The sequence below is a fragment of the Bos grunniens genome, chromosome 29, assembly GCF_055505025.1.
Source record: "Bos grunniens cultivar Pamir isolate PY7600 chromosome 29, Bosgru_T2T1.0, whole genome shotgun sequence".
NCBI classification, from domain to species: Eukaryota; Metazoa; Chordata; class Mammalia; order Artiodactyla; family Bovidae; genus Bos; species Bos grunniens.
Genome location: NC_141193.1, coordinates 25,954,562 through 26,443,530, shown reverse-complemented (window position 1 = coordinate 26,443,530; position 488,969 = coordinate 25,954,562). Strand labels below are relative to the sequence as shown.

Below are 488,969 nucleotides of genomic sequence, written 5' to 3'. Positions count from 1 at the left end.
TTTGAAGCAGGACTTTTTTTTTTTATATTGGAAGGACTTCTTGCTTCCTAAAGAACTCGGGTGGCAACATTTCTATTCTTTGAGTTCCCTAGAGAGAAGATTCTTGATTCTGGAATCATCCTGTAGACCTGGGCGGGGTGGGGTGGGGATGGGGTGGGGGGGTGGGGATGGGGTGGGGGGGTGGGGGGGGCGGTCCCATCTTGCACATGCGCAGTGCTAGCTCCGAAGTGACTCCAGGTCTGATTAATCAACAACCTATTTTTAAGGAAGCAAAACCAGTTGAAGCTGGTCACTGCTTCATGTTTCCTAATCTAACTTCTGAGCAGTTAGATTACAGAAGATAAAGGGGAGAGTGGATGGGGGGAGGGCGTGTGGGCAACTCACATGCTCTGCACTCCCCCCCACCAATAAATAGTCCACGTACCTCTGAGGGGAAGCAGAAAGTGAAAGTGAAAGTGGCTCAGTTGTATCTGTGTCTTTGCAACCCCATGGACATGGAATTCTCCAGGCCAAAATACTGGAGTGCGTAACTTTTCCCGTCTCTAGGGAATCTTCCCAACCCAGGGATCAAACCCAGGTCTCCTGCATTGCAGGCCAATTCTTTACCAGCTGAGCCACAAGGAAAGCCTGTAGGGAATTAGGTGATGGGTAATAAAAAGGGATGTGTTATGTTCCTCTTTTGGTTATGCCTGGCTTCATTTCTCTACTTTGGAAACATATTTGTGTTCTTTTGTTTTTGAACCAAAGAGGGGTTGCAGAAGGAGGAGTGCTGGGACTGGGTAGAGCAGAAGGCACCCACAAAGGAGATGGAAAGGGGGCAGCCCTCTTGGCAGGAGGAAAACCAGGAGAAGTAGGTTGTCCTAGAGTCAAAGAAGTATGAGGATGCCAATTCTCCTGAAACTTCTGAAAGGGCAGTTAAGATGAAAATAGAAACAACTTCACTAGACATAAATCAGGGACCCTGAGAAGACTGCTTTTAGTCAAGAGATGGTGATGTAAGCTAGATGGAAGTGAATTAAAGAAGAAATGCCCCTGAAACAGAGCCAATACACAAAACCTTGCTGTTTGATACAGAAGGCATTTCATTCAATGGAGAGAGAGTATGTACTTTGATGAAGGATGTTGGGACAACTGTGTCCAAAATCCTATACACTTTCCATCCTGAGCTCACATCTTATGCAAAAAGTGATGTGAATTGAAAACCCAAAACTTAAATGTGACGTACAAAAATTTCAAATACTTAGAAAAATATATCTTTTTGTAGATGCACATAGATTTAGTAGAAGTTTAAGAACACAGCCAGAATACAAGCTCAATTTCTGCTTCCAAAGAGGGAGCAAGAGAAAGGGGAGCTGGGTGGAGGCAGTGTGGGGGACATGTTTTTAAGTCCGAAGGACACATAGCAGTGTTAATATTTGTAAATTCTCAGTTGTAACCACAAAGTTGATTGTACTGTCCTTTGACCTTAAATATATTTAAACGTTTCTCAATGTCACAATGTTAATAGGAGAAAGGAAGTGGAGCAACAGTTTAGGCAGTGTCTTAGTCTGGAGAAGGAAATGGCAACCCACTCCAGTATTCTTGCCTGGAGAATCCCATGGACGGAGGAGTTTGGTGGGCTGCCGTCCACGGGTCGCAAAGAGGCGGACACGACTGAGCGACTTCACTTTCACTAGTCTGTTTAGGCTGTTACAATAAAAATGCCATTGACTGGGTGGCTTATAAACAACAGCAGTTATTTCTCACAGTTCTGGAGGCTGGACGTCTGAGATGAAGGTGCTGGCAGGGTTAGTGTCTTGTGAGGACCACCTCCAGGTATACAGTCATCTTCTCAAATGGAGACGATGCCTTCTGCACCTGGAGGAAGTAGTGAAGGAGCTCTCTCAAGCCTCTGCTATAAAGGCACTAATCCCATTCATGAGGGCTCCACTCTCATGACCTCATCACCTTTCCAAGGCTCCACCTCCACATATCATCACCATGGGGACCAAGTCTCACATATGGATTTGGTGGCAGCAGGTAGGGTGGTGGGACACAGTCAGTCTATAGCAGTTAGTTAGTGTTTTTTTTTTTTTTTTTTAATTGAAATGGCATAACATAGCATTGAATGGAATGGAAAGTCTCAGTGTATTTTCCATGAATAATATTTTATGAAATGTTTGTTTCTATTTCATATGTGTGTTTGTGTGACTGTATGTGTCCTAGTACATGTGTGTGAGTGTGGGTGATTGTGTGAGTGTATGTGCTTACACACTCTGTGTGTGTAAAGGACAGGGGTTGCTTTGTAAATTGTGTTTCTTACTATGGGTCATGATCAAAAAGTCTGAAAGTCCCAGGAGACAAGAATAGTCAAGTTTTTCGATCAGGTTGGCTATAGAAAAAAGTAGAGCAATGGAACAGCTGTTGGAAGAGGGATGTGTTGTTAAGGGAGGTTCTCGGTTTGCCTTTTCCTTTGTTTTTTAAGTCTGCAGATTCTGGAGTATGTTTGTGGGTTGACAAAAGATACATAAGGAGAGAAGGAGGGAATTCCCTTGCAGGTCAGTGGTTAGGACTCTGTGCTTCCACTGCAGCAAGCTGCATTGCACAACCCCCACCCCCACCCCCCAAAAAAAGGGAAAAAGAGTTTGGTGATTAGGACTAGAGTTGGGGTGGGAGTGAAGATGAGAGGGAGGTACATGATTGAATGATGTTAGTCACACATCTAGCAGGCTCTGATGGGCACAGATCAGGTGTGTGTGTGGTGGGGGAGGATGCAGAGGAAGACACGGAACGCGTTCCCATGCCTGGCACCCCATGCCGGGGCTCACAGTCTTTGTGATGTGACATGGCAGCCACTGAGCAAGTTGGCAAACAGGCAGGCAGGACAGGGCTCTGACAACAGGCGCTTCTGGAGTTCAGGTAAAAGACAAGGACCAGGAGTAATCTAGGTGGTGAAGCCTTCTCTGGGTGAATGAACCTTGGGGTGAACTCAGGGATACATGCTGAATGGGGCCAAGGAGCGAGGGGGTATTAGGGAAAATGTGATTTCCCACAGAGGGGGAGTGGGGACAAAGAGGGAGTGAGTTTTGATAAAGCAAAGATGGGCACACTGCTTTGGATTCCAGTCTAGTGGCAGAAACTGGGATATGAAGGTGGACTTCTCTTATTTAAGGTCAAGGTTACAGGTAGACAGAGTAATAACATTTAAAATCTGCTTACTAGGTACTAGTCTACAAATAACCTATTTATTGCCTAAGTTATTCCTAATAACAACATTATAAGGTAGATTCTATAATAAACTTAATTTTACACTTACTGATGGGCTTCCCAGGTGGTACTAGCAGTAAAGAATCTGCCTACCAATGCAGGAGATGTAAGAGATGTAGGTTCGATCCCTGGGTCAGGAAGATCTCCTAGAGGAGGAAATGGCAACCCATTCTGGTATTCTTGCTTGGATAAAACTGAGGCTCAGAGGTCATACAACCAGCAAGTGACAGAGCAAAGTTTCAAATCTAAAGAGTCTTGTTCCAGAAGCCATACCCTCAACCTTTACTAGTTTATACCACCTCTGGTAGTGACAACACAAACAAGTCATCAAGTAGCTCATCTAGGATGTGAGCTTTTGACCAAAACAGCCTTTGATCAAACATCATGTTTCCTCCCAGAGAAGGCAATGGCACCCCACTCCAGTACTCTTGCCTGGAAAATCCCATGGAGGAGGAGCCTGGTGGGCTGCAGTCCATGGGGTCGCTGAGGGTTGGACACGACTGAGCAACTTCACTTTCACTTTTCACTTTCATGCATTGGAGAAATGGGAACCCACTCCAGTGTTCTTGCCTGGAAAATCCCATGGATGGAGGAGCCTGGTGGGCTACAGTCCATGGGGTCGCTGAGGGTCGGACACGACTGAGCAACTTCACTTTCACTTTTCACTTTCATGCATTGGAGAAATGGAAACCCACTCCAGTGTTCTTGCTGCTGTCTATGGGGTCACACAGAGTCGGACATGACTGAAATGACTTAGCAGCAGCAGCATGTTTCTTCATCAGGTGATCATGCCTGAAACTTAGGTTCTCTGGCATGGCTTATCATGCTCCATAGGTAGAGCATTGCATGCTAATAACTTTATACTTTCTTACCACCTTGAATCATCAGCTTCCCTCTCTCATTTCAAGGTCATCTCCCACTGAGAAAGAAGGGGTTTTCCTCTTAAATTCTTTTCAAGTTGTCTGCTTGGCAGTGTTTCCTGGAGCTATAATGACTCAACTCCTTCCAGCAGTCCTGAGGGTGACCTCTTATCTGTTGCTCATCATCACTTAGGACTCTTGTGTCCCTCTCCTCAACAGGATGCTGCCACTTCTCCATGGACCAGGCCACGCTTTCCTCATTGCCTTGTCTGTAGATTCTCCACCCCCACCATGCTTTTTGAAGCCTGGAACCATTAAAGAGACGATAGTAGTAAACAAACATAATGTTTCCCCTAGTCCATGGGAACAGGATAAAGGGCAGCCTAGAGATGGTTTGTCCATCAGCACATCATCAATACCATGCTCTTTTCATCCTTTTATTCAACCTTCCTTAGCACGTTGGCTTTTGAGTTTTTGTTTTTTTTTTCCCCAATGGTGGCAAGATGCCTGTTGTATTTCCAATCATCACCTCTTCACATGACAGCATCCACATATTCTGTCTCATTGGACAGAACTGGATCCAGGTCCATGACCAAACCCATCACTAACAAAGGAGCTGCCGTTTTGGCTTTTGAACTGTGGTGCTGGAGAAGACTCTTGAGAGTCCCTTGGACTGCAAGGAGATCCAACCAGTCCATCCTAAAGGAAATCAGTCCTGAATATTCATTGGAAGGGCTGATGCTGAAGCTGAAACTCCAATACTTTGGCCTTGTGATGTGAAGAACTGACTCATTTGAAAAGACCCTGATGCTGGGAAAAATTGAGGACAGGAGGAGAAGAGGATGACAGAGGATGAGATGGCTGGATGGCATCAGCGACTCAGTGGACATGAGTTTGAGTAAGCTCTGGGAGTTGGTGATGGACAGGGAAGCCTGCCATGCTGCAGACCATGGGGTCACAAAGAGTCGGACACGACTGAGCGACTGAACTGAACTGAACTGAATCATGGTTCACTTTCTGTGGTGGGGTACATTGTTGCCTGAATGAAGTTGGGGTTCTGTGAGTCAGAAGAAGAGTAGGATAATTATTGGGTGCACAGCCACCAGTGTCTTCTGCAGCATTTAAGAACTTAAACCCTTCACCTGCTTCCTAACCCTATCCCTCAATTCCGTCCCATCATTATATTTGGCCTCCCTTCAAAAGAGCCTCCCCGCCCCTCCCCACCCCAAAAAAGCCTCCCTCTTCATATATTAATCAGGAAGCCTTCCACTGAATTGTTTTGGAAAATCCTACTCTTTATGCCTAGGGAGTGGTCTCACTCCAGTTCAATCTACTTCTCCCCCTGTTTCATGTGATAATTTCCTTCTCCCCAGAATGGGGGCTAAAGAGGAGGTAGCTGCATGATGTGGGGAGGGTGGTTGGACTCTGACTCCTAACGCAGACTCTAACTCTCAGAGGCGCAGTTTTAAGTACCGGTCATAACTACTGATGACTTCGGGGACCAGGCAGGCGACACAAAGAGAAGGGGCCCAGCACTGGTGAGCCGCAGGACGCAGAGCCCATCCCAAAGTCTGCTGCTCTTTCCAGCTGATTGTTTCCATGCGGGAATGAGGGTCAGATTGCCTGGGGGAAGCAGGAAATCTGGAACTTTAGTGCAATTTCCCATTTAAAACACAGGTGAGCAAATGCCTCCTCTCTCGCCCTGAAGCGGGCTTCCCTTGTGGCTCAGCTGGTAAAGAATCTGCTTGAAATGTGGGAGACCTGGGTTCAATCCCTGGGTTGGGAAGATCCCCTAGAGAAGGGAAAGGCTACCCACTCCAGCATTCTGGCCTGGAGAAGTCCGTGGACTATATAGTCTATGGGGTCGCAAAGAGTCAGGGATTTTCTCTTCACTTCACTTTCACCATGAAGTCTCTTTGCTGCTGTTGTTATTATTCAGTCGCTAAGTTGTGTCCAACTCTTTGCCACCCCATGGACTGCAGCACACCAGGCTTCCCTGTCCTTTACTATCTCCTGGAGTTTGCTCCAATTCTTGTCCATTGAGTTGGTGATGCCATCCAACCATCTCATCCTCTGCTGCCCCCTTCTCCTCCTGCCTTCGATCTTTCCCAGCGTCAGGGTCTTTTCCAATGAGTTGGCTCTTTGTATCAGGTCACCAAAGTATTGGAGTCTTTACTTCACAATATTATGTATGTAGAACTGTTCCTAACCTTTGTTTCCCCAGATTCCTCCTGATGGTCTCTTTATGCCTTCTTGGCAACAGAAGGAGGCCTGAGGCTGAACACTATACCTCTGAGTGGCAGCACTTTTAACCTTTGGCTATCTCCATGGATCCAGGGATGTTTGTCTTATTAAATTATGTTATCATGCATCAGTATCATTGGGTTTTTTTGATGCTCAATGATCTCAGACTCAGCCACTGGGAGTCCCTTTAAGCTGGCCTCTGTGACCCTCAGATATGTCTCCAGTAGCTCTTGAGCGCCTCCGTGCTTTCTGGGACAACCAACTTCCAGGCTCACCTTGTAATTTTTCTGCCCCATACCTGGAATCAGCCACTGCTCCAAGAAGCTCAGGATTATTTTTTTAAATGGGAAACGGTATTTAGATATCAAGACCTGGTGGCTTAATGTGTTGATTTGTACTGTAATATCATTGCTTCTCTGCCCTTTCAGGGGAGGGAGAGAGAGACAGAGAAATCATATTTATGATCTACAGCAGCACAGGGTTCCCTACTGCATGTTTTTAATCTCTCTTCTCTCACAATATGTGAGAATGATTGTTATTGCACACAATATATTTGCTTTAACCTACATGCATTACTCACAAAACAGTATTGGAATGCAAATATCAATATCACAACCATCAGCACGCCTACAAGTCAATACAAGATTATATTCCACTAAATTATACGAAGTTCTATTATCAGTCTGATGCACTGTTAAGACTGCTTGCTTCTGCTGGTCACCATTTGTAAGCCGTTTTTCTATCCTTGCTGATGTAACTTTATCTCCCGAGCACACCTATGGAGTTTACCTTCCGAACTTCCTTGCACCTGGCTTCCTTCTATCTCAATTTCCTCCCCATTTCCTTCTCATTTTTCTGCCTGACGCGCAGTCCTTTAAACATCTGCATTTCCTTCTATCTTTCTTTATTCTCTGTCCCTATCGCCTTTACTGACAGGAGCCAAGTTCTGTGCCCGGTCCCAGAACCCCATGGTTGTCCAGCACACCTTTAGCTCACCATCTGCAGAGGAGACTCAGGTAACCGGCCATTGCAGTGGAGTGATGGGGACCATGCAGGGTGGGAGCAGAGGATGCCAGGAACACACAGGAAGCCTCTCACCCCACTGTGCCCATCACGGGCTTGTGGGTGGCACTCCTTAGCTGGTTGTCCTGTTGGGATGAAGAGACAATGCCTCTTAACATTAAGTGACTAATATTTACTATTAACTTATGTTAGTTAACTTTAGTTAACTTTAGTATTAACTTGATAATACTTATCATTAGCACTGGGTTAATAAACTCATGTCATGGGGTCGCGGCGAGGATGAAATGGGAAATAGCACAGTGCCTGGCATGGGAAAGGGTTGAGTATCACTAACACGGTTGTGTGATGCTCTCCACAAAAATGCACCCACTGTGGAGGTTCAAGGTAAGGAGGCACTAGACTGGCACAGAGTTTCCACCCCTCCTTGCACCTTTCCCACTTGCATACTGATGTGGGCACCTGTCTAACTGCCCATGAGGCATCAGCCCCTCCTCTTGGTTAGAGCATTTCTATTTGCCTCTGCCAAGCCAGTTTTCCCCACTCTCAGTCGGCATGGCTGGTTAACCCCACACCCAGCTCAGCGAATGGACTCAGGGCTCAGACACATGAACCTACAGCAGGCCACTCCATCATCAGCGAGGCCCAGGGCGGCATGGAAGGCCAGGGGCCTTTGTTCAAAATTCAGGAAGAATTTCAAGATGACAGCTGCGTTAAAACAGACTGCACTTCCCTGTGGCCCCAGGACTTCCGCAGTCAGCTCCTAACAGGAGCAGGAGGAAGGATCCTAACCCACAGACACCTGCCAAGTTCCTTCACCATCCTGGTACCTGAGGGGCTCTAGGGCCCACTCACATCTGGACACAGAGCAAAGACATGCCAGGGAGCGATGGAAGAGGTCAGCAGTTGAGCTCTCAAGGGTGTGGTCCCTCTCTTACATATCTGACCATACTGAGCCCAAAGATGGAAATGTTTCTATAAAGGTCACACAGCAAGTTTGTGGCAGTGTCTGAACTGGAACCCAGGTCTCCTAGAGTTAGGGAACCAGTAGCTGAAATTGCCCATCCTGGCCATGCATGATAATAACACCTCACGTGAGTTGTCTCATAACAGGAGGTCCAGATAAAGAACACACTAGGTGGAGAATTTAGGAGGGGCCAAAAGGAGGGAGGAGACTCCAGCCCATAATATGTCCTACCAACCTCCTAGAAACCCTCATGCTGGAATCCATGGCGACTGAGAGATGCATATGCCACCAAAAAGGACCTGAGTCAGACCAAATATGGCACAGGCAAGATGAATGGCACCAAATATGGCACAGGCAAGATGAATGGCCAGAGACAACCCAGAAAGCTAACCCCATCACCGTGAATCATACGACAGCGAGCTACATGGCAGAGCAGGTCTCCTTGGTTCCTTCACCCTAGGTCTCCACCCTGGCACCCCTTCCCAATAAAGTCTTTCGCTTTGCCAGTACGCATCTCCTGCGACAATTCATTGCTAAGAGCTCACTCGTACACATGTGTGGCTGAATCCCTTCGCTGTTCACCTGAACTATCACAGCGTTGTTAATCGTCTACGGTGGTGGTTTAGTTGCTCAGTTGTGTCCGATTCTTGTGACCCCATGGACTGTAGCCCGCCAGGCTCCTCTGTCCATAGGATTTTCCAGGCAAGAGTACTGGAGTGGGTAGCCATTTCCTTCTCCAGGGATCTTCCTGACCCGGGGATCGAACGCTGGTCTCCTGCATTGCAGGCAGACTCTTTACCGACTGAGCTACCAGGGGAGAACTAATCAGCTGTACTCCAATACAAAATAAAAAGTTTAAATAAAAAAAATCTTTCTTGGACCTCGGAAGGGGTCCCTCTTCTGGTGACTAGAAGCACTGCCATCACAGGTGAAGGTGAAAGTCACTCAGTCACGTCTGACTCAGAGAAGGCAATGGCATCCCATTCCAGCACTCTTGCCTGGAAAATCCCATGGATGGAGGAGCCTGGTGGGCTGCAGTCCATGGGGTCACTAAGAGTCGGACACGACTGAGTGACTTCCCTTTCACTTTTCACTTTCACGCATTGGAGAAGGAAATGGCAACCCACTCCAGTGTTCTTGCCTGGAGAATCCCAGGGATGGGGGAGCCTGGTGGGCTGCCGTCTATGGGGTCACACAGAGTCGGACACAACTGAAGCAACTTAGCAGCAGCAGCAGCAGGACTATACAGTCCATGGAATTCTCTAGGCAAGAATATTGGACTGGGTACCCTATCCCTTCTCTGGAGGATCTTCCCAACCCAACCCAGGGATTGAACCCAGGTCTCCCGCTTTGCTGCCAGATTCTTTACCAGCTGAGCCACAAGGGAAGCCCAAAAATACTGGAGTGGGTAGCCTATCCCTTCTCCAGCCGATCTTCCTGACCCAGGAATCGAACCAGGGTCTTCTGCATTGCAAGTGGATTCTTTACCAACTGAGCTATCATAAACTACATTCATCATCACTAGGCAGGAGGTCAAAATAAATTCCAGCCTGCCAAGATCTCGGTAACCTTTTCAGAACAGCGATGACGATAGCAGCTAACATTTGAGCACTTACGACAGTGTCACACACTTCTGGGAGCCTCACAGATCTCAGCTCATTCACCTTTGCAGTAACCCTAAGAAGCAGGTACCATTACTGTCATTTCCATGTCACAGGTGGGGAAACTGAGGCACTGAAGTATTAAATGACTGGCCCAAGATCACACACCTCTGATGTAAGTGCCAGAACTGGAGTTTAGACCCAGGGAGGCCAATGCGGGACACAGGGTCTTGGCCAGCACTCCACACCGCACAGAGTATTTGGTGGTGTTGTCCCACGGTGGGCAAGCAACCCCCAGCGGAGAAGCAGCTCCCATCGGTTTAGTGCTGGCAGCCACCAGGCGCTGCACTCGGCGGTTTACAGGACTCGTCACAGCGGGTGGACCTCCCTCAAGCCTCTGTCAGGCCTCCTCCCAGTGTCTACTTACAGAAACCTGGATTCCTCGGACTCCATGGATTATCTCATTTAACTGGGCGTCCAGAGAGATGGGGGACTCCTGCCATGGATGAGTCAGTGGCTGGACCACAGGACCCGGTTCTGTCTCAGCTCTGCTCCCCTCTACACTGCTTCATCCTCGGGGCGGGGCATAAGATGACTACGCCAGGTTGGGGGGTCACCTTTCAGACATGACAATAGTCAGAGGAAGAGGAAGCGTTTCTCCCCTGAGGATCTCTCTTAAGAAATAAGAAACTCTCTCATAAGTGACCCCTTCCCCCAAAGACTTTCCCACAAACTGCATCCTAGGTCTATTTCTGACCCATGCCTTAGGAAATGCACCAGGGTCTTTACGTTAGACCATGACTCCCACCATGGGATGGGAGTCAGGCTCCTTGAGTCACATGACCTTGTGGGGGGAGGGGTAGATGCTTTCGCAGTATCAGGGTGTAGTTAGGAAGGGGAGGAAGATGGATGCTGGGATAGGACACAGCATCTACAGGTGGGTATTTCATGTTTATTTTACAGATGAGCAAACTGAGGCTCAGGGAGTAACAGCTTCCTCAGGGTTACGGTTTACAAACAGGGCAGCTGGGATTTAAACCTATTCTATCCAACTCCAGAGCTCGTGTGCCTGATTTCTTCCCCAATTGCTCAGGAAAGGAGGCCAGGACACCTGGGTTCTTGTTCCCGTGGCACCGTTAGCTCAGGATTTGTTCTGGGACAATTTCCCTCCCCTCTCTGAGCTGCAGTTTCCTCCTCTGAGTGCAACAGGGCCTTCTCGGCCTAATATGCGGGACTGGGGTGGACACCAGTGAGATTATGGATGTGAGCGTCCCAGCAGCTGCAGGGGGAGGGTGCCTTGTGGTGTAGGAGGGACGCTAAGCTCTGGAATCTGGCTGCCTGTGAGTTCAGATCCTTATTAGTGAGACTTTGCACAAGTCCCTTAAAACATTCTATAGAGTGGGGATGATGATACCAAGTCACACAATTGTTAGGCCACATGAAGGCAAATTACTTGGCTTAATAAGGTGTCTAACACACAATAATTTCTTTTCTTGTTCTCTTTATAGGGAATGCAGCTTCATCCTCCAAGCATAGGATACAGGGAAAATACTACTCAATTTTCTGAGGATAATATCCAGTGGTTTCTTTTTTTTTTTTTTTTTTAATGAGAGAGGGAGAGGGCAGGAGGAAGGAGGGAGAGAAAATTTTGCTGCAGTGCAACTGAGCCAATGCTCTGCAACTTCTAAGCCCAGATGCCACAACTAGAGAGTCTGTGAGCCACGGCAAAAGATCCACCCGACACAACAAAGATCCTATGTGCTGTAGCTAAGGCCTAATGCAGCCAAATAAATAAATGAATAATTAAAAAAAAAATAGATTCTTTAAAAGAAAAAATTTTTGCAAAAGCAGCTCCATTCCAATGGAGAATTGGCATTGCTTGGGCTTTGCTGCCCCCTGGTGGCCATTGTGAGTAAAAGTGAAAGTGATAGTCGCTCAGTTCAGTTCCGTTCAGTTCAGTCGCTCATTCGTGTCCGACTCTTTGTGACCCCATGAATCGCAGCACACCAGGCCTCCCTGTCCATCACCAACTCCCGGAGTTCACCCAGACTCACGTCCATCGAGTCAGTGATGCCATCCAGCCATCTCATCCTCTGTCGTCCCCGTCTCCTCCTGCCCAATCCCTCCCAGCATCAGAGTCTTTTCCAGTGAGTCAAGTCTTCACATGAGGTGGCCAAAGTATTGGAGTTTCAGCTTTAGCACCATTCCTTCCAAAGAAATCCCAGGGCTGATCTCAGTCATGTCCAAATCTTTGTGATCCCATGGACTGTAGCCCTCCAGGCTCCTCTGTCCATGGGATTCTCCGGGCAAGAATAGTAGCGTGGGTTGCCATTCCCTTCTTCAGGGGATCTTCCTAACCCAGGGATCGAACCCAGGTCTCCTGCACTGCAGGCAGATTCTTTACCGTCTGAGCCACAAAGGAAGCCCTGTGAGTAGAAAGGGCTGCCCCTAATTGCTGCCTGGAATGGCAGGAACTGGGAGAGGCCTTGCCGTCCACACATTCTGATTCCCCACGCACTAAAGGGAGGCCGTGTGGTTCCTGGGCTAGGGGTAGTCAGGAAACACTGAACTAGTTCATTACATAGATGGGAAAACTATGGCCTTGAGAATAGGTGGCCCTCATCCGAGGGAGACACCAGGACAGGAGCCAGGCACTCAGGGCTCTAGACAGCAATGCTCTTTCCACTGTGCCTCGTCTGAAGCAATCTTGCCAAGTAAGCTCCAAAGACCCCCCAAAACTCACCTGCCGACCAGGGCTGGGATCCCCCTGCTGCTGCTGTGTCAGGGGGTCCCTCAGCCTGTGCTTGCTCTTCCACGGTGGTGGGGCACTTACTGTCTTAGAAAGCAGCCTGGTCCCTATTCCTGACCTTCAGGACATTTCCCCTTGCCTGGGCTCCAGACGGGCCTCTCCGCCTCCTTCCATACTGGATCCGGTTCTGCCATCTGGCGGTGAGGCACTTCGTTCCCTGGCACACTGCAGAGACAGCAGGGCCAGGGGAGCTGGAGCTGGGAGGACGAGGAAGATGGAATAAGTTCTTCGCAGCATGTGGCACCGCCAGATGCATCTCTTCCCTGAATCCTGCAGGACAGGTGGGGTTAGTCTCACATTACCTCCAAGGGGGTTGAGGTGTAGGGAACTGGTGTTACCCTGTGCAAGCTCACACATGGGTTAGTGTCAAGGTGGACACAGCGAATATCCTTGAGTTCTGGATTTGGGAACTTCAGTCTGCTCACGACCAGGCACATCATTCTCCACTGCCCTACGGCACTCACTGGGTGTTGTGGCCACACGGGCACCTGGGGTAGTGTCTACTTTGTACAAACTTATTGTGAAGTAAAACACTCACAAGAAAAAGTGCACAAAGATGCATAACTCCATGATCTATTAGAAAAGCAGCTGCTTGTAAAATCACCACCCAAGTCACCAAAAAAAGGATGCCGCCAGCAACCCAGAGCCTCTTAGCTTTCCTGACCACTGTTCCCGTCCTTGCTTTTCTTTCTACTGGGTTGGCCAAAATGATGTTACAAAAAACCTGGATGAACTTTTTGGCTGACCCAATAGTTTTACAAACCTACACGTGTGCCCACGCCTGACGGTAGTGTGACCCTTATGTAAATGGAATCACATTTAGCATCATTTTGTCTCTGACTGCTCTCATTCAGCACTCACTCAGCACCCACCCACAAATATTTTCATGGCTGGGGGACACTGACATCACAATTTTGTCAGTGGATGTGGGAACTGTTCCCAGGTCTTCTTGTACTGACCATGATAACTGCTCTGAACATTTGTGTACATATTTCTTGGTACATATCTGAATTCACCCCTTCATGGATCACTGCCATGTCATGGTGAAGGGGCTTGCATAACTCAATGAAGCTATGAGCCATGCTGTGCAGGGTCACCGAAGACAGACAGGTCGTACTGGTGAGTTCTGACAAAACATGATCCTCTGGAGGAGGGAATGGCAAACCACCCCAGTATACTTGCCGTGAGAACCTCATGAACTGTATAAAGGGCCAAAAAGATACAACACCAAAAAATGAGTCCCTCAGGTCTGAAGGTGTTCAATATACCATCAGCCAATCTTAAGAGAAATCAGTCCTGAATACTCATTGGAAGGACTGATGCTAAAGCTGAAGCTCCAGTATTTTGATCACCTGATGGGAACAGCCGACTCATTGGAAAAGTCCCTGATGCTGGGAACGATCGAAGGCAGAAGGAGAAGAGGGCATCAGAGGATGAGATGGCTGGACGGCATCACCATGTCCATGATGCAATGGACGTGAACTTGGGCAGACCCCGGGAGATGGTGAGGGACAGGGAGGCCTGGTGTGCTAAGAGTCAGACATGACCGGGTGACTGAACAACAATAACAACATATGTATTCACGTATTTCTGTTCGGTATCTAAGTGTACTTCTTTCCTAGAGCTTCCGTAACTCAGTCTCTCAAACTGGGTGACTTTAAAGCACAGAAAGTTATTCTCAGTTCTGGAGGCTGTAAGTCTGAAACGAGGTGTTGGCAGGGCTGTGCTCCCTCTGAGATTCTGGGTGGAATCCTTCCTTGCCTCTTCGCAGCTTCTGGTGGAAGCGGGCAGCAGCCATCCTTGCTTTGCAGCTGCGCAGCTCCTGTCTCTCCATCTGCACGTGGCCCTCGTCCCTCATATCCTTCTGCTATCTTCGTATAAGGACAGTGGGCACAGTGCCCTAAGGGTCACCCTATTGCAGTAGAACCTCTTCATTAATTACACTTGCAAAGACCCTGTTTCTAAATAAGGTCACATTCTGAGGTACTGGGGGTTAGGATTTCAACATTTGTTGTTGTTGTTGTTGTTATAGCACAACATATATTTCAAGTGGACAAAAAATTAGTATCAGTTACGACCAAACAACAACAAGTTTCTTACGCTGCCTTTGATTGGGAGCTTCCTTTCCTGTACTTTGAGGTCTATACGACGCTTCTAGAAAATTTACTACTGTGGAAAATGGAGACTGCTTAAATCGAACGGAGGTATGGGAGGCCTGTGGTTTTTCTTTTTGATTAACTGCTGTAATACTGTCCTTCAGGGCAGCTGAAGAGGCTTCATATTTTTAGACATCGTTAGGGGCTGGAGCTCTTACAGGACAGCTCTAATGCTGTATGAATTCTGCCACTTTGCTAGCTGATGTGGCTCTTGGGTCCACCACTCCATTAGAACTATTAACTCCATTCAGATTAATTTTTGTTACAGATCTTACAAGGGGCTTCTGGATATCTGGGTCCACTCTTCTATTTTAAGGCTGTATATTCGGTTTGCGTAAATTGTCTGAGCCCATGGTGGCTGTCATTTTACATCGCTGTCGCTCAAGATCAACATATGATTTTAGGGAACATAATTCAATCCTTAGTTACAACTCAGAGTGCAGATGCTAGTTGTCTTATCAGATCCCAAGAAAGGACTTGAGTGTAGACTGTTAATCTGTGAGGGAAGCACTTTCGAGGCAGAGGAAGCGCCTGAGGCACAGAGTTTAGGGTGGACTCATTCTACTGCCCCAGGTGTCTCAGGGCACCAGCAAGGTGATAGGAGAGAAAGCCAGGGAAGCGTTCCTTGATTGCCACTGTGGGCAACTGGATCAATCAATCCCATTTGGGGAGCCTCCAAAGAGCTCTATGGTGCTTCCCCGTGGCTCAGAAGGTAGAGAATCCGCCTGTAGTGAGGGAGACCTGGGTTCGATCCCTGGGTTGGGAAGATCCCCCGGAGAAAGGAATGGCAACCCACTCCAGTATTCTTGCCTGAGAATTCTGTGGACGAGGAACCTGGTGGGCTGCAGTCCATGGGGTCACAGAGTCAGACATGATTGAGTGATGACATTTTCACTTTTCACAGAGCGCTGTAGAACATGCCTCCCACTCATCCCAAAGAGGGACGGGAAAGCTGGCCATTAATCTACTAACTACTGTATCTTACTGGTTTCAAGTTGTCCCCAAGGGCATAAATCCTCTGTGGGCTGCTCTGCACTTGAGTGGACAGGCTTCTGCGGCACCAGAGAAAGGTCTCAGAGGCAGGTCCTTGCGGTGGGATGCTGTCGGCCTCAGTTGTCCACTGCTGACTCAGGTGAAGCCAGGGCTGTGGATCGAGTCATCGACAGTGTCTGCTCCAGCGCGTGCCTTGTGATGCTTCTCCAGAGAAGACATGCAGATGGCCCTCAGGCACATGAAAAGATGCGCAACGTCTCTAATTATCAGCGAAATGCAAATCAAAACTACAACGAGGTCTCCATAAACTAGGTCCTTTGGTCTGAGACGTTATTCACTATTCCATGCAGTAAAGCAAGAGTGTGTTGGGTTTATTTGGGGAAGGTCTATTCTGTTTTTTTGAATCATCTGTGAGTTCTTGCACCATACCACACGGACTTCATGATCTTTCAAAGTCCTGATATCTGGTAGAGAACTCTCTCCCTTCTTGGTCTTCTTCCTCATTGACTATGCTTCATCTTTTGCATTTCATTCCCTTCTGGTTTCCTCAGTGTGTATGCCCAGCAGTGGGATTGCTGGATCATAAGGCAGTTCTATTTCCAGTTTTTTTAAGGAATCTCCACACTGTTCTCCATAGTGGCTGTACTAGTTTGCATTCCCACCAACAGTGTAAGAGGGTTCCCTTTTCTCCACACCCTCTCCAGCATTTATTATTTGTAGACTTTTGGATCGCAGCCATTCTGACTGGTGTGAAATGGTACCTCATAGTGGTTTTGATTTGCATTTCTCTGATAATGAGTGATGTTGAGCATCTTTTCATGTGTTTGTTAGCCATCTGTATGTCTTCTTTGGAGAAATATCTATTTAGTTCTTTGGCCCATTTTTTGATTGGGTCATTTGTTTTTCTGGAGTTGAGCTGTAGGAGTTGCTTGTATATTTTTGAGATTAGTTGTTTGTCAGTTGCTTCATTTGCTATTATTTTCTCCCATTCTGAAGGCTGTCTTTTCACCTTGCTAATAGTTTCCTTTAATGTGCAGAAGCTTTTAAGGTTAATTAGGTCCATTTGTTTATTTTTGCTTTTATTTCCAATATTCTGGGAGGTGGGTCATAGAGGATCCTGCTGTGCATCTTTTGCATTTCAATATACATTATAAAACTATCTTGTCAATTCCATAAAAATTATGTCAATTCTTTGAGCAGGCTTGCATCAGCTCTGTAGACCATTTTGGTTCTGGGGGAACTGACGTCTCCACACCATTGAGCCATCTAATCCATACACATTGCATTGTTGTTGCTCAGGCGCTCAGTCATGTCCGACTCTTTGTGACCCTGTGGGCTGCAGCACACCTGTCCTTCACCATCTCCTGGAGCTCACTCAAACTCATGTCCATCAAGTTGGCGATGCCATCCAACCATCTCATCCTCTGTCATCCCCTTCTCCCCCTGCTTTCAATCTTTCCTGGCATCGGGGTCTTTTCCAGTGAGTTAGCTCTTCGAATCAGGTGGCCAAAGTATTGGAGCTTCAGTTTCAGCATCAGTCCTTCCAATGATTATTCAGGACTGATTTCCTTTAGGATGGACTGGTTGGATCTCCTTGCAGTTCAAGGGAATCTCAAGAGTTTTCTCCAACACAACAGTTCCAAAGCATCAATTCTTCAGCGCTCAACCTTTTTTATGGTCCAACTCTCACATCCATACATGACTATTGGAAAAACCATAGCTTTGACTAGATGGACCTTTGTTGGCAAAGTAATATCTCTGCTCTTTAATACATGATGTAGGTTTGTCATAGCTTTTCTTCCATGGAGCAAGCGTCTTTTAATTTCATGGCTGTAGTCACCATCCCCAATTATTTTGGAGCCTCCCAAAATAAAGTCTGCCACTGTTTCCATTGTTCCCCCATCTATTTGCCATGAAGTGATGGGACCGGATGTCATGATTTTCATTTTTTGAATGTTGAGTTTTAAGCCAGCTTTTTCACTCTCCTCTTTCACCTTCATCAAGAGGCTCTTTAGTTCGTCTTTTCTTTCTGCCATAAGGGTGGTATCATCTGCATATCTGAGGTTATTGATATTTCTCGGCAATCTTGATTCCAGCTTGTGCTTCATCCAACATGGCATTTTGCATGATGTACTCTGTATACAAGTTACAAAATAAGCAGGGTGACAATATACAGCATTGACATACTCCTTTCCCAGTTTGGAACCAGTCCATTGTTCCATGTCTGGTTCTAACTATTGCTTCTTGACCTGCATACAGGTTTCTCAGGAGGTAGGTAAGGTGGTCTGATATTCCCATCTCTTAAAGAATTTTCCAGTTTGTTGTGATCCACACAGTTAAAAGTTTTAGTGTAGTCAATGAAGCAGATGTTTTTCTGGAATTCCCTTGCTTTTTCTATGATCTAATGGATGCTGGCGATTTGATCTCTGCCTCTGCCTTTTCTAAATCCAGCTTGTACATCTGGAAGTTCTTGGTTTACATACTGTTGAAGCCTATCTTGGAGGATTTTGAGCATGGCCTTGCTAGCATGTGAAATGAGCACAGTTGTGCAGTAGCTTGAACATTGTTTGACATTGCCCTTCTGTGGGACTGGAATGAAAACTGACCTTTTCCAGTCCTGTGGCCACTGCTGAGTTTTCCAAATTTGCTGGCATTTTGAGTGCAGCACTTTCACAGCATCATCTTTTAGGATTTGAAATAGCTCAGCTGGAATTCCATCACCTCCACTAGCTTTGTTCCCAGTGATGCTTTCTAAAGCCCACTTGACTGCACACTCCAGGATGTCTGGCTCTAGGTGAGTGATCACATCATTGTGGTTATCTGGGTCGTTACAATCTTTTTTGTATAGTTCATCCATGTATTCTTGCCACCTCTTCTTAGTATCTTCTGCTTCTGTTAGGTCCATAGTGTTTCTGTCCTTTATTGTGCTCATCTTTGCATGAAATGTTCCCCTGATATCTCTAATTTTCTTGAAAAGATCTCTAGTCTTTCCCATTCTATTGTTTCCCTCTATTTCTTTCCATTGTTCACTTAAAAAGGCTTTCTTATCTCTCCTTGCTATTCTTTGGAACTCTGCGTTCAGATAGATATCTTTCCTTTCTTCCTTTGCCTTTTGCTTCTCTTCTTTTCTCAGCTATTTGTAAGGCCTCCTTCAACAATCATTTTGCCTTTTTGAAGTTCTTTTTCTTGGGGATGGTTTTGACCACTGCCTCCTGTACAATGTCACGAACCTTTGTCTGTAGTTTTTCAGGCACTCTGCTGCTGCTGCTAAGTCGCTTCAGTCGTGTCTGACTCTATGCGACCCCATAGACGGTAGCCCACTAGGCTTCCCCGTCCCTGGGATTCTCTAGGCAAGAACACTGGAGTGGGTTGCCATTTCCTTCTCCAATGCGTGAAAGTGAGAAGTGAAAGTGAAGTCGCTCAGTTGTGTCCGACTCTAGCGACCCCATGGACTGCAGCCCACCAGGCTCCTCCATCCATGGGATTTTCCAGGCAAGAGTACTGGAGTGGGGTGCCATTGCCTTCAGGCACTCTATCAGATCTAATCCCTTGAATCTATTTGTCACTTCCACTGTATAATCATAAGGGATTTGATTTGGGTCATTCCTGAATGGCCTAGTGGTTTCCCCTACTTTCTTCAATTTAAGTCTGAATTTTGCAATAAGGAGTTCATGATCTGAAGCACAATCAGTTCCCAGTCTTGTTTTTGCTGTTTAGAGCTTTTCCATCTTTGACTGCAAAGAGTATAGTCAATCTGATTTCACTATTGACCATCTGGTGATGTCCATGTGTAGAGTCATCTCTCTCAGCTTCTTCAGCATTAGTGGTTGGGGCACAGAGTTGGATTACTGTGATACTGAATGGTTTGCCTTGGAAACAAGCTGAGGTCATTCTGTTGTTTTTGAGATTAGACCTAAGTACTGCATTTCAGACTCTTTTGTCCTAGGTCATTGCTATTTTTGATGCTCTTAAATTGGATTTTAAAGTTTTTTAGTTTTAAATTCAGGTGCATATAGATATTAAATAAATTTACACTGACTTTGTATCCAGCAATTTTTTTCAACTTATTATTTCTAATCATTTATCTGTGAATTCTTTTGGGTGACCTAAGTACTGAATGCTCTCTATGAAGAAAAACAGTCCAGGTTCTTGCTTTCCAATCTTCAGGACTTACTTCTCTTGCTTCTCTGCACTGATGGGGTTTCTATGATGTTACCTGGTGAAAGGAGTCATCTTTATCTGTCTCCTAATCTGAAAGGGAACACAGTCAGCATTTTACCATTAAATATAATGCTTTCTATAGTTTTTGCTTTAAATATTTCTTATAAATATTTGAGATATGTCAAACACAGCCTTGTGAAGAACTCTGAGTTTCCCAGCCCCACCAAGCTGATCCATACAAACTGAGAGATGTTCGTTGTTTTAAGCTGCTAAATATGGGGGTAATTTGTTACACAGCTATAGATAACTCACGCAGAAGGATGTATAATTTTCCCCACAAAGTCCAACCTAAAGTGACTGCATTATCGTGTGGCAGAAAAAGCATGGGTTTTAGAATCAGATAAACAGGGTTCCAGTTCTTTTGTAGAGTAAATTAATTATCACTCAGCCTCAGTTTTCTCCCTGGAAATGAGATAGCCATCCACCCTCCACCTCTTAGAGATGCTGTGATTACACGGGAGGAAGTGACATCTCAGTGCAGGGTCTGGCACACAGGGTAAGTACTTAAATGCCTAGCTCCCGTCCCACCCATGTGACAAAGTCATCTAACTCACTGCGGCTTTTAAGCATGCTCATTATATTTCCTGGATAACATCAGAGTATGTTGTGTGGCCAGGGGGTACAATTTTTCTCTACATTTTTAATTGGAGTACAGTTGCTTTACAATGTCATATGTTAGTTTCTGCTGCACAGCAAAGTGAACCAGTTATACATATACCAAATCCCTTCTTTTTTAGACTTCCTTCTCATTTAGGCCAACAGAGCACTGGGTAGAGTTCCCTGAGCTTTACAGCAGGTTCTCATTAGTCATCTATAGTACTTTATAAATAGCAGTGTGTATATGTCAGTCCCAATCTTCCAATTCATCCCACCCTCCCTTCTTCCCCTCGGTATCCATAAGTTTGCTCTCAACATGTGTCTCTATTTTTGCTTTTCAAGTAAGTTCATCCTTACTATTTTCCTCTAGATTCCACATGTTAAGTGATATTATATGATATTTTTTTCCTCTGACTTACCTCACTCTGTATGACAGGTTTATCCACATCTCTACAAGTGGTGCAATTTCATTCCTTTTTTGTGGCTGAATAATATCCCATTTTATATATGGGTAGAATATCTGACATAGAAAACCTTGGAAATTCAGGATATCTGGTTGACACACCATCGTACCAGCTCCCCTTCATTTTGACAGCTATTACAAACTGCGTACTCTCAACATGTAGATTCTTTATTCCCCCCACCCCTGGTTGGGCCATTGCTGCAGGTTACAGTGAGTTGGACGTTTCACATCACCAGCAGTTGAGTCCACTGGGTAGGATCCATTTCCCAATGACCCCACATGCCTCACTTCAAGTCAAGCCTTTACAGTTCTTCTTGTTGCTGGTAAAAGTGAAGGCCTAGATGTGATAACATCTCCCATTGCCTGTGCTCTGTGATGGGTATCACCTGCAGTGTGGAATGGCCCCTAAGGTGAGAAGCAGGATTTTGGGGTTGGAATACAGGGCTGAGACTCCAACTCTCTCACTTCTTAGCTTACAGGACCCTTGGCAAGTTGTTTTCTCTGAGCCATTTATCTTTTTTTCCTTCACTTATAAAACGGGAGTAAGAATATTTACCTCCTCTGGGTCATTCTGCAGATTATACTGGAGCATTCAGGAAAAGCACCTGGCCATCTGCAGGTACTCAATACACAACGAGAGGAGAGTCCATGCAGCAACAAAGGCCCAGAACAGCCAAAGATAATACGTGAATAAAACTATTAAAAAGAAATCTTTCCTGTGCCAAGGGGTCCACTGGGGGGAGGGTGGGGCAGCTGGATACTGATAGGGCTTGCCTCAAAGTGTAGTGTAGGACCCAAGTGTGAGCATCACCCAGGAGCTTATTAGAAACTAAGAATCACAGGCCCCACCCTGGACCTGCTGAATCAGGATCTGCGTTTCCACAAGGTCCTCAGTGACTCAATGCTTGCGAGGAACCCGAAGTCCTGCATTGCTAATGAGCTCCATGCAAGAAATAACCGAGGTGAGGAATTGAGAAGAGGCACGACGTTGATGACACAGTGGCAAAGACGGGTTTGCAGATTTGGGGAGCTCTTCCTGTGTTTGCTGCATCCAAAGAAGGATGACTTCTCCCTGGCATGAAACTGAACTCTGATGAGGACGTTATCCAGCACAGAAAAGTCAAACCACTCATCTGAATAAATAAGCATCAATTTTATTGAATCATGAATAATTTAAGACTGGTACAATCATCAGCTTTATTCTCTATGGCGTGGGGCATGATCTCCGGCAGATCATTGGCAAATCCAAAAACCTCATGATCAATGAAAATTAAATAGGGAGGGAAGGAGGGAGGGAGGAAGGAAACATACCGTACACAAAATACTCAATTCCTAGTTTTCTCTTTAAAAATGGCTAGAAAAAATTCATCAAAATGCAGCACTTTAATCAATTATTTACAATTTCTATGTTACAATGAAAAAATGTACATCTTATAGAACATATTTCATAAACTGCTCCACTGGAAACAACTAGATCAAAACAGCAAACCTTTCATTTCATATCCACAAAGTTGGATTATTTTTTTTTCTTTTGAAGTAGATTCGCCACAATCAAATCTGAATACACAGAATTTTGAAGTTTAAGCATCAACAATAAAATAAAAAAATGTCCCCAAGATTACAACAAAGATCTAGGTAAGTCTCGTTCCGTGTCCCACCCCTGTCCCACCCGCCTCCTTAAATTAAAAGGAATTCCCATCTCATTTATGGCCTGTAAAATTCTCGGCAGTTTGGGAAGAAAACTTTTGGCTTCCATCGGTAACTCAACACAAATGTTGCATAGAATTTCAGACATTTTCAAAATTAGCCTAACTGTAGAAAAAGGCAAAAAATGGAAGCATTTCGGACAGAGCCCTAAATGAGCTCAAAGTCACTTTGTCAAAGGTGAGCGACACAAAAGGAAAGCAGGACTACAGAAAGAAATGTGCATACCAGACAACCCTGCTTCCCGAAACGTTAGGAAAGACACCGAGCTGTGAATGGTGCAAGGCTCCGCTCCCGGACACCACCATGCGGCTGCCAGGCAGCACCAGGGACAGAGGTCTCGGCGCTGGGCCCAGCCCCGGTGGGAGGGAAGTCTGTGGGGTTGGGCAAGAAATAAAGAGTGAAGAGGGAGTCATCAAAAGAAACGTTTCAAAGGATATTGGCAGGTGTCTACTCACCAGGTGACTGGGAAAACTGCCCACGAGGAGGAGTAGTTCATTGTGCCTCCTCCCAAATTCACAGTATGAGCGTATAAGGTCATCGCCGGGAGACAAGACTGAGGAGGACTGTTCTTCAGGTTTACACAGAAGGCTCAGGGTGGTGGCCCCGAGGTCACAGGCTAAAATACATGCTTTGAACATTTTATGAAAAACAAAACAGAGTAAGACACACTCACACACCCAGATGACTCAGGAAGGCTTAGCAGAACCCAGTCTGCTAAGATTTTTTTAAATTAAGATTAAAGAAAAGAGCACGTCGAGAGGTTTGCCATTCACCTGTTAGTGGGACACAGTTCACTTTTCATTTTAAAGAGGAAGTAAATGGTGTCATCCAATGTCATGTGAGTGGTTTCAGGTCAAGCTCTTGTGGGAAGAAAATAACATGTTTGGGAGAGGGACGTTTGGAAACAGAAATGTGAAAAAAAAAATGGAGTTAAAAACCCTGATCATTAATAGAGAAACCCCCCCTGGGGGTCTGATAAAAATAAAACAGAAACAAATGACTCAAAGACTGACCACACTCTGTAGAGAAAATATCAGCACGTTGAAGACATGTACCAGCAGAGCATGACTCGGCAATGCCATGTAACACTGCGGGAACTTTTGCCTTTTCCTGCACAAGACAGATTGCTGTCTAGTCAGGATGTTAGCTGATAAGAACCTAAAAAAAAAATTGTTTTTCTCCTTTTGCATTTTCCATAGTCGCGCATCCACACGAAAGAGTCTTTCAGATGAGAAAAGTCACATTAACTGAGTTCTCCTAGTGAGTACATGACTTGTTAGCCCTGTTTGCTCTGATGTGGAAAACAGAAAAACAGACCCCAGGCAGGCACAACACTCAACAATGATCACGGTGAATACAAAACCAGTAAGGCATCGCTTTGGGAAGGTCAGCACCGAAGAGGTCAGGCAAGACTCATCACCGGAGGCTGCGGCTTCTGGAAGGGGGCGGCCACCCGCCCCTGTTGACTTGTGTGATGTCCCGTTGGTACTGGGGAAAGTGCAAGTGTTTTGCGAGGTGACCTCCCACCCCGGCCCTGAGGCTGGGGGCTGGCACGCTGGAGGTGTCGACATGCGTCCTGTGGCCTCAGGGACGAGAAGGCAAGGCAAGGGCCCGCTCACCCACGCGCTGAGGGTGGGGTGCTGGCCCCACCTTCAAGGGCGCAGCGACCGCAGCCCCAGCAGGAGGCGGCGAGTGTGTAGAACCGTGAAGATGGACAACTGAAAACCAAAACTCAGCAGGACCAAACCAAAAGCTAACTCCTGCGGTTCTCACGTTCACCAAAGGATGGATTCTGACCACGAGGGGGAGGAGAGGGGGAAAAAAAAACCCTTCAAAATCAAGAGTCAGAAAGGAAGAAGTCGACCTCATCTTCAAAGGAGGTGATGGGTTCGCCAAGGTAGACCAGTTCTGACTGTACACAGTGTTAGCAGGAACAAGACCGGATGCATTTCCGTGGGAGAAGGACTCGGACACATGCAGCTTGGCCTTTACAGCCGCGTCCACTCGGCCGTGCACTCTCGCTGGAGGATGAACCGGAGGCTGACAGATCTGAGAGGTGGGGGTGAGCTGGGACAGGCGGAATACCTCTCGGGTAAGGAGAGCACCATTTCGAAAACAAACAGAAGAGAAAGCACAATTTGCTTTTACTAAGGTCGCCCTGTGATGTGGCTCTGTGGTTTGCTGAGGGCGTCCAGAGCAAGGACCCCGGCGGGCACCGGGTCTCTCTGGGGCCGGCGGGGTGGAAGGGCGTCGGCAGGGTGGAACGGCATCGGCGGGGTTGGGGGTGGGGGGGAGGGTGGACCCGGGCTGCTGTCTCCGTTTCTAACTCTGCTTCCATCTCCGGGCAGCTCAGGGCAAGGAGGCTGCTTGGTCTCAGAGCTTCAGGAGGGTTTGTTGTTGTTGCTGTTTTCCACCCTCTCGTTTCAACGGTGATGGTCCTTTCCCGAGAAGTACCTTTCCGAGGTCACGGCAACAAGGCAGAACCGTAATGAAAACGGAAGATAGGGCAGTTTTCGCTGTGAAGGACTCGGGCCCGAGGCAGCCAGCCCGGGGCGTCTGCACCCAGGTCAAGGCTGGAGGGCGAGGAGGGGCGTGGGGCTCCCCGCAGTGCTCACGAGGCGGCCGGGGGCTGGCTCAGGAGGGCGTCTTAAGGGGGCACGGGGGAGGCCGGTGCAGGGCGAGGAGGATGGGGGAGCTTGGACAGGGAGGAGGCGGGCTCCGGGTCCTGGCCCCCGTCACAGAGTAGACTCCAGGGACGAGTCCAGGATGTCGTCCTGGTGGCTGGTGCTGTTGGAGTCGCTGTCGTAGCTCTGGGGGCTGGAGTAGTTGGCGGCCTCCTGCAGCCTCATGAGCATGTTCATCTGGGGAAAGAGCGAGGGGCATAAGCGGGCTCCTGGTCTGCGCAGAGCCGCCCACCTCCGGCCTCTCCGAAGCTCATGCCCCATCCTCCAGACTCACCTTGGTGCTGTGGCCCACCATAGAGATGGTGGAGCCAGGCTCCATGGACTCTTGAGCCAGGCTTCCAGGATTCAAATCTCGGCTCCACCACCCTGAGCTGAACGACTGGGGCACGTGACTTAACCTCTACACCTCAGTTTCTTCACTGGTCATGTGTGAATAATTATACCTACTCTATTACCTTATGCTGTGGATGACCAGACACAGAGGTCGGAAAACCCAAAGCCCTCTATATTTTCACCCTTGGGAAGAGCACCTCACCCCAGCGTAGCCCTCAGCCTGGGTGAGATGCCAGCCAAGTGCCCCAGCTTCTGGAACGCAAACAGCGGCACCACTGACCTCGAGGCCCATGGCTCCCCTTCAGTAAGCATCCAGCCCGTCTGCAGCCCCAGCTCTGTCCAGAGGGCTCCCTAGAGTCACCTGTGGCTTCAGCTCCCACCAAGGCTTCCATGGGGAGGGGGGACAGCACCAGCTACAGGTGGAGCCTTGGAGCCCACGGAGGCCTGGATTCCGACTCAGAAACCTTTGGGGAATTATTTAATATATCTCATCCATCAGTTCCTTATCTATAGCCTGGAGAGAATAGCAGTGCCCATCCCATCGGGCTGAAGGAAGTAACAAACGATAGGATGTGTGCTAAATCCTTAGCATAGGGCCCGGCACATAGTAACTACTCAATAAATGTGATACATCTGCTATCACCACCATCATCACCTGTCCTAAGAGTTCAAAGGCAATGTTCTTGTATCTCCCCTGATTCACAGTCTGTGGGTCATCTGTGTTGACATGGAGATGGGGAACTGAAAGCGACTCTTATTTACAACTATAAATTGTGTGTGTATATCTTTTATATTGGATCTAGCAAAATTAGGAAGATAGCGTCTCCGAGCTATCTTCAGATTTGCTGCAGCCAGGCATGAAATCTGGCTGCCCCACTGGCCAGCCGCCCCTCAGGATGCCTAGCAGAGTACGCCTGGGTGAGCCAGTCACAGAAGCACCACAGGCTGGTGTCCATCCGCATGGGCACAAGCGCGATGGGGTGGAGCAGAAACGTGAAGGAAAATCCTTCACAGCCAGGATTATTCATTCACTCATCAAACATCCCCTGTGTACCTGCAGTATATGGTCTGGAGTGAAAACAACACAGTCCTGTCCTCCTGGAGTCCTTGGTCTCAGGAGGGCAAGAGGTCAGTAAACAAGAGGGCTATTAAAACCAAGATCTGTGGCCCTGGGCAGAGAGAACAGGACTTGGGGGAAGCACCAAGTAGCTGACTTGATGTGCAGGGGTGGCCACGCCGGCACAGATGACCTCTGGGGGCCAGAGGTTGCCAGGAGAATTCTGTGTAACTATTCTAAGAACCCTGGGTCTTACCTAAATGCTTTCTGTGTTTAGTGACACAAATATTTCTGGTTAAGAAAAGACAGTCCAGGGATGAGCTGACCATTCTATCCTCTAGATGTCCCAAATTCTGTTTTTATGTAACTTAGAGTGTATCGGCTTGAATCCACAGAAAGAGTTCTAGGACTTTCGCTTTTAATAATGGTTCCCCTGTGGCTCAGCGGTAAAGAATCTGCCTACAATGCAGGATACTTGCAGCAGATGTGGGTTTGATCCCTGGACTGGAAAGACCTCCTGGAGAAGGAAATGGCAACCCATTCCAGTGTTCTTGCCTGGAGAATCCCAGGGATGGGGGAGCCTGGTGGGCTGCTGTCTATGGGGTCACACAGAGTCGGACACGACTGAAGCGAATTAGCAGCAGCAGCAGCAGCAAGCTGCTAAGAGAGCTCAGGGCTGAATTTATAGCATGACCACTCGCTTAACCATGCAAGGTTCTGGTGTATGTGCTTCCACCTTCTTTTATAGGACTTCTGATGCAGCTCTAATTTCACAGTATGCCTACGCATGGGTCTTACATTGGCAGAGAGTACTAGAATTGTAGGGTTACAGCCTCTGGCCCAGGTTCTTCTTAAAGGGCCTTTATTGCTTTAGCATCTGTGGAGTAAAGATGCTCAGGCAGCGTTAAGGACTTAACTCATGTCACTGGCCTGGGGACCCACACTCAGGCCCCCTTGGCCTTTGCTCCACGAGCCCCTCCTGTCCTCAGACCTCCCTCTGCCTGAGCTCTGACACTCTGGCTCGAACTTCTGCCCTTAGCATGCTCTGCCTCTGCTCAGTCACTAGTGGGAGGGTCTAACGGCACAGGACCAGACATCGTAAAGGTGAACTCAAAGCAGAGGGCAGAGAGTGGTGTAGGGACGTTTAGGGGGAAAAACCAAATTCATAACCTTTTACCTGCAAACTTTCACGGGGGTCAAAGGCATTAGTGAAAAACTAAATACAAGGAAGAAAATATTGGCCAAAATGTCCCAAGCTTGGGATGGGTCTAACCTTCCTAAGCAAGACCGGGGCTCGGTCATCTCCAAATTTCCAGCACGCCCTGTATCACACCCAGTACACAGTGAGTGCTCAGTGAATGCCAAGCTGCTCTGGAAGCAGGGAACTCACCAGCGGGTCTCCTTCAGCATCACTGGGGGGCATCTGCTTGCTGGTTGACCCCTCCCGAGGCATGGAGTAGCCGTCAAAGCCAACATCCTCGGGCCGGAGCTGCAGGAGAGGGGGCCACTCGTGCTGCTGTGGGCTGGCTGCCCAAGGATAGGTGTCCATCACCCACTTGGCGGGATCCTCCCAGGGGGCCCGCCTTCCATACAGCTGGAAACAGACAAAGAAAGAGCAGTCAGGAGGTGGGCCGAGACCCCTCTGCAGTCCTGGTTTTGCAGCCTTCTGAAAAACTCTCCAAACCCAGCATCATTATGCTTACCTTAATGGAGTAATTTCACTTGCAGAATTCTCTCCTAAGGAAATCATCCAAGGTGCTGAGACCAAAGGTGGTGTGACCCAGGAGTAAGAACGCTGGAGGAGCCTGACCTAGGTCACCTCACCTCTGCCACTGGCTCACCGTGTCACCCTAAACGCTGAGCCTTGTGATCCAACTTGAAAATTTGATTTGAAGCATTTGCCAGTTTCCATGGTATAAATACTCTCACTGTGGCCAGTCACTTATCAACGTGATGTCACTGAATGCGGAGCTTGAAAGAGATGCTCTCGTCCCATTGAGGAGGCCCCCCCACCATGGCACACAGATGGGGGTGCTGGGCATCAGGACCACAGGTGGAAACCACAATGGCCCTGGCTTAATAAGACTCCATTTCCTGAAGGGAGTCTGACTTTCAGGGGCCCTCTGCAGAGGTACTGGTCACTTTTAGAACAGGAAATTGTTAAAGGGGCTCCATGTGGGTCCTGGGTTTGCAACCATTTCTCCTCCCTCATGTATTTCTCAGAATTGTTCAAGACAACTGATTTCCTCTTAAAGAAGAAATTAACACAAAATTGTGTAAGACCAGTGCCATGCCTCCAAGCTCCTTTTCTTAAGTCAGAAATATCTAATAATACAGTGACTTCAGTGACTTCTCCTGGCAATTACAAGCAACATAGACATTCTTTTAAACAACAAAAACCTAGGCTGCACCACTTTCCAAGGCTCAGCTTGGCACATCATACAGAGAGGCCCTCTCTGTAGCTTTCCTCTTCAAGGCCACCCCCTCCACCACACCTTACAGCTCACTGCACGCCAGGGATTGTGAGAAACACTTGACAAATATCTTGTTTTACCACCATGTGACTCCGAGAGAAAGTATCACTACTCAAGCGGGCTCCAGAAGGAGAGGAGGCAGAACTGGAATCCAAGTCTGTCCAGGCGTGTGAACCACTGGAGCCTGAGCAGGCATGGCAAAGTTGTGCTCATAGCCAGGATGAGATGTGCCCACCCAGGACAGTGCCCCCTCTGTGGCTCTGGAAGGGCACCCCTCTGTAGGGGCACAAAGAACCAAAGCCCTCTGGACCACCAGGTGTGCAGGGGGCTCGGGAGTGGAGTTACATGTGGACCGCAGCCTGTCTGTCTGTCCTTCCAGGACTCTTACAGTTGAGGCAGGGGGGAGTGTGGGAAGAGAGGGCTGAGAGTACAGCAGAGCTGAGATTTGACAGCTAGAACCACGTCTTTCCCAGGTCACAGGCTAACTCAGCTGGAAGGAACTGGGGTCACCTATCCCAGCCTCTTCATCTACTGGTTGGAAAACTTGGGACTTAAAGAGAAGAGCCAGTTGTAAAAGGTTTCAGAGCAGAGTTGGATTCAGAGCTAGGACCCCAGCATCCTTGTCTGAGCCTTTCCTTTCTCTACCCCTCCTGATGAACTCCACTCTGAACCACTCAATGGTATCAAGAGTCACGTGGCTCGGCCAAAACCGGCGCCAGGAGATGCAGGCCAGGTATCCGCCCGACGAGGACACGTCACCTGGGCTGGACCTGCTGTCCCTCTGGCCATCTCACCACTGCTAAGCCACCTCTGATCTCTCCGGGAAATGCCTGCCCTGCCCACACTGCAGACAGGCCCCCCCTACCTCCTTTCATTCACAGCTGCTTCCGACTCCACTCCAGAGACACAGCCTCCTATGAGCTCATGGCCCTCAGACACCAGGGCCCCTCCCGTCTAGCGCCCTCCAGCCCTGTCTACTGTGAAATCTTCCTTAACCCGGGGCAGTGGTGACTCCGAGGCCGGAGAATTCAGTCTGGCATTCGAAAGGCGATTCACAGTCTGTGCAGCAGGGGATCACGTGAAGGTGCAAGTGTGCACATGTGCGGGTCAGGGAGGAAGGGAAACACAAGCACTTGGGGATTTTTAGAACTGAAGAAGTCTTGGCAGATTAGAAATATTTCTGCAACTTTTAGCTTCTCCCTCCAAGGTCTTTCCCTATAGAGCTCAGCTGACTTTCCCATGCCAGATTTCACGTGTGGGAGGCTGAACCAAACGTCGTTTCTGACAGTTCCTGCTTCTGTCTCCATCCTCCAAGATGAAGAGGAGACGGTCAGAGCTGCAGAATAACAGAGTCTAGAATCCAAGCTCAGCAAGTTCATAGAGAGTCTGGCCCCATGGCTTTTAAATTTTTGCTCTGCTCCCCAGACCGTATTATTCGGTAGTTTGAGGAGCTCTGTAGTTCTGCACAGCCAGGGTGAAAAAAATCCTGGCCCACACTTTTCAGGTTACAGTTGGGAAATCTCAGGTTTAGAGGAGGGAGTTCTATCCAGGGTCTCAGAGTAGGTTGGGTCATCCGATCAATGATCCCTGCTCTCCCCTCTTCCAGCAGAAGTCTTTTGAATGACTCTGCAGGCTTTAGATACTTTGGCAAGTGTTTACATCGACAGCTCTAGAGAGGAACAGGGCTGGGGGCTGAGTCATAAGACAAAAGCACTCTAGGAGCATCTAACATCATTTGCAAGAACAAGGAATATTTTCACAAGTCTCCCCACTGGCTGCTAGACATGTTCAAGTCCAAGTGATGAATGGCTGGGTAAGTACCGTGGCAAGCAAAGGATCTATCACAAAGCTCCTTGGTCCCAAGGCAGAGCCCTGAGGCAGCTCTGGGAAATAGCAGACAGCTGTACACACAGACAGACAGAGAGGACATTCACTTTCCCCAAAGCAGGGAGGAGCTTGGCATGACCACTGGGTCAGGAATAGAGATCCTTGACATTGGAAACTGAAACCTCAGCCACTGACTCTGATTTATGACTTTCTGGATGCACATGTTTATCACACACGAGGGCATCAAGGTACAGATTGTGCAAAAACCTCCAAGCAATTGTGAACGCATGCCCACATGTGTGTGCACGCTCACACACAAATTTTATTGGGAAAAAGACTTAGGAGTCAAAACCTGCAATGATATTTGGTATCCACTAGGGGGCAATGCCACATCTCCTCTAGGCAAGGCAGTGCCCACTGAGGGGCTGACTGCAAGCCCATGGTGAGACCTGATTGCAGCGGGGTCTCTGTGTTGTCTACCACCATGGGTAGTCCTGCCTAAGCCTAATCTGGGGGCTTCACCCCTTCTCAGCATATGACCTTGGCCAAGGGCTTGCCTGCTTTGAACCACAGTGCACTCACCTCATGGCCACATCACTCACCTCGCAGGGTCAGGAAGGAGTAAATGGCCCACCAGTGCCCAGCACACAGTAAGCACGGGACTCCAGGTAACAAGCAGAGTGAGGAGTTTTGAATTTTTTTTTTAAATAGAATCTTTTTGTCAAATGAAATCTTACGTATAACTTCATGCTATGAAACAAAATACTTGGGTTCCCTGAGCCACCTGAAGCATCTAAGGTATAGAGCAGGGGCCTTAGGACAGCCTGGAAAATCTTGGAAGTAACTGAGAAGTTAGCTACAGTCTACGACGGTGGCTCATCCACACCCCAGCAAGTGAACTGCTGCTGCTGCTAAGTCGTGTCAGTCGTGTCCGACTCTGTGCGACCCCACAGATGGCAGCCCACCAGGCTCCGCCGCCCCTGGGATTCTCCAAGCAAGAATACTGGAGTGGGTTGCCATTGGTTTCCTGTCTATGAGGTGCACACTGGGCTGTGAGAACTAAATGGGATCATGTCTGTCGGGCCCCTGGCACAGTGTCTGGCAGGCAACAGCCACTCAATAAATCTCAGCAAACTTTCCTTCAAAACTAGAGACACAAAGAACATCCCAAAGTTCCTCACGAATCTGCAGATTCTATGGGGTCTCCGGGACTAAAGAACGGCACGAAGTCACAGGTTTGGGGCAGGAGGGCTCATTTTTGAGCAACGTGGTATAAGGCTAACTCTGGCTGCCTCCCTGTTGTGTCCATGTTATTGCAAGACTGTCTTTCAAACGACCTCAACAGCATAAGGGGCGGATGACTTCTCTTGCCTCACAGAGAACGAGTGGATCTCCTGAGGTGGTGCGTTTCTGTCCCTTGTCCTAAATGGGCTCTTTCACAGACACCCCAAAGCCCTTTCACCTGCAGACTCTTTGATCTTTGTAGGAAAGAAAACTACTGCCCTTATAACCAACTCATCAGCAACCTCTCCAGGATAGGCAGGGAAGATCTCACTGTGCTTTTATAGCTGTGCCCACAGGCCTTCTTTGAAGCTGAGGTCCAAGCAGCAAGGCGTTAGCACCATCCAGCCTTGGTGAGGACCAACGAGGGGCCTCTACCTTACAGCTCACAGCTGGAGCACAGACCGAGCTTCTGCCTCCCCGTTAGCGCCTCTTTCGGCAGGAAACCTTTACTCAACAGCTCCCATGAGTTTTTCCAAGCACACAGAGGATATATTTAGGTAAAGAAGCAAAGGGGAGAAGTAGGTGGTGAGGCAGAAATAGAAGGGACCTGCTTCTCCCTCTGCTGTAGTTCCTTCCGCTTCTTTCCAGCAGTGTGAGTTTCCTAGAGGTGCCTGCCTACTATAGTCCCTGGAAGCCCCTGATGGGAACAGAGAGAGGCTTCTGGAATGAAAAAGACTTCAAGATTCTAGCAGGGGCAGGGAATACTTCCACTGGCCCCAAAAAACAGGAGTGACAGGGTGGCCATTTGGGTCTGTGGTCCTAACAAATCCATTTGAGTAAAGAATACATGATGGTTACTTAACCCAGGCCAGTGAATTTGTCTACCTAGAGAGATTCCACTGCAGAGATCTGAGGTCTTACTCTTTTTTTCCCTCATAAAATCCACCTTCAGCAAAATAGAAATGCTGCCATCAATGGGAGAAATAGCTGAAGGGAATACAAACTTTTAGTTGTGAAGTAAATAAGTCTAGTCAATAATATGGTAATAACTCTGCATAGTGACAGATGGTAATGAGATTTACCATGGTGTAATTTCATAATGCATAAAAATATCAAATCACTGTATTGTATATTTGAAATGAATATATCATATGTCAATTACAATTTTTAAAAAATATAAAATGCTGCCATTGATTAATGATCTTCAAACAAACTGATTTGGGACTGGTTAAGGGACTGCCTCATTTCTTGCTACCCTCTGCCTTCACAATCACTTGTGGCTTAAATCTGTAGCCTACATGCTCCAGGCCAATGAAATACCCATGACCAGAGGCACACCATCTTCTTTTTTGAGCTCTGGTTGTCCTGAGGGTCTCTGGAGACCATCAGTTCTGTTACACATTACAGGGATACAATGACAGGCTCAGCTGAATATACGCAAATGACAAACCCCACTAAAGTGTGCCATCACCCATATGCACGCAGGTGTGCAAGTCCTGTGTGTACCATCACACGTACATGTGGGTGTGCACACAGCACCATCCCCTGAAACGGGTCCTTTAACAGCAGCATGTGTCTCCCACTGCCCAGTACCAAGCAAACACAGCCCTTAGAAACCCAGCTGCTAAGCTGGTTTCTAGACTATTCAACCTGCTAATTCCTCAGAGTGGTCCTGAAAGCTGACAACCTTCTCAGGCTACCTCCAGACTCAACAATAAAACTACTGCAAACTCCGATTTACCGCTAAGCCCCTAGCATTAACCCCTAGGCTGAGTGAGAAGTGCAGGGTCTGGGCTTTCCAGCTGCAACTGGGCAGGAGGGATGGACAGTCACATGGGCACCAGAGTCATCTATCTCTGAGGGGTCCTGGTGTCGGGCAGAGAATGCCAAATCCTAGATTCTTAAAGTTTCACTTCCTGACCTTGGGGCAAGTCACTTATTCACTCTAAGTCATAATTTTTTCTTGAAAATCTCTTAAAACTGGAGATTAAAATAAAAAAACCTCTGCCCAAGCCTCATTATAAATGCTGAGCCTGAACCAAACAGCAGACATAAGACTACTTAAGCAAACTGTGAAGTTCGACATATTTCCTTTCTTGTGCACTCATGACGCTGAGCACTTGCTGGCCATGATGTCACTGAACCCTGGCAACACTCTTTGTGGTGGGGTGTGATCGTTCTCTCTTCCGTGGATGAGGGCACCGTGGCACAGAGAGGCTGGATGTCTTGCTTAGGGTCACACAGCTAACAATGGCAGAGCCAGGATTTGCAGCCCAGTGCGTCCTACACTGGGCTAGAGGATGGCCTCACAGGTGAGGAGCTGCCACCTCACATCAGTCAGTTTTGGGTTGGGGGGAGATAAAGACAAGAGTGCTGGTCATGAGAACCGTCCCTGGAGCTGAGGAGGTCAACGGGCAGGGTGCTCTCACCTGGAGTCCTTCTCTGACGGCTTCCAGGAGGTAGGGGATGATTGAGTAGTTCCACAGGTCAGTGAACCACACCCTGGAACCATCCACGTCGATGGGACACGACAGGAAGAGCCGGGGGCCTGGGGACCACAGGGAAAAGCCGTCCAATTGAAATGGGTGGGGAGCAGGAGAAGCCAGCCCAAGCACCCCTCACAGGAGGGACCCTGCGTTTTCTAAGTGACAGCAGAAATACCAGCTGCCACGTGGTGGGCCCTTGGGCTCTCTAACCCTACCCTGGGATCTCGCGCCTGGTGGGAATCACCCCAAGGGAAGGGGAGACTTTCTGGAGAAATACGGTCTCTGTGGTATTGTCTAACCTTTGAAAATGGAAGCACGGCAGACGTCCATGAGAATAGGAATGATTAAGGAAGTGATGGCATACCCACATCTGACTATATCACAAAATAATTATTTCATCTAATTATTTTGGAGAGCAACAAAGAATACTCATGAGACAATGTGAAATGGAAAACAAAAAGAATGCATTGTATGTACACTATGATTGAGAGTACATAAAACATGTATGGACACGGACAGAAAAAATAAGCTCAAATTACAATGATTATGTCAGGATGGTGGGATGACCAGTGATTTTCTTTTTTTTTCTTTTCTCTGAAGCCTAAGCTTCAGGAATGTTAATAACATTATTCATAAAGCAAAGCCAATCCTACAGGGTGGCTTCCATCTGGGGGAGCCCCAGGCTGGGGGCCCCGCACGTAGCCTAAAAGTTTATACCAGCCTAGAGCTGGACACTTCTCTCTGCCTCTCAGTGCAGAGAGTTGGGCGAGAGAGAAGGGTAGAGACACAGTCCCAGGATGTGGGTGACTGAAAGTTTGGGGTCTGTCTAGGCTGTGGCCATCCTATGTCCCCTTCTCCATCTGTGTGGCCCGTGCAGCGTCCAGCTGCCAGGGCCCAGGGCCAGCCATCCGAGGAGGCCGGGGCTCCAGGAGTGGCAGTTCCGGCCCCAGCGTGCCCGCCTGCCCTGCCCCTACCTATGGTGACGTCCGAGGAGCTGTGCGCCTCCAGGAAGCGGTTGAGGTGATGCCAGACCTTGGGAATCCAGTCGATGATTTTCACCAGCTCCACGTTCCGCATCCGCCCACTGATCTCTGTCTCCATGAGCTTCCGCCGCAGGAACCGGCCCAGGAAACCCTTCACGGGCTCCGTGTGGTTGGCACAAAGCACCCACCTGGAAGGAGTCACAAATTTTCCACGGCAAAGCCCGGGGTCAACTTCATGAATCAAAGCTCATTAGAGCTGGAAGGTGAATATGCTAATACTGAAATTGGACTCCTCTGAACACTGCACAGATACATTTTTATTTAGTTTATTTTTTAATTGAAGGATAACTGCCTTACAGAACTTTGTTGTTTTCTGCCAATTATCAACATGGATCAGCCCTAGGTATATAGCCATGTCCCCCTCCCTCCTGAACCTCCCTCCCATATCCCTCCCCATCCCACCCCTTTAGGCTGTCACACAACTCTGGTTTGAGTTCCCTGAGTCGTACAGCAAATTCCCACTGGCTCTCCAGTTACATATGGTAATGTTAAGTTTCCATGTTACTCTCTTCATACCTCTCACCCTCTCTGAGGCATGTGGGATCTTGGTTCCCTGAGCAAGGATTGAACCCATGTCCCCTGCATTGAAAGTGCAAAATCTTAAGCACTGAACCACCAGGGAAGTCCCCACTGTATGTATGCTGCTGCTAAGTCACTTCGGTCGTGTCCGACTCTGTGCGACCCCATAGACGGCAGCCCACCAGGTTCCCCTGTCCCTGGGATTCTCCAAGCAAGAACACTGGAGTGGGTTGCCATTTCTTTCTCCAATGCATGAAAGTGAAAAGTGAAAGTAAAGTCGCTCTGTCACGCCCAACTCTTAGCAACCCCATGGAGTGCAGCCTACCAGGCTCCTCCATCCATGGGATTTTCCAGGCAGGAGTACTGGAGTGGGTTGCCATTGCCTTCTCCGACTGTATGTATAGTAACTCACAATTCCTCACAGCAACCCCACACTACAGATATGACCACTATCCATTTTACAGATAGAAATTCCAAGGCACAGATGGAAAATCTCACTTGTTCAAGATCAAACAGCTAGTCAACAATCTTAGAGGAAGAGCTAAGATTAGAACCAAGACAGTCCAACTCCAGAGGCTGAGCTCTGACCACTTAGCTAACTGCCTCCTGTGCTGTGCCAGGCCCTGTGCTGGGCTGTGGGGCTGTAAGCAATGACAGAGACAAGAGTTCCTATTCCCCAGGAGCTCACAGTCTAGCGGAGGAGGGAGATAAAAGAAATGAGACCTGACGAAACCTGGGGAGTCAGGGAAGGCTCCTCAGAGGAGGGGATGTCTGAGCTGAGACCAGAGGGGGCGGATGGAGCAGCTGCATGAGGCAAGGCAGAAACAGAAGGAAGAGCAGGCGTTGGGGTGGGGGTGGGGCGGGCGGTGGGTGGAGTGCAGGCTGCAGCATCAGCAGGGGTGTGAACAACAGCATGGGGCGTCTCGGAAAACTGCCAGAGGTGCAGTGTAACCAGAGTTTAGACTTGACCCGCCAACCCAAAGGGGCTTGGATTTTGTTCTGGGGAGCCATTCGAGGACTTCTCGCATTAGGGTTTAGGGTCAGGTTTGAATTCTAGAATGCTCACTCTAGCTGTCACTGATATAGGGGATGGCCTGCAGGTGGCCCAAGGTCCAGGTAGGCATACTTGTTGGAAAATGACTAAAACAGGATTCTGGGAGATGCGTGGCAGTGACGGGGGAAGGAGGAGGGGCAGGGGGGAAGAGAATGATCTTGAGGGACATTCAAGAGAATGGACAAGACCAGGACGTCCTGGATGCAGAGATAAGCCATGATCCCAGTGACCCAAAGGAGTTGGTATTTCTCGGATAATTACAGTTCAGGTCTACTTTCAACAGAGATGCCAGCAGAGTGGCCATGAAAATGACCGGAGGAGGGGTCTCATCCCGGGTGACAGCTGTTCAGCCTTATCTAAGGGTCCAGGCAGGACAGGAGTATACGGAGCCAGCTAGGTGCCAGAGCAAAGGGCATTTTGCAGTGGCAAAGGCAAGCAGCCACAGCTGAGCATAACAGACCTCCCACCCTGCAGTAGTGGGGCAGCGCAGGACGTGGCTGGGGCAAAAGGTTCCCAGCAGCTGGAGCTTGAAGGCCAGAGACCCCGCCCAGTGGAGACACTCTAAGGAGCTCTCACCGCTCTGTGTCACTTGGGACAGAGAGATGAGCCACGGGTGACATGCAGTCCACTTGCCTACAGCCCCTGAGTAGAGCTGTCTCCCAGGTACCAACCGCTACCCCAGGACATAGCATACAAGAGACCCGGGTTCTGCCACTGACTGGCTGTATGACCTCCTCAACAAGTCAACTAATCTCCCCATTTGTAAACTTAGAAGGATAAATTTAATGACTTGAGGCTTTTGTGAGAGTCAAGTGAACTAAGCTGGGAAAAATAAGCATAGTTTCAGGCATGTAACAGGTACTTGAAAAGAGACACCTTACCTGAAGTTGTGATGAAGCTGCAAGTTGGGAGTAGAAGAGGTAGCCTGATTCATCGTGCCAATTATGTAAGGGCTGTGGAGGAAATGAAGGATGAAGGAAATGGAGAAGAGGGTCCCCGTGCACCTAAGCACATGGCTACCGGCTGGTGTCAGCCCCTCCCACAAGCCCCGCCCCACGCCATGCGCATGCGCTGCTCTCCCGGGGCCGCGACGTCCGGAGCCGCCCTCACCATTTGTGGTCCTTGCAGTTGAGCAGCCCGTTGAAGATCTCGCCCAGGGAGCTGACGTGATGCAGATTGTCCAGGATGATGACGAGAGGCATGTCCATGGCGTTGTTCTCGCTGGCACACTGGTCGGCGAGGTTGGACAGATACTGGCGCAATTCCTGTGGAACCCAGGGGAGTAGGGGGGAAGGAGCTCGTGAACGCCCCCAGGAAGATGCTCGTGCTCGGGGCATCACCTGGGCCGGTACAGGCAGAGGGGTGCTTCCTGAGACCACTCGGGGATCACGTGCTGATCCCCGAGGCACTTCAAGGCCTCAGTCTGGGTGCAGAAGAATGCAGACTGGGGAAGTCTCAGCTCTGCCTTCTGGAATTCTCCAGGCAACAGGAAACCCGGCAAGAGCACTGTGAGGGTGCCCAGGCATGGTTCTGTACACGATCTATCACTCTCTGGAAGTGCTGCCCCTTTTCTCGATATTTCTTACTATGCCAGCCTCCCAGGAAGCTCCTTGAGGGCAGGTGCCTTATACATCTTTGTGCATCCACGGCACCACCTGAGAGCCGCTTATAAGCCCTTGACGAATCAACACAGCAAAGTTTGCCTCTCCGCCATGACCTGCTGATTAGTGTTGGGGCAGACAGACAATGAACAGGTGCAGGGAGGCCATCTCCGTGCACAGGGGGTCTTGAAAGGTCTGAGTGAAAGGATATGCTTTGGTCTTCACTGTGAAGAATGGGCAGGGCAGTGTCTGGAGCAGGGAGTAGAACACAGCCCAGCTCGGCTGGAGTGAGAGGTAAGTCCAAAAAGGAAGAAAAAGAAGAACGTGCAATGGGGAAAGGCCGAAACAGAGAGCTAAGGACCAGCCACTGAAGCCAGGGTTGAGAAGACACCTCGCAACCCTAAGCTGGGACCAAGGCAGACTGTCCAAGCATTTCCACTGCTCCCTGAGAGGCAGAACCAAGCCTATTTGTTGACTTTGGGGTTTAAGACATCGACTTGAGCCCCAGTCCACTGCTCAGTACCATATGAGTAGCCTTAGGTACGTGGCCATCGGCCTCAAGCCTCAGTTTCCTCCTCTGTAAAATGGGATCATGACAACTACTTCCTTGAAGGTCCTGCTGTGGGGAGACCCCTTTCAGGGGCAAGCCATCTGTAAATGACAGCTGTTGTTCGTATTGTTATTGTTGCTCCACAAAAGAAGGTTTCATTTTGGGAAAACAGGAGAATCTAGTAGGCATGTGATGAATTCTTGGTAAAGTGAAATGGAAGCATCTGGGTTAAAGAACTACCAGCTTTGAGCATCATGCCCAACTCATAGCAGGGAAGTAAGAAATAAACTATTGGGTTGGGCAAAAAATTCATTCAGGTTTTTCCATAAAACCCAAAATGTACGGAAAACCCGTAAACTCACACAGAAAACCTGAATGAGTTTTTTGGCCAACCCAATACATCAACTTACACGTGGAACTTCTTGCTGGCGAGTTTGGGGTCATAGCCTTCCTTTCCGCTGGATCCTTTCTACCCTCCTTTCCCAGACTTTTATAACCAGCAAAGGTGAGCACTGTAGGAAATGCTGCTTTGCCATCAGGGTGGTGGTGGCCTCAGTAGCTCTGAAAGGGCTGAGCAGCAGCCTCCGAACGACCGCCTCACCTTGCTGGACTTGTGGTCCACGTTGAAGGTGGCGACCACCCCGTCGGTCAGCTCCCGCCCCTCCCGGAGCACCAGGTACTCTGACAGCCGGTTGGCCAGGTAGGTTTTCCCAGTGCCGCTGGGCCCTGAGAGGATGATCCGCCGGTGCTCCACGAGCAGGGACACATAGCGCTGCAGGATGGGCTTGGGGATCAGCGACTCGAACACCAGCGAGTCCAGGCTGTTTTCCGCGAGCCCTGTGTTTGAGAGAGACAGGAAGTGTTCACAGCCTGGCAGAGCGGGTGGCTCTCTCTGCCTGCCAAAACCCTGGGCTATCCCTTTTCTGGGCAGCCCCCTCATCAGAGACCCCCACCCACCCAGGGACACTGCAGGCTTCCTGCTCCCCAGCAGCCTGTACTCTGGCCCCTGCCTAGGCTGATGGTTCCAGACTCAGGTTTACCTTTCGTGTCTGGACACTTGGTTCTCATCTGTCCTCTGCAGAATTCCTAAGACGCTGCGCTTAGATTGTTTGTCGGGATTTACCGTTAGCGGTGGTGCTCGCTGAGATCTATTGTGAATCTCCCGTGTCTACCTGGACCCGTGGGCTGCCTCTTCACCCTCTTTCTTTCCTGCGTGCCCACACTGAGATACACCACGAAGGTATCAACACTTTTATTATTAAAAAGAGAAAAAATGCAAGCAGGGATCATTTGATTTGGGGATGTAAATACTGGCAGACCTACTCTGAGCCTCTCCCACGACATGAGGATCATTCCCCCTCCTCTCTTGGAACAACTTCATTACTCAGGGCTGTTGGCTTTCTAAGAGCTGTTTTCTTGATATCATTCTCAAGAGAGGATCCAGCCAAGGTTACTTGTCCAGAACCTAAGGTAATTCTATTAAAAAAGCACCTCAACTTTCAATGGCTGAGTCAAAGATCTCTCTTGGTAAACGTCGCATTGCACTTGAAAATATATTGGTTATTTTCAAATATCTTTTGATACTGATTTCTAACATAATTCCACAAGAGAACAGACTCTGTATGATTTCAATACCTTTAGACCATGACATTTTTGCATCTTGTTTTATATGTCCCTAGATATGTTCCACTGTTTCCTGGTTTAGTTTATGGGAACTTGAATAGAATTTATATCCTGCTGCTGTGTGAAAACTGTATAAATCTTAATTATGTTGAATTGGTTCATAGTGCTTTTCAAGTCTACTATATCCTTCTACTTTTCTGCCTATTCATTCTATTAATTTTTGAAAGTTTGATATTGAAACTCCAACTAAAAACTTAATTTATCTGATTAAAAAATAATAGTAATATAATAGAACTACATATAACTTTGTTCTATATTTTCCAAGTCTTCCTGTAAATGTGTTATCATAATTTCATAATTAAATTTTTTTTAAAAAAGTACCTCAAGAAACCATTATATATAGGAAAAAATAAATTGAAAGGAACTTATTTTGTTTTATAATAGCATTTTTCCATCTACATAATTAATTCATTACAAACAGATCCCCATAATGCAAGTATATGCTTGTTTCCAATCCTCCTCAACCAATGCAGTGACTATTCCAGTGGCTTCCCTGGTGGCTCAGTGGTAAAGAGTCCACCTGCAATGCAGGAGACACAAGAGATGTGGGTTTGATCCCTGGGCTGGGAAGATCCCCTGGAGAAGGAAAATGGCAACCCACTCCAGTATTCTTTTTTTACTCCAGTATTCTTGCCCAGGGAAATCCCATGGATAGAGGAGCCTGGTGGGCTACAGTCCATGGGGTTTTAAAAAGAGTTGGACACAACTTAGAGACAAAACAAAAAACAAATCACCCTGATGAAGGATCCCCAATGACATCTGGGTACAGGTCTAAAACCTTCCTAAAACTGGTCTCAATAGCGCCTACACTGGCTCAAAGCTTGATGCAAAGTATGGGGGAAGGGGTGGGGTCTCCTGTCTAAACTTAACAACAACACAGGGCAGGGATTAAAACACACTGAAACCCCTCTCTCTGCTCTTCAGTGCTGTTTCAGCCTCTTGCCATAAACTCCAAGGGAAGGAGTACTTTGCAGACGAACTCACTTCAGAGCACATAAAGCCACAGCCCTTGCCCCAGTACCACTGAGGTGAATCATCTGCAGCTCATGGATCTCTTTCAGCTCAAATCCTTTGGTGGTTTTTAGTGCCTTGAAGGCCTAAGTGTCAGGCACTACAGGGAAACACAGAAGAGTCAGGTATCACTTAAAAACAAGCCCGAGCTCACCCCTGGAGATGCTGAAACAACCTCATGTGCTGAGAGCAGCACCACCTGCAACTCCACGGTGGGGTGGCCTGGATGGGAGGCAGATAATCCTGCCACTGTTTGGTCTGATCTAAGTAATGGGTCACTCCTTTTACCTGTCAGCATTTCCAGTGTTCACCTGCTCGCCAGCGTGGATGAAAGGCAATTTAAGGTCATGGCGTATCAGGCTTTCCTTAAAGGGTTCTCGGGGTGGACAGCTGTTGTTAGGGTGTGCTTGGCAGCCCTCCCTTCTCTCCTTGCAGTGGGGCTCTTGTAGGGAGTTCATTCCAGCTGTCCAAGCAGAGCTGACCAGCACCTGCATCTACCAAAGCTGGGTGTGTGGCCAGGCTGAGCCAAAGCCTCTCCCTGGTCCCTGTGACTGGTTTGGTAATGTGATGAGTATTTGATTCACAGTGGGCCAGAATCCCGGGTAGTGCTAGTGGTAAGGAATCTGCCTGCCAATGCAGGAGATGTTAAGAGAAGCAGTTTCAATTACTGGGTTGGGAAGATCCCCTGGAGGAGGGCATGACTACCCACTACAGTGTTCTTGCCTGGAGAATGCCACGGACAGAGGAGCCTGGTGGGTTACAGTTCATGGGATTGCAAAGAGTTAGACATGACTAAGCGACTTAGCTTGCACACACAGGCCAGAATCACCCCTAAGAATTTCCTGTTACACTTGTCCTCTTTTAAAAGCTTCCTAAGTTTAGAAGGATGAGTCAGGGCCATTGATCAGCCAGGTGCAGAAAATTCAATAAATAAGCAAAGCTGAGGTAAGCCTGGTCCTGACGGCATTGCTGGAGCTCCTGGTTCCACCTGTGCTTGAAGTCCATGCTTGGATTTTCCAAGTACCTGAGCCTGTGTGTTTCCTTTTGGCTAAAGCTAGTTTTTGAGTAGGTTTCTGTCACCTGCAGCCCAAGGCCACAATTGTGGAATGAATGCTAACAAATAAGGCTGTGTATGTGGCTCAAACAGGAACCTGCTGCTTGTCATCAGAGAAGCAAGACCTTCCTTCCTACTGATGAAGAATGCTGGGTGCTTTCGGAAAACCTCCCAACCAGGAGACAAAGTTTGCATCAAACAGCCCCCAAACTACAGTCAAAATCAGTACCTTCTGGGGAAGATATAAGATGCTGTGAAGGTTGAGCTTAGAACAGTGTTTAGCAATCTCTTCTTTAGGTGGTTCATAAAATATAGGAAAAAGGGGTTTTGCAGTCATATGCATTTGTATAAGATTGGATCATTCAGCCTTTTTAACAGTTAAGAATCAGGACATTAAAGTGGTAAGTGTTAGTCAGTCATGTCCAACTCCTTGTAGCCCCATGGACTGTAGCCTACCAGGCTCTTCTGTCCATGGAATTTTCCAGGCAAGAATACTGGAGTGGATAGCCATTTCCTTCTCCAGGGGATCTTCCCAACCCACGGATAGAACCTGGGTCTCCTCCATTGCAGGCGGATTCTTTACTGTCTCAGCCACCAGGGAAGCCCCAGGACATTAAAGGACAGAGGTTTTAGAGAACCCATATGCCTGTTCACCACCCCCAAACTCAGATGGGAATAATGATTATTTGGCCATGAAATTTTTCCCCCCACATACTCTGTGAGTCTAAAGTTCCAGAGAATACAGTTTGGCCTGAGGTGTAGCCTCTCTGGGTGATGAGGCAATCAGAGGGTTGAGTAGCATCTTGCGTGGGCAGGAGCGTCAGCGCTTCTTGGGGTTTTCTGAGTGACTCCTCCCTGGCCACAGTGCCCTGTGGCCTCTCCCATCTGTAGAGCAGGACCGTGTCCAAGGCTTGCCAGCAAGAGTAACTCACAGGTATCAGCAGAGCCCCATTTCAACATTAAGATTCCATTATGTCAGAGTCATAAGGCTAATGGGACCTCTTGTTATGTAATTTCAGCAATAAACTAAAATTGTTTGTTTCCAATGGTAGTTGAAAATGCTGAAGACTGTTGCTTAGGTAAGTGTAACTGTGGTGGCAGAGGGAAAAAAAAATACAACCCACATTCACACACACAAATGAAATCCTGGCCACTGGTTCCTGTGCCAAGTCACAGAACAAACAATGCAATTCTGGAATCTCCCCTCCTGCACGTGGCCGGATTACCTTTGACCGCCACGGAGATGGTCGTGTTCTCCCCCACCAGGTAGCCGCAGGGAAGCAGTTCGGGGGTCTCGGAGGTGTTGCTGCGCTTGACGTCCCCGATGCTGTAGCCAAGGACACTGTCAGAGTTCAGCCCCAGCTGACTCACTGGGTCAATGTGAATGATGTACTCCTGGAAAAAATCAAATAAAGACCCCGTTAAAGATGTGGGGAAAAAATCTGTGGAAGACTCACGGTTTCATTGGGTGATTTATGATCATTTTCTCCTCTTCCCCAGCTGATGCCTGAGTTGAAACTGACCTATGGAATGGGGGGCAGAAGAGCTGACTTTCAATGGAGGGGGCGGTGTCCTCATATCACAGGCCCCCTAAAGCACAGATTTATGTGGTTAGTGATGGGAGGGTGGCAAACTCTCACAAGATGGTGAACGTGTAGTCTGGATAAACCAAGCAGAGAAGCTATGGTGCCTTTCCTCTAAGTTCAGCTGAAGTTTTAAAGACACTGGGGCCTGTGAATGGGGCTGGAAAATGCATGAAGAAGTGCATGAAATGCATGAAAATTCTGATAAGAAATCTCTCCACCAGTCCCTTCTTTTGGCTCAGGTCAAGGGCCATACTAAATGACAAAGGGAACAAAACTCCGGGCTGCTAAAAAAAAAAGCAGCTCTAGAGTTTTACATAAACAAACATGTGTTTAATTTGGAAAGTGTTCCAAATTAGATGAGTGATTGAGAGGTTTTAGGTCAGTGACCTTGGAACAAAGTCCACAGGCTCTGTGGTAGCCAAACAACTGAGATGGAATCCTGATAACAAGCTGCTGCCTTTAATGGTCTCACTTCTCACCTGTGACACCTCCCTGGCTCTTTTCAGCCTGATCTGTGGTCATTTTAATCCGAGGATGTCCCAACTGCCCATGAACAGAGACAAGGTTCCGGCCGGGGCAGCAGGCTTGGTCTGCCCTAAGCCATTTCCACCCTTTTACCCCGTCCCACTTCTGCAGACTGGTCTGCCAAAATGGGAAGCAAGCTTGAGTCCAAGGACACAACTTTCTCTGTGTGAAGCCACCTCAGTCTAGATGCTGGGAAACTAGAGCATACTAGGTTAAAAGTCAGATTTCGAAATCAGACCAACAACCAGACCAATATGGTCTCTGACACAGAAAAAATGTGGGCTATTATTAATACTCGGGGATGTGATGAATGAACACTCTGGTCACTGACCTACTTTAGGGCAATAGCCCAAAAAATGTACTAAAAGCGCTTTCAGATCACCAATACATCAAGGTTCACCTAGATGCTCATTAGTTATTTCTCCTTTGGCGAACACCCACTCCAATGATGTGATTAGAACGAACAGAAAAGTAACTGTGCCAACAACCTTGACACTAGCTCTGGGTCAGAAGTCAGTGTCACACACAGCACAAATCACAGACTCCGAAATGTTGGCACAGGACCCTGGGCAAGGTGGATCAGATCCCCTCACCAAAATGAAGGGTGGAAATGTGATGTCTTGGCCCCAGCCCCAGAACACACGGTGCAAGACGCATCCAACAGGCCGTTCTAAGGTGAAGACAGAACGTGGCCATTAGCAGTTCACTTTGAGAGGCTCGTGCAACGGTTCAGGGCTGGCGAAACGCCCCTCGCTGGCTGGCCAACCTCTGCAAAGGGCAGACGTTCTCGTCTGTTGGTCCTGTCACCAGTCTGTACTTAGCATCCTCCTTCTGTTCCCTTGACAACCAGGCATAAGTCCCAGCAACGGAAGAATGTGGGAGAGGGGACACAGCCCAAGAAATGACCAGGTTCAGGAAACAAACCACCCTTTCCTTTCCTGAGGCCCAGGCCCTCACTTGGATGGCTGTCTCCACGAAGAACTTACTTTGAAGAGCCGTCTAACCACCCCATCAAGCACGTCCCACTTCGTCTTGCCACTGACTCCAATGCAGCCGATGAGGAAGAGGTGTGGTCTGGAATCCTAAGGGTGAGATGGCCACAGGTGAAAAACAGGTGGATCCTTTCTGACTCAGGCTAGCAGAGGACTCGGATTGTCTTAGAACGCCACCAGTGGCTTGAGAGGGGCTCACAGTTCCTATTTGCTTTAACACCAGATGTGACTTGGACCTAATGCAACTGTCTTAAACACTTTCCTCCTCTATCACAACCCAGGGGTCAGGAAGAGAGGGTCTCCTTTCTAGAATCTAGAACCTTTTACTGAACGTGTACCTCATATGGATGTCGATCACGTATCCCCTGTGGGGAATACTCTCTTCTCTCCTTTCTGCCATCTCTCCCTTTCCAAATTTTGCTTATGAACTCACCTCTTCCAGGAAGCCTTCAATGATTAACACACCAGGCTCAGCAGTCACACTGCTTCAGTAGTTCTGTACACAACTTATATGATGATATAGTCTGTGCTTGTTTATTTTGAGGCATTTGTCTTATTTGTCTATCAAGTTTGTCTCCTTGTTAGATCTTAAATTCCTTTGGGATTTTTTTCTTTTCTTCTATTTTTTAATGATATTGATTTCTTTTCTTCTAGTTAAAATTTTAAACATGCTCAGTTCTGAAAACCAGTAAGACTCCCAGAAGTTCACACACAAAAATAATATTTTTCTACTTCATTTGCCTCGCTGCCCACAGAGCTCTGCATAGTAGGGGCTAACTGATCACACTGACTAAAGGAAACCAGTAGAACATTCTTTTCTGTTTGGTTTTAAAATACCTGACATGCTGATAAGAATATATAATTAGGAGGGTAGAGAGAAGTGGGGAGAGCTGGGGGTGTATTTGCCAGCTGAGCAACATCAGCAGAGAAGAAAGCACCTGTCTTGCAGTGCGATGATCTGGCCCCACCACTTGCCTTAGGTAAGTGATGCTGGGGTCCTGGGTTTGTCAATTGTAAAGTGGAGATGACAAAATCTGGGCAGCCAACCTCATCTAGATGTTGTGGTGATCCAGAACAACACCATTTTGGAAAGGGACAAAGTTTTATAAAGTGTTAGATCTGTTTGTGTTGATGATCATTAGAATAAAAGGCATTCACAGGTATCATAAATTATAAGAATGACTTCCCCTTTGGTAATCTATCGCTCTACCAGCCAAGCTCTGAAAATGGAGTTATTTATTGGATCTTTCTAAACTAGATGATGCTCAGACCCCTAGCAGCTCCCCTCTTCAGTGAGGCTAGATGGCCACCCACATGTGGAATCCTCTGGCAGAGAAGTCTGGCTAGAGACGCTGTGTTCTGATGGCCACTTTGGGCTCCCAAGATCTCAGAGCCTTTAATAGCATGTTGGCTAAAATACTCAGAAATAATAAGCAAGCAAAAACTTCAAGGGACTTACATTAGAGGCTCATGAGGCCTCTTACTTATGGGAGAGGTGGTCATTCTCAGCATCATTTGGATTTAATCAATGACTAAAAATCAACTTTGATTATCAACCCCTGCCCCCCACCCTAAAACAGTCTGATGAGGTTATGACCTCTGGACCCTGGAAGAGAACATAACACTCGGATGCCCCAGCTTCAGCAAATCAGGATGTCCTACCATCTCCACTGCCAGCACCTGTACGCTCCTGGGCTTGGCCACCTCTGTCTCCCAGGGTCTACTTGGTCAGCAACCTCTGACGACTGGATAAAACTGGTGCTCTTGGTCAGCTGAATTTGGTCAGCTTATTTCTGTACCTTCTGTGCTAAATAAATGTGCTTAGCTGCCTTTGAAGAGTTTTGGGAACATACTAAATTCGGACAAGCCGTTTCTGATTGATGTTAATGTTTAGTTAGATACTTGAAAGTGGGGCAACCTGGACCAATTTTAAGGACTCTTTATAGAGTTTCCAAACACAAGAGATAGGGAAGGGCCGATTGTTCACGTTTGTGGTATCAAAATGCTGCTGGGGATTTAGGGTTAGTTAGGGAAAGCGTTAGTACTATTTCTAAGTCACCCAGGCTCCGAGATGATGGGTGTGATGATGGAATCACTACGCTAGGCAGTTCTACCTGGGGAAGGGGCAGGCTGAGCAGGGTAAGGGATCCAACTAACCTCCTTCCACTTCATTTCCTCCTGAAAGCTGACAACTATCTTAACATGCCTGCCTCCTTCCTTCCGAGCCGAGCATTCACCAGCGTCATCCAGCAACATGTCTGCGAATGGAAAACATCGACAGCCTTAGGCACATGGGACAGCAAAGCCGGCCTCCTGACACCCCCGCTGCTGGTCGGCACAGCAGCAGGACAGACCGGGTGTCGCCGTGCAGGGGCCACAGGGTGGGGGCGGGGGCAGGGGAGGGGGCAGCATGGAGAGTGCAACCACAGAACCAACAGCGGGCCAACCGAGGAGCCAGCGGGCTGATGCACCTTGCTGAATGGAAGTGCGAGGGAGACTCAACCAGAACGATAGCAAGAGCAGCCTCATGGATAAGAAATCAAAAGCGTCAGCCTCGGTAGGCTTACAAAGAAAACCTAGATGGTGCTCGCTAATTATCCAGCCAGCCTAGAATCCAGCCCCAAGGCAGGAAGGTCATAAACCAAGCCGTCATCCCAAGTGGGACCGTTTACCACGAGGGGGTGGTAGGCAGCATACAGCTCGCAGGTCAGCCTCTGAGAATGGATCAAACACAACTCAGCATGGTGGGCGAGGGGATCCAAGCTCATGGCTTGGCGATCTTGGGGCACTGGAGCAAAGCATGACAGCAGTCTAACGGCTGGGCTCATGTTGGTAGCGGACGCACACCCACATACACACAGACACACACCCTAAGTGCACACACGCCTCTGCTTCTCCATTGGATCTGCTGATCTGCTCATCTTGGGGCTCCTGCTTAGAGACCAGAGGGCCAACTGCAGGCCCTGTGACCCCACTCACCCAGGCTGCTGGACTCGGCGAGATTCAGGCTGTGCTGGGAGAGCCCCAGGGACTGCCTGGGGGAGGCGGACAGGGACACCTGGGAGGGCGCCCGGCTGCAGCCACTGCCTTGAGACTCTGACTTCAGCCGGTCATTCTCAGCCTTCAGCTTCTCTATTTCACTCTGTAAAGGGGAAGGCAGAAACTCACTCACTGGGCGGATATACTGTGACCAAGCCTTTTCTGGAGAAGGAATTTGAAAGTTCCCTGCAGGGATCAAATGTGCATCCTGGCCGAGGTAAAGTTACACTCTCAGAGACATTGTTCAACGTGGTTCCTTTGCTGTATACAGAAGGCCTCTCTGGCAGGGGAAGGTCTGAGAGCTGGCCTTCTTTGACAAAGGCCTCAGAAATCTTTCCCAGAGTAGGGGTGGTAGGTGGAAGAATTCATATCTAAGAAGTCTGAAAACCTCTGGGTTTCTCAACCCAGGCCTTTACTGCAGGACTTGATATCTCAGAGCCTTTAACGAGCTGGTACGCATTTTAAATCTGAGAGGCGCACAGAGCATGCAGTATCTCTCAAACAAATTTGATCAAGGAGCTTTCTTTTCACACAGCCTCTTGTGGAATGAGTGTTCCATGGAACCTCCTTTGGGAAACACTGCTCTCCAGTTGAGGTCCGATTTGGTAGAACCCACAGGGGTCTTTTACTCTGTATTTGTGAAGGACCTTCTGTGTGTTAAGAACTGGTGCTCACACATCCAGAGGAAGGGACTCAAAAGAGAATAGCTCAGAAGACGCAGATGCCTTCAGTCTGCATCAGAAGGTGAGAGGAGCTGGGGACAGAACAAATCTATAGGGATTCAGAAGAGGGCACCGCACTAACACTCCCAGCTGCAGGACTCGAAAGGGCTTGGCGCAGGAAGAGGCGTCAGGCTGAGCCTTGGGCGAAGGGTCCAACCCGGAAGTGCAGAAGGCTGTCCCGCGGGGGGCGGGAGCGTGGCAGGAACAGCTCCTCCCCTGCAGCCTGGGGCTCACCTGCATCCTGTTCATGGCCTCCCGCAGCTGGTCCAGCTGGTGAGCAGAGCTGAGGGCTTCCAGGCGGATGTCGGTCAGCTTCATCTCCTTGTCTCTCAGTTCGTTTCGGAGCTGCATGACCGTCTCAGCTTCGCTGTCCATGCACTCCGAAATGCTAGGGAAAGAGAAGTGTTGCTGACCAAGGTAGCTCTGAGTGCAGCTCCTCTGAGTTGCCCCCGGCCACTACATCATCAGGTTTGTTCAGGAGTAATCCTATATAAAAGGGGCTTCCCTGGTGGCTCAGACGGCAAAGGACCCCGTATATCCAACTCCCTGGTGCTTCCCGGAAGTGAAAGTGCAAGTGCAAGTTGCTCAGCTGTGTCCAACTCTTTGCAACCCCATGGCCTATACAGTCCATGGAATTCTCCAGGCCAAATAGCGGAGTGGGTAGCCTTTCCCTTCTCCAGGGGATCTTCCCAACCCAGGGATCGAACTGGGGTCTCCCGCATTGCAGGCGGATTCTTTACCAGTTGAGCCAAAAGGGAAGCCCAAGAATACTGGAGTGGGTAGCCTATCCCTTCTCCAGCAGATCTTCCCTACCCAGGAATTGAACTGGGGTCTCCTGCATTGCAGGTGGATTCTTTACCAGCTGAGCTATGAGGGAAGCTTCCTGGAAGTGACAATAGCAAGAGCACCTGAAATTCACAGACTTCATTGCTTCTCTACACTGTTTGCAGAGTTCTGGCAATCTGAATGGTATGCCCTTTAGCCAAATTCCAGAGATTCAGGGATAAACAGAAGCCAGCCAAAGAGAACAGTAACTTGGGACTTTGACACCCTCTGTGAAGTATACACAAGCTGGGCCCCTACAATGACACTATATAGCCCTTGATATCAAAACCTCCTCAGAGAAACAAGGTCCCCTGTCTATTTTAAAGATTAGACCCTCCAGGCGCAGATAGCTGAGGGTGATTTTTATTTGCCAAAAAGGGGAAAAAACCGACAGATACAGGTGGGCGATGTTAGTCTGTCTCTGGTCATGTTCTAAAGCCCATTCCTTTAAAGGTGTTCAGAGAGAGAAACATTCTTTCATTCCCCCACCCGACACTGCTTAATAAGCCCATGGCAAGGAAGAAAAAACATCTCAGGTCATTAGCAGAGAGGATGGTATGACATGAAAACCAAAATTTTATTTGAAACACAGTGGTGAGCAGTCCTACCCCGGCTGGACACCAGATCAGGGGACTGTGGGACCCCGTGAGTCCCTGTTTTAAGAGGTGGTGCTTCCAGACTGGGTTCCTTATTTGATTACTGAGGTCTGTCCTTCTGCTACCTGGCAAATCAGCACAAACTGGGAGATCATAAGAGTAGTGATGAATTGCAGTGTTAGAAAAGACAGTTCAATTTAGAAAAGGTTCTGTTGATTTCAATGATAGGAGCTGAGGTGCAGGGTGATCCAGAAGAGCAAGCTTGGACATTTCTTGGACCGAAAACAGAAAAAAGAAAGAAAGAAAAAAAAAAAAAAAAAGCCCAAGTTCAGAAAGTCACAAAGCTGAAGCTGATTATCTCTGAATGACATGGTGAGCATGTGGTCTGCAGAAATAATCATGCGAGCCCTCTCTCCAGGACCCAAGCACTGGATGTGAGGTCAAACCAAACCTGACCTGTGAAACCAGGAGAGAGACTGGACATGTTAACTGCCAAACAGGAGGCCCGTGATCACTGTTAAAAGAGACACAGTTGTATTTGGGGGACCGAAAGGACTAGAAGAAAAATTTAACACCTGAACAGGCAAATCTTTTTGTGGTTGTTTTCTTGACCTGCACCCTGAACTGTTTTGAGAGATACAAAACCACCTCTTTTTAAAAAGTTGTCAGCAGCCAATAAAACTTCACTTCAAAAATCTTCGGAGACCTCCAACAGACCCTTGAAAATCTCCTAATTATTCCCATTTCATACCTGTGAGAAACAGATTTGGGGCCCACAGATTTAGGACTAAGACAGATTTGGGCTAGAGAGACGGTAATGTCTTTAGAAATCATATCCTCCCCCTCCGCCCACTGCCACCCTCTCCCAGCTCTCTGTGACTGTGGTCTGTGGGGTTTAACTATATAGTCACATATATATAATATACATATATTTTTTTGGTTTGGGAGGTTTTCAAGGGGATCTTGGAAAAACTGCTTCATTCTTGAGAGAGGACTATGGTTTCCTGGTTTAAATGGAGTGTAAAGTCTGAACAAAATTCCACTGTGACACTCTGGTCTTAGCCAAACCCTGTCTCATCCAAACTTGAAGATTCCAGGTCATTGCAAAGAACAATCGGCTTTGGTTCACACTGTCTGTCTGTCACATGGCAAGGCATTTTGCTCCAGTCTCCTTCACATGGTCTGTGCTTTTCCCCAGAAAGCTTTCTCAGCAAAGAGAGACAACATTTCCTTGGCACCCGCTTTGTGGAATTTATCACATGCATTACTCTGTGAAGCTTGGCCAAACAATAACTTTACAAAGGAAGAAAGTCTGTTACGAGTAACCCTACCAAGAATTCAAGGCCGCCCCATGAACCCCCCTCCACCACCCCCAAATAGGTCACTTTTCAGAAACACAGCATGGCAAGGCTGCCCAGGAGGGGTGCCCTACAGCTCAGAGATGCTGCTGAAAATGAGCCCCAACTAAGAGTCAGTCCCTGTGCCAACTGCCCACGCCAGATGTTCCCCCTGGTTCCCGCCTCCCCTAGACTTCTGCTGTGTCATCGATAATCGCTCCCTACATGACTGCTGACTCCTCTAGGACCAGGATTCTCGTCTGTTGCATCTGATCACACTGACCCCCACGTAACAGCTACTGAATGCATGGACCACCGCACTGGGCATCTGCAGCGTACTATTTAATGTACTATGGATACTACCAACTTCAGGAAGAGGTGCTACAGTTATTTCCGTTTTAAGAAGAGGGAGACTGAGGCATAAAGCAATTGACATGCCTATTAAAGACGTGAGAAGCACAAAGATATCTGGTGGGTCTGCTTAACCCCAGGGCCATGCTCTAGAACTATATCCTGCAGGCACTCAACACACGCTCGTCCCCTCCGTGAACTGCTTACTGAAGCAACTTGATATTAATTTTTCCTACTCTGCCCCTAACACTTAATGCCACCATATTCCTGCCATCTTGCCCAGGAAGCAGGGTTGGGGGCATACCTAATTTAACACATCCCGAGTGTGGGAAGCGCTGCCTTCCCACATGGCCATTCCTTCCGCCCACGTTGTAGGAACTTTTCCGAGCTCTGACTCCTCTGCCTTTGGTATCTTCTTTGAACGCCCTCTCATGTCTAGATCTGCACATTCTTACAAACCCTTCAAGGCTGGAAAGAACCATTTGCTCTCTGCCCACCCTTTGGAAAACCAGACCCAAAACAAACATCTCCAGTGTGCGCGGATGCTGTGGAATGTCAGGAAACAGCTACCGAGCCAAGAGTGGGCCCCACCCGGTCCCTCTGGGGAAAGTGGTTTGGGTTTGGAGGGAGCGCTCTGGCTCTGGGCTCTAGGAGCCCCACAGGCTGAGTGCATGGCTGCCACCCTCGCCTCAACGCACTTGGCCGCCTAGCAGCTTCTGGCCCAGTTATTCCTCCCTCCTCCAAATGGACTCTTCTGTCTGCCCCTGGGTTTCCACTCACCTCCCTGGCTGCTCTACTTTCTCTTCCTGAACGTCAAATATCAGAGAGTCCCAGAACTCAGTCCTTATCCCTCTGTCTCTCCTCCATGTCTATTCAGTTCCTTAGAGGATCCCTCCAGTTTCCCAGCTTTTGAACCACCTGTGAGCTCATGTTTCCCAAATCTCAACCTTTAGGAACTTTAGGCTGGTTGGCATTTCCACAGGATGTCTCCTGGGCATCTCACACCTCACACGGTCAAACCACAGCTCCTGGTCCCCTCCTGGCCCAGTGTGTGTCTCCCACTCATCCCAGAAACAATACCTCCACATCCCCAAGTCCTCAAGTTGCAAATCTAGGAATATTCAACATTTCTTCTCTTCCCTTCACATGCCCCATCGCCGGGTGCTATCAGCTTTCCTTTCGGAATATATCCTAAGTCCACCCAGGACTCACCATTAGCATCAATTACTCATTCCACCTAATATCTGAATGCCCGCAAAACCAACAGGGTACCTAACTACATGGAGCTTCACCTGGAGACTGGAGAATTGGGGCAAAGAAGAGATAACCAAGGAGATGCTCCGTAACAGGGGGTGATATCTGCAACGGTGAAGGGGACTGTTGGGAGTGCTGGCTGGTGGTGGGTGTGGTTTCACACGAGGTGCCTAGGCCGGGCCTTGCTGATAGGGTAACACTGAGCCGCCTGTGCCAGGCAGAGGGCACAGAAAGGGCAAAGGCCCAGGGGTGGTGACCATGAGTGGCGAGTTCAAACAGCAGGAAACAGGCCAGAGCACTGGGGGGTGGCGGGGGCTGGGCAGCGAGGGGAGCGTGTTGTCAGCCTCTGCTGCGGTCTCCCTCCTCACACTCCACTTGTGAGATGTTAATTCAGACAATCTCACGTTCCTGCTGAAAACTCTCCAAGGCCTCCGCAACACACAGGAAATCAGACGCAAACTCACCTACAGCTTCAAAGCCTCACATGTTCTAGACTGGTGCTGCCTCCTCCCCACGACTTTCCACATGCCCACGATGCGGCAGCCACGCTGGCCGTACCCAGCTTTCTCAGACACACCAGGCCTGGCTCCGGGTCCCACCAGGAAAGCTGCCCTGCTGGCTGGGAGGCAGAGTCAGCTACGTGTTCACTGAGGGCCCCCACCCCCACCCCACGGGGCACACTTATTTCACTTCTCCCCTCCCAGGTTGTAAGCCCTGCTCAGTGGTCAGTGGGAAGAGGCCCGGTGCACCCTGGCTGCCTGCAGGATTCCCACACTGTTCCCTCCCTGCCTGGGGCTGGACACACAGAGGACACGGGCCCATAGGACAGGCGGAGCCTGGGTGCCAGCATCGCCACGTGGCAGGCCGCCTGCTCAAGACGGATGTCCGTGTTAGGTCTGGAGGGAAGCAGCGATCGATAGCCACGGGTGAAGCCTCTGACTTTGGGACTGAGTCTGTCAAAGCGTTACCAATAAGAACTAACCAGGGATCCCTCCTGGCACACAGGTCTTGGCTGAAACATCACCTCCTCAGAGGGGCCTTTCCAGGCCACCCTGTCTGCAGCTGCGGTCAAGGTCCTCTGCATCCCAACACACTGTTTCAATTCCCAGCATGAACCCTTCGCACTGTCAGATTCTTCTCATTTATCCAGCTTTCCATGTTTGACAACCGTCTCGCCCCCTGACACATGGGGTCTACAATGGAGTGGGGACTTGACTCTCTTATACACTGCTGTCGCTGGAGCCAAGAATGGCGCCTGGCACAGAGCAGACCCCAGGAGTGGAATCAGCTCCACGTGGTCATGTCCCCACGAGCCCTAATCCCCAGCGGTGGGAATTGGGTAACATCCTCTTTGGTGTCTCCAGAACCATCTCAAACAGTGTCCTGCTCACACAGGCTGACATATGAGAAGTCCGTATCAACCCACAAAGAACAGATGAGGGCTCTCCTATTCTCCTGCTCAGGAAACAACTGGACCGGGATGATGGCAGGTGAGCCATGGGCAGCTGGCCCTTTATGCGCCTCCTGGGCACCCTGCAGGGCAGACGGGACCGTGCTCCAGAGAACTGGTTTAACCCGTATGCTGGCACACAGGGTGCTGGGCAGGAGCCACGGTCCAACCCTCCGTGCTGCCTGGGCTTACACCTTTGCACAGAATGGAAGTGCCCGTCCCCACCTTCTTGCCAGGGCACCCCCCACCAAGAGAAGAGCAGCCGCTGATTTATGTAAAATGGAGACCATTCTTCACTGGAGGGTGGGTTCATAAATAAAAGTCTGGGCCCTAAACTCTGCCTCCTCATTCCCACTGCCTGTCTTCCGTGTGGTCCGAGCAGGCGATGGGCTAGTCCTGGCTCACCCTCTCACCTGCCTTTCCTGTACCCGTCTGGGTGAGCTGGACTTGGGATGCTGGTGCAGGCCTCTGTCTTCTGTGGGCAGGCTGGCTGGCTGAGTGGGCTTGGGGGTGGCCCCACAGCCCTGGCCTCCTGAGACAGGAAGGAGGTGGCCCTGCATGCAAGGGATCTGACTCCCCCGCTCAAGAGAATCCAGTGACGGAGATGGAACTCATCCCTCTTTCACCAGTGAGGAAACTGAGGTGTCCACCACCTCACTCAGGTGTCTACTCCCCACCCACAACCCCTAGCTCACTGGCTGATCTGACCCCAACGGCAGTGGTCCGCTTCTCCCAGGCACTGTCTCGTCTCATGGGCACTGCCCTTGCAGCCCGCTTGCGTGCCAGTTCTTCTTCCATTTCTTGCCTGGTGACACCAAGGGCTCTGAGGGAACTTAGTCCTGTGGGGCAAGGGCAATCTCTCTTGCTGCTGCAGGGAGTCAGCTGAGCCGCCTTCTGAGCAGATACCCGGGTCCCCGCCTGTCTGTCCCAAGCCATTCCTGACCAAGCTTCTTGCCCCCAGAGTCTGGGCCTCATGTTTTGAGATGGGACACAGAAGTGTCTCCCTGCGCACTGATGGAACGATGATGAGTGGGTGCTCAGTAGAAACCATGGGTGCTTGTCTGGGCAAGAGCAGATGATTCTTCCTTTCTATGTAACTCTGTGTCAAGGGGAACGGCACCTAAGCCAAGGCCAAGTGAGCAATCGCCTGTCTCACTCAACCAGCTGTGTTCCCAAAGAGCTCTGTACAAACTGACTCATTTACAATCAACTGGGAGAGCTCAGGGTGTTGAATCATGCTACAACATATTGGTAAAGAGAATGGTCACTGAATCACTCTATTTTTTAAACTTCTAGCTTTTGCTGACCTTAGAGAAAGAATCAACACTAAATTTTGATCCAAGAAGGAAAGTGTAGTCTCTCTCAGCCCTGCCACCCAAATGAACCAGAATTTCAGCCCAAACTGCCAACACTTATACCATCGTCCCCCCAACAGAGCATACCGGCTGCAGCTTTTCACATCTACTTATTTGTTCAATCCTTAGGACAGGATAAGGAGACAACCACTGTCCCAATTTGAGAGAGAAATGGAAACAAAGAGAGTTTAAACCACTTGCCCAAGACCAGCCAGCTAATTATCCACACCAATGCCAGCAGAACGAAAAACTTTCCAGTCCTGAAACATGGAAAGAACATGCAGAGTCCCAGGAATGCAATACACAAAGGACCCCAAAGAGCAGAGAGAGCGTAGCAGGACTCCTAGCCATTGCTGTTGGAGAGAGCTCTCAGGGGCCAAAGATGACCAGAGCGACCCCAGCAGGCAGACTTACAGAGAATTGGAGTGAGAGTTTCGCAGCAGGGGAGTGGAGCCCGTGGATCCATTGTGTGGTAGCTTCGGTGAGGAAGGCAGAGAAGAATCCGTCATCTCCTCAATGTCTGAATGGGAGGACGCTGACTTGGGGGACTTCTTCTTCCCGAAGGCTTGCTTGAAGGAGCTGCGTAACTGAATACACAAGACTATCAGGCTGGCAGATGCCGGGCCCACCCCTCAGGCCTCAGCAAACAGACATGCAGAACAGCAAATTACTTCTCCCGCGCTCTCCTCCCAGCCATGGAAAAGGTTCCCCACAGCTCTCTTGAATCAGTGCATTAAGGGAAGAAGAGTTATCTGGTGTTGACAGCTCAGGGGACTGGTCCTGCGGGTGACATTCCATGCCTACTCTTGGGTCAAGACTAGATGCCAACAGCAAGACAGAGCCTGGCTCAGCAGACGATGTGGGGAGGAGGGGGTGACACGGCAACAAAGCGGGGTGCTCAGACACGGTGACGGATGCGGGTGAGGTTAGTCATATCAATGGATGGGTTAGCTTGGTATCTGATATTCACGTGGGTCTTGCTTACCTCATTGACCTGCCAGAGAAAACGCAAGCAAAAATGGGGAAGGGGGAGGAAAAAAGACACATTTTTAACAGAGAAAGCCAGAGACAGGGAAAGCTTCGGACTTTTCAGACATGGCATGGCTCATAATAAACACCATACAGAGAGGAGGTGTCTGGTAGGACCAGGGATCTTTCAAAGCTTAAGAGTTATCTTCTCCAATTATGGAAGGAGAGAAAGAGCGTGTCTGGAGGTGCCTACAATCTAAGCTCTACAAACTTCTTTGGCTGGCTGAAATGACGGCCCCATCTTCCTACACTCCTCATTCTTTCCCACCTCTAATCAGTCATCTCTAAGTCTTTTTTTTCTTTTTTAAGCATGTCTTGTTTTCTCAGCAAGGGTAGCTTTATTGCTGCACCAGTCCTAACATGGCCGCATAGCTCTCTATGTACTCAGTAGCTCCTACTGTCCTTCTATACACATAGTAAAAGCAGAAAATTAGCCATGTCGATCCTTGCTCCAAAAAAAAAAAAAGATATTTTAAAGAAATGTATTAACCATATTGGGAAAAAGGAACTGGTATATCACAAATTCCCTAAACCATGAAATGGATCTGAAAATTCTGAGAACATAAAAAAATTACAAGTATGATGCTTTCTCTGAAAGCCATGATAAGCACATACTTTCCTAGGACCAAAAAATACAGCTTCATCTTGAAAACGTTCTTTTAGAAAGTAAATTTCTTCTTCTAAAGTTTTTTTTTTCCCTTCCGAAAACACATTCTGGGAGTTTCCTTAACCACTGTGAAATTCAGAAAACGGGCCGTTCAGAAATAATGAGAATTTTCTCCCATCAAAGTTTCACCCATAACAAACTGCACATCCAGCTTGCGGTCAAGTCTGGATCCCATTTCTCTCCCATTTCCTACTTCCAGTCTTATTTCCAGAGAGTAGTCAGAGAAACGGAAGGATCTGCGCACATCCACCTAAATCCTTGCTCAACCTCTGGTAAGATGCCAGGTAAAGGAGGAGCTTACAAAGATCAGACAACATTGACCTTTGGGATTAATGAGGACGCCAACTGCCCATCCTCCCCAATAGCACTGATAATCAAAAGCTGTCTTAAAAACTTTAAGTTTTATTTCCTTAATTAAGGAAAAAGGACAGTCACATTTTTTCATAGAAAATAATTCTCTCATCACTTTGATAATCAGACCATATTTAGCAACAGTGTATTAGAAACAAAGCATGAGTTAATTTTATTTAAGTCACAGCAAATGAGTTGACAAAAAGCCATCAGTAATGTAAGGAAAGATTTAATCAGAAAGATGAGAGAATCACCCGGAACTGGCCTTTCCGCTTGCCTCCAATGCAAGTCATTAATAATCAAAATGACTGAATCCTCAACTCCTCCATCACCGGACCTCGCCACCCATCCAAGATAACACAGAATGAATGAGAAGTGTATGGAATGGATGCGGACACTGAAGCTACTATGAACACACGATGCTGTGAGCATTGACAAACGGGGCTCTGTGAGTCCTGGCCAAGTTCAGATCAACCTGGGGTGTCCCTGCACTGAAGTCGGGGAGCAGTGAATGTCAATCGGAACTCCATAGCCGGTCAGCAGAACTGAAAATTGAGTGGGGAGAGGACAGTGGCATTTTCCATGAAGAATGGGAAAAATTGTTCAAGAGGCCATTGTACAGAAAGTCAAGTAGCTGGAGGGAGTTATGGAAACATGGAGAAACACTGCATGGGAGACTGCTTCTATTAAATTTGCTGTTTTGAGTTATGACCTCCGCCCCCCCTCCCAATTCAACCGCTCACTAACTGCTAACAACCACTTCATGAAACTTTTACTTTCAGCAAAGGGTCAAAAACATTTTAAACAGAAGGGTGGGTGATTTAATGCTCTCATAGGCAATCATGTAAATAAGTAGATAAGGACTACGGTTAATGATGGGATGGCCAGTGATACACACTCCAAAAAACACTTTGGAACTAAGGGGAAAAAACCACGTAATAGTAGCCCTGCTCTAGTATCTGGAACTTTGTGGCCAGCCTATGATGAGGAAGAAATGACACATATGAAATAAAAGACGAGCGCTTCACATAAAGTCTTGTGAGACAGTAAAACTACAAGGAGGCGGTTATTTCATGAATCCTAGTGCTTGGCTGAGCACGACACTGACTTTAGTAGAAACCTGTCCACAAGCCACTTCACTGGATCGACTCCCAAGGGTCTATGCTGTGAAGTTAAGAGCTTTATATCCGGGGCACACTGTTCCCGAGACCAACTCTGTTAGTCGGCATGACAGTCTTTGGAGGCACACTCACCCAGTTCTTTCTCTTCTTCTTCTTTGAATCGGTCTCTATGTTGCTGCCCACGCTGGAGTGGCTAGTGGCGCTGTTGATGCTGGAGACGCTGTCGGAGGAGTGCTGCCTGCGGATGCGGAGGTCTGTGGCCTGGGAGCTTCCATTCCCTGGAGACCCAAGATCCAAGACGTCAGGAGCTGCTGACTTTGCCCCTTCCTTTGCCCCAGGATTTACACCCAAATTCACACACCCAGGGACTACTAGCTGTTTCCCATTAGACCTCACCTGCTGTTCCCAGACGCTGAGTTTAAGGTCCTTGAGTAGGTGGGGGCCATGCCCTCTTTGATCAGTTAAAGAACTCTTCTCATTTTGCCCAACAGAAGTCAGGGGAGGCTCAGTGAGAATTCCCCCACACCTGCTCTCTTGAGCTTTAGACACGACAATGTGCCCCCAATTTGCAGCAACAGTCACTTGTGTTGTGAGCGCCCCCTCCTTTGCTCTCTCTGCTCCTGCTGCACCAGCTTTTTCATGCCCTTGGACATGCCATGCCCATGTCCTCTCACCACCTAACAGCTACTATTCTCTCTTCCTGGGATGCTCTTCTCCATCTGTTCTGCCTGGTCAGCTCTTATCAATCCTTCTCACGTCACCCCTAGCCTCACTTTTCCAGGAGGCCTGCCATCTGAGCTGACACTGGTACCAGAAATAACACTGCCCCAAAAGCAGTGAGACCAAAATAAACCCTGCAGACAGTGTTCCCCACAAGCACAAGACGACACCAACAGCTCTGTCTTTAGAGCTGGTTTCAGGGCAGACGTGGGTTCTCGCCCCATTTCTGTTTCTTACGCTCAGTGGCCTCAGGATGGGATCATCGGCTCTAAAACTCATTATTCCCCTCAGTACAATGTGGAGGGAGGACCAGCATCACCCTCATAAGCATGTTGTGGACAGAAAATGGGTTAACAAAATCATTAAAACACCGAGCGTAGTGCTCAGAACACAGTGAATGTTCCCTAAGTGTCAGCTCTATCACCTATCAGTACTCTCCATTTCATTTTTGATGTAACTCCTCATGCCTACCTTTTCCCCCACCACCCCAAGTAACATACATAAGGACAAAGCAATTCCTTCCAAAATGTTTCCCGGGACAAATGAGGGATGAACCCATTTCAGGCAGCCCCACGTCAGTAGGCAGAGTACCAAAGAACAGCAAAGAGAAATAAGAACGCCTTCTTAAGTGAACAACGCAAAGAAATAGAGGAAAACAGTAGAATGGGAAAGACTAGAGATCTCTTTAAGAAAATGAGAGATAACAAGGGAATATTTCATGCAAAGATGGGCGCAATAAAGGACAGAAATGGTATGACCTGACAGAAGCAGGAGATATTAAGAAGAGGTAGCAAGAATACACAGAAGAACTATACAAAAAAGATCTTCATGACCCAGATAACCATGATGGTGTGATTACTCACATAGAGCCAGATATCCTGGAATGCGAAGTCAAACAGGCCTTAGGAAGCATCGCTATGAACAAAGCTAGTGGAGGTAATGGAATTCCAGCTGAGCTATTGCAAATCCTAAAAGATGATAATGTGAAAGTGTGGCACTCGATACGCCAGCAAATTTGGAAAACTCAGCAGTGGCCATAGGACTGGAAAAGGTCAGTTTTCATACCAATCCCAAAGAAAGGCAATGCCAAAGAATGTTTAAACTACCTCACAATTGAGTTCATTTCACATGCTAGCAAAGTAATGCTCAAAATCCTTCAAGCGAGGCTTCAACAGTATGTGAACCAAGAACTTCCAGATGTACAAGTTGGATTTAGGAAAGGCAGAGAAATTAGAGATCAAATTGCCAACATCCGCTGGATCATAGAAAAAGCAAGAAAATTCCAGAAAGACATCTACTTCTGCTTCATTGACAATGCTAAAGTCTTTGTGTAGATCACAACAAACTGTAGAAAATTCTTAAAGAAATGAGAATACCAGACCACCTGACCTGCCTCCTGAGAAACCTGTATGCAGATCAAGAAGCAACAATTAGAATAGGACATGGAACAACGGACTGGTTCAAAATTGGGAAAGCAGTATGTCAAGGCTGTATATTGTCATCCTGCTTATTTAATTTATATGCAGAATACATCATGCAAAATGCCAGGCTGGATGAAGCACAAACTGGAATTAAGATTGCCAGGAGAAATATCAATAATCTCAGATATGCAGATGATACCACCCTTATGGCAGAAAGTGAAGAGGAACTGAAGAGCCTGTAGATGAAAGTGAAAGAAGAGAGTGAAAAAGCTGACTTAAAACTCAACATTCAAAAAACAAAGATCATGGCATCTGGTCCTATCATGTCATGGCGAATAGATGGGGAAACAATGTAAACAGTGACAGACTTTATTTTCCTGGGCTCCAAAATCACTGCAGACGGTGACTGCAATCATGAAATTAAAAGACACTTGCTCCTCGGAAGAAAAGCAATGACAAACCTAGACAGTGTATTAAAAAGCAGAGCCATTACTTTGCCGACAAAGGTCCATATAATCAAAGCTATAGTTTTTCTAGTAGTCATGTACAGATGTGAGAGCTGGACAATAAAAAAGGCTGAGTGCCAAAGAATTAATGCCTTTCAAACTGTGGTGCTAGGGAAGGCTCTTGAGATTCCCTTGGACTGCAAGGAGATCAAACCGGTCAATCCTAAAGAGAATTAGTCCTGAATATTCATTGGAAGGACTGATGCTGAAGCTCTAATCCTTTGGCCACCTGATGCGAAGAGCCAACTCATTGGAAAAGACCCTGATGTTGGGGAAGATTGAAGGCAGGAGGAGAAGGGGACAAAAGAGGATGAGATGGTTGGATGGCATCACTGACTCAGTTGACAGGAGTTTGAGCAAACTCTGGGAGATGGTACAGGACAGGGAAGCCTGGCGTGCTGCAGTCCATGGGGTTGCAAAGAGTCCGACACGACTGACCAAGTTAACAACAACAACACGTCAGTCTGTAAATATCAAAGCATTAGTGAAACTAAGGCTGTGGAATACTCTGATACTTGGTCAATAGAGATACATCTTCTTCCATTTTGAGATATATCAGAGAAGAGGACAAGCCAGAACAGCTCTCTTCCTAGAAGCTGTAATTAACTGGATGCACCGTGTCTTCTAAGACCTGTCCAACTGACACAGACTCCCACCCTCTGGAAGGGTGGTTGCATCATATGTTGTCAGGGGAGGGTTCCTAAGGGCAGGCAGGTCTCCAGACTGAAAGCTGTTTTTCTTCCTTTACCTTTGCAATTGAGCTCCGGGGTGTTAATTACTCCATTAATGGCAGCCTGGGCAGCTGCGTTCTGTTTCTTCAGCAACTCAATGGTTTTTCTTAACTCATTCAGTTCTGAATCCTGAGGAACAGAAAAATAGACTGGTCATCCCCAAATCATTCTGTACTGAGTTCAACTGAAGTCAGCTTAGCATCAGCTTAGAGGAGAGGAGAGAATGAAGGAGCTGCAGGAAAGCTTTGTCACAAACATTAGCCTGGATCAGTTTTCAACAGGCGTTTGTGAGCACAGGAAAGCAAATAGGACTAAGATCTGTTGCCAGTGCAGTTACCACCACTCCGTCCAAGTCATATTTTCACTCAATAAATCCTGTTCTTTCAGATTCAATTCCAATAGTCCAACAAGCACACTACAATCTATACAGTTTCCTGGAATAAAACAGGATCATGTTTTTAGGTCTGTTAATTCTAAGCAGGGAGGGAAGAAGCACCCTGTTTTACCTTCTGCTCAGCCGTCATGGTTAAGCTCTGGAGCCTGATGGTCATGTTTCCAAGACTCTGCTCAAAGGCTGCCACGAGGTGAGCCTAGAGGGGAAAGACACATTTCCCTGCGGTTACATTATCTTGCAAGGTTTGCTGTTGCTGTTTAGTCGCTAGGTGGTGTCCAACTCTTTGCGACCCCACGGACTATAGCCTGCCAGGCTCCTCTGTCTGTGGGCTTTTCCAGGCAGGAATACTGGAGCAAGTTGCCATTTCCTCCTTCAAGAGGTCTTCCTGAAACAGGGATCAAACCCATGTCTCCTGTTTGGCAGGCTGATTCTTTACCACTGAGCCAGCTGGGAAATCCACCTTGCAAGGCAGGCGTGCCTAAACGGTGCCAGCTCTTAAAGAAGGAAATCTTACCGGGGCCACGTGGGTGAGCCCCTGTCGACTTCTTCAGCCTCTTAAGCCCCCACTCCCCACCACTCTCTGCGATCTGGTTACTCTAGCCTTTCACGTTCTCCAACATCCCGTGCCTCTTCCCACCTCAGGGCCTTTCTGCGTTCTTTCCCCTCTGCCCGGAATGCCCTTCCCCTAGCTGCCTCCCCAGCTGATTTTTACACACACATCTCGAGAGAGCTCAGCACATGTCTTCATGAGACTCCCAGACTGGGCTGCTTCCCTCCTGTTCACTCACACAAGCACACTGGTCTACTGTGTACTTTGTGGGATCACAGTCACACACACACACACACACACTTGGGATCACTAATTTACGCCGGTCTCTACTACACTGCAGGATACCTTTCGTTCCCCAGGCACCGAGCTCACAGTAGAGGCTCACGTTAAGCATGTTTACAGAATGGACGAACAAAGTGGTTGGCAGATGTTGCCTGTTATAATCCTGGTTAATAAAAAGCCACCAAAAGGCCCATCTGCTACCACCTCAGAGAACCTGCCCCCTGTCCCCCTGGAGTGAGGACTTTCCCTGGGGCTCCCCTGCACTTTTATATATCTCTGTAGAAGACAGCATCAGACATGCCATTATCCTATATATTACAAAGACAGCTTTAAAAATGCTGCCAATTATAGTTGAAATATGCATCCAATTTTAAGAGATGTTAGAAACATGAAAAAAAAAATGTGTATCTTAGAATTGAGAGATGTGATGCTCTTTTGTCTGCCCCTTTCTCTGAGGCAGACAACCCTCTTCAAGGGCAAGATGCAACTCTGTGTTCCAACACTAAACCTTCTTCCATAGAGCAGTAGGTGAGAGAGCAGTGAGTTGACTGAGGATCCTGATAATATTGTTAAAACCAAGGATAAAGAATGGATAAGTCATCTAACCCTGCAGGCCTCAGTTGTTTCATCTGTAAAATGGGAGCCGCATCTCTGTTCCTCCCAGGGTGATTCTGAGCATTGAGTGACACAATGTGGTTGAAAATGATCTATAAGCTGTTAGGGAATTGCAAAACACAGGCATGACTAGAGACTGCGGGGAACAGATGGGGTTTGGGAACAGATATTCTGAGAACACAGGTGTAGAGAGATGAAGAAAAGGTCCTTGGAGTGGGGTGGGTAGATACACAGAAGGTCACAGGAGGAACCAGAAGGACCAGCAAGGTACCTGAGTCTTGGGAGAAGTGAGACCTTATGGTTGTGGAAAATTCTCGAGACAAAAACGATAGATGCACAGAGTGAGGAAGACACGGGTGGGAGAGGAGCCATCACCCTAGACTGTAAGGGGATCAGGGTCAGCACACATTTCAGATTAGGGAGGAGAGACTTGAGGGGTGAGTGGGAGGCCTCTGTTACTAGACTTCATGAAACAGGGAGATTGAGGATAAGACACCTCTAGGATCAACTGTTGAGCCTCTTTTCCACTGGCAGTAGGAGCTGGCAGGGGACAGGAGCACTTGTGATACAAATGTTAAATGGATTGGCCAGCTTCTTTCTGATTGCATGCCCTCTCTCATGAAAAACTGAGAAAATGCCTTTGCATTTTAAAATAAAGTGATACACTTTAGTCTGCTCTGGAGAATGTGGCAGGACAAAAGCCAACCAGATTGGAGACAGTCACATAGTGAATGAAGACAGGGCATGGAGGTGAACAAGTTGACTGCTACCCTGGCACTTCAAAGGAATGACAAGGTCAAATGTAAATGACTGAATTTCCATTTATTTCACTTCCTCATTTGACTGCCACCCAAGATTCTATTTGTGGGCATGAAAACTTTTTCGTTTAAAACAAAAGCAAAAACCTGACCCCACGAAGACTGCTTATCGAGAGAGTGTTTTTGCAAACTCAAGAAGAAACCACATGTGCTCCAAAGAACCAGAGGATCGCATTTTGCTGGTGAGCAAAAGGACTGAGTCATGATCTCAGTTATGAAAATACGGGCCAGGAGGCTGGTCCAGAGCTGCACAACAGCCTTCTCAGCAAGCAGCATTCTCACATTCCCAGGGAGAACAAACACAAGTGGGATGAAAACACCCAGAGAAGGTGGCTTTGAGGAGTGTGTCCCAGAAAAAACAAACACGGCTTGGCCTGCGAGAAAGATGGCAGACAGTGAAACACGTTAGCACTGCCTGTGGTGTGTGGCAAGACTAAATATTTACTTTAAAACAATATGGGATTCAGTGGCTTTTATGAGGAGCAAACCGGATTAGTGAAATAATAGTAATGTGAGGGATCTCACTCTTACTCTTCTGGATCACAGAGGAGAGTTCCAAATGGCCCAATGAAAGGTCCCTTGGGGGCAGCATGAGGTCACTGGAGGAATTAATCAAGTTCATTGATAAATAAATTACTATTTTTCAATTAGTAAGGGGCAGTCATTGACAGCTGTAGTTCTTAATAAGGGCAGTATTTCCAAATCACCTGCTGTCAAACCTCATGTGTTTCAAGGAGACCCCTGGCTCACTGGTTCTGATTTGTAGACATGCATCTGATTCCTGACATAATGTCTCAGTCTTTGAAAAAGACTCTAAAACTCAAGTTCTAGATCTAATATCAATTTCGGATCTTCTTTTTTGTGTGTATTTATTTATTTATTTGGCTTCACCAGGTCTTAGTTGCAGCAAGCAGGATCTAGTTTGGTTCCCTGACTGGGGATTGAACCCCAGGCCACCTGCATTGGGAGCATGGAGGCTTAGCCACTGGACCGCCAGGGAAGTTCCAAATTTCTGATCTTTTAGGATACAGTAATAGAGAAAAAAGTTAAGAAAATAAAGAAGGATTAGAAAAAACACACAATAGCCTAGTATACTAGGGTTTAGGGGAAAAAAAGCAAAAAAAAAAAAAAAAGGAAGGGGGAGAAAAAGAAAAAAAAAAAGCACACACACAAAAAAAGCACAGATTTCCAGAATGTAAGAAAGCACAGGAGAATGACTAGTTCAGAGTAGTTAGCAATTACTGAGCCTATAATTAAGGTCTAGCACTCTGCTAGGTACTTCATGTGCAGACTTTAAAATGAAATGGAAAGTTTCCTCGAGTAGACTCAGGCTCAAACCAGGAATTACATGGGCAAAAGCTCCAGATATTTACTAATTACAGTCCTGGTCCAAGGAAGACAGCTTTTTGCTTTTCATTTTAACAGCGTGCTGGGATCACGCAGGTGGCTTTCTGACGGGCTCACACTCACAATCTATGGTCCTAGACTGGTTGTGCGCTCCCAAGCAGGAAGCCCTGCCTCTGAGGCATCTCAGCACCTTCCAAAACCTCAGGCTCTGCCTCTGAGCCGCAGCCCTGATGACTCACAGCCCTCTGGCAGGGCACCTTTACAGACTGGTCTGATGTGGTAGGAGATCTCTGCCTCTACTCTGACCCCGCAAATCCTGTAACCACATCACAGTTAGGAAGCTAACTTAACCACCTAACAGATGAATGTGTTCATGATGTGGCCTGACCTTTGCCCTTCTTCCATGCTACCCTCATTCCCACTTCCTTCTCCCTTCCACCCCAGCCCTCTTCCCCCACATCCACACCATAGATTCTAAGCACACTGAGCTTCTTATAGTTTCCAAATGCAGCAACATCTTCACCTTGGGCTTTTGCACAAATTACTCTCTTTGGTTAGAATGCTGTCCTTCCCATACATCCTCCCCTACCCAGCAATCTTAAGATGTAACCTCCTCCAGGAAGCCTTTCCTGACTTCTCCCAGCCCCATCAAAACTGATCTAGGCATTCCTCTTAGGTATTCCCACAACCATCCCCCTTTATTGCTATCATAACAGCTATCATGTCATAGCAAAACTGTTTTGTCTCTCTGCTGTACCACAGAAAGAACATTAAGATGACAGTGATTATGCTTGTTTTGCTGTTGAACCCACATTGCTCGGGGCATAGTTGGCACTTAAACAGCTGCTGAATTGAATGCTGGTTGGCAGTGCCTCCTGAACACGTAATTGTGTATATTATATAATAATTACAGAGCAGTCAGCCATTTATTGTGGAGTCTTAGATTTTCTTCTTTTTCTCTCTTAAGATGAAAATTTCCAGAAAGAGAAAGGAAAATGAACCATTTTGAGCACCTAATCTATTTCAGGTACTGATCACATTACACCACTGAGAGCTGAGTATTATCATCTCCCAGCGCACTGAAGAGCAAAGGCAGGCTCAGAAGTGAAAGAGTCTGCTCAAAGCACAGAGCCAGTAAGTGTCAGAGCTGACACTCACACCCTCGATACCAGAGCCCGTGTCTCTCTCGTTACACCACTCTGCCTATATAATGCTCAGGGGCGACAACGGCTACCGCTCTGGGTCCACACTCACATTTGCTGTCAGCTGGGTGGTCAAAGCAGAAACTTTTTCTTGGGAGGCATCCAGTTCCCGCCGTAGTTTGCGGATCTAAAGATGACAAGGAACAGAGTTACTTGATTTGGGAGTCCACTTCCAGGATGAGCTGGGAGAAGGAACTGACCATAGTGAAAGACGAAATCCAACTAGCAAAATGTTCCTTACCTCTGACTGGCATTTTTCTTCTGGCTGTAAAGAAAAACAGAAGAAATTAGACCAGTTGAGGAACAACTGGAGGGCCACATTTGGACACTTGCAGCAGTCTTAAAGATGCATTAGTTTCTTTTCCAATGAACGTCTCTAAATAAACCGGTTCAATTCATGTGACCAATCAGAAAGGCCAAATACAAAAAGTGTATTATTTTAAGAAATTAGGAAGAATTAGGAAATACTCTAGCTATGTTGGTTGTGAGGAGCCCCCTGCTTCCACGTGGAGATGACAGGGAGACGGGGTGATGAGAAGGGGATAAGCCAGGGGAAGACTTGCCAGATTTAGCAAATTAAAAAAAAAAAAAAGAAAAAAAAGAACAGGGCACCCAGTTAGATTTTTTTTTCTTTTAGTTTAAATATGTTCCATGCAACAGTGAGAACACACTTATACTAAAAAATTATTTGTTGTTTACCTGAATTTCAAATTTAATTGGGCATTCTATATTTAATCTGGTAATCCTACCTGGGAGACAGGGAGGACAGCTCATAGGTTAATTCTGCCCCATTGTATTCCTCCCTCTCATCTCCCTAGGGCACTGAAGCAGAAACAGCAGCAGGGCAAGAAAGTTCCAGAAGTGAAGGGGACTGGGAGGCCCCATCAGCCAGCCTGAAGACTCCCCAGCTTATAAGAAGGAAGATGGCCGGCATGTTCCTGATGCTCCATCTGGAGCCCCCAGTTACCTGTGACCCTGGGGAGTAAGGACAAAGCCTGTAGACTCTCTTACTGGAAAAACATTCCATCCGGAGCCCTGGGTCTGTGGTGACACAGCAATCAACCAGCCAGAGACTATAAGCTACTTATCTCTTCCCATAGGGGGAGCCCATGTAGGTTGGGGGGAACCTATTGCAGGGGGAACCATTCTTTCTCTCTTCTGGAGTTCCTGTAGGGGCACATATAAGAAGAAACCCACAACCTCCAACACAGGAAACCCACAACCTCCAACACAGGCTTTCTTGGAAATGTTGTAAGTGTCCAATGGCCTTCTCTCCACACGCCACCATCTGTACTTTCTTGGGGTGGAGCAGCCAGGTAGGTGAGTGAAGATCAGTAAAGACTCTATTATGTCCTGAGTCCTCTATGTGTGTCCTAATCCAGTTTCACTAGTGGCAAACCCATTACTTTTAAAGATCAGCATCTGACTCTGGTGTCTCCTCCTGCCGGTTAGAACGCAGAGGGGTACGATTCATCAGGCCCTGCAGTTTCCTATACCCATCAGCTGGGACAAGTGGGTAGCTGGTCTGACCGCCCCTCACACCTTGCTCCCCACCTGTGATCTTGCCCCAGAAGGCCCTCTCTCCAGGCTGATTCCCAACAGCAGAAACTAATTTTTAGGTACACTGTGACCAAGTTGGTTAATCCTTGCAGTGACTCCACAAAGTAGGATGGTATTCCTTTTGAGGTTCAGAGAGGTTAGGTATCTTGCCTAAAGTCACACAGCTGGACAATCTCCTTATCTAAGACATGCTTTCAGACGGTTGGGAGATGTCCTCACTGCTTACTCTTCCCTCTCTGATACTACTCAGCCATCCCTCTTTGTCTGTCTGCCTGCCTGTCCATCAATTCATCCCCACCACCACTACCTATCAAATATTTACTGATTTCCAACTATGTGTCAAGCACCGTTTTAATAATCTGGGATACAGCTATGAACATGACCAAGTCCCTCATGTCTCATGTTGTTTACATTCTGGTAATAATAAGTAGCATTTTATTAAACACTTACTATATGGCAAAGACAGTTCTAAGCACTTGACATTTATTATTCATTGAATGCTCATAACAACCCTTTGAGAAGGTACTAATATAATTTGCCCATGGGTGACAGCTGATAAGTGGTAGAACTGGGATTGGATCCAAGGTAGTCTGGCTCCAGAGCCTATGATCTTAACCAGCACATACTCCTGGCTCTTTGACTATAGTGACATTCTCCTGGAGGCCTTCCAGAAATAAGGCCCTGACTTCTGAGTCTGATCCAAAGGAGAAAAGTGAATAGTGATAACGTCACAGCTGTCTAACATTTGGGAGGCGAGTGGGAGGTCTGTTAGCAGGCTGAACCATCCACAGAGGACCAGCCCTACTTCTAAGCACTTCTATCAGCAGAACTAATGCTCTTTACTCAGGCTGCTACCACTGTCTGTCCCTGTGCCCACCTGTCTCTGGGGTTGGGCCCAGCGTTCTCAACAGCAGCCTGGAGAAATCGTGCGTTTTGTATCTTGCCCCCAGCTGCCACCGCACTTGTGTACATCTGGGAACTCGGAGTGAAGCTCTGGGTCTTGGAGCTTCCACTGAGCAGTTCCCCTGGGAACTCAGCTGCCGCTCCCTACTGACCAAGAAAGCAAGTCTAATGCCAGATGTGCCCTCCGCAATTTTTTTCTATTCTGAGAGCTGGCCATGACCTCCCTGTGGCATTTGTTTAGCATCAGGCTGTCTTTTCTTTCCTTTGTAATTAAAATTACAGGCAAATTTCAGCCAGAATGAACATTCTTGAGCATCTAAGAATTAGAGATTTCGGCGGGGGGGGGGGGGGGGGGGGGGGCGGGGAGGAGGGGCCGGGGGGGGAAGCATGTTATCATTCAATAAGAGCCTTTAAAACACCAGGGTATTAAACAGACTCTTTGGTCTGAGTTGGTGGCAACATAACAGACTCCAAAGATGTCTTTCTAGACAACAAATACGAACTTGTTTACCTTAACATTTGCAAAGGTGCCTAAGCATCTGTTTCAGCATTTCATCATCATCAAGGAGCTAATAATAGATAAGGGACCACACACCACTGTTTGGTGGTAGCAGTCTGGTCAGACTTGAAGTTTTCCTTGGAATGAGCATCCCACTCCATCAATGAAAACATTCAAAGGTTAGACTATTTTTTTTTAAGTCTGCAAAAGCAACTTATATCCTCAGAGAAGGCTCATGGAAAGGACAGTACATGGGAACCCTTGACTCACTGACCTCAGAGACCACCTGGCCTAGCTCCCTGAGGCCAAGGGTAAAATGGAGAATAAGGAGGTAATTTGTCCAAAGTCAAACAGTAAGAGAAAAAACTAGGGTTAGGCCTCAGGTCTCTTGCTATCCAGATAAACATGGAATTAAAAAGTATTAGTATTATTAGGTCTTTGGTAATTTGTGAATTTATATCAACTCCAAAAGGACAATTTCAAATTTCATGAAAACACCAGCTTCAGGTCCACACACCAGAACAAGAGCTACCGAAAGAGAGCCTGTGGCTGGAAGAACTCCCAGTGGTTGGCATGAACGGCACGGAGGGGCAGCAGCCGGGAACTGCACGTGATAGCTTCCTGCCATCGAATTCTCACAGGTGAAGAGCTCCTGTCCTTTTCGCTCTGAGGCTGGCTGATGCAGGCCAGCCCCTAAGTGTTGCTTTTCTGAGTGAAAAACGTGTGGACAGGAAACCCTGGGAAAACTTGGGGCTTCGGCACCGAAATGTCTGCTGCAGCAACACCGCACCAAGCCTGTGGAACTGGAGTCCCACGTCCCCTGCCCCGTGCCTTCCACGCCTCTGGATTCTGCTTTCCGCAGCAGGCTACTATCCCCACCTCAGAGAGGAGGGGAGAGACCTCAGGGCTCAGCCCAGAGCCCAGCATGTACTTGGGGCCAGTAAACACTGTGCAGGAAGTGACTCCAGGTCTGCAAGTACCCTCTCTGGTACCCACGTCACAGAGCTTCATTCTAGAGGGGAAGACTCAGAGGCCTCAACTGCTGACCGTTAGAAGGCCATCCTTGTGCTTTCCTGGATAATGGCTTGAATGACCCCTTTCCAAAGTTACTATATATAAAGCCTTTAAGATGAAAGCCCAGACTCTGATAACATTTCAGACAAGATGACGTAGCAGAGGAAAGAGGTTATTTTGGAGCTGGAGGAACAAGGTGGTAGGAACAGAAGAGAATGTTTCTAGGTCCTTCAACTCACACCACGTCAAGAACCACTGAAGTCTGTCTGCTCGCTGCATGCCCAAGAAGGAACAGTCAGGCCCTGGGCTCTTTAACTTGATTCTGGGATGGCCTTTAACTTACAAGGGGCTATCTACATTTTGGCCCACAACATAGCCCAGATACCTGGCATTACCGAAATCTGAGTTATTAAAACATCTGTCCTTCATGGAATGAAGGTCTAAAGAACCCCCAATTTCCAATTAATCAAATGTTTTTTTCCTTTATATGAATTCCCGAATGAAAGTTTTTAAGATAAATAGTCACGCACATAGCTACAGAAAGCATCCTGAACAAATCCAGTACTACTTGGTCACATGTGGCTTTTTTTCAGTAGCCCTCTCAAGGCTGACAGCTGTCACTTATGAGAGCTGCCTCTGTGCTGTGTGCATTCTATTCACTGCTTTACCTGCATTTTCTTATTTCATTCAAACCTGTTCTTTGAACACTATGTGCTAGGCCCAGTTCTAGGCACTAGGAATAAAACCAGAAAAAAGTCCTTGTCCTCCAGGAATTTATGTTGCAGTGAATAGTAATCTTCATATATTTAATTCTCAGTACAACTCCACAAAGTAGGGACTTCTATTCTTTCTACTTTACAGACAAAGAAACAGGGAGATACAAAGTTGAAAAAGCCATCTTGGCACTTCCTTGGTAGTCCAATAGTTAAAGAATCTGCCTTCCAATGCAGGAGAAGCGGGTTTGATCCCTGGCTGGGGAACTGGGATCTCACATGCCACGGAGCAACTATGATTGTGTGCCACCCTAGAGAGTCCATGTGCCACAACGAAAGATCCTGAATGATGCATGCCATAACTAAGACCCCATGCAGTCAAATAAGTGAGTAAATATTTTTTTAAAAAAAGAAAGAAAAAACAGTAAAAGGAATCTCATACATTCTAACCAGTTACTACCTGAAGCACAATGCCACTTTAACAAAAGTCAGCCTCTGATTTATTGGTTGGTACATTATAATCAATAGCTGTTTGTAAATTTCAAATTGTGTTCCCTAACTAATTGATCCCCTTATGATGGAAATACTTTCTCTAGGAGACATGCTTATATTTTATTTTGACATACATAGCCATACAGCATTGATTTATACTCACTGTAGAATAAATTGATGACGTGCTGGAAACCAAGGAGAGTGAGGATCCATGAACTATGAGAAAAAGAAAAAGAAAAGGTCAATTGTACAGCTGGCTACTAGGCAGCCCGAAAGGGGAAGGGAAGGAGAAACTAGGCATCAGAAGACACACCAGGCTTGGAGCAACAACCTCACCGTGACCCAACCTTGTCTGGTTCGGTGACAGGTCAAAGTCAAGTAAGGAATAATTTTCTATGGGAGTCATTTTTCTGTTGCCACATTTTATTTCCTACAACCTTCTAAATACTTTCCCCTTCTGACTATCAAAATAATACATAATTAATAAGTTAAATGTTTCAAGTACAGAGAAGTGTTAAGAAGCATATTCACTGCCATCAATTGTGTGACTCAGTTCTTTACCCAGAGGCAAGTGCTACCTGCTTTGTTCCAGCAGATTTTATCCCTTTCTTTTTCCTTATGTGTCCCTTACGGTTAAAATTGTGTGGCAAATGTATTTTATATTTTGCTAGCATCCGTCCTTTGTACAAGAAGAAAGATGATGAGCTGATTATTCTGAACACAAGAGGCTGGCTGTTGGCTACAGTAAATTCATTCAAGATGACCATGTAGTAGAACATTGGTTAGAAAACATATCCACTGAAACTTAGGTTCTTCCTCTGATTTTTGTCATGTTTACAAAGTGTCCTCTTCCTTGTTTGTGACTGGACTTTGGGACTTAGAACCATCCTGTACTTTCCTCCTTCACCTCCTGCCCCCCACGCTCCCCTCCGCCCCAAGCCATGGAAACATTTTATTATCTGTTTTCATATAATTTTAAGCCACGGTCTTTATCAGGACTAGGTATTCTGGCTGACTTCTCTTCTTGGAAACCAGACTCTTTAATGACATTTTCCTAGTAATCTCCCAAAAAACTGCCTGAAAGATAGAAATATGCCTGTGGAGAAATCACAGACCTTTGCATTGGTCACAGGCTCCCTGATCAGGAGTGGAATGACCCTCCCCTCCCCACCACACCGCACTCTCACCTGTGATCTGAGAGTGGGAAGCTGGGGAGGAGCGCACATGTACTAAACAGCTTTCACTTCCCACCCAAGGAGTGACCTCAACTTGGATCAGCGGTCAGCGGAAGCTACCTGCCCACAGATGTCTCATGAACGGCTGCGCCAACCTCCCTGGTGCCTCCACAATGTATTCCCAATAAACGTCCCGATCCCCAGCCTTCCTTCAGGCTCTCCTATCACACTCTGAATCCTGCCCAGCTCCCTCACGCATGACCTGTGAAGTTCTTTGCCATCTCACAGTCTCTTCCAGGGCAGCTCCCTTGGTTTAGGAAGTTTCCCATCCCTGCCCATTCAGATCTCCAGCAGGATCAGCTCACACGTCATCTTCTCAGGAATCTGACCTCATTTCCCAGATGGCCACCAGGGCAGCCTCCTCTCTCCTCGGACTACACAGATCCTGGGCTTGCATTTCTGGTCCTCTCCTCTCTCAGAAGTTGCCAGCTGCCCGGAGGCCGTCCCTGCACTGCTGCTTACATCCACCCTCCTCAGCAATGCCTGGGGTTCTAGATCTTTCCCTCTATTCTTCCTCCATCTATCATTTACCTGGCCTGTGCCCCTAAAAAGTCAATTTAAGGTGTTAATGGCCAATAATGGCTTTCAGTGTTAATATGTCCACACATTAAAATAAGTCTCTCATGCCCCAACCTAGTGGTCTAATGATCCAAAAGGGTAAGTTACTTTAGCCCCATGACACAGACACTAGGGGGGAAATGACAGTGGAGGCCAAGTTGGAGGAAGAGATGTGAGTAGCATGGAGCCGCCCTTCCATCCCACTGCCCTGCCAGACGCTGGCTCCAGAGGCCTGCACAGGGCTTCTGTGTGGACTTTGGCTGCTGAAAAATGCAAGTCTGTCTCTTATTTCTCTCCCTCATACACATGGATTCACTGACACTGCCTTCAGCAACATCTCAGGGCAAGCTTGGGGCCGCACGCAGAGAGAGGCACATCTGGCAGGCTTCGGGTAGAGGTAATTACTTTTCTCTATAATTAACTCCTCTTACTCATAACTAGCAACAGCAAGGCTGTGGTCCAAAGGAAGAGTCCTTGCTTTCCAGATCAACCCTGAGCTGAATGTGGCTGCCTGAATCACTGCAGCTGGCTCTCCTTCAAGTACGCTGAGCCAAGGCAGAGCCTGGGTTATGCGGCTGGGATACTTCTGGACAACAAATCGCACACAAGACTTAAAAAGCCCAGAGCAGCAGAGGCATGCCCTGCAGCTTCCTCCCTAGACCTATACTTCCCAAAATCTGAAGGTACAAGGAACCAGAGAATATCTAGACTACCTCTGCCACCGACTATCTGAAACCCAGAGAGGGTAAGCGACCCGTGTAAGGTCCTACAGCATTCAGGAACAGGATCTGCGGACCAGAAATCTGGAGATGGCTTTGCCCTTGAGTGACCTCATTTACTGGTTTCTGAGGTTTACTTGTCTGTTTTTGGTAAAGCCTTCTGATATACTTAGAATGGTTTCCTAAAGCCCTCATTCAATCTACACAGGCACAAGCTGGGACTAAGCAAGCACACAGAGTGTGTTTGAGAAGAATGTGACTTCACCCCAACCTAAAGGACAGATAGGAGTGAAATCACATGATGGAATGACAACTGGGCATATTCTAGCCAACAAAGCAAACAAGAGCCTCTGCTGTCACACTTGGGCATCACACATATATATATAATGTACATATTCAGCTTCATACTAATCAAAGCACTCTCACTTATACTACTGTTTGAAGTGATCCTCAACCTCACAGAGAATGTGTAGGTAATATTCCCAGTAGGGCAGGAATTTCCACCCCTAATGAATGCAGGAGTAAACTACGGTCCAGAGGGGTTAAGAGATGTGGTCAAGCACACACAGGTAGTCAGGAGTGGAGAGAGAACGTGAATCTGGCCATCGCACTCTAGATCCCCCTCTGCTACTGGGGGCTGTGGAAGGAGTCAGTGAGATGAGATGCGGTTCTCGTGGCTACTGGGCCACCCTCTCAACCAGCTAAGAAAGCATAACTGAGACCACACTGATGAAGGTTCACGTAAGAGAGCCCAGCTATGGCCAAGGAAAAGGATTGAACAGAAAAAACAGAGGGCTCAGAGTTCAGGAGTTCAGGATCTAGTAGTCTGGGCTACAGAAAGTCCCCAAGTCACTTCTGTTCAATTTTGCCATAAACAAAACGGGGTTGAAATGGCCCACGGGGAGAAGGATAAAACAAAACATACAACTGTTACAGTAGCTACCACTGACTGAGTACTTACTAAAAACCCCTTTCAAAGTCATTCTACCAAATGCCTTCCAGGATTTATCTCACCTAATCTTCATGTCAGTCCTTTGAAGTAGGTACAATTATTTTCCACATTTTAGTGAACAGGAAATAGGCTGACCAAAGCAAGTCCCTTACCTAAAGTCACTGTGCTAACAGTGGAGGTACCAGGACTTGAATCCAAGTGTAACTCAGGGGCGAGAAGCACAGGAGAGCTGCAATACAGGATTTATTTACTAATAAGTGGCTTTGTCTCTGTGGGCTCCAGATAAACTGGTTTAGACTGCATCAGTTCTTAGGGATGATTGGTAAAGTTCTGGATTTTTTTTTACTCCAAAGACATTCATTTGAAAAATGCCTCAAGCCTCTCTCTAAAGTTCGCTATTAAAGCTGACTTGAAGATTGCATAATGTGCCTGATGGAAATTAATTTACCTGAAATAACTTTGAAAGGTTGCACCTGGGCCATGCTTGTACTCATCTACATATTTATAACTTTTATTTCCTTCAAAAGGCAAGTGTTAATTAAATCCTACAAAAACCTCACACAAGGACTTGTGCTAATTCTTCCTAAATTTCTATTAATATTTGCTTTCTGGCATATGATATACCTAACTGCCTCTTATGAGGAGATTCTATTTGGTTCAAACATGAGATATGAATTTTTTTCCCAGATGTTTCTGCAACACCAGGAGTTTATATATTCAAGAGGTGGGGAAAAAGTCTTCAGCCAGTGGAATTAAAAACACCTAACTGCATGAGCCCTATTTTGCTTTTGTAATTTAACAGCTTTGGAAGAAATATAATCAATCTGATACCAAATTTCCCAAAATAGTACTGATACATCGACAACAGCCCCTACTCCTTCTCCCTGAATTTGACTTTACCTCTGCATGTGAGTTCCACGTCACCATGAATCATCAGGGTTTACAAAAGTCTAGACACTGCTTGTGGGCAAGCCCTTTTTATCAATGTCACTTTAACATCCCAGATATCCCACAGTTGTGCTGCCTGACAGCAGCTTGATTCCAGATGGAATAAATAAAAGCCATCTGATGATGACACTGTAATGGCCCTGGACCTTTTATGAGATGAAGTGCGCTTGTTTGGACAAGCTGCAGGACGGAACACTGTTCACTCAGCTACATACAGGACAGAGCAGATGAAGAGGGCACACTCCAGACTCGAGTCATCATCAGGAGGGTGGGGAAATGCTTCGTGGCCATGCTCTGCTCGCCCACTCAGCAGAAAAAAGTTCAAGACAAACGACCTACTCCTTCACCTTAGGATCAACATGCCCTCCTCTATGCTCTGAGTGGTTAAAGCACTGATTTCTAGCTCTTAAATCCAGCAAAACATTCTCAGTGACTCAGGCTCCACTCCTCCTTAATCCACCATCCCAGTGGGTTCCCATATATGGATTTACAGACTAGTTAGTGTCTGATCCCTGGATGCCACTGGATGCAAACGATACAATCAGAGTGGAGAGAACGAAGGAAGATCAACCAGGGGGCAACTGCTCTGTAACTAAACTCTAAAACTTCTGTTAAAAAGAACCCTGGGCAGAGCAGAGACCAACGTCCTGCATTTCTCCCCCTCTGGACTTATTTAGGCATTTCCTCAACAACCACAACTTCATTTGTTCTACCTGGAGGACGCTGGGCACATTCTCCCACTCTCACAGGGGCTAGGAGCAGAGGGATGCGCCTATGACTCCCCTCTCCATTCTGTCGCTGGCAAAGAAGGTACAGCCAGGGCTAGGGCTCTCAGCCTCGTTTGGCCCTCCTCTGGCTGGGGACTTTCAGCTGCCAGGACATCAGTGCTGAAGCTGAGTGTTCAGCTACGACAGGTACTAGCATTATTGGATTGACATTTATAAATATATATTCTTGTTTAATTCTCAGAATTTCAGGACCCAGGTACTCCTAATTTTTATCAGTGAAAATACAAAGACACAGAGAGGTGAAGTTAATTTGTCCAAGATCATATACCTAAGAAGTAGTGGGGCTGGAATTCAAACCCCAGTAGTATTACCCCATGTCCTTAACCATGTTCATCACTGGTAAGACACCAGGGATGATAAGACACAAGTATATTATCAACTTCACCTTTGCTTTTTGGGAGGCGGGTGGGGGGACGTGCCTGACATTTTGGCTGCTGACTCCCCTAACTCACACCTTGCCTGAAGGAAGAAGAGAAATGAATTGAAGTAGGAAGATGGCTGATGAAGGTGCCCACAGTAGTTTTCTCCCCCAAATTCTGATTAAATCGAACAAAACATAAAAATCCTACCCCAAATATTCCCAGTTAGCAAGCAAAGAAGGAAAGGGGCAAAACTGAATGCAACAAACTTAAAAAAAAAAAACTGGTGCTTGAGAAAAGAGATAGAAGATTCTGGAGAGAAGTGGAGAAGTATGGCGGCCCACAGCTCCCCAGAGTGATCCAGGTGCGTCGGCACAGAAAAATGAACTTTCTTGTAACTGGTGTTGCCAAGATGGTGCACCAGCAGCTGAGCCAGAGCCTCACAGTGGAACTCAGTCAACTCCAGGGCTCACCAGGGTTTTGTCAGCAGCCTCTTCCCTAAAGACCTGCAAGGTTAACTGAGAGTCAGACCCTACTGTTCAGATCTCCCCAGCTCAAGTGGGTGACTTGGAAACTCAGGTGGGTGGTCTCTTGCATTGACGACGCGAATTCAGCCTAGAGGACCGCTAACCACTCTGCACGCCAGGAAAGAGGGTGAACCTCCTGGCTTGCTTACCTTCCTCAAACCCATCCCGGAATGAGCCTGAGCGGCTCATGGTTCTGCTCTTCTCGTCCAGGGACATGGAGCTGTTGCGGAAGCGGGTGTCGGTGTACGGGTCATACTGCCCATCGGCATTGGAGAGGCTGTGGGTCCTCAGCATGGTCGGGTTGGACAAGCTCATCTGGGTGACGGTGGTGGGACTCGCTGCAAGGAAAGGAGTCAGTCAAAAGGTTGGAGGCTCACGTCCCTAAAGGGGACGGAGAGGAGGCTGCTGACGATTGGCCATCTCTGGCCCCGTCAACTCCTCTCCCTTTGTCTGTTTTCTCAAAGGTAGTCACATCAGCATTTGAGAAACACACTTAGAGCTAAAAATAAGGGAGGAAAGGTGGGTCAGTTCCAAAGCGAGGCTCCAGGCCCCAGCTTTCCCACTTGGCACGTTCAGACAAGCTAGTGTCACCTCCCAGCCATGAGCTAATTACTCTCTGGGCTCATCTGGAACAATTCTCTCTAAAGCCAAAAGCCCAAAATAGTTCAGCTGGGCTTTTGATCAGATGGGAAGCATTTGTGCATGACAAGAAACTCTTGCCTCAAAGAGTTACAGCCGAGAAAAGAACAACAGGAACACAGGTCTCACTGTCTCTGATGGGGAGATTTCATAGTGGTGCCTGCAGAGCTTCAGTGCAAAGGGGGTGCATGTACTTTAGCTGAAACTGGCTTTCTTATTAAACTCCTGTCCACTCAGTAATGTAAAATAGTTTAGAAGTGCATTCGGTTCATTAAAAATGAAGAGTTAAGCCTTCCTTGATTAGAAGTCCTTAAAGACTGAGTTTCTTATTCACAATAATCAGAAAAGGCTGCCTCTCTGAAGAATGAGATGAGACTGGAAAAAAATACTTCCCTCTGTATCCATCTTGGAAGGCTCAGCTCTCATCCTGCCACCTCCATGTAACCTTCTTCAGTCATTCAAGCCAGGACTAGTCCTTCCTTTCTCTCTGTATAATACTTGCTATTAGATCACATTCAGTTTTTACATGATTTCACGTAAAACTTTGTGAACTATTCTCATTTACCTGTTGATGAGTCTGTGTGGGTGTCTGCCTTTCTAAAAAATCATCCGTTGACATGCCAGCAGGGACTGTGTTACAAATTCTTTTCCTTTCCTCATTGTGCCAGTCAAAGCCTTATGTCACCAGTAGGTACTTCCAAGAATACTCATTCAATCAAAACTTGATCTTTATTTCCGGTTTAATAAAGCAAGGAGGATGACCAAATATGGGATATGCTGTGGAACGTACTTCTTCAGAGATATTAGAATACATGCTTTTCATTCCATGGATAGTCTGCCCTACCTACATCAACCATGTAGAGAAAATAACTGGTAGAGAAGCAAGAAACCTTTCTCTTTCCTTTTGGTATCAATTGCCTGTAATCAAACTTCACTGCTGAGGGCTGATCAGATACTGAGAGCTACATGACCACATGTCTCTCAAAATGCAAGATAACCTCCTCCCCAAGGTGCCGATCAGCATCGTTAAATGCCAAGTGGCTACGCACCCAGCTGAGAAAAGTTGAATCTTGTTCCAGAAGGAGAAGTTACACTGGAGCCAGAGGAGAAAGGGGAGTTGGCGGTGGTGTCCTGCAAGCCTCCTGCAGAGTGGGACCGTAACCATTCTTTTGCGTCTTCTTGTGTGCGGAGCTGGGAGGTGGGGGTGTACCTGGACAGACAGAAATCAGGCTGGGATTAACTAGGAACAGCGTTCATGAGAATGAGCGTCCTGGAGCGGATAATAAACATATGAAAAGAAAATGGATAGCCAAACATGTAAGAAGAAAGTCTGAGGTTTGAAAAATCAGATGGCTACACATTCTGCAACTCACAGATTTTCTCCAAACCTTTCTGGCTACTTGGCTGTCTTTGGGGAAAACGGCAGTTCCTAAAGGGAACTACATAAAGGGGACGAGATTGGTAAATGCTCAAAGAGCCGTCCCTGGGCGTATCTGTAACATGTTGATTCATGACGGTGTCATTTCAAAGCCCCCACCTTGACAGGACTGAGGCAATGAAACCAGCTGCTGTCAGAGCTTTGAGGAAGTTTTAATTAGATAGCTCCTGGCATCTGCATTCTGAAGCGCAAATAAGCGGCCATGAATCACAGAGAATCAGAAAGCAGACACGGAGCAGAAGGTGTGAGACCAACATTGACAGCAGCGGCTGTAATCTGGCAGAAAAGCGTCTTCAGAAGGGGACCCCAAATCACTGGGTCTCACACGAGGCCCACCTCCTCGTCGCTTCTGAAACAAATTTGGTCATGATTTACTGAATGTCTCCAACACGCCGGGTGCCTTCAGAGACATTATCTCGCTGAAGCCTGAGACTCGCCCAGCAATGCAGGTGCTATTATTCCCGTTTTACCGAGGTGTCAATCCATATGCGCCTGGTCCCCAAACCCATGCTCTCTTCATTATGCCCACAGGCAGCATCTCAAATGTCCAAAGTGCCCAAGTGACCAGAGTGCTCTGGACTTATAGACAGATTCTGGTGGGGTGACTACCGGATATGTGTGTGTACAGAGTGGGTGAGCCAGAAAGGGAGCCCCAGTGAGAATTCGGAATATAGACATGGTTGTTCCTTAATGTTTTTACTAGATTGGACTTTCCAGGTCCCATTAATTGGCTGAGGATACCATGTCACATATCTCCATTCTGAGTTAAGAAAAAAAAAAAAACAATTTTTAAAAGCTAGAGTTACATAATTTTATAGGATAGATCTGCTCCGGAAATATATGCAGGATTATGAAATGCTAATATTCAGAAGTGAGCTTCCACATGAAGCAACAGTGGGGCATCAAGGTCAAACTCATGTGAAGAGTGGATATGATTTAAACACTAGCCCGAGTGCCAACAAGTAGCTCTCACAGGCATGATGAAAACTGTTAAATACAACAGGCCTTGCCAGCTTCCCCCTCGAAGGCCACAGGCTGAACCTTCCTCCCTCGGGAGGCCTGCTGGGGAGTTTACAATACTTCTTAGGTTCTTAGATTTGGCTGCACTTGGAGCTCCTGTTGAAAGGAAGCATTGATACCTACCTTCCATTACTGGTCAAAACGCTCTCAGCCTTAAGAGCTGCTGGATATTAACTACCGACATACATGACAGCAATGAAACATTTCATTCCAACTTCCATGTTTTGCGAAAGCTCTTAATGCTTAGTGCAGGGTGAAGCTGATGCTACAAAGAACGAGGTGCGTAGAGAGCGAGAGAAATGACAGCTGCAACCACATGACATTAAGATCACGGGACAGGCGGTGGGACTGAAGTTCTTCTGGGTGGTAAAGTGAGGTGAACGGCGTGAGCAGTGGTGACTTATAGCATCTTGTTACACCAGGACCAGAGTCAAAAATGAGCCATCACTTATAGTGAATGAGAGGACACTCCCTCTTGGAAAGAAAGTCTTTTCTTTCTTTACATTAAAAAAAAGATCACCCCATATCTTGTGGGGCATTGAAAACTGGCCTGGTTTTTTATTAGAATATTCAGACAAGTGCAAAGCATTTGTCCTTAGCAACTTTCTATGGGCCAAAAAGTCAGAAATCCTCAAACTGCAGGTGGGGAGGGAGGGGAATATTTCTCTCCTTTGCTCATGTCCTGGCTGACAAATCAACATGCTACAAGTCATATCCTTTCTCTCAGAAGACAGCCCGTGGATGGAATGGTCATGGCGAAGTGATCAGCGATTAAACCCACTGGCCCCAGAAGTAGCAGTAACTGCTCTCCGGGTATGCTCAGGGATGGTTGTCATGAGATGGTTTGACCACAGTAAGCCCGAAAGAGCACAGCCCCTGCTCAAGCAAAAGAAGCCAACAAATGGAGAGATGAGAACAAGAGGGTTGCAGGGAGAGCCATAGTCCACAGGGTCCTGCCGCATGGGCCAAAGCGGGGGCCCCCAGCCCACCCGCACCCTGATCAGCCATGAGCGAGTCACACAGCCAAGCCCCAGAGCCACAGCAGATGGCACGGATGCAAGGAGGAAACACAGATACCTGAGTCCTTTTTTAGGCAAAGTGTTCCTATCAAGGTGCGGGTCACTGTAGGAAAGTTAAAACAAACGTGAGAACCTTGGAGAAGCACAGGGAGGGCAGGCAGCGTGAGGTGGGAAAGGCTCAGGGGGGCCAAGAGATCTGGAGGAAGAGACTCACTTCACCGGGGAGAAGTCCACTGCATGCAACACAGCCACAGCGACAAAGGAAACCGAGGCCCGTGCTCACACCTGGGCACCTCCAACCCCGGCACCAGGGGGCCCGAGCCACTCGGCCCCGACTGCTCCTTCCTTTTCCACGGGTTCAGAGCCGAACCCAGGGGCTGCCCCCACCTTGAAGCAGTGCCCACGCCTTCCTCGGCCCGTCGCCCATCGGTACCGCCAGCGCTTAGGGCTCCCTGCACCCGTAACCACTCTGGCCCACCCCCAGATGCCTCCGGTGATGACTTCAAGTGAAAGAAGGGACTTGGATGGTTTCAAGAGGCCAGCAGTCTGCATATTTGGAATTCATCTGTAACAAGTGGATTCCGGATCCCTCTCAGTTTTCGAGGCCCTCATTGGGTGGAGCTAGAAGCTGAGCCTTGGGCAGAGTTGGGGCATGTTACAACTTGCTGGCTGACAAAGTCACAGCATTCGGATTTCCAAAGACGGAGGTTTAAAGGCTTGGTCTCTGAGTCCGACCAGAGCAACATTCGGATTTCCAAAGACCGAGGTTTAAAAGGCTTGGTCTCTGAGTCCGACCAAAGCAACGTTTTTGCTATTGACATGGTGAAGAGGGTTTTCGCTAATTTTTTTTCCCCCTAGCATGAAACAACATTTGCTTATTATGTTTGGCCAAGCCATGGCTCCCCCACAAATTCAAAGTCAATAATCCATCTCTGAGGCCCACCCACAGGGCAGCTGGGGGCCAACAGCACTCCCCATGTTCTTCTTATCTTTACAGAAAATGGGCACCCAGAACACAACAGCCCGCGAGACACAGAGCCAAACTGCAGCAAAGGCCTTGGAGAGGGCAAAGAGCCAGCTGCGTGGGGAGAAGGGGCAGAGGGGAGACAAAGGTGAGGGCCAAGCCACGTGGTGGGTGGTAGATCGTGTCTGGGCCTGGAAGGGGAAGGGAGGGAGGCAAAAGGGCAGGAAGCCAGGGAGCAAGGAGCATGCCACGGGGTAGGCTGACATGCCAGTGAGAGCTTTTGCCGCCCCTTTCCAGGTGGCAGGTTTGAGGTTCCTTCCCAAGCTGGGAGAAGAGGGGCCGGCCCCAGTGCACCTCTTCCCGAGCTCTGTGGACAGCGGAACTGACCCTCACGGGCATGTCTCGGGTTGGGGGGTGGGTCACAGAGTACAGCGGGGCCACGAACACAAGCGGAAGCCGCAGGCCAACAGCCTCACACAAAACATCCGGCTCGACACAGGGTGGGGCAGAGGATGCTAGAGGCTCGGTGGGGTCCCCAGCCTACGATGTCATTACCTGTCCTGTTTCCGGGGCAGAGTACTTCTGCAGAACTTAGGGCTAGCGGCAGGGGAAGAGAGAGGGCTAGAAGGCCAGGCAGGTGGAAAACAAGAGAAGCAGCATTAGATCGGAAGGAAGGGGGCAGGGCGTCACACACAATGACCAGAACATTTTCCTCATTCCCAGGGCTGATACTGGCTTTCTTCCCCATGTGGAGAAGGCAGATATGTTATCACTGCTACAGTGAGATTCGAAGCTCTGGGGAAGACTCTGGGTGCGTAATTTCCTATCACTCTGCCCAGCAGCCCTGTGGTAGGAGGGTGTTTGCCACGTCTACTCAGGTGCTTAAGGAGCACCCCACCACACACTCCATGGACGCAGCCGCCACTGATTCAGCCCGCACCATTACAAGGGCAGGGAAAGAAGCAGGTGATGAACAAACAGGATAAAAAGGAAGGATCTCGCAGGTGGAATGCCATTTTAAAACGGAAGCATGAAATCTGCCCCCAGGAGACTTGCAGCAACTCCACGCACTGAGAGTAACCACAGTGAGAAAGATAACAGGAAGCAGAGCCCGGCTTACTCCAACCCAAACTGGCTTCCCCCTGGAGAGACAGCAGTGATCCGAAAGAGAGAAATCGCCCAGCAAAGGTAAACAACACCTGGGCTTCCTAACATAATGTCTGGACTCTCGGAGGGGCGTCTTTCGGGGAGATAAAGGCAGCCAAACGCACAGCACCAACCTTTCCGACAGTGTGGTCTTCACACTGTTGGTTCTGACAAAGGGGGTGAGGGTGTCGTCCTTGGAGGCAGCGATGAGGCCGGTGGAGGAGTTGTGACTCAGCGCCCCTCCGCTGCCCAGGGAGATGTCAATGGACTCGCAGCTGGTGTGGAGGCTGCTGACCGACTGGAAGCCCAGGCCGTCCTTGCTCACGGCCGAGGAGCTGCTGGCGTTCGTGCCCCAGGTGAGGCTGTTGGAGGGGCCTGAGTGGGCAGAGCTGGGGCTGGAGGCCAGGGGGGACTGGGTGCTGTCCACGTTCTTACTGTAGAGAGGGCTGCTGCTCCCGCTGCTCAGGACACCGCTGCCCGAGGGGGACTCTAAGTTACCCTGCTGGCTCAGGGTGGCATGAGGGTTGGAGATGACCACCGAGTTTTTCATGTTTTCGGCTGTGGCGATGGGCACTTGCTTGGTAGGCTTCCCACCAAAGAGTCTGTGAAGAGACAAAGGGTTGTGTGGGTTGAACACCCAAGGCCGGGGGCACTGGGCTGTCAGAGTAGAGTGGGGCGCAGGAGCCAGTGAGAGTCCCTGGGGAGGGAGGTGGGGTCCTTCCCAGGGCTGGAGGTGGTCCCCTGGGAAAGATACAACGGGCCAGGTGCTGGTGGAGCAAAGGCTCCACCTTCAAGTTCTAGGCTGCCGCTGAGACCCTGGATCTGAGCGAAAGGGAGACGGGTAGTAATCTTCTACTGGCCTATCCTTCGCTACTTCAAGATCTTGCTTCTCTTTCTTTACATAAATAGAGTAACTAGAAAACTGCCCCTCTCCAGGGAACATCTAGAGGGGAAACCAGTTGTCTTAATCATCTTTGTATCTGTGACCCCAGGCGCAAAGCACGCCCCCATTTATGACAGTTCAGCTCCGAAGGATTTGGTTTTTCTGATCTCTGAGCAAACAGGCAACATCAGGAACAGGAGTCTAGATCTGGAGGCAACCTGGGCAATGTATCCTCCAGATTTATTCTTGCACGAAAGCCGGGCAAGAAGGAGGTGTCTTTTAGGACCAGATAGCAAGTGCTGCCCAGTGATATGCACAAAACCTTGCGGGGTTCACAAGATGTCAGACCAGACACGCCAGGTGTGAACGGTGTCTCTGCGACAGACACACAGAAATGCCCTTGCACGTCATCTCCCCCACTGCTCATGATCGAAAGTGTGCTACCAAGGACAGAGGGAATGGCACAAACACTCCCCTTTTCCGTAGGCAGAGAGTTCTCTGGTAGGATGGAGCAACTACCTTAAAGTCAAAGCACAGTCCATGCTCTTATAACAATGGCCTGATTCCATCCGCTAAAACTCTTATGAAACAGGCATCTCGGAAAAGAAATGAAACCCACTACATACTAGACAGGCTGCCTTCTACCCAGCTAGTCAAGTCATGTAAATTTGATCTTCTATCCTCTCCAATGGAGAAGGAAATGGCAACCCACTCCATTATTCTTGCCTGGATGGACAGAGGAGGCTGGCAGGCTACAGTCCATGGGGTCGCAAGAGTTGGACACAATTTAGCAACTAAACCACCACCACCACCCTCTCTAAATAGTCCTTGTTGTTTAGTTGCTAAATCATGTCCAGCTCTTTTGCGACCCCATGGACTGTAGCCCGCCACACTCCTTTGCCCCTGTATTTCCCAGGTAAGAATACTGGAGTGGGTTGCCATTTCCTTCTTCAGGGAATCTTCCCACCTCAGGGATCGAACCTGCGTCTTCTGCTTGGCAGGCAGATTTTTTTTTACCACTAAGCCACTGGGAAGCCTAAACAGTCCTTACAGATCTCAATTACTATAGAAATAAATAAACATCATCCACCCTCACTACAATGTCTCGTGACAGGAGAAGAACACTTTCTGCCTGGTGACAGAGAAAGAACTATTCTGTTGCAGAACCTTGGCTTTAGACTACTCACATGCCTGCAGTGACAGGGGCCTCACTGCTCTACTCCAAAGGCTAACTGGCTCCACTGCCAAGCACTTCCAGTTGTTACAAAACCAAAATCGAATCCACCTTTTCCTGACTTGTACGCATTGCTCCTAATCCTATTATATGTAACTACACAGAAAAAGTCCAATCTTTTTTCTGCTAGTCCTTCACACCACTTGAAGAGAGCTATCACACTTCACCTAAGACTCCTCTCCTTCATATTCATGCACAATGAGAGAATTCAGAACACCTAATTTAGGAAAAATGTAATTGCTTGGAATGGGCTGAAAGGTGCTCAGTTCAGAGCCTAAGAAGCTGCATGCATTTTCAAGTGTTCTATTACACTAGCCTCAGGGCCTAGTAAAATGCCTTTGTAGCTACTAAAGGAAATCTATAATACCAAAGAGAGAATATTACATATAATACTTGAGGCAAGAAGCAGAGAAAATTTTCATTTACAAGGCAACCTGTTAAAACAACAAAGAACAGCCCAATAGAACCTTCCCCTGAAAAAATAATCATTACTGAAATTCTAATAATCAAGTCTAGACAAAGAACAGTGAACTGCTTCATTATACCCTTCAAGTGGAATGCTTCTTCTGAAGGCTCTGCAAACATTCCTATCCATTCCCAAATATGTACATGTGCACATAAGTTTTATTTTTCCACTGCTAAATTTTCTATCCTCGGGACTTACTCTTTCCTGAAAAGGTAGGATGAACGTGCCCTATGCGGCTGCAGTTTTAAAGATGGCCCACTGTATGTTATAATGTGGCAAAAAGTTGTGTAAACTGAAAGGAAATTCTATTTTTCAGAAACGCTTCTGCTGTTAAGAATTGTTTTTTTTTTCTTTTTTGTAAAGGAAGCTAACATTTCAGAGACTAATTTGGAATCATGCATGCAGTATAAAAAAACGTGTGTGGGGGGATACTGGATTATTTGGGGAAAAGATCAGGCTAAGATCACTATCTGGTATAATGATGAGGAATCTGAGTTACAGCTTTAAAAAAAAAAAACCCTATTTTCCTTGACCTCTTCTAGATCTAAGGGTGTGTTAGGAACTCTTCTTTGATGGTAACTAACTTTTACTGAGTACTTACTATGGGCTAAATATGGCTACATAGATTAATGGTCACAGGTAGGTATCATCATCCCCATTTTACAGATGAGGAAATGGAGGCAGAAGTATTAAGAGAGGTTACATGGTGGCTACCTAAGGTGGACCTAGGATTCAAACGCAGGATGATGGATTTCAGAGGCTTGTGTTTTTCACACCAACACGGGAAAATACTCAAAGCTGCTGGCAGCATCCGACCAAACAGCTTTATTCGAGGACTGAAGCAGAGAAAACCAGAGTTGGTTTCAGCTAAGAAACAGGAAATTATGAATCCGGGATGCCATTCCACATCACATATTCCAGTTCCACTCAGTGCTATTCAGCCACTTACCTGCGGAGCGTGGGAGAGGCCACATCAGGGTACTTGGCCCCTGGCTGGAGAGTGGCCTGAGCCACACTGGACACAGGCTGGGGTGCCGGGTTCACCTTCACCGAGTTACAGGAAGCCACGCTCTCGTTGTCGGAAGAGATGCCTTTCTCCTTATCGGTCTGGTTGACCAGACCTGGCAGAGAGCTGCCCAGGGCTGTTTTGGAAGGCTCCCTCAGCTTGGGCACCGGCAGGCCGGCTGACTTGCTGCTGATGTTGGAATCTATGCTGCTGGTACTAGACCTGTTCCCGGCCCCGTTCCGGCTGGTAGACTTGCTGGGCCTGGGCAGACTCCGGTACTGTAAGTTCGTCCGGGAGCTGAGAGACAGATACCCATCGTCCTGATTCTGAGCCCCGTCCATGCTCGTCTTCCGACCAGTGGACCGACCGACAAGCGCGGATGACTTTGGGATTTTGCCCAGTGTGGCTGACCTGCTGGTGACGGTGGCCCCGCTGGCTGTGATCATGGCCAGACCAGCGGCAGAGCCACTCTGCTTCTTGAACCCAAAGCTGTTGGCGTTGGCGGTGGGCGTCCTGGAGCTGCTGGGGAGGGGTTTCTTGGATTCATCACCACTGCTGCGGCCAGCATCTGATGGGGAGCGCTTCACCTGGGCGGCTTTGGGTGACAGCCTTCCTTTCTCAGACACTTTTGCATCGTCTGTTTTTCCTGCGACAGAAATCAGCAAAGTTAGCCTCCATATTAAGAAGCCAGCTCAGTCAACTCAGACTATTTAAAATTCTCCCCTACTCCAAAGAACTACTTTGCTTTCTCCTGGGGAAAACAGTCCCCTTGGGAGACAGAGGAGAGAGCTTTTTATAAAGATAATCTCATCTACGACTGTCACCATGAGCCTTTAGGAGATGTCAGTGATTTTCCTCATTTGCAAAGCAGTCTACATTTACCCAGAATAAAGCAAAGCCAGCCAATCACTGACACATCTGGGAAGGAGACCTTGTCTTTTACTGACCATTCTCCCTCTATCCATTAAAAAGCTGTCCCTAACATTTTCAGTGGGTATCCTGCCTTCCTGCAAAAACTCTGCCCTTGTTTATACACATCCTTAAATCACGGGCAATACTGACTCAGCATATCAACAGCTCATAACCATGTGCCCTTGAATAGTCTTCACTGGGTACCTTAACTCAGAGCCTGACCATGCTTCAACCAATTGAACATGTCTCAGCAGCTGAACCGTCCTCAGACTTTAAGAGGCTCTCATGCTCACAAATTTCCACTTGGAAAAAGGCAAAGATATGAATCTTTCTGAAAGCTGGCTATGAGCAGAGTCCAAACCCTAAGAAGTAATACCTGAACATTTACAGGGACTTGAAAACATCAAGCCCTGCTAGCGTGACTGCTTTCCCGGTTTTGAAACTGACAAGTGTGCATGCGAGAAAGCGCGAGCCTCTGACTCACCGGTTCCGGGGGTCTTGAGCGTGCCTGTCGGGGCAGCCGGCTTCGTCCTTGGCATGGTGATGCCGACCTGAGCCGTCATGCCTCGCCGCCACGAGCCTGTCTGTGAGATGACGGGGTTCTTCTTGCCTGACGTGCTTTTGTCGGACTCATCAGACACGTCAGACGGGTTCCGCCTCCACTTCGACCCCGGCTCCATCTTTATGCCGCTGTCTGAGCCCCCGTCTGACTTCTTGACATCCTCGCTGGACCACAGGGAACTCCTCTCCACCTGTGAGTGTTTCTCGGCGTCAGTCTGTGAAGGAGACCCTCTGAATCAGTCTTTCTCAAACCCCAGGCTAGGGAGCCCCTCACTCCAGAGCAAAAAGGCCCATGCCCTGGACAAGTTAGGGGGAAAATACACATGCCCACTTTAAAATGTTTAAGCCTTTGTACTGGTTATCTTGTTAGGAAACCTGATCTGTTGGGTCCAAGGAAAGTGAAGAATATGAATATGTCTGAGAAGGGAGTGAGGGAGGAGAGTAAAAGGAGCCAGAGGAAAAAGAGAGGGAGAGTTCCACGCAGGAGAACCAGAGGACGGGGCTGTGGCAAGAACTGAGCCCCCCAGCTCTGCCCTTTGGCGACGTGCCTCCTCTAACTCCAGCAGCCCGAGCTCTCTGCAGCTCCCAGTCCCCCAGCCCAGGTCCCCTTTGTTCTGCCGGCTCCTGAGCACCACAGTCTATCACACAGAGAGTCTGACAGAGAGAGTGAGGAGAGACTGAGGCCGCTAGCTCCCCTCGAATCAGGGACAGAGAGGGGCTGAGAGAAGAAGGGACTCCTCAGAAGTCACATCCCTGGGTGCTACAAGCCAGAGGGTGCCTGCTCCCAGCCCAGCTCCATCCATCTGCCACGGCTTGCTCCTCCTGTGGGATTCTGTGCAGACAGGGGATATAATTAGCCAGCTTTCTTTGGAAGAGGCCTGACCTCCTGGCCATTGAGCCCAGGAGGGGACAGAAGTGTGATGTTAATGATTTGCTGCAGTTAAAAGGCGTAACTTGCTAACCAGAAAGCAAGCTTTGGGGGCCTCCCTTGGGGTTGGGACCAGTCCGAGCAGACTTCAGCAGGGCGAAGGAGTGCACTGACCAGGGAAGGGAAGCGAGGTCAGCAACACTTTGGGGTGGCTCCCCTGAGATACAAGTCCCGTACGTGCCACACTTCACAACCAAGAGTGGGCAACATCTGCAAAGAAGGAAATCAGAATGACCCCCTGGCAAGAATCTGGCCCGATGCCTGTCATTTGAGATCGGTACTGATGGCTTCCTCCAGAGAATACACTGGCTGAATGGGAACAAAGCTCCATACAGACAAGCAGCCCAAGTTCAACCACCTCTCTGTCACCACCACAGCCGCCCCTCTCTCTCCCTCTGCCATCTCACGGGTGCCTTCGGTTACTCGACCATTCTTTAAACATGCTGAAGTTCCCGCTAGGTACGAGGCATGGAGAGAAGAGGACAGACACACTCCCGGGCTATGAGAAGCTCGTCATTCAGCTGCGGCAAGGGACACAGACAGAGGCATGTCCCCAGCAAGTGAGCAATCAAGGCTCGATGATTAAATGAGTGAAATCAGTGAACACGTGCTTCTCGAGCTATCGCACACTTTAACAAAATGACCTCATCCAATCTGGACCACCACCTGGTCAAGGAGGGTAAGAAGGTAAGTATTACAGAACTGTCTTCATCTTCATCCGTTTTACAGAGGAGCAGAAACTCATGCGACTCGCTCCGTGTCCCAAGCACCCCAGCCTGCAGTCCTTGCTTAACCTTCCAGTGCATTCATTCAACCAGAATTTCCTCCATACGCATGGTTTGCCAGGCACCATGGTAGGTCTGAGGATCTGTGAGTAAGATTGGATCTCATCCCTCCTGAAGCTTGGAAATACAAGACATATAAATGGAAAAGGACAAGGAGTCTGAGAGAGTATTACAAGCACTGATGTAATTTAGATTATGACGATGGGGATAGGGAATGGCAGTTTGGTAGGGCCTTTTTGAAGATCTGTCCTAAAGAATGAACAGAAAGTTACTGAGAGAAGAGATTAAGGGAAGAGCATACCAGGTAGGGGGCAGAGTACATGCAAAGGTCCTGAGGCAGAAAATATCTTGGCTTTGGAAACATTCACTCAATAAATATTTACTTGATACCACAATGTATCAAGCAAGTTTTTAGGTACCAGAAGTACTATGCTTAATGAGAACAAAGTACAAATCATTAACCTCCTGGAGCTTATGTTCAAATACATTCTAACACATTCTTTTATACACTAAGAGGTACTAAAAACTTAGCACAAACCACATCCTGGGGTACTGCATTAATTATTCTTTTAATGTTCCTATACCTTATTTTCTCTGATCAAATTATAGTGATGCTAATAGCAATAGCAATAACAATTAAAATTTATTACGCATTTACTGTGTGCTAGCACTGGGCTAAAGTGCTTTACATGTATCGTTTAATCTTCACCAAAAAAACCCTGTGAGGAAGTTTCAGTTCATGAGAAAGCTGAGGCACAGAGTAGAAAAGAAGATTGCCCAAGATCATGCAGTGCAAGGATTCTGGGGAGCCTGCGTGCAGAGCCCGTATTTTAGCCACCATGCTATGCTGCCTTCCCAAATGATAAGCCCAAGGATGAGGGGATGCTGCATGGCCAGGGTGCCTAACACATCACCTACTCTCAGAAACTTTTCTTTCCAACCTGGTTGGTCAGTGGTTCCCCAAGTCCAATTCTCGAGCAGTTCCTGCCTCTGGGTGGGACCCCCAGAATTCTGATTCCCTACCAATGGCAGAGAGAGTCTACACATGCCCAGTCTAACTACAGGTTGAATCCCCCTCTGGAAAGAACAGTCATCCAACCATCAGAGCCCCCACAACACGGTCCAGGGTGGAAGCTATCCCAGCTGCTCTCTGCACTGCAGCGTGTGCCCCCGGACACACTGCTGGCTTTGAGTTCACATCCCCTTCCGAGCTCTGGGCCAGATCACATGGTGGCACCAGGAGGGATTAAAAGACGAAGAAGGGCCAGCCTCTCTGTTCCCAGAGCTTAACACAGGAGGCCCAGCAAGACGGCCACGTGGAGACGCACCCTCCCCTTTGCCAACTGTTCCCTTCTCAATCGGTACCTCCTTTAGGTAGATTTCCCTGCGGCCCCTACCTGTAAGTCCACTTACTCATTCAATAGTCAAGAGGGAAGTGGAGAGACCCATAATCAAGGAGGAAGGGAGAGAGCCTGGAAGATGGGAGAGTTCTTCCCTCGAGAGCCCAGGCTCCTGAGGGACTGTGGAGAGGGGGGTCAGTCTTCTGAGAGTGAGGGAATGGAACCCAGGCACTGGGGAGTGAGGTGCGGCCGTGGGGCGGGATGTGGGGGGAAAGCAGAGGGTTGGGCTCTGACAGACTTGAGTTCAAGTCCTAGGTGCTGCCACTCCTGTGCGTGTGTGACCCTGGAGGAAGTGGCTGAACTTCCCTGAGATTGCAACCTTGTGCGTGAAACAGGGATGGTAGTCAGACGAGTGTCTCAGAGAGCTGACAGTGGTTGCCAGGAGCTCAATGTGGAGGGCCCAAGAGTAGCTTTCTATCACCAAGTGTCCTGCCTCTGAAAATCTCCAGCATGTTAGCATTTAACCTAGTTCTGTCTTGCACGAAGGTAAACAGGGAATTTGTCTCTCTGTTATTAAGTTTGGCTCCAAGAAAGCATGTTCAGATAAAGTATGTCTGTATCTCTCTCACACTCACCCTTCAAGATAAGTCTTAATTACTGTGATTTTTTTTTTTTTTTTTAATGGATGAGGAGGCAGAGGTTTGGAGAGGTTGAGCTCATCCAAGGATGTCACAGAGCTGGGAGCTCAACCCTGACTTCAAGGCCATGTTTTTTTTCCCCGTCCCTACAAGCAGACTCCCCAGCTTTCTTGGAGAAAGTCAATCAAGAGGCGGTCAGAGCTCAGGCTGGGGGACTCTCTGCCTAGCACACTGAGGAACAGTGAGCAGAAGTAAGTGCTGGGTGTCTGGGCATGGGTGCCCCCATCAAAGACCCTCCCTGTGCTCCAGCACACTGGAGGAAACAGTCACCCACAGACAAAGGGGATTTCCATCCCCAAGGATCACTCCTCCGGGACCCAGCTCCTCTCTGATACAGCTGAACGAGGCTGCTGCGTAGGCTTCCAGGCGATTGCTTCCCTGTTCCTTAGATGTTGGCTGGTCCTCAGAGGCTTTTCAAACATGAAAACCTAGGCAGGCAACCTGTCCTCAACCTGCTTTTCCGACACAGTGGACCACTTCTCCCTGCCTCTGGGATGGTCTGTGCTGCCCGTTTGTCCAAGGAAACCAGTGTGTGATGGGAACCTGAATGAGCCCTGGGAGGATGGCAGCAGACACGTTCCCACTGCCTGATGCTGCCTGGAGTGGAGTAATGGTCCTTAGCCTTCCTCAGAGTGGCACAGGGGAGGAGAGAAGGAGGTGATTTATGTGGATCAGATACTCAGGGATGCTCCCTGGACAGAGACAAAGAGATACCAAATAAACCAGCTCAATAGGAATCTTAGTAACTGTGGTTACAAATCTACATTTTATTCTGGTATCTACTTAATTTTATTCAAATATTTTAAACTCAGGTAGTTTTATAGCAAAAAAACAAAATACAAAAAACAAACCCAGTCCAATGAATCGTAAACTCCTTACAATACTCTTGACATTAACTTTCTGCTCTTGATCAAAAGATATGCTTGTGTCATATCCTTGAAGCTTTTCTGATGTAACCTTTGCTAGATGAAAGCAAAGAGCTGATCAGAGAGGAGGGGGTCTTGGCATTAACCAAATTCAAATGCATCATTTGTAAACTCCAGATGTTTACTCTGTGTCGGTGTGGAAAATAGATTCTAATTCCAGCTCTGTGAGAAGGGAACAAAGACAAGGAGATTGTTCTGACAGTGTTCTGTTGGCTCAGCGAGCATGTCAGGAGCAAGCTTCTTCCTGCCTTGCAAGTGAGCAAATCTACTTTACAAATCGTTCTCTCTCTCCTCTCTGTGTCTGTCTGTCTTTCCTTCTCTCTTAGTTCCACAGCTCAGTTTCTAAGGACAGTCTAGAAGCTTGATGGTGGTTACCTTGAAACTAGAAGGAGTCTCAAAAAAATCATTTAGTGTCCACAAAGAAAGGGAAAGGGTAGGTATTATAACATTTGGCAAGTGGTAGGCACACAGTCTGGCTTGGTGTCTCTAATCTGTATCTAATAACTAAACACTCATCCCTTGAATGGTACGGCTAGGTTTTTTTAATCAAGTTTTAAAAATTGAGGTATAGCATTCATACACTAAATGGACAATCTTAAGTATATAACTTGAAGAAATTGTATGAAATTAACATATTTACGTAAGGACCACTCAGATCAAGACATGGAACATTTCAGCACTGCTTCCCCAAATCTTTATGCTCCCTTTCATTTAGGCAGCTTTTTTTTTTTTTCCCCCTTAACAACCACTACAAGCCTCCCTCGTTCACCAACAATAATTAGAAACTTGGGCTAAAAATGAAAACTCAAGAAGTCACAGGCAATCCCAGAAGCAACACCTCACAGATTTCATCAGGCGGCCAGTGTTTACATTTCTGTGGGACAGAATGACTCCCACACTCTGACACATCCTTTATTTAGCCCTGTCCTCAAAGAAAAAGATACCTTTGAAAGCAGAGAGACTCTGAAAGAGGCTCCTATCTGTCCAGAGGGAGAAAGAGCAGAGAAAGGAAGCAGATGTGAAAAGAAGGGAGTTAGAGAAGGGGGATGTGCCATCCCTGCCCTCGCGAGGCCCTCCTGGGAGATTCTGTCCCCATCGGACCTTTACAGGGGTTCACCTGAGGCCACAGCCCCCACAGGTGGGAGGGACTCATCATGAAGAGGGTCCCAGCCCACGTGTTCCCAGGTTACCACAGCCGGTCAGTCCCAGCGCAAGCAACCAGGTGTGAGGATGGTCACCTCACCTGTCCACTAGTAAATTGGGCTCGTCAGAACCAACCCCTCTGACCGCCAAGGGATGCTGTGAGCGCACACAAACACGCCCCCACAAAACTGCTTTGGAAGCACTGCCTCTGAAACATTAGCTCTGAGAGTTTAGAGCAGGGGTGGGAAACCTCGGTGACTCGGCACAATTAGGCAAGGGTGCAGCTGGCCAACACACTGGGGCATGGGTGCCCTGTCCAAAGCGTGTGTGTATGGGGTGGGGGGATGCTTGGACACTTGTTGGTTGTGGACAATGCCTCAAAGAGGCAATACCGTCTGATTTTTCAAGACAAATCAGAAGCTCACTTTTTATGTGAAATAATGAACTTATAAAACCTTGAGTGATCCTGTGGCCCAAATAAAACACACTGGCAGGATAGGACCCACCAAGCAGCAGTTCCCAACCTCTGGTTGGTACGTACTGGTCTTCTGGGCCAGGGCTCTAGCCCTGCCCCCACCTCGCGGCTCTCAAGGCCCACCCTTGTCCTGTGGACATACATTCCACGCTAAGAATGGCCAATTGAGTCCAATATCCCTGTTGCTGTTGTTTTCTAAATAGATGATGAAACTGAGTTCCGGGAAGGAAAGGTGATTTCTGCCAAGGCCACCGCTGTGAGAGCAGTGAGTCCCCTCGACTCCTATTCTGAGCACCCCGCTGCCCACCCCCCCTCTCCCTGCAAGGAGAGGACACAATCAGGAGACAAGACCACAGGCAGTGAGCAGGAGGCTGGGCCTCTTCTCACGGACCTGGGGACTCTGCCCACCCTAAATGGCTCCCGTGGCCCATAAGCCCAAGGCTCTCCACTGGCAGGGGCCTTGGGGGAGCCTGGGAGGAACCCCGTTCCTTACCTGCACATCCAGGTTCTTGCGCGAGGAGGCAGGCGTGTTGGCATAGGAGCTGATGGAGGAGCTGGTGTTGATGTCATCCGTGCTGAGGTTGTCTATGGTGTCACTGATCCCGCTGCTGACGGAGCTGCTGTCATCCCAGCTGCCAAGACAAACACACCCTGAGCACGTCACGCCGCACCAGCTCAGCCTGACGATACAGACGGACGTGTACCATCCCCAAAGGCTCCTGGTGCACAAAGCCCCAGACAAAGCTCCTTTGCCTCTAATGTGACTCATCTTCAAGGGTGACATCCAACTGCTTTCGTCTGGCAGCTGGGGAAGTGGGTGTTATGTGTCTTCCCCTAAAAGGCGGTACTTTCCTGAGCAGAGGTGACTAAACACATACACACTATCTACCCCATCCTCAACATCACCTGGGGAGCTTTCAAAAGCCAAGGGCCACCTCCAGAGACAGAGGAGGAGCAGGGAGTTTGGGGAATGGAGCAGAAAGTGGGCAGAGAATGAGTCAGCAGGGGTGTCCTCCCTGCGGCTCAGAGGGGGAAGAAGAGCTGCTGTAGGATTCTCTGGACCCCACTCCTGGCACAGAAAGCCAAGAGAAGGGAAGTGCAAAAATCGGCAGAAACCCATCAACCCTATTGGCAGTTCTAACTCTAATAACTGGAGAAGGGAATGGCAAACCACTCCAGTATTTCTGCCTGGAGAATCCCATGGACAGAGAAGCCTGGAGGGCTACAGTCCGTGGGGTCACAAAGAGTCGGACACGACTGAGCGACTAACACAACACACACAACTCTGATAATATCTCAAGGTGCATCAAAAATAGAGTCCTTCATTTCTCAATCCTCAAATCCGTCAAGATCCTCATCCCGCACCACTCAAGTCAAATCTCCAAGCAAAGATTCCTCTTTTTCCTTCTACCGTCTCCTGCTTCCCATTACCAAGACATTCGGGCCGCCCCCTGGTCCTCCTGCCTCTGTTTGCAGAGTCTCTCCCGGTGTGCACGGCTGCCCCCACCCCTGCGCCCAGAGGTTCTGACTGCTTCTGCCCTGCCTGGTGACTGCCAACAGGCCAGCTGGGCTCCAGGCTCCTCTTCTGGTCCCCAGCCATCTAGTTTCCCCACAGCAGCCAGAACGGTCTCTGTAAAACACAAGTCAGATCTATTGCTCCGCTGTTTCAAATCCCTCAGGGCTTCTCAGGACTCCCTACTCTGGCCCTCAAGACCCTGTGATCCAGCCCCTCCTCCAGTCAGTCCTGCCGAGGACGCCCATCTTTACTGCTCACCAGCTCTGGGTTTTCGCCTTCAAGGCTTTGCATTTACTGTACCTCTTCCTGGATGCCTTCCCCCTCCTCCTCTCTGAAGAGTCACCTCCCCAGAAGGCTTTCCCTGGTCCCTCTATCCGTAGTGTCCCCTCCTCCCACCTGCTCCCTATCCCGGCAGCAGGTCTGGCTGCAGGGTGGTAGGTACACAGCAGGTGCTCAATAAATACCTGCTGATTTAGACACATAGAGTGGGAAGTTAAGGAACCTATAAAGTAAGCTTCTAGCATAAACCGTGACACTGCTCTACTTGACGGAGTGGAAACAGCTAAGTATTACTGTCTTTCTAGGCCACAGGTAGGGAAACCAAGGCTGAGGAAGGTATGCCACCTGGCACAGAGTCAGACAGCATGCCGGGCAGGACCTGAATCCAGCTGCCCCCCCTTCCTGTGACGACACACGGCTCTCTATTATGTCCACTGTCAGTGCGCACGGGCAAACGACAGGGCCCACTTCCCCGGGAGGAAGCCCAGGCTCGGGAGCTGGTGTGTCACGGAGCAGGAGTGGCAGGGCCAACATGTGCATCCGGGGCTGTGTGATGATAAAGCGTCGACATAACCACATTTCTCCACCACTCAGCCCTCCACAGGGAGCCGTGCCTCACCGAAAGGCCCGCAGAGCGGCTCTCTGATGCCTCAGAATGCCAGTGTCAGAACAACTCCACTCCTAGGTATACATCCAGAAAAACAAACATAGTAATTCGAAAAGATACATGCATCCCAATAAAGCTGCATTATTTACAACTGTCACGATATGGAGGCAACCTAAGTGTCCATCAACAGATGAACGGATGAAGAAGATGTGGTATGTACACACAATGGAATATTACTCAGCCATAAAAAAGATCAAAATTTTGCGATTTGCAACAACATGGATGGGCTTGGAGGGCATTATGTTTAGTGAAATAAGTCAGAGAAAGACAAATGCTACAGAATATCACTTACATGTGGAATCTAACAAAATACAACAGAGAGGTGAATGTAACAGAACGGGGATAGACTCACAGAACAAATGATGGTCACCAGTGAGGAGAGCAAGTAGGAAAAGGGGCACGATGGGTAAGGGATTAAGGGGTACAAACTATGTATAAAATACATCAACTACAAGGATATATTGCACAGCATAGCTAATACAGCCAACATTGTATAATAACTATAAATGGAGTATAATAATCTTTAAAAACTATGGCATACATTATATATATATACATATATACACACATACACAAAAAGAAACGCCCCTGAGATTTAGAAAGTCAGGAGCACCCCAAACCACCGCTCCCAAGTAATGAAAAGGAAGTTCTGATTTGTTCCGCCAGCTCATAGGATGCCTGTCTGAGCTCTGCTGATCAGGGAGGAAGACGAAGCTTAGTGGAAAGCTGTCTTCATCACCTTTCCCTTCAGCCCACCAATTTGGCTTCTAAAGCCCACCTGGAGGGTCCCACACAAGTGCAGGGGAAACATGCAAAGGTGGTTCTCACGCAGGGAGGGTAAAGGCGGGCAGGGTGGGAGCTCAGGAGGAGGCTCACTAAGCATGAATTCGCAGGAACTGCAGTTCCAGGTCTCAGGCAACTTCCTGCCTGTGATTCCACTGGCTTGGCCCGGCCTCCATCCTGTCCCAAATCCTCCTTTAAGGCCTTCTCCAAATATTCCAGCCCACCCTGACAATCCCCTCCTCTGAATTCACAGTCTGCCGCATTTGGGTTCATTCTGCAGGCTCTTGCAGTTTTCCAGTCGTTCTCTCTTTGATGGTCTGTCTTACTTTCTAAGCACCCGCAGGGATCCGCCCAGTGATAGTAAGCAGTGCATCCTGGGCGTCAGGCATCGGGCCAGGTGCTTCCGATATGTCGTTTCTATCTCCGCTCTTCACATCACACCTGCAAGGGACCCGTTCCCCTCCCCAGTTGACGGGTGAAGGGACCAAGGCTGAAAGAATGAGTATCTTGCCCAGTGCCCCCCTTCAGTCCACTTTGGAATTGGGTTTAAGGCAGAATTGTCTAATTTGAGAACACGTGCTCCCTCTGGCCTGCATCACCTGGCCGTTCGTTGAGCACTTGCCAATGCTAACTCTTCAGTACCTGCACCCATTCTCAGCCACGCTCCTATTCCCTCACGGGTGGCTTTAGCTTCCTAATGAGGACACAGGCTTTGAGAGCACCGTCCAGGGCTCTCAGCAAATGCAGGGCAGGGCTGGCTGGGAAACTCTCCCTGACCCCAATGCCCACCCTCCCCACCACCACCTCCAGGGCAGTGATACAGCAGCAATGCCAGCCTCCCCATCCCCCATCTCCAGGCATACAGCATGTATGCAGGCCAGGCGGGGCACATTCTGATGCAAAGGCAGCCCCAGCAGTGGGTTCTGAGCCCGCTTCCTTCCCACTTTGTGCTCTGACATGTCACAACCGCTGTGCCTCAGTTGCTCTATGGGTGACACATGGATGTGGATGACACGACCTAGGCTGGCAACCGTTTAAGGCTCTGCTGGGAAAAGGGTGACATCACAGATGAAAAAGGACTCCGACCTCTCTCATGATGAGAAGAAACTCCCGAGTCTCTAATTGCATCTGCTCTCCGGGGTTAGCCACTGAAGGTATCTGAAATTTCCTATAATCCAAGGATGAAGAAAGAAGACATGCAGGAGAGGAGCGTGGCTGGAGAGGAGGAAGGGGGGAAGTTAGTAACAGGCGCCCACGAATCCAAGCTCCAGATTTCTTTGCCTTGAAACTGTACCGGCTCTTCCTCTGTGCCCTCTGAACACTGAGATGCTGTCGCAGGGGGACATGCGGCACTCCTCACACACACACTTCTCCCATGTCTCTGCACAGAGCATCACGGGGCCACCCTGAGCTGATAGGGGTCCTAGCAACTAAGTCAGCCCAGAAGGGGCAAATCAAGGATCTACTCCACAGAGAAGTGGGAGTGGGGAGACCGAGAAGGAGGATGAAGGAGCAATGGCAAGAGAGGTCTATGCTGAGCACGAGCTGCCCGGGGGTCCCCAGCGCTGTCTGTGCACCAGAAACAAGAGCTGTCCCCGAGCTCAGAAAACTAAGCCATGTCTCCCTCACTTCTGGCTCTCTGGGGACACTGGCGAATCTCTCTAGATATAAAGTCACTTAGCTCCAACTTGTCCCTTCTCTAAAATTCAGGATATTTGAAATGGTCCTGGGCCACCAAGATCACTGTCAGGGAGTTCCAAGAAGCATCGTAAGGAAAACTAGTTCCATAAGATGCTCTGTGATAACAATGTGGTCCCAAGAAGAGAATGCATGGTATGCTAGCCCCCTCTCAGAGATTCAAGTTGCCCATGAACTTCTTATAAAGTGCTGGCATGATCTCTTCAACGTTGCCTAAAAGAGCACTCCGCACACGGGAGATGCTGAGAATGATGCACAGTCTGGAAGAAAAGCAAAGGAAGCCTAAAGCTGCCGCTGGGCCCTTCATCCTTGGCTGCCTCTTAGGCAGCTAGCAGGGAGGGAGGGAAGCAGAAGCAAGAGCAATGACACCACATGAGCTCCTGCATCCAGCAGACCAGAAGTCAGAAGCCACCTCTGGGAGACCAAACAGTGAGATCTAATAAATGTCTTTCTTTTACTCAAAACTAGCTTGCTTATGCTTTTGTCACTTGGTACGCCGGTGCTAACTAATGGGGGATTGCAATTTGTTGGTAAAACGACTCCAGACGCGTGGCTGAAAGTCAGATGGGAAAAATGTGGAAAGCATGTAGAATTCATTCAGGCAGTAAGAACATTCGTTGAATCCAATCAAGCGGCAAAGGAAATTAGGTACAACGTGGGACGGGGTATAAGTCTGTTGACCCAAGTCAGAAGATAAATGTTGAAAGAGGTTACAAAACCTGATTATGGCTGAAATTTGAAAGTAACTCAGAGGATTTGGGTTTGCAGTGTGGTGACACAAAATTCCAGCGAAGAGGCTCGAGAGACGGAAAGAACTGCAGTGCACTCAGCCATGGCCCAGAACAATCATTCTGGAAATGCTTTGGCCATTCCTGCACCCTGCTCGTGAATCTGATTGTGAAAATCCACGTGAGGGTTTTGAGCCCACTCGGTAGGATGAACTTCCTCCCCTCTGGGGAGTTAAGTGATTTTAAATCCTTGGAACGGTCTAAAAAGATGAAGGGAGATAATGAAATAAATCCTAATATTAATGCTTCATTTTATAGAGTAAAAGCTTGGTGATCATTGGGATAATCTATACAATTTATACTATTTTTAAAAATATATGGCATGTTAGAGAATCTAAAAATGTCTTGTGCTTTGAATCTAAATGAGTACTGATTTTTCATTTGAGATTTTTAAGACGAAAGATTTAAGAATTGGATTCAGACTGTACAAAGAATTGAAGTGTTTTGGACAAAGTGAAGTTACAAATGTCATAAGTTATTTGATTTGCAAAGATTGTTTAAGTGCTTAGAAAGATTTTGCTTGTTAGGCTACTAAAGTCTATCCAATCCAACGTTTGAAGAACTTGAGGAAGCCAGGTATGTTAAGTTTACAAATGTGATCTAAAGTATTTCAGGAAATTTATCTAGCTTCGCAAATAGTACTAATCAGTCAAATACAATTTGTTAAGTTTGAATTAATAAAGTACTAATCAAAATAACAGGTGGAAACATTCTTACTTTTTGCAAAGTACTTGACTTACAGATAAGATTTGTAAGAGAACACAGGTTTAAAATTAAAGTTTAATAAATTGAATAGTAAAACCTAATTAATTCTAAGACACTCTCTTTGGGTACAAAAGTGTTCCTCAGACATTGAGAAAAACATTAAAGAAGATTTCATTTTGTGAATGAATGAATGATTTTTATATATGAATGACCAGAAGAATAAATGAACACAAGACAGATCTATTCTCTTTACCAGTTTTTCCTGTTCCACTTCACCTTCACTCTATATTGTAAGATTGCCAAGACTACTCAAAACTGCTCCAAAAGTGTTAGTGGAAACAGCACTGTGGTCAACAGCCTTGGGAAACAACCAGAAGAGCCCGAGGGCCTCCTCCTCCCCAGATTCTATAACAGGAAACTACAAGGGGCATAGGGCCCACAGCTTGGCTGGTTTCCCTTTTTTTTTCCAAAACAGCATATGATGTTTATGCCCTATAAATTCTTTGGCTGGGACATCTAGAGAAATGGCAAGAAGATGCTTCTGTTGACTTCTCAGAACCATCAACAAAAAGCATCCTTTCCTACCCAGATCACGGCCGCGTACTTTTTTCTCTACTCGATGAAAAGTCCTCCACTGATGGTCATACGTCACGACTACAGGCATAAGTGATCAGACTGGAAAACGACCTTCACCTATTTTTGCCAATGGTGGGTGGAAAGAATTCCATCAAATACTTGCTATTTTTCTTCAAGACTCCTAAACTCCAGTGTTTTTGAATCCGGAACCAGGGACCTTGAATTTTGTTCATCTCACCCTGTCAGCCAGCACCCTCTACGTGCCAGGCACCACGCAAGGTATCAGGGATACGAAGATGACTCAGTGGTCCCCACCCTTGATCGCAAAGCCGGTAGATGTGGCAGACAAGAAGGCAGAGCTCAGAGCCTGAGGAAAACGTAAAACAGGAAGGTAAGCAAAGGACACCAAGCGGAAACTGTACCGGTTTCTGACACTTCTACAGATTTCAACAGCCCCTCAAACCACCAACCAAGTGCCAGCATAAGGCGCCAGTCGGCAGCGTGCCAAAGCCCAGGCCCGCTGGCGCTCTTTCTCTCCTTCAAGGCTTGCAGGTGGCAAAGCCAAGGAGCCAGGAGAGCCCGGCCCTGGCCCCTGCCCTCCCCAGAACTGCCTCCTAGAAGACTTCAGACACCTCACTTACCCTCTAGTTCTCTGTCTCCAGTGAAGGAGCTGGACACAGCAATCCCAGAGGGTGCTTTCTAACCAGCATCCTGGGGGGTTAAGCTCAGAGAAAAGCTAGTAGAGGCAAAGGGCGCTGAAGGTCCCCACTGATCAGAGCATCTCCTTTCGTTCAGCAAAAGCTGCCAAAGAGGTCACTACACTCTAGTCTCTGGGTTTCCTCACTGCTGATTTCATCTCATAGTGATTCTTTTTGAAGCCCACGCTGAGTCTTTTCAATATTTGGGATAGGTGTCGATATCTTACACACAGGAGGACTTAGGGATGAGTTGTAACTGCCCTCTATAGACAGACCTCAGCTTTCCTATTTGACACCACCCCAACCTGAGCCTTTGTACTCATACAGGCTACTTGAATTGGAGCAAGCTCGGGGAGATGGTGAAGCACAGGGAAGTCTGGGGTACTGCGGTCCATGGGGTCGCAAAGAGTGGACATGACTGAGCAACTGAACTACAACAAGGCTACCTGATTGACCCCATAATACACAGGCATTACAACCCAATCCACAATAGAGGCTCTGCATGACCACACTATCCACAAAGGAACAAGATGCAATCTTACCTAACGTATAAAGCCACCACTGGCAGTGTTTACCAAATGCCAGGCACTGTACTGGGCATGGTTTGTCTGCATTGAAGAGTCATCCAACGACTCATGAGAGGGAGAGGACACATACGTCAGCTTTGAAATCTCTGTCTGCTAACCAGCCTCGTCTGAAAAGAACCTCCAGTGACTGACAGCAATCACGCATAATATCAGAGAGACCCTGTGTGGGCCAAGACACAGCATTTGAACCACAGTCAAGGCTCTCGAAAGTGACCAGAAAATTTATTCAAAAATGGAAAGGCCCATAAAACAAGGAGATCCAGTTTCAGAGTCTTACAAGAGATGCTGACATCACTGTGTCAGGAATTCAAATGCCACTCAGAGGACTTAAAGCACAATTTTAACAGCCCAAACACAAGCTATCAGCTATGAAAAACGCAGGTGAAAGAATCATAAATTATTCCAGCCTCTCACACTCCCTGTTTCCCTCACTGTTGTGGGGAGTTAGCATTCCACAGAACCTGCTTTCACCAGGCTCCCCTGAGAAATCACCTCTAATCTGGACAAATTTTTAACATCAAGCTCTTCTGGGGAGTCTGTAGATACATCAGGAATCTGTAATGGTTCTGAATTAATGTGGTATTGTATTTACAACTTCATCTCAACAGCAGGAATCTGCAATGGTTCTGAATTCATGTGATACTATATGTACAAATTCATCTTCCATGAAGTAAAAAGGCAAAACCGAACCCCAAGGTTAGAAGGATGATTAAACAGATTTTTCCACTAGGATTTACACATCCAGGCATGAGGAATCCTGGCTTTCAGCAAAAGACTCTTGCTCTGAGAAGAGGAGTTACTGAAGGATCTGGAGGGTCATTAGACTTTCCAAATGGACTCCCTGTGAGATAATGTTGTTTATGCAAGGGAAAGACATGCTTAAATGATGTTGTAAAAAAAAAATCGGCTTGTAGAGAAATATTCGTTCCCTGCTCACTAATAAACCACAGAAGGTTAGAAGAGATGAAGTACTGTAATTCTGGTCCTCAAAAGCAGCCTTCACTAAGCAAGGGATCTTAATCACCCTCCACCCAAAACCCCCACCCAAAGACTGGGTCTACTCCAGAAGGCCCTAAACATTCTCAGGAACTGTCTTGGCCAGCCCCCGCCCTCCCGCCTGCCCCTCTCCTGGTGACTAAACTCGTGCTGTAGAGCCACCCAGGGCTGGGTCGCGGCTTTACCTGCTCACTTTTCCAGTTCTGCTCCGGAATCACGGCAGAACCCATTTCCAGGGCCCCGTGCCCCCTGCCAGACAGCTGCATTCACTTGCAAAACCCCAGACTGGTGGAACTTGTTTTCTGGCTATTGTTCAAGGCAATTGTTCCCGTGAAACCCCAGGGCCCAGCGGAATGAGATCCTTTGGTGTGGATGAGTGAGCAAGTCCAACCAGGGCTTAGCAGTAACCCCCGGGGAAGGGAAAGGGTTTGGCTACCTTCACTTCCCACCAGACAGGTATGTTAACTATTTCCTCCCCAGGAGCTTTTCTCAGCAGCATCACCTCCTCTAACCACTGCTGGGGCCCCTTAAGAAAATCCACCTTCAAAGAATGCAACAGGACTCCAGCAAAATCCTTTTGCTGCCTATCTGAGAATGATAAGAGCCAACTTTAATTGAAGTTTAAAGCTGCGCCAGACTCCGTGCTAATTATATTACTTGCATTCTTTCATTTAATCCACCCAACTCTATGATAAAAATAATAACTAGTGTTAAGGGCTTACCTATATTTTCTCCTGGGTACCATGAGATTGAGACTAATTCTATACCCATTTGAGAGATGAGACAACTGACCCTTGGAAAGAAAGGCCCAAAGGTCATACAGCTAGGAATTGTTGAAGCTGGGATTCACATACAGATCCAAGAATGCGCAACCATCTTGTTTATCTATTCAACTGACACATTTTCATGAACACTTGTCATGTGTATTAGAAGGGCATTCAAGTTTCCCACATGAAAAAATATTAGTAAATAAAAGAGAGCCACTTGAACAAAGCTATGAGCAAGCAAGTCGCCCTTCAGGTTTTCCCCCTGCAATCAGCCTATACAGTTTGCTGTTGCAGTACAAAATAACCCAGAACCGGAGTTCGAATGAAAAGCCAGGACAGAGTTAGATACTAATCCAAATAAATTAAGTTTCATCCAGCAGTGGGCCAGGGTACCATAAGCCTCTGAAGCTCTAGATGGAGGCAGCACATGCTCTGAAGAAAAAAAAAGTAAAATATTGGGCTGACCAAGAAGTTTGGGTTGTTCTGTAAGACGCTTTGGAAAAACCCAAATGAACTTTCTGGCCCATCTAACAGATCTCAGTGTGAACCCGGGCCCTGCCATTCACTTTGTCAGTATCTTCACCTCCAGAAGACCCAGACTTCCTCCTCTGTGACCTGGTGCTGATCAACACCCAGGCCCCTGAAGCCTTTCCTGGGGACCAAACCAGAACTCCAGGCACAGAGGAGATAGCCAGCTCCTGTCAGCTGCAGGGTGGGATCCAGGGACTCTGCAAAGACCACAAGAAGGAGAGGCAGGCCCACAATATGAAAAAGATGATGAAGTTCTAGTGCAAGAGCTCGCTGCCATAAATGGGCAGGGTCCCGAGGGAGAAGCAGCTTCTACAGACGGTGCCAGGTGCAAGGCCAATCATTTGAGGTGGAGAGAGGGAAACAGGAACCCCATAAAGAAGGCTCCGAGGGGATTTAGTAGCACTCAGAATGTCAGGGGTTGAGTTTCACCCCACGGCACCTTTGTCCCATTTTGGTAACTCATTCCCTCAACAAGTAGGTGGTCCCCTGAGTAAGCGTGAAATTCCTCCTTTGGCTCCAGGGGCTGGTTGAGCTACCAAACCCAGGGCTCTGGTCCGGATGCCCTCTACCCTCATTGTTAGCATAGGCACCAGCATGTCTGCTGGCCTCAGCTGCACAAAGGCCTCTCTCCTCCAAGGCTCCACCAGAGAAAGCTGCTGACACTTGGTCCACAGCCGCCTGGCTTTTGCCAAAGATTGCAGCAAATTCTGGAATTCTGCTGTTCTGTGTACCAGAAGATAAGAGTACCCTAAACATCAACAGAATTCAGCATATCATATACAGCTCAGCCTATCAGATGGCTCATGAAAATACTGGCGAACAGAAGCTAAAAAGCTATAATGTGGGCTCCAGGGATTTTGCTAAAGCACTTTACATTCATTACCCCCACACACTTCTATTAGACTATAAGGCACAAACTACTGATGTTCCCTTTTACAGATGTGAAAACTGAGGCTTACAGAGGCTATGGTGACCTGCCCACCGTGCCAGAGATAATAAAAAGAGCTGGATTTGAAGCTAGATTGGCATGGTTCTAAAACCCAAGCTCTCATTCTATGTAAGAGCAGAGGCAAAGAGGCTTTCAAGGAATTACAATCAAATAAGAACTCAGAACTCCCAACTGCTATGCAAAAAGCCCAGGACACCTTTTTTTTTTTTTTTTTTAATTTTATTTTGTCTTGGAATATAGCTGATGAAAAAGTTGTTATAGTTTCAAGTGAACAGCAAAGGGACTCAGCCATACATATGTATGTATTCATTCTCCCTCCAAACTGCCCTCCCCAAACCTGGGACACCTTTTAATGGAATCAAAGTATTCTCCATGTAATTATAGAAAAGCTGGGGTAGGGAAGAAATCCCAGACTGGCTGCCCTAGGTCTAGAGTTGTTGGTGAAGGAAGATGTGGTGGTTCCATTACCACCACCCACCCACCCACACATACTCCCAGTCACCTCCCAATACATCTTAGGCGTCTGGAAACCTGAATGCCCAGGATAGAACAACAGTTGCCTCACTCAGGGCAACTTGTCAGGGGACTACCCTTCAGCTACCCTTTCTAAGGCCAATGGGATGGGAAGGGAAGGAAGCCCAAGTCAGGAAACAAACACTCTAAATCAGCTCTGGGACCCAAAAACAGTTCCACCCTAGCCAACTAGCCACCCCAGGCACACATGTGAGCGACTACTGCCAAGCCTGAGTGAGCCTTAACAGGCCGGGGTGGGGACTCCAGGACTCCAGCAGCCCCAGGCCAACTTCAAGGCTACTGACCTTCCCACGTTTGACTTTCACTTGGGCTTCCACCTCCTCCCTCAACCACGTATAAATCCAATGAGCAACAAATCCAGTCACAGATTTATTTAGAGTCCAAAAGCCTCAAAGAGATTAGCAAACTCTCAGGTAGGTCTTGCTGCCAAAGTGCAGTTCTTTTTGATGCCACCCCTCTCCAGAAATGAGCCGAATCGGAGAGGCCCAGGCAGGCCATGCTTGCAAGTATCGTGTACGTTGGCACGTCCTCCACAATAAAAAGTGCCCTTCATCCTGCTGAACCCACATTTAAACTTACAGATAAAACCATCCTGAGCCATCCGCCAAGCCCAACAAGGAAGGCAGAGTGGTGGCCAGTCCCACCTAGTGTCTGTGTGACCCTGAGTGCATTCCTTAGCCTCTCCTGGCTCCCACTGCCTCCCCTCAAATTAAAAATAATATTGTTGGCTTTGCAAGAGAAATTAAATGAGACAATGTCTGTTAGATACCTGGCCAGTAGTAGGTGGCAATGAACATTGTTTCCTCTCCCCCTTGTCCGACTTAAAAATAGAAATGTTCCTCTTTGGGCAGCTTTAGAGCAGTCCTAACAAACAAGAAAAGGACTCCTACTTAAATCTATGCCATCTTTCCTGGAGCCTAGTTTCCAGAATAATAAAAAAAAAAAGGTCCTACCCGGTAATTTGCAGTATTAGTAAACACAACCACAAGTTCACCCGGCTTCTTAGATTCCAAACAAAACCAACTGCAAGTCGTTTTAATCAGAGCCCTCTGCCCCACCAGCAGTCCTTGCCCGGGCCCAACGGTGTCTCTCTCCAGTTCTCCCGTCCCCCCACCCCACCCAGGCTCAAAGGTCTCCCCCTAAAAGCTGAAATACGGACCTAAAAGAGCCAGTGTTTTGGTCTCAGCAGCTTCATTTGATAAGATGGTCTGGAATACACTGACATTACCCAAATGTCCAGGTGAACCAAGGACATTTGCTCCAGCTGCCTTTAGGACTATCAAGGTTAAAATAAAAAGGGATGGGGGTGAGAAGGAAAAAGATGATGAGTTTCCAGACCCGTGACCAGCCCCCCCAACTACGTAGCCCACGGCAATTTTGGCAGCCGTACCGCTGGCTGCTCTGCCCACTCTCCAGTGCCACCCAGGGCAGCAGGAGCACCACACCCTGCCCCAAGCCCTAGGAGTTTCAGAATATCGTCCTACCTTGTCAGGTTCCTAGGCCAGAGCATTCTACATTGTGATCCTCGGAGGAAGCAGACAAAGAAGCTGAATGAATCTCACGATGGCAATTCCGTCAGCCAGCCAGCCAGCCAGCCAGGCAGGCAGCCGAGCCAGCCCACACCGGGCCAGGGAATCCCAGGCACCAGCAGTCGGCTACTAAAGTTCCAGCTTCAGGGGGATCTCCATTCCCCTGCCCAGGAAAGAAACCGGATCCACCAACAAAATTAACCCCTAAAGTGCCAAAGGAGCGAGAGGTCAGGCCAGAGTGCTGGTATCAAGTCAGCTGTGAAAAGTTTCAGCAAAGCAAAAGCTAACACCAAACTTGGAAACTGTTACCGTAAAGCACCTAGTGGAAGGGCCCTCATACGGTCCCAAGGGAGCCAGGAACAGTTGGTCAAGCTGAATAAAATCTAGACGTGAAAGGATATTCTAAACACCCGTGGATTGTGCTAAAATGTTAGGAAAAGTCTCTCCGCCAATGCTGCGGCTATTAACGATGACACAGAAATCGCTGACCGTAACATTTCTTAACTAATTCCACCCACAACTGAATGCGGAGCATTTGATAGAAATGATTAGCCTACAGAGATAACTGCGGAACCTGGGAAGGAAGAGACACCTATTTGTACAATTAACAATGACGCAAATTATTTCTGGTGATGTCAATTTTGAGGCAGTGCCAACAAAAATATGCATTAATTTCTTGGTTTTTGTTTTTTTAAAGGAAGCTCGGTGTATGCATGGCTACTTTAAACATTATGGTATATAAGCTGGGAGGGGAGGTGGGATGGGAGAGAGTTCCAGTTCTGGGATGGGAAGGGGTTGCACCAACTAATCCCTATTAAAACCTGTAATCAAGGAATTCAGGAGAAACTATGTAAACAGATGCAGAGAACAATGAACAACTGTTTTACTAGTGAAAATTCAAAAGCAAAATAATGTCAGAGCCACAAGTCTCTATTTTAAAATGAAGGACTAAGATGCTCTCCAAAAGCCCTATTCCCTCTCCAAATATCCTACCAGTTGGCTCCCGGCTGCTTTCAAAGGCTTTCCCAGAGAAAGATTCTCCCCCTGGCCGGGCTGCCTCTCCAATCAGAGTTCAGGGTCGGGGGACTTGGGGAAGGGGTAGGGGGTTCTGTGTGAGTGTGTGTGTGTCTGGGGAGGGGAGAGGGTAGGCAAGGAAGCAGTAACTGGCCCAGAGCAAGGTCTCAGGGTGGTCAACATTTGTTCAGCAAACAAAAGCCTTTCAAAGGGGGAATGAAGAGCCACCCCCACCCCAAAAGGGGGACAATAAAAGGTCAGCTCAGAAAGGAAGTGAGGGTCTAGTGGGGCTTCCCAGGTGAAAGAAAAATCAAGTGTGTCCAGGAGCCGAGATTGTAATCTTGAAGGAGTCTCGACCAAAGTTAATCATTCACCTCTCATCCCTTAGGGCCCTCCCCCAGGTGAAAACCTGTGGCCAGAGCCTATCTCTGCAGTGGTGAGTGGAAGGCTGAGGCCGGGACCCGGAGGGGTGGGTTCAGGGGAGGGCAGTGTAGCCTAGATTTACTGAGACAAAGTCAGGATGGACCCAAACTCTGGCTGACAAAGATGCTTTAAACCATCCCTGTCTCTGAAACTGAATTTATCTTTACAACATGACTTATTTGAGAATCTGGCTGACCTCTGGGTTACTTTAGGTGGAATGAGACTACATATATGGAGACATACATACAGAAAGACACATATACACACACACAAAAAAATTTCCACTGTTTGCTGCAGTTGTTCTTTGTTATAAGCTAATATAATATGTAACCATCCACATTAATTGCCAAGGTAACTAATTTATTCATTTAACTGATATTACCGAGACCCTGCTATGCAAATCAACAAAATAGACAAAACATTCCTTACTCAAATGGAACTTACTGTTCAGTGATAGAACTACACAATCAATGAGACAAATGTAAATTATAGAGTATGTTACAGTGATCAGTGCTAAGGAGAAAAAAGTAATGTAGGAAAGAGGCTGTGATTTGTCAAGGAGGGTGTCTGAAATTTTACATAGGGTAGCTAGGGAAGGTCTCCGGAACGGATGAGTCCTGCAGATCTGAAAGAAGTGGGGCAGCTGGTTAGGTGACTATCTGGAGGTAAGAGCCTTCAGAGAGAGGGAAAGGTCAGCGCAAAGGTCCTGAGACAGGATACAACTTACACATTCAAGAACCACGTGTAGCTGGAGTAGAGTGAGCAGGGAAGCAAAGGAAACCAAGGAGGTCAGGTCAGAGGGTTAAAGGGAGGGAGGAGGGTCCCTGAGGAGAGCCTGGCAAGTCAGGCTTTTCCTCTGAGAAAGGACGCACTGGCAGGGGAATAAAGGAACCTCCTCTCATGTACAAGTTTCTGTAAATCTCCTTCAGCACTGAATATATAATTTCAATTATGCACAACTTTTTCAAGGGTGACTTTACTACATGAGACAATGCAGTTTAAAAGGGTCTTGGTCCTCTCCCTGCTGTTAAAAGGTCCCATCTTTAATACAAAACGCTCTGAATTCTCTGCATCTGCAGGGTAAGGTTTAGGTAGGGCTTTCCCATGCTCTGAAAGGCAACACACACTATAGCTAAGCGTTCCAGCAATAGGAGGAGATAAGAGAGGAAGGCAGGTCAGCCAACCCTGTGGGAGCAGATGCCCTTTGACTCTTTCCAAAGAGCCAGTCTTCCCCTGTTATTTCTGACCCTGGTTTCCAAACAGGCCAGATTCCAAAGACCTTCTAGGACACATAACATTCTTCTCCACAGAAACAATGTTATCAATGATGTGAAGGTTCTCAGGTTAACTTACAGAGCTATTTTTTAAATCAAAATGCAGCTGATCAACTCTACCCAGGTATCAAAGAGCAGAATAAAACTGCATTCTTAGAATATAGCAGGTAATTACAGAAAACAGAAAACCACTGAAATGAATCTAAAAAAGATGTTCACTTATTTCTATAAATACTTTTATTAAAATAATACTAATGAGTCTACTTTGTTCCATCTTCAACATCATCCGTTTTTGCCCTTTTTACTGGCTCTTCCCCACTAACTGGCCAAGGAAATATATCACCTATTTCATCAAATAAAATTTTCTTTAACCCCACGTCCATATTCTCCTCCACGACTATGTTACAGCAGAACACGTCAAAGAAGCTGTCTCCATCCCAGCTTCTAGGTCCACTGTCTCCTCCACCTGCCAGGCAGACTTGTGTTCCCATCACCCCACTGAAACTGTTTTGTTTCTCCCAAGAACATCAGTGGTTTAAGTTTTGCCAAAGATCCTTCTGCTGCCTAAGTGTTCAGCAGCATGCAGCCAGGTTTGGCAGTGTCTTCCTTCTGGAACGGGTCTCTTCACAGGTTTCCATGCCATCATCTGCACCTGGCTACTTCCTCCCTCACTGGCTGTGCCTCTCTGTCCTTTTGCTCAAGCTCCTCCTCTCCAGACCCCTCGGGCTCTGTCTCTTGTCCCCTGCTCGTTCCTACCTAGCCTTTCCCTAGGTGATCTCATCCACAGCTTCAAAGACTAGGCACAGACCACTCTGAAGTTTGCTTTTCTATCCTGACCCCCTTGGGTGCATGCAACACATCTCAAATCTAACGCATCTCAGGCGAAACGATTGTTTCCAACTTCTAATTGGTGTGCATTCCACTCCCAAATCGGAATCCTCCCCTTCCCAGTCAATGTACCACTACCCATCAGTCATCTCTTAATCAGTATTTCCTTCCTAGCTCCTATAAAATCCCCTAGCAAGTTCTTTGCCTATACGTCTCCAATACACCTTGAACCTGATCACTCTTCAGCATCTTCCGTAAGATAACCTTGGTCCAAGCCACCATTGCCTCTCTCCTTCAACAACCACCTCCCTGATTGCTTGGCCTTCCCTCTTGCTCTGCTAGGATCCCTCACCCACACGGTAGTGACAGTGATCTGACTCAAGGAGACATCGGGTCAAGTTGCTTTTCTTCCTAAAACCCTTCAGTAGCTTCCCTGGGAACTCAGAATAAAATCCAAATTCATTAGGATAAAATCCAAATTTGTTCCCTCAGCCTAAAAGGGATCTGACTCCTGCCTACTCCCTCTGCCACTCTGCGCCTCTCCTTCATTAACTTCAAGTACAGGGCCCACATGGGCCTTGGCACATACGAGGTCTCTTTCTATTTCATAGGCCCTGCGCTGAGTTCCATTTGCCTGTGATGCTCTCCGTCCACATCTCCCCATGTCTGCCTCCATCTCCTTGTTCAGGTCGTGGGTGGAATGTCACCTCCTCAGGGATTCCCTCTAGACTCTGAGCCAGTTACCTTCCATAACACCCCATGGTACTTAACCAGTCAGCGCATTATTTGTTTATTTTCAAAGAAAAAAAAAAACAAACAACCAGTAAGCTCCTTGAGGGCAGGAGTACTGTCTGCTTTCCTCCTGAGAGATCTCCTCCCAGGGCCAAGGGTAAGACAAGATGTTACCCATTAGTAACAGGTGATCCTGGTGCCGTATCAGTGAAGGTGCTGTCAGTCTGGAGATGTTGCCAGTGTGGCTTAACTCCTCCATTTCCCCCAGTTCTTTGCTGGGGCTCAGAATCTATCGGATAAGTGAAAAATCTCCCTTTCCTGCTGAGGGGCTTATGGCTTATTCTCTGCATTTACAGATAGTGGGTCCCACTCTCCTTTTCCAGGGAAGAGGATACTTGAAGGATACTATCCTTCAATCTTACTATAAAGACAGAATGAGCCACATTTCAGCGTCGGATGTTTTATCTTGAGGGTCTGCAATTTCTGTTACCTTCAATTTGCTAATTCTTGGGGTTCGTCTGGAGCTCACACTTGTGGGTCCTCATACGCGAAAGCGCACACACACTCCTCTGTCTCTAAACAAAGGGCTTCATTCACCAGGAAGAGTACCCACTCTGTTATCTGTGTTTATCTCCCTCCCATTCTGAATCTGAAACTACAGGCTTGTTAGCAAAACCTTGGACAGGGGAGGCTAGAGAACATGACCCCAGGTGCCAGCACCTTTGGCCTAAAATCATAAACCTAGACTTTTCATCCTCGATCCAACATCAGAGATGCCTTTTCTAACAGGGTGCCAATCAACAACAAACCAACTCCCAAATGGCAGCATTTCCAACAAAAGACACATGAGGTCAAAGCTATTTTCAATGATAAACAACAATTCAGATCTATACACTTTACTGTCTATACATCTCAATTCTCACAACTAGGTGGACACATTCATTATTATCTTTATGTCATAGAAAAACAAACTGGAACTCAGATAACCTAGTTGTCTTGTTCACAGTCAAAAACTATAAGAGACCCACAGCCTCAGAGGACAAATCCTGCCCATTTTCCATGACCCCATGTGCTCAGAATAGCAAACATTTCCAGGTCACTGTGCCAACAGATGCCACTACGACATTCAGTGGGTCAGGGCCACTGTTAACAGGTGACCTAGAGTCCTTTAGCTACTTCTAATGTTGTTGGGCTTGGCCCAAATTAGACTTTTACCAAATACTATGACATCATGGTTTCCACAAGGAAAGTCATTCTGGATGCTATGGGAAAAGTGATAAGATAATAAACAGGGTATAGGAAAAGAGAGTCACCGGAGGCACTTCCTTTAAATAGAGTGGTCAGAAAAGGCATCTCTGGAAGTGATATTTAAGCTTTTCTCCTTAAAATATCGGCTGGGTGCTGACCTTTATGCATCAGGCACTGTGCCGGGGAAGCAGCAGTATGAAAAAGAGAAATGGTCTCCCTCTCTTCTTCATGGAGGTTATAGTGAGGTGTTTGTGGGGATTTCAGACATTCAAATAAAAAAACACATGCATTTAATTGCAAGCCGTGATACATGACATGAAAGAAAAGCATAGTAAGCTGTGGAGCACATGAGAGGAGAAAAGAGATTACTGCTTATAAAGTCAGAATAAATCTGTGCCTAGGCTGCCTGTACAGGAATGCTGTGCCATGCTGAAAGTTGACAATTTGGTGCAACATTTTAAATTTGTGCCTATTTATAGCTTTCCACATAATAAAATCTCGATCATCCGATAAAACACCATGCCAAACACCCTAGGCTAATAATAACAGCCACAAAGATTCCTGTCATTATCCCCACAGCCAATAAGGAGTAATAGCAGACTGGAAGGTTAGTATGTCTGGTGTTTGGGGAATAATTCAGTTAGGCCTTCCTGCATCTGTGGTGATGGTAATAAATCCGGTTACTTAGAACAACAACAACAAAAAAACCAAGAAGCAAATCCACTTGATAATTTGGTCTTTTAAAAAACAAAACATTAAAGGAAATTGAAAACAATACCATTGGCCATAAGGGGTTGGATGCATAGGGAAAACCCCAAGAGTTCAAATATTTGTTTTTCAGCTGGGATATCATCTATCTCTATGAAGATGGATGGGTAACAAATAAAATATTTCAAAGCCACTCTGGCCTTTTTTTAACACGTGGCTCCAGCTGCAAGGACATCCTTGAGTGTGTCCGGTGTAGGGTGAGATAATGAGCCGGGGACGGGGAAAAAGCTGGAAAGGGAACACATAGGGGCTAATCACAGGCAGCCTTGAGCGGCTGGGATTTAAGCCAGCGGTCGGTTGGGAGACTCCAGTCTTGTTACTCCACACACCCAAGATGCTCCCTCTGGCCCCAGGTCACTCAGCTCTCAGGCTGGAGGTGTCCCGCAGAGCAGCAGAGAAGACACTACTCAGGGCCGAGTGCAGCTCAATCACTGCCTGATGGAGGCTCTCAGATTGCTGGCCTGTTCAGTGAGCTGACCACCACCCCAGATGTTCTCTAAGACCCCTCTAAGCAGGAACACTTATGCAAGTCTACACCCCTAGATCTCCTGCTGAAATCCCTCTGCAAGAGAAAATTCATTCGCCTTGTTGATTTGAGCTCCCTCTGTGTCCTGCTGGGGACAGCCCCTGAATGGACTGTAGACTTTCTAGGTGTCAGGTGTTATCCTCAACGCTGTAAAAACCTCATCCCATAGAACCTTTCTCACAACCTTGAGTCTCTTGTAAGAAGAGCTGTCCTGGCCCTTAGTTTGGTATGTCATTGTTTCCCTTCTGAGTTTATAGGGAGTGTAAAATAGGTTCACAATCTCTGAACCACAATCTTGTCTAAGTCAAAGGGAAAATAAAAGGTTTGGCCAAGAGCCCAACTCATTTGCCTAGTGGAGAGGGTAGCTAAAAAGTTAGAGTGGTTAAGAATTACATTCTTTCCACTTGACCATCAGTCTCTCAGAGGAAAACTGTTTTGAATGAGGGAAGAGAAATAAAACAGTTACTGGCATATAGTAAGTGTTTACAAATTTTGCTACAGGTACTGAAAACCAACTGTGTGCCACGGATGTCCACTGTTGATACCAAAACTCAAAATAGTCTAGTAAGATAGATTTTTTTTTTAATTATCCTCAATTCACAGACGGTCTACAGCTCTGCCACGTGAGATAAGCTATGGAAGGCCACAAAGCTAATCAGTGCTGAAGAACAGGTCTGCCATATGCCTAAGTCAGTATCCTTCTTGGGATTTCTTTTTAAGCTCTCATTTTTATTGAATTCTTATAATGGCAGTCAGGTGCTAAATTCTCCAATCTTATCTTATTCTTCTGACATTCCCTATACAGTAGGTATTATCTCCTATGTACTAGGAATTACTATCCCTAAAATACATAAGGATGTTGAGAAGCAGTGGGGTAAGTAACTTGCCCAAGGGCACACTGCTGCTAAGACCCTATTAAGCAGAGGCCATGGTTGAAACCACCTCATCACCTCTGAGTTTTGGCCTTGAGCCTGGTACTTGGCACACTGGGGAGAATTTTCTTCATCACCAATAGCCACTTCGCCCGTCGAGTATTAAGTACACTGACAATAGCCTATACGATGGGCCCTGTATTTTCTCCCCCTCCTCCTTCCCTTTTTATAGGAGTAGTTGGCTCCAAGGGTAGAAAGCATCATAGGAGATCCCAGTTCTGTACTTTTCTTGAAGTTTAGAGAGAAAGACAAAAACACTCATTCAATTCAGAGCATAGTACAGGCTGACACTAAATTTGCAGGTTCAGCTGCAGGCAGCTAGCTGCACCCAGACAGAAACTCCATTCTTCAGCCAACCTTTCCCCAAACATGGTACCAGGAACAATGGGATGCGGGGACGAAAAGTGTGTGAATGGTTCAGGGCAGCCCCATCACCAGTAGCCAGAACATACTTAAGACTATGTTCTTCTAACAATGCCCAAGAGTGTCATCTGCATGCACAAATGTCAGAATTATAAGGAAAATATAGAATACAGTCTTTATTTGCAGCTCACAGTAGAATGCAAACATTTAGCTCCAAGAATGGCCTCTGCATTGTTCTTTGTGATGACAAAAGGAGTGGGACACCCTGAAAAACCCTCAGTGGGGAAAGAGTTCATCTGATTATGGCTCCACTATTGAATGGAAAGCTGTCAAAAATGATGCCGATGGATCCTGATATAAAAAGGTGTTTACACGGTAGTGTCAAGCTACAAAAGTAGAAGATAAAAACTCTTTTCATTTTTTAGTTGTTATATAGTACAGCAGTTAAAATTAAGAACTATAGAGTTACAATCCCCAGCCACTTCTAGCTCCCTGACTTTGGACATATTGCTTAAGCAACATATAGTGGACATATAGCTTAAGCAACATAACTCCTACTCCTAGATTTACTGTAAAAATTAAGCAATTCAATATAAGTAAAGAGTATAGAACGGCACCTAGCTCATAGCAAGTGCTCAAGAAAATTCTTTTTTTCCCCAAAAATAAGATGAATAAGGGCTTCCCTGGTGGCTCAGATGGTAAAGAACCCGCATGCAATGAGGGTGACCTGGGTTGGGAAGATCCCCTGGAGGCCGGCATGGCAACCCACTCCAGTATTCTTGCCTGGAGAATTCCAGGGATAGAGGAGCCTGGTGGGCTACAGTCCATGGGGTCAAAACGAATCAGACACGACAGTGACTAAGCCCAGCACAGCACAAGATGAGTAAGCTGCTTACACACACAGAAAAATAGTCTAGACATCATCAAGGTGCTGAGGCTGCCTCTCACTGGGTCATATGTTATGATGACATTTCGCTTCCCCCCCTACTGTTTGCTTGTCTGTATTTTCTATTTTTCCATAATAAAACATGTTAATTTTTTTTAATAAGGAAAAGAAAAATTTTTTAATAAAAAAAAAAAAAAATCTGATCTTTATTGAGAAACAGAAACCTCACCCAAATGTGTTTTTTAAAAAAGCTGTAGACCAGGCCAAGTAATTACAAAACCTGGAGTCTGGAGAAACCGCATGGTATTCCCTGGTCTTTTCTAGTTCAGTGCCCTAATAACAAGAAAGAATTTGCACCCCAGCACCTCTGCAGAGCTGGGGAGAGGAAGAGACCAGAGAGACAGGAAAGCCTGGTTTCATTCTTAGCAATCCACTTAGTTTAAAACATCAGGAAGTTTAGAGGATTAAAGGTATTATAGCCGCTATTCATAAAGGTGTTTTGTTAGAACTTCCAAATAGCAATCTGGTGAAATAAGCCTTGCACAGCCTTAAATGAAAGCCTGTTACAGAACTTAAAGATTCCTAGAAAAGGCAAAAGAGCCCCAGGTATTAATTTACCTAAAGAGCAGCTGCCTGGAAGATACTGTAATGTATCGTATGTAGCCAATGTTATAACATAGGTTACTAGTCACAGACCAGGAAGTTTGAGTCCAGATCACTCCGTGGAGAACTGCAATTAGCAGTAATGAGAGGTATGTCTGTGTTCTGATAAGAGCCACGGCTGCACACATATTACAGACTTGGGTCCCTTCCTATAAAGTCCAAGGACATTCAAAGCTGCTGGAGGGACTTCCCTGGTGGTCTAGTGGTTAAGAATCTGCCTGCCAATGATATGCTCTGGGGCAACTAAGCCCGTGCGCCACAATTACTGAAGTCCTGACGTCCGACAGCCTGTGCTCCACAACTAGAAAAGCTGCAGCAATGAGAAACCCGCGTACCAAGAGGGTAGTCCCCACTTGGCGCAATTAGGGAAAAGCCCTCGCAGCAGCAAAGACCCAGCACAGCCCAAAATAGATAAATAAGGCTGCTCGAATCCAAAATGTGCATACACACCCCCTTCCCCCCAACAACCAACCAACCAAAATTGGTGCTGGAATCCAAAATGCGCATGTACACACACACACACCAACCAATCAAAAAAGTACCTAATACCTAACACAAACACATCTGGGATGGGAAGGTCATGGCAAACTCTCGGGGGATAAAAGCCTATTACTGAGCCCTGTTAGCAAGGCGGGCCCTGTGCTGTTCAAGTCAATCAACGTTAAGTTTCCTCGGGTCCAGTCTTACACATGGAGCAGAGTCTTGTGAGGCTCTAAATCAAACGTCTGAGACACAAATTCCATTTTTTCTCCACAATTTGTTTCTTATGAGATTACAGAAGATGTCTCAAGAAAAAGAAAGTGAAAGTGAAGTCACTCAGCCGTGTCCGACTCTTTGCAACCCCATGGACTGTAGCCTACCAGGCTCCTTAGTCCATGGAACTTTCCAGGCAAGAATACCGGAGTGGGCTGCCATTTCCTTCTCCAGAGGATCTTCCCAACCCAGGGATTGAACCCGGGTCTCCTGCATTGCGGGCAGACACTTTACCGTCTGAGCCACCAGGGAAGTCTGTCTCAAGAGAGGTGGACTTTAAAACTAGGGGAAGAGGGGGTCATGGTGAGAAGTCTTAGAGCAGAAAAGAGGTGGGGTTTGGAGACGAGCAGCCCTGGGAGTGATTTCTGGCTCCACGGACAAGCTGAGCTGGGTGAGCTAACACTCATCTACCTAGCTGGTCAGCCTCTCATTTGGGCAATGAGGGTATGATGGTAAGTCAGGCCTGGCCCTCAAGATGCTTGGAGTACAGGTGAGGTGACAGGCAAGCAGCAGACATTTTATAATATGCTGTGTTTAGTGTTCCGATAGGGCAGAGTTCCAAGGTACTAAGGAAGCAAATAGGAGGATCAGCTAATCTGGCCTTGGGAGTTGGGGTGGTTATGGAAGGCTTCCTGGAGGAGGTGACACTTAATGTGAGCCTTGAAGGATAAGAACCAAGCTGTGGGTGTGGGACAGAGATGGAGGGAAGAGCCTCTGCAAAGCAAGAAAGGATCATTTTCAGAGAATGGCAACCAGTTCAGTGTGGATGCAGAGGGGAGCGGTGAAGGGGCAGTGAATAAAGGGAGCTGAGGCTCACAGTAAGCCAGTAACAGAGTTTAAACTTTACCCTTACAGGGACTGGTAAGCTCAGACACCTTCAGTGCTTCTGGAAAAGCTCTGGGAAGCAGGGATGCAGATATACCAATGGAAAGTTACCCAGCTCCACTTCCCAGTTCAGAAACCTCCTTAAGTAGCTTGCATTTTATGTAATTTTTTTTGACAAGCAATTATGTCCAGCCCATGGGAGCTCCAAGTCACACCAGGATCTCACAGCTCATCGGTTTTAAGTTCTGAAGAATTCTGTTCAGACTTTGCTGAATTCAACAAGCACCTACCTCCATGCAATTCATCTGTAATCACCAGACTCCAAATCTTACACAGGGTTGGCTATCTGATTAAATGAGGTCACTCTAGAAGTTCAGATCTGAAATGAAACTTAGGTGCCATGTGGCTCAGTTCTCTCACTTTAGGGGTGAGTTCAGGCAGAGAGGAAGTAACTTGCCTGAGATCAGAGAGTTTACTGACAGATCCAAGGTGAGACCTCAGATCTCCAGCCCCCAACCCACATTCCGCTTTACTCCTCCCCACTCCATAGCTCTCTTCTTATAGACCAGGGATCCCCAGTTCCCATCCCACAATTAGGGAGGTCTCACAGACACCTGTGCAGCCAAGCGGAACCATGAAATCTCATTTGCCAGCAAACGTTGCAGGAAGGAGCAGAAAAGATGGCTGAACAGGATGGAAGTGATAAGAAGGGAAGCTAGTTAGAGTGAGCTTATCCACTAAAAAAAAAAAAAAAGCAGCAACACCACAGCAGTCGAGGAAAAGAATCAATTCTATTTACGCAAAGCACTTTAAGGTAATGAAAAGAGCTTCCAGCATTACTGTATTTCAAAACATTTATCAGATGCCAGGGAAATTAAGCATGTGCCGACACACACAGCTCTGTGCAAATGGTTTATCTAGAAAATAACCAGGGGGAAAAAGATCTGAGGAACTTCAATTTTCAACTGCCAAGGAGATCAAAGACACAAGAAGCAGAAAAAGAAATACACAAATCTAAATTTAGTCATCTCCACAGCACTGAACTTCTTTTCCAGAGTGTGTTGGCTACCCGGTGGACATGGTGTGGTGTGAATGATTTTCATCTGAGCCTCTGTCTTTGCCTGAGCAGAGTCCTATGTGTAGCACTGAAGGTGCTGATTTGCAAGCATGCTTCGCTTGTGTCCCTGAAATCTCTGCTGGCTGTCAAGGGGGCAGGGAAAGCTCTGGAAGGTTTTATACCTCAAGAAATAGCTGAAGAAAGGACAATAAAGGTGAGAGACAAAAGACACCAAGACAAATGAAGACAGACACACAAACTTTAGTAAAATGAAAAGTCACTATGAGAGAAAACTGAACATTTTAATACACATTTAAATAAGGAGGCCTACCTAGTAATGCAAAAGCAGATTAATTGAGTGAGGCTTCAAATACACAGACTAAGATTTCTGAAACATCTGGGTTCTGCTCTCCTGCCTCTGGGCTTCCTTCGTAGCTCAGGTGGCAAAGAATCTGCCTGCAATGCAGAAGACCTGGGTTTGATCCCTGGGTCTGGAAGATCACCTGGAGAAGGAAATGGCAACCTACTCCAGCATTCTTGCCTGAAGAATCCCAGGGATAGAGGAACCTGGCAGGCTATAGTCCATGGGGTTGCAAGAGTTGGACACGACTTAGGGACTAAACCACCACCACCTCCTGCCTCCATGAAACAGGGCTCCAGCACTGATGCATTCTCATAAGACCAGAGCAAGGAGTAAAGCACAATGATGCTCTTCTCCCATTCTGTGGACAGAAAACATTTTGACAAATTCTCAATAGCACCGCAAAGCCAAGATCCAAAGTTCGGGGCTGGGTGGAGTAGGCAGTTACCCTAATGCTGGCTGATGGGGCAGACCCCAGCAGAGCCACCTCCTCGTACCCAGCACTCCTGCTGCAGCCGCTGATCCACAGGCTCACATGAATCAATGGAGATAAATACTGAACCTGACTTAGGAGAACTGATTTCTTTAAGGACTGGCTTTTGTCCTCCAGCCAACCTGTCAAACCTGTCTTTTCCTGGTGACCATGAATACCATGAATACACTCTGCTGCCTAAATTTAGACTTTGAGAGCCTTTTCTAACCTGTCATTCACTCCAGAGAAGGGCAGATCTCTTTCTTCAGTGATAATAACACTGCCAGCCCCATCGGCATTGGAGAGATGTGGCTAGGTCCCAGGGAAGCTCAAGGGTTCCTGCACTCTTGCCCTATGAGTGAGCGAAGGCACTTCAGTTGTGTCTGACTCTTTGTGACTCTGTGAACTGTAGCCTGCCTGCCAGGCTTCTCTGTCCATAGGATTCTCCAGGCAAGAATACTGGAGTGGGTTGCCACTTCTTTCTCTAGGGGATCTTCCTGACCTGAACCCTTCTCTCTGGCACCTACTTGCACTGGCAGGCGGGTTCTTTACCACGAGTGCCACCTGGGCTCATGGGTCCCTGCACCCTTGCCCTACAGCTCCAGGAAAATTCCTTTTACACACTCTGTGCATGTGGACAACAAGTCTCATTCTAAAGATCTCTAGGAAAGGAAGGGCCACCATTTTCCTTAATAATCTAATTCTTCTGTATTCTACAAAGTGCTTGCTAGTGCTTTCTCGAAAACAAGAAGAAAAATGGTCTATGGAGACCAGGGTTCCAGTCTCAGCTCCATCTCCAACTACAGATTATTTAGCAACCTTGTACCTTACTTTCCTGCTCTGCAAAATAAGCATACCTCAAGCATACCTCAATGAGGCCTAAGTGAGGAGATTTCAGTAAAGCACCTGCCTCATAGTAAGTCCTATATAAATGTTAGTGGCTGCTATTACTTCTTCTAATGTTACTGCTGTTATTACTGCTACTACTATTATTTCTGCTGCTGCTACTATAATATGATTAACCTAGCTCCTCCAGCTGTCGGACCTCACATAAGTTCACCTCTCTCCACCTCATTTAAGTTTCCTGACGTGAAAAGTAAAGGTCACACTGACTTTGTGGGAAGGAGTTTGGCAGGATGAAATAAGCTGAGACCTGGAGCCTTTAGCCTGCCACCAGGCACGCAGGAAATGCTCAGAAATGTCAGTTCCCTTTGCTGCGTTCCTCTCCGAATTGAACAGCTCTCAGTCCAGAAAGGACTCATTTCCCCTTGTTCTGCTTTTACAACACGAAAGCCATCTATGGTGGGATATTTTACATCACAGAAATTGGCAAACTCTACAATTCAGGATTTGGTTTCTTGTTTTGTTTCTTGTTTTGTCTTCAGAAGTGATGGAGAAAATGTTAATAAAGTAAATTAAAAAAAAATAAGCAGAGCCACTTGGCATTGAAATTATTTACAGACATGGATGGGGCTTCTAGAGCGAGACATTTACCTCCCAGGACCTGGTTGTTAAAGTGTTAAGACAGACACAGAGGGTCTTTATGGTCAGAGGCTCACAGTCTAGCAAACATACAACAGAAGGTAAGTTCTTTCCTGCCCTGCCTTGGAGCTGAATCTTCCTTCTGAATAAGTGCTCTCAATTATTGGGGTTCTCACTGGTGGGTCTCACACCAACTCCATTAAGAAGGGCCTCTAATTATTTGTAGTAAGTTACTCTAAGTCATTTGGTTAGCAAGTGGCTGAGCAGGGGTTGGGCTATGCAGACCAAATTATTTGGGTGACGGGCTATTCCTCTGCTCTTAACCACTACATTTTGCCTCGGGTTTGAGGTCTTGAATCCAAAGAAGCATGAGAGTAAAGGAGAGGCAAGTGAGGAACTCTGACTCCCCAAAGCCCATCAGAAGGCACCTGGAGAGGGGCCAGTGCAAGTTTGGGGAGGAGGGAGCTAAAGCTTATAGCCTGTAAAGCAGCCCAGTGGATTTAGATGCTATCTTCTTTCAGCACCACCTCAAGTTACACTCAGGCCCCGGGTCAGGGAAAGGGAATTTATGAGACTAGTAATAGTAAGACTGTGCCTCCCATGGAAGGAGGTTCTGAGAGAATTAACTGTAACCTGATCAGAGCATCGACACTGCCAGCCCTCAGCACATCACTTCATGTTCCATTAGCACCGAATCTCCTCACTGGCAGCAGGGAGGGTCCCGGCTGCTCTGGTCAGAGCCCTGCTTGGTGAGCTGCACGGGAGAGGAGACCCCAGGACGTCATACGCCCATTTCACAGAAGGGAAAGCAGAGCGCAAAGGAGGAGTGGATTACCCTGGAAACACCGGTCCTCTGAAGGATACCTAAGCCTGGCGGGCTCCCCTCCGACACACAGCAGGAACAGATTAAGCTTTTGGAGGTGCTGCGGGGGAGAAAGTAGGGTCGGCACAGTGACCACCGCTGCTGGGAACCCAGCTGAGATCCTGGAGAGCCAGCAGGCGGCTGTGCCTCTGGGGTGCAGAGCCCCACACTGTTTGAGAGCACACTTTCAGGGCTTCCAGGGTTTGCCAGCAGGTGAGGCTGGATGCATTTCTGGATGTTTTCTTTTCAAATATCTCTTAACTCCACTCGAGTTCTCTATGGGCTTAGTACCCACTAGACACTATTACCATTATTGTTGTTATTAACAATATGACAAAACCAGAAGCTAAAAACCCTAAATCCCATGAATGGAATGGTAGTTTTACTCATTGAAGAATGGGAACAGTGGATTCTAATAAATCAAGATGACTGGTGACAAGTGGGCTGGTCGAGAGGGCTTCATTCTCATCCCCAGCTCTCAAGAGGCTTCATTCTCATCCCCAGCTCTCAAGAGGCTTCATGCCTACAGCCCTGGTCTGGCCCTTCTAAACCACTAAGAAGCGTGTGCACAGGAGGTTGGGCGTGAACCCCCAACGTTTCCCACCAGGAAGTCCCAGCGGCCTCCTTCCTGGAGAGTCAAAAGGCAGAAACAGGTACAGGTGTGATTCTTTCTCCTGCTGGGCTCAAGTGGTAACCTAGAGATGGTAAGCAGTGGTTACAGATAGGAGAGGCAATTTCCCACACCTGGCCCTTTGAGTCCCTTGACCCCCTCTGAAGAGTGGCTGGGGGCAGTGTGTGGTCATTTGAGATAATGAAGAGGGCTTGTGCACGCAGGCCAGATGACCTGGGACTAGTCCTGCTTGCTGTGTGACTCCAGACAAATGACCTAGCCTCTCTGAGTCAGTTGCATTATGAGACTCGAAGGTGGTGGTGATAGTTTTCCCCTCATAATGGGTATGCAGATGAATATAACATAAGACCTCATTTGAACCCAGCCCCATGGGTTACTAGCTCTATTTCTCCATCTGCAACACGAACTTACCACCAGGCTGGGATGCACACTGATGCACACTAATGCATCTAACACAGCAGAGGGGAGGGAGGCACTTGTTATTTTCCATTCTCAGTGACCTCTGAACCCCACCACTCCCTCGCCCCACCTCCCTCTTGGTGGCAAGTGAAGTTCTGGGTCTGTTCTCTGGGTACCTGCCCCAGGGCTCGTTGCTTAGGGCAGAAAGCATTTCTCCAGCCTCCTTTCCTCCAGTTGGTGGGACAACAGCTGTTGCTCCCCTGCCCCCGCCCCAGTCCAGGGTTTACAGCCCGTTTACGGCAGGACACCCTGGTCACTGGGTGTTTGTGTAGTGTTTAATCATTAGGAGGAGGTCAGTTCTACTACGGTGAGCCCCAGGGTATCTGCAGATAGGTCAGCTATTGCCTCAGTCTATCAGCGTCTGTTTTCAGAAAGCTCCTCTCAAAGGGCACAGAGATGACCTCTGCTGCAGCCTGGAGCTGGGAGAGGTGACTTCTGAAGGGCACAGGGGGACATGGCTACTAAAGGTGAGGCTTTCTGTATTGAAGCAAAGCACTAGCCAGCCTGGAAAACACACAGTCAGCCTGCAGAGACAGGACTTCCTTTCCCTTCATCCCATTTCCCTCCCTGCCAAATCTGCTGCTGCTGCTGCTGCTGTTAAGTCGCTTCAGTTGTGTCCGACTCTGTGCGACCCCATAGACGGCAGCCCACCAGGCTCCCCCGTCCCTGGGATTCTCCAGGCAAGAACACTGGAGTGGGTTGCCATTTCCTTCTCCAATGCATGAAAGTGAAAAGTGAAAGTGAAGTCGCTCAGTTGTGTCCAACTCTAGCGACCCCATGGACTGCAGCCCACCAGGCTCCTCCGTCCATGGGATTTTCCAGGCAAGAGTACTGGAGTAGGGTGCCATTGCCTTCTCCACCCTGCCAAATCTAGATGGCTCTTTATCCTCCTCACCACTCAGATACCCAACTTGTTTTCCAAGATCCACCTAAACGTCCCCTCGACATTCCTCTGCCTACATCGTCCTTTCATGAGCTGGTCTTTGAGATAATGGAGAAGCCTTTGGTATTTTTAAAGAAGGCACCACTCCCGACCCCTGGGTACCCATAGGGTCAGCCCAGAAGCCCACATATGCTAAGTTCCCTGGTAAGTGCTCCATCGGATGGAAGGGACAGCCATGCCTGAGTCATCTCAGTCAGACTGGCACCTGATCTTCAATGAAGACCTACTCTGTGCCACCCATGCTGCTAAGGGTGAGTCAGCACTGAGGAACAAGAGAAACAACCGTGTCCATAGTGAAAAGCCAAGGTCTCCGGCTGGGGAGACGTAACTCATCTGATTAAAAAGCAGGAGTTCAGTTCAATAAATGTTGACTGAGCACCAACTGCATGCCAGACACTATATTATCAGGTCCTAGAAACTCAGCAATAACTAAGATAATCCCTGTTTTTCAAGTTTAGTACATTTAAAAAAAAATAGTCAAGATTTTGTCAGAAGTTAAAGAATTGCACAGGGCCGTTTGGGAGCTCCTTGTAAGGAAACTTACTAAAGTAAGTCTGAGGTGCCAAGTAAGGAAACATTGGAAATGAATGCTGGAAGATGTGTATGTGTTAGCCTGGCAAAGCGGGGTCAGAGAGGGCATTCTCAGCAGAGGGCATCCCATGGGCAAAGGCACAGAGACCTGGAACATTGTGGAGTGTGCGGGCGGCTGTGAAGGGTTTGGTGCTGCACGGGTTACGAGGCTGGCGTGGCAGCTGGGGCCAAGGCTGGATGAACCATTCCAGGTGCTTCTTGGCAGGTGAGTGGTGCACACGATCAGATCTGCCTTTGGGGAGATCACTGCGGCTGTGCTGGGACTGATGTGTGGGGTAACAGCACAGCGGCCGTGAGAGCTGAGGGTCAGTGCCAGGAAATACAGCATGGGAGACCATGCCATGAAGCGGTTGGGTGGGGGTTGTGGAGAAAGGGGCCGGCTCTCTGGCTCCAGTGGAGCTCAGATCTGAAGTCTAGGATTGACGTGGGTGGGGGCGGGTGCTAGGGACGGAGTGGTTGGTCATTAGCATGATAAACACAGCTTGTGGACAGAGGCCTTGGGCTCCAGCTCCAGACTTCCTGCAGGGACATTCAAGGCCAGCGCCTGCATTAGCTCTACCAGCTTGCTGGCTTTGCTCTCTAGCCTTTTATTCCAGATCATTAAGAGCACAGCCCTCTGGGAGGCTATCTCAGGCCTTTGTTTAAAGTGAGAAGCAAGGGCATTTAATTGCCTCAGCTCGACACCCTGCCTTACTCCCCGGTCCCCTCCCCTCCATGCACCCTGCCTGGTCTGTACCCCAGGCCCTCCCACCCACAGCACCTAGGGCCCACAGCTTGTCTTGAAACATAATCAGTGTGCCTTCTGAGGCCCTCCTCAAATTATGGCTCTGATCTTTACTTCTAAAAGCAGAGCCGGAATTATAGCTTGGCTTAGAGAGACATTTAAATCCCCAGGGTCATAAACCCTTTCAAGTTCTGTTTCAAGACCTTTGCTGAGGATTTGAACAGGTTTGCACCTCTGATGTTGTTCTACTGTGGTGAGGCTGCCAGTTTCAAGAGTGAGACTTCTTGTCTGGGCATGCTGACTACTTCAGCTTGTGCCAGTTTCTCATGGCAGGGCTCAGGCCTTAAATGATATCTTCCGCTTTTCCTCCTGCCAGAGTTCCCCCAGGATAGGAGAAGCAGGGAGACGGGAGCTGAGACTGCCCCAAAGCAGAATCACAAAGAGAAGGGTATTCTGCAGGAGGGAGGTGATGGGGGCAGGGGGTCACAGTGCTGCGAGGGGGCCTGCAGGACCTGTGCTCACATCCTGGGCCCGCAGCTGAGGCTCTTCAACCTTCCTGTGTCTCTCATTCCCCATGTGTGTGACTGGCACTCTAATCCTTTACAAACCGGTTGCTGTTCATGGAGGGGATTTAACTGGGCTCAGGCACTGTGCTAACATTACCCCTGCACGACAACTCGACGAAGTGGGCTCATTATTTCTATTCTACAAACGAGAGCACAGGGGCTCAGGATGGTTAACTGATCTCTGTCATGTGGCTGGGAGGTGGTCAAGTTGGAGTCTAAACATGTCAGGGGGTCATAGGTTTGAAATCTTTTTCCAAGAAAGATAGTAGGCTAGGTCGAACCATTCGGTCTCCCACCAGAGAACCTCCTGGACACTAACAAACCCAATTTTGAGTCCAGTTTGGGGCTGTGGTTAACTGAAGACTGGACAAGGCTGTGTGGGATGGATCACTGTAAGCCACAGCTCTAGAATTGATTTGTATTGGCGGTTAAGAGCTGTTTACTGCCACTGATACCTCATTCTGATTGATCAGTGCCTGCCCTGGTCAGTTGGTGCCTGCATCTCACTGGTTTTAAGTATTCTGCATATTGGCCCTGCATCACAAAGCCAGTCAGTCAGTTATTCACAAACATCTATAATGAGCACCCTTCTGAGTCAGGTACTGTGCTAGGTAGGAGATTCACTTGCCGACAGAACTAACCTAGTTTCTGTTGTCCTGATATACACAGCCTAGTAGGAAGACATAGCAGACAAATAAAGAAAAATCAGCACAAATGCCATCAAGGGGTGTGAAATAAACTGGATGCTGCAAAAGACACTAACAGCTGAGACCTTGAGAGAGTGGTCAGGAGTCATTTCGGAGAAGGGGGTGAAATATTTGAGTTTAGACCTGAAGGATAAGAATGAGCCAGCCTTATAAAAAGGGGGGAAGGTGAGAAGCATATTCCAGGCAGAAGGAATCGCATATGCAAAGGTTCTGAAAGGAGATACTTGGCAAGTTCCAGGACTTGAGTTGGGGAGAGAAAAGTGGAATGAGGCCAGAAAGATGGCAGGGGTTGGGCTTCCCTGATGGTTCAACAGGTAAAGAATCTGCCTGCCATGCAGGACACTCAGGAGATGCGGATTTGATCTCTGGGTCGGGAAGATCCCCTGCAGGAGGAAATGGCAACCCACTCCGGTATTCTTGCTTGAAAAGTCCCATGGATAGGAGCCTGGCAGGGTACAGTGCAAAGGGTTGCAAGGAGTTGGACACGATTGAGCACGCATGCAGTGGAACAACAGAACGCCTCCTACTCTGGAGACCACGCTAATAAGTCTGCATTCCATTCTATGTGCAGGGGAAATCCACTGAGGTAGTTAAAGGCAGGGGTAGTGGGATCTGTGTTAAGAAGGTCACAATGGCTGCTGGGTGGAGAAAGCACCACATGAAGGTCATGGAGGAGACAGTGAGCCCAGTCAGGAGGCCAGAGTGAGCGTTCAGAGAGAAACCATGGCAGCCTGGGCCCATGTGATGGCAGACGAGATAGCAAGAAGCAGAGAGATTTGAGAGACCACTTGAAGGGACTATGCCCAAGACTCACCCATAAACTAGATGAGAAAGAGAGGAAACCTAAAGATTCAGTAAGTCTTATTAATCATTCTTAGGATAGTATTAATTAACTAATTATACAGCAAACATCTACTACTGTATATGCCAGGCCTGTGCAGAGTCCAGGAATGCTAAATAGAGTAAGACAGCATTCTGGTTCCTCCCTTTAGTTTAGCGGGGGATACCATACCTGTGAGTGCTCAATCACTCAGCTGTGCTTGACTTTTTGGGACCCCATGGACTGTAGCCCACCAGGCTCCTCTGTCCCTGGGATTTTTTTCCAGCAAGAATACAGGAGTGGGTTGTCATTTCCTCTTCCATGGGATCTTTCCAATCCAGGGATCAAGTATCTTTCCAATACAGCGTCTCCTGTGTCTCCTATATTGCACTGAGACACTGGGAAAACACAGCCCACACCTGCTGCTGCTAAGTCGCTTCAGTTGTGTCTGACTCTGTGCGACCCCATAGACGGCAGCCCACCAGGCTCCCCCGTCCCTGGGATTCTCCAGGCAAGAGTACTGGAGTGGGGTGCCATTGCCTTCTCCACAGACCACACCTAGGAGCAGACAATTCCAAAGGCATGTTAAATGCTACCGGAGAGCAAAACATAGGTTACTGGCAGACCCGGATGGATGAGAGGTCCCCAGAGGACCCTGTCTGGGGTTAGAGAAGGAGAAGAGGGGGCAAGGAGGCCTCCTAGGAAAGACAGGGCTGGGGCCAATCCTGGAGCATGAATGGGGGTTATGCAGGTAAGGGAAGCCAGGAGATCATTCCCGAAAATTCCAATACCCAGCTGAATCCATGATTACTCAGCACTGGCACACCCTCCTCCTTTAGAGACGGGCAGCACAGTACCCCAGGGAGAAGATGGGGTTGGAATCTAAGCTCTTCTGCCACTCACTGCCCATGTGCCCCCAGGCAAGTCACTTAGATCCACTGACCCAGGACTCATCTGTGAAACGGGGCAAACTCCTCACTGGGTTCTCTGGGAGGTTAAAGCATTTAGGGGGAGAATCCCTAGAAGCGTAGCCATTGTTGACAATGAGGCTCAGAGGCCAGAGCCACAGACGGCAAACTAGCAAGAGTCCGAGGGAGGAGCTGTGACAGCCTCCCAGGGGACCTCCATCCCTGGTGTACCCAGAGCCCTGGTGAGCTGTCCCACACCACAAATCCAGAAATTACCATTTCTTCCTGCAGGAGCTCCTGCAGAACAAGGCAGCGGGTACCTGGAGACCCACTTACGTACGCCCGCATGGTACTCGGGCCAACAGGAGGACACCCCGTAGGACTCACCCTCTGGAGCCACCTGTACCTGTACAGGATGACACCCCAGACTCCTGCCCAAGCCGAGATGCCCTGCGGGTCTGCTGCTCGCTTCCTCTAGGGCTTAAGCCACTGCACCCTCGTGAGGGACCCATGGGTCGTGTCCTGGAAGCCCACAGAGGCAGCTAGGGAGGATTATTTTTTAAGCCTCATTTTGCCACCCAAGGGTTTGTGAGTCCCTCTCCCCACATCTCAGGGTAGAAGCTTAAACGGAGAGGCAGCAACAGAAATCCTCAAGTCAAGGGCCCTGAGCCCACCGAGCCATGCAACCATCTCATTTCCCTCAGTCCCCATTTAATCTCCACCACACAATCTTGCAACATCCCTCAAAATGTCAGAGTCCCTCTTCAGATCTCATTTCAGGCAATTTTACAGGACTGAGCACCACGGATTAATCAGGGAGATACATCAAAGCACGCAGAAGACGAGGGAAAACAATAAGGCTGTAGCTGGCTCGGACAAGGCCGGCCTCCTCTTCCTGACATCCTGAGACGAAGGCCACCGGGGTCCACGGCAGAGGCCACTCCCAGAGGAGACAGACCCTGAGGGCCACTAGGTGTGACCAGCAGGACCAACGCAACTCTGAAACCTCTGCTGGAAGCTCTGGAACCAAAGAAGTCAGATGTCCCTAAGAGGAAAACATCACTCCCATAGCTTCAAGCATCCCTATACTCTGCTGAGGGAAGGGCTAGAGTTTTGGCTTGGGCCACACCCTCAGGCTTTCTTAAGACTGAGCCTCCTGGTGGAGAAAATCAGACTGAAAAGAGCACTGTCTCAAAGGTCCCCGGGCTGTTACCTTTATAAGCACCCTCAGCCGGTGTAAGGTCCTAAGGAGATGATCACCCCTCACTCATGGAGCCTCCAGTGAGGGTCCCTTCTGGAAGGATGGCATCGAGCCTTTGAACAAACAGGGAGGCAACCTGGATGACGGAAAGCAAAGGTTTCCGAATTCAAATCCTATCCTTGCCCCTTACGGCAATGTGGCTTTGGGAAGGAATGTCACCTTTCAGAGCCTGTCTCCTTATCTGTAAAGCTCATGGTCTTGTTCAAATCCACTCCTAGTTTTGCTCTGCAGGACTCTGGTAGACCATACAAAGCCTGCCAACTGCATGAAAAAATCATAGTGCAGGAAGTCCCCCCACCCCCCAATGGCTCATCCTCAAGGCAGCCCACTCCCCTCTAGATAGGCAGGGCCCCCGCTAGTGCTGATTTAGGGAACAATGTCCTTCCAAGTCTAATTAAGTCCTGAGTCAAAACATCCACCAAAATAAATACAATTCATGGCTTATCAGTCACTTGGAATTTTATCTTGATGAAAACAAGACGACAGTCCCATGAACTTCAGCTCCTAATATAGTTTTGGTGACGCTCCAAGTTTAGAGCAAAACCCATTATCATGTATAATGAATGGATTTTCTCCAAAGTGTCAGGAAGGTGCAGGCCCCACCACTTCTGATCACAGCTCTGTCTGCCCTGCCTTCCCCTTTTGCAAGATGTCATTTGGTCCTTCAGCCTGTGCCTGCCATCAGCAACACTGCTACCCGCCTCCCTTGCTAAGTGCCTCTTGGCTTAGCCTTGAAGCACAGTGAGGATGGACCTTGAGGCTTTTTCTCCTCTGGAGGAGATCTGCTACATGCAGAAGAGGGGTCTACACACACCAGGGACCAGGGGCGAGCACTGTATTCTTACTCGAAATGCCATCACACAACAACAGCTGTCATCGAGACCATCAGAGCTGAAAGGTTGGTGGGGTCCCGGCCCTGTGTGGATGAGCACAGTCCTGAGTCATTCTGTACTCTGTCCTTCAAGTGACAAACAAGAACACCAAGTCTGGGAGCTCAAGGACTTTAAACATCAGTAGGTCAGACCATGTGGATGAAGGAACAGGGGTGCAGGGAGGGGAAGCATCTTACTCAAGATGCTCAGTGATGGCAGAAGAGATCCAGGACAATACTCTTGATTCCTAGAGCACTCCATCCCTTCCTGCATGGACTGCATTCATCTTCACCTAAGAGATAATGTGCACTTTCATCAGTTACTTGTTCATGCTCTCCAAACTCTCGCTGACGCAGCTTTGCTCCCCAGAGCCTGGAGGACAGAGTGGTCACTGGACCTCTAACAATCTCCCCCGGCCTCGATTTCCTCATCGGCAGAGTGAGAGGGCTGCAGAGGGGACCCTCTCATGCCACCTTGCACGGTAAGCTTCTCTTCGAAGAGGCAGTGCTGGGAAAATACGTTAGAATGCCAGGTAACCTTGAACAGAAACTCTGAGCTGGCACAGTGTCCCGTATTGACCAGCCTAAAGGCTACACTTAGCCAGAACACTTTCTCCAGCTGGCGTAAGGACTCCTTCTATACCAGGCTTATTTCATCAGCTCTTATATTTCAGTAACAGAAATCACAGCTAGGCTGCTCTTCAAACATGACAAAGATATTAAAGGAAACAAAAGGAAAATCCCAAACAGATAATAAAATAAGCAGACCTATTTTGACACTTGGGTAGTATTTCTAAAGGATCTCTCAAATCATCACTGACAGGAAAAGAAACCTCTTGTAGCTTATTACAGTAACAACAAGTTCCCGTCACAGGATGACATTTAGCCCCCAGGGCTACCCCAGTCCTTCCAGGTCCCATAAATCTCTTTGGCACTTAGCATGTGGCTTACTGAGGCTCTGCTCTCCTCAATTTGATTGCAAGCTTCTTGAGGGCAGGGAGCAGAGATGATGGTCTGATTTCCCTTTGGATCCCCAGGGCCTAGTGCATGGGAGATGCTCCATCAATATTAAACAACCATCAGCATTTCCTATAAACTGTCATATATCAAGACACAGTCCAAATACTTTGCTGAAATACAACTGACCCATAGCATTGCTTAACATTCATCAGTCAGTTCAGTCAACGTGGTCCTCATCTATGTGCTCACGCTCTCCCATCTGGTTGATAGTCAAGGCCATCAACCAGACTAGGCAGCATGGTGCCCAGCTTCTGATAGGTATGTAGTAAATATGTGATGAACTGCATGATTCGGAGTTGGTTACATAATGGTGGGGTGGGGCTGGCATTAGGCTCAGACTGCCACTTACATGTGATACACAGTGATGGTCACTAAGCACTTCTCCCAGGTCCCCAGCAAAAATGTACTCTTGATCTCTGTATTTAAGTGTAGCCCTGTGACTTCCTTTGGCCAAAGACAAATGAGTGGAAGTTACGGAGGCCATTCCCAGGTAGGAGCTTTTAAGAGAGAGCATGTCTTCTCTTTGCCATGGGGATGGTCAGTCCTCCAAACAGTCATCTCTTTGGCACTCTGGGTCCTAGGGTGAGAATGATGTACATTACAGTCTCCCACTGACATACAGTGGCTAGATACTGAGGGCAGGTTTGGGGAGTTGCTTGTTACACGGCACAACCTAGCCTATACTGACCGATGTAAAGACTTGTCTAGGTACTCGGATGGAAACATACTATTTTCTGTTCCAGAGCACAGGTGTAGTCAGATTCTGACCTGGGGTGGGGGGCCTATGCTTCAGGTTGCTGGGGGAGGAAGCACAGAAAAAGGTGCTCCGTTTGGACTTTTTTCTTTGACCTCTCTTGCTTTCATATTGCTAGATATTATCTCATCCATAGACAGAAGAACGATCGAGTCTCCAAATTACCTTTAAGCAACTACTGAAAAGGAACCACTTTTGGAAAAAGTACTTTGGAGAAGCATTTGTCCTTTCCATCCCCCAACACACACACACTCCACTGTGCTTCTCCTATGGTGTAACCTGGAACAAAGCTATGAAGTTGAGCAACATTAGGGAGTGAAATTGTGGGGCCACTATACAGCTTTTTTTTTTTTTAAGTGGAAACACTGTATACATGAGAAATGACACCCCACAGACACTGGATGAATTCTTTCTCTTCTCTTTACAACCCCCTGGGAGAATTCCTTTGTAGCTTAAGGAGCAGATGGCTTGCTTCATGTCAGCACTAGCCCCCTGTTCAGCACACGTGGCCTCTGCCCACCCATTCCACAAGCAGACACTCTCCCTTAAAAAGGAAGGTAGTGGTACCAGCAGAAAAGAGGCACCTGGGAAAAGCCAGTGCAGTAATTATTACCCTGTTACCACGGAAATACAGGTTTGCCCCTGAGGCTCCTTTAAGAGCTTTTAGATTAAAATGACTTTCACTCTCTCCTAGTTTCTGTTCTCTTGCTACACACAGGGAGGAGAAAGGGGGAAGGGGTGGAAAGCAAGCACAGCGGAGATTCCTGACGCTGGGCACTACGCTAGAGGCATCTCCTCTCCCCACGGAATGGAGTACAACCCTGGAATGCAGGAGGAGGAAAATGCTGGGCGCACTAGTGGACACAACAGGCAGCTGTAAGGCAGTAAGAAGGAGCAGGCCAGCAGAAGGAGAGAGGAGAGGGGAAGGGCTGGGGTGACAGAGCGATCGAGAAGGACACAGAGAGATCAACTGACTGTCACGAGCAAGACAAGACAAAGACCGGAAAGGTGGTGGCGGAACAAGGCAAAGTTCATTTCACTTAGGCTGGTGGGAAACTCCATGGTGAATTACCACGAAAATATGCAACCACGTAGGACCTTATGTACACCTGTATTCTCAATTTTCTCCCTTTTTTGTATGTCATATTCTCACTTACACTCCCCTGCCCTGTCCTAATGCTTCATTATTTTAATTTACGATTGTTCTTTCATTATACATCGTTACTCTAAGCTGTTATAGAAAGAAGAGGGCTTAACTATTAAGTAATTAAATATAAAGAAAACAGAATGGCAGAGGGGTAGAGCCCAGATTGCCTGGAATGGCTTGCAGGACTGAGGAAAAATCAGTGCATTTATCTTTGTCTGGTACTTCTTAAAGGACTCTCCCTACCTTCACCTCAGGCCCTCCTTACAATGGTCTTGTGATGCACATACCACAGTGTCCCCAACTTATTTGGCACCAGGGACTGATTCCATGGAAGACAACTTTTCCATGGATTGGGGGTGACAGGGGATGGTTTAAGTGCATTACATTTATCGTGCATTTTATTTCTACTATAATGCTGCCACTGATCTGACAGGAGGTACTAGTCCGTGGTCTGGAGGTTGGGGACCCTTGCATGTGAATACTGTCCTCATTTTAGAGACAAAGCCATGAAACTCAGAGGTATTGTCTAGCCACTTGGTCCCTCCACGGCAAACCCCACAGCTGCCTCTAGAAATAGCAATGAGCTGGTTTATAGTAGCACTACCCAAAAGAACTCTCTGCAGTGATGAAACGCTATCTCCTGAAGAGTGTCTGTGTTTTCCAACAGCGTAGCCCTGAACCATGTGGGACTTGGGAGCACCTGAAATGTGGCTCATGTGACCAAGCAACTGACTTCTAATTTGGATTATTTTGTGCTGCATGGCCATACCCTCCTTGGGGCTTGAGAGCCCCGCCGGGCAGTGGGGCAGAGCAGGTCTTAAGTTTCTCACTCCCACCACTTGGATGTGGGGAAATAGCCAGAGACGGCATGAAATGTGATGAGATAAAAGAAGGCGAAACTTGGCCCCTCTGCCTTACTTGGTGACGATGGGAAGATTAGGAAACGACAGCACACAAAAGACACAGAGGGGAGAGAGCAAGGGGAAGGGAAGGAACATTTTAGGGGAGCTCTCCTTAAACCACGGCTCCAGCCATGCACCCTTGCAGACCCCCAAACTCTGGGTAGACGAACTCCAGCCATGCTACAGGGACTACAGTGGTAAGTCAGAAGCAGGGAGAATTCTTCGAATGACTGCAGATTCTCTGTAGATTCTGGGGGCCCTGGTTTCTGGGATCACTCAAGGGAAGGACAAGCCTGGCCGGGAATCATGAAATTGTGGACTCTGGCAAATGGCACAAGTGGGCAGCAGGTCGGAATCCACAAACATGGACCCCTCCTCCAAACCTGCAAGGAGACCAAGGGGTAAACTGGCCCAGCATTGTATAAGAGCAAGCCTTCTCAAACGGAGACCCCTCCTCCAAACCTGCAAGGAGACCAAGGGGTAAACTGGCCCAGCATTGTATAAGAGCAAGCCTTCTCAAACGGAGACCCCTCCTCCAAACCTGCAAGGAGACCAAAGGGTAAACTGGCCCAGCATTGTATAAGAGCAAGCCTTCTCAAACGGAGACGCAGACACAGAGAATGGGCTTGTGGACACAGCAGGGGAAGGACAGGGTGGATGAACGGACATATACACAGCACTGTGTGTAAAATAGACAGCTAGCAGGAAGGTGCTTAATGCAGGGAGCTAGCCTGGTGTTCTGTGACCACATACAGTGGTGGATGGAAGGGTGCATGGGAGGTTCAAGAAGGACGGGATATATACATACACACACACACACACACACACACACACACACACATCAGTTATAACTGATTTGAGTTGCTTCATGGCAGAAACCCAAGAGAACGCACCGGTCATAGCAAACACTCTCTTCCAACAACACAAGAGAAGACTCTACACATGGACATCACCAGATGGTCAATACGGAAATTAGATTGATTATATTCTTTGCAGCCAAAGATGGAGTAGCTCTATACAGTCAGCAAAAACAAGACTGGGAACTGACTGTGGCTCAGGTCATGAACTCCTTATTGCCAAATTCAGACTTAAATTGAAGAAAGTAGGGAAAACCACTAGACCATCCAGGCATGACCTAAATCAAATCCCTTATGATAATACAGTGGAAGTGACAAATAGATTCAAGGGATTGGATCTGATAGACAGAGTGCCTGAAGAACTATGGACAGCAGTTTGTGACACTGTACAGGAGGCAGGGATCAAGACCATCCCCAAGAAAAAAAAAATTCAAAAAGGCAAAATGGTTGTCTGAGGAGGCCTTACAAATAACTGAGAAAAGAAGAGAAGCTAAAGGCAAAGGAGAAAAGGAAAGATATACCCATTTGAATGCAGAGATCCAAAGAATAGCAAGGAGAGATAAGAAAGCCTTCCTCAGTGATCAATGCAAAGAAATAGAGGAAAACAAAAGAATGAGAAAGACTAGAGATTCAAGAAAATTAGAGATGCCAAGGGAACATTTCATGCAAAGATGGGCACAATAAAGGACAGAAATGGTATGGACCTAACAGAAGCAGAAGATATTAAGAAGAGGTGGCAAGAATACACAGAAAAACTATACAAAAAAGGTTTTCTTGACCCAGATAATCACGATGGTGTGATCACTCACCTAGAGCCAGACATCCTGGAATGTGAAGTCAAGTGGGCCTTAGGAAGCATCACTACAAACAAAGCTAGTGGAGGTGATGGAATTCCAGTTGAGCTCTTTCAAATTCTAAAAGATGATGCTGTGAAAGTGCTGCACTCAATATGCCGGCAAATTTGGAAAACTCAGCAGTGGCCACAGGACTGAAAAAAGTCAGTTTTCATTCCAATCCCAAAGAAAGGCAATGCCAAAGAGTGTTCAAACTACTGCACAGCTGCACTCATCTCACACGCTAGAAAAGTAATGCTCAAAATCCTCCAAGCCAGGCTTCAACAGTATATGAACCGTGAACTTCCAGATGTTCAAGCTAGTTTTAGAAAAGGCAGAGGAACCAGAGATCAAATTTCCAACATCTGCTGGATCATGGAAAAAGCAAGAGAGTTCCAGAAGAACATCTACTTCTGCTTTATTGACTATGCCAAAGCCTTTGACTGTGAGGATCACAACAAACTGTGGAAAATTCTTCAAGAGATGAAAACACTAGAACATCTTACCTGCCTCCTGATAAATCTGTATGCAGGTCAAGAAGCAACAGTTAGAACTGGACACGCAACAACAGACTGGTTGCAAATAAGAAAAGGAGTACGTCAAGGCTGCATATTGTCACCCTGCTTATTTAACTTATATGCAGAGTACATCATGAGAAATGTTGGGCTGGATGAAGCACAAGCTGGAATCAAGATTGGCGGGAGAAATATCAATAACCTCAGCTATGCAGATAACACAACCCTTATGGCAGAAAGCGAAGAGGAACTACAGAGCCTCTTGATGAAAGTCAAAGAGGAGAGTGAAAAAGTTGGCTTAGAACTCAACATTCAGAAAACTAAGATCATGACATCTGGTCCCATCACTTCATGGCAAACAGATGGGGAAACAGTGGCAGACTTTATTTTTGGGGGCTCCAAAATTACTGCAGATGGTGACTGCAGCCATGAAATTAAAAGATGCTTGCTCCTTGGAAGAAAAGCTTTGAGCAACCTAGATAGCATATTAAAAAGCAGAGACATTTCTTTGCCAAAAAAGGTCCATCTAGTCAAAGCTATGGTTTTTCCAGTGCTCATGTATGGATGTGAGAGTTGGACTATAAAGAAAGCTGAGCACCAAAGAATTGATGCTTTTGAATTGTTGTGTTGGAGAAGACTCTTGAGAATCTCTTGGACTGCAAGGAGATTAAACCAGTCGATCCTCAAGGAAATCAGTCCTGAATATTCATTGGAAGGACTGATGCTGAAGCTAAAGCTCCAATACTTTGGCCACCTGATGCGAAGAACTGACTCATTTGAAAGAACCCTGATGCTGGGAAAGATTGAAGATGAGAGGAAAAGGGGACGACATCACCGATTTGATGGACATGAGTTTGAGTAAGCTCCAGGACATGGTGATGGACAGGAAAGTCTGGTGTGCTGCAGTCCATGGGGTCACAAAACAGTCGGACACGACTGAGCGACTGAACTGAACTGATGGCAGAAACCAACACGACATTGTTAAGCAATTATCCTCCACAAGTAATGAAAGGGCCTTCTCCTTGAGGCCTGAGATCATGACAGGATAAAGGATGAGGGTCAGCCCATCTGCAGCGTCCCTGGGTGCAAAGTCTGGGATGCAGGGAGAGCAGGTAAGAAGCATCTCCTCTTCCCTCTAGTGCAGACTGTTGTCCGTTGTCCCTGAAGGATGGAGTTCACCTTTCCAGCCATCTGGGCACTGCTTACATTTTTAGTGAGCAGGGCCTCATTCAATGAGATGACACCGAGAGAAGGGCTAGAGCTAAAGAGGAATCCACCCACAGGGGGCTCCCTGAGCGAGCAGATGAGTGGGCCAGATGGTAGGTGGTTAGAGCCTTTGGCAGTGGAGGGGTCTGCTGGGCCTGGGTTTCAGTCCCAGCTCGGACACCAGCCAGTCAGGTGTGCATGTAATGTAACCTGCAGTGAGTTTACGAACCCTCTCACAGACTCAAGTCTATGAAACTAGGATAATAACTCCTTTCAAAGGGTCAAGGTTAAAAATTAATGACCAAATGTTTGTAAGGTGCTGGACACAGTTCCTGGCATATAGCACTCCATCAGGAAATGGCAACTATACCTGTTATTATTATTTTCTGATAAAAGTTTGTATTTGTTTTCCATTGTTGCTATAACAAATTATAATAAACTTGGGGGGGTTAAAATAATAAATACGTACTATCTTACAGTTCTTCATCTGAGTTGAGTCCCAACGACTGAACTCACAATGTCAGCAGAGCTAAGGTCATTTCTGGAGGCTTCAGGGAGTATCTGTTCCTTTGCCTTCTCTGTATAGAGGCCACCCCACCTGTGTTCTTTGATTGTGGTCCCTTCCCTCATCTTCAAAGCTAACCAGGATGGATGGTGTACCTCTCAGACCTCATCAGTCTGCCCTCCTCTCCTGCCTCTTCCACTTTTAAGGATCTGTGATTACACTGGGCCAACCTGGATAACCCAGGGCAATCCATCTAAAACGTCAGCTGATAAGCAACCTTACTGGGCTTCCCGGATGGCTCAGTGGTAAAGAATCCACCTGCAACACAGGACACATGAGTTTGATCTCTGGGTCGGGAAGATCCCCTGGAGGAGGAATTGGGAACTCACTTTCATATTCTTGCTGGAGAATCCTATGGACAGAGAAGCCTGGCAGGCTACAGTACATGGGGTCACACAGAGTCGGACATGACTGAGCATGCACGAAGCAAACTTATTCCCTTGGCCACAAGTCATAAAATATTCACAAGTGCTGGGATTAGGTCTTGGGTGTCTCTGGAGGGGCTGTTTTTCTCCCTATCCCAGGCTTGAAAGGGAAGACAATGGGAGAAGTTCCCCTCGGTGCTCCCTCCAGTCTGCATATCCCAGCAGGGGCGATGCCTAAGAAATAGCTCACCTCACATGGTGAGGGCGCCTACCAATTCCAGCTGCTGGTTGGGGAGCTCTGTCCTGGATTCAGCTCCTCTCTCCAAGTCGGGCCCGAATCTGTGAATGCACTGCTGGGTGCCAGGAGGCCAAGCTGTCCCACACAAATCACAAAGCCAAGCAGAGTCCTGGGCTTGAAGATCCTGCGACACTCCCAGTGAGGGAGGGGGGCCTGGCTTGGCAGGCTGGTCAGATACCAGGCTGCACAGTTATATCCTCACACTGCAGGGCTCCCTGTTCAAGCGGAAGCTGGGATGGGTCTGAGCACTGAGACCTGGGTCCCAAATGCACAGTCAAGTTGTACAATGACTGAAGCCCAACTGAAAAGCCATCTCCATAAGTAAACTGTACAGAATTTGGAGGGCAAAGAAAATCTTGTAATTCAACAAGAAAAAAAAACAAAAACGAAAACAAAATAGTTTCTCCTTTATGTTTGGTGATGTTAGAGGGAAATTTTCATTTTTGTTCAAGTCTCAGGCTGATGTTTTACCATATGACATTTGTTTTTTTTTTTTCTTACTACTTAAATTGTAGCTCAGTCAGTCAAGAATCCATCTGCAATACAGGAGACCTGGGTTCAACTCCTGGGTCATGAAGATTCACAGGAGAAGAAAATGACAACCCAGTCCAATATTCTTGCCTGGAAAATCCCATGGACAGAGAAACCTGGCAGGCTACAGTCCATGGGGTCACAAGAGTCGGACGTGACTTAGCGACTAAACCAAATGAACAAAAGCAATTGGTGTTTTAAGGGTTGAGAAGAAAGTTACCAAGTAACTGCAAAGTCTTGCTCGGGGTCCACGTGCACAGGAGCCTGGCTTCTGTCTTCTGCGTGCTGTCAGTGACAGGTACGTGACCTTGGGGGGAGCATCTAACTGCCTCAACCCACTGCACACTACGGCACTATGCATGCGGGGAAGGGCCACAGCGTGCTTTCAAGGGACAGAGAAAGGGACCTGAGAATGGAAACTTTCCCAGAGCTGAGCTTTAATATTTGAAAGCACTCAACCTGCTGAAGTTCAAGAACTTTCGACGGGTTCCCAGGAGACAGCAGTGCCTGCAACCGGCCTGAGTTCTACAAACCCTGTGACTGTGAGCTCAGCCCCTGGGCCCTCCTTGTCGTATCCCTTCCTCCTCCCAGCCTGCTAGTCCACAGACCTCCATGTCACAGCTCTCTTTACGTATCTGTCATCTGGGGCCAAGAGCTTGTAATAAGCCACCTCCGTTTGTCCCTTTTGATCCTTCCTTCAGAGCCGGCTGGCTCGTTTGCTGAAAGTCTCCCCGATGACTATCAGGTCAAAACGAGAGCCCACGGGTGGCAATCCTAAAGAGCGACAGGAGATCAAGGGCAGGCTTGGCATCCTGAATTTACGATCGTCATTTATTATTTCTCAGAAGCCGGCTGGTGACATACGAGACTCACCAGCAGACATGGTCTCTGTCTCCCAGGCTCCGAAAGTACACATTCCTATCAGTTACTTTTAATAACCCTGAAGATACCCCAGCCACATCCTGCCGCCAACAGCCTCAGCCTGCCTGGTGAGTGGGTGGGTGGGTGTCCTTCAGGGCCTCCCGGGAGCTGTTCTCTGGGGCTGAAGGGCCAAGGTCAGTGATGTTCTTGCTTGTAAGTGATGGCACAGTGGGCTTGCCATCCCTTTGCTGAGGTCTCATCAGAAATCATCTCTCTGTTTCCTATTTCTTTTGTAGAACTCATGTAATTTACTGCTTGTGTGTGAATCCTTAAGGACTGGGCTTTTTATTAAAAAAAAAATTCATGGAAGTATCTTAGCTCTTTTTTTAGGTTAGAAGGGAAGACTTCTGGAAAGGTTCTTTGCATTTTTTTTTTTTCCACTTGTCTAAATTACTTAAACAACATATTTCTAGTTAGGGATAGGAACAGGACGACCTAGCCTGCAGCCATGTGCATGGTACTTTTTATTTTTTAATATATCTGCACACCATCTGTGATATTATTCCTTGATATTTTACATTAAATTGTTCCAAGTGTACACTATCGTGACCCTAAGAAATGTGTGTAAAATCATAAGTTTGAGATGCTAGTTGCAAGGGTTTTTTTTTTTTTTTAAATTAAAATGTAATGGTTAAAAAGAAGTATTTCCCTATCTACCATTTAAAATTATTTCTGTACCAATAATGTTAGTCTTGCACTTTGTGGAACACTCATTAAATGGCAACCCACTCCAGTATTCTTGCCTGGAGAATCCCAGGGATGGGGGAGTCTGGTGGGCTGCTGTCTATGGGGTCGCACAGAGTCGGACACGACTGAAGCGACTTAGCAGCAGCAGGAGCAGCAGCATTTAGAACATAGTTTTAGGAAGATTTACAAGAAAAGGACCTCCCAGGTGGCGCTAATGGTAAAGAACCCATCTGCCAATGCAAGAGACCTAAGAGACTCGGGTTAGATCCCTGGGTTGGAAGATCTCCTGGAGGAGGGCATGGCAACCCACTCCACTATCTTGCCTGGAGAATCCCATGGATAGAGGAGCCTGGCAGGCTATAGTCCATAGGATCACAAGGTGTTGGACATTACTAAAGTGACTTACTATGCACACTTACATGAAGAATTTGGAAGAAACCAATCTACTACTATTTCAACTAAGCCAAAGCTAAAGCATTATTACAGCCTGTTTACACTAACTTTGAAAAAAGTAATTTAACATATCCAAGAATAATATAGGAGCTTCTCTGGTGGTCCAGGGGTTAAGAATCCACCTGCCAATGCAGGGGACACAGACTCGATCTCTGGTCCAGGAAGATCCCACGTGCTGCAGAGCAACTAAGCCCGTGCACCACAGCTACTGAAGCCACGTGCTCTGGAGCCTTGTGCTCTGCAACAAGAGAAGCTACCACAATGAGAAGCCCACGCATCTCAACCGCAGAGTGGGCCCTACTCATTGCAACTAGAGAAAACCTGTGTGCAGCAACGGAGCCCCAGCACAGCCAAAAATAAATAAAATAAATAAATGGTAGTGCAGTATTAAAAAAAAAAGAGTAATACAGAATATCTCACTGCCTACAGGTCCAAACTTACATAAAATAGAAGACTTATGAGATTACTAAATCTTTTTTTTTTGTAAGCCACCTGAATTCTTTCTTTAAAAGTTGGCTCATTATCCATTTAGTCTTAAATGATCACATCTGAGCAATTCCAGTTTGGGGAAAACCAGAAGACACTGTTGTCTGTTTTGTTAACCGTGGAGACTGAGCTGGAGCAACAAAACAAATGCCGCCCATCTTTCCAGCCCAAACCCAAATCTCCCACCTCCAAGGGCAAAAGCAAGCTCAGCTGTGATCCGTAATCATGTCATTAACCCTGCACTGAAGCATTAAATTAAACTGCCTGTGCAGACACTGCTTTTGCTACAAGGGGAAATGTACCTTGTAAGGCCATCACTTTATGCTAATAGATTTACCGAGCAATTCCATGTTTACAAGAGAATACCAATAAACAAAATAATTTAACTAGTTGTGAACGCTCCAATGGGGGTGTTACAACAACTGATTTTTCTTTTGCTAATATTTACTCTAAAGACTTTGGTCATAGAGAGTTTTAGCCTTAGAGTAGTTCTCAAATGGTTTGTCTTTCTATAGAATTTTTAAACCAATACTTTAAATGAAATCACAGGGGAAAAGCTAACTTGAATTGGCACTGTAGTGGTAAGTCTCTAGTCCTCTCCGGTATAAATCATACCTTGGAGGTGGAGGAGACTCTGAGAAGGACATGGTTGAGTTGGTAGTTGAGCCTAGGCCTTGGGCAGGTGCCAAGTTCCTGACAGCTAATTCAGCACTCTTCACACCAGCCCAAGCCTCCAAGTCTTCCCCAAGAGAAGGTGAAGATTCCTTTTCAGCAAATTCCATTTCTGGGGGAAACTTCAGGGTCTGTCTCTTTAATAATGCTGCCCTATTTCTCTGAAGCCAGGAAACTACAGAAGTCATCTCACTCTCTGTTAGAAACTATGTCCTGCTAAGAGAAATGCAAGAAGCTGGTTTGGTGCAACAAATATTTGGCCTTCTGACACACGAGTCTTCGCCTCCAAAAAGAACAGAGTGATTTCAAACCGCTCACATCTAAATTCCATGTTCTGTCTCATCAACCCAGATGTGGCAAGAGGTCAAGTATGCCAGAAAAAATCCTTCAACAACCAGATCATTAAAGGGTATTGAAATCCAGAAATACAGCACATCAAAGCTGGAAGGGATCTTGGAAACCATACAGTCCAAACCCCTTCCTTAACAGATAGTTCATAGTCACAGAATCGGCTTGTGTCAAAGACTAGAAACTTGTAGGCCAAATGTTCTTCTTTATTACAGAGTTTTCTGAAGCTCTTCTTTGTCTCTGAAGCAATGAAGACTGGTCAAGCCCAATCATGACAACCACTCAGCATGCAGTGTATAAACTACATGGTTAAGCCCTGCCTCTTGTCACCAGGCAACAGAGAGTTAGGGGGAAGCCTGCTCAGCCATGGCCAGGGGAACTCTCTTCTGCACACAGACCTTCTGTGCATCACCAGGGACTCTGTTCCTGCCAAGATGCAATACCTAGAAAGCTGGCTACTGGAGGAAGCAGAGCAGATTCCCAGGGCCTGCTGAACTGATAAAGATGCAGTAGCAACAGTAAAACAACAACAAAAACCTTCCCAGCCTGAACTCCCTGGGTTCTTGCTGTCAGAACCATCATCCACCACCTAGAGGCAGGATGCGAGAGCCGGTCAGGAGCCCTCTTCCACCTGCTGGGCCAGCTCCTAACCTCAGGCCTGGCTTCAAGGCCTCCCAGCCTCTGGTAGGTTAAAGCAGCACACGTTGGCTCTCACTATGACTGCCCTCGTTTCTCAGGCCCCACTGGAGTCACCTCCACATCTGGGCCACCCCAAGTGGAGCAGGCTTACCTGTCAGCGTCTCCGAGGCCCAGGGAGGTATTTCTTTGCAGGGTCTCTCGCACCACAGCCATCCCATCAGGGAGCCGGTTCAGGCGGCGGGTGTAGAGGCCAAGTCCACCATCGGTCATGTACCTTTGAAAGGAGAAAGGGATGATGCAAATATCTGGTTAAGGGCAAGTCATGGACCATCTTGCTGTTCATATCCAGAAGCCCTTAGTGGCCATCTTGTGCCCTAAGACAGAAGGAACCAAGGCTTTCCGGAGGTTCTGTCACTGATCACAGCCTAGAGATAACTCAGCTGATTCAACCCAAAGGATCACCAGCTTGCTGCTGCTGCTAAGTTGCTTCAGTCGTGTCCGACTCTGTGTGACCCCATAAATGGCAGCCCACCAGGCTCCCCCGTCCCTGGGATTCTCCAGGCAAGAACACTGGAGTGGGTTGCCATTTCCTTCTCCAATGCATGAAAGTGAAAAGTGAAAGTGAAGTCGCTCAGTCGTGTCCGACTCTTAGCGATCCCATGGACTGCAGCCTACCAGGCTCCTCCGTCTATGGGATTTTCCAGGCAAGAGTACTGGAGTGGGGTGCCATTGCCTTCTCCGCACCAGCTTGTTAGCAAAAATTAAACTCAGATTGATTAACCCAAACTCACAGGGATCTATGGAGCAGAAGGGAACTAGTGAAAAAATGCATTCATGACATTCTTTTTAATGTCAGCAATTACAAAAGCAGGTGTTTTACCTAAGTACTCTGAAGGGAACTGACAAGTCACTGGCAAATCATAGGGGAAAATATTACAGAACAGCATAGGGGAAAAAGCAGGCAAGATTTTAAGAAGGATGGTAAGAAAAGATGGAGGATACAAGAGCCAGCTTTGTCATCATGGGCAAGTCCTGGATTTTTCATCTAAACTCTGTGAATATCACAGTCTTCCTGCGTCACCAGATGGGCATGGGAATTAGTAAGATAAGGAGTATCAAAGTGCTCTATAATTTGTAAAGGATCACATAAACAGAAGATGTTATTAAAATAGTGATTATCTTAAAGTATGTGCAATGGTAAATTTCACCTTTGATACTGATGTCTTAGGGGGGTGTCCCAGCTCTCTGAATAACAGTAATGTTACTTATCTAAACTTTAGGTTGATGCCACAGAGCTATCTTCCTATGAAATCAGTGTTGTCATGGGAAGGGAAGACCCCTCGAGACTTTCTGCATAGATAACTGACTATCCACCAATCAGATCAGCTCCTGAAAGATTAACTACCAGTAGCAAGTAGTTTGGCTCCCCAGGTGGTTCAGTGGTAAAGAATCTGCCTGCAGGAGATGAAGGAGACATGGGTTCGATCCCTGGGTCAGGAAGATCCCCTGGAGGAGGAAATGGCAACCTGTTCCAGCTTTTTTGCCTGGGAAATCCCATGGACAGAGGAGCCTGGCGGGCTACAGTCCATGGGGTCGCAAAGAACCGGACATGACTGAGAGGCTGAGCATGCATGCATGCACGCACAAGGCAGTACTTCAGGTCCAAAGCAGCTCTACTTCATCCACCCTGGTTACTCCAAGACACCCCTCAGAGGAGACTGCTTGTGCCATCATCCCCATCTCCAGAGGAGAATGCAAAGCAAAACTTGAGCAGAGCCAGAAATCAAACTCAGAGCCCTTTAATTCCCCCATGGGCTCCATCAGACTTACAACGCATCTGAAAATACAAGTGATTTACTTTTCAAGTCCAATAACAGGGCGTGAGAAGACCAATGAATGAGTGATTATTTTGCTGCAACAGTCAGCTGAGCTATCAGTACATCATGGAATGTTTCACTGCCTTTGGTATCTTGGCTTTAGAATATATGGGATTGATCCTGAGGGTTCTCAATACTTGAGATTCTTCTATGTCTAGCTTAGGAACTTCCTGGAATATAGTCTTAGAAAAATGGACTTATAGGATGCTGTGGAAGTTTTCCAGAACCAGTAGGGTTACAGAAGAAAGTTCTCACAGGAGCCGTCTTGGGTGAGGGCTTCTGCTTCGGGTCACGAGAACTCTCCCTTAGGGCAGCGTCCAGGATACCGCATCTGAACCGACTTCTCTGGTGGCCCCTTTCACCCCTATTTGTGACATTAATGATCACAAAGCCAACATAACGGAATATCTGTTGAAGTCGGTCAAACCAGTTGTTTGTGGTTGAATTGTACACTTTAAAATGATGAATTTTAGGGACTTGCGATGGTCTAGCGGATAAGAATCCGCTTGCCGATGCAGGGGACTGGGTTTGATCCCTGATCTGGGAAGATCTACTATGCCGAGGCGCAGCTACTGAACCTGCGCTCTGCAGCCCGTGCTCTGTGACAAAAGAAGCCATCACGGTAAATAAGCATCCTGCACACGTGGCTCAGACGGTAAAGCGTCTGCCTGCAACGCGGGAGACCCCGGTTCGATCCCTGGGTCGGGAAGATCTCTAGAGAAGGGAATGGCAACCCACTCCAGTATTCTTGCCCCCTCCCCAAAAGGGGCTCAAAGAAAAGGGCTTCCCTTGTAGCTCAGTCGGTAAGGAATCCGCCTGCAGTGCAGGAGACCCGGGTTCGATCCCTGGGTTGGGAAGATCCCCTGGAGAAGGAAATGGCAACCCACTGCAACCCACTCCAGTATCCTTGCCTAGAAAATCTCATGGACAGAAGAGCCTGGTGGGCTGCAGTCCATGGGGTCGCAAAGAGTCAGGCACGACTGAGCGACTGACACTGCACACCACAAATAGAGAGCCATTCTCCCTCGCCATAACTAGAGAAAACCCATGCACAGCAACAAAGACCCAGTGCAGCCAAGAATAAAAAATTTTTCAATTAAAAAAATAAAAAGAATTTTATGGTACTTGACTTAGGCCTCAATAAAGAAGAAAAAAGAAAACCCAAAAAATTCCAGCCATCATAGCTATAGTTAAATAATGATTTGTGTAATGACTTTAAACTTTTTTATTTATTTGTTTTTGGCTGTGCTGGGTCTTTGCGACTGCAAGGGTTTCTAGCTGTGGTGTGAGGGCTTCTCATTGCAGTGGCTTCTCTTGTTGCAGAGCACAGGCTCCGGGCACTCAGGCTTCAGTACTTGTGGTGTATGGGTTTAGTTACTCCACAGGGTGTGAGCTCTTCCGGGATCAGGGACTGAACGTGTATCTCCTGCATTGGCAGGCAGATTCCTTCCCACTGAGCCACCAGGAAAACCCTGTGTAATGACTTTTTGATTCTTGGTTCCCACACTAGATAGTAAGCTCTTTGAGAAGGGACTATTTTATTTTGTTCAAATCTATTTTCCACGTCCTAACACATACTAAGCGCTTAACAAGTATTGCTTTTGTTGAATGAAATCCAAAGACACTGTCATAGGGCGAAGTTTAGCAAAAACGTGTTGGGAGGAAACCAATTACAGGTTTTCCTTCCTCTTAAACGTCAGAAAATTTGACATCTAAGTCATATGGCAATTGAACTGTCTACCTGCCAGTCAGGGGCTTCCCACGCAGCACTAATGGTAAAGATTCTGCCTGCCAATGTAGGAGATGTGGGCTCGATCCCTGGGTCAGGAAGATCCCTGGGTCGGGAAGATCCCCTGGAGGAGGAAGTGGCAACCACTCCAGTTTTCTTTCCTGGAAAATTCCACGGACAGAAGAGCTTGATGGGCTAAAGTCCATGGTGCCACAAAGGTTCAGACACAACTGAGCACCTGCCAGTCAACCCATCTGTCCATCCATCCACCCACTACCCAGTAGATACAGTGGTGAGCTCCATGTGTGCATCCTACAACTAGCCTAAGGAGGAACAAAAGGACCTACACCAAAATGCAGTAACTCTGCCAGAGGCTAGACTTTCTAGATCAAATGTCCTTTCAAGGAGATTTCGGTGGAAGCTGTTCAAAACACAATCTACTGCACCATTAAGCAAGGCAGTTAATTTCGATTTTAGCAAAGCCTGCTCAGCCATAGAGATAAACAAAAATTTTTCAACTGGGGAGATCTTGTCAAAGGACAAACAAACTAATTAAAGCCTGCATTTCCCTGCTGCATTTTTTTTTTTTACTGCTGGTGAAACAACACACACGGTCGGGCAATCACACGTACCTGGACATGTAGATGGAGGCCTGCACATATACAGCCCTGGCTTTCTGTGAAGGCCAAGAGCAGAGGTTGGTGCGCTTCCAGAGCTGGAATGCTGAGATGTGCTGCAGCCTCCAGCCTGGTATTGCCAGGTGCAAGGTGTCAAAAACTGACCACTGATAAAGGTGGGGGGCCTTAGAGAGATGTGACTGTGTGACCGAATAGGCTAATTTAGCTTGGCAGCTGCTACTGGGAATTCTGATCTTGTTTAGGCAGACAGATGACTCCTCCCCAGTGGAGGAGTCAGAGATAAATCAGGATCCTCTGCCTTCTCAAATGGACCAAAGACTGGAAGCCAGAGTTGAATGCTACCAGCGTGATACAATCCAGTTTCCTTACAAATCTATTCCATTCATTTTATGGATGTATGCATGTGTATGAGAGAAAGAGAGAGGCGGGGGGAGGGAGGAGTCAGGAGAAGTGGTTAAGGAAAAGAGGGAATTTACCTCATCCTCCATAGGTTTGTAAAAATGTATTAAATCATAATTTTTAAAATAATATTCAAAATAAATTTTATGTCCTCTCACTGCAAGTTAACTAGCCTCACACTCAAGAACTTAAATTTCTTATTTCTATAATTACGATTCCACCAAATACAGTATAAAAAGCCCTGAATATATCTTTAAATAACTCTTCTGGTCTCAATAAAAAATACACATACTTTGGTTCAACCCAAATTTCGTACTGAATACATTAATATAGACGTTCATCAGTTCAGTTTAAGGAAGCATAATTTAGAGATGACGCAGTCATTGGTGTGTTGCACTAGCCCTTGAGCAGAAGGGTGAAAGGTTTGTAGTCCTGAAGGCTCAGGAGGCTGGGTGGGATGGCTGGGTCCCATCTTGCGAGCTTTATCAGAGGCTTGCATTGGGTGGAGATGCAATGAGTTGCCTGAGGTCACAAGGAAGAGAACCAGCTGATCTAGGGACCAAATCCCTGAGCATCAGGGCCACACTTTCCTTCTCCTTGGGGAAATAAATCATTAGTGCGGGAGCCTAATGAGGTGCTGGTAACATCCTAATGTTTGCTTGCTGGGGTCCTGGCTAAGCCACCAAGCACCTGCACGATTTCAACACTATCCTCCACCTTCTGCTGCTTCCCCAGAGGTCCCTGGATGGAGCGGAGGGGCCTCTGTTAAAGAGCCAGGGTGTCTGTGGGTGTTTTTCTTGCTTTTCAAGGCTAGGGTGGCTCATGAACATCAGAGCTGGGAGCATGGCTGTGTCATCAGTGAGTCCTGGGTTCAGTCTCCCCAGGCTCATGCCAGCTGAGGGCCCTTGTGTGCATCGCTATTAGCAAGTACTAAGGGTTACTGATGCTGGCTGGATGCTGTGCTAAGTGCCTCACAGAAATCCTGACATCTTCAAAAGAGTCTTAGCAAGTGTTAATTTTATCTCTATTTTTTAGACGAAGACAATGAAACAGGTCAAGATCACTGTGCAGGTAGATGGGTTCAAATTCCAGCTTTGTCACTTTTGGGGGCAGGTAATTTCTCCAAGTTTCAGCTTCCTCATCTGCAGGATACTTGGAACTACTGATTAATCTCACAGGGCCACGGTGGGCTGACTGAGACATTATAATGCCCAGGGTCTGCTACCTCAGGAGCCCTTTAGGAGATCAACCCTGAATATTCATTGGAAGGACTGATGCTGAAGCTAAAACTCTGATACTCTGACCACCTGATGCAAAGACCCTGATGCTGGAAAAGAGGGAAGGCAGTGGGGAGAAGGGGGCAACACAGGATGAGATGATTGGATGCCATCAGCGACTCAATGGACATGAGTTTGAGCAAACTCCAGGAGATGGTGAAGGACAGGGAAGCCTGGCGTGCTGCAGTTCATGGGGTCACAAAGAGTCAGACATGACTTAGCGACTGAACAACCGTTACTCTAAGCAGCAGTGACGGCCTGTGTCGCTGAGTAGCGACACTGCAGTCCCTCCTCCCTTCCAGTTCCACAAATGCTGTGTACCAGGCCCTATGCCAGGCTGGGATTACAGAGATCTCACTCCTGCCCGGCCCTGGTGAAGCTCAAAACTGACAAGGCTCTCAGACACGTAAGTAGGCAGCTCTCCTACCACATGATGAGCGGCAGTAGATAGATGGACAGTACAGACAGATGCACAACAGGCTCTGCCCACACAGGGGACGGAGGTCACAGAGGGATGCTGTTTAAGTTGGCCTTTGAAGGGTGCACAGGAGTCTGCCAGTCAAAGGAGGAGGATCCATCTAGGCACATAGATGACAAGTACAAACGCTGGGAGGAAGGTAAGAGGATGGCAAGTAGTTCACTGTTCCCAAAACAGCAGGAACAAAGACAGGAGCTGGGCTGCAAGGGGTCTGGGGCCCAGTCAGGAAGGGCTTGGCGGCCAGGAGGGGCTGAGACCTTTGTCTGGAAGCTGGGTAAGCCATGACGGTAGTAAGCCCATGAATAATGGGTTCAGGCTTTCGTTTGAAAGAGAACACTGACTTTTCGATACCTCCATCATTCAACACTCTATTTTTGGTGAGCAATGTCTCACTGATATTTCCTCCTGTAGATTTTCCAGAACATGCTACTGGTCTGGATCCCATCTGAGGCACCCCAGACCTTCAGGGAATGATCAGCCTTGCAGAGTAGACCTCACCATCCCTCAAACTAAAGGAGACCTGCGAAGGCAACATGCCTAGGACAAGGAACTTTATCAACAGAATAGGTGCATCCCGAGTAACTGACGGGAGCTATGAAAAAGCTCTGGACTCTCATAGGACCTGTCAGAACAAATACGCTAGATTCTGATTCCAGCGTTGTCGACAGATCTCGTCACCTTGAAATGTGCGTGGTGAGGCACCAATGTCGAACAAGTGAAACTGGCATGAGCCACCTTCAGAGCGGGGGGAACAGAGGACCCCTCGATCCTGAAGTTCCCAACATGGAGCATAAGGAACACAAAGGGGCTCTCAATAATCACAAAGGAAATCACTTTTTGACAAGAATTGGGGGAGGTAAGAGAAGGGAAGGGAAAGCAATTTGTACATTGACTGAGTCCAGTGTATTCCTATTAGAGTACAACATAAAAAAGTGAAAAACTCTCAGATGCAAAAAATGAAAGCAATACAAACAGAAAAAAAAAAGAATCAAGCCTAAGTGATTACTTTTCTTCAAAGACATGGCAGCATGTCTGTGTTTTTTGGACACACTTTTGGTTTAAATGTGAACACAGCAAAGAAAAATGGAATAAAAGAATTGCATACATAAAAGCTATTCCCTGCCAACATCAATATAAATATATGAACACATGTATCAACACATACTTTGTTGTATAAGGTTAAAAAAAATGATGTGGGCTGCTGAAAAGTCCTTGCATTTGAGTTTTGGCAGCAGCCAAGTCCTCAAACAACAAATGCTTTCACACTGCTCTTCACTCCATGACAAAAGGCCTGACATTTATATTTGAAGTTTATTAGGATGTAAATTGAGTTTCTAGACAAACCTGTAAAAGGATCCCTTTAGTTTAGAGCCTCTTAGAAGTGCGATGAATAAACTCCACTCTGGGTCATAGAAGGACAGACCAACAAGTGAGTCTAACAAAGCCGCCCGAATCCTTTTGAAGAAAGTTGATTTCATGACAGAAAACAATCTGCTACGTTGAGCTGAAGCGGAGACATATTTGAAACGCAAAAATATGGTTGGGGAAAAAAAACCAGATTTTTAAATTTTTCAGTGTTCTTTTTGGGAGACTTATGAGAGTTCAGTTTTCCTCTCGAGCAAAATAAGAAGACTGAAGCACTAAAATTTAGGCACCTAAAATGTTACTATGGGAACCACTTTGCCCTCAGTTTTTAGGCATAAAAGCTGAGACAAATATCACACATTTACCAAGCCACCCCCCACTGCTTCCACCTTCAATGACAAGAAACATATCACAGAGCAATTCTCAGCTCTTAGCCACTACACAGCTTTAACACAAAAACCAGATAAAGGTGAATCCTAATCAAAGAACACGGTGCTGCTGCTTCTCTATCGTGTGTGTGTGTGTGTCTGTGTGTGTGTGAGTGAGTGTTAGCTGCTCAGCTGTATCTGATTCTTTGCGACCCCATAGACTGTAGCCCTCCAGGCTTCTCTGTTCATGGAATTCTCCAGGCAAGAATACTAGAGTGGGTTGCCATTTCCTTCTCCAGGGGATCTTCCTGACCCAGGTATCAAACCCAGGTCTCTGGCATTGCAGGCAGATCCTTTACCATCTGAACTACCAGGGAAGCCCTATCATGGATCATCCCAAACTGACATGCAATGAAACAAAACCCACGGCAGCCTCTGGAGAAAAAGTCTAAGGTTCGAGTGTCTTTCTTGGTTAGGTTTCCCTGCAATAATAAGATTTGATGCATAAATAATACAGATAGGCAACACGAATAATCAAGAAACATTTCTATGGTGTTCATGTCTTTTGGGGAACTCCTTCAACAATCCTGCCGGCAGAGGGGAGGAGGTGCAGATCCACAGGACCAGTTTCCTACCTGTTTGCCCAGCGCAGGGATGGGGCACCGCCTCCCACTGTACTCTAGGACGGCTGCTTCTCCAGGAAATCCCCAAGCTGGTATCTTGCACTTTTAAGGAGGATAGGAGACTTCAGTTTCCCTCTCTAGCAGAATCTGCCATTATTCGCTCACTCCTAGAGCGCCCACCTGGGCTCAGAGCACAGAACAGGGCCATGGCAGGCAGATATCACTTTCACTGCAGGGAAGTTGCTTCAACGGCCAGCAGCCGCCGACCTGGAGCATCCACAGCTCCAGGGGCACCCGCTTCTTCCATGGCTCATCTGTATCTCACTCCATCTTACAGAGTCCGTCCTGGCTGCGAAGCGAGCCAGAAGTCCAGGCTCAATTCTCTGACCCTGGTGCAGCAGGAAAGCAAGCCTGTGACAGAAGTGAGCCGGCCTCAGGAGGTCTGAAGCCTACCCTGGCTACTTAGTCACCAGAGCACACCTCTCTGGGGAGTGCTGCAAAGATGTTGCTAAGCTAGTCAGACAAGAGCTCAATCCTGGCAGGCCACGGGGACAGAGGTAAGAGCAGGAAAAGGCAGGCCTGAGGGAAGGAGGAGTCAGAGAGTCCCAGGGGGCCCAGTTAAGCGTCACTAGGGGAAAGTGATGTCATAGACTGTATTTCCAAAAGACAGGTGCTGCGAAGCTGCTTGAAGAGAGAAGAAGGCACGCTGCGGGGGTCATGCCACAAACATCAACACCTGCCTCACCCTCTACCCACCGCTGAACCAGCAGCTTCAGCATCACTTGGCAACTTACAGAACCATGGTACCCTAGTCCTCCTGCATCAGACTCTGCAGTTCAACAAGTACCCTAGGAGGTTCTAATATGCATGAAAGAATGGAAAGCAACGACCTCAGGCAGTGGTCTCCCTAGTGGGGGGCATAAGATGACCCACAGTGATGAAAACTAAAATGCTTCTGTTTTCTTTCTTATCATGTCACTTGTAAATCCTGGGTATAGGCAGGTATCACAGTATACACAGTATTTCAGAGAGAAAGCACATATATGTTTAAAAAACAAATACAACATCTCACAGAGGAACAAGCTCTTTTTTGACACAACCAAAAATAGTCTAGAGATCATTATCTAAAGCAGAAATTTCTAAATCTTCTTGAGTTGTGGATTCCTTAGAGAAACCGGTGAAAGCTGTGGAGGTCAACCTCACATATATACAAAATGAGTATCCAGTTCTAGTTAGCTCACCCACACCCACCCCAACCTGGCCCCATGTTAGTGGCCCCTCTGCAGAGTTAGAGCAGAAGTGGATCCCAGCTGGGTCTGTCCCCCAACATATATAGTTTACAAATAGCAAAGTGTTCACTTGTCTTTGCTGTAAATGGACACAGCAGTGGCACATGGCATCGCTATAACTCACAAGTCACCTTGAATTTTAGCATACAGACTCTACTTTATCACTGCAGTGGGTTTGGGCTTGCCCCCACCAAACTTCCAGCGGAGGAGAGACTGAGCAAGTGGTAAAATTCCTGCGTGGTGATGACAACACGCTGTTATAGTTCTTGCATCTTCTGCAAGATGCAATGTGGATTTTCACAAGCTTAACAAAATTCCATCTAGCGTGATTGCCAGAGCATTTTGGTTTAACTTGCCTAAGGATCCTGTAACTGTACTAATAAAATATACAATCACACAGAGAGCCCAGGATTACAACAATTAACCCTTATTTATCACTCCTATTGAAATAAATTTTTGTTGTTTAGTCGTTAAGTCATGTCTGACTCTTTGCAACCCCATGGACTATAGCCACCAGGCTCCTCTGTCCAAGGGATTTCCCAGGCAAGAGTACTGGAGTGGGTTGCCATTGCCTTCTCCAAGGGATCTCTCTGACCCAGGGATCAAACCCATGTCTCTTGCACTGGCAGGCGGATTCTTTACAACTGAGCCACTAGGGAAGCCCACTGAAATAAATACACACATAAATTTTCCATTACAACCTGTAACTATGCTTATTTTAAATGGGCGTTGGCAGGGCACCCTCCTGAAGAAAGGCTGCATGCTTTGGAAATTTGACAGTCCCCATGTCTGGAATTTGGTCTGGCCTGAATTCTCTTTATTGTGGTTCAACTGTCAGTGTGGGATCACAGCAAGTATTTCTAGCACGAGCAGGAAGCTTTTTGTCCACCTACTGAAAGATGAAACACATTCTAGCACACAGGAGACAGCTCTCTAGACAAAGCCCCTTTAAGCTCTTTCTTGGAATGAAACAGATGGTGAAAGGAGATTGACTGATATCCAGGAATTCTCAAACCTGAGAATATACCCAAATCATCTGGGGAACCTGAGAAAAATGCAGACTTCAAGGCCCCAGCTTCACAGATGCAGAATGCCATTAGTGGGGCCCAAACCCTGCATTTTTAAATAGACCTTATATTTTAAGAGCATTTTGAGGTTTACAGAGAAATTTCACGGAGGAAAATACAGAGTTCCATTAAACTCCTTCCCCTCTACTACCAGTTTCCCCTAACATCTTGTATCAATGTGGTACATTTATTAAAACTGAAGAACTAATACTGACACATTATTATTTGATACTAATAATTATTTGATACTAACAACTAACATTATTATCAATCATATCGATATATTATTAACCAAAGTCCATAGTTTACATTAGGGTTCACTGTGCTCTCAGGGTTCTGATAAATGCATAATAATATGTATCCATCATCACAGTCTCATACAGGTAATGTTGTATTGCCTTAAAGATGTCCTGTCTCCCCTATTCATCCCTTCCCCCAAACCTATATTTTTAACAGATATGTAAGTAAATTTCTCTCCCTTCCTCCATCCCTCCTTCTCTCCCTTCCTTCCTTCCATACTTCCTTTCTTTCTCTGGTAAATAATTTTCCTGTAGTCAGGATCAAGCTTTCAGAAATGCTGCCTTAAATCTGGAGCCCTGGATGGAGGAACTGTGAGCTAGACTGACCTCAGTTTCCCTAAGAGTTCAAGAGTCACCAAAACGTGACTACAGTGTAACAGTAACTTAAATTTCTAATCCTCACAGTAACTAGTCTTGGCCCTGCATATTATGGGAGCGCGTGCATGGTTAGTGTACCCGATTCCTGATTCCTAATGGCCTCTCCATCTCAGATCAATGCCTGATAAGAGTTTTTAGAACTGTACGGCCCTTCTAAAATATTATCACTTGGTTGTGGACTGCAAGCCTAAGTCCAACTGTGGAAGCCCAGACAGGGAAGGGGCAGGAGAGAACGCAGAGGACCGGGGCCATCTGTGGAAGGCTCAGCAGGGGCATCATAACTAGATGCCCTGACCCTGAAACAGCCTTCTGCTTGCTCAAGAGAACCTGTCTGTCCTCCTAGGCACTTCTTATGCACTGGGACATGCTTGCCAATTTTCTGGCTGCTGCTACACCTTATCATTCCCACGATTTCTGACATGACTCCCGACCTCTAAAGTTCTCTACAACACAAATTCACTTGTCACCTTAAGTCGGTAGAATCTGTGCCAGCATTCTGGATTGTGTGTTCCTTTCCAAGATAACTAGAGCTCCTGGTGGTGGGAATCAGACATCCAGAGTCTCTTTCCCTTTTGGTTCCTGGTAGACACCCCTTAGTAATAACCAGAGTTACCGTCAAACTGAGGAGAAGCCAGCTGGCACTTGAATTTCGGTTTATGCACGTTTCACTTTGTCTTACCTAGACCCCACCCGAAAGAAATGCCCAGCAATACTGAGAACAGGTGGGGCTTCCTTGGTGGCTCAGACAGTAAAGAATCTGCCTGCAATGTGGAGACCTGGGTTCGATCGCTGGATTGGGAAGATCCCCTGGAAAAAGTTACCCACTCTAGTATTCTGGCCTGGAGAATTACATGGACTGTATAGTCCATGGGGTCGCAAAGAGTCGGACGCAACTGAGCAACTTTCACTTTCCCTGAGAACAGGAGGAGGACCAAGGTGACTAATGTAACTGGGAGGCAAGCTCTTCTGAAGTCTGAGGCATAAAGCAGGCCTTGGACTATCACCCAGCCTCAGCAAAGATTTCTGCAAACAGCTGGGGGGCCACAGGAAGCACCACACTAGAGCCATATGCAGGCTGCTATTCTAGACGGTCCCGCTTTTGAGCTGGTTTCATTTGTTTAATAAATATTTATGCAGCCCCTGCTGAAAGGCTGGTGCTGGCCTGGGTGCTGGGGATACAAGAATCAGATCCACTCCTTGACCCTGAGGGGCTCAGTGTTTGGGTGGGGGAAACAGACGTGTGAATGTTTACATGGGCTTCAGCAAGAGCCAGACCAGGGCGCGGGGCCAGAAAAGGCTTCTTAGAGGAAGGAACCCTCAAGTGGCAACTTGTAGGATGAGAAGGTATCTGCCAGGAAGCCTTGGGTTGGAGCAAGTAAATTAGTTCACACAGACCTCCAAGTGCCACTACAAAGGATCTAAAGTGTACAGTGGGGTCTTCCTTGGCGGTCCAGTGGTTAAGGATCTGCCTTCCAATGCAGGGGACACAGTTCCATCCCTGGTTGGGGAATTAAGAGCCCACATGTGGTGGGGCAACTGAGCCCGCGTGCCACAACTGGAAAGTCCATACACCACAACGGAAGAGAAGCTGTGCATGCCGCAAGGAAGATGCGATACTGCAAAAAATAAACAAATAAATATTTTTAAAAAGTAAATAAAATGTACAGTGGATTGATTCACTGTGTGGTCTTAGATGATAAATTTCTACCAGATAACAGTTTCATTAAGAAACTCATTATTCTGGGCACTCGCTCTAAATGGAATTCAATACATATATTTCCAACCACAAAGAAATATGTATATAGGCCTCTGGCCTTCAAACACAGGGATTAAGCCAAAACTGAGTGTCTACAAGGATACTCGAATTACCTGCCACTAAATCCGGCGAGCTCAGTAGACACAACAGCTGACAACACAGGATGCCCGACCCTGTGCACTTTTCCATTTGTCCATGAACACCAGTCACCTTCAGAATCAGAACCCAGGCAGCCTGGAGCGGCGGCTCTCCACGGGAGTGGGCCGCAGCTGGGGTGGGGCAGGAGTTTGAAAAAGCATATTTGATGTTATAAATCTACCATTTTAAACAAACAACTAAAAAGGCCCAATGTTTTTTATAAAGTATTCTATAAAGTTTGGCAGAATTTTGGTTCATGTGGAACTACTAAAGAGACATTGATTCTCTAAAGACACACCTAATCTTTTTCTCACACCCCCTCTCCTCTCAATTCAGAGTGTGCTGCCTTTACATTAACGGATATTAATTTTTTTTTAACATCCAAAAAACACTGAGTTAAAGTTTTGTGAGGAGGGGAACCAGTCATTTTCTTTCTGGAGAGTTCAGACTGAAGTGTGTAAGCACCAGCCCTCCATATTAAGTGAGGTCATCTAAGCATGCGTTGCACAGTCCCAACAGTAGCCCCGGATACATTCACATGGAGAGAACCAGCCTGTGGCTGACAGCACAGAAGGGCCCTCCCTGCCCTGAGCCATGGCAGGCAGATCTCATGGCTACCTCTTTGGGGTGCCACCCCTTCCCCCCAAACAGCTGCAATGCATAATCCTTTCCTTGGGTAAATCACTTAAACAGGGCATGTCGAAATTCTCAAAAACCCTAAAAACAAAACAAAATCCTAAAGTGAAAAGGCTTCATGTACAAACTAAGGGCCACTGGGAAAAAAAAAAAGGGAGCCCAGCCCCCACCTGAGCATACCCCAGATAATACCTGAGTCCCTGAGCCACAGAAAAATGCCCTTTTCTACCAAAGCTCGTAAAAGTCTGTCCTACTCCAAAATGTGCCTTGGGGTCCAACATGGTACAAACTCCAAAAAACAAATGATGTGCTCCTCAATGATTAAAACACCATGCTTGAGTTGCCATATGATTCAGCAATCCTCCTCCTGGGCATTTATCTGGAGAAAACTATAATTCAAAAAGATCCGTGCACCCCTATGCTCGCTACGGCACTATTTACGATAGCCAAGACGTGGAAAGAACCTGAGTGTCCATCAAGAGAGGGAGGGATAAAGAAGACATGGTCTATATATACAGTGGGATACTCCTCAGCCATAAAAGAGAGTGAAATAAAGCCATGTCCAGCAACACAGATGAAACTAGAGATTATCATACTAAGCGAAGTAAGTCATAAGGAGGACAAATACCATATGATAACATCTGTACGTGCAATTGAAAATATGACACAAATAAGCTTATCTACAGAAACAGACTCTCAGACACAGAGAACAGACTTCTGGTTGCCAAGGAAGAGGGGCACGGGGGAAGGATGGCTTGGTAGTTTGGGGAGAACAGATGCAAACCATTATATACAGAACGGATGAACAACGGGGTCCTACAGCATAGCACAGGGAACCGTATTCAATATCATGATAAACCAGAATGGGAAAGAATTTCAAAAACCCCTGTGTTCACCTCTACACTGACATGCAGCGGTCTCATTTCACCATACTCTGCCTTCTCTATCATCTTGGTGTTGAAATATCAGATGTTTTTTTAAAAAATCATCTTCCCCACCTCCCACTTAGGATACCAACCTGAAAAGTTTGTACCTCTAAAACTTTAAATGCAACCAGGCATTAAGAAGAAAACCTGTAATACACAGTCTTACGGGACAACAGAATATTAGATCAGGAGTTGGGGGGAGGTCCGCAAGATTACTTGGTTTGAGGATTTCTCAGATGAGGAACTGACACTCAGAATTTAAGTGATTTACTCAAGGAAACACAGCTAGGAAGTAGTCACTGCTGTGTCTTTTTGTTTTAATATATTTTTGTGCTCAATAAATTTATCATGTTCAACAAATCTTTTATAGTAAAACTGAAGTTTGGTTTCCCTATTTTCCATTTTGTTACAGCTGATTTATCTATTTATCTCCTTGTGTTCCAGTCTCTCAACAAGTTCAATAAGTGTAGGACCAGTATTATTATAATTATGGTTATCATAATTATTGTTTTTGAGCTTATATTTTTGCTTCACTGCCCACAGTCCCTAGATTGTGATTAGAACTCTTGAGATAGGTACCTAACAAATGTTCTTCGTGGACTAAATGAAAGAATAAATAATAACCCAGAATTAAGTTGTTTTAATATAAATAAAATATGTGTCTTAAGGATTTAGAGAATATAAAGAAGTGAGACATCCTTGAATCTATTTAGAGAAAAGTTAAATATATTCACAGAGGCTAGGTCAGCTAAAGGCTTCAAGGAAGACTTCTAGGAAGTTGGGGGCCCCCCACGCAGGGAAAGCTAGTAAAAAAGGCTTGGAAGGAGGGGTCACAGGTCCCATTATAGGGACAGCATGGCATGAACAGAGTTCCCCGTGTAGGGAACAATGTCAGTGCCACTCTCAGTGACTCCTGAACCGGAGCTGAAGGCAGTCATGTTGTCCCGCGGCTGAATTCCCATTGTCTGTGGTTTTTCTAAAACGGAGTAAAAAGTGAAACCAGCGGAGCAGGGAGTTCAGTTGGAAAGGCAAAACTACCCCTCGAATTCAACAGTATGGACCTGGACAGTGCCACAGACATGTTTGCACGAAGGACAGGGGTGCATCTTCCCCCAGCGAGGCAGCTGCTGGAGCTCAGGGGGTCACGGGGGCAGGAGATACCCAGGAGTCCAGCATCCAGGCAAACGGGCCAGCCTGGGGACAGACAGAGCCGCGGGTGGTGCGAGGAGGGAGGGGCGGGGCACCCCCTGGGCAGCTGGAGCTTGCTGCTGGGAAGGGCGGGCCTAGAGGGAGCCGGAACCTGGAGCAGGGACCTCCGGAGTGGGAATCAAGCAAACGCTGGTTGTCTACAAGGATACTCGAATTACCTTCCATCACGGCTGTAGGAGCCGCAGTCACAACAGCTGCACAGACAAAGGAATGGGGTCCCTGACTTTCTGAGGTTTCCACTTGTTCAAATGTTTCTACTTTCATAAGAATGAGAGATGGATAGGCTGAAATAGTCATTCAAACTGAGCAGGGGCAAAGCAGAGACCCCCAACCTTGCATCCTTAGAGCGAGCTTACTCCATACTGTAACCTTTTTACACTTTAAGAACCTGTTGATTTCATTACACAACCGAGAGAGTGTGACTCTAGGGAACATCTGGGCAGGTGTGCAGTCGCTGAGCTGACAGTGATCTTCTACAGGCCCTCCAAAAGCCGCCAGTCCAGAACCTGCAGACGGGGGAGGAGGCGGGTCTGACTTCTGAGCTTATCTGAAGGGGGCTTGTGTGAGAACATTTTCAGAAGGAATAGCTTTGGGGCCGGCTACCACCCGCAGGCCAGCGTGACCTGCGGAAACCTGGCTTGTCAAAGAGACCTTCTCCTGAGCCCAACACCCAGCTCTGCTCCATCCTTATTAGAACCTCAGTGATTTCCATGGGAACCGAACACCCTGAATCTTACTCTGGGAAGAACTTTTACAGGTCCCTTCTCTCAGCTTCTCATCTCATGCAACAATTCCTTCTGCAACGCGTGGAAACAGGTTTCCGGATTCTGCTTGATTACTCTCAGGAACAGGAGGCTCACGTTCTTACAATGAGCCCAGCCCACTTTGGATAGCTTTGATTTTCGGCATGTTTTTTAATGGTCACCTTTGTGTTTAGGAAATAAAAAATGGAAGTCTAACCTACAGTCTCAGCTTGGTCCTTTTGAACCTATTGCTCTTCTAAGCATTTTCCATGTCAAGCAGATCTAGCTTCTATGAACATGTCTATGACATTCAAACCCTTTTCCTTGCTTGTCACCCTTCCCTAAACAAACCCTTGCCTGATTCTGAACTTCTTCAAACCTGGCACCAAGAACAAAAGAGACACTGTCTAGCCAGCAGATACTCTGTCACTTCCCACATTATTATCCTACCAATCCAGCTGAAGGTAGGATTTATATCTTTATAAAGAGATATCTTTATAACCTAAAACCCAGCAGGTGGCAGCACCAAGTCCTCAAGCTTCCTGAAACTGGCTGTATCGCTTAGTAGCCGGATGACCTCGGACAAGTGGCCTCTTTTATCCACAGTTTCCATGTGTATAAAATGGGGATAATAACAGTGTTATCGGCCTCCTAGGATTTCTCTAAGAATTCAATGATATAATGCCTGAAAAGCACCTGCCACATTAAAAGCAATCCACTGGGTGCCGTTATTAGCAGCAACAGCAGGAGCATCAGTACCAGTGGTACCACTGTTATAATTACCCTCTTTCTCTCTCCCTTCATTCCAAACACATCACTAAGCATATACAGCAGGTCTGGCAGGAGATGTTAGAAATGCAGGTGTGAAAAGACACAATTCCTCTGCTCACAGATATCCTAATCTAGGGGACAGACAGTTATACAAACAGACAAAGCAAAAGGAACCGAGATGAGCCATCTGCAAGGCATTACCAGCTGTTTGGGACCCACCGGAGGGAAGCTGACGTCTGCTGGTATCGTCAGGGAAGGCTTCCCAGCTTCAGCAGATTCTTAAAGGACTGCAGCAGGTGGGTGGGAACGGAGCAGGGAGGGATTTATGGACAGAGAGAGAGCAACCACGTGTAAAAGGCACAGAGGTCTGAGCGCATGGTACATCCACCAAGGAAAAGGTCAGTGGTCCAGAGTGGCAGGACCAGAATGCCAGTGGGGGAGGAATGGGCATTCAGGGGACAGTGGAGAGGACAAGACGTGGGCCAGGGCAAGCAGATCCCTCATTAGTTCCCCATGAAAAGGAGGGCTTCCTTTGTGCCAAGCACTGTGCTGGGCACAGGAGATACGTGGTCAGTGAGACAGACAAGCTCTGTCTTCACAAAACTTAGCCTCCAATGGAGGACCATGGAGGGCCGGGTGTCTCAGCATGCTGGACAAGGCACGGGGTGGGATGGGGCAGATATACTTTCCAAAGACGGCTCCACAACATTGCCACCCCGAATGGTCTTCTTCAGGGTGCCCCTGAGAGGTGGGATCTACACTCCCTCTAGTGAATCTGGAGGCCTGTGACTGCTTTGACCAACACAGCTGGGTGAAAGAGACACTCTGCGACTTCCAAGGTAGAGGAGAAAAGGCCACCTTTGCTTTGCTCACGGTAACACTTGTCCTTGGGGCTTGGAGGCTTCCAGATTCAAAGGAAGCCAAGCCACAGAGAGAGGTACGGGTGTCCTTACCTTCAAGTTGTCCCAGCCTAAGTGCCAGACGTGTGAGTGAACAAGTTTTGGAACAGCATGCTGCTGCTGCTGCTGAGTCGCTTCAGTCGTGTCCGACTCTGTGCGACCCCATAGACGTCAGCCCACCAGGCTCCTCCGCCCATGGGGTTTTCCAGGCAAGAGTACTGGAGTGCGGTGCCATCGCCTTCTCTATGGAACAGCATGGACCCCCACTATTAAGCCAGGTCCAGCCCTGGGGGCCTCCCCACTGAGACTCCAGACGTGGGGAGCACGGACAGGCCATCTCGGCCATAATCTTGTCCCAATCCTGAGACAGAGACCTGTGAGCATCATCAAACACTGCTTTCCAGCTGCCAGATTTTGGAGTCATTTATTAAACAGCCACAGAAACTCAAGAGTTTACCCGCTAGACAAGGTGGAGCCACTGAGAAATGATAAGCAGGGATCATGTAATCAGATTAATACTCTAGAAGGAGTTTTCTCACCCAAGAGTAGGATGGACTTGTTGGATAAGCACTGGGATCCGAGGTGCAGAAAGCAAGCAAAGGGCAAATGGAGTCATCTGGGGGAGAAACACGAGCAGAAAGACTGGAAGAAACCACGGTAAGAGACAGTGAAGAGAGCGAATCCACTGTCCCTGGTGACCAGCCTTCCAGGAACAACAGAACAGAAGAGTCTGAGATTCTTTCTGATTTTCTGGCTGTGGAAGAGAAATGGATATGGAAATATAAGAGGAGAAGCAGGTTTGGGGGGGACAAGAGGGGTTAGATTTTTAACATGTTTACGCAGATTACAGGGTTCTCAATGAACACCCTGAGACAGGGTGGATGCCCTTCTGCTTTGCAGTCAGGTGTGTGGGAGTCCCGGCTCCCTAACTCACCAGCTCTGTGACCTTGGGCAAGATACGGATGCCCTGCGGGCCCCTGCATCCCTGTTGGGAGGAGCGGATGACCACATGGATGACAGTGAGGCTGACAAGAGACAAGGTGTATAAAGCGCTGCACACCAAGCCAGCATTTAGAAACGCTCTCTAAACAGTAATACAGGGTAGCCGCTATTTTTATCACCATGATCCTTATTGTTAACTGTTCTGCATACTTGGTCAGAAGCTTTGTGCGCAGGAGGCCTGGCTGCAGGGCATTAAACGAAAGCCGTTCCCAGGAAACCTCACACACACCTCTGGAGAAGGGTTTATTCAACCGTAAAGCCTATGTCCACCTCTAAAATAGCTGCGCCAGCCTGCCAAGGCGGGAGGGAAGCCCGGCTGTTAGCTGTCTTCAATCTCTCTGTCTCCCTCCCTCTCTTCCAACTCAACGGTTGAGTGGTTTTAATTAACAACTCCCACAGCGTAAGGCAAAAGTCACTCGATTAATAAAGCTCTAACGTGCCGTGCATGGTTCTGGGGTCTCCGGGTGGCGCTGAGCTTGTAATTGTATGTTTTGTTTGGGTTTGCGGCGGGTGGGAGGCTACACGACTACAATTTCCTCAGAGAAGTTCACGTATCACATGCACAAAGGCTGGAAACCGCCGGTGACTAAAACGCCCACTTTGATGAGACTTCATGGCCTGAAGCCACGTTGCAGTGAGGTGCTTCAAGAAACCACCACACAGGAAGGGCTCAAACTCTGAACCTTCCTGACTCTGACCAGCTCACTGGTTTTTGTTTCCAAAACACACACATCAGTTTTGCCCCCACTCACTGTCTGCGGGCCAGTACCTGGAGACTGTTGATACAAGTGTTTCTAATGCTATAGCAAAACCTGAGCCATTTAATTGAAAGGAAACTCAAAACAATGCTTTTGAGGCAAACAAAAGTATCCATTTTTGCCCCCACCTCAGCCACAGCCTCTTTGGTCCTTCCACAAGCATTGGCCAAGTGAAAGTCTGAATGCAGCTCAACACTCCAAGCCTTACCCTTTGAACATCACCCTCCATCTGTTTATATGGTTTCAACACTCCCTAATATGGCACAGGGGAAAACAAGGGTTTGTAATGTTCACAGATGCCCACTCCTCCTTTTTGGTCTTGCCCTCCACATAATTAGAGATATAGCAAGAAGCCATACTACAGCGTTCTGGAGCACAGGCTCTGAATTCAGCCTGGTTAAACACTTGGTCCCATCAGTTACTGTAATAGGGAAGAACAAACGTGACTCCATATTGGATCTGTTTCTTTTGCTTTGTGTTCTATTACTTTTGCTACAAGTTGAGAATGTTGTCTATAGCCTGAAATAGACAGGATACTTCTCAAGGCTCACTTTTCCATTCATATAGAGAAAAACAGTTGTAGAACAGAGGATAACATGTGTCTTATTGAGGATTACAGGAACATAGCATCTGACTGACAGTGGGCTGCTGCAAGAGCGAAGGATTCTGACCTTAAGAAGTCTGCACCAACCAATCACGTGCCCTCTCTTTCAGTGTAAACAAAGCCTGAACTCTAATTTGGATAAGACGGTTCTTTGGGACACTAGTCCACTATCCTCTCCATCTGCTGGCTTTCTAAATAAAGTTGCCATTCCTTTACCCAACAACACATCCCTCAATATATTGGGCTGCTGTGCAGTGAGTGGTACCAGTCTGGACTGAGTAACATTACCAGCTGTGTGACCTAATCAAGTAACCTAACCTCTCTGAGCTTGGTCTTCTCAATCATAAAGAGAAGATGAAAAGCAGCCCTTATCTCAAAAAACTGATGTACAGGACAAGTGAAATAACGCATGTAATGAGCTCCACTGAGCGCCTAGCCCATGAGAGAGACCCCAAAGCAGCTTAGCTGTTGTGAATTCCGGTACCACTGCTGCAGGACAGGCAAAAAGTCGCATGCTAGCAGGCGGGCTGGTTGACTTCTGTGGCCTTTTCCCATCTCAGCAGAGCCAACACCACATTTATTCTGTCCCACGTTCCTAACAACTTGAGCTGACTTTACCCTTTAAACTTCATTGTCCAAGTATGTGAGATTTCTCATTTCAAAACAGATGCCTGCTCAATGACAAGTACAAAGCTCTGGGAACTGGGACACGGACTCCAACGTTGCAGCAGAGGGAAACACAGACCCCCGTCTCCAGCTTGTTATAAGATCAAGAGGTGAATATGGGCTTGATTTATAGCTGGAAGATCCTGGAGACAGATGTGGGCCTCTCCTCAGACTCTGAATCCTATTTTACTCTGGAGTCTCAAAAAAAATCATCATCCCTCCAGAGGCGCCCATGTCAGGATTAAGAGGAAAGATCAAAACCTCTACTTCTCGGGGAGATTTCTTATCAGGACCTGGGAATTCTGGAGGGGGTGTGATGATTTTCCAAGGCATGCACAGACTCGTGATTTGTGGTCATATCCCAGGTAGGATGTTTTAGCCTCGAGCCCTCACAGATGTTTCTACAAGCTGTGTTGCTCTTTGTCTCTAGACCACAGGTAAGCTGCCTCCTGACCCAGATGACTCATTCCTACTGATCACACTACACAGCCTGCTGGCAGGCTGTAATGGTTAATTTTATGGGTTAACTCGGCTAGTCTGTGATACGTAGACACTTGGGGAAATATTAGCCTAGATACTGCTGTGAAGCTGCTTTTTAGAGGGGATCAACATTTAAACTAGTACACTTTGAGTAGAGCAGATTATGCTCCAAAATATGGGTGGGCTTCATCTAATCCGTTGAAAGTCAAAAGAGAATAAAAGACAGATGTTCCCAGGGAAGAGAAAATTCCACCTCTAGGCTGTCTTTGGGCTTGAGATGCAACACCGTTTTTTCCTCTGACGAACCCTAATACACAGACAGACTCTCACCCACTTAGCATGTATCTGGCTATCGTGCTTAAGAATAAGAAATGGTATTACCTCATCTTAATTAACATTCTAAGTAGGATAAAAGAGCAGGAAAGCAAATAGAGGCGATGATTCCAAAACCCCAAAAGGAACGACCATTCTGTATGTGCCAAATGCTTTCAAAACACTATCTCCTTTCTTTTTCTGTACACTGAAGAAGCAGGCTGTCACTGAATAAGTGGGAAACAGGCTTAGAAAAGGAACCCAATTCGCCAAGGTCACACAAGGAATATGAAGGTCAGATCTTCTGACCATGAATCTCAAGTTTCTTCCATTCGACCATGTCTCCAGAGCAGCATGGTGAGAGGATCATGAGTTCTCAACAAAATTTCAGTTTCTTATCTTGATTTCAGTTCAGGCACATATGGTCTATTTTAGGGCCAAAATACTCCCAACCTCGTCCAAATGGTTCTTTTCATCTTTACCTCAACTCGAGCTTGGTGGCCTCCAACCTTGCCATCATAAATCTGTAGAGCCACTCTGTAGCTGCTGGCCCTTGCAAAATAGCTGGAAAGGGTGCTTTCGGTGCTCTATAAGCTGAAGACAAAGATAAATGAGACTGGGTTTTCTAGATGAGAGCCATGCAAAGGCTAAACAGGAAATACAGAGGACCTTCGGGTCTACCTGTGACACAGATCTCTCCACTCAAGGTACGCTTGCAGATCTCCCTGGTCCATTGTTCAAGAATCTGCCTGCCAAGGCGGGGGACACAGGTTCGATCCCTAGTCTGGGAAGATTCCACATTCACAGGGCCACTGGGTCCATGTGCCACAACCACTGAGCCCGCCCTCTGGAGCCTGTGAGCCGCAACTCCCGAGCCCACGTGCTGCAGCTTCGGAAGCCAGCTCACTGGAGAGCCTGAGCTCCGCAACAAGAAAAGCCACCACAATGAGAAGCCCATGTATCACACCTAGAGAGTAGCCCCTGCTCATCGCAACTGGAGAAAGTCCACACACAGCAACGAAGATCCAGCACAGCCAAAAATAAGTAAACGATTGAACAAATTTTTTTTAAAAAGGTACCTTTGCAAAACACTGAGTAGAGACAGAGAAGGCTGCAGACTCTACTAGAGAGGGTAGTCCTGAAGAAAGCAGAAAATACTCTACTAGAACAAATAGAGGAACCAAGATCACAATGAAATGCCGGCACACGAAGGGAAAGAAGGGAAGGGCAGCCTTCTGTTAAAAATCTCGTTCATGGGCTTAAAAGCAATGAAGTTAACAATCAGCCTCTTGGCTCTTCATTTTTCTTATTAGTAAAATGAAAACATCCTATAAAGTTCAGGAATATATATAGTACCTGGCACACAGAAGATGTGTGATATACATTGGCCCCTACTCCATCATCCATCGAGAGCTGCGGAGTGGGCATATGTTTTTCCTGCATGTGTAAGCATCCTTTGGTAACTGTGAGCTCACAGTCCCCGCTTTATCCTGACGAGGACCTATATTGATCAAAAGTGAGATCGCAAAAGAAGGAGTACCACATGGTCAGCCTGAGAACTGATCCTGTCGGTCAGAGACCCCAGAGCAAGGCCTGGGATGGAGGAGACCCTCGTTAAAAGTGTGTTGACTTGAAATAATTAAAAATGCAGTCTCTTTGCAGCACAGATTAATGGAGACTTTCCCTTGGTTGGATACGTGGGGCTGATCTGAGTAAGGCCAAAGCGGCTGCGTTGATGATGCTCACCAACGAAGAGCCCTGTGAAGGGCAGGAAGTCTGTTCCAACAGAAGGGCAGAAGGGAATGGGATATAGTGCATACTGTTACCCCGCACCAGGCTCTGAACTGGGTATTATATGTGCATCCTATCCCATTTAATCTGGGCAACACCATCACTATTATGAGAACGGTGTGGAAGGGTCTAGCAGTTCTGCGCATGTCACCTCATTCAATTGGTCACCGCAACTCCAGGCGTTAATATTCTCATCTGTAGATGAGGGAAGCCTGGTCCCCAGAGAAGAAAGTGAGAACAGAAGAGGTCCCCTCGGGGCCTGCCCTATTGTCAGACCCCCCACATCTTGCCTCCCACTGTGAACATTTACCACCATCTGTCTTGGGTTAGACTTAACTACTGAGCACAGGTCAGCCTCCCCCTTGGGCCTGGAGCAATTCTCCAGGGCAAGAATTGGAAGGCTGTGGGAGTGGGGTTTTCCTAAAGCCCAGGGAATTACATTCCAGAGGCTGCCACATACTCTGCTGAAACACTCAGCCGGCCCTGGTCCGGGGGTGGCCTGGAGGCCTGAGACAGTCTAAGGGCAGTGAGCGGTGCCAAGAGGCAAGAGGGCAAGCTGGCAAAGGATGGACAGACATCAGCTATTTCAGACAGTGCCGCGCAGGCTGGAGCCCGGGAGCTGGCCTTGACTCTCTGGCGCCTCCATGCCCCCAGGTCAGGCGGAGTTTTAGAAGAGAGTCTCTCTGACCCCATGTCCCCATTCCTGGGACCTTGGCCTTACCCAGAGCTGCGTCACCCGACCCTGGGCTCTGAGAGCTCCTGGCCTGAGCCCACCCCCACCCGTCTTGAATCTCCAGCCAACCCACCCCCAAACAACGCACCACTCTTACAGAACTACACCCCGCACCCATTATGTCTTCATGCCTTTGTTCTTGACCTCGGTCTGCCTGGCTGCTTGCTTATCCTTCAAGGCTCAGCTCACAGGTCCTGAAGGTGCTATAGCTGCTGCTGGTGGGGGACACCACACACAGTGCTGAGTGCTCTGTCCACGCAGACTCTGGGCCAAGTTCACGGGCATGAACTCACTGAAGCCACACAAGAGCTCTGAGACGGGCCCGGGAGCGTGCTCCGGGGCACCGAGCCCAGAGCAGAGCAGCCAGGCTGGCCTTCGTGCCACGGCCCCCAGCTCCCAGCACACCCTCATCTCCACTCACTGTCCTCTTGGAAGGCACTGCAGCTTCCCTTCTCCGGAGCTCCCCGCCCTGACACTGACCTGTCACCTGCCTGTTCCATGAGCATCCTCAGGGATGCTCTGCATCTCATTCATTTCCCTCAGCCTTCCTGTCTTCGGCACAGTCTCCAGTACACAACAAACTCCATAAACACTTTTTAAATGGCAATTTACTGCCTTTTGCCTGCAGCCTCCCCAGAAGGCAGGCCCCAGGAAGGGTTTCCAGGTCCAGGGGAGCCCATGTGTGGGAGGATGTCGCTGAGGATGGGAGCAGGCGGCGGGCAGTCCCTTCAGAAGACTTTCTTCTCTCCAAAGCGCCCACTTTCATTCACTCCTCCCCTTCCTTCCCTGCAGGATTCTGCGGTCAGGGGTGGGAGTGGGAAGGGATCAATCTCAAAGCAAGCTAGGAATTTCCCAAGCAGTCGGGGCCCAGTTTTCCTGAGAAGACAAGGCACCCCTCTCCCCCCACTTTTTTCCCCCTCTCTTCCCCATAAATTACTAAGCCAACATTTGCTCTTATGAGTAACGGTCTGAGCTGCCCATGTCAAAGTTGGACCACACTTCATTTCTCCACAGGGCTGTTCTCCAGGAAATCTTTTTTGAGTTCTGTCCTCTGCCTGCTAAATCTATCGTCACTGCCGACAGTGGCGCGAGCAGGCTTGGGAAGCTGGAGAATTTCTCTACTTTCACCATGTCCTGAGCTCAACTGTTCTTTCTCCTCTGATTAAACTGCCTGCTCAGCTGCCTACAAGGGCTGAGTGATTGCCCACACTCAGTAAATCAAGCAAGTCTGCGGTGTGGGGAAGAAGACGTGCTCATAAGCGATGCCGCCCCAGCCACTGGGGACAGACTACTCATTTAGTAGCCAGGGCCATCCGTCCGCAGCGCTGCCCGGGTCAGATGACATCACAGCCAGGTGAGGAGAGCTGGCGTGTGCTCACCGACACTTCGGGAAATGAATCCTGCCCGCTGCATGACCCCCTGTGCTCGCTCACTCTGCCCAGGGAAACAGGGGTCACAGGGTTTGCCTATGATTTTTAACACCAAGGAAAGTATCAGAAGGGGCCAAGCATTCCTGGTTTCTGTGAATTCATACACTGCTAAGACTTGTATAAATCACCAAGGGAAGTGAGGAAACACCAAGGGAAGCAGGGAGGAACAGAGAGGCTGAAAAACTGGGAACTGGCCCGGTTCCACCACTGGCAGACTGGGCTACCCCGGGCCTAAGGCCTCACGCTGGAGCACCACTGCAATTTGTTTTTGTTTTTTGACATCACATGACTTGCAAAATCTCAGTTCCCTAACCAGGGATTGAACCTGTGCCTTCCCCACTGAAAGTAAAGAGTCCTAACCACTGGCCCGCTAGGGAGCTCCCTGGATTTTTGATGTGTGAGTGTGTATAAAAGGAATGCAGGGCATTAGGGACAAGTGGTCTGCCCAAGGCCCTACAGATCTGTCTAGACAGCAGTCTCCACCTTTCCATGGCAGTTCAGCCTCCCGAACATCACTGAGACCTGACCAGTGTCCGACGGGAGACCTGGAACTCCCAAGCCTTCCAGGAACCCCAAAACCAAGATCACTTCAGAGGGATCAACCTGGAGAAACATGAGCCCACCTTTTCAAGTCTCAGAGGTACCTGCCACATCCGCTGGACCCTATCATGACTTAGCGCCTTTCAGGACAGCCTCACCTAAAACTGTTTCTCTTGGCTCTGGCGTGCATTTTGGCCAAAAGGAGTGTTTTGGCTTCCTTCCCTATCAGTTTGCCAGGAACAACAGCCTGTCAAAGTGACTTCAGGTCTGGCCTGGAAAGACCAAGAGAAACATTTAGCAGAGAAGAAAGAGCCCGGCTGTATCCTATGCTGACTTGATGAGAAACGCTTCCCTCATTTGTCCCAAGACGGTCTCTGAAGGAAGGAAGAGAGGAACAGGGCACCTTCGCTCCCGTCCCCACGGCGTATGGCCTTCGTACTTTCTTTCCCTTGTACTGTCGGTGTCCAGCTCGCTGGGATTGAGGGAGGCACAGGTTTGGAATAAATAGAGCCATGGAAAGGAAGACCATGTGGCCAGGGCGTCAAGCTCAAGGGGCTTCAACCTGAGGCGCATCTTCTTTCAGAGGCCTGTGACCGCTCTTGTTTCACTGAAGGTCCCTGTAGCCTTTAGTCAGTGGGTATCGACTGGTCACTTACTATGGAACAGGCACTGTGCTAGCCAATGCAGACAGGGGAGCCCGTAAGACAGACTGCACTTTGACCTTTAAGAGCTGGTAACAGGCATGGGCTCTGTCCGTTTCTCATAATCAGTGTACTGAAACAATCTGAAAAGGTGTTTTGTATGGATGCCTGGTTTGATTTTATACACACATTATATATGTGTAATAATTCTGGTGCAATGCTGTCAGTGCTATTACAGGTATGTCGAAGATGATCAGAGCCCAGAAGAAAGAATCACTGGCTCTGCCTGGATAGAATCGGGGAAGGCTTCCTGGAGGAGGTGACCTGGCAAGCAATGATGGGAAAGGCAACACAGGGTGCTATGCATGAGAAGGATGCACGGAAGCATAAAACACCCTGTGTGGTTAAATGTCTGTGTTTCCCCCACCCCTGAAAAATCATATGGTGAAGCCCTAGTCACCAGTTTGATGGTATTTGGAGATGGAGCCTCTGGAAGTTAAATGGATTTGAAGAGGTCACAAGGGTGGGGGCCCCCAAGTGGGATTAAGGCCCTTAGAAGAGGAAGACACTCCAGACCTGCTTCTCTCTGCTTTGGGAGGACCATAGCAAGCCAGCAAGGGGTGCTCACCAGAACGTGACCATGCTGGTACTTTGATCATGAACTTCCAGGCTCCAGAACTATGAGAAGCAGATGTCTGTTATTGAAGTCACTCAGCCTATGGTATTTTGTCATCACAGCTGGAGTGAAGACATGCCATGACATTTCTATGGAGGGGTAAGGATTCGTGAGGATGGGTTCCTCAGCTTCAGAGGGGTGAAGTCTCCCAGCAGGCATGTGTGGCATCTGTTGATGGAGTAACCCCTGACACCCAGCAGAGAAGACTGCCATCATCGAAAAGCCAACTCTGAAGATGTACTTGCTCACAGCCCCGTGTTCTCTCCTGCACTAGACTTCTGGCCAGGCCACATTCAAAGAGGAGCCAACCACTACACTCTCCACTCTCTCAGTCTTGAATAACACCAGCTCTGAGTTGTAAACCAATAAAATGATTCTTTGAGTTAGAAGCAATCAAAACCACTGCATCACACCCTGTATGCGCCACTAGGTGGAGCTATGCGTTGCACTGAAAAGAAATACCAGAGGCTAAATTGATTTTCTCTTGAGTGTTCTGTAAATAGAATGACTGCCTAACACAGTTGGTGGTGGCAAGTTATATAAGCCCAGAGTCCTGTGAGGGTAGGCATGAAGGACAGACCATTCACAAAATATTTGTTAAATTCCTACTTGTGCTAGAATCTGAGACAAATCACGGGTACTGCCTGCCTTCCGGGAGCTCCACGTGTGGCGGAGGACAGACACGCACACACACGTTGTGCGTGACGGTTCTCGAGTATCCGGGACTCTCCCAGGCGATCCTCAGGGTCTGTGTCTAATTCTCAAATGAAAACTTGTTCTTAGTTCATTTGGCAGAAGTGAAAGTCGCTCAGTCGTGTCCGACTCTTTGCGACCCCATGGACTATACAGCCCACGCAATTCTCCGGGCCAGAATACTAGAGTGGGTAGCCTTTCCCTTCTCCAGGGCAACTTTCCGAGCCAGGAATCAAACCAGGGTCTCCTGTATTGCAGGCAGATTCTCTACCAATTGAGCTATGAGGGAAGCCCTCATTTGGCAGAGGCAAGTTTAAATCTCAAATCTGCCTGCCTCTCAAGACCATACTCTTTCCTCAACACAGTCCCCCTCAAACACTTCCTGTGCAAAGCAAAAGGTTCAAGCGCAAGGTTGGGTGTGGATCAAGGCCACCAGAAATGAGGCAGAGCTGGCTCTGCCTGAGGGAGTCTAGGAGCGCACCACAGAGGAGGTTTTTCTGTTTTGAAAAGTCAGATAAGCTTGAGGGGAAAGAAATTCCAGGGAGACAGAGACAGGTCCTATGGCACAAGGCTTTGCAAATGCAGGAGACGACCGTGGGTAACAAACAGCACAAGCCGGACACTGGGGAGTACGGGGCACCTGAGGACCGACGTGGCCAGGGTGCAGGCTGGGAGGGCGGCTGAGGGAAAGACCATCAGCAGCCTCCCTGTTAAGAAGTTGACATTTGTTCCCACAGGCAATGGAAAGCCATCAAAGACTCTTAGAGAAGTTTCTGATGTTGAATTTAAATGGTCTTTTCTTTTTTCCAGGAAGGGAGGTATATTCATAGTATGGAACATTATTACAACTCAACGACTCCTTTGAAAAGGAAAAAAAAACTTTCCAAACATATGGACTCTAAGTCTGTCCCTTTAATTTCCCTCTATACCATATGGAGCGCTGAAGTTTGGGAAGATGAGTAGATGGATCGGCTTCACAGACCAAATCTTAGTAAGAGACATCTACGTCTGTTACTTTTAATTCCTTTTCCACTAACCACAGCTGAATTCCAATTTATCAGTCTAATAAAATGAAGTGGTGAGGTCAGGCGGTTTCTTATAAAGTACTTAGACATGCCTGGCACATGCTAAGTGAAATAGGAGGGTTTAGTGAGTACACAGCACACAGAGGCCAAAGGCGTGTGCCCTTAGTTCCTTAGTAAACTCCATGGAAATCACGTAACGTCAGCCCCGCCTTAGGGAAACCCTAATGGTACACAGGTGCGCATGCGTTCATATCCAGGAGCAACAAGGAGCTGGAGACATCAAAAAACAGCTCTTCGACCAAGCTGAGGTCCAGCGTCATTTTAAAAACAAAGGCCGTGGGTTTTCCGAAACTAGAATTTACTTCCACATCAGTCTTACTAAATAAACTTGCTGTAAACTTTTACAAGAACTTTCCTCAAAGAGCCTCCACATTGATTTATAGAATACTCATGCATCAAGGCTGCTTCCACTAAGTCAAGCAAACATCTGGGTGAAAACTGTAGTCATTTCACGGTTCCCAAGTGCTGGGATCTTTGAGGCTGATATGACATCTGAACGTTGTCTGAAACTGTGTGTCTTCATCAGACGTTTGCCATTAATTAGATAAAACCTCAAAGAGAAATCTAACTGCAGAAGGTTAGAAACGAAATTCATTGTAGTGCTTCAAGGCTTCGGGAAGCTAAATAACGAGCTTCGGTGTCACAGAGTTCAGCAGTGGTAGAGCAGGATTCAATCTTACCTGATATTTGTCTGTTTTCTTTCCACTACACCAGCTGCCTCAGCAATCTGGCTTATTGGGCAGATTCTGAAGCACAGACTAAAGGGCCGGTCCTTCAATATCTACAGCCTTGTCATGTTTATAAAAGGAAAAAGAACGGAGTGCAAAGGACATTAAATGGTGTGCCCTGAGCTCTGCATATAAAGGCAAGTGGGTAACTGAACCTCAAAGGAGAAACTCACACGTACTTCCACAGAGTGGAGTCGTGCTTCACTAGTGCTCTAGAATGTCACGACTAGGAGGAGTGTGAGATGCCATCTGGGCCGCCTCTCTTCACTGTGCAGGTAAGCCTCTACATTAAAAGTAACTGGTGGGGGGAGAGGGAGGGAGTTGGAAACAGACCAGCGTGCTCCGATTTCAATAATTGGGTGGTTTGCTTACATTTCCACACTTGTATCTACACTTGCTCTAAGTGCTATCTCACTTGCTAAAAATGTAAGCTTCCCAAAGCAGGAAGTGAAACGTAAACATTTGTGCTTTTTAGCAGGCATAACAGCTCTGGTTTGAATAGCTAAAGAGACTAGGAATGTCTCACTGTAACATCCCTAAGCTTCAGTTTAGGGTGTTTCAATGTCGCCACCTTGTGGAAATTGTTGGTAGTACATGAAAATAAACATGCCTTCACTTATTAAAAGACTGACCTGACAAGAGAATAAATGTTTCTTTAAATAAGAAAATCTCAAAATAATCCCAAAATGTTTGGTTGTATATCACAGTGGGAAGTGATAAAGATAACCCTGACACCATGCTGAATACCAATGGTCTTCTTAACAATAAGAATTAAAATAATTATTAAATAAATTTAACTATAAATTATTTTAATTTTAATAAAAATTTAATTGTAAATTATTAAAATAATTTAAAAGATTAAATTATATGCAATTTTAGTAATACGCAGATATTACTGTTTTCATGGGCTTCCTAGCTGGCGCTATAGTGGTAAAGAAGTCACCTGCCAATGCATGAGACAAGAGAGACGTGGGCCAAGCCCTGGGTTGGGAAGATCCCCCTGGAGGAGGGCATGGCAACACACTCTAGTCTTCTTGTCTGAAAAATCCCATGGACGGAGGAGCCTGGCAGGCTCCAGTCCAGAGGATCGAGGTTGGACACGACTGAAGTGACTTGGCACGCATGCTCACGCACACTGTTTTCCTGTTCATGTAAAACTAGAGACACGAAATGATGCTCTAAGTTTACGGGATCATTTGATTTACCGTTAACTGTCCCAGCTATGAGGGCAGCAGAAAGCTGTTGCACAGTAAGAGTTTGGAGGCGCCTGTCTTCCAAGATTTCACCGTGGGATGGTTCTACAAGCAACAGGCAGAAAGCCAAAGTACCCCTATCTGTAAGCTTTAAATAAAAGAACACTTCTGGACAGACAGGTAGAACTAAGTAAATCAATTCTGAAATAAACTCAAGTAGCTGTGTTATTTCAACACGGCAATGAAATCCTGGAGAAGATGGGCCGGGACACTGGTTAAGGAGCTGCGTTCAGGAGCACTAGCCCTGAGCCCTGCCTCTTAACTACTCAACTTGGGCAAGTGGTTTAACCTTCCTGAGCCTCAGTTTACTCTTCCATAAGATGGGGATTTATGATATTACCTACTTCAAAGGATTGCTGTGAGGGAAGAAGATAATATATATAAAGCACAATGCTTGGCACGTAGTGGGAGAACGAGCTATTATTAAGAAAATACTGACTCACCCACGGGGTTCTTGATCACTACATTCAGGAAAATGAATGGCATGATCATCATGCCTGATTTTTATTATCTGTAATTTTACCTGTTAGAATGTTAGAGGAGGGAAAGATCTTGAAGGACTTCTGGGCAAGCCAGGTTAACAGATGAAGGGATCACGGGCAAGCGGGGTAGATGAATGCTTGTTCAGCTTCCACGGGGATCTGCAACTGGGGCAAACGCAGGAAGCCAAGCCTCAGGCCACACAGGGTCACGGCCTGGCTCAGACATCACCTCCTCACTCCCCTTATCTTCGCATGTTACAGGGAGGTTGGGCTTGCTCCTTCATCCATGCAGCTGTGTGCTTGCCAGTTCAGCAAAGTTTATATACTCCTACCTGTACAAGGCACTAGGGATTCAGTGGTGGGCAAGCCGGATTCTCCTGCTGCATCATGGCACTTACTGCTGTAAGCAGGAGCAGGCGGAGAGACAATAAAATACAAACCCATCCTGACAATAATCACATGGACGAAGGAGCCTGGCAGGCTACACACCATGGGGTCGCAAAGAATCAGACACGAGTGAGTGAAACACACACCCAGGATAATTCTTAACACTGATAAGCTTCCAAATGAGTATAAATACAGTGATGGAGAATAGGCCTGGGACAAGTCACATACAGGACTTGAAGTTGAAAGGTCAAGGAGGACCCTTTAAAGAGATGCTGACAGAGCAGCCAGAAGGAACCAGTATAGAGATCTGGGCGACAGGACCGAGGCAGAGAAACAGTGCAAAGGCCCTGAGGCAGGGAAGAGCTTGATGAGAAGGAACACAAAACCAGCTGCAGCAGAAGGAGAATGGAGAACAGCCAGCCCTCAGAGGCAGGTACTGACCTGCCTCCTGAGAAACCTATATGCAGGTCAGGAAGCAACAGTTAGAACTAGACCCGGAACAACAGACTGGTTCCAAATAGGAAAAGGAGTACGTCAAGGCTGTATATTGTCACCCTGCTTATTTAACTTCTATGCAGAGTACATCATGAGAAACGCTGGGCTGGAAGAAGCACAAGCCGGAATCAAGATTGCCGGGAGAAATATCAATCACCTCAGATATGCAGATGACACCACCCTTATGGCAGAAAGTGAAGAGGAACTAAAAAGCCTCTTGATGAAAGTGAAAGAGGAGAGGGAAAAAGTTGGCTTAAAGCTCAACATTCAGAAAACGAAGATCATGGCATCCGGTCCCATCACTTCATGGGAAACAGATGGGGAAACAGTGGAAACAGTGTCAGACTTTATTTTTCTGGGCTCCAAAATCACTGCAGATGGTGACTGCAGCCATGAAATTAAAAGACCCTACTCCTTGGAAGGAAAGTTATGACCAACCTAGATAGCATATTCAAAAGCAGAGACATTACTTTGCCAACAAAGGTCTGTTTAGTCAAGGCTATGGTTTTTCCAGTGGTCATGTATGGATGTGAGAGTTAGACTGTGAAGAAAGCTGAGCGCTGAAGAATTGATGCTTTTTAACTGTGGTGTTGGAGAAGACTCTTGAGAGTCCCTTGGACTGCAAGAAGATCCAACCAGTCCATTCTAAAGGAGATCAGTCCTGGGTGTTCTTTGGAAGGAATGATGCTAAAGCTGAAACTCCAGTACTTTGGCCACCTCATGGGAAGAGTTGACTCATTGGAAAAGACCCTGATGCTGGGAGGGATTGGGGGCAGGAGGAGAAGGGGACGACAGAGGATGAGATGGCTGGATGGCATCACTGACTTGATGGACATGAGTTTGAGTGAACTCTGGGAGTTGGTGATGGACAGGGAGGCCTGGAGTGCTGTGATTCACGGGGTCGCAAAGAGTCGTACACGACTGAGCAACTGAAGTGAACTGAACTGAAGGGCCAGACCCACCAGGCTCAGGGGTCTGGATTCTACCCATACGGTTTGCTAAAAGACTGACACAGTATGGTCTGGAGCCTGGTTGGGACCGCCCAGCGAGTTACCGCCAGGCTTGGACTGCAGCCCAGGTCGTGTGTCTCTCGGCCCAGAAGGCTCCCCTCCACAGCACACAGCCTTCGACATGGACAGGACATGAGGAAGGCAGTTTGCTCTCCCCCAGAGAACGTTGGACTTCCCTGGTGGCTCAGACGGTAAAGAATCTACCTGCAGTGCAGGAGACCCGGGTTTGATCCCTGCATCAGAAAGATCCCCTGGTGAAGGAAATGGCAACCCACTCCAGTATTCTTGCCTGGAGAACTCCATAGACAGAGGAGCCTGGCGGGCCACAGTCTGTGGGGTCGCAAAGAGTCAGACATGACTGAGTGACGAACACCTCACTCCAGAGAACGTTAGGAAGTCCCGCAGAAGAGAAGGCAGGTGCCAGGCCACCACTCCATGAGAAGAGCAGCAGCACAGGTACTCACCCGCTGGTGATGTCGTCCGCCCGCATGTTCTTGCTCAGCACATCCCCGTCGCTCATGTATCCAGGCGCATCCATGCTGATGGCCTCCAGGTCCATCTCATCTCCCGCCTTGTCCGAGACGTCCACGTGGCAGACACTGCTGCCCCTGGAGGCCAGCTGCCTCCGCAGGGGGGCAGAGTACACGTAGCGGCCTGACTCGGTGTTGATGAAGCGGCTGGCATTGGCTCGGGGAGGGTACCCATTGCCCATCGAGGGGGCGTCTCCCGCCTGCAGCCGAGGGCTGGACTGGCCGAGCCTCCAGGCCAGGGGAGTGGGCCTGCCCGTCAAGCTGAGGATACTGCGCCCGCTGATCTCTGTGGTGACGTTGGTGTCAAACGTGGTTTCCAACGTGCTAGAGACATAAAATCGGCCTTGCGTTAGACCCCGATGTGCCCAGCAGTCTTTGTGTTTACATCCTCTTTAATTTCTTTTCTAGAACTATGAAATACTTCCCATATACAAAATAGGATCAAAAAATAAGGTACCAATGTACCACCCAGTGTAGTTCTGCTGTTAAAAATGAAAAGATGAAGCTGCATGCCTGAGTGACATTGCGAAAAGCCCAGTGGGGACTTTTCCCCTAAAACGTGGTACAAGTGCCCACGACCAGTTAGTTCATTTTTTAATATTTACTTTTCATTCACTCATTTGCCGGTGCCGAGTCGCAGGTGCAGCACGAGGGATCTTTAGTTGCGCCATGTGGCATCGAGTTTCCTGACCAGGGATCGAACCTGAGCCCCCCGCATTGGCAGCATGGAGTCTTAGCCCCCGGACCACCAGGGCAGGCCCCCAGTTACTTTAAAGAAATGATCTTAACCAGTCTTCTTTGTAACCCAGGAAGGGACACAGACCATGCTGGACTGATAACGATGGGACATAGCGCCTGCCCGCTTGTCCTTGGATGCTGCCTTTCATCTCTTCCTTCCTAAAGGCGGGAGGTACCCGTCCTCCCCGGGGTCCTAAGACATTTCACGTCCTCAGCTCTCTCCAGACCGAGCAGGTGGGGAGGGCCCTGATTTTCTCACTCTGTAACATGCATTTCCCCCACACATTTGCTTCTCCCCTCTTTTGTCCAAAATGACAATTAAACTTTGGGGGCAAAAGACCAGAAATGAGAGATGAGTGTCTGGGCTGGTGACGCATGAAACTAGCTGGGTCTGAATCTGCCAGGAGACTGAGCTCGTCCCGGGTCTTGCCACACCATCAAGATGAGAAACACGGGGTCTCTTAACAACTAATCGACCAGAGAGGTATTAATACGTCTTTGGTTACCCGAACGTTATTGACGGGAGTGTTTCGATATTCACTGATGTAACAAATCGCTGGCCACAGGTGCTAGTTTCTGCAAAAATCCCCCGGTCAATAATGTGTTAACTAGGCAGAGAGAGTGAGAGTCCTTTCCTACAGAAGAAAGCATGGACGCTTTCCCTCCTCTCATGATCAGCATCTTAGCTTGAGCCAAGAAATCCACCAAACTGCTGGAACCGACTTTCAGTCAGTCTCAGTGATGATGGTGGAAGGACGGAGGTGACTTATCTCATCACAGAGGGGCAGGCCAGTGCCTGGCTCCAGGCCAGCACCATCCCACCCTGGGGTACTCACCTCTGAAAGGAACCAATTAGGTACCCCAGCTGCTTTTCTTTCCCTCCGATCCGGGAAGCAGCCTGCCTGACATTTCTCATCTTGGGAACCCCTGCGATTTAGGTGGGCTTCCCAGGCAGCACTAGTGGTAAAGAACCTCCTGCCAACGCAGGAGACATAAGAGACGTGGATTCCATCCCTGCTCAGAAGATCCCCTGGAGGAGGGCATGGCAAGCCACTCCAGTATTCTTTCCTAGAGAATCCCATGGACAGCAGAGCCTGGTGGGCTACAATCCATGGGGTAGCAAAGAGTCGGACAAGACAGAAGCGACTTCACATGCATGCAAGGTTTAGGCCCTGGTCTTCAAGAAACCATGGTGCTTAATCCTATTCTGCCAAAGCTGCAGGCAGAGGGGGAGCCCAGCAATCTCCCGCTGTGTTCATTTATCAAAAAGACTGAAACTGGAGAAGCAAAGGAGACCTCCCTGACCTGGGAGCTCACAGGGGTAACTAGGCCTCTACCTTGATCGTCAAGGCCAAACACAAACCGTAAAACCTGGTTCTGCCCAAATCATGAAGGATGCCCAGGGCTGCATCCTCTTCACCTTCTCGCTCAACAGTGAAAAGAAGCTGATAAATGTTTCCAATGTAATCCTAGAGTTCATCCAACGAAACTGTGGTTTAAACATGATCCTCCGCTTTTATAAATATTTCCGTACGTGCTTTATACACGTGCATGACTAACAGCGTTACAGAGTGCTGGGGATCAGAAGAGAGGCAGGAATGCGAGTTACTCATTTTATCACACAGGTCAAGTACAGTTCACCTGCTCATTTTAACAGCCCAATATCATTTTGGAAAACGCAAGCAAAGGGAAATTTCAACGCAGCTGGTCTGCCACATCCCTCCTGCTTTGGGAAGGAATCCGTCTCTATGGATTTTTGCTCCTGACACTTCTGCATGCCATCTGGTATGCTCAGTGAATTTCAGCACATTGGCAATCCAGGTTATTTATTCCATTAACTAAATCACTTATGTGGCTAGAGCAGGAACACACCACGGCAGGAGCAGCCATGTGATAATCAAGTTACCAGCCGACTCAGGGAAGTGATTCACGCTCCAGGTACCTGTGTGTAACCTGAGTTCCCCGTAAACTGGACATGGTCTCCTCCAAATTCTGCCGCAGATCAGCAATATTCTTCACCGTCCGCAGTCGCCGAGCCTCGGGATCCTCCCCTGGAGAGACAAAGGTGAAGACTGTTTAAGTTCTCAGGTAGATGGGGAGATTCATGGGAACAGCAGTCGTGTCCATGACCATAACCATGCTGCCTGCTCGGGACCTGGCTCATCACACATCCTCAAGAAGGATTTGCGAGTGAATGAATGGATGGATGGAGGAATACCCGAAGGAAGGCATTAAACCTAAGTAGAGAAGTCTGTCATCTCCCTGCAGGTCCCTCCAGCAATAGGTGAGGTCTAGCTTATGAGACAAAGACAGAGTCTGAGACAGTAAACACATTCCCACACTGTCTCCCATAAAGACAGACACATGTTAGGTCTGAGCCCTGCCCACAGAAGTGGGAAAGGCCTTTTGCTTTCTCCTCCATAGTAGGCGCTGCTATCTACTGACCCAACATTACTTATTTATGTATTTTGGGCTGTGCTGGGTTTTCACTGCGGCTCAGGCTTTCTCCAGTTGTGGTGAGCAGGGACCACTCTGTGGTGCTGTGCAGGCTTCTCACTGCCGTGACTTTTCTTATCGTGGAGCACAGGCTTCAGTAGCTGTGGTTTCTGGGCTTTGCTGCCCCGAGGCATGTGGGATCTTCCTCTGGGAAGGGATCAAACCCGTGTCTCTTGCATTGGCAGGCAGATTCTTTAGCACTGAGCCACCAAGGAAGCCCTGATGCAACATTATAGATGGCTCATTTGTAGTGGCTAAAAGATCTGCACCTATTGATCATTAATATTTCTACAGAGAGAGGTTTGCCTTCTTGGCCTGATTTGTTACGTCATCTCGAATTCTGGCTCCTCTCCTCCCTGGCTGAGTGGTCACGAGGAAGAGGAGAGGTCACCCTCTCCGCCCTTCACACGCCACGGTCCTAACAGAAGACACTGGCAGTGCTGGTCTCAGTGGACTGTGGCAGGACTAAATGAAGATCCCGAAGTGCAGCGCCCACCTGATCACGCCAGCTGGTGCTGCCGAGTGGGCAACGTTCCAGAAGAGTCAGGCTTCTCTCTGGGGGACGAGGGACTTCCATTCCTGGGCAACATTTCCCACTAAATGTTCCCAACAATTCCCACCTCTCCACTGGTCTGGAGAGGTGAAGCTGGCACAAACGGCCCAGGAGAAAGAGGCCACATACAAGCTAGGAAGCCACACTCCCTCTCAGAGAAGCCTCGGCCTGGGGGTGTCTGGACATTCTGTCTTGTTTGGGCTTATGGGGGGAGAAGAAAAGTTGAATAACTACAATAGTGATGAGAGGAATCACACATCTTTCCCTCAGAGTAATTTCAGGAGAGCTGAGAAGACCACCATCAAGGGTCTTTTAAAGCTGATGACTATTTCAAGTACTGAGCAGTATTTCTAAATTAAGCTCCATACAGAATATGGTACACATGGGCGACAGCAAGTGAGATTTCAGCAGACACCAAGTGGAACTTCCAGCAAGTGTCATCAACAGGGCAACAGGCAGCTAAGAAAAAGCATAGAATTAACTCTCCTTCTGAGACAGATGACCACTTCTTAGGTTATTCTCAACACGGTGGTACCTGGAGGCTGGGTTCAATGATTGATTCTATGAAGAAATTTGCTATAGCAAACTCTCTGGCCTTGAAAACGTCAGTGTTTTCAATTTTCTCCCCGCTCCTAACCAAGAGAAATTTGAAAGGCATTTTTCCCTTATCTGAAAAGTAGTCAGACCTGCATTTCCCACCCAGTTCTTTAAAGTACATACGAACGTCCATGTTTTTAAACGAAAGCAGTGATGAATGTCTACTTTACCTTCCCCTAATGGCTTTGGAGGAATGTAATTGCATCTATCCACAGGGCCATCAATTAAATATCTTTCACTGCCAGTTTGGCCACATTTTATCTGTGTAAAGGCTGCCAAAAAAAGGTACTGATCTTTTGGATGGCTCCAGGCCCTGCAGGGAACATTTATTATGAAGCTAAGTCTAGGCACCAGTTTTCAAATTATCTTCATTAATTAACTTAATCATGCACAACAGTATAATAACTATATTTACAGGCACACCTTGTTCTATTGTGCTTTGCTGATACTGTGATCTTTACAGACTGAAGGTTTGTGGCAACCCTGCTTCGACCGCGTCTGTCAGTGCTGTTTTTCCATCGGCACTCGCTTACTCTGTGTCTCTGTGTCACACTTTGGTGATTCTGCCAATATTTCCAACCCTCCACCAGCAAAAAGACTATGACTCATTGAAGGTTCAGACAATGGTTGGCATTTTTTTAGCAATGAAGTATTTTTCAATTAAGTACGTTGTTCAAAATAGTACGTTGTTTTTTTAGACATAATGTTACTGCATACTTAATAGACTAGAATATAGTGGAAACACACAGCTTTTCATGTCGCTCAGTTGTGTCCGACTCTTTTGCAACCCTGTGGACTGTGGCCAGCCAGGCAGTTCTGTCCATGGGATTTCCCAGGCAAGAATACTAGAGTGGGTAGCCATTTCCTTCTCCAGGGCATCATGCCTGGGATTGAACTTACACCTCCTGCATTGGCAGGTGGGTTCTTAACCCTCTGAGCCACCAGAGAAGTGCACTGGAAAACCAAAAAAAATCTGTGTGACTTGCCTTCTTGCAGTCTTTACTTCACTGCAGTGGTCTGGAACCAAACTGGTAATGTCTCTGAGGCAGGTCTGCATATGTCCACGTCCCTACTGACGTCTAAATGACACATTTGCCTGTGTTAAGTCTCCTAAGACAAAGGTCTTGGACACAGAGTGGTAACTCACCTTTGTTCGTGGTAACCCCCACACAAATCTAGATATGCTCAAGAAATATTTATTGCCCCAAAAATGTTTGGTCAGTGTAGGGTGAAAGAGAAAGGACAGATTTTGCACTCCAACAGATAAAGGTTTGCACAGTGGCATTGCCACTTATTAGCCACTTGACCTTGGACAAATCACTTATCCTCTCTGAATGTCATCTGTAAAATGGGGATAAAAGTCCTTCCCTTAGGTTAGAAGGATCAGATGAGATGACACGTGATATCCCAAAGCAACTGATCAAATAGTCCCATAAACGTCCATCCCTAAATACATCCATTTGTTGTCATTTCAAGGAACTGGCTGTAGATAAGCTGGATTCAACCTCATACTTACAAGCTACGACATAGTGTCTCCATAAAATTATTCACTGTACAGCCACATGATACAACCACACACATGAGTTTCACCGCTTAAATGCAGGGCTCATTGAATCTGAATGAACTGTTTCCCCCGAGGAGTCCCACTGGGAAATATATGCTCCCCTCAAAGATTCCAAGGGCAATGTAGACGCACAGACTAGTAATCCACCTGCCTTGCTCAGGTGATGATGTTCTAAACTGCCCATTCTGCATACTGGAAGATGGGCTCAGTATAAGATCTCCATCCCAACTCACTGTCTGAACGAAATAAACACACAGCGTGCCCCAAGGGAAATGACTGGGCCCTGGAAGCCCATCTACTATGAACCATTCCATGTTTACCCGTGACTCTCCTCACCTGCCCAGGGCAGTCCCCTCCCAAGCCAGGCACTACGATGGAGAGAACAGCACGTTCTGATCACACAGAGCAGATGTGAGGATGGCAGGGTGTTAACATGAGGAACACGGATGGGACTGGGAGTTTTTACTTGGAAGAGGGAGGCTAGGGGACATGCTGCTGCAGGAAAGGAATGGAAATTGTCCGTGAGCTTCAGGAGGCTGGATTATGTCCAGTGATTTAGAAATGGAAGGATAAAAGACTCCATTACCAGGTAAAGCCAGCTAGGTATGGAAGGGCTGCCTCATGAAGGAATAGCTTTTCCATCACAAGAAGTATTTCAGCAGAGGCTGAAAGACAACTTGTCAGTGAATGACAGAAGGGATTCACGGACTGGATAAGGAGTGGATGTGGTTCCTCCTAATGCTACAATCCGAGCTGCATATCTCACCTGTAACTGTGTGAATGGTAGAGCACCACAGGACAGTCCACCTACTTGCATGAGTAAGGGGAAAGAACTAAGCAACAGATCAAAGAGTCTCATAAACGGCAATTCCTGGACACACACATTTGTGGTCATTTCAAGGGACTGGCTGTAGATAAGCTGACTTCAACCTCATACACGCACGCTGTTGTGTGACGTCTCCACAAAACCATTCACACACATGACACAGCCACGCGTGTGAGTGTCACTGCTTAAATGTAAAGACAAGTTATCCCAGTTCAGAAAGTTCCCTTAGCAACTAAAACCCTTCGACTTCACACCGAAGAGCACTTGATTAGCCATGACTGGCTGCACAGTTCTGGTCCCCAAACCCATAGACAGCATCTCAGGCTTTCTGAGCTCTCACTTGGTTGCTGTCCTGATGCACAGGAGACATGGGGAGGAAAAGAAAAAGGACTGAAAAGATCACAGGCTGCCATCCGTCCCTCTGAAATTTAAGTGTTACGTGGAATGGTCTCCGGCTGCCGCCCTCACTTCTCAGATGTAAATTTCACTGAGCCCCTGGGTCTGACATGAATCCACACTCCTCCACAAGACACACGTCTGACCCATGCCAGCTGCTGGATCACTGGCCCGACTCTTTTGATGTGTGCACATATGAACACGATCTGGAATGTGTGTGGAGACCTGAGCAGTCATTAACCCCCATACCCTTCTCCTGAGAGCTGACCCTTTTCCTGCACCATCCAGGTTCTCACATGCAAGGGAGCTAAAACCTGAGAGAGAAGGAAATGTAAAATCAATCCCAAATGTGGGGCCCCAAACCACTGCAAGATGGATCACTTACAAATGGCTGGAAACTTCTCTGTCTCCTCAACGTGCCCGGCCAGCAAGAGCCAGAGGGAAAGAGCTAAACCTCTTAGATCCTCTGAAATGAACACTCAGAGTTAATGGTCAAACGGGTGGATGAGTCGATCATACGGGCTGCATACCAACTCCACTGCTGTGCCATGGCTATTAAAATGGGGCGGTCACAGATACTTAGTCTAATAAATGGATTTTAAACATGGATTTAGTTTTTAACCCAACCCAGGAAGTGGTATGATATGCAAAGAATAACACAGCCACTGCTCAGTATATGGCTTCCCACTCACTTCCCTGATTATAAGTTGCTGGGACGCAGGGCACAGAGCTGGGAACAGGGATAAGCACAGGGAAAGCGGTGGCTCAGAATGCGCTGCAGCAGGAATTCAATTCTGATGCTACTTCTGTGTCTTTAAATGAACACTGTGACGGTATAACGCTAATAAATATTTGTGGAATTAACTGTATGACAATTGCAGATTTTATGTTTTTATATGATATGACATCCTTTAATCATCATTCCTGTCTAGTGAAAGTGTTAGTCGCTCAGTTGTGTCTGACGCTTTGCGACCCTGTGGACTGTAGCCCACCAGGCTCCTCTGTCCATCGAATTCTCCAAGCAAGAATACTGGAGTGGGTTGCCATTCCCTTCTCCAGGGGATCTTCCCGAACTGGGGAATCAAACCCCGGTCTCGCACATTGCAGGCAGATTCCTTAACACCATCTGAATGATTAGGGAAGCCGCTCCTTGCTAGGTTACATTTAAATAAAATTTAGACTTTTGTTTTTGGTAAAAGAAATATGCTGAAATCTTCTTTCCAACTGTCTGAGGATGCTCAGAACAATTTTCAATCAGTGTTTCTAGAAAGGAAATTTGAAAAAAGTCAAAACATTTTAGAGTTCTAACTCTTTTTGGAAAGCAAATCTATCTGAAGACTGAACAAGGAGATTTAAGGTGAAGTGTCCCAAGCCCAGAGCCCCCACATGAGTGGGGTGGAGTATGGCTTAAAGCAGAATTCACCAACAGATAAAAGACTTTTTATAGTCTGGGAAGGAGGGAATAGTGAGAGAGAGAAGAGGGGGAAAAAAAGGAAGCAGGAAGACAGAAAATCAGTCTGGCTCATCAATCAAAGCAACAGTGAAGCAACTTCATGACGAGCTGGGTTCAGCACTTCCAGCGGTGGTTGCTTGGGAGGCCTCACTTCCCCGAGACAGGGAAGTTCCAGGGCTCTGTACTCACCAGTGAGTTCCTCCAAGGCAGGCTGTCCACTCTTGGTGTAGTGGCTGGGCTCCATGGTCACACCCCCTGAGCTGGATTCGGCAGTAACATTCCCTTCGGTGTCTGTCTGGGACCTTCACACACAAACCAGAGCAGACATACTTGTCACAAGCAGTAACTACCCCATCTGGACCACTGTGCTCTGATCACAACCCCTGTGAGCCCCTCCTTTGGTGAGAAGCTTTAGAACAGAGCAGACCAGCAGACAGATTCTAAATAATTCATCGATGCACATGGAGCGATGTCCCAGAAACAGAGAGAGCCACCGAAGTGTAAAAGATGAAATATTCATCACCCAAATGGAGGGTCTGCAATCCTTCACTGGGGAACGTGTCTCTGCGTCCCCTTTGGGGAGCTAGATCTAGCCAGCGAAAGGCTGGCAAGTACCCGACGGTTTGGATCATTTAACCTGTGCCAAAGAGCCACTTCTAAGTAACCAGCGATGCCAGCAAGCCAAGCATGAAGATGATTCCACTGGCAGCCCCGTGCGCCACCCCCGCCCCCCGCCCAGATCCTCCTGACACGGCTGTCTCTGGAGAGGTGACTGTACAACCGGCCAGGAGTGGGTGCCAAGCAGGTGTGTTTGCCCTCCAGGTCTGATTCAGAGCTCAGATCTCCTGAGATGAAAGGTCTCACTGATCATTATTTCAACACTTGACTGAAATCTGTACTTCCCCAAACCTTCTCCATGCCCTTATTTGTCAAGCAAATCGAGACAATCAAGCAATGTGCTCTAGCCACAATTACCTCTGCTTATTCAGGCGTGCCAGGCAAATATAATTACATTCGGATACATAACCCTGGGGGTAATGTTATTCATTCATCGGCATCCTCAGCTAATTCAACCAGATTTCACTCTCTATGAAAAAGTGTTTGCCAAGAATGTGAATTGCCTAAAACAGACTGTGGGGGAGGTACCGATAAGCCCCACATCATCCATCTACACTCCCCCCAACCTCTGCCTTCCTATTGACGCCATCGGTTCCCCATTCCCATCATCTCTGAATTTAAAGGATTTCCATGCTCTCTGTGTTCCTCTCCTTCTTTTGACCAGAATCCAAGCTTTCATCATCTCTGCCCAGGCCGGTGAACAGGTATATTGCCTCCAGCCATAGAGCTTACAAATGACAGCCAGATATAGAAACCAGCCCACGGATGATTCTTACTGGTCTGCCTAGTATCTTTCAAAGCTTTTGAATTCATGTCCACATTTAAAACTGGAGAGAGGTCACCAAAAAAATCTGGATTTCTGTCCTTTTCTCAGTAAAAGCAAGTCTGGAAGGACTGAGCTCACTTTCTTGCAGGGCGCCACCTGCTGGTGAAAAGTGGTGGCGGTCCCCTTTGGGGAGGCGTGAGGATCCCTTTCCCGGAGTCCCATTCACCCTGAACCACTCAGGGTGCTGCTTCTGTGGTATCACCTCTGCGGGCCCAAGCAGGCACCTGAACTGTGATCTCTGTTTTAGACTGTTTCCAGGTCTTGTCCACCCCCCATTCTATTCTCCACTGACCTCAGTGACCCTGATGTGATCTTTCATCTTTTGATTAAAGGCCTCTAATGGTTTTCCGTTGCCCGCAGAATAAGACCTAAAGTCCTTATTGTGATAGAGGATGCCCTACTTCACAGGATTCTTCCTCCTTCATTTCCAACCCGTCTCCTGGCGCTCCTGCCTTTACACACGGCCCTGCCCTGTGCTCCACCCACATGTGGCTTCTCTCCAGTCCCAGCTCATACCCAGCCCTTCACAATTTTGTCTTTGTAGTCACTGTGCCCTTTGACTGAAGGCTCTTTTCCTCTTTCTTCCTTAGTTTGCTCCTGATCTGCCTTGAAGGCACAGCCCCGGTGTCATCTTGGTTTGGAAGCTTTCCCCAATTCTTGGCCAGCGGATGACTCCACCTCTTGTGCGTTTCTGTTCTCCTGATGTCTACTTATTACAGTAAGATCTAATTAATAAACCTTTCCTCCATTAGATTAAGAGCTCTCTGAAGGCTAAGACTGGCTCTTTTGATGTGGGCATTTAAGAACACTGCTCCAATTCATATGCTAAGCAGGCACTCAGGTAGGGTGTGCTGAATGGATAAATGAGTTTTTAAGTCTAGAAAGATTCGGGGTAAGAGAAGGAGCATTGGACTTGGAGGTCTGAACATGGAGCTGGCTGGAGTCTGCAGTCTTGATAGCCACGTACATCTCAGGAAATCACTGCACCTTGTAGAGAGGCGGGACCCTTATCTGGACATGGGATTACAACAGCGACCTCCCCTGGCTGCTACAAAACTCACAGGTGAAGCCACACAAAAGCACTTAGCGAAGTATAAAGCAACAGAGGTGTCCAGTGTGTCTTCTGAATTGGTAACTATAGTTCATTCCAAGTGATTTTTTTAAAAAAATGATTTATTTTCCTTTTCCTCTTGGTAACATCATTAACATGAGAGGTTCTGGGGGGAGCACTGTTAAGTAATAAACAGTGAGCTGTAAACTTGAGAGAGAGAACCTGGAGCATAAATGGAGTCTAAACCACTTTCTAAAATCCTCTGATCTAGTCCTGTCTCCTCAATTTACAGATGAGGCTCAGCACGAGGCAGTGATTTACAGTCAAGACTATTTCATGGTTAAGTACTGGGTCCCTCTAGGTAGAGAGACTTGGCTATAAGCACGAGCTCTTCTGACTACCAGCTCTTTGACGTAGATCAAGTTATTTAATTATTCTAGGCCTCAGTTTGCTTATCGGAAAAATGGGGATAAAAAAGGTAGCCAGCTCGTGGAGTTGTGAGAACGATCCAGTGATCTGGGTTTCTGCACACATGTGGTGCACACTCAGCAGCGGTGCCTGCAGCCAGGGCCCAAGGCCACACAGGGATGCACAAGTGAACAAAAGACCAAGTCAAGCAACCTGACTCCTATCCCAGGGCTCTTCTCTCCAGCCCCCTCCCGGGCTCACCCAGAGGAAAGGCACCTCAGAGGAGGAACAAGGACATCACACGGGGTGAACACAAACTTCCGGGTTCAACACACGGGATACTTTCTCCCTCCCATCTGTTGGACTTTAGCTCTTTACCATTAAGAGCTTTTCCTCTCATAGAAAAATCTTGAAATATTAAAAGAAAAAAAATAGAGGTTAAATGGTTTAGAATCTTTCAAATGATTACAGCCAGGAAAAAAAAGGAAGAGAGTGGAATTGACCGTGATCAGACTGTCACATATTTTAATTCTGAAAATGCAAATCAAAAATCTGGGAATAGCAGCGTGAATATGCCTGACTTTAAGATTATCCACATGACCGCAATGATAAAAATTTCACGGCAAGCAATTCAGTTGCCTCCACGATCAGAAAACAGTTGTATAAAAAGTTGAGCATGGAGACCAGTGCTGAATCATTATCTAAGCCTTGGTACCCTTCTCAGGACTGTTAGCCGAGCTGATGACTTGGTTTAATACAAAGATGACCACCTCCCATTTAAAAAGATCTGGTGTGACCCTCCCTGAAGGGGAGAGTGAACAAGGAAAAGGAAACAGCTTCTCGTCAGAAGCCTGACCTTCCCTCACGGGCTGGATGCTGTGAGCTTGACTCTGCAATCAATCGCTTGAACCAGTCTTCCTATCAACTCTTGGCAGGAATGGTAACAGAACTAGAACTCACCTCAGGCAGAGAGAGCAGAAACATCTAATTTACTGGGGAACCACGCAGACTGAGGAAGCGGAAAGTATGGCCACGAGTCTGTGCATATGAACAGGTATGCGAACACACGTGTGAATACATGCTAAGGTGCATGCACATTTCATGTGTGAGTGTGTACTTGTGTCCTTATTTACGTGTGACTGACCATGATGTGCACTCACGCCTATGGGTATGTGTGTGTGTGTGTGTGTGTGTATAAGCTGCGTAGAAGCTGTAAAGGAAGAGCCTGGACTGTGACACTGAACCATTGGTCCCCTCGGTGCTATGGACGGCTCTTAGTTATCACTCAGCTGTGCAGAGTGGCCCACTGCCCGGCAGATCTCGAGCATAGGATCAAGCTGAGCACTGTGAACAGGGCTCTGGGACCCCCCAAGAGCAGGGCTGGGTGGCTTCCATCTGCCCAGACAGGACTCATCGCAAGAATCAAGCATCACACAGAGACGATGTCCCCCATCCTGTACAGATGCGTGGTGTAACCAGAGGTTCTCACAGGCCACAACACCCAGAACAACAGCACTGGGCTCCCCGTGGTCTCCTGTGGTCCCCTGGATGTGCCATCAGAGACAGGCAGAGGGACTGACTGTGGAAACACTCAGGCTTGTCACCCCAAATACAACCCAGGTTCTCTGGTTCTTCTAGAACTAGTCCTTCCTTATGGTTACCCTTCTTCCTCATCCTGTTCTCCCCTCTGAAAAATCCCAGCACGTAGCAGGGACTGAAAAAATATTTGAGTTCCCTGGTTGCCTAGTGGTTAGAATTCTGGGCTTTCACGGCTGTGGCCTGGATTTAATCCCTGGTTGGGGAATTCACAATCCACACAGTGTAGCCAAAAAATAAAAACAAAAAAAATTTTTTAGAAGAAAAGAAAAAAAAAATACGTGCAATGGGGTAACAAACTGTGAGGTTCTGGAAGTTCAAGATGAGCCTCTCTGTTAGAAGTCTCAGTTGCGCAGCAAGGTGGTTTTGTGTTTCATCGTTTAGAGTACATTCAGGATGCTTTAGGACTGACCTCGGAGCCTGTCAAGTGAAACCAAACCACCCTCCTAGCTATTGTTCAGGCTGCTTCTGCCAAGCCCCTGGGTCCCCGTGTGCCTGGGCCACTCCTCTGCATCTTAGGATCACTCACATTTTCCTTCCTATCTTTAGCTTTCTAACCTACCCCCACGCCCCAGCCACACTGAATTAACTGTCCCTCAAGCACACCACGTATGTCTCTATCAGGAGCTGATCACGGGGCCCCTGAGCTGTCAGCCTCAATGTTCCCGGAAGACCCCTGCCCCTGAAGACCCCTTGCCCAGGGCTGGGCAAGGCCGGGGAGGGGGCAGCTGCTCCTACCTGTACATGAAAGGCGCCACGGTGGCAGTGTTGGGGTGGCTGTATTGCTGCTGGGGCTGAGGTAGCTGGACACTGACAGTATTGCTTCCTGTGGTCTGGGTGGTCCCCACGGACGCACTGACAGTCTGGCTGCTGATGCTGTGGTTCAGGCCGGTCCCTCCGGGGCCTTTTCCTTCCGAGGATGCCAGGCTGGAGGAGGAGCTGGAGTGCCTGCCGTCCAGCGGGGGCTTCTGCTGGGGGAGCCCCGAGCTCGGCTTCCCACCCCGGGCTCGCTCCCCGTCCTTGGAAGGCGTGGGGGCACTTGGGGATTTCCCGGGCACGCTCTTCATCCCTGGTTTTGGTATCCCGCTGTGGGAAGGGGCCGGGGCCTCCTTCTTGGCACTGTTGAGCTTCCCCCCTTTGGGGATGAAGCTGGCGATCTTGGAGGACTTTTTGGGCATCTCGGTCAGGGCGGCCCCGCTGGGGTCTTCTCTCGGCCCCTCTCTGAGGTCCGGCCTCTCTGTCACGGAGGCTCTCTTGGTGAGGTCCTTGCTTTTCTCCTTCTCGCGCTGTTGTTTCTCCTTTTCCTTCTCACTGCCTTTCGGGGAGCTCTTCTTGTTGGTCAGTGCCCGGCTGAAAGTCCTCTGGGCGATGCCCTTAAGGGCGATCTTGGGGCTGTTGGACAGGGGACCGGCCGCGGACAGCGGGCGTCCGCCCGCCTCCATCTCTTCGCTCTCCTCGAAGCTGGGCAGGATCTCCAGCCGCTCGCAGCTCGTGTCCCGCGACCCCGGGCCCTCGCCCGCCTTGGAAGCCCCCTTGCTGTTGAAAAGTTTTAGTTTTTCCAGCATGGACCTCTGATTGTTGGGGGCCGGCTTCAGGGCTTCAGGGGCGGGCCGGGGGGGCTCCGGCGTGGGCGGCTTGACGGAGAGCGCGGCGGCCGCGGCGCTGTGCTTCACGCTGACCGACTTGCTGCGCCAGGGCTTGGAGGCCGAGCCGGGCTGGGGGATGGCCGAGGAGGCGCCGCAGCTAGCAGGGCCACACCCGCCGCCTCCCTCCAAAGCAGCGGGCGCATCTTCGCTCATTGCGGGGTGGGAGGATGCAGGGCTCGCCAAAGGCTCTGCGGAGACGGGGAAGAGAGGGAGACCTGAGTTACACGCATGGACCTGCACTCATCACGAGAGGGCGTCGGCCACGGCTGGGCGGCCGATCGCTCCAACCCGGATGCCACGTAGCTCCACTACCTGTGTCTCAATTTAAATTCCACCTTGACTTTCTCCCACGCTCCATCAAGTACTGTTCACATCCCCTCCTCCCCCCGCCCCCCACCCACCCCCCACATTTTGGCATATGCTATGTGAATGCACACCGACCTTAACATCCACATGCATGTGGCACAATTAAGCACACACTTCATGGGAAAACAAACAAAAATCCACACCACCACTGACTGTGCGGGAATGGTACAAGAAATATCTCCTGTCTTGAATGATTCAACCCATAACCCCGTTATCCAACTAAAGGGAAACAATGGAGGATTATCCAACTTTAAGAAAACAATGTATCAGAGACAAACAATGGAGGATTATCCAACTTTAAGTAAACAATGTACCAGAGACATTAACACAGAACAGATTCCAAAAAAAAAAAAAATCCAGAAAAAAGAGAAACCAAGGATAATCTTGACAGACGTAATTACCCACAGAAATTGCTAAATCCCATCAAAGCATATACGTTTTCCCTATGTTGGCACTTTTAAAAGAGTTACCAATGTGGTGCAGGCTGGAGTTTAAAAAAAGGCTTTCGAGCTTAAGAGTATGAACTGAGCACGAGGCTTCACCGTCAGCAGGAAAACACGCAGGTTATCTCAAAGTCAAGGCTTCCCCCTTGGCACACAGGGTGTAGTTTCCCAGCCAGCCCCTTTTCTCAGAAAAGCCTCAAAACATTTCCAAATTGGAACTGGAATTATTCGGAGACGGGCAGGTTCCAAACTGGCACTCTGCTAGGCACCGAGGCAGCCTAGATTGATGACCTGAACGTCAGAGCTCCCTTGCTCAGGCAGCAGGCAAAGCCACACAGCGCCATCCTCCACGTAGGGACAGCTGTTAGAGGGAAGGGGGCCGGGACACAGCTGTGAGCCCATCCCCGCGCCCACCCACGACCACGCCTGCCCAGCGCAGACAGGGTGCAGCACCTCGGCCCCCAAAGAGCCCGTCCCCCGCACTTGCAAAGTCACAGGGACACGACTTACCCGGCCGCAGTCACTTTCTCCCGCAACGATTCCCTAAGAAAACTTCTCCAACGCGAGAGGCTGTCCTTCCGATTGTCACAAGTGTTTTCGGTTAAACTGCTCATGTTTCTAATTAACTTTTGTCATCCGCAACTGCTCCAGTGCCCAGAAGCCTGGCGGGATTAACGGCTGCTTCTTCTGCTCTTTTTTTTTTTTTTTTTTTCCCCTTTTTAAATACCTACGTTCCACCGCCTTCGAGCAGCAGAGTAAACTGTGTATAAGAGCGGCTTTTTATGATTTAAAAGTCAACGGCCGCCAAAGCCGAGCGAAGGCAGCCCCTTGTGGGACACGAGCCGGGAGCACTCCCGGCAGACGAACTGGCCTCCCTTCCCTCTCAGCTGCTCCGGGGGAGGGGGGGCGGTGCGGCGGGAAGCCGCAGCTCCGGGGTGATCCAACGCAGACCTCCCAATGTTTTAAAACACATACATCTTCCTGACTTCCCGGGGATTCGGGTTTGGAGCAGGGGCTGCTGTGCGATCCTCCCTTACAAAACGCACGGCGCATTGCTGGATCTTTTCCTGGGGAGAGCTTGGGGACTGGCTGGGAAACAGGCTTGCGGAACCCACCCACACCGCCAGCCCCTCGGAGGGTCTCCTCGGGTGGGACACGCTGCTCATGGAGGGCCTCCTGGCCTCAGGAGGTATCGTGCTAGGCACTCTGAGAAGAGGGGCTCACTGCCCCCGTCTGAAGAATGGGGAGACTGAGGCTTGGAGAGGGCTATGACTGACCCTCCATCACACCACAGGAGATGGTCCAGTGTGGGATTTGGGCTCAGGTCTCTCGACACAGTGCTCTTTGGGACTGCATCCCAGCTACCTCCCGCAATAAAGAACACTAAATGACAGCCACTTAGATGACCAGAGGACTTCAGGGCATCTACCTCATCTACTGCTTGAGTATATTCACGACATCCATGGTGGGGGACAAACCAGCCCAGCCACTGGATAGGAGGCAGCCTATGCCACAGAGGCCAGCTCTCTGGAGGGCAGCAGTGACCCTCCAATCGCGAGTTCTACCCTCTCAGGACTGCTGTCCTTCCCTTTACTTGGGCTCAGATCTGAGGCAGAAATATTCATTCATTCGTACATTCAGTATATTCATTCATACATTCAGTAAATTCATTGATATCAACATTCAAAGATGGGTCGTCCCTGGTGGCCCAGTAGTTAAGAATCCCTCTGCCAATGCAGGGGACACGGGTTCCCTCCGTGGTCTGGGAACTACGATCCCACATGCGGCGGGGCAACTAAACTTGAGCCACAGCTAGAGAGCCCTCCTGCCGCACTTCTGAAGCCCCCATGCCCCAGGGTTTGTGCTCCGCAACATAAGAGGACACTGCAATGAGCAGCCCGCACATCGCAGCTAGAGAGTAGCCCCCGTTTGCCACAACCAGAGAAAGCCCGAGGACAGCAATGAAGAGCCCACGTGTCGCAACGAAGACCCACGGCAGCCAAAATAATTATTTTTAAAAAATTAAAAACAAATCTAATGAGTGCCTAGTATATGCCACACGTTTTTCTAGGCACTGGGATACATCAATGACAACGCGGAGATCCCTGCCTTCATGGATGTTACACTCTAGCGGGGAGGAACAGATAATTCATATAATCAATACATACATTTTATCACTTGGTAGAAAAGAAGTCCCAGAGAAAAGGGTTTTGAGTGGGGCATGGGAGATTGCAACAATGTCCTTATAGGAGCTACAGCAAATCGGGATCAGAGGTTTGCTCTTCTTTTCTAAAGAAGTTTCAGAACTACTCCCTACTGAGCAGAAGCACATGCATCACTGTGACTTCTCTGCTCCCACACATTCCCTGGAACTCTTACAAAGCTCGCCTGAAATAATTTGGACAAGAAATGCCCCTGCCTAGCATTTCTGTGTAATTTTAAATCTTAACATGCACAGCTAGCAATCAGTTGTTACGAACCAGTTAGAGACTGATCCAGAGTTAACCAAACACCTGACTTGTCTAAGAGAAATGTGTAGGCCAATCAAAGACGTGTGTTTCCTTCAGGAAGGCTGCCAGGTGCAAGAAGGGGCTCACATGACGGATGCATCGTCACTTCCCAGGCTGTCCCCAGATGGCTCCCAGAAACTCCTGTCTTTCAAACCCCAGCTCAATGCCTTCATCCTTTGTCAAGCTCCCTGAGACCCTCGGGCTGAATGAACTACCGGTTCATTGCATCATCACCTGGTATTTTTACCTACTCTGCTTCTCCAGAACACTGTCCAAACTTCCCTTTTTATAAAAGCATTTGGAGGGCCACCTACTTACACCAGGCACTGGGAATATAGCCCCTGGCCTTTAGGAACTCACTGTTCAAAGAGGCAGCAGACCTCAAAACAGAGCACAGAAGCAATGTCAAGGCTGTAGAGGGCGGCACATAGTTCCGGGAGACCCGAGGATTGGGATCTCCTGATTCTCCCCAGAGACTCTGGGAGAGCTTCATGGAGGAGGCGCTATGGGTTGGCTTGTTCCCCTGGTCTGTGAATCCCTCCAGAGCAGAGACCTGCCCCCATACATCCTTGTTTCCCTAAGCCTGCCAGAGCATAGAAAATACTAAATGGTTTCTGAATTGTTGGTGGGTAGTTGTAACATTTGCAAGTCACACTTAAGGCAAGAGAGACTCAAAATCTGTGATCAGTCATTAGGGTTTTATTACAACCTTTCAGTCCAAACTAAGGATTAGGACTCAGAGCTTCAGAATTTCCACTTGGCATTTTGCCTGGGTTCCCCTTGTTATAGGATCTTGGGGACATTTCAAGGCTGCTCATTATAGCTGTAAGACATAGTCCGAGGGGATGGTTCTGAATTTGGTTTCTGGAACAGAAGTTCCCTGAGTAGGGCTACTGGGCACCAGAGCACCATCAGACCATCAATACTTTAGAATTAGGTCACAGCCAGTTGCTGCTGTTGTTCAGTCGCTCAGTCGTGTCCGGCGTTTTGTGACCCCGTGGACAGCAGTATGCCAGACTGCCCGGTCCTTCACCATCTCTTCCCCTAAACACTGAAGGGGCTCCAGGTCATGAGTGGTCTTGTGCAGGTGAACTGGACACATTTCTGTCATTCCTGGGGTATCACACCTGTGACCTCAGACCTTGGCTGAGGTGGAAAGCAGCCATTTCTAACACTAGGCTTCTGTGATTCCTACCAGGCTTCTGAGTGTGTGAGATAAATGCAGGAGAGGCCTGGGGAGGCAGGCAAAGTGGCCAGTGTGATACCAGCTGAGGTATACCACTCCGCCCCTCCATCCCCCATTTGTAAGAGGGTAGGCTTTTCTCTAGAGTCCTTTCAGCTCTGCTTCCATTTGAATCTCAGTGAGTCTCCAAGAGGCCTGGAGAGGCTGGGCCCCAAGAACACAGCTAGGCTCACTTGCTAAGTTCTATGGTTACCGCCTGCTATGACATACAGGTGTGTCTTTAACTTCAATCATTTCCCTTACCAGTAAATGCAGAAAATGGGCCGGGTCAAGGTATACTCAAACTTTTATTTATTTTGGCCATGTGGCATGCAGGATCTTAGTGTCCTGACCAGGTATCAAACCCACGCCCCTGTGCCCTGGACCACTGGACTGCCAGGAAAGGCCCAAGAAATACTCAACCTTGGATGAGCTGCTAGTGAATTAAAATCTGGTGTTCCAGGAAGACAAATGAGGGAGAGAGAGGGTGGGGTGAGTCCTTTAAAATTAAGAACACTTCTCTCTCTAATAACTCTAGAGAGAGAAAGGAAGAAAGCGTGAAAGAAATGCTCTGACCACCAGCATTCTCCCAACAATGGTATGTGGTCCACGGAAGGAAGTGAGATGAACACTTCTGATGACACATGGATTCACATGTTTATATTTTAAAAGTTACCTATTTATCTGCTGCATATCATAAAAGACAAGCAGTTCACATATAAATCAGCAGTTTCATGGGACGGTTCAGACGCAGATTTAATTTGAGTTGATTTAAGGAAACTATGAAACAAATAAAAACACAAGCAGTTTACTGATTTGGCAAGACTCGCACAGCAAGCTTGTGAAAGACTAAAGTTGGGGAAACACTGCTTCATTAAATCAGAAATACTGATTTTATATGTAAAATATATAACTATTTTTAAAATATTTATTTCATACTCAATCTATTCTTTTGATAAATGCAATCAATCAAAAGGAAAGTGAAGTCGCTCAGTGGTGTCCAACTCTTTGCGACCCCATGGACTGTAGCCCTACCAGGCTCCTCCGTCCATGGTATTTTCCAGGCAAGAATACTGGAGTGGGTTGCCATTGTCTTCTTCAGGAGATCTTCCCGACTCAGGGATTGAACCCGGGTCTCCTGCATTATAGGCAGATGCTTTACCGTCTGAGCCACAGGGCGGAAGGCCCCAAAAAGGACTAGGTTTAAAACTAATCTGAAATGGCTACTGTTAGAGCTTTATTTATTTATATGTATTTGTTTAGCATGACATTTTGCTGGGAATTGGTCAGATCTGGGAACATAATCAGGTCTTTGTGCCAAAAGTAATTCTAAGGATAATGGTCTTAAGTTTCAGACTACTGAATATAATAAGAATAATACATTACATCATGCCCAATAAACATCCCAAATATCCATATGCAAAATTCCATGACTTATTATATGTAATAGATGTTGGTAAATTCTGCCCTAGTTTGTATTTTATGCTTTGCTATACCAGGTCTGAGTTGCAGCAGAACTCTTTGTTGAGGCATGTGGGATCCAGTTCCCTGACCAGGGATCAAACCCAGGCCCCCTACGTTAGGAGCATGGAGTCTTAGCCACTGGACCACCAAGGAAGTCCCCTAGTTTGGACTTGGAATGCTGATCACAGGGCCCCCGAACAGAGTTTGTGAACCACGCCCCGTGGTCTGATCTCAGCTTTAAAAGGCCAGCTCACCAGGTTCACCCACCACCAACTGACAAACCACCGCAAAAAGGAAAAGTCTCATTTGAAATGCTGCAGAAACAGGAGGGCTTTGAAGAAGAGAAAAGGCTTTTTGAAGAAAAGAGTTTAAGGAGAGCATTAATCCTCCTGTGGGTAAGGGAAAATTTGGTTTTTCTGGCAACCAGCCTTTAACCTTCCCTGACAGTAACCAAAACACTTTCTAAATGAAAATACTGTCCAAGGCAGATAAACAAGTATTTCTTCCTCTCTTCCTCCACGAGGACCAGCAGTGGCCCCTGGTCCCTTCTGTCCCCAGCTTCCTAGTTAGGGAGATGTTGGTGGTCTGGCTGGGGTAACAGGCACCCAGGGAGCACAATCTAGGCCAGCTGATCTTAGTTCCTGTCACCCTACTGTGATTTTAAACCTGCTCAGAGGTTGGGTCTAGCCTGAATCTTCAGGAAAAGGTCTGACCATTGGGCCTATAATTTTGGGCCTATACATTGGGCCTATACAATTTCCTATAATTTGTTAAGATGTCAGTGTTGAGTATACAAATTTGTTAGGATAACTGAAACCAGTTTTGTTTGTTTGCTAGTTTGCTAGTTTGTTGTTAAGTGCATGGACTCTAGCCACACAGGCTGCAGATTACTTTCAGAGTTGCTCGTTAGTTTCTCTACAACCATGTTAGCCACCAGACCACAGAGGGACACATAAGTGGATCTCGCTCAATCCACTTAGTGGTTCTGCAGGATTTCTGCAGCCTGGCCTGAGAAACCTTCTCAATACTGCTGTAATCAATGTCTAATATTAAAGGCATGGGCACGAATATAGTTTCTCTCCAACTCCTCCCTGGAGAGGAGCCTTGGAGGTACAGAAAGATGGAGAAAGGGGTCAAGAGAATTGCCAACAAAAGTGGTCAGAGAGGGGAAAGGCATGGAGTAGAAGGAGCTGGGCTCTGAATCCATATTTTCTAAGGATCATTTTGTGTCTATAATTCCATAGGCTCCCAACATCCAAGTTAGAATAAGAATGATGATTTATATAAACAAATATTTTATTTAAAGTTGCTCTGTTAAGTTAGTCCCTAATAAAAATCCCAATGATGTTTTTGTTGAAATAGAAAAATCCATACAAAAATTCATGTGGAATCTCAAGGGACTCTGAGTAGACAAAGTAATTCAGAAAAAGAACGAAGTTGGAGGTCTCATACTTTCTGATTTCAAGCCTTTCTACAAAGCCATCACTGCAATACTGACAAAGGCAATCATATAGACCAATGGACAAGAGCCACCAGACATAAACCTTTGCGTATACGGTCAAATAATTTTCAAGAATATTCAATGGGGTAAAAGTCATCTTTTCAACATATTTTCTGGGAAAACTAGATGTTCACATGCAAAAAAATGAAGCTAGGTTCATACCTTATACCATATTAAAAAATTAACCTAAGATGGATCAGACTTAAATGTATGAGTTAAAACTATAAAACTCTTACGGGAAAAACACAGGGCAAAAACTTCATGACACTAATTTTGGCAGTGATTTCTTGGATATGACACAAAAAGCAGGAGCAAAAAAACAAGTAAGCTGAACTTCATCAAAGTTAAAAAAAACTTTTCTGCATTAAAGGACACAATCAACAGAATGCAAAAACAACCTATGAGTGGTAATAACTGCAAATCATACATCGGATATCCAGAATATATAGAGAACTCATATAACTCAACAACAACATGATATAAAAATGGGTAAAGGACTTAAACAGACATTTCTCCAAAGAATATATATGATTGACCAATACACACACAGAAAGATGTTCAACATCACTAGTCATCGGGGAACACAAACCAAAACCACAGGAGGATACCACTCCATACCAATTAAGATGGCTATTATTTTTTTTAAAAAGAAAACAGCAAGTGTTTCTGAGGATGCTGAGAAATTGGAACTCTTGTGCATTACTGTGAGAATGGAAGATTGTGCAGCCATTGTAGAAAACACAATGGCAGTTCCTCAAAAAATTAAACATAGAATATGTCCTACCAGTCCCACTCCTGAGTATATACCTGAACGAGGTGAAAGGAGGAACTTAAACAGACATTTGTACACCCAGGTTCCTAGCAACATTATTCACAATAGTCAAAAGGCAGAAGCAACCCAAATGTCTATCAATCCATAAACAATGGATACTGTTTGGATGAATGAATGAATCATCTAAGTGTGAGATATATCAATGTCTCTTTCTTTATACACACACACACACACACACAATGGAGTATTAAATTCAGCCTTCAAAAGGAAGGAAATTCTGACACCTGCAATAATAGGGATGTCCCTTCCATTAGGAAGCTTCTACAAGCCCCTTATCCTTATCCATCGGAAGGCAGACAGAATGGAAACCACAATTACAGAAAACTAACCAAACTGATCACTTGGATCACAGCCTTGTCTAACTCAGTGAAACTATGAGCCAGGCTGTGCAGGGCCACCCAAGACAGATGGGTCATGGTGAAGAGGTCTGACAGAATGTGGTCCACTGGAGAAGGGAATGGCAAACCACTTCAGTATTCTTGCCTTGAGAACCCCATGAACAGTATGAAAAGGCAAAATGATACGACACTGAAAGATGAACTCCCCCAGGTTGGTAGGTGCTCAATATGCTACTGGAGAAGATTAGAGAAATAGCTCCAGAAAGAATGAAGAGACAGAGCCAAAGCAAAAACAACCACCAGCTGTGGATGTGACTGGTGATGAAAGTAAAGTCCGATACTGTAAAGAACAATATTGCACAGGAATCTGCAATGTTAGGCCCATGAGTCAAGGCAAATTGGAAGTGGTCAAACAGGAGATGACAAGAGCGAACATATCTGCTACTGTGGGCAAGAATCCCTTAGAATAAATGGAGTGGCACTCACAGTCAACAGAAGAGTCCAAAATGCAGTACTTGGGTGCAATCTCAAAAACAACAGAATGGTCTCGGCTCATTTCTAAGGCAAACCATTCAATAGCAAAGTAATCCAAGTCTATGCCCCAACCACTAATGCTGAGGAAGTTGAAGTTGAATGGTTCTATGAAGTTGTACAAGAACTTCTAGAAGTAACACCAAAAAAAAAAAAAAAAAAGATGTCTTTTTCATCATAGGGAACTAGAATGCAAAACCAGGAAGTCAAGAGATACCTGGAGCAAAGGCTAACAGACTTTTGCCAAGAAAATGCACTGGTCATAGCAAACACCCTCTTCCAACAACACAAGAGACAACTCTACACATGGACGTTACCAGATGGTCAATACTGAAATCAGATTGATTATATTCTTTGCAGCCAAAGATGGAGAAGCTCTATTCAGTCAGCAAAAACAAGACTGGGAGCTGACTGGCTCAGATCATGAACTCCTTATTGCCAAATTCAGACTTAAACTGAATAAAGTAGGGAAAACCACTAGACCATTCAGGTATGACAAATCCCTTATGATTATACACTGAAAGTGACAAATAGATTCAAGGGATTAGATCTGATAGACAGACTGCGTGAAGAACTATGGATGGAGATTCCTGACGTTGTACAGGAGGCAGTGATCAAGACCATCCCCAAGAAAAAGAAATGCAAAAAGACAAAATGGTTGTCTGAGGAGGTCTTACAAATAGCTGAGAAAAGAAGAGAAGTGAAAGGCAAAGGAGAAAAGGGAAGATATATCCATCTGAATGCAGAGTTCCAAAGAATAGAAAGGAGAGATAAGAAAGCCTTCCTAAGTGATCAGTGCAATGAAATAGAGGAAAACAATAGAATGGGAAAGACTAGAGATCTCTTCAAGGAAATCAGAAATACCAAGGGAACATTTCATGCAAAGATGGGCACAATAAAGGACAGAAACGGTATGAACCTAACAGAAGCAAAAGATATTAAGAAGAGGTGGTAAGAATACACAGAAGAACTACACAAAAAAGATCTTAATGACCCAGATAATTATGATGGCGTGACCACTCATGTAGAACCAGACATCCTGCAGTGTGAACCCAAGTGGGCCTTAGGAAGCATCACTACAAACAAAGCTAGTGGAGGTGATGGAATTTCAGCTGAGCTATTTCAAATCCTAAAAGATGATGCTGTGAAAGTGCTGCTGTCAGCAAATTTGGAAAACTGTGGTGTTGGAGAAGACTCAAGAGTCCCTTGGATAGCAAGAAGATCAAACCAGTCAATCTTCCACCTGGGCTTCCCTTCCTCCACCCCCATCACTTTAACTCCCTTCCAAATTCAGAAACATTCAGCGTAAGGGCAGAAGTAGAGAAAAGCAGAGACATTACTTTGCCAACAAAGGTCTGTCTAGTCAAAGCTGTGGTTTTTCCAGTAGTCATGTATGGATGTGAGACTTGGACCATAAAGAAAGCTGAGCACCAAAGAACTGATGCTTTTGAACTTTGTGTGGTGTTAGAGAAGACTCTTGAGAGTCACTTGGACTGCAAGGAGATCAAACCAGTCAATCCTAAAGGAAATCAGTCCTGAATATTCATTGGAAGAACTGATGCTGAAGCTGAAGCTCCAATACTTTGGCCACCTGATTCGAAGAACTGACTCACTGGAAAAGACCCTGATGTTGGGAAAGATTGAAGGCAGAAGGAGAAGGGGATGACAGAGGATGAGATGGTTGGATGGATGTTATCACCAACTCAATGGACATGATTTTGAGCAAGCTCTGGGAGTTGGTGATGGACAGGGAAGCCTGGAGTGCTGCAGTCCATGGGTCACGCAAAGAGCCAGACACGACTGAGTGATTGAACTGAACTGACAACAGGGATGAACCTTGAAGACGTTACTCTAAGTGAAATAAGCAAGTCACAGAAGGCAAATATCATTTGATTCTACTTACAAGAGGCCCTTGAAAAGCTGAATTCATAGAGACAGTAAGTAGAAAGGTGTTTAGGGTCTAGGGAGAAGGCAGGAATTTTCACAAAAAAAAAAAAAAAAAAAAGAAGTCTGTAATTGGGTCCAAGTAACAGAATTCTGATCACCACAGCCTAAATAGATGAGGGGTTTACTCCTTCTACTTCCAGTGGTTTTAGCACAGGGTCTGGCACACAATTTGTTGCTCAGTGGCTCAGACGTGTCCAACACTCTGTGATCCTGTGGACTGCAGCAGCACACAATAAGAGTTCAATAAATATTTGTTAAAGTTTCTCTGTCAGTTTGATGGTTAACGCATCACACAAAAGTACATAATTTTGATTGCTTTACAAGTATTACTTTATTCTACCTTGGAAAAAATAACATCTACTTCAAAGAAGAGTGATCCTTCTGAAGAAACTGTAGCAAATTACACCACTAGGCTTTTTCCTCCTCACAGGGGCCATCACTGACTCCTTGATGAAGCTTCTGACTGCAGTACTTCCTTGCCCCCCTCACTGCCCCATATCCCTACCTAGACATATACCCCCCAGTCTGTTTCTTCTAGGAAACCTCCAGAAACCAGAAGCCATCTCTTTTCATCTAAAGATGCAGAAGGCTCTGCCAGGCCTTCTCTGGGGTCCTAACCCTTGCTGCCCCATGTTGCAGTGAGTGGTCACACTTAGCTTACAAGAATAACTGATGTGCCAGGTCCCAGAAATGCTTGTTGGAAATTCATGCCTTGGTCCCTTTTATGACTGACCTGTTTCACTTAGCATAAGTGGTGCAGTGACGGGTGCCCAGATGTTAATAAACAAACGACAATGATCACCCACACTGAATCCCTCCATATGGCTCCAAGTTAAAAACCAGGCATGCCTCACTTATCCCTCTTGGCTAACCCTGCCAGTTTTCTCTTACAGCTAAGTGGACTCAGAAGACTAGAATCCTTGGTGATGCTTTTTCTCCCATGAATGGTGAAATTTTTGCTATACCAAGTCACCAAAGAGATTGTGTTCAAATAGGCCAGTACCTTATGAGGGTGTAACCAAAAATAAATGTGTGGAAGGTAAAAATGCACTCTCCTAGTGACCTGAAGCCAACTCTGTTCCCAGTTCCCCCTCTGTGACTCTCCCCCCAGAAGAAATAGAAGAAGAGGCCCTTGACAGTTGCCACCATTACAGTTATGTTCTGTTTTAATGTATGACAAGGTAATTCTTCCTCTTCAGTGGCTTCCTTTGCGTAAAACCAAGTGAAGCTATGGGTGTGCGTGCATGCATGCATGTGTGCTAAGTCACTTCAGTCGTGTCCAACTCTTTGCAACCCTATAGACTGTAGCCCCCCAGGCTCCTCTGTCCATGGGATTCTCCAGGCAAGAACACTGGAGTGGGTTGCCATTTCCTCTTCCAGGGGATCTTCCCGACCCAGGGATCGAACTCGTGTCTCTCATGTCTCCTGCACTGGCAGGAGGGTTCTTTACCACTAGCACCAAATGGGTAAAGAGGTCATTTGTTTCCCTAAATGGAGCTAAAAGGAGTCTTATTTTCTTATAAGAGAGTGCCATTTTCCTGCATAGTTATTACCACATTTTCTCCAGTTTCACAAGGTACATTTTCAAATCCTACTTACTGCCTTAAAGAACTGGAAAACTTAACAAAAGTTAACTTGCTGGAAATATTAACATACAACTGGGCTTATGGTTGACCTGGTAATAACACCTTAGAAAGAGAATAAACTCTTAAAATCTTTCTCTCCCTCCCATATATCCTTTACATCAAAAGATGCCCCAGGCATATTTGTAAATCCTCCCACTCCACTGGGTAAGGAGACAAATCATTTGACTCTTGACACTCAAAGGAAGATCTCTTTAAAAATAAAAAAAAAACGGTCCTATTTTTATCTTTCGCATCTTAAAGCCATATCACCCTCAAAACAACTCTTTTCTCTCTCTTGAACTTATTTGTTCAAAATCCCAAGCAATATGTTTCAGAAGAAAGCTTTTGTTTTAATTTCTCAAGCCATTTCTCTATCTTGTACCATATATGGCTATAAGAACATACAAAACTGGCCGTAGAAAGCCTTCTCCCTTGCTTTAAGGGTGTATGAAATTTCACAGAGACGATAAACACTTTATGGGGGCAAATCTCATTCTCGCAGGCCACTATCCACAGCTAACAGCTCTTGGCAGAACGCGATGGTTGTATGTTATTATAAATACACTCTTCCCACCTCTGCCCCCCAAGACAGAGCTGGCTAAAGAATGTTACAGGCTCTCCTTGCCTAAGATGCTGGTCCAGTCTTCTTGGTTTTTCTTGGAGCAAGGGATGGGCTCTTTAAAACAGGGGCCTCCAAACCAAGTTTTAAACCAGACAGTACAAACAGGCAGCAACAGAGAGAGGGGCCCTCGGCTCAGGTAAGTTTAGAAAACAGATGGCTAAAGAGCAATCAATGTTCTTGTCTCAGGACTTCTCAGAGCCTTAAATATGCCCACTTGCCCTGGGGATATCCAAAATGATAGAGGATAGTATGAATCCTGTATGTATTTTTGTCATAGAACTGATCTTATGGAATAGCTTAAAGGAATAATAGCCTTATCACAGGATGTATTCTGGTAAACTGCCCTAATGGAGGCGGGCAGAAGATAGGTACATAACCCAAATCAGACAAGACAGCAGTCCAACAGGTAACAGTCACTAACCAGGAGAGCTATGCAAAGGAGAAGGGAGAAGAGGCGTCTTTATACCCCCTGGGAAGCTATAATCTAGTAGACTGCAGAATGTTCTCATGCAATCATGAGATTTGTGCAGTGACATGCATTTCTGAACACTAAATATCCTTAATAATGTACCTGTTCCTTTTCATTTCAAAAGGATTAGGATAAGGCTTGGCACTAAAGTCAAAAGGCTACATGAAAACAGGAAGCAGCAGTCATGGCTGTGAAGGGGGACGTCAGAAAAGATTTCTATCCACAGGCTCACTATGGCTCAGTCCTGACACACGGGAGCCACGAAAACTGATGTGATCTCGGCTTGTATTAACACAGGGATGGCATTCAGAACAAACGAGGTAAGGGTCTCGCCCAGCTGTGCACAGCTCAGACCAGAGCTAGAACAGGGAAAACTTTAGATTTTGGACCTGGACAGGCTTCTTAGAGATCACTACCTTCAGTCCCTCATTTCTGCAAAAAGGAACACATCCTTGGTCAGGTAATGACTTCTCTGAGGTCTCCCAATCAGTAAACGTTATAGCTGGCATTGAACTTAGGACTCTGGGGCTTGTTAAATTAAGCAGCTTTGCTGTCCCTACCCCAAACCTCCCAGTTCAGAATCTCTGCAGAGAGACCCTTCCAAATGGCTGAAGCCCTAACTAGCTTCCCAGGTGACAGGCATCCAGCTATTAAAGAATTCATCTTACTACAACATGCTGGAATTTTTAACTTGCCCAGGATAAGGACTAGAATCTGAAGATGACCGTGAACCATTTTCAGCAAGGAGTGGCCAAAATGATGGAGACGTTCAGCCTGGAGAAGAGAGGATCTGGGAAAAGGCAGAAATGGGAGACACCTTCTTACTCAGGTAGCTTCCTTTCTCTTTGCTTTTCTGGCCCACTGACAGCAAACCATCAGAAAGGGTTACAGTCAGGGCAGGTCCGGGACTCAGGTCTGCTCTGTGGACAGTGAGAGGTCAAAGACCCAGACAGCTTGGAAGATGGGGGCCCTCGGGGCTCCACGGCCAAGCAGGGGAGTGGACGGGGGAGGGAGTGTTCCCTGCAATTGTGGAAAAGGGGAGCTGAGCCAATCTGCTTTTATATGTTCTCTGCTCCACTTCTACCAGAGCAGCTCTCTTTACGTGTAAGATTTTATTTGACGAAAGGTTTCCATTAGAAAAAAAACCTTTAACAACGTTAATAATCCTATATTAATAAGAATAATAGCCAACACTGACAGGTCTGCACTTTATGCAGACACCATGCTAGAAAGCATTTTTATTGTATTGACTTTTTTCATTTACCTTAAAAATCTAATGAGATAGATAATAACGATTCCACTTTGCCAATGGAGAAATTGAGGACAAGGTGTTCAGTGCCTCAAGATCAAACAGATTAGCACCAGGCAATTTTATTTCAAAGTTCACACACTTTGGCTACACTCCCAGTCTACCTGCCTGAACATGAGACCCTAAACTGGACTCTCAAAGTACATGCTCCTTTTTGGGTATAAAACAGTGGTATTTTCATCAACTCTTCTGTCAACAGCTCTCAGAAATGCTACATGGAAATTCTCTGACCTTTAACTCCTTCCCAGAGGAAAGAGAGAATTTTTCTCTCTAGGAGGTTCTTTAAAAAAAAAAAATGGGAATGTCAAACAGCTGGGCAATAACTTAAATATGGCTTTTGTTCTTCAGAATTTAGGATGCTGGCAAAATGTAATCTTTTTGCTGTTATCTTTTCTGCCAATCAAAATCAGCCACCAACCAAAGGACTAACTTATTATATTTCTCCAGGGGAATCAATGCAGAAACTGAGAGCTGAATTGGACTATTATTCACTATCTATGATTGTATATGCCCAACATGTAGGAACAGGAGGGGAAAAAAGCAGTCATTTATCCTGATTCTGCCAAGTATGCAGACACGTGGTATCAGATAGATCAAATAATTCCGGGGCTTCATGGCCATTGCTGATCTATGCCCAGCTCTACCGACTTCTGAGCCTTTGCACCTGACAGTTGCCTTCTTAATGGAAAAATGGATTTTTTTCTTCTGGGGGGTAGGGGGGAAAAACACCCATGGAGGCAGAAAATGTCCCTAAAGACTGCTCATCAGCTTTATTCACCCAAATCGGGAAGTGATTTCCTCCAGGTGTCTATTTAGTTCTATACAGCAGGTCTAGCTGTGACAAGCTGGGGGCAGAGACTTCAGTTTTTGTAAGTGGAGCACTCATTTAGATAAATCTAGTAACTCTGCTGTAAAGTTGAGACATTTTTTCAGAACAAGAGAATCGTGATGCAGTAGCAAGAATGGGAAGGTAGTTGTTTTATTCTGCTCTGTGCTACTCAACAGCACCCTTAGAATCACGCCGGAAAGAATTTAATGAATGGGGTCAAGTCCAATTTCATAACCTTGACCTAGTCATTTAGTTTGGTTGAACTTCAGCTTATTCATAAGTAGAAACAGAACTAATGTCCCTAACTACCATTCACTGAGTGCTAACCAAGTGCCAGATATTGTACTAAGTTCATGCAATATTGGGTGGGCCCAAAAGTTTGTTTGGGGTTTCACAGCCCAAATGAACTTTTGGGCCCACCCAATAATTTCATTCACCTAATTCATTTAATTAATGATTTATTTGATTCACACACAAGCATCTTATGAACCAGGTTTATTGCAGTTCAGAGATGTTAGCAACTTGCTAACGTGGCTAGGAAGTGACCAAGCAAGAATGTGAACACTAAAGTTCATGCTCTTAACCCGTGCACTCCACTAAACAGAGATGGTGACCGAAGTTCTCTTCCTTCACTATGAGGAGCAAAGGAGTAATGATGGGAAAACATTTTGCAAAAATACCTACATACATATTCACGTTTATCCCCCTACTAATATTGGGCTTTCTTGAAGTCAGGGACAGCTGTAACCAGTACTGGTGGAATTACTGTCTTCATAAGCGGAGCGGGACCAGGGGGCACCCTAAAAGCTCTTCCTGACCCAATTTCATAGAGAGAGGAAAAAACTGCTTCCTGGGCCCTGTGCATTCCAAAGCACCCAGGGATGGCAAGAAACTTCCCACGGCCCCATCCAGGCTGACTGCAGACAGCTGGCAAGCTCCTTCTGATCTCTCCAAACCAGGGCCCCGTGCAAGGCAGGCCTTGGCCTGTGTACCTCGTCCATCTCCCCAGGCTCGCTGGAGACAACCCAGTTAATACACGGCTCTCACTGTCTTCCATGATGACTCAGACACTCCTGGCAACATGTACTCTGTTTCTGTAAGACTCAAAAGGCTCTTCACGTGAATGACGGTGAAAAGGATTCAAGAAGCTTCTTACCCGCGTGCAGAGCTATGATATATAATGTGGAAACCAGGCTCGCTCACGAACTGGCTTGGAGGTTTTAGCACACACTTACACATGCCAAAGCTTATTAAATGTTGTTCCAGGAGATCTTTGTCATCTTGAATAACGAATTCTGGAGGTACAGTAACCAGGGATGTGATTGAGGCTCAAAGTTATTTGGTGATGTTTCTACTTGGAATCCTAAAACAATCACAACATGTAGTATCTGTTCCTGCATCCATTAGATCCCATCCCATCCCATCCCTCCAACATTTCTGACTCTTCTAGTCCAGGTCATTTCCCAGGTGCTAGAGATAAAGCAAGGGACATAAAATCCATACCTTTAAGGGGTTCTAATTCTTACGAGTGAAACAGACCATAAAGCAGAAGTAACAACAAAGTGTGAAGTCACTGTGACAGGAGAATGTTATAGAACTCTGGGTGGCAGAGTGGGTTACTTCACTCAGTCTGGGAGCAAGAGGCAGTCCCGGAAGTCAGGCAAACTATGTTCTGTCACCCTTGCACAGAACTTTAATTTTTTCCCCACATCTTTTAATTGTTTAAACTTATTTTTGGTTGTGCTGGGTCTTCAGTCCTTTGCACGGGCTTTCTCTAGTTGCGGCTAGCAGCGGGCGACTCTCTGCTGCAGTGCGCGGGCTTCTCATTGTGATGGCTTCTCTTGCGGACCACAGGCTCCAGGCACATGGGCTTCGGTAGTTGCGGTGTGTAGGCTTAGTTGTTTTGAGGCATGTGGAATCTTCCCAGACCAGGGATCAAACCCATATCCCCTGCACTGGCAGGCGGATTATCACCCACTGTACCACCAGGGAAGTCCCTGGATGGAACTTGTAGAATTTAATTCTTTACAAAGTATTAAAAGGAAATAAAGTGTCCAGGCACCCAAACCAAATGATTACAATTAAAATATATAGATTCTTCACGTGATCAAGGTAAAATCTGGTCAGCCAAAGGCACTCATGATACTAATTACAACCAGGAGTTCCGAGGGCATAGCCATTGCCTCTGGGCATAATGAAAAATGGGACATATAACTCAATCAGAATGTTATCCCTCTCTGCTCACCCAGCACACACGTACTCCCTTCATTCGGCGCACATACTGAATTTATTTCCACAATGAAGGCTCCTTATAAGTCATTTCTCAGTCCACGCTGGAAAAAAACAGACATGCAGACACCATGCTCATTCTTCGTGAAATTTGGCTGAGAAGCCAAAACAAAGCTGATGGTCTCAAATAATCTCAAACCAGCTACTGATCAAGTCCCTCCCAACGGTCAGTCCAGAAGCCACAAGTTGAAGGCAAATGGCTAAACTTCCTCTATCAAGAGACATGTAGCACAGTAACAAAGATGTAAACGAGTGACAGAGACCCAAATGCAAATTTATGCACCCCCCCTGGGGCTTAGCGGAGGACATGAGGCAGGAAAAGACAACTAGCGTTAGCCCCATACCACCTAGGACCAAGCCTGGCAATGAGATTTTCCCCCTGAGTTTTCATAACGAGGAGAGCAGTGTCGAGTCGATTTCACAAAACAACAAATCCGGCTCAGGGAGATCAAGTCACTGGCCTGAAAACACACAGGCAAATGCAAAGATGAAATTCAAGGCAAGGCCTAACATAGAGGCTATAGCTGGCAGCCCCACCCTCACTGTCCGTCTCTCTCTCTCTCTTTTTAAAAAATAGCTTAATTAATTTCTTTCTTTTATTTGCTTCGTTGGCTTTTAGTTGCATCAGGTGAGATCTTTCACTGCAGTGCGTAGACTACCAAGTTGTGGTGTGCGGGATCAGGAGTTCTGGTGCAAGGCTTAGTTGCTCTGCTGCCTGTGGTATCTTAGTTCCCTGACCAGGAATCGAACCCACATCCCCTGCATTGCAAGGCAGATTCTTAACCATTGGACCACCAGAGAAGTCCCCCATCACTCGCCTTTGAAAAATTAATAGACCTGGGTCCAAAGCTCTGGAGTCAAGGGTGGGTGTGGGATAAACAGTGGGTAGTAGCCTATTTCTGGGAAGGCGCTGTCTATTAGGGTAAAGGGAACACCAGAATTTTTGTTAGAATGGGAGACTGTATCTGTAGGGAGATTTTCCTTAACAAGCTACCTGGGCCAGAGGCTGAAGTCCTAAGGGAATCTGTATATGTTGCAGAAGATAAAAGAAATAATTGCTTGGTTCCATCAAAAAGAGAAAAAGAGGGACATGAAGTGGGCAGGAGAAGCAAGCTAGGGGACACATGATGTCAGCATGTCATTCCCTGTGACATTACCATAAACTGCCAGAAAAGCTACTAAAAAACTGGAAATGTTTGCTGTAAGTAGGTGTTTCTTGGAAGCCAGCAAGGAAACAGGCTTCAGTGTTGAGGCTGCAGGTAAAACAGAGATAGCCTCCCCAGGGAGCATCTGGGGCGATGCAGTCTCCAGGAACTCACAGAAGTCCTCAGGTGGGTTCCAGGAGGTTCCATCAGCTCTCCCGAGCGCAGGAAGTTCTTTGCCAGGATCTGTGCTGGTTAGTGCAGGTCCGGGACAGCTGACCCCTGGTTACCCCAGCATCACCTACTTCGGCATCAAGCCACGCAGCTCTTCCTCCTGGTCTTGGTTTGCTCTGTTTTACTCACCCAGCACTCCCACTTCGCCTACCCATGGCTCCCGGTGAGGCTCACAGTTCAGATCACCCTCTTCTTATCTCTCTATCCTTCACAGGTCTTAGCACTTGGTGCTGACCTTGCCTGGTCCAGACTCACCTCAATCTAAGTACCTATCTCCTCTAGGACAGAGGGCAGCAAACCAGGGCCTGATGGCCAAATCTTTTATTTTTTTTAATTAAAGTACAGTTGCTTGTTCTCTAGCCTTTTTGCACCAGTTCACACGCCCACCAACTGCATAAGAGGTCCTACTACCCCCACATCCCTGCCAATACTTGGTTGCCAATACTTGGTATTCTCAGCTTTATTGTTTTTGCCAGCTTAGTAAAATAATATCTTATTATTTTAAAAACTTTGCATTATTCTGATAAGTAGTAAGTTTGAGTAAGACAGTTCTTAGTTATAAGTCATTGCATTTCGTGGCCAGCAAGCCCCACTTCTGGATATATGTTTCAAAAAAAATTCCACTTAAATTCACAGGATGACATCACTAAGAAGGTTTATTCCACTGTTTGTGGTGGTAAGGAGCTAGAGGTGACCCAATTGCAAAATAAGAAGGAGTACTGTACTACAGTTAGAAGCAACAATTACACATACCAGAGCAAAATGCATCACGCCAAGTAAAAACAGGAAGGAAATAATGAGACTTAGAGCACATATCACTTATATAAATAAATATACCATACCCAACAGACAATAACATCTTACAAGAACACGTACAACTGAAAGAAAGCACATACATTGAACTGGATGGTTTTCTGTAAGGGGAAAGAGGCAAAGACCTATGGGAAAACATTAAACTCACCAACATTCTCATTATAGGGGTCCCAGGAGGACAAGAGAGAGAGAGAAAGGACCTGAGCAGTTATTTGAAGAGATAATAGCTGAAAGTTTCTCTATCGTAGAAAAGGAAATGGTCACCCAAGTCCAGGAAGCACGGAGAGTCCCAGGTAGGATAAACCCAAGGAAGAGCACACTGAGACATGTAGTAATCAAACTGACAAAAACTAAAAGCAACAAGGGGAAAATGACAAAGAACATTCAAGGAGACTTCCATAAGGTTATCAACTGATTTCTCAGTGGAAACTCTGCAGGCCAGAACAGAGTGGCATGATATGTTTAAAGCAATAAAGGGAAAGAACCTACAACCAAGAATACTCTACCCAGCAAGGCTCTCATTCAGATTTTTTTGAGAAATCAAAAGCTTTACAGACAAGCAAAAGCTAATAGAATTCAGCACCACCAAGCCAGCTTTTCAACAAATGCTAAAGGATTGCCACTAGGCACGGATGAGACTAGCAACTTAAAATAACCTCGCACACATATAGACTGCTATATCAAAACCTCATGGGAACAGCAAACCTCAAAACTACAACAGACACACACACAAAAGAGAAAGCAACCCAAACACGACATTAAAGATGGTCATCAAACCACAAGAGAAGAGAACAAAAGAGGAAGAGAAGGGAAAAAAGACCTACAAAATCAAAGCCAAGGGACTTCCCTGGTGGTCCAGCAGTTAAGAATCCACCTTCCAATGCAGGAAACACGTGTTCAATCCCTGGTCCAGGAGGATCACAAATGGCCCATGCATCACAACTACTGAGCCCATGAGTTGCAACTACGGAAGCCCAAGCACCCTAGAGTCTGTGATTTGCAACAAGAGAAGCCACCACAACGAGAAGTCTGAGCATCTCAAGAAAGCCCTCATGCAGAAACAAATTATTTATATTTTAAAAATAAAATAAAATTAATTAATAATAAAAATAAATAAAATGGATAACCAACAACAACAAAAAAAATAAAGTACAGTTGATTTACAATGCTATATTAGTTTTAGGTAAAGCAAAGTGATTCCATTTTATGTATATAATATATATATATTCTTTTTCAAATTCTTTTCCATTATAGATTATTATAAGACACTGAATACAGTTCCCTCTGCTACACAATAGGTCCTTGTTGTTGATGCCTACAACTTTGTAAATAAAGCTTTATTGGAACACAACCATGCTCATTCTTTTACGTATTGTCTATGGCTGCTTCCTCAGTACAATGACAGAACTAAGTATTTGCAACAGAAATCCCATGCCCCGTAAAGTCCCACATATTTACCATCTGGCCATTTAAGATATGGTTTGCTGATCTTGCTCTAGAATGCTAATTCCTCAAGGCCAGGGGCTCTGTTTCACTCATCTTTTTCTCCTCAGTATCAGATACAGGATAAATGTTGCTTGATCAAGTGGTTGAATGCATGCATAAGGATTAGATAAACATCATTCGGTTGTTACTGCAAAGATGCTAATTAGAAATGCTTTAAATAACTGAAGAGAGATATTCTAGCTAACTGTATTTACTAGTTAAGCCAGTAAACAGCAGAAACAGAGGCTTTTATGTTTCAGTGCTTATTGATTTGGTTTTTTCTCAAAAGCATGTTATCCCATTTCTCTTCCTTAGGACCTGGGTCTATCTGAAAGCTCCATGTGATGCTTCAAGCTGCACTTGTAAACATCAGTATCTATTACTGAAGAATCACAGACATAGCTTTAAGTGTTATCTGGAAAGAGGATAATTTGCCTTCCAGTTAAATGCTGAAAGTTGTTGCATTTTGATACATATACCAAAAAATATCAGTTTACTTCCTTATCATTTAACGCCTCATGATTTAGTCATTAAAATAGCTCAATAGGGACTTCCCTGGTGGTCCAGTGGTAAGATTCTGTGGCCCCAGTGCAGGGGGCCCAGGTTCAATCCCTGATTGAGGAACTAGATCCCACATGCCACAACAAAAAAGATTCTGTATGCTGCAACCAAGACCTGGAGCAGCAAAATAAATATTAAAAAAAAAAAAATCCCAGCTCAATAACTTATTTAACATATATTGTATAAAAGGCACTAATCTAAGTAACTGACTTTCATTGTCTAATTTACCCCTCACAATAATCTGAAACAGTAGATCCTTCAACATCCCCATTTTACAGATGAGAGAACTGAGGCTTGGAAAGATTACGTAGCTGGTCCCACGTCAAAGGAGAGGTGCACGTCTACTGGCTCCAGTGTCTGAGCTGTAAATGATTATCTTGTAGTTGAGTCATGAATTCATTCATTTACTCTATGAACAAATATTTATCTAATGTCTCTGGATACCAAGTTATGTGATGGCAATGGACAGAAAGGAGAATGCAGCTGAGTCCCCACCTGCAAAGGAAGGATGGACAAGATAACCACAGAGCATGATGACCACTGGACAATACAGTAGGAAGTTAGAGTCTTAAAACAAAACGTGGTCACTGAGGAAGACAACGGAGAATGCTGTGGGAGCACAGAGAAGGGGGTTCTCACTCAGCCTAGCTAAGGCTTTCTAGAGGAAACAAATCCAAGCTGGAACCTAAAAGGTGAGATAGGTGGGGGTGGGGGTAAGAGTGAGAACGAGGAGGGCAGAAAACAGCACTGACGGAGGCTGCCTACTTGAACAATAAAAGCCCCTGCATGAAAGCGCTAGCTATTCCACATGGCAAAAGAGCCAAGTGAGACGGCAGGCGAGCTCCCTCTAAACAATCAAACACGGGAGAGACGGTAATGACGTGTTCCAGGTTTCACTTACAAGTCTCCCCTTCTCAACCCAAGTCATTTTCTTCATGAAAATCAGATAACTTGTGATCTCGGACTCCCTCCCACCACAAACTACGTCCCCGATGGACTTCATGAAACCATAATGGTAGAAAGTCAACACTCAACACATGCACCAAATGAATGCACTAAATTGACACAGCAAAGCTGTGCACCAGCTTAGAGTTAAAAGGAATTATTTTTATTTTTTAAGATAAGAAGTGGATTATTCAGAGATACACATTCCATAGGCAGAATGCGGTCTGTCTCGAAAGGCAAGAAAAGCCCTGGGAGAAACCCACTTCACAGAACGTGGGCCATCTCGGAAGGTGAGAGGCCAAAATGAATTATTAACTGGAGGTGGTTAGCTCCCAGGCTTTGGAGATGGAGGAATGTGAAAAAAAAAAAAAACAGTAGGATTTTAACAGCTGGTACCAGAGTTCCTCTTAGAAGCTTTGTTTAGGAAATATGTTGGATATGGGCCACCCTGAGTGGGGAAAATGCGGCTCTGGTGTATGGTCTGGAAGGAGCCAAGAAAACATTTAGAGATGCACTGCTCAGCACAGGAGAGGAGGAGGACAACTGAATGAGAGAGTAGGAGGCTAGAGCCTCAAAAACAAAACAAAACATGGCCACTGGAAATTGCCAGTGGCAGGGAAGCCAAAGGGCTTTTTAAGAATAGGAACATCCAGTTTTCAATTTGAAGGTGTTTGTTTGTATTGCAACACCATAACCCCTCCATGGCCCTAAACGTTCAGAAAGAAAATCTAGACCCAAAGCCTTATGTCACTCTTGAAGACAGAATGACTGGGGGGTGGTTCCAGTGCTAACAGAGGGATACTGAACACAGGACGGGAAGACTCGTGATCCACAAGCTCGAGTATGTCAGCAAAACAGGAACTCCGGAGAAACACTGCTGACCGACAGCAATGTAACCCCAGCCTCATCCCAACAAAACAAAATCAGCAAAACGTAACACTTTCAGAAAGATGACGGAGGACTCTGGGTCTTCTTCCACCCGTGAGTCGGCAAATCAGTTTCCTCTGAATCCTGTGGTAGGCTAGTGAATATCTACCAACTCTGGAAGAAGACCAAAAAAGTTCTGATTTACAGTGTGTGCTGGTTTCTGCGGTGTAAATACTACCATCATGGCGGCTACCGAGCTACTGACATGACAGTCAACAGTCCTGTGAGAATCCTAACAATTTCTAAGTCGGCTCTCCGGCATGGGTACAAGTTGGGTCATTGTGCCCACACAGCTGGTATCCAGGTTAAATGGCAGTTTGTTCCCATAGGTGAAGTCCCTGCTTTGGCTCTGATAAGAAAAAGTTTTATCCTGAGCATTATTCGCTTTGGGAGACTAGGCAATACCTACATTCGAGCTGACAGGCAAATGCTCAGTCGGCTGGGGTGATGCCCTTTTTGAAAGAGGAAGAACCTAAGGTCTAGTGTGCATGATTGATTACTGCTCAAGGTTACTCGTCAAGTTAGTAGCTGACCTTGAACTGGAACTAGGGTTGCCTGCCTCCCCCTCCTCTGTGCTTCAAAGTCCTCTTCTCAGGGAAAGGCAGGCATGAGTTGGGTTTGCAGTGGGGCAGGCGCAAACGTGGGCAGATCTGGCTAAATTTTTACTAGCTTATTTTCCTTTGGAGAACTTCTGACTCTCTAGATGGAGAGGAAGAGCTCTGCCAGGGATCTGGGTGAGTTTAAGAGATCCAGGAAGCAAAGACCCAACTAGGGTGGCCAGCAGCAAAGCTTGGAGCAGACAGAGTCTCCAAGAATTTCCAAGAAGGTGGGTGGAAGCAGAGGGTGGACAGGATCTTTCCAATTGTGAAAGGATCCCTCCTCATTCCCATGCTGGTCAGCAGGAAATAGGAAGGGCAGAAAGGGAGGTCCTTTTGTCTTCTTAATACATCTCCAATCACAAAAACATACAATGTACCAGACAGTGTCACCCTCTTATTGAAAAGTAGATCAAATTAGGCATTGTCAATGTTTTTCAAATGATTTCTGACCTGGTTATGTTACAGAAAACAGGGCAGAGTGATTCAAACCTGCTGTCAATACAGAGTAAAGGAGAGAAAAATGCCAGCTATTCCACAGCTGTCCAGGAGAATCCTGGAGGAGCTGCTTTCATGACAACTCTGATGAGCAGAAACAAGCCAACTTCCAGAGCAGGAGTTAAACCAAATAAACCTGAAGGATATCAGTTTAGGAGGAGAGTCTTAAAATAGCAGCCAGGAATGCATGGTTTCCCTTGGACAACTCAAATTACATGACTTGTCCCTGTCTTAAATAAAACTATGCACTCAAAGTGTCTGCTTCATCTAAGTTTCCCTCTGAGATGCCAATAAATTTTCAGCTCATGGAAGCCAGTCTGGAGGCAAATATGCTGGGTGAGCAAATGCACAATGTGATGGTCCTTGCAAAGGCGGGCAGGGTACAGGGAGAAGGAAGAAACAGCCTGGATCCCCAGAAAACCATCCTAGGGTTAGGAAGAGACACAGCCACAGGGTCATGTTCCCCAGGGGAGGATTTCCAGTTAAACTAATGGGATGGTGTTCATGAGGATGGGCATTTAAAGTGGACTCTCCAGAAAGGGAACCCTCCTACACTGTTGGTGGGAATGTCAACTGATGCAGTCACTACAGAAAATAGTATAGAGGTTCCTTAGAAAACTAAAAATACAGCTACCATATGATCCAGCAATTCCACTTCTGGCCAAATATCTGGAAAAGTTTATCTGGAAAACTCTAATTTCAAAAGATACATGTGCCCCCAATGTTCGCAGGGGCACTAGTCACTATAACCAAGACACGGAAGCAACCTAAGTATCTATCAATCGCTGAAGGGATAAAGAAGATGTGGCATATACATATAATGGGTCATAAAAAAGAATGAAATATTGTCACTGGCAGCAACATACTCGAACCTTGAGAGTATCACACTAAGTGAAGTAAGTCATACAGAGAAAGACAAGTATTATATGATATCACTTATATGTAGAATCTAAAAAATAATACAAATAAGCTAATTCACAAAACAGAAACAGACTCACAGAAAACAAACTTATGGTTACCAAAGGGGAAATGTCGGGGGAGGGCTAAATCAAGAGGACGGGATTAACAGATACACGTTACTATACATAAAATAAACACCAAGGTTCTACTGGAGAGCATAGGGAACTATATTAAATATCTTAATGCAGGCAATGCAGGTTCGATCCCTGGGTTGAGAAGATCCCCTGGAGAAGGAAATGGCGATCCAGTCCAATATTCTTGACTGGGAAATCCCATGGACAGGGGAGCTTGGTGAACTACAGTTCATGGGGTGCAAAGAGTCGGACACAACTTAGCGACTCGACAACAACACACACACACATATACATACCTACAACTGAATCACTTTGTCATACACCTGAAACTAACACAATACTGTAAATCAACCATACTTCAATTAAAAATAAAACAAAATGAACTCTGTAGGACACAGTAATTCACTGAATGAGTATCTTCTGTGCCAGGTTATAGGAACACAAAGAAACACAGTGACCAATTTGGGGTGGATAAAGAGGCATTCTAAAATACTACATTTAAACACACTTCTGTTTTACTTAACACTTCAGTAGCAGTATAGACACTGAAGTCCACATATGTTTAAGGGGAATATAAAGATCTGCTCCATGCTGTGGGCATTTGAAAGCAGAATAGCCTTTTCCAAGAGATACAGAAATGCACAAGCATCATGCTTTTGCAAACAAAGAGGCCAAAATGTCCTAGAATCCAGATATAAATTTTGCTTCTACTTTTTTTTGTCTCAAAAACATTGGCCCTAGCTCATCTTGCTTTTGACAGTTAACTCATCTTTCTTTCTCCTCAAACTTAGACATTTTGCTCAGAAATTAGAATGCAGGCACTAAAGAAGCCCTTTGGTTGAGATCTCACTGAGTAGAAATTCACTGATGAACCCTGCAACCCATCATCTCACCCATCAGGACCGCCACGGTTGGCTGCAGAAGCCATTGCGTGTGTCCGCAGACACTGAAACTCATTGGGATTTAGCTGGCCTGGGACGTCACCACCACCCAGCTCGGTCACGTTCCTTGTGTCCACACATAAAACCATCACTGGACCACAACGTGCCTTCTCTTTCACTGAAAGCTCATCAGGTCAGCAAAACTCCTTGGGCGGCTCTGCCCCCATGCTGGGATTTCTTAGGCAGCAATGTTATAAAAATTGATTTCTGTCCTGACTGGCCCAAGTCAGTATACTAGGTCATTAAAAGGATTTGAATACTAATTTCAGTGTGAGTGTGTTTGTGTGTGTGTGTGTGTGTGTGTGTGTTTGGATGGGATTCACCTCACCTCCCAGCAATTCTCTGACACCAGCTGGGTGTCCTACAATTTAACTCAATTCTAACACTATCCACCCGGAGTTAGTGATGGATTCCACAGGTTAAAGGTTCAACCCCACCAGACTGCTTCCCACTCCAAGCCGTCTACCAACCTCAAACTTCGGTCACAAGCTTGCATTTCTGACTGGCCGGCTAGACTGAAGGCTCCCACAACGTCCTCCTTGGATTCTACTAATTGGCTAGAGCAGCACACAGAACTCAAGAGAAACATTTTACTTACAAGATCACTGGCTTATTATTATAAAAGGATATAACAGCCAGGTGTTAGAGACACCTAGAGCAAGGTACCAGGAAAAGACCAGGAGCTTCCATGACCTCCTTTCTCCCCGTATCTCTATTGGGTCACCAGCCTGGAGGCTATCCAAACCCTATTCTGTTGGGTTTTTATGGTGGCTTCATTACAGAGGCATGATTGATTAAGTCCTTGGCCGCTGCTGCTTGAAATCAGTCTCCAGTCTCCAGGCCCCTCCCCTCCCTGGAGGCCAAGGATAGGACTGAAAGTTCCAACCCTTTAATCCAGAGGTTGGCTCCACTGGTCACCAGCCCCCATCCTTAGTCACCTCATTAACATAACAAAAGACACCTTCAACAGTCTCAGAATATAGGAAACTCCAAGGGTTTTAGGAGCTCTCTGCCAGAAATAGGAATGAAGGCCAAATAAATATTTCTTATTATAAACCACAGTATCATAGTCACCCACTGTCCAAGACCAATTTGGAATTGTCCGAGAGTTCAAGAGTAAGAAGACTGCCCAGAACACTACACAGATTCAGGAAACCTGGGTTCTGATCCCATTTCCACCACTAGCTGTTCTTTTGGCAAGGATTTCTTAAACATGAGGCATGTTCCCTGCCTGCTTGGAACTTAAGAGTCTAGCACTGATCTGCTGGGTAGAATTAAGATCACTGTGCCTGCTTCAGAAACATGAAGAAAGCTCTCAACTTCTGTTCCCTTGATTCTGTCACTCTCTCTCTCACCCACCCCACCCTCCCCACCTCTGCAAGCTGTTCCCTCTGCCTAGGTGGAGAAGACTCTTGAGAGTCCCTTGGACAGCAAGATCAAACCAGTCAATCCTAAAGGAAATCAGTCCTGAATATTCATTGGAAGGACTGATGCTGAAGCTGAAACTCCAATACTTTGACCACCTGATAACAGCCAACTTCACTGGAAAAGACACTGATGCTGGGAAAGACTGAGGGCAGGGGGAGAAGAGGGCAGCAGAGGATGAGATGGTTGGATGGCGTCCCAACTCAATGGACATGAGTTTGAGCAGGCTCTGGGAGAGGGTAAAGGACAGGGAAGCCTGGTGTGCTGCAGTCCATGGGTTTCAAAGAGTTGAACGCAGCTTAGTGACTAAACAGCAACTGTCTAGAATGCTTTCTCCCCTGTACTTAATTTGCAACTCATCCGGCATGTGCTAGTTTTGGTCATAGCAGCAGCTCCAGTAATTTGCACAGTGTCTGCTATGTGCCTAGTCGCTCAGTTGTGTCTGACTCTTTGCAACCCCCTGGACTGTAGCCCTCCAGGCTCCTCTGTCCATGGGGATTCTCCAGGCAAGAATACTGGAGTGGGTTGCCATGTCCTCCTCCAGGGGATCTTCTCAGCCCAAGGATCGAACCCAGGTCTTCTGCATTACAGGCAGATTCTTTTACCGTCTGAGTCAACTTGCACAGTACCTGACACAAAAAGGGTCTCGTTGATTGGTGAATTTAGTCAAAGCTAGCTTATATGAGAGCACGGTGGTTAAAGGCAAAATACCAGTTATGAAATCAAGCAGATCCTAATTCAAATCTTCACTCTGGCCCTTCCCAGCTGCATGACATAGGCAATCTATTCCACCACTCTGAGCCTCTGTGTCTGTATCTGTGAAATGGATCAGACAGTGACAATCCCTGGTGGTGTTGTGAGAGATTGAATGAAGCTATGCATGCAAAGTACCTAAAACACTCACAGGCACAGAAGAAAACCTGAAAACCCAGCAGCTGCCCCGACTGTTATCTTCATGACAATTGTTAAGAGGTCCTTTTCTGTTCGTAGTCCACCATCTCACCTACACCAAAAGCAGGCCCCGGAGTTATTTATAAGGCAGGCCTTTGTAACAGCTGTTGCTGACACTCAGGTAAGGCTTTCTGACAGCAATGAAGAGGAGGCAGAGGAAGATAACAATTACGTCCTCTCCTGTCTCTGATTTTAGACACTTTGACAGGCCAGTTTTACAAAAGCCCACACGAGAGGTGGGAGAAGAAAAAGACCAGCACAAGCCTGCTCCTGAAGAAATGGACTTCCCAGAGACACCACAGGCTCCCCTAACCACAGACCACAGAAAGCTGCCGGGCATTTCACAACCAGGAATCTCTCCTTGCCCCCGGGGAATCTGTGCACTCGCCGAGGGTACGGAAACCTGTTCCTGTGCATTAGATCAAATGACAACTCAAAGTTACCATCGGCTTTTATCTGGATCAAAGGCAGAAAGATAAATATCTCAGCCATGACTTAAAATTCCTACTCCAGCAACCAAAAGCTTTCTACATTGTGGTTCCAGAGAGAAGAGACAGAGCAGGCTGTTCTGCTACCCACCTCAAAGCTTGGCTCACTGTCTGGGGCTCTCCTGAAACTGGGGGAGCTTCTGGAACTGGGTTCTTAGAAGGTGGGGGCTCATTCTCTGTCCCAGGGATCAGCCCCTCTGACCTGGATTAAAGCTAAATAGATACAGGGAAAAGAGGACTGGGAAATCTCTTCTGCTTTACCCTGGTGGCAAAGGCAATACCCTTATTTTTTTGAGGGCAAACAGGCCCAGGAAGGGGAAGGTGCTTAACAACAAAACCCACCGAGCAGGAGCAGAGCTGTGGTCAGAACGCCTGCTCGAATGTGGAAAGAAAGGAAGCCGTTTCTTAAAAAGCCACTTTGTGTGCTTAGTCACTCAGTTGTGTCTTATTCTTTGCGACCCCATGGACTGTAGCCCTCCAGGCTCCTCTGTCCATGGGGATTCTCTAGGCAAGAATACTGGAGTGGGTTGCCATGCCCTCATCCAGGGGATCTTCCCAACCCAGGGATCGAACCCAAATCTCCCACATTGCAGGTGGATTCTTTGCCATCTGAGCCACCAGGGAAGCCCATGAATACTGGAGTGGGTAGCCTACCCCCTAGAGAGACATAATTCATGATGTTTATATTTACCCACTAAAAGTGTGTAAGTCACTGGTTTTTAGTATGCTTATGAAGTCGTGCAACTAATCTTGAAACATTTTATTATAGCAAAAAGGAAGTCTGAATCTATGAATAGTCACTCTCCACGCCCCCTGTTTGCCTCCACCCTGATCCCTAAGCCCGGGCAACCACACAGCTACTCTCTGTTGCTATAGACCTGCCTACTCGGGACATTTCACATAACTGGACTCATACGATGGTCTTCTGTGACTAGAAAGCCATTCTCTCACGATGCACTTCAGCAGCAGACCCTCTGGTGGCTCCGTGAACTAGAACCCAGAGAGGTGCTTGCAGTGTAGCTGCTAACCGCATGTGGGCGTCCAAATGATTAACAGTGGATATACTAAAACTTCAGTTCCTCAATTCTCGGCAGCCACAGTTCAAGTGCTTAACAGCCCCCTGTAGCTCGTGGCTATCACATTAGACAGCACAGATGTGAAATACCACCATCACTGCAGAGTTCTGTTGGACAGTGCTAACTCCAAGGATACCCAGGTATTTGCTCCTTAACCCAGTGTCTCTGAAATGCTTGTTTCTTCAAGTGTTGAAAAGTTATCTTTGCAGATGGAGAGTGAAGGTGAGAAAGAGGTAAGGGGAGGCGGGGTGGTGGTGGAGGGGCCGGGCAGGGGGGAGGAATACGGAGGAGTTGGGAAGGGAGGGAGGGAGAGAGTGGTGTGCCAGGAAGAGCCAACCTCCTCCTCACACCTTCCCCCACCACCTCAATGTTATGCCGGGTGCCCAGGGAGCTCCCCCGGCCAGGACCCAAACCTGAAAAGCTTTCTGTTTAGTGAAGTTCATCCAAAAGGCAGATATGCCAAAGCCTTTGGAAGCGCTTCAAGGAATCTAGCTTCTACCTCAGCTGTTTGATGATTTCTGAAGTGTTTCATGCCAGGGGCTGAACTGAGGGACTCCTTAATGAGCGTGAACAGTCCTGATCGATTTCCGGCCAGCAGCAGCTACTTTGGTTGCCAAGATGTGACCACTAAGGCTGATGGACACCCCAAGGCTACAGCCATGGAATCTTGGCATGCCCGGACAGAAGGGAGCCCAGGCTCTGAGTTCCACTCCTCTCCTTGGGTTGTCACTAGTTCAGCTATAATGTCTTTCTTCTTATTCTCCAAAGATGTCTCAGTCACTGGCTCCCAGGAGCAGGGCAGCAGGTTATTTCAAACTGCTGTTTTAGATGCATTAAGATGATCAGACGACCCAGACTGATGGATAAACAAAAGGAAAAACAGAATCACATTCAGCAAGAAATCCTTTACCGATCCAAGGGTCCTTTGTTCCAAAACACTCTGCAAAAATCATCCATCATGACCTTTAAAGTTGTTTTAGAGGAGTATTATTAAGTTGGCTAATGTCGTTTTGCTTAAAACTCTGCTGAAAGATGTATCTTCTTTCCCTTTTTTAGTAGTCAATTTATTTAAAAAGAAAGAAACAGGCAACCTAATGAATGTTTCTTCCAATGTGCCTGCTTGTCTAAATCAGTAATTTTGTCTTAAATTGCCCCTCCTTCAATGAGTGGCAGTGGGGGGATTTAAAGAATCAATAGACTATATTTCTAAGATACCAGGACCAAAAGAGAACCAGGTGAATATTCACCAAGCTATGACAAGAGTTCATTTGCTAACAAGCTGTTCTTTCAGGGAAGGGTACTGCGTGTTTCTTGGTCCCTTGGTTTTCAGAAACATCCTTCACCATGGAGATGTAGCTAAGCAGGAAGAGGTTCTATGAGGGGGCTTTAGACTTTTGATCCTAAGCAACAGACCAGGCATGAAGAACCGGCTCTCTGGAGTTCTCAGTTCAGCCACTGCCATTACTCTGCCCCTTGAAGTCATTCGTGACTTTCATGACTTCACACATTCAGTGATCATTATATCCATAATTCAGGGTGTTTTCCCCCCTATGTTTTAGCTCTGGTAATCCTCTCAATAACTTTGCAGTTGGTGCCATTCTTTCTTCCATCTTAGAGCTGAAGAACTAGAAGTTTAGAGATGTTGAAGAAGCCATCAAAGTCACACAGCCATCAAGAGGATTTGCTAGGGCCAGACTCCCGGTGTCTTGCATCCCAGGCTGACATTTAGACCATCTTCCTTATGTGACAACTTGTGCCAGTTGGTATGGAAAAGAGAAAGCAGAGGAGCAAGGGGATCTGAAGATCAGGGATCCCAGAGGCCTGAGAACAGGCTTAGGCTGTTACTTCACAGGTAGTTTCTACTGTGGGCAAAGGGGGGGGTCTCATAAAGTAAGGCAGCTTTCATCCTTGCAGTGAATGGCTTGTGTCTGCTGGTCAGAGAGAATTTCCATGGGACTAAATAACCAAGGATGCTTCAGCCACTCTCCTCCCTGAGAGTTTGCAGAACTGCGTGCCCTCAGCTTTACCTTCAATGAGGTCACCGTATTCTCATTTTCTTTCTTTTTTTTTATTTGTTTTGTTTTTATTTTTATTTATTTTTTAATTTAATTTTATTTTTTAACTTTAAAATATTGTATTGTTTTTGCATGTATCAACATGAATCCGCCACAGGTATACATGTGTTCCCCATCCTGAACCCTCCTCCCTCCTCCCTCCCCGTATCATCCCTCTGGGTCGTCCCAGTGCACCAGCCCCAAGCATCCAGTATCATGCATCAAACCTGGACTGGCGACTCGTTTTATATATGATATTATACATGTATTTTCTTGTGATTGCAGTATAAGTTACCTCAACAAGTCAAATCAATCTAATTAATATCAATAGATAAATATATACATATTTATATGTGTGTGTGTATATATATATACACACACACATTAAAACTTATATACTTCAACTTATATAGTGTGGGAGATTGACTGCAAAGACAGCCTTAGGTCTCCAACCCTCTCTGGATCCTGTATGTTTTGCAAGGTGATTTCAGAGCATCTCCTCCTTCATGCACCTGGGTAGACTGGGTGGCCTGCTTTGGCCAACAGAGTGAAGCAGAAGAGAACTGAAGTTGTTTTTCAGAGCTTAGGCATCAAAGGGCCTTGCACACGTCGACCCTGTCTCAGAACTTGCCCACCATCATGGAACAGCCAGGACAGCCTGCTGGAGGACGAGAGACCAGCAGAAAAAGTTGGTTTGGCTCAGCCAAGGCCAGTACAACCCAGCCAGCACCACAAACACCAGCCAGGTGGCCTCAGACGTGGGAGCAAGCCCCACCAGGATCACCAGAGCCTAATAACGCCTCAACAGAGCTGACCCATCGACCTATAGGCTTGCAAGGAATAATAGCTATTATTTGAAACCAGAACTTTTAGGGCCAGAGGAGATAGGAGTCCAACCAGTCAGAACCTGCTTCACCAACCTGATCAAGGCTAACGTCCCGAAAAAGGTTCACTCCCACAAGGTTTAGATCCCACATGCATTTGAAGATGCTCCTGGGGAAACAATCACTATTTCTGATGGGAGGGTTTTGAGACCAAAATTGCTCTGAACTTGGCTAAAAGAGCAAAAGCTTGGAGTCAGGCAATCTGGGTTAGACTCCTCACCCAAGCACTTGAGTCCTACGTGGAAAAGTCACTCTGCCCCCGGGGGTACTCACTTGAGACCAGATGAATTTAGTATGAAGCAAAGTAATCCTGGCTGGCTAAGGAGGTTTATTACCAAAGGGCCAGAGCCTCATTTGTGCATGAACAGGACAGAATGAGTCTCAGGTGCACAGAATTCTTAACAAACAGGGCTCAGGTTCTTCCTAGAAGGTAGACTCTGTCTCTGGCTTTCCCTAATGAATGCTGCCCCCTACAGCACATACATAAAATAGGCTTTAAAAAACAATTGTGCAGGGACACCTTCTATCTTCTGTCTCAGCAGAGGGATGGAAGAGCCTGGTAGGCTGCAGTCCATGGAGTCGCTAAGAGTTGGACATGACTGAGCGACTTCACTTTCATGCATTGGAGAAGGCAATGGCAACCCACTCCAGTGTTCTTGCCTGGAGAATCCCAGGGATGGGGGAGCCTGATGCCTGCTGTCTGTCTATGGGGTCACACAGAGTCGGACACGACTGAAGTGACTTAGCAGCAGCAGCAGCAGCAGAGGGCAAAGAAACGGAAATGAATTCAATGTTAGGTGGCTAAAACCAAGCACCCATAACTTCTCACTCGGTGGTCACAGCTATTTCCATCTGGCAGGGATCCTCGTCTGTGGCCTCTCTGATGGCCTCAGAACATGAGTTTGGCCAATGTATCTGAAGTTAAGGGAGAAATCTTCCCCAAGTATGTGAATGGAGTTATGGAAGTCATCGCAAATCACATACAGGCTGTTATCTGCACGAATGCAACTTTTGCTCACTAATGAACCCTAAAGGGTAAGCAGCATGAAGAATAAAGCATATGGCTGGGATGAATGGAGATCTTCAATGGAACCAATCCAAAGGTGGGGCTTTGGAAACCCCAACAACTGTGGGGGAGCATGTGTCACTACCAGGCCCCTCTAGGACCTACTAAAATCACACCAACTTTACCCTTTGCCTAGGATCATCAAATCCTCTCTTTTCAAGGGATCTTAGGGAGGATCTGTTCCAATCTACCTGCTAATGTAAGGAATCCTCCTTAGGAACCTTAGGGAGTGATGACTTAGCCTCCATATCTGTTGCCCTGGAGTCAGGGGACTCCCTATACCCCAGACAGCCTTTTCAACTGTGAGAAGACAAGAGTGAAAAACTTTTTTGTTTTTAAAATGAAACCCAAGTTTGCCTCCTTGTCTTTTTTTATTTCTGCCCTCTGTGGCTCTGTGTGTGTTAGTCACTCAGTCGTGTCGGACTCTATGACCCCATGGACCGTAGCCCGCCAGGCTCCTCTGTCCATGGGATTTCCCAGGCAAGCATACTGGAGTAGGTTCCATTCCCTTCTCCAGGGGATCTTCCTGACCCAGGGATCAAACCCGGGTCTCCTGCACTGTAGGCAGATTCTTTAGCGCCAGGGAAGCCCTGCCCTCTGTGGCTAGAGGGAGAAAAAAAGCTGGTCCAGTATACAGACCATTTCTAAAAGGAAACCGGTCTCTTTCCATAAAACAGGTCCCTCTCCATGAGATTGTTCCCTATAACATCTTTCTTCCTAACTGTTGAGTGGGTGAATGGATGTTCTGAGCAAAGAACATCTCTCTGGGTCTCACACTCTGATGAGGTTCTGCCTAATCCAGAGACTTAGGTTTATTCTTCCTACACTCTTCCCCATAGCTCTTCTCTTCTTCTCAAGAGCCAGTATCACACGGCGTGATGAGGCCACCTGGGCTATGTGTCACACCTGTCTCTTCCACCAGACTGTTGGTTCCATGAAGGCAAGCATCATTGTCTGCTTTTTCACTTTCAAATTTTCAGTTACTAGCGTGATGCCCAAGACAGAGGAGGCACCTGAACACGTGCTGAACACATGGAAGAATTTCAAGTACACGGATATGCAGCCAAATAAGAAGGGGGACTATTACTCCACACTGTACGGTCTGGCTAGAATTCCCCACCTCTTAAAACTGGAGCCAAATCTAGCATAACTTTTCTTGCAGCAAAAAGCAGCAAGTACCTTCAAAGACCCTTATCCTTAGGGCAAATCCTGAGTCTTGAATCCACCAGCTGGTGGCCCACTGGAGGGCGAGAGTGGACATCCTTGCGGAGACTGACTTCAGTGCTGCCTGCTGTCAGCTCCTCACCACTGGAGAGGAAGCTTTCCCACCTTACTTGATCACGCCACGATGTGGGTTTTATTCAGTCCTCATACATTCTACAAAACTGTGAGAACAACTGGTTGGAAGACTCTGTCTGGAAGAAAATGTTGAGACAGTCTAGAGGCACCCTCCTCCTAGACTCGAACACGATACAAAACCTGGGCAGTAGGGGGCAGCAGAGACTCACTGTCCTGGACTATTCTGAGCTAAAGGACTTTTTTTTGTATCCTTGCTTTATTCAAGGTGAGTTATTACGGATCCCTGATTGCCTACTCCTTTTCATCTTTCATAAAAATGCTCTAATTCTCCCATTTTGCAAAAGGCGGAGGGAGCCTCAGGTATGGAGAGGGCTTCTTGACCTTTGCTCTTATAAAGGAAGTAGGACAGGCCACTGATGGAAATCTCGAATAAGAGATTTCACTGAAAAGATCTCTGGAATCTCCACTAAGTCTGGGGAGCCTTGCCAATCCCATGAATTGACACGGCTGCCACCGTTGATGGCAGGAGGTCCTGGGACACTAAGAATGTAAACTATGCCCACAATGCCTTGGCATAAGCCACTGTATGGCACAACTATTTATCTCCATGGGGTGGCACCGGCTCATGGCCCATGCATCACTTCCACCACAGCAGAGATGGACTGTGACCATTATGCTGGAGACAAATGTTCTCAATTATCCTCAGTTGACACCCTCATCGGAAGACGGTTCTCTGACATGTGATGGAATCCTAATGAAATGCACAGACTCGGAAGCTTGCAGACAGCAAGCTGCTGCTAAGAAAGAGGCATTTTATCTGTCAGGTTCATTTAGGCCTGAGGATGCCACGTCCTCAGCACAGAGGCAGCCACACGTGTTCACAAGGAACTCCTCACCTAGTTGGTGCAGCTACATGAGCTGTCAAGGCTTTTGTTTTTAATATGTATTTATTTGGCTGTACAGGGCATTAGTCACGGCACACGGGATCTTTTTAGCTGCGGCAAGTGGGATCTAGTTCTCTGACCAGGGATGGAACCTGGGCCCCCTGCATTGGGAGCACAGAGTCTTAGCCATTGCACCACCAAGGAAGTCCCAAGCTGTCAAAGTTTTACTGTTCAGGAACAGTCCCTGTTCTAACCAGCATTCTCTTCTTATACTTTGCATTGTGAATACAGTCCCCATATGCTCATAGAAAAGTTAATCTCATTTATCCCTACTCATATTTATCTTTTCACGTTAATAAACACTGTCAAATACCTAACTTGGTGAAGGAAAATATTTTTCTAAAAAAGAAGAACATTATGAACAACTAAACTAAGCCCTGGCTGCAGATGACACCTGGATAAAAATGACCAGGGGAGCACCCAGAAACATAAATACTTTTCCTTACCAATGATCCTTGAAATTAAATTGAATTTGTGTGTGTGTGACACTTTCCACACAGCAGATGGAAGCGAAAGAAATACTGAAATTCATCACCTGAAGATGAGATGAACATCCACCAGTTATTTTCAGTTCCTGACATAAGACCAATCAAATAGATCTTTCATCTTCCTAAATGGTTTCTTTTCTTTTTCTCGACTCATTCATTCTGTAACAAAAATCCAGGTTTATCGTATTTTTGAGGAAGGATGTATAGCAGAACCATGAGCTCACGCATGGCTTTGAAACACATCCATATTTCGAGAAAAACAAACATGGTTACATCCTTCTTATTCTTCTCCCTGCAAAAACGATGGCTCGAGTATTATTAGTTTGACACTTTGGAGGGACTGATGTGTCTCCTCCTTTGAAGGCTCTTCTGAATTACACAGTAGATCAAGAAAACAGCTCCCGAAGGTGGCCAGACAGAGTGCTTTCACCTTCAGGTCTGACTTTAGTTTAATGCTAGAGGTGCAGGACCGAAGCGAGCACGGAGCATGTGAAGGAAGGAGCACCAAAAAGGCTCCTCCCCAGGTGGTCCTGCTGGCACTCACCCTTCCTCTCACCAGACATATATGAGTACATGTCCTATACTCTTATAAGATTTACATGTCTTATACTCACCAAGTAACACCAGACTCTCCAAGTGCAGGCAGACAAAGAGCCAGAAGATGATTCTCCACGCAGAGAGCGGATGAGCCAACGGCTCCCTGTGACCACCTCCTTGCCCTGAGTTCCCTCTGTTACTGTATCTAGATTCCACAGGGGCAACTCTCCTTTTTATATTTCCAACCGAAGTCTGGGATCCAAATCCATCTCCTTATTTTCCATTAGCTCAACTGAAACAAGGGAGCATTGAATGATTTTTTTTTTTTCTAAATTAAGAACTTCACTAGAGATTAGTGAGGCAATAGCAAGAAATCAAAAGATCCAAAGACCCTGTGCAAGTAGGTAGGTCTACAAGTATAAGGTGCTGACTCCTAAGACTAAATGTGAATACGTGTACAATAAAAAGCACGCACATCAAATAATTCTAATTACATAAAAGTGTCCTGCATACTATAAAGTGATATTCAAATGTGTTAGCAAGTACTAAGACCATGTGTTTTTAGCTACATTTGAAGACTTTCCTGGTGATCCAGTGGTGAAGACCTCTTGCTTCACGGCTTCGAGCGCTGATAAGGGAACTGAGATCCTGCGATGCCAGTGCAAATGGTTCCCAATGAACTGAGCTCCTGCTATATGCTAGGCATTAGTCTGGGTGTCTTCCTGTGCTCATCTCTATTACCTATTAACAACACACAACAAAGTAGTTGCTGACAATTGCAGGGCAGTTAGAAGGTAGCTTGCCCTTTAATTGCCCGACAAAGGGGACCATGAATTCCCCCTAAGAGAGAGGTTCTCAAACTTCAGTGATGTAAGAAGGATAAGGGTGTAAAATCCAGACTTTCCGACTCTAACTCAGAAATCTGACCTAGAAGGACTAGGTTTGTAAAGCTTCAGGATTTCTCTCTTAAGCAACGACCTCAAAGGATGCTGGTGCCGGAGGCCCATTCATCAGACCTTGAGGAATGATGGAGTCTTGAATTCACGGTCCCACCAGACCATGGGACGTGAGCTGTTCACCTCGGACTTAACAGAGAGACCACGTGGGGCTTGGTCCCTCCCCCATCACACCGGGGCCATCTGCATACACATGTTGGAGCGTAAAAATGCCACTGTGGAGGTACTCTTCTGGAGAGAGGCCGTGTGTTTTAGGACTTCTCATCTCTTCAATTAGGCAACGTCGATAATTTGTTTAGAACAAGAGGGAACCAGGGTGTGAGATGCAAACTAGAAAAATGAAACCTGCCTTTAGTGCAGGAGCCATAACCTCCACCCTCTGACCTGTGAAAGGGCACCGTTAACAGCAAACCAGCTGACTCCACAACACTGAGAAAGATCAGAAGGCATTAACTGTTTCAAGCCACGTAAATGAGCACGATGCCAATAAACTCCAGCTATGAGGAAACAAGTCACACCCTGCATACAAACGTCTTCAACCAACAGAAGAGACAAGGAAAGAAAACTTGAACTGAATTCTACAAAAAAGGAGGAAACAAACACTTTATATCTGACTTTCTCCCATCACCAGGGCTAGGGGAGCCTGTTGCTGCTTCACAGATGAACATATTGAATCTCTGCCAAGTGAGGTGACTTGATGTTGGGAAAGGATTAACAAAACCTTTCCCTTTCTGCATGAGAATTTGACCTTGCGTTGACCTTCTATCTCTGTTTCCCCTGGAAACTTGATAAAGATAGAATGTCAGCTATGTTACTAAGCAACACTGCTCATGATAAAAATGACCCTGGATAGTTACACCACAACTGGACAGACAACAGCTGTAAATGAAGAATAAATGCCTGTTGGAGGCCACCATCATTTTGGACTTCTCTGAGTGCTATGACTACCGATCGGGCCCAAGTCTTGCGGGAACCCTAGAAGTTAGGTAGATGGAGCTGTCACAGGAAATACTGGCTCCTGTGGGACACGCGGCTTTAATCTAGAGGAACTCCTCCACCTGCCCCCTGTGGATCTTGTTTCTTCACACCTGAGCTGTCACCCGAGGTAGGAGGGGGCAGTGATGGGCCCTGGATGCTGCGTGGACTGCTGTCTACACTACCGTGAGGACCACCCCATGGAACAGAAATGCCCACACTGCCCTGCTTACAACCTTCCTGACAGTCTCCAGTGGAGTGGAAGGGTGCCAGGTGTGGCCTCTGATGGTCTCAGTGAGACCCTGGGCACATGCCCTGGTGAGCAGTGCCCTTGCCCAAAGCCACACTCCTGGGAGATGACAGGGCCAGAACTCAGTCAGCTGGCTGCCTTCAAGAGAAACACTTTCGGTTTAACTGCAGGGCCCAAAACTTTTCTCCCGAGATAACTGTATTCTGGCCCAAGAGACTGGTGCAGCTGGTGCGAGGCCCTGCCAGACCTGCTTTTCCCCTTCAGTGCCACGTGAAGTCCCTAGATTTGGAAGCATCTATTTCATCCTGCCTGTCCACCTTAACAGCTGAGTCACTGAGCTTCACTGCTAGATGGTTCTCTCAGCTCTTTGCAGGAAACCGCCCTCAGCAGGAAGCCCCTTTTCTTGTCACTTTAGCAAAGTGACATTGTAACTAACTTTTAAACCCAGCACCCCCATGACCTACTCATCTCTGGCCCGAACACAGTTTTCAGATCTATTGATAGATAGATAATACTCTGCCTAACATGTTGGTGGTTTCTGTTGATCAAAGAAGTAGGAATGAAGAATAAGTAATTAACGAAGCAGATCTCTGCCCTAGCTTCCCCTTCAGTAATCTTCAGAAATAACTGTGTGACCAAGATAACATCTAGAGGAAGACCACAAGGAGTCGACAAGGCTGCACACAAGTCTGCGTATGGGGGGATGGTGAGGACTCTGACCCCCATCTTAGTGATTAACTCAGGTTACTTCCTTGTTTCCCTCTAAAAGCTTTCAAGGCTTAGCTGAATCTTCAGAGGTGGGTTTTGGGGGAACAGTGAGTCAACCATCTCCCCAGATTGCTGGCATTCTGGTCAAAGGTACCTTTCCTTTCTATCAACATCTGTGAGAACTGATTTTGTAAAGCAGCGAGCAGTGGAACCTGACTCATTAGGTAACAGGAGAGACTTCTTTAAACACAATGATACCCTGGTTCAAACCTTTGAGATGGCTCAATGATGGCTTCAGGCTGAAGGGTAGTGGTGACGTCACATCTGATCCCCAAACTGAGGTGACTATTACCCATGAGCCCAGACAGGTACTCAAGCTCTCCCCTTGTCTGGGGTGACAGCTCTGGCATGGCAGGGGTCCCCTGATGACCCCTACCCCAACACTGAAATGATCTTGCAGAAGTTTCCCTCTGCAGGACCTTGTGAGGCTACTAAAATGTGAGGCTACTAACACCTGAGCCCACACAGGTCCTCCCGACCAGAACGGTGGATGCGTCATTCCTTCCCAAACTCCCCTTCCTTTGCTCTCAGCAAAAATTTTCAGATGGAAATCAGGACAAATGATATTGCCTCTCTTCCTCAGCCTTCTTCTTCACAACTCTGAGCACATCCCTATTATACCACAAGGAACTGTGGTGTTGGAGAAGACTCTTGAGAGTCCCTTGGACTGCAAGGAGATCAGACCAGTCCATTCTAAAGGAAATCAACCCTGAATATTCATTGGAAGGACTGATGCTGAAGCTGAAGCTCCAATACTTTGGCCACCTCATGTGAAGAGCTGACTCATTGAAAAAGACCCTGATGCTGGGAAAGATTGAGGGCAGGAGGAGAAGGGGGTGACAGAAGATGAGATGGTTGGATGGCATCACCGACTCTATGGACGTGACTTTGAGCAAGCTCCAGAAGATAGTGATGGATAAGCGTGGTGTGCTGCAGTTCATGCAGTTCAAGACTCAGACTCGACTGAGCGACCGAGCAACAAGAGTAAGCACCACCCCTCCCTCAAGCGGTCCAGCACCCAGTCCTCACTGTCACAACCTCCAGCCCAAAGTTGGGCACAAATGGTGATGAATAAGGCGACATGAAACACGGGCACCGCAGCCATGCACTCTTTTGCGTGACCTGGACCACTGGATCAGCTTCATCTAAACTGTAATTTTAGGTCAGTATCTTGATTAACAGCAGAACATGGGCCACTTTTTCATGCTTCCCTGTCCCATTCACTAAGCCTGATAAAGAGCTTGCCTTGCCAACCACCAAGTGACAAGTTTATCAGTTCAGTTCAGTCGCTCCGTCGTGTCCGACTCTTTGTGACCCCATGGACTGCAGCACGCCAGGCCTCCCTGTCCATCACCAACCCCCGGCGCTTGCTCAAATTCATGTCCATAAAGTCAGTGATGCCATCCAAAGACCCTGATGATGGGAGAGATTGAAGGTGGGAGGAGATGGGGACAACAGAGGATGAGATGGTTGGATGGCATCACTGACTCAATGGACATGAGTTTGAGTACACTCTGGGAGTTGGTGATGGACAGGGAGGCCTGGCGTGCTGCAGTCCATGGGGTTGCAAAAAGTCAGACTTGACTGAGCGACTGAACTGAACTGATTCCGGTCCATTTTAGTTCACTGATTCCTAAAATGTCAGTGTTCACTCTTGCCATCTCCTATTCGACCACTTCCAATTTACTTTCATTCATGGACCTAACATTCCAGGTTCCTACGCAATATTGTTCTTTACAGCATCAGACTTTACTTCTATCACCAGTCACATCCACAACTGGGTGTTGTTTTTGCTTTGGTTCTGTCCCTTCATTCTTTCTGGAGTTATTTCTCCACTGATCTCCAGCAGCATATTGGGCACCTACTGACCTGGGGAGTTCATCTTTCAGTGTCATATCTTTTTGCCTTTTCATACTGTTCATGGGGTTCTCAAGGCAAGAATACTGAAGTGGCTTGCCATTCCCTTCTCCAGTGGACCACGTTTTGTCAGAACACTCCACCACGACCCCTCTGTCTTGGGTGGCCCTAAACAGCATGGCTCATAGTTTCACTGAGTTAGACAAAGGCTGTGGTCCTTTGTCTAATCAGTTTGATTAGTTTTCTGTGATTGTGGTTTTCATTCAGTCTGCCCTCTGATGGATAAGGATAAGAGGCTTATGGAAGCTTCCTGCTGGGAGAGACTGACTGTAGGGGAATCTGGGTCTTGTTCTGAAGGGCGGGGCCATGCTCAATAAATCTTCAATACAATTTTCTGTTGACGGCAGGGCTGCGTTCCCTCCCAGTTTTTTGACCTGAGGCCAAACTATGGTGAAGATAATGAAGAAAATGGGATCTCCTTCAAAAGGTCCCGTGTATGCACTGCCATACTCAGTGCTCCTGATCCTGCAGCAGGCCACTGCCGACCCACGCCTCCGCCAGAGCCTCCTGGACACCCACAGGCTAGTCTGGGTCAGTCTCTAGCGGGGTCACTGCTCCTTTCTCCTGGGTCTTGGTGCGCACAAGGTTTTGTTTGTGCCCTCCAAGTCTGTTTCCCTAGTCCTGTGTTCTGGCGGCTCTATGGTGGGGTTAATGGCGACCTCCTCCTAGAGGGCTTATGCCACACCCAGCTCTGCTGCACCCAGAGCCCCTGCCCCTGTGGCAGGCAACTGCTGACCTGTACCTCCACAGGAGACACTCAAACCCTCAAAGGCAGGTCTGGCTCAGCCTCTGTGGGGTCTCCTGGTGCACACAAGGTTTTGTTTGAGTCCTCCAAGGATCTCTGGTGGGTATGGGGTTTGATTTTAAATGTGATTTTGCCTCTCCTACCATCTTGCTGTGGCTTCTCCTTTGCCCCTGGACATGGGGTATCTTTTTTTGGTGGGAACTAACATTATCCTGTCGATGGTTGTTCAGTAGCAAGTTGTAATTTTGGAATTCTTGCAGAAGATGAGTGCGCATCCTTCTACTCCACCACACAGATTCCAAATCAATGGCTCCAATGTTATTCAGACATGACATTGTGCTAAATGCTCTTAAAATCCTATCTCCAGCCGTGTCTGGCTCTCCTTGTCTGCTCAGGACAGGCAGAAGTGAACAAGGAAGAAGAAAGTGACACAGAGAATGAAGACTTGAGAAAGGAACCCACTAGAAAGTGCTGGTGGAGCCAAACAGCCAGTTAAAATCAAAGAATTCATTACTTCACAGTGACTCAGTGACAGAGAACTTTAGACCCATTTTACAGAAGGGAAAGCTGAGGCCTGGAGAAGTGTCTTGAGTGCTAGGTAGGAGTGAGCTGGATCTCAAACCCAAGTGCTTTTGCGTTATGCCACAGTCACCAGTTGTGACTCTCAGCAAAGTACCAAAATTAGTTTTTAGCAAACGATCTTGTTATATATTTCAGCATCTTAAAATAATTTGCTTCATTTCTAAGACAAAATATTTTTTTCCCAAGAGAATGAAAATAAAAGTGTCAAATGTGGAGAGAAACTAATCCTCTCACACACTGTTGCTTGAAATTATAAATAGGGATAACCTTTGGGGAACAAAATTGGACACTGTTAAAACATGTAAAATGTGCACATACCCTTCAAAAAGCAATTTCACTGAAACAGTTGTATACATGCAAAAAAGACACATGAGGACACTAACCTCAAAACTATTTATAACATCAAAAAATTAGAAGCAATCGAAATGACCGTGACTGAAAATATTAAAGTAAGTTCATACAATGGAATACCATGCAACAATTTTATGAAGAAAGAAAATGAATGATCCATTAAAAAACGTCTGTCCATGATTTGTTGATTTTATTTATAAGACTTAAAGTGTCCTATATAAAGCATTTCAAATAGTTCCTGGCAAAGAGTGAACATTAGGAAAAATTTATCAAAATGTTACAGTATATACATTTAACTATGATTTAAAATGCATGAAAAAAATGTTGTTTAGTCATTCAGTTCTGTCCAAGTGTTTTGCGACCCCATGGACTGTAGCCCGCCAGGCTCCTCTGTCCATGGGATTTTGCAGGCAAGAATACTGGAGTGGGCCGCCATTCCCTTGACCCCAGGATTGAACCCACGCCTCTTGCATCTCCTACACTGTCAGGTGGATCCTTTACCACTGAGCCACTGGGGAAGCCCAAAAGAGGAATATGAATTAAATGGTAAACAGTAGCTTTGTTTGGGAAGTGGGATTACATAGGCTTTTTTTTTTTCTTTCAATAAATTTGTATTGCCTGAATATTTTAATTATTTTTGTATTGAAAATAAAGATATTCTTTCTATAAAATGAAGAAAACATTATTATTCAGAAAAGAACATTCTCCTTATGCATAGAATTCGGTCTAGGAATACTAAGCATTCCAAATTTCTATGATGGACTAAATATTTTAGAAATGTATTAAATTTCTGGCAGTGTTACCCATTCAGAGGATATAAGTGAGGGAGTGGAAGGAAGAGAAAACAGATCATGCCACACATGTTGGGGGGTGAAAAAAAAAAACATTATTTCATCTCCCCTGAAAATCTGAAATTCTGGCCTGGAGCCTTAAAGTCGCTCAGAGCCAAAAGAGGAGGTGAAGGGCCACCCTAAGTCCCTGCCATCCCTTGACAGACATTTCACAGCTGATGCTGCAGACGCATTCTGCAGGGTCCTCCTGTCACACTCAGGCCAGGCAAGGCTTGGCCTGGTTGTTGCCTGCAGGAGTGCAAATCCAAAGGTGGATCCAAACCGTGAGAGTGATAACGATGCAACAGGCAACCAGCAAGCTTTCTAAAGCCTAAGGCTCTGCAAACTTTCTTCCAAACCTGTAAAATCTGGAACCTAAATCTCTAGGAAAACTAACAGGATGTGTTGCTGCACAGAACGTTTCTGGGTTTTGTGTGTCACCTATGTCCTTGGCCACCCTAAGGGACAACGTAATGAACTCTGTGAGTCCTGACGTTTTTTTCCTAACTCAGAAGGAAGTACTACCTGTTATTTTCTTTTATTTTACATCTCAGTTGATTGCTCAGTATAATCAGAACTAAATTCAGTGAGGATGACAAAAGGGGAGTTTGTATTTTTGGACAAGATTTTAAGAGGAATGCTTTAGCACAAAGTATAAAGTGCTCTGGGGTTTTTGAAAAGTTGCTCATTACAATTTCCTTTTATTCCTCTTAATCCTTTTTTAAAACTGGGACTAAATGTTGAAATATTTTTGTCATTTATTGACAGAATAATGAACTTACTGATATGATTAGAGCAAACTCTAGGACTGGAAATCCTAGGTCCACGGGTCACAGAGAAAAGCAGATGACCTGGTTCATCTGAGAGTGAGAAGCCAGAGCACAGTGCTGCCCAGGTCTGACTGACCCATAAGAAAGCTTCAAGGAAGGACAGGTAATGAGATTCTTATTCTTATCCCAGACTTGACCTCACAGGAAAGCAGTCCACACATCAACTATAGCTCCAACCACACTGAATGGCAATTTATCTGCTCATGAGGGTTTCTCTCTCCAAGCTTTCTCCAGGTGAAGAATGATACCTAATGCACGTAAGTACCTGTTGTGTCTTACACATGGCCAGGTGGCTGAGTTATTTCTGTTCCCTGACCACAAACTATATTTTGCATGCAAGCTGCCAACTTCAGTCTGCAAGGTCAGATTCAAGAGAGAACACAGGGGCCATGAAGAAAGAAGGAGGAAATAATGACAGTCTCTGAAGGTAAAATTCCATAACCCTTTACCTCAGGACAGTGGAAAAGTAATAAAAAGTACCCTGGCCTGTCCCAAGCTTGCTCTCCCTCAGCTCCTCAGGGCAGGAGAGGGTTAATAAATGTACCTCACGTGCACCTGACCCTCCAAGCAGTAATTTTTATCACTGCAAATCCTTATAGGATTGTGAGCATGTTACAGCTTCCAGAACATTCTCAGGCATATTCCCTCACTTGACGCTCCTCACAGCCATCCCAGGGGACAGGACAGAGCCGGAGTTCAATTCTAGGAGCTAGACGCGGACATGAACTGCAGCACTCAACTAGTAGTCAGGGAAAGTTACTAATCTCATTTAGCCTCATTTTACCTATAAAACGGAGTTAATATTTACCTCATGGAATGTTTGTGAAGATCAAGTAATATCGCGAAAATCAAAGTCCCTGGCAAATATTACGCGCTCCACAAGTAAATATGACTTTCCTTCCTTCGACGCTGGAGTCCTTCCCTGGGACGATGCCTCTGTCAGAATCCACAGCCACTGTCCTGCAGAAGGCCTCCCAGCTGTCTGCTCGCTTGGGGTGCACACAGCAACCCCTGCCCGGGACAGAAGCAGACTGGTGGCTGCCCCCATGTCAGAGGGGAGCCCCGGCTGGGCTGCCTGAGTGACCCTGCGTCCTGTGGGCCCTGGGACACAGGTCCAGCCACCAACCCTGCACCCTCCTGCGTGTGTTCCCTCCACGGCGAACCTTTTCCTTATTTTCTCAATTTTTTGGACACTGGCCTCACATCCATCCTTGTAACTTTTTTTATGTCTCTTCTCCCCAAAGGATTATGGAACAAGGGCAGGCCAATCTAGCGGAAAGTCCCCGCACAGGCTTCCCCAACATCTTCTCCTTTCTCCCCACCTCCTTCAACCTGCACACCTCTAACCAACTCTCAATGAGCAAAGCTTAGAGCATTTCCTTTCTACTTTCAGGAAAAGCACTGTATAAACTGTGATTCTGGAACCAAAGTACCTGAGTTCAGTTCCATCTCCACCTCTCTCTCTCTGCTGGAAGTACTTAATCTCTCTTTCCCTTAGCTCCATCCTTTGTAAGGGGGGATAACAATACAACTTGGGGGGATTCAATGAGGCACATAATAGGAGCGCAACAAAATCAGTTCTCTTCTATCTTATGTATGTATATAAATGCATCTGGAAGGTTATGCACAGAATAGCTTATACTGGTGTCCTTCAGGGAACATATGAAGGAGAACTTTTCTTTGATATAAACTTGTACCATTTTACAAGCATATATTGTTTTTGTAATTTAAACACACTTTTAACAAGAATATTCTTGGGTATAGTAAAGAAAAGGAAAGAAGCAGGGGGAAGGGAGGTGGACAAAGAAAAGAAGAGAAATGGTTTGCCTGAGGCAAAAGCGGAAGGCTGGATCAGAGTCCTCACTGGTTGAGAACTTCTGGCTGTAGCTTTAGTGCCCTGGTGCAGAGTTCCCCTTGCCTTGCTGGGGAAACCTTCTGCCATATATATGTCAGCCCTATGTAGATTTCCTTCATGTCTCCTCCAGTGTTCCAGGTTGGGGTGGGTGTAGGGGAAGCCCAGGGTCTACTAGACAAAGTTATCGTGAGCTGGAGGGATGAGTGCGGGGTTTCTGATCTCATTCACGGTGGAAGGGCTGCCAGTCTCCAGAAATACTTTAGGAAACAGGAGGCAGCTCTCCCAGGTACCAGGGGAGGAGGGGTAACATCAGGACAAGCCCGGGAATGCTTCCTGGGACCTGAGAAGGCCCCCCAAGAAGTCCAGCCCACTTTGCCTGGGAGGAATAAAGGAGGGCTCTGCTTGTTACTGAAGACTCTTCAAAGCTGTCTCAATTTCCCCATTTCTCCAATGTCTCATGAGACACAGACTGCAGCAAGCAAAGGTCTGTTTTATTAGCTTCTATGCAAGAGTCCCCACGGGGCTATTTACCTTTTCCGCATAACCTAAAACTTCAGTACTATGCACGGTCAAAAAAAGAAAAAAACGTATCCTTTTTTGGTAAGAGTTATAGTATCAGCATACCAAGAGGAATGCTGCCTACTCCTTCTGTGTAGCCAAGACATTCATTTAGCCACTCTACACTTCTGACTTTTTCAAAGGGGGAGAATCCTCTTGTTCCTAATTGTCCTCACATCACTTCTGATGAGTAAAAACCTATCAGCTCACAAAGCTTCATTTCTAGAGAATCGTCTACTCTATAGAGCATGTTCTATGAAAATTTATTTTCAAATTGCGAACTCTTATATTGCTTCTATGAGTCTTCTGGGCCCTACCCAGACAAACATAGCTATTCCTGCTAGAAACTATGAAAATGTAATATTTTCCCCACCTTATTAATACCTCTGCTAATAAAGGTCCTGCCAACCAAGCATGTTCTTCTGAACAGTTCCCCTCACTGTATTTGCAATCCCACACTTACCCCAAGGAACTGGATCTGCTATAAAGGAAGATGTCAGAAAGGACCCCCAAGAAAGTGGCTTACCTTTCTCGTGGCTGCTTGATGGGGGGGGTGGGGAAGTGACCGGTTTAGACTTGTCATAGTTGTTAAAGCTCTGGCTCCGGCGGTTGTTAGCAGTGGCTGACCCTCCGCGTGTCTTGGCCTCGCTGCCTGCAGCGGATACCCTCGCGGTAGGACCTGGAAGTCTAAAATGCAAAAGCAACGGAGTCATCGCTTCAGTCTCAGGAAAACAGCAGCATCTCAGAAGAAGGAACGGCAGCCATGCAAGAGGTGAGAGAAACCATTCAAGACATCGGATCTGTGGTGGCTTGCTAGTCCAAGGACTCAGTGAGACCACCACAAACATCTAGGCTATAATGACCTCAGTCCAAAGGTAAAGTATGGGCTGTTTTCCTTTGAGCACAGAAAGAGAAATATACGACTATGTTTGCTGATGAGAAATACAAAGCTCAGGAGTTCCCTGGTGGCCCAGTGGTTAGGATTCTGGGCTTTCAATGCCATGCTCCCTAGTTCAATCCCTAGTCAGGGAACTAAGATGCCACAAGCCACACAGGATGACCAATAATAATAATAAAGCAAAGCTCATCTTCGTTTTTCTCCTGGATGAGTAATTTTAATTTTCAATAGGACCAAACCATGTCATCTCAAATTCTATCAAGAGTGGAACATAAAGCCCGGTTAAGACACTAAACTGTTTACTTTATGTGTGCATTTCTTCTGAAAGATATTGAAAATGGTTTTTTTGGTCATAATCTAGGGATGTAAGTATCAAGAAAAAGACTTAACTTATGATGGACATAAAAGGCACTGCTACCTCAGAACCTAACACATCTGCGATGAAAACTTATGGCCTGGATGGAAACATTTGTTCAGACATACATTTTCCTTCAACCACCTGACAACCTGTCTCCGTAGACATTACTCTGAGATTGAAGCCCAGCTTCTCTTAAGTAGATAGATAAAATCATATATTCCTTCTGTAAAATGAGCAGGAATCTGTTAGCCTAAAGACAAACACACACTTTCCCTTTAAATAAAACACTTCATTTTTGGGGTGGTTTGGGGAATAAAATCAGTAAACTAATCTTTAGTAATGTGTCTAAAGATATTACGGCCCATTCCCCAGAGAGTTACGGCTAAGACTCCCCAGATCAGAATTTTTGTTCAGGGACCACTGGGCAGACTGTTTCCAATCATTAAAGTTGAAAGATGAATAAATGATGAAATATTTAGTCATATCTTTCAGCTAAAACCCACTTAGCAGTGTTTAAAAGCCCCTGGAACCTCAGTTGACCAGCATTAGATTTAGTGATAAGTCTGAATTTTCATCTCATAAAGCTTTCAGTCTTCTCTTTCCACACAAATCTGTAAGCACCAAAGAAGTCTGCAGTCTGGAAGCATTTTAGATAGAAGCAGGCAAACACTTTAAACTTTTTTCTTGTTGGCTAAGCAAGAAAGATGGTTGTAGAGTAAGCAGAGAACATGAGCTGGTGTGAGAGGACTGTAAAATTCATACAGTCAAGAAAAAGCTGGCCCAGTTCCTTAACTGGGAGCTAGGAGAGAAGGAAGGGGGTGAGTTTTCCCCCAAAAAAGTGGCGGAGAGAAGACCTCACTTCTCACTACAGTAGGGGGATTTACCTCTCTGTTAAGTTTCCCCATCTCATTTGGAGAAGATAGTCACCCCGTGAAGACAGGCACAGAGTGGGATGCAGAACCAGCAATGTCAGTACCTGTGTTTGGGGACTAGAAGTGCCAGCTTAACCAATCAGAAGAGGCCCAGCAAAGGGATCTTGGTACCTCGAGGTTCTGATTCCAGTGCAAACAACATCCTGTAAAGCCTCCAAGATGGACAGTGTTATCTGAGGACTCACAGCCAGAGGTGGAGCTGCTGCAGGTGCTGATGTGGGGCTCCTCCAGGCTGGACTCTGCACGAGTTTTTTGCCCACAGATAGGCCTGGAAAAGGATGATGGACTTGTTCCAAGATGATGTCATAGTAACAGTTTTAAGTGGTGCAGGCTAACACAGGCCACAGCCGTTTATCCAGTGTGGAATTGGCAAAGAAAAGGGAAGCAAAAAGCATCAAGGAGGGAAAAGAGTTGCCAGAGAGGCCTCCCTGCTCTAACCTGGGACTGGACCACAGATTTTTCAGGGCAGCACAGAGCCTTTACAGAGGCAAGAAATCAGGAATGGATGGCATGGCCACATCTTTGAATAAGGTGGGCAACCCGGTCCTCTGTGAAGCAGTGTGATATAGTGGATAAAATGAGCTTTTTCCTTTCAAATACAGACATAATATGGGGCCAGTGTTATAATCTGAGACTCATATTCTGTGTTTGTCACTTTGGAATAATAGTAAAGTATCCCATGGGATAACTGTAAACTTGAAATGGGACTTAATGTCCAGCCTGCTGTTTAAGTACTCATTGCAGGTTGGTTCCCCTCCTCCTCCTCTCTGCTAAGCATAGATTCCTAAAGGAACTGGACACGGTCATAAAGAAAACATGCAATGGTATAAAAAAAGAATCGCACAAATAAAGAAGGAAATAGATTTAAGTTAAAGAAGCAGAAGAGACCTGGACAAAAATCCACACACAAGAGTTGGAGATCAACATTTCCAAAGGGGCATGGCAGGCTTTGGCAAACAGGATTCATCATTTCCCTAAGGAACAATGGAGAAAAACAACTCCTTCATCCAAGTATTTGTGACAAAGACTTACACCTGGGGTACCTCTGAGCCATCTGTGAGCTCCACTCCCCAGACTGAGACATCCTCAGTCCTGGATTAACTGAGACAGCTCTGGTTTCCCAGGTGCGGTCACCATCATCTCCTCCTTGAGTCAGAACCCAGAGGTGCTACACAGATGGACCCATCCTTTAAACGGCTGCAGGTTGTGCCAAGTTTTCTGAGACCTGGAAGAGGAGGTCTGGAAGGCCTCAAGGGCAGCTGACATGGCAAATAAAGATGGGTAGCACATACCGAGCCATCAAAAGCCACCATAAAGCTCAAGCCAACTCACATCACTCTCTACCTCACCACCATCACACCCTAGTAAGAACAGCACCCTTAACTTGACCAAATGGGAAAACTGGATGGAGACCAAGTAACTCCTTCTGAGTGTCAGAAGGAATCCTTGTGAACACTGTACTTTAAAACTTGGGTTCTATTGTGAATGGAGTGGGACAGCTGCTTGCCCCAAAGCAAGCCCCTCCATTCCTCTGAAACTTTCAGCAGAGTCTGCCCCACAAACTAAGGCCACAAGTGAATGTGTAGCGGGTAGGAAGTAAGGAAAAGAGCTTCAATTGGATCCACCCAGGAGGGAACCGAAACATCCCTTGGGATGAGTCAATCCACAAACTCAATTCATTCAGACTGAATTGAAAGCACAGGATTTCAAAGCCAAAGGTGTCCATAAGAACCAAAGATACCTGAGCCATCTGCATGAGGACACTGGACTTCACAAACTGAAGAAGGGATATGCTATGTCTGAGTTCCTGAGTCCTTCCTTACCCCAATTCGTATGCTAAAATTGTAACGCCCGATGTGATGGTATTAGGGAGTTGATGAGGTCATTAAGCAGAGCCTCATGAATGAGATTAACGCCCTTATAAACGAGGACCCAGAGCGCTAGCTCGCCTCTTCCACCATGCGAGGACAGAGCAAGAAGTTGGCAGCCCACAACCTGGACGAGGGAGCCTTTACCAGAATCCAACCAGGCTGGCACCTTGACCTTGGGCTTCCAGTCGCCAGAACTGTCAGCCATAAATTTCTGCTGCTTATAAGTCACCCAATCTGTGGTGCTTTATTATGGCAGCCCCAAAAGACCACCACAGGGTTCGAGCTTGGTCTTATTTAGATCTTAAGGGCTGATGGACTCTAGCTAAACTACATATGTGTTGATAAAAGAATATGAAAGGTGAGAAGTAATTCTGGGAAGGAAATAATGACCTTGGAAGTTGGTGGATGGTCAGGGAAGGTTCCAAATAAAAGCAACCCAGAGAAAGAATCGGTGTCTGGAATGTGAGTAGGGGGCAAGAAGATAAGGGGCAGAGGGCTTATGAAGAGGGAAGCTTACAGAAAAGCACAGAGGAAAGAAAGGGCTGGTGTGTGCTGGGGTTTGCGGGGGCAGTGCGGGAGGAAACGAGGCTAGAAAAGCAGGTGCGGCCAGCCTCAGCATCACACTATGAATACTGGACTTGGTCCAGTCCTCCAGCAAGGCAACAGTCATCCTGGAGGCTGAGAGTAGAGCTAGAGCTGAAAAGCAGAGTAGCTTCCAGTCTCCAATGATACAGGCTCCCAGCCAACCTTTTGAAGCTGATTCTTGTCAACATCCTTGCGCATCAGGACCACTTCTCTCCTGGCCTGGGAGCAGCTGCTATCTGTCCATTTAGCATCCTTCCGAAGCAGAGCTTCACTTTCACTTTTCACTTTGCTGCATTGGAGAAGGAAATGGCAACCCACTCCAGTGTTCTTGCCTGGAGAATCCCAGGGACAGGGAGCCTGGTGGGCTGCCCTCTATGGGGTTGCACAGAGTCGTACAGGACTGAAGTGACTTAGCAGCAGTAGCAGTAGCAGCAAAGCAGAGCTGGGTCTTGCTCATGGGGAACAGCAGCAGGTACCAGAACAGATGCTGCCCCGCAGTGCCCGACTCATCAGAACAAGCAGAGAGAGTGCAGCAAGTCAACCTCAAATCATCCACACCCTGCCTCATCCAGAGTGCCGGAAGGTTCCAACAGCTCCATTGCTAGAGGGACTCTGCTTCCTGTGACCATTCCGAGTCTAGACAACAGTTACGAAATGAGAAGACACAGATGGGTTCTCTGAAACACGCATGTTGCTTTTTGAAAAAATGATGTTTAAGGGAAGAGGCGTTAACAAAGAAGCAGAAGGAAAACCCTGCTGCTCTGGGAGCCCGTGGTCAATGTCTCCAACACGTATGTGCAGAGCCAAGTGGGCAGGGCGGTAAGGCTGTCATTCCTGGCACATAACCTGCGTGTGTGTTCTGGCTCCACTTGCTGTACTTGCTAATGAGAAGAAGAAAGTGGTTCTCCCACAAACCACTTCAAAGGCCAGGAGCAGATGTCCCACCCCCCATCCTGGAAAGATGGCAGCTTGTGTGCACGTGCTAAAGACCTCAGACGGCAGAGGTCATAATCGGAGATGCTTTTTGCTAGACAAGATGATTAAATCCAAGTCTCTCAACTCCACAGCATCTGCTTTTCAGCAGCTGGGTGGAGAGGACTGAACTATTAGCCACATTGATTCCTCTCCACCAGATGGTCATGTAGAGATCAGCCCTGTGGGACACCCCAGAGCTGGACCAGATCAGCTGAAATCATCAACAGTAGCCTATCTGCTAGTTACGGTGGACTGATACATGCCAGGCAGCAAAGGCCTGGCAATGGCTTTATTTAATCCACACAGCACTGTGAGTGAGGCAGAACTACTTTTTACCAACAAGGAAACACCAACTCATGGAGATTAACTAATCGGCCCAGGTAACATAGTAAGCGGTGAGCACAGGGTTTGCTAGGTTTGACTGCAAAGCTGCACTCTTAGTCACCAGGCTTCAATGCCTCCCACAGGTAGAACAGGCCTAAATACCTGAGGCTCACCAGGGATACCAAGATCTCTTATCAACACAACACAGTGATCAGAGGTGGAAATTCATGGAAATTCTTCATCCCTGTACCAGTTCCCTCCATCAGTTCCTTCCCTGTAGACTCAAGGTGAGGTTTCCCTCCCAGCTCAACACCCCTGGTGCCTGTCTAGGTGTCTGGCTCAGGCCGGTATTTGCACCCGAAAAGAGACTTATTTCCAGAGACTTCATCAGTATTTGCACCTGAAAAGAGGCTTATTTCTAGAGCTCTGGAAGAGGTGTCCAACTCAGCCAGAAGGGTAGGCAGGGCTGTTTCTTTTGGCAACCGAACTTTACTGCAACTCCCCGGTGGTGCCTGATCAGCTAAAATCTTTATTAAGATTTTGCTCTAGGCTAGTGGTGGGAAAGTGGGGGTGAGGAGAAGGCAAGGAGGAGTGTCAGGCAAATAATAGAAGAAGATGTCTTTGGTCAAGCAGGAGATGACAAGAGTGAACATCGACATTTTAGGAATCAGTGAACTAAAATGGGCTGGAATGGGTGAATTTAATTCAGATGATCATTATATATCACCCACTCAATGGACATGAGTTTGAGCAAACTCCAGGAGCTAGTGAAAGGGAAGCCTGGTGTGCTGCAGTCCATGGGGTCGCAAAGTGTCAGACACGACTGAGTGACTGAACAACAACAACAATCCCTTTATCAGGCTCATCAGAAACAAAATGCATCCAAAAGGAAATCTAGGTGAGGGGCTGGGCTTGCCTGGTGGCTCAGAGGTAAAGAATTGCCTGCAATACAGGAGCTGCAGGAGAGGGTTTGATTCCTGGGTTCGGAAGATCCCCTGGAGGAGGAAATGGCGATCCACTCCAGTATTCTTGCCTGAGAAGTCCCATGGACAGAGGAGCCTGGTGGGCTGCAGTCCATAGCACCAGGACTCTGATAGAAAGCCAGACCTTGCCTTTGGGTCAGTTTGGAAGTCCTGTGCCCAGCACGCCTCCAGGGCAGGGCAGACAAGCCCATTATTCAGTTTTTCCTCTCTTCCCACCCCTCCCTGCAACTCCACCTCCTTCCATCATCTGGGACTGATAAGACATCATTCAGGGGATGCGCATGTGCTTTCAATTAGATTATTTCCCAACTAGCTCCTGTCTTCTCTCTCTTTCAGAACTAAGCACATCGTGGGAACAAACACCAGATTTCAGGTTTCCTCCACGATCCCCACCCCCTTCCTTTCCTGCGTATGGACTTTGCATGATACACACACACACACACACACACACACAATGGGATCCCAGTTCACTGTGTGTGGGGGGGCAGTGGGCACCTATCTGGCTCGGGCCTCGTGCAGTTAGGGAAAGCAGTCGCTCTGTGGCACAGTGCTAAGGACTGCATGTCTGTGTTCCCTTCTCCCCAAATGCAGACATTGTCATGCCAGTGTGATGGATGTGGAGAGGGGTCTTGGGGAGGTGATGAGGTCATGAAGCTTACAGGGGAATAGCAGTTAGCCAAGATGGCAATAGTCAGGCTCTCTTGCCCCACATCCTATAAACAATGACTTGGCCTGGTTATGAAACGGCTACGGTCATTTATGGCAATGCGCACAAGTATCATGACGTACTAACTTGGCCACGTGCCACCTTTGTTCACGTGTACCTATATAAACACCACCTGAAGCAGCCCGTGCGTCTGCTGCAACGGCCACAGCAGAATAAAGCATGTCTGCAGTTCCTATGGCTTCTCTCATTTTCTTTCAGCTTCCCCACTCACGCCTTGCCTACCCTACGTTCGGCAATCAGCAAGACAAAGGTGGAGCTGCCTCAGAAGAGACAGGAGAGCTTGCTTCTCTCTGCTCTCTGCCATGTGAGGACACAGAAAGAACACAACCTGTTCTTTCTGGAAAGCAGGAGGTGGGCTCTCACCAACCCAACGGGGTTGACACCCTGATCCTGGATTTCCCAGCCTCCAGAGCTGTGAGCAATAAACCTGTGTTGAATCACCAAGTCTACAGTGATGCGCCATAACAGCATGAGCAGACTAAGACACACGGCTATGACAGGCAGTGATGACGGCAGGTCTCCCAGTACCAAGTCTGCCTAACAGGCTGACTTGTTCTACAGAAAAGCAGCTGCCCTGTGGCTTCTCCCCACAGCCAGGTGGATCCTGAGTTGGGCCTCCCCACGTGTAAGCTTGTTAGAAAAGTTAACTATTAGAAAAGGCACTCAGCCAGAGCCTAAGAGAGTCGGGGGCAGCAAGCAGACCTTCTGTAGCCATGGGTTACACGAATACGGAGAGAAGCACAGTCTGGGCATCCCTTTAGCTTGAAGTCAGATTCAATGAAAAGAAATACTAGCTGAGAATAATGAGGACGAGATTCTATTTCTGTCAGGATGCTACAAGGACATCATGAGGCAAAAGGCCAGGAGGAATGGTTGAAATGTAAGATTTTAAAAACCAGCATCAACAACCCCTGGTGTGCTCTGCTAAGTCGCGTACCAGAATTCATGGAGGAGGAGGTGGAGGGGAGAGCTGCCCCGAAGTGGTTACACTGAGGTCTGGGGTAAGATTACCTGGGCTCAAGTCCTGCTTTTTCTGCTTTATGTGTGACTTTGATCACTTACCGAACTTCCTACATTTTCGTTTCCTCATCTGTAAAATGGGGATAATAACATGACCTACCGCAAGGAGACTGACTTGAAGATTAAGATAACGCATCCATACTGGGCCTAATACACATTCAATAAATGTTAGCTGTTGATACCTTTAACACACAGTAGGTACAAGGATATAACTGGCGTTTCCCGTATCCTGGCACGGGTCCTCACAGGATGCGGTAGACGCCAAGCTGAGTCAAGAGAATTAATCAGTGAGCAGGCCTAGTTTTTATTTTCAGGAAACTGAGGTGATCCATCCATATACACAAGAGCATCCAGAAATAAAAATGAGACATAGTTGCCTTGTTGCTTCGTCTCCTCTGAACAATTAGATTCATGCTTCAGGTCTTAAACACTCAGGAGAAAACCAACCCCACGTTAGCCATTTTACGACAGCACCAATAACAAAAAGCATCACACACATAAAACAAGATGCAGGTGAGGTGGGATCAGGGCCAGGATAGAGCAGGGAGTCAAACTCATCATAAAGTTACTATAGAAAGCCATCTAAAAACTCACCTCTCTAAATCAGAATGGACTTTGATGTCCAAGCAATCAAAGACAAAAAGACTCAATGAGATGCAGAAACATTAAGTACAACTAAATCTCACACACACACACACACACACCCCTTCAGCCCCAGGCCACTCTCAAGTCTCTAACACTCAGCACTTGGTCATCAGCCAAAGCATGTTTGGTTTTCCCAAACCGCAAACATGTCAGGGAGCGGAGGACCAAAAGGAAGTGCAGCCAGGACAAAGGGGATGAGGGGCCGGGTTGAAACCATGCTTTGCAGGACGTGGACAAGGTCTAACCTAGAGATCTTTTTCTGACCCAGAGTGAAGCGGATGATTTTGCTTTGTGATGAGTCCTTGGAAGATGCACTGCATGACAGGAAAGAAAAAAGTGGAAGAGATGCATGAGAGGAGAGAAGATGCGTTAGACAAATTATCAACAGGAGTCCCGAGACACAGCAAAAAAGCCTCCGGGTTTCCCTCTGCCCGATTTTTCTACAACATGCAGCCTTCTTCTTAGGTCTAATTTGATAAAATTCCAATGTAAGGAAATTGCTGTTCAAGATTATCTAAGAACTTTTGTGGTTTTCTTTTTCTTAACTCCAAATCTCTTTTCTGCCATCAGTCACTACACAGTCTTCTACAATGAGACCCTAAAGCCAGGGGTCTCTGACAAGTAAACTTTGTACCTTTCTAAAGTATTCAGATGTTTCTACTCCACATGCTTATTCTACTGGAGTGCTCTTTGGAGGAATGTCCTGAATATCCCACTAATCTGACCCTAAATAAGGGTGGTATGTGTGCTCAGTCATGTCTGACTCTTTGTGACCCCATGGACTGTAGCCCACCAACCCCCTGTCCATGATTTTCCAGGCAAGAATAGTGGAGTGGGTTGTCATTTCCTTCTCCAGGGAAGCTTTCTGACCCAGGGATCAAACCCACATCTCTTGTGTCTTTGCATTGGCAGGCAGATTCTTTACCAGCTGAGCCACCCGCAAAGCCCAAATAAGGGTGGAGATGTTTTCAGGTTTTGCTGGTCTTGGGAATGTTTGCTCTCCATGGTATCAGCAATGACCATTTCAAATCTTCTGAACTTGCTATGTTCTGGGCTTTGAACCATAAACTTATGAATATAAAGAATCATGGATGGACTTAATAAATGGCTCAACTTATTTACTGCCTTATGAAAGAGAGAAATATTTATCTTTCTTGTGTCCATACCACCTATAACATGTTCATAAAAGGATCTGAGGTGAGAAATACAATGTTGGTGTCACAAAACCTAGGATGTGAAGGAAGACAGAAGAGAATGAATTTTTAAAAAAGCAATTCTTTTTGTATTTTTTTTCTAAAAAGCTAAATATTGAACGATGTAAAGGAGACACAGATAGAGAGGAACTTCACGAGGTAAAAGATGGATTGACTTCTCAGCCATCATGTAAATTAATGAGAAAAGCTGATGAGAAGAAAAGTGAGTCTCCATTTAGTTACCATGGAGGAACTACTTTCTCCTTCATGCCAGTATCTCAATTTTCCTTGCTCAGCTTCCACAACTCTTTTTTTTTTTTTTTTTAATTAATAAACATTATGTTAAAGTTGTCAAGTTTCAGTATTTGCTCTCTTGAGAGGGATGATGTTTAGGCATGTTTGTGCCTGGTGGAGCTCTAAGGAAGGATCAACACAAACCTGGTATTTGGGGGTTGTATCAACATTTGACGTTAATGATCAAGGGTCCTGAACCATTACCCTTGGGATCTGGGTTATCAGAATTCGGGGATAGAAATACAATGGAACTAAGCCAGAGAAGTGACTTTATTGTTTTTAAATTTACAGCCAGTGCATGAGTATGGAGTATCACATCTCTAGACTTTGAGAACAAGATTATCCTCCGGAAGGAAAACTAGAAAGCATCAGTATGTCACGGATAAAACCAGTCATCTGCTAAGGTAACCCAATACGGGCCAAATAAAGGGTGAAGGAGGCCAAGTAAAGGGTGAAGGAGGACACAGAACGATTCCAGGGCCCGACTTGTCTCATCACCACATTGCAGGGTCGGGGGGGACGATGGCAGGAACCACTCTGAAAAAAATGGACATTAAAACCTGGCTTAAGTGAGTGTGGCTGTTCTTTAGGCAAAGCATCTATTTTTCGCTCTTGCAGTTTTTTGACCACACCACACGGCATGCGGGATCCTTTTTCCCTGGCTAGGGATGGAACCCGTGTGCCCTGCAGTGGAGTGGAAGTCTCAACCATTGCATGGCCAGGGAAGTTCCCCTAGGTACAGCATTTATGAACAAGAGGATGCTTTTTCTTACTGGGAGATGGGTATCCTGACTGAGACATCTGGTTCTTTTGAGAGGACAAAAGCTTACTGTGGAGAAGGATGCCTCGGGCTATCAAAGCTCAATGACACAAGCCCAGTGTTTTTCAACACGTGTTCCTTGGAACCATACGCAATGAGACCCTCTTATAAGAAGAGTTCCATGGCTCAGTTTGAGAGTGCTTTCTACATCTTCTTCTGAAGATTCCCAGGGTACACATGTCCTTCCCCCTACTCCCCCCAGGTTCCTTATCTCAGTAAATGCCACCATTTGCCTAACCACTCAAGCCGGAAATCAAGGACTTATCTGTGATTCCTCCCTCCCTCACTCCAGTCAATCTACCTGTGGTCCTGTTGGCTCATCCTCTAAAATAGCCTGAACTGGTCTACCTCCATACGTGCTCTTCCACCTTGATCTAAGCCGCTGTCACCTAGAGCAAGGATTCCCCCGCCTCTGAGAGCTAATGCCTGACAATCTGAGGTGGAGCTGATGTAACAGTAATAGAGATAAAGTGCACGACAAATGCAGTGTGCTTGAATCATCCTGAAACCACCACCACCCTGCCCTGGTCCATGGAAAAATTGTCATCCACGAAACTGGTCCCTGGTGCCAAGAAGGTTGGAGACCGCTGACCTAGAAGATCACAAAGCCTCTTGAGCTGGGGTCATTCCTTCTATTCTTGACCCTTCCACAGTCTTATTCTCTAGAGAGAAACAAAAGTGATTAAAAAAAAAAAACAACCTGTAAATTAAGTCTCCTTCCTGGTCAAGACTGTCCACTGGCTTAGTTACCTTTAGAATGAAATACCAACTCTTCAGCCTGTATAGCTGTCACTATGACCTTGCTTCAGGGCTATGGGACTACACAGCTCCAGGGGTGACTGGTCACACTGTCTTTCATGTCAATGGTGGCAGCTCTCTTTGCTTATAAGGCTGCCTTTCACTTCACACTCCCCTTCGCCCACGGAGCTCCAGCCACACTAGCCTTCTCTCGGCTCCTCCAACCTGCCCAGCTTACTCCTACCACAGGGCCTTTGCACCAGCTGCTCCCCCTCTCCCTGATCTATGCCACACCTGCATGGCTAGCCCCCATCACTCCTATTTCTACTTTGGTGTCAGCTCCTCAGAGAAACCTATCAACCCAACTTAAATTATGAACCCAATCCCTCTGAATCCCATTATCTTATTGTACTACCACTTCTGATATTTCTCTTCCCACTTCTGCCTGCCTCCTCCAGTAGGATGTAGGGAACAGGCACCAATTTCCCCCCCATAGAACCCTTCCCCTGCAAGTTGCTCTCCAGGGAATATGCACTCTGCAGCATGCAGTGTGGGATATGATGCCCAGATCATGTGATCATCCTGACCCCACTAGGGATCACAGAATGGCTTCATCCAGGGGGCCCTTCAGGGCAGAGGTGTGGAGGCTGGCTGCCTGGCTGTCCAGGGCTCATTGCTAGTCCAGGCATCCCTACTGGCCCACAAATTTTCACAATGAAATTGGATATAATTAGATAATTAATTAGGGGTTCTGATTTACATCACATCTGTCACTGCTGGTTTTAACACAATCACAATTGGGAAGCAGCACTTCTCCCGGGGAAATACAGCTGTGACCATTAACCATCTCGAGGGCAGCTGCTTTGTTTCAACCACTTTGTGCTTCGCCCAACTACAAATGGCTACCAAGGGTATGACGGTGTGTGAGAAAACCTATGATTATTAGTGCTGGTACTGGAAGGAAAAAGCCATCACTCTGTAGCACACAGTCAATGAAATCAACCAGTCAATTTGAGTGGTGGCATTTAGGCTTGATAGCTAAAGTTTTATAGCTTAAAAAAAAAAGCTTTCTCCAAAACTTTGCTATGAGTCAAAAACTTTCTAGTTCCGAATCCCCTCCTCTATATTTTCCCCCTCATTAAATGTTTTATGAGGTGATTTTTTGCGGTGTTGTTTAGGAATGCAGCTATTAGCATGTGAACCCAGTAGACGGTAACTGTTCTGTCGTTCTGCTGGTATACCATTGTTGCAAGATGCTCTGGAAACACCAACAAAAACTCGGTCCTGATCCAAACAGCAGAGGGCCATAGCAGACACTGCTCCTCCGTCTCCAAGGTCAACAAAACCCAGGCACACTGACTGGGAACGGCTCCCCCTCAGGAGATACTGGCCCACTCAGAGGAGTGGGCAGCCTCTCGTCCTGCTAAAAAACACTTGCTATCTTTCTTCTGGGTTCTCGGGATTTCTCTTCTGGCAAAACAGAGGTATCTGCTGGAGAACTTCTGCCTCCACTAAGTGAAACTGCTTTGTATGTATAACACTGAACACCCAGCCTGTAGGCTGACACGCAGAAGAAGTTTGAAATCTATTTTAGGGGCTGTTTATTGCCTATGAGCATGTGTGTGTTAACAGGCTAGAGTTTAAGGCAGGAGCGCCTGGCGACTCTGATCTCTAATAGCCCCCATCTCCACCAGGCACATTCATTTCAAGGTCATGCTGATCCCCCACAAACTACTGGTAGTTCTCAGACCTACAGAAGCGCAAATGCGAACCACATGGGGCGCAGGCTAGAAGGGGGTCAGTGTGAAGAAGACCCTGAGAAAAGCCGAATTATCAGTTGATGAGGAGCACCCACCTGGACTGCATCTCGGCTTGTGCTTTTGACGGCTGATGTGGCGCTGGTTGGTGAGGCTGGCACGGGGCTTGGGGGGTGGCTGGCACCTGCTGCTGAGGAGGGCCAGCCTGGCACTGGGAGGGGGCCCCTGCCACCTGGGACCCGGGGGGTGGCAGTGGCGAGGGGAGGTGCGGCTTCTGGGGCGGCGGTGGCTGCTGCTGCTGCTGCTGCTTGTACCGGGAGAGGCTGAAAAAGAGGCCTAGGATGGCCTTGAGATTTCCATTCCTGATCTCTGCAAGACAATAGGGAGATTCTGGTTAGAGGAGGAAGCCCTTCTGGGGAGCCCTGTCTCACACCCTTTTAGGAGGCAGTATCAGCCCCCGCATGAGTTTTAATTCCTCTAGGATAGGACAGATTTCCTGAACACTTAATTGGTATCACAGTCAATTAAAATCTGGCCTAAACCACAGAGAAATTAGCTGATTTCTCCCCACTGGGATTAGAGTGGGTACCTGAGGCAAGTTGCAACTGGGATGTCTGGCGAGCGCGAGGAGGAAGTTCTCAGTAAGGACACAACCGAAAAAGACAGAGTCCCGAGCAAGACTGTGCTTGTCCAGAACGCAGAGGAAGGGCTCGAGGGATGGAGGCACCAGGGGAAACTCACTGGTGTCTACACAGCACCCCCAAATCCCAGTTCCATGCTTCAAGCCACCCGGAGCGTGCCAAGTAGCTGCCGGCCCACTCCAAAATCCTCACCTAACCTTGCCCAATCATCCTGCCCTCAGATACATGGCTGTCTCCTGTCCATCAAATAAACAACTTGAGTTTGGGGTGGGTATGGGGATAAGCCATAGGGCTTGCTTCCGCAAAGAACTCACATTAAAAACATTTTTTCCCCCTACATTAAAAAAAAAAAAAAAATGTGTGTGTAGAGTGGGGCTAAGAAAATTTTTCATTCCAGATGGAATTTTTCAGATTTTAAAATGTATTTGCCTCAAGGCGTGCATAAAGAGCTTCAGAGAAGGAATGAAATATTTATTTCCAGGCAGGAGCTATGGATGTAATGGTATATCTCCTTGGGCAATCCCTCCTTTTCTACAGTTCTTTTAACACCAGATGCTGATGGCCAGGGTCTAAAGTGACCCTGAGGGTAAAACAATATGGCCACCCAGCATGTGGGACAGAGAAGGGGGAACCTGGGGGCTTCCTCTGCTTCATTTCCACCCTTCAGTTCAGTTCAGTCACTCAGTCATGTCCGACTTTTTGCAACCCCATGGACTGCAGCAGGCTTCCTGTCCATCACCAACTCCCAGAGCTTGCTCATGTCCATCAAGTCAGTGATGCCATCCAACCATCTCGTCCTGTTGTTCCCTTCTCCTCCTGCCCTCAATCTTTCCCAGCATCAGGGTATTTTCCAATGAATCAGTTCTTTTATCATGTGGCCAAAGTATTGGAGTTTCAGCTCCAGCATCAGTCCTTCCAGTGAATATTCAGGACTGATTTCCTTTAGGATTGACTGGTTTGATCTCCTTGCAGTCCAAGGGACTCTCAAGAGTCTTCTCCAACAACACCACAGTTCAAAAGCATCAATTCTTCAGCATTCAGCTTTCTTTATGGTCCAACTCTCACATCCATACATGACCACTGGAAAAACCATACGGACCTCTGTCAGCAAATTAATGTGTCTGCTTTTCTCTACTTCCACCCTTAGGCTGAATGTTTCTGAATTGGGAAGGGAGTTAAAGGGAATGGGGTTGGAGGAAGGGAAGCCCCCACCCCCGGTGTGGGTAACACACATCTTCAGGTTACCCAAGGCTTGGCAAGAGGATGCTGATAAAGGAACGAGAGTTTCCTCCAATGGCCAGCTGAAGGGCAGAAGGCATGAATGGGGTTCTTTGAGAAGCAAGGCTTATCCCCTGTTAGCCTGCCAGTGCCCTGGGTGTGATTTGCTGACTAGGTCAGGCTGAATTACTTCCTGTTGGAGAGCTCCTCTTTCCAGGCTCTTGAAGAAAGTGACAATACAGACTACTAGAATCCAGCTTTCACTCTTTGGGAGCTAGCTTGTGCTGACTGTGGGAGAAAACCATCAGGAGCCCGGCTTTGGAAAAGCAAGGCATGGATTTCAGTCTGCTGCTACCACGTTCTAGCTTGAGCAAGTCACTGAATCTCGCTGGGCCTCACCTGACAACACTCACAGCTTGCCCTGCTGCCAAGGTGCTTTTGCAGATCAAATCTGAGCAGACAGGGGAAGGCACACTGGTAAACGTCTTTGACCGGTCCTGGTTCCTGTATGACAACCACAGCTCCAGAATCCTGTGGGAGCTTCCCATAGAGCTCCAGCTACACGCCTTAAAAATAATGGCTTCTGCAGAGAATGGACGTGTGGACACAGTGGGGGAAGGAGAGGATGGGATGAACTGAGAAAGTAGCATTGACTTATAATACACTACCGTGTGTTAACAGACAGCTAGTGGGAGGCTGCTGCATAACACAGGAGCTCAGCTCCGAGCTCTGTGATGACCTAGACGGGTGGGACAAGGGCTGCGGTGGGACGGAGGCTCAAGAGGGAGGGGATATATGTATACTTTTAGCCGATTGACATTGTTGTACACCAGAAACTAACACAGCATTGCAAAGCAATTATCCTCCAATTAAAAATTTAAAAAATAATAAAAAGGCTGACTTCTAATCAGCATTAAAAAAATTATGGTTATTTATTTATTTTTTTACTATGTGACATCTTATCATATGGCATTTTTGAGAGTGAGAGGAAGACACTCTTAATTACATTAGGACAACAGGTATAAGCCAGGGCTCACCTGGACAAGTCAAGATGCTTATAAACCACTGTGTGCGATGCAGGGAGCACAGAAAGTTCCCCAACTGTGGGAAAATCCCCCCCTCTCCCATTTCTTTGGGTAAGCTCAGCTTTAACCATTCACCCCTGCTTCCTTCTCCATCCTAAGGAAACCAAAGCAGAACACATCCACGGCCTGCTCTGCCGCTGCGTCTAATGTTTTGACAAGGACACCCATGTCACAGGACGTGAGGTCTGGATGGGATGATTCAGTCTATAGACTGAGGTTTTGCAAGATGCAACCTCTGAGTCTCCATGTTCTTCTTGAAAATGGGCATTTTCCTCGTGGGAAGGTGGAGGGTAAGGTGATGTCCCCCTGGTTAACTCAGCTGGACAATGACAGGGGGCAGGGCCAGAATCAAGGGCTGGCAGGCAGGGCAGGACCTGTTAAGGAACTCGGGAAAACAATTTCCTCTAAAAATAGAATTCCCTGGATGATGAAAATAGAGCTATAATCATGCTAGATGAAATCTATGTAAGATTTCAGTGTCTTTTATAGAGCTATTACTAATTAGCATATACCAATGAAGCTTTTCACATACATGATCTCATTCAGTCACCCAATATGGTATAACTTGGCTTGCTTACATCCCCATCACATGTCATGAATTTAAAAGCACCCAGATAGTGGATAGTGTTTTACTTATTAAGTTAGCTCACAGGCACAGAAATATTCTTTATTCTCCTTCTATAATAGAAGTATTCTTTTATTATGGAATGTGTCAAACATTCCATAATACATTTTTTTAAAAACCACGCAAGAAAAACAAAGGCAGGAGGAACTAACAATTCCACAGCAAAGCCAGAGGATCAGGAGTTGCTCCTGCAAAAGGTAGGTGTGTCCACGTCGGCTCCCTCACAATCCACCTGCCCAGCCCAGGGCAGATGAATGGAGCTGGCTTTGTCATAGTCTCTCCCTGTGACGTTCAGTCATTTATTGCTCAGAACTGTTCTACTCTTCCCGAAAACCTCTTTTTATTTGTGAAAGGGCCCAGTGCTCTCATGAATACACTGTTTCTTAGGAGGAAGCATTTTTACTATATGGATCACTGATTGTTAGAGCCACAAAGACCGCGGTTTGCATTTCTCAAGTCCATCATTTGAAGACTTCAAAGTTTTTCCAAGAGTTAACCTCTCTGAGCCTCATTTTCTTCTTTAAATGTGTGCCACACCTTCCCCATAGGGATGCTATGGAGATGAACAGGATTAAATGAGAAAATAAAAGCCTGTCTCTGTACTTCCTTGTTTGGTTCAGAAAAGAAGGTTGTTGTACCTGCTGCCTTTGGAGAGTACAGGGCTCTTCACCTACAAGAAGCCTAAGGAGCTGTCCCTCCTTCCTACACATCCCCTCCAGACAGTCATAGGCCTCAAGAAGAAAGCCAACCATGATCATCTCATTTTAGAGAAAACTCAGTAAGCATCTCTTTTTAAAAAAGAAATCAGCTCTATTGAGGTATAATTTACAACCACAAAATCAAGTGTATAATGATCTTTAGTAAATTTAGTAAATTCTAGTTTTAGATTCTCCAGCACCCTGAAAAGTGCTCATCTGTAATCAAGTCCCAAACCCATCCCCTCAGGCAAATTCTAATCTTGTTTTCATTGATTGGCCTATTCTGGGCCAATTTCCTGTAAGTGGAATCATGTGACCTGTAGTCTTTTGCATCTGGCTTCTTCCATGGAAGAATTCAGGAGACCTGGGTTCAATCCCTGGGTCAGGAAGATCCCCTGAAAAGGGAATGGCAACCCACTCCAGTACTCTTGCCTGGAGAATTCCATGGACAGAGGAGCCTGGCGGGCTACAGTCCATAGGGTCAAAAAGAGTTGGCCATGACTAAGCAACTACACTTTTATTCTTCCATGGAGCATGTTTTTAAGGTTCACCTGCATATATTGCTAGGCGTTGTCCTGTTATGGATAGACCATGTTATCCATTTCAGAACACAGACTCAAGCAGAGTGAATGCTCTGTTTGGAGTTAAGAGACACACAGTTCATGCCATGGGTGGTCTTTAACAGACAGTATCCAAAATAGTTAGAATTGTGTTCTTTTCTTATTTCCAAATGGCATTTGTCTGTGTGCCACAAGGCCTGGTAAGCTGGCTACACAGGCTCTCTAAAAACAAAATCCACCAGCCCACAAAAATGTTCCCCCATGACACTCCCTACTGCTACTGCTACTGCTAAGTCACTTCAGTCATGTCCGACACTGTGCAACCCCATAGATGGCAGCCCACCAGGCTCCCCCGTCCCTGGGATTCTCCAGACAAGAACACTGGAGTGGGTTGCCATTTCCTTCTCCAATGCATGAAAGTGAAAAGTGAAAGTGAGGTCGCTCAGTTCTGTCCGACTCTTAGAGACCCCATGGACTGCAGCCTACCAGGCTCCTCCGTCCATGGGATTTTCCAGGCAAGAGTACTGGAGTGGGGTGCCATTGCCTTCTCCAAGACACTGCTAAGGCTTTGGAAAAACAGCATCATTTTATTTCTGATCAACTATCCTCACACTCTTGATCTTTAGAAAGAAAAAAAAAAGTAGACCTAGAGAGAGATGGGCTTCCCTGATGGCTTAGATGGTAAAGAATCTGCCTGCAATGTGGGAGACCTGGGTTTGAATCCTGGGTCAAGACGATCCCCTGGAGAAGGGAAAGGCAACCCACTCCAGTACTCTTGCCTAGAGAGAGAGAGAGAGAGATGGCTTGTCTAAGGAGACACGAGCTAGCGGGGCATCGAAACCAGGACGAAAGCCCTGCTCTGGTTTCTCTCCTATGGCCACCTGCCCATAAACTGAAGAATAAACTATACAGACCATAGGCCAATTCCCACTAAAATTCAGTATTGCCTTGACTCAATCGCCTTGGGTTCCGACTGAACTCTACTCCCACTCACTGCTCCTAATCTGCATAGATGCTGTAGAGCATGTTGGGCAAGATGGGAGAATAACAGAGTTATTTTCTTTCAACATTATTTAAAAGAGACCTCAAGTCTGATTTACTTAGGCACAAGCATTGGAATAATCGAATACAAAGAAAGCTGCTTTGTAGGGAAGGGATTGGGAGCCAAGGGAAGGCTGCCTACACTGTAGACTCAGGATTCCTATTCAATCCCCTTAAGCCATGGTGTAAGGTCACCCAGCTGATTTGGGGCTGTGGATCCTATCTGTGCCGTCTATGTAACCCCACTAGGGCAGCCCTTCTGTTCATCAAGCCCATCAGTGCCCACAGGGGAAGTGGATGAGGCGGTGGGAGTAGAGCCCACAGCGCCCCCTGCTGGCAAGGGACAGAAACGGTCCCGCTAACTGCAGAACTCCAGAGACCCCGAAGGAGGACAATGGAGACAATCCGCCTGCTGCTTTTACCCTAAGGGTCCGAAAAGACCTCCGGTTTCCTGGCTCCAAATGAGAGGAGGAGAGCTCGGCATCAGGTCTCTGGCTATCAGGGCCACAAACCCAGGTCTGAACTAATCAAGTCAGCAACCTGGGATTTGCGCTGCTTAGAGAAGATTCCTTTCAGGGGGGATCTTCCCTTCCCTTCAGGGGATCTTCTTGACCTAGGGATCGACTTCATGCCAAACCCCTATACTCCTTGTCAGAGGCACCTGGAAGCATCATCCTGCCTGCAACCTGCAAGACTGATAAAAAGCAAGTCCTCTGTGCCCATCACATTACTATGCCCTAACATCTATCTAAATTCCCCTTCACCTTCCCCTTCCGATTGGTGAAAGCCTACTCATCTTGTAAAACCCAAGGGAAGCATCACTATCTCTGTGACGCCCCCTGACGGCCCCAGGTAGAGCTGACTGTTACCTTTCTTTGGGTACCACTGACTGGATCCTGTACATCCCACCGGCACAACTCTCTTATTAATTGGAATTGAAGCTGGTTTTGTACGACTGACATGACTCTCCATGTACCCTGGTGCCTAGCACTGCCCCTGGTATACAGGACGTGCCTGGCAAATGTGCACTGGATAAGAAAAGCCTTCCCCTCGCAACCTCTGCTTCCCCATCCCGGGAGAATGGGCTTAGGGCCAGGCAGCGCAGATGCCAAGTGTTCTCAAAACTCCCAGGTATAATCTCAAAGAGAGACATAGAAAAGTGGAATACATGAGTAACAAATAGTTCAGATTTTAATGGAATCTGATCAACCAGATGAATAGTCTAAATTATATTCCTACAAGGAAAGTTGATAAGAGCACCTATCTCTCAATCACTTGATATTATCAGATCTTTCAATTTTTAATCATCTGATGCATGAAAAGTAGGTGTATCAGGTTACTTTAGTAGTTTCCAGAATGTTAGGTGAAGCACTTCTTCCTATGTTTAATGGCCATTTGCATTTCCTCTTCAGAGAATAACTTGTTGTATTGATATAACTCCTTTTCTATTGAGTTTTTAGGATCTCTTTATGAACTCTGAAGATAAACTTTGTCTCTAATCAGTGAACAATTGTTTTTATTTAAAAAAAAAAAAGATTAGATTTGTGGTTACCAAAGGTGGGGGTGGGGGAACTGGATGAAGGCACTCAATAATGTACCAACTTCCAGTTTTAAGATAAATAAGAACTAGGCATGTAACGTACAACATAAGAAAATTAACACTGCTGCATGTTATCTATAAAAGTTGTTAAGAGAATTAATCCAAAGAGTTCTCATTGCAAAAGGAAAAAAACCCAATACTCCCAGGGATACAGGCCTTCCTCCCAGGGACAGGTTTACAGACAGTGGTGACAGAAGTGTGGTAGGAAAGGGGCTGAAGGGATCTAGACAATCACCCAAGGCAGGGTGAGGCCCAAGCTCACAGGACTCTGGCCAGTCTCCAGGAGCAAGTGGATGGGTCCGACCTTTGGAAACACCGAGGAGGTGCGAGAAGCTGCAAACTAGCGGCGTCTCCGCAGGGCTCACCTTGGCCTGCAGCCGTGGCTCACAGGCTTTGGCTGTCTTGCCCTGGAACGAAGGTTCCCTGTGGCTCTCTCAAAGGCAGGTCAGGGCAGGGCCCTGAGCTGCTGAAACGCTTCAAGGACAGGTGCATACACCCTCCCGGCTTCCAAACCTGCTTAAGTCACTGGGAAAGGGTGGCGATGTGCCTGTGGGGCTTTCCAACCACTGATTTTTTTTATTTCAATCAGAGGAACCTTGGGGTGCTCAATCATCTTCAAAAGCAAAACACAAAGCATTAATATGACATTATTCTTTAAACACTATAATGATTTTCTAGTAGTAATGCATGTGGTTGGAAGTGTGGGTACAGGTGAGCAGTAGACAACACCAGGCCTTTAAATCAATACCTATGAGTAGCTTGATAAATGCTTACCTGCGGGCCTCCCTTTTGCTACATGTAACATTCTCTTGTGGCCTCAGTTTCCTCATCTTTAAGACAGGGTAATATAATCCTGACCTCAGAAGGTTGCTGGGGTATTAAATCAGGTAAAAATTGTATCCGGCTCTCAGCCCAGTGATAGCACATGGTGAGTTTTCAGTATATGATTTCCTTTCCTATAATTGAACAGTATGTCAAATGGAGGTATTTCCTATAACCCTGAAATTGTGACTAAGACTCATTTGAGGATAAAATGCTCTCAGTACTCTTGATTTGTAAGTTCAAGGAACTGACAAAACTTGGGGCCAGTCACCCGCTCCCCCACCCCTACAGGACTATGCTAGTCCAGAATCAGTCTTACCATCAAAGACCAGTATCACCCACTTCGCCCCACCCAACCCCAAATCAGGAGAAGATCCAGATGAGAGAGTGGCACTGAGGGTGAGCGAGGGTGGTCGTGACTGATGATCTGAGAGACAGGGTATCCCCTCCCGTCACCCAAGGAGGAAGAAGGTGGGGTCCGTGCACTTCTTCAAGTCAAAGGAGTGGAGGCCCCAAGAAAATTTACTCCAAGTGGTGGGCTGGCACCCCAGGGCCCCTTGGGGACACCTGCTTAGAAGAGACTTGGCAGAGCTGCCTGTGGGCCTCCTAAGCTGGAAACAGCTGGAGAGAGACCATAAGGTGGGGACATCCAGGTGCCAGGAGGTCTGTTCCATTGCTACAGCCAGAGGACAGAGCCCACACATCCCTGCTGCTCAATGGTGGGTTAGGCAGGACCCACGAGGCTGAAGTCTACAGCCTTACTGGGACCACCTCAGTATATGGACAGAGAGAGTCCTAATCAGGGGGGATGGGAGGTGAATGCTGCCAGCTGGGGGTGAGCTGGAAAAGCTGGTCAAATCTCCCTCCAGATCACCAAGACCACCAGACCCTGGAAGCAGTGTGGGATTGAGTGCCGGGTCGGCTGGGCACACAGACACCCCCACCCGGGACAGTGGCCATGATAGTCACCCAAGAGAATGACAGCAGCTTCATCACTGGCAGAACTCTGCTTCTCTGCTCTGGCCCTGATCCTGGCTGCTCAGGTGCAGGGACGAGGGAAGGGAAGGGAAGGCATCATGCCCCACCCCGCTTCAGTCCTCCAAAGCCACCTGCTCTGGGGGAACACTAGGAAAAGGCTTTGAGTTGGAGACTGAAGTTGAAAAATGAACAAGACTGAGTCTTAAATATTGACATAAATCTACTCTTAAATTTATGACATAAAGCCTTAAAAGCACGTGCATGCATCTGAATCTTTCGCAACTCCATGGACTAAGGCTCAACAGGCTCCTCTGTCCATGCAGTTTTCCACGCAGGAATAATGGAGGGGGTTGCCATTTCCTCCTCTAGGGGATCTTCCCGACCCAGGATGGAACCTATGTCTCTTGCATCTCCTAATAACTGTGCAAGACTAAAGAGAAATAGGTTCTGGCCCAGATTCTAAATGAGCCTCAACCCAGCACGAAAGATGGGGGTTAGCATAGCACAGGTGGGGGCAGTTTCTGAAAAACTCACTTCATGGTTATAGCCCAGTGACTGATTCTCAACCCACTGGTTCCAGTCTGTTCTTCTCTGCTCAGAGACTCACAGGGGTCACATCCCACCACTGACCAGAGGCCAGGGCTGGTCCCTCTGCAGGATGTGCCTTTGGGAGCTGCCCAGCATCTTCTGAGACAGTGTCTGCTAGAACAAAGGTTCTACATCTGTTTTGATTTCTTTCACCTGTACATGGCATGCTTGGATTTCACCAAGTTGCTGTCCCCAAAGACACCATGAACATGAGCTCTGAAATCACCTGGGTTCAACACCTTGCCCTGCCACTCACTCACTATAGGCTTCACAACTTCATTAAGGCAAAATTTCCTCATCTATAACTTGGTCTATTGTAAATTCCATCACCTGTTGTGAGAGCTGGAGCTGATGCAGATAAGAGCCTTCAAAGCACGTGCGTGTGCATTCAGTCGTTATCTGACTCTTTTGTGATTCCACGGACTGTAGCTCACCAGGCTCCTCTGTCCGTGGAATTTTCCAAGCAAGAATACTGGAGTGGATTACCATTTCCTCCTCCAGGGGATCTTCCTGACCCAGGGATGGGACCCAGGTCTCTTGCATCTCCTGCATTGGCAGGTGGATTCTTTTCACTAAGCCACCTGGGCGCAGTTGATACTTATTCATTCAACAAACATTTGTTGAGTAGACTCTCTATGCCTTAAGGTATAGAGAAGATGGGGCAGGTGGGCACGGGGGAGAGCCAGGGCAGGCAGAAGGCAGGACAATGGGTAGATGGATGGCAGGGTGGCTAGGGTCACCTTCAGACCACATGAGATGGAGCTGGCCTACGGTCTACATCCCCTGGAGCTCCTTCTGCTACGCATAACTTGTAGAAGCCCCTGATGATGCTCTGCTGTGAGGGCACACGCCTGGGATCTAATCACGCCCAGGAACTAGAAGGAATGTGTGCCCGCCACCTACACCAGCACCAGCACTCTCTTCCAGGAAGAAGTCATGTGCTCCTTGGAACAGAAATTTGCATCTCCCTACGTCTCCATGAAAATACGACCAACAACCACCCACGCCCCAGCAAGGTGCATGCCACATGCCATTCAGCCCAGGTCTCATCCCCGGTGGAGGAGGGCCCACAGCCCAGACCAAGCAATCCTCCATGGACCCTTCTCTCTGAGCTGAGATGAAGGCTGATTACCAAGAACTCACTCAGAGACTTCTGGAAGCAGCAATGTGATCGTGTCTGACCCGGGACAGCCCCAGCCTATTAGAGGTCCCACTTGGGGAAATGCCATCAGAGACATAAGATACCAATAGTGGCCGCCCACCTCCAAAACCGAGACTACAGTCCAGAAACCCAGCCAGGACAACCAAGCTTTCACCACGCAGCAGGGCAAAGGTAAGGAACAGGGCCCAAAAGGTTCACGTTTGCAAACTTACCTGCTCCACGGGGCTGCGTCTTTCCTCAGCGCTCCCCGCCTCTCCACCCTAACCACCCGAGTTGACGCTAACAGGCAACTTTGCGAAACACAAGCATGCTAGGGTGGTGTCATCTGAAGCCCACACGGCTCTACCTGTTCTGGGAAAACTGGAGGCAGGTGCAGCCTAATGAGTTTGGGAGGATGCCGGGGCCTGTGGCAGCCTTGGAGCTGGCAGCTGCTTGTATTTACAAACAGGAGACAGAGAGAGAGAGAGAGACAGCGAGTTTCCACAGCGAGACGTTGCCTGAGGAGGCTAAGAATTCAGACCAGCCATCTCCAGACCAACACTTAATTGAACAGCAAACCACCAGCAAACACTAATGTGTTAATTAGCCACCAAATTGGAGTTAATTAAAAACTAATCAGGATGTCAGAATGGAGCATCTCATTAATAAATCACGTGCTTTTTTTTTTGGAGCTAGGCAAAGTGCTGCTTCTTCTAATAAAAGTAAGAGAGAAGAATTAGATTCTTATCTAATTCTAATCTAAATCTAATCTAAAAAAGATTCCCATTTTTCCCTGGGAACCTGTATGATTTAAATATGTTCTGTGGTTAAGTGTTCTCTCTCCCACAGATAAGACCTGGCTTGATAATTAACTGACTCTCCGGTCATGTGAATCAAATCGGCATTGTGTGATGAAACCCTTCTCAGAGAGAACCAGCTCCGTCTTGACTGCTCCCTCTGTGCCAGGCGGACAAGGCTGGCACGGTTGGACCGGCCCTTTCGGAGTGATTCTTCAGGTTGTCCAAAAAGTGGCATCCTCAAGTGTAGACAAGCATTGAGCAATCTCACAACCAGAAAGAAACAGGACTGGAAGAGCCTACCAGGACCCACTGGCTGAACTCTATAAACGTCATCCATAAGTAACAGCTGGGCATTTCGAACAGTGAAAGGGTACCTTCATGACAAGGGCTCACTCACCTTCCGCAGAGAGTCCCTGGATGTTTATTCCCTTAGCTGCCAGGAAATTCAAGCAGGCATCTATGTTTTCAATCTAGGAGGAAAAAAAAAACAATAGTATACACTCATTAAATGTTTAGCCTTCTCCAGAGCCATCGCTTATTAGGAACAAGAGGCTATGTCAGAGAGAGGGTTTATTGTGCATTTTGCTAAGTTTCTCGAAGAGGAAAAAAATGACATGAAAATGCCAAATGGACAGATGGATGGATGGATGCGGGTCAGGACTCTCCTTTGTCTATACTTGCACAGGAAAAGGTTACCTAATATCCTAACCACACACAGTGCCAAGAGTCGAGGCCTTGGATTGCTCATGGCTGCCAAAAATAACCAGGGTGAAATCGGAGCTCTCGTGTGGATCACTGTCACCAGCGCTATCCTGAACGCTTGAGCAGCTGCCAGAAACATGGAGGTGGGGATGAGGTTAGGAGACCCACCCCCCCACCAGCAGCTGGGAGAGGTTTCCAGCCCCCGAGGAGGCGAACAGTCAAATATAAAAAGAGTGAATGGGAATTTCAGCAGGAATCTGGGTAGTGTTGACTCACAAAATTCTCAGGATGGCAGGCATCGCAGAGGACCGAGGAGAGCTGCCAGCTCACCCAACCTCTCTGTCCTTTGTATCTTCTGTGGCAAGAAGGGACCCGGCCCCACCAGAGTCTGGGAGGCCTTCCAGGCTTTCCAGGGTGGATGCTACAGCCAAGGGCAAGCTCACGTCCCCCCTGGCCCCCCCACCACAGGAAAGAGCAATTAGGTCATTCCCAAAGGTCTAATTTGACTTCAGTTGTCAGGGTTAATTACTTTTAGGTCTACAGGAAAATGTTCAGGCTTGATTCATGTCAGTGGTAACCATAAATAAAAGAAATTGCTTTGGACTTGACAGAGGGAACTTTGGATTTCACAGAGTTTGCATTTCACGTCTTCCTTACCTCTACAACCCCCCAGCCTCTGCCCGACTTCCCAGGCTCCAGCCACATACTTATGAGCTCAAACCAGTATCTGACCCAAGGGGTTTGTTCTGGACCCATAAATGACTATCACAGTGTGCTTGTGACCATTCTCTCCTCCCCCAAGCAACATCCTGATGGCTCCTTCGTAGCCACAGAGTAAAGTGTCTCCATTTTACGAGCTCTCATTTGGTACAGTCTGGCTCCAAGACAGGCTTCTTAAAGTTCATGTCCACCCTCCCCTGATGTCTGGCATTCTCTGCTCTCAGTCTTCACAGCTTCTAAACATGTTAAGTTAAGCTTGGGGACACCTGAATAAAACTGCATCCACTGAAAAAGAATCTGCTCCATCCTCGCATTTTTTTTTTAAAGCTCAGGTTCCCATCTCTTTCCCAGATTCCAGGGTCTTCATCTGGGAGGCATTCTTTCATCTCTAGGAAAAGGGGTAGAATGCAATTTCCCACAGATAAAATAAATGCTGATGCTATGGGTTTTGCCTGCCACCATGGCAGAAAGTCGTATCTTACAAAGCGGGAGGAAAAATGAGATGGCTTTAAGAGCTCCTTTCTTCTTTCCAGAGCAGGGTGACGGACAGTGACAATTCAGGTGCTTCCATCTTGGAGGCAAGTGGGGGGGAAGGGGGTGGTCGAAGAAGGAAGAGAATGGCTGGGAGGATCCTGTGCAAAGGTGTTTTAGAGCAGCCAGCTTCTGTGTAGAAGTGCAATAAAAATCCTCTAAGTGTGACTGCACTCTATTATGAAACCCTGCTGTTGAGAATTCATGCTATTGTACACAGTGGTAATGGGCCAAAACCAGTCAAAAGGATTTTTGCCTCCATACAAAGGCACTAATATTGAAATCATGGTAAAATGATAAAATCCTCCTGCTACCACTTGTCTCTTCCTATAATCCTATCCACTTTTTTGGGGGGTGTGTGTGTATGTTTATTTTTTTATTTTAAATTAATTTTATTGAGGTATAGTCGATTTACAAAGTTGTATTAATCTGTACAGCAAAATGATTTAGTTATATATACATTCTTTTCCATATTCTTTTCCTTATAGTTTATCACAGGAACACTGAATACAGTTCCCTGCGCTACACAGGACCCAGACCTACTTCTTTTAATATTTTGTGGTGCACAGCTCAGAAAGGAGGTTTTGGCAATCATGTCCCCATGGAAAATGAGAAGCAGAAAAGGCTGACTGCCCCGAACTTAATAATGCAAAATCAAAAATAGTGTATTTGTTATTTATCCTGGGAAGTGTCACGTGGGTGGACTGAGATGGTAGGTTTAAGTTTTTTTCACCAATACTGTGGCAGTGTGATACTGAACACAAAAAAAGGACACCTACCAAGATAGTCAGGGAAAGCTCTGCTCTACTGCTGCTGCTGCTGCTGCTAAGTCGCTTCAGTCGTGTCCGACTCTGTGCGACCCCAGAGATGGCAGCCCACCAGGCTCCCCGGTCCCTGGGATTCTCCAGGCAGGAATACTGGAGTGGGTTGCCATTTCCTTCTCCAATGCATGAAAGTGAAAAGTGAAAGTGAAGTCGCTCAGTCGTTCCCGACTCTTAGCGACCCCATGGACTGCAGCCTACCAGTCTCCTTTGTCCATGGATTTTCCAGGTAAGAGTACTGGAGTGGGGTGCCATTGCCTTCTCCGTCTGCTCTTCTACAACATGGCAATTCTACAGAACTTCCCTTCCAAGGAGCATATTTATGGAGCATTCGATGCATGTGTCATCATTTAAAGTCCGTGGTAATTTCTTCTTGCAAGGCTAGCCTTGGTACACTTCAATTGATCCACGGGTTTTCTTTTTAAATGTTAAATTCTGTTAAGGGGAGGAATACATGGGTTACCTAGAACACTTCATCTCTCATTGATTTTTTTTTTTTTTAACAGTCCTATCACTCTGTCAACGAATTTCATAATTTAGATCAGTAGTTTTTCGCTGAGTAAAGGAGACTAGGAAAGGAGGATTTTGTGCAACCCTCCCCGCCCAGGGGGCATCTGGCCACATCTGGTCACATTCGGGGTTGTCATAACCCTGAAGGGAACTGACATCTAGTGTACTGACATCAGAGGGTACAGATGCTACTAACACAGATCCCTCCCAATAAAGAATTATCTAACCCCACATGTCAGCAGTCCCAAGAGTGAGAAATCTGAGATGATTCTTTTAATCACTCATTCAATCAAGGTAATTATGCGATGTCTGCTTTGTGCCAGGTACTACGCTCCATTCTTTTGCTGGTGTTGGTGCAGAGCTCTCCTCCCAGTCCAGGAGTCCACATTTACACAATCGTCCTCTTTAGGGTCCACACACACCCCGACTCCCCTCCGTTTCCAGGAGAACCAGAGCATCTAATAAACAAGGGAAACATTAGGATCTCCCTCCATTAGGTGAAGAGAGGAGGCCCCAGGGCACCAGGAATGCTTTCTCCTAAAGAGGAGATGAAACGGGAACACTATCCAGATGGCTGAGCTGCACTCCCAGAAAACATAAAACCTAAAAATAAGAACTTGGTTCATCATTTAAAAGACGATTCATAAGCCCGTCAAGCGCCCTGAATTTTTTCTCCCCTTCTACCATGAATTCTCTGCTCACAGGAGGAGTTCAAAACACATTCCTCAAGTTTCAAATCCATTCTTTAATAATGTTCCATTAAGGTTAAAACTCATGCCTGACAAGGCAGCAGAGACCCACGCTCTTTTCATCTGTACCCCAGGAAGGGCACGGGGCTGGGGAGCAAGGTCAGATGTGGATTCCAACCTCCCGCTTCACTTGGAATGAGATCAGAAGGGGAGACTGTTTCTTTGATCCAGGCTCTCTTGTGATTCAAAATCACCTTAAGGTTTTCTTATAAACACTGTTCAGGTACACAATCCAGCCTCCTTTATGACTGAGACTGCACACTCCCACCACATCATCCCCGGAGGGGACTGGCCAGTGGCAGCCCCTGGGGTTCCCATCACAGCACAATGAGGTGCCCATCTTTAAAGAGGCTCGTGGTTCATATGGGATCCAGACATCTAATGCAGGATGCGGATCCTGTTAAAGTTGAGAGGCAGAGCGAGGGAAAAGACTCTTCACCAGCAAAGTATGTAAATAGAACCGAAGTTGTTCATTAACACGTAGCAGCCAATATAAACTGCTTTCCAAAATTAGCTGAAAAAAAAATCTGTGCAAAGTCTGACATTCCAGTGTTGTGGAGGGGGTGAGGAGGGGCACTGGGTGAGAAGGCTGCTGTAGCTGTTGCCATAGAAATGGGTCCAAGAGCTCTGAGATCAAGCTCCTGGAGTTTGTAATGCTAGCTGGAGTGGAGACGGGAAGCTGAGAAATGGGACCACTACACCAGAGACCCTGGGAGGAGAAAGGAGCTGGATGAAAGAGAGGGCAGAGTAAGGGGACAAACTGAGACCAAGATGCACTCCCAGGGTTTCCCTTGCTTTGGGGCCATACGTGGCCTCCACCCTGTGTGGTCCAAGAACATCCGAGAGAGAAAGGCTGGCAATTTTAAGCCTTTCCCCTCACTCTCAGCCAGGATCTCCAACCCACAGTTGAATAGCTTCTCAACAGTCTCTAAACATTAGACCTGCAGGGCAACTTCCATGTACCAAGTATGCTGTAGCCTAGCTCTCCCACATCCAGAAATACATCTACATCCAGGCCAGGCAGGGAGCAAGGAAAATCAAAACAAATGGCAAACAACTGGAAAGAGAAGGGAGGGGGCTGGCAGGCAAATGGAAAACTTTACACTTCAGTCCTGGTTCAGGCCGGACTGGGTCTCATGATAACGTAAAGTATGCAAACCTCAGAAGCACTGCTGTATATCTCCTCTGTAGCTTAGAGACTGATCAAATACCATCTGTTGTGGCAGTTGTCATGGTAGCATTTCACTCTGAATACCAGCATAGCTGACTGCAAAGTGCATGAAACTGATTAATCCAGATGAAGACCATCTCTACCGCAGCCCAGGGGAAGGTAGGCTTCCAAGCAGACCGAGTAAATGGGGTGCTAGTTTTGATAAGTTCAGTTTCTCACCAAGCCCCTTGGAGGTCTCCATCTTGAGAAGATGAAATTGACAAGAGAGCCAAACAGATGCTGCTTTCGAGTCAGGCTTGGTCATAGTCATTAAAAACAAACAAACATGAAATCTCAAGAGCTTCAGGAGTGGGACACCCGGACCTCAGACAAAGCTGAGCAAGAACCTGTAAGTTCTAAGGACTTGAAAAGCACTGTATGGCTTCTTCTTGAGCCTCTTAGCACAAACAACTTTCTTCCAGAAGTATGTGTGATCCTCACACCTGATACTGCTACTTGTCAACAAAAACAATTATCATTCATCCATCTATTTATCCATTTCTTCACCCATATCTACTGAGCACCTTCAGGGTGTTAGGCAGTGTGTTGGTACTGGGTATACAGTGGTGAATTAAAGAGACATAATTCCTGACCTTGTAGAGTCTACAGTCTAAGGTAGGGGAGCTGGCATTAAATAAACAGAACACTGATAGCATCTGTCATGCACTAAAGGACTTGATCAAGCCTGGAAGGATGGGGGGTCAGGTGAGAATTCAAGGAAGGGATAGAAAGTTGGTCCACAGAAATAAGGCCTTTGTCTGTTCTCTTCACTGATGTAACCCCAAGCACCCAGAAGAGCATAGGGTGCATTGTACATACTCAAGATATGTTTGTTGAAGGGAAATTTGAGCTGAGACGTAAGAGTGAGCCAAGGACTGAGAGCGGGGAAGACAAGAACACCCACATCACAGGTTTCATGCAGGATGCGGCCTCGCACATTTTGGGAACCAAAAGAGAGTCAAAATGGCTAGAGGCCAGGGAGCAATGGAGAAGAGCAGAGAGCGAGGACCCAGAGCCAAAGCAGAGCACTGGGCCACATTCAGGAACGGAAGCAGAAATGGAGAGAAGGCAAGGGTCCTTCTTGTTCTTAGGGAAGCCTTGGCACTCCGTTACCATGGCAACAGCAGCCAGGTCAAGCCCTTCCAGGCTGGTCTGAAAGCTTCAGGATGGATGAGCTATGCTATGTCAGGGATGGATCAAGCAGTGCCTTTAAGGTGGGGCTTCAGTGACACCCGGACTGGGCACTGAGATGGGGAGGGGTGGGAAGGGCAGGGCTGCGCCTGTGGTCACATTTACTGGGAAGGTCTGTTTCCTATCTACCAGGCCTCCATGGTCTCCTGACACTCCTTCCCCTTGCCAGTTTCCAAAAACAAAAATAGAAGGAAAAAAATAAAAGAAATCCAACCATGAAACCAGACCCAAAAGTACTCTGGGGAACTGTCCTCCTGAATGCCTGTCTCACCAGTGTTGTCTTTTTGCTCTGCATTTCTGGGGACCACGACCTGATGCATGATTGCCCAGTTTCACATTTTTCTCCACCTATGTCAGTGTTCAACCACCTCAAATGGTCACATGGTCACGGGCCACAGCGTGGTCCTGGGGGTGCACACCACTGCAGGACACAGCAGCAGGGCCCAGACAAGGTAGTTCTAATTTTAGAAGGGAGCCCCAGAAAGAAGGGAGGTAGCCCGTGCTTCCAATTCTCCCAGGTGGGGAAACATTCAGGAGTATCTCCCTTGCAAGCCCCACATGCTGCTACATGCTAGGCAGACACATAAGGACATCTTTGGCCACAGCGCTCCATACCTGCTGTCCCAGCTCTGGCCATTCAAGCTTCAAAGCTTTCAGAAACTCATCTCTAGCTCTCTTGGTGGCTTTGAAAGAGAAAGCTTCAGAATGAGGGACTCAGGGGCTGGATGGGGCTTGAGTGTTTCTGTCAGACTGTTTCTCTGCTGCTTTAACGCCTTGCCCAGTTGCTTCCTTTAATTTGGCAATGGTATCCTCCTTATCTTTTAAGATATTTATAACTTGGGCTTTCTAAGATGTTGTCAAGAATTCCTTTTTAACAAGATTTTATAGGAGCCTCTCTGCTATTACAGCAAATGGGTAAGTCCATATGGATACGGAAAAAAAACTCTCTAGAGAAGAAAATTGAAAACAAGAATCTCGAATTCCTCCAGTAGCTATCTTTTTCCACTTTGCTTCCAACTGCCTAGGATGGTTTCATTGCCCAATTATTTTCTGACTTCTCGATTTTCCCCTTGAAACAAAGAGAGAGACCTGGAAGGGGAGCCATGGCTAAGTTCTCCAAATCAGCCCTCGTTCTGGAGGCCCCAGATCAGATGCTTAGAGTTGAGCTCCGCAATGTGTCTGCTTCCAGACTCAGCGGTCCTCCTGAGGGCGAAACGCCCTGCGGGGTTAGTATCATGGGAGAGGCCCAGAGGATGCCTCTGTGCGTGTTTCTTCAGAAAATCATTCTGCACGTCATTTCTCCTGCTACAATGCCAGAGTAACGATCCCTAACTCCTAGCACTCCCAAAAGGGATTGATTAGTCCAAGTGGAGGTCTCGTCAAGAGCTGACACAGATGCTAAGAGGAGAGTGATGAGGGCTTAAGGGGTGATATTTACAGGATAAAACACAGGCTTTGTTGTTGTTGTTCAGTCGCCAAGTCACATCCGACTCATGGACAGCAGCACACCAGGCTTCCCTGTCCATCACCAACTCCCAGAGTTAGCTCAAACTCATGCCCATTGAGTCAGCGATGCCATCCAACCATCTCATCCTCTTTCACCCCCTTCTCCTCCTGCCCTCAGTCTTTCCCAGCATCAGGGTTTTTCCCAATGAGTCAGCTCTTCACATTAGGTGGTCAAAGTATTGGAGCTTCAGCTTTAGCATCAGTCCTTCCAATGAATATTCAGGGTTAATTTCCTTTAGGATTGACTGGTTTGATCTCCATGTTGTCCAACGGACTCTCAAGAGTCTTCTCCAGCTCCACGATTCAAAAGCATCAGTTCTTCAGTGCTCAGCCTTCTTTATGGACCAACTCTTATATCCATGCATGATCATTGGAAAAACCATAGCTTTGACAATAGGGATCTTGTCAGCAAAGTGATGTCTCTGCTTTTTAATATGTTATCTAGATTTGTCATAAGCTTTTCTTCCAAGGAGCAAGCATCTTTTAATTACATGGCTCCAGTTACCACCTGCAGTGATTTTGGAGCCCAAGAAAATAAAATATGCCACTGCTTACACTTTTCCCCCCTATTTCCCATGAAGAGATGGGACCGGATGCCATGATCTTAGTTTACTGCATGTTGAGTTTTGAGCCAGCTTTTCCACTCCCCTCTTTCACCTTCATCAAGAGGCTCTTTAATTCCTCTTTACTTTCTGCCATTAGAATGGTATCACAAGCTTTGGGGTCAGACAAATCTGGGTTCAAATCCTGATTCTGCCATTTACTGAATTACGATCATCAGCAGTTTAACCTCAATGACCTGATCTGTAAAATGGGCATTACACGGATCATACAGGGTGGTGGCGGTGATTATATGAGAGGAAACGTGTACGTGGTACTCAGTAGGTGCCCAATAACTGGCAGTTTCTGTTAGCGTGTTGTCACTTCTGATATAACTGTCCCTTAGCAATAGTGCTCAGGCCATACATGCCCAGTGCCGTGTCTGGAGTTGGCCTCTGGCAAAACAGAGAGAATTAGACAAGCTTATCTGGTCTGCCTTCTATTCCTCCTCCTGGGATTTCCTCTCTATCACCTGACATGTAACTGTCTCTTAACAAAGATGCTGATAAACCACCTCACGCCAAGACAGAGGGGCCTGCTACTATCCTCTCACCAGTCCGCTCTCCTGGAGGTACTTGCATTCTATCACAAGTATTAGGTGTCCCCTAATTAACAGAGTAATGGGATAATTAGTTTATAGATGAAGGCCAGCCTGGGGACCAGTTCCCTCACACTAACCTGAAAAACTCAGTTTTGTGGCTCAGTCAACTTGCCAGTGTCCATTGTTTATTCTCCTTGTGGGTTGTTCATGAGTATCCGACCCATGGACTAATAATTGTCCCCTAATCCTGTCCGGATCTATTGATACAGATTTTGAACTCTACACTAGATTTGAGTTCCCTGAGAAACTACTCTTAAAAACCTAAGAAAACTGTTAACTGCATCAAGTCTCAAAGTCATCATCTGTAGCACAGGAATGCTGATATTAATAACTATCTCGTAGGCTCCTCTGTCCATGGAATTTTCCAGGCAAGAATACTGGAGTGGGTTGCCACTGCCTTCTCCAGTTTTTGTCATATTCCCATGCTTAAACTCATAAGACACCACAAAGTCTTCAAGAGGCAGCAGATCATAAATGCAAAACAAAGCCAAAGAGTAGATCCTTGATATACCTGAAGAGTGCAGTAAATCTTCAGTTGTGGAGATACCGCTATCACCCACAAAGCCAACACATACAAAAGAACAGAGTAATGGGATAATTAGCTTGTAGATGAAGGCCAGCCTGGGGACCACTTCCCTCACACTAACCTGAAAAACTCAGTTTTGTGGCTCAGCCGACTTGCCAATGTCCATTGTTTATGCTCCTTGTGGGTTGTTCATGAGAATCCAACCCATGGACTGGGCTTGCTCAGTGGTAAAGAGGTGGACAATGCAGGAGATGCAGAGACACAGGTTCTATCCCTAGGTCAGGAAGATCCCCTGGAGGAGGAAATAGCAACCCACTCCAGTAATGTTGCCCAGAAAAATCCCATGGATAGAGGAGACTGACAGGCGACAGTCCACGGGGTTGCAAAAGAGCCAGACACACAACAAAGCTGATCCATGGATTCCTGCCCCACAGTTCCGAGGATAGCATGACATATTAATAACCGAGTGCAAGATGTATCCTGGTAGCACAGATAACCAGGGAAGCAAAGCCAACCAGATACATTTAAATGTTTTAATACTCAACTCAGAATCCTGCAAGACTTCACACTCTTACTGTGCTGAAGGCTGGAAGGAAGGGACGCCAACTGCTCTGTTAGCCTCTCCTTGTTTTAATACATATCACCTGTTGTGTTAATTTCTGCAGAAGATGTAACTAAAAAATCGCCATTAGGGAAAAAAAGAGAAACGGCATATTTGGGGATTTCCTTGCAATTCAGTGGTTAGGACTCTGTGCTTTCACTGTGAGGGTCTGGGTTCAATCCCTGGTTGGGGAATAAGATTCTACCAGCCGTGAGATGTGGCCAAAAAAAAAAAAATCACCATTGTGCCCACTCCAATTTCAGATGCTGCTAGGCATAATACCATTATCACATGCCAAGCATAATATTAGGACCTTTCACATACATCACACTTAAATCCATTTTTTTATTCACAAGCTGTTATGGCTTCCTAGTGAACATTAATAAAGAATTTGGGAGATTTTGCAAGTAGTACACCAAGAAACGAGATCTGGTCAATAGTTTCAAGTTTCAAAATCTGTGATCAAGGCAAAGAGCTACTTGTCAACCAATCAAAAAGTATATGAGATTAAAAGTAATTAAGAATATAATCAAGAATTAAAATAACTCAGCTCTGTTTACTGCTGCTACCAGAGTGTTGGAGGTGTGGGCAAAGTCACTGAAAGAGGAGAGCAAATGAGACAAGGAGGCTTCTATTACAGGATATCCTCCAAGTTTCCCAAGGCTAAATACTGCTAGTGCACCTGTGAAGAAATGGTGACAATTCTTGTCATATAATGCTAATCTGTTACTATTTCCATCCTTGTCAAGTATTTAACTGGACCAGATAAAACTGCCATTTTTGTAGGTAGAAAATAGTTAAAGACTGGCTATTTCATATGGTTCTTTCTGTTATCAGCGTATTAGGAAGATGATTCCCCCTAAAAGCTAAAATTATATTGCCAGGTGATCATAAGAGTTCATCACTTTATAGCCACTGACAAAGAATCTATAAATTCTGAGACTCAGAATCAAATCTCTGCAAGTGTCTCTCCAAGGAGTTTCATAAGACCGATGATGATACATCTTGATGGTATATACACAGTCAGAAAAAAATACAGCATCCATAAGCTAACCCCTCAAAGGCCCTTTGCTCTGGTTCTAAGAATTTCTTCTGCACTCTCCCCTTAGAGCAGCAGACTGGGGCCAGGGGAAGACTTTCATTCCAAGTTGCTGCATCTCGAAACTTCCCACAGAAGGCGAGCACTAGTCATCCTTCACAATAGTGAAGGGAAGCCCAGGTCACAGGCCCTCTCCTCTCTCCTTCCTGTTCCTTCAGGGGAAAGTGTGAGAAAGCAGCAGCTCTGGTCAAGTTCTGCCCTCCTATCCAACTCTACATGACTGTTCCCACATTCGCACCAACGTGGCAATCTACTCTGCAGGAAAAGCCAACTCATGCCACGGAGTCATCATTGGCATTGTGACGGCATTGGTACTAAGAGGATATTTCAAAGGAGGAGATGCGAGTCAAGGAGTTCTCAGGACCAGAGGTGAAATCTGAGGCACCACACGTTTCTCAGAGGTTCTTGGCTCCCTCTAAGCAAAAGTACTTAATTTCCCCAAGCCTCAGTTTTCCTTTTAGTAAAATGGAGATAATTATCCCTTTCTTGAAAGCCTTATAGACTCCTCCCAAGAAACTAATATTTATACTCTTAGAAAACATGAAACACTGGACTAGATTCTTCTCCATACATTATTATTTCAATTAATTTTCACCACTAGATAAGGTAGGTATTATCACTTTTCATATGGGGACATGTAGGCATAGAGTGTTTAAATGCCTTCCTAAAATCACAGTTATTAAATGGCAGGGTTGGAATGCAAACACTTACTCGATGTTTTGTAAGCTATGAAGCCTATACACATGGGCATTAACAACCAAACAGCTGGAGTTCAGTATTGCTGCGGAGGAGAAGAATCATCACCCACTTTCGTCATTCATTTCCTTGGAGAAAGATAGGCAAATAATTAATCCATTCAAACTAAGCCCAATCTTTACATCAGAAAGATGAAGAGCACTTCACAGAGGAGGGCGTGACTTCTCCAACATCCTTCTGGACATGTTTTGTGGACGATATTGATGTTCTTTTACAGTGTTTTGAAATCTTCTAGGGCAGGAATTATTTAAATCAATATAAAGATTACAGCATTATTTTGATGTCAAAATGCTCCCCAAAAGGATTTTTTAAAACCGCCATATGCCAGTGTTTAGATCTCCTAAGAAAGATCAGGAATTAGAACTTATGAGAACATAACAGTTTGCGGGTAAAAGACCTCAAATGTGTGCAGGAAACAGGTAGGCAAAAACTAAGTAAGAAAGCCTGGGTGTAAGACAGTAGGGAACGGTGGGGAGTGTGGCTAATGCGGCCTGTTGCTGCTGCTGTTCAGGTGCTCAGTCGTGTCCAACTCTGTGACCCCCACAGATCGTAGCATGCCAGGCTTCCCTGTCCTTCACTATCTCCCAGAGTTTGCTCAAACTCATGTCCACTGAGTCAGTGATGCTATCTAACCATCTCATCCTTTGCCTCCCTCTTCTCCTTTTGCCTTCAATCTTTTCTAGTATCAGGGTCTTCTTTAATGAGTTGGCTCTTCGAATCAAGTGGCCAAAGTATTGGAGCTCCAGCTTCAGCATCAATCCTTCCAATGAATATTCAGGACTGATTTCCTTTCAGATTGACTGGTTTGATCTCCTTGCATTCTACATATACCTAAAGGAGGCAGCTGGCATCCAGATTTAGTCAGTGGAGTATCAATCCAGGACTGACAACTTTTTTTCCCCCTAAAAAAAGTTGGAAGATCACTGTTTGTGATCAATCCAGGACTGACAACTTTTTTCCCCCTAAAAAAAGTTGGAAGATCACTGTGAAGTATATTGATTTTTATCTAACTGTTGGCAGCCATTTAGTTTTTCTTACAAAAGGGCTTCTGGAACCTGAATTCAGCTTGCTGGCCACTATTCTCTACTCTTTGCTTAAGTGAGCACACTGGCAGTCCTCTACTGACCAGTTCCTAATGCAGGCACCACAGGCTAACTATGCCTTACCAAAGGGCCAACAAGAATTTCTCACTAAGTTCTGGTTCATAGAAAAATAAACAAAATACAAAGATGAATACAGGAAAAACACCCCTTTGGGGCTAGTCTGAAACATAAGAAGCCCATGAAGACATGCATAGGGAGATGGATCCAAGCGTGAAGCCGGATTACTTTTATATAAAGCACAGTCCACATGGTTATAAATCACCATCCAATTTCTCTTTCAGCTCAGGACGATCTGAAGCTCTCCTCTCCCCACCCCTTCTCACATTTGCTAAGCTCTTTAACCATATTGAGCACCACAGGTTGACACTTAAAATGCCTCAGTTTCAAAGTAGGTGTAATGGGAATTTCTTCAGTTAATATTCTCTGAGCATCCAGCAGATGCCAGGTCATGGTATGGGCAGATGGACAGGGACCCCGCCCTCAAAGAAGTTAATGCCAGGCAGTTAAGGACAACGTGCTAAAGGATTATCACCTGGGTTTTCAATGGAAGAAACCAAGGGTCACAGAGGTTAAGTGAGCTGGAAAGTAGAGAAGACACTTGCAAACTCCAAGACCACAGCCGCGTGTACAATTCAGATCCTACGGATTTAGAACTTACCATTGTTCTCAGACAGGAGGATGTCTAATGCATCCTCATCTTTCCAAAAGTAAACTGATTGGTTCATTCAAAATATTTAGTTAGACCTTGCTGTGGTGATCATTTCACAATATACACAAATGCTGAATCGTTGTTTGTACACCTGATACAAATGTGACGTTACATGTCATTTATATCTCAATCAAAAATACACAGTGTTTGCTATACTTAAAATGGATAACCAACAAAGACCTATTGTACAGCCCATGGAACTCTGCTCAATGTTATGTGGCAGCCTGGATGGGAGGGGAGTCTGCGGGAGAACGAATACATGTCTACATATGGCTGAGTTCCTTCACTGTTCACCTGAAACTATCCAAACACTGTTAATTGGCTATACCCCAGTACAAAATGTTTTTGGTGTTAAAAAATTATATCAAAACATTTAAAAAATAAAAATTACATAGTGTTCCTAAAAAAATTAGTTAAAATTAACCTTTAGATAGATTAACTTTTAAATTTTTAAAGAACTTTACAAACTGATAGATGTTGAAATGCATGTTTGCAGTCATATCCCCAAAGAGAACTTTTTTACATCATCCAAGAGCTTGGCTTGTTACAAATGCAAATTATCGAGCTCCTTCCCAGACCTACTGCATGGGACACTCTAGGGGTGGGTTCCAGCACTGCTTTTGCAAGCCCTCCAGGAGACCCCCTGTTCACTAAAGCTGGAGCAGCCTGGCACAAGCGGCTTTGCAGAACCTCCAATCGTGGCATCGTTTCCACCCACCTTTATAACAAAGTTAAAAAACTGAGAAAGAAAAGACTGGATCTGAAAATTTGGGGGCCTAGGATGACTCAAGTTTCTTGATAGCATTTAAAAGTTCATAGTATATTTCACATATTAAAACTTGACAGATACCATCGTCCCACTCTCTGGAAAGCTCCCGGAGATCTGGAGAATTTACTGTTTAGCTCACTCATCTGACATCATCTGAGCACTTTCAATATACCTAGTTGCAAATATGGAACTTTTCATTGAACTAAAAGATAAAAACAAGAAAAAAAAAAAAAAAAACCCACGCTATATGTACTACAAAGCTTTGATGGGATTACCTAAGCTTATAAACTGTGTTTCTCAAAAAGTTGCTTAAATGTCATATTGACTACAAGACAAACGCACATTTGCTGTGGAGCATCAGGAATACCGTGTATCCACCTCTAAACAGTAGATGAAATGGCACTTGCCATTCCCACGACAGCTCGGTATCTGAGGCGGCCCACACATGGTCACAGTGCTGGAGACTAAATGTGGGCCTTCGCCTCCCACACCTTCCTGCAATGACCTGTGTTAGTGTACAGATGTGCACATCTCCATTCTGAAGTGTTCCATGGAGGGAAGCAACTTCCAATCAACTCAGGAACCAAGAGGCTCACAGTGGTAAAATGAGCCTCTGCTATAAATAGCTTCCTAAAACAGTAAGTTACTTCGTTTCAATCCCATAGTGTATTAGTTTCTTATTGCTGCTGTAACAAATGGCCTCAAACTTCATAACTTAAAACAACATATATTTATTACCTTAAAACTCTGGAAGGTCAGAAGTCCAGAATCAGTTTCAGTGGCTGCAATCAAGGAGTCAGCAGGGCCGCGTTTACGCTGGAGGTTCTAGCGGAGAACCCGTCTTTGTCTTTTTTTAGCTTTTGGAGGCCACCTGCATTCCTTGGCTCATGGCCCGTTCTTCCATCTTCCAACCTCGTTCTCTCTCATTCATTCTCTCCCTCTGCGCTTCCTCCTGCCTCTCATTTTTCCCTCCTCTCCTCCTCTCTCTCCTCTGACCCTGCTTCTGTGTTCCATGGTCACATCTTCTCTCTCACCTTCCTGCCTCCTGTCTTGGGAGGACCCCTGTGATCACACTGGGCCTGCTCATTTAATCCAGGATAATCCTCCTCTCTTGAAATCCCTAATTTAATCACCTCTGCAAAATCCTCTTTATCATTTAAAAGAACATATTCACAGGTTCCAAGGATTAGAATGTAGACATCTTTGGGGGTCCATTGTTCAGCCTACCACACCAGTACCTACTTTTTGAATAGGAAAGACCTTTTTCATGCACAATACTTGGGAAAGGTGGGACTTGTAAACAGGGAAGGGAATGACAGTCTCATGTGCTCTCTTCATGAAACAGGATGATGCCAGGTGCTTCTATTACCACCTCTCACTTATCTCTGGCCACCCTAGAGGGAGCTTCCATAATCTTCTGCCTTTTACAGATGAGGGAAAAGATTCAAATTTTCAGCAACTTGCCCAGCACAACTGCCCAGTATGTGAGACCCGGGTCTTTCTGATTCCGGGGTCCAGGCTTATTCTTCTTCATCCCAAATCTTCTTCTCTGATGGAATGCCTCATCCCAAAACTCTGCCCTTCCTTATACAAGGAGATAGCATCACAAATCTAATTTTTGCACCTCCACATGTTTGTTTTTTTTTCCTTCTCCAATCCATTTCCTTATATGTAGACTAGTATAAGACTAAAGGGAATAACGCCAGGCTTCCAGGGTTCAAACCCCAGCTCGTCATTTATTAGCTGTGTGACCTAAAATAAGTTACTAAACCTCTTTCTGCCTCAGTTTCCTCATCTGTGAAATGGAAATAATAAAGGTATATGCTCTCAGAGAGTTTTATGAAGATTAAAAAAATCAGTTATAATGAAAATAAAATGTCTAGAACATTGTTGCACTTTCGTGTGTAAGTATTTGCTATTAATATATGGGCTTCCCTGGTGGCTCAGATGGTAAAGCATCCACCTGCCAACGTAGGAGACCCGGGTGCTATCCCTGGGTCAGGAAGACCCCCTGGAGGAGGAAATGGCAACCCACTCCAGTATTCTTGCCTGGAGAATTCCACGGACAGAGGAGCCTGATAGGCTTCAGTCCATCGGGTTGCAAAGAACAGGACACGACTGACTAACAACACAATAATATAAAATCATAATAATATAAAACCCTGACAGAACCCGAAGGCAGAAACCCTAGGCTGCACAGAACGAGGGGAAATGGACAAGTTTCTTTAACATGACTCACACGTGGCCCCTGGCACAGCACAGCAGATGGCATCAGACTCTTAAGTTCTCCATACCCTTCAGTGCAGCGAACAAGGTATGTTCTTCACTCCATAGGGTTGTTATGTGAATAAAGTGGATTAACATCTATACAGCACTAAGAACAGTGATTACCTTCATTTTTATTATCATCTGTTAACCATCTCTGGTAGTTGTAAGGAGGCCTAAAAACGCTTACCTTGAGCAACATAAAATAATGCAGTCAGTGAAAAATTAGCTACAAGGTCCTTGGATCTTCTGAATAAATGAAGGAAGAAAAGAATCAAGAGAAGGAAAGATAGTTCTAGAACAGTGCTAAATATCCATTTCTTAAATCGAATGAAGAACTTCCAAGTGAACACTCAAATCACTGCTCAATAGTAGATAATGATATGAGAATAACACTGTATTATAATCCTTTAACCCCATGAACACATCCAGGCCAGCTCCTTTTTTGGTCTTTCCGTCTGTCCATCCATCCATCCGTTTAATTAAACACCTACTATATACTAGTATTTTAAGTGATAGATGCTTAGATCCTCAGGTGAAAGACACAGCATCTCCTTTAAGAAGACAATTCAACGACAACCACAAAGAGCAAGTTATGACACATGCAGGCACTGGACATCTGGGGACACAAGGGGCAAAGACACCTAATTATCTCAATTACTTAACAGCTGACCTGAATATTAAAGGTTACATCACCCATTTGGGACACTCATCAGGTCTCCTGGGCAGACTGGACATCTTGCATCAAAATGGGAGGCATGCGAGTACATGGCCTCCGTGGGGCACTCCAAGTCCAGTGTGGCTAAGGATACAGTGTGAGTGGCCAAGTGGCAGGAGATACCAGTAACTAGATCGTGAAGGCCCTTCTTTGTGAACTCAGTTCAGTCGCTCAGTTGTGTCTGACTATTTGCAACCCCATGAACTACAGCATGCCAGGCCTCCCTGTCCATCACCAACTCCTGGAGTTTACCCAAACTCATGTCCATTGAGTCAGTGATGCCATCCAACCATCTCATCCTCTGTCATCCCCTTCTCCTCCTGCCCTCAACCTTTCCCAGCATCAGGGTCTTTTCAAATGAGTCAGCTCTTTGCATCAGGTGGCCAAAGTATTAGAGTTTCAGCTTCAATGTCAGTCCTTCCAATGTGTACTCAAGAGGATGCAAATTTCCATGGGGAGCTAACGATGGTTTTGAACAGAGAAGTGACCAAAGAGGTAAGAAAGAGACAGATGTGGAGATGGCCATCATTTTTGAAAGAGAATGCTGGCCATAACACAATGATACTGGCTGTGCTATTTGAAGAGGAAGCAGTCGGTGCTTCCTGCCCATCTTTGCCCTGGAATTTCCAACCCTCCACTTTAAGTTCTAGGGGACCTATGGACTTTTCTTTATTCCTTCTTGGTTCTGTAACGTGTGTGGCCTTAGGGCCATGTAAAAATAGGACCAAGGGCCTAGGGACGAGGCAACTCAGCTGCCCAAGGATCTCAGACACTCCCCAGGCATGTGGCTGGCTTTCTGACAGCTGTTGGGAGGGCCCAAGGTCACTGGGGCTGGAAACCTGATCTCGTTGCAGACAGTCTTGCCCTAGCCCAGGAAGCTCCATGGAGGACACGGCTGGAGGTACCTGGCGCCAGGGCTCACCCTGGGCACCTCAAGAGACTGCCTTTCTCTGGGGGCCACTTGCTCCTTTTTCTAGCTCTTGAGTTCCACCAACAGGTCAACTCAGGCCTTCTCCAGAAATACTCTGCTGCCTTCTCGCTAACTCCCGGCTAAATCCAGCTGGTTCTACGGCATCTACCACTGAGAACAAGCAGAACAGGGACTGGGAGGTGGAGACTGTTACGTCCCTTCTTTGTCCTCTGTCACAGAAACGACCATCACAGGCTCTCAAAACAGACAGTCTTGGGTTCAAACTCCTACTCTGCCTCCTAGGTGAGTGATCTGAGGCAAAAAAATAACCTTTTAAAGTTCGATCTCCATGTGCAAAATATAAACAATAATTGCCTCTAATCATAAAGCAGTTATTATTCCCCACATTTCCTGGGGGAGGAAGAGCAGTGCTGAGAGGCCAAGTGGATGGCCCAGGGCCATGCTGTTTAACCAACGCTTCACCCAAAGCTGGCCATTCTTAAAACATCTATTTCTTGAAAAATACTGATGCTCAGATGCTTCCTCATGTCCGACTCTTTGCAACCCCATGGACCATAGCCCACCAGGTTCCTCTGTCCATGGAATTCTCCAGGCAAAAGTACTGAGGTATCTTGACAAACCATCACCCTATTAAGAGCTAACACTGGCTGCATGCTTCCTCTGTGCCCAGCAGTGTGTGGGCACATCATACAGACCATCTCACGCACATCTTAAAACCACCCTGTTAGAGAGACGGGTCCCCTAAAAACCACCTGTTAGAGAGACATGTCCCCTTAAAACCACCCTGTTAAAGAGATGGGTCCCCTAAAAACCACCCTGTTAGAGAGATGGGTCCCCTTAAAACCACCCTGTTAGAGAGATGCGTCCCCTTAAAACCCCTCTGTTAGAGAGGCAGGTCCCCTTAAAACCACCCTGTTAGAGAGTCATGTCCCCTTAAAACCACCCTGTTAGAGATGGGTCCCCTTAAAACCACCCTGTTAGAGATGGGTCCCCTTAAAACCACTCTGTTAGAGAGGCAGGTCCCCTTAAAACCACCCTGTTAGAGAGATTTGTCCCCTGGGAGACTGAGGACCATGTCCTACGCCAGGAGCAGCTGGCCTCCAGGATACATGCTTTTGGTCTGGATGCCTTGTAACCTCCACAAGTCAGAGGTGAACATGGCCTAGTTAATGGTTTCTTTTTCTAGAGGAGATTCAGGAGGACCAGAGGATGGGCTGCTGCTGCTGCAGCTGCAGCTGTCACTTCAGTTGTGTCTGACTCTGTGCCACCCCATAGACGGCAGCCCACCAGGCTCTGCCATCTCTGGGATTCTCCAGGCAAGAACACTGGAGTGGGTTGCCATTTCCTTCTCCAATGCATGACAATGAAGTCACTCAGTCATGTCCGACTCTGTGCGACCCCAGAGACGGCAGCCCACGAGGACCCCCCACTGTCCCTGGGATTCTCCAGGCAAGAACACTGGAGGGGGTTGCCATTTCCTTCTCCAATGCATGAAAGTGAAGTCGCTCAGTCGTATCCGACTCTTCGCGGCCCCATGGACTGCAGCCTACCAGGCTCCTCCATTCATGGGATTTTCCAGGCAAGAGCACTGGAGTGGGTTGCCATTGCCTTCTCCAGAGGATGGGCTAGACCTGACTACAGCTGGAACCTGATGTCTGGGTAGGGGGCCCTAGGCTTCATTGCACTGTGTATTTTCAGGAGCTGGTCTTCTAAAAGAGGGCTTCAGGGGCAAATGTGAGAGTGGGGAAGGGGAGGGAAAAGGCTGGTCAAAGGGAGATCTATAATGGTCCTCCCCTTTGCTGCCTAATCCCATGTAAAGCGGTCATTCAGTTTTTATTACTTTTACATGTGGGGTGCCACATATCATTTTATTTTGGGGGGAGGGGTTCTGCTCATGGAACAGAAGTTTGAAAGCCAGTGTGCTATCCTTCTGTAAATAAATTAGTTGCTCAATCGTGTCTGACTCTACGCAACCCCATAGACTGCAGTCCCCCAGGCTCCTCTGTCCGTGGAATTCTCCAGTCAAGAAAACTGGAGTGAGTTAGGGGCAAATTCCTCTTGTTTTGGGAACTTAGGTGCTGACTTTTGTCCACAGGGGCCCCCTGAAAGGACAGGGTGAGGAGCAGACCTGTGCCCTAAGCAGCAGGGGCATCAAACGTGGGGTCTGTGGAGCCCCAGAGGCCTTTGTGACCCTTGAGTGGCTCACACCGTATGCAAAATCCCAGGGCGTGAGTGAGTCAAGAAGAACGCCAGCAGATCTTCTCAGATTTCTGAAGGTTTTCTGTCCCCTAGTTCCTGACTACTAATATCATCATGACTGGAGAAACACCCTTGACTGAGTGCTGACCAGGTGCTAAGGAGAATGGGGGCAATGAGGTCATCTACCCCAGAGAGCTGCTGGGAGGGTATTTGTGAAGCACTGAGGCACCCGGCACACTGCAAACACTCTGACGGGCCTTAGAGTTTATTTTCACTATTATTACTCCCATCTATTATCATCACTTCCACAGCCTCATTGGTCCTCACAAAAACTTTATGAGGTTTGTATTATCAAGCCCACTTTATAGAACAGGAAATAGAGGCTTCAAGAGATTAAATAATTAGCTCAAGGCCACAGACAGCAGAGAAGGAATCAGAAAGTGGCCTGTCTGGTTCCCAAGCCCAGGCAGGCCCTAGGTCTAGAAGGGCTGAGGGAAGAAGGCAGGACTCCCAGAGAGCCCAGGAGGAGGTTAGCAGGCAAGGCAGGACTAGGAGGCCTCAGATGACCCCAGGCCAGAGCCAGAGGGGAAAACAGGCCGGGACTTTCCGCTGAAAGGGCCTGAAAGGACCCGCAGCTTTGCTAACTTTGCACCTCTCTGAATCAACAACACAAAGCCAAACTACTTAAAATAATAATGATGAAAACAGAAAGCCACCCCCTGCGGCGTCCTCTCCTGGGCTCCAAAGTGAGCCAGAGTCTTGGAGTACAGTGGGTTCAAGGCGCGAGGCACTGGCAGACCCAGCGCCCGCTGGCTGCGCTCCAAGCAATGTTTCTCCTTCCAAACACACACAGAACTCCGCTCAGCACACCACTTGAAAGCCAAAAAGATGCCCCAAGGGTTGCCATGGCAATGCTAAACAGACAAAACATTTCAACCAGCTCTGACACACAGACACAAACCTATTTAAGGGCCAAATGGATGGATTGAGGGGTGGGGTGGGCAGTGTTGTTTCTACAGCTCCATCTCTGAGGATTTGGCCCCTAAAGCATCTAGGTCAGACTGAAAGAGAGCAAAGGACTCCTTCAACGCAAGCTGAGGTTGGGCTCACTTGGGAAAGGGAAGCCGCCGTCATGCTCCCTGCATCTCGCTTGCAGACGCAGTCCTGTTTTAGGAGGGCTACGACAGGGCAGCAGGAGATGCCCATGGCCCTGGCTCTGCCTGTCCCTGAGGATAGCCCTCTGCTCCCAGCACCAGGGTCTCTTCAAAGAAATGGGAAGTGATATGCTTTCCTATGTGAAAGGTCTTAAAGCAGTGAATCGATGCATGTGAGTGCTGATATCAACCACCATTCCCCACCTGCCATCCACAGGGGTTGATTACCATGGATATTTTCCTTTAGAAAACTTCACTCCAGGGTCCAATGGAGCTATTCCCTGAAATGCTGCCACCTGGGGAGTGGCGATGACTACAGAAGATTTGGTCCAGGCCTGAAAAGACCGCCATGTCTATGGGTTTGTCTTAGTTTGGGCTCTTCCATGCTCTATCCGTCACCTCAGACACAACAGGACAAAGGGCTGACCTCGGTAAAAGCCCAGAAGAGTCTCACCAGACACAGCTGATGGCACGTGGTAGCACCCCTGAGCAAATGCTAAAAAACTGCCTGTGCAGGGCCCACGACATCCTCAGGTGAACAGCATGTCCAGAAATAGGAATCCTCTTCCACTCCTTATCCCCCATGGGGAACCCTCTCACCTTTCAAGACTCACCCAGTTATTCCTAAAGCTCCCCTTGTCCTGGAGTGGAACAGTCCCCCATGTACCACGCATAGACGTCTATGGGAACAGCACTATTCCAGTGTTCAGATGGTTCTCCGGTCTCCTGCCCACCCATCACTGAGCTCCCTGAGGACAGGGATCCCATCTCCTTCACCTGGGTACTCACGAGGCCTTGCTCAGCGCCTGGCATCGGTGGGCACTTTGTGAGCCTCTGCTGATTGACGGGCTAAAAGCACTCAGGGCCATGCCCACCGTGATTCTGCACCAAGGCCCCAGGGCATTCTCTAGTCCATAGGCCACAGTTACACGCTTTCACTTCCACATTCTCTGGGGAGAGAGCAGAACCTGAAGCTGAGCCTGGAGGGCAGGAATTCGAGAGTGGAGCTCCAGGTAGCCTGGTGGGTCAGGAGGAAAGGAATAGGAGAAGAGGAGGGGGTGCCCCACCTGCAAAATCGAAGCTCTCATGCAGGCCCACTGATTAATGAAATGATTTGCCCCTTGAAAGCTGAAATAGCACCCATTTCCCCTGCTCTGAAGCAAACCTGATTCTGGCTGCATTATTTAAGGCCCCTGAAGATGCTCTGTTCTCTTAGGGTGGAAGAAGATTAGCCCTACACAATCACAGCTACCTTCCCAGCAGGTACGCTCCCCAAATCTCCCCTCCGTGTCATCTTCCTTTGGTCAACATGAGGCTCTCCATACGCATTGCCTTCTGGTCTCCTCCAAATAGGCAACATTTAGCAAACAACAAATCTTTATCACTGACCGCCCTAACTGGGAAGCCTAACTGGGAGTTTGACCTTCCAGGAATCTAGAAATGGTGGCCCGTCCACTATGCTATATTCCCCAGTGGTGCTTCCCACGAGTAGGATGCACGTGCCCACACGGGTGTACACAGAGCGTCCTACCGGCCGGAACGACGCCCGTGCTTGTGTGTAAGCTGCACGGGCCGTGTGCCCGAGGCGAGTGCTGCCTGCGGGATCTGTCATTGTGATGTAGGTGAAAGGACAGGGCCCCTGTAGCCCTTATCCTCATCTTCCTCACTTCCCACGGGATGGAGGGGCTGCGGCACAGGTTCTGACATTTCCCTGGACTCGCATCCTATCTGCTGAACTACCCTCTGCCACTTTGACCACCAGACCTGGTCTGCCGCCCCACCTCTAAGCTGGAGCTAATTATCATAGACAATTTTAGAATTTCATATTCCAGTGTTCTTAAAAAAAAAAACACACAGTCCATGAAAAAAACAAAACAAAAACCCAAGACTTCTACAGCTGAAAGAGTTATAGAGAAACCACAAAACTGTTGGTGCAATGTGGCACGGATACATATTTACTAAGTTGGCACAGAAGAATCCGAGGTGACGGGTATGACCTCTGAAGCTTGAAAGTAGACTTTAACAACAAACATCTCAGATAGAAGGTACAGAAAATACAGATGGACCGAACACAAGAAAAGGTTCACGAGGTTCACCGGCCAGGTCCACATCTGCATTACCGTGGACTGGAACAAAGGTATCCATTTCTACCCCAGAGGGAAATACTGCATCTCTTTCATGGGATGCTCTGACTGCATATGTAAAATGCCTGCACTAAAATTAAGTCTTCTATCTTCCAAATTTTCTCAATTATTAATACACCAGACAGCTGCAGTAGCTCTAGCAAAAATAGCAGCCAAGCTTTCCCACAAGTCAAAACAGCCATGAGATGTCTGCACGGGGACTTTCCTACGTGAGGACTGGCTGCTCTCTGGGCCAAACAAGAAGAAACACAGTCTCCAGTGGAACTGGAGAAAAAGAGAAACTTGTTTTAGAATTTAACATGAAAAATGACAGCCCTTCCTCCCACCCCCACCAGAGACATTCACTTCTCTTTATAACAAGGAACTGTGTGTGTGAAAAAAAAAAAGTTGACTGAAAAGCTATCGGTCCACTCATTGGGATAACAATTCAGAAAATTAAACAGCTAACCCAAGGAATGCCAATCACTTCAGTGTATTCTGGAATGAAACTATCCAATCGTGCCTACTCAACAGGAGCAGGGTGAGGTGAGAAAAACAAATTACGTCTGGTTTTTTTTTTTTTTTTTTAAGATTTTTGGAAGCAAAATTAACATCCAGAAAAAAAAAAAAAACAAACCTGTCCTTCAGTTGCCACCTTCATATTTTAAACAAGTATCACAGTGTCATCTTAAAAGACTTCTATGAATACATTTTTTGTGGAAATACATTTGAAAAGCACTGCAAAGGGGAAAACTGAGTACTCGGAGTATCACCATTCAATGGTCTCTGAACTCAACAGTGATCATGAATTTTAAGTCAAAGATTTATGTGTAGAACATGAAACAAGAATAAAATAGATTTCAAAAGATTTTTTAAAGCTATAATATCGGAGCTTAAGCATATCACACCAGAGGGAATGTCACTTGTCACGGTCACGTTGCGCGTGGTCTGGATGTGATCAAACATTTCACACTGCCTGTCACAGTTCTGATTTCACATCATTCTAACCTCTAAAGGCAACCAGAACACATGCCCCAGTTTCTGGGTCATATGATCCCATCACTCTGTGCCCCAGCACCACACACAAACAGAAAAGGTTGTAGGTCCTTGAGGAAAAAGCAAAGAGTCCTAGCGGCCCAAGTTCTAAACAAGGATATGTTTGCACCAGTTCTGTATAACTTGTTTCTAAGAACAAGGACCGTATTTCATTTTCCCTGTCTCACGACCTACGTAAAAATCACAGTTATTTTTCAGTAAACGCCAACAAATGTCAGAGAGGCAAACCATGGCTATTTGGAAATGGCTGTTAGTTTATTAATATAATCCCCCAGAGTAAAGCTCATGGTGTGAATGTTTTCAAGACAGCCTCTATCATTTAGAGGCGGGGCTTACTAACCTAACACAGACACTCACTGCCCGTGTATCACTTACCATTTGCGATCTGTTCTTCGGACAGCCATTGATGTCTTCGATCTTCTCATTTGCTGAAAAAAGAAACACGGGTCAGAAAAACAAATTATCACAGACACTGCAAGCAGGGATGTTCAGGACCCTTGAGGCCAGGCAAATCCTAAGGCCCATTCTGGGATTTGTCCAACCAGCACAGGCATGTGAAATACTGAGACGCTTCTAGCAAGCTTCAGGACTTAACTCATCGAGCTGCTGTCCTCCAGGGACAGCTGGGGCAAGGTCGCCGTCATCTAAGGCAGAGACAACTGCACTGGCGACAGTCTTGGAGTGATGGGGCAGGGTGGAAATGTTTGCACGCTGGGAAATGGACTGAGCTATGACTGTGCTCTAGGCTCTGAAAAGGCAACTGCAACTTCCCCACAGAAGATGGGGTGCTTCAGAGTGAGATCCATGTAGCCACACTGCAGCTTCTGGGGACAAAAGCCACAGATGGTAGCCTCTCACTCCATTTTTAGCCAGAAATATTAAGGTTGCTTTTGCCTGTCCTGATCCTATTCCCAAAGTGGATCTTATTCCCATTGGGATCCTACTCCCAATGGAAAAACAAGAGAGTGAGACTTTAAAAATGACACATCCATGCCATTTAGTATGTGCAGATTAAATCTGGAACATATTCTATTGAAGTCAAGAGAGCGCCGACCTACTTAGAGAAGTGATAGAAGAGACTGAACTGCATGAGCTGGAAACCAAATAAAAACAAGGAAGAAAGGCCCAGCTGTCCATGGTGAATTTCCTCCTCAGGCTAAAGGAGCCCTTGTAAGATACAGCCGAGGACACCTGGGTTTGCAACTGCAGTGCTACAAGAAAGGCAGTATGTATAGAGGTTTGGAGGCAAAGATACCCCAGTTTGAAGCCCAACTTTACAGCTTCTGAGCTGTGTGATCTTAGCCATGTAATACAACCTCTCTGTTGCATTGCCTCACCTATAAAATTGAGTTGGCTCATCTGCAGAATTGAGCTAATACTACGTACTTTCCAGGAGGAGCTGTGAAAAGAAGATTATATGATACCAGTAAAACGCTTAGTGCAGTTCCTGGCACGGTGAGAGTTCGGTGCATGGTTGTTGTCGTTCAGTTGCTCAGTTGTGTCTGACTCTTTGCGACCCCATGGACTGTAGCCCACCAGGCTCCTCTTTGTCCACGGGATTTCTCAGGCAAGAATATTGGAGTGGGCTGCCATTTCCTTCTCCGGGGGATCTTCCTGACCCAGGGACTGAACCCAGGTCTCCTGCATTGAGAGTTGGATTCTTTACCTCTGAGCCACCTGGGAAGCCCTCTTTGTATGGTAGCAATCATTAATCCAAGTATACATACTCTTTATCATCTGTGTAAAAATACATAAAATAAAATTTTCCTTTTTGATCTTTCCATCTGAGTTTAACCCAGAAACCTAGCTAGGACTTCACAGTAAAGGACAACAGATTTGCGTTCTCTGAAGACTTTTTAAGATTCTTTCCCAATCCCACATCCCCTTACATGTCACCACCCCAGCAGGATAAGGCCCACTAGGTCTCTCTGCTCTCCCAGCACCCTGGAAACTGCCTCTATGCTGCTTTTAGCCACCTAATGTGTAACTCCTTTTCTAGCCTCCCCCAGCTATGCAGACAGGTAGATTTCGTTTTTCACACTTGTATCCTTACAGCTCAGTAAGTGCTTGCAAAATTTATATATATCACATCCAATTTTAATGACTGTAACATCTAAAACTTCATGAAAAGACATTTAAAAAAAGCATCTGAAAAGGATAACAGAAACAGTTTCCCACGACACTAAGGTTTTAGAACACCTGTACTTAAATATAGTTCACTGTTATCTCCATTGGGTTTATTTTTTCCTCCAGCATTTCTACCTTGAGAGAGGAGTAAAAAATAAGAAAGCAAGCTAGTGGTAGGACATTATTTAAAAACCTAGTTGCCAGAAACAGGCTGGTTAGTATATATTCAGCCTCATCTACCCCTTCTTTAGAATTTGCCCAGAGTAATAGATATTTAGGCCTATGACCCATCTGGGAAGACTTTGGTCTTCCGGGAGCCACTTGAGTTTTCTTAGCTCTTAAGAACACTGGGATAGGCATTTTAGGAAGCTTCTTCCACCTGGTTTTCCCTCCTCCCCAAAGAGGTGCCATAAAGCCTTTAAAAAGCACATAAAAGATGCCCAATGAGTGGGATGACTCACAGATATTTGTTATTCAGTTCGCCAGAAAATACAGTCAGCCAGAAGGCATCACTAGCATGTAAGTTCCACAGAACCAAGGACTTTCATTTTGCTTTGGTTTCTGCTATAAGCCCAGAGCCTAATGCAGTGCCTGGCGCATAGTAGCCACTCAACATGTATTTGTTGAGGGGAACTAAGGACTATTCTGAATATTTCAATGAATCGAAGTTTTACTGCCTATTCTGAGGCAGCTGCCCTTTCACTTGTGTGTATATAAATGTATGTCCTGAAGGTGGAAAAAAAAGAAAGCTCCTTGACACCTGGCACTCCTTCATACACTGGAAATTATGGTAGGCTAGCACTCTGACCTTGGATTTTGATATACAACACTGGAAAAATAAATATATGGCTTTTGAGAATCAAGGCCACTCCAGGTATCTTCCAGTTGGACACTCGTGATGGCCAAAGTTATAAGTCATTGGGTTCCAATCAATACCCAGCTCATTGATGCTCATTAAAGTGAAGGATGGGTAACTGTAATCCTGAGAAGTCATTTTAAGGATCATTTATATACCTTTGACTTCCCTGGTGGCTCAGATGGTAAAGCGTCTGCCTATAATGCGGGAGACCCGGGTTCAATCCCTGGGTCAGGAAGGTCTCCTGGAGAAGGGAATGGCAACCCACTCCAGTATTCTTGCCGCACCCCCAACCCCACCAAAAAAGGGGCTCAAAGTAATATTTTGGGCTTCCCTGGTGGCTCAGAGGTTAAAGCGCCTGCCTGCAATGTGGGAGACCTGGGTTTGATCCCTGTGTCAGGAAGATCCCCTGGAGAAGGCAGTGGCAACCCACTCCAGTATTCTTGCCTGGAGAATCCCAGGGATGGGGGAGCCTAGTAGGCTGCCGTCTATGGGGTCCCACAGAATCGGACACGACTGAAGAGACTTAGCAGCAGCAGCAGCAAAGAAGACCCACTCCAGTACTCTTGCCTGGAAAATCCCAAGGACAGAGGAGCGTGGTGGGCTGTAGTCCATGGTGTTGCAAAGAGTTGGACACGACTGAGCAACTTCACTCTCACTTTTCACTTTCATGCATTGGAGAAGGAAATGGCAACCCACTGCACTGTTCTTGCCTGGAGAATCCCAGGGATGGTGGAGCCTGGTGGGCTGCTATCTACGGGGTTGCACAGAGTCAGACATGACTGAAGCAACTTAGCAGCAGCAAAGAAGACATGGGAAGAGCTCAAATGACTCAACCCAAACTCAAAATAAATCCTTAATAAAAATTGCAAAAGCCCAGACCTCCTAGTTACCAATTTCATGTAATATAAATACTTCTCCTTTAAATTCTCAAGAATTTCTGTGAAAGTGAAAGTGTGAAAGTCGCTCAGTCAAGTCCGAATCTTTGCAACCCCATGGACTATACAGTCCATGTAATTCTCCAGGCCAGAATACTGGAGTAGATAGCCTTTCCCTTCCCCAAGGGATCTTCCCAACCCAGGGATAGAACCCAGCTCTTCTGCATTGCAGGTAGATTCTTTACCAGCTGAGCCACCAGGGAAGTCCATCAAGAATTTCTGCAGTGGTCATAAATACTTAAAGCAATAATAGAAGCTCTCATTGTGCTGGTAAGAAGAGCTTGGTCTTCAGAGCTGAATTTACTAACTCAGCATAGGGGGTCTTTGGCTACAGCCCCAAAGTAGAAAACCAAAGAAGCAAAGCCATGTCCCCCAAAGTCCTCATTAAAGTCATTAAAACTGGCATGCTGAAGTGCCAGTGGTATTTATTCCAGCAAGCTCTAATATGCGGACCTGTCTGCATGCAAGGTGACAAGTTAGTCATTGGAAAGCATCAGTGCACTTTAAGAAGTATGGAATCAAGCTCGTCACTTCTCAAAAGACCTCCTGGGAAGAGTTCAGAGCATTTCAGGAGCCCAAGCATCTATGCTTGGCACCTATGTATGTTCAGGGCAGTTGGCCATCCTGCCAATGTCCAGAAAGAGAAACTGCCTGCCCTCACTGAAAGGCGTATGACTTACCCAAGGTCATGCCATGGTAGCAGGTCAAAAACAGAAAGTAGAGTCCTGCAGGTTGTGTGAACTTCCTCGTTGTGCTCAGAGGCAGCCCAAATGGTGGTCGAGAATGATCTGCTATCAGCCCTTGTCACCTCTGATGGGAATCTCTTCCCCTCTGTCTTGGCTTCCTCCTTCTCTCCAAGCCTCTTTTGTTTATCCTGTTTCCCTCTCTCTCTTCTGTCCTCTCTTCCTCCCGCCCCCCTTCTCTCCTTTGCTCACTCCAACCCCTTCTGGCATCCTCCCTGAGTGACAGCAATGTAAGCAGAGGGAGGGAGGCCTGTCTCTCCCTCTTGATTCATGCTGTTTATCCTGGCCTCGTAAACCTTTCTAATAACTCACGGACATGGCACCGTTGATGGGCTGGCAGGCAACTGCCGGCTTTGGGCAGTTCAGGACTCAAGAAGATAATCATACTAATAAGAGGCTGAACACAGACACTCAACCCTCAGTCACCAGAGCAAGGGCAGCAAGAGGCAGCAGCAGAGGGTTCATTTTCTGCCCAACGGGTAGAAGCCAATGATGCAAAAGTGTGGGCCCCAAGGTATCCCACTATCTGGGAAGAGGGGGATGGATAAATAGAAGGCTAGGGCCTAGGACCTATCTGAGCTCGATGAAGACTTAGTTAGAGTAGCATCTGTGAAGAGCATTGAAGGTTTTCCTTCACATAAAACATCTTCGTTTTCAAAGGATTCCAACTCTCCACCATCAGAACTAGCTGAGGAAAAGGTTAGATTCCCCAACCTGAAAGTCGAGTCTTCAACCACTGGCTTTGTTCCTGGGTTAGCCCTGTACCTTGCCTTACTTGCCTTGTTGAGTCTCTGGCTCTCTACCCTCCAGCATCTCTGCACACTATTCCCTCTACCAGGAAAGCCCTCCCTGACCACTTCACCCAGCTAACTCCCAGTTTGAGGTCTTGGCTTATAGATACATTCCTTGATGAAACGTTCCTTGATTCCCTCCTTGCTAACCCAGCATCTCCTTTCCCTAATCATGGGTCAGGCCTCACAGCACATGAGCCCTTTATCATTATGCACAATCTTCCTCCCTCCTAGATCTAGGAAGAGGCTGTGACTTAAAAGGACAATCTCTCTGCCTGCAAGTTTTGATGGACCTTTATTTAGATGAGTTCTTTTCAATTATTTTAAAATAACTTCAAACCTTCAGAAAAGTTACAGGAACAGTACAGAGAATTTCCTTTAACATCATCCATTCTCATTTTCTCCCTTCCTCTCTCACACCCTCCTTCTCTCTATAGGTAGTCATTATTTTTCCTGAATCATTTTAGTGTAGGCTCAGTTGTGTCTGACTCCTTTACAACCCTGTGGACTGAAGCTCACCAAGCTCCTCTGTCCATGGAATTTTCCAGGCAAGAAAACTGGACTGGATTGCCATTTCCTACTCCAGGAGATCTTCCCAGGGACCAAACACATGAACCTTGTGTCTCCTGCATTGGCAGGCAGATTCTTTATCACTGAGCCACCTGGGAAGCCCTGGTGGCTCAGACAGTAAAGAACCTGCCTGCAATGCAGAAGACCCCAGTTTGATCCCTGGGGTTGGAAAGATCCCCTGGAGAAGGGAATGAATGACTACCCATTCCAGTTTTCTTGCCTGGAGAATGCCATGGACAGAGGAGCCTGGAGGGCTACAGTCCATGGGGTCACAGAGAGTCACACATGACTGAAGCGACTGACACACACCCTGGGAAGCCCTAGTGTAGCCTCCAAGGGTCATATCCCTTATTCTTGGTGTGTACTTCCAAAGGACAACGATATTTTTTTGCGGTACAATTCTAAATTTCAGAAAATTTAACATTGCTCTAATTCCAATATTCCAATTTAGTCAATTGACTCAAAAATGTCCTTTATTGCATTTTATTCCCCCGAATGGGATCCAGTCCAGCATCATGCAGTGCATTTAGCTGTCAGGTCTCTTTAGTGTCCTTTCTTCTTAAACAATTTCTCAGCCACATTTTTTTGTCCTTCACAGCACTAACATTTTGGAACAATTCAGGCGGTTTTTTTTTTTTTTTTTCCAATAGAATGTTCCACAATTTGGGTTTATCTGAGAGTCCTTGTGATGGGTTTCAGGCTTTCTAACCCCTGAGTACAATACAACGTGAAGTGATGTTGCAATCTTTCTGAGGTATCCTATCAGGAAGCACATGACATCCAGCTGCTTCTCATCAGGGATGTAGTTTGGTCACCTGGTCATGACACCTGATTCTCCCATGTGGTAACTATATTTCCCTTTGCAACTAATACAGCATCCGTGAAGAGCCACTTTGAGACCACGCACACAGCTGCTCTCCATCAAACGTTCTCCCTTGGATTTCAGCTCCCACTGGTGATTCTTGCCTTAACGAACGTTTACCATCACAGCTGCAACTCCTTCTCCTTTCATCAGCCAGCATTCTCCTGTTGAGGCCTCTCTTCTCTTCCATTGATATATCATCTGTTTATTTATCTAGCAGCATATAGATTTGTACACTCCTATTTTATTCCATGGGTATAATCCACAATCAGATCAGATCAGTCGCTCAGTCGTGTCCGACTCTTTGCGACCCCATGAATCTCAGCACGCCAGGCCTCCCTGTCCATCACCAACTCCCGGAGTTCACTCAGACTCATGTCCATCGAGTCAGTGATGCCATCCAGCCATCTCATCCTCTGTCATCCCCTTCTCCTCCTGCCCCCAATCCCTCCCAGCATCAAAGTCTTTTCCAATGAGTCATCTCTTCCCATGAGGTGGCCAAAGTACTGGAGTTTCAGCTTTAGCATCATTCCTTCCAAAGAAATCCCAGGGCTGATCTCCTTCAGAATGGACTGGTTGGATCTCCTTGCAGTCCAAGGGACTCTCAAGAGTCTTCTCCAACACCACAGTTCAAAAGCATCAATTTTTCGGCGCTCAGCCTTCTTCACAGTCCAACTCTAATCCACAATGGCCCTCAGTTATACTGATGCTCTAGTTGTCTCAGATCAGATTGCTCTTTGTAGCCCTGGAGTGTACAACCAGCACTTGCAGGGAGATACTACCATGGAGGGGGCAGATTTTGACTTAATGAAAGAAGAGCTTTTAAAAGACTCTAACTCTCCATCATTAGAACTAGCTGTGGAGGTAGTTAGTTGCCCATCCTAGGAAGCATTTAATAGAGTCTGCTGACTACTTTTCCTAGAAGCAATTCATACATCAGGTTGAGGCTTTTAAAAGCTCAGAGGTTAAAGCATCTGCCTGGAATGCGGGAGACCTGGGTTCGATCCCTGGGTCGGGAAGATCCCCTGGAGAAGGAAATGGCAATCCACTCCAGAACTCTTGTCTGGAGAATCCCATGGAGGGAGGAGCCTGGTAGGCTACAGTCCATAGGGTCGTAAAGAGTCGGACACGACTGAGCAACTTCACTCACTCACTCACTTCCAAACCTTAGAGTTGCAGCCCATCCTGGAAAGGAGGAGGGTGACAAAGAGATGAGAGGAATACTCAGGAGAACACTACACACTGAGAAGGGGAAACATCCAGGCCGCCTGTGGGAAACAAGCCAACGCAGGCTTAGGGAAGCCATGGCTGCAGTGAGCGACACTCTCATCCCTAAACTAATCAGCTCAACTTCTTGTGAACATCACTGCACACCAGACACCACGTTCAGTGCTGTGAACCCATGAAGGAAGATGACTCAGAGCCAGACCTATGGAGAGCCAGGCCCAATACAGCAGTCAGTGGGATGACAGAGGAGGGTCCCCTCCAGCTCTGCCTGGGAGAGAGCTAGGTAGGGGATCGGAGGGAAACTGACTTTTCAAGAATCAGTAGGAGGAGGTCTCCAGCCAAAGAGCAATTGTAACCACTGGACTTCTGTTCAGCACAAGATGGAGTCTCTAGGACTCCAATTCTGGGAATTGGTGGTACTAACTTGAGCCTTTGAAATCACAGTCTAGTAGCTCAGTCTCAGAGAGGTCACTGTCTTGGGAGTTCATCTCATCAGAATAGATTCATGGAAGCATCCTCCTGAGCAATGATAAAAACCATGCTAGCTTACATTTCCATGGAGAAGGCCCGGGTTCGATCCCTGGGTCAGGAAGATCCCCTTGAGAAGGAAACGGCAACCCACTCCAGTGATCTTGCCTGGAAAATCCCAGGGACGGAGGAGCCTGGTGGGCTGCCATCTATGGGGTCGCACAGAGTCGGACATGACTGAAGTGGCTTAGCAGCAGCAGCAGCTTACATCTCCATAGCTTATATTTCCATAGCACTATGCTTAGTAAGTTTGCCATACACATTCACCAACCCTGGGCCCTGACACACATAACTGGTCTATCATGACACACTCTGACATCGATTCCAAGGCCTCTTCATCTTTCTACACATACCTTTTGAGGCAGTGGCTACCAAGTCCTATCCAGAAACACTTCACAGTATCCAAGCACGTTTCACATCTGATGTCTACTTTACACTTCACAAGATTGCCACAAGATCAGACAAAGCAGGTATGAAAGTGAAAGTCACTCAGTCACGTCCGACTCTTGGCAACCTCATGGACTATACAGTCCACAGGCCAGAATATGGGAGTGGGTAGCCTTTCCCTTCTCCAGGGGATCTTCCCAACCCAGGGATCGAACCCAAGTCTCCCACATTGCAGGCAGATTCTTTACCAGCTGAGCCATAAGGGAAGCCCAAGAATTCTGGAATGGGTAGCCTTTCCCTTCTCCAGGGGATCTTCCCAACCCAGGAATCGAACTGGGATCTCCTGAATGGCAAGCAGATTCTTTACCAACTGAGCTATCAGCGAAGCCCAAAAGCAGGCATGGCTGTGCCTATTTTATTTCACTTGTTTTAATTGCTTTTTAAAAATCATTTTTTCCCCTTTGGCCACACCACATAATATGCGGGATCTTAGTTCCCCAATCAGGGATTGCACTCCTGCTCCCTGCAGTGGAATCACAGAGTCCTAACCACTGGACCACAAGGGAATTCCATGTGTCCATTTTAAAGACGGGGAAACAGGTAGCAGAGTCCATGTTCAGAGACCCATGTCTCAAAGAACTGAGAGGGTCTTCTAGGAGATGGGAGTGGCCTCAATAATCTGAGCAAGCTTGACCCTCCTACCCAGTCAACTCCAGATGAAAACTTACCCTGGCCAGCACCTTGACTCTGGCCCTGCAGAGTCACCCAGCTAAGCCGTGTGTGTACCTCTGATGCACAGAAATTGTGAGGTAGTGAACAGACATTCTTTTACGTCATTAAGTTTGTGGCAATCTGTTATATAGCAACAGCAAACTAATGCAGGGAAGGAGAGAAAAAGGAAAGAAAGAGAAGGACCAACGGAAGTTGGTCTTCAATCTTAGGACAGTGAGGAAGCATCTTTCTCTCTAAATGGCACTCTGAAAGTTTCACCTTAGGCCTACTTGCCTGTATTTTTAGGTACGATCTCCACAGACGTGAGCAGAGCTACAGCTACACACGGCTGCCTCTCATACTTGAAGGATAAGCAACTTTTCCATAACAACACGCCCGAGGGGCTGGGGCTTCTTTTTTTTTTCTTTCTTCTCCCTTGGCATGAGTTGGCTGCCGAGGCTGCCAGCGACAACAATCAGCCTAATGCCATCTAATTGACCTCCCGCCTCCACGGTCTGCTCTGAGTTCTCAGGCAGGACCACTGGGGTGCTTCCCCGAAGAACCAAGGCAAAGCTGTGCACAGCCTCCACCCACGTGCCTGCCCAGAATAACTCTTCTTCTCCTGCAGCACACGGCCAAGGCATTAAAAATCCCGCTGCTCCAGTTCCCTTCCCCCAGTATTAAAACCAGAACCAGCCCTCTGCAGAGACTGAGCCTTTGATTTCTGAGACCCAATTAAAGTTCACAAGGAAGAAGCAGCCTCATGTTGCCTTTTCTTTTTTTGGAAATATTTCCAGAATAATCCACAAAAAAGCACATCATCGAGGGGGCAATAAGAGAGCCAGAAAGATGATAGGAGGGAAGAAGGGGGACAGACAGCCCCTCTATAAACCACAAGCCTTTCCCCCCAGCCATGGCCAGTCTCTTCCTGGAGAAATCAAGATGAGATTGCTCTGTAGGTGATCTTATCAGGCAAAACGAGCTGGTGCCCAGCCTCCTCCGGCACAAAACAGAGTCAAATAAACCGTCAACACGCGGGACACAAACACTGCCTTTTCAGATGATGTCAGGGTTCCATCCCCACTTGCCAGACTCGACCCCTGTTGGACTGGTCTCCATGGTGACTCATTCACCCACCCCCCTCAACCCCACCCCCCGAGGTCAAATCTGCTCTTACCTACAACCTGGATAATCTGGGCTAGAAGGACACCATCCGTCACATCTTGCTGGAGATCCTTAATGAGACGCTTGTGGCCTGATTTGGCTAGATAGTGATTGGCCCAGTCCGTGTAGATCTGCAAGAAAGCACACAGGCAACTTTAGGAACCCCGTCAGATCCCATCTCAGCGTTCCCAGCAGCTGCAGGGCCAGCACAGGAGCCACTGTCCCGCCAGCGAGCTGTCTGGGGCCAGCCCTCGCCATTAACATGCAGTGCATTGTGCCCGTGGGGCATTCAGCTGGCCAGAGCCGGGCTTTCACCTATTGAGAGATCTGCCGTCAAAGGCTCAGGAGAAAGCTAAAGAAAGCCTCAAAACACGCAGAGGTCTGAATGGGACAGGGGACACGGAACTAAACAGTCGGCACCAGACGGCTCTGAGAGGCTGAGGCTCTAAATGCAGGCGCGGTCTCCCCCACCCCACCGCCCGACCCGGCCCCTTCGCATCTTTTTCTCTTTATTGAGAAAACGTATGGGGAGGTTACCACCCAACGGGCAATCTTTTCATGGGCCATTTCAGGGAAAGGAGTTCTCAGGAGCCTGGGTCCCTTGTAAGGGAGCCAAGTACCAAAACACAGCACCCTTCAATTACTCTTGTGTGAGTGGAGTTATTAATGGCCTCACAATCATCTCAGATCTAATCAGCTTAATTTAAAAGCCCGGCATCGTGTTCACTGTTGGGATTCTGTGAACGGCAACAACAACAAAAATCCCCCAGCAAATTCCAACACACTTAAACACAGCATTGGTGAGCACAACCCGCAAGGCAGAGGCTGGGCGGTCACGGGATCAGGAAAGCAGACCCTTCTGCGGGACACACAGACCCGCCCCTCCCAGTCACAGAGCCACGGGCACAAAGAATGTTTTCTTCCAACAGGCCGACAAACCAGGAGGACTCTCGCCTGAAAACTTTCTCCCACGGTGACACAAGCTGAAAACAAAACTGAAAAGCTCCTCATCAGGTCTGCGTGCTAAGTTTCCTATGAGGACTTGTGAATTTGTTGGGGGAACATCAAGGTGTTTATCAGAACCTTTTCTTCTTTTCCCCCAGGAGGGAAATGAACATATGGCTGCTCATTAAGAGAAGTGTCCCCTCTCTCAGCTGGGCCATGTCAGCGGCTGCAGTTCATGCACTAACCCATTTGAGGTTTCCACTGCAATGATGCAGCCCATCATTGCACCTCCATCAGCCGGCCTGCTCTGAGATCTCGAGGGACTCACAGAGCACTGGAAGCCCTACCCCTGCCCCAGCCCTGCCCCCTCCATCCTGCTCTTCCCAACACTCTGCTCATCAGAGGAGTCTCATACAATGGGGTGCTGCCCTTCAAAACTCCCAAAATGTGGGTTCAAGGGCCAGTGCCTGGACTTGCAAAGCAGGACCCTTCCAGGGAGGGGCGCCTCTGACTACTCCAACTGGGACAGTGAAGGCCTCTTCTCAAGGGTGGACAAGGTGGACGTGCCCTTTCTACTTCATCAAGTGCTGAGAACAGAAAACTCCTGTCCATTACTTTCTTCCCTCAAGACTCCCAAGTTGTCAGATCAAAAATTTAATACAGCAAGATCATTTTTCAATTTCACAAGCACTGAGAAATATCTAAGGAAGTGGAGTGCCATCTTGATCACTACAATGGCCAGTCTGAAAGGTCAATGATCCCTGGATGAAATTGTTAAGAGGGAGAGAGGGAAGGGGAAAAACATTCAAAAGGAAAGAGAAAGACCAGGGTTCAAGTCCCAACTCTAGAGGCTTCCCAGGGTTGGGGTTTGGGGTTGTTTTGTTCAATGATGTAGCCCAAGGACCTACAATAGCAAGAGGCACGTTAGAACTTCCCGATGGGCAGGTGTGGAGGAATGGGTGTCTGACCTTAGCTGAGCACTTTAACTCTCTGAGCCGAGGTTTTCCTATCTGCAATATGGGATCGATACTGTGTACTTGTCAGTTCTTATGAGGACTGATACAACATATTTTTTAAAAATAGTGGCTTACACAGAGTAGGAGCTGAGTAACAACTAACATGGAGCCTAATACATGCCCCACACTGGTACAAATACTTAACACATATTAACTCACTGCATCCTCATTCTGTGTGGTAGATGCCACTACTGCGTCTATGCTTCAGAAGAGAAACCTGAAGTGCAGGGAGGTAAAGGAACTCATCCAAGGTCACCGGGCAGGGGCAGAGCCCAGGATTTGAACCCAAGCTGACTGGCTCTAGAATCCTTTAGATGCGCTCAACACTGCTTCTCTGAATATGAGTATAAATTATTCAAATCACTCAGCCCCTCCATGACACCCTCCTACTGACAAGACTCATTCCTCTATTCAGTTATGTTCACGCTGAAAGAACTGTTTACATGTAGATAAAAGCTCCAAATCGATTCCTTGCTGTCACGTGACTTTTCTTAGCCAAGTCACTTGACTTTCCTGGGCCTCAGTTTATCCAGCTGTAAAATGGGTACAGCCAGGCCTACTTCAGAAGGTAGTTGTTTAGAATTCAATGAAGTGCCACCTGGAAGCCCCTGTCCTCACCCACGTGGGGCTCGGGAAGCAGAGGCAGTGGGTGGTCATGAGGAGGCATGAGCAGACAGCTTTAAACATTAGCTGCCAGGCTGCCTAGTACATCTGTGACCTTTGGCCTGGGTGTGCTCACGAGGGAAATAATAACACCTACACATCATCAGGTGATTATGAGGGTGAAACAAGTCCATATACATAAAGAACACAGAATCCGAGACATGCTGCTGCTGCTGCTGCTGCTAAGTCACTTCAGTCGTGTCTGACACCGTGTGACCCATAGACGGCAGCCCACCAGGCTCCCCTGTCCCTGGGATTCTCCAGGCAAGAACACTGGAGTGGGTTGCCATTTCCTTCTCCAATGCATGAAAGTGAAAAGTGAAAGTGAAGTTGCTCAGTCGTGTCCAACTCTTCGCAACCCCATGGACTGCAGCCTACCAGGCTCCTCCGTCCATGGGGTTTTCTAGGCAAGAGTACTGGAGTGGGGTGCCATTGCCTTCTCCAGAGACATGCTAAGTGTCCAGTAAATAAAAGGAATAACGAGAAAGGTGACTCCCAGCATTATAAAATGGGCCAGAACAAAACCAGCCACAGCCTCTACCCTGAACCTCCAGGACACAAATGAGTCAAGGACTCACTCCCCTTCTCTTTCGTCACAAGGTACAATTTCAAGAGTCTGGAGCACTCTGTCTGCAATCACAAACCAGGGTAGATGGAAAAGACAAGCAGGCCAGAAACCGGCCAGGCTGGTATGGACAGTGAGGCATCCATCCTTAAGTAGGAGATATACCCCCAGGGATGTCTCAGGCCCTGGAGGGATCCTACCAGTTGAGGGTCTGAGGGACCAAGCTGCTGCTGGTAAGTCGCTTCAGTTGTGTCCGACTCTGCGACCCAACAGACGGCAGCCCACCAGGCTCCTCTGTCCCTGGAATTCTCCAGGCAAGAATACTGGAGTGGGCTGCCAGAGACCAAGAGAATATCCCAAAGCTTAAAGCCATCTGCCCCACAACCGCCAGCTGAGGTGAGAACAGGCCATAGGCAAGAACCCCGCTGAGTGGGAAGCAACTCAGGTACCTCTGCTTATTCCCTTCTTAGGTGATTAAGGGTATTTTAAAACAGACATACTCTCTCTAAAGCCAGCCCTCCATGTGTGTGCACAGATCAGCAGGAAACCAAGGTTAAGCAAGCTTCTCTCAGCAAGTCCAAGGGTACCTAAACACACACAGTGTGGAGTCCTGGGGAGGCCACGCAGGTATCTGGTATACCAGGGAGAACTTAATTCTACAGTGGCCAGCAATGGCTCTGCTAGAGAAGTGACCGTCTCTACTCAAAGCTGTTTAAAACAAGAGCTCTTCTTCTCCTGTAGGTGAACTCCTGTAGGTGGTGAATCCACCTACACACCACTGCATGTTCCAACAGCACACCTCTAATCCTGTCACCTGCTCCAAAAATCATCAACGGCTCCCCACTGAGCTAAAGGTAGACTTTTCACACTGGCTCAAGGCAGTCTTCGCATCCACCCACTCTTCCCCAGCCGGTGTCCAACCTTGCAGGGCAGGTGGTGTGTGTGAAAGTTAAGAGCGTGGGCTTGGGCACTGACCAAGCCAAGCTGGCCCTTGGCAAGTGAATTTCTGTCCACCTCTCTGTACCTCAGTTTTATCCTCCATAAAATGGGGATCATACCAAATACACAATAAGGCAGGGACTGGCCAACTGTACACAGGCCAAACCCAATGGGCCACCTGCTTCTGTAAACAAAACTCTGTGGGAACCCAGCCACATCCATCTGCCATCTGTAGCTGCTTACACACCACAATGGCACAGCTGAATAATTGTGATACAGACTTCTGGCCCACAAATCCTCAAATATTTACTGTCCGGTTCTTTACAGAAAGAAGTAGCCAGTCTGTGTCATAGGGACTGAATGGTGTAATGTGCCTACATTGAGCAAGTGCTCAGGAATAATTACAATTATTATTACCCCAGGAAAACTGGACCTCACACTTCCCCCACCTCTGAACTCCTGCCACCCCACCCATCTGAGGGCCTCCACCGGGACCACGCAGCAGAACTCCATTCCTATGCTGGTCCTCCATGAAGTTCACTATTGATTACCCAATTGCATCCCAAGCTGCATACAAAGCAGGGAACCTGTACGCTGGCACCATCACCTCACCCCCACTCGCAGATTGGGGGCAAAGATGGTGTCCTGCCCATCACTGGGCCCAGACATGCCTCTCAAGAAGGGGGCACAGGAGGGGCTTGGTAAGTGGTTGTGGAGTTGAGCTGAGCAGAGAGCAAAAAGGCAGATCCTTGAGAAACTGATTACACTGGTGACTTAACATGAGCTCTCAGCAAATACTCAAACCAGGATCTCAAGTCTCTTTACTGATTGAAAAGAGGAAGGAATAGAGAAAATAAATCACTCCATAGTGCAAGCTCACTAATCAGGACCCAAACAAGAATCATTAATTTATCTGGAGTTTCCTCTCCCTAGCTCTCAACTTTCTGAAGAAATGAGTCACAGGAAAATGCCTAGATTCATTTTAAGAAATACAGTTTTTATGGGTCATGCTAAGCACTGACACAGCTCAGGGCCCTCCCCCTCAATTACTGTTTCAGTAGCCCATGCAATAACTACCATTCTTCCTAGAAGTACCTTTGAAAAATAAGCTCACCACATCCTTAGTCATTAAGGACTTCATCAGGTTCAGAAACTCAACAGAAAATGGAACAGAGTGTGTTTGAAAGATCTTAAGCAAGGGCGATAGCACGCAGGGCATCCTGTCTGAGCCTCAGCCATCCAGAATCAACTTCTCCAGAACCTCTCCTTCCCCAGGGTTCTAGAGACTTAGAACTGCTGCTGCTCTAGGTGGGCTCCCTGGAGCCCACCGATCCTTGATGGGTGACCTTTCAGTAGAAATGCGCAAGGCAAAGAACCACACAGTTTTGGGAAAGAGTAAAACCATCATCACCACATCCAACTCCAAATTATCACATCATTCCAGAGTAAAAATTCTAGAGGAACAGGCTCTAGAATTGTCTCCCACTAGTATCCGCAGGAGTCTTTCCCACTCTGACTCATCTCACTGAGTTCACCACTCTCCCCACAGGCTCTGGTGGGAGACTTCGTCAGTGCTCCAGAAGCACTTGGTGAGGGAAAGGAGTTCTGTCAAAGCTCAAAAAGAAAAAAGGGGAAGGAAGACAATGACAGCTGAGAGCGAATTCGTTTTGATTCACTTTATGAGCCTTGACAGGATTTCAAGCAGCGTGTCGTTTGTTTGCTTACAGCTCCACCTCATTTCATATCAAACAGGCTGAAATCAAAGAGGGAAAGTCTTGACAGATCAAGTGAGGTAAAGAACCTGATTATTAGTTGTAACAAGAAAACTGATAAAAAAATTGCACTGTTGTTAAACCAATGGGGAAGGTGCCAAGTTTCTACTGCAATTAGCTCTCCAGTGAAGGGGGGATGGCTAGCACTGGAAGGAAGAAACCTCCCCAAATTCTATACAATAACTGCACTTAAAGTCGTTACCGTAACAACTCTTAAGTCCAGACCAACATGTTGGGCTGCCTGATGGATCCAAAAGGCAGAAGATAGAATTAGCACAGCAGTTACAGGAGGAAAAGGGTGCAAATGAATCTCTCAGCAGGAAATGCCAGTGTGGAGATTCAAGATACACTAGTCGTTTATTAATAGCATCTGAGGTGGTTTCCAGCCAATCAGTTGTAAAGAGAACCTATTGTCTGGACTCCATTCAAGGTCTCACTGTAGACTTCAACATCATATTGCTTCCATGACTGTGCAGTGTGTGGTTAAAATGGCTTAGTTTTGATTGTCCCAAAGTACAAAAATGACATGGCAACAATCGTACAGTGTCCACCCAGCACCTGAATACACAAAGAGTGATTATTCAATCAGTCACAGTTTTAAGAAAATCAAAATACACCATTTGTTACTAAGGGCAAAGCTAGTTACCACAGTCACTTCTGCATCCCTAGCAGCTAGCAAGAAGCCTGGTCCTACCCCACAGGTGTGGTCACATGTCCACAGATCATTCCAACCGCCTGGGGTGAAGTGAGGGGCCTGAAGTTATTAGCTGGTGGCTTTTTCCCATGTTCCCGCTCTCCCCATCACAGTCTAAGATATCCTCTCTTAAGGTAGACCCTGCCTTGATTAAAATCACTGCCTTGAAATAAACATTCAAACGGGCGAATGATGCCCCAGCCCTATACACTGGAAAAAGACAGGGAGCCCAGAGAAGCCAATCTTTTGCTCAAGGCCACAGAGGACAGCAGAGGCTGAGCCCAAACACTGGGGCTGCTGTTTTCTCAAAGGAAGAATCCGGTTTTGCTTGGTGACTTTGATTCTTACTACATACTCACCCTGGAGGGCAATGACTCTTCCATCCATATCTTTGCCATCCAGTCCGGTGGCCCATGGTGAGTCAGGGGGGCCCTCACTTACATGGTGGTGATATGCAGGTATGCCTTATAGACACAAGAGAGCATGTATGTCAGTGGTTAACACAGCGTCTGGAGCCCAACACTGAATAAATAGTGGTTACTCATCTTCAAATGGAGAAGGGAATGGCTACCCACTCCAATATTCTTGACTGGGGAATCCCATGGAGAGAGGAGCCTGATGGGCTACGGTCCATGGGGTTGCAAAGAGTCGGACACGACTGAAGCAACTTAGCATGCACGCACGCATGCATTCATATTCAAATTAATGTACGTTTCAGGGGAATATGTCATTCTAAATTGCTGAGAGCTTCCTCTTTTGAAAGCCACCGTTTTTAACTATGTCACTGGGACTCTTTCCTAAGATTATCATGAATCGTGCTTTTTAAATTAACCCAATTCCATGTTTTCCTTGAGGACCCATGGATATCACTATGAATAGCATTTTGATGCATTCCAGGATGCCCTTAAGGCTGCAGAGTTACTGGACTGTCTTTAAGACCCCAGAGTCCTTTAAAATTGGGTGTAGAGGAAAAGAAGTACCATTCAAGCCAGGGCCTTAATGGGACTTTTCCACTGAGGAGAATACATCTAAGTGTGCAGGCTTTCGTGGTACCCCTCTGATGCTCTGAGGGTCAGAAGGGGAGGCCTCTTGGCTCTTAGCTGGTTTCTAGACAGTGAGACTGCTAGTAAGCTGGGCTCCCAGAGCACCAAGATGTGACCAGGGTCTGTATCTCCAACCTGAGCATGTGCCGAATGGTACTGCCAGTCCCCAAGCTCAATATACATTTTGGAACCGGATTCACAGGAACTTGTTTATACCAAGGAGTATGTATCCCTGTCTGGACCCAGAAGACAGAAGCAGGCTGACAAAGGCGCCCACTGCTGGTTCTCTCTGCTTCTAACAGCAGTAACCTCTGGCCACTGCTGAGTTTTCCAAATTTGCTGACATACTGAGTGCAACACTTGAACAGCACCATTTTTTTAAGGATTTTCAATAGCTCTTCTGGAATTCTGTCACCTCCACTAGCTTTGTTCGTCGTGATGCATGCTCCCTAAGGCTCACTTGACTTCTCACTCCAGGATGTCTGTCTGGCTCTTGAGTTATCTGGCTCTTGATGACCTTTCTTGTATAGTTCTTCTGTGTATTCTTGCTACCGCTTCTTCATCTTTTTGCTTCTCTTAGGTCCTTACTGTTTCTGTCTTTTATCGTGCCCATCCTTGCCTGAGATGTTCCCTTGATAGCTTCAATTTTCTTAAAGAGATCTCTAACCTACTTGCCTGCATAACCAGATGCACCCTGACACCAGTCCACAGGTATACTCTTGTTCCAAAGGGATACACACATGTCAACACAGAGCAGGTAAGTAGAGGAGGGCAGAGCTTGCCACTAATTTGAATTTCCACCCCTCCCCTCCCCCACCTCCACAACACCTTTCTTTCTGCTTTACCCCTGAATGATGTCAAGTCAACATAAGGTGCTCAGAGCCACAAGCGTGCCACAGTGCATTGAGCAAACTCTGCCAGAGCAGCTGCCTATGCTAGATCTCGCTCTTGTACAAGATGCTAACTACCATCAGCCAAATTCTACAGTGAGCTGATAAAAGAAGAGCGCCTTTTAGAGTCAGACTGCTTATGTTTCAGACATGCCTCAACCACTTCCTGCAAGTTATCACGGGCAAGTTCCTTAAACTATACATCTGGGCCTTCATTTTCTCATCTGTAAAATGGATCAACTCGCTATTCAGGTTCTTATAAGACTGCAAAGAGGACATCTAATAATGCCCAGCGCATAGCAAGGGCACACAGCATGGTGGTGCCAGTTAGTATTACCATGAGGACGATGCCATGCACTGTGAGCACTTGCCCAACAATCGACTCCTTTAGTTCCCAACTCATTGCGAGGCAGGTATCATTTCTCCCATTTTACAGATGAGAAAACAGAGGCTGAGAGGGGAAATGACTTTCCCAATTTCACACACAAGAATGCAGCCTTTGAAAGCAGAGACTCTGGCTCCTAAAGAGGCCACACAGCTCCTCAGAGACCCACGTAGGAACCGCCGGCCACAGACGGGAGAGCGTCACAGCTGCGTGGGAAAAGCAGGCAGAGAGCGCAAGGCTCATTGCACAGCAGCCACCTCAGTGTCCCTGGCTCCTGCCCCTGGGAACAGAGCTGGCCACTTGTCACTCACGCCTAATGGACCCAAGAGGGGGGCTGACACTTTCCCATGTCACCAAAGCACAAAGCCAACATCATAGCAGTGTCACTATCACAAAAATAAAAAGGCCAATACAACAGGGGTTCCCACCGCTGGGCTGTATCCAGATGGGAAATGTTCAGGAGTAAACTCGCCCAGTTTCTCCAGCCTGAAGTGAGCCAGGGCTGCGGGGGAAGGGCCCACAGCCACACAATGGTGGCATTGTCTTGCGGGAACACCAACCAGTCACAGGTGGGTGTGTACAGCAACTCCGGAGGTTTTGCAACTGTGCCTCTAGAAAAATACACCAGGCTGGCGAACTTGTTGGGAGGCACTGGCGAGATCTCGGGGAGGAGCACACAGGTGCCTGCTCACCCCACACCTTAGGCTGAGTCACCTTTGATGCCTGGGATGCCCCTGGCGTGCTTGTGCCCTGTGCTCCTGGGATGAATGCTGCTCTGCACCACTCTCGACAGGACACACAGTCCTTTCCTGTTCATTTCCCAGCTGATGGCCACCACCTGTGCACAAGGGGAGCTGGGCTGCTGTTGAGAACCTGCTGAGTGCCAGGCGTTGCGTACCTGTCATCTACAACGTCTTCCCACACCAGAGTGACAGCTGCAGGAGAACAGAAATTCTTATTTTGCTCACTGAATTTTTCCAAAACATCCAATATGGTGCCTGGCACACAGTAGGGACTCACCAAATACCTGTGGACTAAATGAATCATCCCCATTTTACAGGCTGGAAAACTGAGGCTCTAAAAGGTTAAGAAACGTACACAGGGTCACACAGCTAATAAAAGGCGACGCTCCATTTGACCCAGGCCACCTGGTCCTACGGCTACCAGCTCTCACCTCAAATGTGCACCCAGATCTCCCGAGGGCCTCCCTGGAAAGTCAAACAAGGCCACATAAGGATGAAGACCTACCACCAGAGGCTTCAAAATAAACCCCCCTCTCACCCACTCCAACCTTAGAAGATCTGAGTAGCTTTTGACCAGGATGTCTAGCATCTCCAAGAAAGTCAAATATCAGAGCCCACTTGAAATTTTTCGAGTATTTTCTCTCCCTTCCTGTGTTCATTAGTTACTGACTGATTAGAGATACTTTCTCTCCAAGTGCTTCCCCTTTGGCTGTGATGGGAACCAGGCCCCTCCAGGAGGGCAAGGAGGGGAGGAGGAGACGGGGCTGCCGGTAGGGGGAGCTGCTGAGCACACTCTTGGCGTGTGAAGGTTCCCAAACTCAAGAGCTTTTGAGAGCTGGCTGGCAGGGTGGCCACACCTGAGGGGCTGGTGACAACCTGGGTAACAATATAGACCTCCCTCCAGTCTGGTCATGAAACAACCTTCTAAACTTCAGCCTCCTTCTGGTCCTCCAAGCCCGCACAGTTCCCCTTACCTGCAGGCTGCAGGTAAGGGGATGCCGACCATTGTTTCTTGTCACCCTCTGTCCTGCCAGAATGCCTCAGTTTAGCTCCCTAAGCACAGGCTCCCCAGGATTTTGGCTCCACTGGGCCCAGTTACCTTGGAGTCCTAGGTAACTTCTGGCAGGTTGCTTAACCTCTCTGAGTCTCAGTTTCCTCTTCACAGGACTGCTGAGTGCATAAAGTGAAATGTTAGATCTAAGGGACCGCACATATTTGCACAGTATGCCAACGCTTTGTGACTTGAGCAAACCACTTTCTGAGCCTCAGTTTCCACATCTGTAATATGGGATAATTATCTACTACAAGGACTATTGTGAGGACTAAATGAAAATGTTTGCAAAGGGCTTGCACAGTGCCTGGCATATAGGTAGAACATTTAAATGTGAGCTTCCTCTCCTGCCTTGTCTCCATGCCCCCCACCCACAGATCCCTCTGGTACGCCACTCACACATGGGGTCTCTGCCATGTTAACCTTCGGTCCCCACCTGTGGGTTTTCTGGTCTGGTGTGTCCTTCCACACCCCTCCGTTTAGCAGGATTCTCTTTTCTGGAAACCAGCCCTGACTGCCAGGCTTCTCTCCCTCCTCTGAACTCCTAATACACCTACAATTGGATATACCTGTGTACCAGCTCCCAGCCCTGTGCCTCTGCCCACACCATTCTCTCTCCAGCAGAGCCATCTCTTCCCCACCACCTGGCAAATGCTTATTTGGTGTCTTACAAGCCCAGTCAGGTGTCAATCCCTGTAAAGCCATTCCCAACTCACTGTCTCACTCCCATCAGGAAATTCTTTGTTCCCTCTTCTCTGGCTCCAAAAGCACTCTGCACATGTCTTCATCATGGCTACTATAACCATTGACATGTCCAACAGGGTCTTCTCCAAGGTAGAGAACAAGTTTTCCACACCTCTGAAACTCTAGCACAATGCCTGACTCACTACAGGAGCTCAATAAACAAGTACTTACTGATTTACTGCAGGGTCAATGGGTGGATGGATGGAAGAGAAAGAGAGGGGTAGATTGGTGAATGTTCAGATGGACAGGCAGATGAATACAGGGGATGGATGAATGAATTTGTTCCCTTTCACTGCCTATAACATAAAGCCCCTTAAGTCAAGATGATGATTCATGTATCTTTCAGACCAGTCTTAGCACAAGGTATCGAATGGGCACTGGTAAGTGACACTTCCCTGGGAGAACTTCCAGCAACATAGTAGCAGGACCCACTTGACCATGGATATTAAAGGGAAAGTGAAGTCGCTCAGTCGTGTCCGACTCCTAGCGACCCCATGGACTGCAGCCTACCAGGCTCCTCTGTCCATGGGATTTTCCAGGCAAGAGTACTGGAGTGGGATGCCATTGCCTTCTCTGGATATTAAAGTGCTATTTAAAAAGACACACACACCCCCACACACAATATGCTACAGCAGCCTTGCACTAGCTCAGGAGAGTTGATTGGTTAAACTTTCAGGAAATCTGTGAGTTGGTTGTTAACCAGCCATTAGTGATAAAGGAATTATCAGAAAGAGAAATTTAAGAAAACACTCCCATTTACAGTTGCATCAAAAATAAGATACCAAAGACTGAGTTTTCACCTTTGGGCCGCACTGTTTTCTGGTTGTCCAACTTTGCATTACCAAATTAGCCTGAAATTTATTCAAAACATTCTCTGAAAGGATGAATAGGAAATGATGCGACATTCCTGATCTCCATCAGTAGATATTCCTGATCCCGCTACAGTGCTGTCTTATGAGGCGATTCTGAATCCCAAGAGACCAGTTAATTCATCCATAATCACAACGACAGAATTTCAGTGACAGAAGAACCTCCAGTGATCTAACTCTAAAGTTATAGTTGAAGAAAGTTAGGATAATTTAAGTTAAACCGCTTTTATGTTATCCCCAAACTTAAATATACGGCCCTGTATGGACCTAAAAATATACAGTCAAATCAGCCATGAGATCACAATAAAATATACATGAAGCAAATAAAAATGTACTCTTTTGTATGATAAAGCTGAACTTAGAAAATGGAACATCCTGAAAAAAGAAAATATCTCATCTAAAATTGTTTAATTTAAAATTCTTTTTCTAATTTTACTGAGATTTAGTTTACATCTAATGACCTGCATATATCTAAACTGTACAATTTGATGCATTCTGATCTATACAGACCCATGAAACCACCACTACCATCAAGATAACAGACATTTCCACCAACCCCAAGAACTTCCTTGCAGCTCTTTGTGATCCATCCATCCCTCCATCACCGCTGCAAGACTAACACAGATCGCTGTGTCATCACAGATTCACTCAGGCTTTCTGGCCTGTACGTAAACAGTATTATATATACTTTAAAATTAAATTATATAAACTTACAATTAAATTTTTAAAGGTGGTCAGAGTCAAAACTCATCACTTTCCATTCATCTTTCTACATTTTACTACTGTTTATGTTTAAACTGATTTACATCTATTATATCCCTACTACAACCCACTCCAGTACTCTTGCTATCTGTATGAGGGAAATAGTATTATGCACATTTCTTGCTGGGAAATATTGAGACCAAGAAGAGAAGGCAGCGACAGAGGATGACAGGATTGGATGGCATCACCGACTCAATGGACAGGAGTTTGAGCAAACTCCAGGAGCCTGGTGTGCTGCAAAGAGTCGGACACGACTGAGCCACTGAACAACAACTTGCGAACTCAATTCAGAGATGCTGTTTGGTAGTCTGAGGTCAGCCTCGGTAGGAGGACTGATCTTGGAAAGCAGCGAGTGCTCTCTCTCAGTTGTGAGCCCACTGTTGACCACCAGTAGGCATACACAGGTAGGGGGGGATATTCGTTATTTTTCCCTCTCCCCTTTACCCCACAAGAAGGTGGAGGGTTTTTTGTTACGTAAAATAGTGGGTATGAGTGTGCAAATTTAGGTGAGTGCTAAAAAGCTTAGCATTAGAAAGAAAGAATTCAGGGGGAGAGAGACAAGAGGTTTGCAGCTGGACAGACTGGGAAGCAGAGAAGCTGCGTGGGTGGGAGGAGGGAAGAAGCCCTGGAAACGAGATCAAGGGGGCATTTGACAAAGTTGTACATGATATAAACTCTATCCTTTGAAATCTTCAATAAAAATCTATATTCTTACCAGTGCTTTCTAGGGCAAGTGGAATCCTTAGGAAGGCCTAGAGGTGCCAAGTCCTGTGTCTCAGTGGGTGACAGGACAGGAGAGAGCCACGATTAGGTGACTCATATTCAAGAGTGAAGAGCTTTGTCCACAGAGCCAAGTGGGTGGACGGCCAGCTCTCCGTATCCCTGTGCGGCACGGAACAGGGTGTTCGTGGACAGGCACTCACTCCAGGAATGCTGGCTGACGGGCCCTCTTGGCTGCCTCATCCTCTCCTGCACAACAGTCTCTTGGATTCTGGCTTTAGTCTCCCAAATATTTATGGTCCACAAGCTGCCCCGCCCCTTCCTGCTCCTCACACTGACTCCGCCACCCACCAAGGTGTCCCAACTGGCTCAGCTCACAAAGCTCCCGGTGCCCAGGCACTGGGTCCTGGCCCTGTCTCAGCCTGACCCTGGTGATCAAAACTCACCTGACTAGTGTTCCACTCCATTCCACCAGGCTTCTGAGGTCCCAGGTATGCAACTCTGCCAGGGATGGCCTGGTGAGTCACTGTTCCCAGCCAACATTTACATTCCCAACGGGGTCATCAATACTTTACTGTCAGGATATGGATACAGGGAAAGGCAATCACACTGGCAAGTTTGGGAGAGAGGTTTTCTTTAAATGTTAAAAAGATTTTTCAGGGCCAATCAGATCACTGCAGGTGAGCGGCTTATATAAACAATACATTGTTCATTAAAATTCACAACCCCCAGGACAAACTGTGTGCATTCTTGGTAATTATTTAAGGATGCTCCTTTACCCAGGAAACCTGAGGATGATAGTTGAAGGATTTCCCCCAGGTCAGGTTTCTTGAGATTCAAGAGCCAAAACACACTGATTCATCAGGGAAAAGCAGGTCCAGAAAAGACCCCATACATGGAGGTTGGGGCAGGCTCCTTTCTTGCATCAGGGGCTGCGATTGGAGGCGAGGACAAAGGAAGGTGATGGGGTTCTCCTCTGGTTCCACCTAGAGAAAGGGGTCAGGGGAACAGCTGAGCGGCCCTGGAAAATAAATGGGGTACCACATCTCCTTGCTCCTTGCTCACTTCCAAGCAGGTTTATGGTTGGCACAGGAGAAAGACAACATCCACGAATTTTTTGAATTTTGTTAGTGACCAGGAAAAAATGATGTGCCGTGGTTACAAGGGTGAGGCCAGATCTGAGAGCAAATCCTGGCTGCACCTCTGAATGTACCCAAATCTAGGAAAGTCACTTAAAGGCAAGCTCAGTTTCTTCATCAGTAAAACGGAGACAGTGGTACCAAGTGCTTGTGTGTGTGCGCTTAGTTGCTCAGTCATGTCCGACTTTTTGCGACCCTGTGGAATGTAGTCTGCCAGGCTCCTCTGTCCGTGAAGATTCTCCAGGCAAGAAGACTGGAGTGGGTTGCCATGCCCTCCTCCAGGGGATCTTCCCAACCCAGGGATCGAACCCAGGTCTCCTGAACTTATATTAAGAATTGATGAGAAAAATGTGCAGCCCCTCTGAGCCCATGCACACAAGTACCCAAGGAGGGATGACAATGCTTATCAAAGAAGGTCCAGGGGCTCCCAGGTGAACCTTAGAAGGTCTGGCATCCTCAAAAACTATCAGAGCGGCATCCCATTGGGCAGAGAGGCACTAGGCCTGGCAAGGACAGCACAGTGCCACTTGTGGGAAAGTTGTGTGACAAAGGCTTTAAAAATCTCTGGAGGCAGGCAGTTCCCAGCAGTGGCTGGCATTGCTCCGCCCCAGGACACGCTGCCCTGCTCAGTCTCTGTTTAGTAGGAGTCCCCTTCCTTTCTGAGCAACTCCATGGCCAAGAGACTTGGCCACAGTGGAAGTGGTCATTGTGCCCTGGGCTCCTCTCCAGCCCAGATGTCAGAGCTCTCAGGCCTGGGGAGTCTTGGGGTTTCTGTGTTTTGTATTTCTACAATAGGCTGTCACTAGGAAGACTACCAGATACCAAGCTGGCCCCCGGGAAAGAAGGGGCCAACCTGGCCCACAGCACAAAAGAATGATTTGCACAAAGATACTATTTATTCTACAAAGTCCTAGAAGAAAGCCCCAATTGATTCGTCTCAAGAAGAAGAATAAAGTCCTAATTACAGCTCAGCCACTGCCTCCCACCTGCGGTGCTTACAGTTTAGAAAGCTCTTCTGTAGAGACAGTCTAACCTGAGCCACCCCACAATTCTGGGGAAAAGGGGAGACTGCCACATTGCTTCTCCCCACTTGACAGATGAGGAACAGGAGAGCTGAGCCGATTAAAGCTGAGCACCAGCACGGCGGCCCAGGTGTTCTCACTCAGCCCAACCATGGGGATGTAGCTCGGCAGGAACAAACACCAGGCCAGGTCGTTGGCTGGCTGGGATGGCAGGAAGTTCTAGGACAGAAGGGGAGGGAATCCTCTTCCTAAGAAAATCGGGATTTGAATTCCATGTCTGTCCTGTCAGACTCAGCAGCAGATGGAAATCCCCATGCAACACGTGAGAAGTGTTCACTGATGCTCAGAACCACATACCACAACTTCCTCCTACCGAAATGTCTATTTTTAACATCCTACCTCAAAAGAAATCTCTTCCCTGGGGTAGTGGGCCTAGGTCCTGGAGCTGAAAAGTCACCATAAAAATAATAACCCAAAGACGCTTGGCCTGGGTGTGGTTAGACCTCTAAAGCAAAAGACACAATCGTGTCCATGTACCAGCAGGGCCCGGCCTCTAATAAGCCAACACGCCTGGAGGAGGGAGGCCACGGAAGGAGCTAAAAAATACCTGGAAGGCTCCATAGACAGGTCATACGGAAAATGGCCTCCAAGTTGCATCAGAAGATAGCTTCATGCAGGGAGATTTTTCCTCCATCGTTCATGCCAACTTCATTCATACCCTTGCACGTACAGGAAGGTACAGACTACTTGCTGATCTAAGCAAACATGGTGCGGACTTATACATTTTACAATCAGGCATTCCAAGGTCAGGTACACACAGTAATCACGAGACAAATAAGGAAAACACACTCCCAGAAAATAAGCCCTTACTATATCTTATAACATAATGTTGCCTAGAAAGCTGGGTTGGGGGAGAAGACAATAAACTACACCATTGTTTGCAGACTAAAGGAAACATAGCCAAGTGACCAGTCTGATCCACCCAGAGAACCCCTCGGCCACAAGCATCAGGGTGGCCATCAGCCTGAAGGTCACGTTAATGCTCTAAGGGTGAAGGAGGCAGAAAGGAAAAGAAGTACATTTTGCCTTTTCGCTGTGTGGCAAGCTCCCAAACGGAGCCCCCAGGATCGGTGGAAAGTCACAGAAGGCAAGCGCCATCCGGTCTGAAACAGCCTGTCCAGGTTGCCCGACCAGGGCTGGCAGAGGTCAGCAGTGTCCCTGTCTGGGCCATTCCCACTCTCACAGAACGAGTGATCGCTTCCCAGACGGATCCTTTCTACAGGGAAGCCCCTGAGTACTCCCTTATACCTCTTCAGCCACTTAACACAGGTCAGTCTCACTCCCGGTTTGCACCTGCTGAGACCCACAAGTGAGAACACAGGCCTAGGCCTGCCACACCTGTTAGCATCTTCGACCTTCCCCCGCCGCCCCCGCCAACCCCAACCCCGGGGCTGTTGCCTTTGGTTTAGGCAACTGTATCTTTTTCAGGACATCAACAACTTCTAGACAGATTCTTCCCCATCTGCTCTAAAAATACACCACTGGGTCCTCATCCTGTGAGGACACAGGAAGTACAAGGCGACAGCAAGGTGACAGCTAGCTCAGCGAAGGCTTCTGCAGATGAAAGCGCTCCTGGTCCCAGCTGGCACAAAAAACAAACTAGAGCTGTCTCCAAACACAAGCCCAGATGCAGACAGACTTCATCACCTGCCCCCAGGGCCCCTGCCGGTGGCCCTCCAGGTGGCTTACCACTCTATAATGGTCGCAGGACTCCCGACTCTGGCCCCGGGCAGGAACCCACAAGTTGATGCTTATAGGCATGGCTCGACCCACAGCCCGCAGTCCCTGCAGTCCAGGGCCTGCACCCGCCCAGGGTGTCTAGTTCAAAGCACTGCGGAGGCACGTGAAGCCTCGAAGGTTAATTTTAGCTGAAGTCACGCTCCCGCTGTGGTCAGATTTTCTTACACAGGCCACCTCCTGAATAGTGGCCACTTGTGTTACCCCAACGCTCTGGGCGGCCCGCTGGCCCTCAGCCCCATCCTGCGGCCATTTTCCCCGCCTCCAGTTCCCCCATGGCATGCACTTTGCCCTCCAAAGTAATCAGACTGTGTTTCTATTTTCATGACACACTCGAGGGAAAGAGATCACAGTTCCTTTTGCTGTCCCAGACACACGAACCTGGGGACTCGCTCCCCTCTCACTCAGGCCTGGCAAAGGCTGAGGGTTGAACAGACTTCACTTGAACCGGGCGGCACAAGGGAAGAAGCCTGATGCTTCAGCTCTTGCAGAGGGGTTTTGAAAACCTTTCTCTAAACCATTAGTTGCGTGGTACCCTCGGGTGTGTTTTCTTCTTCCTGACATTGTTTTTGTCAAAGAAGGCACAAGCATGCCTGCCTTTCTATCTCTTCTAAAAGGCTGATGGACAGAAATCTGCATGTTTCTACCCAGAGATCTTGCTCCTGCAAAGGAAAAGTGTGAGCCTTCATTCAAATTTGCAGAGGTTTTGAAAAGGCTACTGGGCATGTGCAGGGCCCTTGGATTCCAGATTTCAATAAGCGGAGGCTTCAGGAGGAAGGTCCTAGAAGTTTTTCAGGCACGGCTCACTTCCTGTTAAGTCCAGCAATTGAGACCTGGGAGCTCACCAAACCTTCTGTGCTCAAATTGCCTGTTAGACTCAATCCTGACTTGCTCTTTAGATCACCTGTTTTCAGTGGGGACAGGACCATAAAAAGGCTATGGAAAAATTAAGCAAATCTAGAGTGGCCTACCAGTCTCCCAGCTGACCCCACAGCCTATAACTTTGCAGCAAAATATTGGTGTGCGGTGTCTGAAGCAAATATTAAGGCCATGCGCAGAAACTGCTCTGTGTAGGATGCAATGAAATGTCTTTCCCCACTTGAGGGCTACCTATTACACTCCCATGGCGTCCTATGCCCCTCTCTCCGAAGACTCACTATGCTTGTATTGATTACTTCATTCATTCAAGTACTCACTGAGCACATACTCTGCAGCAAGTATCCCCTCTAGGTTGGGAGGAGGCAGCAGTAAGAATACTCTATGGGGCTTTTTTCTACGGAGGACAAGAACTGGGAGAGACACTCGACAATAAACTAATCAGCAAGTTAGTATCAGAGAACAATGCTATAAAGAATGCTATAAAGAAAACACAGAGATGAGAATTCCCTGAGAGTCCAGTGGGGAGGACTTTGTGCTTCCACTGCCAGGGGCATGGGTTCAACCTCTGGTCTGAGAACTAAGATCCAGCAAGCCTCAAGGCACAGCCAAAAAAAGAGAAAAAATGCAACAGAGACTGAATGGTGACAGATGGAGTGACGCTATGGCAGGGAACTCAAGAATGGCCTCCCTAAGGAACGGACATTGAAATCAAGACCTAACAGCAAAACGGCAGCGATCCTGCAAAGTCTCAGGGCAGCAGTTGTCCCAGACCAGCAGTATCAGCATCACCTGGGAACCTGTCAGAAATGCAGCTTCTCAGCGCCCAGTCCAGGCCTCCTGAGTCAGAGACGCTGAGGTTGGGCCCCAGTGGTCTGGACTTGAACAAGCTCTCCAGGTGATTCTCATGCAACTGCGGTCTGGGACCCACGGATCTAGAGGACGAGCATTCTAGGTGGAGAACTCTAAAAAGACAGAAATCTGTGGGTTTGCCCCTGGCTGGAATCCCCAGCCACCAGCCCAGTGCCTAGCACATAGTAGGAATTCACTATTTTTGACTTCTTGCTGAGTTTTAAGCCCCAGCACCCTGGAACACCGCCCTCCCCCGCCCCGCCCACCCCCAAATAACAGAAAGATATGAATCACAAAAGTGTTAAATTCCTAAAACTTCAGCCAAAGTACTTAAAAAGAAATAGAGGAAGTCATTTAGAATTCCAGGTGGCCAGGGGGAAGCTTTCCGTAATGCCTGAAATGCCAGCTGCTAATATCAACTCTTCCCAATTTAATAAACCTTGGCATCACAAAGTTGGCAATTAGATTTCCTGTAAAAGGCTAAATGCGGCGGCCTTCTGCTTCCTGGATTCTAAATTTCAGTAAGAAAGGCATTAGTGTGTGGCAGCTGGGATAATCATTTAATTGATCTTTTCCATCCATGGAAGTCTCCCTTCCCTGCTTCAGCCCACTGACTTGTAAATCAATGTCACCTTCATTGTAAACATGAAAAGGCAGGAAAAAACACCCCCTCCCCAAACCAAATAGGAGTCGGTTTCCTAATGGAGAACTGAGGCTCTAAATGGGTGCTGCCGTTTCGCCCCCTCTGGCCTCCTCCTGGGCCACCCACACAGCTGCACGCAGGCCAATGGGAGCTCCAGTGACATGCAAAGCAGGAGACCAGGCACTTCCTATGGTAGGGATTCCTCAACAGAAAGGGCGCGATTCCCACTCAGTCAGACCCAGTTCAAGTCTCCAAACTGAACCATATTTCTAAAGCATCTAGAAAGGCATTTGGCATGTAGGAACAGTTCAGTAAATCACTTTTCTCCTCAATCATGCTATATGTAATTTTACTCATTCATTCAACAAATATTTATCAAAGACCCACTATAGTACTCTTGCCTGGAGAATCCCACGGACAGAGGAATCTGTCAGGCTACACTCCATAGGGTCGGAAAGAGTCAGACATGACTGAAGTGACTTAACACATCACTTATACATATATAATGTATTATACACACACACACACACACACACACACACTTACTGGGGATAGAATGACGATCAAAACAGACATTGGAACTTCTTGTCTTGAGAGAGTGACAGGCATTAATCAAATAAAGATGTCAACTAAAAATAAAGAAAAAGATTCAGAGGGCACTTGTGGCAAATGCTATAAAGATGAGTGCATGGCACATGAGCCTATGATGGAAAAATCGGACCTGTCTAGAGTTTATTAAAATACAGATGCCTGGATCCCAGGTAGGCATCTAAATCAATCTCAGGACATGGGGCCGAGGCACAAGGGTGTTTAATAAGTTTCACAGGGATTTCTCACTGCTGGAGTGGGAGGTTTCAGATAAGCAAGGGAGGAAGGCTAAAATGATCCATGTGGTAATTGATTTGAATTGGAAGCTCTATATAAATTATAAACTATTTTTAGTTTATAAACTAAATAACGGTTTAGAGTTTCAATACAACTGCATCTGTTTACAATAGCCAGGACATGGAAGCAACTTAGATGTCCATTGGCAGATAAATGGATAAGAAAACTGTGCTACATATACACAATGGAATATTACTCAGCCATTAAGAAGAATGCATTTCAATCAGTTCTAATGAGGTGGATGAAACTGGAGCCTATTATACAGAGTGAAGTAAGCTAGAAAGAAAAACACCAATACAGTATACTAACGCATATATATGGAATTTAGAAAGATGGTAATAATGACCCTATATGCAAGACATCAAAAGAGACACAGATGTAAAGAACAGTCTTTTGGACTCTGTGGGAGAAGGCCAAGGTTGGGATGATCTGAGAGAATAGCACTGAAACATGTATATTATCATATGTGAAACAGATCGCCAGCCCAGGTATGATGCATGAGACAGGGTGCTCAGGGCCAGTGTACTGGGATGACCCAGAGGGATGGGATGGGGAGGGAGGTGGGAGGGGGGTTCAGGATGGGGAACATACGTACACTCATGGCTGATTCATGTCAATGTATGCCAAACACCACTACAATATTATAAAGTAATCACCCCCCAATTAAAATAAATAAATTAATTTAAATAAAAAAATACAACTACATACTGACCTATATGTCAATAGTATATTGTTATAAATTGCTGCTGCTGCTGCTGCTGCTGCTAAGTCACTTCAGTCGTGTCCGACTCTGTGTGACCCCATAGATGGCAGCCCACCAGGCTCCCCCATCCCTGGGATTCTCCAGGCAAGAACACAGGAATGGATTGCCATTTCCTTCTCCAATGCGTGAAAGTGAAGTCGCTCACTCGTGTCTGACTCTTCACGACCCCATGGACTGCAGCCTACCAGGCTCCTCCGTCCATGGGATTCTCCAGGCAAGAGTACTGGAGTGGGTTGCCATTGCCTTCTCCTTGTTATAAACTAATGTTTATCTTAACTTAGATACAGTATCTATAGACACATGGATTAGTAGGCACACATTTATTTCCTTGTTTCTAAAGGATCTAAAACCAAAGATATCCCAATAGCAACAAGCACATACAGTGTCCATATCCTGGTTTTTCATACCATATACCTACAATATAAGGAGCCACAGTTCCTTGGAGAAATGGCTGATTATCTTGGAATGCAACAGAAAATATTCAAGATAGGCCTGGAGTATATTATAGTGCCAGAAAGGAAGGATATGTCCCTACACCAAAAACACGTGGATGGGGTTTGTCACCAGGACCCAGGAGCTAAATGAAAGCACCTAATGGCCAATGCTGGAACAACTGACCAACAAGAGTAAGGAAGCATTGGATTAAAACACAAAGTAATAAACAAATATCCAGGAGTCCACATGCGTGTGTCCATGGAATTTTCCAGGCAAGAATACTGGAGTGGGTAGCCATTCCCTTCTCCAGGGGATCTTCTAGACCCAGGGATTGAACTCAGGTCTCTCACATTGCAGGCAGATTCTTTACCATCTGAGGCACCAAGGAAGCCTGAGAAATAAAAGACTGAATAAATAAATAAATGAATGGAGAGAAGAGAAAAATCTCCCATGCAAAGAGAATTACAAATAACTTATGTCAATATTCTGTTCTCAAGGGGGTGCAACATGCACTGCCACTCCTTTTAAGCGTGGGCTGCACACAGAGAACAATATGGAAAGGGTGGGGAAGAGGACCTTTTTGGAAAACCTGACAAAGACCAACCCAGAAGGATGAGCAAAGTCAACCTCTACACCTGTCAGTCATGTTGACAGCAGGTGCCCTGACAGAGGGTGGTGAGGGTGGCCCTTGACCTCTGTGGTCTTTCTCCCCAAAACCCACAGTCGGGGTCTCATCATGAGAAAAGCATCAGAGTGATCTCAGTTGGGAGGGGGCCCCTTTACCAAATATTTCACCAGTACTCCTCAAAACTGTCAGGGTCATCCAAAACAAGGGAAGTTTGAGAAAGTGTCACAGCCGAGAAAAGCCTAAGGAGACACGGCAACTAAATGCAATGAGGTGTTCCGGATGGGGTCTAGAAAAAATAAAAGACATCAAATTAAACAAAGAAAAAACCTTAGGAAATCTGAATAAAATGCAGACTTTAGTTAATGATAATGTTTTAATATTGGCTCATTAATTGCAGCAAATGAACTCTAGTGATATATTGTTAAAAGCAGGAGAAACTGGGTGTGGAGTATGCGGCAAGTCTCTGTGCTATCTTCCCAGCTTTTCTGAAAATTAAAATCTACTTTAAAAGTTCATGTAAGAAGATAAAATTCAAGGCTCCACAACTGACTATGCTGCCAGGTTTGAAAACTGAACTTTGAAACACCCATGGATAGGCTATGGATTTAGCCATGTCAAGGGCAGAATGCCTTGCCTGAAGTTAAACCTGGGGCTTCTTCCCTCATAGCTCAGTCGGTAAAGAATCTGCCTGCAGTACAGCAGACCTGGGTTTGATCCCTGGATCGGGAAGATCCTCTGGAGAAGGAAATGGTAACCCACTCCAGTATTCTTGCCTGGAGAATCCCATGGACAGAGGAGCCTAACAGGCTACATACAGTCCAGGGGTTCGCAAGAGTCGGACACAACTTAGCGACTAAACCACAAAGTTAAACTTAGGATCACAAAATTTCAGAAACATAATTTATACACACTCACACTCTATTCACGTACGCCATGTATATAAAGTCTATGCTTCCCTTATTATCTACAAGAAACTTCCTGCAAGGGTGGATTTCCTAGAATGCTCATTAGTAACTGTTAAGGATAAAAGGACTTAACAAAAAAAGGGGGCCATTCAAAACTCCAGGTTTTGCTTTGATCCTTTCAAAAGGGCCATGAAAGAACTATTTGTGCCCAAAGAATGTGTTGGGAATCTCCTAGTTAACAACCCTGGGCCCCAACCCAAAAGATCCCATTTGTTCTTAAAAAAAGATTCTGCATTTGATTCTTCCTCACCTTTAAAAGGAGGAAGCAAAATGCCTGAGGTTCTCTCAAGTTTACCAGATCAAAATATGATGTGAGACGTTGTAATAAACAACGTAATTAGAATACACCATATCCTAAGATCTTCAGTAAGTAAAAAAGTCTCCGAAGTGCATTTAATTCACAGTGGCCCCATGATTTGAGATTTTTAAGAGGGGAAAAAAACCATCCTTCCTATGATTGGAAACACAAGCCAGCTTTCACCAGCAGTAGGTGGCAGCATTTCTGTTTTTCTGGGCTACATTCTACATAATTGTACCAACTAACAGACAATTACAAGACAAGGGTTTTTCAAGGCCCTACTGCATATCCCATGTTTTCCATTAAAGGATACACTCTTTCTACAGATCACTTTTGCCAGAGATAACAAAATCACATCTCTCTCTTTTTTAAAAAAACAAAAGAAAAAAAAATAAAGTGACAAATTAATTTCCGCCAACATAATACAACTAATTCAATCATGTTGTACTGGCCATCTGCTTCACAGATGCAAATCTAACTGCATTTTCTACTGCCTCATAACTTGCTTAATTCTGTTAGCTCTGGTGACCCTGCTTTTGTGAGCATTTCTTAATGGGACCGTTCCTGGAAGCTTCTAGACAAGGAATTGGCTGAGCCAGAGAAGTGTTTCTCCAAGCAGCAGCAGTGACGGAGCCCCTCCGGCTGGCTGCCCATCAGCAAATGAAGCTTTAAACAGGGCAGCCAAGACGGACAGAGTTTCAGCTGCACTAAACTGGATAACGGGTACCAGGGAGCACTTCCTATATGTCAGGCACTAAGACCTTGACAGGTATTTGTCATTTAATCATCACAATCTGAGTTAGTAACTCATAAGGCACTGCGGTTCGGAGAGATTAACACACTTACTCAAGGTCTCAAAACAGAGCCTGTGAGATCTGACAGCCCATTCCACAGGCTAGTATGCAGGTCGCTCAGCATGACAAGGGACTTCCCTGGTGGCTCAGATGGTAAAGCATCTGCCTACAATTTGGGTGACCTGGGTTTGATCCCTGGGTTGGGAAGATCCTCTGGAGAAGGAAATGGCAACACACTCCGGTACTCTTACCTGAAAAAGTCCATGGATGGAGGAGCCTAGTAGGCTGCAATCGAAGGGGTCGCAAAGAGTCGGACACGACTGAGCGACTTCACTTCACTTCAGCATGACAAAGTGGTCTGCCTCTAAGCCAGAGGCACCAAAGCAAGCCTGGGACAAATGTGCAAAATGCAGGATTTCAAAGAAATCCTGGAGAGCCAGCTGCAAGACCTTCCCTGATCCATCGGATAGAGAATAGAAAGAGATTAAAAAGCAGACAAACAGGATCTGGAGAAGGAGGCTACAACTTCAGAACTCTGTGTTATAAACACATGCTGTACCCACTACTCAAATCTGGGTCGGGGGTGCTTCAGTGGAGTTCCTGGGGAGCCCAAGATGAACATGCCTGCAGTTCGGGATGTTGTGCTCTGAGATCCAGCTCTTGCCCTGAGAATCCAGAGGGAGTGAGGGTATGCCTGACGCTTTCTGTGACGGAGTCAGGAGATGATTACAGGCTGATATTAGCCTGCAGCCCCCACTGCTAGGAGCTTCCCTGGTAGCTCAGATGGAAAAGGATCTGCCTGGAATTCAGGAGACCTTGGTTCAATCCCTGGGTCAGGAAGATCCCCTGGAAAAGGGAATGGCTACCCACTCTAGCAGTCTTTCCTGGAGAATTCCACAGAGGGTTCATGGGGTTGCAAAGTGTAGAACATGACTGAGCAATTAACACTTTTCACTTTCACCCACTGCTGGGACAAGAGATTTGGTGTTTTCTTGGAGGAAGCACACACAAGGGTTCATCTGGGGTCCTACAAAATGGCCCTTGAAGTGCTCCACAAAAGAAAGACATAGCTTTCAAGAGCAGGCAGTGAGCTCGGAAAGGACCAAAGGACCCATGGAGTAAGGACCTTTCTTCTCTGCCTCCCTCCTGGGGGGTGGAGGAGGGTGGACCGCTTTCACTCTTCCTCTGCAGGCGCCTGGATTCACGTTCAGGCTTTGATTAATATTGGGATAAAGTTGTGGTACATATGTACAATGGAATATTACTCAGCCATAAAAAGGAACACATTTGAGTCAGTTCCCATGAGGTAAATGAACCTAGAGCCTACTGCTCAGCAAGAAGTAAGTCAGAAAGGGAAAAACAAATGGCACCCCACTCCAGTACTCTTGCCTGGAGAATCCCATGGACGGAGGAGCCCGGTAGGCTGCAGTCCATGGGGTCACTCAGAGTCGGACAGGACTGAGCGACTTCCTTTCACTTTCCACCTTCATGCATTGGAGAAGGAAATGGCAACCCACTCCAGTATTCTTGCCTGGAGAATCCCAGGGACAGGGGAGCCTGGTGGGCTGCTGTCTATGGGGTGGCACAGAGTCAGACATGACTGAAGAGACTTAGCAGCAGCAGCAGCAATGCATATATATGGAATCTAGAAAGATGGTAGTGATGAGCCTATCTGCTGGGTAGCAATGGAGATGCAGACACAGAGCACAGACTTGCGGGCACAGTAGGGAAAGGAGAGGGTGGGATGAATTGAAAGAGTAGCATCAAAACATACATGTTACCATATGGAAAATAGATAGCCAGTGGGAATTTGCTGTGTGATGCAGGGAGCTCAAACCCAGTGCTCTCTGACAACCTAGAGGGGTGGGATGGGGTGGGAGGGAGGTTCAAGAGGGAGGGGACATATGTATAACTATGGCTGATTCATGTTGATGTATGGCAGAAACCAACACAATAGTGTAAATTAATTATCCTCCAGTTAAAAATAAATACATTAAAAATATTAGACGGGGTATTCTAATTTCTCATCTGAGACCATCTTTGCAAATTAGTTGACCACAGGACTGTCTGTAAAAATGAACAGAATGGTCATGGGCTATGACAGCTTTCATCCCATGGCAGGAAAAAAAAGAAAACTCACAGGCTTTGTCCACAATCCATGCATTATATTTATCCAATATGCTGGTTACATGAGCACTGCAGAGTCCCCTGGGGAGTTTTTAAAAAAAACCCAGATGCCCACATCCCACCTCCAAGGAGTGATTCAGTAGGTTTGAATGACCCAAACACCTGCCTTTCTTTTCAAAGTTCTCTAGAGAATTCTGATGCCCTGGCAGGACTGAGAACTATCAGATCATGCTTTACATACAGATTGCCTCTGAAAGGAAGAAAGAAGAGCATTTCATCAACACCCAAGTTACTTCTTAATATTTAGAAAATCTGCATTATTCAGCGAGTAGGGCAACATGGTTATTAAGTATGTCCTGCAAAAGAAGGTTTCTAACACTGCTTTTTCTCATCTCAAAATATTAGCAAGTGGTGGCATACAAAACCAATATGAGGGAGGTAGGGGAGGGAAGGACTGGGAGCCTGGGATTACTGACTTCTATTTTTAAAAATATATTGTCATATATAACATATGCAGAAAAGCAATCAAAGCAAGTTTTAAGCTCTGGAACACATTTTTACAAGATGAACATGCTTTAGGGCTATCCCCAGAATAAGAATCACAACAGATGATGGGTCCCTGAAGCTCCTTCCTTTCCCCTCTGTTACTAACCTCCCTCACCCCTTACCCTAACTTCTGTGTGCTTGATTGCTCAGTTGTGTCCAACTCTTTGTTATCCCATGGACTGCAGCCCGCCAGGCTCCTCGGTCCATGGGATTTTTGAGGCAACAATCCTGGATTGAGTTGCCATTTCCTCTTCCAGGGGATCTTCCCGACCTAGGGATTGAACCCAAGTCTCCTGTATCTCCTGTACTGCAGGCAGATTTTTTACCCTCTGAGCCATCCTAACTTCTAACTCCACAGACAAACAATTGCACTTTTCTTTGATAACCTGAATGGCTTTTTCAAGGACAGAATGCCCTCTGCTAATTAAGTTTACTTCAAACGATACAAATAGAATTCACTGTTCCCAGAAAAAAAAAAAAAAGATATGAAAATATTATAATCAATTCTCCACCCCCTCCCCAGAAATGAATCTTCACTTTAAAGATCAGAGAACGGAGATACAGAGATGTTATTTGCTTAAGGTCTAGCAGTTAACAAGAAGCAAGGCTGAAACTCAACTCAGGTCTTCCACTTTCAAAGACCAGGTACTTAACCACTACACCTTCCTCCTTCTAAGAGTCGCCATTAATATGTTATAGCAATCAAGATGTTCTTTTCCCCTGGTCCCAGGCCTGATCATGTTTCAATGTTTAGGGTGAAGACGTACAGGTGCTTGGGATGAAAGAGATCTGATGACACCAGAGATGACTGGTGCAGGACCATTTCCTCCTCAGCACTTCAATGTCATGGCCACGAAGAAAGAGTTATCACAAACCACGTAATATCCCTTTGATGGAGAAACAGAATTCAGGAAAGGAATATTTTCCAATGAGAAGTTCACTGGAGAATTCAGCCAGCTACAGAACACACTAGGTTATAAAGCCAGAAGGAATCTCGCCTGACATTTGAGGGCCTTGTTTATTTTCATCTAAGGGTGTGGGAAAGAAACTCCATGAAGATGGAACGCTGTGACTACCCAGGCAAATTCAGCATGAACACACTTTTAAAAATCGCATGTTCAATCAAGTACTTAACTCCAAGCGACTGAACTATCAGGGGACAAAATAAATAAATAAAACCCTCCGGGGTGACACTCCCAGTTCAGAAATCAGACACGCATGGCTTCATGGAAATTATCCAGGCTTTGAAGCCAGGCAGAAGTCGGTTTGAATCCTGGCTCTGTCGCTTACCGACTGACCTGGTGGCTCTGGCAAGCAATTTACCTTGAGACACTCAGCATTCTCTTCTGTGAAATGGAGGTGCGAATACCCCAGTTTAGAGGGCTGCTGCGGGAATGAGAGGTCCCCTGGGGAAAGTCACAGCCACCAGAACACAGAACTCCCTCAACGTTCCACAGCTCCTCTTTCTGAAGAACCTAGCTAAACACAGTTAGATGTTTCAAATAAATGGACAGAGACAACCAGATAAGGAAAGGCGGCTCCCGGCACATGAAATTTTAATGTCAGCGACAGTTCAGGTTTGGGTCTAGTCAATAGGAACCATAAATAGCTGTCACCTAATGGCCATGTCCTCTTGAAAATGGGTTATTCGTCTGAGTCGGTCTCCCAGAGGACAGCTGCAAATACCATCAATACTGGCACCAAGCAACAGCCTTATTTATAGCCAAGGGACAGATTCCAAAGATAGAAGAGGTCATGGAGGCTGAAACCCCTTCTCCGAACTCCCAAATTCCTAGAGGACTGAGAGGTGAGGCTGGAGAGCAGGTCTTACAGGAGTGTCTGAACACAGTGGGAAATTATCCATAAGAGTGAGAAAAACTGAAAAGGAAGGAGAGGTTTGGAAAGAAATCAGCAGCCATGAGAGGAATCGTGGGTGATGCTACGTAAGCCTGGAGCGGCTAAGTCAGCCACGACCCTTTGCGAGACTTGCCCCCCAATCTCTCGGCCAACACCTAACTTAAAAAGTGGAAGCCCTCTCAAAATCTATCAGCATGTTCAAGGAGGGCCAGAAAGCCTGCCCTTGGCCACACCTGCCATTGAAAGCCCTCTCTAGTGCCTACAGAGTCAACTTTCAAAGTCTAAATTTGACTTTCAAGAACTGTTACTTAAGCCTCTGCTCCTGATTTTCCAGTCTTCCCCTTGAATTTAGTCCAGTGCCACCACTGGCAATTTCTTATAGAGAACCACCTCTTTCCAGCCTCTGGGTCCTTGATCCTGCAGCAGGAATGCACAGGCTTCACACATTGGAATCCCGTGCATTTCTCAAAGACCAGTTGATTCAAATACCACTCTTCCCCCTAAAAATTTTCCTTAGGCTTTCCATCCAGGTTCTTAAGGGTCTTGACTCCTACTTTACATTTGAAGGGCTCTGAGGGCAGGAGTTATGATCTTTATCTCCATATTTCTTTGCAAGTTGAGTGCCAGTAAGTTTTTGTTGGATAGATGAGTGGATGGATGAAAGGACAGAAGGAAGAATGGAAATGATGGATGAAGAACATGAACGGGAACATGACTTAGAACAGCGGGGAACATGATGGCCATTTGTCCACAATGTCATTTGTCATTCAGTCGTTTGCCAAGAAATGGAATGTCCTGATTATCACAATATTCTGATTAAGGAAGTGCTTCCCTCCCTGAATACTGTTCACAGATTTGATCACTGGTAACTGACTACCTCAGTTCAGTTCAGTTGCTCAGTCATATTCGACTCTTTGCAACCCCATGAACCGCAGCACTCCAGGCCTCCCTGTCCATCACCAACTCCGGGAGTTTACTCAAACTCACGTCCATTGAGTCAGTGATGCCATCCAACTATCTCATCCTCTGTTGTCCCCTTCTCTTCCCACCCTCAATCTTTCCCAGCATCAGGGTCTTTTCCAATGAGTCAGTTCTTCACATCAGGTGGCCAAAGTATTGGAGTTTCAGCTTCATCATCAGTCCTTCCAATATTCAGGACTGATCTCCTTTAGCATGGACTGGTTGGATCTCCTTGCAGTCCAAGGGACTCTCTAGAGTCTTCTCCAACACCATAGTTCAAAGTGAAGTGAAAGTGAAAGTGAACTCACTCAGTCGTGTCCGACTCTTTGCGACCCCATGGACTGTAGCCCACCAGGCTCCTCCACCCATAGGATTCTCCAGGCAAGAATACTGGAGTGGGTTGCCATTTCCTTCTCCAGGGGATCTTCCCGACCCAGGGATCAAACCCAGGTCTCCTGCATTGCAGGCAGACGCTTTAACCTCTGAGCCACCAGGGAAGCCCCAAAAGCATCAATTGATTACCTCAAGATGGGCATAAAATCTACCTTGCATTTCAAATGCAATAAACAAGACTGTCATTTCTTGATGACTCACGAAGCACCTGGATATCTTGCAAGACTCAGGCTTAGGAATCTCAATGGCCATTGCACTGGGGTGTGAGAGAGATGGTTTGCACAGCACTGATTAAAAAAAGAATCCTAGACAATTAGACATAAGTTGGCTGAAACCATAATTGAAAATAAGTGTTTTTTCGACAATCCCTTCTTCACTAGAGTCTTACAAAGCTAGGATGACCATTACAAACTTTCCACCAGATAACCCTACAAAGCAGCAGAGAGGTGAAGAAATCCACCCACCCACATCACCCTGAAGTGCATGTCGGGCTCCTCCCCTCAGACCCGACCAGCAGACCTGAACTCAGAACATCAACAGTGGAAGTCATTAAGCACTTGGCCACAGATGACATCAAAACATCTCACCCTTGTCTCACACTTCATCCCCCCCTCCCCTCCTCCAAGTTCTTCTGACCTTTGCCAAATGTTCCTAGACGAGGCCCATGCTTGTTTGATCATTTCCCAATTCCACCAGCCACAGATGGGGAGAGGCAGAGGAAGCACACGCCAAACCAGTCAGGCTGCTATTATTTTTAACGTGGCTCCTGGGTGCTCGCAGGCAGAAGAACCGGTTCTGCTGTACACAGTTTCTCCACTGCCAAAGCCAGGAGAAGCACTCTGAGCTTCCTGGGCCTGTGGGCCTCCGCCACTAGGGTGTTTCCAAGTAGTCATTGGGCAGCTCTCGCTCTCATCAGGCACTTTCCCGAGCCAGGGCGCTCTGTGTGTGCACTCAGTTGGGTCCGACTTTTTGTGACCCATGGACTGGAGTCCACCAGGTTCCTGGGTCCATGGGATCTTCCTGGCAAGAATACTGGAGTGGGCTGCCATTTCCTCCTCCAGGGGATCTTCCCGACCCATGGATTGAACCTGCGTCTCTTGAGTCTCCTGCATCGGCAGGTGGATTCTTTACCACGAGCCATCTGGGAAGCCAGGGCACTCTGCTTCCTCCCAATTAATTATAGGCAACACCTCTGAGTCCTCACTGAATCTTCTGAGGCAGGGATTACTACTCCTGGTACAGAGAAGGACACGCTAAGAGGTAAGAGACTCACCTGAGCTGCGCAGGGTTTGAATCCACATCTGTCCTCATCAAGAAGCTATGCTCCCACTCTTTCTCACTGCCAAGTGCTCCCTTGTCCTCTGCCCCCATCCCAAACTGAGCTGCTGTGGCAACTTCTACAACTAGGGAGGGGCATGAAAGGGTGAGCTGATATTCACCAGAGGACATGGGCCCCTGCTTGGGACAGGTGCCCCCTACTTAAGGCACTCTGTGTGGTCAGAGGCTCCATCCGAGTGCAATAGATATACTCTGATTCCACTGCAGAGCTCTGATAGATGCCCACCTGGGAGCTGGCTGGTGCCAAGAACCAACAGAAGGGAATGTACTGCAGAAATATTAACCTTGGCAGTCTCCTGCCACGGTAAACCGCTGGCTGAGCTTTAATGTAATCATGCACCAGAGCAGAAACATCTGTATTGCTGGTTAAAATAAACCCCAGTCTGGAATGCACAACTGTCTTTGCACAAGGACATGACAAACCTGGAGAGAAAAGGAAAGGATGCCATTCGCTGTGATCACAATGACTGTTTAGAACCAACAGAGGACAGGCCTGCTCACCTCTGTGCTCTAGTCAGGCTTACTAGCTTCTATCAGATGAAGACATGTACTAAATTTGAGCAACCCAGGCTTTCCCAGCTGGCTTATTAGTGTGGGAGAGCAAAAGTCCTGCAAACTGCCCATCCCCACCGACCCTCTCTTGTCCCCACAAAAGCATTTCCCAGGATGAACACACACTAGGCGGGCACAATGAGGCCTAACTGCTTTGTTAAGTATTCTGAATAAATCATTCATCCAAGCCAAAATTAAAGCATGGACATACCCTTAGTTTAAAAGATATAATGATAAGAAATTAGTCTACAGATCACAGAGGTCAGGGGAGGCCCCAGCAATGCCATGAAGTTGCTGTAAAAGTGTGACATCTTCTGTGCTAGGTGGCCTTCCTCAAAACACAAACAGCACATGGCGTCCCGGAACTGGAAGTAGAGTCAGGCAGTCGTAGCGTTGGAAGCCCTCTTGCCTGATCTCCCTCTGCCTTGATACAAAAATCCACTGCCAAGTTTCTCTAAACTCTCAACTCCTAAGGAGGCTATCTGACACTGCCTCAGAGCTCTTCCTTTTGTTAAATTTTGGTTTTGCTTGCTGGGGTAGAAGCCCAGGGATGAATCCTTCCAGCCCTTCAAGGAAAGAAGGTGGCATAATAAGTCTTCCGTGAGTCTACATATAATGAAAGTGTTTCAACTTCCCCTGAACAGTCTGTAGAACAAAGCTGCAGTCCTTTCCCACTTGGCTGTTCTCCAGACAGACGGTGATGAGGGACAATGATGACGATGACTATTAAAAGAAAAACAATTATCTTAACTCTCATCTACTCAGCCCTACTGTGTGACCTAACACTATAAGATGCTCTTGACAGGTGCTTAGGCTGAAATCCTCACAGTTGCAATAGTTTGGGACTATTATTCTGTCCATTTTACATTTTGAAGAAATTGAAACTCAACAGGTGACATAACTTGCTCAAGGCCATACAGTTAAGTAAGGAATGGGGTCAGGATTCAAATTCGGACAGACTCGCTGCCCTCTGTCGTCATGTCCAAAGAGGGCGCCAGCCCAGCCGCATCCTTCCAGTGGTCCATGATGTGGGCTACTGATGTCATACTGCCATGAGTGGAGCCTGAAGCCAATTTTCTCTACTGGGAAAGACAAGGATCCCGAGCAGCCCTGTTGGCAACCTACCTGGGGAGAGGGAAGCCATAAAGGGGGAAGAGGAACAGGAAAGTGGGAGGTGGAGAAGACAACCTGTTTACCATTTAACAATCTGGCAGGATGCTTGGAGTAGACTCAGCAAAGTTCTTAGCAAAGGGAGAGGGTGGGAGCAAAAGCCTTCTCCCCACAGCAGGGGAAGGCTGGCTGGAAAGCTGCTTGCTGGGAGACCCAACAGGTACAGGGAGCAGAGGGCCAATGTGCTGATCAGAGTCAGGGGCAGGGTCCCTCATCACAGCCGCCTTTGTGTCTGCCTTTCTCTACCCTCCACGCTGGATGGGACCCTGCGGTTGCCAAACTGGTTGGACTAAGCCACAGGCAGCAAAGATGACCCATCTGGCTGCCGTATCCCTGATCAAAGCTGACTCATTTCAAAGGCGAACTGTCAGCAACCTGGGAGATTGCAATCGGACAAGGAAAAATAAATTGGAAGCTTACTTCAGGGGTTAAAACTCAAACCCCCCTGAAAAAATAAAGTTCTCTCTTGTGCTTCTGAAATTCTCAGGCCTAAGAACTCCATGAAGAAATGTATTGGACACTAACTAAAGGATACTTTGGGTCCTGAAGTAAGATCCCAGCGTTCATCTAGCCTCAAGCTTTGTCCAGAATGGGGGAATATTTTGCAGCTGCAAGCTTACAGAAATGACCCAAGGCTAGAGTCTGGGATCCCACGTGTTTGGAGATTCCAACTCTGCTTCCACACAGCCTTACGTTTTAATCACAGTACAAGGAAGCACAAAGAAGTTCCAAAGAAAATACACACACATCTGTGCATGCACATACACACAAACCTATGCTAAGGTTAAGATCGGGCTTCCCTGATGGCTCAGTGGTAAAACTGAATTTTGAAACACCCATGGATAGACTATGGATTTAGACATGTCAAGGGCAGAATGCCTCGCCTAAAGTTAAACCTGGGGCTTCTTCCCTCAGAGCTCAGTCAGTAAAAAAATCCACCTGCTGATGGAGGAGACATGGGTTTGATTCCTGGGTCAGGAAGATCCCTGGAGAAAGAAGTGGCAATCCATGCCAGTATTCTTACCTCGGAAATCTCATGGAAAGAGGAGCCTGGCAGACTATAGTCCATGGGGTCCCAAGATAGTTGGACATGAGAAGGGCACAGCAAATCACTCCAGTATTCTTGCCTGGAGAATTCCAAGGACAGAGGAGCCTGGTGGGCTACAGTCCATGGGGTCGCAAAGAATCGGACACACTGAGCGATTAACTTTCACTTTAGCAACTAAAGACCACAACAAACAAGCTTAAGATCAGCTCAGGGCCTGGATTTTCAGAGTAAAACCATTTGGTCAGGAGAGGAATTTACTACACCGGTCACAGGGTATCTACCCAGAAATGAGAAGAACTGATTTACCTTTATACGATCGAGGAAACAGGAACGTTTCTTGTTTCTCAAACCCTGGGGATTTAAGAATAGCGAAGATCTCTAAGATGTGTTTAGGAGGGGGCAGCAAGCCGGAGCTCTCTTTCCTTTTGTGAGGCTGTGGGCCATCCACTAAGTGCTGGAACATCCAGAGGACCCCACAAAACCCCACTGGGCTTATCCAAAGTGGGCCCGGTGCCACTGTCTGTACAGAACCACCAGCGAGCACAACACACTCCATTCTGGCCGAGGGGAACTTGGGTCAGGCTGTGGGGAGGACAGAGGAGCAGCAGGGTGAAGGGGAGGGTGCTGGGGTGGGGACATTATAAAACCATCACCTGTGTCACTGCTGCATCAATCAAAGTGTGTCAATTCAGTACAAGATGAGGGTCTCCCCTGTGCTCCGAAAAGCCGCCAAGATACGCTCCTCTATCCAAGTCTGAGGCCCTGGGCAGAAACCCAGGGGTGAGGAGTTCAAACAATTTCTCCATCAAGTTACTCTCCTGAAAAGACGGGTGTTCCAGCCTTCTCTTGACTGCTCCATCCACACACTCGAGTCCTCATGAAGTCAAGTCTCTCAGGGCTCTGGAGCCCTCGTCAATATATGTGGAACAAGGCAAGGAGGAGACAAAGAAAGGGTCTGAAAGGCACCCACAACCTGCTCTCTTCCTGCTACCGGTGTGTCTAGGACTGTGCTCCCTTAACAGTTTTCAGATGCTCTGCAGAAGGAAAAAGCAAACGCTAGGCTGTCCTGGCAAAGGCAAGGGCCAGACCTGCTGAAGCTCCAGGGGATCCCCAGGTCCCCGTGTCCCTCACACCAGTTCAGATGTCTGGTCAGCTGCAGCGCGCCACCTAGCTAGGCTGGTCTTCAGAGACTGGGCAGGGCAACTGATGCCAAATCATAAGCTTCTGCCCACGCTGGGACCCCTTGTAGGATTTGCTCTACTTACCTGGCATTGCTGCTGCTTAGCCAGAGTTGGTGACAGGGACAGAACATGGGGTGTTTGTAGAATGGATTCAGTGAAGATATGTAATCCAGAGGGCTCTCTTTACTCTCCCCCTTACCTCTAAGTCCTATAAAAATGTTCTCCTCTGGTTTCCCCAAATATGAGGGCCAAGGATCCCCGAGGTTCTTGAAGGTGTAACAGTAGGGTCTCTGAGAGTTCACAAGAACATAAGAATGCTTCCAATCAACCAAGAGAAAGAGGATAAGACTGTCCCATTTGCCACAGGGTGGGCCTTCAATAACTGCTCAAGTTGATCCATGTCATTCCCCTTCTAAGACGTTCAATCTTACCGCTTGACCTGAACAGGAAGTCCCAACTCTTGTGTGACCTTGGCCAAGTTTTTCAGGGGCCCAAGCCTGTGCTCACCTCTCTAGTCTGGAGGAGATGAGTGAGTGCTGAAGGGGTTAAAAGAACACCAGCAAGGGTAGTCCCAGGACTTCAGATCCACGGATTTGGGGATACACTTTCAGGAACCCATAGATAAATGGGAGGCAGTCAGGTGTACTGGAAAAGCTACAGGCTTTGAAGTCAGTTAAACCTAGACTTAAAAATTCACTTCCACCATTCACTTGGTAACCTCAGGCAAGTTGCTTAAGATATCTGAATCTCAGTTTGCCTTCTATATGTGCAATGGGCATCATGTGAAAGGAGCTTCAGGATAACCTTTAAAGCACCCAACACAGTGCTTGGACAGAGTGAGTTCTGGACCCCAAAGCCCCTTGCAAGAAGCCCCCTTCACTTTCTAGTTACCCCCACACATGCACGAAGCACCCTCTGCCCACATCCCTCTAAAACCATTTTCCCACAGCAGAGGAGACTGGCAGTGAGATTTCAAACCAGATTTACGAAAACTCATAACTAGAAGATTAAAATTCCAAATGTCATCTGGATAAGATGGGCCAGATGCTTGGAGAATTGCAAAAGCCTCGAGCTTCCCTGCACCGGCAGAGAAGTGGGAGTTGTGGAGGAGCTCGTGTCAGAGGGTTTCACTGATTGAGAAGCAGTGCACTCCCATCTATGATGGCAAAGGAGAGACGCATCTTCAGGACTGGGTGGGGGCACTGCAGCTGTGAGATGAACTCAAACACCAGCACGTGGTGTTCGGTGAGGGCTTTTATTCACTGGGAGGCAACCGTGACCCAGGGTTGGCTCACTGGCCCTTCTCTTGGGCAGCATCTGGAATGTGTCTCTGTCTACCCTGAGGCTGTTGGGGACCAGAGAGAGGGGTTCAGACCAGGGCCACTAGGAGAGAAAACCCTAGAAGGCTGAGTCATTTGGACCAGGTACACACCAACTGACTGCAGCTGGTCAGCACCACCTCCCACCACTCCCAAAAAGCAGAAAAGGGAAGGTGAGCCCGACTTTCCAGAACTCCTACCATATGTATGCTAACCACATACATGACTTCACTGAGTCCTTCCGACCACTGGATGGGGGGCTGCACTGTATCCCTACTCTGTAGAGAAGCCCGGTGCTCAGGGGAGCTGAAGGGGCCCATAGTCGTATAACTCCCAAAAAGAGGAGCAGAGCAGGAATTTAAACCAAGTATTTCTGAACTGAAAATACATCCACTGTCCAAACACTGGCTCCGTTCAAGTAGAACTGTCATACCTCATGGCCCATTTCCACAGAAGCTGGCCCACTCCCACTGACTACCCTGATCACAGAAGCTCAGGTAGGAAGTTAAATCAAATCATCAATGTCATTGTCAAAGCATTAAAAAAAAAAAAGTACAAGAGAAAGAGAGAATGGCTTGTATTGGAATGTTGATCCTGGGCCATAGTCTAAGATCAGAACAATCAGTGAGTGAAGGGAAAATGCTTTTCAGAAGGAATCTGCTTCACCAACCAAAGTGAAATCTACAATCACCTGCAGGAGCGGTTAGGTAAAGAGTTCACCGTCTTTGAAAAACCAGTGATGAAGAAGGGAAAAACCTAGAGGAACAAAAGCTCATCTACTGCCGCCTCTGGCCTTTTCTCACATGGACCAAGACCACATTCTTCCGCTAGATCCATGGGGCAACCCCACCACATCCAGCTCCCTCCCAATCTGCCTGTTAGTGACCATGCTTATCCTTCAAGATCAGTCCCGAGTCTGAAGCCTGGCGTCTGTGGCTCATGATAACCTGGCCTCAGTCTCTGCTTCAGCCTCTCTTCCCTCCTGCTTGAGAGAGGCAGTGCAGCTCGGTCACCAGGCACACGGGTCTCAGTGTCAGTCTCACCTGGGCATAGCATCAGGGCTCAGCTGTCTAACGGACGTGCAAAGTCTCACGGTGAGTTATGAAGGACCTCTGAGGAGAACAACAACAGGAGAACAATAACAAAGGAAAAACAGAAATACTCCATGTAAAATGTATCCAGTATAATGCATGGAACCTAGGGCCCTTTCAAGAAAGAAGGATACTGTATAGATTTTTAAGCCTTCATGCCAGAAGATAGGTTGGGAGCATTGCACTGCCCCACCTCTGGCTTTCCTTGATCTAGAACCTCTCAACCACACTCGCCTGCACACCCTGACCAGAATTCTGCAAGGTCCAGGTCAAGTCAATACCGGACTCTCTTACTTGTGACCTTGCTGGTATTGCTTGTCACTATGTTACTGGGATTTGCACACTCACCCTGGCTAGTTACCTGCCTTACCCTTCCATGGTTATGTTGCTTACTGGCATTCATTCCTGCCCCTGCTACATTCTCTTCCACCTCCATACTGCAGAGTTTGAAAGCATCACCCAGACTCCCTTGCAGCTGGGGTTCTGGGTGTGATTTAAGTTCTGCCCAATGATTTGTACCTGCATGAGGTCTGGAAGGCAGGCGTGAGGCAGAGAGGGCTGGCAGGCAAATTACAACAAATGGGAGTGATTGTGGAGTCAGACTCCAGGTTTCCGTATCTGGTCATCAGTTTGATGGGAATCAGAGGTGGGCAGGTGGAGTATAACAGCTCTAGAACATAACAAGCGCTCTAAGTCACAGCTGTGATGGTTCAGTCTTGACAAGCCCAATTGTACCCTCCTAACTCCTGTCCTTCCTAACAATTTTGTATGTTACCAATTCCCTATATTAAATATCTTCCTGCTTGAGTTACCTAGTACAGTTCCTAGCTCCTGGACTGATACCAAGTTATTGAGTCCCCAATTTGCGCTCTTCAGCTTCCCAAGCTCAGTAATTATCACATGATCTAGATGTAGTTTAACACTTAGCTCTGGTTGTAGGAGCTACTCACTACATGAGTCCAGAGATCCAGATTTATTTTCATCCCTATACTTGACTCAGCCTAAGTAGGCATCTTCCCACAGTACCTCTCAAAGCTCAATCCTGTGGAACTGACAGACAAGAGTGTATATTACCCAACAGTTTGTGTCCACAGCCAAGGGCTCCAAGTATCTACAAAATCATATGCTGGGAAAAAGAAATAACCGCCAACATTTGTCCCAAAGCAAATCTGGATGACAAAAGCAGACCTGTCCCTCAGACAAATTTTCACATTTATGAGGTGGCAAACTCAGCACTAAGAGATTAAAGCCTTCTGACCATTCTGTGAGCTTTAATAGTTCCTCCTTCTTTCCCTGGTCTGCCTTCCTTTCTCTCTGGTCAATAAGAGTTAGATTTGCTTTATAAGTCTGTATTTCACAAGAGCAGTAGATGAACCCCTGGGAGTATGCTTTGTAAAATTTTAGACTGCACACTGGTGAATCTCTTATTTTAAGCCATGTACTTATTTTTCTGATTACTTTCTATTATGCCCAGTGTTTCTGCTTTTGCATTTGTAGATGAAATATATCATTTGCTCTTTAAACAAATTGCTTTAAATTAAGTAGTCACCATGAATAAAGATGGTAAGTAAATAAGCAAGACAAGTGGTAGACAAATATGGCAAAACTATAAAGATGGCATCAGAATGACTAAGCTTGGGCGACTTTGACTTAAGTCCAATCTTACAAATAAATTTTCTGGGGAATTTCAAATGATCTTATCAGGATAATATGAGATGACTCTGAGAATGTTCATAATTCATTTTACATAACTTTCTGTCCCACTTCTCAGGGTCTTGGAAATAATCTGGTCTTCCAGGAAGACTGACTGATAGCATCAGGAATATCAACAGGCTTTTGAGACTGTGGTCCTGGGCAGGTTATTCAAGCCCCTTTGCCTCACTCCTGAGCCTGGGAAGGGAAGCCAGTGAAGCGGCCTCTTCATTCCACGGGGTGCTGAGGAAGACAGAAAGATGCAGCTACGCCTTCTAAATGAAATCATTAATTTCAATGATTGTTTTTAGTTGAACTGATTTATCTAAATACAATTTTCAATACATATAATCCGAGGGTTGGAGGAGAAAGGCTTGTATTAAATTATTCCAGGAAATGAATGTTAATGGAGGGAAAGGTTAGTATCTGGATATACCCTTTTGGAAACTACTTGTTTACTTTGGATCCTTGTGAATATTCATGAACATAAATGATCCTGAAGCTAGAATGAACAGTCTACCTCCCCTCCTTTGCAGCCAGTGTCAAGTGGGAGATAAGGGCTTCGGAGCAATACTCAGAGTCATAGGTTTCTTCCCTTCCGACTGGATGCCCCCTTCCTGAAACTGGAGCAGGTGTGGCCACAAGGGGTCAAACGCCCTCAGTGGGATGCAAACACACCAGCTCTCCTCTGAGAAGTTGGCTTCTAAAAAAGTCAAGAAACAATGTGTTGGCATACAGTTGGTGCCAAATAAAAGCAGCACTTGGCTGTGGCTGACTCCCTCAGCCATAGAGCTATGGCTGAAATCTCAGATAACCCCAGGATGCATATTCACTATTAAGACAGGGAAAGGAGGGGGGTGATTTTCTCCCTAGCCATCCCACAGAAATGCTACTGGCACTTAAAGAGTTGCCCAAAACCCACTGTAAGAGGACATAGGAGTAAAGATTGAGAATAAGGCCAAGGAAGTAACTCACCGCTAATTGGGCAGGATAAGTCCAAATTCCCTGTGGACCTACCATGGTCATTTTTAGCCAAGATGCCACAAAACACATCCTAGAACACATCTGATAAGGGAAAAAGTTTTCTGGGGAAATGTTTGTAATAGTCACTGTAACTAACACATTGGCCCGTAACAGTTTAGGGGGACTGAGGTCATATTCACTGCATAAGGCAGCGAGGTTGGGTTCTTTGGCAGCTACAGCTTGTCCACAAGACTAGGACCTCAGAGAGGACATGAGAAATGCAATGTAAGACTCCACATGCAAAGTAACCCTTGTAACAATAGTACACAGGGCTTCCTAGGTGGCTCAGTGGTAAAGAATCTGCCTGCCAATGCAGGAGATGCAAGAGACATGGGTTCGATCCCTGGATCAGAAAAATCCCCTGGAGGAGGGCATGGCAATCCACTCCAGTATTCTTGCCTGGAGAAACCCATGGACAGAGGAGCCTGGCAGGCTATGGTTCCTACGGTCACAAACAGTTGGACACAACTGAGCAACTGAGCACACACACACAGGACAACAGTATACTTGATGTGGGATGCTAACGACAGCTAGGGGGAAGAGGAACACTGGCTGGCTCAGGTGACGTGAAAAGGATGCCTCCTTCCAACTCCAAGTACAGATGTTCCCTTTCAGAGGACCCTGCGAAGTACTTTGCACATTCATTTGGCCATTTGTTCATTTAACAAATATTTATTGGCTTCCACCTTTGAGCCAGATATTGTGGTAGGTATCAGAAACTCAGCAGAAAACCAGAAAGATATGTCCCTGAACTCATGAAACTTACCTATAAATTGGGTGAGATGGACGATAAGTTAATATATTAATAAACAAGATGTGTCCGTGCATGTGGTATGTCACAAGCGAAGGAAAGAGAGTGACAGGGGTAGTGATTGCAGAGGGCACCGCTACGATGGAGTGTGGTGGGGAGCACGGCAGACTTCTGAGAATAAAAGGAGAGGTAAGTGTCATGTGAAGAGCCAGGGAGGAATATTCTAGGCAAGAGAATAGTCATGGAAATAAAAATAAACAAGTGGATCTAATTAAACCTAAAAGCTTTTGCATAGCAAAGGAAACTAGAAACAAGATAAAAAGACAATCCTCAGAATGGGAGAAAATAATAGCAAATGAAACAACTGACAAAGGATTAATTTTCAAAATATACAAGCAGCTCATGCAGTTTTCTGCATACCAGAAAAACAAACAACCCAATGAAGTGGGCAAAAGATCTAAGTAGACATTTCTCCAAAGAAGACATACAAATGACTAATAAACACACGAAAAGATGCTCAACATGGCTCATTATTGGGCTTCCCTGGTGGCTCAGAGATTAAAGCGTCTGCCTCCAATGTAGGAGTCCTGGGTTCGATCCCTGGGTCAGGAAGATTCCCTGGAGAAGGAAATGGTAACCCACTCCAGTATTCTTGCCTGGAGAATCTCATGGACAGAGAAGCCTGGTAGGCTACGGTCCACGGGGTCGCAAAGAGAAATGCAAATCAAAAGTATATTGAGATATCACCTCACACCAGTCAGAACAGCTATCATCAAAAAATCCACAAACAATAAATGCTGGAGAGGGTGTGGAGCAAAAGGAACCCTTTGGCACCACTGGTGGGAATGTAAACTGGTACAGTCACTATGGAAGACAGTATGGAGATTCCTCAAAAAACCGGGGAATTCCCCAAAGAACTACCGTATGACCCAGCAGTCCCACTCCTAGGCATATACCTTGAGGAAACCAAAATTGAAAAAGGCACATGTATCCCAAAGTTCACTGCAACACTATTTACAATAGCTAGGACAAAGAGATAACCCAGATGTCCATCATCAGATGAATGAATAAAGAAACTGTGGTACATATATGCAATGGAATATCACTCGGCCATAAAAAGGAACACATTTGAGTCAGTTCTAATGAGGTGGATGAACCTAGAGCCTATTATACAGAGTGAAGTAAGTCAGAAAGAGAAAAACAAATATTGTATATTAACACATATACATGGAATCTAGGAGGATGGTACGGATGAACCTATTTACAGGGCTACAATGGAGACACAGATGTAGAGAACAGACTTATGGACACGGGCGTGGGGAGGAAGGAGGTATGGGACGAATGGAGAGAGTAACTTGGAAGCATATACACTATCATCCGAAATAGAGAAGGCCAATGGGGATTTGCTATATGGCTCAGGGAACTCAAACCGGGGCTCTGTAACAACCGAGAGGGGTGGGGGGTGGGAGGTGGGAGGGCGGTGGGAGCGAGGGGACGTATGTATACCTATGGCTGATTCATGTTGATATATGGCAGAAACCAACACAATACTGTAAAGCAATTATCCTTCAATTAAAAGTAAATACATTTAAAACATTTTTTAAAATAAGTTTGGAAAAATAAATAAGGGGGAAAAGGCATTGTAATGAACACTTTTAATATTCCAGAAGGTAAAATCATGGAAATAGTACTCTATAAATCTTGTCTCTATGGAAAAAATAAAAGAATATTCTGGGCAAGGGAACAGCCAAGACAAAGGCCTAGAGGTGGGAAAGAGCTGGAAATTATGAGAACAGGAAATTATCCCTAGTGCCTGCTCTCAAATAGAAAAGGGTAATGTGGGGTGATTTCAGGAAGCAGGCAGGGGCGAATGGCACAAGACCCCACAAGCCACAATAGTAGGGGGAGGGGATTTTATTCGACATTCAACCGGCAGTCATAGGACGCTTTAAACAGGGAGCAAAAGGATCTAAGTTTTCAAAAGGTCACTCTGGCCCTCGTGAGAGGAATGGACAGAGAGCTGGGGTCAGGACTGGAAGCAGGGAGTCTAGTTACCTGGCTGCTGGAATAGTCCAGGTGCAAGAAGCTTAGGCCAGGGGACGGGAGTGGAGACTGAAGGGAGTACAGAAAAATAACTGAAAAAGATTCGGCAGACTTTGGCACCAAAACTTCCTGGATGGATAAATGATGACTTGGCTGAAGTTTTACCTGATTTGATTGGCTTTTCTAAAATTGTCCATCATAAAAGTGAAATTAACCATATACCCAGGTACCAGTTCTAAGTCAGAGATGGGCAGCAAACCTCTTCAAATTGAACAACAATCAATTGCTGTTCTATAAAGGAGGCATCAACACAAGCTCAGGGCAGCGTTTCCATCTGGAGTAAAGAAAAAACAGCTCAATGGAAACTGGGCTGTCAGGAGCTCCCTGTCTGTCTTCCACTGCCTCCTACCTGCCCCCATGATCTGAGCCAATTCTCACTCTGCAGTTTCAAAGTTAAGAGCCCGAAACCTCCCCAGAACGAACTGTAACTTCCAAGGAAGAATGTGGTTTAGCATTATGCTTCAGTAAACGCAGAAGGCAGGCAGAGATAAGAGAATTAAGGGTACCTATTAAAGGAGCCGGAAGTCCTGAAGAAAGAAGAGCCTGCACCCGGCCAGAGGCTGAGTTCCATCACTGCTGGCAAGTTTGCAGAGAAGACCTCTGCCTCCAGGCTTCCTCAAAGAGCAGCAGAGGGGTGGCAGTAGGGAGGAAGAGTTTTTTCCTTCATCCCTCTGGAAGCCTAATGTGCGTGCCAGTTAGAACGTGGGTCACCAGTAGTCCTAGAGAACGGTGCTTGTTCCCAAGGAGTGCTCGCCCTGGGAGCAGACCACAGAGCTGGGCTAGACACCAAGAAGGGGCCATGCTTTCTACCACTTAGAATCAAGTTCCCCTGGTAGTAAGGGCTTTGACTTCCAGCAAACCTTATAAGGGAAAGTGCAGAGGCTAAGGGACCCATGAAGATCACTGGCACAGGAGTTCCTAAAGTCAGTGACCTGGACTTAGATATGTATTTGGTATGGAAACAAGCAAAAGTAAGGTTCTCCTTTCAGGTTTTGAATTCAATCACCTCCCACTATCTGGTGGCTCAGACGGTAACGAATCTACCTGCAATGCAGGAGACCTGGGTTCGACCCCAGGTTGGGAAGATCCCCTGGAGGAGGGCACGGCAACCCACTCCAGTGTTCTTGCCTGGAGAACCCCCATGGACAGAGGAGCCTGGAAGGCTACAGTCCATGGGGTTGCACAGAGTTGGACACAACTGAGCAACTAAGCAGACAGCCCTACCACTTAGGGGTATAAATGAGTGGTGCGTGGGAAGAACAAGTACTCCGGCAGGCCCAGAGTGGTCGCTCCCTCCTGGGGGGCCCAGCAGTGGGGCTGCACAGAGTTGGCAGAAGAAGGGGAACATCTGCAAGGCAAATCCTGGGTGCCTGGCACCTCTACTCAAGTCAGCACACCACAAAGCCCCGCTGGAAATCCTCTTTGATGGGGAGGCACGACTGCCTCCGTAAGAGAGGGGAGTCAACGAGGCCGGCAGTCATGTAACCAATGGGCAGCAGGGCTGAAGTCGGAATGAGTCAATCCCAAGTCCCATGTGCTTTCCACCCCTATCAGCCCGCACCCTCAGCCCAGCCACACTCTCCCCTGGGGGACTGAGTGCCTGCCCTTCAGAGGTCTACAGCCTGGGCTTCCATCCCAAGCATGCAGCTTGCCCCTGGCTCTTACCTAGCTTAGGGAAGGTGACCAGTCCCAGACGTTCTCACCTGTGAACTTCTCGAGGCAAGCACTCAAAGCGCCCTAACTCTCCTACTGGCAGTATTCACCCACAGCCATGGGACAGGGTCGCTCTCCTCGGCAGATTAAGATGTGTCTTAGAACAGCTCTCAGGCTCAGTTTCTTCCTGCCCAGCCCCAGGCCTGCAGATCACTCCCCACGGGCTCCGCACCTGGGCAGGAAGGGTAACTTGGCGGGCTGGGCACGCTCCCAGGCTACAGCAGATTGGTGCACGTGTGCCTGGGCTGGGCGGGAGGGCAAGGGGAGGAGTCCTGGACTCCTCTGCTCTGCCCGCTTGTCACCTGGCAGCTGGGGAGGTGGTAATGGTTAACCTGGGAGAGTGCTCCATCTTCCTCTGGTGTCCTTGGTGTGAGTGACGTCACCACCCCCGCAGGACTCACCTGCAACCGAGGCCTGGCACGGTCCCAGCAGTGACTGGTTAAGGGTACAGGCTTTTCAAGCCAGCTTGATTTGGATTCAATAGTGTGGCTTCTTCTGTCACTAACTGTGTGGCTCATGGTAAGTTTTATCCTCTGAGACTTAGTTTCCTTAGGCATAAATGGTGAGCATAGCACTTATGTCATAGGGCTATTGTGCAGATTAAAGGAGACAATGTGTGCAAACAGGGCTTGCCACCCAACAAGTACTCAATAGTTGCTTAATAAAAAAGAAAAGCAATGTTCTTTCAAAATAAGTCATTGCAACTGCAGTTCTTCCCTGGAAGGGGCAGCAGATTCAACCCCGAGAGTCCTGCCTTCTGGAAATGGAAAGAGAAAGGAACAACTTAAGCATCAACCTGGTGGTAGATGCTGTGTCTGACTACCTCCCAAACACAACATTCTCAAATCTGTGGAAGTGGTAAAAGATCTGGCCATTCACTCAGCACCTACTTATAGGCAGGTGCTTTATATGCATGTCTTCTGATCTATTCAACAATCCTGTGAGGCCAGAATTATTCCCATAGAGGAGGAAGCCAAGGCTCAGAGATGTCAAACAACTCGCCCAGAATCACACTGCCGGGGAGAAGCTGGAATCACATAATAATAAACACTAGAGCAACATTTTCATAGTCCTTATGCTATTCCAGGTATTATTCTGAGATCTTTACACATATTGACTGATGTAATTCTCAATACACCCCAGGTACTGTGATTATCTCCACTTCACAGATGAGAATAACTGAGGCCCCGACAAGTTAAACAAGGTCATACAGTGGACAGCTGGGTTGGAACAAGAACCAAGATAGGTTGGCTCCAGAGGCCTTACTTTAACCATTGCCCTATCAAAAGAAAAAGAAAAAAAACCTCCTTGCTTTGCCCACAGCACTACCCTGCCTCTAAAAAAATGAAATCTCATGAGTGCTGAGGACACTTTTTAAATCAGAGACAACTGTGTTGGAATCAAAAAAATACAATGGGCTGGAGCTTGGAGACGTTAGGGTGTGAGAGGAAGCAAATCACTTTGCTTCTATGGATGTCAGCTGGCCCAAGAATGAAAGGATTGGAGTGGACTAGCAGTTTGTACCAAAATGTCACAGCTCTAACGGTATATGGTTCTCTGAAATGGGCCTTCCTCCTTCCTGGGAAAGACCACGAAGTCCACAGAGCTGGGAGCGGAGCTTGCCAACAGGCCCTCCCAGGGCAGCCAAGGCACATCAAACGGAGGAGATGGCATGAGGCCGGAGCACAAGAGCCGCCCACGAGCGAGCATCTGAGTCTGGGAGATCCTGGGCAATTTACCAGGCCCTTGGTTTTTCCCCTTTGGCAAAGACAAGGAAATAACTCGCCTTCGAGGGTTGCTTTGAGGTCATAAAAACGGTCATAAAGCATTTTCCCAGATTCAAAGCCCGGGTTTGCAAAATGCTCTTGAACTCAGCCATGAGAAGAGTCATCAGAGAAGTCGGGACTTTGCAGGATTCCCAGAAAGCAGTCTGAGAATGTCAAGAATCTTCATTACTTCTCCATGCTTCTTACAGCTGAGTCTGGTCCAGAAAGAGGAGAAAAAAATGCCCCAATACTAAATCAAAGCAACTCAGAAGATATTCAAAACAGTACTATGCTGTTTAGCATAATTATATGCTCTCCAGTTCTTCAAAGTCTTCATCTCTCCCATCGGATAGTAAATTCTTAAAGGCTATGAAATTTGCCTCTCTCTCTAATCATAACCTGTAGATTTGCTGAAACATTCCCAAGACGAGACCCAAATTCACTTCCCTGTGCACTGACCTTCCTAATTCTCTTTTTTCAAGTGGCCTGACTGAACTCAAGTCAACAAACATGTTCTGAATGCTACTATGGGCCAGGCAGCATGTCATTTGCATTACACTCCAACTACTTTGAAAAACTACACAACAATAACAGCTGAAAATAGCATCAGCGTCTCAAGACTGGAGTTGGGGCTGGGGGAATAATCAAACCATCCCTATTTGAGGAGATCAAAAAATGGTTTTGGAATTTCAACTACTCGGTTAAAGTCTGCTTATTTTATTCATTAGGTATTCATATAATACGTATTATATAAATTCTTACTACAGAAGATTGAGTCATTCATCCATTCAACAATTATTCCTGGGGCAGCTGCTCTTTGTTAGGCAATGTGCTAACAGTCCTGAGAGGTTCAAAGAAGAAAATTGGTATATTACTTATTTTACTGGAAGTCTAATTTCAGAGGTCTACGGCTACCAATTTTAAACTAGAGTAATGGTGTCTCTCTTCCTCGAAGGTGATAAGATTAATTCATTCATTCAGTCAACTCATATTGGGCATCTTTCTTGTGCCTGGTACTAGAGATAGGCTAAGAAGCAGTCAGGCATGTTTCTTGCCTTCATGGAGGCCAGCCATCTAATTAAGGAGGCAGCCAATTACTAACCGCAATAGATGTGATGGAGGAAGAAAAAAACAAGGGACTGAGATTTTGAAGGGAGTACCTGCATAAGATAGATAGATCAGGGAAGGTCAGGTCTCCATTTAGGTTGAGTCCTGAATGATGAGAAAAGGGTCAGTCATGTAAAAAGTGGGGAGAAGAGCATTCCAGGTCAAGGGAACCATAGATGAACCGCCCCCCCACCCTCAGGTGGGAAAGACATGGTGACTTCAAGGCAGGATGGTGCAGGAGCCCCGTGAGCAGTCAAAGGAGGGAGAGACAAGAGATGGGGAGGTAGGCAGAGCGCTCGGTGCAGGCGCCTCTAAGCCAAGGTGGTACGTTTGGATTTTATTCTTTGTGCAAAGGGAAGCCACTGAAATGTGCTTGAAGCAGAAGGAAGGGGTAGCACTCTGCTGCTGTATGGAGAATGGACAGTAAGTAGGCAATGGTAACACCGTGGAGACTGGTCAGGAGACCACTGCAGCTCTCTGGATGAAAGATGACGGTGCCACGTGAGGAAACGAGAAGTGGTTAGATTTTAGATCTGTTGGCAAGGTTCAAGCAGAAGTACTTGCTCTTGGGATGAAGGCGTGCAAGGGAGGAGGACAACAGGCTGGGTCCTCAGTGGCTGTGAGCCTCCGGTACACGGAGGACTATTTACTGCAGTGGTTCTCAATCAGAGGTGACTGTGCTCCCTAGAGCACATCTGGAAATTTACGGAGACATTTTTGACTGTCATGACTTGGTCAGGGGGAGGGGTCCGCTACTCAATATTCTAGCATAGGTCGAAGCCAGGGATGCTGCTATAAATTAGAGTTAAATAATTGTCTGGCCCCAAATGTCTATAGTGCCAAGGGTGAGGAAGGCCAACTTTCAGAAGTGAGGAGAGGAGATGGTGTGAGGGGTTACTTAATGCCGCATCTGGGACATATTAAATTGGAAATACTCATGTTAAATTGTCCTTGGAACCACACTGCTTAGAAATGAAGAAAGTTAAAAGCAGGACTGGCAAGCAGGCTCCTTGGAGGAGGAGAGAATGTGAGTCCTCTCTCTCTGGTCTCCAAAAACCCAGTGGTCCTACTCATGATCCTCTCTGCTGCTAAATTATGAAAGAAATTTCGTAAAATCAAAACACGAGAGTCTCAGAAGTACAGATTGGGAGTTAGGGGCGGACATACACGCACTGCTATATTTAAAATAGATACCCAACAAGAACCTACTGTATAGCACAGGAAACTCTGCTCAATATTCTATAATTTGGAAAAGAACTTTAAAAAATGGGAGTCTCTTTAGACTTGCCACTCACCCTGTTTGCACTCACCTTCCTTTCTCCCGCCCCCAGTTCTGCCTATTCTGCAAGCTCACTGCCAGGACCCAGGTTTCCAAGGTTTCCCTGCGGTACCCATCCTTGCTGTGTCTGAGTTCAGCAGGGTCTGACTTCTCTGGCAACTGCTGTGTATTGCACCTCTCTATGTATGCCATCCTGCCACTACCCACGTTTCTCCTCAAGATTTCTCACACCCCTTGGAGGAAAGGATTCTACCCATCTTCCAGATAGAGAAACTGAGGCTCAGACAAGTAACCTCTGGAACAAGCTGATGGCGATGGTGACAGGCACCAAGTATGCGATACCTGCTGCCTGCATCAATGCACCAGACAGGCTGCCTCCCTCTCTTCTCCTACAGCACTTAGTCTACAGCCTCAGGATGATGACGGAGTCCTGTTTTAGACCACGGCTCTCCTATGAGTGGCTGGCACACAGCTCGTGCCCGAGCCTCTGTAGAAGCACGTTAGCCCTGTGTGAGCCTGGCCTTTCCAGGTGGTTGACTGAGAGCTTGACAGCAGGGAAGCACCTTGGGGAGGAACAGAAATGCTCCCCTTTTCTCTCTTTCCCAAGATCCCACCAGATCCACCAAAGAAGGAAGCACCAGTAGTATTTCTGGCTGCCATCTGCACACCCACGGGACACGCTGTGTCTAAGCTGGCCTGGCAGAGACCAGTGCTCTTCAGGGTCCCGGTTACTGATGGGTGGAAGGTGAGAAACTGTGTTTAAAGGCAGGAATTTAGTCCATGCAGCCTCTTTTACTTTTGGGGTACAGGTACCTCTGACCCATTTTCTCTGCTCAATGTCTCCACCTGGGAGTCCAGTTAGGTCAACTCTGGCCAGTTCACAGAAGACAAGGCAGGAAGCCTTCCTTTGGTCTCAGATCTATGTCATGATCTTCACGATTTGTCAGAAATCTTGGATTCGGGGAGTTAAATGGGGCACACCAGGGACTTCCCTGGTGCTCCAGTGGTTAAGACTCTGTGCCACCATTTCAGGGAAGCAATGGTTTAATCCCTGGTCAAGGAACTAAGATTGAGCTTGCTGCACAGCCTGACCAAAAAATAAATAAAAATAAATTTTTTAAAAGTGGCGGCATACCAGAAAGTGCTTATCCAGGTTAGTGAAGGCTACCTATCTTTGTCCAGGTTAATAAAGGTCACCTGTCTTTGTCCCTAGGGCGGGAAGATGAGGGAGGGCACAGCCTTGATTTATGTTGCATTCACATCCATCCCCCTTGCACAATTTGGGCCACAGTTTACATAAGAATTCAATAAAAACTCAAAAAATGATATTATATGGCACAGCCAAGGCAATCCATCACATTCCGTTCCCCTCCCTCTCTGACCTGCTCCCCTTCCTGAGATCCTAATTTTGCGCAGTGATAGGGCAACAGCCTGGCTTTCCCAGGTTAAAAGCCTCAGAAGTCTTTAAACTCCCCTTCTTCTGACAACCAGCTGGCCAGCCCTGGCAATCTTGCTCCAGAATAATGCTCCTACCCAAAGAATGCCTTTCCCAGGCCACTACTTGAGCTTTCACTCACTCTACTGGGAGCTCACCAAAACATAAACCCTGGGACCAAAGCCATGACGTCGCCATCATCTTTGTCTTCACCAGAACAGAGCATGGCCCGTGGGACAGACAGCATGTTCACGACCTGGAGCACGTGTAAGACCACGGTTCCAGCTGACAGTCTTGGGCCAGGGAAATTCAGAGGGCCAGGCAGCACGACCTGCAGCTCGTCTTCTTGCGCAGGTGACACCAAGGAGCAGAATCAAAAGGGCCTCTTCCAAACCTACACCCCCTCTACTCCCAGAGCGAAACTACACCCCACACACAGTACAAGGTGAATGAACTCCAAAGAGCTGAGCCCCAAAACCACCAACTCCCAGCAGGGACACACAGGAAAACCATGAAGATAACTGAACCTCAGGATGACTTGAATTCCCATTTAAAGGGCCTGGTGATTTGCTCCAGGCTTCAGTCCAGAACTCTATTCTCCAACAAGGGTAGGTAAAGGTCTCATCTTTTGTGCATGTGTATAAGGAGGAGGATGGAGGGGAAGGAAGGAGATGGGGAAAGACTACCCTCTGGGGAGGCCAAGGCAGAGCCCCGTATCCACACCGCTCATGCTTCCCAGGCCTAATATGCCTGGGGAGCCACTGGGAGCCATGACATCAGAAACCTCCTGGAATAACGGCCACTGTCTTGCAGCTATGACACCCCAAAAAAGTCAACCCACACTGAACCTGGAAGGGACCTCAAGTGGCAGGAAAAGGAACTGCAGCCAGGACCCAGACTCGCTGGGAACCACCAGAGAGAACCCAGGAACCTCTGCAGCTCAGATTCCCTCCAGTTATTTCACTAACCTTATAGTACGCAACACCACATTTCACGTGATTCCACACTGCCTTACGGGGGTAGGGAAGGACTGGCAGTTTTGAATTAGAAGATGTAAACTATTACATATAGAACAGATAAACAACAAGGTCCTACTGTATAGCAAGGGAAACACATTCAACATCTTATAATAAACCATAATGAAAAAGGATAGGAAAAAGAATGTACATATGTATAACTGAATCACTCTGCTGTACAGAAGAAATTAATACAACATTGTAAATCCACTATAAAACAGAATTTTTAAACTAAAAAAAAGCCATTGCCTTATCATTAAAAAAAAAAAAAGAAAGAAAACTGGTGACTTCATAGTTGCTCCATTCATTGAACAGGTTTGTGTGCCGGGTGCTATGCTGGTTGTGGGGAAGGCAAAGATATTGAAGCCTCAACGGCAGGCACCCTGCAAGCATCTGCAGAGTCCAGGCAAGGCAAAAGCAAGGTGGGGGCATGAAAAGGGGATTCTTTATCCACAGTGTCTTCATCCACAGTGGCTACTCTGGAGATATAATCAATAGCGCTCAGCATCTGAAACATCTCAGAACTGCACCATACACAGCCTTGAAACCTCTATTTTCTCCTTGAAAAAGTCTATAGCTGTGTATCAATCTGTACATTCTTATAACATAGAACACTTCCAGGAACTAAGTTAAAGGATAATGCACCAAACTTCCCAGGTGATGCCATGGTAAAGAACCCTCCTGCCAATGCAGGATACGCAAGAGACTCAGGTTCGGTCCCTGGGTCAGTAGGATCCTCTGGAGTAGGAAATGGCAGCTTGCTCCAGTATTCTCTCCCGGAGAATCCCATGGACAGAGGCACCTGGAGGGCTATAGTCATTGGGGTCACGAAGAGTTGGACGCAGCTGAACACACATACACACACACCAACCTCCAGATTCCTAGCATTATCTGATTATATACATGCTTTCTCTTTTTTGACTAATTTGCTATCTGAGAACTCTTCTCTTCTTTACCTTGTGTAAAGAAGATGTGCAGCCAACCTTCACTGAGTGAGAAGCAACTTAAGAAGGTGAGAGAGCAGAGGGCATGCAGCATGGATTCAGGAAATACAAAGTAACTCAATAGCTGTCCCCACGTTGTCCTGGGTCAGAAATCTGTGTGTTCAAATATGGGCCTCTTTAAACCAAAACCTAGTTCAATCTGGAATAGTCCCCTAACTAGAGAGGCAGTGGGACAACTTCTGAAGACTGAACTCTCCCATGTCTATAGCTCCTCACTTTTCCCCATACGGCAGCCAGACATTACTTTGTGGAGAGACCATTTACTACTGCAGTTAGAACTTGAAAAAACAGCCAATCAATGTAATAAACCTAGTTCACTTCATTTCAAAACATGAACTCATTGTTATCTCAGGAAATATCACCTTACTCTTTAGATTAAATGTTAGCCCAAGTCTAGGAGGCATTCAACAGTGAGAAAGTAATATACTTTAGTTGGCTTCTCTAGGCTCAAGTTTCACCAAAACAAGTTTCATACAGAGATTCGCCAAGTACCGGGTAATGGGATATGGCGGGGTTACGTCATCTGCGGCCCATTTCCAAAGAAACGTGGCTTTTCCAGGTGGAATTCTAAGTGCTCTCTCTTCTCTTTATAATTTTTGTTGCACCAGTTTGCATGATGAGTATTAGCAGATGCATTAAAACTGGCGATAAGCTATGAGGCCTTGAGGCGGTTCGTTTCATCTGTCTGGGTCCCCACTTCCGTCTTTGTGAAGTGGATGGTTGGAAGCTACTAGTCAGGGGGCCCTTTCCTGAGCTAACATCCCAAGATAGTCAGTCCTGGACCCCACTGTCCAGCTCTTCCTGTGGTTGCCTTGGCACAATGTCTCCCAACCAGCCTTCGAGTCCAGCACCCAAACATGTGTTAAGTCTTCCATTCTCTGAGTAGGGATGGAAACAATTACCCAGCAGATTGACTCAGTTTATCTCCCAAGTCCACTGCTCAGCCAAATAGTCAATCCTGACATTCATCCACCTTACATATCCTCAACTGCTTCCCAGGCACAGGTAAAGATACGAAAAAGAACAATCTGGGCCCTTGATCTGGTGATGATCATGGTAATGAACTGTTATTCATTATGCAACTGTTTCAGGTCCTGTACCGAATACTTTACATGCATCATCTCATTTAATTCTCACAAAACCCCTCTTGGGTATACAGAACATAGGAGGGAACTGAGATGCAAAGAGATTAAATGATTTGGCCAAGATCTCACAGCTAGAAGGCGGCAGAACCCAGGATTTAAACTAGGCCTGCCTGACATGATACTATGTTCCAGCCAGCCTTGATACTTGCAATAACCAAGTACACACAGGAAAGCATCTCACTTTGCCCAGGACAGGACTTGATTTACATCTGTATCCCTGTACAATTCTTCACAGTACCCTTTTTACTCTCAGAAATGTCTTAGCTTGGATAATAAATTATCCAGTCACCTACTTACAATGTCTATTACAATGAGGGGTGATAATAATGATAATTGTTATTATTACACAACCAGGTCGCATTTGCGGTAAACCACTGCTTAACCACTCTAAAGAGAGAAACCTCTCCCAGACTCCCTATCCTTCTGCTTACTTTGCTGGATTTTTCTCCATAGCATTCATCAACATAAAAAAATATATTTTGCTTATCATCTCCACTACAATATAAGCTCCACACAGGGAAAATAGCTTTTTGTTTACTAGTATATCCCCCAGTTTGTAGGAAACATTTCATAAACACCTGTTGAGTAAAGAAACACATTATTGTCACTGGAACAAAAGCAAACATTTCTCAAGCAGTTACTAAGTGCTTTGTTCTGCTCAAAACCGTGTGTGTGTATGTGTATGTGTATGTGTGTGTGTGTGTGTGTGCGTGTGTACGTGCGTGCTGCCAAGTCCGACTCTTTGCGACTTCATGGACTGTAGCCCGCCAGGCTCCTCTGTCCATGGAATTATCCAGGAAAAAATACTGGAGCAGGTTGCCATTTCCTACTTCAGGGTACCTTCCCGACCCAGGGACTGAACTTGCATCTCCTGTGTTCTGCACTGGCAGGCAGATTCTTTACCACGAGTGCCACCTGGGAAGTCCCTTGCTCAAAACCCCTGAAGTTTGATCACTTTATAGAGAAGAAACGGAGCAGAGAGATGAAGTAATAGTCTCCAAGGACACACAGACTGGTTGGTGGCAGAGCTGGTAGGGAAGCGATGCTGACCACCTACACCCCAAACGCCACTCTAAGTCTGGGAGCAGAGACACAGCACACACACAAGCAGCACAAGGACTCAGGGCAGTGTGCAAAGAAGGCTAGCACCACTGCCTGTCAGAGATCCCAGAGGGCGTGTGGTCAGCTCAGGGCAGTGTGCAAAGAAGGCTAGCACCACTGCCTGTCAGAGATCCCAGAGGGCGTGTGGTCAGCTCAGGGCAGTGTGCAAAGAAGGCTAGCACCACTGCCTGTTAGAGATCCCAGAGGGCGTGTGGTCAGACAGGGCTTCTTAGAAGAAAGGAGACTTGATTTGAGCTTTGGAAGACAATAGAATATGGACAGATGGAAGAAGCATTTAGTCCCAGGGAGCAGTGAAAGCGGAAAATTACGGGGTTGACCATGCTGATTAGAACAAACAGCTTCTATCTGGAGGCCCTACAGAGCAAGATTTAAAACACTGCTGTCACCTAGAGGGCCTTGAATGCCATGGAGGAGTCGAGTTTCATCCACTAGTAAACAGGATCCTATCATACAAGAGCTTTCCTACCAGGAATGAGGTAGTGGGCAGTCTGGATTCCTGAAACTTCACCAAGGTAACAAGGCCAGAGAAGTTGGCAGGAGCTTCAGTTGTGAACCAGGACACCCCCTGGACCCTCTGCAGATACACATCCAGGGCACATATGTGAGCTGGTAAATCTCTGATTAAAGCACCTTCCTCCCCATAGATTTGTTTGTGTTTTGGGTCCTAACATATTCCTGTGAGCCCACATCCCTTCTCTGCTACAACAGAGATAACGTATAATGCTTGTCCCACTCCAAAGGGTTCTGAACGGATGCAATTAGTATCCGTGGTGGCAAGGACCATCCTCGCCTATCCTCCCAGCCATCCCATACATCCCCATAACACCTTCTTATTACACTGTTTAAACAATATCTATCTACTTTCCACTTTCATGCATTAGAGAAGGAAATGGCAACCCACTCCAGTGTTCTTGCCTGGAGAATCCCAGGGACGGAGGAGCCTGGTGGGCTGCCGTCTATGGGGTCGCACAGAGTCAGACACGACTGAAGCGACTTAGCAGCAGCAGCATCTACGCATTCTATCCTCTCTTTTCACAGCCTCGCCACCTCCTTGGCTGCTACTTTATAGTATGAGCCAACACATCTGCAACATCTGGATCAAAATGAAAAATCCTTGGGAACAGCCCCTGTGTCACCTAGCCAATAGCCCTAGGCTCGTAGCTAGATGGATGACGGCAATCTGGTCCACATATCCTGGACAGCCTAGACACCCTGAAGACACCCTGAAGCTTAGCCACATGCTTTCTGGGTGACTGGAATTTTATGACAGAAGCCAGAAACAAAACATATACGTTGTTGTTGCTGTTGTTCAGTCGCTAAGTCGTGTCCAACTCTTTTCAACCCCACGGACTGCAGCACGCCAGGCTTCCCTGTCCGTCACCAACTCCCAGAGCTTACTCAAGCTCATGCCCATCAAGTCGGTGATGCCATCTAACCATCTCATTCTCTGTCATCCCCTTCTCCCCTTGTCCTCAATTTTTCCCAGCACTAGGGTCTTTTCCAATGAGTGAGCTCTTTGCATCATGTATCTTCTCTCTTTCTCTCTCTCTCTCTATATATATACACACATATATACACACACACACATATGCGAAGAACTTTGCATCATTTATCTTCTACACACACACGCAAACACACACACATATATATACACACATATGCAAAGAACTGACTCATTGGAAAAGACCTTGGTGCTGGGAAAAATTGAGACCAAGGGGAAAAGGGGACGACAGAGGATGAGATGGTTGGATGGCATCACTGACTTGATGGGCATTAGTTTGGGTAAATTCCGGGAGTTGGTGATGGACAGGAGGCCTGGAGTGCTGCAGACCACGGGGGTGCAAAGAGTTGGACACGACTGAGCAACTGAACTGATATGTATTTTTTTGCTGGCTCCACATAAAAATAATTGCAGAAGTAATGTGAGCACTGCGGGGTCACCAGAGGGACCAATTATAAATCTCAACAACCATATCAACACAAAAATGAAGGAAAACATGTTACCTTAAAAAGTTACCTTAAGGAAAAAAAAAAGATACCCTAAGGAAGTCACTTACTAATTTCAAGTGTTTTCTTTCCTCCTCTCCTGATATTCATTTCTTTATTTTCCCAGTAGAGTCAAAACCCTCCTTACATGCATTGGTTTCAATTCCAAAAAGCGTATCAAGGTTATGATGGCTCATTACTCACAGCAGAAATACACATGAAAATGTTCCTGGTTTCTCCAGGAAAGGATAGAATTTCTTGTTCTAGAGACTTTTGAAATTAGCAGACAATGGACATGATGATTTCAGTACCTGGAAAATGGTAAAATCTATGCCAGTTACAATTAGTGGAAAGCAGGAGAAAGTTCTAAAAGTTTCTGAGAGCTGAAATTGCTGGTATTTTCCAGCAGAAGAGGGGAATACCTTCAGATTAGTGGTCAACGAGCTCTATCCAGGGAAGAAGCCAAAGTTGTCACTACAAGAGTAAGTCCATGCACAGAAAACTGAATAAGAGCTGAAGGATCATTGCATTTTAAACACAGAATCTGGCTGCTCATAGGCTCTGCAGCATCCGTGGCATCCTTGCCTTTGGGAGGGAGCCGTATAACTGCAGAAAAGCAGACGGGGCCCTTTAACCCACTGACCTCTTTTAATCTGCTTGTTAGCCTGGCTGCGGGCAGGACCAGGGGGCCTGTGATCAATGCCTCTCTGGGGAAAGGTCAGAGGTCAGAGGCACAGTCCCTCATCATCATTATTCTCAATTATTCTTCATTCAGAGCCACTTTCTCCCCACTTTTGAGGGAAGGCCCTGTAAGCATTTTCCAGGACACTGAAGGGTGATGACCCGGCCCTGCACACTGTGCTTCTTTTCCTCCCTACCTCGCTCACTGCATCTCCCTGATCAAAGAGGATAATAGTGGGTAGAAACTCACAGAGAGGCCCCTGCAGGAAGAAATCATGGCAGTGAGCACAGGTCTGTACACAGCACACTCACACATACCCAGCTCAGCAGAAGGCCCTGCTGCGCCCCAGGACCGACTCACAGTTTTATGACAGAGCAATTCAAGGCAAGGCCTTTGCCATCAGACAAGACAGAGGTTCTATGAGTTACTAACCTTGGAATCTTTTTTTTTTTAATTAATTTATTTTAATTGGAGGCTAATTACTTTACAATATTGTGGTGGGTTTTGCCATACATTGACATGAATCAGCCACGGGTGTAATTAACCTTGGAATCTTAGGCAAGTCACTTACCTAACTGAACTTTAATTTCCTCATCTCAACAACAGGTATAACAGTTTCTCTCGCATAGTGCTATGGCAAGGATGAAATGGAATAAAGCTCAAAGTAAATGATCAATGCATGTTAGCTATTAATATGCTGAATGTCAATTCTATAATTGTTTTGGCAGTACAATTTTCTGTATTTCCTTGATGATAAATGTAAATAATGGTCATTGCACAAAAACTGAAATATAAGGAAAAGTATAAACCAAAAAAAAAAAAAAATTCTTGATAATCTACCCCCAGAACTGAGCACTGATAACAGTGTGACTATTTCTGTCAGTGTTTCCTCTGTGCAGAGAGACACACACACACTACGGGATCATCTTGTAATTGCAGAAACAACTGCTTGTCAACTCACCGGGCCCTGAGTTCAAAGTCTGACACACACTTCTTTCTAATTCTCATTGTAACTCTGTGAGGCACTGTGATACCCAGTTCAGTTTCAGTTCAGTTGCTCAGTCGTGTCCAACTCTTTGCGATCCCATGGACTGCAGCATGCCAGGCCTCCCTGTCCATCACCAACTCCTGGAGTTTACCCAAACTCATGTCCATTGAGTCAGTGATGCCATCTAACCATCTCATCCTCTGTCATCCCCTTCTCCTCCCACCTTCAATCTTGCCCAGCATCAGGGTCTTTTCAAATGAGTCAGTTCTTCGCATCAGATGGCCAAAGTATTGGCGTTTCAGCTTCAGCATCAGCCCTTCCAATGAATATTCAGGACTGATCTCCTTTAGCATGGACTGGTTGGATCTCCTTGCAGTCCAAGGGACTCTCAAGAGTCTTCTCCAACACCGCAGTTCAAAAGCATCAATTCTTTGGCGCTCAGCTTTCTTCACAGTCCAACTCTCACATCCATACGTGACCACTGGAAAAACCATAGCTTTTACTAGACGGACCTCTGTTGACAAATGTGATACCCATTTACAGATGAGCAGAGCAAGGCTACAGAGGCTATGCAACCAGGTCCCAAGGCCAGCAGTTCCTGAACAGAGCTGTGGCTGCGGGCCTCTCTAGCTGGAGTGCCTACCTCTCTGCCTGAGGACAGGCAGCAAGGGCGCTCCCCGACCTCCTTGCGCTTTTCCTCTCCTCATTCTTTGACTCTGCCGCTTCTCAGAAGACACAAGCTGCTCCAAAAGTGGCATCATTTTCTTCTCCCTGCCCTGCCCAAGTTGAAAGAATCTCAAAGAAAGGAAGCAGGGTGGGGAGGGCAGTGATCAGGATGTCAGAACCACCCACATCATGCTCTAGGCCTGTGCCTACCCCTCCCAGGGGATGCTTCAGGCCTGAGCAGTCACCTCCTCTCACTTTCATCAAAGGCTCCATGACCCTGTCAGATGGGATTTGGACAGAGAAGACTCTACCAGCTACTGGCTTCTACCCGAGGTGGGCAGGTGCCTTTCTGACATCCCCCTGTGGAGATAATACATAAAGATGCAAGTTTTGCTTCTAATTACTCTTAGCCTTATTTTGATCCAGTTAACCTTAAAATAGAACATGAAGCAAAACCTTTGGTTCCACTACTCAATCAGAACGGTGAGTTTGCAAGCTAAGGGTTAACTGACTTCATGTTTATTGAACTGCACCAGAGATAAAAGTTCAGGCACCCACCTCTGGCCCCAGGCCCCATTCTGGGATGGTTATTCACACACAATTGACTTCTTAGAGTTCCTTGCTGCAGAGGACCACTAATGACTCAAAGGTTTAAAAAAAAAAAAAAAAAGGTTTGTTTTCTTCAAGCTCATTAGGAGATAAAAACCATTCATCCAACTACACAATGGAGAGCAGAACATTTACCTTTGAAGAAAATAACAATAACAACCACCATTGTTCCCATTTTTAGACACCCAAATATCAGACTTGGGGCTTCCCTGGTAGCTCAGGTGGTAAAGAATCCACAGGCAATGCAGGAGACCCTCCTTTGATTCTTGGGTTGAGAAAGATCCCCTGGATCCCCTGGAGAAGGGACAGGCTACCCACTCCAGTATTCTTGGGCTTCCTCGGTGACTCAGATGGTAAAGAATCTGCCTGCAGTGTGGGAGACCTGGGTTCAACCCCTGGGTTGGGACGATCCCCTGGAGGAGGGCATGGCAATCCACTCCAGTATTCTTGCCTGGAGAATCCCCGTGGACAGAGCAGCCTTGTGGACTATAGTCCATGGGGTCGCAAAGAGTCAGACGCAACTCAGCGACAATGCACACAGTACGTATCAGACCTTGGTGCCAGATCCTGTTTCTGAATTCTCATTTCATCTGTTCACACCTGGGGAAAGGGGCTATAAAACTCTTTTACAGAAGAAGAAAACTGATTCGGAGATTAGTAAGTGACAAGGCTAGAATTCGAACCAAGAATCACCTGAGAGCCAAGTCTTTCCCAAAAAGCACAGCCTCCCACCATGAAAGGACTCTCTGCACAGTGTCAACGGACAACAAACGGGTAAATCAGCAAATGGTGAAACACAAAACAAACTAACGAGGTGTCAGCTAATGACGCGGCCGTGGTTTCGAGGATTCTGCAGAAAAGCTGAGGGCCCATCCTTGAGGGTAGCAGAGGCTCTCTGAATGTCAAGGTGCACTCCGTGGCTCCTCCTGCCTGGGACAGTAGCTATTGCCTCATCCAGTGCTCCCAGGAGGTTTCAGCTCTTCCAGCCCCTCCAGCCCCTCCCCCACCTGGCACAGGGGTACTTGGGTTGAACCACAGCTAGCTTGGGTGGTCCTCACAGTTCATTTGAAAAGTGAGCCTCAGATCTGAAGACCCAAGACAGACCCAATAAAGGCTGACCTTTGACCCATGTGGGGGAATGCTCCCTCCACAAGCTAAAAAGGGGCAGCTGTTTTGGAGCCATGAGGACATGCCGGCCCTTACCATAGCCACCTGCCACCAAAGCTGTAGAAACCATCCCCTGTGATGCGCCACATTTTCCCTGCCTGGGATATAACTTCTTTTTTTCTTGAGAACTTTTAGGTCTGGTTGTCTATCACTAGCCAGCCCAGACCAGGACCCAAACTTCCTGCGCTGGATCTTAGAGCAGCATCTCATCTCAGGTGTAACTTGGAGGGAAAACTCTGGGCTCGCCCACAGCAGTCTGGTTGGAGAAAGATTCCAGGCAAGGATTAGGGAGCTGGAGTCCTGACAGTGCAGTGAAGGTGCATAATGTCCGCTCACGTTACAGCACATTAAACGAAGTTGTAAAATAGTAGCTGAAAGTGAGACAGGCCAAACATAACACAAGAAGTATGAAAAGCAAGGTGCCGATTTTCCAACAAATAAGTTCATTATATGAAGAACCAGCTTAGGTTGACTTAGCGTCTTAGTATCCAATACAGCTGCTGTGAATTTTTTTTTTTTTGGAGAGGGGGGCAGCATCTTTAAAGAGTTCATCCCATAAAGTATTAATTCCAGTTTATTAATAATACCTATTCCCTACTGAGCCCTTAGTTTTGGTGAGAAACTTACAAATATGATTTCTTATGCTCGCAGTCCGCTCAACAAGGTGAAAACTTGCCCCAATTTAGTGAGGAGACTGACATTCAAGGGGGTAACTGACTTGGCCTCAGTTCTGGCTAACTTCCACGGGGAATTAAGGTCCCCGCCAGCTGAAACCATCAGATAAAAAAGTCACGAAAGCAAAACCCATGAAGAGCCTTCCGATCACTTTTTATCCTTGTTATGGAGAAACCATTCAGGCTTCCTAGAGCAGAGAGGAAAAAACGCCGCTCTCCGCAGTAGTCCCCAGAGTGATGGGCGGTTATTTTTGAAATCGGAGGAGGGAAAAAGTACCTGCAGCCTAAATGGTTCTCACAAACTTGAAAGAAAACGAAGGCATTGTGAGAGGCGGGAGAAGAGGTCGCGGTGCATATTCAAGCTGGGCTCAACGTTTATTTGCCCCAACAAGCCAACCCTCAATAGAGACCAACACCCGCGAGCACCCCTAAGTATCAAAACACAATGAGGGCGGGGTGGAGAGAGAGGGACAGACCACGCTGAGCCGGGACCCGCCTTGAGAGCACAGACCTACACGCAGGAGACAATCCCTGGCTTGGACAACCCCAGAGAGCCCCAGGAATTCCTGGGTGGAAGGGTCTGGGAGATAATGCAGCCCATCCCACCCGCCTTCAATCGCTCACACACACGCATGCACATCGACTTTCCTGGTTTAAAAGGAAACACCACCTGAAATCTATTTTCAAAACAATAAGGGAAATACCAAGAACCGGACGCACTTCGGGGACTTTCCATCATGGGAGACAGCCCTGATGGGGATGCGGGGCCGGGGTGTGTGGGTGGGGGGGTGGGTGGGTGGGGGGCCGTTGGTGGGGAATAAAAAGCAGAGCAGTTCCCTAGGAGCGAGGGCTGCAAGCCACTCTTACCAGCTTCATGGTGGTGTTATTCTGGTCCCAGCGCCACAGCATCACGCTCATCTTACTTCAAGGCAAGGAGGGAAGGAAAAGAGGAAAAAGAAAAAAAAAAAAAAAAAGAGGGGGAGGGGGCCGAAGCACCTGCCCGCGCGCCCGGCAGGTTGGGCCGCCTGGTCCGGAGTCGTTCTCTCCGCCCCCAGCCCCTCCGGGCATCCCCGGCGCCCGGGGCAGCCGCCGCGCGCTGGGACCCTCCCCGGGAGCCCGGCGCCCGCGCTACCCGGCTCTCGGGCCTCCCTCGCTCGCTCCCCGCCGGCCTCCCCGCCTCCGCCAAATCAAACAGCTCCCCCTGCGTCCGAGCGCCCGCGCCTCGCAGCGCGGGGGCCGCTGGGGCCGCGGCGGAGGGGGGTCGGGGCCGGCGGGCTCTCCGCCTCCTCGCCGGCCCGCGGGCTGCCCCGCGCGGCCCCGGGCGCTTCTACGGCCCAGACCCCCGCCGCGGGAGCGGCGGAGTAGGGGCAGGGGGCTCGGGGGAGGGGAAGGGGCAGAGGTGGTGGCGGAGGAGAGGTTCTTCAGTCTCTCCCGGAGGGTGTGGGTGGGCGGGGCAGCCAGGCAGCAATTGGGAAGGTCCGAAGGGGCGCGGGGGCGCGGGGGCGGGAACCGTGGGGGTTACCCGAGCGCAGTCGGTGGCTACCGGGTCCTCGCGGGTCCTGAGCCCCGACACGGCCCGCGCCCCTCTCCACGTGCGCTCAACTCCGTCTACATTTTGTTTCTGCACCGAACTCACTCAAGTTGTCCGACAGTGGTCACTCTGGGGCCGCCGCACCCCCAGAAGCAACTGGAGGTGGATATACCATTGCTACCCTCTCCGCTCCCTGTCACCACCGCCCCCCCCCCGCTCCGCCCACCATGCATGCACGCACGCACACACACACACACACACACACACGCTTCCCAAGAGCAACTGGAGATGGATATACCATCGCTACCCTCTCCGCTGTCACCCCCCCCCCCACCCCGCCCACCACACACACGCTTCCCAAGAGCAACTGGAGGTGAATATGCCATCGCTACCCTCTCCGCCCCCTGTCACCCCCCCCCCCCACCACCACACACACACACTCACACACACACTCCCCACCCCAGCCCACACGCTGCTCCGCCAGCAACATTTATTTCCTGCTACGTGAAGGACGCGGTGTGTTTTCAAACACACCTGGCTGCTGCTGCCAAAGAAAAGACATCCGTGGAGGGGGTGGGGGCAGACGAGGACAGGCGGGCCGAGGAAAAGGCGATGTGGCCTTGGTTTCCGCTTCTGCCTCCTCCACCTGCCGCAGACCGGGGACCGGTCCCCTCCACCCTGTGCCTTCCTCTGAGATGTTGGGGGGCTGGCATCTCTTCACCTTCCTGCTCAACCCTTGGCTTGGGTCCCTTAATATAGCACTGACTCTCCGAGTCTCCCTAGCAATGTTCAGTACCCTGAAAAGGCTCAGCAATCCTTCTACTCCCCATGGCAAGGTGGCACGTGCCATCCAGACCTCAGTGCTATATCCGATTCGGGCTGCACTGACATCTTGGGATGGAAATTCTGGTTCTGTCCTGCGGATATAGAACTCATGCGATTGCCTGATTATGCATTCATTTCAGGAAGTCAAAACTGTTCCCAATGAGGGGAGGTGATAAAATGGGTACTGGTCTTCTCAAAGTGATCTTTAAAACATGCAACTAGATCAAAATGCTGCCTTACCTCACTACATTTTTCAGGATTTGCTTTCCCTTCATGGTTGAAAAATCCTAACTCTGTTTCTGTGACTTGCAGCTGTATTTCCCAGCCTCTCCCCCTGACTTCTGTGCTCCAGCAACACTGGCCTTCTTTCTTTTTCTCACACATGTGGAAATCGTTCCCACCTCAGAATCTTTGCACCTGATAGTTCCTCTGCCTAGTCTCCGTTTCCCCTAAACCACCCATGGTCTCATTTGCACATCACCTTCTCAAAGGGAATTTTGACTTTTCACATAGCGACCTTCTCCTTCCCAAACTCTTCTACCCCAGGACTGTCATCTTTCCTTCCGCGTTCTACTCACTTTGTGAGTTTAACCCACCTGTATTCTTGTCTGTTTTCTGCCTCATCCCATTAGATTAGGAATTCCACAAAAGCAGAGACCTTGTCTGTTTTGTTCCCCCAAAGTGCCTGGAACTGTGTTTGGTGCAGAGTGGGAGCTGAAGGAAATGAAAACTGTTGACAATTGACCTTCTCTAAGTTCATGCAACTTCCTCTGCAGTGAGGACTGAGCCAGTCCCCGGCAGCACAGCCCACACCCCACATCCTGCTGGAGGCCCTGACCTAGACCGAATGTCTGCAAGGGACCCTTTAATGTATATCTCCACATATATTTCTGGACAGTGAAACACAGACAGTCATCTTTGCTCCTCCAGGGAAGGGGCACATCCTAGGGAAACATAGAAAGGGGAGAGCGGGTGTCATTTAAAAAAGCATATTCCACATTAAAGTATACTTATGTATTTGGAAAACAAGATTCTAAAATAACTTTTTTCTTTTTCCTGAAAATAAATCTGGACAAAAGCTTATTGGCTGGGAGAGCAAAACACAAGCTCTCTATTGCAGCTGCTTTAAGCTGGGGTTTCTTGGAGTCCAGAGACCTTCTGGTTGTAAGAAAATGTTATGAGACTGGGTGTTTGTACATTTTCTGGGGAAGCATCTACAGGTTTATCACATTCTCTAGGATACTTAGAACATTTAAAAAAAAACACATGTCTCTAGGAAGCCACTGAATGAGCATTTGGTTCCCAGTCAAAATCTGGCTGGTCAAAGATGGAAAACACCACTCCTGGTGCAGGGAGGAGCTGGTGGGGGTGCCTTTTGAGAGGGTACCTGCCCCAGCTTTAATTAAAGAGAATGAATCCCGTGGCCTTGGCTTTCAGATCTCACACCCATCAGATCACAGGTGTGCTAGCTTCTTTAGCAAACACTCCTTGATCACCTACCATGATTCACTTGCCCAGCTCTGTGCTGGGTATTGGGAATCAACAGAGGGTGTGTGTTCACACCCCTACCATGCACATATACATTCTACTGGAAGATCAACACATATACAACTAGTTGCAGTGCAATGTAACAAGTGCTTCAAAAGAGGGCTGTACACGGCTGTATACGGCTGGGCCAGAAAGAAAAAAGTTATGAGCAAGACGAAGAAATTCAGGGAGGTGACACTGATCTCCATCGGGAAGGATGAAGGCAGGCTGGAAGAGAAGAGGCATGCCTCCCAAGAAGACAGCATAGCACGTTTCAAGAGGACTGAAAAAGTATGGTAGGTTCTGTGTGGTCAGAATGTGAAGATGCAGTGGCAGGAAGTGGGGCGATGTGTCAGGCTGGAGCAGGCTAGGTCCTTATGAAGGGAACTCTGCCTTTAATTCTTATGAACTGAGAGTGACTTGACCAAGTTCCCATTTTAGGTGGACCTCTCTATTAAATAACAAGAGGATGGCTTTGACAAGGTAGAGGCTGGAGGGAAGGAGACCAGTTGGAAGGCTGTTGAAGTCACAGAGGGAAGACAGAATAAGGACCTGAATGAGGAGTGGTGTGTGGAAAAGGAGACTGAGGTCACAGCAATCCACAGACGCCCTGAGTGACTCCAAGGGGTAATGGCTGTGCATTCACCAGGTGTCAGGACTCTGCAGATTTTCAGAGACAGACATGGCACCCTAAACCTCCTATCCCTTGGAGAGCTGTTTCTCTTTCACCAGGTGCCTCTCCCAGAACTTTTCTTCTTCTTCTTCTTCCTCCCATTTCTGTCTTCTCCCACTGAGGCCTTAGCTGTGAATTCAGAGAAAGAGATCAGCCTCTCTACGTGTGAATCACATAAGACTAAGCTAGCGGGAATAAAGTTTGTGAGGGTCTGCCCTGAAGTGGGGCCTGCTTCCTCCCAGCTGCTGGCCTCTCTTTTCAGGCTGTGGTCTTCTGACCTTGCCCGTGGGCCTGACAATTCAGCGCTGACCCTCACAGGAGGTGACACCCTCAGCTTAGCCCAGCTCCCTGAGGGTGGCCTCTCTTCCACTCTCAGCGTAGCCATGAGGCAGGACTCCACATCCTAGTGTTGGGGCAGCCCCTGGTGGTGCTGAAGCCCCAGAGGCTGAGTTCTGCCCTTTGCTAACAGTGTCCTGTGTTCTAGATCTTTCCATCCCCAGCATCCAAGAGATCCATCTCATACCATCCAGCACTGGCTCATTCCCATGTCTGTCTTCCCTCCTCTCTACTCAGAACTGCAGCCCAAGCTTCGGTGGACACTTAATACATATCTCAAGAATGAAAGTGGGGGTGTCCATCTTGTTCCTCAAGGCAGAATGAAGAGGAAAGAAGAGTCAGGCCAGAAAGCACAGTTTGAGGCTTAGAATCTCAGAGACCAGCTCCTCTATGAACTTTCTTTGCCTTGCTCATAAGCACCTTCTCACTCCTAACTCCTGCAAGTCCAGCTCCTGTCTGATAAACTAATTTGTGTCCAGCTGTTAATGGCTTAATGTGTTTCCCAGATAACGGACTTCAGTTTAACAGGGGTCTTCCACTCTCCCAGCCAAAGCAGTGACTAACAGGGGAAAGTTCAGACGCCGTGGAGGCTGGCCCAGGCAGCAGCAGACAACACGGGCTCTCCAGACGGGCCTGAATGTGCGCTGGGGCCTTTCCACCCACACATGAGGCGGACTGTGGGGACATGCCAGCTTTTATGTGGTTGGCCCATGGCTGACAAAGTTTCGACCAGAAGCAGTGTGCCACCACAGAGTGAGGGATAAGCCAGTTAGCTAGACAAGGGGAGTCCGCTGTTCCTCCCCACCCCCGCCCCCCACAAATAACCGACATTGAATAGGAAAGGACCACAGAAAAGTCCAGCACCACCTGTCAAATGAAAATCCTAGCCATATTAGCAGCTATTTATTAAGCATGGCACAGATCAACTTCCACTTACTTATTCCTCACAGCCCTGCTAAGAAAGGTCAGAGAGGGAGAGTGATTGACTCTATTCAACCAGCTCAGACACCTCCAGACAGGTCAGTCTGCCTGACCCCCTATCTCTGCAATGTCTGTGCTATTGTCAAACTACATACAGGAAATGAAAGCCCAGAAATGCCATCCCTGGAATAATGAAGAGGGCTTGTGAGCAGAAATTTTTGCCAGAGGCTCTCAGGCTTATTTGAAGTCTCTGTCCCACTCTGGAAGGGCCCTATGATCTTGGCTATGGGGAAAGAAGGTGTATAAAAATTAAAATAAAAGGTTTGAGGAAGTACTCAGCTGGCAGGCTTTCCAGACTTGAGTACCCAAGTTTAGAAAAGCACTAATCCTTCCTGAAGAAACAAATTCTTGCCGAAAGCCAGGGACAAGGAAGGCCTGAGCACGGGAGGTGCCGTCTCCGCTCTGCCAGCCTAAGTAACCTGAAGGTCAGCCTGGGAACACTGAGGGGGTCTGCAGGGGGCCTTGCAGAAGTGATTGGAGGGTTTGAGAGTAAGCTGTATGGCTTTCAAGGGGGCAGACACCTTGTCACAGTGACAATCTACGAATGAATGAATGAACACGCCCCTAGAAAAGGCTGGGCTGGCTGGGCGAGCAAAGGACTTCTCTCCACTCTTGCCTCTTCCCTTTTTTCTTAAGATAGAGAATTATGTAAAGGCATCTCCCAGCATACAAACTGCCACTGCCTGTCATGTGTTCCATGAACAGGGTTTAATTGGTTGCTTCCTGGCACACAATTTTCTTTCTTCCTTCCGGCGACAGGGGTCAGGTGGTGATTGAGGATTTCTGGGTGGAACAGGGTCCCCAGTCGCTCCTCCCAACATCCTGGTGATCTGTCCAGCCCCCTGGACTAGGCTACCACCTAGCCTGTCCAACCCCCTGGACTAGGCTACCACGGGCACACCGCCACACCCTCGCCTGGGCTGTTCCCTCAGGTTGCACGTGCTTGTCCCTCCATTCTCTGCTGGATGATAACCTGGAAGAATGTTGTTCCTTCAGGACCCTGAGCAAAACTAACGCAGTGGGTGAACTTCTCTTAAATCCCTGCCCCATCAGAACACACCCTCCTCTGTGGTCCCCAGCAGTCTGTTTCTAGCTTCTTGACAGCCTTTATAAAAATAGCCCATCCTCTTTTGGAGTTAGGATGGTATATTTTATTTGCTGTTATGGATATTCGTATTTATTAATGTTGTTACCACTAGATTTTAAATTGCTTAGAAACACATGCTCTATTTTATTCATCTTTGTACATGCAGAATAGCATTTGGCTTATCATTGGTGTCATGAAACACAATTGACAAATTCAGAATGTCAGGGCTATAGGGGGCATAAAGATCATCCAGTTCCCCTTCCCCCCATCTTCCAGAAGAATCCCTGTGTATAACTCCTTCCACTAGAACATGCAAAATGTATGGAAAATAAACCCAACTGAACTGGGAGGCTAGACGCACCAGACACGACGGCATCTTGGGAAGACCCTTGGGAAGAAATCAGAAATCCACGGTTACTCAGACTAAAGGGTCACTTGTTTGCTGAGAATTTGGATATCTGATATTTCCCTTTAAAGGTTACTAGAAGGAGAGCTTTTGAAGTTCTGCCTTATATTTCCCTATAGTCAACCTAAACACTGCTGAACACATAAGGGGCTCGGGGTAAAAAAATCAGGGTGAACAAATAAGGAAGTAAAGGCTAACTTCAAAGCTCCAGGGCAAGAGGTTTTGACTTCTACAGGGCAGCCGAACTGGTCCCAAACAACAGAGGACACCTTTCTGAAGAGCGAGATTGTTTATCCCTCGTATCCGAGGGTTGCCAGGTGCCCCTGGTATTTATTTGCTCTACTCAACACCCTAGGCCTGGGGGCTCCTCCTCCAGCCCCTTCCCCTCCCACCGCCTCAATGAAGCTGATAAAGGGTAGAAACTGCATAATCTTTGGGTGACCTCTGACCCCCTTTTGAAGGGCCTCCACCCAGTCCATCCTCCCTCTAACTCCCACCCTCTGAAGAGTACCATCTCCAGCTCTGACCTGAAGGAGCTGTCAGGGCGTGGGGACCCGAAGATGTTTTGGGAAGTGACTTAAAGACTTATTTGGGGCTTATCTAGCCTACTCAGTTGGGCTAGGGGTTCACATAAGGTGAAATAAATGACTTAAGCAAAAAAAAAAAAGAAAAAAAAATTTTTTTTTAAAAAATTCTGCCACAAAACTGCGGGCACAGAAATATGGAAAGCTATTGTCAAAGCACTTAAGAAAGTTCAAGGGCTTCTAATTTTTGTCCTCTGTTCTGGTTTTGCATCTGAGTGATTCAGAGAAACAGTTTGGAACAAATCTGCCCTCAGACTCACTGGGGTGTGCTGGGTCGCTGGGTTTTGCTTTGTTTGGTTTTCGGTGCTTGTGGTTTGGTGGGGGAGAGGGTGGTGTGGTTTTGTTTATTTTATTTTCCCTGTGGGATCAGCCCTTTCATTCTGGGCCAGTGCTGGTCACCGGGGATTAAGGTTAGCAATTTAAGAGGCAGTATCTTTCCCAAGGGGCCGTGGTCTACACTTCCTGGAGACTGTTGAGGAACCGAGCGCCTTGCTAATAACTCTGCTCTTGGGAGTGCAATTGATTTTCACGGAGAAGTTACATGATGGAACGATTAAAGGGCCACACATATCCTACAAGTGGGCTAAAAATTATTCCCCAGTGGGTTTTTTTTTCCCCCCTTAGAACAAAAATGGTAGGTAAATTGATTCCACTCTTGTTAGGCATCCTGATCTCACAGGGAATGGCCACACACACAGCCGTGTACACAGTCCACCAACAGGGTTCCTCCCCACTTCCACCCCCCAGAAAAGGGTGACCACGATGAATGCCCTTGAGGACAGGGTCGGGCCTGGCACTCTAGATCCAGGACACGGGGTCTGAGATGAGGAAAAACAGGAGGAAACAGATGTCTGAGATGCACCAGCTGAGAGAATGTGTGTACACAATCACCCTCTATTCCAACGTCAACAGAGGACAGCCCGGGAAATCCCAGAATGAGGGCGCTATTGTTTAGCAAAGGAAAACTCCCAGCACCACTAACTCACGTCTGGCTTCCGTGTAGGCCCATGAAATTACTCTGGCCTTAATTACTGCTGCTGTTGATCAAAGGGCCTCAGCAATTGAGGCCATTTCTCAGATCCTAGACTAAGAGTAGAGAGGTACTTTCAAGCCAGCCCCCTTTCACAGCTTTCTCTGGTCATGCTGCAGTCAAATGTGAGCATCGACAACACAAGGTGATCTGGTATTATGTTTATCAAAGCACTTCCTCATCAGTTACCCAGGTAACTACTTTTAGAACTATTTATGAACTACGTTGGACGGCTGGCATGATTTTCCAAGGGGACCCTGAGGCACAGAGAGGGTAAGTCAACCATCCAAAGTTACACAGCTGTTTAATGAGAGGCCCAAGCTAGGACTTAGATCTTATTGGCTGCTATCCAAATCCACTCTCATGGGTTCTCAAGACAAGTGGACTTTACATAATAAGAGTATTATTAACAAAAGCAATAGCAGTAATAATAATTGATGCTTTCACCAGTGAATTTCTATGTGTCAGGTACCATTCTGAGGACTCTGCATGTAAAACCTCATGTGAAACCTTATGAAATAGATTTGAAAATTACAGAGGGGGAATCAGGACAGAAAAGTGAAATAACTCACCCAAAGTCACAGAACTGGCAACAGACATCTCTTGGAATTAAACTCTGTTAAGATGCAGAATCTACACTCTTAACCTGTGCTGTTCCATCTCTCTTTGTGGTAAAATCATAATATAATGTGACCCTAACATGAAAAAATACTCTAAATGTAGTCCACTGAAACGGTTTTGATAAAATAGGTACCATTCCCATTTAGTGGGGTTTTGTTTTGGTTTTTGGCTTGTTTTGCTTGGTTTTTATGATTGTTGTTACTACAAATAAAATTCCATCAAATGCACCAAATTCTTTCTCAGATCATGCAATGGTAGGTTGTTTTTCAATAGCTCTGTGACCTGGGGCAAGTTATAAATCTCTCTGTCTCTTCTTCTATAAAATGGGTATGATTATATTTACCTCACAGAGTTGTTTTGAAAATCAGGTGGGATACTATGTTTGAAGGCACCCAGAAGCTGTAAATTCCTAGAACTAGTTTCCGAAAATTGATAGTAAGCAAAGTTTACTTTGTTCAACAGTTTGCATATGTCTCTTAACTGCAGGACTCCTGGGAGGCTTAAATACGCTAGTGAGCATCCTGAAGCTCAAATAGGAACCAGAAATGGAGTACTTCCCAAAGCTGACTACAGAACTCTATGGAGGAAGCATTTCTCCAGCTATAATTCCAAGCAACCCACTTCACGATTTGTCTCCCACAGAGTGGAATCTGGCATGTGCTTTCCCAGAGGATCCCTTTCTTCAGCAACATTCAGAACAGCTCCAGGCCATCTGAAGTCACTCCTAGATTCTCCCACTTTATTTTGAGACTTTGCAGCAAGAGACTTAAGTCTGCACTTCAATTATTATAACTATCAGTTATATCTTCATAACAGGATATGAGTTACAAGTGAGAGGGGCTCTGGGACTCCAACAGAAAAGGGGCAAGAGACCTTAGATGATCCCATTCTAATTCTTGTGTCCTACATGCAAGCTGGCTCCTCCTGCAGAATCACCCCTAGTCACTCAGAATATGTGGCTGGCCCCTGACATAAAACCAAGATTTGAAGGCTGGCCCCACTGCTGATGAATCCCCATCCTTGCAGCACACACAGAGTATATGGGGAAAGAATAACATGGGACTGGCCCAATACATGGGGTGTGGTTGGAGGAGAATGCATGCCTTTCTCTGCTCTGATACCACTGTCCCATGGAGGTGGACATGAGATGTCTAAAATCCCCATTGTTTTATCCTAAAAATAAAAGTTGCTAACATTTATTGAGGACTTGCCTACTTAGCATGTCCCCAAGACTGTCTAAGCTAATTACTATCTTCCAACCTCACAATAACTCTTTGAAAGTGGTACCATCAACATTTTACAGAGCAGGTAATGGAAGCACAGAGATGTTAGGTAAATTGCCAATCATAATAGCTCATAAATAGCATAGCTGGGATTCCAACATGGGTTTGCCTGAATCCATAGCCTTGGACCTAAGGTTTTAGGTTGTCTAGAGCAGTAATCCTCAAAGAGTGGTCTTCAGACAAGTAGCATCACCAATACCCGGATACTTTTTAAATATGCCAATTTCTGGGTACCATGCCAGGCCTACTGAATGAAGAACTCTGCTTGTTGCTGTTATTCAATTGCTCAGTCATGTCTGACTCTTTGCAACCCCATGGACTGCAGCATGCCAGGCTTTCCTGTCCTTCATCATCTCCTGGAGCTTGCTCAAACTCATGTCCATTGAGTCGGTGATGCCATCCAACCATCTCATCCTCTGTCATCCCCTTCGCCTCCTGCCTTCAATCTTTCCCAGCATCAGGGTCTTTTCCAATGAGTTGGCTCTTTGCATTAGGTGGCCAAAGTATTGCAGCTTCAGCTTCAGCATCAGTCCTTCCAATGACAGCAATCTGTGTTTTTTACAAGCCCTGCTGTTCACTCTGAGGCCCACTAATGATTGAGAACCACTGCTCTAGGGGCAAGGGCTTTGTACCAGGTGATGGCATCATATTACCTGAGAAAGGTAACACAGCCAGCCAGAATGAGTCATTATCTAGTAATGTCACCCAGCAACAAGCAGGGTGCATTAGGCCAGGGCTGGGGGGTTAGTAGTTATTGTGGGAAAGAAAAGTAACAGTGAGATTGGTGGTCCCAGGGCCTAAGGCCAAGACAGAATCGGGGGGAGAGCCGAGGTCCAGCTTGAGGGCAGGAAAAGGCCAGGGCAGCCAGACCTGTGAATATGCCACCACTCCCATCCCATTCCATCCCATTTCCCACCTTCTCTCTTCCTACAACCACAGACTCTCAGGGCAGTGCGGTCCTCAAGGATTCCTGGGTTCCCTTTCTACCAGAGCCTCTGCTTGGACCCCTGCAGTGACAAAGCACTCACTGCTCGCAGGGTGGTTCTTCTCCTTTCTGGAAGCATCTGCTTGTTACATTACGCTTGCCGTCTATGAGATTCCTGCGTATTTCCTGACACTATTCCCTGCCTCCCCTTCCTCCACTCCATGGGGGCCATTCCAAACTCATCTGCCTCTGGGCAGCCCCTCAGATGTTTGACAAGCCCAGGCTTCCTGGGTCCTCTCTGGTCCAGGACTAAGACCACAGCTCTATCAAGAAGCCCTCTTCTACTCATTTTCATGTCCTTTCGCCACCCTGGGCCACCTGAAAAGGCTTGCATCCAGAAGCTCTTATCTGCCACTTCCTGTTGGCCGAAGTCACCAACCTCCACCAGGCAGGATAATACCAGGCTCTCTGAGCAAAGAGCCCTGCCCCGCAGCGGTGCCTCCCCATGCTGTGCTGTCCTGCAGTGGGGCTGCCCAGTGCCCTTCCTGAAAGAGGGGCCGAGGGGAGGGAGTGCTGACTGCTTTTCCTTCTCTTCTTCCTGATGAGAACATGGAAAACGACAGCCCTGCCCTTCAGAGATTGCCTCTGTTCTTCTGTTTTCTCAAGGAAATATTTCTCTGAGACTCACTCCACATGCAAGGAGAGAGGCCCACCAGTGAGAAAGTTCTGCCCCCTCACCTGACCACCCCCCCCCGCCCCCGTCACCTGGAGGAGCTCCTATTTCCTGCATCTCTCCAGTGTCCCACGACTGAGGGGATATAGGAGCCTGTTGGAACCCTTGGCTCTCGGAGTTGGTAGACATCAGGCTATGTCAAGACCCCACAGCCTCTGTGCAGTTGGCAGGGATTGAACCCTTCTGCAGAGACGAGATAGTGATGAATCTGTCTTCTCTGGACAGACTGTGGTTATCTTCTCCAAGGAAGCCAAGGCAGAGGCTGGACTGGCAGCCTGGAGATCGGGGCTCTAGGCCCCCATGGTCCCGGGCATCCTCCGGAAACAAACTGCTTAAATTCAGACTTTGGTCCACCCTGGCTAGCTGTGTGACCTGGGGCAAGTTATTTAACTTCTTGTGAGGCCTATGATCTCATCTGCTCATGGGGACATATACATGGAGTGCTCTCTTTCAAGGTTGCTGTTGAGGATCACATATGACACGCATGTGAACACTGGGCACAGTGCCTGCCACGTGGTCAGGGCTCATTGGATGTTTCTTGTTTCTATTTCACACAACTTGATTAGGGATCAAGTCACACATAACTAGAGCCTTTTTAACTTTGCAAAGACTTTCTTAATTCCTTGGTGATCCTAATAACTCAGTGAGATGACGATGTCAAGACTTACTGCTACCATTGTACAAGTGAAAACACCAAAGCCAGAAAGGTCAAGTAACTAATCCAAAGTCACACAGCAGACTGGTCATCAGATCCCAAGCCATCTGACCTCCTGCTTCCAGCTCCTGAGGCACAGCTGTGATGGACAGTCTGATTTGTAATACCATTGCAATTTCCCCCATGTTCTACACCTGTCTTATTTTCTAAAATCAAGAGCTATACTCTTGATCTTGGACATAAAATTCTACAGTCTCGACAGTAAACGGGCTCCCCTGTCCTACACTCCCTAGTTTCTATGCTAAGGGGCATCCAAGGAAGAGATTCCTATATCTTTTCACTTCCCGACTTGGCTCTTGGGGCAGTGGTGGGTTTGACTGGTGTATGAGTCAGTTTACAGCCAACCTCACTGCTTGATCCAAGGCTCATTGTCTGACCCTGAGCCAAAATTTGAGGATGTTGGCACCAAGTTGCCCAGGAGTCCTCCACGGGACCACCTATGCAGCATCCCATCCACCCCCTGGGTGGAAGGAGCCCAGCCTCTCTTTTGCAATGACTTCTGGACTGGAACAAGGCATGGAACAAGACCAGGTGGGGGTGCAGGGTGGGAGAAAGGTATACCTGCCCGCTCTAGATGTACCGCTTTCACTTGCCAATCCAAAGGGACCCCTCACAGGAGATTTTGGGGTGTTTGTGCCTGGGGCTGGAAGTCACTATGTTCTATTCAGTGGCTCCAGAAATACCAGACCTTTCCACCATGTCCCATCTGGGCCTGATAAGCACCATCTCTTCAATGTCTCTACTAACTGGATCGTGGGCTGGCTTAGCTGTATATTCCAGGGAGGGACAGTTTATCTCAGTGCTCTTCCTATGGTTCCAAGAGATGCTTCTCTCTATCCTCAGGAGACATCAGGAATTGGCTCCACTGAGCACTTATCAGCCAGGGATGCTCCAGTGACGTCAGCTTCCTGAGAGCTGGACAGTTCCCCTCACTTCAAAGCCTGGCTTTGCTCCCTTCCTCCCTCTGCTCCTCCCCTGCTCACACTTGGATTCACCTTCAGACCCCACGGCACACAGAACTGGCTTCTCACACTGTCACCCAGGGCACAGCGTGGTGTCTTCACCTGATCTGTCTTCACTAGCCAGAGCCCACAGGGCTGAGTGGTTATAAAGAAGGGCCACCTCGCTGTGCATGAAGGACATTACAGGGGCTGAAAACTATCTGGCAACAGAACTTTTTTTTACATTTATTAACTTATCCAACAAATAATTTTTGAATGACCACTAAGCGCCAGGTTCTACTCTGGGTGTTGGCGAGAGAATGTGGAGCAAGACAGACAGCTTGCCATCAAGGGGCTGACATTCTACAGTGGCAGAACTGCCAAAGAGGTAAATGTATAGGACGTGATACAAAAAAATGGGTACAGCTGGTTGAGGGGCAGTGTGCCTGCGGGCAGGGGCAAGCGCCAAGGAGACACCGGCTGGCGGGAACTTGAACAAAGGAAGGAAGTGAGCCGCGAAGTGTCTTGGGGAAACGGGGTTGGAGCGTGCCGGGCCCTTAGCAGAAGGTGGCGGTTGTGCTCATGGAGAGCCCGCAGGCCGCCGAGGCTACAGCAGAGTGAGCAAGGCAGAGGGTGAGAGGTGGGCTGGAGAGAAAGGACCGGGCCAGCTCGTGGAGAACAGGGTCAGCAGCCAACTATAGCCCCTGGCCTGTTTATGTCAGCCCATGAGCTAAGACCAGTTATTACATTTTTTAAAAACTGAAATATGGATTGATATACAATGCTGTGTTAGTTTCAGGTGTACAGCAAAGTGATTCAATTACACACACGTACACACATATTCTTTCCCAGATTCTTTTCCATTATACATTATTACAAGATACTGAATATAGTTTCCTATGCTATACAGTCAACAAAAACAAGACCAGGAGCTGACTGTGGCTCAGATCATGAACTCGTTATTACCAAATTCAGACTTAAATTGAAGAAAGTAGGGAAAACCACTAGACCATTCAGGTATGACCTAAATAAATCAAATCCCTTATGATTATACAGTGGAAGTGAGAAATAGATTTAAGGGCCTAGATCTGATAGATAGAGTGCCTGATGAACTATGGACGGAGGTCCATGACATTGTACAGGAGACAGGGATCAAGACCATCCCCATGGAAAAGAAATGCAAAAAAGCAAAATGGCTGTCTGGGGAGGCCTTACAAATAGCTCTGAAGAGAAGAGAAGCGAAAAGCAAAGGAGAAAAGGAAAGATATAAACATCTGAATGCAGAGTTCCAAAGAATAGCAAGAAGAGATAAGAAAGCCTTCCTCAGCGATCAATGCAAAGAAATAGAGGGAAACAACAGAATGGGGAAAACTAGAGATCTCTTCAAGAAAATTAGAGATACCAAGGGAACATTTCATGCAAAGATGGGCTGGATAAAGGACAGAAATGGTATGGACCTAACAGAAGCAGAAGATATTAAGAAGAGTTGGCAAGAATACACAGAAGAACTGTACAAAAAAGATCTTCACGACCCAGATAATCACGATGGGGTGATCACTCATCTAGAGCCAGACATCCTGGAATGTGAAGTCAAGTGAGCCTTAGAAAGCATCACTACGAACAAAGCTAGTGGAGGTGATGGAATTCCAGTTGAGCTAGTTCAAATCCTGAAAGATGATGCTGTGAAAGTGCTGCACTCAATATGCCAGCAAATTTTGAAAACTCAGCAGTGGCCACAGGACTGGAAAAGGTCAGTTTTCATTCCAATCCCAAAGAAAGGCAATGCCAAAGAATGCTCAAACTACCACACAATTGCACTCATCTCACACGTTAGTAAAGTAATGCTCAAAATTCTCCAAGCCAGACTTCAGCAATACGTGAACCGTGAACTTCCTGATGTTCAAGCTGGTTTTAGAAAAGGCAGAGGAACCAGAGATCAAATTGTCAATATCCGCTGGATCATGGAAAAAGCAAGAGAGTTCCAGAAAACCATCTATTTCTGCTTTATTGACAATGCCAAAGCCTTTGACTGTGTGGATCACAATAAACCGTGGAAAATTCTGAAAGAGATGGGAAAACCAGACCACCTGACCTGCCTCTTGAGAAATCTGTATGCAGATCAGGAAGCAACAGTTAGAACTGGACATGGAACAACAGACTGGTTCCAAATAGGAAAAGGAGTACGTCAAGGCTGTATATTGTCACCCTGCTAATTTAACTTCTATGCAGAGTACATCATGAGAAACGCTGGACTGGAAGAAACACAAGCTGGAATCAAGATTGCTGGGAGAAATATCAATAACCTCAGATATGCAGATGACACCACCCTTATGGCAGAAAGTGAAAAGGAACTCAAAAGCTTCTTGATGAAAGTGAAAGTGGAGAGTGAAAAAGTTGGCTTAAAGCTCAACATTCAGAAAACGAAGATCATGGCATCCGGTCCCATCACTTCATGGGAAATAGACGGGGAAACAGTGGAAACAGTGTCAGACTTTCTTTTTCTGGGCTCCAAAATCACTGCAGATGGTGACTGCAGCCATGAAATTAAAAGACGCTTACTCCTTGAAAGGAAGGTTATGACCAACCTAGACAGCATATTCAAAAGCAGAGACATTACTTTGCCAACAAAGGTCTGTCTAGTCAAGGATATGGTTTTTCCAATGGTCATGTATGGGTGTGAGAGTTGGACTGTGAAGAAGGCTGAGTGCCGAAGAATTGATGCTTTTGAACTGTGGTGTTGGAGAAGACTCTTGAGAGTCCCTTGGCCTGCAAGGAGATCCAACCAGTCCATTCTGAAGGAGATCAGCCCTGGGATTTCTTTGGAAGAAATGATGCTAAATCTGAAACTCCAGTACTTTGGCCACCTCATGCCAAGAGTTGACTCATTGGAAAAGACTCTGATGCTGGGAGGGATTGGGGGCAGGAGGAGAAGGGGACGACAGAGGATGAGATGGCTGGATGGCATCACTGACTCGATGGATGTGAGTCTCAGTGAACTCCAGGAGATGGTGATGGACAGGGAGGCCTGGCGTGCTGCGATTCATGGGGTCGCAAAGAGTCAGACACGACTGAGCGACTGAACTGAACTGATGCTATACAGTGGGTCCTTGTTGTTTATCTATTTTATGTATAATAGTGTTCATCTGTTAACCCCAAACGCCTAATTCATTACCCTCCCTCGCCTTTCTCTTTTGGTAACCATCACTGAAGACATGGTATGCATATACAATGGACTACAACTCAGTCATTTAAAAAAATAAAATAAAATAATGCCATTTGCAGCAACATGGGTGGGCCTAAAGAGTATCATAGTAAGTAAAGTAAGTCAGACAAGACAAATATCATATGACATCACTTATATGTAGAATCTAAAAAAAAAAGAAAATGGCCCCAAGGAACTCATTTACAAAACAGAAATAGGCTCACAGACATAGGAAACTGTTACAACATTTGTAAAGACTTAGGAGGAGACAGATGGAGAAAGAAACAGACGCAAAGATGAAGGCAAAGAAGAAGGAGGTGATTTTGCGACAGAGCCTATGTGGCCCACAAAGCCTAAAACAGTTTCTGTCTGGTGCTTTACAGAAGTTTCAGTTCAGTTCAGTTCAGTTTAGTTGCTCAGTCGTGTCCGACTCTTTGTGACCCCATGAACTGCAGCACTCCAGGCCTCCCTGTCCATCACCAACTCCCGGAGTTCACTCAAACTCATGTCCATCGAGTCAGTGATGCCATCCAGCCATCTCATCCTCTGTCGTCCCCTTCTCCTCCTGCCCCCAATCCCTCCCAGCATCAGGGTCTTTTCCAATGAGTCAACTCTTCCCATGAGGTGGCCAAAGTACTAGAGTTTCAGCTTTAGCATCATTCCTTCCAAAGAAATCCCAGGGCTGATCTCCTTCAGAATGGACTGGTTGGATCTCCTTGCAGTCCAAGGGACTCTCAAGAGTCTTCTCCAACACCTGAGTTCAAAAGCATCAATTCTTCAGCGCTCAGCTTTCTTTATAGTCCAACTCTCACACCCATACAAAACCAATGAAAAAACCATAGCCTTGACTAGACGTTTAGTTCTCCCCTAATACTGAGATCTGAAGGACATTAAGCTGTTTGGGCTTCATTTCCAGTACTATAGAGAGTCACTGAGCAGGGGGATGCCGGGGGCCCTGCTCAAGCAAATGGCACAACCTGAGGTCTCCTTGTCAGGGCTTCCTCTGGCCCCACCACAGGAGGCTGGCTGTAAGGGCTCGGGGTGCTGCTGGCACATCCACCCTGAGTGAGAGGACGGGAGCTGTGTCTGCAACGCGAGTGGTGGCTGTGGTGAGGATTCGCTTTGGGGGGAGTTTTTGTTTGTTTTATTTTTATTGGAATATTGTTGATTTGCAGTGTCTTGCTACTTTCAGGTGCACAGCAAAGTGAATCTGTTATACATATAAATATATCTACTCTTCCTCAGATGATTTTCCCACGTAGGTCATTCCAGAGTACTGAGTAGTGCTCCCTGTGCTGTACAGCAGGTTCCTATTAGTTATCTACTTTGTGTATAATAGTGTGTATATGTCAATACCAATTTCCCAACTTATCACCCCCCCACCCCCCCCGCCAATCTTACTTTCTGGGGCCTGGAGAAGGGATAGGCTACCCACTGCAGTATTCATGGGCTTCCCTGGTTGTTCAGATGGTAAAGAATCCACCTGCAATGCGGGAGACCTAGGTTCGATTCCTGGGTTGGGAAGATCCCCCTGGAGGAAGGCATGGCAACCCACTCCAGTTTTCTTGCCTGGAGAGTCTTCATGGACAGAGGAGCCTGTCAGGCTGTAGTCCGTGGCATCACAAAGAATCAGACGTGACTGAAGCAACTCAGCACAGCACTGCACCTTACCCCTGGTAACTGTAAGTTATGTTCTACATCTGTAACTCTCTTTCCGCTTTGTAGGTAAGTTCATTTGTACCCCCCCTTTTTTTAGATTTCATATATAAGTAATATCATATGATATTTGTCTTTCTCTGTTTGACTTACCCCACTCAGTGTGTCAATCTCTAGGTTCATCCATGTTGCTGCAAATGGCATTATTTCATTCTTTTTTATGGCTGAGTAATATTCCATTGTGTATATCCACTTCTCTGTTGATGGACATTTAGGTTGCTTCCATGTCCTAGCTATTGTAAATAGTGCTGCAAAGAACATTGGGATGCATGTATCTTTTTGAATTACGGTTTTCTTCCAGTGTATGCCCAGGAGTGGGATCACTGGATCATATGGTAGCTTTATTTTTAATTTTTAAAGGAATTTCCATACTGACTATATCAATTTACATTCCCACCAACAGTTTAATTTGTGTCATCAATTGAATATGAGATGTGAGGGAAAGAGAGGCATGAAGGATGCTTCTAGCTTGAGCAACTGGGCAAATGTTGGTTTCATTTACTGACATGCAGAAGGAAAGCAGTTGGTAAGACAGGTGTGAGAAATCCGAAGTTCAGGTTTGGCCATGATCAGTTTAAGATGATGATCAGACATCAAAGTGGAGATATGTATAAACACTGTCTAGTTGCTAAGTCATGTCTATTTGCGACCCCGTGGACTGTAGCCTGCCGGGCTCCTCTGTCCATGGAATTCTCCAGGCAGGAATACTGGAGCAGGTTGCCATTTCCTTCTCCAAGGCATCTTTCCAACCCAGGGATCGAACCTGAGTCTCCTGCATTGACAGGCAGATCTTTTACCACTGAGCCACTGGGGAAGCCATACATGGACAAAATATACAGAATGTCATTTTCTTATACCAAGATAATAAATGCTATGTATGACTTCTTTAAATTTACATAGTGCTACAGTATATTAATACCCTGTGAACTTCAAAAAACCAAAAACATTTACAGTAGTATTATTGATCGCCAAAATGAAGGGGAAGGAGACTTTACAACTGTAAGAATGTGCAAGTGTCCTGTTAAGGCAATATTGATCCAGATGATCATTTAGCATCTGCCACCTCAAATGCCTCAGTTCTGGAACGCCCACTGTGACAAACATCACATAAAATGTAAAGAACGATGATGTTACTGATGTAGTTGGAAAAAAGAATATACTAAAGACTTTTGTGTGAAATAAGATATTCACACACATAACAGTCTACAAGGAAAATGTTCTCTATTTGTCTCTTTCATTGATGAGAAAAGTCAAAGTGAAAAGTGAAGTTACTCAGTCATGTCTGACTCTTTGTGACCCCATGGGCTGTAGCCCACCAGGCTCCTCTGTCCATGAAATTCTCCAGGCCAGAATATTGGTGTGGGTTGCCATACCCTCTTCCAGGGGATCTTCCCAACCCAGGAATCAAACCTAGATCTTCTGAATTGCAGGCAGCCTCTTTACCATGTGAGCCACCAGGGAATCCCTAATTGACTGAGAAAACTGAGGCTTAAAGAGTTAAACAGTTTCTGGAGTTAGTTGTACATGGAGTTCAGCGGTGGTAGAGCTGGGACACAAAGTCAGGAGTCCGAGTTCTTCACCCCACATCCACTAAACTGAACACAGCCGTGACCGCTCAGGAGGGCATTCTTCCTTTTCTGGTGTTTGTGTCTGGGCATTTTCATTCGGACAACATAAAGGACAAACTGAGTTCCTGATTTGATCCTCTAGTCCAGATCTAATAAAATATTCTTGTTTTCTACCTCTGAATTTATTAAAATTGAAAATGCATATTTTCATTATAATACTTTTTCTTATACTTTTTAACTGATGAAAATGATACATGCTTATTAACTAAAATTGAAAATACAGAGAAATACAGAAGGGGAAAAATAGAGAAGAGTGCCCAACATTTAAGTATACTCATGACTGAATATTTTGGAGCTTTTTAAAGCTTGCATACATACTATCTGCTCTACAGATAACAAGTAACTTCTGGGGTTCAGAAATGTGGGCTCAGAAAGTAAAGAGGGCCCAAAAGGAGTCAATAAAGTAGATGGTAAAGGCTCCAGGTAATAAATGATTAAAAAGACTGACATTTTTTAACATAACACAAAGATGTGCATCAAGAATTGTGCTTAGTGCTTGAGGTGCACGACCTTGGCTAATTCTCACACCATTTTACAGTAGAGGAAACTCTTAAGCAGCAGAACTGAGACTTTAACCCAGAGCAGGAGCTCTTCAGTCTCATGTCATTCTATTCTAGAGAACAGTGATGGTCCACCATGAGGCTAGTGGGTGCTCAGTAAATAGTTCTTAGACAAATAAATCAAAACTAAGGAATCTGATAAATTCAGAATGAAACTAAAGGAGAGGAAGATAGTATAAATGGGGGCAACCTAGGATAGACATTCAATAAATAAAAATGCATTCAATAAATATTTCCTGAGCATCTGTAAGTGCTAGGCACTGAGTCAGACACCAGAGACCAGCAGCGAAGGTAACAGACCAAAATCCTGAGCTCAGGGTGCTCACTATTTTGTAGCTGGATCACTGTGGGTGGTTAAATCTGGGAGCCACTCAGCGTGGCTTGCCCTCAGGTCCTAGAAGTCTATCTTGTTTCTCTCTGATACAGAGTCACCTTGCATCAACCAACTTCTAAAAAGTAAAGAACTTCAGGAATGGAAAATCTAATTATGGAGCATTTCTATTTTATTCTTCAGACCAAACACTGCCTAAGTTGTACTCCATTGTCATCTCTATTTCTGCACAATTTCCAATCAGATCCACTAACTGGAATTTTTAACCTGAGGCTATGGCCCTCCTTGGTCTACATGGATGGGAGAATGTTATATGAATATACATTTTACGGAGGAAGAAGGGGCCTGGAGGGGAGGCCCACTGCTTTTGTCAGATTTTCAAAAGGGTGAGTAACCTCAAAAGTGTCGCAATCCATGGCTCTAATCTTTTTCCACTTCAGTGATACTTCCCATGGTCTGTGAATGTTGCCTCTCTTTTCCTATAACAGGCTCTCACAGAGCTGAGACTGAGTGGCACGTGGGCTTTGCTTTCAGGAACTCTGTAAGTACAGCACTGGTATTTTTCCAGGCGAAGCAAAAAAAAAAAAAAAAAAACGGAGCTTAATTCATTCACTTCCACATTGACACAAGGGGAATGTTCCAATTCCTCAGCCACTGAGAAAGGCAATGTCCCCCACCAGGCTTCACACAACCCTCTTTCACTTGATTATTATTGGAGTCTCACCCCTGGCCCTGACTCCACACCGTGGGTCTACACCGTTTCCCTGAGTACACACAGTCTTAGACTCTTTCCAGCCAAAGAAAATAACACTGTTCTGATAGTCGAAGGCAAGAACAGACTTCCTAAGCAGGTTGTGCATCTGCCAGAATTCTTGCTTGCTATGCTTATTCTTCAACTCCAGATATCAATCACCATCTCTATAGGGTAGAGAAAGGGAACAGAAAATACAGTCTCCTGTTATTTCGTTCTGTTGAAAGCAAGTAGCACGTTCAAGCAGAACATTTCAGATTCAAGGTCTTTGTAAGCATCCCTCCCTTTATCACTTCAACGAATACATCTGAAGTACCCACTGTGCTCCAGACACTTCCTAAGTGTGGAGGACACAGCAATGAACAAGACAGGCATGGTTCCTGCCCTCCTGGAGCTCCTGGACTAGTACAGACTAGTACAGGAAAGAGACATCACAAGTAAATACAAGTGTGCTGAGAGGTATAAAAAAAAAAAAGTGAAGTGCTAGTGGGACCAGGAAACTACAAGAATCTATATAGTATTACAGTGTGGAAGAATGAGGAAGCCATCCCTGCTGAAGGACCAGCTATGCTGCAAGACCTGAAAAGTTGCTGAGGCCAAGAGGCATGGAAGGAGAACACATCAGGAACCACTGAGGCTTGTGCAAAGGCCCTGAGGTCAGAACTAGTACAGCATAATGGTGGAACTGGATGAGAGACTGTGCAGCCAGAACGTGGGAACTGAAGCATGGCTAGAAACAAGTCTAGGGGAGGAAACAGGGGAGCTGCATAGATAGGGCTTTGTAAATCACTATAGGAGAGCAAGAGGTGCCATGAACAAGTACCAAGGAGGGATGCGTGTGTATGTGTGTGACACGTGATCAGATTTGAGGTTTTAAAATATTCTGAACATGATGTGTGGACTAGATCTAGGCAAGATTGCATGTGAGGAATCTGCTTTAGGAGTTTCTTCAGTGAACGTGGGGAGACAGACGGTGGTTTGGATGAGGGTGAAGGTCACGGACATGAAGAGAAGTAGACTCACTTAAGAGAAAACTCACCTAAGAGCATGAACCAACAGAACTTGATGGTAGGTTAAATGTGGAGGTGGGAAGGACAGAAGGATTAGTCCTCTGACCAGTCATTTCTGCTTGTCCCCAAAGTAGTTCTAGATATTCCTGGATACTCCAGTTGGGGTTATAGTATGCCAGGTATAAAGCTGAAACAAGCCACTAATTCAAGATGCTCCAGAGACACTGGCCATTGTCAAGTTCATTGAACAAGGCAAGCCTGTCCCTGTTTAGAGCTTTTGTGTTGGGGATTCTACTGCCTGAACCAAGCTCCTGGCTCTTCATAACATTAGTGCTTCAATTTTAAAGCTGCCTCCCCAGACTGGTCTGCACTGAACAACTCTTGAACACATTACCCTTTCTAGTTTCTTCATAGAATTTACCACTCTCTTACTAATAAACGTATTAATACATGTGTTTACTTGTGTTCTGTCTGTATCTCCCCACAAGACAAAAAGCAGAGACATCACTTTGCCGACAAAGGTCCATCTAGTCAAAGCTATAGGTTTTCCAGTAGTCATCTATGGATGTGAGAGATGGACCATAAAGAAGGCTGAGCAGTGAAGAATTGATGTTTTTGAACTGTGGTGTTGGAGAAGACTCTTGAGAGTGTCTTGGACAGCAAAGAGATCAAACCAGTCAATCCTAAAGGAAATTAACAATGAATATTCACTGAAAGGACTGATGCTGAAGCTCCAATACTTTGGCCTCCTTATTCGAAGAGCTGATTCATTGGAAAAGACCTTGATGCTGGGAAAGACTGAGGGCAGGAGGAGAAGGAGGTGACAGAGGATGGGATGGTTGGATGGCATCACCAACTCAATGGACATGAGTTTGAGCAAATTCTGGGTGCTAGTGAAGGACAGGGAGCATGGTGTGCTGCAGTTCATGGGGTCACAAAGGGTTGGACACGACTGAGCAAGCGAACAACAAAGACCAAACCACCCCCACCTGGGTGATCTCTGACATCATGCTGTCTCTGGCTATGGGCCGCGGCTCAGATGAGCAGCAGCCCCTGTGGGCAGATTCTGCACAAGGTCCTTCAGACTTCACTCTGGCCTCCTGAACACAGGGCTCAGGTGAGCAGCGGGTTTCCAAGAAACAGAACTCTCATGGGGATTTCCTTTGATTTCTTTTCCAAAGCAGAAGAACCACCAGCACTGGTACCTTTCCAAACTCTACACCTCAAGGCACAAACCAAACTCAATAGGATCCTGGGACAGAAATCCTCACGCCCATGACTGGGAGAGCACACAGCAAATACTGCGCATGCTGCTGATTCGTGGCTTTTCTCCCCTAGTTCTCCCTATAGATCTCAGGGCCAAAGTCAACTGCATTTGTGCTTCATAACTGGTTCTTTTTAACCCAGATATTGGACAGGATTTGGTCCTCTCAGCTAAATTCTATCTGGCAAAGAGCTCTCAATTCTTCTCACTCTTCGAATTTTATTTTGAAAAGATGCTGTTTTCATAACAGAAAGATGGGGACTGCATTCTGCAGAGAAGGAAACAGGGCATGGCAAGCCCCAGCCCCTGCAGCCCCAGCATCAAAGGAAGGAGCTGATGCTAAGTCACCAGCGGATGGTCAGTTATCAGAGCCTGTGCGTCAAAGGCTGTTGTGCATGGATCTTCTGATCCTATAGTCTCTCTGAAGCCAGGAGGGAAATGACTAAGAACAGACATCCCTGTCAAATGATGATTTCAACTGAACCATAACACCAATCTGGTGAGATAAAAGAAACCATCCCCTTACCACACAAGAATCTGCCTGCAATGCGGGAGACCTGGGTTCGGTCCCTGGGTTGGGAAGATTCCCCTGAAGGAGGGAAAAGCTACCCACTCCAGTATTCTGGCCTGGAGAATTCCATGAACTGTATAGTCCATGGGGTTGCAAAGAGTTGGACACGACTGAGCGACTTTCACTTTTACCACCGTACAATACCCCTTACTGCGTTGCCCCAGGATTGAGCTGTGACGGGACAAAGGATGGGCTCTGTTACAGCCGGGTTAGGGTGGACACCTCTTTCTTCAGCCTGTCTCTCTATGGAGCCACGTCAAGGCTCACACACTGGCATTAAGTATTGGGGTTGCTCTTTTCTTTTTTTAATGTGGGCCATTTTAAATTTATTTAATCTGTTACAATATCGCTTCTGTTTTATGGTTTTGGTTTTTTGGGCATGAAGCATGTGGAATCTTAGCTCCCCAACCAGGAATCAAACCAGCATCCCACCATGCATTGAACCCCTTGAACTGGAACGCAAAGTATTAACCACTGGACTGCCAGGGAAGTCCCTGGGGCTGCACTTGAAAGGAAAAAGACTGACCTCTGTTCCAAACCTCTGATTCCTATGCCGGAACTCTTGCTTCATGGGCACTATTTCTCTTAGAAATGGCCTTTCAGGAAGTAGAGGCAAATGATAAGACAACAACCTTTTAGAGGGAAATTAATCAAAATCAACTGTGAGGGATGCTATGGAGGGCTGAGCTCAAGACAATCACATTTGTAGACCATCTTGCCATCCCTGAGCATTTTCCTATGCTCTGCATCACTAAATCATCTCCATCTAGTACATCTGCCCCCACCCACAATGGTTAACAGCAGCAGCCATTCATTGAATACTCACTATGAGAAGGGCACTTTATATATGGTACTTTATTCAGTCCACATGAGCTGTGTCCATTATTATCCATATTTTACAAGTTAGGAAACTGAGACATTATATCACTTTGCCCCAGAACACACAGCCAGTAAGTACCAGGTGTGGGAACCAACCCCTTATCTCAGACCAGCAGCCCTACTCTGCTCTACTGCCAGCCTCTCTTCATTCAAACGGTCTCTTTTACTCTGTTTACTAAATCAGAGAAGGTGTATTTGTTTTTTAAATGTTTCCCCTAGCAAGACTCACCAACAATCTTTTATAACACTAAATAAATAACACCTGAGCCTTAGTCTCGTCTTCTGAGTGAGTGTGTTGAACAAGATTGTACCTTTTGGGCCCAGAGTTCTATGATTTCATTCTGGTCAACCACACAAAGCATCTTCTTCGTCTCAACAGGGGGGGAAATCTCATTAGGCTCCTTAGAACACCCGTCAGCAATTCTCTGTAAATGGCGCACGTGTGTTAAGTCGTTGCAGTCATGTCCGACTCTTTGTGACCCCATGGACTGTAGCCCGCCAGGCTCCTCTGTCCATGGGATTCTGGGTTCCTACAAAATCTATAGTAAATGAAGATACACAGTCTCCTGGGGCCTGTGTGAAGGTGAGCAAAGGAAGTTGCTCTGCCTCCCTGGGGTGGTCTTGATGCCCACCTACCCACCCACCGAGGAGGTTGCCCACCAGCCCACCCTGCCCTGGCTAGGTCTGGCTATCCCCCCTCACCAGACACGTGACCAATGACATGGCAGCACAATCGCCCTCAGAATCAGCTTCAGCAGGAAGGGGTCCCTGCTCCACGCTGCCTCTTACAGGAGTCACCTGGCTTTTCACCATGGCCACTGCCTCCTGTTCTCCTGACCCCCACCACCCTTGCTCTTACTCCCTGAGTTCCTGTCTCCACTCCTTCGAGCTCCCTCCTCTCTGTTCCCTACAGACCTCTGCTGTTCCCCACCTGAGACAGCTTCTCCCCTATGCAGTTCACACAGCTGCCTCTTTCTAACCTTCAGGTCTCATGCCTTCCCAGAACCATGATTTGAAATTGTTTAGTCTATGTATTTCATCCCCTGTCTCCCTGGCACAAAAATATAAATTCTATGAAGGCAGGAGTCTCCCCCTTTTGTTCACTGTTGCTCAAACAGAATTGGAGGTAAGCAATAACTGGAGTGAACAAAATCTTCCATCTCAAATTTCCTCATCTCTAAAGGGGAGGTGATAATATTTGTATCACAGGGCTGCTGTGAGAATTAGAGGCAGTGTATTTTCAGGTTTTGTCTAAGAATCAGTCCCAATAGCCAGTTTTAAAATCATTATGATTAACTAAGAGAAGAAGCATACACTAGAAGTGAAGCCTACAGGCTGCTAAGCCTGAATTTGGCCTTCACAACCAGCTATTTGACTTTCAGCAAATTACTTAACTTCTCTAAGCCAAAGTTTCCTCACCTGTAAAACAGAGAAAGCAGTAACATAAATCCTGAGGGCCACTGTGCATCAGATACTGGGCTTCCCTGGTAGCTCAGACAATAAAGAATCTGCCTGCAATGCAGGCAACCAGGGTTTGATCCCTGGGTTGGGAAGATCCCCTGGGTAAGGGAATGGCTACCCACTCCAGTATTCTTGCCTGGAGAATTCCATAGACAGAAGAGCCTGGCGGGCTACAGTCCATGGGGATTAAATACTACAATCCATGAAAAGTATTCAGGACAATGTCTAGCAGGAACTATACCCTCAATAAAAGTAAGCTATTCTTATGTACAGATATGTGTGTGTGCATGCAAAGTTGCTTCTGTTGTGTCCCACTCTTTGTGACCCTATGGACTGTAACCTACCAGGCTCCTCTGTCCATGGGATTCTTTAGACAAGAATACTGGAGTGGGTATGCCCTTTTCACAGGATCTTCCTGACCCAGGGATTGAGCCTGCATCTTTTACATCTCCTGCATTGGCAGACGGGTTCTTTAGTTACCACCTGGGAAGCCATAGAGGGCTACACATTTCTCATTATGCCCTCTCCTTATATACTATACAGCCTTCAGCACTGATGTGAATTCTCTCAGCTCTTGCTTCTGAAACCCCGTGAGGACTAGGAATTATCCACTTTATTTCATAGCTGCAAAAAAAGGATGTTCAGAGAGGTCAAGGAGTTTGCCTGAGATCCCACAGCTAGCCAGAAGCAGGGGAAAGCCTCTGAATCAGGAATTCAAACTCTCTTGTGGTCACCACACCATGTTTGCGTCCCCACCCCACCTACAGCCCCAGAAGCTGAAGACATCATGCTGGGCTCAGGATGGAGAAGCCCTGCCATGCTGCTTGAGTTCCTGTTCCAAATAAGCAGAAGCCCTAGGCTCCTGCACACCCACTGAGGCGGGTCTGTCTCTCCCACGCCCGTATCCTCCTAGGCCAGTTGAGGGCTCAGCAAAGCCACAGAAGCAGATGGAGCCTGTGGCTTCACTCACTAGAGCAGGCCTGAAGTTCCAGGGCTCGCTCAGCTTCAAAGTAACTTTAAAATAGCCCAGCATTGGCTGGGGGTGGGTCAGAGCGGGGCACTGAACTGGTCACTCAGGGCTTTGTCATCTGTTTGCAGCTGGCACATGAGTTCACTGGGCAGCAGGATTTTGCCCAGGGATCAGCCTGGCTGATCAGACTCTCTGGGGGACGGTGGTTGGGGCGGGCGGACCTGTCCTGACTCGGTCCCTGGCTCCTGTCCTTGGAAAGGTTTTCAGAGGTGGCCTGACCAGGCCCTGGCAGCTCTTCCTACACTGGGGACAATTCAGGAAAGGGACTCTGGGCACAAGTCCAAGGAACTCAAGGGGCTGAAGCAAGGGAGCCATACTGCACTCCCTGGAAAGAAACTGGTGTCCCGTTCAGTCTTTTCAGTGTCCAGTAGGAGCAGATTTGTTGTGACTAATGCATTAGGCTTTGGCCAGTTTCATGGGGCACAGCAAGGCAAAGTTTCCAAAAGCACAAAGTCTCTGAAAGGAAATAAAGGAATAAATTTCGTAAACACCCACCTGCGGCAGGCAGCCCACCCTGTTTAAACTCTTTAACAAAGCAACAGGGCGCAGGGAGCTGTGAAGAGAACTACTCAGAACCAGTCAGATGTGAAGTACGCAGGGGGCAGGGGTGTTAATGGGTGGAAATTTGCTTGGATCCTGTCATCCTCATCAAAAGGCCTTCATGATTGTTCCTTGCTCACAGTCTAACCGCCCTGCCATTACCTTTTGGGAATTACATGAACTGGTCCTACACTGGGCTGAATGGTGTCTGACCAAAGCTTCATGTCCTCCTGGAACCTCAGAATGTGACCTTACTTGGAAATAAGGTCTTCACAGATGTAGTTAGTACTGGATTAGGTGGTGGTGGTTTAGTCACTTGCTTGCAACCCCATGGACTGTAGCCCACCTGGCTCTTCTGTCCAGGGGATTTCTCAGGCAAGAATACTGGTGTGGGTAGCCATTTCCTTCTCCAGGGGATCCTCCTGACCCAGGGATTCAACCCAGATCTCCTGTATTGCAGGTGGATTCTTTACCAACTGAGCCACCAGGGAAGCCCCACCAGGGAAGTACTGGATTAGGGTGGGCCTTAAATCCAGCCATGAAATTAAAAGACGCTTACTCCTTGGAAGGAAAGTTATGACCAACCTAGATAGCATGTTCAAAAGCAGAGACATTACTTTGCTAACGAAGGTCCGTCTAGTCAAGGCTATGGTTTTTCCAGTGGTCATGTATGGATGTGAGAGTTGGACTGTGAAGAAGGCTGAGTGCCGAAGAATTGATGCTTTTGAACTGCGGTGTTGGAGAAGATTCTTGAGAGTCCCTTGGACTGCAAGGAGACCCAACCAGTCCATTCTGAAGGAGATCAGCCCTGGGATTTCTTTGGAAGAAATGATGCTAAAGCTGAAACCCCAGTACTTTGGCCACCTCATGCCAAGAGTTGACTCATTGGAAAAGACTCTGATGCTGGGAGGGATTGGGGGCAGGAGGAGAAGGGGATGACAGAGGATGAGATGGCTGGATGGCATCACTGACTTGATGGACGTGAGTCTGAGTGAACTCCAGGAGTTGGTGATGGATAAAGAGGCCTGGCTGAGCGACTGAACTGAACTGAACTTAAATCCAGTGATTGGTGTCCTTATCACAAGATCATGAAGACAAAGAGACACCCATGGAGAAGAACACCATGTGAAAACAAAGACAAAGATTGGGATGATAAGTCTACAAGTCAAAGAATTTCCAGAACTGCCAGCAACCACCAGAAGCTGGAAGACAGGTAAAGCAGATTGTCCCTTAGGCCTGCCAGAAGGATCCAACCCTGCTGACATCTTGATTTCTGACTTCTGCTTCCAGAACTGGGACAGAAGCAATTTGTGGCATCTCAAGCCACCCTGCCATGGGTATGTTTTTTATGGCAGTTCTAGGAAACTAATACAAGTCCCTACATACATGTTTATTCCTTCTCCCATCAAAGTCATCCTCCTCACACTTCACATACAGGAGATTGTTATTATACATTTTTCTTTAAATACCAGAATTCAGGTCTCACCTCTGCCATTCTGGCTGCTATGTGACTTTGGGAAAAACAATTCACTTCTCTTATTTTCAGTTGTCTAATTTATAAAACGAAGACAACAGAAGGGCTGTCATGGGAGTTTGAGAAAACAGACATATAAGAGGAGGGATACTATATAGCCACCAGAACTTCTCTTGGGGATGGTAATACATTTGTTTGGAAAATAAAGCAGGAGGGTGGATCTCAAGGGCTCGGGTCAAGAAATTAGGGGTGGAGTGGGGTGGGATGGGGAGGGCTGTTGATTAACATGAGGGATTTGTAGCATGTAGGTTGGGTGGTAAGAACTGACTGATAAAGGGAGAGGAATGTAAAGGGAGGAGAAGAATTCAAGAGATAAACAAGGCCAGCAACAGTTGGGGAAGGAGGGAGCAACCCTTCCCTTCCCTTCTATATCATGGTGTGGCTAAGGAGGGCTTCTGGAGCAAACAGAAATGTCTACTGGGTATTTTCAGTTGTTTGTGACATTGGAAGGACTGATGCTGAAGCTGAAGCTCCAATACTTCGGGCACCTGATGGGAAGAACTGACTCACTGGAAAAGACCCTGATGCTGGGAAAGACTGAAGGCAGGAGGAGAAGGGGGTGACAGAGGATGAGATGGTTGTATGGCATCACTGACTCGATGGAGTGAGCATGAGTTTGAGAAGTTCTGGGAGCTGGTGATGGACAGGGAAGCTTGATTTGCTGCAGTCCATGGGGTCACAAAGAGTCGGACACACTGAGCCACTGAACTGAACAGAAGTGAATACAAGATAAACTAATTCCCCTACTTCCCTGACAAAATACCCAGTAAGACTAATACGGGGTACCAACATTGTCATGCTCATGGAGTTTTTTTCTGTTTGAACTTGGAGAGGTACCAAGTTGGAAGGTTGGGTTGTCACAAGGGAAAAATGAGGGAAGCCCACACTGACACCTGAGCTAGAGACCCAGGGGACATCCAGTTCACCCACACACGCAAGCAGCAGGCACTTTATGAACATTACACATGAATGTCTGCTTCAGCCTCAGTCCTCACCTTCCTGCCCACGCCTGACCCCTGCCTGAACCTGGAATGACTCCTCTTCCTCACCCACCCAAATCCTCCCCATTCTTCAAGGATCAGCTGCCTTCCCATGACACCTTCACTCACCTTCCCAGCTGGAAAGGGACCATCTCTCTCCTCCCATCTTTGCACAGCCTGTGTTCCCACATAACAGGTATTGTATTCTCTCTGGAGTTAATCAATGAAGAATGAGACAAAAAGTCGTGTGGAGGCCGATAAGGGAAGATGAACTCGGGCCAAAGAGAAGGGAGTGGGGGAGGGGAAGAAATTGGGAGGAAGAGGCCCTGAAGAGCTCAAATGGCCAACTTCATTCACGGCCACTGTACCTGGGCTAGGCGAGAGGGACAGAGCCGAAAGGTGATATCACAGGCCGAGCCTTTTGTAAAGCTGAAATTCAAGCATGTTCCCTGATTCTGGAGTGTCATTCTGATGCACAGTGAAAACAATGGCTCTGCTGGTAACGTGGTTTCTTGGAAGCTCTCTATAGCCACATGGACACAAATTATCAAAACCTCCATCTGCTGAGTCTTCTCCCTGCCCTTACCCAAAGCAAATAAATATATCCACCGTGGCCTGCAATGGGCATTAACCACAAAAGTGAAGCACTCTGATCCACCCCCAAAGGGCTCAATAAAGGAGCTCACAATGGCCTGGAACAAGGAAATCATTCCATTTATCTATTCGGCCTTCCCACCTTCCCACCCTGGCCCTCAGCACTCGTCCTGAAGCCCAGCTGCTGAACCGCCAGGAGGTGGAGGCACAGGAATGAAAAATACATTCTTGCTGTTCCCAAGGAGGTCCCTGTGCAAGGGAAAACAACCCAGCAGGCAAGTGCAGGGCAGTGTGAGTACGGGAGTGACAGCCCGAGGGGTTATGACCACCTCAACCCAGGGAATTATTCTTCAGCTGAGCCTTGAGGGATGACGAAGAATAATGATATTTCTCAAGTTCACGACTCACTCCCATCACAAATGCACACACTGGCTGTTACAGTCATTGCCATTCAATATTTCAGAAATATTAAAATGTAAGGAAATGTCTGACTTGGAGGAGGAAAAAAAAAAAAAACCTATGACAAACACTTGGAAAAGCCTGAGGGGAAAGTTGGCAAAGGGCTATCAAAGCCGAGGCAACAGAACATGCAAAGGCCCAGAGGTGGCCATGTAGGTACCATTCTAGTGAGTAAGGGTCTCAGTGAGGCGGCTGCCATAGCAAAGCACCAAAGACTGGGCAACTTAAACGACATTTATTCCTCATAGCTCTGGAGGCCAGGTGCCAGCATGGTGGGGTTCATGGTGAGGGCACTCATGGTTCACAGAGAGCTGTCTTCTCACACGGGGAAGCGGCGGGGGCAGGCAGGCTCTCTGGTTCCTTCATCTCCTTGTAAGGACACTGCTGCTATCATAGAGGGTTTACCCTTGTGACCTCATCTCATCAAAATAAGCTCCCCAAAGCCCCCTCTCTTAATCCCTAACCTAGGGGATTAGGGAATCAACATATGAATTTGGAAGGGCTGGGGGTGGGGGCTGCTGAGAACAACATAAACATGCAGACCGCAGCGTTCAGTTGTAGTAACTGAAGTTAATAACCATGAGAATAATCCCTGTTGGTCTAAGATATACCAATGAGAAATTCCATCACATCTGTGATAATCTAGAGTTGGAGACAACATAGAATGTCCAAATGTGATGAATGAAGTATGGTGCCTGCATATACTAAATACTCTCCAGCTAATAAAAGTGACTCTGCATAGGCATATTTAGTCATATGGAGAGATGTCCATGACGTATTAAGTTTCTTAAAATGTAGGTCAGAAAATACATAGATGCTAATTAGTAGGGGAAAAAAACAAGACTGAAAGGAAACTGACCAAAATAGTCACAGTTGTTGTCTCAGGGGTGAAGTACTTTTTTAACTATTCTTTTACGCTCTATTCATGTGTTCTAAATTTTCCGCAATAGACTTGTAAAATGTTTGAAATCAGAAAGGAAGGTGTGTGTGTGTATGTGTGTGTGTATGAGAGAGAGAGAGAATGTGTTTACTGCCAGGCATGACCCAGGAAAAGTGGGAGACAGCTTCAGTGTGACCCTTGGGTCAGAATGAATTAACAGGCCCCCAGCTCAGGATCCCTGGAGCTGCTCCTTCGAAGGCTGTTACCTGAATCTCCTCGTATTTACTTCTGTAAAGGTCACACTCAATCAGCCCCAGTCATCCTCTTAAAGAGTTAAAGGACACAGCCACACACTCACCTTCTAAGACGGGAATGTAATCAGTTCTTGAGGTCAAAGGTTCCTTCTTAAAATGTTTGATTAATTATTTGTTAGCAAATCAGCATTGACAAATGTGGCTCTTGGCCTGTTTGAGGGGGGAAGGTGGGAAAATGAAAGAAACAGCTCCAGGGTGGAGAGAGCATGATGATAGTGGTAGACTTCGAAGATTCCATGAGATCACAGAGGCGAGGAGAAGCCCTTCACCTCTCCAAGTGAATCTGAGCTAGCAGTTGACTGCCTGAGGCTACGCTAAGAACGGTGGCAGCGGGATGGATTCATCATTAAGCTCTCCGTCTGACCCCTCCTCAGTCTGCACCCCAGGGCCAGGATGCTGAAAGGACACACCTTGGACCCTGGAGAGAAAAACAGATGGCTCACGCTTGTGTGCTATGAAGACAGGCTGTGACGAGAAGCATGAAAATAAACTACAGGAAGTGAACAGAGACTGCTGAGGCGCTGTTTTTGATGAGCTGGTTAGGGAAGAGCACAGACAAGAAGGGAGGGAGGGAGCAGACTCTGTGTTGATCTGTGGAAAAGCATTGAAGGAGGTGGGAATGGTAACGACAAAGGCCCTGAGTCAGGAATGAGTTTGGAAAAACCCCAAGACGACAAGGAAGCCAGGGTGGTTGGAGCTAGTGAATCTGGGCAATGCTCCCAGGACCGCCAGGTCCAGCCAATTAGATACGCACCTCTGCACGGGGGCACCTCACACCCCACCGCCATCCTGTGGACCAGACACAGGAGGTGTCTCGCTCCACCTCCGCCCAAGAGGATGAGTCTGAAAACTTGGCCCTGTTAACTATACGGGGTAATGGCTGAGTTGCTGTCACAGCCTCACTGTGTACCCTTGGGCAAGCTGCTTAGCTTTTATGAAGCCCAGGGGTGCACTGGTACACTGGATCTCCTTGGGGAAAGGGTGCAGGGGATGGAGAAAAGCCCTCGTTTGTAGCATTCACCCATTTCTGAGGTGTATATACTCCTGTTTCAGTTAGCAGCATGGAATCACTGAACACGGAATTGGGAAGAGACACACATTCGGCTCTCAAGAGCCAGCGCCTGCCAGGCCAGCATACCATCGCCTCAGTCCCTCCATCTGTAAAATGGATCTCACCTCACAGAGCACTTGCTGAGAATTAGACCAAGTATATGTTAAAATTAGGGACTCCCAGGTGGCTCAGCGGTAAAGAATCCACCTGCCAGTGCAGGAGACACAGGAGAGGCGGGTTCGATCTCTGGGTTGAGAAGATCCCCTGGAGAAGGAAATGGCAACCCACTCCAGTATTCTTGCCTGGAAAATCCCATGGACAGAGGAGTCTGGTGGGCTACAGTCCATAGGGTTGCAAAGGGTCAGACATGACTGAGCGCGCACACACACACACACAGCACACATGTTAAAAGCACTTACCATAATGCATGGCACGTCGCTGATACTCTATAAATGAGAAGTACAGTTTGTGCTCAGTGAGGATACTGATTCTGGCCCAGCACTTGTATGTAGAAATGATTCTGGAAAGTAAAAAGGGCCAAGAAGAAGACTGGGACCCTCTTGTGACTGTCTCTGCCTCTTGTGTGGTTTTGGGCAACTGGCTTTCCCTCTCTGGGCTTCCAGTCATTCTACCTGAAGCGAGGGATAGAGCTCTTGTTTAAGTCCCTTCCAGACTGGACATTCTGGAGCTTCCTACTTTGGGGACTGTTCTGGAAACAGCATTGAAAGAATGAGTGGCTGAAGGCTACCAACATGGCGTGGGGAAGTTTGCTAGATTCTCATCAGTATTGCAAGCTACTGGGACAGAGGTGGCAAGCGTGTGCAGAGCCTGGGATAGCAAGTTCTTTCCTGGCAAAGACTAAAGAATTGTTCAAAAGGCCAATGGAAGTGAGGGGAAAATATATGAGAAAACAAAAAACCCCAACAACGAGACCTACAACCATGGTGAGAGAAAAGGAACATTGATATAAGTAACGTTGGGGTTGATGGGCTTTCAGAAAACATCTTTAATAAACATGTTAAAGTGAAAGTGAAGTCGCTCAGTCGTGTCCGACTCTTTGCAACCCCATGGGCTGTAGCCTACCAGGCTCCTCTGTCCATGGGATTTTCCAGGCAATAGTCCTGGAGTGGATTGCCATTTCCTTTTCCAGGGGATCTTCCCAACCCAGGGATTGAACCCGGGTCTCCCACATTGTAGACAGACGCTTTACCATCTGAGTCACCAGGGAAAGGAACATGTTAAAAGGAAGGCTATTTCTGCCAGACTTTGTCTGTAAAGAGAGAAGAGAATTCAGAAAGGAGCTGTTGAGAAAACACTTGGGTGAGATGAGTGAATCAGAAGCGAAGAGAGAAAAAGGAAGGTGAGAATAGGGACTTCCCTGGTGGTCCAGTGGTTAAGACTTCACACTCCCAATGCAAGGGGTGCAAGTTCGACCCCTGGTCAGGGAACTAGATCCCGCATGCTGCAACTGAGAGCCCGCAGTCCGCAACGAAGACCCCCGAGGCATCAACAAAGACCCCAAGTGTTGAAACTAAGACTAGGCACAGTCAAATAAATTAAAAAAGGAAGGTGAGAATGATAACGCCCTTTAAGATGATCCCCATCAGGCACAAGCAAGGCAGAATGAGCAAGAGGTTAGCTACAGACATCAGCAGTGCCAAACTTCATCGCCTTGAAGACGGAGTCTGCAAAGCAGAGTTCTTTGGGCCTCCAATGTCCTCATTAGAATCCCTTTGAAGTACATCAGACTGTAATTTTCAAGAGTCAAGAACAAAGCTGCATCTAGCCTTTGGCTCGCACGGCCCAGCAGAAGGAACGAAGTCTCTGACATGGCTCCCCCGAAGCCACAGACATGAGGCAGGCCTCCCCGCAGACGACAAGCCGCCCTGAAATATTTTGTGGACTTTGCACTTTTCTTCATCAAAGTCTCTGGACTCGCCTGAATTTCTTCTCTGGGGGACAAATGAATATCAAGTCTGAATGCTGTGATCCCAGAAATTGCTTTCCACTGGCTATTATGGTTTGGAACTCAATTTTCCTCACAAACGAATAGTTTTCTCAAGCAGCCCTGAGAACTCGCCGCTCTTCTAAGTCGTGGCAAGTAGGTAACTTAACTGAATTTCCATCTCGGTACCCTCTCTCCTAACATTTTGGGGTCAGGTATTGTTCCCCTAAGGAGCTTAATTCCGATGCCTTGACATTCAGGGAATTGAAAGGGAGAAGTTGCAGAATGTACTTCATTCTGATTGGAGCCAAACTCTTGACAGGTGAGCTTAATTACTGGTTGCCTCCCGGTCCTCATCAACCAGCTTAGGACAGAAAGAATAAAGTTGTAATAAAACGTAATGACAGTTTAGTCAAACCAGGAACTCAGTGGCGGGAGCCAGTGACTGGAGTGGAGAAGCAGATGTTTAAAGAGGTGAGGATGAACCCCTCCTCTCACCTCTCGGTTTCATCATTTTAATGATGACACAATGAGTTCCAGGCCTGTGGAGTCAGGAACTATAAATGCTGCATTAACTGTGTCCATAAATAATTATCAACTGTAGCCTTTAAGCTTATTAAAAATAAATTGAGAAATGAATCAATCATTGTCAAACGCTCAGTGAGATGCTGCTAAAAATAAAAGTCCATTTGAAATTCTAAGAGCATCTTACAGCAGATGCCTGTAACAATCTGTCGGTGAAACTTAAAAGAGTAAAAGACGACCTCGGAAGAGTCCAGGCATGACAGTCTGAGAGTTAGAATCTCGGGGTTCCAATCCTGTCTTTTGCCAGGTACCAGCCTTGTAGTATGGTCAGTCCTTCCCCCATCTCTGCCTGTCAGTATCCTCGATCGTGTTGACCTACATCTTTGTCTTTTCAGCATCGTGATCGGCCTTGGGAGCCCAGCTGAGATGCCCTGTTCTCCTCTGAGGCTGCTTCTCCTTGGTCTGCAGTTCTCTACAGCAGTGGTGCTCAGCCCGCCAGGGAGTTTTAAAGCCCCCATCCACAAGTGCTTCCCATGATCCCCAACGCATTTCGCCCACATCGTTACACTGAATACGCACAATGTTCGCTCGTTGCACAGGTGTTTATCCAGCACTTACTCTGCACCAGGCACCTTCCAGGTGCTTGGGATAAGATGGACAACAGGGCGGGCACAGCTCCTGTCTTCAAGGAGCTCATGGTACAAGTGATATCACACCCAGTTTACAGGTGAGGAGACTGAGACTCAGAAAAGGCTAAATAGTGGGAAGCGGCAGAGGTGGGATTCAGCCCCAGCCTATGCTGTTTCACTCCCATTGTCACAGACCTTTCTTTTCCCCCTCTCCCAGACTCCTTGGAGGTGGGCTCTGGGTTTCCAGTGCCCGGCTCCCTGTCTTTCTCTGAGTTGCTCAATAACCAAGGCTGGCTTAGCTGAACTCCACAACCCCTGGTGACCTACTCTGTAAAATGCACAGAAACAGGTCTGCATTGCCCTCTCTCGGGGCGGATGTGAAGACCCCAGGCCACACGTGGGCATCTGGAAGGGCCTCTGAGCAAGCTGGAGCCAAATGTAACTTGGAGGCCATACCCTCTGCAGGAAATTCAATCTCCCTGGCTCCACCACTGCGTTGGTCAGCCCTGCCCCAGGCCTCAGTGCACATCGGCGCCTTCCCACAAAGCCTCCAGAAGGTCTCATTACATGCCCAGCACATCCCGCAAACGCTGCGCTCAGGAGCCTATGCGCTCGGGTTTCCTGGGCTGTGTGCAAGCTCCCTGCCACCAGGTCAGGGGGGCCCCGGGGGCAGCGGGCAGGGGCCCTGGCAGGCCGGCCGAGTCTTCCAGGCCCTCCCAGGTCTCCACCTGGGCAGAGAGTTCTCGGTTTCCAGATGGGATCACTGTCAGGAGGGAAAGCGACACCGGCTATTTCCTGGAAGGGAAATAACTGCTGAGGCAATGCATTAAGTGAATAGCCTACCCCAACGCTACTTGAGTTTTAGTTTAAAATAAAAAACCAAACAACTTGAAACCAGATCAATACCACTGCCTAGAGAGAGTCAGGGAGAAGCAAAGGAAGCCGGGAAGGGGACAAGCATTGATTTGCTTCCTCCCCGGGGCAGCTCAAACACTGGATGATCTGAGCATGCAGTTAGCCCGTGTCCCAGGTCCTATCCGCTCCCAGCTTTCTAGTGAGCTGGCCTGACTCAGCCCTTTCCTGACCGGCATCCTGCGTGAGAAGGGCACAGAGTGAAGGAAGGTGGTAAATCTGAGCCCTTCATCGGTGCTGCGTGACTTCAAATTACTGACTCCACCTCTGTTGAGTCTCAAGTTTCACATCTATAAGCTGGGTATAATTATCCCTACCCCAAAGCACCACTGACAGGTAAAATAATAGGAGTGAGGACATAATAAGTATTCAATAAAAGGTAGACGATAATGATAATCATCATCACCGCTTTTTTAAGAGGGACATAATGAAAGTCTAGCTTCACAAAGCTTAGTCCTGTGGCTCTTCTCAGGGCTGGGGAATGTTCTAGAAGGTAGATATGACTGACGGACGCTGTGCACAGGGCAACAAGAGGGGAGTAAGAGCAGGATTCCTAAAAGAGAAATGGAGGGGACGTGTGGCAAAGAGGTTCGATGAATGAAAAGACTGTGGAAATCAGACAAAATTTAAATTAAAAAATTCTAATTTTGCCATCTGCAGCTCCTATTAAATCTGCCTTCTCTTGAACAGTCCTCCTTCCATGTTTTTCCAGTATTCTCCTACTTAACGACAGTAAACACACTCCATAAATTAAAAAAAATATAGTAGAGAGGTAATTAATGCTGAGCCATCTAATTCCGAATTTCTAATCATGCTCTGCTTACATTAAAATGAGATTTCAGGCATGTACAACAATCAATTTTACTCTAGCTAAAAAAAACACACACACAAACTAAAGTCAGTTATTTAGGGAGAGATTTGAGAAGCACTTGGCTTCCATGTGTCATCCAAATATGTGGAGCTCCGCTGGCGAGCCTGACAGGCTGTGGCACGGTCCTTGCCTTGCCTTCTGTAGAGTCGCGCTCTTGACTATGTTCAGAGAACTAAAGTGTATCGTGAGATCTGGGCTGAAGCTGGGCAGCAGAGCTGGCCCTACAGGAGTGTTTAAAGGGAGCTGGGAGCAGCCGACTCTACAGTTCTATTTCTACTGGCCATAGGTTTTAGCAAGTCATTTCTCTTCTCTCTGTGTCAATGTCTCTATTTCTTCATCTGTAAAATGGGCCTAATATTGATGACCATGTTGGTGAAAACACTCTTGCAACTGCAAATTTCCACTGTTCTTAGTGTTTGCCCGAAAGTACCCTGGTGCTTTATGTGATGGTCAGCTGTGTTCAGATGGCCTGAATTTCATGCCTTTCCAGCATCAAGAGCCAGGGTCAGGGAGAATGACAACAGGAGGGAAGCAGGTGTGTGGAGGCCTCACTTGGGGGCCTCTTCCAGGGCCAACTTACCCAGTAGGCATAGTGCTTGCTGCTGCTAGGTCGCTTCAGTCGTGTCTGACTCTGTGCTTAGGACCATGGAAATATTTTTTTTTTTTTTTTTTGCAATCAGAAGAAAAAAATGCATACAATCTTGCCTGGATTATACTTGTTTTATACCAGTGAGGTCATAAAGTCCACTTTTTTAATATCTCTTTTTGATGGAGGAAGAGTCCACAAAGGCAAGAGTGCAGGGAGCCCTTTCGAGTCGTAACACAGCCCCAACCAAGTTGCTAACAAATGCAAATGGGCTTCCGTTCTTACCTTTTCCAGAACCCAGACTTGTTCCTCTGGGCCTGATGTCTGTTCCTAGACCTCGAAATCTTCCAGAGACAATGCCCAAGTCAAGGAATGAGTGGGAATTCCTGACACCATGGCTGGACAGAAGAGGAGAGTCCTGAGTGGGGGCAGGAAGGAGAGTTCTTGGCTGCCTCTGGAATCATGTCTTCTAAGCTGCTGTCCAACCTGATCCCTGGACTCATTCTCCAGGTGGAGATACTTTCTACTCCCACTATTGCTGGGAGTATAACCTGGCACAAACTTTCCGGAGAGCCATCTGGCAATACAAATTTAGCAAGAATCCAAACAGTATGTACTCTGACCCAGCAATTCTGCTTTCAGGAATCCATCTTACAGTTCTTCCTGTGCAACTGTGCAACGATAAAGGTATAATGAGCACCCTGTTTAAGATGGTTTGTAGTTGTTTTTTAAAAAAGAACAAGCCGAAGTGTTCACCAGGAGGGCCATAGCCAATCAGCTGTGTAGCATCAATAGCCACTGTTTAGCTTGCAATAAAGCAGTAAAAGAGAGAGCATTTGATCTCTGTGTCAAGAGAGGGTAAGGAGAGAAAGAGCTCTGTAGGGGGTGTGTATATGGGGAGACTCCAACTGGGGGAAGACACACAAGTTCAGAAGCACCGGCCTCTCTTTGCTGCTGCAACCTCATAACCACTGCCTCTCCCACTTACAGAACCCTCTGCAGTGTCTAAAGCCTTTCTTCGGAGCCTCATTGTTTTGTGAGTAGATGAAGGGAAGGGTTTTCACTACGTCTTAGATAAGACACAGACTCACAGTTCAGTCATTTGTCTGAAATCCCAATGAGGGGAGTGGAATCTGAACCAGGCCACAGGACTCCTCTCACTGTGCTGTTTCTCCTAACCTTCTCCTGTTTTCCCTCTCTGGATCTCAGTTTTGCCCCCAGTTCTATGAGCACGTTGAAGCGGACCTTCACTCCCTAGAATGCTAGGAGCTCTGTTGCCTATATGGTATTGTTAAGTCTCAACACCTGCATTAACGCAAACTACCACCAGATGGCAATAGCAGCCACAGCTTCCCAGGCCCTGTTGGGGAACTCGGGCTCCTGGGCTGCCCGTGGGGGAACTGGTCTGGATCAGGGTAGGGGTGTGGCCTGCCCGTGGTGAATTTGTCTGGATCAGGGCGCCGGTGCCTCTCGATTCTCTGCTGTCTGGACACCAGGACTGAAGTATCATTACTCCTACTATCTAGAGATAGGCAGGGCTGACACACCAGGCCAGGCCGCAGTGGAGGGGAACCAGCTCCGGAAACCTTCCTGGCACCCGTGCCCCAGGATACAGGCATTGGGCAGAAGAAGAACGCATCCACTGTTAGCCGCCAGGTCCTACCTGGAGCATCCCAGGTGGAGGGCAGCACGGAGTCCGTAAGTCCACCCTGCAAAGCACACACACACCCTTGCCAGTCCTGGAGCTAGGCGGTGACCACATGTGAAATTAATTCTGTCTTCAAAGCAGCTGTTTATTGGGTACCAACTATGTGCCAGACCCTGTGTTAAATGCCTTGTACTTACCTCCTTCAATTCTCACAACAAGCCGGGAGGGCAGGAGCTATTATCACCTATGTTTTACGGATGAGGGAAATGAGGCTAGAGGAGGTGAAGTAACTTGCCTAGAATCACCAGAGGCAGGCAGTGGTAATCCAGAATCTGCCCTAAGCCCATGTAACTCCCCAGCTCATGTTCTTCCAAAAGGGTTTGGCTGGACTGGAGTATAAGGGCCCCAGTGTAGGGGAGGGCCTACACTTGGGAGGGCTAAGTAGGAGAAGACAAACTGTTAGGGGAGGCTGAGGCCATTCAGATTCCCTGGGAGCTCAGCTGGTAAAGGATCCACCTGCAATGCAGGAGACTCCAGTTCAATTCCTGGGTTGGGAAGATGCGCCAGAGAAGGGATAGGCCACCCACTCCAGTATTCTTAGGCTTTCCTGGTGGCTCAGATGGTAAAGAATCTGCCTGCAATGCAGGAGAAGTAGGTTCAATCCCTTGGTTGGGAAGATCCCCTGGAGAAGGGAATGGCTACCCACTCCAGTATTTTTGCCAGGAGGATCCCATGGGCCCACGAGCTTGGTGGGCTAAAGTTCAAGGGGTCTGAGGCCATTCTGGAAAAGGTCCTGACTCCAGTCTTTGAAAATGGTGCCATTATGGATCTAAATCACTGTCTTCGCCTCTTACCATGGTGTCACATCCCTGCTGGCTGCTATCAGGAGCAGCATGGGGCAAAGGTCAGGGGTGTCGGCTCTGAAGTCAGACACCTGGGTTTCCTAGGTAGATGACTTTGAAGGTGACCCTGAGCTCTTTGCATCAGTTTCCTGCTCTGCAAACATGATTCTAATGATAGAAACAGTATCTCCCTCACAGGCTTATTGTGAGCATCAGAGGAGCTGATATATATATATAATGTGCTTTAACCCACCCTGGATATACAGTAGGTACTCAATAAATGTTTATTAATATTACTGACTGAGCTACCAAGGCAAGGATTGCCACTGGTTCGGTTCTCCTTGGTCTGCATTTTCCGAACATCAGTACGTCTCCTTCCCTGAGTCTCCTGTGTTTTCCGACCGCCACGCCTCTGCTCGTGATGTTCCCTGGACATGGATCACCATGTACCCTATTTCTTTTGAGAAAATACCCTCCAAATGTCAAGGCCACCAACAATTAGTACAGTTTGCCTTAATGAATTTGTAAATAAGTTTTATTGTTCCTTAATGCTTGTGGGCAGTCATCGTGCCCAGCACTTCCCGCAGCACTTTGTTCATAGAGGGGTGTCCCCAAAGGGCACAGCACAAATGCCCCCTCACCATGGACTGAATGGCCATCTCCCAGGTGTGTCTGCTTGGAGCACTGAGAAGTATGGAAGAATCTTCCTTTTCCTCTGCAAGGACCGGATAAAGCATTTCCGTACCCATGTTCCTCTTCAGATACGCTGTGAAACCTAAATTCCCGCAAGCTGAATTTTGAGCTGAAAACCCAAGGCTTTGAAAAATTCCTCAGCCCAGCTTGGCCAAGTCTGGAGCTGCCAACCCTTCTTTCCTACTAAGAGGGGAAAAGAGGGCCATCTCCCCCTCAGGACACTGTCACTCCTTCTAACATTTACTCAAGCAAAAGAAAGACTTAGTCAAGAAGAGTAAACTCACATCACTAAAGGGGCCATGCAGCCCGCTGGGTGTGAGACAGCTGGGAGTGGTGGGGACTGTGGTGAGAACACTACCTATAGTTATTCCCAAAAGCTTTGCCAAACAAGCAAATGTATCCCCAGACCTCATGCAGCCTAAGGGCCATCAGCTTGCAAACTTTACCTTAAAAATTTGCCATCGATCCTCAGAACAGATGGATTCAGGGTCCTCAGTATGACCGCTGATGTAATTCTTAAGGTGGGCAGACCAGAGTTTGAATTCCTACTCTGGCATTTCCTATCTGTGACCTTGAACACCTTACCCTCTCTTTACCCATTTTTCTCAACATTAACATGGGAATCAAGTGAGAATCTGTCTCATGGGGTTGCTATGATTAAATGAGAAAACATACATGAACAGACTAGCATAGAACCTGATACATGTGAACTATTTTTAAAACATTTTTCGTCTGTTTTTGGCTGTGCTGAGTCTTTGTTGCTGCGCATGGGCTTTCTCTAATTGCAGCGAGTGGAGGCTACTCCCTAGTCGTGGCGCTCAGCTTCTCCTGGCAGGGGCTTCTCTCGTTGCAGAGCACGGGCTGTAGGGGTGCGGGCTCAGTAGTTGTGCATGGGCGTGGTTGCCCTGTGGCATGTGGGATCTTCCCTGACCAGGGATTGAACCGTGTCCCCTGCATTGGCGGGTGGATCCTAAACCACTAGACCACCAGGGAAGTCCAATACACGTAGATGATTTGAAATGTTACTGACCAAGAGGACTATAAGGGGAGAGGGGAAGATGTGTTTATGTTTCTAATTACATTGTACCTCGTGGTATAAGCTGTGTGTTCTCTCCATCTACTGAGCTACTGTCTCTTCTCCAACCAGTACAATGTGTGGCCCAGGGGACAGCACCTAACTTCTTGTGCTCCAAGGGTGGCTCTGGGCTCTAGCATAGAGCCCTGCATTGCCAGAGGCAGCCAAACAGCATAGCAGCAGAAGCCTCCCATTGGCAGTAGTTAAGACACCTTCAGAGAACTGCTGTCAAGAGCCCATGCACCAAAACCCATGTGACCTCCTGTATGGGGAGAGGCTGGGATGTTCCCTCTCAGTGGCCAGGAACTGTCCTCCCTGGTCTCTCCTTACAAACAAGCCCCATCTGCCAACGGCAGCCACCACGCCAGGGGTCAGGCTATCCGGTTTAGGTGTCTATGTTGGCTGTAAACACCGCCTCCCCCTTGAGAACTCAGCCACAAGTTCCTCACTAGGAAAAGCCACCACCCACTGATCACAGTCTCCCTACTTTCTCCAGAACCAAGCAGATGGAGCTGTCTTTTCATCTCCTGGATACGCCTCTCCCACATCTGTCACCCATATTTAAGATCTACAACTCCCAAACTGGAAATCCAGCCCGGACAAGGCTGACAGGCTCCAGACAGAGCCTCAGCACACACATATCTAGGGCCCCTGCTTTGCCTGGCCCGGCCACATGACAGGGAAAACATAACCAGCATCTAAACTCGTATTTTAGTCCCTTTTATCCCCCTCAGAAGTTCTGTGCTATATATCCTCACCTTCTCAAAAGTCAGAAAACATCAGAGAGAAGTTAACCTTCCCTCGTGGCTCAAGGAGCATCACAACCATCATTAATTTCTCTAAGGGCTGAGGAAACAGTGGATTTTTCAGTCCCCTCTTCCTGTGCAATTTTACTGCCAGCTGCTGAATGGACGGTCAGAGTGTCCACTTACCCCAGACCTCCTCCCCACTTGCTTTGGATCTACTTAAGTCTAAGACGTCAGATAATAACTAGTAAGAGCCACCATTCAGTGAGCACCATATGTGGGTCAGATTTCCTGCTACGGGCTTTCCCTCTGTGCACGATTTCATTGAACCTTCCTAGGCACTCTGGGAAGCAGGAACTCTTATCCCCATTTTTCAGAAGAGCAAACTAAGCTGGGAGGTGAAGCGTCTCGTATAGCGGCACAGAGATAGGAAGGAGCAAGGGAGGTCCTTGAGTCCGGCCTTTTTGACCCCAAAGTCTAAGATCACGATATTCTACCTCCCACCATGTCACTGTGCTTTGGAATTCTCTAGTAGACAGATGGCCCCTTGCCTCCTTCCTCGTTCCCTGCCCTCCTCCGTGTAATGGTGTGAGTCATGCCTGTTTTCCTCACCAGGCTCTAAGATCCAGGAAAGCATGGATTCTGTCCTTCTTATTCACCTTACTCTGGTCTCCCCTTCCCCACCCTACCGAACACTATACCTCATAGAAGATGTTTAATAAACAGACTCCCTTCTTCCTTTCTTTCCCCCATAATTTCTTATCTCTGTGCTCACTATTGTCCTTTAAAGTAGGCTTTTGAGTATCTTCCTAGAAATTATCAAAGACTCCGTCTAGAGCCTGACACCAGGCAGTGTACCCCACCTAACACCTGGAAGCAGGGGGCTCCCTGTTCCCAGTTCTCCTTTCAGGGAGCTCTCTGAACTTCTGCCCACTCGTGGTGATGACCAGATGTCCCAAGGAGCTCCAGCAGCTACCCCAGTGATGGCCTGGGCTCCATAGCCAGGCCCCAATTCCAGGGAAGCAAGAATGTGGATCCTCCTAGCTGGGGTCAAAGTTCTTTCATGGAATTATATGAGGCTGGCCTGTCCAAATGGCGCTGGCATGTTGGCTTCTGGAAAGAAATTTTCTTTATGTATTAGACAAGACCCCCTCAAAAAGTATTTGTCAGGCCCTCTAAAGCCTAGGGGAGGCTTTGCCTAAGCTATCTCTAAAGGAAGGCTCCACCAGTGTTTTTATTGATGAAACCTGACTCAAGTGAACACCAAGGGTAGCTGCGATCAACACCCAGATCAGCAGAGTTGGGGGAGAGGACGTCATTGAATCTGGGCTTTGGAGGTGGCAGGTGTGTCTGGATCTGGCTCTGCCAGTTTGCCGGCTGAGCAACCCGGGGCAAGTTCCCTTCCTCTTTCTCCTGAGTGTAAGCAATTTGGATAGGAGCTTCGTGAGTTTCTGAAAAGGTCCCCAAATCTTCCCAAATGATAGTTGACCCTTAAACAAGGCAGAGTTAGGGGCACTGACCCTCCACAGAGTGGGAAATCCTAGTACAACTTGTAGTCCACCCTCTGCACATGCAGTTCCTCTGTATCTGGGAATTCAACCACCCGTGGATCGTGAAGTACTGTAGTATTTATCAATGCTATTGAAAAACATCTGCATGTAAGTAGACCCATGCAGTTCAAGGGTCAAAAGTGCACGTGCATTTTGTTGCCTGAATCCAGGTGGCTGGGGAAGGAAGGCTGGCGAACTACCAGTGTAGACACCTAGTCCAAATCCTGGTACTGCCACCAATTAGTTCTCTGATCAAGTCAAATATACAGAGTGACCTCCAGGTATCCCTTCTGTGAAATGGATATACCAGCAATTGTAATTACCGTGTACGTGTATTATGAGCAGACATGAGAAATCTTATGTATAAAAATCACTTAGCCCATGGTAGGCATTCAACAAATGATGGTTATTGAATTTGAAACCAACCTCCAAATCAATCAGTATGTTTGCTTAGCACAAACCTAGCACAGATGCCAGGTGCCCCAGGGCATTCCTGAGAAGGACTGGAATATTCCCTAGGTGTTTAATGCTGACAAGAGTTCTCACTGAAGCTCAGATCACATTCTGTTTAAAGACTCTGCTCTTGTCTCTTTATCTTCTGCTTCAGCAAATCTCCGGGGCCTGGGACAGCCAAGAAGGTCCTCAGAATTGTGCCCAGCAGCCCTGGAACCCAACAGGAGGTGGCCTAGAAGGCAGACTGACAGTGAGTAGCTCCAGTTTTCCTAAGAGGAAGCTATTTTTAATCTTAGCAGCAGTGGAAACTGCATACATTAACATAATCTCAACCTCACCAACAACTTCTAGTTTTTCATTAAAAAAAAAAAAAAGTGTTTCATGATCAAAAGCCATGCCCAGTTTGTTTGGAGCTGGTTGATACAGAGAGGCTGAGACAGGGACACTGCTACATCTAAGGGACAGTGTGTTTTGAACTGCCACCACCAACCATGGACCTCTCTCTGCCCCTTGAACTGCTTTGAGCCAAAAGCTCTTTGGAAAGGTGCTCCGTTTCTGATGGCTGATGCTGGCGGCCAGACAGGTGCTGGCAGGTCAGGCTGATGCAGGCCCCAAATTGGGCAGATGGCGGCAGATGGCACCCAGGTGGGCAGCGCCCAGCACTCAAGCTCCCTCCTCCCCACAGTGTCAGCCTCCCAACCTCAGTTTGTTCTTCCCATCCCTGCAGCTTATTTTTACCATGCAGGGGGAAAAAAAAAAAAGTGATGCTATTTCTCTGCATTTTACCCTGAAACAAGTCACACCAGCTCCCTCAAAAAAGCACCCAACAGATGGCTCTGGTCCCTTGCGCTCGGAGAAATAGCAAAACCTCCCGGGCTGCCGGGAGGTGATTAAACTCTCATGCATAGTGTAGAGGAAAAGGCTTCAGACTCCTTTGTTCAGAAGGCATAGAAGTGAGGTGTTCGAGTCCCGCCTCTGACCTTGGCTGTATGAGTCCTGGCACAAGCACCTGACCTGGCCTGCTGTGCCTGTCTCCTCCTACGTAAAACATGGGTAACAGCAGTGTTTTGTGAATAGCTATGAGGATTACATTAATCAGCCCAATGCCTGGCACACCCTACGTGGTCTATAAGTATTGGCTAGAACTATCATTGCTGTTTAGTTGCTTAGTCGTGTCCGACTCTTTGAGACCCCAAGGCCTGTAGCCCACCAGTCTCCTCTATCCACGGGGATTCTACAGGCAAGAATACTGGAGTGGGGTGCCACGTCATTCTCCAGGAGATCTTCTCGACCCAGGGACCAAACCCTCTTGGAAAGCAGATTCTTTACCACTTTACCGCTCTGCTGCTTGGAAAGCAGATTCTTTACCACGAAGCTACCAGGGAAGCCCCTAGAACTATTATTACCTCTGATGGAAACCTCTGCAGGGAACTCTATAAGACCCTGTTTAGGATGCCAGGGAACAGGCCTGCTCCCAGAGCAACACTCACCCCCAAACCACCCATGTGTTTGGCTGGGAGAGCCAGGGAGAGTGGGCAGGGGCCCAGGCTGAGCTCACTGACATCAGGGGCACCAAGCCGCCAGGTTACCCGGCTTAGTCGCAGCACCCATGAAGAAGTCTTCAGTCTCCTGGAAAGGCTCAGGGTGGGGCTGGGATGACAACTGCAGCTTACATTTAGCGAGCACTTACTATGTGCTGGGTCCTGGGATGAACATGTTACAGGCCTTCTCTGATTTAGTCCCCCATCAACGCTATGAGGAAGATACTATTACTATCTACATGTTACAAATGAGAAAAGTAAGGTCACACAGAAGGAAGCTTGAGGTCAGGAACCAACTCTGGCCCAGTTAACGGGAAATCCCACGCTTACAATGACTACATACCACGGAGATGGGGCTGGAGGGCCGAGGGAGGTTTCCTGCACTCCCAGCCTGAGAAAAGGCTTGCGGGCCTGGCCCAGGCCTCCATGGCAGACCTGGAGAACATGCGGTTCGTGCCTGTACTGCCTCCTCCAGGGGATCTTCCCCACCCAGGGATCGAACCCAGGTCTCCCACATTGCAGGCGGATTCTTTACCATCTGAGCCACCAGGGAAGCCCTGTGGATTCCAAGCGCAGTCAGAGACTCCAGCCCGCTCACTGTATATTTTTTGGGGGTGGGGGGATATGTAAGCCCATCCTGGCCCTGCCCAGCCCACAGGGGTTTCCTCACTTCTCCACCTCCATCAGCCAAGCTTCTGAAGATCTGTTAAAATGCCATCATGAGACCTAGAAGGAGGGATACTTCACTCAGCTGGAAGAAATGCTTGTGCGTGAATTGCTTTGCATCAGACTGGGTGTGAGTAGGAAGGAAGGGCAAAGGGTTCAAGAAGAAGGGGCCCAGGAAGTCACGTTTTGAGGCAGCACGCTGTCCTTATGGAAGGAAATGGAGGCTGGCACAAGCCTCCGTCTCAGGTGCCCTTCTCTTATGCCATCGTCCCCCTCCTGAAGCCGATGACGTCATCCATGCTGAGACATCCATGTCTGACATTGGTGCATTATATTCTGCCTTTCAAATACTGCATTTACGTTTTATCTCATGCACTTAGGAAACTACGACCTTGCCTCAGCTGGCTGGGTGGTCACCTCACCCATAACTACCAGCCGGGAAGCTGGCTCCTATCAAAAAGCAACAGCTTTCCTTGGAGTCATTACACAGCCTCCCCTCCTTCATTCATTCCTCAACACGGTTCCAAGTCCTGAGCTTATGTTTCCTCTGGTGACTCTTAGATCTACTTGTTCTTCTCCAGCCCTATTCCAGGCCTCTATTGCCTCTCTGTGCCAGCTTCCTCATCTGTAAAATGGGGCCGATAATAGTGCCTTCCCTGTAAGTCCACTGTGGTCTTTTAACAAGTTAGTACAGGTAAAATTCTTGGAATAGCATCCAGCACACGAGTGAGCACTCAACAAATGTGAGCCGTGTGCACTGTCACCATGGCCATCATCAACAGTGGTACCAAGACTGCTGACAGTCCCTAGTCAGGCCTCCAGTCTCCATCTTTTTCATCTTGGTGTCCTGAGATGAACCCCCTTAGACACTATTTTCAGCCTGCCCTCCCTTACGGAGAATCCCAGTATGGCTCCCCATTCTCTGGGACTGAGACCAAATGTCCCTGACTGGCCTCCAAGGCCCTCATTCTCCAGACTGCCTTGAACACCACCTTCCCATATAAATATCTGTTCAAAGCAGGCCTCTTCAGTGTCATCCGTCAGGCACAGCAGACATGATCATTGCTGCCTCTAGACCTTGCACAGGCTTTTCTGGCCTTTGGACCACTCTCCTTCCTCCCTCCATGTATCCAAATTCCTTTACTCCTTTAAGGAAAGAGGGAAAGATCAGAAACCAGCTCTTGTCCTACTTCCCTTAGAAGCTTGGGTCCTCTGTCCTGAGGCTGGGCACTGCGTGGCACCAAGTGGCTTAATGCCCACTGTGAGCTAGGAGGAGCACCTGAGGTCCCCAGCCAGCACCTCCAAGATGCCGCATGCAGACCCACGTGTAGCCAAGAGAAAGCCAGTCATGGGTGCCAGAGCCAAACACTCCTGAGCCCAAAAGCTGGTGCTACCATTTACCAGTCACTTGACAAATCAGCTAGCCTCTGCAGCTCATTTTGCTCATCTGCAAAATGGGTCTAAGGCCTGACCCTGGAAGGTAGTCAGGGGACCGAACCCAATGCTGGCCAGAAGCGCACCCCAGTGCTGTGCACACAGCAAGTTCTCCCCTCCCCTCAACAACCATGGACTATGGACCATTATCTATCAGGAACCAGAGTACCAACTACAGGAGCAATGCCATCCGTCTGCTCCCACAGGAGGGTGACGCAGTCGGTGGAGAGGCCTCTCCTGTGAGAGCCCACCCCCACCTGCTCCCCAGAAGTGCCCCCTCTTTTCAAAGCTGCTTTTGTGTTCAAGACAATAAAAGCAGCGTCCCTGCCAACAGCATAATAGTGCGGCTATCAGCTGACAAAAGGTTTAAGAGGGTAATAAAAACGCCCACATCTCAGACTTCGAGCCCAGCAAAGGAAGAATGGATGTCGTGAGGCACATAAACCCTCAGGTTCCTAGAGGATGCTCTTTCTCTCTACCTCGCAGGAGGCTGGGCAGGGCACAGCCCAGCACAAGTGGGCATGCCAAGATCTTAGGGAGGCAGCCAGGTGTCTGGACCAGACCACAACGGGCGAGGAGGGCCTGAAGCCAGAGAGGAGGCTAGTCCCCAGAGGGGCATCTGGATGAGAGCTAGAAGCAGAGCCCCTGAAGACTAGGTGACAGAAAGGCCTCCGGAGAAGGCAGGGGTGCAGCCTCCACAGCCATTCCTCTGGCTACGCCTCTTTATATGGGTTACCTAACCTCCCTGACCATCATTCCTCCACCTAACAATACCACCTCACAAGGATGTTTCAATACTCAGACACAGCCTGTAGCAGCTGCTCACTTCCTGGGGACTCGCAGTGTGCCAGGCTCCACGCTAAGTGCTTTATCTGACTGGTCTCTTTCCATTGTCTCAATGCCTGTGAGGCTCCATTTGACAGAGAAGACTAAACCCAGAGAACTTAAGTACTTCTGTGAGGTCACAGAGTGAGACAAGCCTTGAACCCAGGCTTGTTTGAATCCTCAGCTCAGGCTCTTAATCATTATGCTCTGCAAACTGTAAAATACCATATAAACATCTGATATCACTGCTATTCCTCTGGGACAGAAGGAGAATCAGAAAAAAGACTGACAATAACAATGCCAGATAGAGAACCAGCATGCTGAGGGAGTAAGGACAGAAGGGCATGGAGCAGGCAGGGGGCGAGGCATTCCTGGCCCCTCTGTTTCCCCTCTCCTTCCACTCCTGCACTCCACACCGCAACACACACACACACACACACACACACAGACTCTGTCTAGAGCCCTGCATTGGCAGTACATGTTCACATTCACCATTTTACTTGGAATCTCACACCAGTCCTAGAGGTGACATATGTTGTTCCCACTTAACAGATGAGGAAAACTGAGGCTCAGCGAGGTTCAGTAGCTTATCCGGGGCCACAGGGCTAGTCAGGATTTCTAACTCCAAGGCCCCTAGTCTTCGTGTCAGCCTGGTCATGCAGGTGTGGGTGAGATGCCCTCCTGGGGTCGAGAGCCCATGTATGCCTCCCCCCACCACCCTCAGCGATCATGGCTTGCTGAATCACAGTTGCTCTTTTGTTCACTGCACACTTCCCCTTCTAGCCTGTAAGCTCCTTTGAGGGCAGACACCACATCTGACTTGTTCATCATTGAGTCTCCAGGCTTCAGCCCAATGTGACAGGGAGGTGCTCAGTAAATAGTCCCCCACTCAAAATGCACCCCAAAGCTTCCTTTTCCACTGCGGGATTTGAGGGAGAAAGATGCAGCTCATGGAAGTAGGGGTGAGGAAGAGAACTGGGCAGTGGCTGCCTTTCAGTAAAGCACCTACTATGTGCAGCCTCCAGCACCCCAGGTGTGGGAGCAGGACGTGGAGAGTCTGTGGAGGAGAGGTCTCCTCCACGTGGCCCCCTCAGCAGCACAGAGGGAAATATAGCCGAGCCCTGGTACCCCCACACATGTGCCCATCACGGCTCCCTGAGATAGGACTGTCAGACTTAACAACTGAAAACACAGGGCACACTGTTAAATGCGAATTTCAGATAAACAACCAATAATTTTCCAGTTTAAGTGTGTCCCATGACACAACAGATGGACCCAAATCTTGGTTCCGTCTTTATTGATTGTTAATATTTGATATGTACTTAAAATGGGCTTCCCTGCTGGCTCAGCTGGTAAAGAATCTGCCTGCACTGCAGGAGACCTGGGTTCAATCCCTGGGTTGGGAAGATCCCCTGGGGGAGGGCATGGCAACCCACTGCAGTATTCTTGGCTGGAGAATCCCCGTGGACAGAGGAGCCTGGTGGGCTACAGTACATAAGTTTGCAAAGAGTTGGACATGACTGAGCAAGCAACATATACTTAAACACAGTTTTTAAATTATCCATTATTTATCTGAAATTCAAACAGGACTGGGTGCCTTGTGATTTACCTAGCCACCCCACCTAAGTTGTTGGCTGCTACTGCTAAGTCGCTTCAGTCATGTCCGACTCTGTGCAACCCCATAGACGGCAACCCACCAGGCTCCCCTGTCCCTGGGATTCTCTAGGCAAGAACATTGGAGTGGGTTGCCATTTCCTTCTCCAATGCATGAAAGTGAAAAGTGAAAGTGAAGTCGCTCAGTCGTGTTCGACTCCTAGCGACCCCATGGACTACAGCCCACCAGGCTCCTCCGTCCATGGGATTTTCCAGGCAAGAGTACTGGAGTGGGGGCCATTGCCTTCTCCAAGTTGCTGGAGGGGGCTTATTTCTTCAAACGATCTGAGAATGATGACCGTGAGGACCAAGGGGAATCTGGAAAGGCCCCCCACAGTCCCCAGTGTGGAGGGAGCAGGGCCCAGCCCCGGGCAAGGACGGAGGCTTAGAGCTGGCCTGTGGTGGCTGGGAGCCGGGTTCCCAGTCCTCCCGGCATGGGAGGGGCGTGCGGCCCGCCCTGGCTGCTCCCCGTTAAGCGGAGCTGGCATTTCAGAGCGCGTCAGAGGCGCTGGCTCCCTGCCCTGGAAGTCAGCATCTGGCCTCCGAGCCAGCACCGCTTGCCTGGCCCCAGCCCTTTCACCTCAGCGGACCCAGACCGGGGGTCCCAGCTGGCCATTGTCATCCTGCCTGCGCCTCAATGGGGCCATTCAGGGGCTCTGCAGAGGCCCCTCGGAGGGCACATCCCCCTCCCCGTCCGGGGTGCCCTTGGCCGCAGCCTTCGCCTGTGTGGGTGGGTGTCAGGGGTGGGGGCATCTGGCTGTGGCGAAAGCAGTTGGCAGCCAGGGGCAACATTACTGAAGATTGGATTGTTGACGGAGGGCACAGAAATGTCCCACACGTCACGGGACCCCGGGGCGCGCTGCCCTCCCTGTGCCCCCCGCCCCCAGCCGGGGCAGTGGGGCTTCCGAGGGGCCCGCACCTGAGGGCAGAGCTGCAGGGCCTCCCCTCCGTGCGCTGAGGCTCTCGGGGCGATTAACTGGAAGCAGACAGAGCGAGTCCCAGCCCCGGCTTTGCCCAGTCCTAGCTGTGTGGGATTAGGCAAGTTGCTTTACCTCTCTGAGCCTTTCTCCATTTCTCAAACGAGACTCCAGGTATCTACCTCCAAGGTGGGGACTAAAGGAGGCAAAACATGTGAGCAGGTAGCACGGAACCTGGCACACAAGCAGGGGTCTCCCCTCCATCCCTTCTTATTTCTAGCTCTTTCTAAGCCACTGGCAACTCAGGAAATGTGCTCTTCGGTGACACAAAGGCCACTGCTGGGAACTATCTAGGTTCAGGCTTTAACGAGGGGACACCAGGCCCCTTGGAGGCCTGGGACACTGACTAAGGCCCCATCCCTGCTCACGCTGACGCTCAAATACAGCACTGTGCTCCTTCTGCCACCCCGCTCTGGGGCCCCGAGGATCTCACGCCTACTTTACCCTCCAGGTTTCCCTGCCCCAGGTTGCTCCTGAGCTCTGATTTCTGAATGAGCCAACAGAGGGACAGATGCTGAACTCTATGGGCACTGCCAGGCAACCTACAGGCAGCCAGCCTGGGCCTTAAGCAGAGGATGAAGGGACACATACTCTGGGTTCATGGTCCTTCACCAGAAGTCCTGGTGAATGCTTTCCAGGGGCTGACATCCAGTGTGATGCCCACCCTCCACAGCAACTCCAGCCCCCGGCTGCAAGAACAGGAGCCAGGACTCCCCATCAACCAGAGCCCATTCTCCTGCGCTCAGCACACCAAACCCTGAAGATGTTGCCCTGTTTTCTTTGCATCTCGCATCTTGCACATTTCCTCTGCATCTCACATTCAAACCTAGCTCCTCTCAGCTTATCCGGGCTCCCATCCTTGCCTGCCCCAACTCACCTAGCTCCCTCCTTCTCTTTAATCATCCAAGTTGATATTTCCCTCTGGACCAGCCTTTGTCAGAGAGTGGCGGCTGTGGGCCATCTTCTGCAAGTTCACTTAATCATACTTACCTAAAATATAAATTCTCGGGCCTCACCCAGATCTGCAAAATCAGCATCTCTGAGGCTAAGGCCCAGGATTCTGCACTTTTAACAAGTACCTGGGTTGTAAGGATGCACAGTGAAGTTTAAGAACCACTGTCATGAAGGGAGAGAGGCATGCTTGGCACCTCTTCTGGTCCCACAGGACCTTTCTTTGCACACTCCCGTTTCCTGTTAATAACTGACTGAAAGAATGAATTAATTGGTTTCCTTATTGCCAAATTACATTAATATAATTGAGCTCTGCCATCTCATTTCCCAATTGGATTCTCCTTGGACTTCCTTGAGAGGTTTCTATCCATATATGAGAGTACAGCAGAAAATACACACACACACACACACATACACACACATGCATGCACGCGCCTGAGACCAACATTTATGGAGAGCTCATATGCCAGGCATTGGCCGCATGCTTCCTGCACCAGAACGTTCAGAGCAGCTCTGTGACGCTGAGACGTTCATGCCTCTAGAGCAGATGAGAAAGAAGGGGCAAGTGCGTCAGCCATTCACCTTACCTGGGCACAGCTGGAGTCTACGCCCCGGTCTGTGTGGTCATGACCACTTTCTCTTACCTACTTCATGGTCCTGACTTCTCTGAACGCCGGTCTCAAATCCAAGAGCTCCCATCCCAGATCATGCATTGGAATCCCCTGCAGAGCCCTAAGAAATACAGGTACAGAAGCCTCACCCCAGGCCTGTGTCTGCAAGGGAGATGTCTGGACATGTGTTCTCTTTTTGACAGCTCCACGTGGTCCTGGCAAAGAATGACTGGCCATGTGCCCAGGTCACATGGCTTGTTCAGGAGGGTCTAGAGAGAAAACTCAAGCTTTTTGACTCTGAGAACAGTGCTCTTGCAGCCTCCTCACACTGTTCACATGCTATGGTGTGGCCAGTGGTTGGAATGGACTTTCTCCAGCCCCTCTAGGAACATCTGGACACACACGCACACACGCATGCCTGTGCATGCCTGTGCCTGCACACATCCTCATACACATATGCACATACCTACAAACATCTTAGCATCAGACTCATCACCCTTCAGTCACTGGACAGATTCTCTGTTCCCATCAGGGCTCAGTGTGGACTTGAGGGGGTGGGGGAAGTCCCTCCTCCAGGAGACTTGGATGGGGTTAAATGAGACAAGTCTAGGGGAGCTGAGGAAGGAATAGAAAGCCCCCCTTGATCTCCTCCAGGGCCTCCTCCCTCCTGTGGACACTGGAGCAAGCCCACTAAGTCCTCTTCCTACACATACAGTGGCCCCTGCCGGACTGGGCCAGGAGCGTGTGCAGGGATGGCTGGTTTCTATGGTACCAGTGACTGTGTAAGCAGCTTTTAAGTAGCTCTGATTTACACAGAACGAGCTGGGAAAAAAAAAAAAAGCTCCCACCTCTAAAAGCATTAGACAATAATTTCACCAAACAGCCTGATTCAGGGGCTCAATTAATCTGCTCCGCTCTTATCAATGGGCTTTCTGCAAATCAGGACCCAACCGCAGCATGACTGAAAGAAACGCCTCAGCAGGGAGACAGATTACATTTGCACGCCACCTGCCCATTGACAGGGCTTCTCTAAGCAGGGATAGAGAACCCAGCATGACCACCAGAGCCAGCCCCTCCCCTTGGTACTCTGGGGCACACTCCTTCACAACATGCTGGCATCCTGCAATGCAATTTCCCACTGCAATTCAAGGAGAACTAGGAGACTTCCAAACAGCAAAGGATCCTGGGAGCTGGGCTCTATTCAGACTGAGGCAGGGGCTGTCCTCCCTTTGCTGAAGGGGCTAGAGCAGACTTCCCAGCCGATGGAGGGCTGCGATGGGACTGGTTCCAGTTGCTGCCAGATGCTATCTCAACCAGCCCAGAGCTCACTGCAAAGAGGAGAGCTGAGGTCCTCTAATCTTTAACGCCCAGGTCAAAGACAGGACTTCTCTTCCTTCTGCAGCTACCAGACAGATGCCAGCCTTGCATCACACTGACCAGGCATTAGCCACAAAGCCCAATGAATAAGAGCTTCCCTGGCGGCTCAGATGGTAAAGAATCCACCTGCAATGCAGGAGACCCAGGTTCAATCTCTGGTTCGGGAAGATGCCCCGGAGATGGGAATGGCTGCCCACGCCAGTATTCTTGCCTGGAGAATTCCATAAGACACAGCAATGTAAGATACGCGTCGGCTGCAGATTCTAGAATCTGCAGATACCCTCTTTCAGGGGGTGTCCTGTCCATCCCTCCCATCCCTAATCGGAGGGGTTATCAGAGAAAACAGGGTCCATGCCTCCACACAGAAGAGGAAACAGTATTTACAGGAAGGAAGTTTCTCTTCAGCACTTCTGACGAGGTAAGGGCATAATTGCTTTTCTGCTCCTTAAACTTGAATTTGCCTATGAAATATCTTGAGTTTGGGTTCAAATGCAAATTGTGATTCATAAGGTCAGAGGCTAAGCCCAAGGTTCTGTGTTTTTACCAACGCTCCCGATGATGCCATTATAGCTAGTCCAGAGATCATAGTTTTTATTAACAGGGGTTAAAGTACAAAAAGGAGCCAGAATAAAGAAAGGAAAGAAGGAAGGAGGGAGGGAGAGGGGAACAAGGGGTGGGGGAGAGGAGAAGAGAAAGAAGCAAACCAGAAGACAAAACGGAAGCAGTGAATGTTGGCAAATCCAATTCTCAGCTCGTCTCCTACTGTGGATCCAGCCCTAAACTTGGACCAAGTAAAAGTCTGCTTATAGGGTAAGACTTCCCCAACCTGATCAAAAATACTACCTTTTTCGAGCCAACCTAACTCACCTACATCTTGAGGTTAAGACAATGATCTTTGTGCTAAGATACTCATCCATCCTTTTCAGTAGGAGTCCCTACAAAAGATGCAAAATTGTCAAAGGGAGAACATTTTAACCCATTCCCATCTTAAGAGACACATTGTAGATTTCTTAGTAGCATCTAGAGAAGTAGGTGTAAGTAAGAATCTTGGATTTGCAGTCAGACCTAGAGGCTAGTCCCAGCTCTGCCTGAAAACTTGCACAAGTTCCTATTGTTTATTTACTAAATATTTCGTAATCACCTACTAAGTGCTGGACATTGTTCTAGGTGTGGGGGAGATAGCTGTGAACAAAAGAGGTGAAGCCCTAGTTCTCAATGAGCTGAAAGTCTAATAGAGGAAGACACAAGATAATAAATATATAGCATGTCTACAGTAGACTGCTCTGGTTCTGGAGAAAAATAAAGCAGAACAAGGAGATATAAAAGAATGGATTGTTCTTTTATATAGGATGGTCAGAAAAAGTGCCTTTGATAAAGGGGCATCTGAGCTGAGGCAGGAAGGAGCTGTGTCAATTTCTGGGGAAGACATTCCAGGCAGCAGGTGCAAGGACCCTGAGGCTCGGCTTCATTATCTATAAAATGAAGAGGTAAGGCAACAAGGTCTTTGTGACACAGTTCTGAGGTTCCAGAGTCTTCCGGTCAGGAGCAGGAGGGGCTCTGGAGGTGGGGGAAATAGACCTGTACTGTGCAAATGGGCCAGGGTGGTGAAACCTCCAGGCCACCTCAACAGCCTGCTCCTTTTTTACAGTCTTTCCAACTCTGTTTCTAGGAGCAAGTCACCTAGTTGTTTTTAAGAAACAAAAATAATCTGTCCTGTTAAGGGAGAGATATTTTAAAACCACTGAATGGATTTTTTCCTTCCCAGCTTTTATTTTTTATTGATACATCTCCTCTCCTTCCAGTTCTAAAATAAGCACCCTGTCTGCCCATGCACTAATCCAAAGGCAACACGGTGCAGATGGCCTGGGCCTGGGCAGAGCCAGGCGGAGGTCGCTTGGAAGGCACCAGAACCCGAGAAAAGACACCAAGACAGCCTGGCCAGCCTGGCCTCACCCATGGCCTGCTTCCTCCAACTCCAGGTGACGAGACGTTCTTAAAAACAGCAATGGAATGTGGTGAGAGCTGGCATTTGCAAATGACAAATTTCTGACTGAATTCCAGTTCTCTGGAATGGAAAACCAGCAGCTTCCTGTTACAAAATGTACCAACAGTTCATGCCTAATACATGGGTGTGGGCAACGCATATACTTCAAATCTAAATTTGGCTTAAAATGTAACAAAGCCAGCATATTTTTAGCCAGGTAAACATTTCTAGGGACTAGGTCAAATTTATATTGGTTTCTGTTCTGCAATCCAGAGAAGATGATTCCAAATGAGTGAGAAGCAGGGACCCAAGGGGAAAGCCACACAGATCCCCAAGGCAATTGGGAGTCACTGATTCCTAGTGAACATCTCCAGTTTGTGAGAGCTTCCCAGGACAAAATAGTTTTGTCCTTTCCCACTAGAACTGTGTGTGTGCTAGCTAAGTCACTTCACTTATGTCCTACTCTTTACAACCCCATGGACTGTAGCCTGCCAGGCTCCTCTGTCCATGGGATTCTCCAGGCAAGAATACTGGAGTAGGGTTGCCATGCCCTCCTCCAGGGCATTTTCCCAACCCAGGGATTGAACCCAGGCCTCCAGCATTGCAAGCATTCTCTTCACCTATTGAGCCGCCAAGGAAGCCAGCATCTTTTAAAGAACAAAGCCCCAGCTACTTTAGGAAGGCAAGTCTTATCTGGGTTTTACTACCTCTCATGCTAAAGAACCTTAAACAGATTGTTTTCCGTCTCTGTGCTTTCGTCTCTCCTCCCCACCCTCAACTAGAATTAGGAGAGGCACAGAGAGAGGACCATGCCGTGGGGGAGGACGCAGGCTCTGTTAGCGTTGCTGAGTTTTGGGCCTGTTTCCTCCACTTGTAGGCAGGTGACCTTGGGCAAGTTGCTTATGCTCTACCTTCCCTGGTTCATCTGTAAAATGGAGATAATAACCAAAGTGCCTACCTCAGAGATTATTGCTTTTATAATAATTAAATGGGAAAATCCATAGAGAGTGCTTAGAAGAATGACCAGCACATAGCAAGAGCTCAGTAAGTCACAGTAGATCTTATCTGCCCCATACCAGACAGTCTCACACACAGTATTGTTTTGATCTACACGGCACACTGAAGTGCTATACTTTCCCTTGGGCAGCTGAGGCTTAGTGGGACTGACTTGTCCAAGTTGCAGTTCAACAACTATTTACTGAGGACTTACAGTGTGCCGGGCCCTACACCAGCACTGGGGAAGTTAGATGCTTGGTAAATAAATGGGGAGGTAGGATCTTAACCTGGGTCTCTCTGACTTCCAGCCTAGGGGAGCAGGGTCTAAGATGCTGGGCAGAAAAAGCACGGATGTGAAAGTAGAGAGTTTCAAAGCTGACTCCATGCGGTGTCAGTCACGTTACTGACCTTCTCTGAGCCTCAAACATGAAACGGATGAAATGCCACCAGCCTTATCTCATTGCGGTGAGGCTTAAATGAGATGATGTATGGAGAGTGTCTGGCCCGTGGGAGATGTTGAATGGTGGTCTGCTGCCACAATCATGCCATCCACAAAGAAGTCCTAGTTTTGTGATCCACTGAGCCAAATGCAAATGCTTTCGAATATGAAAGAATGAAAAGAACAGACTTGTGGTTGCCAAGGGGGACGGGGCTGGGAGAAAAATGGACTGGGAGTTTGGGATTTGCAGTGCAAACTATTATATAGAGAATGGATAAACAACGAGATCCAACAAGTACAAGGAACTGTATTCAATAAATATATATTTTTATATATATGGCAATAAACCATAACAGAAAAGAATATGAAAAGGAAGGTATATATATATATATATATATATATGTATGTATAACTGAATCACTTTGCTGTACAGCAGAAATTAGCACAAGATTGTAAATCAGCTATACTTCAATAAAGTAATTTTTAGGAAAAGAATACTTATCTTAACTACTCAGTAGATGGAGAAGGAAAGAACATAGCTTAAGGCTGGTTCCAATTCTTTAAGCCATCAGGCCCTTCAGAGCAGAACATCTGACTGCCATGAGAGAGGTGGGGAGAACACTGGGCCTGGGCTCTGCCCTCCGAGCTGGGTGACCATGAGCAACTCACACCCCTCTCTAGGCTGTTTCACCATTGGCAATGGAGCTATGGGAATAGATGGCCTCCAGGGTCCGTACTGGCTCAGACACCCCAAATATCCAGTCCATAGAGGCACAGATCACTAAGCAGACATCCCGAGTGAGCCTGATTCTTACAAATCTGGTTTCGTCGCCTAAATGGTATTTTTCCCTCCAGGGTTTCCTCTGTCCAGAGATAGTTAACAAGCAAAGTCCACAAACTGGAAGGTCTGACAGTTCGGGGATGCTTTGTGGCCCACATACTTTGACGTCAACATGCGTCACTCCCAGGTCTGAAAATAATCAAAGCAAATCAGCATGCAATGGGAACTGTCTGCAGAGCTGCCACAGGAGGACAGGAAAGAGGTTCTGCCAGCTGTCAGGCACATGGACCTGCTGGGTTGAGCAGCACGGGGGTGACCTGGGGGACAGCAGGCAGTGAGAGGAGCCTGTGCCCAGACTGCAGCAAGATGCGAGCCAAAGCCAGTGGAGCTCCTCACTTGGTAAATGCAGAACCTCTAGCAACAGGCTGGGACAGGCACAGAGGCCCCGACAAGAAGGAGACAGTGGGAAGGTCAAGGCCAGGGTAACAGGGAGCAGGTTCCAAGGAGCAGAGGGCTTGGAGATTTGATTTTTTTTTTAAAGCAGTACCCCAGTATGGGACTCAGGCCTCTTCTAGTTACTGGCAGAAGAAGACAGGGGTTAAGAGCACAGATTTTGGACTCAGAAACACCAGGTAGGAATCCTGCTACTGTTCAAACCAGCTGTGTGACCTGAAAAAGACCTCTCTCAGGCATCTCCCCATTGACCCCTCGCTTTCCTCCTTCCTGGTAAATCAGGCTCAGAAAGTGAGTGTGAAGACTGAGATTGAGTGTGAAGATTGTGTGGAAATGGCACACGAGTGGTTGCTATCATCCTTATTCCTGGAAGGCTGGTCCTATCCTCTTTTCTTAACCAACTAAAATCCTTTAGAACACTTCTCAGTCCCGCTTTCCAAGTTGTTGGTGGGGGGATCTGCCAAAGCCCTCCAGAGCCCACAGTGTCCTACCCACACAAACTTTCCAGTCTACTGAACCCCCATGATCACATCCAGATAGACCTTCCAGTGGAGCAACCACAGCGTGGATGCAGTAGACATCCTCGTGTAAAGGAAACGTGTGTAAAGCAATCTGCCTCTTCCCGCTACCCAGCCAGGCAAGTTTCCCCGAGACCTGGTTGGAGAGCTTTGACACTGGCTTCACCCTCTGTCTCCTATGCTTGGCCACCCACCACCACGGGCTCGTTTGAGCTCATACACCGACAGACAGTTCTACAGGAGCCATATGGCTGAGCCACAGCTTCGTGAACACAGCTGGTGCTCAACAGACACTCAATCCTGTTTTTCAATTCTTCCTTTTATCTTCCCCCTCCTTTCCTTCTTTCCTTCTGGAATATGAACCAAGAACTTACTACGTGTTGATGCATTCCTGCTGATGTAGCACTGGCAGAGATCATGAGAGTCACCCCCCCAACCTCATGGAAGTTGTGGTCTGTCTAAATAAGCAATCATAGTTCAAGTTACAGGAGCTCAGAGTAGGCTATGGGAGCACACAGGAGACAGACTACCTTCAGACCATGGTGGTGGCAAAGGACTTCCTGGAGGAGGTGACACTAAGCCTGACCTTGAATGGCTAACGGATGAGAAGGGTTGAGCCAGGCAAAGGAATTCTAAGTAGTGAGGAGAGAAAGAGGGTTAAAGCAGAGAAAGGACCTTGCTTCTGTTCAGACTCCTTGCCTTCTCCATGCCTTGATGAGTAAAATTCAACCTGGTGTTTTCATATTTTAAAAAATTTCTTCATTAAGAAGAATCTCTTTTGTACTTTCAACCTTGGAAACGTCTTAGATTTTTATAAGAGATTATCAAATAAACTTGGATCTTATGATTTCCATAAAATTTCCACAACCATCCTCATAAAAGAAGAGGAATTAAGCCAAGATTCTCACGGTATACCAGAATGGAGATAAGAAGTCCAGATCCCAGTGAAACAAACTTGGCCAGGCTCTTTATTGTGAGTGCACACACACACACACACACACACACACACTCTCTTACTTCACACACTCCTACCTCATGTATGTTCTCATGGATATACCACAGATGTCAAGGGGATTGCTAATGTAGACTCTTTTGCCAAGGCTTTCTTTTTGTTTCCCAACATTTTATTTTGAAAAATTTCAAACAAAAGTTGAAAGAGTTGCACATGTATCTAGATTCACCAGTTTTAAACATTTCACAACATTTGCTTTCTCCCTCTATCTGCACATATACTTTTTTTTTGTCCTGAACCCATTTGACACACAGATACCTCACCTCTAAATACAGCATGTATCTTCCAAGAAAATGGACATTTTCTTACATTATTTCCAACCATTAACAACAATGGAGTAATCATGCTCAGTCGCTCAGCTGTGTCCAACTCTTTGTGACCCCATGGACTATAGCCCACCAGGCTCTTCTGTCCATGGAATTGTCCAGGCAAGAATACTAGAGTGGGTTGCCATTTCCTACTCCAGGGGATCTTTCCAACCCAGGGATCAAACCTATGTCTCCCACATCTTCCCACATTGTAGGTGGATTCTTTACCACTGAGCCACCAGGGAAGCCCCAGTGGAGTAATACTACCTAATACACAATCTGCATTCAAGTATCTCCCATTGTCTCCAAAATGACCTTTCTAGCATTTATGGCTTTGCTTGTCAAGGATCTCTTATTGGATTTGGTTATCATGTCTCTTCAGTCTCCTTTTCTAGAATAGTTCCCCATCTACCTTTTAATATTCTTCTTGTTTGTTTTTCATGACATTGTCGGTTTGGAAGATCCCAGGCTCAGTGTCCTAAAGAATGACCCATAATCTGAATTTATCTGATTGCTTCTGCAGGCCAACAATTTATCAAATACCCCATTTTTCCTTCTTCTGTCCAGAATCAGCCCTGCCAGTTACACAGTGATTACACCTTACTGGACCTTGGGGCATGAGAGCACTTGGAATTCTACAAACCCCAGAGAGGTTAAATGATATGATGAAGTAGCTAATATTTATTTAATATTGAATGAATATGTTCAATATTTCTAAACTCTGGGGCAGAGGGGAGGAGCCAGATATCATATATACCATGCCAAAATAAATTTTATAGCAGTTTACTTTGATTCCATATTAACAACGCCTTTTCAGATTTTTTTTTTAAAGTGCTTTCATACTTGCTATTTCAGAGCCTTGACTTTGAGGTCAAACAGTTAAGGGTTCAAATTCTGGTCCACAACTTAACCAGCTGTGCTACTTGGAAAAGTAGTTTAACCTCTCCTTGAAGGGTATTAACTGTGGAAGATGATGAGGTCAGTGTCTCATGCATAATAATCACCTCTATTAAGCATCACAAAAACTCTCCAAAAAAAAGAGTAGAGCAAGTATCATTCTACCCATTTTGTAGATGAGGCAACTGAGGCTCAAAAGAAAATGTAACTTACCGAAGGTCATGCAGCAAAGTATCTGAAGAACCAAAGCTGCTGATTCCCAGGACTATCATTTCTGTTCTCTTGGGGAAGTAGCGTCTATCTAACGGGGTGTTGTGAGGATTAAATGAAATGACGCATGTCCAGTGCCATGCTCTGTCAGTGTCAGTTCCCATTATTATAATCATGTTCTTGTGAGTATTTGATTTGGTTCCAAGGCTCCAAAAGAACCTCACCATTATCTTGACCCAGCCCCCACACCTACAAACCAAAATTCACGGGAGGTACTGAAGTTTCACTTGGAGAGAGAAAATATTCTGAGGCTGTGGGGCCGTTGTTTGCAAAACACAAGAGAGGGTCTGTTTTCCTTGGGAAATGGAGCACTAAGTCATGAATCATTCTTTAGGTTCTGTGTGGGCGACTTGGGGTTCCTGCAAAAACTTTTAGCTGTCACTCACTGCTGACTTGTGCGGACTGAAGCACAAAAGCCTGACCCAGTTTTGTTCCCAAAATCACATGAACCATTCTGCCCAAGACATTCCAGGAACACATTGTCCATCTCTTTGAACAATGTGACCAAGAGACAGAGTCACCATTGAAAGTGGCCCTGTGGCTATTAGTAAAACACCATTGGGCACCCAGCCATGCCTTGGGGCACCTTAATGACCAACCTGATCACAAGGTTTAGCTCCCACCACAATCATGCCAGCCCTAAGGGAAGAGGGCTTTCCTTCTGCCTTTAGAACAATGAGAAGCCATTCAGAAGCCAAATCAATGGGATTGTTCCATTCTTGGTCCCGGGCAGCACAATCAGATTGGCCAGTTCCATTCAACCACCTTGACAGTACCAGTTCAGATTGGGTGTTCAAAGGAGGCTTCCCATAAGTTTGGTTTGCAGCAGATCCCTCAGCTTGGTTAGTGCTATAGAAATGGCATGTTTGGAACCAAAATGTGAAGATTTCACTTCACAACTCTGGACACGACTCATTTAGAGGACACTGTTCTTAACTTACTCTTGCTCCCCATTCATCTAACAAAGGCTCCCCTACGCTCTCTGCTTTCACAGGGCAAACCACCTGTTCTCCATATAATTAACCATGTGCTTGAGAGGTAGAGAGGTAGGGTAGAAAGAACATGAGCTTGCAATGAGGCAGATCTGGTTTCCAAACTTGGCTCTGACCTTGGGTAATAAAAAGAGGCAATATCACATATTTTTCGCTTATTACATACCAGGCTCTGTGTTAGCAACCTCCCAGTATTATCTCATTGGATTTTTACGGACAATGTTTAAGACTCATTGTTTCTGCTTTATAGATAAGGACACTTACATTTAGAGATGTTAACTTGCCCAAAGCCTAGATTTGAACCCAGGTCTGTCTCTCAATTAAGCCTAAGCAACCATCTTAAAGCTGCCTTCCAGGGACTTCTGTGGTGTTCCAGTGGCTAAGACTCCATGTTCCCAATGCAGGGGGCACAGGTTCGATCCCCAGTCAGGAAACTATATCCCACGTGCCACAACTAAGAGTTCACATGCCACAGCTAAGAGTTTGCATGCCATAACTAAAGATCCCACAGGCCACAGCTAAGTCCTGGAGCAGCCAAATATTAATAAAGCAATAAATATGAACAAAAACTGCCTCCAGGTGGTAACTTCCCTTGGTTTCATCTTCCTCCTATGAAATTCACGGGCCACTTTACATTTTACCCAGTTTCTTGTGCCTCATACTAAATTTTATATACATAATATATATATAATATACATTATACACACACACACACACGCACATATATATATATAATCCCTGCAGACTACTACCTGGCTTATAGTAGATGCCCCATAACTGTTCCCTTCCTTGCTGCTGAGACTGATTTTAAGAAATAAGAATCTCTCAAGCCAAATGTCCAAAATCTCACTAGGTGTTTCGGCTTTTGCAGACTGGCTTCACTAAGTCTTAGGAGTTTCACTAAGGCCTAATTAAAACACCTCTCTCAAAGCTACATCTCTTACATCTTATAAGTAAATAAAATGGGACACCAAGACTTGGTTCTTCCATCTCGGTCACAGAGGAAGGGAGTATGAGAAGCGGGGAGCAAATCAAGCTATTCTGAAAGCTGGAAATTGGGCTGTAATTCCTCCAGTCTGGCCTTTGATGTGTGTGTGCTCACATGTGCTTATTACTTTAAGCTGTTCCATGTGTATAGATTTGTATATGTGTGTGTATTTGTGTATATACACATAACCAGAAGTTGATGCATTTATATACACACATATATACACACGTAATGATACTCTAAATGAGCCACCAGTCCCACCCTTAAAGTGTTTTCAGAAAATTAACCCATGAAATAAGCAATAATACGTGAACTATAAACATTCTTGCATGTTGGCAGATAACCATACTACACATTCTCCTCCAAGAACTGAGGAAGAGAAGAAAGGGAATAACACAATAGCAGAAAAATGCACTAATCAAATCCATAATCAACTTTGATGATGGAGCAAGGATTCTAATCAAAACACAATGGGGCAAAGTTGCAACAGGTTGCAAGCTTGGAGCTGCATTCTCTCCCCGGGGGGCCTTGTCTGTGTTTTTTTTTTTAAACATCTAAAACACCCACAGAGGATTTCCATCACTTTTAATTACTTTTTTAAAGAAGTGAGCTGCAAGTTGAACACCAGGCTCCTAAAAACAGGAAATATCAAAGTATTATATATATATATATATATATAATTTTTTTCCCTCTGCAACTGCTTCTTAAAAATAGGCTAACCTCTCCTCAAATAGCTCATGAGCATTCCTTATCTGAAGGTCGGTCGGACAGGGTTTCTGAACTAACACAGAGCAGGTCTCTAAAACAATTCTTTGCACATGGTCATAATTTATACGCCATGTTAACAGAGCAGATGCTATAAATGTTCATTCTTGGGGGGAGGCCCAGGTATCCCAGCACCAGGAGGGGGACTTGGGAGGGATGTTGCAGCTGCAGAACAGTTCCTCTCTCTAGGGGTCGAGCCCCAGCTATAGGTTTGTGGGAGAGATTCAAGGTGAGGGGCTTGGCGAGCGGACAGGGGCGCTGCACCTAAAAGTTAGTTGCTGGCTACATCAGGTCTTTTCACACTTGATGGAGATGGAGAACAGGCTTGGGGGAGAATGGGCCATCACTGGCTGAAATAAGTTGCTGCCTAATATAAGCCATGAGAACTGTCTCCTTTCCCCATATCACACCATGTTAGAGATTCTGAAGCTTAAACTAATAATAATAATCACTGTCATTTCCCAAGGGTCTGCTATGAACCAGGTCTTTTATGGACACCATCTCTCCATAACTACCCGCATGCTCAGGATCACTATCGACCAGGAAGGCAACAGGCAATTCCAATTTTTCAACTGCGAGAAGCCTTTGTTCTTTGCTCATGCTCACCTTTTGAAAGGAAGATACTAAATATGAAGTCATCACCTGTTACGTGAAGGCGTGGCTTCCCTGTGGCTACACCTACTCCTGCTCTGCACCACTGCATGCCCTCCCCCTTCCCCACATGTTCATCTCACCCCCTCTCCTCCCCACCCAGCTATTCCTGCCCATCGCGGAACCCACCGTCTCCAGCCCCCTCTGTGAGGCTCTCTGGACTTCTCCAGCCATCGTGGCCTTTTCCTTCCTTTCAGCCCCAAATAGCCCTCTCAGCCCTCTTTGTGTTGTGCCCTGACGTCTTCAGTCCATCAGTTATACCTCCCATCTAGACTATAAGACCTCCAAGGCCCAGACCATGTCTAATGTACCCTCTACTTCCACCAGAACATGAAAGAGGGAGGCAGCTATGAAGACGGGGAAGACCACCAGCCTGCAAGCCAGACCACCCACAGCTGGACTCCCTGCTTGCCACCCTGGAGCAGGATGACCTGGAGAGACTCACTCAAGCTTGCTGAGTCCTGTTTACTCCTCCAGCTCAGTGGCTAGAGCAGTGGTCTTATAAGTCAGGGCCTGTGAGTAACTGGAAAGTCCCTATGATCTGCTCTCTATAGCATGCTGGTTAAGAACAGGGAGTCCAGAACCAGGCTGTCCAAGTTCTAATTCTACTCCTGCTATTCATGGGGTCACTAACCCAGCCTTTGCCTCAGTTTCCCAAGTGTAAAATGAGAATAATAACACGTCTCATTGGATTGTTGTAAGAATCAAATGAGGTCTTTTAGAACAATTCCTGGCATGTCGGGAGTGCTATGTGATGACTTGCCATTATTATATTACTGTCGTTGAAGATGTTACATGAAATTATTGTCATAGGAAGTCATATCTGCTTTAAGTGTTACTGTGAGGATGAAATGAGATCATACAAAGAAAGCCTGGCACGTCAGGCACTTCCCTCACCTTCCCACCATGCCTGGTACTATATTAGGTATGTGACAGATGTTCTGTAAACCCTTGTGAACTGAATGATACCTTCTCAAGGGCTTGACAGAATAAGCTATGCCTTTTCTCACTGAGAGGCTATTAGATCTACATTCAACAATGCCCCATCTCTTGGTTTAGCAATATAAATGGCTTATTTTATTGTTTCCTATTTGCCAGACACTGGGCTTTACATATCTTACTTATATGTGTATATAAATATATATCTATGATGTATGTATATGCGTATATACAGACAGGTGTATATGGCACTTTGCAAATGTTATTTTTCTTAAGCCTCTCACAATTTGTGTGGTCGTTAAATGCCCATTGTTACAGATGGGAACATTGAGGCCCAGAGAGGTTAATGGACTAGGTCACCAGCTTGTACATGGTGGAGACAGGACACCTTGGATATCCACCTGACCTTTAAAGCCTGTGCTACTGACCATTGCACAGCCCAGCCTAGTAAAAGCCCCTGAGTAACAAAGGGAGTCAAATGCCCCAAGATATCATTTGCCACTTAACTCCTCATCTCCGGAGGATCTTCTAGTGACAAATATCAGGTTTTGAATCTGGACTACCAAGCCTGACCCTGTCCTCAAGCTGCATGGAGAGGCTTTCCTGGATGGTGCACATGCACTGCGTCAGGCCCAGAGGGAGAAGACTTGTCCGAAGAGGAAAACCCCTTTGCCAGTGATTCTCTGATGCCAGGGCGAGGCCATGAGAACAAAGATCTGCACCTGCCACAAAGAAGAACCACCAGGAAGCCCGGCCATGAATGAAAAAAAAGTGGGGGAGGCAGGCTGTCAAAAACAGGTAGCCCACTGGAAGGTCCATCCAAACCACCCTCGTGGTCAGTACACAGGGCCCTGTTGAGAGCAAGGGAGGCGGGGTGGGGGCAGACAAGGGACTGTGGGCCGTGGGTGGGGGAGGAGGAAAGCCTTGAGGGAACCAGACCACACGAGCCCCTCTGGCAGCAGCTGAAGAGCATTTTTCTAGAAAACGGTAATGAATCACCTTTTCAGAGCCTGCCCATTGAAAGTCCTCCAACCCAGTGTGTTAAATGAAAGGTCGAATGGACAGCGGTAGAACAGCTGCCTGGTCGCAATGATCACTGAGTCCACTCTGCCCTCATTCCTCAGGCCCTCTTCATCAGGATGGAGGGTGTGTGTCACATCCCCGAGTCACCGCTCTGGCCTCCCACATCCACTCCATCACACCCCACCACACCCCATCAGCCCTGCCTCCAAGGATGGAGGAGACACCCTCACAAGAGCACAGCCCCCAGGCTCACTCTTGTTTCAGAGACCACTGAACAAATCCTGTGATGAACGGCAGAAAAAGAGCTCAGAGCACAAAACCCTATAGCAGAGACAGGCCCAGCAGCATTGGGGGGAAATCTTGCCTTCCTCCCACACGCCATCACTCAAACCTGTCAGCTTCCAAAAATGTTTAGCAAGTGCAGCAGCAAGGGGCATGCTTATCAGCCTGGTGTGGGAGCGTAATCTGCTTTGAGGGCCTTCTCCAGCCCAGAGTTCCAAAAGTCTGCTTACAATTAGCTTCCAGCTTCAGTTCCTCCATCAGAAAGGCTAGGAATGTGTTGAGTTCTAGCCTCTGATCAGAAAAAGCTCTAGGAGAAGGTGGAGACAGGGTCAGCAGAGATTAAGTGCCAAAAAGGTCAGCTGGTCTGTTGCCACTTCCCTGACACCAGCCCCACACTACCTCCCCCGCTGGCTTTCCGCCTCTCCTGACTGGGACAGTCACATCCGTCAGGTCGGCCTGTCCCCAAAAGTCCCTGCTGACTAACTGCCAAGAAAATACAGCGTGCCCCTGCTCCCTCCTACCAGGAGAGGGAGGGGGGATAAAAGGAGCAGGGAAGGCAGGAAGCCAGGAGAATCGGATTGGCCCTTGCTGATTTCCTTAAAAGAGACTGCATGGCTAGGGCCTGTCACCCAGCCGAATTGGGTGATGCGAGCTCGGTCTGGAAAGGTAGAAGTCATCAATTCTGTTCAAGCCACCCCCACACCCGCACCCCCCAGTCACCCGGGCTACCGGCACCGGGATCTACTACCCAGGAAGGAGGGGCTTAGCTTTGGGCCGCCATTCCAAGGCAGCCACCCCCGCCCCATCGCTACAGCCAGCCGAGACGCTAGGAGTCTCCGGTTGCCTGCCTCCGCCGGTGCACCGGGCAGTCCTACTGCAGTCCCAGCACCGTGCCTGGAATGCTGTCAGCCCAAAGGATGGGGCAGGCCCGAGTATCTCCAAGCCGAGGGGGGCCGGTACACTGCCACCCCTAGACCTCTTTTCCTGGATCTTGCATCCAAGCCAGGGGGGGAGTGGAGCCCAGCGAGGTCTCGGACCATTCCTCGGCAGGGACAGAATCTCTGCAGAACCGACAGACACACAGCCGCTGCAGCAGACACTGTCTTCTTGGGGCCAAGCCCCTTGACATGCAGAACCTGACATCTCCAGTGTGGCACATGGTTTTTTGAGGACACCCTGATCGTGCCCCACCCCACCGCGCCCCCAAAAGGAAGCCGCAGGCAGCCCGCATCCCGTCTCGCAGAGCTCCTTAAGGCAAACCTCGGTCACCCGGGCCACACCCACTGGCCAGCCCACTCTCCAAGCGCAACCCCCAATCTGCTGGCCTAAGTGGAACGGTCCCCTTCTCAGCCCACAGGGTAGCCCTTTCCCCTCTCCAGCCGTGTCAACCTCCACCCTCAAAAAAGTATTCACCCTTCCCCCCAGAACAGTGCCCCAGGCACACAGCACCTCTCACCTGGGTATCGAACCCGTTTTCCACCGAGCCGCTCATCCGCAGCGGGAGCCCCTCCCCCGCCGGCTCCTGCAGCCCCTGCGATTTCAGGGGGATCTGGCTGGGGTAGGCGGTCTTGCTCACCTCCACCTTGCTTCCCAACTTGAGATAGCAAGGCTGGGGGCCCGCCCGGGCTGGGGGCACGTGCAGGATGGGCGCGGCGCTGTGCACGGGTTTGGGCAGTCCCGACTTCATTTTGGAGGCCACCAGGATGGCCGGCATCTTCTCCCGGGGCTTCGGCTTTCCCAGCACGTCCCTGGAAGCGGCGGCGGAGGCGACCGCTAAAGGCAGCGCGGGCAGCAGAGCAGGCGCCGGGCTTCGGCCCGAGAGGCGCCCACCACCAGCCGAGGGAAAGAAAAAAAAAAGAAAAAATCCCCGGGTCGGGGATCTCGGAGCAATCGGACGAGCTGGCCTTGGCGGTGCGGGAATCCGGCGGAGGACTGATCGCGCGGCGCTCAGCGGGTCCCACCTGGACGGATGCTGCCGCCGGATTTCACGCCCCTCCTGGGTGGCCCGTTCAAGAGCTCTGGGCGCTCAGGTTCTGTTGCCTCTTGCGATTCTCCTCCTGGGACCCCGAGGCTTGGACGCCCATATTAACTTGTCATTGCATCTCCGAAGTGAGGAGGCCCCGCTCGAAGAGGGGTGGCGGGGACCCACGCCTCCCGCTCCTGGGAGGTTGCGGGTGTGATCCGGCGAGCTAAGGGGCTAGTAACCGCGGATGGGAGGGAAGGAGCGATACGAGGAAGAGAGGGAGGGCGCACGCAGCCCAGAACGTCTTCAGCGAGAGGCAGCTGTCGCTCTGATCGCAAGCACCGCAGTGTCCCCCCGCGACGCAGAGGCGCGGCGAGAGCCCCCGAAAGGTCTCTTTAGGTGTGACAGTCAGTCACCACTGCCAGAAGCCCCCCGGGGCAGAGAGCACTTCGGCGCCCGAGGGTCTGCACATGCTCCGTGCGCTATAGCGCAGCAAGGCTGTGGCCGCGGGCCGCGGGCACCTGGACGCGCGGCTGGAGGGCTGGGCTGGGCAGGGCAGGGCAAGGCAGCGCTCGCGAGCGGCAGCCGCGCTTCCCGGGAAGGCTGCGCTGGATGCGGGGCTCAGCGAAGGGGAGGACAGGCTGCGACCCGCGCGGCTGCGGCGCGCGCTGACAGCCCGGGCCGCCTCAACGCGCCGATTGGTCCGCGGCGGGCCAATTGGCGGCCGCGGCTCTTCTGCAAAGGGGGCGTGGCCTCAACTCCCAGGGCCGCCGCCGAAACTCTGGGGCCGCGCTTGGCCGCAAGTACAAAGCGGGCTGGTGGCCGCTCTGCAGCGCGGCTCTGGCCGCGCGCTCCCCCGCGGGTCCACACCCCCCGCGTCCTGAAACCTTTTTGAAAAATGCCCTTTCGAACGCAAGCGCCCGCCTCGGGGCCCCGCGGGGAAGGCTCCGGGGAAGTTTGTTTCCTTTTTTAAATTGTTCTGGTCACCTTAACGGTCTGAGGCTTCCGGAGTCGCGCCTGCAGCCTCGCGGCCCCCCATCTGGTCTGGGCAGGGCGGTTCCTTAGGCTCCCGCGTGAAGGACGCGCCAGCCATTTCTTCTCTTTTCTGCCAGCTCCTCCAGGCGGGCCGGGGGGCCTCCGAATGGCTTCCTCTTCAGCTTTCAAAGGCTGCACATTTCACTTAACTATGTGAAGTATTTATAGGCAAATACAATACCCCCGCGAAGCCTGCCGACCCCAGACGGTTCCTCCTCGCAACCTACCACATACTGTAATTAGAGTGGCCAGAGGAAGCCCGGAGAAGCTCCAGGACCCCGGCCGGGCTCGGGCTAAAATCTTGCTGCGTTTCGGATAGGAACCCCTCTCTGTCTGCGCCTCGGACGCACTGACCCCACAGGTTCCTCGACTTCAATCCGCTCGAGGATTTCTCTCCTGTCCCAGGCGCTCTGTGGGTTCCTAGCAGAGAGCTGGAAGAGATGACACAGGCAGGCCAGACCCCTCGCGATTCATAGATGAGGATTACTCCCCCGCCCCCACTCCGTCCCCGTAGAACTTCCTGGATTTAAATCGGGCAAGTTCTTTGACTTAGATACATCTTTACAAAGCTTCGGTTCTTACTGGGAGTAAGGAGGCGAGTTGACGACATTATGTTATTGTTTGGATAAATGAGATAGTTCATTACAGTCACGTAGCATGGGTACTTGCCTGGAGAATCCCAGGGACGGGGGAGCCTGGGGGGCTGCGGTCTATGGGGTCGTACAGAGTCGGACACGACTGAAGTGACCTAGCAGCAGCAGCAGCACGGGTACTTGGCAATGCGAAAGACCGGTAGAAGTTAGCATTATTATCCCTATTATTAAATTACTGCTCCTGGTATCCCCCACGCCACCCTGCAGTCATTTCTATTTACGTAAAGTTGTTTCACTTCTCTGTCTCTGAGATACAGGTTTTTCACAGTATGCCCACCCTATAGCCTAATTTTCAATGTTAATAGCATTGATTTGTTATTATCCTGATAGTAGGAAACTTCAAAGTTTTAAGATAGTCTCTTAAAACAGTATTAAGAAATAAGGTGCCTCTTACCCTGGCCTGCTCCCTCTCCCATTTTACCTCCATCCATTCTATGCAGCAACTTTCTTCTCTAGTTAGGCTGAACTGCACACAGTCTTGTATGCAATTCCAGGTATTCCTCCCTCTAAATTACACGTAGTCTGCCATGTCACTTACTTAGCACTCAGCCCTTTTCTATCTGATGCTACCTTGTTGTTTATTGTTTCATGTTTATTTTCTTCTTAAAGAGAAGGCCTCTTGAAGTCAGGAATGTGTTTTTAACCTGCATTAGATTCTCTCAGCATTGAGTATAATGCTGTGGACAGAATAGCTACTCAGATTGTTATCAGACAGATGAGTGAAAGATGCCAGGGGCAATTAACCAGAGGGAGAGCCCTTTAGATCCAGGTACATAAAATCATAAGAGATGCTATGCTCTGTTAAAACTTGGAGCCTCTCCTATCCAGAATTCTGGTTCTGCCAGATGTAGCAAGAGTTATGGAAATATATCGCAGTCTTTGACTTTAAAGATTATGGAGAGATTCCAAAGTATTTCCATGGCCTTAATGTAGTTTTTCTCCAAATGTGGTCCCCAGATCACCACCAGCAGCATCAACACCTGGAAGCTTGTTTGATAAGCCCCACCCCAGATCTGATAAACCAAAGTCCCGAAGTTGGGGCCCAAGGATCTAGGTTTACCAAGTGTTTAACCAAGTGATTCTGAGGAATGCATCAGGCATTCAGTGCTCTTTCAGGTCAGGGCTGCTTAAATTTTGATATGTTGCTGTTGTTCAGTCACTAAGTTGAGTCAAACTCTTTGTGACCCCATGGACTGCAGCTTGTCAGGCTTCCCTGTCCTTCAGCATCTCCCAGAGTTTGCTCAAACTCATGTCCATTGAGTCAGTGATACCATCCAACAATATCATCCTCTGTCATCCCCTTCTCCTCTTGCCTTCAGTCTTTCCCAGCATCAGGGTCTTTTCCAATGAGTTGGCTCTTCACATCAGGTGGCCAACGTATTGGAGTTTCCGTTTCAGCATCAGTCCTTCTAGCGAATATTCAGGGTTTATTTCCTTTAGGATTGACTGGTTTGATCTCCCCGCAGTCCAAGGAACACTCAAGAGTCTTCTCCAGCACCACAATTTGAAAGCATCAATTTTTCGGCACTCAGCCTTCTTTATGGTTCAGCTCCCACATCCATATGACTACTGGAGAACTCATAGCTTTGACTATAGGACTTTTGTTGGCAAAGTGATATCTCTGCTTAATATATGTAATATACCTTAATATACATAAGAATTACTGGAGATCTTGCTAAAATACAGATTCCATTCAGTAGTTCTGGACTGGGGCTGAGATTCTGATTTCAGAATAAACTCCCATGTGACACCCAGGCTGGTGGTCTGGAGCTCACACTTTGTGTAGTAAACTAAATCATAGGTAGCAAAATGGGTTCATCTCAAGGGCCATCTCTAGCTAACTGACTTTTTGTCACCCTGTGCTAAACGGAATTCCAAAGGTGAATATATCTAATTAAGTTGGAAACAGCAGCCTGATCAATTAATAATGTCTGTCATGGGTACAGAAATGGATGGACATAGTGACGTATTTACTATGTATTTGCCATCTTGGGTTTCCCATTTAAATCATATTTGCACCAAGGTCATTTTCTGGGTTCTGAGACCCTCAAATAGGTACTAATTTGAAAAACAGTGCACTCTTTTTTAAAAAGTACCTCTTCCTAATACTCTAGGATTTGGTAAATATATGACCATGCACCTTAACTTGTGTGATTTATTTAACTTAAAGTCCAATGACTTCTCATCTTTCTTGATGGAAAACAAGTGAATCTTTTAGTCTGTTTCCAAATTCTTTCCCGGCCTCCACATCCCTTTAATAATTTTATTTGCTCTTTCCTGGAACAGTTTTCATCTCCCTTTATATTTTTCCTGTCTTCCCCTCATTTTCTTTCTTTACAGCAAAATAATTTTGTCATTATAGCAAGACATGGGAGGAAAAGCTGTTTTTTTCCCTGAGGCAAAAGAGATAATTGCAAGATTCCTCCTTAAATAAGATCATCTCAAATTATAAAAATGTCCTATAAAGTTACTCCTTCCACATAGATGCTGTGTTAACATGAATGAAGTCATTTGAAATCAATAAGTTTGGCAAGCATTGGTAGCTAAAGGAGTCACTGGTTTCGGATACAGCAAACTGCTTTGGAAAGAACACACTATCCAAGTTTCTTTTTATTGCTATTTTTTAAAAATAATATATATCATGGATAGCCCACTATTTTAAATCCCAACTTTGACAACCCTTCTCTTTTTCTCTTGTCAGACTCTCAACTTTCAAAACCACCCAATTTGAAACATATTGCCAAAGCTCCCAGGACCACTGAATCAGAATCTGAAGGGTTTGGCACCTCTCTGGCTGTAAGAACCACCCTTAGGTCAGGATGTGCCAGGTACACTGCTTTCTGATCCTATACAAGAGCCACTGGTAGATTAGTTGAGTGTAAATTGATCTTTAGGGCTGATCTGCAAGTGACCAACCCCATCAACCCACCCTTTATCTGTGTTAAAGACCCCTAGCTGCACTTACCTCCCAAGAAGACAGTCCTAAGAGAGACTGAAACATCTAAACCACAGCCTACCACACACACAAAAAAATATGCAGGGACCTGGGGAAAGAATCAACAGGCTCTTGGAGACCCCTACTATAAATTATGAAGGGACATATTGCAACTCTCCAGAATAATATAAAAAGCAAAACATTCTTGAGTTTATTGGGGAGTAAAAATAAGTTAGAAGGGCTTATTCTCAAATATGCACTTTTCCTTAGTTTTCTATGACAAGGGTTGGCAACTTCCAATAATATCTCTTGCTGGCCCCAAATGCTTATCTTTTGGTAATGGCTGAATTGAGAGCCCAGCCATCTCAGACTTCAGGGAAACTGGGGTAAGAACCTTAGAACAGCTGTTTAGAAAGTCTGCTCACCTTCCCTGCACTTGCTTCTAATCTACCTTCTTCCACAGATGGATGTGTGCAGATCTGTATGCCCAGCAGTGATCCCTGCGTTGTATTTTGAGAACTGATGACTGTGGGTTTTCCCACTTGCAAGGCTGGTGTGTAAGGAGTATGTGTGAATGTGTGTGTTTTTACAAGGGTTTGAAACAATTGTTGTTGTTTTAGTCACTAAGTTGTGTCCAAGTCTTTTGTGACCCCATGAACTATAACCCACAAGGCTCCTCTGTCCATGGGATTTCTCAGGCAAGACTGCTGGAGTGGGTTGCCATTTCCTTCTCCAGGGGATCTTCCCAAACCAGGGATCAAACCTGCATCTCCTGTGTTGGCAGGCACATTCTTTACCACTGAGCCACCTGGGAAGCCCAAGGCAATAGCCCTGACTAAATGTCAAACAAATATTTAGTAAACTATTGGTTTGTTGGCTCTGGGCTTCCCTGGTGGCTCAGGTGGTAAAGAATCCGCCTGCAATGTGGGAGACCTGGGTTTGATCCCTGGATTGGGAAGATCCCCTGGAGGAGGGATAGGCTACCCACTCCAGTATTCTGGCCTGGGAGAATTCCATGGACTGTATAGTCAGTCCATGGGGTCGAAAAGAGTCAGACATGACTGAGCCACGTGCAATTTTACTTTCACTTATCAGCTGTGGTATGCCTCAATCACTAACTCAATGAATAAATTGTTGAGAGACATCTATATGCTGGGCATTATGATAGGGAACAAATAAAACTTACATGCTTAGCCCCTGTTCTCAAGATTCAAAGGATGATGCAACCACTGTTTCTAGCCTGAGGGTTGCCCTTTTCAACAGCTGAAAAATTGAGAGAACAGGGCAAGCAAACAGGGAAATAAATGACAAATAGTAGATCTTACACTCCAATAAAAGCCTAAGAATCACTGAGGGTTAAAGGAACAGAACCCTAATCACACACCCCCAGCAGATCTAGAATTCTGAATCTGTGTATCTGTCTTTTAAGCAAGAACTCGGATGACTTTGAATCTGTGGATTCTCACACTTGACTTCACAGCCTTGGCTGTCCATGAGAGTCACTTGCAGAACTGGAAAAAACAGGGCTGCCCAGGCCCCATACTAGACCGATAAAATCAGACTCTGGGGATGAGGCCCAAGCATTTTTCTGTTAGTAAAGCTCCTGGGTCGTGCTTCCCAGGTGACTCAGTGGGTAAAGAACCTGCCTGCAACGCAGGAGACGTGGGTTTGATCTCTGGGTCGGGAAGATTCCCTGGAGGACGGTATGGAAACCCACTCCAGTATTCTTGCCTGGAGAATCCCAAGGACAAAGGAGCCCGACAAGCTACAGTTCATGGAGTCGCAGAGAGTTGGACACAACTGAAGCGACAATGGGCACGCACACGCACAGCTCCTGGGTACAGGCAAATGGAAAAGTGTCGCTGTATGAAATGCCACAAAGACTGCTCCCTCAACATTTTACAGTGGGGGATGACTGAGGCAAAAACCTGGACAATTTCAATCAATGTGAACGGCCAATCTGGAAAAACCCAGGCCTTCTGTTACTTTCTGTGCCAGGTTTGTTTTTTGAGAGAGACACACACAGCCACTCTAGCTGCCCGTGCAGCCCCAAAGCAGCCGGGTAATTGCCCAAATGCTGCCTGAGAGTCAGCCATGCAGATGGCATCAAGCAGCCTGACCCCTGGTCAGTGTGGGCCCCCAGGCGAGAAGCGAGTATGCTCTGGCCGCTTCCTGCCCACATTTCCTCTTTCCGTTACTGTTTCTCCTGTGAGCCTTCCTGCCTCCCTCTGCCTCTGCCCCTGCCCCAGGCTCATAGCCTGGTGAGCATCTGCGGCAGAGGAGCTCCTGGCCCCGGGAGAGGTGGGTGGTGGTGCCCAGGGTTCAGGGCTCTCGGAGGAGAGCTTGGAGCACGGTTAACTCTTTACGGTCTGTGCTCAGAAAAAGGTATGCTGGCATGAAAAAAAATCTCAACAGTGGATACTGAAAAAAAAATCATGTAGCCCTTCAGTATGTATTTTTCATTCTTTCTCCTTTATTTAAAATGTATATGTCATGGCGATATTTACCTTATTATTTACATACATGTTTGGCTACTATTTACATACATGTTTGACTTCCCTGGTGGCTCAGACAGTAAAGCATCTGCCTACAGTGCAGGAGACCCGAGTTCAGTCCCTGGGTCGGAAAGAAGGAAATGGCAACCCACTCCAGTATTCTTGCCTGGAAAATCACATGGACGGAGGAGCCTGGTAGGCTACAGTCCACGGGGTCACAAAGAATTGGACTTCACTTTGGCTACCATTAAAATTTGCTAATGTATTTGTGTGTTTACAATGTATAAATACATACATTTATTAAGAGAAAAGAGAAGGCAGGCATCACACCACACTACTAATAGTAATTTTTTGAGGAGCAAGTTAGGGGACTAGTCATTTCTTATTTTTCTATCACTGCTTTAAAGGGTTGGAATTATAATTGATTTCAACTTACTTTTCCACGGGATTTTTCTGCATTTTTTCAAATAAACATCTTTACTTGTTTGAATCTTTTATTTATTCAAGGAAAGCTCATTATCCTCTACAGAGAACCAAAGTGAAGTGAAAGTCACTCAGTCCTGTCTGACTCTTTGTGACCCCATGGTCTACGCAGCCCATGGAATTCTCCAGGCCAGAATACTGGACTGGGTAGCCTTTCCCTTCTCCAGGGGATCTTCCCAACCCAGGAATCAAACCCAGATCTCCCACATTGCAGGCAGATTCTTTACCAGCTGAGCCACAAGGGAAGCCCAAGCATACTGGAGTGGGTACCCTTCCCTTCTCCAGCAGATCTTCCTGACCCAGGAATCGAACTGGGGTCTCCTGCACTGAAGGAGGATTCTTTACCAACTGAGCTATAGGGAGCCAAGCCTTGTGCCAAATATTGGTCATAGGGAAGTTAGCTGGCTTACATCCACTTCTGCCCTCTGCCTTTTCAGGTAGAGGAGTTGAGTCATCTCCCAAACAGACAGAAACTTTGTTAGCTCTCAAAGAAAGATTAAAATCCAATTTTAGTTCAAATCTAGTTCAATTAAATCCAGTTTAGTTATATATATAAGATCTATATACAGTTGGCCATCTGTATCCATGGGTTCTGCATCCACAGATACAACCAACAGCAGATGGAAAAAAAAAAAATCCAGAAAGTTCCAAAAAGCAGAACTTGAATTTACCATGCCCTAGCAACTATTTACATAGTATTTACATAGCATTTACATTGTATTAGGTATTGTAAGTAACCCAGAGATGACTTACTTAGGAGGGTGTGTGTAGGTTATATGCAAATACTATACCATTTTATATAAGGGTTTTGAATACCCTGCAGATTTTGGAATCAGAGCATCCTGGAACTAATCCCCTGCATTTGCTGAGGGATGCCTGTCTATCTAAAGTCACTGACAAGCAGGGTTCCCTCCTTCTAAGACAGGCAGGAACAGTTACTCCAGACACCCTCCCTGTTTTCCTTCTCTTCCAGGGAAACAGCTCCTAATAGAATCCTCCTCTGCAGAAGTGCCAAGACCACCCCTGAGCAGAGGGACTAGGAAATCCGTCCTTTTCTGATTGTCCTACCAAACTGTCTCTATAAGCCATCATGCTAGCCTGAAGACGGAGTCCTGATCTCGCAGAAGGAGAGAAGATGGAGAGGAAAGTAGGTCCCAGTGTGCTTGAAATGAACACTGCTGGGCACATGTGAAAAGGAATTCTCGTTCACACTACCCCTTGGCTGAGCTCAAAGCTGGTCTCAGAACTGTCAACAAAGCAGAGACACCCGTGAGGATCTTTTGCGCCCTGAGGTCATTGGAAGCCACTAAACATAAACAGCTGTGCTGATTTCCACTCGCTCTCCCAATCCAAGGCAGATAAAACCTTAGAGCTCGAAGGGTGGAAAAGAATAAAATATACAAGGATTTTATTATTATTATTTTTTGGCTTAGAAAGATGGTTTTACAAACAATGGGGCAAGACACCATTCAGTCTTTTACAAAAAAATTGGCATCTTTCTTGAAGCTCCACATTGTGCAAGAATTTTAGACATGCACTGATATATTTATCAAAATTTTTTCCTCAAGGCAGTCTGGACATGCATCAAATATGAATCTAACACACTCAGACTCCCTAAGGCTGCAAAGCAGACTGTCAAGCATATCACCCTAGCTTCCTTGTTTCCACAAAGACTGTCTTCAAATTTGGGGATGGCAAATGAATTCCTACTCACAGTCATTTGCTTCTTAAGGTTTTATCCTTCCCAAGGCAGAAGGAGAAACCCTGAAGAGCTGAGTTTGGAGAATGGAGAATCCAGTCTTCCAAGGCACCTGGGTCTTCGTGGCTGACTTCCTCCTGAATTATCAAACACAGGTTTCTAGAATCTCCTCCCATGACCATTTTAGCTCTTTCTTTGACTTTGGTCCTTTATTCTTGACTTTCAGTCCTGTCTGGTACCCACAAACCCATTTTCTTCTTCTTTCCCTAGAGCAGAAGCTTGGGCTATTTATCACTGCTATTTTTTTTTTTCCTTTTTTTTTTTTTTTTTTTTTCCCACACCACGTGGCTTGTGGGATCTTGGTTCCCCAACCAGAGATTGAAACCACACCCTTGGCAGTGAAAGTCCTAGTGAAAAGTCCTAACCTCTGGACAGCCTGGGAATTCCCCCCCTTATCACTGCTTCCTATTTCCAGGTTCTTCTCTGAGTGACGTGAAGGAGCGAGAAGACTGGGGTGGAGTCAGGCAAACCCATAAGTGAATGTTGATTTCACTTCCCATTGACTGAGCAAGGGTCACTTCATCTCTGGCCCTCAGTTTCTTCATCAGGAAAATGGGAATGATGGTAACTAGCTCACTGGGTTGTTGCAAGGATGTGGGATAATGGGAGTACAGGGCCTGGTGTGAGTCTAGATTCTTGTAGGTGCTCTATTCATTCATTCATTTACTTAAATCATAGTTCAGTTCCACTGAATACCAGACAGCATGCTAATCACTAGTGATAAAATGTTAATAAGGACCAAGGCTTTTTTTTTTTTTGTCATAGAACTTACAATGTAATCAGGAAAATGGACAATATTTACACAATCACATGGATGTATAATCACTAAGTGAGGCAAGTGCTACGTTAGCAGGAAAGAACCTAGACTGTTGAGGCTGTCACGGCTCCTGGAAAAGTGATGTGGGGGTGATGCTGGGGTGAGGTCTGAAAGGCAAAGGGGCAGGGTTGGGGCTTTCCTTCCTGCCTGCCACTGTGCTTGAGGTGGAGGGTTGGGCAGTGAGCAAAGACCTGGGTGCCCCCAACGCATACTCCTCCCTCTTACCCATAAGAGATGATGTCAAGGTTTCAGTTGCTCTCTTGGACGTCCTTCAGTAGTGAAAAGAGTCCCACAGATGAGCATAGATACTTAACTGGTTGTGTGACCTGGGCTCGTCACCACATCTCTCTGAGTCTCAGTTGTTTCATCAATGAGAGTTGGACCATAAAGAAGGCTGAGTGCCAAAGAATGGATGCTTTCTAATTTTGGTGCTGGAAAACTCTTGAGAGTTCCCTTGGACTGCAAGAATATCAAACCAGTCAATCCTAAAGGAAATCAGTCCTGAATATTCATTGGAAAGATTGATGCTGAAGCTGAAACTCCAATACTTTGGCCACCTGATGTGAAGAACCGACTCATTTGAAAAGACCCTGAAGCTGGGAAAGATTGAGGGCAGGAGGAGAAGGGGATGACAGAGGATGAAATGGTTGGATGGCATCACCAACTCAATGGACATGGGTTTGAGTAAGCTCTGGGAGTTGGTGATGGACAGGGAGGCCTGGTGTGCTGCAGTCCATGGGGTCGCAAAGAGTCAGACACAACTGAGCGACTGAACTGAACTGAACTGAACTGGGAGACAATAAAGGACAGGGAGGCCTGGTGTGCTGCAGTCCATGGGGTCAGAAAGAGTCAGACATGACTCAGCAACTGAACAACAGCAACAATATGCCATCTGTGGCAGGAGGTTACAGTTACCTCCTGGGACTCTGGAGCAAGATTAAGTAGGAGAGGCAGTAGAGGTGGGTACAGTGGTTGAAAAGAGGATAACTTTGGAATTAGACTGCATGCGTTTGACCGCATGGCCTTGAGCTCTGCCACTTACCAACCATGTAACCTTTGATGAGTTATTTAACCACTTAATGCCTCAGCTTTCTCATCTGTAAAATGGGGTTTATAACAGTACCTCCCTCCTACAGTGGCTAGAAGGATTAAATGAATTGATATGTGTAAAGCACTAATCAGTGCTCATGATCACTGCTACCACCATTATGATGATGGTTTTTCCTGGTATACAGTAAGTTCAAGCCACAGTTCTTCCCCATCGACTGCATGTCACCTGCCCCCCACCTACCCTGGGGTCACCGCATGACACCTTGCTGTGGTTGTGTCTGGGTATGTGGACATTTCCATTGCTAACACACTGAGTGAAGACCCAGAACCTGAGGCTAGGGTTCAATAGGGACCCCTACGTCTCTGAGAAGGGTTCATGGACACCACCCACCATCACCGGGACAGGGATCCGTATCCCCAGATCTGGGGCACACACAACGGGCCAGGCAGGGAAAAGAAGCTAGAGAGAGGTCATGGAAGCTATCTGCAAACATCTGCCTTGCAGTTCTGCTCACTGGGAGAAGCACAGCGGGGTCTAGCGCGTCTCACTGCAGCCCCAGTTCACATCTGCCCCCACCCCACCTGGCCTCCTGCCAAACTCCGTTGGTTGAGAGGTACACAGGCAGGCTATGAGCATACGCGTTCTACCCAAGACATCCATTCAGGGCACTGTGCCATTCTTCTGCCACAGGGTGTCAAATGTGGGTGTCCCCGACATGGTTGCTTTCCTCCCAAACGCCTGGGGTCCCGAGGCCATCCTCTCCACAAAGATGCCTTTTTGGGAGAGGCAGGTTGTGCTTTCAACAACCACCTCTTCATCCTGGTACCTCTCTGACTTCCCAATCCACAATTCAAATCAACACACAGTATCGGCCCAGGGCACCTCGGGAATCCAGGTGCAGGAAGCCACTGGGATGGGAGCAGGGTTTGGGGTGGGAATGAAACAGTTGTATGTCAGGGTAGTCCTCTCATTTAATGTCTTCAAATAATCCAAAATGTCTCCCTTTTTACAGATGAAGAAACTAAGGCGCAATAGTAATTTGTTCAAGGTCATCCAAGAAGCAGTAGAACTGGGATTCAAAACTTTATTGTCTGATCCCAAATGCCATGGTTTTCCATGACACCCTATTTGACAAGAGCCACCCGGGACTGAGTCCCTGACTCTGTTGACTGAAGGCTGGGCAAATCATTGCTGCAGAGCAAAGTGGCTCACACCTTCCCGCAGCAGGTGACTGAACATAGGCTGCAAAGAACCTGGGCAGAACGAGGGCAGCTCTGTCTGAGTGACAGGGCAGGGGGCTAAGCCAGAGTGTACTGGGGTTCAAGTATAAAAAGAGGTTCTGGACAATCTGGACTCTTCTGTGTGTTTTTCTCCTTCCTTGTCCCTCTCCTTATCCTCTACACACACAGACACACACACAGACACACACACCGACACACACACACACGCAGTCCTCATGCAGCGTGCATCTGGCAGAAAGGCATGCCAGCCGAGGTGTTGAAATCCATGGAGAGTCATGGTTTGGCACCTGGAGTGCTTTTCAGCACTTTGGAATGACAGCTTATTCGTCCACAAAACCCTTCCAGAAAGGCTGTATCTGTGCCATCATGGAGGGAGAAAGAGCAAAGGCTAGGAGTGGCCGAGGCCAATCCTGAGTTGAACTTCTCACCCCTGCTCGGTGAGGCCTCTCAAAGGTATCCCCTGCTCCCGGTTCTGCTGTTCAGGTTCCAGGTGACCCTGGAAAAGCCATGGATCCCTTTCAGGCCTCCGTTTTCTCAGCTGCAAAATAAGGGCCTCTCATTCTGGGCTATCAAGACCCACAGGGGCTTGGGATACAGTCATGGCCATTAACCATAATAAGAGCTGTCATTTGCTCAGAGTCTTAGACACTATTACCAGGGGTGTTATGACTGATAGCTCCAATTTTTAAAACACACACTTGCAAGGTAGGAATGGCGACCCCATTTTACAGGTGGGGAAACTGATCTTCACAGCAGTTAAGGGACTTGCCCCCAAATCACGCAGTTAAGCACCGGAGCTGGGATTCAAACCCAGGATCACATGTTTAACTGTTACCACCTACTGCTTCCGAGGGGCTAGGCAGCCTCTGTCCTGGCTTACATCAAGGGCAGGGACGCGGGTTTCTGGTTCTTCCGTGGCCACCCTCACCCCTGTGCTCTGATGAGCTGCACCCGGCAGCTGCGTGGGAAGGCTGTGGTGGGCACCGGTGCTGGGGAGGTCATGCGGCTGTCAGGGAAGGAAGGCACAGAGCCAGCTGCTCTGGGGCTGACCCGTGAGGTCCAGATAACATGTTGAAGCAAGAGTTCAGTGGGGAGAAGGAGCGGGAGGTCCTTCTCACATTCCTCCCCACTCAGCACGGAGCTGCTGTCAGAGCTGATTGTCATCACCGAGCGCCTGCACCTCCGCGCTCCCTTCCAAAACACTGACCTACTTTCTGTCATGTAGAAATGTACCCCAAGCCCCCTAGCTAGTGGCTTCTTGCTCTCATTGGTATAGGTGGCAGGTCTTCCGCTCATTCACTGGATAAAATCCTGTCTTCTAGTCTGGGCGCCCGAGGCCCTTCCTGCCCTGCCCTAACCCACCTCTCCAGCTTCCCCTTGCTAGTTTCTCTTTCGCCACTTGCCCCCACCAGCCAGGCCTGCCAGTCCCTCTCACACTTCCATGCATGAGGAGGCAGGACAGTTCAGTGGTAAGTGCAGCTCTCTGGAGGCAGAGCGCCTGGGGTCCTACGCCCTTTCCGAGATGTTAAATATCCTTGGGCAAGTGACTCCTGCTACTGTGCCTCAGTTTCCACATCTTCAAGATGACGACAGTAGCAATATTTTGGAAGATTATTGTAAGGATTGAGAAAACACACCCACAAAGTAGCTTTTTTTTAAAAGCTCCCAGGGCTTCCCTGGTGGCTCAGTCAGTGGCAAAGAATCTGCCTGCCAACGCAGGAGACAGGGTTTGATCCCTGCTCCAGGAAGATCCCACATGCCTCGGAGCAGTTAAGCCCATGCACCAGATTACTGAGTCTGCACTCTAGAGTCCGGGAACCACAATCCCTGAGCCCACGTGCAGCAGCTACTGAAACTGGGGTGCTCTAGAGCCTGTGCTCCTCAACGAAGAGTAGCCCCTGCTCTTCGCAACTAGAGAAAAGCCTGTGCAGCAACAAAGACACATCACAGCCCAAAATAAATAAATAATATATATTTTTTAAAGCTTCCAGATGATTCTGCCATGCTGCTGGAGTTAGGGAATCTCAGGTATCAGACTCCAGCCTCCAACAGAGTCGAGAAGGATATCTTACTGTGTGTATTTCACGGTCTTGGTGCTTAAGTAGCACGGTGTCCGGCACAAAGCTTGCCTTCTGGGAATAGATTTTGAATGAACGGATGATTCTATTTATTTGGAAGATTAAACGACAAATGATCCTTTCCCCAAAGCCAGGCATGCAATCACTCTAAAAAGCCAATTTCAACCTGAAACCAGTAAACCCATGCTCCTGGTCATCGAGACGTCCTGCGCTTGGGAACTCGGCTGTGAGATGCTGAGCTCAACTGAACCCCGTCTCAGTAAATAAAGTCAGTATTTAAAACTGACTCCTGGACAGACTAGGAAGAACAGACTCAATGAGATCCAAACAACACACAAAAGGGAAAAAAGGCTTTCAACAGGAGACAGATTTGGGGGTATTTAAGTGTTTGGATGTTTACTCTAGGTTTCTTGGTTTTTTGTCAGACTTCCAAGTTTCAGAGCCCATGCCAGCTTCAGACTCAAAATGGACAAATGCGCTTTCTGAATCCTCACACCTAATTCCAGATGGAAACATTAGGAAATGACTCTGACCAGCTCTACTGCTGGGAGAGAAGTTATTCTTAGCACAATGGTGTGGGTGGCAAGCCAGGGTTTTTTTTTTTCCTTATGTGATGGATGTTCAATTAGGCTGCTGAAAACTAGGACAGTGTTTCTATGTATGGGGGAGAAGGTTGGAGTGGGGCAGGACCCAGAATCTCCGTGTCTTGTAGTGTTTCGCTTTTTCTCTTGCGGTGTGCCATCCAAGAGGGCTCATCTGAGGAGCTATCAGCATATGGAGTATAATGGAATTCAATGGAGAGGGCCAGGTGCTAGCTCTGCATTTGTCAAGATCAATGGAGGAAAAAAAAGCAGGCCATTTGTGTTCTTGGACAGCACTCAGAGAGTAACCCAGAAGGGACAAAACCTTTCAAAACACATGACAATAAAGGACACATTTCTCTGGCTTGTACCTTGCACCCAAGCAAGACCAGGGCAGCTGGACTGAATTACACACAATGACCCAAAGTTAAGACAGGTAATGGGACAGGAAGCAGTGCCAGCAAAACCAAGGGAAAACGGCTGGGACCAAACATTTCTCAAATGCCCACTCCGTGCTAGGCACTGCCTGATAACATCTTATTTATTCTTTGCAGGGTAGAATATTGCCATTTCCTGTTTATAGATGACAGCATGGAGGTACAAAGTCAAAAAACCACTCCAGTTAGTAAGTGGATGAACAGGAGTTATGAACTCCAACCCAGCCTCCAGACTCTGTGTCCTCCCACTTCTGGGCTGGAAAGCTCTGACTCAGCTCCCTGGGGGAAGGCCACCGAGGGCAAGTGACCACACCTGGCCAGGGAGGGTGGGCGGAGGCAACAGCTAGAGGGGATGCCTTCCCCAGGTATTCTGGTGCCCATGCGTCCCTTGGTCTGGCTCAGCTTGGAGTGAACTCTGGATTACAGCAGCGATTGCCTTCTCAGGCAGTGACCTTGCCCAGCACTTTGCCATCAGCCATGGCCATGGGAGTGGGAGTCACCCTTGAGTCAGAGGACAGCCTCTAGGCCCCTGGAAGGAGACATGAGAGCAGATCTCACAGAGCCCCTTTACCCACCTAGAGAGGCACACGGGAGAGCTAATGTGATGAAAAGTCCAGCTCCCTACTTAAAGGACTTCGACCGGTTATGGCTGTCGGACACTGGGGTGAGCCCCGCCGTGCCCTACCCCTGCTATCCAAATCCATCCAAATGAGACAAGTAGATTCTGAAAACTCAGTCTAAGGGAAGGATGAGCCAGGTGCCACCAGCTTGACCCCTGTGACACTGGAACTGCCCCCGAGAGGATGACAGTGGCCAATTAGGGACAGCAGAGTTCTGGCCCTACCTCTTCATGGCCAGAGCTGAGTTCCTTTTATCCTTCTAAACCTCAACTGCCTCACGTGTGAAAGGGCAATAAAATGAACTCCCACCTCCAGCGGACTCTGAAGGTGTTCTGCCTGGAGGCCAGGGCCCCCTTACTGTTTCCGTGGCCCTCCCCTCCCTCGGATTCCACCTGCTTTGCCTCCACTGGTGGTACCTCTGATCTTGCTCACAGGCCGCCAGTGGCTTACTGGAGCCCCTTCACCTAGGTGTGCAAGAGAGTCCAGGGAGCCTGAGCATGGGCTCCTGGGGCACCCATTACCAGTGACGGCCTGTGGGCACACAAAAGCCCAGCTCTCTTGTCTTGAGTTACTGAGAGGTAACTGAAGCTCTGCAGCTCTTCATAGGATGAGCTGAGACTTTGCCCAAAACACATACCCTCACTTGGCTTCATCCCTGTCCCTGTCCTGCTTTTTTCCTGGGAGTACTTCTTTAAAGAAATCACAAATCCTCATCTTAGAGTCTGCCTCTGGAAAAGACACCATGCTTTGGGGATACTGTGAAGATGAAATGACATCATTGCTGGAAAGTGCTTAGCTCAATGCCTGGCACACAAGCAGGAATCAATAACTAGTAGCTATTGTTCATTTTCAGATGGAACCATTATTGGAAATCACCAATAATGACTATTTGTGACTCCCAAATGGTACTTTCATATGGATCGTTTAATGATATTTAATGATAGATCCAGTCTCCTAACATTCTCTCACCAGCTACAATGACAAACTTTTTCTAATGAAGACCACAGCCTATTCCGGTGGGTTCCCAAGACTGTCTTTTCTCTCTGTTCTGTCCCCTTCCTAGAATAGGACTGGCCTCAAATGTCCCCTCCGTGGCTGGCTTTTGGACTCTCCTGGGCTAGGTACAAATACACTTGTTATTTCACCAGAAGCCCATGTGAATTGGGACCCCACCTAAAACAGGAGGAAGGGCAGGGGTGTGGCTGGGAGAGAGCAATCAATATTTGTCAAGTGGAAAAAGACTAGATCATAAATAGGAAAAATGTTTTCAACTTTTCCCAAGGGCAATGTTTTGTAAACATATTTTTGTTTTATTTTCCTGAAAAGATGACTTTGGTGGCCTCTTAGAACAGGCTGTTGTGAACCAACTCTTTGAAGGGCCATGGTGTATTTATGGCACATTTCAGCTTCAAACACAGAACAAATGACTCCTGTGTTCATGTCAGCATGGCACACCTGACTGACAGAGACAAGAAAAGTGCAGGGAAAATTGTTGTTTATATTTCCTCTAGCTATCACTGCTCCAACCTCATGACAATGGGGAAAGTTTACGGTGCAAATAGTCCATCTGCTATCTCACCACAAACACAGCCTCCCCTCCCGTCACGAGGGGACCCTATGGAGGCTGAGCATCACACATAGTCATGGCTTCAATCACAGAGGAAACCAAGAGCCAGGCAGAGATGGGCTGGTGGCAGATAAGCGACAGAGAAAATGAACCTGAAAATATCGGAGCAGGCGGGCACCAAATGATCTGCTTAATTGGCAAATCTCAGCCAGAAGGAACTAGGGAGCTGTTGAGCTTGGAGAGAAGGTATCGGTCAGGCCCCCAGGCAGCAGGGACCCTGGCCAGGGAACAAAACCTGTTCTGAGTGGGGGTCAGCCCACTGCTGAGGAGTCTCAGCTGCCCAGTGGCCTCAGCGTGGGGCCCATTAAGTGCACATCAGCACCGAGAATACTTACTACCAAGCTTATATGTCATTTGCTCATTTCTTGTTCATCCCTGTCCTTCATCCCCTCACCTCAACACACAGGCACACACTTGGATTCAAGTTCCAAAAGAGTGGGGACTTCTTTCTGACGTATCCTCAGAACCTAGAACAATGGCAGGTACTCGATATGTATTTGTCGACTGAATGAATGAAATAAAATGGCCTATACGATCAAGACGCAAAAATGTCGGTGGAGGCAATAATGACAGCCAACGATTAGATAAGATTGGATTTTGCTCATTACACTCCACTTGCTGAGGTAGAGGAAAAGTCAATCCAGGTTTAGGAGGCTTTGCAACCATAAGGAATGAAACAAGGAACAGTATCTGCTTTACTGGAAAACTCCATTCATCAGAACATCCCTGTGTAGATGTTTTGTCTGTAGAGCACAGCGTATTTAGATGTTCCCAGATATTCATATGTTTAGCATTAGATAGCACCAAACTATGAGCTTTCTCAGACAAAAGCAAGAAAATGCAAACATTTGGTCAAGGAGCCAAATGCCCCAGCTTCTCAGACATGGGCTTCCAGGGGGGTACATGTGGGTACATGTGAACAGAAGGGTCTGGTGAGTCACCTGCAAGCCACAGATTGGGGAAGATGCTTGTAGCTTTCCTTCTGGCTCAGACAAGACCCGAAACCGCCCCCAGTGAGGCCCCGGGCCGGTGCGGGGTTTCCTCCCAACCAGTGTGTGAGCACGGTCAGAGCTGTCGGATGATCCATTGATGTCTCTTTGGCACGAGCAGAACCGCGCCCGAAGTCACAGAGGGCCCACAGATGTCATGCTGGCACTCTGCCATGGAATCACGGCCTGTGTCTCTCACCATCATGGTTGGCCCCACAGAAAAACCTTCCAGCCACCAGGCCAGACAGTGGCAGGGCTTGAGCCGTATGGAAAGTATTCTCAGTTGGGCTCTTCTAATTGAGAACAGAGCACACAGACTCTCAAGCATTTAATTGTATATTCCGACACCACTGTGCCAGTCACACAGAGGTCTTTGGGTCCAGATAAACCCAGGGTTACCCAGATAAAGAAGGGAAGGTGAGTTTTGGCCTTCCTTACTTGGCTTCCCAGGTGACTCAGCGGGTAAAGAATCCACCTGCCAATGCAGGAGACACAGGCAGACACGAGTTCGATCCCTGGATTGGGAAGATCCTCTGGAGGAAGGCATGGCAACCCACTCCTGTATTCTTGCCTGGAGAATCCCATGGACAGAGGTGCCTGATGGGCTACAGTCCATGGGGTCACAAAGAGTTGGACACAACCGAAGCAACTTAGCATGCACAGGCTACCGTATTCACAGGAAGCTGGGCTGGTGCGGCCCTCGGCTGCTATTCTTCAAGGCTTAGGGCTGTCCTCACCCACAAAAAAGGTAAAAGAGTGGGCTAGGTGGGCCTACCAAAGTGGGAAAAGCCAGAGGAAGATCCAAGATGGTTACTGTCAGCTGGTGCAAAGGGCTAGACCCACAGAGGGATTACCTATAACTGCCCTGCACCCAATAGCTACACGTGGCAACCTCATGCTTAAAATATAGCAAATCTGAATGGAGATGTGCTCTAAGGGTAAAACACACCCTGAGTTTTGAAGATTTTGTATGAAAAAATGTAAAATGTCTCATTAATAATGTTTATACTGATTATATGTTAAAATGAGAATATTTTGGATACACTGGGTGAAATAAATGTATGAAAATGAGTGACATCTGTTTCTTTTTTAATGTTGCTCCTAGAGAATTGAGAATGACATATGCAGGTCATATGATATTTCTATTGGACTGCACTGGCCTAGAGCCCTGTTAGGCCAAGTCTGATCCCAATTAGCAGCATCACCTGGGAGCTTTCAGAAATGCAGATTCTTAGGTCCACCCAGACCTGCATTTTGAACAAGATGCCCAGGAGAAGCATTTGCATGTTAAAATCTGAGAAGCCCTGGCCTAGGCCATTGTGTAGGACTCCTGGCTTCCTCATGGGTGAAGCTCAGCTTTGATGGTGGAACAGACCCCAGGAAAGAAAACTCTGGTCTGTGCAGTGTTGTGACAGGAGCCCTAGTTTCGAGGTCACTGGATCTGGCTCCTATGCCTGATGCTGCCTGGAAACTGCTGTGTGACCTTGGTTAGGTCACTGCCCCTCTCTGGGACCTGTTTCTCAACCTGCAAATCAAGAACCTGGACTAGAAGACCTTTAAAGCCTGTCCAGGAGCTTTCCCTCATACCTGCTGGTGTGACTGGAATCTGCTTCTTTCACAAAGGTTCCCTTTGTGAAAATTTCCTTTTTGTAACTTAAAAACATTTTTTATTTGGAGGATAACTGCTTTACAATGTTGTGTGGATTTCTGACCTACAACAACATGAATCAGCTATATGTATACATATATCCCCTCTCCCTTGAGCCTCCCTCCCACCCTCCTGAGTCATCACAGAGCACCAGGTTGAGCTGCCTGTGTTATAGGGCAACTTCCCACTAGCTATCTGTTTTATATATGGTAATGTATGTTTCAACGCTACTCTCCTTCCCCCACTGTCTCTACAAGTCTGCTCTCTAATATCCATGTTCCTTTTCCTGCTTTGCAAATAGGTTCATCAGTATCATTTTTCTAGCTCTGAGGGAAAGTTTGGCTTTCACTTTGGCTTTTGCATCCATTCCACTCAAAACAGTCACATACAGTGTTGAATTGATATATACGTTTTCATATGTTCTAGTATATTCTCCCTTGAGTGCTGAGAAATTTAATTAATTTTTTGTTACAGTATTTGATTGAGTGATTACTATGTGCTGGGACTGATTCTAAATACTTTACATGTGTTGTCTCACTTAACTCTTGCAATGACCCCAAGAAGTAGGTCTCACCATAACTTTACATGTATACATATCAATTAAAGCACAGAAAGGTTAATTAAATTGCTCAAGATCATACACCTGGTAAGTGGTCAAGTCTGGATTTCATTCCAGGTAAGCCCAACTTTTCATCCTTAACCAAAACAATAAACTCCTTCTGGGGCTGCTCTGAAACTCTTACACATTTTTTTCAGCCCCAACCTGCCAGGATGCCTCTTCTCAACTTGCCACATTTGCTTTCGGCTTCCAGGGTTCAGAATCTTCCCCTGACACTGCTGAAACCAAAACTGCAGAGACCACACCTTGCTGGTTGTCCCCTTGGCCTCCCAGCCCTAACAGTGGATTAAGGGGAACAAGACAGAGCAGCCAGGGTGCCATATTCTTGCTCCATGCAAGGAGCAAGCATTCAACACAGGTGTGTTGGCCCTGACTTTGGCCATGAAGTCATTGGCCAGGAGAGGAAAGGCCCAGAGAGGTAGCCTGAGACTGTTAGGTGGCAGAAATAGGGAGGAAAAAGGAAAGTGTTACGATTGATACCAGTGAATCTTCTGCAGCATTTGCCCGATTCCCATATGATGGTCCATATCATACATTGGCAACCACGACAATCTCTTTCTTTGAACTCAGCACCCACGTGACAAACGTCTCCTGGGAAAGATATTCTGTCCGGTTGCCATACTGACATCGATACCCAGTACCCACACATTCTGACAAGGCTAGTTAAAATGGATGGGGCAGGCTGATTAATTTGTCCCCAAGGAAATAATCAGAAAAGGGTTAATGCTAAAATAAGCCCTTTCCTTTTTAAAGATCCCTCTCTTCCCTCATGAATAAATTTTTTTATGAGTAGTAAAAATAATTACTCATAAGATAATCATAGCAAGGCCACCGTAGCCAGACATGAAAAGGCAGTTTCGCTGGCCAATTGTGAATGCAGTCTGGGGCGTGCTTGTCCAGCCTGGTCGATGTCTCCCACCCAGCACATCCCCTCTTGCGCCAACCCTCAGCCTCGAGTGTTGTCACAGCCTTCGCCCAATGCCCAAGCCCTTGCTTCTACCTGGCACACCTCTTCCTAAACTTTTATCCTATTCCTGGCTCCAGGCTTCTTGCCTCATTTCCTGATGATGCTTTTGTCCTCATCCCTTGGAACTGACACATCACCTTGACTTTGGCAATGCCACCCTCTCAGACTAGAATTTACATTGTTCCGGTAGATGATTCCTCTTTGGCTGCTCCAGAAACTGGCTGAGGCTGGCTCAGCCTGCTCTCTGTGACTCTGACCTGGCATTGTCACATGATCTGTGTCCACAGCAGGTTTGCCTTGACTTGGGGTGGGGTGGGCAGGGACCAAGAGTGGATCACTGGAAAGACCACATCGGGATTCTCCAAACAGATCCCAGAGTCTCTGGGAACACCTTTCGGGGACATACAAGGCTTACCCTCTGTTGAGTTACTCCCAGCTAAGAACTGAGCTTCCAGGCCTCCTCCCGTCATCTTGCTAGGTTTGCAGAGCTAGAATGACTATATGATTTTTCATCTAAGTTGGGCTCCTTTGGCAGCAGAAATTGATGCTATTAATAATCACGCCTGGACAATAGGCATAAGCGGGGACTGTCCCAGGCTAACTGGGGGACTTTATAAAGTACCCTTACTCAGAGCCCAACCTCCTTCTCAGTGATACAGCCTGGTAATAACTGTCGCCCTATGTTGTACACACTGAACCAATGCCTCCTTTGGTGAGTCTCACTGAGACTTGTCCACAAAAAGTAACCCTAATGGCTGATGTTTTCCAGGTGACTGATGAGCTCTACAATGGAACCACCTAAAGCTTCCTGACAACAGCTCTTTCCTTTGAAGTCTTGGAAAGGTAGATACATTTTGTCATTCTATTTAATAATATATCCTCATTTTGTCTTTTAAAAAATACCTATAGGTTCTATTCTCGAAATGTAAAGTGAAATTGATGCCCAGGAGGACGCTAGCTGTGGGTTTACCCCGGGGCTTTGTGTGCCCCCTAGTTCCACAGTGTCATCTGAGAAGCACGACAACAGCCTCACACCTGGTGTAGTAGGAGGGTGGCCACAAAACCACTTAAACTCACCATGTCCAAAGTGTTTGTGGGGATGAGTGAGAATTCTACAGACCAAGATCTAGATCAGTGTCTGTGCTTGCCGAAGCACTTGACCCTCCCCTGTACTGAGTCTTCTGATCCTCTTTCGTTGCTGTTCAGTCACCAAGTCGTGTCTGACTCTCCACGACCCCCTGGACTGCAGCATGTCAGGCTTCCCTGTCCCTCACCATCTCCCAGAGTTTGCCCAAGTTCATGTCCATTGAGTCGGTGATGCCATCCAACCATCTCATCCTCTGTCTCCCTCTTCTCCTCTACCTTCAAGCTGTTCCTCTACATGTGACAAATATAAGGCCAACAACCAACCCCCCCACCCATGCAAGGGTCTTGGGGGCTTCATGATCACGCAGCTCAAAGTCCTAGGTGGGATATTTTTTCCCCTTACATAGAGACGCTTGAGCTTGACAACAGACCACCTCTGAAGGAGACCCTCCTCAAATGGGGGGTGTTTCTGTGGGCCCCATCTCCCCTTTCATCCCATTCCATGGTTTCTGAAGAAACCAGGAAGCAGTTCCCCCAGCAGTCACATCCAGAGTGCTAAAGTCCCCAGCAGTCTCATCTGAATGGAGGCTGAGGGGCGGCCTAGGGCACAGAGGCTCTGGGCCCAATCTCCTAGATTTAGCTGAGTGTGACTTCCTCACGAGGCCTGATCTAACCCTGCAGCAAGGGCAAGGCTCTCACCTTTGTGATCTCACAGTCTGGAACCTGCAGCCATTTGTCATGTCTGAGGATTTAGTACATCTAGTGTTGAATTCCTTCCTCCCCTCCTTTACCTCCTTCCAGCAGACTTACAATTTCCCTGGAGATGAAAGTATAATTTAAAAAATAACTTATTTTCCCAGTCTTTCTCTATAGCTCCAGGAAATATCCTCAGATCAAAACACACAGGTCCTGGAAGGTAATGATTAGGAGGGGGCTTGATGGGGACGCTGGTTGCTGATAATGTTGTGTGTCTTGACCTGGGTGGTGATTACCTGGGTGTGTTCATTTTGAGATGATTCATTCGCCTCTATACGTATAATGCGTGCTCTCTTCTGAATGCATGTGCTACTTCAATGGAAGTTTAAATTTGAAAACTAGCACAGGGTGAGAGGGAAGCCTTTAACTGGAGACCTGCTGTCTGGACAAGAAATCTTTCCAGCTCTTTTTTCTGGTTCTCACCTATTAATACAGTTGCTATTGGGCTGCTGGAGCTGCCACAGTTTCAAAGATGCGAGGATGAAGGCTGGCACTGTCTCCCTGCTTCCAGGAAGAAATCTGTATTGACAGCATAGTTGTCTTTAATTTCACGCTGCCCCTTCTGAGACTCTAGGCAGACTCACCCTCCTGGAATATGGTGAGGAGGTGAAGAGCCTCTGTGCCCTTAGATAAGGGGCAAGGTGGTTGTGAGCTCACAGTCTGAGACGCACCAAACTATGGTGATGACAAGAGGTGAGTTATGCAAAGGAGGAGCAGAGGACCTAAGTGTTCAGAGGCGGACAGACAAACCTGTGTTGAAACTCTGACTCTGCCACTTGGTAGCCATGTGACCTTGGGAAAATGAGATGAACTTGCTAATCTTCAATTTCTGCATCTGTAAAATGGGGCTAATGACAGTGTTGATTGCTGTAGGAATTACCTGTACTGCATATAAAGGGTTTTGCCCAGGGCCTGCAAAAATATAAGCACCCATTAATGACTATATGTTATAATCCAGTCCAACCCCCTCACTTATGTGAGACGAGTAAGACCTAGAGAAGGGAGTACCTTGTTGAAGGTCACAGAGCCAGGATGTGACAATGACAAGGATTGTCAGTCTGGTGCCTCCTTAAGGGCACAGGCGACATGGCTGGGGACAACCTGGGGAACAAGAGGGTCCTGCCTTCCTGGGAGATGGTGGGTGGAGAGACACCAAACTATGATGATGACAAGCAGGAGATGGGTTATACAAGGGAGAAGCAGGGGACCTAAGAGAAAGGAAGAGCCCAGAAAGAGCCTATGGGGAGGCGCTAGGGTGAGGTGGGCACAGCACAGGGAATAGAACAATAAAGAGGCCAGTGTAGTCAAAGCACAGGGAGCCAGGGGAGTGCACAAGATCTCCTCAACCTGCTGGGAACTGTGGACTTTACCCTAAGGGATGTGAGAAGCCACCACAGGATTGCAAGCTGGGAAGTGATATAATGAGATTTGCTCTTTGGAAAGGAGCTCTGAGTGAGCCCAGATCCAAAGGCAGCAATGGGTACAGGGTGGAATCCTGTAGCCTCATACAACTCCCGTGGCCGCAGCAGCGGGTCCCCTTAGGGGCCGGAGCATCTTCACTGGACAGATGGGGGAACCGAGGACCAGAGAGGGACAGTGACTTGGCAAGCGTAACACAGCAGCTTAGAGGCAGAGATGATAGGTCTGCTTCCCCTGTCTCCAGGAACAGTCCCTGCTGCACCCACAGTCATCCCTGACTTGCATGGAGGTCTCACTCATTTGCATGAAAGTCTTTTAACCCCAAACAGATCAATGGACTCTTAAGTAGGAAAGAACATGTTTTAGGTCTAGAGGCACAAAACACATCTTTGCAGAACGTAGGCATTTAGGTGCATGGCCTTTTATGCGGGCCCTCGATCTGTTCCCTAGTCACTCAGTTCTTCCTTCCTCTTCTTCATTTACAGTATCTTGGGGCCCAACCTCAGCCTGGCTGCATCAGCAGACCTGTTTAAGTAGAGACTGGGAAGGAGTGTGGCCATGGGCACGATTCCAGCCTGGAGTCAGCTTCCTCACCCCTATCTATGGCTGAGTCTGGACATTCCCAAGGATTGGTCCTCAACTGGTCCCCGCAGATGGATGATATCATGGGCCTTTGAAATAAGAGGAAAACTCCTGCTAGGCTGGAAATTAAGGTGATTCAAAGCCAGATGGCAGAGCTTCCAAACAGAGAGGGTAGGACAAGTCATCCAAACACACCAAGCTGAGAAGTTGGCTGGGCCTTCAGGGATGAAGCTGTTGGGGTTGCTGTGGAAGCAGGGCCCAGGGTGGACTTCACAGCTGGGGCTCCTCTGTGGGTATAGACTGGGGTCAGCGTTGGGGCCTTGCCCCCTTCTCCCGTGCAATTCCAGTTTGACCACAGGAAGAATCTTTGGCTTTCTCTGAGAAGTGGATTTCCAGGTCCTGGCCCTGCTTGAATCTGTACTTATGGAGGGAAGGACTTAGGATGGGAAATTAACACCCAGTGACCACCTGCCACATACCAGCACTGTGCTGGGGACCATGCGTATAATGGCCCAGTGTGCAGCAAGGTTCAACCAGTGGCTCTTTAGGCCACAGGGGACAAGACCAGCCTGGGCGTATAGGGAAACCTCTTCCCTTGAAGGGAAGGGGTATTCCCATAGCTGATCACCCTGGAGGTGCAGGAAATGCGATGAGGCTCTGGACTGGCTGAGGGATGAAGGAGAGGTGTTCTTCACCATGGAAAACTGCATCAGACCTGCTGTATGGAGAGGCCATGAGGGGTCTGGGGGTCAGTGGGCTGCCCTCAGCTACATGGACACCATCCAGGAGCCAGAGAGCACCTCGCCACCACTGTTTACCATGGTGGAAGCCACAGCAGCTCAAGGAAACAGCAAGTTTTGGTGATAATCAACATTTATGTGATGCTCAAGGGGGCATGACTGAGTATCTGCCTCTCCTCTGAGAAGTGGGAGCAACCCAGACTGACCTTGAGTTGAGGCAAGCACTTCCTCTTCGCCCCTGGGCTCTCAGAGAAGGCCAGCGGTGATGATAGCTGAGCCAGCCAAGCGGTTAATAACCTCACACAGGGCAAGAATAACCCAGACTGTGAAGGACTTCCCTGGGAGTCCAGCAGTTAAGACTCTGGGCTTCCACTGCAGGGGCAATGGGTTCAATCCCTGGTCAGGGAACTAAGATCCAGCATGCTGTACTGCACGGCCAAAAAATTAACAAAAAAATAACCCAGCCTGTGGTGTGGGGACAAAAGGGTACCATGGGATGGCAGAACCCCTGAGATTCCCTCTGGACCACATGTAAAGCAATACACTGGAGAACCCCTCAGAAATAGTGGGGGGACACTGCCGCAAGGGCTAATGTCCAATAAAGTAACTCAGACCATAATGGTTGACGTAAGAGGAAACATAACTCTATTCTGAACTGAGTTTAGGGACATACAGATTATCTGTTACCTCACTTTTTTTTTTTCACTGCAGTAACCTTTTAAGGCAAACAGACCTAATTCTTATCCCCACTTTATAGACAAAGAAACTAATATTCTGAGTGATCTCCAGCTTTTAGATTTCAGAAATGAGCAAGTTGAAAAACACTGGAGGAGCACACTGGCTTGCTCACTTTTATTTAGTATTCCTAAATTAGGAATGTAAAACCTTCAAATTGCTAACATCTCCATTCACTATTGTTTTTCAGGTAAAAGAAAGGATCTTGTCAACAATGAAGCAGATAAGCTAATGAGTGTAAAGGCTGGTTTTTTAAACTTAATAGAGTTAAAGTGTTGAAGATTTAATTGAATATCCTTCTCACAGTCTTGAAGACCTGTGAGAGGTGGCCCTGTACTTGTCATTTGGAGTGACAAATGTGGAGTCAAGTTGGGATTTCCAGGGACTGAGTGACTCACCTAGCCAAAAAGAGGCAGAACTAGCTGTGCTGTCTTGTGTTCAGGGCAGAGGGGACCTATAGATGCTCTCTGGGGGTGCTCCAGGGCCTTGTCTGACTGTCCTGTCCACTGGCCTCTTGGATGAGCTCAACCATTGGGCTGAGAAATCAACAAGTAACGCCAGCGTGGAGGAGTTTGCTGAACTCAGCACGGCATGGTTTCCTCTGCACCAAGTAGGGCACCTAACAATCCAAACTTTGCCAGGACACAAGTAGCTAAAGAAGAAGGCAGCCCAAGTCTCCAATATGGTCAGGCCATACAGGATGCTGGTTCTCTTGCTGTCCGTATATCCCCTGCTTGGCCAGCCCCAGGCTCCACTCATTCGACTGACCTTCCCTTCTAATCATGGAACCTAATCAGTAAATGCCTACATACTTGCCCCCAGGCCCCAGCTAGTGACTGTTCTAATCTTTAGATCACAACATCTCCAGTTTGATAGCTTATCAAAAGGGTAGTGAGGGGCATGCTTCTCTACTGGTTTCCCTGGTAACTGACAGCCAATTTGATGTCAGTTTCCCCTATATCTGGTAACTCCTCCGTCCACCCTCCCCACTGGAAGCGAAGACAACTGCCATGTCCTGCTGGCCATCTGCCGCACACAATGAGGTGTTGCTCCAGGACCTTGGTTCAAACACGTAAGGTCCCCCATCCATTAAACCGTGGATGTCTCTGTCCCTGACTCTGGGCTTCTGCTTCCGTCTTGATGCTGGGCAAGTACAGGGCTTGCAGGCCTCTGGGGTGAAGCCCAATATCTCTCTTTTCTCTTTTAGGAAAACACATTTTTGAACCTTCATCCCCCAGCTGTTGCCATGAGGTTTTCTGCTTCCTGGACACCCTGCTTGGTGGAAACACCAAACCATTCTCTCTCCCTAGCTGTCCTTGGTCAATGGGCTTAGACGGATCTCAGAACAAGACCACCTATGGTTCCCCCAAATCCAAGGCATTCTTGCCTCAGAGAATCACAAAATATTAACACTGCAACAAACTTAAAGGATAATTTAATCCAACACCTCCCATTTTGTGTATAAAAGGCAAAGAAAGCTGCTACTAAAACCCAGGTCATCTAACTTTTAGCCGGGGCCAGGCTATCATAATGGACAAACCACAGAGGAACTTAGGCTGGAGTCTAGGCCTCCTCCATCCTAATTGTGAGACCATGGGCGAACCTTCACTTCTCTGAACTTCAATGTTTTCAACTGAAAACATGCAAAATACATACCAGTCTCCAGGGGTCCCTCAGGGGTTAACTAGGCCATGTTGTCCATCCAGTGCCCAGTCCATAGTTCCTTTTGGGCAGCTTACTAACTTCTTTAAGGCTGAGTGGTTCCATCTGTTAAGTGGGGATAATAATTGGATTACAGGAGCTAATGCCTGTATGTAAAAGGTTTAGCCCAGTGCTTAGCAAGCAGTACATGGAAGCAATTGTTACTAGCACATTAGCATTATCAGCCCCTTCTCTCTGTATGTGTAGATTCCCCAGGTGGCTTCCTGACCATTTGGTTGCAGGAAGTCCTCAGTGGGCATCCATGCAAGTCTCTGGATACTAGACATGCACTGTTGTGGACGGAATTCCTGGACCTCAAACCCTGACTTGCCAGGGGCTGCCCAGGGCCTCAGAGTCATAGACCATCATCAGCGCAAAGGATGGTTTTCCCAAGATGGGGAATCCATCGCTAGACTCCAACAATCTGGTCTCCTGTTCTGGAGGATTTAGGCAGACCAGTGGGGCATTACTGTCAAAGAATCAGGTCAATGAGCTTCAAAAAGACTCAAATCAGCCTGCTGCCAAGCCAGCCAGCCGTTTCACCGGGAGTGGTGGAGCCACCCCCAACTTTGAGAAGGAGAAGACTGAGTTTAAGCACTAACTTTGCCACTAACCAGTAGCCCTACTCAAAGCCTCAATTTCCTCAGCTGGAAAATGAGGACTATCAACCCTATCCTTAATAAATGCTGTGAAAATTAAACTGAAAGCTGATGACTCCTCAGTTTAGTGCATGGCACACTGCCATTATTTAATGAGGACCCCGTTAAAGCATAGAGCACCCAGGCCAGGGACATCCCTGAGAGACTAGCTGCTGTGCACGATACAGTCCCCTGAAAGTAGGTCGTTTGAATTCAGATCCTGACTCTGCCTCTCCACTAAGCTAGTTAACCTTTCTGTGCCTCAGTTTCTCTATCTGTGAATGGAGATAATAATAGTACCTACCTCAATGAGCTTATGAAGATGGCTAAATTTTTAAAGTACTTAGAACAGTGCCAGGCACATACTAAGTGCTCAGTAAATGTTGGCTATTCATAATAGAACTAAGTGATTTCTCATCAGCTTAAAATGCACTCCGGAAATGTGAATTTCAGGAACTCATTATCGCCCTGCCTTTCTGAAATGACAGATGGGCAGAAGGCATGAGACCCACAGCTTTCTCCTGCATCAGTTCCTTCCCAAGCAAAGGAGCTCCACTTTCTGACAACAATTGCCACTCCTAGGATGCCTGCCATGTGCCTGGTGCTTTACAGATTTTTACCCCCGGTCCTTATGATAGCCCTTTAAAGTAGGCATTGTTATCCCCATTTTGTGGCTCTTCAGGTGATGCTAGTGGTAAAGAACCCACCTACCAATGCAGGAAACATAAGAGACCTGGGTTTGATCCCTGGGTAGGGAAGATCCCCTGGAGGAGGGCATGGCAACCCACTCCAGTATTCTTGCCTGGAGAGTCCCATGGACAGAGGAGCCTGGTGGGGGACAGTCCACAGGGTGAAAAAGAGTTGGACACAACTGAGACGATTTGCCACTCTCGTATGCATCCCCATTTTACAGATAAGGAAGTTGAGGTTTAGACAGGTGAAGTGGCTTGCTCAGGGGAGCCCAGTGGGCAGGGACAGAAGCAGGATTGAACACCAGTCTGTCTGGCTCCACAGCCACAGCCGCCTTGCTTACCTCAACAGAGTGGGGCTCTGGGTCTCTTTTGTGGGTGTGGGTGTGCCGACTAGTTCCTCAGCATCATTCAGCTCCACTGGGCTGGCTGAGGCGGTTGATATTTTAAAAACTGGAGGGTAGGGAGAAAAGAAAAAAAAAAACAAAACTCTAAAAACAATAAACGGTGATTCAGACTGAGTCTTAACTCAGGCGGTTACGGGAAACTGGCGGGAAGCAACAGCCTTAGTCACTGAGGAATGGCTGAGCCCCTGACTCATGGGCAGCAGGTCACGCTGCTCGGGACAGAAGCCAGCACTGCTTTCAGTGCCAGAAAGGCAGGAAAAAGCTCTGGCCAGAGGGCTTAGAGGGGCTGGGTGGGATGGTCGTGGTGCCGCAGAGCAGGAGATGAAAGGAATGATGACCTGGAGTAAAAGATGCTTTGTAAGGGAGGGACCGGGCTTGCCCTGGCTTCTGGAACAACATCTAAACTCCCAAGTCGGACGCTCCTGCCCCTGTCCATAGCCTCCCCCATCTTTCTCAGCCTGATTTCCTTCTATTCTCACTGAAACATTGCACACTCCAGTCAACTGGGATGGTCCACCATCCCTCGGATGCCCTCTTGCTCCCTTTAATGCCTGGAATGTTCTTGCCTCTTGTTCCCTTCCAGCCCTTGGGTCCACTCTTTGCCTCTTCTTCACTGGGCCTCCTCTCCTGCCTCCAGCTCCAAATTCAGGCCTTGGCTCCTCAAATATTTGTAGAGCACATAGTATACTAAATTCCACGGTAATTGCTAGAAATACAAAGATGGGTTAGGTACAGTCCCCGTTTTCTGGAAGCTCACGTCTTGTATCCCCTTCAGTGAGGAACCAGATGTATACACATAAATGGAGAGTAATCTCCACATAAGAAGAGTTCTGATATGGGTAAACCCACTCTGGGAAGCAGGGGAGGCTTCCTGGAGGAGGGGATGTTTGAGTTGAATCTTGCAATGTAGAAATTAGGAGATGGTGAGTTGGGAAAGCATATAAAATAATCTGTCTTCTAAACTATCAAAAATAAAAATTCAGGCAAGTAATAGAAGTTTTTTGACAAAAAAAAAAAAAAAAAGGTGGGGGGGAGAAATGGAGGAAAAAACCCAGAGAAGCAAAATAACAGTCTCTCTAAATCCCGTCAAAAATTTGGAGCAATTCCTGCCAGCCATCCCTCTGTGTATTTCTATGTGTGTAGACATATACATTTAAAAAGTACTGAAAGATGTTAATCTGTTCTCTAGTCTGCTTTTTACATTTAGCAACATGGGATCTTTTCATGTCAGTATATACCAGTCAACATAATACAGAGGTCATGACTTATCTGCCCCGAGAGAGGTTCTGTTTGGCTCCTGTTCAAAGTCTGCACTTGCACACCTAGTGCTCTGGACTATGGGAGCTTTTTCTTCCCAAGGAGCGTTTTCCTTGTCTTAAATGCGAATGAGATCTGCTCCTTTGTTTACATCGCATGCCTGGCTGGTCCAGGCTCTGACATAGGAGCCCCTGATCCTGAACATTCGTATGGTTATGTCATATTCTAGACCATGAAGCACCTTGAATTCCCTGGCATCTTATCTGCACTTCTCTTTTGACACTGCCAGTTTCTACTGAAAACAGTCATTAATTGTGTAGCTGCCTTCTGTCCTCTGGGGTGGGCTCCTCAGATACAGGCTCCACACCTGACATTTCTCTCTCTCCTCTTCTCTCCTTCTGACTCACAGAATCCAGCACAGCTCCATGGTGACTCTTGCTCAAAAAGTGGTCACTAAGCATTTGACAAAGGGACGGAGAAGAAAAATACAGGGTCACGGCTTGACCTCTCCTAATTCAAGTGAGCTGCCCTCCCCCTTCTCCCAACCCAGATCCTGTAGCTGGTGGAGGACAGGGGCCCCAGAGTAAGCCTTCCCCTGGTTCACGCCTGGTTCCACCACTTAGCAGGCTCTGCAAGTTCCTAAATCTCTCCAGCTTTCAACTTCTCTTGTGCAAAGTGATCACACTAACTGTACCTATCTCTCCAGGTTGCTGTGAGGTTCAATCCTACACAAAAAGACCTTCTAAGAGACTCTGTCACACCATCACAACTGTTAGCTACTGTTTTTACTCTTGATGCTCCCTCCCAGCATCAGGGTCTTTTCCAAATGAGTCAACTCTTCACATGAGGTGGCCAAAGTACTGGAGTTTCAGCTTCAGCATCAGTCCTTCCAATGAACACCCACGACTGGTCTCCTTTATGAGGGACTGGTTGGATCTCCTTGCAGTCCAAGGGACTCTCAAGAGTCTTCTCCAACACCACAGTTCAAAAGCATCAATTCTTCGGCGCTCAGCTTTCTTCACAGTCCAACGCTCACATCCATACGTGACCACTGGAAAAACCATAGCCTTGACTAGATGGACCTTTGTTGGCAAAGTAGTATCTCTGCTTTTCAATATGCTATCTAGGTTGGTCATAACTTTCCTTCCAAGGAGTAAGCGTCTTTTCATTTCATGGCTGCAATCACCATCTGCAGTGATTTTGGAGCCCCAAAAAATAAAGTCTGACACTGTTTCCACTGTTTCCCCATCTATTTCCCATGAAGTAATGGGACTAGATGCCATGATCTTAGTTTTCTGAATGTTGAGCTTTAAGCCAACTTTTTCACTCTCCTCTTTCACTTTCATCAAGAGGCTTTTTAGTTCCTCTTCACTGTCTGCCATAAGGGTGGTGTCATCTGCATATCTGAGGTTATTGATATTTCTTCTGGCAATCTTGATTCCAGCTTGTGCTTCTTCCAGTCCAGCGTTTCTCATGATGTACTCTGCATATAAGTTAAATAAGCAGGGTGACAATATACAGCCTTGACGTACTCCTTTTCCTATTGGGAACCAGTCTGTTGTTCCATGTCCAGTTCTAACTGTTGCTTCCTGACCTGCATACAGGTTTCTCAAGAGACAGGTCAGGTGGTCCGGTATTCCCATCTCTTTCAGAATTTTCCATAGTTTATTGTGATCTACACAGTCAAAGGCTTTGGCATAGTCAATAAAGCAGAAATAGATGTTTTTCTGGAACTCTCTTGCTTTTTCGATGATCCAGAGGATGTTGGCAATTGATCTCTGGTTCCTCTGCCTTTCCTAAAACCAGCTTGAACATCTGGAAGTTCACGGTTCACGTATTACATATACATATATCCACTCCTCCTCAGATTTTTCTCCTATATAAGCCATTACAGATAGGAAATATTTTAGGCTTTGCAGACCATATGGTCTCTGCTGTCACTACTCAACACATTAGTAGCACAGAAACAGCTATAGACAATGTAGGAATGAAAGGTCATGGCTATGCGCCAATAAAACTTTATTTACAAAAACAGGTGGCAGGCCAGATTTGGCCCAAGGGCCATGTTTGACGGACCCTTGGGTAGACCAGTTACACCCTCATGGAGTCAGGGCCTGTGGGTTTTCTCTGCTCTGTACTCCTGAGAAACTCCTTTCTTGCCCTGAAAGCTCAGAGTCTTCATCTATCCATTGAGGAGATTAAGACAGATCATGTTTAAGAACCATTCTGTCTCTAAAGTGCAATACCTCTGTGCTTAGTAAGCTGTGTGACATTGGGCAACTCTGTTTTCTCCAGGTCAATTCTCTCCTCTATAAAGCAAAGGAGCTCCATCAATCGTTGAGCCTGGACCACGTGCCCAGGGGGAGACTTTGGGCTGGGCAGGCCCTGAGTTTGCTACATAAGTCATGAACTAGTGGCTCAGTGGTAAGAATATGCCTGCCAATGCAGGAGATGCGGGTTTGATCCCTAGGTTGGGAAGATTCCCTGGAGAAGTAAATGGCTATGAACTCCAATATTTTTGCCTGGAAAATCCCATGGATAGAGGAACTGGTGGGTTCCTCTGTAACTGGTGGGTTACAGTCCATGGGGTCGCAAAGGAGTTGGACACAACTGAGTGACTAAACAAGTCACAGACACTTGGGTACCCAGAGCAACCTCAGATGCTGCCCCATACCCCTTGCTGCCCTCCTCCCCACTGCCTGGGACCCCTGTAATCTGTCCCCGAGGGCCTGGTCGATGTTCAGCCCCACACTGCGATGCAGCCAGGTTACTCTTGCCTGAATGGCTTGCTGGGAACTCCTTCCATAGCTGGAGTGTCACAGTTCATGTCTGACTACGCCAAGTACCCAGGGCAGCTTCTCTGCAAAGTGCCAGTAGCCAGGCCGGCTGGGTGTGGTGTCACCACGGACCGGACCAGACCACAGCGTGCCTCGGAGGCCAGTGGGGTCACAGAATTCCCTGCTCTGTGAGGCCGATCTTAGAGCCTCTTTGTAGCCGGAAGCCTTCATTCTGCCCTTCAGACATGCTGCGTCCTCTCCTGGCGTGCTTCCTAGGCACACACACGCGCGCACACACACACACACACGCATACTCACGCGCGCACACACGCGCACACAATCACCCTGTGTCTTTACGGCCTAGGAAATGTCTTAAAGATCTAAGGAGAGTCAGGAAGCTCTCCAGACCCAACCAAATGCTGCTTTTATCCCTATAAAAAAGAAAACCAGCTGCTCCAGCCTGACCCATAACAAGGCAGGCCTTAGAAGATGAATTGAGTCAGCAGTGGGGAACCACGGCACCCTTGTGACCTGACCGCTGGGAGACAGGACGGGGCCAGGCTCAGCTCATCAGGAGCTGAGGTGCCAATGGCAATGACACGACCATCAGCCTGGGCAATTCTCCCTAGCAGATGCCTCCACCCCACAGAGCGCGTGACTTCCCATCTTCCCTGGGGTATTGGGATAACAAAGGCTGTGTCCCAGCACCATTGTACAGCTGGGGAAGGCCGGAAACCAAGCCGCAGGAAACGGGTTGCTATGGTTTCCTTGAGCGTAATGCCATAGAAATCGCTTTCTAAAAAAAAAAATAAGGTTTCTGTTTTTTTCTTTTTTTTTTTTCAGGGAGACGTAAGGGGGGAAACATTTATTTCAATGTTTACTATAATCCAGGCATTGAACTAGGTTCTAAATGCTCATAGTAAGCCACTGGGTTTGGTGGTAACATCTCCATTTTGCAAATGAAAATATGGAAGCACAGAGAGGCTAGGACACCTGCCCACAGACACCCAGATGGAAGGTGGCAGAGCAGTTTGGAACCCAAGATTGTCACACTCTAGTGCTTGCTTCCTTTTCAGTGTACACACCAGGATTTGGGAGATTATATAATCCAGATTATTCTTACCATTGAGGCTCCGGAGCGAGGGGTAGGAGAGAGGAGCAAGGGGACAGGGAAGGAGCTAAATCAGAAATTAGAGAGTGGAGAGAACTTCCCTGGCGGCCCAGTGGTTAAGATTCTGTACTTCCACCACAGGAGGAATAGGTTCGATCCCTGTTTGGGGAACTAATATTTCACATGGTGCCCCTAGGTGTAGCCAAAAATTAAAAATGAAAGAACTTAGGGAGCTGAGGAGTGAGGTCCCTGGTAGCTTCTGATGTGCAAGCGAGCACCAGGCTCCCCAGGCTCTCAGGGTGGGTGGAGGGATCGCAGGATTTGGTAGGGAAGGGCCTGAGGTTAAGGGCCACCGTCCCTACTCTCAGTTTGAGCCTGTTTTCACATCTGTAGAAATGGGCATAATAAACTTACCTGCCTCATAGGGTTTTTATAAAGATTAAGTAAAATCATCCATGTCAAATGTGTGACACAGAGTAAGCACAGAGTGAACGTAAGCATTCTGGCTATTGTTATCAATCATTACTAATTATGCTATTTGTGAAAAGAAACCTATAAATTATGAATTGCTGTGCAAATATCAACAACTTAAGGGGAACTTGGGGCTAACTTAATGGCAGGACCCTGGAAATGGCTGTGCATGAGGCAACTTACCCTCCTCCAAGCCACATGACTGTACACAGAGGCCCTTAAGCCCTGATTTACCGGGGGAGGGGAGACTTCCCAACGCACATCCCTCCGGGAGAACAGCGATGCGAGCGTTGGTCCCACCTATGTTAGTTCTTACTGAGCACCTAGTGTATGCCATGCCTTGTGCCGAGAGGAATACAGAAATATGACATGGTCTCTGCTCTCCAGAACCTCTCGGACTGTGAAGAAGAGAGAGGGGCGAACACACTGGATGTTCACTCAGAGTGTTGCCTCCTCCAGCGGGGCATGTACAATGGTTGTGCAGGGGAAGATCCCTACAGGAGAAAGAGAGAGAGAGAGGGGTGTGTGTGTGTGTGTGTGTGTGTGTGTGTGTGTGTGATGGTGGGCAGGGAAGATTTCTCCATGAAAGGGGGCATTTAAATTAAGACTTAAAAGGTACATAGAAGTTCGTCAAGGGAGACGTACGAGAGGGGCTTCCCATATGGTGCAGTGGTAAAGAATCCACCTGCCAACGCAGGAGATGTGGGTTCAATCCCTGGGTCTGGAAGATCCTTTGGAGAAGGAAATGGCAAGCCACTCCAGTATTGTTGCCTGGGAAGTCCCACGGACAGAGAAGCCTGTGGGGCTATAAAATCCATGGGGTTGCAAAGGAGTCAGACCTGACTTAGCAACTAAACAACACCGACGTGGGAGATGGCAGAGGTGGAAAAGGAAGCAATAGCTACAAAGATCTCAGGGCATCTGGGGAACATACGATTAGTGTTTCAAGTGCATAAGCGCAGTGTAGAGCTGGGGGAGGTTGCGGAAGAGGGGAGGATGAGAGAGGAAATGGAAAAGAGGGCTGGGGTCAGGTTGTGTAGGGTCTTCCGCGCTATGCTAAGGATCATGGAGGTTTCCTGTACTTAAGACAAGAAGAGGAAGTTGCTGTGTGTATGAGGGATGTGACTAGAGGTCCACAGAGGCCCTGGGAGAGTTAGGATAGTAGCCGTGAGGTTAGAGGGCGAGCCCCCCTTTATTTTGAGCTCTTATTCTGTGCCAGGATCCTTGCTCATCCCTTTTCATGGATTCCCTACTTTAATCCTCACCCAAACTTCACAGGGTGGTCCCACAATTGCCCCATTTTGCAGATGAGGAAACCGAGGTTTGCCAAAGTTTGACACCAGATTCAATCCCAAGTAGGCTGGCTCTTTCCCCTTCCAGTGGCCGCTGCATCTCACTGTGAACAGGTGGCACGTTTCAAAGAGGCCAGGAGAGAAGTTGTGAATTCGGGCACTGGGCCTGAGGGTGAAGGCCGAGGGTAGAAAGCCTGACATGCCAAGCAGAGAAGTGAAGAAATACCCAGGAAGCCCAAAATTCAGGAAAACCTGCTCTCTGGGTGACCTCACCCACAGAAACTTCCAGCTGTCACCACATGTCCATTGAGATTCCTTTCTGGGACTGTCTCCTTTTTCTTGAAGAATCTAAGCCTGGCCCAGGATAACAATCCTGGGAGAACAAACTCCCCATTCTGATGCTGGGAGAAGGGAGCAAAGGAATTCAACCTGCAGGGCTGGTTGCTGGTAACCTTCCATTGAGAAAAACTGTCTGGGAGCTGCCGCCATTCCTGCCTGTCAAGGGCAGCACGCACAAGGGCTGTCTTCCCAGAAAGGAAGGCAGACACATGTGTGCCTTCTGAGAGTTCGTGCTCACAGTCCTCTTGTGCAAAAATCCCTCCAGAGTGTAAATGAAAATAAGGCTTGGGACATGGTGATGGTTAGGCCGGTCTCCGAAGGTCCCCTAGGTAGCCTGGGGAAGAACTGACTGCAGCGCTTGTGATCAGAGGGAACAGAGAAGGTGAGTGGGACCAGCAGGAGAGAGGAAGAGCTTGATGCTCAGCCAAGAGCTCCTTCACTCCCCGGGCCAGAGGCACTTGGCCGCTCATCCCAGGCCTGACGAGGACCAGAGCCACTCTCCAAGTGCCCCTGAGTTGCTCTTACTTAATTAGCTCCGTGGCCATAAAAGGCTGGCTCAGCTCGGAGGAGGTGCCTGGCCCCAAGAAGCAGCAAACTGAGTGTCATAAAAACACAGCCCCATGAAGGGGAAAGGGCAGGGCAGGGCGGGAAATTCAAATCATAATGGATGTGCTGTTTCTAACAGCCACGGCCCATCCTGTCCTGGAGGGAGCCTGGGTCCCTGCCCCTGAGTCCTGCTGGGCCCATGCCTAGCCCGTCACGGAAGGAAGCAAACAGGTCCTGGGAGGACACAGAGCTTTGGTGCACGTGTGCTATTTCATCAAAGCAAAAGATACTGCACGGTGGCTTCCCTGGTGGTCCAGTGGCTAAGACTCTGCACTCCCAATGCAGGGTGCCTGGGTTCGATCCCTGGTCAGGGACCTAGATCCCACATGCCACAACCTGAAAAAAAAAAATCCCACATACCACAACTAGGACCCAGCACAGCCTAATTAATTGTTCAGTTACTTTTAAAAAAAGATAATGTATAAAAACTTTTAATCCTTCCTTTAAAACCAATTCTGGGATTTCTTTATAACTGACTATTATGTCACTCAGTGTCCCCTTCTCCCTCCAATTAAGACTCCATATGAGAAATTCCTTATAGGACTTAGTGTGAAGGAGCCTATTGTCAGAGAAGTTGGGTTAAGAGGGTGGTGAGACAAGAGGTTTAGAATCAAATTCCTCTGGATTTAAATACTAGCTGTGTGACCTTAAGGAAATCAGTTAACCTCTCTGATTTTTATTGGTTAAATGAGGGTCGTTGTTGAAAGAGGATTATTGTTGAATGAGGATAATAATAATATCCACTCCTGAGAATTGTTAAAAGAATTAAAATTCTGTGTATAAGGCATAGGGCACAGTGCCTGCTACATAGTAGATGCTCGATAAACACAGTTGTGCATAAATACGTTTATAAAACACAATGTAGCTCCTCTAACTTCTTGGTCCTGTAAATGGAGATAATAATGTTTATCATCAGATAAACTGCCGTGTGAGAATACCTTCCAAGATAATGGTACTCTTTTAGTATCTGTCCCCTTCTCTTTCTCTCCCTGGCCTCTGCTTATGCCTCAGCCGCAGAGAGGTTCAGAACCAGATCCAATGTCTAATCCAGCTTTTGGGGTACAGTTGTTTCCGACTTCTCTTTCTAGCAACCCTCTTGTAAGCATGTTTCTTGCAATCTGTCTCAAATTTCCTTTGGATAAAGACTGCTGCTGCTGCTGCTAAGTCGCTTCAGTCGTGTCCGACTCTGTGCGACCCCATAGACAGCAGCCCACCAGGCTCCCCCATCCCTGGGATTCTCCAGGCAAGAACACTGGAGTGGGTTGCCATTTCCTTCTCCAATGCATGAAAGTGAAGTCGCTCAGCTGTCTCTGACCCTCAGCGACCTCATGGACTGCAGTCTACCAGGCTCCTCCGTCCATGGGATTTTCCAGGAGTGGGTTGCCATTTAGGAGCCAGTAAATAAACAGACTCACACAACAAGTCTACATTTTGTGCCTCAGGAACTCTGCCCTGTGTCTCTGCCTGACTCTCTGAGACCTAAATCCTCTTTGTCTGGAAGATGCCATAAGCTGCCTGCTGGGAGCTTCACGGTCCCTGGTCCTTGAACGACTCAGAGATGAAGGGCACTCTGCCTCCCTGCCGGCCAGTCCAGAGCCCAAGCTGGTCTAGGCGGGATGTGTACGCTCTCAGCTTCTGTCAGGATTCTTCCTCACACCCTCCGTCTGCCGCTCAGTCTGTGCCAATCACCCTCAATGCATCCCTAATGCCCTCCGTGTCCTGGGGCCACACAGGGGAGAGTGCTCTTGCTGGCCACCTTCACGGGGCATTTGCCGAGGGCTCACTGAGTCCCAAAGGTCCCTCCAAGAGGCAGGTCCCATCATTCTGCCTGTTTTATGGGGAGAGAGTTAAGACCTGGAGAAACAGAATAACTTGCTTCATTGAGGTCAGGTAGAGACAGAGGCAGGAATACACCCCGCGTCAAGGAAGATGTGCCAGTGGTCACTGTGACCAGCAACCCATTCCCTAGTGGGCCTGTCTCACTGCTAAGGGTTGGATTCAAGCTCTGTGCCTTTATGATAATTAAATAAATATGGAGAAGAAATTAAACAACCACACAAATCTCAAAGATTTCTTGAGTGCCGACTCAGGATCTGGCATTGGCCGGGACTGTGATGGGAGCTGCTCGAGCACTGCACTTGTACTCTGTGCGGGGGACTGTGCTAAGTACCCTCCACTTGGAGTGCCCGGAACACACAGTGCTGGTTTATCCCCGCATGCCCTTACTCTGCTGTCCCCTCTGCCTAGATCTCACCCCTCCCCTCTTCCATCTCATTTCTCGATGGATGCTCAGGCTCAGATCAGAGACCCTCCCCAGGAAATCTACATCCCCACAGTTCTCTTGGGGACCCCTATCACCTTATTGAAACGGCCTGTTTGTGAATGTCTCTCCCTCTAGTCAGGACATTCCCTACGGATGTGGATGTGTTTTGTACATCTTTGTCTTTCACACACCTAGAATCACACCAAGCACACAGTAGGAGTGCCTAAAGCTTCTGCTTATCTAAATCAGGAGCTGGCAAGCTAAGGCCATGGGCCAAATCCAGCCTTTGGCCTGTTCTTGAATAGTCCCTGAGATGAAATGCTGTTTACATTTTTTTTAATGAATTAATTTATTTATTTTACTTTACAATATTGTATTGGTTTTGCCATACATCAACATGCATCTGCCATGGGTGTACACATGTTCCCATCCTGAATCCCTCTCCCACCTCCCTCCCCATACCATCCCTCCGGGTCATCCCAGTGCACCAGCCCCAAGCCTCCTGTATCCTGCATCGAACCTGGACTGGTGATTCATTTCTCATATGATATTATACATGTTTTAATGCCATTATACCAAATCATCCCCCCTCCTCCCTCTCCCACAGAGTCCAAAAGACTGTTCTATACATCTATACTGTGTCTCTTTTGCTGTCTCGCATACAGGGTTGTCATTACCATCTTTCTAAATGCCATATATATGAGTTAGTATACTGTATTTTTTAAAGGGTTGTAAACAACAGAAAAGCAGAAATATGCAACAGAGACCACACCATGGTTCTGCAAAGCCTAAAGTATTTACTCCCTGGGGATTATGCGGAAAAAGTGTGCCAAACCTTGTTCTAAGTGTTGCAACTAAGCCTTGAGGGGCAGGTGGGGCGGGGGAGCTCCTGGGATGGGCAGGGGAGCTCCTGGGATGAGCGGGGTTCAGGCTGACCCCAAGAAGCTTATTTGGATGCAGGAGAAGACAGGAGCCACAGGGACAGGGAGAGAGTAAATAACGCCAGATGCCTTTGGAACGGGGATGCTCAAGACAGATTTCATGGAGGCAGCTGAGTTCAAAGGGTGAGGAGGATTCCCTTAGTCACTATAAATAGGAGGCACTCCCAGCTGAAGGATGACACACAAAAGTTCAGTGAAATGAGAGGCCCTGTATAAAGAAGACAAGACCGGAGAAATCACACCGTCCATCATGGAGGAATGACTGTGAGCACAAGCACGTGTGCGCTAGAGCCCGTTCGTTACCTGTAATGAGCTTTTAAAGGACGTACAGGTTGTTGGGGAGACGAGAAAGAGGCCAAACAGTCTGAGACAAACAGTTGAGAACTAGATCAGAGAAACATAGCAAACGGCACTAATTGATCACCACGCTGTTTCATGAGAGGCTTGGATGTAGCTTCAATTGCCTCTCCACCTAGGCTCCAGCCCCACTCACCCTGCCCATTTGGAGTTGAAGTACATGTAATCAACTTGTCATTTTAGACTAGATGGAGTCCCCAAACTCCATCCAGTTTAACAGGAGCTTTGAGGAGAGGGGCCAGGAGGGCTGGCCTAGCCAGGTGGGCAGCACTGGGGTGGGGCTGGGGCTGGAAGGATGCACGGGGCCCCTCCATTAATTGCCTTGACATTCCAAGGGGGCCAGATGAACCAGATTGTGGCTGGGAAGTGCTTAGGCCATGCTGCCAGAGAAGACAGGGTGTCATTATTTATCCACACAAAGTGCTCCGCGGTTGTTGTTTCTTTATTAATAATTTCCTGTGGGCTCAGAGGTGCCCGCAGCCACGGCATCACCTCATCAGCCTCTCCCGCCCACTCCGAGACTCAGCTGCAGCTTCAAAGCCTGGGCTTTTCCTTGCGTGCGGAGGGACCAGGCAATTAGCACACACCTCCTGCCTCCTCTGCCCAGTGAGTCAGAGACGTGCTTGGTCAGCAGCCCCTTTCTGCCACCCTGGCCCCTGAGGACTCCAGACAACCTGGGTGAGGAGCTACAGAGAAGCTGAGCCTTCTCCTTGGAACTGGGCAGGGGAGAGCACAGGTCCCCCGCTCCCAGAGCTCCCCGAGCAAAGGCAGGTACCTGGGCACATGGAGCTCATGGTGTGTGGAGACCCAGCAGAGACACCGGGCATGCAGCAGGGACAAGGAGAGGCCTGGGCCCTTCTCCCGGACCTCACGGGGAACCCAGCGAGGCCGAGACCGCCGGGGAGCTCAGGGTTAGGCCAGGGAGCAGCATATCCAGACTTCGGGGCTGAGAATAGCTAGGGGAGCCGGGGGCTAAGCAGAGATCTAATGGGTCGGGGCAGCCCCGGGAGGGGAGTGTCGGGGTGTGGGTGGAGAGCGTTCCAGGCAGAGTGATAGCAGAGGCCAGAGATGCGAGCATACTGGGGGGACTGAGGTTCAGAAAGGCTGGGTCAGAGTGCAAGGTAGACATGATGAGATCTGGTCTTGGATCTTTGTGGGCAGGAGCCAGATCACATGAGACTTTGTCCCAAGTTGAAAGCAGGAGGATTTCTCCCCAGAGCATCAGTAGTCATGATATGCTGGGGAGAGGCATGATTAGATTAGCATTTCAGAGAAACTTGCAATCTGGATCCCAAGTGGGAGCCCCTTTCTGACCCACTAGGCATCACCCAGGACTAGGCAGGAAGGAGTCCCATCCACGGTCGGCCATCATGGGCAAGCTGGGTCCCCCTGTGGGAACCCGGCCTCAAAAGGCAGTTGAATGACCTGGGGTTTTTCTAAGAAGCAAAGGGAAAGGGACAGGGTAGGACCCTCTGGCCAAGCGCACACCATGCAGCTAGGTACCTCTGGCTCAAAGCCCCTTGCTCACAAGTATTGAGCCACATCACAGGCAGGTGTCTCC

The 488,969-nt window shown here is 47.3% G+C and overlaps 1 protein-coding gene, 3 long non-coding RNA genes and 1 pseudogene across 36 annotated transcripts; 2 read left to right on the top strand and 3 right to left on the bottom strand.

Moving 5' to 3' along the window:
* Positions 1-13,304: 13,304 nt before the first annotated feature.
* On the bottom strand, positions 13,305-16,400 carry LOC147342434 (ubiquitin-conjugating enzyme E2 variant 1-like; annotated as a pseudogene). Its single transcript, XR_015157739.1, has 2 exons — positions 16,326-16,400; positions 13,305-15,246 (listed from the first exon to the last, which is right to left on the bottom strand). The product of XR_015157739.1 is annotated as a ubiquitin-conjugating enzyme E2 variant 1-like (transcript).
* A 5,911-nt stretch (positions 16,401-22,311) lies between these two features.
* Positions 22,312-445,874, bottom strand: NAV2 (neuron navigator 2). Of its 32 annotated transcripts, XM_086385216.1 has the most exons (39): positions 444,700-445,874; positions 310,088-310,205; positions 299,546-299,598; positions 274,418-274,490; positions 262,322-262,592; positions 257,667-257,735; positions 248,630-248,790; positions 197,894-198,989; positions 192,846-192,958; positions 186,714-186,822; positions 183,968-184,357; positions 149,024-149,146; positions 98,614-98,752; positions 91,749-92,040; positions 90,296-90,998; positions 86,898-87,365; positions 86,173-86,238; positions 84,712-84,756; positions 82,226-82,386; positions 80,687-80,875; positions 74,615-74,667; positions 69,512-69,535; positions 69,323-69,397; positions 64,569-64,652; positions 64,080-64,191; positions 60,817-60,962; positions 57,931-58,103; positions 50,583-50,736; positions 49,567-49,729; positions 48,745-48,845; positions 46,582-46,677; positions 44,711-44,879; positions 40,338-40,573; positions 38,696-38,850; positions 38,467-38,538; positions 35,944-36,140; positions 34,913-35,031; positions 28,349-28,552; positions 22,312-25,745 (listed from the first exon to the last, which is right to left on the bottom strand). In XM_086385216.1, the coding sequence occupies exons 1-39, from the start codon at positions 444,955-444,957 to the stop codon at positions 25,620-25,622; spliced, it is 7,356 nt and encodes a 2,451-aa protein (XP_086241342.1). In that variant the 5' UTR covers positions 444,958-445,874; the 3' UTR covers positions 22,312-25,619. The 32 variants fall into 32 exon arrangements, 31 of the variants coding, with proteins under 31 accessions (XP_086241342.1, XP_086241309.1, XP_086241311.1 ...); XM_086385183.1 differs by lacking the exon at positions 257,667-257,735; XM_086385185.1 differs by lacking the exon at positions 257,667-257,735 and having other exon boundaries at positions 91,749-92,016.
* Positions 50,684-52,128, top strand: LOC147342433 (uncharacterized). The gene is made up of 3 exons (XR_015157996.1): positions 50,684-50,816; positions 51,195-51,317; positions 51,998-52,128. It is a non-coding gene; the product is annotated as an uncharacterized LOC147342433 (long non-coding RNA).
* Positions 256,292-258,964, top strand: LOC147342432 (uncharacterized). The gene is made up of 2 exons (XR_015157995.1): positions 256,292-256,757; positions 257,690-258,964. It is a non-coding gene; the product is annotated as an uncharacterized LOC147342432 (long non-coding RNA).
* Positions 259,161-262,313, bottom strand: LOC147342431 (uncharacterized). The gene is made up of 3 exons (XR_015157997.1): positions 260,479-262,313; positions 260,321-260,390; positions 259,161-259,445 (listed from the first exon to the last, which is right to left on the bottom strand). It is a non-coding gene; the product is annotated as an uncharacterized LOC147342431 (long non-coding RNA).
* Positions 445,875-488,969: the final 43,095 nt, after the last annotated feature.

What these genes read in the sequence shown, in the direction of transcription:
- NAV2 (XM_086385216.1), bottom strand. Translation starts at nt 444,957, where the DNA reads ATGCCGGCCATCCTGGTGGCCTCCAAAATGAAGTCGGGACTGCCCAAA. An exon ending in GCAAGAACCTGGATGTGCAG is followed by an intron (nt 92,041 to 98,613) that starts GTAAGGAACGGG and finishes TCTCCTTCACAG; the next exon opens with ACTGACGCCGAGAAACACTC. An exon ending in CTCCTCGGACGTCACCATAG is followed by an intron (nt 35,032 to 35,943) that starts GTAGGGGCAGGG and finishes TGTGGTCCCCAG; the next exon opens with GCCCCCGGCTCTTCCTGTCG.